Here is a 436,640-nt window from a genome sequence, read left to right as displayed (position 1 = left end):
TCCTTCACCACGGTATATCCGTTTATTATTCACAAAGGTGTAGATGGAATTGCTGGGCCTGTGAAATCCTGCTTTCGTTTACAGAATGGCCTTTTGCTTTTAGAGACCACTTCTCATTCTCAATCACAGCAACTGCTTGCTGCCTCGCTTCTCCACGGTTACCCTGTTCTGTTGAGGCCCATAGAACTTTGAATTCTTCTTACGCCAGGCTGCTCGACAGTCAAACCGAGGCCGAAATCCAATCTTACCTCTCTGATAGGGGTGTAATTGCTGTCCATCATGCAATGAAAACTGTAGATTCCTCCTTAATGCCCACCCGCGCTCTCTTCCTCATCTTTGATAGATTGGTGCTTCTGTCCAAGTTCAAAGTAGGCTATGAAATTGGCCGTACATTCTGACCCAATGCGCTGCTATCAGTGTCATCGTTTAACCACACTAGAACATATTGTCGACACCCAGCTACATGTGTAACCTTTGGTAGGGATGCGCACGAGGGCATTTGTCCTCGTCCTTCTCCCCACTGTATCAACTGCAACGGCGGCCATGCCGTCTCCTCTCGGGATTGTCCAATGTAACTTGATGAGCGAGCTGCTCAAGAGATCTGGGTAAAGGAAAAGGTGCCTCATCCAGTCTCTTGCAAGTTACTGGCTAGTTGCAAACCCTGCGTTCTCTCGTCTGGTACCTATAGTTCTGCTCTTGTTACCCCACGCTCCATGAAGGACATGGCCATGCAGACATGCAGCCTTCAATTCAGCTCTTTCAGCTCTGAGGTGGTAAATCGCCCAGTGTCAAGGTGGCAACGCCACCCTCCCCGCCCCCCCCCCCTCCCGGTCCAGCTGTGCAACAAGCCATCAAACTCTCACCTCAAGGGGCGAAGCCACCAGCTACACAACTGGTAGGCCAGAAGGGACAGAAGGAGTACTCCTGTGAAGACTTCCTCCATCCCTCCAGCCAAACAACACCCGAGTCTGGTCTTCCCTTTCACCACCTTGAAGATCCTTTTCGATGGTGTCGCCACATGGTACCTTAGCCTGGCCGGTCTCCTTATTGCCGGTGCACAGCACCAACCGTTTTTCAGCATTGGACTCCACAGACCGACCTCACAAGCAAGCTGATGCTTCTGTGGACCCCACGGAGCAGGATCCTCCTGCTTCTGTGCCCTGTAGTAGCGCCTCTTCCCCAGCTGACACTCGGCAGCCGCCGAGGTGACACCCCTACATCTCTTCATCATCATGACACTCCTCCAACGGAACGTTCATGGCCTTCGGTCCCACAAAGAGGATTTACAGCTGCTATTAGCGTCGCAGCGTCCCCTTGTATTCTGCCTTTAGGAAACGAAGTTGCGCCCTCACAACTGCTTTGAGCTTTCACATTTCTTCCCAATTCGTTTTGATATTCCCCCTGAGGTCGGCATTCCATCTCATGGGGGCGTCATACTGCTCATACAGGATGACGTTCACAGTCAACCCATCCCCTGACTACCACTCTTCAAGCTGTTGCAGTTCGCCTTTTCCTTCCACATCTGATTTTTTCCCTCTGTAGCATATATGTCCCTCCATCATTCGCTGTCACCAGGGCAGACTTCCTACAATTTATTTTGGAGCTACCTCACCCCTTTTTTGCTACTTGGTGACTTTAATGCGCATCATGCCCTTTGGGGTTCTCCCAGGACCTGTCAGAGAGGTGCCCTCTTTGCTGACGTTCTTAGCCAACTTAATCTCTTCCTTTCCGACTCCTCACATACCTTTTCCCATTTGGACCTCTCTTTCTGCACTGCCCAGCTTGCCCCTCATCTAGAGTGGTCCGTTCTTTCTGACGCCAACTCGAGCGACTATTTCTCGTGTGCTATCCGTTTGCTCACTCCTGCCCCATCCATGCGCACGCCTAAATGGCAGCTTCCTAAGGCTGACTGGCAGCTTTCCTCCTCCCTGACGACCTTCGAAGAACGAGGTTTCCCCAGTTGTGATGACCAGGTGGAATATCTGACAAACATTATCCTTACTGCTGCAGAATGTTCCACCCCCCGCACTTCCTGTTTACCACGTCGTGTTCCACTCCCTTGGTGGACTGAGGCATGCCGCGACGCAATTCGCGCATGGAGACGTGCTCTCCGCGTTTTTAACCGCCACCCTACGCAGGCGAATTGCATTCATTATAAACAGATGCGTGAAAAGTGTGGTCGCGTTCTTCGGGATAGCAAAAGAGCTAGCTGGATTTCATTCACTAGTTCTTTTAACAGTTCCACCATTTCCTCTGTCGTGTGGGCCAACCTCCTATGGCTCTCTGGAACCAAGATCTATTCCCAATTTCCGACCTGACAGTACCTGACGATTTCATTGTGGACCCTATTGCTGTCTCCAACACCTTAGGCCGCCATTTCGCGGCAGTTTCGAGCTCTTCCCACTATCACCCTGCCTTCCTCCATCGGAAACGAGCGGAGGAGGCTCGAGCGATACCCTTCTCTTCTCCGAATCGTGAGTGCTACAATGCCGCCTTTACTATGAGGGAGCTAGATCATGCTCTCAGTTCATCCCGATCCTCTGCCCCAGGGCCAGACGCGATCCACATTCAGATGTTACAGCACCTTTCTCTTTTGGGCAAGGACTTTCTGCTTAACACATACAACTGCATCTGGGCAGAGGGCACATTTCCTGGACACTGGCGTGAAGTCACCGTCATACCCATACCTGAGCCTGGTAAGGACAAAAAGCTTCCTTATAGCTACAGCCCCATCTCTCTTACAAGCTGCATTTGCAAGGTGATGGAACATGTGATTCATGCCCAGATGGTGTGGTGGCTCGAGTCACACCATTTACTAACGAATACACAGTGTGGATTTCGAGCGAGGCGTTCTGCAGTTGACCATCTCGTTACTTTGTCCATCCATGTCATGAATGATGTTCGGCGGAAATCCCAGACTTTGACCGTGTTTTTCGACTTGGAGAAGGCCTATGACATCTACTGGAGAACTGGTATCTTCCGTACTCTTTACACGCGGGGCTTCCATGGGCGCCTGCCCTATTTTCTTTGGACATTTTTACACAACAGAGTTTTCAAGGTGTGTGTGGGTTCCGCCCTGTCGGACACCTTTATCCAGGAAAATGCTGTACCTCAGGGCTCCATCCTGAGCATCGTCCTCTTTGGTATTACCATTAACCCTATAACGGCCTGTCTCCTGTCGGGCCTCTCCAGCTCCCTTTTTGTTGACGATTTTGCCATCTATTGCAGTTCTCCACGGACATCTCATTGAGCGGCGACTTCAGCACTGTCTTGATCGTCTTTACTCCCAGAGCATCGACAGTGGCTTTCGCTTTCCCACTGACAAAACTGTCTGTATGAATTTCTGGCGGGGCAAATGGTTTCTCCCACCATCTCTCCATCTTGGGCCTGTTGCCTTTCTGTTTATTGAAATTACGAAATTCCTTGGGCTCATGCTCAATACGAAACTTTCTAGGTCCTCCCATGTACTTTACCAGGCAACCTGTTGTATGCAGTCCCTCAATGTCCTACGTGTCCTCAATGGTACTTCCTGGGGTGCCGATCGAACCACACTCCTCCATTTGTACCGGTCCCTTGTCAATTCGAAACTCGACTGTGGGTGCTTTGTTTATGACTCTGTACGCATGTCCCTCCTACGCCATCTCAACACCATCCCCCATCGTGGCAACCGTTTGGCCACAGGTGCCTTTTACACAAGCCCAGTTGAGAGACTGTATGCTGAAGCTGCTGACCCACCACTGTCTACCGCCGTGACATTCTCCTAAGCATTGCTGCCATGTGTGGCCACCCCTCCTATGCCTCCTTTTTTGATGATTCCTTTTATCGTCAGTACGGGACTCATCCCTCTTCTCTGTTACCTCCTGGAGTCTGCTTTCAGCACTTGCTACAGCGGCTTAACTTCTCAGTACCGTCAGCTTTCCCGTTGGGTGTGAACCCTTCACCACCTCTGTTTCGTGAAGCAGCCCATCTTAACCTTGGCCTTCATTCGCTTCCTAAGGACACTACTCCAGCCTCGGTCTATCGTCTTCAGTTTCACGACCTTCGCATGAATATTCGCGATTGTACCTTTGTATACGCTGATGGCTCCTGGACTGACCGTGGAATCGGGTGTGCCTCCGTGATTGGCACCTGTGTCTTTCAATATCGGCTTCAAGCACACTCCTCAGTATTTACAGCCGAGCTCTTCGCCCTGAATCAGGCCACAGAGTACATCTGACGACACAGGCCTTTCACTTGTGTCCTCTGCACAGACTCGCTCAGTCCCCTTCAAAGTCTATGTGCGCAGTACACTGCCCATCTCAAAAGTGCAGTGGGTCCAGGAAAACTGTCACTTGCTCACTCTTGGTAGAGCCAGTGTCATATTTCTGTGAGATCTTGGTCATGTCGGTCTGCCAGGAAATGAGGCTGCTGACGCCACTGCCAAGGCTGCAGTCCACATACCTCAGCGGCGGATCCACATTCGAACGCTTACTCGGGTCTACCGCGGGTCCTGGGAGCCATCAGCGAGGCATGCATACACACAGACATACAGAAAACAGTGCAAACGCTCTCCGAATGTGGAGGGACTTTATACAGTCGAGTACAGTTCTATATTACGCCTCCCGATCAGCGCATTTGGGCTAGGTGTTGGCAGCTGTGCTACATTTACAAGCAATTTTAGAACACAGAACGAGAGGTTATGTCATGATCGCATGGATAGATCTGACAAAGTCGATCGAATTGCGAAAAATGATGAGGGAATAGGTATAAATTGACCGAATATACACCGAAATGCTGGGAAATTGAGGAAGTACTTGCGTATCTTCTGGTTCGCGCCGAACAATTTGTACATGGGAACAAGTATGTGGCAACAAGAGGAATCCGAGGAAACGTCGACATCGGAACGAAGGGAAACAGGGAGGCAGTCAATTTTTCCCGTCGAGGCAGCATTATACTACATGTCTATTGATGTGCCAGTGATATACACGAGTTGACTACTGTATTTGATGCTTTTCAGGAAGACAGAAAACCATTCGCCTCTAAACTTACACTCCTGGAAATTGAAATAAGAACACCGTGAATTCATTGTCCCAGGAAGGGGAAACTTTATTGACACATTCCTGGGGTCAGATACATCACATGATCACACTGACAGAACCACAGGCACATAGACACAGGCAACAGAGCATGCACAATGTCGGCACTAGTACAGTGTATATCCACCTTTCGCAGCAATGCAGGCTGCTATTCTCCCATGGAGACGATCGTAGAGATGCTGGATGTAGTCCTGTGGAACGGCTTGCCATGCCATTTCCACCTGGCGCCTCAGTTGGACCAGCGTTCGTGCTGGACGTGCAGACCGCGTGAGACGACGCTTCATCCAGTCCCAAACATGCTCAATGGGGGACAGATCCGGAGATCTTGCTGGCCAGGGTAGTTGACTTACACCTTCTAGAGCACGTTGGGTGGCACGGGATACATGCGGACGTGCATTGTCCTGTTGGAACAGCAAGTTCCCTTGCCGGTCTAGGAATGGTAGAACGATGGGTTCGATGACGGTTTCGATGTACCATGCACTATTCAGTGTCCCCTCGACGATCACCAGTGGTGTACGGCCAGTGTAGGAGATCGCTCCCCACACCATTATGCCGGGTGTTGGCCCTGTGTGCCTCGGTCGTATGCAGTCCTGATTGTGGCGCTCACCTGCACGGCGCCAAACACGCATACGACCATCATTGGCACCAAGGCAGAAGCGACTCTCATCGCTGAAGACGACACGTCTCCATTCGTCCCTCCATTCACGCCTGTCGCGACACCACTGGAGGCGGGCTGCACGATGTTGGGGCGTGAGCGGAAGACGGCCTAACGGTGTGCGGGACCGTAGCCCAGCTTCATGGAGACGGTTGCGAATGGTCCTCGCCGATACCCCAGGAGCAACAGTGTCCCTAATTTGCTGGGAAGTGGCGGTGCGGTCCCCTACGGCACTGCGTAGGATCCTACGGTCTTGGCGTGCATCCGTGCGTCGCTGCGGTCCGGTCCCAGGTCGACGGGCACGTGCACCTTCCGCCGACCACTGGCGACAACATCGATGTACTGTGGAGACCTCACGCCCCACGTGTTGAGCAATTCGGCGGTACGTCCACCCGGCCTCCCGCATGCCCACTATACGCCCTCGCTCAAAGTCCGTCAACTGCACATACGGTTCACGTCCACGCTGTCGCGGCATGCTACCAGTGTTAAAGACTGCGATGGAGCTCCGTATGCCACGGCAAACTGGCTGACACTGACGGCGGCGGTGCACAAATGCTGCGCAGCTAGCGCCATTCGACGGCCAACACCGCGGTTCCTGGTGTGTCCGCTGTGCCGTGCGTGTGATCATTGCTTGTACAGCCCTCTCGCAGTGTCCGGAGCAAGTATGGTGGGTCTGACACACCGGTGTCAATGTGTTCTTTTTTCCATTTCCAGGAGTGTACTTGCATCTGCGTTAAAGGATAAGAGAGAGTGGACGGGGTGATCGATTGAGATGGAGCTGTAACGAGGTACGATTTAATGTCGAGTGATGCATTCTAGAGAAGGAGAAGTTACTGCAGGTCAATTTTTCCACTGTTCTGTCCGGATGCATCACTCGCGTGACAGCCTGCGTTCTACTGGTATACAGCCACGTGTTCTGTATGTGGTTTAAAGCACTGTCTACTTGCGAACGTTAACGATAAACTTGTTGGTCATCAGAGGACTTCCATCTCATGTGTGATGAAACTTGACACATTCCTCTAAACGAACTTTGATTTATGTGATGTACTCCATCCCCTCTGTCGCATCTTGGGTGTAAAATCGAGACTTCAGAGTCATAACTAAGTTAGCGATAGGTGCCTGTGAGGTGCTGCAATCCCCGTGTACACATTTGCCTGACAGATGTGCTGTTTACAGAGTTAGTGACGGAATGACTTGTAGTTTTCACATGTCGGACGCTGCTATGCGTTTATCTGTTTCCTTGTAGGAGGTATCCCCCGCTACTAACCATCATTTTATATAGGCCTGATGTAGGCATCGTGCAATTTCTGAACGATGATCGGATGTGAACAGTGGACACTATACGTCTCTGGAAAGCTATATTGTGCTCGTATCACGCGGAGCAAATGTTTTACGGAAGTAGTTTTTCGTTTTACAGTTGGATAACATGGTTTATCGTAGAGAAACCGGGAAGAAGGATGTATGTCATGCGCTTGAAATATATTTCTTACATTCGAATATTAACAGCACTACATTCCATACGACTGATAGGATGGAAACGCAGGCGATCTAACATTATAGCCCGTTTTAAGTGCAGAACGTTGTAGCCTTAGGAGTGCGTGTGTTTATGTTCTCTCTTACCAATACCTTCCAGGTACCGATCCTAGACTCTAGAACAATACTTTAGAGTTGATAGCTTGGTTGATTTACGTGAAAATGCGTCGAAATCCATCTGTCTGGAGCTCCATCGCGCATAAAAATCATTCGTTTCTTGTTCTTCTTAACCGTCTGCTATTACATCATGACACTTTGAAATCTGTTACTATACATCGAAAAGGAGTGCTAAGCTCCTCGACATGGGCGCATCTCGAGAAATCTGGTGCCCCTGGATGGGTAACGACTCGGAAAGCTCCATTCATTCACGAGATATGGAGTGCAGTGGTCTGCTTGCTTCTGATCGGTTACAGATTAATTCGATAGCGGTGCTGCAGGCCGGTTTGGTCAATGACAGTGTGAGGAGAGTCTCTTACTCTCTAATTTTACCCTAAGACAGCGAGAATGCTCTGCGGCTCTCATACACAGAGAGATAGATCGTAAATTAAGCACTGTGCTCGAGGTGTTAGAAATATGTAGAGCGCTGTCTGGTATACTTTGATGAGTTGTGTGTTTGAGAGTTAACACTGAATGGATGTATTGCACATTCATCTATCTGCATTCGCAATGATGCCCGTAAAATAGAGAAGGGGCGGTTTAGCTATGATACTGAAACTGGGGGAAACATGCTGTCACATCATTGGCCGGTGTTGAAATTACTGTAAAATTGTTCGCACTATCTACTGTGAAGCTTATTATTAGAGTACATCGATGGTGTCTTTTCTGTCCCTCCCGTGCACTGGCATGCTGTTGGTTACCACATAATGATTGACTGACAGCTCTTGTTTGAGTTGGGGAGAGAGTTTTGGTGGATGGACAGCACCTTCTGGGGTGGACAGCACCGAAACATTGATCACGTACATGAGTGCAATATGAAGAATCAGTCGAAATGGAACACAGAGCCATCATCTATTCCATCACTGTGACAGATAAGTTTAAATGTAGAGGTCGTCTATCACTTTCGGACTGGAAACTCTCCACAACGCAACCAAACTCTACTAGTTTCCTTATGTTGTAACTGTCTTTTATTTAAACCGTCCAGTGTGTGGCGTGTTATGGTAGCTGCCGTAACAAAATGATTTACAGTGTGCGTTTTCCGCGAGAGGCCATGTATCAGAGCATCTTCATGTCAGTTTAGGACCTGACACAGACTTCGAAGCCGGCCAGAGTGGCCGTGCAGTTCTAGGCGCTACAGTCTGGAACCGAGCGACTGCTACGGTCGCAGGTTCGAATCCTGCCTCGGGCATGGATGTGTGTGATGTCCTTAGGTTAGTTAGGTTTAATTAGTTCTAAGTTCTAGGCGACTGATGAACTCAGAAGTTAAGTTGCATAGTGCTCAGAACCATTTGAACCATTTGAACAGACTTCGAAGTCGTGACAGAAAAACAAAATGTATGGCAGTGTACAAAGCGTGTTAGTAAACAATGTTTCAAACAATGACACAGGGTTACAGGGAGCGTCTCTTGCAACTTACAGTATAGCCTGTGGGACACGGTCATCATCCTACAGTATGGGTGATGAACCCTTAAACTGCCCTCTGCACTGGATCAAAAGCTGTATATTTAATAGGATCGTTCTGCATGGGCAGCAGCAGCAGTTTGACTGGTAAATTCTATGATGGACGGCGTGTCCTGTTAGGAATGTTATTCTGGGGAGCATCGCGAAATCTCCCTCTCCGCACTGGACCGCACCGCAGCTATGCGTCATCGCGTGAGCAACGGCGGCTAGGTGTGTTATATATCAGATGAAGTTAGTGGAACTTCTATAATTCTTAATTTTTCTCTGTTGGGGGGCAGAGAATAACGATGATGGCATGTTTGGCTGATAGATTTGAATGGACGCGGATCTGCTTTGAATTGTAGTATCTGTATCTAGTTTGGGGACGTACTGCATTGCGCACATTTCCACCGAATGGTCAAAACACGATCCTGTTGCACTAACTAAGGTCGTTCTGTTTCTACACGGGTTGTAGAAGGTGGTGGATATGTCTTTCTCTGACTTATGCTCAGTTCCGACTTAAATTGGAATGATCCCACACGGAAAGCTGTAGAAATGGGAGCAGTGGCAAGATGAGTAGGGGTTGACTAAAACCACGTTGGGATTTTACTGTAACAGCGTGGTTCGAGAAAGGTGACTCGTTTTGTGATATAACAGTGCCAGAAATATGATTGAGTAGTGGTTGTAATCCTTAAAGGAATTGTCAATAGGATCCAACGCAGGTATGTGCTTGAATGGAAAGACCTGATTCCAAATCATGGACATCATTTCTAGTGGATAGCGTAACACTAGAGATCTGAGAAGCTAGTGTACATTTTCTTACAACCTCAATCATCACATCATCCACTACTAGTGCTCATGATCCATCTCAATCAATCATCTCCTATAACTCTGTGGATAAATCACCGAACCTCTGGCGACATGGTAACGAGACAGAAAACGTTACAAGTACTATAGAAATATCTAGCTGGGGTGGCGTTAGGGAGTCGCAAATACCTCTTACATACCATTTTCCTTAGCCGAATCACTTTCAAAATTCAGCGATTTTATTACGAGGTTGCACCATAGGCGACGTGTAATCGGAGTGCTGGTCTGCTACTATATACTCATTCAATCACTGTCATGGTATTTGTCCAGACGAAAAACCACCTCATTCAGAGGTAATGTATCTCAATTTATAAAGCCAGTATAGCTTTAACATGGATACTTGAATGCACCTGCAGAACAATGACCGCTTGTGACAGTAACATACCGTAGTTGTTGGGATCGAGGTTTTTTTTTTTTTTAACATATGGCGGTTAAACCTCTCTTTATAGGACACGGTGGTGCCACTCGCAAGAAAAACGTATGAGACATGTCCACACATGGTTGATTTTCCCTCAGTATTATTTTATATCATAGGTAATATGTTGTTATTGACGAAGTATTATACTTACTGTTAGTAGTAGGGGATGAAAGATATGTCCGCATTTGAGCATCAGGCTTATAAAGTATGTGTTTGTGTTCCGACATGTATAAAGGAAATGACTATATCCAGTCATAACGAATGTATGGATTTGACGTGGAGTACTGTGATAGCATGGGAAGAGTATGTCAAGTCATAAGAATGATACTGATATTTCTATTTCCAGAGCTACAGACGTCAACAGAGTGTATTTCCAATACTTCATTGTCAAATGTCGTTCAGCTGAGACCGCGATCATAACATTTAGTTGTAAGTACAGAGATAAAATATATATGTGACCATTTTCTTGGGATAAACATTCTACTTGTACGTGCTCAGCCTGCAGCGCCGGTGACCTGTGCTGGGGTGATTCACGTTTCCCGTTAACGGTAGGAGCTGTCAGACTGGAGATGCCTGTTGGAGTGTAGAAATGTATATGAATTAACCGTGTTGTCCTCTAGACAACCAAATACCGAACTAATACTTAGTATGTGTCAGATAGCTTTCATGATCGCGTGGAAATTTGAGAATGGATGTGGAGGTGCATTTGCACTGGATCGTTATTCCCGCCCATGTAATTTGTTCAGTTGACTGCTTCTGCACATTTCGTGCCTTTATTTAGTTGAGAGAAGATTGATTGTGGTGTGTGCATCTAACATGTGGAAGACACGTTTGCCAGTTCTCTAGACATGAGAAACACTTTAGTTGACCTTGTAAATTATAGGGATGATATGGAATCTACTACATCACCGACATCAGTGTTCAAGAGTGGAAATATCAGTTTTCTCTATGTGTTTTGAGTTGCTGAGCAAAGGTCTTCACAGACGGGATAAGTTTCTAGTCATTCAATGGTCTAGAGCATGCTCCACATAGCTAAAGTTTCGGGTTTGTAGAGAAATAATTCCCAGTCCGCATCTTCGGAATTATGTTGCGTGAGCGATCAGTAGGATACTGCTGTGTGCAAACCACGCGAAAATATATTTGTTCTTGTAATCCCAGAGTCTAGAGATGGGTGTAGAAAAAAAGCAAGCAGGGAAGCAGGTCTGGACCAGACACATTTGTGTCTAGGGGGAAACGGGCCAGTCTTTGCACAACAGTTCTGAGAGTGATTTCAATCCACTGACGGCTTTCTGATGTAAAAGGGATGATTTTGTATGGTGGAGGATATGAATTGTATGTTTACTACATTGACACAGTATGTGGTGATATATTGCTGGGTTGGAGATCGGTTTCACGCTCTAATATTCAATCTCCTGTCCTCAGTGGGAGAGCAGTGTAATTGAGTAAGAGTATTTCCGTATTTGACGATATGTATGGCACTTTGCGAGGTTTAGTTGTCAGTGCAATATGGCAATCAGTGTAAAATAGCTTTTTTGCCACTGAAAGTCACGTCTGTAGAAAGAAAGAAAGAAAAGGTGAACGGTGATTCCCTAGGACTGAGGAGAATCGTGACATTTAGCCGGTGTGAGTGTATGCATACCATAATTTTTTTGGGTGCTGTGCAGATATAAAAGATGACTGCACATTTTGTGTAGAAGGTGTATATATTGCATTGTAAAGTTACTGTGGCTTATGTTGTGCAAAATGTGTATATATTGCATTGTAAAGTTACTGTGGTTTATGTTGTGGCATAACTGGAGAAGATGACTGCATGGGCTATCTTGAGGGACGTATAGAGTGAGCACATCGATAGTGTCAAGAGTATGAGACAGATTTTTTACATGGAAAATTATGTGCGCTATAGACACTGAGATTCGTTCCACAAGCACAGCCATCATGAGGGGACATTACTTGTACATCAATCGGTGTCAGACTGTAGCAGCAACCGTAATATTTAATTGTAGTTACACTGTCAAATATGTTCCTGGCTTCCAATATTCTTGTGAGTCTAGCATGTATTTGATGATCTGTAGATAACTTTGTGGGTTTAACTGTCAATGCAATTTAGCGATCTGTGCAGAATAATTTTACAGTTGAAAGTCTCGTCTGCAGAAAGAAAGAAAAGGTGGATGGTGCTTCGATACTGGTGGCATCAGTAATTCAGCGGGTAGATTCGATAAGAGCCAATCATAATGCTCGATTCATTCACAAGACATCCTTTGTGCTTGGATATAGGAGTCTCTACATAGCGGTGAGAAAGTTTGCGTATGTTGAGAGCAGGAAGGGTATCACGTTAGGACCACTGGAAAGGGTGCATTCGATTTTATTCTGCTCTACAAAGGTCCCGAGTTCGAGTCTCGGTCAGGCACACAGTTTTAATCTGCCAGGAAGTTTCATGTCAGCGCACACTCCGCTGCAGAGTGAAAATCTCATTCTGGAAACATCCCCAAGGCTGTGGCTTTGCCATGTCTCCGCAGTATCCTTTCTTTCAGGAGTGCTAGTTCTGCAAGGTTCGCAGGAGAGCTTCTGTAAAGTTTGGAAGGTAGGAGACGAGATACTGGCAGAAGTAAAGCTGTGAGGACCGGACGTGAGTCGTGCTTCAGTAGCTCAGATGGTAGAGCACTTGCCCGCGAAAGGCAAAGGTCCCCCGTTCGATTCTCGGTCGGGCACACAGTTTTAATTTGCCAGGAACTTTCATATCAGCGCACACTCCGCTGCAGAGTGAAAATCTCATTATGTAAACGGTGTTGGCATTTCAATTTGAGGATATGGTATTGGTGATTTGTAGAATGAACTGACATCGCCTGATATTTTTATGAGTTTTTCAGTAATGCTTCACTCTACCAAGCACCAATTTAGTTTCCACATTAGAAAAATATAATTTATTCGCAATTATCGATTATTATTACGAAAGATTTAACCCTACTCAAGATTAGTACAAACACATCTTTCAGTAAGGCTACAACATCTACTGATCATAACTATGATGCCAAAGCTCTCTAAAACATTCAAAGATTGTAGTCCTATAACCAGTTAGTAATTATTACCAAAAATAATTAAAGGCTTCAAGCACAAAACACGTATGGCAGTGTTGTCATAACTTAATTGTTGTATATGATTTAGAAAAATATGCGACCTGCATATTGGTAAAGCTTACAGGAAAAGCAGCACTTGCTGATGACCAAAGTTTGATATCGGCAGCACACTTTTCAGGCAAGAGGGACGATCAAATTTAATTTTTACACATCTGAATCATCTGTATTATGTATCAAAATACAGACAGCTCACTTACTGGCACTGCAGAAATAAATTATACTGGTAGGTGTAGCAGAGCATGCCCTCCAGTATAATTCTAGGGACCTAGGAACCTGCTACACCATATGTGCCATTTGGCTTCTCCCAACCAACACCAGTCCCCCGGAACTGCGGAGATGGGAACTTGCACTCCAACACATCCTTTCATCCCGCCATCCCCCTGGACTGAACGTACGTTAACCAACCTCACTCCCATTTACTCTACAGTCTTCTTCTCTTTCCCTTTCCTCTTTAGCCATCCACGCATTTTTGCATCCTACATAGTTGTGTTTATCTTTATACTATATACCTCTTTACTTCTGTATGCATCCTCTTTGGTTTGAAGCTGGCACAGTACTTACAGTAGAATATCTTTGGCTTCCCTCTGACAACCATGCCTCCATCCTTGCTATCCTCCCTGTTGCTTCATAACCTGGGTTGTGAGTAACTGAATCCACTTTCCCTTCTTCCCTTTCTTTCCCCTCTCTCCTCCCTGACGAAGGAACAAAGTTCCGAAAGTTAGGAACGTAAATTTTCTGTTCCGTTTTTTGTATCTATCGGCTGTACTGAGCTGAGGTAAGTACTGGCCAGCCCCTCTATCTCTTTGTTAGAAATAAATTATACGTTAGACAATGAGCATAATTATCTTCATACCTAGCACTGAAGAAATCAAAATATATGAATATTTGCTCTATAATGTTACAAAACACACATGGGCACTACTGTTGATGGAGCTTTCAGTGAAAGTGCACTTGTCAATAAGAACCACCAAAGTAAAAAATATTATTCCCATGACTTTGGCACTGATAACATCTAATGTTCACAGAAAGCAATCTCAGCTAGCTACACATTCATCCATACATCTTCCCACACCTGGAATATGCTTAGCATCACAAATATGATCAAAATGCCTACCACCAGAAAATACTTTTTGCTGATACAGCAAATGGCAATTATTCATACCAGTAACAGAAGTGATGTTTCCCAGCATCATCTCACACGGTCTTGTTCAATCAGCAACTTGTTAGTAAAAGATCCAGCTTAAAGGAGTAAGTTCATCATCATTTACCAATGCACTTCATTTCTCTAAATAAGACTTTGGGTTCAATTACAGCATCAATAGGTTGAGGCTGAACTGCCTTGCTAAGAAACTATTATTGCTCCTATTGACAAAAACTTGTCTCAGTTTGGGAATAATGATAAAGTCAACCAAACATTATAATGACCCCATGCTATGGTATTAACTTTATGTCATAGTACAAAGTATACACCATCTTCTGCTAACGCACAGTGCAGACAACATAACACTTCCCTCATACATAGGCATTATACAGCAAATTGTCCTAAAACTGCCACATACATCATTGTCAGTCAGTAAAATTGTAACAGACTGCACCACATATCCCAATGTTACAAAAAAAATGTAACAAATTGGCCAGTGGGGCAGAGATTGTCAATTTACAAAGTGAGCACCATTACCCCTGGGGGAAATGATCAACTTATAGGGTGACCACCAATGAAGTTCAATTTTCCAGGTGATCACCATTACCCCTAGGGGGGAGGAGGGGGAGGGTGGCAATAATCATCAATTTACAAGGTGATGCAAGGTGATGACCATTACCACTGGGGGACACCTCCCCCCCCCCCCCCCCCCCCCTCCCTGCAGCTAACACCTCCAGCCGCAAACACTCCCAGCAACTAATACCCCCAGTAGCTGACACCCCCAACAGCTGCACGGCCCCATTACATATACAATGCCAGTTACTAGTGTTAGAATACTAGTTAAGATCAAGTTGCTGACTTCATCACTGCTGCCCATTATGGATAATGGAGATCACCATGTAAATTGACCATCATTGTCCGCCAGGGGCAATTGTGGTCACCTGGTAAATTGACTGTTATTGCCACCCCTTTCCCCAAGTGGTGTTGGTCACCATGTAAAGTGACCATAGTTGCCACACCCCCTCCCCCATCCTCCATCTAGTAAATCGACCATCTTTGTTCACACACCACCATTTACCGAGAACAAACAAGTAATTTTTCTGACTATTTCACTTCTTGTTCCTTATGATGCTGCTTGCAGTCCTTTTTATATCTATGCTACATTGGCTACATCCTTGTGATAATGGCTTTTTGACTCCCTACAGTCTCCCTGGCACCATTGCTCATAGCTATATTGTTGTTCAGAATAATTACACTCTGTAATAACACTACTTATTCTGTCACATAGTGGCACAATCATTTTGTACATTTCAAACAAGTTGAAAGTTTAACACGCATTCCTTATTTGGATCTGGTTTTTCAGTCAGCTTTATATTTAGGCTAATTTGTGTTATTTTTAACACAATACTTATGAATATTTTTTAATCCTTTGGGTTTGTGGATGCCCTTTAAATATGTAGATATTGAACAGACTGAAACTAAATATATTATATGGTTATTAAAAATATTAAATTTATCAGTTAAACAGTGGATAGTGCCAAATTTTGTAGTATAAGGCCTACTTTTTAATTCAATACCTGAGGTGTTATTTTGGAAGACTAAAAATATCCATCTACTGCTGCTAGAACCCCAAATTTCATTAGATGTGAAAATAGGTGGGAGTCAGAGGGCGGAATCTGTAGAACAGGATAGGTGTTCCAATCATTCACAATTCAACCACTGACAAAATATGTTTCACTGTCTTATTAAAAGATGATTTCTTTCCCGTGTGTGGGGTCCATTTTGGACGGAGGCCTTCTGGCTGAAAGCTTACATGTTTAGTAGGCTTTTTGATGTTCCTATTTGTGACTCAACATCTCTGCTACAAGGTGAATAGCAACCTATCCTTTTCATAATGTTGTCTGATAACTACAGCTGTTATATTTAAATTCAGTCCAATAATTCTCAACAGTTGAAAGCTGAGGAAGACACTCCTTAGATGCCTTGCCCAACTTTGAATGGATTTGTTACCAATAAACTGGCCAAGAATTCTATTATGGCACAGTATACCAGCTTATCCATTTGCATGAAACATACACACATGCATACCTACGCCCATTTCCCATAAGCTACTTTTTACACTGTGTGCCAGAAGGTAGGTCTGTACCACCAACATGCCCCCCCCCCCCCCCCCCTTTTGTTCTATTTGCAGATGATGTGTAGAAAAAATGATTTCTGGCGAAATTCCGCATAAGCTGTAACTTCACCAATTTTCTTGTTGTGGTCACTTTGCAAGACAAACATGACAGGGAATGTTACTTCTTCTTTTCATATAACTTGGTACAGATCCCAGATTGTAGAATCTCATCTTACAATGTTTTGTAAGTCATCCACAAAAGAAGTGGCTTACATTTCCCCCATATTCTCCCAATGAATATCAGATGGCATCTGCTTTCCTTACAATTAGTTACGAGTGGTCACTACACAGTAGGTTGCTCCAGATGGTTACTGCTAGGTATATTAAAGTTACTGTTTCCAGTGATTTATTGCCATTAATGTGGTCAAACTATGATGAATCTCTTCACATTTTTATGTGCAATATATTACAATAATTTGTGTACAAAGTCAACTGCCTGTCCCTGCACCAATCACTGACCTTCCACAGGTCTTTCTACCCTTTTTTTTCTCAAGTCTTCTGGCATTGCCATGTAGACAATATCATTGCCTACAAACATCCTCATAGAGCTTCCAACATTATCCTGAAGACTAGACTTTTCTAACGCTGTCCCATGCAGCTCACTCATGGGCAGGTGCAGCTACTATAGGCTATCCATCACATAGCCCTACTGCACGCATTCTGCACATGGTGAACCATTAGGCTACCCTTACCTGCAGATGCAAAGAGTCAAGGCATTTTAGTAATGCGAGCTACAGCCTGGATGTCAGCTGTTTGCACATCTTTGCCCACAGGCGCGTGGCTGTCTGTAGGTGCACAGTCGAACTCGAACAACCTGCACTAGGCCATTATCATATACTGCTAACATTAACAACACTATAATACTCCCTCATGGTTCTGCAAAAGTTACCTTACAATGGCCAGTTCCGCCTCGTTAAGAACAATACGTTGAGCTCTGTCTGCTACGAAGTTCTGAATCCAGTCATATATTTGGTCTGACACTCAATAAGCTCATAATTTGCTTCCAAACAACAGTGTAGAGCTACAATGAATGCCTTCCAGAAGACAAGAACACGGGACCAACCTGGACACCCCAGTCTATGACAGTCTGGATTTCATGAACGAACAGAGAGCTTTGTTTTGAAAAATCTCTTTTTCCAGAATCTATGTACTTTATAGAGTTTCCTTCTCCAAAACTGTCATAATGCCCCAAAAGTAAAAGATGTTCCAAAATTCTGCTACACATCAACATAAAAAATATAGGTTTATAACCACCTACATCTGTCCATCGATCCTTGACCTATGTTTCTTTTCCAGTCCCCTAGTAACCTTCATGGCTTCAATAACAGGCAAAAAGCTACTACTAGAAAGGGAGCAAGTTTGTTTGAATAATCTCTGTAAAGTACCAAAGATATCTCATCCAGTACACATGCTTTTCCACTGTTAAATGGTCATGCAATAGGAAATATACAATCCCTCATCTCAATCTCTGGCAGTTTAGCATTTGTATAGTTATTGAATAGAAGCCGGAATCAATATATCATAAATTGTATACAGAAAACTATACCTCAGATCAGTTTGTAACATATGCTAACATAACAAAATATTATTTATATCAAACCCATCTGTGTTCGAAGTTAGGATCTTTCATCTCACTCTTACGACTGGTGTCAAACATTTCAGGAAGCCAAGCAACATCAATGTGTGTTTTATTTAAAGAAAATATTGTTATCTTTTTCCACACTACTTTAAAATTCCCAATTACTGGCTATTATTACTAACTGAAGTATGATATACATTCACTTAAGCTTTGTGGGTTACCAGAAAAATCAAGTTTTTAAGAAGGCTGATGAAATTATAAAAAGCTATCTGACACATAAAATAGCTCACAGTGGAGAAGGTACTGTTCGTAAGGAGGAAAAGGAAGAGCAAGAGATGATGGAGGAGGAGAAGGAGGAGGAGGACAATGGACATAATTGTAGCAGAACAAAATGGACAAATAGGGTGAGATGACTCATACAATACTCTGATGTATCAAATAACAGAAAGAATAACGACAAAATCTATTTGACAGATCTTGTTATTTGATGAACATAACATCAATACAACAAGACATGTACAGAAAAATGTAATTTTTAACAGCTGGTCAATACTTCACATAATCTAAATCCTTTAATAACAGAAATAAATACAACTGAAATGTGTGACAAGATATTCACAGAGAGCTTTTAGTAACAATTCTAAAAAACGTCAGTATGAGTTGTGATATGTAAACAAATATTTAAATAATTTTCAACTCGTGCATGCAGACATGTGCTCATTCATCTGCCACACACACACACACACACACACACACACACACACACACACACACACACTTATGTTTGGTAGGAGTCATAATTATCTCTTTCTTTATTTCTAACATTTCCATGAATAATCTAATGACTTCTTGTGGCATTTATGAGACATTCAAATGATGAAGTACAGGGCAAGACCCTTGCTAAATTGAAATTTGTGCTGGATATAGCATCCACATAGTAAGAAACTTTATATAACATTTTGTACAGACAAGAGACACTGAACATATATAGTGAATGTCCTTAACTTCTGAAATTACACTGTTACTCATGATACAATTACTAGCACACTTCACATAGAATGCAAATTACCAGAGCTACACCATTTAACATAGCAACACACATCTATGATGGAAATCAGTAACAGCAGATCTGTAATATGGCACATTCTGATTATACAATATTTTAATGAAAGGTTTTCAACATATAGAACAATGAAATTGGTTTCATAAATGATATAATATCTGCATGCAAAAACATACAACGGTAACACTCCTCAACAATGTACTCAGCAGAAAAGTGAAATATTCAAGTACAAGTAGTCATGTATAACATGGCTAAAGAAAACAATAAATTAATCTCTGGCAACAATCTATTACACAGGTCACAACAAGCTGTTTGCTAAGTGACAAATAACTTAGTCAGTCACACAAGCTTGTTCTGATTTTTCTACAACCTACAGCATAATTTATACGTACTAACACTCATTCATAATACACAAAGAGATATTACATTGCACATTTTTTTTCAGATAGGGACCATTCACAGGACATATTCAATATGAATAAATTTTGTTTATGAACACATATAAGTGAAAATGTATCAGCATCATTCATACAACGTGTTCTCCTTTATCACCTCATTACTTATAAATGGAGAATAGGGTGCCAATATTCAAAGACTTCATTATTTGAAACTAAATTTTTTTTTTTATTTTTTAGAAATACTCCCTCCCACAAAGCTGACTCACTTCTGACATAAGCCCATTTAATGGTGATAGATGTCTTCAAGTTATCACACATGACTGGCATTTTGAAAGGTATGAAGATTTTTCATAATGGGATTTAAAAAATTCATGCTATAGTAGCTGGTGATAAACAATAAGCACACAAAGCACACAGAGTTTAAATGATTTACATAAACCCAATGAAAATGTAGGCTACATTAATATTTTATAGAAGAGACTTCTTGCAAAATTTCACACGCTCTGTCCTCGGGCACTGTTTTAACATTTAAAGTTCTAATCATCGAGTTATTTATGAACACAACTCAAATTCAAATAAATAAATTTTTGAAAAACAAGTTCTAGCAACATTTCAATTAACAGCAGACACTCAGAAGATTCACAACTTCTTGTGTTGGAATAGCTGACAAAACACGGAAACCTAAACCTAGCTTAAAGCTTTTAAAAATTTTTCAACCCCCATACTATAACAATATGAGAAATTAGAATCACTTGTATAATAGCTCTGAAGGGAACAGAAAGCAAAATAATCATCCTCTTGTAGAGTTAATTTTGTCACACATTTTTTAATTGCTAGCAAGTAGCTATGTAAGGAGTGCTTTCATTTCTCTCTTAATAGTACAGTAATCATGATATATGAATACTGTATGTCTTCTATGTCACTTTTCAGATCTTTCTCATAACATGCACCTCTTCATGATGCATATAACCTTTTGCTTTAACATCTCAACTGCTGCTCAGCAATACTCCACCAAAAGCAAATCTTCATCCCTTGCAACCACAAAACTAAATAGTTATTGTTGCATTAGAATTTACCAATTGACAGGAAATTTGGATATCTTTGAGCGACTATTCCAGCTACAACATCACCAGGAAAGTAACTTCTGAAAATAATCTGAAACAACCATACCCACAAGGTGGGTTCCATTCAACCTGGAGTCTGAGTGGCCTGACCTACCTTTCTAACCTTCCTCAACCTCTCCCTCTTTTCTCTCTGAGAAAGGAACATACAAATTCTGAAAGCTACAAATATTTTTTTCCTAACTTTAGCTGTTTCTTTCAGTGGTACTTGGAATTTCACATTTTGAAAGTAAGTATGGGCCAGACAGTCTCTCCTTGTCAGTTAACAGTTTTCTCAACTGCATTTTCCTTTTGAAGCACTGTTTTAATTTTACACTCAATATTTTTTCTCTTACTTAAATGGTACATTACTTGGCAATATCTTCCTCTCCAGGGAAAAAGCTTCAATTAAATATAAATATTTCCTAGATCAGATTAAATATTAAGCTTGTTGTAATGAAAGCTGTGCTTTACATGTATTCATTCTTCTGACATACTCTTATCAAATGAGAAAACGAATCATTAAAGTAGTTACTGTGCTGCATAGTGGAAGGCACGTTTTCATGTCAATTGACTAGGAAAAAACTAGTACATAGTTTTAAAAAAAGCTTTATATTTATGATGCCCTGAAACATGACTGCTGGATCTGCCCTCTCATACAAAAACACAAGGGAACATGGAACTCCCTGATGGCTACATAATGAACACAGGTCATGTATTGACAAAAAGCAAGGGACAAATCACACAACCTTTAAATGACAAGCCTTAGGGAGCCCCAAATTAGCCCTGATCACTATTTGGTATTGATCAGAGTCACAGCAATTACATATCACTATAAAAAGGAACTAGAACAAATCCTCAAAATACAATGCAACTGCTCAGAACATAACTGAAATAAAAAAAATAAAAATCAAGAAACTCTACAGGGAAGCGGCAAACACAATGGCATTGCAGAAGCACCAGAAATCATTGAGTTGTTAACAAAAATGGCAGTACATTAAGTGGTAGTAATGGAAAACAAACACAGGAAAACTGGCCATTTGACTCAGTGTGTGAGAGCAACCAAAGAAAAGAACAAGCCATACAAGAGGATGGTACAAAGGAACTGTACCAGAAAATTAAAGCAGTATCACAAAAAGAAACGAAGAACCAATGAAGAATTTATCAATGAAAGAAACGAGAGTGGCTGAAAAGAAATGGTCACTTAGAAAATCTGCTCATCTCAAGATTGACATGCAGAGTCACTTACAAAAAATGAGTTTGTTGATATAGGAAGCCTAAAAGCCATAACAGTGCAACAAAGGAGTCACATGCACACAACAAAGGAGTAGACCAAATAGGGTGTGAAAATTACTTATGAATAATGCTTCTGAACTTGAAATACAAAATGTGCTTTCTGATCTGTTTGACCATCTCCTTTCTCTCAACTGTTGAGAGAGAGAGAGAGAGAGAGAGAGAGAGAGAGAGAGAGAGAGAGAGAGAGAGAGAGAGACAGACAGACAGACAGAGAGAGAGAGAGAGAGAGACAGACAGACAGAGAGAGAGAGAGAGACAGACAGACAGACAGACAGACAGACAGACAGAGAGAGAGAGAGAGAGAGAGAGAGAGAGAGAGAGAGAGAGAGAGAGAGAGAGACATCTATATAAAGAAGGTCCACATTGCGGGAAATGGGAACTCAGAAGCTTCTGAGATTGATGTGGACTACACCGAGCATTTTAAGAAGCAGAGTATGGCTACAAAGAATACCATTACAGCCAGTGTATATCCACAACAGCATACACCTGGGTGATGGCACTTACATTTCTTCTTTTTAATGTACTGCTGGAAAATGTGATAGAAGAGGCTAACCTGCTGTGCGGTGGAATCATCTAAGGCAAAATAATGTAAACATTGGCCGGCATCAGTGATATGCACACCCACAGGACCTCAACAGAGGGCAAGGAAGGAGTCATTTACTGTATTAAAATTAGTTCTTATGGGTTTGCCTATCAATGAGTCTAAGATTGAATGCATTGCTTGTAGAAGGGCACACACTGGAAATATGCAGAAATTAGTGGCCAGATTTAACTGTAAATTTGAGAAGGCTGAGCAGTTTGAATAACAGCAATTGACCACAACACACTACAGTGATACTTTCATAGGAAATTAATTGTCTGGCAGCAGCTAATAGAGCTTATTTTGCTGTAACAAAATTCCTTGTTTCAAAGCTCCTGTCTCACACCACAAAGTTAATCATACATAAAACACTTCAGAAACTGCCATTAACAGTAACTGATACTAGAATGTTTCATACCTCTGAGAGGAAGATACTTCACAGAACAAAACATCCTTGCTGTGAGGTAAGAAGGTGGAGAAGACCATACAACAATGAACTTTCTGCCATATATGATGAACCACCCATCACAAAAAGTCACAATGGCTGCCCCATTGTTCCAAGTATTGCCTATAAACATAAATAAAAGTAAAAACCTGTTCTAGCTTCTAGAACTCTTATTTCCTTCCTCAGATGGGAAAGAGAGAGAGGTAAGGGAAGGTTATAAAGGAGGAGCAAGTCACTCAAACCCCAGGTTAAAAGGATGATGAGACACAAAAGTGTGTGTCCTCACAGAGGTGTGTCCCACTCAACCTTGCAACTTTTACCTGCCCCTCCTTTCCAGACTTCAGTATATCATACCTATACTTCCATGAGGAAGGAGCTAACAATTCTGAAGACCAGGAGACACTCTTCTACTTTTATGCATGTCTATCAGCAGCACTCAGAATTTTTCCCTCTGAAGGTAAGCAAAGGTCTTCTTGTAATTTTACTGTTCTGTCATGTGAATTGTTCTTTGGATACAAACAAGAATATCAGCAAGACTGAGATGGGCCGGGCATGTGGCACAAACTGGAAATCTTGGAGAATGACAATGGCGGGGCCAACCCGATAACATGTGGATATTGTTGAAGTGGACATTCAGAGAATAGTACACAGGAATTGAGAAGCACTAGTGCAAAAATGGGACATCTAACAGAAAATTGTGGAAGAGACAAAGGTCCACAACAGACTGTGGAGCCATAAAAGGAGGACACATATTTTTCAATCGTAATATTTTGGCAAAGCTTATAACAATTAGGTCTTCATGATCATTTAAATAATACTGTTTATAATTTTAGAGTTAATTATTGGAAATAAATATTTACAGAAGATCATCATATGTGAAAACCATGTTACATTACTTTGTTTACAGAGAATGAGATTTTTATGGTAAGTAGTTAATAATTAGCATACACTGGAAAAAGTTGTAGTTGTGATGAATTTTTCCAAAACACATTACTTCATACTAATTCTTTTGGCAGATAATACTGGAATCTCAGAGTAAAAGTCTTTATTTCAGATATAGCTTAACAGCTGTTGAAATATGTACTTAATTAGACGAGTCAATGAGAGAAACTCAGTTCATTTTTTAAATAGCCAAAATGGGTTTCATTTCAGTCATCTGCCATGTGAGAGTTCAGATTATAAGATATAAGTATAAAATAAACTGACTGTAATTAGTGAACGGTTTATATTATGTGTTCAGTCCAAGGGAAAATTAGTTCTTTCCTTTCATTCTTATACTTATAAGGGCATCTGAAAAATATGCCAAAATAAATGTGAAAATAATGCCCAGTTATCTGTACAGTACTAGCAGAAATGGATATCCGTAACTAATTTATCACAGAAGGTACAAATGATTGATAACACATGTTACCAAACATGAAAGATTGAGTAACTATATTATATAATATTGAAGTTGTGGAACAACTTTTACTGTCTCTTGAGAGGTCTGTGTAGTTTAATCTTTCACTATGCCTCTAGAAATCAAATTTTCATTGCTAGAGCAATGTTTGAATAACATTTAGCATGAAAGTAGCCTGATGGGTCCCTCTCAATTTGGGGTTTGAGTGAATTCTTCCTTTTTCCAACCTCCCCCAATCCTCTCCTCCCTGAGGAAGAAACATACAAGTTCCAAAAGCTAGGAATAGTTTTCTTCTACTTTTAAGTGTTTCTATCAGCAGTACCTGGAATCTCACTTCCTGATGTTAAGTACTGGCCACCCATTCCGTCTCCTTAGAATGAGTACATTCAAACATAAAAGGCAAGTCTCTTATTCAGAGGTAGTCACTTTCCGCACCACACAAATGTGAACACATCTATAAAAATAACATTGTGCGTCATTACTTCTATTTAACTAAGAGTCTGTGAAAATCTCACAATATGACACACCGTAACATCCCCTGTGCGTGCTTTCGACGAATAAATAAAAAAGTACAAAGAAAAAAATTAGAAAAAACGTAACACTTATGGAAGAATGGGCACATGTAAGTAAACTCAATCAAAGGCAAAGCAAATTGTCGTACTGCCCTGATAAAATTCAGCAGATCTTTCACTGTCTGAATACACACACTTCCTTATATGCTTTACACACACGTCTCTAGCACGCACGAAGGGGGTTCTCAGAAGCTCTCGACAAAGCTTGCAGGAAAGAGGCCAGTTCGCCCTGTACGTTGCTGGGTGCCTTTGTACCATCCATCATCTCTTTTCTTGTGGACATAAATTATGTCACCCACTTGTAACTCCAGTTCAAATTCACTGTTCGGAGGATAAGGCACAATACAGCGGAATCTGAAAATCAGAATAAACTGCACTTAATTTGTAGAATTGAGAATATGTAATTTTATGAAAGATATCAAAATTTGCCAAGAACAACATTAAAAAAATGTCAACTTTTACTACAAAGTTCACAATGATTTATTAAGCACAGGACTGGCTTGGAAAAAAAAAAGAAAAAAAAAAAATGGAATATGGAAAGGCATGGAGGGGGGGTGTAATAATGTCTCACTTAAAAATTATTTTTAATTTTAACATGGGCTTCTAACATAGTGGCTGGTGCAATAAATAAATAAATAATATGAATATAATAGAGGGAAACATTCCACGTGGGAAAAATATATCTAAAAACAAAGATGCTGTAACTTACGAAATGAAAGCGTTGGTATGTTGATAGAGACAATAAAAAACACAAACACACACACAAATTTCAAGCTTTCACAACCCAAGGTTGCTTCATCAGGAAAGGGGGAAGGAGAGGGAAAGACGAAAGGATGTGGGTTTTAAGGGAGAGGGTAAGGAGCCATTCCAATCCCGGGAGCGGAAAGACTTACCTTAGGGGCAAAAAAGGACAGGTATACACTCTCACAGGCGCGCGCGCGCACACACACACGCGCACATGGGGCTCACTGACATCATGAGAAGAATTGGAGCTTCTCAAACTCCCTCAAGACCAAACGCAAACACTACATCGGCACACTCAATGCGAACACACTAGTGAAGACAGGAAAGATGAAACAATTCACAGACACTCTCGAAAAATTTCAAATAAAAATATGTGCACTGCAAGAAACATGATTCACAGACAAAGGCCATTTCAACACGGAGAACTATAGAATATACAAAGGAAAACCATCGAGACAACTGAAAAACCTACAGCTTTTTGGCACAGGTTTTGCAGTACACAGGTCCATCAAGGACAGCATAATTGACTTTTCATCACCAAACTAAAGAATCAGCACCATCACAGTGAAAACAACCAACAAATCTTACTCAACAATCAACGCAAATGCACCGACTAATGACTACAACAGGAAAAACCCAAACGAAACTGATGACTTCTGGACAACAATGGAAGAAACTATCAAAAATTCCCGCACATAGAGTCAAAATAATACTGGGAGACTTCAACACTAAACTCGGAAAAGAAAATGAATACACACATACCACATGAAATCGTACTCCACACAAGGACACAAACAAAAATGGGAAACACCTGATAGACTTTTGCAAAAGCCACGACCTTGCCATTATGTCAACAAAACTCAAGAAACCAACACGGAAACTTACCACATGGGAATTCCCCACCAGAAAGCAAGAACTACAAATCAACCACGTAATAGTCCAGAAAGATTCACAAAAAGAAATTCTGAACATAGACACATGTAAAGGCTACTTCACCTCAGACCACCAACCTACTGCAGATCAGGATTTGCCTTTTGCCCAAGAAAAAGCCCCAGAAGAACAAAATTGTTAGACCAGATCCAGAATACCTTACTTTAAACCAGACACAAATATTAGACAAAATTAAAATGGAGAAAATGACAGACTGGACACAACTTTCAGGAACAATCAGAGAGGCCATAAAACTAGCACAAGCACCATGCACAAGGAAACACCGTTGGTGGAACCACATATATGACCAAGCTAGTGACCAACGAATCAGCACATGGAAAAAATTTAGTAGCCATAATTTGGATGAACTTCCTGAAAACACAGAAACAATCAAGAAAAGCCATTCGCAGCGAAAAATAACAGTATGATAAATGGCGACTTATGGAGATTGAATTGGACTTCATGAAAAATAATACAAGAAACTTCTACAGAATGTTCAGAGAAAATATGACTAGATATCAACAACCCAACTTGTGCTTCAGAAGACCAGATGGAATCCAAGAAACCAATACCAAAAACAATTGTGACATTCTGGCAAAGTACTTTGAAAAACTCCTCAACACGGACCCCCCTATGGAAGAACTGATGACAGAAATGAGTACGTAAAATACAGAGAGTGAACCTCCATCTCTAGAAGAAGTTAACGAAATAATCAAGTCACTCAAGAATAGTAGAGCACCAGGAGAAGACGGCATCTTCGCAGAAATCTGGAAGTTACAAGACCCAGAACTCACCAAAGACATCCACAGGATCTTGGAAGATATCTGGGAGACCATGAAAATTCCTGATGACTGGGAAACTGCCCTGATACACCCACTACACAAAAAAGGTGACAACTACAGAGAAATTTCCCTACTACCGGTCACATACAAGATCCTCTCTAAAGCTTCACTAAACAGACTAGAATGCCCAACCGACCACTTGATTGGGGAATACCAAGCACGCTTCCATAAAGGGCGGTCTTGTGTGGAACAAATTTGGAACCTGAAAACGATTTTACAACACAAACAGAACCTGATCATTACCTTTGTTGACTTCAAAAATGCGTATGACTCTATCGCCCATAAAACTCTCTTCAAAATTCTATCTGAATACAAAGTAGACAACAAAACACGGACTGTCATAGAGCAAACCTTGACCAACAAGACCTCCAAAGTAAAGTTACGTGGGGAACTATCAGAGCCTTCGCACAGGTGTCCAACAAGGCGATGGCCTCTCACCTCTCATTTTCAATCTAAGGAAATAAAAGAATGGGAAATATCACAACATGGGATAACCTTAGGAAACCTACAGATTAAATGCCTGGCTTTTGCAGACGATTTGGTGATTATCACAAAAGATAAAAACGAAACAAAAGAAGCTATTGAAAAACTACACGAAATCGCTTCCAAAACTTACGAAAAGACACAGTTTATGAGCACAAATAAACTCTCATCTCTTAACACAAAGTACGGCACGATTTACAAAATAGCAAACTTCAAATACCTCGGTGAAACACCACAAATGAACGGACATAACAGAGACTCAAATGAAGAAAGAAAAACTAAACTGGACATGGCATACAAAGTTGTGTGGAATCATTACAACAAAAAGTACATCTCACAAAAAGCCAAATTACACCACTACAACACGGTGGTACTCCCCAAAGCACTGTAAGCTGCAGAGACCACACTCATCCTACGGCATACACGTATCAGACAACTAGAAAAAGTAGAATGGAAAATACTTAGGAAAATATTTGGCACAACTAACAGCAAGGGAGTATGGATCAAGAAACCTACAGAAGAACTATACAAACATACGGAGACAATCACAGAAAAGATTAGAAAACGCAGACTACAATTCTCAAACTATAATATTAATCAACAAGACACAGTTCAACTTCTATGTTTACTCACTCACATTGAGATTCAAGTGGTGTGAGCATACAGTCATCCCACTTCACACAATCTTTGAACGTTTTAGTAGTGTGTTGACACTCTTAACTTGATCTGAAGCATTGGCACCTGAGTTACTCATTATTGCTAGCATGGACATGAGGCACCTGCCATAAATGGGTAAAAAAGGGAGAGAATATGCAACGCCTTCCAGTGACAGGCATATAAATACCTGTTGTTGTTCAAATTCCCAAATGAACAATGAATGAGCACATCCTCATAGATACAGTAATAGATGGTAAAAAATTTGAAATCTCTGCCTAAGTGATGCCTTGCCTGAGTGTAAGTTAATCCTGAGGGGTAATAATTGAAGAAGCATGCAGTCCACATCGATTACACAACAAATAGCGTAACAATAAAACACAAAAGTTAATATTCTTAGTGTACCATTCCAGGGCACTGTAGTCACAAGGACGAAAGATGAGGAACCATAACTTTACTTTACAGAAGGATCAGAAGCAGCTTTAACGAGCTGGCAAACAACAATCAATAGCCACCTCAATAAAAGGCAATGGAGGTGGGAAACTCAACAAGATGATGCCACGTTGAAACAGAAGACCGATTATCTGAGATGAAGAATAGCCCAAACAAAGGTATTTTTCCAGATAAAGACACGTTTAAAGGTATTAAAGTTTCCATAGTTCCAGTGCAGAAAATAAGTACAAACTTTTTTGGGGAATTATCAACATTATGTACCATGTTTGGAACAATTGGGAAAACCACAAGAACTCTTTTTCTCCATAAAGTAATGACAAATCAGTTAGTGAACAGGAAACAGTGATTCTTCACCAACAAAAGAATTATCATAAATGAAGATAGAAGGAAGAAGCAGTTGTGTTATGTTAGCACTGACTTCAAACAGCAACATGTAGGAATGCAATGATCTAGATGTCAACTTTCTTACCATCTGAGCCATAGTTATATAATAACATTTTATTACTATGTGATAATACTGTTCTCGTTTAAGAATTTTCTCTCTTCCCCTCATGTTTCCCTAGCAGGATGGATCCCAACTGCAGAGGAGAATCTCACAGCTATAGTTTCCATGTTTACAATGTTTTTGCCTGCCTTTTTTCTATTAATTCACAACTAGATTCTATTTTAAGTATTTAAACATACTGTAAGGCTACTGCCACAGGCTTATCACGTTTAGTATAGAATAATACTACTGAGGGAACACAGGTGTAAACGTTCACATTTTCTGTTTCTTTCCACGTACATGATGAGCGAATACAATCCATAGAGGTACAAGGCCACACAAATGATCTATTGGTACAGTGACCATGCTCCATCTGCAGAAGAGTGCATGTATATGCCTTAGGTGTGAGTGTGCAGTGTCCAATGTGTCACACATGCCACAAGAAATAAATGGTAATGGAACATACTCATGTGTATTTTTCTATTTCAATGGTTCTTTTATCCAGACAAGTTCATTCACAGAATTCAAAGACATAAAACAGATGATGTCTGGTACAACATGAGAAAACATGTCAGTTCACAGTAATTTTTGCTATGCACTGTTATTTATCTGGATGTTTTGCAGTTTTATTGAAGCTTCTATGTATATACCAATTCATATCTACATATAACACCAACTGCACTTAGCTTAAGTAATTCTTCAGGGCTACTGTGTCTCACTTTTATAACCATATGTTCTCACTTTTACTGTTATAATTTCTCACTTTTATCTATTTTATTCACTTTTCAAAATCTTTAGTGATAATGTTTAGTACTTTGATTTATTACATGGTATTTTAATTTTTATAGGTTGTGGAAGCCCTAAGTGACAACCATGACCTGGGTGTTTTATTTTACTTTCAAAAAATTTCATAGAAATTGTGAGAAAATTCTTTGCACCAGAATGTGAGTGTGCTGGTATCCCACCTTACGCAATGTCTGAACATTTAATTAGCATGCCAGACTTTTAATTTGAATTGAGGTATTGGTACCAGCAGAGGCATGATGTAGTCGACATGTACTGAGAACCGGGTAAGCAGCTAGACAGCACCATATCGTAATGTAAATCATGTTATGCAAAATGTGATAATGGTTCTACTAATGCCTTACTGCAATGTGGTTTGAATATTGTAAAGAATTGGGTGAAAGTATTCTTATAGAAGTCCGCTGTATTTGCTAACGGGCCCTCATATGCTCAATTTTTATTGTGAAATACTGAGTATTGTGCAATATACAGCAGTTCCTGCCAAGACTGAGGAGGGAGGAGGAGATTAGTGTTTAACGTCCCGTCGACAACGAGGTCATTAGAGATGGAGCGCAAGTTCGGGTGAGGGAAGGATGGGAAAGGAAATCGGCCGTGCCCTTTCAAAGGAACCATCCCGGCATTTGTGCCAAGACTGAGTGATTTGCAGACAAGCAAACAGCAGATACAGCAATGTTGTATGAATACATTAGGAAAGACAGATGAAAGGAAAAATCTGTTGAAATGCATTCGTAAGAGTAGTTTGATTACACATTTAATACTTATTCAGTAATTAGTTACAGACACATTTGATAGAAGTGTTTAATGCAGGGAAATAATGCTGCAACTGGTAGCTTGTTTGTTTCAGAAGCTCTAACTGTTTATTTTAATATATAACAGCATTGTCTCCTCCATAACAACAGGTTTATAGACCATTTCAAGCACCGGGGAAAGTGAAATTTGATGAGTGTATGAACAGTACCTTCTCTGTGAATGTAAGGTGTATCAACCTTAACCAATTCATTTAATGATTCCTCATGCAGCTTTAAAAAATTCCAATAGCCATCTGGCTCTGCTGCAATCTCTCTTAACATGTTAGTACAACTATGTGTAGAACACCTTCCAAACCATTGTTTTGCCCATTGCCATTCCCTCTTGCTTATCAATTTGCGGCACATAGAAATTGCAGTCTTAATACACGCAACTTCTACATCATCGAGCACCAACATGTTCAGTATGAAGGCCGATTTCTAATTGACACATCCCAGGCATAAATATTGGTGTTGTTCTTGGCCTTACACTTTTGCGCAACAGATTGACACAATATTAATGCAAAATACATACTGAGAATGTGAAGGCACCTTAACAAGTTGGAAGCATTTCATAATTATTAGTAATGTATCTGTGACTATACCACTGACAAACTTCAGTAACACTTGAAAACTTAAGTTCACTTATTGTGTATACAAATGTTTAGGGGCAATACAAGACTAACACTTATAAACCTTATTACAGTATTAAGTCACAAAAAATATTTCTAACTTAGTCATACAACGCTGAACAACCAAGAATTAGTTCTGGCCATAGATATATGATTAACAGTTATTGTCACTGAAGAATTTTCAGAATATATGTGGGTGTATTTTCGAGTTCGTGGGATGCTACTCCAGACTCACTTTGCTAACTACATAGTTAACACTTTCATGTACATTCTGTTGCAGAGTGAGCAGCCTATGTATTGTTGAATAGTGGGTGACTGATGTAAGTTGTGTCATGCTCTGGCTGGACATTTGTGAATATACAAATGCACCACTCAAGCTTTTATTTCGTAAGCACCATTTACAGGCCTAGGCAATGCAGTGAAATATCATAATACACCGAAGAAACTGATACGCCTGTCTAACATCGTGTATGGCCCCTGTGAGGTCGCGGAAGTGCTGCAACACGACGTGACATGGACTCGACTAATGTCTGAAGCAGTGCTGGAGGGAATTGACAACACGAATCCTGCAGAGCTGTCCATAAAACCGTGAGAGTATGAGTGGTTGGAGATCTCTTCTGAACAGCATATTGCAACAATCCCAGATATGCTCAATAATGTTCATGTCTGGGGAGTTTGGAGATCAGTGGAAGTGTTTAAACTCAGAAAAGCGTTCCTGGAGGCACTCTGTAGCAATTCTGAACGTGTTGGATGTCCCAGCGTCCTGCTGGAATTGCCCAAAACCATCGGAATGCTCTTTTTTTTTTGTCATCAGTCTACTGACTGACTGATTTGATGCGGCCCGCCATGAATTCCTTTCCTGTGCTAACCTCTTCATCTCAGAGTAGCACTTGCAATCTAAGTCCTCCATTATTTGCCTGACATATTCCAATCTCTGCTTCCTCTACAGTTTTGCCCTCTACAGCTCCCTCTAGTACCATGGAAGTCATTCCCTCATGTCTTAGCAGATGACCTATCATCCTGTCCCTTCTCCTTTTCAGTGTTTTCCACGTATTCCTTTCCTCTCCGATTCTGCGTAGAACCTCCTCATTCCTTACCTTATCAGTCCACCTAATTTTCAACATTCGTCTATAGCACCACATCTCAAATGCTTCGATTCTCTTCTGTTCCGGTTTTCCCACAGTCCATGTTTCACTACCATACAATGCTGTACTCCAGACGTACTTCCTCAGAAATTTCTTCCTCAAATTAAGGCCGGTATTTCATATTAGTAGACTTCTCTTGGCCAGAACTGCCTTTTTTGCCATAGCGAGTCTGCTTTTGATGTCCTCCTTGCTCCGTTCGTCATTGGTTATTTTACTGCCTAGGTAGCAGTATTCCTTAACTTCATTGACTTCGTGACCATCAATCCTGATGTTAAGTTTCTCTCTGTTCTCATTTCTACTACTTCTCATTACCTTCATCTTTCTCCGATTTACTCTCAAACCATACTGTGTACTCATTAGACTGTTCATTCCGTTCAGCAGATCATTTAATTCTTCTTCACTTTCACTCAGGATAGCAATGTCATCAGCGAATCGTATCATTGATATCCTTTCACCTAGTATTTTAATTCCACTCCTGAACCTTTCTTTTATTTCCGTCATTGCTTCCTCGATGTACAGATTGAAGAGTAGGGGCAAAAGGCTACAGCCTTGTCTTACACCCTTCTTAATACGAGCACTTCGTTCTTGATCGTCCACTCTTATTATTCCCTATTGGTTGTTGTACATATTGTATATGACCCGTCTCTCCCTATAGCTTACCCTTACTTTTTCAGAATCTCGAACAGCTTGCACCATTTTGTATGGTCGAACGCTTTTTCCAGGTCGACAAATCCTATGAAAGTGTCTTCATTTTTCTTTAGCCTTGCTTCCATTATTAGCTGTAACGTCAGAATTGCCTCTCTCATCCCTTTACTTTACCTAAAGCCAAACTGATCGTCACCTAGTGCATTCTCAATTTTCTTTTCCATTCTTCTGTATATTATTCTCGTAAGCAGCTTCGATGCATGAGCTGTTAAGCTGATTGTGTGATAATTCTCGCACTTGTCAGCTCTTGCCATCTTCGGAATTGTGTGGATGATGCTTTTCCGAACGTCAGATGGTATATCGCCAGACTCATATATTCTACACACCAACGTGAATAGTAGTTTTGTTGCCACTTCCCCCAATGATTTTAGAAATTCTGATGGAATGTTATCTATCCCTTCTGCCTTATTTGACCGTAAGTCCTCCAAAGCTCTTTTAAATTCTGGTTCTAATACTGGATCCCCTATCTCTTCTAAATCAACTCTTGTTTCTTCTTCTATCACATCAGACAAATCTTCACCCTCATAGAGGCTTTCAATGTATTCTTTCCACCTATCTGCTCTCTCCTCTGCATTTAACAGTGGAATTCCCGTTGCACTCTTAATGTTACCACCGTTGCTTTTAATGTCACCAAAGGTTGTTTTGACTTTCCTGTATGCTGAGTCTGTCCTTCCGACAATCATATCTTTTTTGATGTCTTCACATTTTTCCTGCAGCCATTTCATCTTAGCTTCCCTGCACTTCCTATTTATTTCATTTCTCAGTGACTTGTATTTCTGTATTCCTGATTTTCCCGGAACATGTTTGTACTTCCTCCTTTCATCAATCAACTGAAGTATTTCTTCTGTTACCCATGGTTTCTTCGCAGCTACCTTCTTTGTGCCTACATTTTCCTTCCCAACTTCTGTGATGGTCCTTTTTAGAGATATCCATTCCTCTTCAACTGTACTGCCTATTGCGCTATTCCTTATTGCTGTATCTATAGCGTTAGAGAACTTCAAACGTATCTCGTCATTCCTTAGTACTTCCGTATCCCACTTCTTTGCGTATTGATTCTTCCTGACTAATGTCTTGAACTTCAGCCTACTCTTCATCACTACTATATTGTGATCTGAGTCTATATCTGCTCCTGGGTACGCCTTACAGTCCAGTATCTGATTTCGGAATCTCTGTCTGACCATGATGTAATCTAATTGAAATCTTCCCGTATCTCCCGGCCTTTTCCAAGTATACCTCCTCCTCTTGTGATTTTTGAACAGGGTATTCGCTATTACTAGCTGAAACTTGTTACAGAACTCAATTAGTCTTTCTCCTCTTTCATTCCTTGTCCCAAGCCCATATTCTCCTGTAACCTTTTCTTCCACTCCTTCCCCTACAACTGCATTTCAGTTGCCCATGACTATTAGATTTTCGTCCCCCTTTACATACTGCATTACCCTTCCAATATCCTCATACACTTTCTCTATCTGTTCATCTTCAGCTTGCAATGTCGGCATGTATACCTGAACTATCGTTGTCAGTGTTGGTCTGCTGTCGATTCTAATTAGGACAACCCGGTCACTGAACTGTTCACAGTAACACACCCTCTGCCCTACCTTCCTATTCATAGCGAATCCTACACCTGTTATACCATTTTCTGCTGCTGTTGATATTACCCGATACTCATCTGACCAGAAATCCTTGCCTTCCTTCCACTTCACTTCACTGACCGCTACTATATCTAGATTGAGCCTTTGCATTTCCCTTTTCAGATTTTCTAGTTTCCCTACCACGTTCAAGCTTCTGACATTCCACGCCCCGACTCGTAGAACGTTATCCTTTCGTTGATTATTCAATCTTTTTCTCATGGTAACCTCCCCCTTGGCAGTCCCCTCCCAGAGATCCGAATGGGGGACTATTCCGAATCTTTTGCCAATGGAGAGATCATCATGACACTTCTTCAAATACAGGCCACATGTCCTGTGGATACACGTTACATGTCTTTAATGCAGTGGTTTCCATTGCCTTCTGCATCCTCATGTCGTTGATCATTGCTGATTCTTCCGCCTTTTGGGGCAATTTCCCACCCCTAGGACAAGAGAGTGCCCTGAACCTCTATCCGCTCCTCCGCCTTCTTTGACAAGGCCGTTGGCAGAATGAGGCTGATTTCTTATGCCGGAAGTCTTCGGCCGCCAATGCTGATTATTTATTAAAATTTAGGCAGTGGCGGGGATTGAACCCGGGACTGAAGACGTTTTGATTATGAATCAAAGACGCTACCCCTAGACCACGGGTACATGGACATGAATTGATGCAGGTGATCAGACAGGATGTTTATGTGCGTGTCACCTGTCAGAGTCGTATGTAGACATATCAGGGGTCCCATATCACTCCAACTGAACATGCCCCACACCATTACAGAGCTTCCACCAGCTTCAACAGTCCCCTGCTGACATGCTGGGTCCATGGATTCATGAGGTTGTCTCTGAACCCATACATGTCCATCCACTGGAAACAATTTGAAATGAAACTCGTTCAACAAGGCAACATGTTTCCAGACATCAACAGTCCAATGTCAGTGTTGATGGGACCAGGTGACGCATAAAGCTTTCTTTCATGCAGTCACCAAGGGTACACGATTGGGCCTTCGGCTCCAAAAGCCCATATCAATGATGTTTCGTTGAATGGTTCACACACTGACACTTGTTGATGGCCCAGAATTGAAATTTGCAGCAATTTGCGGAAGGGTTGGACTTCTGTCAGGTTCAATGATTCAATGATTCGTCATTGGTCCCATGTTAGAGATTTGATGTTTTACTGGATTCCTGATATCCATGGAACATTCGTGAAATGGTCATCTAGGAAAATCTCCACTTCATCATTATCTCAGAGATGCTGTGTCCCATCACTTGTACGCCAACTATAACACTGAAATATTGATGACCTGCCATTGCAGCAGCAGCAACCAATCTTAACAACTGCACCATACACTTGTTGTCTTATATAGGCGTTGCCAACCGCAGTGCCATATTCTGCCCGTTTACGTATCTCTGTATTTGAATATGCGTGCCTATACAAGTTTCTTTGGTGCTTCAGTGTAAAAGTACTACCAATATACCGATGAACTATGAGAGACGTTTATGCTAATGCTTTGATAAGAAGTTTCATGAAGTGGATTCAGCAGCTTAATAACAATCTTGTAATACAGGGAAAGACCAACTTTAACAATGAAAGAGGATGTGCACACAAATTCTATATGTATCAACATGGAGCTGCAATCATTAATAACATTCCATTTTTCCTCCCCATTTGTAATAATTTACTGCTACATGCCACATAATAATCATGAGGACTTCAAATGAATTGAATTTGTTTTTTTCTGGACAATCTTTTAGCATCCCATTTGTCCACATAAAGGAACCATTCATCTTGCTTAAACTTTTTCCTCGTTCCTGAATGAATTTCAAACAGCAGTTCCACATACTTTTCCTCCATTCCCATTTATCTTTTGGCACTGCTCCAAAGGCTTTATGTTAGGAGTCCCTACCTCAGGCTAGAATCCACTTTCACACAACCTCTCCTTGAATTTCACACTGATCAATCCTTAGCTTTTATCCATCTTGTCCTTGACCAACACATTGTCTCTATCCACCACCACTTGCAACAGCTGCTCAGTTGCTCAGCTGCTCTCTCTCTCTCTCTCTCTCTCTCTCTCTCTCTCTCTCTCTCTCTCTCTCTCTCTCTCTCTCTTCCCCTCCACCCCCTTCCCCCTCAAATTACCCCATCTTTCAAGCTCCTGGATATGCTAGTACACTTAGTGGAATACTCCTTGACGTCAACCATGAATTTTAACAAAATGCCTTCACCACCTAAGAAGCTGTCCAGCTTGTTAGTCAGATACCTCATAATTAGTGTCTCCCTCTAGCAACTAACACGCACAACATTACCAACAAGAATGCCCCCCTCCTAGCCAACAAGCCCAAACTGGCCTCCTTACTTAACCTCTAAATCTATGCACATCTCCCATCAACCCCAACTTTAACTTTAATCTTAACCCTTTTGCTGCTCTGGTCATGTATACACATCCTGTTATGCAGTTCCCCCAGTGTTGTGGGCATGTATACACATGCTGCCTGGATTTTTCTATGGTGCTATGGATGTCTGCATGTATCACGGTCTGCCGACTTCTCACAGCTGTGGTCACGTTACACCCGTATCTCAGTGAATAAAAAATTTTCAAGTATTTATCATACAACATATGTATCTTATCGCGTGCTATCATTTGCAAAAAACCACATGTCAATATGACAGTTTTTACGACACATGATTCGTGATGCACAAGGCTGTGAATGGGTGTGTTGTGCACAACCATCCTTTGGATATAAAACCCAATAACTCAAGAACAAAATGAGATATCATTCTTTTCTCAATTTTAAATAAAATTTTGTTACCTTATCTATGTTTCATTCGCTGCTGTGTACAAGCTAAAATCAACCCTAAGCAAAGTTAACACAATGCCTTTTTACATCTGCAAAATTCTTTAAAATTTTGTGCAATTTTTTACTCAATTTGATGCAGCACATTAAATATGATGGATAATAAAAAGAAATTCAGTTCCTTATTGAGCAAAAATATCAGATTCTAAGACTTGGAAAAAAATCAAATTTTTCACCAAACAGTTTTTGAAAAATCAGATGACAAACATTTCATATCAGCCAGAATGCCACCTCTCCACACAGGCACTAGTATTTGGCAAGCATTACAGCCATAACAAAAGCTGTCTCAGCATGGAGCGTAAAGTGCACATCTGTAGCAGCGAAAGGATTAATCAAATTTCAACACCCTACAAGAATGGCCGCCATTCAGTCCTTAAAACTCTCATCCAGATCTCTCTCTCATACTATGACATCCGTTCTTTCCAAAGCCCTAACCTTCAGCTCCACACCAAAATTAAAGCACACTGCCCTAGTTGTTCTCATTCATCTGTAATTTCAACAGAAAATACAACTTCACCACTCAGTGACAACTCCCACCAGAGCGAGCACTGAATCCTGACCAGAATAGTTCCAACCAGAATCCAAAATGTATGTTCAACTTTTTTTCAAAAACCAAGCTCGCCAAGCATTCCAGGAATTCCTCACTTCCAATACTGGCTGTCAACCCTCCTTGAAAATCATAAGCAACACCTCAAAACTTACGAACTGAATCTCTAACTATTAGTGACCTGACAGCAGATGACTCTTTCATCACATTTCCTGTGGGTAAAGGCTCAACAACTGGAATACTTCACTGCAAGGGACTGGCTCTTAGACATCTCAACATGCAAAATTGTTGGTGATGACCCCGTTCTGTCCATCCTGATTTCTGTAGGAAGTCCTGGGTGTCTCAAGGGACTTGCATCTACTTCCACAGAACTCCTTACCCCTCCTGATTCATGCATGTCCACTTACACCTATTTCCCAAAATACACTAATACAGTCATCCTGGCTATCACCCCTCATAATCTTGGGTCCTCTTTATCACTAATCATTTTCAATGTGACCTCAATTTACGCAAACATCTCCCACACAGCCCCTCAGCCACAGAACACTGCCTCTCCCAACAGCCACCTGATAATCTCTCTAAAACCTTGTTTACTGCCACTCTAGCCAACTCTACCCTTAGCCATAATTATTTAATTTTTGAGGGCCAGACCTACAAACATATCAGGGGGATTGCTATGGCAGCAGGACAACCTCATCTTATACTAACCTTTTCATGGGTAGAATGGAAAAGTCCTTCCTCAAGACCCAGAAACTGGGCCCCCTCGCCCCATGCAGATTTATCTACATCCTCTGTGTTCTTTGGTTGGGGATAAGGGACTAAGTAGCAAGATATCTTTGTGACCAGGCTCATTGTCAATAACAATTACTCTGCTTCCTGCAACAACTAACTTTTGCCACATCCAATCCAATCTGTTCCTTTTTCTAAATCCAAAGTGACCATTCTTTATGTTGACCTGCACCACACTGAACTGCACATTCAAACCTCAGTCCATATAAAAGCAATAAATAAGCAACAATATATTCACTTTGGCAGCTGCCTCCCCTTTCACACAAAACGCTCACTTTCCTGCAGCCTATGCACCCACAACACATGTTTCTGTTGCACAACAAATCCGTTAACATCTACACCAACAATCTCTCTTAGGGTTTCCTCTCCCACAACTAACCAACAGTTCTTAATCCAAACCACATCTCCCAGGCAACATCATCCTCCCACTCTCCTCCTATTACGGTTCCCACTTCCAAAAATTCTTAAGGACTCCCCATGTCACCCAGTACTACACAGACATTGTACACCTGAATACTTTGCTCTGTTTTACCTTTACTTTCTCAGTGTCAAGCCCTAAATAATTTCCTCTTGGTCTGACATCCTCCTTGGTTGGTTGGTTGGCTGGTTTAAAAGGGGGGGGGGGGACGAAACTGCTTGGTCATTGGTCCCTTTTTCCTATTAAAACAATCATACAAGGGAAAGAATAAAACAAACGAGACATGGAGCAAAATACCGCAAGGAAGGAAAAATGACACAAAGGCAACAAACACTATAAGGAACAAAAGAGGACAAGAAAAACCACACGAGACGCAAGAAACAGGTAGAAGAGATTAGAACATGAAAGCAGATTACCACGGCTGGCTGACCATGAGAATAAACTCTGCAACACATTAAAACCTCCACCTGAAAGCACTAGGGTGGAGGACACACAGGAACAGAGGACATGTCCTAAAATTTAGATCATCTACATCTACATGGATACTCTGCAAATCACATTTAAGTGCCTGGCAGAGGGTTCATCAAACCACCTTCACAATTCTCTATTGCCGGCCAGAGTGGCCGTGCGGTTGTAGGCACTGCAGCCTGGAGCCGAGCGACCGCTACGGTGGCAGGTTTGAATCCTGCCTGGGGCATGGATGTGTGTGCTGTCCTTAGGTTAGTTAGGTTTAATTAGTTGTAAGTTCTAGGCGACTGATGACCTCAGAAGTTAAGTCGCATAGTACTCAGAGCCATTTGAGCCATTAGCCAATTCTCTATTATTCCAATTTCTTATAGCGCACAGAAAGAATGAACACCTATATCTTTCCGTACAAGCTCTGATTTCCCTTATTTTATCATGGTGATCATTCCGCCCTATGTAGGTCGGTGTCAACAAAATATTTTCGCATTCGGAGGAGAAAGTTGGTGATTGGAATTTCGTGAGAAAATTCTGTCGCAACAAAAAACGCCTTTCTTTTAATGATTTACAGCCCATATCCTGTATCATTTCTGTGACACTCTCTCCCATATTTCACGATAATACAAAACGTGCTGCCTATCTTTGAACTTTTTCTATGTACTCCGCCAGTCCTACCTGGTAAGGATCCCACACCACACAGCAGTATTCTAAAAGAGGACAGACAAGTGTAGTGTAGGCAGTCTCCTTTGTAGGTCTGTTACATTTTCTAAGTGTCCTGCCCATAAAACACAGCCTTTGGTTAGCCTTCCCCACAACATTTTCTGTGTTCTTTCCAATTATCGAATGATAAAACCCACCGTCACAAATAAAACGTAAAACTAAATCAGCCAATGAGGCGTTTTCAGACAAAATTAGTGGCAAAAAGTCCAGTAACCTAAAATTTTGTCACAGGGGAGTCAAAGAAGGACAGTGCACCAGAATATGGGCCACTGTCAACTGGGTGCCACACCGACATTGAGGCGGGTCTTCAAGGTGCAGAAGGTAGCCGTGGGTCACCCAGGTGTGGCCAATGTGGAGCCGACAGAGAACCACAGAGTCCCTGCGAGAGGTCCTCATCGAGGACTCCCACACATTCGTAGATTCCTTAATGGCACACAGTTTGTTGGGGGTACTGAGATTATGCCATTCCATCTCCCAAAGCTGAAAAACCTTGCAGTGTAAGAATGAATGCAGGTCAGTTACGGGAATGCCAACCTCCAGAAGTTGTTGCCGTATAGCCTGTTTTGCCAGCCTGTCGGCAAGTTCATTTCCTGGGGTTCCGAAGTGACCTGGGACCCAGACAAACACCACTGAATAACTGGACTGTTCCGGAGCATTGATGGGACTCCTGCAAAGGATGGTGAGGGTAGTACTGATTGATACCTTGTAGGCTGCTTAAGGAGTCAGTACACAGGAGAAAAGACTCACCAAGGTATGAGCAGATGTGCTCATGAGCACGAAATATGGCTGCCAGCTCTGCAGTGAAAACACTGCAGTCATCTCGCAATGATTGCTGTTCAGTGTGTTCTCCATGAACATATGCAAAGCCAATGTGACCATCAGCCATCAAGCCATCAGTGTAAACCACTTCCAAGCCCCTGAACACATCAGGAATGGAGAAGTGGCAGTGGAGAGCCGCAGGAGTAAATGAATCCGTAGGGCCATGTGAAAGGTCCAGGCAAAGCTTTGGCCAGGGTTTACACCATGGAGGTGTACATGAATGGATCTTGAGTATAGGTGGTAAAGAGAAGGACTGCAGTTCAGACAGAAGTGATCGGACATGAACCACCAACGTAAGACCTGACCTGGGCCGCTGATAAGGGAGATGAACCACCGTGAGTGGGAAAAGGAGACTGTAATTCGGATGCACAGGAGAACTATAAATGTGTGCAATGTAACTGGCAAGCAGTTGTGCATGTCTAACCTTCAATGGAAGGACTCCGGCCTCCAGCAGGATGCTGGTAACCGGACTCATCCTAAAAGTTCCCATCGCTAGTCGAACGTCACAGTGGTGCACTGGGTTGAGTACATACAATGCTGAGGGTGCAGCCGAACCATAAACCAGACTCCCATAGTCAAGGCAGGACTGAGCAAGCGTTCTGTAGAGCTGCAGCAGTGCAGAGCGATCTGCACCACGGTTGGTGTTGCTCAAGTAGCAGAGGGCATTGAGGTGCTGCCAGCACTTCAGCTTAAGCTGACAAAGGTGAGGAAGCCAAGACAATTGGGCATCAAAAACCAGTCCTAAGAATCAATATGTCTCCACTACAGTGAGTGGATCGTCATTAAGGTAAAGTTCTGGTTCCAGATGAACGATACGACACCGACAGAAGTGCATGACAGATGACTTTGCGGCTGAAATCTGGAAACCATGGGCTAGAGCCCATGACTGCACCTTGTGGATGGCTCCCTGTAGTCGCTGCTCAGCAACACCAGTACTGGAGTAGCAGTATGAAATGCCGAAGGCGTCTGCATACAGAGAAGGTGAGACGGAGGGCCCTACAGTTGCTGCTAGACCATTAATGGTCCCTAAAAGTAGAAATACGCTCAATACAGAGCCCTGCGAGACTCCATTCTCCTGGATATGGGGGAACTATGGGAGGCACCAATCTGAACATGGAAAGTATGAAGTGACAAGAAATTTTGGATGAAAATCAGGAGCGGGCCCCAGAGACCCCACTCATACAATGTGGCAAGGATATGATGTCACCAGCTTGTGCTGTAAGCTTTTCGTAAATCAAAAAAGATGGCAACAAGGTGTTGGCATCTGGAAAAGGCTGTCTGGATGGCAGACTCGAGGGACACAAGATTATCAGTTGTAGAGCGACCCCGGCAGAAACCGCCTTGGCATGGAGCCAGTAGGCCATGTGACTCCAGCACCCAACCCAACCGCCTACACACCATACATTCTAGCAGCTTACAAAGAACATTGGCAAGTCTGATGGTCCAATAGCTTTCCACATCAACTGGGTTTTTATCTGGTTTGAGCACTGGTATGATGGTGCTCTCCCACCAATGCAATGGAAAGACACCATTGCACCAGATCTGGTTGAAGATGACAAGGAGATATCGCTTGTAGTCAAACGAGAGACGTTTAAGCATCTGACTGTGGATCCAATCTGGCCCAGGAGCTGTGTTGGGGCAATGTTCAAGGGCACTCTAAAATGGGGCGTTACAGGGTTCACTGTGGCGCGTAGTGAACGAGAGGACTTTCCCTTCCAGCCACCGTTTGAGAGTGAGAAAGGCTGGGGGGTAATTCTCCGACACAGAGGGTCTAGCATAGTGCTAAGCAAAGTGCTCGCAATCGTGTTTGCATCGTTAGACAACACACCATCAATGTTAATACCAGGGTCTCCTGTTGGGGTCTGGTACCCAAAAACATGTCTGATAATCATCCCGACTTGGGATGGTGATATATGCCACCCAATGGTTGCAACATACCTCTCCCAATATTCCTGTTTCCATCTTTTTATAAGCTGGCAAATGTCGGCACGGAGCATTTAAAAGCTATTGGGTGTTCCAGAGATGGGTGCTGTGGTGTCACAGCCAGACACCACACTTGCTAGGTGGTAGCCTTTAAATTGGCCGCGGTTCGTTAGTATACGTCGGACCCGCGTGTTGCCACTATCAGTGATTGCAGACCGAGCGCGGCAGGTCTAGAGAGACTTCCTAGCACTCGCCCCAGTTGTACAACCGACTTTGCTAGCGATGGTTCACTGACAAAATACGCTCTCATTTGCCGAGACGATAGTTAGCATAGCCTTCAGCTACGTCATTTGCTACGACCTAGCAAGGCGCCTTTACCAGTTACTATTGATGCTGTAAAACATGTACCGTCAAGAGCGATGTTCACCATTTACAGATTAAAGTTAAGTATTCCAACAGCTACGTCCTTTTTTGCGACAGTCTAATTTCCTTGTCCTGTTCCAGACCTCACGCCAGCCTGCATGAGTTAAAACGCGTGCCTTTCGGCTTCCTCTAGTATACCGGGTTGGCTCTCTTGCCAACCCACAACAGGTGCTGCTTATGTGACTGTAGAGCCTGTCTACCCTCTTTAATGGCCTCAGCAATTTCCAGTGACCACCAAGGTACTGTCTTTCGCCGGGGCATCCTAAGGAACAAGAAATAACATTTTCCGCCATAGAAATGATCGTTCTAGTGACCCGCTCAACCACCACATCGACGTTACCAAGTGGGGCAGATTCAATGGTGACAGAAGAAGTCAAACCTTCCCAGAATGCCTTGTTTAAAGCCCATCTGGGTAGGCATCCATGGGCATGATGCCGGGGAAGTGACAAGTAGATGGGGAAGTGGTCATTACCGCACAAGTCATCGTGGACTCACCAGTGGAAAGCTGGGAGAAGTCCTGGGCTACAAAGTGATAAATCAATGGCCAAATAAGTGCTGTGAACCACACTGAAATGTGTGGGAGCCCCAGTATTCAGGAGACAGAGGTTGAGCTGACACAGTAAATTTTCAACCTATCTACCTTGGCCAGAAAGTGTGCTGCCACCCCACAAGGGGTTATGTGTATTAAAATCTCCCAAAAGTAAGAAAGGTTTAGGGAGTTGACGAATCAGTGCAGCAGAGACATTCAGGGGTACCACACCATCTAGAGTAAGATATACAATGCAGATAGTTATTTCCTGCGTCATCGTCATCTTGACAGAAACAGCTTCAAGAGGGGTTTGAAGGGGCACAGGTTCACTACATACCAAGTTCAGGACATAGACACAGACTCCACCTGACACTCTATTATAGTCGCTAGGGTTCTTGTAATATCCCCAATAAGGGCAGGGTTCCACATTGCTGGGAACCAAGTTTCCTGGAGGGCAATGCAAAAAGCATGTGTAAAGCTTAACAGTTGCCGTAGCTCAGCCAGGTGGTGGAAAAAACCGCAGCAATTCCACTGGAGGATGAAGTGATCGCGAGGCTGGGAAGGCATGAATGCTCACGGAGACAATGTAAGCCTCATGGTCACCTGCTGCCACTGACTTAGTTCCTGAGCAGTCTGTATCCATTGTGTCTGAGGGTCCTGCAAGATCTAGGTCCTCAGCAGATGCCAGAATATCCACCTCATCCTCAGATGCACAGGTTGTAGGCAGTAGTGGTGTGGGCGGTACCCCAAGTCCCTTGGTCTGGGGGGTCTTCTTTTTGGATTTCTCTTGCTGCTTCTTGGGTTTCTCTGGCTGGGAGGCCTTCACTGATTCAGTGTCCGGGACTGAGGAGGATCGTGAAGCCCTATGAGCAGCTGCTTTTGGGCACTTCATCCACTGGCAGGTGTCATCTTTCCCACTAGTAGAAACCTGGGAAGGAAGGGACCAAGGGACACCTGCTAGTGAGAGGAGCTGAAGAAGACTGACATTTCTCCAGCTGAGAAGTGAGGACTGGTGTCCCCGATGGTTGGTGGTGGTGGTGGTGGTGGGAGGGGGGGGGGGGGGGGAGTCAGTGCTCCCGAGGTAGGTGGTGCGTAAGCAATAAGGGAGGGAAGTACCCCCCACCATCAAGGGGGCAGGTATATTCTTCCAGCTCCGAGAGGTAACTGGAGTTGACAGAACTGATGGGGCCAGAACTGTTATAGCGACGGCTTAAGAGGTTGTCATACACACAGGATGTAGGCGTTCAAATTTCCTCTTAGTGTCAATGTAGGTCAGTCGGTTCAGGGTCTTGTAATCCTTTATTTTCCTCTCTTTCTGCAAAATCCTGCAATCTGGCAAGCAAGGTGAACGATGCTCTCCGCGGCTGACACAGATGGGAGGCAGGGCACATGGAGTATTGGGATGTGAAGGATGTCCACAAGCACTGCATCAGGAGAGAGATATATGGCTTGACATCACAGCGGTAGACCATCACGTTGACCTTCTCAGGTAATGTGTCACCCTCTAAGGTCAAGATGAAGGCATCGGTGGCAACCTGACTATCCCTCAGACCCCAATGGATGCGCCGGACGAAATGAACACCTCACTGTTCTAAATTGACACACAGCTTGTCGTCAAGACTGCAAAAGAAGGTCCCTGTGGAATATAATACCCTGGACCATATTTAAGCTCTTATGGGGTGTGACAGTAACAGAAACATCCGCCAACTTGTCACCAGCAAGTAATGTCCATGACTGGGCAGAGGATGCTGTTTTCATCAAGACTGACCCTGACCGTATTTTAGACAATCCCTCCACCTCCACAAACTTGTCCCCTAAAGGCTCTACAAAAAAACTGAGGGTTCATTGACACAAAGGATTCCCCATCAGCTCTTGTACATACTAGGTATCGGGACGAATAAGATTTGCTGCCATCTTTAGCCTGGCATTCCTCCCATGGTGTGACCAGGGAGGGCAACAACTTGGGGACGTACTTCTGTGCACTAAATTGAGCCCTTGAATGTTTAGAGACAGCTGGTGGTTGACCACCAGCAAGAGATGATGTACTACGCTTCACGAGATGTCATCCGCCCTGATGCCACGAACTCCGACCAGGGGCCCTCCCCACAGGTGTCACCCAGCCGCAGCAAAGGCCACCTGGCAAGATGGCCATTGCTAGGAGTGCTGATGCCCCAGGGTGACGGGCATCTACTCCTAGGCAAACGTGGGGAGTTAACAGTGCAGGCATCAGCAGAGCAATCCTTGTGTGGTCAGGGGACTACAACCAACAGGGTACATGGCAGCTCCACCACAATGGACTGGCTACCGTGCTGGATGTGTGGCGCAAAGAAGGCCATGGTAATCGTCGGCGCAGAAAATGACACTGCATAGTGGATGGAGAAAAATGCATCCAGGAAGGTGTCCTCACCCAAGAAATGGAGAATGAGTGGAACTGCGAAGCCACAATGATAAAGGATGTGGAAGGTCTCAGTGCACGATGGACACAATGCACCTTGTAAGGCGCCCTTCCCCAATTTGCTTGCTCTTTGTGAAAATTTGGAAAAATGGAGATCAAACCCTACAGGGGACCATCACATAAAGGCCAAAACGAGTGAGACTCCTTTTAGTCACCTCTTAGGACAGGCAGGAATACCTCGGGCCTATTCTAACTCCAGATCTGCAGGAGGGGGGGGGGAGGGGGAGGGAGGGGGGAATGGGACATCCTTCTTGTACTATCCATCTATTGTGTCACCTTCTGTTACCCTTCCAACCCAAGCAAAATTCTAGTCAAATCTTATGACATTCACGAACCATTATTCCTACCACCAAGGTTCCTACCTGTGCAACTGTCCATGCTGTAAAACCTGATCAGTTTACTCAGTATCAAAGACAGAGTAAATTGTTAAGCAAAAACTGACTTGTGTCCACTGCACAGCAAATTATGTACACTGATGAGCCAAAACATTATGACCACCTGTTCAATAGCTTGTTTGTCCATCTTTGAAATTAAATAAATAATTGATTCTGTGTATCAGGGATCAGACGGTCTGTTGGTAGGTTTGTGGAGGTATGTAGCATTAGACGTATAAGCACAGGTCATGTAATTCACATAATAATGGGCCACTGATTTGCGTATGCAGTGATGCCACCTGATAGCGACCAAGATGGGTTCCATAGCATTTATATAAGAAAAATTTGATCACTGAGACATCAATGTGAGTTCACTATAATACTCCTCAAACCACTGTAGCGCAGTTCTGGCTCTTGAGACATGGACAATTAAAAGAAGACATTGCCATTGGGAAAGACATCAAGCATGAAGGGATGCTGGTGGTTCGCAGCTGTCAATGTATCTTTGATTATGTCATACATCCCACGCAAGCTCAGGAGAATGTCTCCCATAACATAATACTGCTCCCATCAGCTTGCATCTGTGGTGTGCTCCACGTTTCGAGCTGCCGTTCACACTGATGACGGCATTTGTGGAGGCGGCCATCGACCGAGTGTAGCAAAAATTGGATTCACCCGAAGGGGCGACACGTTTCCATTGATCCATAGTCAAATCCTGATGGTCCTATGCCCATTGCAATTGTAATTGATGATGTCATTGGGTCAACATGTGAACACACAGAGGTGGTGTGCTGTGGATCTTAATGTTCAACAATGTACGACAAACAGTGTACTCCGAAACACTTGTTCATCGTGTTTTTTGTTTTGTTTTGGTGTGTGTGTGTGTGTGTGTGTGTGTGTGTGTGTGGGGGGGGGGGGGGGTTAGGGTGAAAAACATATAAGGTAATAAGGGCCCAGTATAGAACCATAGAACGCTGGAACCGTGAGAGTAAAAAAATTGTGGCAAGGTCCAATACAGAAAAGAAGAAAAAACAAATCTAAAAAGTGAAGACATTGCGGAAGAGTATCTAAAAGACGTTGACAAGACACTGGAGTCGAAACGTAGAAATCAAATCTCTTTTGTCATATTACTGCTTTTTAAAAAAAAACTTAAAAATGTGAGCCACGGCTCGCACGTCATCCGCTAAAATGTCCGACAAAGCAGGCAGCAGCCCGACCCTGAGATGTAAGTGGCTAAAATAGGGGCAGACGACCAGGAAATGTCTGACTGTTAATGGCTGGCTACAGAATGGACAGCTGGGTGCAGTGTTGCCACTCAACACGTGGCAGTGACTAAAGCAGTAGTGCCCTATTCGCAACTGACTTAACATTAATTCCTCACGGCAAGACGGTTGGGAGGAAGTCAACCAGGCTGTTGGCTCAAGTGGCTCTGAGCACTTTGGGACTTAACGTCTGAGGTCATCAGTCCCCTAGAACTTGTTGTTGTTGTGGTCTTCAGTCCTGAGACTGGTTTGATGCAGCTCTCCATGCTAATCTATCCTGTGCAAGCTCTTTCATCGCCCAGTACCTACTGCAACCTACATCCTTCTGAATCTGCTTAGTGTATTCATCTCTTGGTCTCCTCTACGATTTTTACCCTCCACGCTGCCCTCCAATGCTAAATTTGTGATCCCTTGATGCCTCAGAGCATGTCCTACCAACCGATCCCTTCTTCTAGTCAATATGTGCCACAAACTCCTCTTCTCCCCAATCCTATTCAGTACCTCCTCATTAGTTATGTGATCTCACCATCTAATCTTCAGCATTCTTCTGTAGCACCACATTTCGAAAGCTCCTATTCTCTTCTTCTCCAAACTATTTATCGTCCATCTTTCACTTCCATACATGGCTACAATCCATACAAATACTTTGAGAAACGACTTCCTGACGCTTAAATCTACACTCGATGTTCACAAATTTCTCTTCTTCACAAACGCTTTCCTTGCCATTGCCAGCCTACATTTTATATCCTCTCTACTTCGACCATCATCAGTTATTTTGCTCCCCAAATAGCAAAACTCCTTTACTACTTAAAGTGTCTCATTTCCTGATCCAATTCCCACAGCATGACCTGATTTAATGCGACTACATTCCATTATCCTTGTTTTGCTTTTGTTGATGTTCATCTTATATCCTCCTTTTAAGACACTGTCCAGTCAGTTCAGCTGCTCTTCCAGGTCATTTGCTGTCTCTGACAGAATTATAATGTCACCGGCGAACCTCAAAGTTTTTATTTCTTCTCCCTGGATTTTAATACCTACTCCTAATTTTTCTTTTGTTTCCTTTACTGCTTGCTCGATATACAGATTGAATAGCATCGGGGAGAGGCTACAACCCTGTCTCACTCCCTTCCCAACCACTGCTTCCCTTTCATGTCCCTCGACTCTTATAACTGCCATCTGGTTTCTGTACAAATTGTAAATAGCCTTTCTCTCCCTGTATTTTACCCCTGCCACCTTCAGAATTTGAAAGAGAGTATTCCAGTCAGAGTATTCTGGTCAGAACTTAGAACTACTTAAACCTAACTAAGCTAAGGATATCACACACATCCATGCCCAAGGCAGGATTCGAACCTGCGACCGTAGCGATCGTGTGGTTCCAGACTGAAGCGCCTAGAACCTCTCGGCCACTGCAGCCGGCCCAAGCTGTTGGGAGAGGTTTGACTTATCTGAGTTTATTCCCATGAAAGGAGCACCAATGGTCATGCCAAAGTGATATGATACGCCAATAGAGAAAAGTATAAATATCTTGTTAGGGAACAGAGTAAAAGGTGGGCCGACCGAGATGGACGGCGGCCTTGGCTGCAGCATCAGCAGAGTCATTCCCAGGCACACCAACATGGCCAAGAACCCACATGAACATCACTTGGGGTCCCCTATCTGGGAACAAATTGAGGCAGTCCTGGATACGTCGAATGATGGGGTGGACTGGATCGGGATCATCCAGACACTGAAGGGCACTGAGGGAGTCAGAGCATATCGCACATTGAGTAAGCTGATGCCTCCGGATGTAGTGAACAGCCTGACAGAGGGCAATAAGCTCTGCTGTAAAAACTGTGCATTGGTCGAGAAGTCGGTATTGAAACTTATCAGCCCCGACGATAAAAGAACAGCCAACACTGTGGGTGGACTTGGAACCATCAGTGTACAAAAATATACTATCGGCAAGTTGTGAGCGAATTTCGAGAAATTTGCAGTGATAGGTCAGCTCATGAGTCAAATCCTTTGGGAACGAGCTGAGGTCAAAACGAACACAAACCTGTGTCTGAAGCCAAAGTGGTCAAGGGCTCTCCCCCATTTGGAAAGTGGCAGGAAGTGTGAACTGCAGCTGCTGAAGCAGCTGACAAAAGCAGATGCCAGGAGGCCACAGAGAAGAAATGTACATCTCGTGTTTGCGGTCAAGAATGTCATCAAAAAAAGGGTCAAAGGTTGGGTGGCCTAGCATGGAAGAAAGCTAACGTGGTCAAGAATGTCATCAAAAAAAGGGTCAAAGGTTGGGTGGTCTGGCATGGAAGAAAGCTGACACGCATACTTACTAAGTAGGATGTCACGGTGGTATGACAGTGGTAGTTCACCGGCTTCTGTGTAGAGACTCTCAACTAGGATAGTACGGAAGGCACCAGTGGTGAGACAGATCCTCAAATGGTGTATTGTATTTAGACAGCGTAAGATAGATGGCCGTGCACAGGAGTAGACAATGCATCCATAATCCAACTTTGAGCAGACAAGAGATCAATAGAGGCGGAGGAGGACAGTCAGGTCAGCTCCCCAAGAGGTACCACTCAATACACTAAGGACATTGAGGGACTGTGCATGGAATCGGAGAGAAACGTGGTTTCGCTGGTATTAAGGCACCCCAAGATTAAGATGATTAAGAAGAGCCGCCAAAAGAGAACCTCTCGGGCAGGTGACAGGTGAGCCCCAAAGATGATGATGGGCACTGGCGTCACAGAGGAGCAGAAAGCGAGGAGGAAGCTGAGCAACAAGCAGCATCAGGTCCATCCTAGTGACAGCAGAAGAGGAAGGGATATAAATGGTGCAAAGGGAAAAGGTAAATTCGGGAAGGAAAACACGGGCAGCAACTGCTTGCAGGTGGGTGTGCAAGAGGATAGGATGATGACAAACATCATCTTGTAGAAGCAGCATGACCCCACCATGAGCAGGAATCCCCGCCATACGGGGAAGGTCCGTCCGCACTGAAGTAAAATGGGAAAGAGCAAAATAGTCTTGAGGATGTAGGTTGGTTTCTTGCATACAGACTACAAGCAGACATTGTGATCGCAGGAGCAACTGGATGTCCTCCCTGTTAGACCGAAGGACACAGATATTCCATTGTAAAAGGGCCATAAAATTTAGGAACACCGAGGAATGAAGAGGAAACACTCACCTCGATGGCCACTTAGGGGTGCATCGTCGAGGGAGGACGTCCACTGGAATCCACAGGTGGAGGATCTTCATCCATCAACTCAATGGGATCAATGGAGCTTCCCCAGTGTCAGTCAGTTCAAAAGCACCGATGAGTCGAAGAGGACCGACGAGTCAGAGAGGGGGAAGACTGTTTGCCTTTGAATGATTGTTTTGGCTTTTGGTGATTGGCAGAAGAGCCAGATGGCTGCAAACTCAAGGTGTGCAAGACATCTTCCCGGGAATAATACTTTTTCAACCGCCTTTCCCAGTGAGGGCGAAGAACGGGTAGCAAAATCTACAGCCCAGGAAGCGGGAGACGGATTGTCAGCTTGAAAGTGAGGCGACTTTGCCACCATCGAACTGAACTGTAAGTTCCAAGTTTGCGTAGCCATATTTTTTGTGGGACGGAGAAAGGTAACACGGTGCTGTAGCTTCCAGATGAAGGAACATTCGGTTTACAGATCGCCAACAGTTTCTGGGCAACAGGAGAAGGTACCTTCTCCTTCACCCTTATCTCCTGCACAGCCCGCTCGTCTTGATAGACGGGACAAGAATGAGAAGCTGGACAGGTGCTCTCGTGTGCATCCCTGCTACAAGTGACACATTTGGCTGCATTTTTACATGATATGCTGGTATGATTGAACTGGTGGCATTTATAACACCGCAACGTATTGGGAATGTAAGGGCACACAGAGATGACTTTATAGCCTGCCTTTATCTTGGTAGGAAACGTTAACCGATCGAAAGTCAGGAACAACGTGCGAGTGGGCACCAAACCGTCAGCTTCCTTCTTCATAAATCTATGAACAGCAGTAACACCCTGATCCGATAGATAATTAGTTATTTCATCTTCCATCAAACCATCCAACAGCCAGGTGTGTAAACACCGTGAGATGATTTAAGTGTCCTGTGAGCCTCCACTTTTACAGGATATTCGTGGAGGATTTGGGCCTTGAGTAGTTTCTGGGCCTGGAGAGCACTATCAATTTCCGAAAGCAGAGTACCATTGCGGAGACGAGAGCATGCCTTCACAGGGCCAGCAATGCAATCCACGCCTTCCTGTATAGCAAAGGGGTTAACAGTAGCAAAAGTTTGGTTGTCGTCTAAACGTGAGACTACTAGATATCGAGGCGCAACAGCAAGAGACATTGAGGCAGGAGCCTCATTCCACTTCCTTTTATGAGAAACACACTGAGAAAGAGAAGAAAAGTCAGTCATTGGGAAGAAGTCCCCCATGATTGCCAAGCAACTCCAATGGCATGCTCCTTCCAGCCAGGGGCCCTCCAAAGGGGAGCCGCCCCCCCCCCCCCCCGCCCCCACCTTAGGTGATTGTCCCCACCTTAGGTCACACTTCCCGAACGACAGACGGAGGGACCAATCGGCAGAGGAGGAAGGTAACAGCTCAGGCAATCACCCCACCCTGGGCCTGGCCTGTACCAGGGGGTACATGCGGGCCCTATATGCCAACCCGGGGCTGGGAATTACCTGTCCCGTTACCCAGTCTCCTGCTACGTATCAAATGTGTGGTTGGCCATCAGGTGCACACACAGGGAGGAGACGAAAAGATAAGAAGGGAAGGAGGAAAGAAAGAATGGCCTCAAATTCCAAGGGCCGCGTGGGGCAAAGGGCCGCGCGGGGGATAGAAGCCGCGCAGGGAAAGAGCCGCGCAGGGAACGAGCCGCGCAGGGAACGAGCCGCGCAGGGAACGAGCCGCGCAGGGAACGAGCCGCGCAGGGAACGAGCCGCGCAGGGAACGAGCCGCGCAGGGAACGAGCCGCGCAGGGAACGAGCCGCGCAGGGAACGAGCCGCGCAGGGAACGAGCCGCGCAGGGAACGAGCCGCGCAGGGAACGAGCCGCGCAGGGAACGAGCCGCGCAGGGAACGAGCCGCGCAGGGAACGAGCCGCGCAGGGAACGAGCCGCGCAGGGAACGAGCCGCGCAGGGAACGAGCCGCGCAGGGAACGAGCCGCGCAGGGAACGAGCCGCGCAGGGAACGAGCCGCGCAGGGAACGAGCCGCGCAGGGAACGAGCCGCGCAGGGAACGAGCCGCGCAGGGAACGAGCCGCGCAGGGAACGAGCCGCGCAGGGAACGAGCCGCGCAGGGAACGAGCCGCGCAGGGAACGAGCCGCGCAGGGAACGAGCCGTGCAGGGAACGAGCCGCGCAGGGAACGAGCCGCGCAGGGAACGAGCCGTGCAGGGAAAGAGCCGTGCAGGGAAAGAGTGGTACAAGAGACAATATTCCTACAAGAAAACCAATGCAAATGAGCTTCTAGAGCCCATGGAGGCACGAGACATCTCTCCAAGAGAGGGGAGAAGGACAGGAGAAGAGGAGACAAGCAGCACAGAAAGAGAAGAGGTGCTGTGAGGGCTGGGGACCCATGGTCGCCAAGCACATACTCACCAAAGAGCGGTGAGCCCCCCCGGAGGGAACGTTGGGGTGCGCAGTGGTCTTATGGTTTGGCTGATCAATGTCGGTGTTACTACCCATAAACTGACTGAGCAGATGAATGGGCATAGAAGGGACCTATACTACTTGCATCCTTCCACCTGATATTAGATTCTGTCAACTCCAGAGGTGGGACCTTAGCCTCCAACACTTGTTTACATCCCAAAAACCTACTGAATTTCATCTCTGATAACACTCCCCACTCCACCCCACTCACACACATCTTGTTCATCATACTTTTTATTTCATATACGTTACTGGAAAACGGTGAAATCTGGCATTTTGTGGAATGCCTAGGAGATACGTGGTGTCCGGGCTAGAGGTACACACAAACAAGTCCTTGCAATGAAAGAGTTCAACATTTTACACTGTTAGGTAAATACACAATTCCACAGGCACATTTCAGCAGGATGATCACCCAACCAACTATCATGGGGATCTTACAACATTTCTCCATGGGACATTTCATGAGAGTTTGATCGAAAGGGAGTCCCACTGCCTGGCACCCTCAACCCTGACTCTGCTGGATTTCAGTGCATGGGGGTTTATCGTAACAAAGGCTCAAGATCTGATAGATTTGCGACAATGGATCTACGCCACAGTACAGGCCATAACTTCAGTGCGAGATGCTTATAATAGTTTACACAACAAAACTTTGTCTCAAAACCTGTCGGAAAAGGTGATTCAATGAACCCTCTTCCAGGCACTTAAATGTGATTTGCAAAGTATTCCTGCTGATAACACCTACCCAGCTTAAGAACGTTCCAACAGCTGAAATCACAAACGACGCTCATACTGAACTGTACTAACATGCATTAAAATATTTGAGCTGCTGTTTACAATGTTGGACACATACAGAATAAATCTTAACATATACTGAAATATAAACAGGCACATTTCAGCAGGATGATCACCCAACCAACTATCATGGGGATCTTACAACATTTCTCCATGGGACATTTCATGAGAGTTTGATCATTTATGAGATATCATATTTTGAAAAGTTTCCACAATGATACTTGTTTATGCCCTAGCCGAGACACCATGTATATACAAAGTGAATCACCTAAAACTTGCTCTGCGAATACTGTGGAAATGCGAAGTGCTATTGATGTGCAGTTTTGGCAGAAAGGATTGGTAATCAGGGGTTTGTATTGTTAGCCTAGAAACAGGTTGCAATAATACTTATAAAGAGTATTTTTTGAGCAAACAAATTTTTTTGAATGGGACAATACCTATTGGCATAAATAAAGTAAAAGTAGGGCAACTTAGAATGTCAGTGGTGTTCGTTACAGGATTCTAGTGCAAGTCATTTATGAGATATCATATTTTGAAAAGTTTCCACAATGATACTTGTTTATGCCATTTAACCTGCATAGTTGCTATGTATGATGATGTTATGTTTGCTTACAGAGTGTCCATGTGTTCCTTGACTGCACTGTGATGTGCTAGTCAGTGTGTGTGTGTGTGTGTGTGTGTGTGTGTGTGTGACAGCCCCAAGCGCAGGTCATAAGTGGACAATGGGATTTACCAATGCTGCTCTTGTATGAGCAGTGTAGGAAGAACGCAGTTCATTCTTGTACTGTGCATGCAAAAAATATCACAATAAATGTCAAATAATCAATCTTGGAAATTATTTATCAACATTTTCAACCATTTACATGAAAGTGGTAGTGTAACATCTAGACAACGTAACAGAAGGTAACAACTGATGACAAAGAGCGAAAATTAATGTTCTTGTTGCTGTTGCAGTTGATCCACACGTTTGCTCATACATCATCCACGAGGAAGTGGCATATGTCAGGCAAATGTCCTATGCATTCTCCATTGACATAGGTTCCATCCATATCACATTTCTCTCCATTAAGAACTGCATGGCATTAACACAGGATACTCCAGATGCATCACATGTCTTATTTAATTATGAAGTCACATTTACCAATCATGGCCAGGCACACAGTCGAAACATGAACTACTGATCTGTTGATGATACCCCATGGAGTGTAAACATGTGGTGCAGGATACTGAACCACCAGCACATAGGCCCATTTTTCACAGACAGAACACTGAACGTGCCCAAGTATCACAACCTCCTAACAGACAATCTTCCATGGATGCTAGGAGACATTTCTCTGCGGACTAGGAAGAACCTGTGGTACTAGCATGATGACTGTCCAGCCCACAGTGCACGAAGTACTATAGCATGTCTTCATGAATTGTTTCCAAATCATTGGATTGGATGCAGAGGATATGTACCTTGGCCAGCCCGCTCCCCCGATTTGACACCTGCAGACTTTTATCTGTGGGGAGAGCTGAAAGGTGCTGTGTACAAGGACATAACAGCTGTACCTGATGGTAGGTAATGATGTATTACTGCAGCCTGCTCAAACATCTCCACTGAAATGCTAGCATGTGTATAGTAGTCGTTCCACACCAAACTGGAAGTACACAGTGCCACTGCAGATGGTAATTTTGAACACAACCTGTGATGGTCAATTGTCTCATTACTGGTCAGAATCCACGTAACTTGTGTATACAATTTGTTTTTCTTTAATGTGTGCAACCATAAGTACAAGTGTCAGTGTGGTAACTTTTCAAAATACAATATATACTAAAACGCTCATATAGAATTCTGTAACAAACACCACTAACATTCTAATTTATCCAATTTTTGGTTTGTTAATGTCAACAGGCACTGTTCCATTTAAAAAAGTGTATGTTTGCACAAAAAATACACTTTCTAAACAATCTTTTGAATGTATATCAACAGGACTTTCCACTTCTGCAATATCTGCACTGCGAGTTTTAGATGGTTCACCCTGTAGAATACTTACAATCTTTAGGCAGGATATGAGATGGATTTTATTTAATACTTTGTTCAAGTATTTAGTAGAATGCTGGTCACATTGAGACAAAATACGAAAAGCAGATAATTTAAATATTTTGATAGTTACAAGATTCACAGACATAACTGCTGTAACAGATCCTGTTCATTTCAGTTAGAGTTAAGTAATGTCAGAGTGTCACTTTCACTAAAATGGAGGCTACACATGATGACTGTAAATATTTTGTGGTTGATCATGCATAAGCAATGAAACAAAGATTTATATAGTCACAGATAATGAGGGGTTATTCTTCAAGACACAGTGTTTTTGTAACATATGGTGCTATAAGGAAATAATAAGACATGTGAATATGGCAAAGACTGGGAAGTAAGCAACCTCATCAACATTAGTTAATAAGTACCATGTAATTAATGTCCAGGGAATACAGAGATAGCTACAACCACTGAAAGAAATGTGTGGTGCAATCAAATTTATCGTACCAGATGGTGAGTTTTTCTGATGTACTGTATGAGATCCATTCTTATAATGGCCATAGTGGTGAAAACAGGATGAAAAAGGAGTTGTCTGCTAGATATAATAATACTAATCTTCATGATACAAAGCTTTTCACACAGATCTGTGAACCATGCCAGCAGGGTTGCACAAAAGGCATAGTAGTAAAACTGTTGATTTCTTCTAATTTAATTATTTTGTTGTAATTTAATATTTTTTGTGTGTTCATTTTGCATTTTATAAAACACTTACACATTTACACATTTTGCCGGAAATTTATTACATTAAAATGATTAAAATTAAATTAAACACCTTTCAAGAAGTTCCAGGCATTCTACACAATGCCTTTGTTTACAATATGCCAATTTGTATGTTGCAATTAATTATGCAATGCAACTCTCTTCCCCCTTAATCTTTCTTTACATCTCACTCTTCTCATCTCTGAAATTACAATGGCACAGTGCTTATGAATGTACCATCTCTGACATTCTTCCAGTGACACATCCCCCTTCATCTTTTTGTACCCTCATCCTCACTACAGATGGATTTCTCTCATCCTGGGGTCTGAGTGACCTACCCCTCCTTTATAACTTTCCACAACATCCCTCCTTCCCCCCCCCCCCCCCCCCCCCCCCAAATGAAGGAACTATCAGTTCTGTGAACTAGGCAGTGTGTCCTTTTCACTTTTATAAGCTTGTCTCAGAAGTACTACACATTAAACATCCTGAAGGTAAATGCCGGTCAGAAATTCTATTCATAATTTATTAATAACCGAATCCATCTGTTAAATTCCTTAGGATGACATGACAATGACAGACACGCAGATGCTCAATTTGGAAGAGATATTCAATACTGAATATTACCTTTCTCTAACAGGTGGCATTAACTGTTTATTTTTCCTGCTGAGATCGCAACTGTCAGCGTCAAGCGAGTTGGATTTGCGATGCTGGGCAGCACTGCTGCCACCTCCACTAGATGTTCCAGGATCACTCACCCTAATAACAGGAAAATAACAATGTAAACCATGTTTTGCAGTGTCGTTCTAAAACTTAAAGCGCTCACAAATCAGCAAGAAATGCCAAGACAACAACAATAAAAATACTAATAACCATTATTCTTTCCTTTTTTTAAAATAAAAGTCACTAACACATGTCATCACACCATTATCCTGGATAGAAACAGTATGCCCTACGAAACACACTCCTCTGAAAATATCTCATGTTGTGAGATTGGAGGCAAATCGTAGTATGTGATACACAAAGGTATAATTTGCTGGTCATAATTTCAAATGCTCTTTGAAAATTAATCCATTAGCAGGGATGGAAATGTAACTTCTGTATTTCTGAGTTAACACTAAATGTTGATTGCTTTGTGGTAACGAGATCGACTCTAAAACTGAGCCGACTGCACATTCCTCAGCAGGACCAGACTAGACACTCTGGCTATTTTTGTTAAGAAAATAATGTGTTTACATTTTATACTGTGCATCTCATACTATAGGTCTGATTGGCTAAATCAATTCACTGACTACAGTGGCCAATTTGTACTAACACAGTAACTCCCTGTCCTAAAGACCTGAAGTTTCTTACAGTACTGTTCGTTCTCTTTGTGTGGCTGTGAAGAAAGTTAAAAGTAAACAAACAAACTGCATGTACCTTACTGTCAGCAATTCACTTTCTCAATGGAAAATGGTACACCACCACTGAAATCCGTAAAAAGTCAGTATTTATTGACCTTCAGCAATGAACAAAGGAAAAGTACTACAATAGTGTTGTCCATTTATAAAAGGATATACAAATGTGCATGATGAAGAGAAGAGAGTCAGGAATAGTGATCAGTCAGTAAATCTTACTGAGCATGTAAATAAAGAAATGCTGGTGTTGGGAACATTGACAACATCTGAGGTGCACAAACACTTTTAAAACAGACACGACATTCAGAACCACACAGTGAGAAGCTGTGACCCTGCAACTGTTTTAAATCACAAAAATGCATACTCACATATCTGCATTCCATGCTAAGTTTACAAATATTAATTCAATTGTACTAAAATTGTTAGGAAATTACTGATAGCCACACAGAAACATCAGGACTGTGACAATATAAGAAATCTTATGATCTCCCCTGTCCAATCAGTCTTCTTTTTCAAATGTAGCCCATACATTTAATAAGAGAATTATCTATGTTAGAAACAAAAATTTATTTATAAGAGGGAAATAAAAATATGACAAATACATTTTAATACTAGAAATAATGTGAACTGTTAAGCAAAACAAACGAAACACTAGACCTATTAATTTTTTACTTATATACAAAGTTCGAAAAGTTTCTCTCATTCCATTATTCTTTCACAGTGTTATTTTCTTTCTCTGTGATGATTTACATTTCTCCATTTTCCTTTTACACAAGGGGTAGTAAGATGTAAGGACAAAATATAGTTGCTTCAGACTCTAAATTCTCTGTTGCAATTTTCTTAAGAGTTTCATACAATACATCTTCTGAATAAAAAGGGAAATTCCATTAATAGATATTGAGTTGGGCCTCCTGTGTTGATTTGCATGGTGTGTGTGTGTGTGTGTGTGTGTGTGTGTGTGTGTTTGCACCACTTTATTGAGTAGCATTTGACTGAGTGTGATAGGGGAAACCGAACTTTTCCCACCAGTAACAGTGTGTCAGGAATGTGCTTCCTCTATCAGCAAAATGCTCCAAAAAAATACAGCACCACACCACATCCACATATGCCTATTTTTTCATGAGCACATAAGGAATACACCTTGCAAAATGCTCTCTGTACTGTGGGTGATTTGCAAATGCTTGAAGAACAACGGTACACAAGAAATGCAGAAACTGTTCACATATGTCACTTATAAGCTCGTATCAAACATTTAACATGAATCTGACAGCCAAATGCAGCAATTGTTTGTCATTACTGATGAGAATTCTTCAACATGAAGGGTCTTTCTCCTCATGTTGAAACTCCAACAGTACCATCCACCAACATGAAATTTATCAGTAATAGTCTACACAAACATTTTTTATTTTTATTTATTTATTTTGCATACCTAACAATACATCTCACTATACCAGTACTTTTCAAATTTTAGACACATGGAAGCCAGACACCTATTCTTAGGGTACCATACTTAAGCTCAAGTGCCTACTGAAAAGTTGGTCAACTGATCCTTGATAGAGGCTACTAAAACTGTTAGCTTTTTCCATAGCACAGCACTATTTTCTAAGTGAATAATTTCTTTAAACTTAAATTTTCACACACAATGACGTCCATAGACATCCGGTCTTGCTGCAAAATAAGCTCTGTCAACTTATCTTCAATTTATGCGCAAAACTATTACCAGAAAGTAGCACCATTAACAAAAAAGATAAAATATTACACAAATTACATCCTGGAAACAATCCTACAAGCTAATGCTAAGCCATAGGTCCACATTGGATGCAGGAGAACTTCTGTGAATTTTTTTAAAGTAGAAGTTGAGGTACTGATTCAAGTAAAGCTGTGAGGGCGGTTTGTGAGTCGTGCTTGAATAGCACAATCAGTACAGCACTTTGCCCTCTAAAGACAAAGGTCCCATGTTCAAGTCCTGGTCCAACACACAGTTTTAATTTGCCAAGCAGTATCATTAGGCAATATTCCAACAACTGTATGATGCCTAAGTTGTCAAACTAAAATTGCTTTCGTTTTACCTACATGCCTCTGAGAGTTGTTTTTGCAGGCAGACATCCTCTGCCAAGGAAAACCAAGGAGAATTGCCTGAATTTAATCCCCGTACCATTGAAAAGATGAATGAAATAAGTATTAGTGTCAGTGGTGTTGAGAAGCAGCTGAAATCGTTGAGATTGAACAAAGCTCCAGGCCTCAATGGAATCCTCCTCAGATTCTATACTGAATTTGTGGCCGAGTTAGCCCCTCTTCTAATTATAATCTACCTTAGATCCCAGTTCTTGGAAAAGGGCCCTCCTTGTAGAAGTGATCCACAAAACTACCGTTCATTATCCTTGACATTGGTTTGTTGCAGAGTCTTAGAACACATTCTGAGCTCTGACAAAATGATATATCTTGAACAGAATGATCTTCTCAACACTAACCAGCATGGATTTCGAAAACATCAATCATGTGGAACCCAACTCGCACTTTTCTCGCTGAACACACTGAAATCTTTGGATCAAGGTGGCTAGGTAGATGCAGTATTTCTAGATTTGCAAAAAGCATTTGACTTACAGGTGAAATTTGTGACTGGACTGAGAACTTTTTGGTAGAGAGGACACAGCTTGTTATCTCATATGAAGAGTCATCATCAGATGTAGAAGTAACTTCGGGTGTGCCCCAGGGAAGTGTATTGGGATCCTTGCTGTTCATATTGTATTTAATGCCCTTGTAGATAATATTAATAGTAAAATCAGAGTTTTTGCAGATGATGCAGTTATTTATAATGAAGAAATGTAATATTTGAAAGAAGCTGCATAAATGTTCAATCAGATCTTGATATTATTTCAATGTGGTGCAGAGACTGACCACTTGCTCTAAATGTTTCGAAATATAAAATTTTGCACTTCACAAAACAAAAAGCACAGTATCTTATGACTATAATATCAATGAGTCACTGTTGGAATTGACCAACCCATACAAATATCTGGGTATAACACTTTGTAGGAATGTGAAATGGAATGATCACATAGGATGAGTCGTGGTAAAGCAGGTGGTAGACTTCGGTGTATTGGTAGGATACTGGGGAAGTGCAGTCAGTCTACAAAGGAGATTGCTTACAAATCACTCTTGCGACTGGTTCTAGAATATTGCTCAAGTTTGTGGACCTGTACCAAATAGGACTAACAGGAGATATTGAACACACACAGAGAAGGGCAGCACAAATGGTCACAGGTTTGTTTAATCCATGGGAAAGTGTCACAGAGATACTGAACAGGAATACTCTTGAAGACAGACTTAAAGTATCCTGAGAAAGTCTATTAATAAAGTTTCAAGAACTGGCTTTAAATGATTACTCTCAGAATATACTACAACCCCTTTGTATCACTCACATAGGGATCACGATGATAAATTAGAATAATTACTGTACGTACAGAGGCATTCAAACAATCATTCTTCCCGCACTCCATACATGAATGGAACAGGAAGAAACCCGAATAACCGATACAATGGGATGTATCCTCTGCCATGCACCTCACGGTGGTTTGCAGAGTGTAGATGTAGATCTCCATAGTTTTGCAGATGAAACATGGAGGGGTATCCCACAACTGCAACAACAGATGAAAATGTCCAAAAATATCACTATGTAGTATAAGTGCCTTTTGACCAAAAGTCACAATGTTTCACTTCCTTGATGAGGTCCTCGTACTGTCACTGGTATATGGAATAGTGTGACTGAAGTATTGCACAAGCATAAAATTGTTTGTTCACAATAAGAGACCAAAATGTTACGTGTTCTTTCAGAAGGTAACTGAAGAAATCTAGTCTACAAGACGTGCTGTCCTTTATCTGCTGCTTTTATCAGAACTTCCGTGCACTGTCTCAACACCTCTGATCTTTCTCACTAATGGGAAGAAATAAAATTAAAAATGCCGAAATGGCAATAATCACCTCCTGAATGTAAGTGATGCCAGGGACTTTTAGTCATTATTTCATAATTTTCTTGAGTAAATTTTCCTTCTCGTCGTAATCATCAGTCCACTTTGTTATCAGAGTAGTCATCAGTCTGCTCTCCTTGATATATCTTTTGCATGTCTTTTCATATCTGAATCACTACTACACCCAAGCAATGGAAAATTCAGGATTAAAAGGAAAGTTGCTAGTCACCATATAGTGGAGATGCTTACAGGCACAACAAAAAGACCATCACAAATAGTTTTGTTGTGCCTCTCTGCGACTGAGCATCTCTGCTGTATGGTGAGTAGCAACTTTCCTTTTCACAATATTGTTACTACTACACCCTACATCCATTTGAACCTACCCACTGTATTCAAGCCCTGGTCATTTCCCTCCACAAATTTTGCTCTCCATTCCTAAATTACTGTTCCTTTAAAGCTCTGACGTTTTCTATTCAATCTGTCCATTTTTTGCCAAGTTTTGTCAAAGTACAGTTCTCTCAAATTTCATTCAGTACATCTTCATTAGTTACTCAATTCACCCATATCATCTTCAGCACTCCTCTACAGCAATACATTTCAGAAGTTCCTATTCTTTTCTTGTTTATACTTCTAATTGTCCAAGTTCCAGTGTCATATAATGCTAGACTGCAAACAGATACTTTCAGGAAAGAGTTCCTATCGCTTAAATTGGCATTGCTCTATTTCAGAAAGCCTTTTATTGCTATTGTTAATCTACATATCATATGCTTTTCCCTTTTATTTTGCTACCTAAATAACATAATTTGTCTACCAATGCCAGTGTTATTGCCTTGTCTAATTCTCTCAGCATCGCCTGAGTTAATTTGACTATTCTTGATTACTCCCTCATCTTACTGCACCATAATTATTTTTGTGTAAAAATGTCTCTTCATTGTTTAGTATTTCTATGGTAATCTTCCACAAAACATGAGGGTCAGCATAAAATGTTTATCATTGTATAATGTGAGTTAATCAAACAATTAACACAATTTTTTTGAATAAATGTAACTGATTTATTAAAAGTATGCAAATCAAATCTACATTCAGTCTCAGACACTACCTGTGGCAAAACGCGTCTTTACAAGTATTTTGATTTGTGTCTCAATCCAACACATAACTTTCATCTGCCATGCAGTTTCATTTCAGGACACAATCTGCTGTAGAAAATGTTTGGTTTGAATCTTATTAACAGAACAGTTTTTCTGACAGTGCTCTGTCATATTATCATCTCGCTTTAAAGTCAGACGATGAACCGATAATATTTAGCAGCCACTGAAAATATTTTTGCTGCACATTCTGGTCATCCTTAGTCTTATTCTGACTGCAGACATTGTGATTATGTTCAACACATTGTACTTATATTCAATACAGTTACCAACTATGCACCACTGTTAGGTGATGCCCATTTTGTTGTTGTTGTTGTTGTTGTTGTTCTCACAGGATCTTTTTTTGGGCACAGCAATGTTGGAGATTTGATGTTTTGCCGGATTCCTGATATTCACAGAACACTCATGAAATGGTCGTATGGAAAAATATTCACTTCATTGCTACCTCGGAGAGGCTTTGTCCCGTCATTCATCCACTCACTATAACATCACATTCAGACTCACTTGAATCTTAATAAGCAGTAACTACTGATCTAACAATCGTGCCAGACACTTGTTTTATATATGCGTAGCTGACCACAGCACCATATTCTGACTTTGAATTTAAATACACATGCCTAAATCAGTTTCTTTGGTGCTTTGGTGTATCTGTATCAATATTATGAAAAGGGTAGTTGCTGCTCACCCTATAGCGGACATGCTGAGTCAGAGATAGGCTCAACAAAAAAAGACTGTCACAAAATGAGCTATGAGCTTTAGGCCAACAAGGTCTTTGTCAAAAATAGAAAACAGCAGACACACGTGCATGCAAACGCATAATCTCTGGCAGCTGGAGCCAGAATATACCTGTATATTAGTTACATACTTCAATATGACAGTAAAGTAAAATTATTGCAAAAATAGTTTTATATAACTTTCCACATAACACATTTTCATTCTAGTTAAATTAGTTTTCCATGGAGGAGGAGGACGAAAAAAAGAGGAGGAGGAGGAGGAGGAGGGACGGAGGGAGGGAGGGAGGAAGGGAGGGGGAGAGAAGCAGCAGTTTGCTTCATGTAGCCTTGTGAATCTCATTTTGAGACTGACATTTTAGTGGAGAATGGTCAAGATTTGACGAACTGGTGTTGACTGTTTCTTCAGGTTCCTTTTCTTCCATAATGATCAGCACTTTGGGCCTTTCAAGAAGATAACAGGGCAACAAGTTTCTTCTTCACCACATTCAGTTATACTGGGCACAATTTTTGTGAGATTTCGTGGAAGTTAGCTGCTACTATGAGGTGGACAACTTTCCTTCCACCATTTTTTCCCAAAATTTGAGGCTTTAATGAAACAAATTGGTTACACATGTATCATTCAATGTATTTTCCATCACTGGCCACTACTTTCTCCCATCTTTCGGGCAGAGTACAAATCCCATGTCGAAAAAATTTTTCATCTTTTGAAGCGATCCACGAATTGATACAATTTGTGACTTCTTTATGAGATTGGAAGTGTTGGTCAGCCAGGCCATGTGCCATTGATCTAAACAGGTGATAGTCAGAGGGAGCAATGTCTGGAGAATACAGCGGGTGGACTTCCCATTTTAACATTTCCAAGTATGTTTTCACCTCTTTTGCAACACGGGGTCGAGCGTTGTCGTGCTGCCAAATCACTTTATCCTGCCTCTTGCTGTATTGCGGCTATTTGTCTTTTAATGCTCTGCTCAAACACATTAATTGCATTTGATAATGAGCACCTGTGATTGTTTCACTTGGTTTTAGCACTTCATAGTACGAGACGCTGAGTTGGTCCCACCAAATGCAGAGCATGGTCTTGGAGCTGTCAATATCCGGTTTGGCCTTCGACATGGAAGCATGGCCGGGATATCCCCACGATTTTTTGCATTTTGGGTTATCATAATGAACCCATTTTTGTCCCCAATCACAATGCGATGCACAAATCCCTTCCATTTTTACCTCTGAAGCAACTGTTCACAAACACACAAACACCGTTCAACATCTCTTGGTTTCAGCTCACACGAGACCCAAGTTCCTTCTTTCTGAATCATGTCCATAGCCTTGATGTGTTTTGAAATGGCTTGCTATGTCGCTCCCACTAATCATGCCAATTCTTCTTGAAACTTCCTGGCAGATTAAAACTGTGTGCCCGACCGAGACTCGAACTCGGGACCTTTGCCTTTCGCGGGCAAGTGCTCTACCATCTGAGCTACCGAAGCATGACTCATGCCCGGTCCTCACAGCTTTACTTCTGCCAGTATCTCGTCTCCTACCTTCCAAACTTTACAGGAGCTCATTCTGTAAACATCCCCCAGGCTGTGGCTAAGCCATGTCTCCGCAGTATCCTTTCTTTCAGGAGTGCTAGTTCTGCAAGGTTCGCAGAAGAGCTTCTGTAAAGTTTGGAAGGTAGGAGACGAGATACTGGCAGAAGTAAAGCTGTGAGGACCGGGCGTGAGTCGTGCTTCGGTAGCTCAGATGGTAGAGCACTTGCCCGCGAAAGGCAAAGGTCCCGAGTTCGAGTCTCGGTCGGGCACACAGTTTTAATCTGCCAGGAAGTTTCATATCAGCGCTCACTCCGCTGCCGAGTGGAAATCTCATTCTGGAATTCTTCTTGAGTTTGATGCGAGTCTTCACTCAGCAATGTCTCCAATTCTGCATCTTCGAAAACATTCTCTCTTCCACCACTATGCCGGTCTATGACATTAAAATCACCATTATGGAAGCATTGAAACCACTCACAACATGTTCTTTCACTAACAGCATCCTTACCACTCGTACTCGACAGCAGTCGCTGAGACTCAGCCGCTGTTTTCTTCATACTGAAACAACACAGTAACACATCCCGCAAATGACATGAATTAGGCTTGTAAAGTGAAATTTTCAATTGAGAACAACTTTATGATGCAAACACAAATTGACTAATGTTTGAATGAGGTTATGTTGACCGAGGTCCAATCTAACTGCCCGATGACTGCAATCTGTTTCTTTCAACAGTTACTTACCGTTGTTGCCATCTGTAGGCAAACAGCAGAAGCAAAGTTGTACACCTACATCTATATCTACATATATACTTTGCTAGTCACCATGCAGTGTGTGGCGGAGGGCACAATTTGTGCCAAAGTCATATCCCCCCCCTTCCACCCCACCCCCCCTGTTCCACTCGCAGATCGCGCAGGGGACTAGCGACTGTCTGAATGCCTCAGTACGAGCTCTAATTTCCCTTACCTTTGAATGGTGATCATTGTGCAATTTGAAAGTTGGTGGTAATAATACATGCTCTACATCCTCGGCGAGGAACGAATTTTGGAATTTAGTGAGCAGCCCCTTCTGTTCAGCGCATTGTGTATCTGCAAGTGTGCCCCACTTCAAACTTTCTATGAGATTTGTAACGCTCTCACGATGGCTTAATGTACCAGTCATGAATCTTGCCACTCTTCTTTAGACCTTCTCAGTCTCTTGAATCAGACCCAACTGGTAAGGGTCCCATACAGATGAACAATACTCTAAGACTGGACGAACTAACATATTGTAAGCAATTTCCTTTACTGAAGGACTGCATAACTTTAGGATTCTACCAATAAACTGCAATCTACAGTTCGCCTTGCCCATTACTTGTGTAATCTGATCATTCCATTTGAGATCATTTTGAATAGTCACGCCCAGGTACTTGGCAGATGTCAACGCTACCAAAGACTGGGCATTTATTTTGTACTCTTACATTAATGGGGATTTTCGCCTTGTTATACACAGTAGGTTACACTTACTAATATTGAGAGAGAGCTGCCAGTCATTACACCACACATTTATTTTCTGCAAATGTTTTTATGTTATCAAGTCCTTTTCAGCAGCATGACTTGTTTCTGCAAACAGACCACAGTAGTGATTTTAGAAGAACTCAAAACAAATGAGACGCGAAGTTCATAACAGAAGCAGATCACTGAATTTGTTTCACTGTCCTAATTACTATGGTAACTGGTACTCAAATAGTAAAAAGTTATTTTTCTAGTTACAAAGAGAGGCCAAAAGGCACTTTAAATTGTCCAAACAACCAATTGTGCACAGTGGCAAGTAAAAGCTAACATTTGTATCCATCTACCCTATGCAAAATAATTTTAAATAAACACTTGTGCAACAACACTTCAAAACTCCTTAGTAAACAAAATAAGTCTTCTCGAGAATGAAGTTTGCAACAAAATGTTCAGTTTGGCCATGGACTCAAGAGTGACAAGTTTCTTGCTCTTAATTAAGAAAGGAGAACAGACTACCACTCATATATAGACGATTTCCACATACATGCTTTTTCAAGTACCAGATGCATCTAAACATAGTTGTTTCCTGAAACATATACTGACTATGTGCTGAGTTTTTAGTTGTTATTGGCTGCCAGAAACAATAATCATCAATTCAAACTGCATATGAAGCAGTGAGAGTCTGGAAACAAATGTATTTGGTGAGTCTAGCATATGAAGTAAAATCATTTAGAAGTGAGTGGCAGACTTCATTTTTAATTATTTGCAGCCTGGAGTGCCACTGTCATAACAAGTTTTTAGTTATGATTAGATATAGAAAAATCTAGTAGCAAATATATGAAATAACAGTGCTAACAAATAATGAAAATCTTATCAAAACATAACAACAGTTTTAAAATGTTTGGCAGTAGTATTTTCAATTTCATTTTTTAAACCGTTCCCAGGTGGTCTTCAAAATAAACGAAACTTTTTACAACAGAAACACCTGTTCTTGCTAATGAAACAAAAATAAAGAAAACAGGAGGTTTGTAAAAATCTATGAGGTTCCCATCTGGGTGGTAGTGTTGAAATACTGTTACATTTCAACACACATCACATTCGTCTTCTGGTGAAGTGTCGAGATATGCGAACGCTGCAATATTCGTACTAGTGGAGGGGCAGCCCCTCGAACAGGCTACGAATGGCTGTGTACTGTCTGGCTGCCAACAGGAATGAGGGTGAGGCTGCAGTGGAGAGGGTAGCAGGTGCTCAGTTCACATCTCTGGCCACGCAGTACAACAGGTGTTAAAACTATTAAAATATAAAACTGAATTAAAAGTACAATAGTTTGCTTCAGGTGTATTTATTTGAGTTGATTAGAGACTCTCAAAACTGGTTACAAAACTTTTAAGTTGTACCTTCAGGTGTATATAATGCTGTGTCATACAACATAGAGTGTTATAACAGATCGCTACAGAGTAATGGTTGGCATGGCTAGGCAAAGTTTTCAGCCTTCTTCAATTGACAAAACTGATCATCAATGATGAATGTCGAGCCTGTGTTAAAATCACAAACTGTCATCACTTAACAGATTAAAATATGTTCCTGTGGGCCTATGTCAAGCAACAGACGATGCCTCTCACAATTGTTATCCAGGAAAATATTGGATCTGGAACCCGACACACGTGTGTGTGTCTGTCACCAACATAATAGAAACTGTAGCAGCTAACAACACAAACTACGAGGTGTCAAGTGTGCTGCTGGAGCGCACGTGGTGGATGCAATCTGGATACTGACACTATGTCTCACACACTGTCAAGGAAGCAAACGACACCGAGGCTATAGTGCATTTGACAGATGAAGTACAGGATTCAGGTACAATTTCGGTCCCCGCGAAAGGACAACTTCACACCTGTCTCGAGAATCGTAATGGAACAGGACACTGTTAAGGGCACAGAGATAGCAATCCGAGGCCCGAGAAAGGAAAAAGCAGAGGAGATCCACTGGGAAACCTGCAGGGTCGTGACTTCTGAAAGTGAACATCACTGCAGCAGAATGGGAGGCCACCCGAGCACTGAGAGATGATGCTGACACTATGGCTATTCCAGCAGACAAAAATACTGCAGCTGTGTTGATATGCACCGACAACTACCATCACAAAATTGGCTTGCTGCAGCAGGACCATCTCTACAGGACAGCAGACAAAAATAGTGCAGCTGTGTTGATATGCACCGACAACTACCATCACAAAATTGGCTTGCTGCAGCAGGACCATCTCTACAGGAAGCTAAAGAAGGATCGAACTGTGATGATGACCAGGAAAACTATGCCTCTGCTGCAGAACTCTGATCAGAGGCAAAGAAGCAGCAGCTGTATCCCAAGGTGCCAGTGACACCACACCAGTATGACTGCCAATGATATATACGGAACGGGTGCCTCTGCAGCCAATACTCAGACCATCAATTCACACAATTATGCACAGCCTAATATCTGGTGACACTTCTAAATCCCCTTGTGGAATACGTAGTCATCATGTTAAGAACTCTGCCGATTTCATGAAAATACTTAAAGACATGTGAATAAAAAGATGATGATTATTATTTTTAGGTGAGGGACACTCAATATCATGGTCATCAGTGCCCTGACAAAGTCAGTATGCCAACCTCATAGGTGGGGACCCCAAAAGCTGTAGCCACATGTAGAGCTGTTTATAATGCATGAAAGTCTGCCTCCCTTCCCCACCAATTTCGGGATAAGGCCTGACAGTCCACAAAATTCCACCACTCTTGTAATACTGAAATCAGTATCAGTGAGTATAGTGGGCAGATCTCCATCAAGACTGATGGCTGCCCTGTTATCACTATATAAGACACATGTTGCCAAAATATGCTGAACTGAAATAGGCACACCACAAACCTCAAAGAGTGGGGGATCCTCTCACCGGAGGAGGAAGCCATGTGTTAAAGGGCTATGTCCGATGCGCAGCCTGGTAAGCAGGACCTCCTTTGAGCGGTGAGGCTAACAGGAAGTCTGCCATGCCTGTGTGGCCAATTTGAGCAACCACAGTTTGTTTTCTGTCAACCATTCAGTCTTCCACTGACGCATGATGCATCTGTCAGAAAATGAGTGATGGCGTCAATGTGATGGGACACTGATGGACAGCACCATACTGACACACTCCCATGACTGCTTTATCGGTCACGTCATTTCCCTGTGTCCCAATGTGGACAGGTACACAGCAAAAGATCACCTCCTTGCCACAGTGTTTGAGCCGGTGTAAGGAGTCATGGATAGCTGAATCAACTAGTCTACTTGATACATTTGGTAAAGTGCTTGTAGTGGACTAGGCAAGTTGAAACACAGTGAACCTTGTGTAGGGATGTCCGTACCCAATGCCATCATAATGCCATATAACTCCGCATCATAATTTGTAAATTGTTCCAGAAGATGCAGTTTGGAAACCCTTTCAGGGAAAACGGACAACGGAAGAAATTCTCTTGCTGGGATCCATCTGTATAAACAATGATAAAATGTGATACATACTAAAATTCTACAGATGGCTCCACATCCTGGAGACAGCCAGTAGCAAGTATCCTGAATGGCTTGGTCACATGGGTCTGATTCCTGAACAGCCCTTTGAAATTGAGTTAGACCACTGCACTAAATGCCAATGACTCAGGTGACACTGAGATTTTCAGTGGCTGTTGAGCCAAAAGGATATGTCACTGAATCCAGTGGGGTGGTTCACCAGCCTCTGCACACAGATACTGAACTGGAGTGGTCCTAAATACTCCATCTGATATCTGAATGTCCTCATGGTGTAAAGCAGCTAAGATTTTGTGGTAGGAAATACGGGCTGATCCATAGACCACACTGCCATACTCCAAACATGAGCAAACAAATGTCCTATAAAACTGCAGGGAGTGGGACGTATCAGCTCCCCATACTTGTCTTCTAAGGCATTTCAAAATATTCAATGACTGGAAGCCCTTTGTTCGTAGTCTTTCACATGTGGGAACCAAGTTAATTTCAAGAATATAAAAAATCCAAAAAGTGCACAGTTTCCAGAAGACGTAAAAACTGTACACCATTGTAAACACTGGTTCATTAAAACTTCGATGAACATGGTTAAAATTGACACATGTATTCTTCTCTGGTGAGAATCAAAAAGCAGTTCTCTTGGCCCACGTTTCTGGAATCCTGATGGTCAGCTGTAGCTGCCTTGTCGCCATTTTAAGATTGGAGGAAGAGTAGTGGAGTAAATGCTATTGATAGCAATGGCAAACAATGTGTCACTGAGTTCACTGCCTTGGGGGACACCCATTCTCTTGAACATACTAGTCAAACAATGCATCACCGATGCAGTATTGAAAGCAAGAGTCCTCAAGGAAGGATTTGATAAGAAACGGCAGATGTCTACGTAGTCCCCATTCATGAAGTTGGCGAAGGATGTTGTACCTCCAAGCAGTGTCATATGCTGTCTCGAGGTCAAGAAACACACAAACCAGTACAATTAAGTTGCATAGGGCCGAACCGTAGCACCTGAAACCACACTGGGGGCGACTCAGGTGACCTCAGGATTTGATCAACCAGACAAGGTGGCAGTTGACCATGCATTCAAGAGTCTTACACACACAACTGGTAAGGGCTTTTGCCACTAATAATTCCTCCTTCCAAGTCATAGGGTACTGTCAATCAAACCAGATCTCATAGAAACAAGAGAGGAGCTGTGCTTTCGCTTCAGAGCACAAATGATGAAGCATGGCATAATGAATCTTACCAGGTCCTGGAGCAGTGTCTCTGCCATGGATAGAGCTGATTCCAGTTCCCACATGGAGAATGGAAAGTTGCAGACTTCCTCATTATGCAAGAAGAAATGGAGCTTCATCGTCTCCACAGTCCTATGGAACATCTGAAAAGGAGTAGCTTGTCTAGATGATGCAGTGACTGTAAAAAAGTGTTCATCTAAAACCTGAGCCACATCTTTAGACATATCCACCAAGACCTCATTTCTTGACAAGGCTGTAAGGGGGGACATACTGTCCTTGCCCGAGATCTGTCTTATTGATTCCCAAATTTGCACAGTGGAAGTGGACCAATTAACGAAAGTTGTGAATTCCTTCCAGGAATACCTCTTCCGTTCTCTTATCACTCGTCCTGAATGTGCTCTCACTGATCTGAAAGCATGAAGATTTTCTGTAGTTGGATGGTGTTTGAAGTTCAGCAGAGCTGTTTGTCTGGCTCTGATTGCCACACAACAGTAGTCATTCCACCAGGGTACAGATCATCATTTGACGTAGTTGCTAGACCAAGAGATGGACTCTGTGGAAGCCAGTCGGATCTCATGAGTGATACACGGCACTGTCTCCTATGCACAATCCTTTCATTCAAAAATGGTCCGTCGACTACTCTGCAACCAGTTTGCCCTTTAAATCATCCATCTTCATGGTCTCCTGTTGACCACCATCTGAGTTGACAGACAGATCCACACTGGGAAGTGGTCACTGGAATGTAAATCTGTAGCCAGTTCCCACTGAACTGAGTCTGCAATAGCCGGGGAGCAAAAACAAAGGTCAATGGCTGAAAAAGCCCCTGTAGCTGTGGAGAAGTGTCATCTGACCCAAGTTCAAAAGGCAGATATTCTCAAAATAATTCAACCCCCCAGAGCAAGTGGTAGCTGAGTCCCACAGCACGAAGTTCCCCACAAGGAGGAACAGGTATGGGAGTGGTGCTAGAACTTTCACAGCCACTACTTGTATGGCCATGGTAAGAGGGACCAGAGAGGAGTGGTATCTGTCATCAATAAAAACAGTCACTCCACCTTTAGCCTGTCTCCAGTAATATCATCCTTCCTGTAGGGGTGGTAAACCCTTAATGCAGGTGTGTCGGTGACTTTAAAATGAGTTTCTTGTAAGTAGATGAAGGATGGTTTCATCTGGATCAGGAGCTGTAATTCTTCCAAATGTGATCGGTATCCATTTCAATTCCACTGCAACACAGAAATTTCTGTGGGAGCCACTGATTAGTGATGGTTTGTCTTGTCTCTCTCCCTCGGAGGCGGTGATTTATCGGGAGGTCAGGGGGGGAATGTCAGCTGGTGCCCAGCATTCAGGTTCCTCAGAGTGAAAATCCATATCCTCAAGAGTAAATACCCCACCTCAGAGATCACCATTCCAAAAGTTTAACTGTGACTTTCTTCGACTCTGAACTAGTTTTTGATGGACTTTTCCTTACTTGGCAGGGTAATGTCGACCAGTGCAGCGTCCTGCGTAGGGCATTCAAGAGGAGACAATATGCTGGAAACTGGGAAGAGGAAGAAAAAAAGAGACTTGCTTTCCTTCTGTACCTGGGACTGCCCTAAGCCAAAATTGTGAGCCTACTAGAAAAACCCAATGTAAAAACTGTCTTCCAACCACAGTCTAAGATGAAAGGGTAACCCTGCTCAGCAAAAGACCCACTTCAAATGAAGTACTGGGAATATACAGGATCACCTGTGAATATGGTCAATAGTACATTGGTCAAACACAGTTCTGTATTTCGAAACACTGCAAGGAGCACATCAGACCTGTGACTAGGACAGACAGAAAAATCAGCAATAGCACAGCACAGCATCAAAGAAGACCACATCTTTGACTTCCAGAACACCAAGATGCTATGCTGAGCAGCCGGATATTGTGACAGCACTACAAAAAAATCTGGTCAACAGACAAAAGGATATCAACTAAGTGCAGCATGGTATCTAGTGTTAGTGGCAAGATGATGAGAGCATGACAAGCACCATCCAACTCACAAGACATGACGGAATGCCCACACAGAGATGCGAACGGAGCACCCCGTACCCCTACCACTGCAGCCCACCAGCTGGACAGATCAAGACCACTTGTAGCCAAGTGGAGGGCCACACTCCAATAGTATAAATATTACAGTGTCTGCATATCTTGATACTTTGGCAGAAGGTGATGAGTATGACATTCATCAAAACATCATGGTATTTTAATACTGCTACCAGGCTGGGAACCTGAGAGCTTTTCAACAACAATATATGCCGGGAAAACCTACATTCACAAAATAGGGGTTATAATATTTAGCAGTACAGTATTGCATTAGGTAGAAATTCGATTAAAAAACAATGGCCTGTTTATGTACTAATAACTTCTACAACATTCAAAATTGGTAGAAATGGCAGCACACAACTTTACTGTGGAACCACTAAAGGACATTTAGTATAATTTCTTGACCAAAGATTTTTTCAGTCACAAAATGGTGAAACAGTTACACTGGCTGACAAAAAAAGTGAATGAAACAGATAACATGGCCACAAGTCACTGCAACTGTGCAGACACACGATGGTCACCATCAACAGCTACGTAAATAATTAGAGCTGAAATTCTCTATGACAATTACTATAGCCACCTGAGGACATTAGTTTTGCTCATGTTTAGTGTTGTTACCATGCCTGGTTAGGCATAAAATGGGCATGAACAGCATCAGATGTTGAATGATCATTGTGAAGGACGCAGAGATCTCAAGCACTCATATGAGATAGCATTATCAGCAGCTGACAGAGTTTGAAAGGGCCCTCATTTTGGGTTTCACTTTGGCTGACTGGTTGAACTGTGCAGTGTTCAGATTTGTAGAGCCTTTGGACATAATAGTGGCCAAATGCTGAAATGCACGAGAATGCTAAAGAAGGCATACTCCTCGTCAGTGTTTCAGATGAACATGTCCAACCTCCACCAGGGATGATCGCAATATTGTGCACTGAGCACATTGTTGCCTCATCAAATCAGTGACTACCATCTGATTACAAGTGAAGGACTACCTGCAACATTCTGTGTGATCCTGCACCACTGGTCAAAGGCTAGCAGCAGCTGTCCTAGAGAATTACGATCCCATGTGTAAGCAGCCGACGTTTGTTTATTATCGTGTCACAAGAATCAAATACATAATCAGAAAAAGGAGATCAATTGTTGACATCAATTTCTACATTGGTTGACCAGAAACTGACCACATCAAGTGCCTTTGGTGTCGACCTCATCAAATCTCTCATGGCTGGAGATGAAGAGAATTGTAATAGATGGTTGTTAGTCTGCACAGCATCATACTTTTTAAAAAAAAAAAAGGGAAGGTGCCACTTGAGGTTAGCCTTGCATCTTGTTGTACTAGAGTGTACTTTGTTTACAGCCTTCCACGTTGTCCACTTCTCTGAAAGACCAGGCTGCCGTTAACACCCCAACACATGTGACTTCATTGGGAGTGATGCCATGACTGCAAAGCATGGACTGAAGATGAATGGGACACTGTGCTCAGCAACGAAACACTGTTCTGCACTGTCGTGTGCGACTATCGTCAGCAAGTATGGTGATGGCAGGCCTGGGGAGAGGTCCTCATTTTATTTCTCAACAGGACAATGCTCGTCCATACGTGATACCTGTCTCTATGATCCATGTGTGTTATACTGAGGTACTCCTGTGGTCAGCAAGATCCCCAGATCTGCCCCCAATAGAACATGTATCGGACGACCTTGGATGTAAACTGCATCCGAGTGTCTGTATCCATGATATCGAGGACCATTTATGAAAGCTTTTGTCATCTTGTCTCTGGACAGGACAAAACAGCTTCACAAAACCCTTCCCAACCAAATCACTTAGTGCATCCAGACTAGAGGAGATGAACCCTCATACTGATGAGTGGGCTCATACTGTCAAGTTCTTTGTAACTTTTGCTCGATTTTGAAATCGGATACCATCTCAACTCATGAAATTTCATTTTATTTCCTGCCTCACTTCTGGATGCTTCATTTATTCAAGAGGCAGTGCACCACCATTCATTCTTTATGAACATTGACTTCCTGTACCTTAAAGACAATGAACGACTGAAGAGCACAAAACATTGTGCATCTAATCCAAACACCAGGCCTATATCATGACTGGTATCGATTTTAAGCAGTCTTAAATTTGGCCAAAACTATTGTAGAGATTGCATGACATTTTGCAGCCTTCAATCATAAACTTCCAAACGTATAGAAATTTTTGAATCTTGAGCTCAAATTTTTCACAGCTTATTTTTTATTCAGTAGGAAAGAGCTGAAAATTTTATTCGAATTGGAGACGGTCATGGTAATACCTAAAGGTGGTTCAGTTGATGTGGCATTAGCCTTTCTTAATTTTCCTGTACATGGTGCCTCTCTTCCCCTAAGCCATACACTGCTGGAAAAAATAATTAGTACACTTTTTTTTAGATGTTTCCAATTCATTCGGGATTTATTGTTGCAATAGTGGATACGGAGGATATGAAATAATTTTATTTACAGCTCAATAGCGCAAGTGGTTCTGAGGCATCAGGTATCACCCGATGCTAAAAAATCTGTATTAGTATGTGGTGCAGCTTTCATGGATGGCAATGCAAGCACTGACTTTGGCATCCAGTCGATCACACAGATGACAAATACTGGCCTGGAATATGTTATGCCATGCCGGCTCGACCTATTCATGTAGTTCTGTAACAGTTTTTGGTTGACGAGCTGCCCATGTCACTTCTCGCCCCATCGTATCCCACATGTGTTCGATTGGAGACAAGTCTGGATATCTTGCAGAGCATGTGGAGTGAGCATTATCCTGTTGGAACAACACATCAGCTCCCCTTTGCAAGAATGGCAAAAGAAAGAAAGGGTCTAACATTCTGCACATAACAAGCACCGGTTAGCATCCCATCAAGAAACACCAAAGGTGAAGAGAGCTGTAGTTTATCAAACCCCATACCATAAGGCCTGGGATGGGGCCTGTGTGCTCACCAGATCTACATCGTATGCATAGATGATCATTGCTTATGTGCAGGTAGAATCTGCTTTCATTGCCGAATACCAAAGTGCGCCATACCACCTTCCAAGTGACACTCTGATGGCACCAGTACAGCTGTGCACATCCATTCTGTGGCTGGAGTGGCAGACATACTAGAAGGGTATGTGTCCTTAGTCCCACTGCTAATAACCAGTTTTCAAGAGTTCATGTTGACACACCTGGGTTCACAAGCCACCTTATCTGTGCTTATGGTAGCTGTACAATCTGCCACTGCTGCCCTAACTATACAAGGATCCCGGCAGGCGTCTGTGCTGAACGGACACATCCAGAACCTCACCTATTGGTGTGAGAATAATCACATGACCACTGATATCAACATCATTGCACAACTGACACAGCACTTCCAACGTGGGTGGCAATTCTCCACAAGAACCATCTCGCACATTATCTTAAGATTTGTACTGGGCCTCGTCGTATTGTCTACTTTAACCTCTGGCAAAAGCTAGCAAAGTTCTCTCTCTCTCTCTCTCTCTCTCTCTCTCTCTCTCTCTCTCTCTCTCTCTCTCTCTCTCTCTCATTCTGTGTGTGTGGGCGCGCGCGGGCGTGCGCTCGCGCGCGCGCCTGTCTGTGTGTGTGTGTGTGTGTGTGTGTGTGTGTGTGTGTGTGTGTGTGTGTGCCTGTTGATCGCAACGCTTCTGCTATTCGATGAGAAATCACTTTTACTTCTAAATTATTTACATTCTGCTAGAGCTTTCTTTACAATATTTTTACCATTGTATGATCCACCTGAAACTCTCCATTGTCTCCAGGTCTCTTCTACATGTGCAACTGTCTTTCATGATTCTTAATCCAAGTACTAGCAATCTTCTATTTTATTCTGCCAAAAATTTTATCAAGCTGCTTCCACTTTCGGTTTTTTACTGCAATCCATGTTTCTGACTATTTTTCCTTCTGTTCCTTTCCCAACTGCTGAATTCCCACATCACAATTAAATATCTGTCTTTGCTAATGAGCTGAGTAATTGTTTTTTAAATCTCATCATCACATTTTTTGAATATCATCTGCACAGCTAGTAGGCATATATGCTTTGATTACTGTTCACATACCATTCCTCATATATACAATGACCCTTTCTGAAACATCAGCAGATTTAAGTGGTACTGAGATTAACAACTACATTCCCATTTGGGGTTGGTGGGTTATAAATCCCAGTTATTTCTGGAGGTGGAGGTTTTGTGCCATATGAACAAAGTTATTCCATATATCAATTCCAAACTTGACTTCAGGCAGTTCTGGTTTTACACAGAATATGTAGAATAAATGTTAGTGTCCACATAAGCTGATGTTATTGTGGGATTATTACAGAATACTAGACACATCTGAGGACTCAATAATTTCATTTCCAATTTCCAATGTAACTACAGTTCTGGGCAAAATTGAAGGTACGTCTGAAGTGAGATCCTGCCAAACTTCACTTTTACTTCACTAGTTGCTTTAATACATCAACATACTCTTTGTTGGCAGGTGAAGACTGAAAGCAGCATTCTCAAAATTGAAATTACCTCTCAATTTCTCAGAACCTTCAGAATATGTTTGTGTGAATTGTATAGTCTTCTTCATGCACAGGAGACATTCCTCAAAACACAGTCCATTACCAACACTTGTGAAAAATTGTATCATAGAACTGTTAGTTCCTCTCCATTATTCCACTGTGATTTCTCAGGATGCATATTTATTGTGCGCACCTTACTGTAGCTGTGACATGTGGATAAACAATGAGATTTCATCTCTACTTGAAGTAATTATCTTAATAATACGCACAAGGAAAGCCTGAGCCTCTAAGGACTGCCAAATGTTGCAATAATGTGTTTATAGATTTAAAAAATGACACTGACACACAATTTCAAAGTATGGTTCTGGAACCAATGCATGAAACATTTTTCTCACTACAAGCATGTTACATAAAAAAAGTATTCTGAGGGTATTTTGATTTTGAAGACAAATATTTGAGTTGGTTCCCTTTCATTGTGATACACAACTCTCTACAGATTTTTAAAACACTACTATGTCTAAGGCTTTTTTAAGCACAGATACTGCTGAATGTTGTTCTTTGCATCCAGTGCATCATAATTCCAACAGCTTTGTGCCTCTTCTCTGCTACCAATTTCAACAACATTAGATTTGGACAACACATTAAACTCTTCAGCCTTCTGTCTATTCATGCCCATCATCATACAAAACTGATAACTGCATCTTTTTATTTATCAATATTGTTACCCCTATGCTCTGAAAACCTAAATTAAATGCATTTCTTCTTAATCTCTTGTGGAAAATCATTAACTTCCTGATCCCACTAATCACATTTAAATGCTTGACCTACAGAAACAGCGAAATAAAAAATTCATGAAATCAGTTCACTGATGCAGTTACCACAGTATTATTCGTTTTCTGTGATGAGAGAAAATTTGTTCCAGGCTGGTACACAAACCTCAATCATCTGCTTATTTCAAGCAGTTGCCCCAATCAATTTGTTAAGACAACTTTTGATAACCAGGGGGTTACACCTGACGCAAAGTTTCAGTTACCACAGAACACAAGGTGTCCCATGAGGAACAGTCAGTACTTAGGGATACGACAGGAATGATCATCTGCTGCAAGAAAGTCTAGTAAACATGGCGATACCTTAAGAGCTATTAGGCACTTGTTCAGTAGAAGAGATGTCTTTCACAGTACCAAACATAAAGTAGTCCTCATACCTCTTGAGGTATGCATTTTATAGCTCATGTTACTGGACTTATTTGCTTCACATGATCATTTCCATCACATCCCTTAATATAAACCATTCCTCCTAGGACACCATAAATGAATTAAGCACATGATGTCAAGGATTGTATATTAGGGCCACTCCTAAAATTTGGCATCCCTCATGATCAATTTTAGAGCTGCATGTACCTGCTGGTTAGTATGAATACTAGTTCAAAGCCACCTTCACAATCATACAATCTACTGCAGAACAGCAAACAGTCTAATGTGATAACCAATTCAGTGATTTTTCATCTTGCCTGCAGAATAATTTTCATCTACATTCCATTCTGAGTGTCTCAGAAAGCTGTGGTAAAGCACCACAATGCTTTACTAGGCTTCGTTACATAACCATGCACAGAGGGGACCTAAAGTTTTTAGTGCTAATTCCAAATCATGGTGCAATACGTTATTAAGTAGGGACTTAGTTTGGTGACATTACATTGCCACCCCTGTGCCACTTGTACTATCATCATTTCTTCCTTGTTCTCAATCTCAACACTTTAATCACATTATTTTCATCTTCTCTCAAATAGCTCAGTTCCCAGTTCACTTTAATCTCCCAATTCCTCGTGTCTCACCGATCCTATCTGTCCTATTATGTCGTCACTGTTCATATTCCTATCTATTATTTAAATGTTGATCATAAATATACACTTCTCACTGCATATGTCCTAAGCAGATTTAAAAAGTTGATTCACACTGGACACTATGCCACATCATGTAATCTCTAGTGAAAGCACTGAATATATACTAAAGGTGGCACTGAGCATCAATGGAAATGAATGGCACAGAATATCATCTCGCCATGTCTAACTGAAGAGCCTCTGTTAGAATGTTTTAATATTCCACTGGTGGTGCACATCACCAAGAGAATCATAAAGGCATGGTAGTTTATCCCAATCTAATGTAATCAGCACAGTTACTTATGACATATTCTGTGCATTTATCAGTTGTTCATCTTTATTTTATAGCTTACTTTTTCCATAGTAGATTGGAATCACTGTATGAGAAGTTACAATCTTACTTTCATGCATTCTCCTGTAAAAGAGACCACAATTCCCAAAGCTAACATTACTTATATTTTAAAAAATATACCCCATAAAAATGTTGCACCTAAATAAGAACACACACATACTCAGAAAATTTTATTGTACATGCTTTCAAACAAATCAAAAACTCAAATGAAAGACAACACAGTTTTTAGCATTATTTCCTTTTTTCAATTACAAAGGAACCAGATACACTGGACAAAGACAGAAAGATGGTATCAACTACCTTCCAAATAGTGTTAGTATCTGAATTTGTAAATATATTCTGGAAAACCATAAAATTATGAAGAGAGAGAATGGGTACTTACATTCAGGAGGAAAAATTCCAACACATGCAAGAACATGTCTTAGTTTCCGGAACTATTTGCTCCCTCCTTAGAGAGGATTAATGTTTTCATTTGTGTGTGTGTGTGTGTGTGTGTGTGTGTGTGTGTGTGTGTGTGTGTGTGTGCGTGTGTGTGTGTGTCAGCAGTGCTGAAATTTTTGGCTTGTTATTCTGCCTTGTAATTTTATATTTTTGTGAAGTGGATTTTCCTTTTGAGAAACATCTTCAGGAGCAAGCAACTATTAATCCTATGATGTCTTAAAAATTTTGTGTGGTATTTTTCTTCTTTCACCACAAGGAGTTTGTTCAGGAATTTTGTCACTGACATTCATTATGAACTTCACTTTGGTTCTTCGATAATCCAAGTATTACCAGCATTGTGCTGTACTTCCTCAATACTGCATCCAAATATCAAATTCTTGTATGACAGTCTCTTATTCCTTTACATTCACCATTCAGTATTTAGCAATGAAATGTGGATTGACAAGATGTGACCCTAAAGTTCCCACCTGTGTGAAAGATTTACGATTTGACATGTAGTTCCAATGTCATGCAAACACTTGAGTAATCAACAAACCTTCATCCTGCAGCTCGCTTCTTACACTGTCATTCTTCACAACATGTAATGCCTACAGAACACAATTTCGCTTGTTTCCTGTTGATATCTGTTTCACATAAGTTCACTATTGGTTTACCTTACTATACATTAATCTGCAAAACAAAAACAGCCTTAATGAGAGTTCCCTGACTGATTCAAAGAACATTTATAGCAATGAAGTGCAGTGTCAATGAACATCCAGTGGAATACAAATACAAGAGCACACAACCAAAGTCTTTACATCCTTACACACCCAACAATAGACATAATAGCTCCAAAGCAAGTCACACAACACAAGCAGTTATGTTCAAGTGCCACAATGCCACAAGAAAAAGCACACTGAAAGAAATCAATCACAATGCAAAGCTCAATTCACATTTTCAGACACAGTACATTACACATTAGTTTACTTATAGTACACAGCATACACTGGAAAGAGTGAAACACTTCTGCAAGCAGTAAATAATAGTATAGATACATCAAAAGGATTAACATGCAATAAAGATGGTTTCATTGGAGAAAAAGGTTGGGATACAGGTAGATGAAGTCATTTAGATAGTGTAGCAAAGCAGAGTTTGCAACAACAGAGTCCCTACAAACATGGTCTTTAATGTTTAATTGTTAAGACATACACAAAACAGATGTTTAACATCACGTAATAATCCGTATCAAACTTCTCCGTTTAGAGATATGTCCTTTTTAAAAATCAATATCCCTAAGAACTGTTCTTGATGACAGACGTTTAAAATTAAGTGTAGCCATATACTGGAAACTGAAGTCCCAACCACAGTGTCAACACACACACACACACACACACACACACACACACACACACACACACACACACACAGAGAGAGAGAGAGAGAGAGAGAGAGAGAGAGAGAGTACTACTTATTTACCCTAGCAGTGGTAATACTGGCTCCAGCAGATACATTCATTTTGCTGAGATACCTTCAATTTCAGTTCTCAGTAGCACATTCTGTGAAGAGATTTCAAATTCAGCATCTCCTCAAACTCTACATAGTACTGTTATAATTGCTGCCTAATAGCCCTGCATATCATGATCTTCATCCTCAGCTTCTTCTTCTTCTGAATAAATGCTAAGTTATCAATGCACTCATTATGCCCTTCGTTTTGTAACTGTGACATCACTGGATTTGACAAATCCAACACTTTACAAGCGTACCCCATCATCTTCACCCACTTATCAATAAAAATGTAATGAGGATAATATCTTGCACTGTGTCTTACCTCCCCGTGAATTATTTTTCAAGCTTAGTGTCCTGTGTGCAACACTAGTTCGGAAAAAAATGTGGCTGCACCTTGTCGTCAGATCATATCCTACTATGGCTGGGACTTCAGTTTGTTTTTGTTAAGTAACGGCTACAGGCTCTCAGACTTCAACAATGAGGCAATGAGAAACTTAAAATTGCAGGAAGGGAAAGGATAACACAAATACAGACAGGACTTTAATATGGTGCATTAAAACAGTATAGGATGACATGTTTATGAATGTACAGCCGAAGGTAAGCAGGTAATGGGGACAACAAACCTTCCATAATGCGATAGGTTAGCCACGACTATATTGGGTCGGTCTTTGTGTTTCATTCTCTGGGAGCCGGAACCAAACAGGCGGTGGTGTGCACTGTTAGCATCTAAGGGCAGAACTTGGAGAAGCTGGCTGGGGCAGGATCCCGACCTGGTACACAACACAATGTACAGCACACTGTACACACACACATACACACACACAGACACACAGATAACGCAAATGTTTTTGACAAATATAAGTAGATTCAGATACAAAATCCAAAACTTTCTCAATACATAATGCTACTGCCTTACTGTGCAGAGCGAATCTGTTAACTGCAAAGATGACACACGGTGTTAAATTTATTTGAAATAATGAAACTTCAAAATGGCACTAAAATGTCAAAGAATCTGGGAACTGCAAAAAAAGCTGCATAAATACTACAAACTGAATTATTTTGAAAGCACAGGATGAAACATATAGTTTACATAGACAGCAGCATCACTGGAAAAGGAAGCAGCTACACTTTCAATGTGACTGCTGATAGCTAAGAAAGCACCTCGTTTGCACCCAACAAGGTTTCTGAAGGAAACTCTCATGATTCCTATTAAATACCTGCCATCCAAGGTAGTTGCATATAAGGTTATACAGAAAGTTACTTTCCCTATCACTAAAAAAGAAAAAGATACATAGATGCCGAAAAATGTTTATTGGAATAGACAAACAAGCACTGAATTAACATATTTACTACTGTACTGATACTACCTGTCATATTATATGGTCAGCTTTTCAGTTTCTTTGTCTCAGAAGTATGTTTCATGGAAATGAAACAAGTGCACAACAGCCTACAGTGCATTCCCATCACTGCAAAAAAGTTAACTAGCCAAGAATTTCTTCTCTTTGTAAGAAAAGATTGAAATCAGTGGGAGCAAGAACAGTACTACAAAAAATGGACAGTCAAACACTTTGCAGCGTAGCTCCTGGGATCAGCACACTCGTGGGTCAGCACCCGACACCTACACTAATCGCTCTTTGCTGCTAGTTCTTTATAATTTTCAGGTTCATGATGTTGGGGAAGACCACCATTCATTATCTATTGCCTCCACAAGACTGTCAATGAAGAGAGACAGCCACACATATTTAGTCATGGACATTTTCATAGAGCTCAGAGTGCCAGACCCATATAATAAAGAGAAGTGATACTGAATTTCAACTGACAATATGTCCTCAGTGCACGCACCTAAGCACCCTGCTAGAACTAACAACTGGTAAGAATGTAAGAATAGTTATGCAATTTTTATGGCACAGCTTGCCTATGTATTAAAACTATCTGAGATGTAAACCACTTCAAAAACCAGTTGTCACACCATACAAAGCTAAAAATGAATGCCAACACATGTCTGTTCTGACATGCAGTGTTCTGCTGTTGAGTGTCCTTTGCTATGTAACCAGAGACATTGGGTGGGTTTAGTAGCAGTAATGTTACCTCTGTGACATGCAGACATTAAACAGTACAAGGAAACAGAAGCACAGAACTGTACTCATGTCCAGCAATTAAAATACATTAAACAGAGATGTTTGAGAATTTTTTAGATGTAAAATGAGAAAGAAACCAACAAATAGTGAGTATTTGCTTAACTATTTCAATTACAAAGCAAAGTACATGAAGTAACTCATGTTAAAACTGTAGCCATATGAAAAAAAAGTGGTAATACTACACACAGGTAAATAAATTAAAAATAAAAACAACTTAAACAGAACACATCCACAGTAACTGACAAAAAATTATGCCAATCTCATTTTGGATAGAAAGAATAAATGACAAAATGTTCGGAACTAATGGCCCTGTCATGGCAGAAACGGTCTAAATTAGGTTAGTAATTTTCATGTGACTACCAAGTAGAGACTGCTAGGAATTCTCTTTATTAAACAGCTTTTGACAACACAAAGGTATGCACTGTTAAGAATCAGAATTTTAAAACTCTGGAAATGTAAGTATAATTGAAGACAACCATATGATGAATCTATAACACCATTTCTTTCCTAAAATAAAGATATAAACAATACAGAAATCAAAAACTGAACTGATAATGGAATTTTAAATTATTTTGCCAAGAAGAAAAATCAAATACATTTTCAGATCTATTAGACAAAGGTCTCAATCTAAATTCTCTTTCAGTGGTGGGTATGAACTGGAGAGTTGTTATAAAAACGCCTTCAAAAGGACATTGCTGACATAACTAGAAAAACACTGTGTTACCTGTTGCAGATGGCCACCAACAGAAAGAAACACACACAAATGGGACCACAAATCTCTTTAAATGGAAGAAAGAAAAAAGTATGCTCAAACTTCAAAAGTTTAAAAGTTGGTAATATCAACTTTTTACTATATCATACCGCAATGCCAGCGATTACTAGAAAAAAATTCTTCCTTTTTGAATTAAGAAACTACTTTTTTTAGAAAGGAAATGCTAACTGCTTACAATATTTTTTGTCTTTGAACTACCACGCCATGAAAGCAATGAAATGGATGGAACAAACACCACCTAATGAAGAGAAGCATTATTTTACATCACTGGAATAACTTAAATATTACACAGTTACCTATTTATTAATAATTTCAACAGAATGACAAATCACTGGATTACAAATTATGGGTTCAAATCTGGACAATAGCACTGGAATTACCTAATACAGAAATCTTCACTCGTTTTGCTGCTGTATAATTACTAAACCAAAAGATCACTGCTTTATTTGCAATGAAAAAAGAACAGAACATGCTACCAAATTTTCAGAAAAACACTCATGCTTCACATTGCTTTATGTGCCACTGTTGGACATAAACATGTAAATGATGTGTGACTGAGGCAGGTGGCAGAAATGAATTAAGGCATTCACCTGCTCCACAGTTACAGTTGAGTTGACAACACTGTTTACTGTGTGGTGCTTTGGAAACAAGTAGCTGAAGAGGAAAACACTAAAGCAATATCTGTCAATACTATACTAATTTTAACTGTGTTTTTGATAAAAAATGTAAAAAAAAAAACATCTACTGCACACAAAGTATTTTTTCCTTACTTCCTACACAATGAAATTAATTCAACAAAGAAACAGAGAAGGTAGTAGTAGTCGGCTGTATATCCAATATGGAATATTCTCTAGCATTTCATGCATATGTACACAAACATATCATTTAAGCAAAATAATGATACCGTGTGTTTCAAATAAACAGTTTATGACGACAATCACTTTTGCAAATTTAGAGAGAGAAACAATGTTATTGCTGTTTCTCACTAACAACATTTACACTGTTCAGTGCAATATATGAAACTTACACAATTTACATTGCACATTCAAATTAAATACAACACAAATGTATCATAATAAACTGATAATACTGACGGGTTAGTAATTTAAGCTTCAAGTAACTTTACACTGGCTGCATTCAAGATAAAAAACAGTTCCAATGCTGTGAAAGAAGAACCCGATAAAAATGCTAGATGCCAAAACATCAGTTTTATTTCCTAACTTGTGCTCCAAACCTTCAGTGCCCCTTATCCTCCATTATTGCAAAGGATCAGCTTTAGCCTATAATTATAACTTCAAAAGGCAATTTCAAATGCTGCATAAGCAAGTGATGACACTTTCCTGCCAATCAGTACACTTGATTATGACCTGATTCTGCCAGCAGCATAAACAAGATAAAAACCAAAAAACCAGATCGGTTGTTCTTACCAGAGGCTAACAATAAATTAATCAGCTGCACTGATACAGAGTCAGATTACAGTCAATGAAATACAGAGATCCTTTATTAATAAACTTCTATACTGGTAATGCTAAATTTTTGACAAGTTTCCTTCCTCCTGTGAAAGAGAGGAAAAAAATAACACTTTTGTAGATGCTGAGACACTGAAAACAACTCTGAAGTTCTAGCACTCAGAGATATCAAAAGACTGAGTCCCAGTAGATAAAAATGTCAATCCCAGAAAACTCAGTAATGCGTGAAAACACTATGACTCCTGTCAAACATTCAATGATAAGTAATGTAGTGCTTAGAAAGAAAGAAAGAAAGAAAGAAAGAAAGAAAGAAAGTGCTGTTGGACATTTATTGGGATTTGGGCAAACTGCCTGCTTTGAAGTTTTATCTGCCCATAATTTGCTATATTAATATCCATCTCGCGTATAGTATATAATTAATGTGAGCACATGTGAGCTGATTTAATATACATGAGCAATGACATGGTAACCCTTTCAATAGGCTGCGACCGGAACTTTCCACTTGTATGTGGTGGGTTTTGAAGGTCTTTGTAGCTTTTTACTACCATACGCTCTGTATGAACAGTAAACAACTAGAAAACTGATGCACGACTAGAGGAACATGAACCAGTGGCTAGATAGCCCCCCTGCAAAATAAAGGCATGGACAAGTTTCATCCAGTTAACCTTCTAAATTATCACATCAATCAGTTTGCTGATACAGAATTCTATTGCAATGGCCTGATGCTGTATAAGGAGTAAACATACCAGCCAGGACCAAGCAATACACTGACTAGCTCCCAATCAGATTAGTACTACTGGATTATTTAAAATAAATAAATAAATAAAAATAAAAAAAAGAAGGGGCAAGACTAGTTCAAAATTTTAGAAGACATTCTGTAATTGGAGCACAGTGATCAGAGTAAAATACTAAAAATCAAATAAAAACAGTCTCGATTGCATTTTCAGATTTTTTATTTGTTAGCAACCGGTTGCAGCCCTTTCCCCAGACCATCTTTGGGCTTTTCCCCGCCATTATGGCTGCTGATGGCAACAGACGGAGTGAGATCCATGAAAGTGACAACTTTACTTCCACGGATCTCGCTTCATTCACCACCACCACCAGCCATAATGGTGGGGAAAAGCCTGAAGATAGTTTGAGGAAAGGTCCAAAACCGGTTGCTGACAAATTAAAATTCTGAAAATGCGATCAAGACTTTTTTTATTCGATTTTTAATCTCCCCCCTTGAAGCATGGAGCTTGCCACTGGTGGGGAGGCTTGTATGTCTCAGCGACACAGATAGCCGTACCGCAGGTGCAACCACAACAGAGAGGTATCTGTTGAAAGGCCAGACAAACATGTGGTTCCTGAAGAGGGGCAGCAGCCTTTCAGTAGTTGCAGGGGCAACAGTCTGGATGATTGGTTGATCTGGCCTTGTAACAGTAAGCAAAACGGTCTTGCTGTGATGGTACTGCGAACGGCTGAAAGCAAGGGGAAACTACAGTTGTAATTTTTCCCAAGGGCATGCAGCTTTACTGTACGGTTAAATGATGATGGCGTCCTCTTGGGTAAAATATTCTGGAGAGGAAAACTAGTCCCCTATTCGGATCTCCAGGCGGGGACTACTGAGGACCACCTCGTTATCAGGAAACAGAAATCTGGCGTTCTACAGATTGGAGTATGGAATTTCAGATCCATCAATCAGGCAGGTAGGTTAGAAAATTCAAAAAGGGAAATGGATAGGTTAAAGTTAGATATAGTGGGAATTAGTGAAGTTCAGTGGCAGGAGGAACAAGATTTCAGGTCAGGTAAATACAGGGTTATTAATACAAGATCAAAAAGCGGTAATGCAGGAGTAGGTTTAATGGTGTATAAAGAAATAGAAAGGCAGGTAAGCTACTACGAACAGCACAGTGAGTGCATTGTTGTAGTCAAGATAGGCACAGAGCCCACAACTAACACAATAGTACAAGTTTATACGCCAACTAGCTCTGCAGATGACAAAGAGACTGAAGAAATGTACAATGAGGTAAAGGAAATTATCCAGACACTGAAGGGAGACGAAAATTTAATAGTCATGGAGGACTGGAATTCGACAGCAGGAAAAAGAAGAGAAGGAAAAGCAGTGGGTGAATATGCAATGGGGGTAAGGAATGAAAGATGAAGCCAACTGGCAGAATTTTGGACAGAGCATAACTTAATCATAGCTAACACTTGGTTCAAGAATCATAAAAGAAGGTTGTACACATGGAAGAATCCTGGAGATACTAGAAGCTATCAGATAGATTATATAATGGTAAGACAGAGATTTAGGAACCAGGTATTAAATTGTAAGATATTTCCAGGGGCAGATGTGGACTCTGAACACAATCTGTTGGTTATGAGCTGTAGATTAAAACTGAAGAAACTGCAAAAAGGAGATGGGACCTGTATAAACTAAACGAAACAGAGGTTGTAGAGAGTGTCAGAAAGAGCTTTAGGGAACAACTGACAAATATGGGGGAAAGAAATACAGTAGAAGAAGAATGGATAGCTTTGAGAGAGAAAATAGTGAAGGCCGCAGAGGATCAAGTAGGTAAAAAGACAAGGGCTTGTAGAAATCCTTGGGTAACAGAAGAAATATTGAATTTAATTGATGAAAGGAGAAAGTATAAAAATGCAGTAAATGAAGCAGGAAAAAGGAATACAAAAATCTCAAAAATGAGATGGACAGCAAGTGAAAAATTGCTAAGCAGGAATAGCTAGAAGACAAATGTAAGGATGTAGAGGCATATCTCACTAGGGGTAAGATAGATACTGCCTACAGGAAAATTAGAGAGACCTTTGGAGAAAAGAGAACCACTTCCATGAATATCAAGAGCTCAGATGGAAACCCAGTTCTAAGCAAAGAAGGGAAAGCAGAAAGGTGGAAGGAGTATATAGAGGGTCTATACAAGGACGATGTACTTGAGGACAATATTATGGAAATGGAAAAGCAGGAAGATGAAGATGAAATGGGAGCTATGATGCTGTGTGAAGAGTTTGACAGAGCACTGAAAGACCTAAGTCGAAACAGGGCCCCAGGAGTAGACAACATTGCATTAGAACTACTGACAGCCTTGGGAGAGCCAGCCCAGAAAAAATTCTACCATCTGGTGAACAAGATGTATGAGACAAGCGAAATACCCTCAGACTTCAAGAAGAATATAATAAATCCAATCCCAAAGAAAGCAGGTGTTGACATACGAGAAAATTACAGAACTATCGGTTTAATAAGCCACAGCTGCAAAATACTAACACGAATTCTTTACAGATGAATGGAAAAACTGGAAGAAGCCGACCTTGGAGAAGATCAGTTTGGATTCCATAGCAATGTTGGAACACGTGAGTCAATACTTACCCTACAACTTATCTTCAGAGATAGATTAAGAAAAGGCAAACCAACGTTTCTAGCATTTGTAGACTTAGAGAAAGCTTTTGACAATGTTGACTGGAATACTCTCTTTCAAATTCTGAAGGCTCAAATGGCTCTGAGCACTATGGTACTTAACTTCTAAGGTCATCAGTCCCCTAGAACTTAGAACTACTTAAACCTAACTAACCTAAGGTCATCACTCCCCTAGAACTTAGAACTACTTAAACCTAACTAACCTAAGGACATCACACACATCCATGCCCGAGACAGGATTCGAACCTGCGACCGTAGCAGTCGCGCAGTTCCAGACCGTAGCGCCTTTAACCGCTTGGCCACCCCGAAATTCTGAAGGTGGCAGGGGTGAAATACAGGGAGCGAAAGGCTATTTGCAATTTGTACAGAAACCAGATGGCATTTATAAGAGTCGAGGAGCATGAAAGAGAAGCAGTGGTTTGGAAGGGAGTGAGACTGGGTTGTAGCCTCTCCCCGATGTTATTCAGTCTGTATATTGAGCAAGCAGTAAAGGAAACAAAAGAAAATTTTGGAGTAAGAATTAAAGTCCATGGAGAGGAAATAAAAACTTTGAGGTTCGCCGATGACATTATAATTCTGTCAGAGACACCAAAGGACCTGGAAGAGCAGCTGAACTGACTGGACAGTGTCTTAAAAGGAGGATATAAGATGAACATCAACAAAAGCAAAACAAGGATAATGGAATGTAGTCGCATTAAATCAGGTCATGCTGTGGGAATTGGATCAGGAAATGAGACACTTTAAGTAGTAGGTGAGTTTTGCTATTTGGGGTGCAAAATAACTGATGATGGTCGAAGTAGAGAGGATACCAAATGTAGACTGGCAATGTCAAGGAAAGCGTTTCTGAAGAAGAGAAATTTGTTAACATCGAGTGTTGATTTAAGGGTCAGGAAGTTTTTTCTGAAAGTATTTGTATGGAGTGTAGCCACAAATGGAAGTGAAACATGGACAATAAATAGTTAAGACAAGAAGAGAGTAGTAGTTTTCAAAATGTGGTGCTACAGAAGAATGCTGAAGATTAGATGGGTAGATCGCATAACTAGTGAGGAGGTACTGAATAGAATTGGGGAGAAGAGAAATTTGTGGCACAACTCGATTAGAAGAAGGGATCAATTATAGGACATGTTCTGAGGCATCAAAGAATCACTACTTTAGTAGTGGAGGGCAGCATAGAGCGTAAAAATCGTAGAGGGAGACAAAGAGATGAATACACTAAGCAAATTCAGAAGGATGTAGGTTGCAGCATCTAGTCTGAGATGAAGAAGCTTGCACAGGATAGAGTAGCATAGAGAGCTGCATCAAACCAGTCTCTGGAATGAAAACCACAACACACAACAAGTCTACTTCAGTTTAATCACACTAATGTTGCTCGCATTCATTTCAGTACATATTTTCTACATGTATTTCTACAACATGTTCAATTTACTGATCAACCTACAGAACTGAGTCCATATGCATCAAGTCACACAAAAATAAACAAAGCATGCAAATATGACAAAGCTTACAGTGAGAAGGTTTAAACACACACTGCTTGTGTTTTGAAAGGCATGAATCTATAAATTGTATAACATGCACATGCAGTTACAAAACGCAACTTAGCTCATACAAGACAATGTACACTCTTAAAGAGAACAAGTGTAAGCAATCGACAGCAGACATATTTTTCACATATTTAGAGGAATTCTATATTTGAGCCAGTGATTACTTTGATCCAAATCTTCATACGAAATTGAATTTCTGTGGTTTCCATTATAGAAAATTTTTCTGTGAAGCTGGAAAAAAAAAAATCAATTTAAAATAAAAGAAAGCGTAATGAGCCACTTACCTGAGGAACAAAATTTTGATACCACCTATATCAGGATAGATTTATTTATTGTGATGTGGATTGCATGGGAACTGTGGCTAGGGAGTGATTAGTAGTTGTTTGAGAATTAATTCCCCAACATTATATTGAATTAAAAGGATTTGTGATATTTTTCATAGTATTTTCTTCTGTAACACCTGGAAATCTGTCACCTCTTTCAAAATACCCTTTTTTATCCACCATCCTTTCTATACATCATAGAAGAACAGCATGAGGGCCTCAGCCAAAATAAACTCTTACCACTGAAATTCTTCCCTGTGACAACTACTGTGATGATAATGTCACTCTTGGAATATCCAATGAATTTATAGTATACAGCAAATTTAAACAAGTAATTAAATTTATCAATGTTATTCAGCTTTCAACAGAGTTTCCTTAAAATAATCACTCAAATATGGCACTGTTGACCATAATTATCAACAGAAAAATAATAAATTAGCAGAACAATTAAACAGCCTGTAAATACAGGTTGAAGAGCACTTGTGCTCCCATACAGCCCAGTCTGTATCAGATAAGTGATAACTGTGTTTTTCCTAATTGTTTCACTCGTTGCCAAGAGCGGCAGCAGTCAAAATGGATTTAGTCCAATACAAGAATAGAAGCATCTTACCACTGAATAGCAATACCAGTTATCATATTTTTACCTATTTTTTCTGTTTCAGTGCTGCTCTACGCAAAAATTAAGCATTTTTCCAAAGACAATTGACAAATATACTTCAGAACATATGACATTTGCTGTTCTGTGAGATGATCACGAACTCGCTGTTCAGTGAGATGATCACGTACTCATTTATTCAACTTTGTCATTTCCCACACTCTTTGGACCAAGAAAATATGGTACTTAGTGTGTCCTTCACAACTCCAGTGGACCATATAGTCAGACAAGAATTCAAATCTCCTTGACCCCACAGTTCTTCACTGTTTACAATTCCTATGAACTACAGTGTAGTTAGTGACAAAATGAGATGATATCCCTGTCAGACAATGTGATGATATACATGCACAGTATGACAGCACAAATGGCAAGGAAATCATTTCTGAAGAAGAGAAATTTGTTAACATCGAGTATAGATTTAAGTGTCAGGAAGTCGTTTCTGAAAGTATTTGTATGGAGTGTAGACATGTATGGAAGTGAAACATGGATGATAACTAGTATGGACAAGAAGAGAATAGAAGCTTTCGAAATGTGGTGCTACAGAAGAATGCTGAAGATAAGGTGGGTAGATCACGTAACTAATGAGGGGGTATTGAATAGGATTGGGGAGAAGAGAAGTTTGTGGCACAACTTGACTAGAAGAAGGGATCGGTTGGTAGGACATGTTTTGAGGCATCAAGGGATCACAAATTTAGCATTGGAGGGCAGCGTGGAGGGTAAAAACCGTAGAGGGAGACCAAGAGATGAATACACTAAGCAGATTCAGAAGGATGTAGGTTGCAGTAGGTACTGGGAGATGATGAAGCTTGCACAGGATAGAGTAGCATGGAGAGCTGCATCAAACCAGTCTCAGGACTGAAGACCACAACAACAACATGACAGCACAAAGAGAGCTAGCAGCCATGTGGTGGTTAGCTTATTTAAGAGGAGTGAGTCAGCATGCACTGGACAGCAAGGGTCTTGCTGACAGACACATGTTCTTGGCTGGTGGAGAGAAAAACCCAGCCATTGAGAACGATGTCAGCTGTCCGCTCTCAAAGAAATGACAGCTCTTAGACAGACTGTAAAAATGGCATACTGATGTTTTACATTGTTCACATTAGCCATGATATTTCAGTTATCTGTGCATCACATACACTATGCAGGGACAAAACCATTAACATTCATATAAACTTTATTTTATTTTAAAGCCCTAGGTAAGATCAGAATCACTGAAAGTTGTTGTCCAAGGATGTATTCATGGCTCAGTATTTTCTAAACAATCCCTGTGAAGTATGTTTCCTGTGCTGAGTCCAAATGCCTTTTTTATATTTACAAATGGTAGTGTTGTTGTGGTATTTAACCCAAGGACTGATCTGATGCAGTTCTCCATGCTAGTCTATCCTGTGCAAGTCTCTGCTTAACTATTGTGACCCACATCTGGTGAACCTCGACCTTTGCTCCTAACTGTGGTTTTAAAATAATATAAAGTTCTTTCTTAATATCAACGATTTTATCCTGACAGTGGAAGGCGCTAGATGGATAACCATTTAATGCTAGTAGCTCATCCATATCAAAGGGGTTTTGCACCCTCACATTTTGTTCCTGTGAACATTTATCACTAAAATCGCCTATACATATTCCTTAACAATTACAATGTAGCGCTGATTTAAAATTAATCAACACATGTGAGAACTAAAGTTCCGTAAATGGTTTATTATCCTCAGACAAATGTGCAGAGTGTCGTGAATCATAGAACCAGTACGGCAAACCGGACTTACTAATGCTAAATTATACATGTCCCTCCGAAGACACAGAATCAACGACTAACTATCGTTAAGTCCCAACAACTTTTAGCATCGGAAGCCTAGCATCACTGTGGATGCAAAGTTCCATCAAAAGTTAAAGTACTCGGTGCTGCTTATTATGTGCCAAACATAAAGCCCCTCCAGAGTCCTGAATTTAGCACTTCTCATGACAAATACTTTATCAATGTGGCTAACTTGCAACCCAAACTGTCACAGCTGTCTCGCAAATGTGTCTCGTACAGTTGTCTCCTCTCCACATGCACATCTCAGAGTTTACACCCTTTATCTCCCATTAGCACCCTCCAACTGACACTACCCTGATTCACTTCTCATCAGCATCTGTTGGCATCTTCCTGAGAGTTTTATCAATTTTGTTAACGGCATTAATTAATTTCTAAGTACAGTAATGGAGCATTTTTGTTGGTTTCATGTAGCTCTGGAACTACTGGCAGTATTAGAGCTCTGACAGCTACCTCAATTTTATATTTAATTTACTGTTTTTACTTCCTGAATATCTTTATTCATTTGTGAAATATTGTCACTGCTATCATCTATTATTTTGGTGTCTGAATACCAAAATTTGGATACTGTTTTTGATGTCTCATTTCCTAATCTAATTATATAAGTACTGTCTGATTAATTTGACTGCATCCTATTACCCTTGTCTTACTTTTGTTGATGTTCATCTTGTAACCTCTTTCCATGACACCATTCTTCCAAAACCTATGCTGTCTCTGACAAAATTACAATGTGATCAGAAAACCTATGTTTCTGCACAAGTAACAGATAAACTTTAGCTACCTGTACTTTAACCATGATAACTTAGTCTAAATCAAGACTGTTCATGCTAGTGTTCTACGCAGCAATGAGACTGGCTCTTGCTCCATGGAGCACAGGCCCTAGGAGTGAGAGTGTCCACTGAAAAAAGTAGTACCATAGCGTAACAGGTGCATCGTAGAATGCGTCATGTGGTGCACAGTGGCCCCAAGCTCAATCTATCAGAAGTAATAGTCTCGCAAATAAAATATAGCAGTTGTCGTTTTTCTTAGTCATAAACAAGCAAATGTTCTGAAGACTGATTCGAAATAGAGGAACCTGAAGAAAAATCTCAGAAATATTGATCAAACACATGTAACTGTTAACCATTAAAAAAATCTTGCAGTGAACTTAATAACATACACTTCATAATGTAAGGGAAAGACCTGCAAGCAAATAAACGCCACAGACTAAAAGTAACTATAAACTACGAGGACAAATCAAAGTCTTTGCCCCTATTTTTTACTAACCAAAATAAGGTACATACAACTACAGGTACTTATTATTATATGTACAATTCTATGTGCCCGACTATTTTTCCTTGTAGTCCTCACACCATTTCAGACATTTGTTCCACCACAGCACTAAATCTGAGACAACCCTATGATAAAATTCGTCCAGCTGACTGTGGAACCATCAGATGTTGCCTTGGCTTCATAGTTGCACGTGAATCGCTGTCCTGCTAGTAACTTCTTCAGTGGATTGAGAATGCATAAATAAATAGGGGGCATAGTCTGGACTGTACGCTGGGTAGCCCAGACTCTCCCAGTGAAACGACCGGAGCTTGTCGGCAGTTCTGGTCATCGCAACTGGCCTTGCGCTGCCACGGGGGTAATCACATTGCCCACATCGAGGATCCTTCAGCAGTTCTTGTTGATGACAGCCTGTAGACATGACAGTGTGAAACAGTAATCATCAGCACTGATGGCTGCACCTAGTGACAAATGAACCACTCTTCCTCCCCTTTCCTGCCCTGGGTGCTGATATTCCCTGCTCAGGTTGGCAGGAGAGGTCCACAACCACCCCAGAAGACCATTAACATCACTTTCCCAACATATGGCACTGAACAGAATTTTTTTTGTCTCAAGTGAATCTGGATGTTTCCACACCATGCTCCCCCTTCAATTCCAGCATGAAATGCAGTATCCACACTTCATTGTCAGTAACAAAAGTCCAGAAAACTGTCACCCTCCTCACAGGTGACTCAGTGAAGCACTCATTCTCTTGCCATTTATCGTATCATTCAACTGCTTAGGCATCCTCTGACATGAAACCTTCCAGCACCCTAAGGACCCATGAACAAGGTCTTAAACACTCCCAGATAAAAAAATGCCAAGCGCCTGAGAAATGTCTCGAGGTGTACATGCCAATCCAATTTCACCATTGCATTCATTCATTCATATTGGATATGACGTCATCCTGTGACAAACATGGTGTCCCCAAACGCTTATTGTAATGCAAGTCTTCACAGCCTTTTTCGACCTTGCAACACCACCATCTCACACTTCTCACAGCAAAACACTGTTGTTCACACAGGAAGTGCATTTCCTTGTGGATTTCAAAGGGCACTCGTTCTTTGTGCGAGAGGAAATGAATCAATACTTCACTGCTCCTACACTGTCAACATGTCAAGCACACTCACCCTCTTCAACAATTGACAGCAGCACTATGCCGCTGTGCTACTGCCAGATACGGCCCGGGCCAAACAGATATGTTGACTCTGCATTTACAACTGTAATTTGGAAATAAAAGGGAGGGGGGGGGGGGGGGGGTGCAAAGACTTCCCGATTTGCAATCATACATGAGTAAGTTAATCACTGATCATAATATATAGCAGTCAGTTAACACCTACAGAACAATGAGAAACCAAAACAAAATGAAGACACACGGAATCAGTACAAAATCATTTTCTATTATTTCCTTCTCAATATCTTTGTTTTTTCTTGCATTGGACTCTCAATGTTGGGCACTAGTTGTAGACACTATTCTCCTGGTGTTATTAAAAGACACTCTTTAATCAAGTAGTCTGTAGAAAATGGTTTCACATCATTAAATATCTTACAAGAAAGTTTCCAGCTGATTCTCTCTGCAGATTCTCTTCCTAGATTATCTCCTTGCTGCAAATGGAACTACTTCTCCACAACATATCTGTTATTGAAGCTAAAAACTACCATTGCAATTGCTGCTTAAGTGAAGATGGATCTATTTAATGCTTTTGTCATTACATTGAAAAAAAAAAAAAATTTTTTTAAAATTAAGTGGTGAATACTACAGACTGGCTTTCAGGCCATGGATTACTGCCTCACACTTGTCATAAAGTGCTAAGTCCTACTGAGTAATTCAGTTTGCTGTGGCATTATGCCATAAATCACATGGCACATGACAATTTGCATATCTATCAAAATTGGTAAAAAGATACTGTCTCCCATGTACCGGATGATTATAATTAAACTAATGATGTTTTGAGTGCTGCAGTCCAGGGTATATACATTGCAGGATGCTGAAACATTGCAGGTATGTTCATTAATTAGTGTGCACATTGAGTATGCTGAAGGAAAAGAAGTTCCACTTTCTGCCACCAGGTGAAAATATGGCACTGTAGGCAGTCAGAATGTGAAATGTTTCCTGTTTTGACATGAGTATGCTGTTTGTTACTTGGTGACATACATTGATTTCTTTTGTGAAGTGACTGTTGGTGTAAAGGCTTAAAAAGGTTGAAGTTCTCTGTGCCATACACAATGAGTAGGCCTACTGAGAACAAATACCGTGCACTACTGGTAAAAGTAGTTGTATCAAAGTTGCAGCAATAGTAGTGCTGCATCCCAGGAATATTGCTGACAGATAAAGCTGCAAAGAGGCCCAATACCAATAAATGGACTAAGAAGGGAGACGGAGGTGACCCATTTCCATGGCAGTTGCTGATTAAGTATATGTAGCTATAGCCAACCATGCAGCACATGCCTTAAATTCTGCAACCAGTGCTCATGCTGTGACATGCGAATTATCTCTTCCTGGTCAACAGTTCAAAAGATTTTGCAGTGCATTTTACACTGGTATCCCTGCAAGATTAAGAACGTGCACCAAATGAAGCCCAAGACACATGTTGTGCAGGAACATCTGCTGCACTCATCTTCTGTGATTGTGGTGTGGTTTCACAAGCTCCTTCATCCCCGGTAGGTTTTTGTTTGAGGAGATGACACCTTGCGGGTCTGTTAGGTGACAGCGACATTTGCATATTATGAGTACTTAGTTCTGCAACAGGTGATTCTAGTTTTGCAAGAATGCAACTGTGGCCACACTACTATTTTTATGCAAGATGGGGTGACTTTACATCTCTCTTGCCAGGTGGAAAATTTACTTCAAGAAATCTGTGGCAATGACTGCATCATCTCTAAGCAATTTCAAGATGTGGGCCTTCCACATCCTCTGACCTAAATCCATGACTTCTGGTTGTTTGGATATCTGAAAGACTGTGTATCAGGACTGTAAACGGACTCTTCCTGATCTGAAAGAAAGCACCGACGACATATCACTCTGATTACAATGGATATGCTTGTGAGCAACTGTCGACATTCCTGAGTCGGGAGACCATATTAAACACATGTAGTAACTTGTGACCAAATCCTAATAGGCACACCAGAACTATTACTGTCACGTGTTTGATCGTTCTTCACCTCTTCCTAAAACAACACCACATTAACTGCTTACAGGGCCATATTTTCACCTTGTTGCAGAAAGTGGAACACTAATTTTTTCCAGCATATCTTGTGAGCACACCAATTAATGAACATACCTATGATGATTCAGCATCCTGTGATGTATAAGCCCGCACTACAGCACTCAAAACATCATCAGTTTAATTATAACCACCTGGTAGCGCTAAAAACAGTTTTTGTTAAAGTTTTGCCATCTGACAACTGAGGCCAGCAGGCAAGATGTCCTGTGGCTCTTACTGTCGCTCTCTCACTCATTGTTCTGTTTACTTAAAGAAGACTACATGCTAGACAATCAGCCTTGGTGAGTGGCCCTGATCTAGATTATTAATTTCAGGGCACTGGATATTTTAAAGTAAATGAGAAGATTTTGTTAATGAGGTGAACAAGGAAACACACAGCCCGCACACCACACAAACAGCCACGAGAGTGAGGGAGGGAGGGAGTGAGGGAGGGAGGGAGGGAGGGAGGGAGGGAGAGAGAGAGAGAGAGAGAGGGGGGGGGGGGGGGAGTGTATTTGGGTTAAGTGACTAATGGAAGTCAAAGAAAAGCTAAATCTGGATACCTGATGGGAATTTGTTACCACTGCAGCACTACTATGCACAAAATAACAAACTTACCATACTGCTCATAAATGGGCATAAATAAGGTTAAATCTAACTTTGGCTCAGAAGGGGGTAAATTATACTGCCACAAAAGTCTTTCGTCACTTACCTAACAGCATCAAAAGTTTAACAGATAGCCATATAGCATTTAAAAGGAAATTAAAAGAATTTCTTAATGGCAACTCCTTCTACTCATTAGATGAATTTTTGGATATAGTAAGTGGGTAATTTCCCAACCTCCACAAAAAAGAGTGTCATGTAATATTTTATCTAATGTAATATCTTGTATATCACCTTTTATTAACCTGACACATTCTACATCATTACGAAGTGTCGTATTCATGATCTATGGAACAAGTACTAATCTAATCTCTAATCTAATCTAACCAATACAGCCAGACGGGTGGGGGAGTTTGTAAAGTTCTGCCTTGTTTTTATGCTGTATGTGAATATGGAGTATTGTGTACATTTTACATCATTAAATTTATAAATAATCATCAGATTCCATTCATCTGTATTTATTTTGACATGGAAATCCAAATGTTGTGAGGAAAAAAGAAATGCACAAAGCCTGTCCACTAGAGTACATGATGTCCTTGCATACAGTAAGTGGGCGGCAGCAGCGGCAGCATCCTTTGGTATCGAACACATATTTGATAAAATTTTGAAATTTGTTTAATGAAATTAAATCTAGCCTTACAGAAAACCCTAGCAGAAAAAACTAGTTCATAATTTCAGCAAGCCACTAGACTAATGTCCTTACCTGACGTGAACCGGATGTGACGGACTTGCTGCTACTGTACCATCTTCAAACACAGGGTTATCCATTGAATATGTAGTTGGTGGCGGTGATTTTGACTTTTTCATGCTAGTCAGACGACGCATTAAACCAACACCTTTCTCTTTTTTCTCTTTTGCCTGTAAAACAAAGAAGATATCAAGAAATTATGACAAATATCGTGTTTAGTGTCCAATCTGACCTGTCCTGTGTAAGGAAAATCAGTAACTCTCCCGTCACTCTACTAAAGGCTGACACAAAATCCAAGAAAGGAATATCTCTTTTAAATATCTGCATAGCTCCAAGAGAAGCTGTGATTCACATGACAAGTGGTTTATGGCAATTGCTATATATACACAGAAGATTGCATCATGAGCGGTGCTGATCATTTTGATAATTCTCTTGCAGTCATCCAAAGAGGAAAAATTTGTTATTTACACTGGCACAGAAACAATGAAATGTGATGAACTTGATGCCTTATGTCAGTTCAAGCTTGTCGAGCTATTAGTGAAGTTTGTTGTGATGTCTATTGAGGATGTAATAATCCCATACACTACCTACACTCTGCAATATGTCATGGCATTACGATTCACTGAACTTAGGAAATGACATCTGCTGAACCAATATTACATGAGTTTCTGTAATATGGTACTGTACTTTACCTACATGTATGCCCATGTTCTAGGGATTTATTTTTGCCTAAATTTTGTAGACTTCTGAAGATGGAGTATTCTGTCAAAACTAATTAAGTGAAATGAATATCTGCATTTTACAACTGATGTTCAGATTTTATTTTGAAAAAAATATATACCACAGATACCAAAAAGTAACAGTTATGAATAATGTGATGACACTAACAGAGTTAACGTGAAATATGTGTTAACTCATTAAGGAAAAACTTTACTGGTACTACTGAAGTGACTTATGTCAACATAAAAGATCTGTCTACTAAATGGATCTATTTACTAGCTAAGTATGACAAGTGTCAATTCCCATTATCCTTTTACAAGCTATTATAAAGGGTTGTCATCAGAAACAGTCTGAAATGCTTGTAAGGGTGTTGCAGGGTAAGTTTTGGTGAGAATAGTTAAGAAAATTTGATACAGTGCATCATTTCAGAGTTAATTAACACTGAAGTTAACCAATCAGGCTGTTGCACATGTAAATTCAAGCAGCCCACCAAATACACTGTGTGTCAGTAGTTCTCACAGCATAGATGATAACACATGAGACTGTACAGCTTCTGGCTCAAGTGTCTGGGCTTCTGGTTCAATCCTTACTACCATTCCATGTCCAATTTTTGCACTGCTCTCTTTGGTTTTCGGAAACTGATCGAAGAACACGTTTGGTGACACTGCTTGAGTTTGTGTATGCAATGGTGCCTGAATCTGTGCACGCAATGGACTCATTGTCTAAGTTCAATGCTAATTAACTCAGAAACAGTGCAATATATCGAATTCTTTCTTAACAATTATTTGTCAGCACAACCTACCCTGAAACACCCTTACAAGCTTTCCAGACTGTGTCTGACCACCCTTTGTAAAGTGTGGGAGTCAGAGTGAACATCAGCTATGTTCCGTATCATGCTAACTAGTGAAATTACTATAGTTACATAGTCTTACTCCTGTCGGATTACGAAACTCTACATCATAACACAAGTAATTGTAACTGGGAAAAGGAAGATTTATAAAGAACCAGCATTTTGCTGCTGAAGACAAGTAGAAGCTATGGGACTTGAGCGTAAGTACCCACCAGTGCCACAACACATGGGGCCTACAACATACTTTCAATGCTGCTAATCACCCAAACAAAGTAAATAATTTTTAAGTGTGTCTATTATCATTACTTCTTGAATGTAGGTAACTACTGGCCAGCCATTCTTTCTCCTTTTCATTCACATTTACCTTGCAAAAATTTTACTTTTGGAAGTCCAAGGTTGGAATGACAACAATATCATCTTCAAGGCTAGTAGCAGTCTCTTTTTTTCATAATATTCTTGAATTTTACTCTTGATTCATAGTAAGTTCAGTTGAGAAAACTGTAAATTAAAAGGAGACAGAATGGCTGTCCATTAGTTACCTTCAAGAAGAAAAGTTCAAAGTGAAGACAATAGCACCACCTAAAAATTATTTGCTCCGTTGACATGACCTTGTTATGCTGATACTGTGAATGGCTGAAAGCAACAGGAAACTACAGCTATTTGTTTGTCCCCTGTAGGGCATGCGGCACTACTGTGTGGTTAAATGGTGATGGCACACTCTCCCGTTATTCAGGAGGTAAAATAGTCCTCCATTTGGATCTTCAGGTGGGCACTGCTTAGGAGGATGTCAGAGAAACAAGACTGGCATTCTTGGGGCTTTTTGTTTTTATGAGTGTTAGGTCATGCTCCAAGGCTATTCCTCTGCCTACCGTTTCATCTCTCAATGCTGGAGACATCATCAGGAGCCAGCCCTCTAGCAATAACTTAGTAATAGGCAAGATGAAAGCTCGCCAACATTTACATACTGATGAAGACATTCTAATACTTCCAGCAGATAAGGGTAGTGCTACAGTGATAATGAGGGAGGAAGATTGCCACAGTAAATTTCACCAAATCAGAAGCATTATCACTAAAATTGCATGATTTGGCACTAATTTACAAACCTCACATTCCATTAACACCTACTGTTAGCTCTACTGATGGATTTACGGGACTGTCGCCAAACACTTCGCCACTCACCTACGGCCATTTAAAGGAAAAACTTACACTTACATTAGAGAATCTAATCATTTTATCAAAAAATTAAAATTCTTCAGGTTCAGTTCAAGTGATATAATGGGAAGTTTTAGTCCCTCTTAATGGGATAACGTTACAAAAGTTGGAAAGTATTTTTGGAAAAAGACATGTCAGATCTATTTAAAGATTGTCTCAGATCAACTACCAAGCGAGGTGGCGCAGTGGTTAGCACACTGGACTCGCATTCGGGAGGACGACGGTTCAATACCGTCTCCGGCCATCCTGATTTAGGTTTTCCGTGATTTCCCTAAATCGTTTCAGGCAAATGCAGGGATGGTTCCTTTGAAAGGGCACGGCCGATTTCCTTCCCAATCCTTCCCTAACCCGAGCTTGCGCTCCGTCTCTAATGACCTCGTTGTCGACGGGACATTAAACACTAACCACCACCACCACCACCACCACCATCAGATCAACTTACTTTCAATGGGGCAACAAGTTCTATGAGCAAACCTATGGTGTGGCTGTGGGGAACACACTGAGCACAGAGTCTGTCCTCAGATGGCAATAAGAAACCTTTATGTCAGTTTCAGTACAGGGATGATAATTTCATTATATGGCCTCGTGGAGAAAATGAACTCTCAGAACTTCTAAATTTTCTGAATTATATTAATACCAATATATAGTTCACTATGGAAAGAGGAGTTCCAGTTTCATTTTTGAATGTAAACAGGTTGATTTTTTCCACCGTGTAAAAAGTCTAGGGATTGATCGATGAGAGAATACGGAAAAAAAAGGTATAATGAATTTACGTCCAGAAATGCATGGTTTTTCATGCTAGAGACCATTTATTCAATCATACATTGTTACAGATACTTTGGTCAAATACATGCTGTACCATGCAACCACAGTTACAGTATGTCTTGAAAATGTTTTCCATGTGCCTCAATGCGTGATCGTATGCCCCATAGCATGTTCTTTCACACATATTTGCATTAACCAGGCTGCGTACGAACAGCGTCAACAGCAGCACGAATACACTGCTACAGTGCATCCACATCTGGAATGGGTTCTGCATACACAATACATTTTAGATGACCACATAACCAGAAATCTCAAGGGTTGAGATCAGATGAACAAGCAGGCTATGCAACTGGACCTCTTGTCCTATCCATCGAGCAGAGAAGACACAATTGAGATGCGTCTGAATGTTAACAGCGACGTGGGCTGGAGCATCATGCAGCAGCCACATAATCCTTCCCCTTCTTCCAGCTGGGGAGGCAAAGTCACCTGCAAGGAATGCCAATAGTTCCGGCCTGTTAGGCAACATGGAAGGAAGACTGATCCCAAAATATTGTTGTTAATTATCCCAGACTACACATTTTGGCTGCACCGATACTGGTGATTCACTGTCACCATATCATGGGGGTTCTGCATACCATCCCACAGATGACCATTATGAAAGTTGAAGATATCCACATAAAGGTGACCTTGTCTTTGAATAGAATGGATGACACAAATCCTAGAATCATGATTGCCTTGTGAAGGAACCAGTGACGAAACTACTCCTGATATTGAAAGTCTGTAGCTAGTAAGCCCTGCACATGCTTTAAGTGATAAGGGTAGCAACAATTGTCATGAAGATTGTTCCACATTGTCATCTGGCTACCCTGTACTGACAGGCAAACTGCCTGGTACTGACACTGCAATCACCTTCCACAGTGTTAACCACATTTTCCTCCAAATCTGGCGTCTGAACATTTCAGATATGTCCTTCATGATTTCCTGCTTCCTTAAATGACTCTGTCAGACAAATGACAAAACACTGTTGCAAACATTTAATGTAGTGGTTATTGTCATTGGGGATAGGTCTCCTGATACGGTCTCACTGCTCGCCGCCCATTTCCATTTGCCTTTCCGTAAGCAAACACCATGTTGGCAAGCTCTCGATGCAAATATGAAACCATTGTGTACACTGCCGTATCACATCCACTACAAGGTGAATCATCAAGAGAAGTGAATCGGACACATTATCAATTACTATGGCAGGAGAGGCACAGTCTCTGTAACAATATATGTATCTTTAAATGGTCTCTAAGACAGAAACCATGCATTTCCACACAAAAGTCCATTAAGCCCTTTTTGTTCCGTATCCTCTCATCCATCAATCCCTATACTCAGGCTGCTGAAACTTTGCACTTGACATACGCGTTTGAAGTTGGCAGCGAAACAGCTGACATGCGAAGAATAAGAAGTGCGAGGCACAAGGTGTGGGGCGTGAATCAATGCCAGCTGACCCGCTTTTTTTCTTGTGAACAAAAACAATGTGTATTGTGTATCACTTCTATCATGTGCTTGCATTGTGCTGTGCTTTGTTACAGTGGTTTAGAAAATTCTTATACTTGGAGAGGGGCAAAGAACCTTTGTGAGCCTTACAAGCAGAAAGAATACCCAAGTACTAATGGACTGCTATCAGTTCCTGTCAAAGTTGTGGAATGAACATCAAAAGGTTTTGGAATTAGTGCAAGAACAGTAGCAGTAAGAGAGGGAGTGTTATTGCAAAAATTGAAGTATAAAAACGTGGGCCCCAATCATTTGGAGCTGTCTGGATCAGATAATGTAGTTTTAGTGACTCTTGGAAAGAAGAAACAGCAGCCTCACCCTGTCACTGACTTGGATTCTTTCAAGACTGGTGCAATTTGCAGGCACATTTATGTGTACTACAGCAGGAAAGAACATCCTACCGCAACAAAGTTACTAGTTTCGTTGAAAGTAAGTGAACTTTTCAGCAGTGGGAAAAGTCACTAAAAATGGTGCTGAAAAGTACAGATTTCCCTTAGAAAGTGCTAGATGAATGCAAAGTCCTGTTAGGAAAGGTGCATTTGTTGTGGATTGTGATGACGAACATAAAGCTGGTTTTGGTACTGATTCCGACTACAGTAACGATGGAGACCTTGATGGAAATGCGCCATTGTCACTGTAAAATGGTGAGTGAAAGCTACGAATATGGTTATTTATTGCATCATCATCATCATCATCATCATCATCATCATCATCATCATCATCATAAGACATAGACTGAGAAGTTACAATTTCGGTTATTACTTATTTTGTAAACTGTGTACCGTATTGTTTTCAAAATATCGGTCAGCATCAATGCGTAAAATGTGTGCTTCTTTATGATTATATATACATTACTACACAGTTTATTTGCTGTTATTGTGGTAACAAGCCAAAAACTAATTCTTATATATTCTGTTCTTGGTCAATTTTACAAGATGGAACAGAAAACCGCGTCATCTGCTATCTGTGCGAGGTTGCTGGTGCAACATCACTATTGCAGTATAGCCAACTTAGCTTGACATAATGTGAATTGTCAAGTGCAGTGTTTCACCAGTGCAGGTATAGAGTTTGTAAATGGTGGAAAAAAAATCACCCTGTACGTCTTCAGAAAACTGCTGGAACTTTAGTGTACAAAGACTATGGAAAACCCTCTCACAGGGATAGATACCTTCACAGACATTCCAACCACCACCCCAAGCAAAGAAAAGGATTAATCAAAACATTGGTAGAAAGGGCTGAAAGAATCTATGAACCACAGCACTTGGAAGGGAAGCTCAGTCATTTCAGAACTGCCTCCAGAAGAAATGGCTACTGTGACAAGTAGATAACTAGGCCATTACATGTTGGAGCTTCTAGTGAAGAATAATGAAATAAAGGGATACTTTTCCTCCCAATCACAAAGATAGTCATACACTACATCAGCAGAGTACTTAGAAGACACAGTATTGACAAGAAATGTGCATGAATATTTGAACACTGCAAAGGACCTAAACTCACAAATTGTCACAGGAGTGTAGAAAATCCCCTGCACGCAAGGCCAAATGTACACAGGAACTACAACAATAAACATTAAACTGACCTTAAGGAACCATGAGTAACTGTCATCTGGACAACACGGAGAAATCGGCAGTAGCAGATTATGCACTGGGACATTCATTTCTCTGATTTTATGGTTTTATCAAGATCCAATGATTACTGTGCTAGGATGTACAGAGAGACAATAGAAATTGAAAAATACAAAAACAAATTTAACAGAAAAGAAACAAGGACTGAAATTAAATAAGTTGTTGGCCATAGTGCCAAATACAGAAAAAAAGGTGGCAACTATGCCCCACTACAACAAGTCCCGTAACACGTGTCGACACGGCCCCATGACTTAAGGCAGCAGTCTGATGGCATGACAAACTGACTGTTGTGTGGATACTTATGAACAGCTCCACTTGCTGAGTTTGTTTGAGACTGTAACTGCTCCCAGTGTCATTACAGCCTCTGATGATGTTTCTAGCACTGGAAGATGAAACGTTAGGAAGGGACTATGGCCTAATGCCCATGAAACAAAAATACTAAGGATGCTACTACTAGCCAAGAAAGCCTGCATTGTATGATAAAACTGGCACTTTACAGATCAGATTGTGGAGTGTTGGATCTCAATCGGGTAAGTAGGTTAGAGAACTGGAAAAAGAAATGGATAGACTGAAGCTAGATATGGCAGGAATTAATTGCGTGTTGTGGCAGGAGGAACAGGAGTTTTACACAGCCCAGTATCAGGTTTATCAACACAAAATCAAATAGGGGTAATGCAGGAGTAGGCCAAATAAATAATAATAAAACAGGAATGTGGGCAAGCTACTATGAACAGCACAGTGAATGCTTTATTGTAGCCAAGATAGACACAAACTGACACTCACCACAGTAGTAAAAGTTTATACACATACTAGCTTCACACATGATGAAGAGATTGAATAAAAGTACGATGAGATAAAGAAAATTATTCAGATACGCAAGGGAGATTAAAATTTAACTGTGATTGGTGCCTGGAATTTAACAGTAGGAAAAGGAAATGAAGAAAAAATCTTAGGGGAACATGGACTGGGGGAGAGAAATGAAAGACTACCTGGTAGAATTTTGCACACAGCATAATTTAATCATCACTAACACTTAGTTTAAGAATCATGAAAGATATCTGTAGACATGGAAGAGACCTGAGGACAGTTGCAGGTTTCATATTGATTGCATAGTGGAAAGACAAGATTTCAAAATCAGATTTTAAACTGTTAAGACAGTTACACAGGCAAAGCGATCTTAACATATTAGTTATAAACTGTTATCAAAACTGAAGAAATTACAAAAAGATAGGATACTAGGGACATGAGACCTGGATAAATGTAAGGAACCACACGTTGTTGACGTTTTCAGAGGGAACACGGGAAACACTGGACTAAATGTAAGGAACCACAGGTTGTTGAGGTTTTCAGAGGGAACACTGGAAAAACTGGACTGAAACAGGGGGAAAGGGGTACATATAAGACGAACAGGCAGCTTTGAGAGATGAAATATGGAAAGCAGGGTAGGATCACATGGGTAAAACAACAAGGCCTAGCAGAAATCTCTGGATTTAACTGTAGAAAGGAGACAATATAAAAATGCAGCAAATGAAGCAAGTGAAATGGATATAGATTTCTAAAAAATGAGACTGACGCAGTGCAAAATGGCCAAGTAGGAATTGGTAGAGGAAAAAATGCAACACTGTAGAAGCATGTGTGGCTTGGGGGAAGATAGATGCTGTCTACTGAGAAATTAAAGAGAACTTTGGAGACAAGAGAAGCAGCTGTGTGAATACAAAGAACTCAAATGGAAAGCCATTACCAAGCAAAAAAGGGAAAGCTCAAAAAACAATATTATAGGAATGGAAGAGAAAGTAAATGAAGACAATGTGAGAAGAATTTTTAAAGCACTAAAAGACATAGATGGAAACAAAATCCCTGGCGTACAATATTCCTTCAGAAGTTTAGCATATTTCAAGACAAGATTTTAACCTTTAAGACATTTCCAAGGGGTAGATGTACACTCTCTAACCACAGTTTATTGGTTATGATAAAATGGTTCCATTGGTATGCAAGACGACGACGTGGTACAGGATTTGGGGTGGACATCAAATGTAAACTTCACGAAAATTGTAATAATTCTACTTCCACAGAAGGCAGGGGCTGACAAATGTATTATCAGACCATCAGTACAATAAGACATGGATGAAAAATACTGATACAAATTACAGAAGAATAGAAAAAAACTCGTTGAAGATGATCTCACGTTCTGTAAACATGGGAGCCAATACTGACCCAACGACTTATCCTAGATGGAATGTTGAACAAAAGCAAACACATTTACAGCATTTGTAGATTTAGAGAAAGCTTCTGACAATACTGACTGGACTATGCTCTGAAATTTTAAAGTAGCAGGGATAAAACACAAGGAGTGAAATATTATTTACAACTTGTACAGAAAACGAACAGAGATTATAAGAGTGAAAGAGCATGAAATGGAAACAGTGGTTGAGAAGAGAGTGAGAAAGAGTTTACGATGTTATTCAGTTTGTACATTGAGCAAGCACTAAAGAAAACGAAAGAAAAATATGGAGAATGAATTAAAATTCAGGAAGAATAAATAAAAACTTTGATGCTTGCTGGTGACACTGCAGTTCCATCACAGGGAAGAAAGGACTTGGAAGAGCAGCTGTATGGAATGGACAGTCTCTTGAAAGGAGCATGTAAGATGAACATCAACAAAAACGTAAATCAGACAATGCAGAGGATAACAGATTAGGAAATGGCAAAATGAAAAAGTGACAATGGTCAAAGTACATATATGGTTAGGAAATTGCTGGTATAATGTACATCTACATATACATGGATAGTCCACAAATCACACTTAAGTGCCTGACATCTTTCTGTGTGAGCTCTGATTCCCTTAATTTATTGTGATGATTGTTTCTTCCTATGTACGTCAGCATCAACAAAATATTTTTGGATTCGGAGGAGAAAGATTGCGATTGAGATTTAATGAGAAGATTCCATCACAATGAGAAACACCTTCATTTTAATTATGTCTACCCCGAATCCTGTATCATGTCATTGACACACTCTCTTCTATTTCAAATAATACAAACATGCTGCTCTTCTTTGAACTTTCTCTATGTACCCTGTTAATCTTATATGGCAAGAATCCTAAACTATGCAACATTAGTCCAAAAGAGGATGGACAAGCGTGGTGAAGGCAGTCTCTTTAGCAGATCTGCTACATTTTCTAAGTGTTCTGCCAATGAAACGCAATCTTTGGTTTGCCTTCCCCCAAAACACTGTGTGTGTTCTTTCCCATTTTAATTGTTCATAATTGTAATTCCTAGGTATTTAATGGAATTTACAGCCTTTAGATTTGGCCGATTTACCAAGTAGCCAAAGTTCAACGGATTCCTTTTAGCAATCATGTGGACGACCTCACACTTTTCATTGTTCAACATCAATTGCCAATTTACACAACATACAGATATCTTTCCTAAATTGTTTTGAAATTTGTTTTGATCTTCTGACAACTCCACAAGATGATAAACAACAGCATCATCTGCAAACAACCCAAGACGGCTGCTCAGATTATCTCGAAAATCATTTATACAGACAAGGAACAGCAGAGGGCCTATAACACTACCTTGATGAATGCCAGAAATCACTTCTGTTTTGCTTCATGACCTTCCGTCAATTACTACAAACAGTGATCTCTCTGACAGGAAATCACAAATCCAGTCAAGTAACTGAGAAGATATTCCATAAGCATGCAATTTCACTACAAGTTGCTTGTGTGGTACAGTGTCAAAAGCTTTCAAGAAATCTAGAAATATGGAATCAATTTGAAATCCCTTGTCAATAGCACCCAGCACTGCGTGTGTGTACAGAGTTACTTGTGTTTCACAAGAACAATGTTACTACCTCTCTTGAATTTTTGTGTGACTTGTGCAACTTTCCAGTCTTTGGGTACGGATCTTTCATCAAGCAAACAGTTGTATATGGTAGTTAAGTAGGGAGCTATTGCATCAGCATACTCTGAAAGGAATCTAATTGGTATACAGTCTGGCCCAGAAGACTTGCTTTTATTACATGAGTTAAATTGCTTTACAACTCTGAGGATACCTACTTCTAAGTTACTCACGTCGGCAGCTGCTCTTGATTTGAATTCTGGAATATTTACTTCATATTCTTTGGTGAAGGGATTTCGGAGGGCTGTGTTTAGTAATTCTGCTTTGGCAGGACTATCGTCAACAGTATTTCCATCACTATCGCGTAGAGTAGGCATCAATTGTATCATACCACTAGAATACTTTACATATGACCAGAATTTCTTTGGATTTTCTGCCAGGTTTTGAGACAAAGTGTCATTGTGGAAACTAATACAAGCATCTCGCATTCAAGTCTGTGCTAAAATCAAGTCTCTGTAAATGATCCCTAATCTTGGAGATTTTGCATTCATTTAAATTTGACCTACATAATGTAAATAATTTAGGCATAAAGGAGACCACTCACCAAACAATAGACATTTTGAGTCGTGTGCTACAAAAGATGGTTATTCAGGCTTCTGACAGGTGGTCACATTACTGTGATTGAACAGTGTATACATTTAAGGAAGCCTTATCTGAAGGTATTTGTCTGGAGTGTAGCCCTGTCCGGAAATTAAACGTCGACAGTAAGTAGTTCAGACAAGAAGGGAATAGAAGCCTTTGAAACAACTATTGTAGAAGAATGCTGAAGATTATATGGGTAGTTCATATGAAAAATGCAATGGCATTGAATCGAACTGGGGAAAAAATAAGTATACAGCATCACTTTACTAATAGAAAAGACTGGTTGATAGGACACTCCTGCAGCTTTAGGGAATTGTTAATTTCGTAATGGAAGGAAGCGTTGAAGGGTAAAAATTGTAGGGGAAACCATGGTTAGAATACTGTAAGTACACTAAAATGAATGAAGGTTGCAATAGTTATGCAGACATGAAGAGGCTCATACAGGATAGACTAGCATGGAGATATGCAGCAGACAAGTCTTGGGACTGAAAACACAAACAACAACAACAACAACAACAACAACAACGGAAGCAGCAGCAGGAGGTCCTGTTGAAGGTGGTATATCATTGCTCTCCTCCATCCTTTGGAGTGACTTGCACAGCCAGTTGTAAACCTACATACGGTATAATGCGACTCTGAAACAGGGTGCAACTTGGCGTTTTTTCACATCATAAAAATTGCCAGAGGCGAAAGAAGTAATAAATGTCAGCCAGAAGCAGTAGGATTGACCAGACATCAAAACCAGTATCTTTGGAACCACAGCCAGGACATGTCAAAACAACTTAATGCTGCCATTTTTACTATTAGAACAGCACCTACAATAAGCGATAGTTTGACATGAAAAGTAATTTACTTTGCTTATTTTCATTCACTTATGACATGTTGTTGTTGTGCTCTTCAGTCCAGAGACTGGTTTTATGCAGCTCTCCATGTTACTCTATCCTGTGCAAGCTTCTTGATCTCCCAGTACCTCCTGCAGCCTACGTCCTTCTGAATCTACTTAGTGTATTCATCTATTCATCTCTTTGTCTCCCTCTAGAATTTTTACCATCTACACTGCCCTCCAATACTAAATTGGTGATCCCTTGATGCCTCAGAACATGTCCTACCAACTGATCCCTTCTTCTAGTCAAGTCGCGCCACAAATTTCTCTTCTCCCAATTCTATTCAATACCTCCTCATTATTTATGTGATCTACCAATTTAATATTCAGCATTCTTCTGTAGCACCACATTTTGAAAGCTTATGTTCTCTTCTTCTCCAAACTATTTATTGTCCAAGTTTCACTTCCATACATGGCTACACTCCTTAGAAATACTTTCAGAAAAGACTTCCTGACACTTGAATCTATACTCAACGTTAACAAATTTCTCTTCTTCAGAAACGCTTTCCTTGCCATTGCCAGTCTCCATTTTATATGCTCTCTACTTCAACCATCATCAGTTATTTTGCTCCCCAAATAGCAAAACTCATTTATTACTTCAAGTGTCTCATTTCCTAATCTAATTCCCTCAGCATCACCCGACTTCATTCGACTGCATTCCATTATTCTCATCTCGCTTTTGTTGATGTTCATCTTATATCCTCCTTTCAAGACACTGTCCATTCCGTTCAAATGCTCTTCCAAGTCCTTTGCTGTCTCTGACAGAATTACAATGTCATCGGCGAACCTCGAAGTTTTTATTTCTTCTCCGTGGATTTTAATACCTACTCCAAAGTTTTCTTTTGTTCCTTTACTGCTTACTCAATATACAGATCGAATAACATCAGGGACAGGCTAGAATCCTGTCTCACTCCCTTCCCAACCACTGCTTCCCTTTCATGCCCCTCGACTCTTATAACTGCCTTCTAGTTTCTGTACAAATTGTAAATAGCCTTTCACTCCCTGTATTTCAGCCCTGCCACCTTCAGAATTTGAAAGAGTATTCCAGTCAACATTGTCAAAAGCTTTCTCTAAGTCTACAAATGCTAGAAACATAGGTTTGCCTTTCCTTAATCTTTCTTCTAAGATAAGTCGTACGGTCACTACTGCTTCACATGTTCCAATATTTCTACGGGATCCAAAATGATCTTCCCCAAGGTCAGCGTCTACCAGTTTTTCCATTCATCTGTAAAGAATTCGCGTTATTATTTTGCAGCAGTGACTTATTAAACTGATAGTTCTGTAATTTTCACATCTGTCAACACCTGCTTTCTTTGGGATTGGATTTATTATATTCTTCTTGAAGTCTGAGGGTATTTCGCTTGTGTCATACATCTTGTTCACCAGATGGTAGAATTTTTTCTGGGCTGGCTCTACCAAGGCTGTCAGTAGTTCTAATGGAATGTTGTCTACTCCTGGGGCCTTGTTTCGACTTAGGTCTTTCAGTGCTCTGTCAAACTCTTCACACAGCATCATAGCTCCCATTTCATCTTCATCTTCCTGCTCTTCCATTTCCATAATATTGTCCTCAAGTACATCGTCCTTGTATAGACCCTCTATATACTCCTTCCACCTTTCTGCTTTCCCTTCTTTGCTTAGAACTGGGTTTCCATCTGAGCTCTTGATATTCATGGAAGTGGTTCTCTTTTCTCCAAAGGTCTCTCTAATTTTCCTGTAGGCAGTATCTATCTTACCCCTAGTGAGATATGCTTCTACATCCTTACATTTGTCCTCTAGCCTTCCCTGCTTAGCCATTTTGCACTTCCTGTCGATCTCATTTTTGAGACGTTTGTATTCCTTTTTGCCTGCTTCATTTACTGCATTTTTATATTTTCTCCTTTCATCAATTAAATTCAATATTTCTTCTGTTACCCAAGGATTTCTACTAGCCCTCGTCTTTTTACCTACTTGATCCTCTGCTGCCTTCACTACTCCATCCCTCAGAGCTACCCATTCTTCTTCTTTCCCCCATTCCTGTCAATTGTTCCCTTATGCTCTCCCTGAAACTCTGTACAGCCTCTGGTTTAGTCAGTTTATCCAGGTACCATCTCCTTAAATTCCCACCTTTTTGCAGTTTTGATCTACAGTTCACAACCAATAGATTGTGGTCAGAGTCCACATCCGCCCCTGGAAATGTCTTACAATTTAAAATCTGGTTCCTAAATCTCTGTCTACCTCTACATGGTTATTCTACAATTCGCACTTAAGTGTGGCAGAGGGTTCATCAAACCATTTTCATACTACTACTCTACCATTCCACTCTCGAATGGCGAGTGGGAAAAAGGAACACCTAAATCTCTTTGTTTGAGCTCTGATTTCTCTTATTTTATTATGATGATCATTTCTCCCTACGTAGGTGTCTGTCAACAAAATATTTTTGCATTAGGAGGAGAAAGTTGGTGACTGAAATTTTCTAAACAGATCTCGCCGCAAAGAAAATCGCCTTTGTTTCAGTGACTGCCACCCCAACTCGCGTATCATATCAGTGACACTCTCAACCCTATTGCGCAATAACATGAAACAAGCTGTCCTTCTTTCCACCTTTTCAATGTCCTCTGCCAATCCTACCTGGTAAGGATCCCACACTGCGCAGCAATACTCCAGCAGAGGATGGACAAGTTCAATGTAGGCTCTCTCTTTAGTGGGTTTGTTGCATCTTTTAAGTGTTCTGCCAATAAAGTGCAGTCTTTGTTTCGCCTTCCCCCCAACATTATCTATGTGGTCTTTCCAATTTAAGTTGCTCGTAATTGTAATAACTAGGTATTTAGTCGAACTGACAGCCCTTAGATTTGTGTGATTTATCGTATACCCAAAATTTATTGAATTTCTTTTAGTACCCATGTGGGTGAACTCACACTTTTCTTTGTTTAATGCCAAATTGTCACTTTTCACACCATACAGAAATTCTCTCTAGATCATTTATATAATCTATCTGAAACCTTCCAGTATCTCCAGGCCTCTTCTGTACACACAACCTTCTCTCATGATTCTTGAACCAAGTGTTAGCTTTGATTAAGTTATGCTATGTGCAAAATTCTACCAGGTGGCTTCCTCTTTCATTTCTTACCCCCAATCCATATTTACCTACTATGTTTCCTTCTCTTCCTTTTCCTACTATTGAATTCCAGTCACCCATAACTATTAAATTTTCGTCTCCCTTCAGTGTCTGAATATTTTCTTTGATCTCATCACACATTTCATCAATCTCTTCATCATCTGCAGAGCTAGCTGGCATATAAACTTGTACTACTGTGGTAAGTGTGGGCTTCATGTCTATTTTGGCCACAATAATGTGTTCACTATGCTGTTTGTAGTAGCTTACCCGCACTCCTAATTTTTTTATTCATTATTAAACCTTCTCCAGCATTACCCCTGTTTGATTTTGTATTTATAACCCTATGTTCCCCCCCCCCCCCCCCCCCCCCCATGAACCATGGACCTTGCCGTTGGTGGGGAGGCTTGTGTGCCTCAGCGATACAGATAGCCGTACCGTAGGTGCAACCACAACGGAGGGGTATCCGTTGAGAGGCCAGACAAACGTGTGATTCCTGAAGAGGGGCAGCAGCCTTTTCAGTAGTTGCAAGGGCAGCAGTCTGGATGATTGACTGATCTGGCCTTGTAACAATAACCAAAACGGCCTTGCTGTGCTGGTACTGCGAACGGCTGAAAGCAAGGGGAAACTACAGCCGTAATTTTTCCCGAGGGCATGCAGCTTTACTGTATGATTACATGATGATGGCGTCCTCTTGGGTAAAATATTCCGGAGGTAAAATAGTCCCCCATTCGGATCTCCGGGCGGGGACTACTCAAGAGGATGTCGTTATCAGGAGAAAGAAAACTGGCGTTCTACGGATCGGAGCGTGGAATGTCAGATCCCTTAATCGGGCAGGTAGGTTAGAAAATTTAAAAAGGGAAATGGATAGGTTGAAGTTAGATATAGTGGGAATTAGTGAAGTTCGGTGGCAGGAGGAACAAGACTTCTGGTCAGGTGACTACAGGGTTATAAAAACAAAATCAAATAGGGGTAATGCAGGAGTAGGTTTAATAATGAATAGGAAAATAGCAATGCGGGTAAGCTACTACAAACAGCATAGTGAACGCATTATTGTGGCCAAGATAGATACGAAGCCCACACCTACTACAGTAGTACAAGTTTATATGCCAACTAGCTCTGCAGATGACGAAGAAATTGAAGAAATGTATGATGAAATAAAAGAAATTATTCAGATTGTGAAGGGAGACAAAAATTTAATAGTCATGGGTGACTGGAATTCGAGTGTAGGAAAAGGGAGAGAAGGAAACATAGTAGGTGAATATGGATTGGGGGACAGAAATGAAAGAGGAAGCCGCCTGGTAGAATTTTGCACAGAGCACAACATAATCATAACTAACACTTGGTTTAAGAATCATGAAAGAAGGTTGTATACATGGAAGAACCCTGGAGATACTAAAAGGTATCAGATAGATTATATAATGGTAAGACAGAGATTTAGGAACCAGGTTTTAAATTTTAAGACATTTCCAGGGGCAGATGTGGACTCTGACCACAATCTATTGGTTATGACCTGTAGATTAAAACTGAAGAAACTGCAAAAAGGTGGGAATTTAAGGAGATGGGACCTGGATAAACTAAAAGAACCAGAGGTTGTACAGAGATTCAGGGAGAGCATAAGGGAGCAATTGACAAGAATGGGGGAAATAAATACAGTAGAAGACGAATGGGTAGCTTTGAGGGATGAAGTAGTGAAGGCAGCAGAGGATCAAGTAGGTAAAAAGACGAGGGCTAGTAGAAATCCTTGGGTAACAGAAGAAATATTGAATTTAATTGATGAAAGGAGAAAATATAAAAATACAGTAAGTGAAACAGGCAAAAAGGAATACAAACATCTCAAAAATGAGATCGACAGGAAGTGCAAGATGGCTAAGCAGGGATGGCTAGAGGACAAATGTAAGGATGTAGAGGCCTATCTCACTAGGGGTAAGATAGATACCGCCTACAGGAAAATTAAAGAGACCTTTGGAGATAAGAGAACGACTTGTATGAATATCAAGAGCTCAGATGGAAACCCAGTTCTAAGCAAAGAAGGGAAAGCAGAAAGGTGGAAGGAGTGTATAGAGGGTCTATACAAGGGCGATGTACTTGAGGACAATATTATGGAAATGGAAGAGGATGTAGATGAAGATGAAGATGAAATGGGAGATACGATACTGCGTGAAGAGTTTGACAGAGCACTGAAAGACCTGAGTCGAAACAAGGCCCCCGGAGTAGACAATATTCCATTGGAACTACTGACGGCCGTGGGAGAGCCAGTCCTGACAAAACTCTACCATCTGGTGAGCAAGATGTATGAAACAGGCGAAATACCCTCAGACTTCAAGAAGAATATAATAATTCCAATCCCAAAGAAAGCAGGTGTTGACAGATGTGAAAATTACCGAACTATCAGCTTAATAAGTCACAGCTGCAAAATACTAACACGAATTCTTTACAGACGAATGGAAAAACTAGTAGAAGCCAACCTCGGGGAAGATCAGTTTGGATTCCGTAGAAACACTGGAACACGTGAGGCAATACTGACCTTACGACTTATCTTAGAAGAAAGATTAAGGAAAGGCAAACCTACGTTTCTAGCATTTGTAGACTTAGAGAAAGCTTTTGACAATGTTGACTGGAATACTCTCTTTCAAATTCTAAAGGTGGCAGGGGTAAAATACAGGGAGCGAAAGGTTATTTACAATTTGTACAGAAAGCAGATGGCAGTTATAAGAGTCGAGGGGCATGAAAGGGAAGCAGTGGTTGAGAAGGGAGTAAGACAGGGTTGTAGCCTCTCCCCGATGTTGTTCAATCTGTATATTGAGCAAGCAGTAAAGGAAACAAAAGAAAAATTCGGAGTAGGTATTAAAATTCATGGAGAAGAAATAAAAACTTTGAGGTTCGCCGATGACATTGTAATTCTGTCAGAGACATCAAAGGACCTGGAAGAGCAGCTGAACTGACTGGACAGTGTCTTAAAAGGAGGATATAAGATGAACATCAACAAAAGCAAAACAAGGATAATGGAATGTAGTCGCATTAAATCAGGTCATGCTGTGGGAATTGGATCAGGAAATGAGACACTTTAAGTAGTAAAGGAGTTTTGCTATTTGGGGAGCAAAATAACTGATGATGGTCGAAGTAGAGAGGATATAAAATGTAGGCTGGCAATGGCAAGGAAAGCGTTTCTGAAGAAGAGAAATTTGTTAACATCCAGTATTGATTTAAGTGTCAGGAAGTCATTTCTGAAAGTATTCGTATGGAGTGTAGCCATGTATGGAAGTGAAACATGGACGATAAATAGTTTGGACAAGAAGAGAATAGAAGCTTTCGAAATGTGGTGCTACAGAAGAATGCTGAAGATTAGATGGGTAGATCACATAACTAATGAGGAAGTATTGAATAGGATTGGGGAGAAGAGAAGTTTGTGGCACAACTTGACCAGAAGAAGGGATCGGTTGGTAGGACATGTTCTGAGGCATCAAGGGATCACCAATTTAGTATTGGAGGGCAGCGTGGAGGGTAAAAATCGTAGAGGGAGACCAAGAGATGAATACACTAATCAGATTCAGAAGGATGTAGGTTGCAGTAGATACTGGGAGATGAAAAAGCTTGCACAGGATAGAGTAGCATGGAGAGCTGCATCAAACCAGTCTCAGGACTGAAGACCACCACAACAACAACAACAACAACCCTATGTTCACCTGACCATTGTTCCTCCTGCCACCGAACTTCATTAATTCCACTATATGTAACTTTAACCTATCCATTTATCCACTTATGACCTACAGTATTATATTTTGGGGTAACTCTTTCCATTCTCAAAGGGTATTTATGGCTCAGAAATGGGCAGTTCGGCCAACATGTGGTGTTAGTTTGTGAACCTCTTGTGAGCCCCAGTTCATTAGACTGGCTATCTGACACTGACTTCTCTATATATTCTTTTCACTCAGTTAATACTAGACAGAAACCCAATCTGCATTGACTCTTGTGCAGAAAGGTGTGCAGTATTCTGCAGCATTCATTTTCAATAAGCTACCACACAAATTCAAAAATCTTAGCAGTACCAATTAAGGTTTCTCGGGTCTCCAGCCGAGTGGTAGCATTGATATGTCACGACGTTTCGGGAATTGTCATACTACCCATCTTCTGGCGAGTGACTTCGCCAGAAGATGGGTAGTATGACACCTCCTGAGACATCGCGACATCATCAATGCTACCACCCAGCTCGAGACCAGAGAAACCTTCATCAATAGTTTACGCTGGGAAACCCTACAGTCACATCTTAGCAGTAATCCACATGCTTTCAAATCTAAACTGAAGAGTTTCCTCATGGGTCACTCCTATTCCATCAAGGAATTCCTGGAAAAATTAAACTAATTTCTGTGTTACATTTTTTATTGCATTTATATAAACTTATAGTTTGTCATCTAGTTAGGATTCTTACACCTTTTATTTTATGTATTATTACTTTTCTGTTGTAATTTCTTGTACTGACATGTTACATGATGATGATTTGCTCCTCAATTTGGTCCAACAGAACTAGATGTGTAAAGAAAAAAGTAGATACCACATACATTATTAAGGCGAGGATGGCCAATGATCCTTTCAGTGCATATGCACAGTGAGCTCAAACTCTTACGGGAATTGACGAAATGCACTGAGTAATGAGGATGATAATGGGCAAGGGACACTACATCAGTAGTGGGTGGATAAGTTGAAAATTTTGGTCTGACAGGATGGGTGCTGGGGTAGTCCATGCAAGTGCGATAACCACTGTATCCAGATGACTTGTCAGTGCAACTGCCTCATAAGCAGAAGACCCAGGTTCAAATCCTGGTCCATTACAATTGAAGTTTGTTTCACTTAAATTTAGGTATTCACATAAAAAATTTGGAGGCATTACTTTTCAGCACTTTCTCGTAATTCTCAACTACCTGCCCACATCAGTTCTCACACCCCACCCCCTCCCGCCTCTCTCTCTTTTCCCATCTCCCAACACCCTTCACTCCGTCTTTCTTCTCCTCGATCATCTCGTGCTCCCACCTCTCCGTCTGTCCATCTTCTCCCTTTATTCTCTGTCCATCTCATCCCCTCCCTTCCACTATACACCTCCTCCTCTCATCCCTCTCTGCTCAGCCACAACCATCAGCAAGTATACCCACTGGAATGCATTACAATACCACTTGCACAATACCCCAATTACCCAGGGCACCCTAAAGGTCAGGGGCTACCAACCCTTTTTACACTTACCCCTATTACTGTGGAGTTCTTACCCCCACAGCACTACTTTCCAGACAATAAATAATGTGTGTGCCAAATTTGGTTAAAATCAATCTGGTGGTTTACAAGGAGATGTAGAACATAAACACTTACATCCATTTTTATGTATGTACTAGCCTTTTACCCGCAGCTTTGCCCACGTCATTGTACGTTGGATATATTTCACACACTCCTTATTCTCTGTCATTTTACACCACATGACCTGAGAGAGGATGTTAAATATACCTGTAATATTCAAAATATAACTTCATACTTTTAAAGCACGCCATGTCAATTAAATACAGGAAAGAAATACCAAAAGGTAGTTATAGAGCATTTTTACATGTCACACCCTTCTCATTCCCATTCCCACCTTTAAGGATAGTACAACGTCACAGTGCTTCCAGCTGTCTTCTGAATGAACTTCGTTTTCTGCCTGCCCACTACCCTTCTCCATCTTCCACCTACCTCCCACATCTCCTCCCCTCTCTCTGCTCAGCATTCTGCATCAATAGCCCACCGAATGCACTGTGATACTACCCACGCAACATGCCTGCTGTCAATCATGATAGCCTAGATGTCGCCCCCTCCCCCCACCCCAACACACACACATTCTTATTTATTTACATGATATATAGATAGGGTGTCCATTTCATTTTCATTGAAAAAGGGGATATTTAAAATAAATTAGAGAAAAACCTGGGACAATGAAGAAAAAAAACGGGACATAAATATTGTATTGACTAAATTTAATACACATACAAGTTTACCTTTACAATGTGCACTCAGATGATCCCAAATCACTTTTTACAATTATTCTACCACACTATCACCGTACTTTTCACTTTTATGTACTTTATCAAGAAAAGCATTTTCGTTTGAAATTGTATAATAAAAGTCAGTACACGATACAACATGAAAGTGTGTTTTGACAATGAGCAAGGCTCTCCCGACCAAAAAGAGTTCACTAACTAAAACACACACTCCACAGCAGCATTTGACCCAGGAATTGCCAGACAAAACTCCACCAAATGAATCATGTTTTTCATATTAATGTTTTTACATTTTAAATAAGCAAATATTTTACACCACGTTGCACTAACACTTTCTTTGTCTCCTTCTTCACTTTTTATAAAGTCCTGTGCACATGAAAATTCATCGAACAGTTCGTCTTCATCAACAGGAAAATTTGGTACAATACTTTTGACAAAAACACGACAGTCCTGAATATCCTTCCACTGTAGCTTCTCCTTTTCAGTATTAACCCAGTCAAATGCTTTAAAAGATGTGAGAAATGGTAAACACCATTCTTTAATATACTCAATACAAGAGTCATAGAAGATGTCAGCGTGAATATGAAATTGTTCTACAGTAATTTCACCCTCTTCTTCCAGCATTCTTAGAGTCTCATGTACAAAGGATGTGAGAAATCTTTCAGATTTTCTACATTGTAATTTGCCCAATAATTTGATAAACTTTCACTATTGTGATTTATTGTTTCTCAATACATTTAGTTGTTGTGGAGAAAGAGTTTAGCTGGCTAGCAAAAAAATGTAGAAGAACAATAGACACAGGGTTATCAAAGAATTGTTTAAGGATAACAGGACATTTATCAAGGGAAATGAAATATGATTTCAAAGCAGGAAATATCTCTACAATTCTTTCCAACGCTGGTGGCAGAGCCACCTTGTCTTGCTGTGCCCAAGTACAGTTTTGTATTCAGTTTCAGTAAACTTACAGAATGACTTCAGAGATTCAACCCTTACTGTATATATGTGGAAATGCTGGTAGATTTTGTTTACTATTAATTGGCAGTCGATGAGTAGGCAATCTGAGCCACTTTGTAAGGAATTGTGCATCACATGTGCTGGACAGCCAACACCTATTGTATTATTCACTGTGTTCTGTTGCAGTTTATAGAACAAATTGTTTTTTCCTTTCCTCTGCTTACCACCAAAATTGGTGTTAGTGTTGTCTGCAGAAACTGCAATCACCTTTCCCTCAAGGTCATATTTCTTTAAAACCTCCAGCACATAATTCTGAAATAAATCTGAATTTTCTCCAGCTAAATTAACCAATTCAAGTACTTTCACCGTGATGCCATTTTCAGGGTGAAAATACCTGATAAGGGGAGGAACCAACTTCAAATCCAGATGATTCGACGTATCAATCATTACAGAAATGAATCGAGCACTTTTCAGTTCATTAAAAACCTGCTGAGCTGCATACGGTGCAATAACATTTGAAATGATTGCATTACATTTTGTGTGTCCACATGTAAATTTAGGATTGAAAAGTTTTTTAACAACTGCTGTAGTACAGTCCATTGACTTAAAGCTATGGTTATGCATTGCACTGTGGTATGCAAATGTAGCTTCTTGTGCTGCCAACTGCCTATCCATTTCTATTACTGATTTTAAGTTTACATAGTAGTCACTCACGTATTTATTTGCTCTTTTCCTTTGACCACTCATGCGATGTTTCATCGTCTTAATGTGATTCACAATGTCAAACCTTCCACCATGACCAATAGAAAATTTTGATCTGCACAACGTACATTCTACAGTTTCTCCACAACCAGTGATAAAAGGAAACTCGCTTTTTATATTCCTGCTAAAATTACACTTTCGTTTTGGCATAATGAAACAGTGATTGCACAGTGCAAAACATTAACAGTGTGGTGACGAAAACCAGAGAGCACGTATCTGTGGTGTAGAGTATCTCTGGACTGAAAGGACAGATTCAGTGGATCGATTTAGAAGAGAAGAATCTTCGTTGTTATTTGTAACCTATAGTGCATTTAAAATTACTTGTGATTTTTGACAGTTCGGTACATGTTTGGGGTATGCTGAAAGGCATCACACGCTTCCTAGCATAAATAATTGCGCAGTTAATAGCAAGTCAAACAACCAGTAGTGTAAAATACTCTAGCCAAGTGAAATCATAAAAAACGAGACATTTGAGCATCCCCAAAAAAACTTTCAGGACAGCGGGACATTTTGGCAAAAAACAGGACTGTCCCGGGAAAAACGGGACTAATGGACACCCTATATATAGATAATGGATTACAGAAAAATTATCAGGACACATTTTGCATATTTCTCACAAGGTTTTAAATAATGAATCATTTTTTTCGGAAATGTTGGTATCAAATGATGTTTTTCGAACAAGTAGCAGCTGTTCCCAACTTTGTGCCTTGAAATAAAGGTTAATTCTGCTGAGCAGAGCTTTGGGTTGTTCTGCAGAATACAGCTTATATGTTTCTCCCAAAGACACTCTCTGTTAAGTTTAAGGGTGTCCTACCCATCCCTATATAATTTTCACATTCCACTGCTTACAACAAAAGGGAGTCACCAGAGCAGCTTAACCTTCACTGTTGAATCCCTGCCTCTGTATATCCTTGTTGTGCCTCAATGTTTTGATAGTGTTGAGGATACTTACTTTTTTCTGGCATCTGCAGTTCTATCCATTGCAGAAAAAGAACGTTAACTTATAGATGTCTTGCTGAAGTGTACTAGAATACCGCACCACCTAGCTAAAGTTTCACAAATGACTGGAGCAAGTGAGCAACCAAAACATGTTCCACTTCCTTTAGTCACAAATAATTTGCTAATGGTACTTGTGGGATAAAGTGTGATTTGTGAATAATTGTAGCATATGAGTCTTAAAACAGCTTAATATGAATTTAGTGTGCAATTTATCATGCACACAATAGGAGTAAGAGGTCAGGGTAAAATTGAGGAAACTTGGTGCATCCAACTCCAATCTAAACACAAGGATAAAAACAGTGGAAATTGAGGCAATGTTACACACGTAATTTCAGTGGAGCAAAGTACAGTAGGATGTTTACCTACTGACAGTAAAATTTCTCTGACACTTAAGAGTAACAAAATATTCTAAAAAATGACACATTTTGGAGAGAACTTTAACCTGGTATAGCCCCTAAACTGTATATTTTTGGAATACGTAAGTGCAAATGTAAAAACTATAAATATGAAATAATATAAAAAGGACAGACTGCAACTCACAATATAGCGGAGATGCTGAATTGCAGACAGGCACAACAAAAAGACTGTCAAACAAGTAAGCTATTGGCCAAAAAGACCTTCATCAGAATTAGGCAAAAACAAACACACACACACACACACACACACACACACACACACACACACACATTCTATGGCTCCCGAGGCCAGAGTGCGAGCAGCAATGCAAGACAGGAGAAGAAATCTGAAAGTTGGCGGTAAAGAGGAGGCTGGTGTGGGGAGAGGGAAAGAGGGAAGATAGGGATGAGGTGGAAAGAGGATAGGGCAGCTTAGTACAGTCAGGAAGTTAAGAAAGAGGGCGGGTAGGGGGACGCAGTGGAATGAAGGGAGCTGTGTAGTGCTAGAGTGGGAACAGGAAAGGGGATAAGTGAGTGTAGGACAATGACTAATGAAAGATGAGGCACGGAGGAGTATGGGAGTGTAGGATATACTGCACAGAGTGTTCCCATATTCAGAAAAGCTGGTGTTGATAGTAAGGATACAGACGGTACAATCTGTGAAGCAGTCATTAAAATGAAGAATGTTGTGTTGGGGAGCATCCTCAGCAACTGGGTGGTCCAGCTGTTTCTGGCTAGTCTGTTGGTGGCAATTCATGTGGACAGACAGCTTGTTGGTTGTCGTGCCTTTGGAGATCGTAATTACCTCCCAACTTTGCACAGACATATATCTTGTGTGCCTTATCTCTCCAGTCATCCCCACCTCCCAAAGTCCCACCACCCAGCCACAAGGGCGCATTCTCCTCATGAATTAGTACCACACAGGAATGGAGCAACTGAATCACATTCTCTGCCAGGGTTTCAACTACATCTCAGCATGCCCTGAAATGAGAAATGTCCTACCCACTACCATTCCCACCTCTCCTGCAGTGGTATTCCACCGCACACCGAAACTACACAATATCCTTGACCTTTGCAACACACCGCACACCGAAACTACACAATATCCTTGACCTTTGCAACACAACACTTGCTCCCAAACCCTTTTCTCACGGCTCATATCCCTGTAACAGACCTAGACGCAAGATCTGTCCCATACATTCTTCCATCATCACCTACTCCAGTCCGGTTACAAGCATCACCAATCCAATCAGAGGCAGGACTACCTGTAAAACCAGTCGTTTGATGTACAAGCTAAGTTGCAACTTCTGTGCTGCACTCTACATGGGCATGACAGCCAACAAGCTGTCTGTCCGCATGAATGGCCACTGAAAACCTGCGACCAAGAAACAACTGGACCACCCACTAGCTGAGCACACTGCCCAACACAACATTCTTCATTTTAATGACTACTTCCCAACTGCACTTAGCTGCCATATTAATTTTTAAATATGGTTTACATCATAATATTTGTTTTTTGCTCTTTGAACCCTGTGATTACCATATCATTCAGTTCTATTGAAGACACACAACTTCTCTCTTCAGGTTGCTATATTTCATTTCTGAGATGCCTCTATTTCCCCTCATCAACCAAGTTGCCAAAGTCGTCAAAGCTAATTTACAGCCAGGAAGTTTCATAACAGTGCACACTCCACTGCAAAGTGAAAATCTCATTCTGGAAACATCTCCCAGGCTGTGGCTAAGCCATGTCTCCGCAATATCCTTTCTTTCAGCAGTGCTAGTTCTGCAAGGTTCGCAGGAGAGCTTCTGTAAAGTTTGGAAGATAGGAGACGAGATGCTGGCAGAAGTGAAGCTGTGAGGACGGGGCATGAGTCGTGCTTGGGTAGCTCAGATAGTAGAGCACTTGCCCGCGAAAGGCAAAGGTTCCGAGTTCGAGTCTCGGTCCGGCACACAGTTTTAATCTGCCAGGAAGTTTTAAAGCTAATTTATAACCTACATCTTTACTGCAGGGTTGCTGTGGCTGTAGAGAAGTGCAAAACAGCAGGAACTGTTAAAAAAATTACTTGTTGTTGATTCACATGATTAGTACTTAATTTTCAAATTGAAAATTGTGTTTGAAACAAATCACCAGTAAATTTGACTGTGAATGCAAATATAGTAGAAAACAAAAACAGTGAATTCACAACTAGTTGCTGATCTTTCCAGAACTATCATGTTGCATTCCCATAAATAATATTTTCCCTGTTATTCGAATGCAGCAATACCCACATCATTAATTTCTATGAAAGATACTTGCCTTATCTCTCGAGGCTGCTGCTGATGAAACATGAGCAAAGCGTACAGGTGTGCCCGTCACTGCAGTTACGTCGGGAGCACCGTGAGCAGCTGATGTAACTGATGAGATGATGGAGTTAGCACTGTTGCCACTTCCAGCACTGGATGCCGTTGTGTCGGCAGCACTCGCAGGTGTCAGCCACGAAGCGACCACACTCGAGCTGCTCGCACGATGCCCTGGGCTTGTCGATCGTGGCGGCAGCTCAGGCGGGTGGAGAGCACTATTTGTGCCAGCTGCAAGGGCAGAGAGAAACACTGTACTTACAGCAGAGCCCTAATGTGAACACAGGAGCAGTTCATTTATTAGCAATTATCTCTCATTCATCATGCAATAAATATCTAGAATGTAATTTTCTTCTGTAAGTTTTATCTTTTGACAAAAGAAACAAGAATGTACTTATACCTACAGGATACTTTTCTGGATATTCAGGCTGACATATGCTTTTCATTAAGTAATGTTGCATCAGCATCAGCAGTATGAAATGTATTGCAGCCGTCAGCTGACGATGATACTATCCTGACATATTAGGTGTACTGTTAGCCTTTGTCATGTTTACAGTGCAACAGACATCAGCTGCATGACTGGAATCCATTCCACTTATTTTCGGGCACTCTGCAATTCATACCGCATCCTCACCACAGGCATATCATATTCGATATCTGAGAGCACTGGGGATGGGATTTATTTAATTTTATGTTTGTCATTCCATGAAATATTACATAATATTAAACACTATATTATATTGTAGATACAGTAAATATTCTGTGTAGTTCTTAAGAACTAAATTTTACATAATGTATTTGTAGACAGATAGTGTTCATGTATGTAACACGATTTAAAAAACATCAGCTCACATTTATTCCAACGTACTTCTCAAAAAATCTTTTTTGCACAAGAGCAAAGTTTCTTGTGCTGAGATCCTTCTATGAAACATTCTTCCTTTACGTGTCACATCTAATCTGGGTACAATTTCAAGATATAACATTCACCAACTAATAAAAATGCAAAAATTTTGAACTATCACATGGTGAGCTACTTCTTCCCTTCTGGAATGGAACATCAAGCAAAATAGTTAGGGTCCTGGGAAGAAGAACCATAAGACTTATTAAAAAATCATGAACTTGAGAAATCAGCAATTTCTAAAGTCTCAAGAATAAACACAGAATAATGTTTGATGAAACTGAAATTTTATCCTGCGTTTAAGGAAACAGAAGAAATTAGAATGTGTGAAAATAAATTTAACTGCAACAGAGGCTAAAACTGTAGTAGTGCAAGGAAGCAAGCTCTGACTGCTGGAAGACAGAAATAGGCTGAACTGCCTACATTCTAACAAAGCGGGTGGCACCACTGGTGCAAACATGGACACTATCTCTGGAAATACAACATACACTGATCAATCACAAGCCGTCTGTGGGCTATAAATAGTTACCATGACAGCAGTCACAACAGTCAGTTATTCCTAATGAAGGTGACAGGTTATTTTGTTGAAAGCTCAAAATTGTATCCAGATTTGAGGTGGTAAGTAAACTGAGAATGTTTATTCATGTTTCTTGGATGTTTAAAATTTTGATTTATCTCTACTACTGTTTATTGCCTCGAGAAGTGTTTCACTTCAGTTTATGCTGTGTACTGTAACTGAATAGGTAATGCACTATTTCTGAAAACGTGAATTTATGATTTGCATTGTGACAGATTTCTTCGAGTGTGCTTTTTTTGTGGCACTGTGACACTTTAATATAATTGGTTGTGTAGTGTACCTTGTTTTGGAGTAATCTTGCCTACACCAGAGTCTATGTATGTAATCTCACAGTACAAAATATTAGTAACCTCTACAAGAGTTTATGGTTCACTTAGGGGGGCCGTCGATGGTGTAGAGTTGGCAATAGATGATTGTGTGACCCTGTACCACTAGCGTATGTCACAGCAATGAATTGGTATGCATATGCCTATCATTTGTGTGGAATCAGTACAACAAAATGAGGATGTGACACAATGGTAGGAAGCAGCTATTGTGATCAGAGGGGCCATGACCATACAGTGAATGTAGTTGCCCAATTTGTTTGTGTATCAATGAATCATTACAACAGTCATCATAAGAAAGTTCTAATTGACAGGGACCAGACACAAGTGTCTCCATGTCAATGACCATCAGTTTCGAGTCCAACAGGTATTGTACCCTTGCTGTCTGTGGATACAGGTCCGTCTCGCAGTTTCCGACGTTGCGAAGGAAACTGTATGCAATGACATTTGGAGTTCGGTGCCTTGCAAAAGGTCATTGTTCACAGCAACACATAAAACTGAAACTTCAGTGGGCCAAATAACATAGAAACATAAGAGCAGCAGACTGGGGACATGTAGTGTTGTCCTGTAAGTAATAATTCTGCCACTTTTCAAATGACACAAGGTCTCAAGTGCACCAACAGCTCAACGAGGCACTTAACTCACAGTGTGTGCGAGACGTAGTTCAGGCCGGATTTCATTCTGTGGTGTTCTGCAGGTGTTTTTTGTACAATTCCTTGGGCCCACTCATTCAGGTTACCATAAACATGAACCAAGAAGTTTAATTGAAAACTCTCTGTAAACAAGCATGACCCTTTCTTCTGCACCTTCAAAATGAGTACGCAATCAATGCTCCCATCTTCCAAGATGACAAAAGCCACATTCACATGGCTGCACACATACATTCGTTGTTTGACGAACATGCTGGCACCCTATCACACCTCTAATGGCCTGTTAATTGCAGATTAGTCATGTGGAAAACATCTGGGACTAGTTGGAGCAATAGGTGAAATAGTGCAACCAAAATCCCCACAATTCGGCATCTCGAAAGGCTCTAATCACCAATGATTGCCTATAGCTGAAAATGGCACACCTGAAGAAAATTGTGGACACTATTCCTTGGCCATATTGATACCAGTATAAACACTACTGGCAGTGTCACACAGTGTTGGTGTGATGGATGAGAACAAGAAAATACTGATCATACATAAAATCAATAACTACATGGGTCGAAGGCTTCTATCCACTCACTCATCAACTAGTGTCGGGTGGCAATAGAAGACAGCAAAAGGAAAGCTGAAGTTTGAAACTTCATTCTTAAGAAATCATTCATGCAGAGGATCATATGAACATATCATCGTTTGACTATTGCACAGACTACCACGAAGGATATAGCAATAGACATCCCTGGTGTAAAGAGGCAACTGAAAGAGTTGAAAACAGTTTACCACGTTATACAGGGAGTATTCTGTGGCACTGGCCCCTTTGCTTTGTTAATCTCAAATCTCTCGCACAGGAAAAAATTGCAGGCGGCTCCTGTATATAAGAAACGTAAAAGAACAGATCTGCTTAATTACAGACCAATATTCTTAACACTGGTTTGCTGCAGAATTCTTGAACGTATTCTGAGCCCGAACATAAAAAATTCCTTGAGACATAAAAGTTTCTACCCACAAGGATGTGACAGGTTGTCATGTCTTTGTATGAAGCAATTGCATAGCAATTCGAATTCACGATATCCAGTGACTTATGGTGCTATATGACAAGTTCATTTATTTCATAGAAGCGTATGGGGCCTGAAGATGGCAAAATGAAATGAAAAAACTGGTTGCTTTCAGAATAAAATAATATATCTTAAAGCATATGGCTGTCGGTGAATTTTATTGACATTGAAAATGACAAAATTTTTAGTTAGTGTGATGAATGGCAATGTGCTTCAAGTATATAAAAATGTAAAGTAATGCGAATGAGTAGAAAAAACATCCTGTAATGTTCAACACAGCATTATATGTGTGCTGCTTGACACAGTCACATTGACATTTTAGGGGCAGATATAGACTCAAACCACTATTTATTTGTTATGAATTGAGGAAATTGAAAATGTTAGGAAATTAAAGAGATTGATTATATAATGTTAAGACAGAGCTTTTAGACCCAACTGTAAAACACTTCCAGAGGAAGATATGGACTCTTCCCACAATTTATTAGCTTCAAAATGCAGATTTCAAATAAAGAAATTGCAAAAAGGTAGGAAATTAAAAAGATGGGACTAGATAAGTTGAAAGAATGCAGAGGTTACTGGGAGTTTGGGAGAGAGAGCATGTGGCAGTGCTTGACTAGAAGAAGGAAAAGGATTACAGTAAAAGATGAATAAGTAGCATTAAGAGATGAAATGCTGAAGGCAGAAGAGGATGAAATAGAAAAAAAGACAAGGCCTAGTAGATATCTGTGGATAACACAGGAGACATTGAATTTACTTGATGAAAGGAGAAAATATAAAAATGCAGCAAATGAAACAGGAGAAAGTGAATACAAAGGTCAAAAAATTTGAGTGACAGGCAATGCAAAATGGCTAAGGAGGAATAGCTAGAGGAGAAATTTAAGGATTTAGAAGCATATTTCAATATGGGAAAACCTTACATAGCCTACAGGAAAATTAAACAGGCCTTTGGAGACATGAGAAGCACCTTATGAATATCAAGAGCTCAGACAGAAAAACAGTTCTAAGTGAACAAGGGAGAGCTGAAAGGTGGAAGCAGTGCATAGAGTGTCTATTAACGGGAGATGAAATTGACGGCAATATTACACAAATAGAAGACATTTTAGATGGGAGATACGATACTGAAAGAAGAATTTGACAGAGAACTGAAAGACCTACATGGAAACAAGGCCCTGGGAGTAGACGACATTCCATCAGAACTACTGATGGCCTCTTCTACCTGGTGTGCAAGATGTATGACACAGTTGGAACACCTTCAGACTCAAGATGAATGTGATAATTCCAATTCCAAAGAAAGCAGTTGCTGATGTGTGTGAAAATTACTGAACTATCAGTTTAATAAGTCATGGTTGCAAAACACTTGCACATACTCTGTAAAGAAAAAGGGAAAAACTGGTAGAAGCCAGCCTGGGGGAAGATCAGTTTTGAGTCCAGGGAAATGTAGGAACAAGTGAAGCAATAGTGACCTTACAAATTATCGTAGAAGATAGGTTAAGGAAATTCAAGCCAATGTTTATAACATTTGTAGATTTAGGGAAGTTCTGACAATGTTGACTGCAGTACTCTCATTGAAATTTTGAAGGTATCAGGGCTAAAATACAGAGAATAAAATGCTCCTTACATCTTGTACAGAGACCAGATGGCAGTTAAGAGTCTAGGGGCACGTAAGAGAAGCAGTGATTGAGAAGGTAGGGAGACAGGGCTGTAGTTTATCCCTGATGATGTTCATTCTGTACAATGAGCAAGCAATAAAGGAAACTGAAGAAACATTAGGTGTAGGAATTAAAGTTCAAGGAGAAGAAATAAAAAAAAAATTCAGGTTTGCCTTTCACATTGTAATTCTTTCAGAGACAGCTAAGGACTTGCAAGAGCAGATGAAGGGAATGGATAATGTCTTGAAAGGAGGATATAAGATGAACACCAACAGAACAAATCAAGGATAATGGAATGCAGGCAAATTAAATCAGGCAGAGCTTGTGGGAATTAGGTTAAGGAATAAGACAATGCAATAGATGACTTTTGTCATTTGGACAGCAAAATAACTAATGATGGCTGAAGCAGATTAGATTAGATTAGATTTACTTTCATTCCAATTGATCCGTAGTGAGGAGGTCCTCCAGGATGTGGAACATGTCAGAAAAACAACAATACATGACAAATATTTAAACTAAAACAAATAAGCTAATGTACCATTCCACAGGTCCCAAGTGGAATGATCGTCATTTTTTAATGAACACTAAGAGTCATTTTACAAATACTATTGCACTGAATTTAAAATAAAAAAGTTTTATATTTATTTATAAGGTAAGAAACATGTAATACAACTACTGTAATACTTATTTACAATGAACACATTACTGCACTGAAATGGTGCAGAAGTTAGATTATACTTACACACACACACACACACACACACACACACACACAAATTTTCAGTGAACACATTACTGCACTGAAATTGTGCAGAAGTTATGTTGTACTTATATACAAATCAGAGATGATATAAAATGTGTGTGTGTGTGTGTGTGTGTGTGTGTGTGTGTGTGTGTGTAGGGGGAGGGGGTAATAACTGCAGAGAGATACCAAGTGAAGAATATAGTATGCAAATTCAGAAGGGATACAAAAAGGAATGAACACATCTGCTTCGTAGTGGGAAGGCAAATACTTGTATTCGTTTTAGCGTCAGAATTTTGGGAAAGTGTAGCTCATCTATAAAGGAAAGTGTACAGAATGCTTTTGTGACCCATTCTCAAGAACTGCCCCCTTGTATTGTGAAGCAATTCATTATAAGTTGTGGCTTTATGGATTTTTATTAAATCAATGTGTAGTCTGAAAATTTTGGAGAAAGGACAATTGCAACAAAACAATACATTTTGTGATACACAACTGCTTGTCAATTGTATGTTTCATTGTACATACCAAAATGCATTTCTTAAAGAACTCTTAAATTACAGGGTGATTCAAAAAGAATACCACAACTTTAGGAATTTAAAACTCTGCAACGACAAAAGGCAGAGCTAAGCACTATCTGTCGGTGAATTAAGGGAGCTATAAAGTTTCATTTAGTTGTACATTTGTCCGCTTGAGGCGCTGTTGACTAGGCGTCAGCGTCAGTTGATGCTAAGATGGCGACCGCTCAACAGAAAGCTTTTTGTGTTATTGAGTACGGCAGAAGTGAATCGACGACAGTTGTTCAGCGTGCATTTCGAACGAAGTATGGTGTTAAACCTCCTGATAGGTGGTGTATTAAACGTTGCTATAAACAGTTTACAGAGAATGGGTGTTTGTGCAAAGGGAAAAGTTCTGGACGGCCGAGAACGAGTGATGAAAATGTAGCACACATCCAGCAAGCATTTGTTCGCAGCCCAGGAAAATCGACTCCCAGAGCTAGCAGAGAGCTGCAAATTCCACAATCAACTGTATGGAGAGTCCTACGAAAAAGGTTAGTTATGAAAACTTATCGTCTGAAATTGGTTCAAGCACTGTCTGCAGCTGATAAGATTAAAAGAATCGATTTCTGTGATTTTATCCTTGCTCAAATGCAAACAGATGAATCTTTAGTTTCAAAGATTATGTTTAGTGATGAAGCAACTTTCCACACTAACGGGAAAGTCAACCGTCACAATGTCTGTATATGGGGCACTGAGAATCCGCGGGAAACAACTCAGTATGAACGTGACTGGCCTAAGGTGAACGTTTTCTGTGCCATTTCAGCCAATAAAGTTTTTGGTCCCTTTTTCTTCGAAGGTGCTACTGTAACTGGACTACAGTATCTGGAGATGTTAGAGAATTGGCTGTTCCCTCAGCTCGAACAAGAAGCACAACAATTCATATTTCAGCAGGATGGAGCGCCACCACATTGGTACTTATCTGTCCGTAACTACCTGAACGTCAACTACCCGAGGCGATGGATCGGCCGCCAGGCAGCCCGTGACAGAGCACTTCATCACTGGCCTCCAAGAAGCCCTGATCTTACCCCCTGCAATTTTTTCTTATGGGGGTATGTTAAGGATATGGTGTTTCGGCCACCTCTCCCAGCCACCACTGATGATTTGAAACGAGAAATAACAGCAGCTATCCAAACTGTTACACCTGATATGCTACAGAGAGTGTGGAACGAGTTGGAGTATCGGGTTGATATTGCTCGTGTGTCTGGTGGGAGCCATATTGAACATCTCTGAACTTGTTTTTGAGTGAAAAAAAACCTTTTTAAATACTCTTTGTAATGATGTACAACAGAAGGTTATATTATGTTTCTTTCATTAAATACACATTTTTAAAGTTGTGGTATTCTTTTTGAATCACCCTGTATAATTTGCCAATGTTAACAAATTTTTACATCAATTAGTTAATTCATTATAATGAAATGGAGAGGGAAGGGAGAGGAGAAAATAGGAGGAGGAGGAGGAAGAGGAGGAGGAGGAGAGGAGGCTATTAGTGTTTAACGTCCCGTCGACAACGAGGTCATTAGACACGGAGCGCAAGCTCGGGCGAGGGAAGGATGGGGAAGGAAATCGGCCGTGCCCTTTCAAAGGAACCATCCCGGCATTTGCCTGAAGCGATTTAGAGAAATCACGGAAAACCTAAATCAGGATGGCCGGAGACGGGATTGAACCATCGTCCTCCCAAATACGAGTCCAGTGTGCTAACCACTGCGCCACCTCGCTCGGTAAAATATGAGGAGGAGTAATGTAGCAGTGTCACTAGTATTGAGAGGGATTGTTACAATTACTTAACCTACATACGCATTAAGCATTGTCTGTAGCAACTGGCTCAGTCAACTGTGTTGGCAGAACCAACCTCTTAGAACATACATCTTCGTAATACTATCAACAATTATCTTGTGAACAAATGTCCACATGACAGTCACAAAGGTCTGAACAATCATCGGCACTTCCAGCAGAATACAGTAAAAACCCCTAGCTAAATCAAAGAGTGTTACGGAAATATCCAGTTTATAAATTTAATGTCATCTGCATAGTGTGAGGGGGAGAAAATAACTAAGTTTGCAAAATACAACAGGACATGGTTTTGGATGATCATCCATAACTTTTTGATTGCAAACAGCTGCTTACTTAGTGATTTGTGGGAAAGATATCTTACAACAAAAAACAAGAAAAAATTTTTGTTTTTAATTATTGGTGTGTTACTGATTTTATATAATCTGTATAGTTTGACGTCCTGTCTGTGAAAAAAATCTCTGCAGGAGCAGATGCAGGAGTCTCGACATCAGTTATACAACTCACACCAAAATACATCTAACTGTACCTACATTGTTCCAGGTGAAGGTGATAAAGTCAGGCTCAAGAATAGGAAAAAAAAAAAAAAAAAAAAAAAAAAAAAAAAAAAAAAAAAAAACCACACAACTAATTTTAACATAATGATGAATTTGATTTTCAGCTGTATTTTTGTGCAAATCAAAATCGCTAACTGTATTTTGTACAGTAGAATTCACTACAGCAGGCCATTAAGAACAGTTGTCAATGTACTAAACATCAATGAATGCTTTTAAATTATTTACTATTGTATTAGGAGTCTCAAAGAAGAGAAGAAACAAAAGAAGAAGATGGAGGAATGATAAAGTCTTTCAATTAATATTTCACACCAAATTAAAATTTTAAGCATTGACTGATCATCATCATCATCAGCAGCAGCAGCAGCAGCAGCAGCAGCAGCAGCTTTTGGCACAGTTATCTTCCCAGATTATCTAACACAAGCAGAAATTAGTGTCCCAAGTTCAACCAAATTTATTCCACACCAAGCTGCCTCTATACAAATGTACTGCTTCCAAGAATGTTTGTTATTGTTTAAAGGTAAAATAAAGTCAACAGTTGCCTTTCTGCTTGGTTTTAAAGTTCTGGAGGAGGGAAAAACGTTTCCTTCAAGTGATGTCACAGGCATAATTGTAACAACTGTTTTTACTGCCACATTTATTTTGATTATGTGTATTATTCATGTACTTCAGGACATCACCCACAGAAATTTATCGAAAGATCATTTCACACTCACAAAATTTTCTAACAAAGCTGTTCAATTTTTTTAAAAGACAACAAGTTTTTCAATTATTTTTGCACACTATTCCACGAGCAAAAATTAAGCTAAAAATATTTTCACCTGCATTAGTTTTTGAAACTATTCATGAAACTATAATTTCTGAGAAAAATGTATTTTTCACTTTACCACTGTTAATGAAACTTGTCTGGCTATGTGTTATACCATACTCTATTATTTCATCATTCAAATTTATTCTATTTGCATGTTGTAAATTTACATCACCTAAGAAATACCAACAGAGAAAAACTTTCAATATCAATTAAATGTAAATAAAAATGATGAAACTAATAAGAGATGGTGTTTCATCTTACTTATAGCATACGTTCGTGACACCCAAGCAGAATCTACATTCAGTGACTCCACAAACCCAAATAAATTAAAGCAGAGAGATCAATCACTAATACTCACTCAATAAGTCTAGTGCAGGTCCATGTGACTGCTGCTTAGGACTATAGGGCAGGGTGGCAGGTCCTTGCCTGGAACGAGTGTAACTTCGAGGTTCCAAGGGTGGAGTTCCATTTGCTCGTGGGGAGCTACTGCCCGTGCCAGAAGCAACACGGACCGCACAGCGCAGCTGGTTGTGCAGACTAGGTAGTGCTCTGAAGATAAGACACAAATATAAAACATGGCATGTTCCTAGAAAACAATGTAAGCTAACTTCATACTCTACCATAATGTCACATGCTAGCTAGACCTGAGGGTAAGTCAATAAGTGTCTACACTTTTGTTAATTATCTAGAACAGCTTAGTGCTCTAGCCAGCCAATAGATGGCACTATTCTCTTTACTTGTAGCAGGTCACATCAGTTCACTTTGTGCTCTTGTGGAGTAAACATAGTTATGCCACTTTTCATTTGCACAGATGAAGAACAGAGTTCTGTAAATCATTTTTTGTTGTCTGAAGGCGTGCCAAGAGCTGAAGTTCATAAAACTTTTAGCACATTGTTTTCCCATGGAGAAATGTTCACCAGAGGACTGAACAATTCAATTGTAGCCAGAGAAGCAAGAAGACCAAGGAAAGAGCAGGAACGGATGTCCAGTCATATTACTGTTGTCAACATTTAACAAGTTGTTAACCTGATTCTGCATAAGTGATAAGTGACTTTTGACAAAGTGAAAAACTAAATACACATTAGTCATGGTTCTGCGTGGCGTCATTCATAACAGGCTCAGCTTTCATACAGTCTGTGTGGGAGGAGTCCCAAAACAATTCAATGAAGAGTTGTGTGAGAATCTATCAGCAGCTACTGCACTGTCATGCCAATTAAATAAAATGTTTTTGAAAGAAATGATCAATAGAGATGAAAGATGGGTTAATCAATTTCCATGAGAGAGCAAACACCGCAGCATGGAATGGAAACATCCCAAACTGCCAACCAAAAGAAATTCAAGAGTCAGCCCTATGCAGAAAAAAAGTGTTGTTCACAGCTTTTTTGGGGGACACACAAGGACAAATTCTGGAACATTGGCTGGAAAAAGGGTCAACAGAAAATGGTCAATACTACAATGATATGCTTCACAGCAAGTTACAGCCTGCAATTCAAAACACAACACTCACTTCTATTGCCAAACAATGTATTTTTTATTTATTTTTTTCATGACAATGTGCATCCACATATCCCTGCCTTCATTGTTCTGACCCTTCAGAATATGAATTTTGAGGTGTTTGAGCATTTCACATACAGTCCTTATCTCGCCCTGTCAAATTTCCGTTTGTTTTGTTCCTTAAAACTGTTTAAGCGACCATTAACAGACCTCTGATGAAGAGGGGATTGAAGTAGTGGAAGTAGATAAGCTGTCTTGCTGTTCAGCTGAAAAACTTTTTCTGAGAGCATTGGAAAGCTTGTGCAACGGTAGAACAAGTGCATTAAAAACCAGAGTGGTTATCCTGAAAAATTGTGTCATTGTAAATTTTGTTACAACAGCTGTTACACCCTGTGATTGTTTTTAAGAAAAATAGATAGTTGCAGCATATTATGGAAGCTCTGCTAACCAAAATATCAAACCAACGAAGAGGAAAGAGCTGATGATGATGTAAAGTGTACAGCTTTTCTTCCATGCATCAGAAATATTTCTTCAGAACTATTAACAAATACCAAGTGAATAGTGATCTTCTGCCTGAATCTATAAGAATCTTATGTGCATTCAGTAAAAGTTATATAGGACAAACTACATACACTGTACAGGAATGAAACACAGAACACAGATGACACACTTCTCTTCTACAACCAAATATATGATGGTCGAGCATTTCATTTCAACTGGCAATTCCATGGATTATGAACAAGTTCAGATACTATTCAAAGTCTTCTCCTTTCAGGATTGTGTGGTTAAGGCAGCAGTGAAGAAAATACTGGCAGAAAACCCCACCAACCACGACGTGGACCAAGTATTAGCCAATTCGTGAAATACTTCAGTTTTGCATCTTTGCTCTCAAATGAATTTCTGTTCAGAGTTTTCACTGCCTGATTCATTCAATCCCACCCACCATGGAGGAGAGCCTTCAGGGGTGTGGAACAAGTCAAGTTATACATTAAGAGACAGAAACAAATGTTGTGGGCCACTTCTGCATAATATATTAACACAAATTATGACTAGTGCTACTCTACAGTAATGATAATTATATGTACTTCTAGATTAAAAATATAAAATAGGTTAAAAGTAACAAAGTCAAACAGTGGAAGCTCCAGGGAGGAATGTCAATAGTGTAGGAAAAGACAGACTGCTATTTACCTTAAAGAAGACACCTCAAGTTGCAGATAGGCACAATTACATGAAGTGCCAAAGAAACTGGTAAAGGCATTAGTATTCAAATACAGAGATATATAAACAGGAAGAACACAGTACTGCAGGCAGCAATGTCTATAAAAGACAACAACTGTCTGGCACAGTTGTCAGATCGGTTACTGCTGCTATAATGACAAGTTATCAAGATTTAAGCGCAATATAGGCTTTCAGAGCTGATGGCCCACTGGTGTACCCTTGAAGACTGCACAATACAAAGTTTTGCACCTCATCTGGGCCCGTCAACACCAACATTGGACTGTTGCTGACTGGAAACATGTTTCCTGGTTGGACGAGTCTCATTTCAAATTGTATCGAGCGAATGGACATGTACGGGCATCGAGACAACCTAATGAATCCATGGACCCTGTATGTAGCAGGGAACTGTCCAAGCTGGTGAAGGCTCTGTAATGGTGCGAGGTACGTGCAGTTGGAGTGATATGAGACCCTTGATATGTCTACATATTACTCAGGTAGGTGACATGTACGTAAGCAGCCTGTCTGATCACCTGCACCCATTCATGTCCATTGTGCATTCCAACGGACTTCAGCAACTCCAACAGGACAATGTGACACCCGAAGGGCCTAGAACTGGTACAGAAGAGATCTCCACCCCCTCACACACTTACAGATTTACAAACAGCCCTGCAGGATTCATGGTGTCATTTCCCTCCAATAGTAGTTCAGATATTAGTTGATTCCATGCCACATCATGCTGCGGCACTTCTGCGTGCTCCTGGATGCCCTGCGCAATATTAGGCAGGTGAATCAGTTTCTTTGGCTCTTCAGTGTAAAGGACACTGTTCCTGTTCCTCCTCCTCCTCCTCCTCCCCCCCATTCCCCTCGTACACAAATCAAACTTCTGCTTTCATTTAATACTGTCCACAAAGCATTTGCATAGCTTTACACAGACCACTATAGTTTCCTATATACTGGCAAAGTAAGGATCCCTCTAATACAAGTACAGTATAACTAATTGGATGGATAAAAAGTCTACTCACCAAGAAGCAGTAGGAGGCTGCACATATGAAAGGTATTACAGTTTCAAACAATGGAAAATCCAGGATGGAATGTAGCAATATTACAGGAAGGAAAGTTGCCACTCACCATATAGCGGAGATGCTGAGTCGCAGATAGGCACAACAAAAAGATTTTCACACTCAAAGCTTTTGGCCAGTGGCCTTTGTCAACAATAGCCCCCCCCCCCCCCCCCACACACACACACACACAGCTGCAGTCTCAGACAACTGAAACCACACTGTGAGCAGCAGCACCAGTGCATAATGGGAGTGGCGGCTGGGGAAGGGGGGGCGGGGGGGAGGAGGAGGCTGGGGCAGTGAGGGGAGGGGATAGTATTGTGGGGATGGAGGGGAGGACAGTGAAGTGTTGCAAGTTGGGCGGCGAGCATGGGAGAGATTGGGGGGGGGGGGGGGGGAGTAGCAGAAAAGGAACGAAATAGAGAGAAATAAAAAGATATAAATGAATAATAAATAAAATATATATAAAAAACAAAGATGAGGTGACTTACCGAACAAAAGCGCTGGCAGGTCGATAGACACACAAACAAACACAAACACACACACAAAATTCAAGCTTTCGCAACAAACTGTTGCCTCATCAGGAAAGAGGGAAGGAGAGGGGAAGACGAAAGGAAGTGGGTTTTAAGGGAGAGGGTAAGGAGTCATTCCAATCCCGGGAGCGGAAAGACTTACCTTAGGGGGAAAAAAGGACAGGTATACACTCGCACACACGCACATATCCATCCACACATACAGACACAAGCAGACATTTGGTCTTTAAATATGTCTGCTTGTGTCTGTATGTGTGGATGGATATGTGCGTGTGTGCGAGTGTATACCTGTCCTTTTTTCCCCCTAAGGTAAGTCTTTCCGCTCCCGGGATTGGAATGACTCCTTACCCTCTCCCTTAAAACCCACTTCCTTTCGTCTTCCCCTCTCCTTCCCTCTTTCCTGATGAGGCAACAGTTTGTTGCGAAAGCTTGAATTTTGTGTGTGTGTTTGTGTTTGTTTGTGTGTCTATCGACCTGCCAGCGCTTTTGTTCGGTAAGTCACCTCATCTTTGTTTTTTATATATAATTTTTCCCACGTGGAATGTTTCCTTCCATTATATTGATATCATTAATTTGAATCCAACAATTACGTTTGTTATTGTCACTGTTCCATTTCGAAATCTTTTCTGTCGTCTTATTTTCCTCTTTCTGTTTTTGCCAGTAGTTTCACTTTGCATTCACCTTCTCCTTTTTACCGTAATCTGCTATACTATTTTATCCCGCCTATTTATATACTCAACAATACGTAACCCACTTCCAAACTATAACCAAAAAATTTTTTTTGCCGCTTTCAGCACTACCGCCGCTATAATATCCACCGTTTCTAGTTCACAAACAGCTCCTTTCACCTTTTAAACAACCATTTCGGCCAGTTCTAATAACTTTCGCTTTATTTCCATTTCCGTTTTTCCCACATCACCGATCATTTTTAGCCGCTTCCCACAGGTTTTAACGCCATTATTTCTTCGTCAGACAATTGTTAGCCTCATTTTCATAATCTGCCACCACAATACCACTCCTTTTAATATACTACACGCAGTTTTTTCGAAATTTTCCCGAATTTCTCCGTCCTTTAACGTGTTTTGGCGGCAACACAACCACCTAACCTTTATGCACATCGTTGTCTACCAACCCAAGTCCAACATAGCCCAGCTGTAACCAACACCTTTTCGCCTTTTTTCATTCCAGATCTCCAGTTTCTTTCCGGTTCACCTTTATCTCTCCCCATATATTTTTATTTTCATTTTCATTTCACCCCATGTTACACTTTCCACCTTCTAACACCATGTCACCCTCACAACACCCCCACAATGATCCCATTAAGTTGGTCTTTAAATATGTCTGCTTGTGTCTGTATGTGTGGATGGATATGTGCGTGTGTGCGAGTGTATACCTGTCCTTTTTTCCCCCTAAGGTAAGTCTTTCCGCTCCCGGGATTGGAATGACTCCTTACCCTCTCCCTTAAAACCCACTTCCTTTCGTCTTCCCCTCTCCTTCCCTCTTTCCTGATGAGGCAACAGTTTGTTGCGAAAGCTTGAATTTTGTGTGTGTGTTTGTGTTTGTTTGTGTGTCTATCGACCTGCCAGCGCTTTTGTTCGGTAAGTCACCTCATCTTTGTTTTTTATATATAATTTTTCCCACGTGGAATGTTTCCTTCCATTATATTGATATCATTAATTTGAATCCAACAATTACGTTTGTTATTGTCACTGTTCCATTTCGAAATCTTTTCTGTCGTCTTATTTTCCTCTTTCTGTTTTTGCCAGTAGTTTCACTTTGCATTCACCTTCTCCTTTTTACCGCAATCTGCTATACTATTTTATCCCGCCTATTTATATACTCAACAATACGTAACCCACTTCCAAACTATAACCAAAAAATTTTTTTTTGCCGCTTTCAGCACTACCGCCGCTATAATATCCACCGTTTCTAGTTCACAAACAGCTCCTTTCACCTTTTAAACAACCATTTCGGCCAGTTCTAATAACTTTCGCTTTATTTCCATTTCCGTTTTTCCCACATCACCGATCATTTTTAGCCGCTTCCCACAGGTTTTAACGCCATTATTTCTTCGTCAGACAATTGTTAGCCTCATTTTCATAATCTGCCACCACAATACCACTCCTTTTAATATACTACACGCAGTTTTTTCGAAATTTTCCCGAATTTCTCCGTCCTTTAACGTGTTTTGGCGGCAACACAACCACCTAACCTTTATGCACATCGTTGTCTACCAACCCAAGTCCAACATAGCCCAGCTGTAACCAACACCTTTTCGCCTTTTTTCATTCCAGATCTCCAGTTTCTTTCCGGTTCACCTTTATCTCTCCCCATATATTTTTATTTTCATTTTCATTTCACCCCATGTTACACTTTCCACCTTCTAACACCATGTCACCCTCACAACACCCCCACAATGATCCCATTAAGTGGTCTTTAAATATGTCTGCTTGTGTCTGTATGTGTGGATGGATATGTGCGTGTGTGCGAGTGTATACCTGTCCTTTTTTCCCCCTAAGGTAAGTCTTTCCGCTCCCGGGATTGGAATGACTCCTTACCCTCTCCCTTAAAACCCACTTCCTTTCGTCTTCCCCTCTCCTTCCCTCTTTCCTGATGAGGCAACAGTTTGTTGCGAAAGCTTGAATTTTGTGTGTGTGTTTGTGTTTGTTTGTGTGTCTATCGACCTGCCAGCGCTTTTGTTCGGTAAGTCACCTCATCTTTGTTTTTTATATATAATTTTTCCCACGTGGAATGTTTCCTTCCATTATATTAATAAATAAAATAAATAAACAAAAAATTAAATAAGAAATAAATAAATAAGAACTGAGTGTGGTGGTGGAATGACGGCTGTGTAGTGCCAGAATGGGAGCAGAGAAGGGGTTGGATGGGTGGACAGCGACTAACGAAGGTTGAGGCGAGAAGGTTGCGGGAAAGTAGGATATGTTGCAGGGAAAGTTCCCACCTGCGCAATTCAGAAAAGCTGGAGGTGATGGGAAGGACCCATATGGCACAGGTTGTGAAGCAGTCACTGAAATTAAGGATATAATATTTGGCAGTGTGTTCAGCAACAGGGTGATCCACTTGCTTCTAGGCCACAGTTTGTCGGTGGCCATTCATGCGGACAGATAGCTTGTTGGTTGTCATGTCTACATAGAATGCAGCACAATGGTTGCAGCTCAGCTTGTAGAAGACATGACTTGTTTCACAGGTAGCCATGCCTTTGATAGGATAGGTGATGTTAGGGACCAGACTGGAGTAGGTGATAGTGGGAGGATATATGGGACAGGTCTTGCACCTAGGTCTATCACAGGGGTATGAGCCATAAGGTAAGGGATTGGGAGCAGGGGTTGTGTAAGGATGGACGAGTATATTCAGTAGGTTCAGTGGACAGCGGAATACCACTGTGGGAGGGGTGGGAAGGACAGTGGACAGGACATTTCTCATTTCAGGGCACAACAAGAGGTAATCGAAATCCTGGGAGAGAATTTAATTCAGTTGCTCCAGCCATGTGGACATGGCGGAGGATGGAAAGAATAAGTTGGATGGACAGAGTAAAAAATGAAGAGGTACTGAGAAGAGTGGGAGAGAAAAGACAGTTACTAGATGTAATAAAGAGAAGAAAAAGAAATTGGATTGAGCATATATTAAGAAAGAATGACGGACTGATAAAAACAGTTTTAGAAGGTTATGTAGAAGGGAAAAGGAAGCGAGGAAGGAAGAGATTCCAGATACTGGATGACATGATGGACGGTACAACATACAGCAGCCTTAAGAAGGAAGCAATGGATCGCAGAAAATGGAGAGGCAAATGACCTGCTAATATAGCAGATAACTGATGATGATGCTCCAGTCCTGGATGGTACTGAGTTACGAGGGGAATGCTCCTCTGTGGCCGGACGGTGGGGCATTGGGAGACTGGAAAGATAAGGCATGGGAGATTTGTTTTTGTACAAGGATGGGAGGATAATTACAGTCAATGAAGGCTTCAGTGAGACCCTCGGTATATTTCGAGAGAAACTGCTCGTCACTGCAGATGCGACGACCACGTGTGGCTAGGATGTGAGGAAGGGACTTCTTGGTATGGAATGGGTGGGAGCTGTCTAAGTGGGTGTATTGCTGGTGGTTATTAGGTTTGATATGGCGCAACTGAATTACAATCTCCGCCAGGGTTTTGATTACTTCTTGTTGTGCCCTGAAATGAGAAATGTCCTGCCCAATATCTTTCCAACCCCTCCCAGAGTGGTATTCCACCGTCCACCGAACCTACACAACATACTCGTCCATCCTTACACAACACATGCTCCCAATCCCTTATCTCATGGCCCATACCCCTGTAATAGACCTAGAGTCAAGACCTGTCCCATACATCCTCCCACCACCACTTACTCCAATCTGGTCACTAACATCACCTATCCCATCAAAGGCTGGGCTACCTGTGAAACCAGTCATGTCCTCGACAAGCTAAGTTGCAACCAATGTACTGTATTCTATGTAGACATGACAACCAACAAGCTGTCTGTCCACATGAATGACTACCGACATGGGTCTTATCACAAGCAACTGACGTGTCATGGCGAGAACTAACATGGGCTGTAACAAGCTGAATATTGAGTGCACGGACAAGTGTCAGTCGACAGATAAATGCATAGTAGACCTGGAAATAGGTGGCGTGGCATGGAGAAATGTAAGACGGACAGTAAATAATAAAACCTCTATAAGTTTGTTGAGACATGCCGTTACATTCAAAGACAAATAATGGAAAATCCAGGTTGGAATAATGACAAAATTATGAATCTTCATTCCTTTCAAATGTTTTTATTACTTTTTTAATATAACACTATGAATGTAACGGTGCATCCCAGTGCTCTTATTCAGGTTTTATTATTTACTGCTACGCCGCCACCTATTTCTGGGCCTTATTTGCGCTTGCCAGTCAAATAACGCTTGTCCATGGCCTCAGTATTCAGCTGGTATCAGCCCACACTACTTCGCACGATGATACATTCTCTATGGCAGGGATTTTTATTCTTCTATTTATTTTGTTTTCGCCGTGCGGTTAAAGGCGCTTCAGTCTGGAACTGCGTGACCGCTACGGTCGCAGGTTCGAATCCTGCCTCGAGCATGGATGTGTGTGATGTCCTTAGGTTAGTTAGGTTTAATTAGTTCTAAGTTCTAGGCGACTGATGACCTCAGAAGTTAAGTCGCATAGTGCTCAGAGCCATTTGAACCATATTTTGTTTTCCTTGTCATTCTTTTTTATTTCTGGCCCATTTGATTTTCATTCTGAGTTCATGCACTTTGCTACAGTTTATACAGTTTTAATATGGTTGTAGTACTGCCCATCTCATGGCCCTACTTGATACTGTAGCTATTTTCCTCCAGGTAAGCATTGTACAATAGACTTTTATATGTTTTATCTATTTCTTGGTCTGGTTGATATACTTTTATTGCATTATTCTCCAGGTTTCTTTCTAAAACTTCATGCATTTATCATGGATGTCTCCTCCAGTCCACTAATAATACTTTGATTACCATTTCTTTTAAGAATGTTTTAATACAACTTGACTGAGAGTGACAGAGGACAATTATCTCTATGTTTCACTGTAAATGAATTGAATTTGAGTAACCAGCTTATTGTGTACTTGATTCTCTTGAGCGTCCGTCCATCCTCCCCCTTACTGAGATGTACCTGATGATGCAACTAGTTGTTGTTGTTGTTGTTGTTATTGTCTAAAATACAAAGATTGGTTTGATGTAGCTTTCCATGCTACTCTATCCTGTGTAAGCGCCTTCATCTCTGAATAACAACAACAACCTATGTCCTCCTGAATCTGCTTACTGTATTCATCTCTTGGTCACTCACTCACTCTCACACACACACACATACACACACACACACACACACACACACACACACACACACACACACACACACACAACTTCCCTCTAGTACTAAAACAATGGTCCCTTGATGGCTCAGAAAGTGTCCCATCAACCAGCCTCTTCTATTAGTCAAATTGTCCCACAAATTTCGAATCTCTTCAATTCTACGCAGTATCTCCTCATTAGTTACATGATCTACCACCCAATCCTCAGCTTTCTTCTGTGTCACCACATGGAAAGATTCTATTCACTTCTTGTCTAAACTGTTTATTGTTCATGTTCCAGACAAATATCTTCAGAAAAGACTTCCAAATACTTAAGTCTATACTTGATGTTAATAAGATTTTGTCTCCTTCAGGAATGCTCTTCTTCTCATTGAGAGCCTACATTTTATATCATCTCTGCTTCAGCCATCATTAGTTATTATGCTGTGCAAATGACAAAAGTCATCTATTGCATTGTCTTATTTCTTAACCTAATTCCCACAAGCACTGCCTGATTTAATTTGGCTGCATTCCATTATCTTTGTTTTGCTTCTGTTGGTGTTCATCTTACATCCTCCTTTCAAGACATATCCATTCCCTTCATCTGTTCTTGCAAGTCCTTAGCTGTCTCTGAAAGAATTACAATGTGAAAGGCAACCTGAAATTTTTTATTGCTTCTCCCTGAACTTTAATTCCTCCTCCTAATGTTTTTTCCGTTTCCTTTACTGTTTTCTCAACGTACAGATTGAACAACGTCGAGGATAAACTACAGCCCTGTATTCCTACCTTCTCAATCACTTCTTCTCTTACTTGCCCCTCGACTCTTAACTGCCATCTGGATTCTGTACAAGATGTAAGGAGTATTTCATTCTCTGTATTTTACCCCTGACACCTTCAAAATTTCCTTGACCTATCTTCTACGATAATTTGTAAGGTCACTATTGCCTCACTTGTTCCTGCATTTCCCTGGACTCAAAACTGATCTTCCCTGAGGTTGGCTTCTACCAGTTTTTACCTTCTTCTTTACAGAATTTGTGCAAGTATTTTTCAACCATAACTTATTAAACTGATATTTCAGTAATTTTCACACACATCAGCAACTGCTTTTTTTGGAGTAGGAATTACCACATTCATCTTGAGTCTGAAGTTATTTCAACTGTGTCATACACCAGGTAGAAGAGGCAGGTCATGGTTGGCTCTCCTAAGGCCATCAGCAGTTCTGATGGAATGTCATCTACTCCCGGGGTCTTGTTTCCATGTCGGTCTTTCAGTGTCCTGTCAAATTATTCTCTCAACATCTCCGCTACATGGTGAGTAGCAACTTTCCTTCTCAATATTGTTACATTCCATCCTGGATTTTCCATTGTTAAATTTTTCTCTCAGTATCATACCTTCCACCACATTTTCATCTACAACCTCTTGCATTTATATAACATTGGCATGAATTTCATCTCCCGTGAATAGACCTTCTATGTACTGCTTCCACCCTTCAGCTTGATATTCATACAGCTGCTCCTCTTATATCCAAAGGCCTCTTTAATTTTCCTGTAGGCAGTATCTAGTTTTCCCATAAAGAAATATGCTTCTACATCCTAACATTTCTCCTCTAGCTATTCCTCCTTAGCCATTTTGCATTGCCTGTCACTAATTTTTTGACCTTTGTATATGCTTTCTCCTGTTTCATTTGCTGCATTTTTATATTTTCTCCTTTCACCAATTAAATTCAGTATCTCCTGTGTTATCCACAGATTTCTACTAGGCCTTGTCTTTTTTCCTATTTCATCCACTTCTGCCTTCAGTATTTCATCTCTTGCCATTTCATCTCTTAATGCTACCTATTAATCTTCTACAGTAATCCTTTCCCCTGTTCTAGTCAACCATTGCCGCATACTCTCTCTGAAACTCCCAGTAACCTCTGCATTCTTTCAACTTATCCAGTCCCACCTCCTTAATTCCCCACCTTTTTGCAATTTCTTCATTTGTAATCTACATTTCATAACTAATAAGTTGTGGACAAAGTCCACATCTGCCCCTGGAAGTGTTTTACAACTGGTTCTGAAAGCCCTGTCTTACTGTTTGTTATATAATCAATCTGAAACTTTCCAGTGCCTCTTAGTCACTTTCAAATGTGCAACCTTCTTTCATGATTCTTAAACCAACTGTTAGCAATAAGTCAATTGAACTCAATGCAGAATCCTACCAGGTGATTTGCTTTTTCACTCCTGTCCCCATCCATATTCACCTCCTATTTTTTTCTTCCCTTCGTTTTCCTACTGTCAAATTGCAGTCCCCCATCACTATTAATTTTCGTCTTCCTTAATTACCTGAATAATTTCTTTTATCTCATCATACATTTCTTCAATCCCTGCATCCTCTGCTGCATTCTGGAGGACAATGGTTCAAACTCACATTTGGCAATCCAGATTTAGGTTTTCAGTGATTTCCTTTAAGCGCTCCAGACAAATGCCAGGATGGTTCCTCTGAAAGGTCACAGCCAATTTTATTATCCATCGTAGACACAATCTGAATTTGTGCTCCATCTCTAATGACCTCAATGTCAACAGGACGTTAAACCCAAATTTCCTTCCTTCCTTCCTCCATCCTCTGCGGAGCTAGTTGGCATATAAACTTGTACTACTGTGATAGGTGCGGGCTTTGAGTCTATCTTGGCTAGGGTAATGCATTCACTATGCTGTTCATAGTAGCTTACCCCCATTCATATTTTCTTATTCATTATTAAACCCACTTCTGTGTTACCCCTATTTGACTTTGTATTTATAACCCTGTATTCACCTGACCAGAAGTCCTGTTCCTCTTGCCACCAAATTCATTAACTCTTATTATATCTTACTTCAACCTATCCATTACCCTTTCCAAATTTTCTAACCTACTTGCCCAATTAAGGGATCTGCGGAACACTGTTTTGTTTCTCCTGATGACAACATCCTCCTGAGTAGCCCCCACCTGGAGATGCGAATGGGAGACTATTTTGCCTCCAGAAGATCTTACCTAATATGATGGCATCATTTAACCATACAGTAGAGCTGCATGCACTCAGGGAAAATTATAGGTGTAGGTTCCCCTTGCTTTCAGCCATTTGCAGTACTGGCACAAGGTGTTTTGGTTGATGTTACAAGGCCAGATCAGTCAATCATCCAGATTGTTAATCCCGCAACGACTGAAAAGGTTGTTAACCCTCTTCAGGAACAACATGTTTGTCTGTCCCCTCAACAGACATTCCTCTGTTGTGCTTGCACCTATGGTATCACTATCTGTATCGCTGAGGCATGCAAGCCACCCGCCCAATGGCATGGTTCATGGGGGAAATCAGTTATACTAATAAAAGGATTACTCAACAGCTGCTGCAGTTTTGTTTAATAAGAATGCATTCTTACAGCTGTGGTTGCCCACTACATACATTACACAAATGTACAATATATGCTCACATGTTGCTATTTCGGTGTGGGCAAGAAGGATGAATCCAGGCGAACATCATGTGTTTCTTTCCACTACCAATCTTAGCTTCCACTACTGTGTGCCATACAAAAAGCAGTATGGAACATTATTGCATCCATATTGTTTCAGTATTAACTTTGCCCTGATACTGTGATCTCACAAAAAGGACATCCACTGCCTAGTATTTGTAAGTAATAATGTAGTTTTATTTATGGTTCATATATGCACTGAACACAGTGTCATCCACTGGCTGAGGCTCACTATACAGGTGTGGTGACAAAGTTGTGTGGTGAGATTATTTCAATCAACACAGTTTACTCCTGTCAGCCACCACGCCATGAGTTAATTGTTTGTACCGTGTTGTTTATAGCCTTGTGTAAATGTTGAAGTGTTGTGTTATTAGCTGTTTCTATCAACTACGAGTTTGGTGTTTCCTGTCACAGAGTTAAGATGGAAAATATTATGAAGACAAACAGAAAAACCTTTCTGATGGAAAAGAAAGTAAACATTCTTAAAGATTCAAAGTTCACTGCAGAACATGCACTGCATTAGCACAGAGATTAGAGATACTCTTAAGTGTATGCTCAACATCATTGTCAAAAACAAAGACCTCATTTAGGAAAGTGCAACAGAAGTGCTAATAATAGTGTGTCATATTTAAAAAGGATTTGCTGGAAGGAATTATGAAGGACTGGTTTCAGACAGCACGTGCTTCCAACATCACCATGAACAGTGTGATGTGCAAAAGATTGCTGAAGGTGGCCAGTTCACTCAGAATCAAGGACTTCTCCGCATCTAACTGGTGGATTGAAAGGTTCAAGAAGTAGTAAAATGCAGTGTATGAAATTTTAGTGAATAACAGAGTGACAGGTTACAAGAACTTATAAAAGCACTATAAACACAGATTAAATCAATCACTTTTCAGTGTCATTCCAAACAAAACACTTGCCTTTACAGACAGAAAAAGCCAAGGAGAGGGGAAAAAAAGGAAAGTTTGCCTTACACTAATACTACACGCAAATGCTGATGAGACTCAAAAAACCGAACTGCTTGCCATTGGGAAAAAAATTATGTATAGGTTGTTTTAAAAAAAGTTAAAACCTTGTTCACAAACTACAGTGCCATTAACAAAGCAGGGATGAGAGCAGAAGTATTTGAGAAGCAATTACATTGCCTTGATACAAGAATGGGAACCTATAACATGCAGAATGGGTAGCTTTGAGGGATGTAATAGTGAAGGCAGCAGAGGATCAAAGAGGTAAAAAGACGAGGGCTAGTAGAAACCCTTGGGTAACAGAAGAAATATGGAATTTAATTGATGAAAGGAGAAAATATAAAAATGCACTAAATGAAGCAGGCAAAAAGGATTACAAACGTCTCAAAAATGAGATCGACAGGAAGTGCAAAGTGGCTAAGCAGGTATGGCTACAGGACAAATGTAAGGACATAGAGGCTTATCTCACTAGGGGTAAGATAGATACTGCCTACAGAAAAATTAAAGAGACCTTTGGAGAAAAGAGAACCACTTCTCTGAATATCAAGAGCTCAGATGGAAACCCAGTTCTAACCAAAGAATGGAAAGCAGAAAGGTGGAAGGAGTATATAGAGGGCCTATACAAGGGCGATGTACTTGAGGACAATATTATGGAAATGGAAGAGGATGTAGATGAAGGTGAAATGGGAGATATGATATTGTGTGAAGAGTTTGACAGAGCACTGAAAGACATGAGTCGGAACAAGGCCCCTGGAGTAGACAACATTCCATTAGAACTACTGACAACCTTGGGAGAGCCAGTCCTGACAAAACTCTACCATCTGGTGAGCAAGATGTATGAGACAGGCGAAATACCCTCAGACTTCAAGAAGAATATAATAATCCCAATCCCAAAGAAAGCAGGTGTTGACAGATGTGAAAATTACTGAACTATCAGTTTAATAACTCACAGCTGCAAAATACTGACACGAATTCTTTACAGACGAATGGAAAAACTGATACAAGCCGACCTCGAGGAAGATCAGTTTGGATTCCGTAGAAATGTTGGAACATGTGAGGCAATACTGACCTTACGACTTATCTTAGAAGAAAGATTAAGGAAAGGCAAACCTATGTTTCTAGCATTTGTAGACTTAGAGAAAGCTTTTGACAATGTTAACTGGAATACTCTCTTTCAAATTCTGAAGGTGGCAGGGGTAAAATACAGAGAGCGAAAGGCTATTTACAATTTGTACAGAAACCAGATGGCAGTTATAAGAGTCGAGGGGTATGAAAGGGAAGCAGTGGTTGGGAAGGGAGTTAGACAGGGTTGTAGCCTATCCCTGATGTTATTCAATCTGTTTATTGAGCAAGCAATAAAGGAAACAAAAGAAAAGTTTGGAGTAGATATTAAAATCCATGGAGAAGAAATAAAAACTTTGAGGTTCACCGATGAAATTGTAATTCTGCCAGAGACAGCAAAGGACTTGGAAGAGCAGTTGAACGGAATGGACAGTGTCTTGAAAGGAGGATATAAGATGAACATCAACAAAAGCAAAATGAGGATAATGGAATGTAGTCGAATTAAGTCTGGTGATGCTGAGGGAATTAGATTAGGAAATGAGACACTTAAAGTAGTGAAGGAGTTTTGCTATTTGGGGAGCAAAATAACTGATGATGGTCGAAGTAGAAAGGATATAAAATGTAGACTGGCAATGGCAAGGAAAGCATTTCTGAAGAAGAAAAATTTGTTAACATCGAGTATAGATTTAAATGTCGGGAACTCGTTTCTGAAAGTATTTGTATGGAGTGTAGCCATGTATGGAAGTGAAACGTGGACGATGAATAGCTTAGACAAGAAGAGAATAGAAGCTTTCGAAATGTGGTGCTACAGAAGAATGCTGAAGATTAGATGGGTTGATCACATACCTAATGAGGAGGTATTGAATAGAATTGGGGAGAAGAGGAGCCTGTCGCACAACTTGACTAGAAGAAGGGTTCGGTTGGTAGGACATGTTCTGAGACATTGAGGGATCACCAATTTAGTATTGGAGGGCAGCGTGGAGGGTAAAAATAGTAGAGGGAGACCAAGAGATGTAACACTAAGCAGATTCTGAAGGATGTAGGCTGCAGTAGGTACTGGGAGATGAAGAAGCTTGCACAGGATAGAGTAGCATGGAGAGCTGCATCAAACCAGTCTCAGGACTGAAGACAACGACAACAACAACAACAACAACAACAACATGCAGTTAAGAGTATCTGCCACTAAACTGCATGAGCAAATTGCAGCATTTGTATCTGGGCATTAACCATCGCTTAAAAACATATCACAGGAAAGCAGTTGTGCGAAAGGCATTCATTCAAATGGATCTGACACACCAGATCTAGGTAATAATGATGACACACACTCTTAATTGCTTTATCATGAGAAGAGCTGCAGTTGGAGCATCCGGTGCAAATTTTCTACATACTGATAACAGCGATGTCATTGTTGAAAGTATATCTGTTGAAGACATGACTGACTTTCAGCAATTAAACAATAATGCAGAATGTGATAGTGATGACAATGAGGTTCTTTCTGTTGCAGATGTAAATTGGTGAAGACAACAACAAAATATATTTTTGCTACAGATGCCAAAGCTTTCTACTCCATTTATGAACTGGAAAACAACACTGAAAAACAAAAATACATCAAAAAATTAAAACCACCCACAATTTTGGATCTCTTTGCTAAAAAGTAAGAACTACTCCACTTATTTGTTGGTTGTTTGGTTTGTGGGATGGAAGGGACAAGACTACAAGAGCCATCGGTCCCTCTTTCCACGAACTTTAAACACCCAAAAAGAATAAAAACAAACACCAGAGATGACAAGGGACGACAGAAGACAAGAAAGACACAGACAGAGACCAGATAAAAGGAATTAAAATCACCTGGAGGGTGACAGTGGTTGACCAACCATGGAAAAAAAAAGAGAGCAAGAAACACACTAAAAACCACAATCTAAAACCGGAGGCCAAAGGCCAGACTCAACATAAAAAAGGACACGAACCATTAGATTGAGCGATAAAAACCCACTGCACGAATAAAACTCAAAACTAAGTCTGCCATTGCGGCGTCATCCAATAAAAGTGCAGGGAGCATATCAGGCAGAGCATACGTCTGCCTGAGCGTGGTTAAAAACAGACACGCCAACAAGATGTGGACCACTGTCAACACTGATCCACAGCGACAGAGGGGTGGGTCCTCACGGCGCAAGACACAACCGTGCGTTAGCCAGGTGTGGCCAATGCGCAGCCAGCAGAGTGCGACAGAGTCTTTGCGAGAGACCCGCAAGGAGGAGCGCCACACACCAGTAGTCTCCTTGACGGCCCAAAGTTTGTTAGGTGATGGCAGGGTGCGCCATTCTTGACCCCAGGTGCAAAGTATCTTCTGCCACAAAACTGACCTGAGGTCACTCTCCGAAAGGCCAATCTCTAAGGCTGGTGCACCGACAGCCTGTTTGGCCAGCGTGACAACATGTTCATTTCCTGTGATGCCGACATGACCCGGGGTCCACACAAAGACCACAGAGCGGCCGCAATAGGCAAGAGTATCTAGGGACTCCTGGATAGCCATCACCAGACGAGAGCAAGGGAAACATTGGTCGATAGCTCGTAAACCACTCAAGGAGTCACTACAGATAACGAAGGACTCACCTGAGCAGGAGCAGATATACTCTAGGGCGCGAGAGATGGCGACCAGCTTGGCAGTGAAAATACTGGGGCGAGCCGGCAATGAGTGTTGTTCTTAACGATCCCCTAGAGTAAGAGCATAACCGACACGACCAGCAGCCACTGAACCATCAGTATAGACGTCAGAGCCTTGAAACGCGGCAAGGATTGAAAGAAAGTGGCGGCGGAGAGCCTCAGGAGGGACTGAGTCCTTAGGGCCCTGTGCCAAATCAAGTCGAAGGTATGGGCAGGGCAAACACCATGGGGGTAGACGTATATGGGCACGGAAAACAGGTGGGAGAGGGAAAATCTCAAGCCCAGAGACAAGAGCCCAGACATGAACTGAGATCATACACCCTGATTGGTGCCACCACTTTGGCAGATGGACGACCGAGTTGGGGAACAGCAGATGGTAATTGGGATGCCCGGGCAAGGTAGAAATGTGGGCAGCATAAGCGGCCAGTAATCGTTGGTGCCGGATCCGCAATGGAGGGACACCAGCCTCCACAAATATGCTGTTGACAGGGCTTGTGCGGAAAGCTCCAATGGCAAGTCGGATCCTGCTGTGAAAGATGGGGCCCAGCAACCGCAATGCGGAAGGGGATGCCAAACCATAAGCCAGACGGGGCTGAATTAATGCCTGGTACAGCTGTAGAAGGGTAGACTGATCGGCACCCCAGTTGGTGTGATTCAAGCAACGAAGAGCGTTAAGATGCTGCCAGCACGTTTGTTTACGCTATCAAATATGAGGGAACCAAGTCAACCGGGTATCAAAACCCAATCCCAAAAAACCAATGCGTCCCCACCACTGCAAGAGGTTCATTGTCAAAATAAAGCCTTGGTTCAGGGTGAACAGTGCGACGCCGGCAGAAATGCATAACACAGGTCTTGGCAGCCGAAAACTGGATACCATGCGCTACAGTCCAAGACTGCTCCTTGTGGATAGTGCTCTGTAGCTGCCATTCAGCAGCTACAATGCTGGTGGAGCTGTAGTACAGGCAGAAGTCATCAGTGTACAAGGAAGCCGAGACAGATGTTCCCACCGCTGCAACGAGCCCATTAATTGCAACTAAAAAGAGCAGACACTCAAGACGGATCCGTGCGGGACCCCATTCTCCTGAACTCAGGAGGAACTATGGGAGGCCACAACTTGCATGCAGAAGCAACGAAGTGACAGAAAATTTTGTATGAAAATCGGGAGCGGACCCTGAAGACCCCACCCATGAAGTGTGGTGAGGATGTGATGTCGCCACGTCGTATCATACGCCTTCTGCATGTCAAAAAAGACAGCAACCAGATGCTGATGGCGGGCAAAGGCCGTACATATGGCAGACTCCAGGCTCACCAGATTAACGGTGACAGTGTGGCCCTTACAGAACCCACCCTGAGACAGAGCCAGAAAGCCCCCAGACTCAAGCAGCTAACTCAACCTCTAGGTCACCATGTGTTCAAGCAACTTGCAAAGAACGTTTGTGAGGCTAATGGAGCAGTAGCTGCCCACCTCCAGTGGGTTCTTGCCAGGTTTCAACACAGGGATTACAATGCTTTCCCACAATTGCGACGGGAACTTGCCCTCAACACAGATACAGTTGAAAAGGTCCAGGAGGCATCGCTGGCAGTCCACTGAGAGGTGTCTGAGCATCTGACAGTGGATGCGATCTGGCGTGGGAGCCGTATCAGGGCAAGCAGCTAGTGCACTTTGGAATTCCCACTCACTGAACGGAGCATTGTACGAGTCAGGGTGGCGCGTGTGAAATGAAAGGCTCCAACGTTCCAACCACTCTTTCAGGGAGCAGAAGGCCTACGGGTAATTCGCTGAAGCAGAACTCTGAGCAAAATGCTCCACTAAGTGGTTTGTAATTGTGTCAGAGTCAGTACAGACTGCTCCATTCAGTGAAAGTGCAGGTACACTGATGGGGGTCCTATAGCTATAGAGTCACCTAATCTTGGCCCAAACCTGTGATGGAGAGGTACAGAGGCCAATGGTGGAGACATACCTTTCCCCGCACTCCTGTTTGCGTCGGCGAATGAGGTGGTGGGCTCACGCACGGAGCCATTTAAATGAGGTGTTCCAATGAGGGATGCCGCTTGTGACACTGGAGGGCCCGCCTGCAAACTTTAATCAACTCAGCAATCTCGGGCGACAACCAAGGCACAGTCCTCTGCCGAGGGGACCCAGAAGAACAGGGAATGGCAGATTCTGCGGCAGTAACGATGCCGGTGGTGACCGAGTGAATCACCACATTAAAGGCGTCATTGGAAAGAGGCTCAATAGTGGCAATGGAGGTGAACAAGTCCCAGTCAGCCTTATTCATAGCCCATCTGCAGGGGCGCCCAGAAAAGTGATGCTGTGGCAGTGACAGAAAGATTGGAAAGAGGTCACTATCACTCAAGTCATCATGCACACTCCTTTGGACATACGGTAATAGGCTTGGGCTGCAGATTGAAAGGTCGATGGCTGTATACGTGCCATGCACCCCACTGAAATGTGTGAAAGCACCGTTATTTCAAAGAGAAAGGTTGAGCTGTGCTAACACTTGCTACATGACGCTGCCTCAGCATGTTGCCACTGATCCACCCCACAGAGGGTTTTTGGTGTTGAAGTCACCCAGTAACAGAAAAGGTGGCGGCAACTGGGCTATCAGCACAGCCATGACATGCTGTGGGACATCACCATCCGGTGGAAGATAGAGACTGCAGACAGTAACAGCCTGAGGTGTCCACACCCGAACAGCGACAGCCTCTAAAGGTGTTTGTAGAGGGACACACTCACTGTAAAGAGAGTGAAGGACATAGATGCAGACACCACCAGATACCCTCTCATAAGCTGCCTGGTTCTTATAATAACCCCGACAGCCACGGAAGGAGAGGGTTCGCACCACCGGAAACCATGTTTCCTGAAGAGCAATGCAGAGGAAAGGACTGAGAAGTTGTCGGAGCTCAGCAAGATGGTGGAAAAAACCGCTGCAGTTCCACTGAAGGATGACACTGTCCATGGCCGAGAAAGACGTGAAGGGGCCAAGGAGACAGATTACGCTGCTGGGTCACCTGGTGCCACCAATTGAGTACCTGTGTGAGTGACATCCATTGTGTCTGAGGGATCGGCGAGATCTAGGTCCTCAGCGGACGCCAGATTCTATACCTTGTCCCCAGACGCAGAGCTTGTAGGTTGCGGTGGGGTGGGTGCCACCGTAAGTTCCTTGGTCTTAGAGGTCGTCTTCTTGGACTTTTCGCTGGTCCTTGGGTTTCACTGGCTGGAAGGGCTTCACCGATTCAGTCTCCCTGACGAAGGAGGATCGCGAAGCCCTACCATCAGCTGCTTGTGGGCACTTATGCCACTGCTGGGCATCATCCTTCCCACTTGTGGAAACCTGGAAAGAGAGGGACCCAAGGAACCCCTTGCGAGAGAGAGGAGCCGAAGAAGTTGGATGCTTCTCCAGCTTATAAGTGGGTACAGATGTCCCCGATGGGTGGGTGGGTGTTGCTCCCGAGGTAGGTGGCGCAGGAGCAACAGGGTGGGTAGTGCCCCCCACAGTCAAGGGGGCATGTGGAGTCGTACATCATACAGCTCGGGGAGCCGACTGGAATTCGCTGAACTGATGGGGCTATCACGGTTGTCGTAGAGGCGGCATATGAGGAAGTCATTCGCACAGGATGGAGTTGTTCATATTTCCTCGTAGCCTCAGTATACGTCAGTCAGTCAGTCGGTCCAGGGTCTTATATTCCATAACTTTCTGCTCTTTCTGTAAGATCCTAAAGTCTTGCGAGCAAGGTGAATGATTCTCTCTACAGTCGACACAGATGGGAGGCGGGGCACATGGAGTATTGGGATGTGATGGGTGTCCACAATCTCGACATGTGAGGCTGGAAGTACAGCGGGAAGACTTATGGCCAAACTTCCAGCACTTAAAGCACCGCATCGGGATGAAGGATATAGGGCTTGACATCACAGCGGTAGACCAACACCTTGACCTTCTCCGGTAATGTTATCACCCTCAAAGGCCAAGATGAAGGCACCAGTAGCAATCTGATTATCCTTTGGACCCCGATGAATGCGCCAGACAAAATGAACATCTCGACGCTCTAAATTGGCGCGCAGCTCGTCATCAGACTGCAGAAGAATGTCCCTATGGAAAATAATACCATGGATCATATTTAAACTCTTATGGGGTGTGACGGTAACTGAAACATACCCCAACTTGTCGCAAGCATGTAACTTTCATGACTGGGCAGAGGATGCCAATTTTATCAATACTGACCCAGAGCGCATTTTGGAAAAGCCCTCCACCTCCCCAAACTTGTCCTCTAAAGGCTCTACAAAAAACTGAGGCTTCAATGACACAAAGGATTCCCCATCAGCTGTCGTACATACTAGGTACCAGGACGAATAAGATTTGCTGTCATCTTTAGCCTGGCATTCCTCCCATGATGTGACCAGGGAGGGGAACAACTTGGGGACATACTTCTGTGCACTAAATTGTGCCCTTGAATGTTTAAATACTGCTGGTGGTTGACCACTTATGTACTACGCTTCATGAGATGTCATCTGCCCTGATGCCACGAACTCCGACCAGGGGCCCTCCCCACGGGTGCCACCCAGCCTCAGCAAGGGCCACCTGGCAGGATGGCCATTGCCAGCCGTCCCGATGCCCTAAGGAGATAGGCCTCTACTTCTTGGCACACATGGGGAGTTAATGGTGCAGGCATCAGCAGAGCAATCCCTGTGTTGTCAGGGGGCTACAACCAACAGAGTACATAGCGGCCCCACCACAACGGACTGGCTACCATGCTGGATATTAGGTGCAAGGCAGTCCTTAGTCGTTGTCTCCACAGAAAGCAACACTGCACAGTACATGGTGGAAATCACACCCGGGAATGTATGCTTGCCAAAGAGATGGAGAATGAGTGGGACTGCAATGTGATGACGAGAAAGCTGGCTAAAGGTCTCAATGCACGATGGACACAATGCACCATGTAAGGCGCCCTTCCCCAATTGGCTTGCTCTTCAGAAGAATTTTGACAGATGGAGGTCAAACCCAAGAAGGGACCATCACATAAAAGCCAAAATGTGAGACTCCTTTTAGTCACCTCTTACGACAGGCAGGAATATCGTGGGCCTATTCTTACCCCCGAACCTGCAGGGGGAACTTATTTGTTCATTCTGTCATATTTATGTGAGACCATCAACATTAAAGGTCAGTATAATAAATAAAATGGCTTATTAATGTTTTAAAAAATGTGTCCTTAACAGGCTTAATTAAGTATGATACTGTAGTACCCCTCCGGAATCTTTGTCGTGGTGGCACACTGATCTGTAGCAAGGCACAATGTCTACATTCGCACACCACATTTAATGTAGTTTCCAATATTCCATGCACTTTTCGTTATAAAATCTAAAATGGCTAGATAAGTTCAGGGTACTTTGTACTTCGTTGAGCCACCGACATCACTTTTCCCAACACTTTAGCAGGACAAATTGCACTAAAAATTATGCATTTTGGAGAGGTCTTTAATGCGGTGCACGAAGGCCAGGGAATGTCCCCATTTTTGCAGGACTTCAGTATAAAAATGATAACCACCAAATAGTGTACCTTAGCTTTGAAAACACTTGGCTCAGCACTGCGACTTCTCAATTTGCTACTACCTGTCCAGTCTGCTACTATGGCTATGTGCAAAATGCGTCGTTTTTCATGTGAACTATTGCGTTAATCTGTAGGAAAAATGGCACATGGGTGACTAAACACTGTACCAAATTGAGATAACCTTTATTAGATAATAAACAACACTACAAAGAGTATTTTGGTGTATATTATGTACGTATATCATACAAAAACTATAAAAATGCAAGATGGGGGGCAGCACTTCTATATGTGGCTTTTACAGCTTAAGTTGTTTTCCACCCTTCAAATTTTCTCATACTCAATGACATTTTTTAAAAGTTCCTAAAAATAGAATTTACACTCTCGAGTCCAGATATTGTGAGAAATTGTAAGAAGAGTGGTTAATTAGGTATTTTTTACTTTGTTTTAAATAACAGGCGCAGCAAAGAAATGTGTGATTTTCAAACCTGCACCAGCAAAACAAATTTATTCAAGGTGATATTGTAATATGAATTTGCAATGCTTACAATTTAAAATGCTCATCACTTGAAAATGACGTCAAGTAGGTGGCTGCCATTTTCCTTCACATGTATTTCAAGTCTTTTACAGAAGTTAGACATCACATCTTGGAGGACTGGCACTGGAATTCAATTAAGTTCCTCCCAAACTTGATCCATCAGTTCCTGGATGGTGTGAGGTAGGTCACTATAGAAGATCTATGCTTCCAAAAGATTCCAAAGGAAGAAACCACACGCTGAAAGGTCAGGGTTTCTTGGAGGCCAGGAAATGTCCCCATTTCTGGAGATGAGATAAACAGGAAAGGTAACATGTTAATGAAATGTCATGGGGCATGGCACGTGGCCCATCTTGTCAGAAGAAAATGTTTGCAGTTACAGGAAGATCAGCAAACTGATACACGAAGAAATGGTCCAACATGTGAACCTGACTTTCTTTATTCACAGTAACAGCACTGTCATGACTATCTTCAAAAAAATAAAGCTCCACGATTCCAAACGATGATACGCCACACCACACTACCACTTTCTGACCGAGGTGGCATTTCATTTCATGAATCGTATCATGACTTTCAGGCAAGCAGTATCTAAAGTATTGCTTGTTAAAAAAGCCTAGTTGATAAAACTGGTCCCATCACTCATGATCAGAATGTCTCACAAACCTGGGTTACTGTTCACGAGTTAAAACAATTACCGGCAATAACTTAGCGTCTTTGGGAGGTTGTGCGCATTCAGTTCTTGCGCTATCTGAATTTTGTATAGGTTGTATTGTAGCTCTTGGTGCAATATTTACCGTATACTGTGATCCAATTTGTCGTGTTGCAGAGCACGTGGGACTTCGAGTGAAAGCTTCTTCCGTCCTTGCAACATTCTCTGTGTGCACATATGTTTTGCACTTCCCCCCTCTTTTGCACCATATGAACTGTTTCCTTGAAGTTCTGTAACCAGACTTTGACAGCATGTGCTATTGGATCTGGAGCATGACATGTGAGATTATAATGAGCACGAAATAAATGCTGCACAGCTGCATAGCTGTTATTGTTTTTGTAAAATGCCCTCAAGGCAACAGCATGTTGTTCACTGGTCCACAACTCCATTTCAAATGAACATCAATTAACAGGGTCAATGGCAAAGGTTTGTTGTCCAGGTGGCATCACTCTCGTTTTCTGATCCCTCACATAATGTGCTATTTCTAAAGTTGCCAAATCACTGGTTTCACTGCCGCATCTATTATTTGGAGATTTTATTTTCTTGACTGATGTCCACCAGCAACTTGTTTCAGACTTTTGCACCTGACTATAAACATATCAGAAGCACAGACACAGATGCAGAGGCTAAACAGAAATTATTTCTGCACTAGCATTGTGGTAATGAATTGCTGTAGTCTCCCTAATTCATTCTTCCTCTTAACTAAAATTACCATTAGGGAGTGTGTATATTGCTATGTAAGTGTAAGAACCCTTACGTCTCTCAAAAGGCTGCTGCAACACATTTGGCTATCAACATCACACAATATTCTGTAGAATGAACTCTTTTCTCACATAACCTGCAATGCCCCAGAAGATTATGTCATGAAGTAGAATTCAAAGTAAACCAAGTATGCTAGCTATCTTGTTTACAAGTCAGCGCACAGACTTCTGAATGTGAAGCAGGCAGAACTGAGCATTTGGTTAACTTGCCTATATACTTATGTCACCTTAGTTTATAATATACTTGACACCTACAAGATTCACAGATGAAGCCTCATCCGGTGTATGACCATTAATATCTACTTCTGGTACCTGCATTCATTTTTCTTTCATATTATGAGAAGGATAGATTGCTACTCACCATATAGAGAAGACCGAGTCATTGACAGGTGCAACAAGAATACTGCTATACGTTTAGCTTCATCCAAAATGCAAAGGCTTTCTTGTGTGGTAGGGGGGGAAAAAAACACACACACACACACACACACACACACACACACACACACACACACAGAGAGAGAGAGAGAGAGAGAGAGAGAGAGAGAGAGAGAGAGAGAGAGAGAATGACAACTCACTCTACTAGGGTTGAGTTCATGAGATAACATATTGCCTTCTCAATGGAGAAATCCTTAAGGATAGCCAATTGAGCACTTTTAAAAAAAATTATCAGCAGAAAGATGGTGCAGTATTCTATAGCAAGCTACCTTGTAAAAAACAATGTGGGGACACATGAATGAGGGAGATAGGTTTATAACTAGAAATCAGGCACCTATCTCCACTTTGCATGTTTTGCTACCAGTCATCAATCTGAATATTGTTGTAATGCAACTTTTGCACCACTCGTGATTTCTTGGGCAGCTTCTACTCTCTCTGTTTCAACTTTTTATCCTTTGCACATAATTTATATCTGTGATTGTCACTGTAATGCCAATTACATTATCAGTATCAAAAGTCTGTGACAGAAAACACTAGACTTCAACTCGACAGAAACAGTTAACATAACACTTCAATCACTTATGCAAGGCTATAAACAACACAGTACACCAATTAACTCTTGGTATGGTGGTTAACGGGAATAGCTGTATTGACTGCTATTACAAAGAGCTCGTGAAATTCCAGTACTGGCAACAGATACAGACAGAAATGGAAAAACTCAATCCCAGTTTTTTGGTACTGTTAGATCCTTCCTGATAGTAGAAAGTAGGATATGTTGGAGCAGATCAGAAAGAAGCCGATCACTCATAACCCATAACGTTGCCTCCACTCACCCTCATGACAAGTGTGTCCCTCACTACCTGGGGGTCCTGAAGAACTGCTTCCCGTTTCAAACCCTCACCAACTTATCTATCTTTATTGCCTCAGAAAGGAACTAATGGTTCCAAAAGTTAGGATAGAGGTTTTTTCATAGTTTTATTTGTGTCTTTGGGAAGATCTGGAATTGTGCCTCCTGAATGTAAGTACTGGACATACACTTGATATCTTCTGTGCATTGAACTCACCAGTACAGCTTCCAATCACAACATTATGGAATCGCAAAGAATAAATAGGCATAATTTTACACTTGTCTGGAAACTTTTCAGCCAAAATATCATGAGAGGTACTAATAATGCCCTGTTTGTTTCTCCAAAAAAAAAAAATATATAAAATACTAGACTTACTAGCAAAACTTCAAGAAACAGATAGCTCTTACTTGGTCTACTATTATTTATTTCATGTGCCATCAACTGGTTTAGGTTGGTGCTACATGGTGTCTTTTTTTATATGAATGGGTGGGGGTGATACAAAATGTATTGTGATGTATGTATGTGCACAGTCAAGAAGATTATAAAGTGAAAAAAACTTTAGTTCATTGCTTTGTAGCTCAGAGGGTCACTGCTGCAATGCTCACTAAAATTACATAACATTATGAACTCTTGTTACAAGAAATGAGTAATAGCTTAACACACAAAACTTCCTTCCAAAGCAGCAACTGTGTGCCTTTTCAGCAGCAGCAGCTCTAAGGAATACAGTAGTTTCACATTACATAATAACACTTACTTATTAGCAGGTGCAACGTAATTTCCTGGAAAAACTCCTGACTTTTGAGTTCTATTTGATGTTCCCTTGAACCATCCATCCTGGCACCTTTCTGTTACCATATAAATAGCACCTTTACGCAATTCCAACTCGTCCGCTTTTTGTGGCTTATATGGGTATAGTGCAATATACCTGGAATAGGAAGCACAATTGTCACCATTAGACTTTTCACATCAAAAAGATGTTTGTATACTTGTAAGTACTAAATAATGAATACAGTAGAGTCCCGGTAACCAGAACTAATTGGGACCGGACCTTGTTCGGATTACCAATTTGTTCGGCTTAGCCAGAATTACGGTGACAAGTTTCTAGAATGAAGTATATCAAGCAGATAAGTAGATACACCATAGTAACAAATGGGAACAAGTGTGGGAACAATGGCTCACTCTCACACTCTGCCCTAGTTGTTGTGCATTGTTGAGACCTTTGTAGTGACTGAGGTCAGCGCACTGCCAGTTGGCTCACAAAGTGCTTGGTTATGTTAGTTATCAATCGCTGGCACGCATAAAAGTTGTATTGTATTCATTCAGGTGTAGTAGTGTACGTATTTTTGTCATGAGTAAACGGAAGCATACAATGTTAACTCTCAGAGAAAAACTGAATGCTTTGAAGTGGATAGACAATGGTGAGAATGTATCTAAACTGGCAACTGAACTGGGTGTTGGCAAAGCAACCATTTATGATTGGAAGAAGAACCAAGTGAAGCATGAACAGTCCTGTGCAACATCTTCGGGATAAACACTCTAAAGCTCTTTTCCTTTAGTTTACATAGGAAAGAGAAAGGGGAACTCCTTTGAGTGGAGCACTGGTTCAGGAGAAGGCTGTTTACCTGAACAAGTTAATGAATGGTGATGAGTCTTTTAATGGAAGTACTGGTTGGTTGGACAGATTCAAAAAACCTCATGGAATCCATCAGCTAACAATTACTGGAGAGAAGCTTTCTTCTGACCATGATGCAGTGAAGGAACACTTGGGTAAGTTTGAAAAAAAAAATGATAAGAAAGGGAAAGTGTTCTCCCTAACAAATTTACATGCTGACAATACTGGCCTTAATTTTAGCACATTGCCAACAAAAAGCCTGGCATCAAAAGCAGGAGACCGTGCTCCTGGTTTTAAAATGTTCAAAGATTATGTGACTTTATAAGCATGCAGCAACGCTGCTGGTAATCACAAACTGCCTTTATTGCTGATCGACAAATCTGCTAGGCCCAGAGCTTTTAAAAACTGCAACATGAAGTCCCTGCCCGTATATTATCACAACCACAAAAATAGCATCGATGGATGGTAAGTTGTTCAAAGAATGGTTTCACGGCCAGTTTGTTCCCTCTGTTTGACGGTTTTGTAAGAACAATCATTTGTCTCCCCAAGCAATCCTTTTGATTGCTAACGCACCATCTCACCCCAGCACTGAGGAATTATGTGATGGAAAACTTGTGGCAAAGTTTTTGCCACCGAATGTTACACCACTTCTACAGGATCACGGCATTACCATCAAAGTGAATGGAAACTTGACAAACAACAAGCCAGAAGTCGGAAACATTTTGAATAATCATTTTTTAAATGTAGTAGATAAAATAGGATCTCAATGATCATTAGAAGAAGCAAGACAGTTAATGGAAGAGGTCTTACCCACACCATTTGATACAACTGAAATTCCACCCACCTCTTCTTCGGAAATTAGGAAGATAATCAACTCTCTCAAGAATAAAAGCTCACATGGAATTGATGGCATTTCCAGCAGGGTAATAAAAGCTTGTTCCCAAGAGATAAGTGGGATTCTTAGCCACATATGTAATAGCTCTCTGAAGCAGGGTATTTTCCCAGCTAGACTGAAGTATGCCATTGTTAAACCACTGCATAAAAAAGGGGATATGTCTGATGTCAACAACTACCGCCGAATCTCTCTTCTGACTGCCTTAGCCAAAGTTCTTGAAAAAGTAATGTATTGTCGAGTAGCTTCACACCTTTAGAAAAATAAAGTTTTAACAAAATGTCAGTTTGGTTTCCAGAAAGGTTTTTCAATGGAAAATGCTATACATACTTTCACTAATGAAATATTAAATGCTCTGAACAACCGGAAGTCACTGTTGGTTTTTTTTTGTTATCTCTCAAATGCTTTTGATTGTGTAAATCATGGAATACTTCTAGATAAGTTCAAGTACTGTGGTATGAATGGGACAGCACTCAAATGGTTTAAATCATACCTAACTGGAAGAGTGCAGAAAGTTGAAATAAGCAGTTCACATAATATGCAAAAAAAAAAAACTGGCAATTTCTCAAACTGAGGAACAATCAAGACTGACGTGCCGCAAGGTTCGGTCTTGGGTCCTCTGCTGTTCTTAATATATATTAATGACTTGCCATTCTATGGTCACGAAGGTGCAAAGCTGGTACTTTTTGCGATGATACAAGTATAGCTATCACACCCAACAGACAAGAATTAACTGGTGAAATTGTAAACGATGTTTTTCAGAAAATCATTACGTGGTTCTCTGCAAATGGGCTCTCATTAAACTTTGACAAAACAGTACATACAGTTCCACACAGTAAACGGAATGACACCATTAATAAATACAGACTTCGATCAGAAATCGGCAGCTAAGGTAGAATATTCAAAATTTCTAGGTGTATGCATAGATGCCTACTTTCATTCTCTGCTTTCATATGGCATCATATTCTGGCGTAACTCATCATTGAGTAAAAGAGTGTTCATTCCACAAAAGTGTGTAATCAGAATAATTGCTGGAGCTCATTCAAGATCATACTGCAGACACTTATTTAAAGAGCTAGAGATCTTCACTGTAGCCTTACAATATATGTATATTCACTTATGAAATTTGTTATTAACAATCCGAATGAATTCAAAAGTAATAGCAGTGTACATGGCTACAACACTAGGAGAAAGGATGACCTTCACTACTCAAGGTTAAATCTAACTTTGGCTCAGAAGGGGGTAAATTATGCTGCCACGGAAGTCTTTGGTCACATACCTAATAGCATCAAAAGTCTGACAGGTAGCCATATAGCATTTAAAAGGAAATTAAAAGAATTTCTTAATGGCAACTCCTTCTACTCATTAGATGAATTTTTGGAAATAGCAAGTGGGTAATTTCCCCAACCCCCACATATATATATCACTTTCGTATGGTAAGTCTGTATGTGTTTCTATCGACCTGCAAGCGCTTTCGTATGGTAAGTCACATCATATGATGTGACTTACCGAACGAAAGTGCTGACAGGTCGATAGACAAACAAACACAAACATACACACGAAATTCCAGCTTTCGCAACCAACGGTTGCTTCATCAGGAAAGAGGGAAGGAGAGGGAAAGACGAAAGGATGTGGGTTTTAAGGGAGAGGGTAAGGAGTCATTCCAATCCCGGGAGCGGAAAGACTTACCTTAGGAGGAAAAAAGGACGGGTATACACTCGCACACACGCACATATCCACCCACACATATACAGACACAAGCACACATATTCAAAGGCAAAGAGTTTGCCCAAACTCTTTGCCCCTGAATAAGTCCGCCTGTGTCCGCGCATGCGCGGACGGACACGTGCGCGTGCGCGAGCGCACACCCGTCCCTCCGTCCCCCCGCCCCCAGGACCGGAACGACTCGCCACCCTCACCCCCAAAAACCCACATCCCCCCCCGACGAAGCAACAGTCGGCCGCGAAAGCCAGAACCCCGTGTGCATGCCCGTGCGTCCACCGACGTGCCAGCGCCCCTGCCCGGCAAGTCACATCATCCCTGAGATATATATATATATATATATATATATATATATATATATTGCCGCCCCACAAGGAAAGAGGGAAGGAGAGGGAAAGACGAAAGGATGCGGGTCCCAAGGGAGAGGCCAAGGAGCCACCCCAATCCCGAGAGCGGAAAGACCCACTCCACTCCAGGGGGAAAAAAGGACAGGTATACACACACACACACACACACACACACACACACACAAGCAGACACTTGTAAAGGCAAAGAGTTTGGGTAGAGATGTCAGTCGAGGCAGAAGTACAGAGGCAAAGATGTTGAAAGACAGGTGAGGTATGAGCAGCGGCAAATTGAAATTAGCGGAGATTGAGGCCTGACGGATAACGAGAAGAGAGGATATACTGAAGGGCAGGTTCCCATCTCCGGAGTTCTGACAAGTTGGTGTTAGTGGGAAGTATCCAGATAACCCGGACAGTATAACACTGTGCCAAGATGTGCTGGCCGTGCACCAAGGCATGTTTAGCCACAGGGTGATCCTCATTACCAACAAACACTGTCTGCCTGTGTCCAATCATGCGAATGGACAGTTTGTTGCTGGTCATTCCCACATAGAATGCGTCACAGTGTAGTCAGGTCAGTTGGTAAATCACGTGGGTGCTTTCACACATGGCCCTGCCTTTGATCGTGTACACCTTCCAGGTTACAGGACTGGAGTAGGTGGTGGTGGGAGGGTGCATGGGACAGGTTTTACATCGGGGGCGGTTACAAGGTTAGGAGCCAGAGGGTAGGGAAGGTGGTTTGGGGATTTCATAGGGATGAACTAACAGGTTACGAAGGTTAGGTGGACGGCAGAAAGACACTCTTGGTGGAGTGGGGAGGATTTCATGAAGGATGAATCTCATTTCAGGGCAGGATTTGAGGAAGTTGTATCCCTGCTGGAGAGCCACATTCAGAGTCTGATCCAGTCCCGGAAAGTATCCTGGCACAAGTGGGGCACTTTTGGGGTTCTTCTGTGGGAGGTTCTGGGTTTGAGGCGATGAGGAAGTGGCTCTGGTTATTTGCTTCTGTACCAGGTCGGGAGGGTAGTTGCGGGATGCGAAAGCTGTTTTCAAGTTGTTGGTGTAATGGTTCAGGGATTCCGGACTGGAGCAGATTCGTATGCCACGAAGACCTAGGCTGTAGGGAGGGGACCGTTTGATGTGGAATGGGTGGCAGCTGTCATAATGGAGGTACTGTTGCCTGTTGGTGGGTTTCATGTGGACGGACGTGTGAAGCTGGCCACTGAACAGGTGGAGGTCAACGTCAAGGAAAGTGGCATGGGATTTGGAGTAGGACCCGGTGAATCTGATGGAACCAAAGGAGTTGAGGTTGGAGAGGAAATTCTGGAGTTCTTCTTCACTGTGAGTCCAGATCATGAAGATGTCATCAATAAATCTGTACCAAACTTTGGGTTGGCAGGCCTGGGTAACCAAGAAGGCTTCCTCTAAGCGACCCATGAATAGGTTGGTGTACGAGGGGGCCATCCTGGTGCCCATGGTTGTTCCCTTTAATTGTTGGTATGTTTGGCCTTCGAAAGTGAAGAAGTTGTGGGTCAGGATGAAGCTGGCTTCGATAATGAGGAAAGAGGTTTTTGGTAGGGTGGCAGGTGATCGGCGTGAAAGGAAGTGCTCCACCGCAGCGAGGCCCTGGATGTGCGGAGTATTTGTGTATAAGGAAGTGGCATCAATGGTTACAAGGATGGTTTCCGGAGGTAACAGACTGGGTAGGGATTCCATGTGTTCAAGAAAGTGGTTGGTGTCTTTGATGAAGGATGGGAGACTGCATGTGATGGGTTGAAGGTGTTGATCTACGTAGGCAGAGATACGTTCTGTGGGGGCTTGGTAGCCAGCTACAATGGGACGGCCGGGGTGATTGGGTTTGTGAATTTTAGGAAGAAGGTAGAAGGTAGGGGTGCGGTGTGTTGGTGGGGTAAGGAGGTTGATGGAGTCAGGTGAAAGGTTTTGTAGGGGGCGTAAGGTTCTGAGGATTTCTTGAAGCTCCGCCTGGACATCGGGAATGGGGTTACCTTGGCAAACTTTGTACTACTCCACTCCTGTAACCCGGAAGGTGTACACGATCAAAGGTAGAGCCACATGTGAAAGCACCCACGTGATTTACCAACTGACCTGTCCACACTGTGATGCATTCTATGTGGGAATGACCAGCAACAAACTGTCCATTCGCATGAATGGACACAGGCAGACAGTGTTTGTTGATAATGAGGATCACCCTGTGGCTAAACATGCCTTGGTGCACAGCCAGCACATCTTGGCACAGTGTTACACCATCCGGGTTATCTGGATACTTCCCACCAACACCAACCTATCCGAACTCCGGAGATGGGAACTTGCACTTCAATATATCCTCTCTTCCCGTTACCCACCAGGCCCCAATCACCGCTAATTTCAAGTTGCCGCCAGTCATACCTCACCTGTCATTCAACATCATCTTTGCCTCTGCACTTCCGCCTCTCCTTCCCTCTTTCCTGATGAGGCAACAGTTTGTTACGAAAGCTTGAATTGTATGTTTGTGTGTATATCGACCTGCCAGTGCTTTTGTTTGGTAAGTCACATTTTTATATATATATATATATATATATATATATATATATATATATATATATATATACCTGTCTTTAAATATGTCTGCTTGTGTCTGTATGTGTGGATGGATATGTGTGTGTGTGAGAGTGTATACCTGTCCTTTTTTCCCCCTAAGTTACATCTACATCTACATCTATACTCCGCGAGCCACCTTACGGTGTGTGGCGGAGGGTACTTATTGTACCACTATCTGATCCCCCCTTCCCTGTTCCACTCACGAATTGTGCGTGGGAAGAACGACTGCTTGTAAGTCTCCGTATTTGCTCTTATTTCTCGGATCTTTTCGTTGTGATCATTACGCGAGATATATGTGGGCGGTAGTAATATGTTGCCCATCTCTTCCCGGAATGTGCTCTCTCGTAATTTCGATAATAAACCTCTCCATATTGCGTAACGCCTTTCTTGAAGTGTCCGCCACTGGAGCTTGTTCAGCATCTCCGTAACGCTCTCGCGCTGACTAAATGTCCCCATGACGAATCGCGCTGCTTTTCGCTGGATCATGTCTATCTCTTCTATTAATCCAACCTGGTAAGGGTCCCATGCTGATGAGCAATACTCAAGAATCGGACGAACAAGCGTTTTGTAAGCTACTTCTTTCGTCGATGAGTCACATTTTCTTAGAATTCTTCCTATGAATCTCAACCTGGCGCCTGCTTTTCCCACTATTTGTTTTATGTGATCATTCCACTTCAGATCGCTCCGGATAGTAACTCCTAAGTATTTTACGGTCGTTACTGCTTCCAATGATTTACCACCTATGGCATAATCGTACTGGAATGGATTTCTGCCCCTATGTATGCGCATTATATTACATTTATCTACGTTTAGGGAAAGCTGCCAGCTGCCGCACCATGCATTAATCCTCTGCAGGTCCTCCTGGAGTACGTACGAGTCTTCTGATGTTGCTACTTTCTTGTAGACAACCGTGTCATCTGCAAATAGCCTCACGGAGCTACCGATGTTGTCAACTAAGTCATTTATGTATATTGTAAACAATAAAGGTCCTATCACGCTTCCCTGCGGTACTCCCGAAATTACCTCTACATCTGCAGATTTTGAACCGTTAAGAATGACATGTTGTGTTCTTTCTTCTAGGAAATCCTGAATCCAATCACAAACCTGGTCCGATATTCCGTAAGCTCGTATTTTTTTCACTAAACGTAAGTGTGGAACCGTATCAAATGCCTTCCTGAAGTCCAGGAATACGGCATCAATCTGCTCGCCAGTGTCTACGGCACTGTGAATATCTTGGGCAAATAGGGCGAGCTGAGTTTCACATGATCTCTGTTTGCGGAATCCATGTTGGTTATGATGAAGGAGATTTGTATTATCTAAGAACGTCATAATACGAGAACACAAAACATGTTCCATTATTCTACAACAGATTGACGTAAGCAAAATAGGCCTATAATTATTCGCATCTGATTTATGACCCTTCTTGAAAATGGGAACGACCTGTGCTTTCTTCCAGTCGCTAGGTACTTTACGTTCTTCCAGCGATCTACGATAAATTGCTGATAGAAAGGGGGCAAGTTCTTTAGCATAATCACTGTAGAATCTTAAGGGTATCTCGTCTGGTCGGGATGCTTTTCCGCTACTAAGTGATAGCAGTTGTTTTTCAATTCCGATATCGTTTATTTCAATATTTTCCATTTTGGCGTCCGTGCGACGGCTGAAGTCAGGGACCGTGTTACGATTTTCCGCAGTGAAACAGTTTCGGAACACTGAATTCAGTATTTCTGCCTTTCTTCGGTCGTCCTCTGTTTCGGTGCCATCGTGGTCAACGAGTGACTGAATAGGGGATTTAGATCCGCTTACCGATTTTACATATGATCAAAACTTTTTAGGGTTCTTGTTTAGATTGTTTGCCAATGTTTTATGTTCGAATTCGTTGAATGCTTCTCTCATTGCTCTCTTTACGCTCTTTTTCGCTTCGTTCAGCTTTTCCTTATCAGCTATGATTCGACTACTCTTAAACCTATGATGAAGCTTTCTTTGTTTCCGTAGTACCTTTCGTACATGATTGTTATACCACGGTGGATCTTTCCCCTCGCTTTGGACCTTAGTCGGTACGAACTTATCTAAGGCGTACTGGACGATGTTTCTGAATTTTTTCCATTTTTGTTCCACATCCTCTTCCTCAGAAATGAACGTTTGATGGTGGTCACTCAGATATTCTGCGATTTGTGCCCTATCACTCTTGTTAAGCAAATATATTTTCCTTCCTTTCTTGGCATTTCTTATTACACTTGTAGTCATTGATGCAACCACTGACTTATGATCACTGATACCCTCTTCTACATTCAGGGAGTCGAAAAGTTCCGGTCTATTTGTTGCTATGAGGTCTAAAACGTTAGCTTCACGAGTTGGTTCTCTAACTATCTGCTCGAAGTAATTCTCGGACAAGGCAGTCAGGATAATGTCACAAGAGTCTCTGTCCCTGGCTCCAGTTCTGATTGTGTGACTATCCCATTCTATACCTGGTAGATTGAAGTCTCCCCCTATTACAATAGTATGATCACGAAACTTCTTCACGACGTTCTGCAGGTTCTCTCTGAGGTGCTCAACTACTACGGTTGCTGATGCAGGTGGTCTATAGAAGCATCCGACTATCATATCTGACCCACCTTTGATACTTAACTTAACCCAGATTATTTCACATTCGCATTCGCTAATAACTTCACTGGATATTATTGAATTCTTTACTGCTATAAATACTCCTCCACCATTGGCGTTTATCCTATCCTTGCGGTATATATTCCATTCTGTGTCTAGGATTTCGTTACTGTTCACTTCCGGTTTTAACCAACTTTCCGTTCCTAATACTATATGCGCACTATTTCCTTCAATAAGAGATACTAATTCAGGAACCTTGCCCTGGATACTCCTGCAGTTTACCAATATTACGTTGACTTTTTCTGTTTTTGGTCTCTGAGGACGGACGTTCTTTATCAACGATGATAATGTCCTCTCTGGTAAGCCGTCAGGTATTTTATCGTTTCGCCCAAGGGGGGGTCCCTCTAACCTAAAAAACCCCCGTGTGCACGCCACACGTACTCTGCTACCCTAGTAGCTGCTTCCGGTGTGTAGTGCACGCCTGACCTGTCTAGGGGGCCCCTACAGTTCTCCACCCAATAACGGAGGTCGATGAATTTGCAACCATTATAGTCGCAGAGTCGTCTGAGCCTCTGGTTTAGACCCTCCACACGGCTCCAAACCAGAGGACCGCGATCGACTCTGGGCACTATGCTGCAGATATTAAGCTCAGCTTGCACTCCGCGTGCGATGCTGGTTGTCTTCACCAAATCAGCCAGCCGCCGGAAGGAACCAAGGATGGCCTCAGAACCCAAGCGGCAGGCGTCATTCGTACGACTATCATATCTGACCCACCTTTGATACTCAAGTCTTTCCGCTCCCGGGATTGGAATGATTCCTTACCCTCTCCCTTAAAACCCACATCCTTTCGTCTTTCCCTCTCCTTCCCTGTTTCCTGATGAGGCAACCGTTGGTTGCGAAAGCTAGAATTTTGTGTGTATGTTTGTTTGTCTATCGACCCGCCAGCGCTTTTGTTCGGTAAGTCACCTCATCTTTGTTTTTATTAATATTTTTTCCCTCGTGGAATGTTTCCCTCTATTATATATACGGAGGGATGTGGGTTTTTGGGGGTGAGGGTGGGGATTCGTTTCGGTCCCGGGGGCGGGGGGGGGGGGGGGGGGGGCGCGCGCTTGCCTTGGGGGAGGGGGGGGGGGGGGCAGAGGGACGGGTATGCGCCCGCGCACGTGCATGTGTCCATCCGTGCATGTGCGGACACAGGCGGACATATTCGGGGGCAAAGAGTTTGGGCAAACTCTTTGCCTTTGAATATGTGTGTGTGTGTGTGTGTGTGTGTGTGTGTGTGTGTGTGTGTGTGTGAGCGCGCGCGCGCGCGCGAGTGTATACCCGTCCTTTTTTCCCCCTAAGGTAAGTCTTTCCCCTCCCGGGATTGGAATGACTCCTTACCCTCTCCCTTAAAACCCACATCCTTTCGTCTTTCCCTCTCCTTCCCTCTTTCCTGACGAAGCAACTGTTGGTTGCGAAAGCTAGAATTTCGCGTGTATGTTTGTGTTGTGTGTCTATCGAACTGCCAGCACTTTCGTTCGGTAAGTCACATCATCTTTGTTTTTAGATATATTTTTCCCCCGTGGAATGTTTCCCTCTATTATATATACACTCGTACTCTCTGCTGGAAGTATCACTTTGCCACAAAGAAAAATGATCCTAATCCTACTCCTAATGATCCAACTCCCCAAGACACTATCCAAATTGAACCCTGCCTGGAACAGTTCCGTCCTCCGTCACAGCGGGACCCACCTCCTCTTCCTCAAAATCACCCTCTCCAAACCTTCCAGGAATTTCTGAATTCCAGCCTTGCCTCTCAATCCTTCTTAAAAAACCTTAATCCTACTCCCAACATCACCACTGCTGAAGCCCAGGCTATCCGTGATCTGAAGGCTGACCCGTCCATCGTCATTCTTCCGGCGGACAAGGGTTCCACGACCGTGGTACTTGATCGTCGGGAATATGTGGCTGAGGGACTGCGTCAGCTTTCAGACAACACCACATACAAAGTTTGCCAAGGTAATCCCATTCCTGATGTCCAGGCGGAGCTTCAAGGAATCCTCAGAACCTTACGCCCCCTACAAAACCTTTCACCTGACTCCATCGACCTCCTTACCCCACCAACACACCGCACCCCTACCTTCTACCTTCTTCCTAAAATTCACAAACCCAATCACCCCGGCCGTCCCATTGTAGCTGGTTACCAAGCCCCCACAGAACGTATCTCTGCCTACATAGATAAACACCTTCAACCCATTACATGCAGTCTCCCATCCTTCATCAAAGACACCAACCACTTTCTCGAACGCCTGGAATCCTTACCCAATCCGTTACCCCTGGAAACCATTCTTGTAACCATTGATGCCACTTCCTTCTACACAAATATCCCGCACGTCCAGGGCCTCGCTGCGATGGAGCACTTCCTTTCACGTCGATCACCTGCCACCCTACCTAAAACCTCTTTCCTCATTATCTTAGCCAGCTTCATCCTGACCCACAACTACTTCACTTTTGAAGGCCAGACATACCCACAATTAAAGGGAACAGCCATGGGTACCAGGATGGCCCCCTCATACGCCAACCTAATCATGGGTCGCTTAGAGGAAGCCTTCTTGGTTACCCAGGCCTGCCAACCCAAAGTTTGGTACAGATTTATTGATGACATCTTCATGATCTGGACTCACAGTGAAGAATAACTCCAGAATTTCCTCTCCAGCCTCAACTCCTTTGGTTCCATCAGATTCACCTGGTCCTACTCCAAATCCCATGCCACTTTCCTTGATGTTGACCTCCACCTGTCCAATGGCCAGCTTCACATGTCCGTCCACATCAAACCCACCAACAAGCAACAGTATCTCCATTATGATAGCTGCCACCCATTCCACATCAAACGGTCCCTTCCCTACAGCCTAGGTCTTCGTGGCAAACGAATCTGCTCCAGTCCGGAATCCCTGAACCATTACACCAACAACCTGACAACAGCTTTCGCATCCCGCAACTACCCTCCCGACCTGGTACAGAAGCAAATAACCAGAGCCACTTCCTCATCTCCTCAAACCCAGAACCTCCCACAGAAGAACCCCAAAAGTGCCCCACTTGTGCCAGGATACTTTCCGGGACTGGATCAGACTCTGAATGTGGCTCTCCAGCAGGGATACGACTTCCTCAAATCCTGCCCTGAAATGAGATCCATCCTTCATGAAATCCTCCACACTCCACCAAGAGTGTCTTTCCGCCATCCACCTAACCTTCGTAACCTGTTAGTTCATCCCTATGAAATCCCCAAACCACATTCCCTACCCTCTGGCTCCTATCCTTGTAACCGCCCCTGGTGTAAAACCTGCCCCATGCACCCTCCCACCACCACATACTCCAGTCCTGTAACCCGGAAGGTGTTTACGATCAAAGGCAGAGCCACGTGTCAAAGCACCCACGTGATTTACCAACTGACCTGCCTACACTGTGAAGCATTCTATGTGGGAATGACCAGCAACAAACTGTCCATTCGCATGAATGGACACAGGCAGACAGTGTTTGTTGGTAATGAGGATCACCCTGTGGCTAAACATGCCTTGGTGCACGGCCAGCACATCTTGGCACAGTGTTACACTGTCCGGGTTATCTGGATATTTCCCACTAACACCAACCTATCCGAACTCCGGAGATGGAAACTTGCTCTTCAATATATCCTCTCTTCCCGTTATCCACCAGGCCTCAATCTCCGCTAATTTCAAGTTGCCGCCACTCATACCTCACCTGTCATTCAACAACATCTTTGCCTCTGCACTTCCGCCTTGACTAACATCTCTGCCCAAACTCTTTGCCTCTGTGTATGTCTTCGTGTGTGTGTGTGTGTGTGTGTGTGTGTGTGTGTGTGTGTGTGTGTGTGTGTGTGTGTGTGGGCGCGCGCGCGCGCGCGCGCGCGAGCGATAGTGTATACCCATCCTTTTTCCCCCCCTAAGGTAAGTCTTTCCGCTCCCGGGATTGGAATGACTCCTTACCCTCTCCCTTAAAACCCAAATCCTTTCGTCTTTCCCTCTCCTTCCCTCTTTCCTGACGAAGCAACCGTTGGTTGCGAAAGCTTGAATTTTGTGTGTATGTTTGTGTTTGTTTGTGTGTCTATCAACGTGCCAGCACTTTCGTTTGGTAAGTCACATCATCTTTGTTTTTAGATATATTTTTCCCATGTGGAATGTTTCCCTCTATTTATTTATATATATATATTTTTTAAGTGTCATGTAATATTTTGTGTAACGTAATATCTTGTATAGACACCTTTTATTATCATGACACATTACACATCATTATGAAGTGTCATATTCGTGATCTATGGAACAAGTACTGATCTAATCTAATCAGCCGATGGACCAGGTCATACTGCAAACATTAAAACTGATTTACAGAAAATAATTTTTAATAATGCTGATCCAAGATGATAGCATTCCTTTAGTGGACAAAATAAAAGAGACCAATGTGAAGGATGTTGTTTATTGGGCAGCTGAGGCATGGCAGAATATTTCAGAAAATACTGTGAGAAAATCATGGGGAAAACTGGACATCTCTTTTTTTCAGGACAACCTAGTTGAAAATGAAGAGGAAAATCTACTACAAATGATACAGACAATCCCTTTATGTAAAATACCTAGTGAAGGAGACGTAGATAAGTGGATGGGTTCAGAAATTTTGTAAATGTAGTTTGTTTACAAACTTTTGCACATACGCTCACGTTTTCTTGTTTGTCGGTAATTTAACTGACTTATTCTTACAAAATTATTATTTTACTATGAATGTAAAGTACTTGACTTGCTGTTGAATTGTTAGTTCTGGGGTACAGTTAGTTCATCTACAGAGAAGACCTCGTGTAGAATGCTAGTGGAACCCATTTGTGAGTATTGCTCAAGTGTTTGGGATCTTCACCATGTCGATTAAAGGAACACATCGAAGTAATTCAGGGGTGTGCTACTAGGTTTGTTACTGATAAATTCAGTCAGCATGCAAGTATTATTGAGATGTTTCCACACAAATGGGAATTCCTGGGGGGAAAGACTATGTCGTCGCGAGCCACTATTGAGGAAATTTAGATAACTGGCATCTGAGGCTGACTGCAGAATGATTCTCCTGCTGTCAACGTACATTTCAGATAAAGAACACAAAGATAACATAAGATAAATTAGGGTTTGTTCAAAGACATATAGACAGTCATTTTTCTTCACTCTATTTGCGAGTGGAACAGGAAAGGAAATGACTGGCAGTGGTACAAGGTGCCCTCTGTCTTGCACCATACAATGGCTAGCAGTGTATTTACGTAGCTGTATATAAGTGTGATGGTTGCTGTAGCTTTTTCAACAGGGATGACTGCAGTGGCGTGGGGACCGGAAAAGTAAATTATGCTCTTCAGTAGGCAGTAGGGAGACAAAGATAGTGCAACAGGAGGGGAAAACTACTGTCCTACAGGGTGAATTAGATAAGGCTAGGAAAGATCTCAACAGGTAAAGGAGGGAGAAGGGTAAAGAGAGGTGAGAGATGGCAACAGGTAACAGAAGGAATGGGCACAGAACTTCATCTGACAGCTTTGTGGTGAAAGTGTAAAATATCTGTTGTTTCAATTAGACATAGATGAGCCTCATGCGGCTGTAGGTATAGACAGGACAAGAAATTTTCAGCAGTAAACTGAAAGTAAGACTGTAGGGAAAACAGTAAAGATAAAAGTTTATTTGTTATGTAGTTATCATGCTAGTGGTGTAACCAACTTTTGCAGGATGATTTAGGATCAGAAAACCAGATCACTTTTTTTTATTTTTAACCTAGTGCTGGTCTGGGTCAAGTGACAGGGTATTTAGGATCACTTTGCAAAGTCTTTATCAAAGAAGACACCAGGGTATAGTGGGTGGGCAAGGAAACAGTAATGACAGAGATCCTGAGTATAATAGAGAGTGACTGGCAAAGACTGCACCAGCATTGAGGCATATCAGCATTGGCTGTATCTGTTTTGGGATACCATGACTGAACTCCTTTGAGCTCTTCTGCAAGGAGAGCTAATTTGGCGTTGGAATAGTTCTTACGTCGGATGCACGGTCATACACTGATCAACCAGAACTTTATGAACACCTACCTAACAGCCAGTATGTCCACCTTTGGCACAGATAACAGTGGGGACACGTCATGGCATGGAAGCAATGAGGCCTTGGTAGGTCACTGGAGGGAGATGGCACCACATCCACCAACACAAGCCACCTAATTCCCATAAATTATGGGGAGGGGAAGTGACAAGCTCTGATGCCACATTCAATCACTTTCCAGATGTGTTCAATCAGGTTCAGAGCTGGAACTCACCACTCCATCACACTCCTAACCTTGTGACATGGTGCATTATCTTGCTGAAAAATGCCACTGCTGTCAGGAAATGTCATCGTCACTGAAGTGTGTACATGGTCTGCAAGTAGGGTAAAATACTCCTTCACCATCACAGTGCCCTGCACAAGCACCACTGGACCCATGGATGTCCAAGTGAATGTTCCCCAGAGCACATTGGAGCCACCGCCAGCTTTTCTCCATTCCACAGTACAGGTATCGAGGAGCTGTTACCCTGTGAGACGACGGTTTCGCGCCCTCCCATCAGCATGATGAAGAAGGTACTGGGATTCATCAGACCATGCAATACTCTGCCACTCTGCCAATGTCCATTGCTGATTGTCATTTCCAATGCATGGGTCATCAGCTGTGGAGGTCTATCATTAGGAGTGTTCAGTGCACTGTATGTTCACACACACTTGTTCTTTGTCCTGCATTAAAATGTGATGTTAATTCTGCCACAGTTCATCACCTTTCCTGTTTTCCAGTCTGTCCAGTCTACAATGTCTGACATCTGTAATGAGGGGTGGCTGCCCAACCCTACGATGTCTGGCCATGGTTTCGCTTTGGTTTTGTCACGTGCTGAAGACACTCACAACAGCAGTCCTCGTACACATGACAAGCCATGCAGTTCCCGAAGTGATTGTGCTGAGTCTGCAGGCCAGCACAATCTGCCCTTGGTCAACCTCAGATAGATTGCATGCCTTCCCCATTCTACAGATAGACAGACACTACATGAACTGTGCTTGTGTCTGATTAGCAGTCATTCCTTGCCCAAGTGATGCTGCTACTGCCTGGACGGGTCTACATCAATTGTGGTGGTGGTAATAATGTTCTGGCTGATCAATGTATATTGATGTTGTTCCTGCCGAGTTAGTTATTAGTTAGTTATTGTTGCATGTTCCATTCACACTGAAAATTAATTTGTACATAACGTTACCCTCTGGATATTTCTAAGCTCTTTTTTATTTTTTTATTACAAAAAGGAAAAAAGACCTACAGATAGCAGTAAGTAAATCTTACCCACCATCTTTTACACATTACAGTAATGGATATTCTTTTACAGAATAGAAGGCATTGTCAAGGAGAAACTTTCTCAGTTTATTTTCAAACTTTACTTCATTGTCTGACAGATGTTTTATATCGACAGGTAAGTAATCAAAAATTTTTGTTGCAGCACTGTGCACTCCTTTTTGTGCCAAACACAACTTTAATGTGGAGTAATGAATGTTATTTTCCTTCTGATATTCCAGTTTTGTACATCACTGTTTCTTTTGAATTTTAGTGGATTACTTAAAACAAACTTTATGAGGGTATAAATATAATGTGAAGCAGTAGTCACAATGCCCAACTCTAACAGATGTCTACAAGACCCCATATTATTCTTACAGCACTTTTTGAGCAATGAAGACTTTTTCTTAAAGATGAGTTAGCTCAGAACATTATTCCACATGACATTGAATGAAATCATGCAAAATATATTAACTCACTGGTTTGTCTCTCCCCAAGATTTGCAATGATTTTAAGTGCAAATGCAGCTGAACTAAGTTGTTCTAGGAGTTCCAAAATGTGTTTTTTACCATTTAAATTCTCATCAACATGAACCCCTAAGAATTTCGAATTTTCCACCCTATTTATTATTTCCCCACCATGTGTTACACTTATCACTGGTGTAGTACCCTCAACAGAACTTAATGTGTTGTGTCTCTTTAAAATTGTGGGTGACACCATTTGCAGAAAAGCAGTCAATGATACTTTTAAGAGCTTCGTTTATCACTACTTCTGTTTCTGCATGTATGCTTGAAATCATTACAATATATGTCATCTGCAAAAAGAACTAATTCTGCTTGTTGTAAATTACACAGAGGATTGTTTACCTTTATGAGAAACAGTAGTGGACCTAAGACTGAACCTTGGGGAACCCCATATATGATTTCTTCCCAGTCAGAATTATGTCCCTAGCCTATATTGCTTGAATTACTAAGTACAACTTTCTGCATTCTTTTGGTTAGATATAACATTATTCACTGGTTGGCTATATGATCAATCCCATTAAATGGGAATTTATCTAGGAGAACACTGCGATTCACATGTCAAATGCCTTAGAGAGGTCGCACAAAATACCAACTGGCACTATTTTGTAATATCTGGTGAGTGAACATATAAGCGGCACTGTCAGTAGAGCAACCCTTCTGAAACCCAAACTCTGATTTGCAAATGGTATTTTTGTTGCTAAGGTAAGATGCTATTCCAGAATACGTCATCACCTTAGACATTTTGGAGAATGATGTCAACAGTGAAACAGGTCAATAGTTATTGACATCTCTCTTATCACCTTTGATTCTGTTATTAGATGGGATTATACTGGGCATGGCCTTCACCTCAACAGGAAAGGGAAGGATATACTGGCTGCATTTACGGACACAAAACTTAAGATAAGGAGGAGTGGGGGAGGCTCTGTCATAAGTAATAAAATACCTAAGTAGCAAAATACTGGTGCTAATGGATGTCAGAACAGCATTTTTTTCCAGTATAGAGAGAACAGAAAGAAAAAAACTTGGAGACACGTTAGGACTGATATAAAACTTCAGTCAGAAAGAATCTAAACAACATAATTCTGGCATACTGATTCAGTAAAAACAGTTGTTGGTTGAAAATTTACAGAAATTTTATTTCCAGCCAATTATATCTTAATCATTGTGAAATGCCAACTATCTTCATTGTTTTGCTTTCAACTACAGTGACTAATGAGTCATCAAACTCAGTGGACATAATCTGACTCAACACTATGTGATCGCTGGTGTCAATAGTTACAGACTGTAGATCAGCATCTCACTTCCATAGAGCAGAAATGGAGAAGGTAGGAGTTGGAACATTCATCAAGAACTGTCATAAATTTAAGAACATAGATTTTGCTCAGTGCAGCACATGTAAGCATGAGAGAAAAGCAAAATTTCGTAAAAATTCTTTATAACAGTAAGTGTACACAAAGCACCTGCACATAGTTCAATCTTCAGAAATCACTTTTAAGCTCCACTGGTCTATTTAACATCAAAACACATAGAAACAGTGGTAGATGGTGATTTTAATGTTGAGTTTCTTAAAAACTCTTTCAGTAAAAATTTATTGCAGTCATTAACATCAAAGTCAACTTAATTTCTACTGTAAACTTACTAAGGTAGCCAGTTACTCAAAAATACCCATTTGACAATATCTTTATATAAACGTGTAATGAACAAAATTATATTCCAAAACCAATAGTCAATAGTATCTCAAACAGTTACATGCAGTTTCTTTTGTTACATGTTAATGTGGACCTGAACTCAAAATCTAATAAATTTGAGTTCAAGGAGATGGTCAATAAGCCAAAAATTTAGTACTTTAGGAAACTTCTCATCTGAAACCGCGCGATATATACAGTGCTCATGGCATGAATTAAAAACACAACAGTTTACTAATGAAGTCCTTATGTTATTTGAAAGATGTTTTCCCAAGTGTGTGTGTGTGTGTGTGGGGGGGTGTGGGTGTGTGGGTGGTGTGTGTGTGTGTGTGTGTGTGTGTGGGTGGTGTGTGTGTGTGTGTGTGTGTGTGTGGGTGGTGTGTGTGTGTGTGTGTGTGTGGGTGGGTGGTGTGTGTGTGTGTGTGTGTGTGTGGGTGGTGGGTGTGTGTGTGTGGGTGGTGTGTGTGTGTGGGTGGTGTGTGTGTGTGGGTGGTGGGTGTGTGTGTGGGTGGTGGGTGTGTGTGGGTGGTGGGTGTGTGTGGGTGGTGGGTGTGTGTGGGTGGTGGGTGTGTGTGGGTGGTGGGTGTGTGTGGGTGGTGGGTGTGTGTGGGTGGTGTGTGTGTGTGGGTGGTGTGTGTGTGTGGGTGGTGTGTGTGTGTGGGTGGTGTGTGTGTGTGGGTGGTGGGTGTGTGTGGGTGGTGGGTGTGTGTGGGTGGTGGGTGTGTGTGGGTGGTGGGTGTGTGTTTAGGGACACTCAGTGACGCAACCATCTGAAAATTAGCAGAAGTGAATGTGGGTAAAACATAGAAAAAGCGATCTGTCATAAAATTGCACTTCCTCTTTCCTAATATCACCCATGAACATCTGCATAACCACACTAGCGCACACACATGGAGGATAGAGTTAAAAATGGTCAGATGTTAACTTTCATGTAAAATACAAGTAAGACAAAAGGGAAACTAACAAATTCATAGGAATATGTGCCGGGCTGATCCCTTATAAAAAACATGGATGAGCCAGACACCCTGATAACACATTAAAAATTTTAGGGAACAAATCAGACATTGCACAGATCCTTAAAAAACATATCACATTTGTGTAAAGGGCAAATCTAACAACAAATCAGCTGCTGCCATTTGCCTGAATACAAAATACAGCACACCAAAATGTGGCGCACCGTGATCAGCACCCCATCTGTACCACATACAGGAGAGTCCTCTCACTGGTGCGAGGAGGAGGAGGAGAAGAAGAAGAAGATTAGTGTTTAATGTCCCATTGACAACGAGGTCACTTGAGATGAAGCACAGGCTCAGATTAGGTACCAATGGAGGACAGCAGCCATGCCCTTTTGAAGGAACTCTAGTACCTTCCGCCGCGGAAGTCGAACACACGCCAGAACAAATGGACATGGTCAGCCCGTAGAGGGCTCCACCTCCATGGCGGCTATTCCGCGCAGCGGCTCTCGCGCAGCGAGGGCGCCACTGCTACGCCACATGCAGACAGCGGCCAATAGCCGCTCCCTCCGGTTTCGTATATAGGGACCCGCTCTGCCCTAGTCCAGTCAGTCTGGTACTCGCTCTGGATTTCGTTCCTATCTCGGCGGTACTGTGTTCTGGTCGTTGCTCGTTGTTGACATTTGCCTAGCTATGGTTCCGAGTGGATTTACATTTGGTGTTTGGCGTTGTTTATCTCTTCCTTGTTGTGTCGCTCATAGTCGGCCATGGTCGGTTGTTGTCAGTTGTCGTTGGTCTGTCGTCCGATTCGTCCTGCGTTTGCCCGGTGGTGCGTGCTCCACCGCCGGCGGCTTCCCCGCCTGGCGGCTCCGATCCGCAGCCCAAGGCGTTCCCGCAGTTGGTTTTGGTTACAACAGGAACCATCTCAGCATTTGTCTTAAGCAATTTAGGGAAATCATGGAAAACCTAAACTAGGATCGTCCGACATGGGTTTGGACCATCGTCCTCCCAAATGTGAGTCCAGTGTGCACTAGAACAACAAGCCACCTGTCAGAGGACTATGTCCTATGTGAAGACAACTGAGAAGGACATAAATCCAATCTGTGTCACTGGAAGCAGGTACACTTCAAACCTTCCAGCTGCTCATCTCCCCATCAACACAACTCCGTACCTGAACAACGAGGTGACAGCATGCAGGAGGATGCCACACTGAATGAAATGAGGGTTGCAATCTGCCTTCTTGGCTGTTAGATCTGCTATGAGGAATGGACATCTCTAAAAAGGGTCATCACAGATGTTGGGAAGGAAAACATATGTACAAAGAAGGTAACTGTGAAGAAACCATGGGTAATAGAAGAAATACTTCAATTGATTAATGACGTATGGGTCCTGGCACCCAGTAGAAAGATACCTCCTTCCCACCAGTCTTTATACATGGAGAGGGTGGTGCAGGGGTAGCGTCTTTGATTCATATTCAAAACGTCTTCGGTCTCAGGTTCGAATCCTGCCACTGCTTACATTTTGATTAATAATCAGTATTGGCAGCCGAAGAAGTCCGTCATAAGAAGTCACCCCCGTTCTGCCAACAGCCTTGTCAAAGAGGACGGAGGAGCGGACAGAGTTTCAGGGCACTCTCTTGTCCTAGGGCTGCAAAACTGCCCCTAAACGTGGAAGAATCAGCAATGATAAACAGCATAAAGATGCAAAAGGCAATGGAAACCACTGCATTAAAGACATGTAACGTGTATCCAAGAATATGTGGGTTGTAATTAAAGAAGTGTCAACATGATCTCTCCACTGGCCAAAGATTCCGGAATAGTCCCCCATTCAGATCTCCAGGAGGGGACTGCCAAGGGGGAGGTTACCATGAGAAAACGATTGAATAATCAATGAAAGGATAACGTTCTACAAGTCGGGGCATGTAATGTATGAAGCTTGAATGTGGTAGGGAAACTAGAAAATCTGAAAAGGGAACTGTTGAGGCTCAATCTATACATAGTAGGGGTCAGTGAAGTGAAGTGGAAAGAAGACAAGGATTTCTGGTCAGATGAGTATAGGGTAATGTCAACAGGAGCACAAAATGGTGTAATGGGAGTAGGATTCGTTTTGAATAGGATGGTAGGGCAGAGTGTGTGTTACTGTGAATAGTTCAGTGACAGGGTTGTTCTTATCAGAATCAACAGCAAACCAACAACAATAGTTCAGGTATACATACCAATGTCGCAAGCTGAAGATGAACAGATAAAGAAAGTGTATGAGGATACTGCAAGGGTAATACATTATGTAAATGGGGATGAAAATCTAATAGTAATGGGGGACTGGAATGCAGTTGTAGGGAAAGAGTAGAAGAAAAGGTTACAGGAGAATTTGGGGTTCGGACAAGGAATGAGAGAGGAGAAAGACTAATTGACTTCTGTAACAAGTTTCAGAAAGTAATAGCGAATACTCTGTTCAAGAATCACAAGAGGAGGAGGAGGTATACTTGGAAAAAACTGGGTGATACGGTAATATTTCAGTTAGATTACATCAGGGACATACAGAAATTCCGAAATCAGATAATGGATTGTAATGTGTGCCCAGGAGTAGATACAGACTCAGATCACAATACAGTAGTGATGAAAAGAAGGCTGAAGTTTAAGACATTAGTCAGGAAGAATCAATACGCAAATAAGTGGGATACGGAATGACAAGATATGGTTGAAGTTCTCTAAGGCTATAGATACGGCAATAAGGAGTAGCTCAGTAGCCAGTACAGTTGAAGAGGAATGGACATCTCTAAAAAGGGCCATCACAGAAGTTGGGAAGGAAAACATATGTACAAAGAAGGTAACTGTGAAGAAACCATGGGTAATAGAAGAAATACTTCAATTGATTAATGAAAGGAGGAAGTACAAAAATGTTAAGGGAACTCAGGAATACAGAAATACAAGTCGCTGAGGAATGAAATAAATAGGAAGAGCAGGGAAGCTAAGACGAAATGGTTGCAGGGAAAATGTGACGAAATCGAAAAACAAATGATTGTTAGGAGAACAGACTCAGCATACAGGAAAGTCAAAACAACCTTCATTGACATTAAAAGTAAGGGTGATAACATTAAGAGTGCAATGGGAATTTCACTGTTAAATGCAGAGGAGAGAGCAGATAGGTGGAAAGAATACACTGAAAGCCTCTATGAGGGAGAAGATTTGGCTGATGCGATAGAAGACGAAACAGGAGTTGTTTTAGAAGAGATAGGGGATCCAGTATTAGAATCATAATTTAAAAGAGCTTTGGAGGAATTAAGATCGAATAAGGCAGAAGGGATAGATAACATTCCATCAGAGTTTCTAAAATCATTGGGGGAAGTGAGAACAAAATGACTATTCACATTGGTGTGTAGAATGTATAAGTCTGGCGACATACCATCTGACTTTCGAAAAAGCATCATCCACACAATTTCGAAGACGGCAAGAGCTGACAACTGCGAGAATTATCACACAATCATCTGAACAGCTCACGCATCCACGTTGTTTACAAGAATAATATACAGAAGAATGGAAAAGAAAATTGAGGATGCACTAGATGACAATCAGTTTGGCTTTAGGAAAGGTAACGGCATGAGAGAGGCAATTTTGATGTTGCAGTTAATAATGGATGCAAGACTAAAGAAAAATCAAGACATGTTAATACAACTTGTCGACCCGGAAAAAGTGTTCGATAGTGTAAAATGGTGCTAGATGTTCGAAATTCTGAAAAAAGTATGGGTAAGCTATAGGGAGAGATGGGTCATATACAATATGTACAACAGATAAGAGGGAATAATAAGAGTGGACGACCAATAATGAAGTGCTCGTATTAAGAAGGGTGTAAGACAAGGCTGTAGCCTGTCGCCCCAACTGCTCAATCTGTACGTCGAGAAAACAATGATGAAAATAAAAGAAAGGTTCAAGACTGGAATTAAAATTCAAGGTGAAAGGATATCAATGATACGATTCACTGATGACATTGCTATCTTGAGTGAAAGTGAAGAAGAATTACATGATCTGCTGAACGGAATGAACAGTCTAATGAGAACAGAGTATGGATTGAGAGTAAATCAAAGAAAGACGAAGGTAATGAGAAGTAGTAGAAATGACGAGAGCTAGAAACTTAACTTCAGGACTGATGGTCACGAAGCAGATGAAGTTAAGGAATTCTGCTACTTAGGCACTAAAATAACCAATGGCAATTGGAGCAATATCGGTCTTAATTTGAGGAAGAGATTTCTGAGAACATACATCTGGAGTACAGCACTGTATGGTAGCGAAACATGGACTGTGGAAAAACCAGAACAGAAGACAACTGAAGCATTTGAGATCTGGTGCTACAGACGTAGGTTGAAAATTAGACGGACTGATAAGGCAAGGAATGAGGAGGTTCTGGGCAGAATCGGAGAGGAAAGGAACATGTGGAAAACACTGATAAGGGGAAGGTACATGATGGAGGTACATCTGTTAAGACATGAGGGAATGACATCCTTGGTACTAGAGGGCAAAAACTGTAGAGGAAGACAGAGATTGGAATACATCCAGCAAATAATAGAGAACATAGGTTGCAAGTGCTACTCTGAGATGAAGAGTTTAGCACAGGAAAGGAATTCGTGGTAGACCGCATCAAATCAGTCAGAAGACTGATGCAAAAAAAAAAGTGTCGTGGTTATCCTGGACTACTTTATCTGCTGGATATGAGTGTTGTACAGACCGAAGGGAACTCAGGGAATCTGAAGAGACCAGAAATTTAGTAAGTGCAGCACTTATCATCTCATCTGCTCCAGCACCCTCAAGGCTGTTTTATCATTTGGAACTGAACACAGTGACATCTTGAGGCAACCAAATCTTGAGGAAAGAATCAGGGGAAACAACAGAGCAGTCAACTTGATCCCCCTGTTTAGACCCGCCTGTGTACACGGCTACATAGTTGTGAAGCTCATTTAAAATGTCAGAAAATACCATATTAAAAACACATGCACGAGTGCAGCCTCTCCTGTACAGCACTAAATCTAAAATCACTCCAGGCCTCTGCCGTAACTACAGTGTCAATGGTTAAAACCCTGGATCTGGGCCTGTACTTGCCCCACAAGTGACTCCAGTTCACACTTCAGGCAGATTCTAAATGGACTTGTTCCTCATGGACAGCTGGAAAAAAGGTGTTTCATAACTGCGTGAGGAGCAACAGTATGGAATGCTGTTGAATTTGGAGCAGTGACGATATTTAATGCTTGATGCACCATGAGGAGTTGCTGCTGGATGGTGAGTGGCAGCTGCTCAACCTCAAATCAGATACTGCATATGGGGCTGCTCCCATAAGCAACCATAACCAGCCTAATACCCTCATTATGGATAGCATCAATGATCTTGAGGTAGGAAGATCCCCACTGATCTGTAACCATGTATAAACAGTCAAGCCACTGCCTCAAAAAAGCTATATACAGCCGGAAAATGCGTGCCTTGTCTGCTTTCCAAGACCTGTGGCTAAGGCACTTTAAGATATTCACTGTCTTCTGGACCCCTGCCTTCAGGTTCTTTAGTTATGGTTTTCCCCTGGAAGTAACACTGATCAGTTCAAAGCCTACAAAAAACCTATGGTTTACTCAAAAAATATAGCTATTTGTAAGATAAAAAAGAAACCCTATCAGTCAGAAACAGCTCTGATGATGATGATGATGATGATGATGATGATGATGTGGTGGTGGTGATGCCATACCTCATTACAAGATGTACTCCAAAATACAGAAAACTGTAATATGGAGATCAAAGCAAATGCATTATGAAAAGAAGACAGTTACATCAGACAACAAAATAATGACAGTATGGGATAATGAAGGAGGAGAGTGGCAGAACCAGAAATGAAGAGGGGCAGATATCAGAGTAAAGGAAACATTGGTAACATAACATAAAACAGGTGTTGAATCATAGACAGGCACAACAAAAGAACTGTCATGCAAGTAATCTTTCAGACAAAACGGCCTTCATCAGAATTGGGCAACACGTGTGCACGCGCCCCCCCCCCCCCCCCCCCCCCACACACACACACACACACACACACACACACACACACGACGACAGTCTCTAGCTGTCGAGGCCAGACTGTGAGTAGCAGTGCCTGATGAGAGGAGAAATCTGGGTGGTGGGGGTAAGGAGGAGGCTGGGGAAGAGAGGGGGAGGGACAGCAGCGCAGGGGCGGAAGACGGGAAATTGCTGCTTGTGGGAGCATACAGGGGTGAGGTGGAGAGAGAATAGGGCAGCTAGGTGCAGCCAGGAGGTTATACGGAAGGTGGGGGGGCGGGGGAGGGAGAGGGGGGGGGGGGGCAGTGGAAAAGTAGAGAAGTAAAAAGACAGAGTGCATTGGTGGAACAGAGGGTGTGTAATGCAGGAGCTCTCGTTATGCCCTGAAATTGTGAATGTCCTACCCACTATCCTTCACACCCCTCCCACAGGGGTATTCCGCTGCTCACCGAACCTACAAAATATCCTTGTCCATCCCTACACAACCTCCCACTTAACCCCTTGCCTCATGGCTCATATCCCTGTAATATACCTTGATGCAAGACCTGTCCCACACATACTCCCACCACACTATCTATGCCGTCCCAAAACAAGCATCACCTATCCCATCAGAGAAGGGGCTACCTGTTAAACCAGTCATGTGATCTACAAGTTAAGCTGCAACCACTGTGCTGAATTATGCAAGGGTACAACAACTAGCAAGTGGTCTCTCCGCATGAATGGCCACCAAAAAACTGTGCCCAAGGAACAGCTGGTACACCCAGTTGCCGAGCATGCTGTCCAACACAACATTCTTCATTTTAATGAATGCTTCACAGCATGTACCATATGGATCCTTCCTACCAACACCAGCTTTTCTGAATTGTGCAAGTGGGAATTCTCTCTGCAGTATATCTTACGTTCCCATAATCCTCCGGGCCTCAACCTTCGTTAGTCATCATCCTACACTATCCCCTTCCCTTTTTTCCACTCCTGCATTACACACCCTCTGTTCTACCAATGCACTATCAGTCTTTTTACTTCTCTACTTTTCCACTGCCCCCCCCCCTTCCGTATAACCTCCTGACTGCCCCTAGCTGCCCTATCCTCCATCTATTTCACCCCTGAATGTTCCCACAAGCAGCACTTTACTGTCCCCTAATCCTCTCTGCCCTAGCCTCCTCTTTACCTTCAAAATCACGCACTGCTGCTCCAGTGTGCCCTCGGCCCCCTGTGGTCATGTGTGCACGAGTCGCAATTGTGTTAGTGTGTGTGTGTGTGTGTGTGTGTGTGTGTGTGTGTGTGTGTGTTGTCTAATTTCAGTGAAGGCCTTCCTGGACAAAACCTTGCAAGTCTGATAGTCTTTTTGTTGTGCCTATCTCCAACTCAATGTCCCCACTATATCGTGAGTAGCAATCTATTCTTTTCATAATATTGTCATTATTCCATTCTGCATTTTCCACTGTTTGATAAATTGGTAACAGGTATATGCAGTGTTGCAAAACTTTTTAACAAGCATTTCATAACTGTTATTGAAATGATGGGTTTCAGATTCAGTATATGCTGTGGAGTATCTGAAACCATCCATTACAAATAATTCAGTAATATGAATACAGAATACTTCCTGACAGTCATCGGGTGCATTTACTCTGCCCTATATTTAGCTGCATTTGTAATTTTTCCTTTAGGAATGGTCAGTTTCCTGAACGATTAAATTACTCAGTAGTAAAGCTGATATTTACAATTTCATTTTTGCAATTTGCAGCTGGGGTCAGTACAAACAAATAATGAACATCATACCTTTCATGTGCTTCCTGTGTCAAGAGAAAGCATCAGTTTGCTTCCGCTTTATAAACCAAATTATTTTTAAAGCAGAATATTATGTGCCGAATTGATAAAATGGGCACAAATTATGCTCATGCAATATTTGTTTTACCTGTGTGTATTAACAGGAATAGAAAAACATACAGAATAATCGGTATTCCAGCAGCAACTGACGGTTGCCGTTTCAAGGCAGTAGCAGTCTGCACAGGATAAGGCAGTGCTGTTGGTGTTAGCGTACTGATTATCTCTTATTTTACGGTCCCTGTTAATATAGGATACAGATTAGCTAGCTGTTTTTCAAAGAGTTCCTTGTGGGGTGGGGGAGTGGCCATGTACGTAAAAAATATTATTCCTATTAATATAATAGAGGGAAACATTCCACATGGGAAAAATTTATCAAAAAACAAAGATGATGTGACTTACCAAACGAAAGCGCTGGCAGGTCGAAAGACACACAAACAAACACAAACACACACACAAAATTCAAGCTTTCGCAACAAACTGTTGCCTCATCAGGAAAGAGGGAAGGAGAGGGAAAGACGAAAGGATGTGGGTTTTAAGGGAGAGGGTAAGGAGTCATTCCAATCCCGGGAGCGGAAAGACTTACCTTAGGGGGGAAAAAAGGACGGGTATACACTCGCGCACACACACACATATCCATCCACACATATACAGACACAAGCAGACATATTTAAAGACAAAGAGTTTCAATATTATTCCATTTGAGTCCATAGACGTATCACGGCACTGCACTGAACAAATATTAGAATGTTGTGCAGGGGCAGTTGAATTTAGTAAAACTTAACTTCTAATTGTTTTTGTTTATAGGTCCCCTAACTCTGAATTCAGAGCATTTCTGCTCAAGCTACAGAGGTTTCTTGATTCACTTTACAGGAAGTACAAGAAATTAGTTATATGCGGTGAATTAAATATAAATTTTGTGTATCTTGGTACAAGAAAAAGAGTGTTGGTAGATCTCCTAAATTTATATGATCTGATGCAGACTGTGTTTTTTTTTCCAACTAGAGTGCAGGTGGAACACTAGCACAGTCATAGACAATATTTTTATTCATTCTTCATTACTACATGGGCATTCTATTAGTAAAAGGGTGAATGGTTTTTCAGACCATGATGCACAAATATTAACACTAAAAGACTTTTGTATTCAATCAAAAATCACATATAATTACAAACTAAGTAGGAAAGTTAACCCAACGGCAACAGAGAGTTTTTTAAACCTCATCAAGGACCAACAGTGGCAGGATGTTTATAGTGCCAACAAACATAATGCTTTCCGTAACACACTTTTCATGCTCTTTGAGAGTTGCTTTCCATTAGAATGTTCTAAACGGGGTACTAGCAGTAATGGGCAGCACGGGTGGCTGACTAATGGGATAAGGATATCATGTGGAACAAAGTGGGAATTATATCAAAATGTTAGTAGTAGTCACCAGTTTAATAAGTCACAGGTGCAAAATACTAACGCAAATTCTTTACAGGCATATGGAAAAACTGGTAGAAGCCGACCTCAGGTAAGATCAGTTTGGATTCCGTAGAAACGTTGGAACCCATGAGGCAACACTGACCCTATGACTTATCTTAGAAGAAAGATTAAGGAAAGACAAACCTATGTTTCTAGCATTTGTAGACTTAGAGAAAGCTTTTGACAATGTTCACTGGAATACGCTTTCTAATTCTGAAGGTGACAGGGGTGAAATACAGGGAGTGAAAGGCTATTTACAATTCGTACAGAAACCAGATGGGAGGGTGCATGGGACAGGTTTTACATCAGGGGCGGTTACAAGGATAGGAGTCAGAGGGTAGGGAATGCGGTTTGGGGATTTCATAGGGATGAACTAACAGGTTACGAAGGTTAAGTGGACGGCGGAAAGACACTCTTGGTGGATTGTGGAGGATTTCATGAAGGATGGATCTCATTTCAGGGCAGGATTTGAGGAAGTCGTATCCCTGCTGGAGAGCCACATTCAGAGTCTGATCCAGTCCCGGAAAGTATCCTGTCACAAGTGGGGCATTTTTGTGGTTCTTCTGTGGGGGATTCTGGGTTTGAGGGGATGAGGAAGTTGCTCTGGTTATTTGCTTCTGTACCAGGTCGGGAGGGTAGTTGCGGGATGCGAAAGCTGTTGTCAGGTTGTTGGTGTAATGGTTCAGGGATTCCGGACTGGAGCAGATTCGTTTGCCACGAAGACCTAGGCTGTAGGGAAGGGACCGTTTGATGTGGAATGGGTGGCAGCTGTCATAATGGAGGTACTGTTGCTTGTTGGTGGGTTTGATGTGGACAGACGTGTGAAGCTGGCCATTGGACAGGTGGAGGTCAACGTCAAGGAAAGTGGCATGGGATTTGGAGTAGGACCAGGTGAATCTGATGGAACCAAAGGAGTTGAGGTTGGAGAGGAAATTCTGGAGTTATTCTTCACTGTGAGTCCAGATCATGAAGATATCATCAATAAATCTGTACCAAACTTTGGGTTGGCAGGCCTGGGTAACCAAGAAGGCTTCCTCTAAGCGACCCATGAATAGGTTGGCGTACGAGGGGGCCAACCTGGTACCCATGGCTGTTCCCTTTAATTGTTGGTATGTCTGGCCTTCAAAAGTGAAGAAGTTGTGGGTCAGGATGAAGCTGGCTAAGGTGATGAGGAAAGAGGTTTTAGGTAGGGTGGCAGGTGATTGGCGTGAAAGGAAATGCTCCATCGCAGCGAGGCCCTGGACGTGCGGAATATTTGTGTATAAGGAAGTGGCATCAATGGTTACAAGGATGGTTTCCGGGGGTAACACATTGGGTAAGGATTCCAGGTGTTCGAGAAAGTGGTTGGTGTCTTTGATGAAGGATGGGAGGCTGCATGTAATGGGTTGAAGGTGTTGATCTACGTAGGTAGAGATACGTTCTGTGGGGGCTTGTTAACCAGCTACAATGGGGCGGCCGGGATGATTGGGTTTGTGGATTTTAGGAAGAAGGTAGAAGGTAGGGGTGCGAGGTGTCCGAGGGGTCAGGAGGTTGATGGAGTCAGGTGAAAGGTTTTGCAGGGGGCCTAAGGTTCTGAGGATTCCTTGAAGCTCCGCCGGGACATCGGGAATGGGGTTACCTTGGCAAACTTTGTACTACTCCAGTCCTGTAACCCGGAAGGTGTACATGATCAAAGGCAGAGCCACATGTGAAAGCACCCACGTGATTTACCAACTGACCTGCCTACACTGTGATGCATTCTATGTGGGAATGACCAGCAACAAACTGTCCATTCGCATGAATGGACACAGGCAGACAGTGTTTGTTGATAATGAGGATCACCCTGTGGCTAAACATGCCTTGGTGCACGGCCAGCACATCTTGGCACAGTGTTACACCGTCCGGGTTATCTGGATACTTCCCACCAACACCAACCTATCCGAACTCCAGAGATGGGAACTTGCTCTTCAATATATCCTCTCTTCCCGTTACCCACCAGGCCTCAATCTCCGCTAATTTCAAGTTGCCGCCAGTCATACCTCACCTGTCATTCAACGTCATCTTTGCCTCTGCACTTCCGCCTCGACTGACTTCTCTGCCCAAACTCTTTGTCTTTAAATATGTCTGCTTGTGTCTGTATATGTGTGGATGGATATGTGTGTGTGTGCGCGAGTGTATACCCGTCCTTTTTTCCCCCTAAGGTAAGTCTTTGCGCTCCCAGGATTGGAATGACTCCTTACCCTCTCCCTTAAAACCCACTTCCTTTCGTCTTTCCCTCTCCTTCCCTATTTCCTGATGAGGCAACAGTTTGTTGCAAAAGCATGAATTTTGTGTGTATGTATGTGTCTGTTTGTGTTTCTATCGACCTGCCAGCGCTTTCGTATGGTAAGTCACATCATCTTTGTTTTTAAATTTATATAAACAAAGATGATGAGACTTACCAAACAAAAGCGCTGGCAGGTCGATAGACACACAAACATACACACAAAATTCTAGCTTTCGCAACCAACGGTTGCTTCGTCAGGAAAGAGGGAAGGAGAGGGAAAGACGAAAGAATGTGGGTTTTAAGGGAGAGGGAAAGGAGTCATTCCAATCCCGGGAGCGGAAAGACTTACCTTAAGGGGAAAAAAGGACAGGTATACACTCGCGCGCGCGCACACACACACACACACACACACACACACGCACACACACACACACACACACACACACACACATCCATCCGCACATACACAGACACAAACAGACATTTTTGAAAATATATATTACTGCCATTTCTTGGTAACAATATTACCTTATTCCCAAGAATAAGCAGCTTTCACTCAGTTAATACTTAGCGGAAATCAAACCTGCATTTGGACTGGACTTCCTGAACGGTTGTGCAAAAAGGTGTGCAGTGTACTACCGCATCCATTCTCAGTAAGCTAGCATTAGAATTCAAAAATATTAGCAGTAATCCACGGGCTTCAAATCGAAACTTAAGAGTTTCCTCATAGGTCACTCCTTCTATTCTGTTGAGGAGTTCCTTCAGTGTTTCACCATTTTCATGAACAAGTGATGCTGAAAGTCCCATCCTGTTCAAATTATTTGAATGACATCACAGCATCTGGACAAATGTTGGAACAGCATATCCAAAGCTTAGATTTTTTTTACAAGTTTAAATAACAGAGGATGCAGTGCAATCTGCAGCAATTTTCATTTTTCAATACAGAAATTGGATATTTGGAACATCTCATCGATGCCCGTGCAGCTTGTACCTCGACTAAATACTTAGATGCCATCAGGAAATTACCTTCTTATAAAAATGTTCTGGAACTACAGGTAGTTCTTGGAAAAATTACCTAATATACTAAATTCATTCTGAACACAGTGCAAATCACTGCTCCTTTGCATCATCACATGTGTAAGAGTGTTCCTTTCCAATGCTCTGGAGAAAACAAATGGTCATTTCAAACGTTGAAAAATGCATCGTTTATTCGCCCGTATCGTTTCCATTATGACCCCACAGATCGGCAGTGATTGCAGTCAATACAGCATCACATTGAAAAAGTGCGCTTTTTTCTCCAAGGTTGGAAACACCGAACGCTCCACAGCACTTCCCTCTGAAGCACTGAACAAGGCCCAGTCAACTACAGTCAACAGGAAAAAGAAATCTTAGCTATGATATAAGGTGTTATAAAATTTCATCAATATCTGCATGGAAGAAAATTTTTCTTGTGACTGATCATAAGCCACTAACAGTGCTTTTTCATCTGGTGAAAGATGTACATGACCGTACAGAGAAGCAGCTCAATCCCTCTGAATTTGATGGCCAGTGCTAACACTATCAAAAAGCTCACTTCAGACTTGTTTAGAAGGTTTGCCTCAAAAAATTATTTCAGACAATGGTACACAGTTTTCATCATTGGAATTTCAACATTTCTGCTGACAAAATGGGATTCATCATATCCGGATGGCTCCTCCTCTTCATAATCAAAAGGCGAAGCTAAGCAATTCATTCGCAATTCCAAGTTTCAGATGCCCAAACTTCATGCTTCACACTCGAGGGCAATGCTTTGTTATTGTTTCTCAGAACCTTCTGCACTATTCCTGTTCGTGATGCTTTGTCTGCAGAAGTGCTACATGGTCGTTGTCACTGCAGTTTGCTACCTACTGCAGTTTGCTACCTACTGCAGTTTGCTACCTTTATTATGTGCTCAGCACTCTGCTTCGGACATAACCTTAGCAGTGAAGTTCCACATGAATGACAAAGTTTTTTATTGTGTATTTACCAAACCTTACACTGAGCTCACTATACCACTCCAGGCAAAACAGACACACACTGACGGCACCAAAACCAATTACGTTTCTGGAATTTTTGTGATCCCGCCAAATATTTTCATTTTTCAGACATGTTGCCTGTATCCCAAACTGCTGCCCCTGAACAGCCTTTACTGGTGCCTGATAATCAGGCATATAGTTCAACAGACAGCTCTTGACCCCTGCCCAGCTATGCTGCAGCCACATTTGTCGACTGATGTTCACACAGCTAATGTTGGGACACTTGTTGGTTAGTGCCATCATGCCATATTCAACTCCGTTAGTTGCACCATGGCACAGGCCTTCTCCATATCATTGCTTGCACTCACACTATGCAACAATAGTATGCAGTTTTTGGGGGGGGGGGGGGGGCAGTGTGGGGTGAAGGACTGTGGTATCAACAGTCCCTAGGTCATCTGCACATGGCATCCCTAGGTCATCTACGCATGGCATGCTGCCCACATCTCAGCAAAAGTCACAACCCACAGACAGGCTGCCAGCTGGCACCACTCGAAGTCATACTAGCTGCAGGGCTCATTATATTCCTATGGATGCCACCAGGGAATGCCTTTGATTGCACTCACTGCATGCCAATGTACCCAGCTGCACATCATCTTAAGAAGCTGTTCACCGAGTTCTGCCCTCAGATCTCTGAAGACTCACAGTGAGATACAACAAACTGTGCATGATGCTATTAAATTTCAAACTATATTCAAAACTAGTATTCGGAGATCAATGAATAATGGAAATGACTGGGAAAGACACACATCTTCAAAGTTATGTATATTTCATTGCCTGCACATTTTGCAAATAAAGGTAATGACATTTTACTCATATACTAAATGTTTGGAGTGTTTATAGTTATCCAGGTCACCATGTTTCACCTATAGACACAACATAAAGGATTTATCAGTATCACACTCAGATTCTTTGCTGATAGTGCTGTTGTTCACAGAAAGGTATCATTGCTGGGTGATTGTAATGTTATGAGATTGAGAGAAAGTATTTCAACTTTGTTTACTGAAGGGCAGCTCTCTTCATATATGCATCATGCAAAATGTGTAATTTACATGAACAAGAAGGAAAACCAGTTTGTGTCCTTACATGAAATGATAAAGTGAAATGATATGAAATAGAAGGAATATGGGAAATCTGTAGTACACAAGATGAATTGATGACTTTGATTTGGTGAGAAATTGTGAATAGTGCTAGGAATATGATAAGGAAATTGTATACAAAACGCTATTGTGATCTGTACCAAAATTTGGAGTCCTTAGCAAGCAAGCGTAACAGCGGACATAAAAAGAATTTGTGTGCATTGCTACAAAGTAAGATGTTCATGTATCCCACATACAACTGTATCACAGATTTACAGGGAATTTACACAGAAGTCTTTTGAAGACCTCACAATGTCCTGTGCGAGAGATTAGGACACTTAAGGGTAGAGGGTAAGGGGGAATGTGGAGGATGGGAGGGGTGGGGCAGTGGGAGAGTGGAGGGGAGGGTGATGTGTGGAGGGGAGGGTGATGTGTGGAGGGGAGGGTGATGTGTGGAGGGGAGGGTGATGTGTGGAGGGGAGGGTGATGTGTGGAGGGGAGGGTGATGTGTGGAGGGGAGGGTGATGTGTGGAGGGGAGGGTGATGTGTGGAGGGGAGGGTGATGTGTGGAGGGGAGGGTGATGTGTGGAGGGGAGGGTGATGTGTGGAGGGGAGGGTGATGTGTGGAGGGGAGGGTTATGTGTGGAGGGGAGGGTGATGTGTGGAGGGGAGGGGAGAGGAGATGGGAAGGGGATGGAGACATGGAGGAGGAGTGGGAGGAGGAGTGGTAGTGGGAGGGGGAGTGGGAGGGAGGGCGAAAGGGAGAAAGACAAGAGGGAGAGAGATCCAAAACAAAATTTGGCTGTAAGTACATGTAATAGCCAGTGTTACCTCAACACTCTTGACACCTTAGACAAATGCACAGATGTAGCCATAATGAATAAAAAATTTACATCCAACCTACTTGTCCTACTATCAGTCATTGTCATTATGTTCTTCTCAAATTACCTCCTCTGTATGTGCATAAAAGTTTTTGAGAAACTAAAGCACATCCCAAGCACATTCAAAGTTTTTAACTTACGCTGCAGGCAGGTGTGCAGAGGTTCCTGGCATGGGGTGCAGACCCTGTGGCGGGGGCAGCGGAGGTACACTTGTCAGGTCGCTGCTTCCTGAGCGGCGGTGTCTCTGGCTGCCCTGCCTCTGTACACCTATGCCATCGCCAACAGTGCTGCTACTACTAGTGCTGGTGCTGTGTGGAGGTACCTAGGAACAATGAATCATCATTACTCATGGGAAAAACACAGATGCATCATACATTAACCAGTGGTTAACTCAATAAGAATAACTATATGATTGTCAAGCAATAGAAAATCCAAGGTAGGGGGGGAAAAAAAAACAAATGGATAGATTGCTACTTACCGCACTGAGAGGCAGAAAGGCACATATTGGGGGGGGGGGGGGGGGGGAGGAAAAAGGTTCTATCAATTATCAGCTATCTCAGAAAGTCCTCTGTTAAATGCAGACAAAACACACACACACACACACATATGTTCACAGGCGTGTCCGGGATTCGAACTAGGGGCTGCTACTTATTAGGCGAATGCGCTGACCACTACACCGCCTAGACACAGTGGTCATCACAACTACACAAACTACCCTAGCACACCTCCCATCAGACCCAAATTCTCAACTTATTCACACACTACTGATGTAGAGCCCCTTGCTTATTATACTCACTACTCACGGCATTTTGCCAATTTGTGTAAGAGTTTGAGCTTGGTGTGCATCTGCACTGAAGGGATCACTGGCTGTTTTACACATTTGAAAGAGCAGACACCACATGTACAATTAAGACGAGGACAGGCAATGATCCCTGTGGTGCAGATGCACACCAAGCTCCAAATCTTACTCACAAACATATGGATGATAGTGGAACACAGGTACTGAAATAGAACACTTGTGTGACCTCTTCTTAAGTACTGCTCAAGTCTTCAGGATCTCAAACCAGTCAGATTAAGAGAAGATATCGAGCAATTCAGAGGCATGCAGTTAAATTTGTTACTGGTAGGTTTGATCAACAGGCAAGTATTATGCAAATACTCTGTGAATTCAAATCGGAATGCCTGCAGAGAAGACGAAAATCTTTTTGTGAAACACTTCTGAGGACCAGCACTTGCAACAATCCACAAAACAATCCTATTGCCATAAATACACATCTTGTCTAAGGATCACAAAGACAAGATAAGGGAAATAAAGGCTCATACTGAGACACACAGACATTCATTTTTCCCTCACTACATTTCCCCCTGAACAGGAAAGGGAATGACTATTGGCGGCACAAGGTACCCTTGCCATGCACACTGTGGTATCTTACAGAATATTTAGGTAGCTGTATGTGTAGTTCACCGGTATCATATATATCTATCACACCAATTGGTATAGTTTTATCATGGCTGGCTCTCCCAAGGCACTCAATAATTCTGAGAGAATGTCATCTAACCTTAGGGCACAGATCTTTCAGTGCGCTGTCAAATTATTCTCACAGATAAAAAGCATATAGATAGCCTTTTTCCCTCTCATTCCATTTGTGAATGTAACAGAAAAGGGAATGCCTAAAGTGGTACGAGATACACTCCCCTAAGCACTGTATGGTGGCTTGTGTGATATGTATGTAACTCCACTGCATTAAGTGATAAATTTTGAGCCATTATGATAGTAATGCTGATAGCAAATTACTTACATTCTTTGGAGCATGCAGCTGCCCTGCATTCACTGAAAGCACTAGATAAGAACCACTGTAAACACTGTCAATTATTCGTTTACCAATGGCACAGGAAGCGCCAGAATCTCCAACAAAGAATTTATTGTCATTAATGAACTTCAAGGACCATGAAATTTTAATTCTGTCTAACACCTAATTATGACACTACAGTCCCTGTGTGGAGCATGATAAAAAAAATACAAACATTCAATTATGTTGCTTTCGTACCACACTAATTACATTAAGAACAAATAACAGGCAAGTGTTAAGCAAATACTCTGCGATCTCAAATGGGAATGCCTGCAGGGAAGGGGAGAAACACTTTTGAGAACCAGCATTTGCAACGGTACCTTCAAGTCATCACAGTTTTTGCTGTTTTGCCGTTTTTCTCTTTCTGGTTCAGGTTTTATTTTTTGCAAGTTCTTTTTACCAATTTGGAGCTATTTTTTGGAAGTTTGTTTTTCTTCAGTTTTTGGCAAATTTGCTGCTTTTTTATAAATTTGCTGCTATTTTTTCCAGATTCAGTGAAAAAAAACTCAGTGTTACCTTTTCTGCCAAATTTGCTGGTTTCTTAATAATTTTGGTGTTTTTTTTCCAATGTCAGTATTTTTCTCTAGAATTGGTGTTCTCTTCCTTTTTTGCTGTTACCTTTGTTCCCCAATTCATGGCTTTTTCTGCCACTTTTGGTGTTAGTTTTGACATCACATCACAGTTATGCGGGAAATGATCATTCATTTTAAGATTATACATTAACCTCAGCCTTGAAGAAACAAGATGTCAAAATGTGATTTCAGCATTCAGTAACCAGCAGTTACAAAAATTGGCAAACTGCCATTCTCAGATTTATAATATTTTTTTATACATGGAAATGACATTTCTCAATATTTCATACAAATCACTGCTCTGCCAATATTTTGTTAAAAAACCGGCAATTTCACATTATTTTTTGCTTTAACATTTTCGCGAAACTCGCTTGTTCATAGCCATATGACTTCGTCCTTAAAGATCTCCTAAAACATTACCAATACTAAGTTACACTGGTGCTCTCAAGAATAGCTAGAGAACTATCTTGAGAAGATATTGAGTTGTTATTGTGGGTTAGTGTGACCACCACTCTCACACTTACCTTCCTTTTTCCATCACCTCAGTAAACAGAAGCCTCAGGAAACAGATATCATCACAATGGGTACTGGCTCAATTTCCCTTTCAACAAGAGGAACTTCAGGAGACATTAACTCATTGAAGATTCAGATACATCATCATGTCAATTTATTTTCTGTTCAGGGGTAACTATCACGAGCAGAATTAGAACTAGTGGTGAATCTGCGTGTGGAGGATTTCGAGTCAGATATTCTGGAAACTGAATAAAAAACTTAACAATTTTCTGCTGGCATATTTACATGCATTTGCGTTCTATCCGTAAAATACAGCACAAGAATGGTTTTCTGTGACATCTTAAGTCAATCCTTTTGAGCATCAAAATCACAAAAGAAATAGGAAATATGGTCAAGCATCTTCCTATGACAGTTTGGTGGGAAGAGCGGATGGTTTCATGGAGTAAAGTTTCTACAATCAGTCTCCTCAAGCTCTCCCTCATTTACAGATAAATGCTTTACTGAAGATCCTAATCACACTGTCAGACTAGGATAATTCACAAAAAAAATATACAGCACCAGTTTCCCATAAAAATGAGTATAAAGCCAATAAATTCAGAGTGAGATGTACCCTTAACTAACACCACCACATACTGTCATTCCACACAAAATCATCCAGCCAACACCCAAGGTTTTTGGATTTGTACCAAAATTTGTGAGTGAAATGTAAGGATAAAGACAAGAAAAATATACAAAGTTTCATCCAATTCTATCAAGTAGTTTCAGAGTTATCACCATTTAAAGTTTTAGGCTAATTGTATTTCCAAGTGCAATTAAGATGTAACTAAAGTATGCATGCTTTTACAGAATTTGAAGCAAAATCAATAGTTTTGAAGCTAGAGCCTTGAAATTTTCACAGTTTTGTTCTAAATTAAATACAGCAACTGATAAGAGTTACAAAATTCCGATTTATAATGTTCAATCATATTGAGAAACTGTACTGAAACTCAAAATATTGTTAATTTCAAAATTGTGACGTAGGAACAGAAAATTATGAATAGCTAAAATCTCTCTCCAAATAACCCAATGCAGCCATATATTTTTGAAAACATAAAATTACCTTTCAAATGGTGCAAAAAATTAGTGGGATTCAGAGTTGTAACAACTTTATCTTATATTGAAGTCAAAACAAGTTCTATCTATTCAAAACGTATAGAACAGCTATTTTAAAATTCAGAATGGTTATAGTAGAGGTTATATAGAAGTAAAAGATTTTAAAACTACAATTTGGAAGATCAGCTACTTAAAACAGTAATTTATTAGTACATTTTTTGTTGAAACTTCCTGGCAGATTAAAACTGTGTGCCAGACTGAGACTTGAACTTGGGACTTTTGCCTTTCCTAGGCAGATGGTAGAGCACTTGCCCGCAAAAGGCAAAGGTCTCGAGTTCGAGTCTTGGTTCGGTACAAAGTTTTAATCTGCCAGGAAGTTTCATATCAGCGCACACTCCACAGCAGACCAAAAATTTCATTCTGGAAAAATTTTTTGTTATTTACTTTTAAATTGGGCTAAAGATTTTACTGTAGTTGTAATTTTATTTATATTTTTTGTTTTATTTAGCTGAAGTTAAAGTCAAGAAACATACAACATTTTGGAGTCATGAGAAGTGTGTTGAAGAAGGCAGTACTACCACGCAAGTATGCTCATGAAAATTCACCAGTCAGCAGTCTGCCTGCTGTCTTCTGTCAAGACGTGAAATTAAAGTCAGGACATGAAACCCACCCTCCCTCCACAGCCTGCCTATACTGCAAGTCTATAAGTGTTCATTTGGCTCTGTTCAAGTTAACTGCCTAGTGTTTTGTGCTTAATGACATTTTAAATAATTGTTATATAAACACAGTTACAATTTTATTTTTAAAACTATAGTTTTGTGTGTGCATGTGCTTTCATATGGCATCATATTTTGGGGCAATTCGTCATTAAGAGAGAAAGTTTTCATTGAACAAAAGCATGTAATCAGAATAATAGCTGGAGCCCACGCAAGATCTCCATGCAGACATTTATTTAAGGAACTTGGGATATTCACAGTCCTTCGCAATACATATATTCACTTATGAAATGTGTCATTAATAACCAATCCCAATTAAAAAATAACAGCGAAGTGCATAGCTACAACATTAGAAGAAAGGACGATATTCACTCTTCTGGATTAAATGTCACTTTCGTGCGCAAAGGGGTGAATTACGCTGCCACAAAAATTTTGGTCATTTGCAAAATAGTATTAAAAGTCTGACAGATAGTCAAACAACATTCAAAACGAAATTAAAAGAATTTCTGAATGACAGTTACTCCTACTCAATAGATGAATTGTTAGATATGAAGTAGCAACTGTAAATAATAATAATAATAATAATATATAAAAACAAAGATGAGGTGACTTACCGAACGAAAGCGCTGGCAGGTCGATAGACACACAAACAAACACAAACATACGCACAAAATTCAAGCTTTCGCAACAAACTGTTGCCTCATCAGGAAAGAGGGAAGGAGAGGGGAAGACGAAAGGAAGTGGGTTTTAAGGGAGAGGGTAAGGAGTCATTCCAATCCCGGGAGCGGAAAGACTTACCTTAGGGGGAAAAAAGGACAAGTATACACTCGCACACACGCACATATCCATCCACACATACAGACACAAGCAGATTAAAACTTTGTCTGCTTGTGTCTGTATGTGTGGATGGATATGTGCGTGTGTGCGAGTGTATACCTGTCCTTTTTTCCCCCTAAGGTAAGTCTTTCCGCTCCCGGGATTGGAATGACTCCTTACCCTCTCCCTTAAAACCCACTTCCTTTCGTCTTCCCCTCTCCTTCCCTCTTTCCTGATGAGGCAACAGTTTGTTGCGAAAGCTTGAATTTTGTGTGTATGTTTGTGTTTGTTTGTGTGTCTATCGACCTGCCAGCGCTTTCGTTCGGTAAGTCACCTCATCTTTGTTTTTATATATAATTTTTCCCACGTGGAATGTTTCCCTCTATTATATTAATAATAATAATAATAAAACCCAGTACAACATAATAGACATGCACGGTGGATACAAGCAGAAACGGACACATACAAGATGATACCACAAATACCTGAAGTGATAATTTTGCAACATGAAGTCACCCAAGCAATTAATTCTACTCACAATTGGAAAGCCCCTGGAAAAGATAAAATAGCAAATTTCTGGCTAAAGAAGTTCACCTCAACACATTCACATCTAACTAAATTATTTAACAATTACATTGCAGACCCATACACATTCCCTGATACACTTACACGTGGAATAACTTATCTGAAACCTAAAGACCAAGCAGACACAGCAAACCCAGCTTAATATAGCCCCATAACATGCCTACCAACAATATACAAAATATTAACTTTAGTCATTACACAGAAATTAATGACACATACAACACAGAACAAAATTATAAATGAAAAACAAAAAGGCTGTTGCAAAGGAGCACGAGGATGTAAAGAGCAACTGATAATAGATGCAGAGGTGATATATCAAGCTAAAACTAAACAAAGGTCGCTACACTACGCATACATTGATTACCAAAAAGCTTTTGATAGTGTACCCCACTCATGGTTACTACAAATATTGGAAATATACAAAGTAGATCCTAAATTGATACAGTTCCTAAACATAGTAATGAAATATTGGAAAACCACACTTAATATCCAAACAAGTTAATCTGACAGTACAACTCAAGGTAATGAATTGAAGACAAAATCTGAGTATCTTGACCATTAAGTGGATGCCATAAAGGAGAGACTCAAGACAAACTTAACCAAATGGGAAAAAATACAGAGATCAGCAATCACTCCAAAGTCTTGCGCTCACAGGAAAACAGTGAAAAAATGTAATATATCAGAATATTTAGTGCAAAATGACAGAGCGCTTGCAATGAGAAATGTATTTTGGCTTTGACAGAACCCAAACATGGCAGAACCCATCCCCAAGAAACAACAGACATCGTCCAACTGTTTTATGAAGATGATGAATTTTTTTACATGTTGCCAGGTGCTAAAGATAAAGTTAGTATAATAAATACTTACAAGCAGAAAAGAATTCTTTTATGCAACTTAGAGGAATTATTTATTGCATTTAAAGAAAAATGCCCAAACATTAAATTTGGATTTTCCAAATTTTGCTCCTTGAGACCGAAATGGTGTGTGTTTGCTGGTTCACCTGGAACTCACTGTGTGTGTGTGTGTGTGTGTGTGTGTGTGTGTGTGTGTGTGTGTGTGTGTTTGCACCACCAAAGTATTGAGCTTTTAGCAAATGCTCTGAACCAACATGATAAAGAATCAGTACACACTATGATGGACAAATTGGTTTGTGATAGACAAAACAAGGACTGTATGTTAAGATTACGTGATGTGTGCCCAGAAACAAGTGAATCACTGCACCTACATCTAAGAGAAATGCTAGAAGACTACAATGAAGATGAAGATGAAGACATTAAATTTTCACAGTGGGTGTCAAGTGATTGCAGAATGACTTTATAATCAACCTTGGAAGGAGTTTATTGATTTTACTATAAAAAAATTGAGTCTCTGATATCTCACTCTTAAATCACAAAAACTCAAAACTCTCACGTGAAACAGAGAAAAGAAAATCTAGCATTTAATGATGTTTTAGTTCTTATGGATTTTGCAGGAAACTATAACTTCATTCTGCAAAATGAAGTGCAATCCTACCACTGGGGCCACTCGAGCTGCTTAGTTCACCCAGCAGTGATTTTTTTCTAAAAATGACGATTTCACCATAACAGAAACATCACTGCACTTCATTTCAGATGATCTAAAGCATGATGTACCATTTGTTTATTCAGTACAAGAAAAAAAAACACAAATTTCATAAAACAAAACTTTCCTGGCATTGACCAAATTGAGTATACTACAGATGGTTGCAGTGCTCAGTACAACTTTAAAAGCATGATAAATTTATGTTTTCATTATAAAACTTTTAAATTAAATGCAAACTGCCCATTTCATGCTACGAGTCATTATAAAACAACATGTGATGGGATCGAGGGCACAGTCAAGAGAACTGTTACCAAAAAACCTTGCAGAACGGTAGGCAAAGAGAGCAGATAATAAATGCTGAACAAATGTACAATTTTTGCAAAAGTTTATTCTCAAAAATATATTTTTTTAAAGGAAGAAGAAATTGAAACTAAAAGAACCATGCTTGAAATTAGATTTCAAATGGATCAAACAATACTGGGTACAAGAAGTTTCCATTATTTTAAACCAGCTTCTTGCAAAGAAATTACAGCCAAACGAGTGAGTTCAGACTTGAAAATTTTGTTGAACCAAAATATTTCTATGACTATCCCAACTATTAAATATAACCTACATTCTTTCATTGCATGTGTTTATGAGAAAAACTGGTAGATAGGAATGGTTCTGCATTTCAATGAAGAAGAAGGGGACTATGACATTCTTTTTATGCACCCTCACAGACCAGCAGAAACTTTCTTTTGGCCTCAAAAAGAAGACAAATGTCCAGTTCCACCTCCCATCTTCCATGTGTAAAAGTTCCTCCAGAGGTAGGCTCTCAGTAGTTCAGCAGATCATATAAGATCCCAAAAGGAAATCTTCAAAACATGAAGCAGTTTCAATGCTTTATCATAAAAAAAACCTAATGGACATTTAAATGTAATTATTGTACATATTGCTTCATATAATAATACTTCAATTGAATAATTATTAAACTTTAAAGTCATCAAAAACTCTTTGTACAAAGGATTTGTTTGAAAACTAATAATCGCCAACTCATGTATTCAAATGTAAGTAAATCTGTTGTTGTTGTCCTGGTCTTCAGTCTTAAGACTGGTTTGATGCAGCTCTCCATGCTACTCTATCCAGTGCAAGCTTCTTCATCTCCCAGTACCTACTGCAACCTACATCCTTCTGAATCTGCTTAGTGTATTCATTTCTTGGTCTCCCTCTACGATTTTTACCCTCCACGCTGCCCTCCAATACTAAATTGGTGATCCCTTCATGCCTCAGACCATATCCTACGAACCGATCCCTTTTTCTACTCAAGTTGTCTGAGGGTATTTCGCCTGTTTCATACATCTTGCTCACCAGATGGTAGAGTTTTGACAGGACTGGCTCCCCCAAGGCTGTCAGTAGTTCCAATGGAATGTTGTCTACTCCGAGGGTCTTGTTCCGACTCAGGTCTTTCAGTGCTCTGTCAAACTTTTCACGCAATATCATATCCCCCATTTCATCTTCATCTACATCCTCTCCCATTTCCATAATATTGTCCTCAAGTACATCGCCCTTGTATAGACCCTCTATATACTCCTTCCACCTTTCTGCTTTCCCTTCTTTGCTTAGAACTGGGTTTCCATCTGAACTCTTGATATTCATACAAGTTGTTCTCTTTTCTCCAAAGGTCTCTTTAATTTTCCTGTAGGCAGTATCTATCTTACCTCTAGTGAGGTAAGCCTCTACATCCTTACATTTGTCCTCTAGCCATCCCTGCTTAGCAATTTTGCACTTCCTGTTGATCTCATTTTTGAGACGTTTGTATTCTTTTTGCCTGCTTCATTTATTGCATTTTTATATTTTCTCCTTTCATCAGTTAAATTCAATATTTCTTCTGTTACCCAAGGATTTCTACTAGCCCTTGTCATTTTGCCTACTTGATCCTCTGCTGCCTTCACTACTTCATCCCTCAAAGCTACCCATTCTTCTTCTACTGCATTTCTTTCACCCATTCCTGTCAATTTTTCCATTGTACTCTCCCTGAAACTCTGTACAACCTCTGGTTTAGTCAGTTTATCCAGGTCCCACCTCCTTAAATTCCCACCTTTTTGAAGTTTCTTCAGTTTTAATCTACAGTTCATAACTAATAGATTGTGGTCAGAGTCCACATCTGCTCCTGGAAATGTCTTACAATTTAAAACATGGTTCCTAAATGTCTGTCTTACCATTATATAGTCTATCTGAAACCTGTCTGTATCTCCAGGCTTCTTCCATGTATACAGCCTTCTTTTATGATTCTTGAACCAAGTGTTAGCTATGATTAAGTTGTGCTCTGTGCAAAATTCTACCAGGCGGCTTCCTCTTTCATTTCTTAGGCCCAATCCATATTCACCTACTACGTTCCCTTCTCTCCCTTTTCCTACTACCGAATTCCAGTCACCCATGACTATTAAATTTTCGTCACCCTTCACTATCTGAATAATTTCTTTTATTTCATCATACATTTCTTTAATTTCTTCGTCATCTGCAGAGCTAGTTGGCCTATAAACTTGTACTACTGTAGTAGCTGTAGGCTTTGTGTCCATCTTGGCCACAATAACGCGTTCACTATGCTGTTTGTAATAGCTTACCCGCACTCCTATTTTATTATTCATTATTAAACCTACTCCTGCATTACCCCTATTTGATTTTGTATTTATAACACTGTAGTCACCTGACCAGAAGTCTTGTTCCTCCTGCCACCGAACTTCACTAATTCCCACTATATCTAACTTTAACCTATCCATTTCCCTTTCTGAATTTTCTAACCTACCTGCCCGATTAAGGGATCTGACATTCCACGCTCCGAACCGTAGAATGCCAGTTTTCTTTCTCCTGATAATGACATCCTCTTGAGTAGTCCCTGCCGGAGATCCGAATGGGGGACTATTTTACCCCCGGAATATTTTACCCAAGAGGATGCCATCATCATTTAATCATACAGTAAAGCTGCATGCCCTCGGGAAAAATTACGGCTGTAGTTTCCCCTTGCTTTCAGCCGTTTGCAGTACCAGCACAACAAGGCCGTTTTGGTTATTGTTACAAGGCCAGACCAGTCAATCACCCAGACTGTTGCCCCTGCAACTACTGAAAAGGCTGCTGCCCCTCTTCAGGAACCACACGTTTGTCTGGCCTCTCAACAGATAACCCTCCGTTGTGGTTGTACCTACGGTACGGCGATCTGTATCATTGAGGTACGCAAGCCTCCCCACCAACGGCAAGGTCCATGGTTCATGGGGGGGGGGGGGGGGGGGGGATTTTCTATATATTCATTTTTATTCCTTTCCTCTTCCACCTCCAGTTCTCTTTTATTTACTATTAATTTACTACCATTTCACATATTATTTTTAAGCAAAATCAAATATTGCTGGCTGTATGAATGAACAAACTTCTTTCTACACCATTTCCATCTAATTGAACTAAATCTGCAACTGCACATAATTTCCCAAATTCAAATCAATCCACGGCATCAACAGTAACACTCACAATAACTATAGACACATCGTGTACCATTAAACACCAATATTATTCACACTGTGTATCCTTAAACTCAAGAGTAGGAACAACAAAAGTCAAATTATTCCCTACTGCAATGATGACGAATGGCGTTTTCAAGGGAATCAGCAGTGTTGTAATCGATGAGTCCCGATGTCAATGGGCCAATAGAAGAGTAATATAGAATGTGCACAGTTAAAGGGAGAGCAGTAGGGGGAAGGTTCCCCAAGAATAAGGGCAGGGGCAGAAGGTTTACCCCATAATTCACTCCCCTCACCACAAGATACCAGGAGAGACTCCCACAAAAAACGGAAGTCATTCAAAGCAGTATGGGTGATAAGGGCACATACCATGTAGACAGGTTTCAAACAAACAGGGAGGTAAGATATTGAGTTACATCTGTGCAGGCAGGGAGAAGAGATGCATGTAGAGGGACAAAAGGAATAGCACGTGGTTTCTTTTCTACCCGGCTCTGTATAGGTAGAAACACAGTTTATGATCACCCACACTAATGGTAACAAGGAGACCAGTAGAATGAAACAACAATTTTTTAGTAACTGACAGTGGAGGTCACTATGTGAATTAATAACCAGCCCAAGTCCAGAGTGTGGTTGTATATTGGTAAACACTTGCTAGAGTGCAGCGCCACTTACGTGCTTGCCATGGCAACTGGTGCAGCGTGCGGGCCACAGCTGTTGCCTGGAGCCCAAATACCTGTGATGCCTGTCTATACTGATACTCGGGCTAGGCAGGGAACCTGATCCACCCTCAGATACTACAGCATCTGCTCCCCAACTCCACTCCACAAGTCAACTACTAAAATGACTACTTTAAAACTAGTAGTACTACCTACTTTACTGTAGGAAGATTAAAACAGAGACTGGTTTTATTTCATCATCACTACGATCTGTGGTAATGACTTGTCAAGACATCATCATCACTGCACGCCAACTGAGTGTGGACATGCTTCAAGGATGTGGCAGACTGACAAGGTTGCTACACAGATGCACAGAGAGAGTTCACTTGCTGTAGTATGTAGTCTCTGTGAGATAAGTACGGCCAATATTGATGTGACGTGAGACTGTAGCTTCTCTTTGAGAAGGACAAAATGATATTCTCCACTTTCTAGTGGAGACTTCTATGGTTCAGAGTTTGAAGACTGGATGTTGATCATTCACTTTTCTTTCCTTTTCCTAAGATACTGCACCTGACACACGCCTACAGGCCAGCTTCTGCAATTTTTTATTGAGACTTTCTTAGCTAATGTCTTGGTACGTTCACTGCCTGAGATCACTATGTGGTTCAGCATCCGAAAAAATACCATGGAGATTCCTGTGTTGTGGAGATTTTATAAAAGTTTGTAAATGGCTGACACCAAAGAATGGGTTCACTGATTTTCAATAACCTTAAAAGTAATGAGGGAACCATCCCACACACCATATTTCTGGCAAGCCGAGGTTCTACGCCTGTGAGTTTTGCGTACTGCTACTAATTCCATCAGTAGATACTGTACAGAGTGGGAAAGAAGAGTTGTTCATACGGATTTCTGTTAACAAATGGACAGCTGATTTTCTCATTGTTGGAGTCATTAGTATATGTAAAACAAAAAGACAGTGTGTAGTCTTTTAGGACCAAATAGAACCTACAGTGATGAATATTAGGGTCTGTGTGATTCCTGATGGTACAGTGGAGGGCCACTCCTGCTGCATGTTGTTGAATATACCATTGTGTGTGTGTGTGTGGGGGGGGGGGGGGGGGGTTTACAACTGTGAGGCAGAGGCAGGCGAGTTGTCTCAGAGAAAGAGTGTTCCTGGTGAATGTCTTTTAGTCAAATCTCTGCTATTCTGTTCCCAATCAATTCATAAGGATGCAGTTGTTAAGGTTCTGGTGTAAAAATAGGGAAGTTTTGGTATACATCAAATGTTAACTGTCTAATTAAAAGTTGATCGCACCATGTCTCTCATGGTGTAATACCCGATTCAACTAGGAGTCTATCATCAGGGCTTGCATTGAATGCTCCAATAGCATGGCAGAATCCATTGTTGCACACAGAGTATATTTAAGCTTAGCACAGATGGTAGTGCTAACTCTCAAGAAATATATCCATAGTTAAATTGGGTTAAAATCAATAACTAGTAAAATTTGACTAGAACCTTCAATCTACCCAAGACGTCTTTCTGAGAAAGCAAGGGGAGTTTAATACCCACATACAAGTTTTTTTGAGCTGTTTTATATGCCGTAACTGCATCCACTTTTGGTTGAATAATAGTCCAAAAAGTAAAAGTTGTTTATCACTTCCAGTCATTGGTTATTCATATATAATTCAGGGTGGGGAAGTGCATGATCCTGGATTTCATAGATATACAATTATACCCATGATTTTGGGCCCCAAGCATGTCTTCTGAATGGGCATGTGAAGGTGATGTTCTGTGACATAGAAGTACAGTACAGGCAGAAGTAACCAACAAGGCTGCCAATACATTTGGTCATGTTATGGTGGCAGTTCCGTCTATGCCAATTTCAAAAAGGGTAGAACACAAGACTGAACACTGCAGAACCCTGTTTTCTTGTACATGTTTATTACTAAGGGCTGTAGCAACTAACTAGAAAATGTGATAGGATGAGAAATTTTTAATAGCATTTGTAGATGGGGGTTTTTTAGATTACGTTCCTCCCACAGGAAACAAACTGTTGGCCTGAAAAATTACGAGTTCATGACACTGATGTGAGTGTGCCAACTGTAAAAATTTTTAGATCACCTAAACAGGTCATTCCAAAGAATTGAAATATGCTAAATCTCGTGTTAGTAAATTGCCGAAGTGTCTGTAGCAAGATCCAAACTTTGAACTCAGAATGGACAATGTTTAGGAAGGATAGGGCAGATGCTATGGGAGGTGGTGTGTTCATTGCAGTTAAAAGCTGTTGACATCGATACTGGGTCGGACTGTAGAATAGTCTGTATAAAGCTGTCAATAAGGCAAGGATTGACTATTGTATTAGGATGTTTTTATAGACCACCAGCATCCGCAACAAACGTCGCAGAACGTTACAGGGAAAGTCTTGAGTACATAGGAAATAACTGTCCAAATTATCCATTAGTTATAGGTGGAGACTTTAATCTGGCATCCATTGACTGGGAAAATTACATGTTTATCACAGGGGGCAGAAGCAAAGACTCGTGTGAAGTTATTCTAGGAGCACTCTCAACATACAACCTTGAATAACTGGTTAGAAAACCAACTTAAGATGGGGACTTATTAGATATCTTGGCGACGAACAGACCTGATCTTTTTGAGGAAGTAAATCTAGAAGAAGGTATTAGCGACCATAATGTCATTGTGGCTTCTATGTCAGTGGAAGTTGTAAAAAACAGCATAGAGTACTCTTGTTAGGGAAAGCAAATCATTGATTAATATCTTCGTAGTGGGTCATTAATGAATATCTTCATAGTCAGCTCCAAACATTCACCACGGGACACAAAGATACTGAGCATCTTTGGTCGGAATTTAAAGGTATTGTCCACCACGTGCTAGAGAAGTACATGCTTAGCAAAAATATAGAGGGAAAGGATCCACCTTGGTACAACAAACATATTAGGAAGTTGCTGAGAAAGCAGAGAATATTACAAAGTTGTTTTAAAAGTGTTCAATGATCTGCTGACAAACAGAAATTATGGAAATGAAAGCAGCTGTCAAAAGGTCAATGAGAGATTCTTTTAGCGAATTTGAAAGCAATACTTTATCTGCAGAATCTAAAAATAACCTCAAAAAAATTTTGGTCGTACATAAAATCTATGAACACTACAAATAATTCAATACCTTCTCTTGCTGACAGTATGGGTAATGTGACGGATGATGATAAACAGAAAACAAATTCTAAACCTAACTTTCAAAAACTCATTTATGGTAGAGGACTGCAGCACCATTCCCCCTTTCAATTATCGAACAAATGCAAGGATGGCTGACATAGCGTTTAGTGTATCTGGGATTGTAAAACAGTTAAGATCCTGAAGATGCCAGGACGCCATCTCGCCCAGACGGTATCCCCGTAAGATTATATGTTGGCTATGCTACAAATATAGCACCATTCTTATCCATCACCTATTAGAGATCACTGGAACAGTGGAAAGTTCCACAGGACTGGGAGAAGGCCCAGGTTATAGTAATCTACAAAAGGGTAGAAAATCTGATGGACATAATTACCGGCCAATTTCACAGACATCGATTTGTTGTAGAATCCTGGAACATATTTTGTGTTCAGACATAATGACCTTTCTAGACTCCGAGAAACTCATCTGCAGAAACCAGCACAGTTTTAGGAAACAGCGGTCATGCAAGACATAGCAGGCCCTCTTTATGAATGATATACAACAGGTCCTAGATACTGGCTCCCAGGTTGATGCCGTATTTCTTGACTTTCGAAAGGCGTTCGACTCAGTTCCGCACTGTCGCTTGGTCCAAGAAGAGCACGCTTAAGGTCTATCCGATGACATATGCGGTTGGACAGAAAGTTTTCTAACAGACAGAGAGCAGCATGTCGTCCTGAACGGGATGACTTCAACAGAAACAAGCGTAACTTCAGGTGTGCCCCAGGGCAGTGTAATAGGTCTGCTGATTTTTACGATTTACATAAACGGTCTGGTTCATGGTACTGACAGCGGCATTAGACTGTATGCTGATGATGCTGTAGTCTACAGAAAAGTAGTATCACACTAAAGTTGTGAACAAGTCAATGAGGATTTGCAGAAAATAAATGTGTGGTGTAATGACTGGCAGTTATCTCTCAATATTGGTAAGTGTAACCTCCTGCATATAACAAGGTGAAAATCCCCATTAATGTACGAGTACAAAATAAATGCCCTGTCTTTGGAAGCAGTAACATCCGTCAAGTATCTGGGTGCGACTATTCAAAATGATCTCAAACGGAATGATAATATTACACAAGTAATGGGCAAGACGAACTCTAGGTTGCAGTTAACTGGTAGAATCCTGAAGTGACACTGTCCTTCAACAGAGGAAATTGCTTAAAATACGTTAGTTCGTCCAGTCTTAGGGTACTGTTCGTCTGTTTGGGACCCTTACCAGTTGGGTCTGTGCTCCCTGCCGCCATTGGATAAGCAGCTGCCAGCAGCAAGTCGTATACTCTTAGCTCACTTATTTGTTACATAGTTTAATTCTTAATTTCTTTGCATGTTTTTAGGTACTTGCATTGTTTAATTCATAAATTTCGGGCGTATTATAGTATTTGGGAGCTGTAGCATCGCGTTTTAGTACCTGAATAGTGTAAAATCGCATACTCTCCTTCCGCCGCCGAGCAGTGTGTCAGCAGTGCGCAAGTAGCAGCATTACTGCATTTGCTATGTAATCTTGTATTTTAATAACCTTTTAAATTTTGTGTCAAATTGTTTGTGCTCTCTGTAGATTAGTTCAGACATTCTTTGCACAACAGTTTTTAGCAGGGATGGGGACTGCAACTGCTGTGTTCGGATGCGGGCTGAGTTGGCATCCCTTCGCTCCCAGCTTCAGGCAGTGTTGGCTTCGGTCACACAGCTTGAGGCTGTTGCCAATGGGCATCACTGTGGGGGTCTGGATGGGGGTTTGTCGGGGATGGCCAGCTCGTCCCATGCATCCCCCGATCGGACTACGGCTGTGTCTGCCCGGGATACTGCCCACATTGAGGCTGACCCCTCACCCGTGGTAGAGTGGAAGGTTGTCTCGAGGTGTGGCAGGGGCGAAAAATATTCCGGAGGGCTGAACGGAAGGTCTCTCCAGTTTGTCTGACGAACCGGTTTCAGGCTCTGTCTCCGGCTGATACTGATCTTCAGTCGGACATGGCTGCTTCTCCTGTTCCAGAGGCTGCCCTTCAGTCTACAAGATCCGGGCAGTCGCAGAGGGTGAGCTTACTGATAGTTGGGAGCTCCAACGCAGGCGCATAATGGGGCCCCTTAGGAATATGACAGCAAGAGAGGGGAAGAAAACCAATGCGCACTCCGTGTGCATACCGAGGGGAGTCATTCCAGATGTGGAAAGGGTCCTTCCAGATCCATGGAGGGTACAGGGTGCACCCATCTGCAGGTGGCCGCTCATGTTGGCACCAATGATGTGTGCCGCTATGGATCGGAGGAAATCCTCTCTGGCTTCCAGCGGCTATCTGATTTGGTGAAGACTGCCAGTCTCGCTAGCAGGATGAAAGCAGAGCTCACCATCTGCAGCATCATTGACAGGACTGACTGTAGACCTTTGGTACAGAGCCGAGTGGAGGGTCTGAATCAGAGGCTGAGATGGTTCTGCAACCGTGTGGGCTGCAGATTCCTCGACTTGCGCCATAGGGTGGTGGGGTTTCGGGTTCCGCTGGATAGGTCAGGAGTCCACTACACACAGCAGGTGGCTACAAGGGTAGCATGGGTTGTGTGGCGTGGACTGGGTGGCTTTTTAGGTTAGATGGCCTCGGGCAACTACAGAAAGGGCAACAGCCTCAAAGGGTGCGGGACAAAGTCAGGACATGCGGGGACCAAGCAGCAATCGGTGTTGTAATTGTAAACTGTTGAAGATGCATTGGTAAAGTACCGGCACATCAAGCGCTGATAGAAATCACCGAAGCTGAAATCGTTATAGGTACAGAAAGCTGGCTGAAGCCAGAGATAAATTCTGCCGAAATTTTTACAAAGGCACAGACGGTGTTTAGAAAGGATCGATTGCATGGAACCGGTGGTAGCGTGTTTGTCACTGTTAGTAGTAGTTTATCCTGTAGTGAAGTAGAAGTGGATAGTTCCTGTGAATTATTATAGGTGGAGGTTACACTCAACAACCGAGCTAGGTTAATAATTGGCTCCTTTTACAGACCTCCCGACTCAGCAGCATTAGTGGCAGAACAACTGAGAGAAAATCTGGAATACATTTCACATAAATTTTCTCAGCATGTTATAGTCTTAGGTGGAGATTTCAATTTACCAGATATAGACTGGGACACTCAGATGTTTAGGACGGGTGGTAGGGACAGAGCTTTGAGCAACATTACACTGAGTGCACTATCCGAAAATTACCTCGAGCAATTAAACAGAGAACCGATTCGTGGAGATAACATCTTGGACCTACTGATAACAAACAGAACCGAACAGAACAAGAAGCGCAGAACAGGGAATCAGTGATCAAAAGGCCGTTGTAGCATCCCTGAATATGGAAGTTAATAGGAATATAAAAAAAGGGAGGAAGGTTTATCTGTTTAGCAAGAGTAATAGAAGGCAGATTTCAGACTACCTAACAGATCAAAACGAAAATTTCTGTTCCGACACTGACAATGTTGAGTGTTTATGGAAAAGGTTCAAGGCAATCGTAAAATGCGTTTTAAACAGGTATGTGCTGTGTAAAACTGTGAGGGACTGGAAAAAGCCACTGTGGTTCAACAACAAAGTTAGGAAACTACTGCGAAAGCAAAGAGAGCTTCACTGCAAATTTAAATGCAGCCAAAACCTCTCAGACAAACAGAAGCTTAACGATGCCAAAGTTAGCATAAGGAGGGCTATGCGTGAAGCGTTCAGTAAATTCGAAAGTAAAATTCTATGTACCGACTTGACAGAAAATCCTAGGAAGTTCTGGTCTTACATTAAATCAGTAAGTGGCTCGAAACAGCATATCCAGACACTCAGGGATGATGATAGCACTGAAACAGAGGATGACACACGTAAAGCTGAAATACTAAACACCTTTTTCCAAAGCTGTTTCACAGAGGAAGACCACACTGCAGTTCCTTCTCTAAATCCTCGCACAAATGAAAAAATGGCTGACATCAAAATAAGTGTCCAAGGAACAGAAAATCAACTGGAATCACTCAACAGAGGAAAGTCCACTGGATCTGATGGGATACCTATCCAATTCTGCACAGAGTACGCAAAAGAACTTGCCCCCCTTCTAACAGCCGTGTACCGCAAGTCTCTAGAGGGACGGAAGGTTCCAAATGATTGGAAAAGAGCACAGGTAGTCCCAGTCTTCAAGAAGGGTCGTCGAGCAGATGCGCAAAACTATAGACCTATATCTCAGACGACGATCTGTTGTAGAATTTTAGAACATGTTTTTTGCTCGCGTATGATGTCGTTTCTGGAAGCCCAGAATCTGTAGGAATCAACATGGATTCCGGAAACAGCAATCGTGTGAGACCCAACTCGTTTTATTTGTTCACGAGACCCAGAAAATATTAGATACAGACTCCCAGGTAGATGCTACTTTCCTTGACTTTCGGAAGGCGTTCGATACAGTTCCGCACTGTCGCCTCATAAACAAAGTAAGAGCCTACGGAATATCAGACCAGCTGTGTGGCTGGATTGAAGAGTTTTTAGCAAACAGAACACAGCATGTTGTTCTCAATGGAGAGACGTCTACAGAGGTCAAAGTAACCTCTGGCGTGCCACAGGGGAGTGTTATGGGGCCACTGCTTTTCACAATACATATAAATGACCTAGTAGATAGTGTCAGAAGTTCCATGCGGCTTTTTGCGGATGATGCTGTAGTATACAGAGAAGTTGCAGCATTAGAAAATTGTTGCGAAATGCAGGAAGATCTGCAGCGGATAGGCACTTGGTGCAGGGAGTGGCAACTGACCCTTAACATAGACAAATGTAATGTATTGCGAATACATAGAAAGAAAGATCCTTTATTGTATGATTATATGATAGTGGAACAAACACTGGTAGCAGTTACTTCTGTAAAATATCTAGGAGTATGCGTGCGGAACGATTTGAAGTGGAATGATCATATAAAATTAATTGTTGGTAAGGCAGGTACCAGGTTGAGATTCATTGGGAGAGTCCTTAGAAAATTTAGTCCATCAACAAAGGAGGTGGCTTATAAAACACTTGTTCGACCTATACTTGAGTTATTGTTCATCAGTGTGAGATCTGTACCACATCAGGTTGACGGAGGAGATAGAGAAGATCCAAAGAAGAGCGGTGTGTTTCGTCACAGGGTTATTTGGTAAGTGTGGTAGCGTTACAGAGATGTTTAGCAAACTCAAGTGGCAGGAGAGGCGCTCTGCATCGCGGTGTAGCTTGCTGTCCAAGTTTCGAGAGGGTGCATTTCTGGATGAGGTATCAAATATATTGCTTCCCCCTACTTATACCTCCCGAGTAGATCACGAATGTAAAATTACAGAGATTCGAGCACACACGGAGGCTTTCCGGCAATCGTTCTTCCTGCGAACCATACGCGACTGGAACAGGAAAGGGAGGTAATGACAGTGGCACATGAAGTGCCCTCCGCCACAACCCGTTGGGTGGCTTGTGGAGTATAAATGTAGATGTAGATTCAAGAGATTGAGAAGGCCCAAAGAAGAGTGGCAAGATTCATGTCTGGTACATTTAACCATCCAGAGAGCGTTACAAATCTCATAGAAAGTTCGAAGTGGAACACACTTGCAGATACACGCTGTGCTAAACGGAAGGAGCTACTCACTAAATTCCAAAATCCAATCTTCACTGAGGATGTAGAGCACATATTATTACCACCAACTTTCAAATCACGCAATGATCACCATTCAAAGATAAGGGAAATAAGGGCTTGTACTGAGGCGTTCAGACAGTCTTTTTTCCCCTCACGCAATCCGCGAGTGGAACAGGGGAGGGGGGGAATAGAAATATGACTGGCGCGGATTGTGCCCTCCGCCGCACACCACTTGGTGTGCTAGTGGAGTATGTACGTAGATGTAGATTTTCTGAGAAGCACCACTCACTTATGTGGCATCACCACTTTTATTATATACCATTTGTGAGTCAAGGGAACTGCTACTAGGTGTCGACAGAGTCCAAAGGCTGGTCAATTGTTGACCTACACCATGAGTAGTCACAGTTTTTTACGAACTGCCCAGATCTCTGTGTGTGCTTGCACACATGCACTAACATGTTAGTATGTACTACCGAAGTATCAGTTCAACAATGGAAAATTCAGGATGGAATAATATTATGAAAAGGATAGATCGCTACTCACCATATAGTGGAAATGTTGAGTTATGCACAGTAAAAAAAACACACACACACACACACACACACACACACACACACACACACGCAAGCACACGTGTGTGAGTGTGTGTGTGTCTCTCTCTCTCTCTCTCTCTCTCTCTCTCTCTACTGCTGACAAAGGCCTCACTGGCCGAAAGCTATAATTGTGTGAATCTTTTTGTTGTGCCTATTGCGACTCAGCATCTCCGCTATATGGTGAGTGTCAACTTTCCTTCTCTGGTATTGTTATCCTAGAAAATAGGTTGTCAAAAATCTACATTTATAGGATTTGTATATTTAGGGAAAGCTTTTAACAATGTTCACAGGAACATTTTTGATGGTAGCAGGGATAAGATACAGGGAGCAAATGGTTATATACAATTTGTACAGAAACCAAGCTGCAGTGGGAAAGTCGAAGAATATGAAAGGGAAGACACTGTTGAGAAGGAAGTGATGTTATTCAATCCAAACATTGAGCAAGCAGAAGAAATACAGAAAGGGAATGAAAGTTCATAGAGAAAACTAGAAGTTGAGGTCTGCCAATGACACTGTCATTATGTCAGAGACAACAAAAGACTTGGAGGATCAGTTGAACAGAAAGGGTAGTGCCTTGAAAAGAGGTTATAAAACGAATAATACAAGTAATGGAATGTAATAAAATTAAATCAGGTGATGCCAAGGGAATTAGATTATGAAACGAGGTACTAAGAGCAGAAGATGAGTGTTGTTATTTGGGCAGTAAAACAACTGATGATGGCCAAGGTAGAGAGAATATAAAATTTTGAACTGGCAATAGCAAGAAGAACGTTTATGAAAGAGAGGAATTTATTAATGTCTACCAGCTTAAGTATTAGGAAGCCTTTTCTGATGGTATTTGGAGTGTAGCCTTGTATGGAAGTGCAACACGGGCAATAATCAGTTGAGAATAGAAGCTCTTGAAAAGTGCTCCTGTAGAAGAATGCTGAAGATTATATAAATAGGTCAAGTAACAAATGGGATGGTACACAATTAAATTGTTGAAAAAAGGAATTTATGGCACAACTTGACTAAAAGTAGGGATGGATTGATTGGATGCATCCTGAGTCATCATCAAGAAATTGTCACTCTGCTAAGAAGGAAGTGTTTGGGGTAAGAACTGTGGAGGGAGACCAATGCTTGAAAAAAGTAAGCAAGTTCACATAAAGATTGCGGTAGTTATGCTGAGATGAATAGGCCTGCACAGGATAGACTACCATGGAGAGCTACATCAAACCAGTCTTCGGACTAAAGACCAAAACAACACAACAGGCAGCATTAGCTGTACCTCCGCAAAATTTCCAATCACACCAACTAAATGAATTCCTCCTTTTTTTCAGTCTTCCTGGTAATCAAATGGTTAATTTTCTGTATCTTACTTCCCTTTTCAAACATGCCACAAACTTGTGACTGTTGATTGGTGGTCTGGGCTGGGCTGTTTGTGCACAGCGAAAGCTGTTGACAATGGTGATCACTGGGTGTTCTGCTATAGTTCCAGACAGGTTCAAAAGTACAGCAAGATTAAGAGTGACCAAAATGGAAACACTGTAACCTCCTCATGGATATTAGGAAGTAAGATCACACATATACAATGATTTTTTTCTATAAAGATGTTTCCTTCAAACAAATATTAAAAAGGCACCTGTGCCAACTCTGTTTGCAGCTTATAAAATGAACAACACAGTGTTCCAGGTTGTCTCAGAATTCTGTGTCAGATTTAAGTATTAGATCTCAGTGAAAAATAATGCCCCGCAGAATATTAAGTTTATTGGTTGTGGTAATAGTAATGCTGATCTTTCCTACCTTGATGCTTTTTTTCCAGGACAGCTACATCACAAAACTTTTTCTTCAATATTCTCCACAACGCACGCACACGAACACACACACACACACACACACACACACACACACACACACACACACACAAAAATTCGCTGTTGTGGAGTAATCATAATCTCTCCTAGTGAAGACAAATATTGAGTAAATTGTGTAATTCCTTCTTTCCTAGCATATGCCTTATCTTAAGGCATATCTACAGTAGGAAATGCTGATGGATTGTAAGTTTATGCACAGAGTTTTCTTGTTCTAGTCACAGAGAACGCTGTTTCTATGTGGCCAATGTCTGGCATAAGTTTAATTATCTTCATTTGCAAGAGATCTGCAAACTCCAGTCAAGAGCTGTCCCCACAGGCATCACACCACCACAACGATGTGCATCTGGTTTGACGGTCACTGCTCAGGATCCCAGTGCCGCAAAATGATAGGCTTCTACTCTTCAGGTTAGCTCTTTGGTTTACATGGTGAGGTAACAGCTTGGCCATCAAGTGTGCGAGCAAAGCCTTGCCAGGTGGCTCCTGTCCTTCCTTGAGTGCCCCACATCAGATTGGCTACCATGCTGGCTTTTTGGCAGGAGTAGATGTCCACATACTGAAAACTTGCAAGAGATTGTCACACAGCATGCGTATGGTACTACCACATCCCCAATTGATGTACACTTTTTTTTTAAATTTGGGGGGGGGGGGGGGTCAAGAGTGGGGGGGAGGGGAGCATCAAAACCAAAAGCAGGAACTACGACTAATTTACCAAAATGGTGATATAAGGAAGCGAAGGGAGCACTCCAAGTAGTAGCCATGTCACTATCGAGCCTTAACACTGGGGTCAGTAGAATCTGAGAAGAAACTGTCTGAGGAAGGAGAAGGGAAATGCTGCAAAGGAAAGGGAGAAAAAGACAACAATACCTGAGAGCCCCATGCTCATCACGAATGTACGCACAAATCATGGAACTCCTGAGGGGTACATAATAAGAATCCTCTTAATTCGGTAGTATCCATCAATGCCAAGTGTTTTTTTTTTTCTTTTTTCTTTTTGTTTCTCCCCTTATGGAGGAACAGTTCCAACTCACTCATCTAATCTGAAATGGCCTGCTCTCCAAGTCTTTAGCACCAACATTTGAGCTGAGAGCAATGCTTGTAGGCAGCAAGAAAAAAAATGACAGGTAAGAAAAGGTGCACACAAATGGAATTTCATAAATGCACAAGCTGAAAACACAAAACATTATTTGTGACACATGTTTGTGAATGATAAGGACCACTATCTTCATATATATCTTATAACATGCAACCAGTTCCCACAAAGAAACAATTACTGCACAAGGTAATGAAATCAATATGCAATGCAATACAGTACAATGCAATACAATGCTATGCATTGCATTGCACTGTCTTTTTTTCTTTGACACACTGGACACTACACACACCTGCAATGTCTGGTCTGAGGATGAGGGCTCCTGACAGGATGTTTCTGATGGGCTGAGAATTTCGGCAGATAACCTGCAAGAAAAAACACCAAGTCACAATAAGGCAACGAAAAATACAAAACAATAAAATGTGCATTGTACACCACCCTCTGATTGTTCTCATCATCCAAAGACTTGTTTGATGTAGCTCTCCAAGCTAGTTTATCTTTTGAGAGTTTTATCATATCTACATAATTACTGCATCCTACATATACCATCCATTTGAGCCTGCGTATTTTATTCATATCATGATAGTACTCAGGACCTTCACAGCAACTACAAAGTTACTTTACGGAGAAATAATGTCTCTAGATTCAAAATTCACAACCAGGAGAATTGTTTGATCCTCACCAAATATTGATATCACATGATGCCTTAGGTAGAAAATAATGCAATCAGTGTTCTATTGGGACAACAACATTACAATTCTGTTTTCCTGTTTAGAACTTGGTTCCAGCTAATATTGCCTCGGCAATGAGATTGCATGCATGTCAACCCATAAACATATTATTATGGAAAGCAGTTGTGACAACTGTGCACAGTAAATTGTAATCAAATGCACTGGGACAGGTATGGTGACAATGTTAACAGTAATATACTGTTTCTGATTCCAGCTAGAAGTTGTATGCCTTCGCTTTCCTCAGTCCTGTGGATGCCAGTCAATGACTAGCGGCCTTTTAATTTAACACAGAAAATCACGGTAAGTGCCAATGTAAATCAAATATCTGATACCAAGAACTTTATCACAATCCATTTCAGTAATAAAATGACACTAGTATGATGGGCTGCCAAGACACTAGTCTCATAAATATTACTAATAAATGAAGAGAAAGTTTTACTGAGATGGGGTAGTCACAAAGACTACTGAATGAAAGACCCTGTCATCCCCTTTACAAGCACCAAAGATTTGTAGAACATATTATAATGATGTGGAACAGGACAATTTAGAGGAATTTAATGTTATATGCACGTGGGTCGATACCTCAGCGAGCAAGTATATGACAACAATTCTAAAGGTTCAGATATCAGTCCTTATATGGTCCTACAATTTTTCCCCTTCTGGCACTGAAGCTTACTGTCTTCTTGGATTCACATTTGACATTAAGCTCTATGTCTCTCTCTGTAACTCGTTGGGCTAGTCAATTCTCATATTGGAGGAAGGCATTGGTATGTCATCCCCAACAAGGATCACTAAGTCAGAGGTTCACAAACTTTTGTCTGTCACGCCCCCCTTCTGCCGAAAAGAAAACTTCCGTGCCCCCACTAATAAAATATAGAGATTTTTTATTAATTATCAAGAAACTATTGAAAAATTTGTGATGGTGACGTCATGTAACATGGTGGGCTGTTAATGTATCGAGTCGCAGTTATTACATCATCAGTCTAGTCTAGTGATTATAAGCCCCTCCTAAAGTAAAGAAAGTCCTTGGTAAACAGGGAAAAATATTTGCTACCTTTGCAGATTAGTGGATGCGGACCATTATTTTAAGTTGAGTGTAGCTTATTACTTTCACTCATTATCAAAACTAGTCACTCAGTCACGGTGTTAATGAACATAACTGATTTGTACGCCTATAGCGTTCCCCATTGACATTGCGCAAAGGTTAGCATTTATGTCAACGACGACAGTTACCGAACGGCGACAAAGGCCCAGTTCCCAGAACCAGACAAAAAATAAAAAATAAGTTTTACGAAATAATTTTGCATACTACACAGAACTTTAAAAAATATGAATAAAACAACTTCCTTGCCTTGATTACATTCCCTTGCAGCACACCATTTCTTCACCAGTATACAATTTTAGGACTACTCTTCGCTTGCCATATCTAGGATAAAGTTTCGCTGTGTCTCCATCCAGAAGAAATACTATTATTAGTTGAAATAACATACCACACGTAACATTAGAATCCATAAGTATCACATGCAGAGTCTCAATGTTTATTTTATGTTGTTTCTTCGAAATAGTTTTTTATAATTTTACAGTATTACCTACATGTAAGGATAGTTAGGAGGAAAATAACAAGTTCTCTTATAATGTGACGTATTTATTATAAAAATATTATTTCCACACACATATGGCAAGAAACAAACAAATAAATCAATGTGAAGGATGAGCTTGCATATTTTTTACAAGATTTTGAATTCTTGGTTGAATAGTAGAAACTGCGCCACGTAAAAATCATTGGCAATACTGAGTTTGCTTCTAAGCTTATTTCTTATCGCCACTACTGCTGAAAATGCTCTTTCGCACAAGTGAGTGCTTGAAAATGGTAAATACGGTTTCAGTGCTTGTTCTGCTGTGCTGGGATACACCATGAGATATTTCACCCAAAATAAAGGCTTATCCATTTTCTCAAAGTCATACTTCGCTGCAGAATCATTTTTAATTTCTAAGACTTCATCTTGCAGTCTGTCTGGCAACACATCCACGTCAACGTGAAATGGATCTGTTGCTAACCTATAGTAAATTTTATCGTCACAACTGTTAGGGAAGTATCGTTCGAATTCATCAATGAGGTGCTGCAAATGGTTCGATATTTTACTCTTAGTATTAGTATCCTTAAAATCGTTTTGAAATCGGGCTAAATTTTATGTTTACATAGTTACAACTTATCAGTAAATGCTTGGATGGCATCCCGATGCAAAATTGTGTTTGACTCTCCACCTTGTAATTTCAAATTCAATGTGTTTAAAGATTCGAAAATATCTGACAGATAAGCCAATGCAACATAAACACTGGGCTTTCTAAATTCCACATACAGTTCAGTTTGTTATTTTCCAAAAACTGTATCACTTCGTCTCGAAGTTCAAATAATCTTCCTAGCATATTTCCTTTTGAGAGCCAGCATACTTCTGTTTGAAATAAAAGTGTTTTATACTCTGCTCCCAAGTCTTCACAAAGAGCCGTAAATAACCTGGAAGTTGACGCACTCTTCGTAATATGATTCACGATTTTGATGCACAATTTCAAGACATCATTGAGTTCCTTTGGAAGTGTCTTAGCTGCCAATGCTTGACGGTGTATTACACAGTGGATAGCAGTAACACTAGGGTTTTTTTCTCTGACCATCTGCACGAATCCTGAGCGACATCCAAGCATTGATGGGGCGCCGTCTGAGCATACACCTATCGGTTTCTGCCATGATAACTCATTTTTAGAAAAGAATTCAGAGACGGCTGCCATTATATGAATTCCTTTTGAAGTTGTCTTTAACTCTGTAGAAAACAGCAACTCTTCTTTAATTGCTTCATTTTCTATATAGCGAACGAAACCTAGCAGTTGGCAACAATTCGCAACATCAGTACTCTCGTCTAACTGTATTGCGAAAAATTGCGGTTGTTTGACGGGCGTAACTAATTGATTTTGTATGTCTTCGGCCATATCATCAATCCAACGTTTCACAGTATTGTCAGAAAGCGGTATTTGTAAAAGTTTTTATTTACTTTCTGACCCAAGAACAATATCAGCAGCTTTCAAACAGGGTTTGACTTCCAATAATATGACTTTTTTTGGTCCTTGAAATAAGTAGCTATAACTCATACGAGGCTTCCAGTATCTTTTCTGATGTCTGAGCGAAGGGTCCAGCGGTGTCCAACTTCATTCGTTTCAAATTATCACATTTTGCAGCAAAAAATTCCTTCGGTTTCTCTTTCAATGCAACATGCTTTGCCCACAAATGGCATTCCAGCTGAGAAGGTCTCATGGAATCATTGCTCAACACCTCATACCAAATAACACATTGCAGCTCGGTCAACACAATTTTTTTGTATAGAAGCAAAACCGTACTTGATATAATCATGATTATATTTACGTTTTTTCACGACACTCACGGTGAAGTAAAAAGAAAACTAGAAGTTAACAGTATAATTTTGCACTAACACTGATTTTACTGAGGCACAACTGTGAAAGATTCAACGCAATTTGAGCAAAATCCAATACATCAGATGTGTCAACAACTGCAAGCAACCAATTGAAATAAAGGAAAGCTACTGTTGTCTGTCGGCATCTCAGATGACTGCCTGTGAGGAGTGGGGTGAAGAACGGGGAAGCCCAGCCGCAGCGCAGGTAGTCAGTGCACTGTCTGTCTGCGACCTGGTGGCCAAGCAGGACTCTTGCTGGGAGAAACGGGCTTTTCCCGGATTAGGGCGGAAACAGCCCACAGGCACCCTAAGAATTTGCTACCTGATCTGCAGTGCTGTTCTGAGCAGTGCAGCCTGGGGTTTTATGCGAAAATCGTTTTCGCGCCCCTATCTTTCGTTACTTATAAACGAAACGTTATAAGTTTTGAGATAACATCAATGAACTCGTTGTCAAATTTCACAGTAACTAAGTAATGTCATGGATACACCTCATACATTGCTGGCAACTGTGCACAGTGCCAAGCAGTTGTCTCTGTACTCGTACCAAAAGAAGCCATTGTCACAGCAAAGAACGTACACTAATTTCAAACGAAATTATGCCGTATTTCAAAAAGGCAGAATAAAAAGAACTGTTTTGTCAGATACGTAATCCGAATCAAAGAGCTGTAGTACTGACTGTTTGAAAAAAAAAAAATAGCCTCACTAATGGACTTCATTGTCTACCTAGCTGGGTTATGTTTCATTGTTAGCAGTCATGACAATGTTCACAGAACGGCGTGAAGTACTCAGCTCAGAACGAACACTTGTACTAGTTTCGCATTCACGTCATGCACATTTTTCTGGTGACAAAGGGCATAACCCTGGCGTCCAAATTACGAACCCGCCAGTTCATTTGAAGCGTATACAGTCTATTAAAGTCATTGTAATCGCATCACATGTGGATCCCCGGGTTGACAGGGTAATAAAACGGCATTTTTGCAATTACACAGTATAAGTGATTATTACTCTGATGAACATAGCCTACTACGGCTAAAAGTTATAACATGATTACGTTAATTCATATGTACAAATGTATGGAATAGTTAATACCCGACTTTTCTGTTTTCCAATTGTCAGAAGTAAGTTGTTTACAAATCTGATATATCAGAATTAACACATATCGCCTTCATAATTTTGAGAGTTTCTGTGTGTGACATTCTAAATGTGATCTCCAAAATCTGTATGTTCTAGGATAGGTTATAGAGATAGGATTGCGGGAAGTGGGACGCCAAACGATTGCAATTAGCACCATAATCTATGATTAATACCTGCACATTCATTTTTATTAAAATATCGATATTAAAAAGAAATATTAGGTTTATACCGCTAACTTCACCCGCGCCCCCCTTGCAACATCATCACGCCCCCCCAGGGGGACACGCCCCCCCAGGATGGCGCGTCCCCCAGTTTGGGAACCTCTGCACTAAGTAAAGCAATGTGGAAATCAAAATAACATGCAGACTGAAAGCACCTTTGCACTATTCAGATCATGAACTGCCAATTTACAGCTGACCAAACACCACAGTGAGAAATACTTAATCACAGTATGTTATACACATAATTTTCTAAATAAAAACTTAAGAGGAAAATACACCCACCTTCATAAAGGATTTCTTAACATGGACCACAATGAATGGGTTTTTAATTTAAACTTTTTTACATAATAAACATTGTAAAAAGGAAGATTTTTACTGTGTTTCTAAAAATCAATTTTTCTACCTGTTAGATATTTTACTCCCTAAGTAAGTAATCAAATGTTTGACAGATCCCAATCCATTTCTTTCAAAGCCAAAATTAATATCTGTAAATATCAATGAAAATTTTTCCTTCTAGCATTGTAATAATGGAAAAAATTGCCACTTTTACTACATTTTGTAATAATTTAATTAAATATTTAATATTATGAAAAGGATAGTTACTACTTACACAGGCCCAAGAGAAGAACAGAAAAGTCAGCAAGTGAGCTTTTGGTCTTGGCCAACAGGGCGTTCATCGAAAATACACACACACACACACACACACACACACACACACACACACACACACACACACTTCCACATCTTCCGATTGGCCCTGATACAGACTTTGACGCTTCTGCTGCAACTTGTTGTCACATCAATGCTCATGATTCTGAGTAGGAAAATTGCACAGGCCACAGAAGGTGATTGAGATTTGAACATTTTGCTAAAGTACATTCGCACATCTTGGCCTCGCTCATTGCACATCATAATGAACTCTGTAGTGCGCTGATACTTTGTACATCGGCAAAGCCTCGCTATAAAGCAAGGTGTGATTCTTGTTCAAAATGACAGTGGACAGTCATGTGTGTTGATCCCCAAATCTTTGCAAAAAGAAGCGATGCAGTTACTTCACCATGGACACTGGGGGATTGTTCGTACGAAAGAGATAGCGCATTGACACTGTACTTGGTAGGGTATGGACACCCAAATAGAACAGATGACATCACAGTGTCTCGCATGTGCAGAAAATCAGTCCATTCCACAACAAAAATTCTCTGCTTGGCGTAAGTTGCAATCACCATGGCAATGTGTGCACTTAGACTTTGCAGGTCCTTTTTGGAACATTCATTTGTCGATTGTGGTAGACTCTTATAGCAAGATTCCTTTTGCTGTGCCAATGAACTCTACAATGTCACATAGCACAGTTCAGGCGTTGTACTGGTGGTGGTTTCTGAATGGTGGCAGCCCACTTTGATGGCAGCTTCAATGTTAGCCAGTTCGTTAGCCAATACATCGTACCCTCTATCATTAGTAATCTCTATGTAGCACAGACTTGTTTTTGTCTATTCTGAAGAAGACTAATTATTTTGTATGTTGCCCTTTGCTTGCAATACATCTATCAAAGTTGAGTATTTGTGCTTGTCTTGTTATAATAAAACTCATTACTACAAGTTGTTTGATTGTTTGTTTAGTATGCAGGATCTCTACACACAACATTTCCTATGCAGTCCAAACCTAAAAGCCCTTTTCTGAATCAGATTCAGTGATGACATTTTCACGAAGTGGACTCATGCTTAAAAGCTAAATGTGGCTTGCTAGTCTCCTAATGTTTCGCCAATGAAGGAATGCTGCCGATAATTCTTCCGGGTTGTACTGCTGTGGTCCACGGAACTCTTCTATCTCCGACGTTTCATCCAAAGCTATGTTGGACATCTTTGGAGGTGCTCGTGGTTGTGCCGAGTCTTGCCGACTGATGAGTCAGACGTCGAAGAACGGCCTAAATACTGTGGAAAGTGGGCGTGGTCTGGATTTCACATGATAGCAGAGATAAAAACGACAGGGATAAAAGAGTTCCATGGACCACAGCCATACAACCCAGAAGAATTCTCGGCAGCTGAAACATCGGGTCATGAAAGCCTTCATTGTATGAATGAACGAATGACCTACGCATCTCTTTGTGCACTTCACAATTTCACTGCTGTACAGTAGAATGCTACCAGAAGTGAAGCAACAAAAATTCTTTCACATAAGCTGTACTGAATTGTACAGATGTCACATCAATTCCAATTTGATTTTCTTCTATTGAACAAAGTAATTTACTTCCTATTCTGCAAAAACTAATATTAATTTCTGCCATTTCAGCTTTTTTGTGGCGAGGAGCCATTATTATGATCTTCAAATGTGAAACAATCTCTCTCTCCCTCTTTTCAAAATTAGAGCAGGTATTGCACTCACCTATGGGATGTTTGATGATGGTGTCCTGTATGAACAGCGCTAAAGCTATGCCTTTTATCTCGCTGCTGCACAGACGGCGTCGGTCTAGGTGGTGGTGCAGCTGTACCAGATCCTAATGCTTGTGGTGGTGAAGGCAACGTTGGATCAGGTGGAGGTCGTGCCAGAGGTGGAGATGCTGGTGATGAGGGTTCTGTTCCAGATCCTGAACCCGACGACGTGCTTCCCGATGAAGTATTGGGAGTAGTGGCAGATGACGGCGAAGACTGTGTGGAGCTCGAATCGGATGCTACTGCAGCTCGACTGCGGGTGTGAACATGAGGCGGCGGCCCAGTTGCAGCGGCAGCAGGTGAACGGCAAGTGGGAACTGGCACAGCTCCGACACTGCGAGTGTGGTCTGTCGGAATGAGTGGCGCAGTGTCCTCCGAAGTCGGTGTTGGTGGTGCTACCCGTGAAGGCCCAGGCTGTGAACTGAAGTGCAGTAATCGTTCAAAACAATCTGTCATGTGACTACACCAAACAAAGTTTGAAAAATCTGAAGACGCTTTCTCATGAAGCAACAGCTGAAAGAGATGTTAATATCAACACAACAGTGAATATGGAAAATTTTGTAAGAACAATGAAATTTTATATTCTCTACACACTATGAAATTAAGATTTCCAGCAGTCTGAACAAGGCAATGCAACAGTCACTGTCTGTACAGCCAGAATTAAAGTAGCAAAATTATATACAGGAAATCATATTTGATATCTTATGACAACATAAAGCATAGTAAACAAAAACCCAATGCTTTCTTTTTTTCTCTTTCCTTGTACACTGTCCATTACACTTTGTAAACTAATGAAATTGGAAAGTGTAGATGGAAACATGGGATGATCGTAGAGATTAACATCCCACCAATACTTCTTTACAGAAGAAAAACAAGCTCTGGTTGCAGACAGGAAAAGGAAAACTGATGGAGCCACTTACGTGAGGTGTTTTGTGGAAAACACAGAAACTGGCTAACTAATGCATTACCATCAGTGTAACTGGTCTGAACTGAAATATATATTTAGCAGAAGGCACCAAACAGTAAGCTAAAACTGCACTGGGCACGATACTGTCATCAACTGTGCCTTTCATGTAAGATTCTAAGGACCTTGCAGACGAATTTTTATATATTATTTATCGTCTTCACATTCTTGCATCTTTCTTAGAATTACTGGTGCACATTTAAATGGCACAATTGAACTGTCTTGTGAAATAAGCACGAGTGTAAAACAAGAGAAATGAGACTGTGAAGACAAAGTCATTCTTCTCATGCATCAGTCACAGTTGGAACAGGAAAGGGAATAAAAGGTAACTGTACCAGAAGTACCCTTTGCCAAACACCAAACTGTGACATGCAGAGTGAATTTTATCAATAGAGGGGTCCACAGGCCGTAGAAATTCATACACCACATGCCAGAAAGGTCTTCAGTCACAGTAACAAGTAAGAAGCAAATGCCAGAACAAAGGGTGCTGTCACCACTAACCGATTATAAACTGTGGTAACCACAAAAGATACAGACAACATTGACTTGGTTAACAAATTGTATTTTGTATTTCCAAATGACAGTTTTAATTGAGTTATTACATTTGATGACTATTAATACATACAATAAAGAGTATCAACTGTCTGAGTAAATGAATCTGAGTAGTTAACTGAAAAAGGGATGCCTCATTTTATGAAAACAGCAGTTGCTACTCACTGTATAACAGAGATGCTGAGTTGCAGATAGGCACAACACACACACACACACACACACACACACACACACACACACACACACGCATGCGAGACCACTGTCTTTGCCCACTGATTTATGCATATTGGAGTCTTTGCCATTGAAGGTGTGCTTCATGAATGAGAGCTTCAATGGCCATAATGAAAGAGTACTATAAAAGAAAAGCAATTTTTTTCCTTTTGTTTACAGAAATGGTCATATGAGATTTCAGTCAATTTAGATCACCACACTAAAGCAGTAACACAGATTGAGTTATTCCAGTTATTGACGCATAGCTACAGAGCGTAAACATGTACAGTTTTATAGAAATAATTAATAAAATACCTTAATATGCAGGGTGTTTCAAAAACATTCAGCCAATTTAACAAGACTATATCTTCTCCATGAATGAAGATAGAAATTTGAGGCAAATTTCAACATAAAACTGGGACTGCAACCCTTTTCTTTTCAAAAGGACCATCAGTTTTATACCTTTTACCTACATGGACGTACAACCTTGGGGAAATTTTTATATTAAGTTTAGGATCATAGTTTTCATTCATCTTTCAGAATTCTTCCACATGCATTGCACCAAACACAAGCTGAATATCCTCACAATAATCAAACTCATTCCTTAGTTTTGTCAGCAATTTTCAAGTTACTACATTCATTGATCTTGCTAAGTGGCATTGTTTTTTACCAAAAGTTGTTGGAAGGGAAGGCACATACAGGGTACTTTCACAAATTGGAAAAAAAAGAAATCACATACTGTGAGATCAGGCAACCTTGGAAGCCAATGGTGCAATGAAGGTACGTATGTCCTTTTAACAGTAGTGGGTGGAGTGCTGTACTCTCAACAAAAGTAATGTCACACAGTTATACCTGAACTGCATGTCTGGGAACAGAGAATGCAAAATGCATTTGTTGCTCTATTATCGCCATCGCAATTCATCACACGCTGTTCAATGAATGAGTGAGTGAGCAAGCTACACCAAGGAGACTGCTACTGGTAGCCACATGAACTGGCAACTTACAAATGGGAGCAAGAGAAATTTTTAGGTCCAAAGTGCAAATTAAAATTTACCTCAAGTTCCTATCTTCATTTATGTAGAAGATACAGTCTTGTGAAATTGGATGAATCTTTTTAATTTTAATGCAAGTCAAACACCTTTCAGAAATGAATCAGTGTACAAGAATAGTAGTGTGGCATGAGAGAAATAAAGTTCCATTAAATAGCAACTTCAAATAATTATCACCACTCATTTTCTGGGTGCACATATACAATCTGAACGTTAAGAAAACCATCACAGCAGTTAGTTTAAGTGCATTTAAGCCACAACCAGTTTTATTCCACACAAACACCTTCAGGTGACAAAATGGCAGAAAAATGTGGCGTCATGATACAGAATGGTTAGTCGCAAGATAAAATGTTAAAAGGTAAATGTCGAAACAACACAAATTCTGTGTGCTTGGTATTCAGATGTTGGCCTCCACCTCTCTGATGGCTCCATAAAACCTCTATCCCTATCAAGTGCACTAAGCACAAACAGAGCGTAAGCACAAACAGAGCCTATATTCTGGTACATAACATCCCATCCACAGTAAAAGTCTTTCCCATACAGTGTGGGTACTTGTGGACAGAGCATTTGCAGGGGAAAAAAATCCCTTGTCCAATACACTCAGGATCATACTTCAGCTTTCACCAGCATAGCCCCATAAATCTAGTCTGTAATCATTTCTCCAATGCCATAACCACATATACCTTCAACCACTTCCTTGAACCACCTGCAAAAGGGTACCCTCTTCATTACCCAGTTATTTCCCAGACTAGAACAACATAAACACACCCTTTGGAAGAGGTATGACTGTGTATTATCACATGCAGAATTAAGGAACATCCTACTCACAACCCTTCCCAGTTCCCCAGTAGTGATGTTCTGCCACCAACCCAAATCCTGAAAGAGGAGTCCCTCCTCTTTCCATACCTACTTCTGACCCCTTGCCACATGGGCCATACCTCTGTCAGGGGACTAATGACCTCAGCAGTTGAGTTCCATAGTGCTCAGAGCCAATTGAGCCATACCTCTGTCAAAGGATCTAGTGCTGTCCTATGCACCAACTCACCACATCCTCTTCCTGTCTTGCCACACAGGTAAATCTCATCCTATTAGTCTAAGCAGGACCAGTGTGAAAGACATAGTATATACCAGTTCTGCTGCCAACAGGTGCACAGATTCTTATGTGAACCAATCCACTGTCCATCTAACTGAAGGGCGACTGTCACATGTGTTCAAGATCAGAATTAACCATCCAACAGTAGAACACGCTGCTAAGCACATCATGAGAGAACAATGCCTGCTTCACAATCTGTGCCACATGGATACTTTCCTGCAATACCAGCTTCTCTGCATTAGGTGGATTGGAGTTGTCCTTACAAAAAAACATGCTTTGATCCAGCAATCCTCGTGGCTTTAATCTTCACCAACCGCTGTCTCACAGCCACCTCCAAATCCCATCCTCATGCCCTCAGCTTCCTCTCCACAATCTCCATTTTCCTCTGCTCTATGTTCTTCTCCCCCCCCCCCCCCCTTTCAATTCAACTTCTCCATGTCACTGTGTGCTGCACAAACTCTGCCTGCCTACGCCAGGACAAGCATCAATGGCGACACACTCCTACACCATCTACTTGCTGTCTCTCCTTCCCAGCTATCAGCTACCTTTCACTGCAACCCACCCTCTCTCACACTACCTCTTTTCTCCCCTTGTCCTCTCCACCCACAACAGGGTTTACACAGCAGTGCTGGCACAATGTACTCCTGCAGTGCGTGTGTGTGTGTGTGTGTGTGTGTGTGTATTGTGCCAAAAGTTTAGCAACATTTAAAGACTTGCATATATTATGAGTTGTTATCTCCAGGACTTTTATTTCTCTATTTATGTATATAGAATTACAGTAACAACTGAGACAAAAATGCTTAATTTTGGTTTTACTAAATTATTTCTTATCAACACCATGATAAGTCCTAAAAAGATGTCATGCCTGTCATATTTCTTATTCCCTGACCACTATTATTATTATTATTATTATAGCCACTGTTATTGTTACTATTTTTCAATGCAATGCAATACAGTCCAATTTGCATCACTGATAAGGAAAATGGATATGATATATAAACTAACTGAAAGTGTCAACCGTAGACATCCATATCCATTAATGCCAAGATATAACATTGCTGCACTGTAATATGACAGGAGGCTGTAAACGCCACATGGTGCTTTGTTATGAACAGAAAAAATTCTGGTTGAGAAATCAGAAATAAGGGAACAACATGTCTTGAGGACAATCCTATAATGTCTAATCAAGCAAATAATGCACTCAAAAGATCAGAGAACTACAAACTCTGCACACTCATAAAAAAGATGAGATGAGAGATGAGATTAGTACGAGGAGGATTGTTTCCTATGGCCACACTGATTTTGAGAATCCTATGAGGTTTGGCACTTTGATCCTCCCATTACCTTCCCAAAAAGAAAAATAAAGAAAATGTGGTTCGTAGAAGCAGATTAGTTGGTTGGTTGGGGTTTAAGAGACTAAACAGCGAGGTCATCAGTCTCTTGTTCAGTGGTAGTCCAGATGGAGTTAATTATGTCATCCAGAAATTTGACATACTTAATGATAGTACACAAGAATGGTAAAATCAATGTGCTGAAAGCAATATTGATGCCAGCTTCAGCAAGGAGACTGTCTACGAAATTCACCTGGAAGGCATCAGTGGACAGTCTTACTCCAAGATGATGTACTCGGTCAAATAATCCAAAGCCAGAGATGCCGTCGACCCATAAAGCTGGCAACCACAGTCCAAATGGGGAAAGACAAAGGCCCAGTAAAGACAGAGTAGAGTAGCATGATTTGCTCCCCTAAAGATGTGGGTGAGGAAGCAACGTGTGTTAAGCTTTCACATGCATTTAGTCTTTGTTGACAAATATGAGACAGCCATATTAAATTATTATCAGAGTAGTCCCAAAAATGTGGCCTGCTCAACATCCAAGTAGTGGGAGTACCCAAGTAGAGTTATTGACCAGCATGAACTGTGGAATGATAGAAAAGCGTAACTCCAGTTTTATCAGGAGACAACTGGAAGCCATGGTAAAGTGTTCAAGTGGAGGCTCTTCAGATGGCATAAATTGGGAGATATACCAAATGCAAAAATAGCCAACCCACAGCACAGAGGAACTACTTGTCTGATGCAGGTCACTAGCCCCTTGATGACAATGGGGAAGACTGTGACTCTCATCAGTGCCTTGAGGGATGCTGTTTTCTTGAACCTTCATCTGAAATGATTGGTAGGATAAAAACTGGTGAATAAAAACTAGTAGGTGGCCTCAAAATCCCTGGCAGCCACAGAAGTAAGTAAAATATGATGGCACTAAGCAGTGTCATACAAATTATGTTGTAAAAAAAAATCCTCAATGAGAAGTTAGTATTCGGAAAAGACCTGTCACAATGTTGAAACGACATGGCCTGTTGTCAATCGACCCTCCTGGAAACCACACTGATAGGGAGAGGCAAAAAGCAGCACGATTTGAGAACCCATCATAATCATCCGCCTACAATTCCTTCAAACAGTCCATAGAGTACGTTGGCGAGAATAATCGGTCAGCAGCTGTTGATGGACATTGGCTGGTTTAAAGACTGCAATGATGACACTACCTGTCCATTCCAAAGGAAAAAATACCTTCTGGGCAAATACAACAGATGACTGAGTTGATGGAGTCTCTGAGCTGTATTAGATGTTGGACGATCTGACTATAAATCATATCAAGGCCTGGGGCAATGTCACGAGATGATTGGTTGGTTGGTTCGGGGTGTAAAGGGACCAAACTACGGGGTCATCAGTCCATTTTTCCTGAAGCAAGCAACACTCAAGATACAGAAACACCCAAAGTATGTCTGGAAAAGTAAAAGGGGGAAAAGGAATAAGGAACCCACACCTAAAAAGAAAATGAATGGAACAAACAAAAAAGGGGAAATAAATACACCACAAGGAAAAGTAGAAGAAGGTATTAAAACCATAGAGCAGATGGTCTGGGCTGGCCGATCACAATAATAAAAGAGGATGACTCTGCAACACATTAAAAGGTATACCCCAAAAAACAAGGCGAGATGAACACATTTCAGAAAGAGACAACCACCAAGACAAACAAATGCAAAAAAAGTGTGACAGAGTTAAAATGGAGGGAGGATGGTGGCCTCGGAGAGAAGGATAAATGCCCACCATTAGATAGTACGATAAGACCAACCCTCATAAATAAAATGTAAAACTAAATCTGCTGTTGAGGCATTGTCGCCCAACACCGAAGGTAGGGTGCTGAGAAGGTTAAAAGTCCGTCGCAAACGGGCTAAAAGTGGGCAGTCCAGCAAGATGTGGACAACAGTCATATGTGAGCCATAGTGACACCAAGGTAGGTCCTCACAATGGAGCAGGTAGCCATGTGTCAGCCACGTATGGACAATGTGGAGCTGGCGGAGAACCACAGAGTCCCTGCGAGAGGCCTGCATGGAGGTCTTCCACACATTCGTAGTCACCTTAGTGGCACGCAGTTTGAGTGGGTACTGAGATTATGCCATTCCGTCTCCCAAAGCTGAAAAACCTTGTGGTGTAATAATGATTGCAGGTCAGTTATGGGGATGCCAATCTCCAGAAGCTGTTTCCATGTAGCCTCTCGGCAAGTTCATTTCCTGGAATTTCAACTTGGCCTGGGGTCCACACACACACACACACACACACACACACACACACACACACACACACACACACACACAACACGGAATGACTGGACCGTTCCAGGGCATAGATGGACTCCTGGATGGTCACTACCCAATGTTGATGAGGGTAGCACTGGTCAATAGTTTGCAGGCTGCTCAAGGAGTCGGTACACAGAAGAAACGACTCCCCAGGGCATGAACGGATGTGCTCAAGAGCACGAGACATAGCCACCAGCTCTGTAGTGAAAACACTGCAGCCATCAGGCAAAGAAAGTGCTGTTCAATATGTTCTCCATGGACATACGCAAAGCCGACATGACCATCAGCCATCAAGCCATCGGTGTGAACCACTTCATGGCCTCATTACAAGTCAAGAATAGAGATGAGGTGACAGTGGAGAGCCGCAGGGTGAACTAAGTCCTCTGCGCCAAGTGAAAGGTCCAGGCGAAGCCACAGTCTAGGTGTACACCATAGAGGTGTAGTGATTGGACCCTGAGTATAGGTGGCAAAGACAAGGACTCCACTTCAGACAGAAGAGACCGGAAGTGAACCTCATTCGTAAGCCCTGACCTGATCCTCCGATGCAAGAGAAGAAACCACGATAGGTGGGAAAAGGAGACGGTAATTCAGATGCTCAGGAGAACTACGAATGCTGGCGAGCAGTTGTGCACCCCTAACTTTCAATGGAGGGACTCCGGCCTCCACCAGGATGCTGGTCACTGGACTCGTTAAAAGCTCCCGTTGCCAGTTGAATGCCACAGTGGTGCACTGGCTCGAGTAAACGCAATGCTGAGGGCTCCACTAAACCAGAAACCAGACTCCCATAGTCAAGGCGGGATTGAACACGGGCTCTGTAGAGCTGCTGCGCCAGTGTAGAGAGATCTGCACCCTAGTTGGTGTTGCTCAGGCAGTTGAGGGCATTGAAGTGCTGCCAGCACGTCCACTTCAGCTGACGAAGATGAGGAAGCCACGTCAATTGGCTGTATAAAACCAGCCCTAAGAATTGATGTGTCTCCACTATAGTGAGTAGATCGTCATTAAGGTAAAGTTCTGGATCCAGATGAACGGTACGATGCTGACAAAACTGCGCGACACACAACTTTGTAGCTGAAAACTGGAAGTTGTGGGCTAGAGCCTACGTCTAAACCTTGTGGATGGCTCCTTGTAGGTGCCACTCAGCAACACCAGTACTGGAGGAGCAGTACGAAATGCAGAAGTTGTCTGCATACACAGAAGGTGAGACAGACGGCCCGACAGCTGCTGCTAGACTGTTAATGCCCACTAAAAATAGATATACACTAATACAGAGCCTTGCGGGACCACATTTTCCTGGATATTGGGGAGGGGAGGGGAGGGGGGGGAGGGGGGGGGGTTACCATGGGAGGCACCAACTTGGACACAGAAAGTATGGAGCAATAGGAAATTTTGGATAAAAATCAGGAGCAGGCCCCAAGAGGTCCCACTCATATAATGTGGCAAGGATATGACATCGCCGATTCATGTCGTAAGCTTTTTGTAAATCAAAAAAGCTGGCAACCAGGTGTTGGCATCTGGAAAAGGCTGTTCGGATGGCAGACTCGAGGGAAACTAGATTATCAGTGGTAGGGTGACCCTAGCTGAAACCGACCTGGCATGGAGCCAGTAGGCCACGTGACTTCAGGACCCAACACAACTGCCAACTTACCATACGTTCTAACCGCTCACAAAGAATGTTGGTGAGGCTGATGGGCCAATAGCTATCCATATCAAGTGGGTATTTGCCAGGTTTGAGCACTGGAATGATGGCGCGCTCTCGCATTTGCGATGGAAAGATGCCATCGCACCAGATCCGGTTGAAGATGACTAGGAAATGTCGCTTGTAGTCAGATGAGAGATGTTTTATCATCTGACTGTGGATTCAATCTGGCCCAAGATCTGTGTCGGGGCAATGTGCAAGGACACTGAGGAGCTCCCACTCTGTAAATGGAGCATTATAGGGTTCACATTGACATTCATCGAATCAGAGGGCTTTCCTTTCCATCTGCCATTTGAGGGTGCGAAATGCTGGGGGGTAACTCTCCGACACGGAGGCACGAGCATAGTGCTCAGCAAAGAGCTTGGCAATTGTGTTTGTGTCGGCATATAACATACCACTGATGTTAATGCCAGTTACACCTGTCAGGGTACCCACAAACACGTCTGATCTTCATGCAGACTTGGGAAGGTGACATATGGCACCCAATGGTCGAGACGTACGTCTCCCAATATTCCTGTTTCCGTCTTTTTATAAGCTGGCGAACGCAGGCACGGAGCTGTTTAAAAGCTATTAGGTGCACTAGGGAAGGATGCCACTTATGTCGCTGTAGAGCCTGCCGACTCTCTTTAATGGCCCCAGCGACCACCAAGGTACTGACTTTCACCAGGGACACACTAAAGAACAAGGGATCATGTTTTCCGCTGCAGAAATGACCCGCTCAACTACCACATCAGTGGTACCATGTAGGGGAGATTCGACAGTGACAGCAGAGATGAAAGCTTCCCAGTCTGCCTTTTTAAAGTCCATCCTGGTAGACGTCCGGGAGGAATGGTACTGGGGGAGTGACAGAAAGATGGGAAAGTGATCACTACCACACAAGTCATCATGGGCTCTCCAGTGGACAGATGGGATAAGTCCTGGGCTGGAGAGGGATAAATGTATGACCGCGTAAGTGCCATGGGCCACACTGAAATGTGTGGGGGCCCCAGTATTTAAGAGGCACAGGTCAAGTTAAGACAGTAAAGTTTCGACATCTCTACCTCGGCCAGTAAGCACGGTGCCACCCCACAATGGGTTATGGGCATTAAAATCTCCAAAAAGTAGGAAAGGTTTAGGGAGTTGATGAATCAGGGCAGCCAATGCGTTCAGGGATACTGCACCATCTGGAGGAAGATATAGGTTGCACATAGTTATTTCCTGTGTCGTCCTTATCCTGACAGCCACAGCTTCAAGAGGGGTTTGAAGGGGCACAGGTTCACTGTATACTGAGTTCAGGACATAGAAACAAACTCCACCTGCTGCTTGATTATAGTCGCTATGTTTCTTGTAATATCCTCCATAGATGCAGAGGACAGGGGTCCACTTTGCCAGGAAGTAGGTTTCCTGGAGGACAATGCAGAAAGCAGGTGTAAAGCTTAACAGTTGCCATATTTCAGCCTGTTGGTGGAAAAAACCACATCAATTCCACTGGAGGATGACGTTATCGTGAGGCTGGGAAGGCATGAAGCATGCAAGGAGGCAGGTTACGCCTCACGATCACCTGCTGCCACCGACTGAGTATTTGTATCCATTCCTATTGTGAATGAGGCATCAGTGAAAGCCAGGTCCTCAGGGGACGCTGAGATCTCCACCTCATCCACAGGTGCTGAATTGGTAGGAAGTGGTGGTGTCCGGGCCACCAGAGGGTCCTTTTTCTTAGCAGACTACTTTGTTTGCTTGCCCTCTCGCTTCTCTTTAGGGGCTTGCTGGGAGGACTTCTCCAAAGTAGTTACAGGCACGAAGGAAGACCATGAAGCTCTTTGTCCAGCAACTTTCGGCTCCTTTAGCCACTGGCAAGTGTCCGCCGTAGCATTAGTGCAAACCTTGGGAGAGAGGGTTCCCAGGGACCCCTTCCACACGACAGAAGCTGGAGGAGGCTGTTGCTTCTCCGGCTGGGGAGGGGGGGGGGAGGGGGGTCACCTGCGTTTGGGGGGAGGGGAGGAGGGGGCCTCGGTCCTGAAGTAGGTATTTTGGGAGCTATGGAAGGAGATCTTCCCCCTACCATCAAGGGAGCGGATGTATTCTGGAGGCCCAGAGGGCCCACTGTTCGTGGCACTGAGTGTGGTATGACTGGTACTTGTGACGGCGAGGATAATGTAGCTGCAGCATATGTGGATGTCAACCAAATGGGGTGTAATCATTCAAATTTACGTTTAGCTTCTGTGTAAGTCAACAGATCCAGGGTCTTCTACTCCACGATTTTCCGTTCCTTTTGGAGTACTGTACAGTCTGGCAAGCAAGGGGAGAGCTGCTCTTCAGAGTTGGTACAAGTGGGAGAAGGTGCCAATGCAGTATCTGGATGCAGTGGACGACCGCAGTCTCGACATGTGGCGCTGGAAGTGCAGCAGGAAGACACGTGCTCGAATTTCCAGCACTTAAATCACCGCATAGGAGGAGAGACGTATGGTTTAACATCACAGCGGTAAACCATCACCTTGACCTTTTCAGGTAATGAATCACCCTCAACAGCCAATATGAAGGCACCGGTAGCAACCCAGTTGTCGTCCTGCTAAAAGGATGGACATACAAAAGCTATTGCCTTTGGGTCCCCTATAAACACGCCAGACGAAATGAACCCCTCTCTGTTGTAGATTGGCGCAGAGCTTGTCGTCAGACTGTAAGAGGAAGTCGCAATGGAAAATAATCACCTGAACCATGATGAGGCTTTTTTGGGGAGTGACAGAAACAGGAATATCACCCAGCCGGTCACAAGTGAGTAACGCTCTGCTTTGGGCTGACGATGTTGTCTGAATCAAGACTGCACTGCTTCTCATCTTGGACAGTGCTGTCACTTCTTCAAACTTATCCTCAAGATGTTCAACAAAAATTGAGACTTCATAGGTAGAAAGAAGACTCTGTCCATTCTGCTACAGACTAAATACCAAAGCGAATATGGCTCTCTTCTTTCTGTAACCCTACATTCCTCCCATGGTGTAGCAAGCGAGGGAAACAATTTAGGGTCATATCTGTCAGCATTGACTCGATCTTGCCCTTCTTAGAGACTGCTGGCGCCATACAAACACCAGCGAGAAATGACTTAGTCCGATTCATTGCGGGTCATCCGCCCTGATGCCACCCACTCCCATCTGGGGCTCTCCCCACGAACGCCACCAAGCCACAGCAAAGGCCGACTGGCAGGATGGCCGTTGCTGGGAGTCCGGATGCTCCAAGAAGACAGGCATCTACTCCTTGGCATACATGGGGAGTTTACAGCTCAGGCATCAGCAATGCGATACCTGTGTTGTCAGGAGGCTACCACCAAATGGGTACATGATGGCCCCACCACAACAGACTGGCTACCGTGCTGGAATATTGGGCGCAGAGAAATCCTGTACTGTCATGGGGGCGAAAGAGGACAGGAGACAACAAAAGAAGATGACATACCCCAGAAAGTGTGCTCACCCAAATAGCTGAATTGCAGGTTGAGATGGAAAGCCATGATAAGAGGTTCAGGAGATAGAGTCTAAGGGCACTATGGATAACTCATGCAGGGCACTATGGATAACTCTGCATCACGTAAGGCGTCCTTCCCCGTATGACCCACACTTCCATAGAATTTGGAAAGTGGCAGGTCAAACCATAAAATGAGACCTGATCTCATAGGGCCAAAAAGTGTGAGACTCCTTTAAGTTGCCTCTTACAACAGGCAGGGATACCTAGGGCCTATTCTAACTGCTGGACCCGCAGGGCGGGGGAGGGAGGGGGGGGGGGGGGTTCACGAGATGAGTCAAGAGTCTGAAGCAGTTATCTTCATTCAAAAGGTATCCAAGTTAAGAAGAGGACGCCAGCACTGTTACTAAGTGGGTCACGATGTGTTCAGCAAAAACTGACACACTGGCCCAAGTACCACTACAAAGGAGGGAGCCAGAACAGTTGAGCTTTGGTGGCCCAGTAGACTACAGAACTTCACCCCTGGGATGAAGAGGCATACGTTCCCAAGAAGGGGACACAGTGTTCCCAGTATTCTTTTTTACTGTGTCTCATTAGGTAGTGAGCCTTTCCATGGAACAACTTAAAAGTGATGAGGGCAATCTGAGAAGGATGTCACTTGAGACGTCGCAGGAGCCTTCAATAGTCTCTAATAACTGTTGCAAATTCTTTGGTCCACCATGGCACCAACTACTATGGGATTTTTAAAATTTTTTTGTTAAGTTATGAATTAGCGATAATTAAGGAAGATAGCAGTTTCAGCAGTGTGGGTGTTCAGACTGGAGATGTATCCAACAACCCTGTCAATGCAATATGACAAACATGGGACAAAGGTGATAGCGGAAGTATACAATTGCAAATGGGCTCTTCTGGTCATGTCCAATGTGACAACTGATCCATCGGGTGGTGACAAGTAAGTGACCAGATCACTGGAATGTGGCCACTGTCACAAGGATCATCGTATAACGACCATTGTAATGAAGTCAAGTGAGGAAAGAGATTGCAAATTCGGCAGCAGAACATGTCCATGGGCAGCACTAAAGTGAGCAAAAGGACCAGCATTGAGGGGGGGACAGAACATAATCAGAAAGAAGTTGGCCAATCAGATGGCCCCTACTGCACACCTTGGTACTTCCCCACAGGGGTTGGTGTGCACTGACATCTCGAAGCTGGAGAAAGGCGGGTGGGGGAGGGGGCATTCTCACTTTAAGATAGCCATCTCAAGGCAACCAAGCGACCTACGGGGAGGAGGATAAATAACAGTCCAAACAGTGATCCCCAAGGTCATACGCACTCTCACTGCTATTTATTTTAATGTGGTACTGAGGGGAAACCACTAACTAATAACATACATGTGGATCAACATTAAGACCCCTCCAAATGCTCTCTTAGAGCCAGTAAGGTTCCAACAGGGTTGGAGGGTTGCAGAATGGCAATTAGTGAAATGTGTTTCTTTGAGAACAACACACATGCAGAACATGGGGATATTTGTCATTGCTATCACTGAGATAGAAAATGACTTATAAGAAGTGGGGATAACACTGCAGGATATTCAGAAATCCATTCCACTCAACAATAAACTCTGAGAGTACCTTGTTTTAAAAGAAAAGACAAGATTGGAGCAGTATAGGAAACAAAAGGGATAATATCACATTAAAGGCTTAGAAAAAGAAAAGTATGATTGAAATAGTGTGGTCCGTAGAAGACCAAAACAAAAACAAAAAATAGGAGGGTTCAGTATATTCAGTTATTATTCAATTACTGTAATCCTATATTCCACACTATAGCAACACACAGTACACAGCCTGAAGCATGGATCCTCTGGATTACTGTCTAATAATGATGCAGAGTATCTATAATGATTTCAAGACTTATTCTTTGACAATTAGTCATTTATGCACAAACTTTCCAAATAAACCAGTTGCCTTGGTTGATATGTCAAAATTAACTTAGTTTCTGTTTTGTGTGAAGATAGAGCTTCTTGGACAGCTAGTACTTCCAGATAATAATTAGAAATTATAAACCTGCAAAATGTCAAGAAAGTTAACAAACCACATGTAACGTAACAAGATAGCAGTGGGTCTGTTCAAGTAGCAGTCTGAAACTGCCACATGTACACACAGTAAAAAATTACGGAAATCAGGGCAGCACTGCTGACTCCTTCCAGTTGTTCCTACGTAACACTAACTAGCAATGCAAAACCAGTTACAGGCAATTAGCAACCATCAGAACTAATCTGAGGCTGAACTACTTCCTTTGTGTATGCAAGTGGTTGTGGTTGTTGTTGTTTTTGTTGTGTCAAAGTCATTCATTCATACACTGTATAGTGTTCTTGTGTTCAAGTACTTCTAATTATTTCATTTATCTTCAAATTTTATTTTCGTGGCAGTTAAGAAATTTTCTTTCCATCCAGATACAGTTGTTACACCACTCAGTTGAATAGTAGCTTCCACCACTGCAGCAGCGTGTCAAAGCACACTATTTTGTTTGCAAGTTGATACAGATTCTAAAAAGAGGCGACTTATTTTGATTTTCTAGTTGCTTTTTAGTTTAAATTCTTAAATTTCTTGCATGTATGTGTGTTTACCAGGCACAATTTCTCATTTCAATAAATGTTAGTGTATACTTGTATTTCTGCACTCTTAGTATAGGTAGGGGCTGTATTTGCTGTGTTAAGATCCAAGCTCAGTTGGTGACTGTCATTCACAGCAGCTTCACTGTGAGGAGGGGGGGGGGGGTTAGGAGTGGGGATCCGAGGGACAGCAAAAACATTCCACAAGTTCTCCAATCAGTAGACTACTGTGATCGCCCTGGATACAGCCTGCACTGAGGCTGACTCCTCACCCTTGGTCAAGTGGGAGGCTGTTCCAAGATGTGGCAGGCAAGAGATTAATTTTCACAAGGAGGGTGAGGAGGGGGGGGGGACAATCTAAGGGCTCAGAGGAAGGGGGGGGGGGGGCAATCGAAGGGCCTCCCCAGTTCATCTGACAAACAGGTTTCAGGTACTATCAATGATGTCTGATAAAGATCCTGATCCAGATACAATCACTTGCCCTATTTCGGAGGAAGCCTCTCAGCCTGTAAAATCTGGACTGTCACAGAGGGAGGGATTATTGGCAGTTGGGAGCTCCAATGTGAGATGCATGAGACCCCTAACGGATATGGCTGCCAAGAAGGGAAGTAAAGTCCAGCATGCACTCTATGTGCATACCGGACGGGGTCATCCCAGATGTGGAAAGGGTACTTCCAGATGCCATGAACTGCATGGAGTTTAGCCAACTGCAGGTGGTGGTTCAAGTCAGTACTAACAATGTGTGTAGCATTGGATCAGAAGAGATTCTATATGGTTTTAGACAGCTATCTGAAGTCTTGAAGAGTGCCGCCAGTCTTGTTTGCACAATAACGGCATAGCTTGCCATCTGTAGCATCACCAAAGGCAGCAAGTGCAGACCTTTGATACAAACCAGAGTGGAGGGTCTGAATAAGAGACTCGCGCAGTTTCGTGACTTAGTAGACTGCAGATCCCTCAACTTGCGCCATAGGGTGGTGTGTTTTTGGGTTCCACTTAATAGGTCAGGGCTTCATTACACACAGGAATCAGCTACACAGGTAGCAGGGGCTGTGTGGGGGGTGGAGGGCACTGGGCATTTGACAGGGTCTCAGCAAATTACAGAAAGAGTTTCAGTCTAAAAGGGTGCAAGGCACAAATAGGACAAGGGTAGACCTAAGCAATTATCAGTGCTGTAGTTGTAAATTGTTATAGCTATGTTAGGAAAGAACAAGAGCTCCAAGCATTTAAAGAAAACACTGCAGCTCAAATCATTACAGCTTCTGAAAGCTGGCTAAAGCCAGAGGGAAGTACAGCCAAAATTTTTATGAAGGACCTAATGGTGTTCAAAAGAATAGATTAAATACAATTGTGGTGGACTGTTTATTGCTGTCCGTAATAGTTAACCCTGTAATGAAATCTACATATATAGTTCCTGTGACTTAGTACATATAGAGGCTATACTTCACAACCAGAGTTAATTAATAACTGGTTCATTTAACAGATCCCATGACTCAGGTGATACAGCTGCTGAACAGTTCAAAGGAAGCTTCAGTCATTTGAAACAGACACCCTACTCCTACAACTCAGAGTGCCAGATATAGCGATCATGCATGTGTGAGATAAGCTTGCTCTTATTTTTGTGTGTGTGTGTGTGTGTGTGTGTGTGTGTGTGTGTGTGTGTGTGTTCTTTTCTGAAGAAGGTTTTGGCCGTAAGCTAAATGTGTAAGTCTTTCTATCTGCTTCTCAACACGTCATCTTTACAGTGAATAGCAATCTATCTTTTTCTCATATTGTTGGTATTCCAACCTGAAATACCATTAACACTGTTTTGTGAACTACTTATCTCAAAATTAAATTATAGCAAAACAGCTTGTATTGCTAAACATACCACAAAGATGACAATCTGAAAATTTATGAAAAATCTTACATACTTTGTAGACAGCTTCATTAGAGAACGTGCAACTGGATTCAGATCTACAAAAGCCAAAGGGAAGATTCCAATCCTTTCACCAAGTTTTCCCTCTGCCCAATTCTCGTCAACACGGCGTATAACAGTAATAATTTCACCCTGTTGAGAAATAAGTAACTGAAATAAAATGTTCCACATCATATACACACATATATAAACAATGATTTTCACGAACTCAAATTACTACACCTTAATGAAAGACAAACAGCCCTCTTCATCAAAATCGTAAAGTGCTTTGCACTGTGGCTGCGTTGAACACAGAGGTGTGATCACCTGAAAAATAGTAAGTAATATAGAAACAATTATAATGAAAATGAGAAAACTAACATAGAGTTACAACATGTACTATTCTTTACAAAACCACAAACTACTCTTCTCACATTAAATATCCTAAGAAATCACTAACACCACCAATTTAGAATGCTTCTTACAGAGTCAACAGTTCACGAAAAAAATGAGATACCTTCAAAGTTCACCTATAAAATAATTCACACACGTAGTGCATAAACCGTAGCTTGCTACTGGTGTGAACTCTTTAATACTACATGCACAATTTAACTTGGCACTCATGCAAAATGTAACTTGGCACTTTTCTGGGAGCGAAGGAATGTATGAATGTCTGACGACTTCAGAGTAGTACAGATTTCTGCACCTGGTGCCAACCTTAGCTAGGAACCAATACAGCACACATCATCATAGAAATGTTCCATTTTAGTCAGCATTAAGAATGCAACATTTACTCCTATGTGGTGCTTGCTCTGCTAGGAAATTGGTCTGTTAGTTACATGTTACAGAGATCTTTTGAATGATTCTTTTATCAAAATGTGGAAAATTCAGTTTGCAGGATATCTATAGATGAAGATAATGTTAACATTAATTAACAATATTTTTAGCCCTAATAATTCACTCATGTGACTACATTTCAAACCCCTCCCCCCCCCCTTTTTTTTTTTTGAGCAGGTGTACACATGAAGTGGTTTTATGTTACATTTAAAATTTGCTTTGTTTCTGTCACTTTATGTTGTTGTGTAAATGCTCCATTTTTTGTTGCTGTACATTCAATTCCTTTCTGGGCCACTGACAACTTCCATAACAGGTAATAAAAGTCTTTTTCTGTGGTGTTTTACTTTTAAACATCACTATTCTTCTCAAATCACGAAGCATTATTTTTGATGAAGTTCTTTAGCAAATATATATATTGTGAAGGTGCAGTTAAAATGCCTTCAAAAGGAACCTACATGACGGATGCACGTGGACACTATATATTATTCTTACTGCTCACTTTTGTGCAATCAATCCTTTCTGTCTAAGTGATGAGTTACACACATGACAATAATTCCTAGAGATGTTACTATGCCAAATGTGTCAGGAGGTTGATATACCCCCCCCCCCCCTCCTAGATTAGCAATTATATGAAAGGCAAAAGTAGCTGAACTTGTTGAGCAGTTTGGTAATACGGTTCTTCCTGTTCATAATTTCATCTATATGTAACCCCAAAAATTTGGAGCAATCTACTATATTTACAGACTCCTGTTCATGTGCTACATCAATTGTAGTTATGTCTGTTTTTGTACAGAACTGAATATGATGTGTTTTATCAAAATTTAGTGAGTGTCCATTTTCAGAGAACCACTTAATAATTCTTTGAAAAAGTTACTTCCTCTCTAACGGCTTTATTCTAACACTAGTATCACTTGCAAAAAGTACAAATTCTACTTGAAGAATGTTAAGTGGAAGGTCATTCACATGTACAAAGATAGGAGTGGACCTAAAATTGAATTCTGTGGAACTCCCTTTGTGATTTCTTCTCAGTCAATTATTTTTTTTCTCCTTCCAACATTATTTTATTATTCAGCACGGCTTTTTACAGTATCACTCAAGCCAGTTGTATGTAAAGTCATAAATTCCATAAAACTTGAGTTTTTTCCAAGAGAGTATTGTGATCTACAAAGCCAAATACCTTGGAAAGATCACAAAAAAATAACAACTGGCAATATTTTATTACATAAGGCTCATAATGTCTGGTGAGTGAACGTATAACTAGCATTCTCAGTCAGCAATCCTTCCTGAACTCAAACTGCAATATCCTAAATTGTTTCTACGCCTACTTAAATGTGAGACTACCCAAGTACATTACTTTTTTTAATATTTTGGAAAAATGTGAATTTTATCCATAGTGAATGCTGTTGAATTCCACGACTGTTCCTTTATAGGGTGTAGAAATATTTCCATTACCAGTCACAATATTGTGACAATAATTATTTAAGTTTTCACTAGGGGTGGCTGCCTAGACACAGAGTAGCAAAGTTTAAAACATGTAATTTTGTCATTTTATTCACAACCATATCAAGTGCAGAAGCCATCCTAACTGCCAGCTAATTAGCCTATTACATAAATGTTCTTGCATTAACCTTTGTCAAAATTTGTTTACATAAACAAAGTTACAGGTTTTGACTATGACTTGGTTCTACTCAAGTCTAATGATTTTTAATAATTGTAACAGTTGATAATGGCCTAAGGCCAAAATCTAGCTTGTGGAATAAAACCAGTTGTACTGGCAGTTACATCTTTCAAAAAGTTTTATATGACCATGGCTCCATGCAAAAGTAAAATCATTAATTAAGTCTTTCTTGTCACATTTTTGATAAAGAGGTTTAAAATTTGCATATTTTAATCTACCTGGAAAAATTCCCTGTATCAATGATGTGTTCTGTATATCATTCAAGACATTACATATGAAGTTAGAACGAATTTTCAAAATTCTGTTAACATTCCACTGAGACAGAGTGAGACACACCCTTCCTCCCACTACAGCAGCCACTGTACTAGGCAGCAATTGGTAGCTTACACTGCGAGTATCCACCACAAGAAATGCCATGTTATATTGTGCATTCAGTACAAACAAATAATGATGATGAGGATGAGGATGATGATGATGATGGTGGTGGTGGTGGTGGTGGTGGTGGTGGTGGTGTCACTGAATGACAGCAGGATCTTTAGCATCCGTACTACATTTTTTAAGATAAGCAAAGGCCGCAAAACTTTTAAAAGACGAAGTGCAGATAAACGCACACAGAACACCCTAAGAACAAGAACATGTGCGCACATACGCCCACATAGTGCAAATGAAAAATGCACGTAAGGCTATGAGAGTAATAAATTTCACTATAAGGCTGACAACAGGTCTGTACAAAAGCTTACCTAAGCAAGAACCACACTGTTTCTCAAAATCATCAGGAATGTGTGAACTGTAGACAGAACAGCACAGCATGCATACCTTTTATACTCACTGGCTGTATATCTCCCTAACACCATATACTCAAAGGACAGAAGAGGCTTACTTTCTTACATATGACTAGTTAATAAATGTACAAAAGTCAGTTCAGTCGGTTACAAATCGTCAAACAAATGAAGTTTCAGCTTCAAACATTTTCTTAATAAGATGAGAAAGTTTTTTAATTGCAACATACACTTACCTGAACATAACTTAATGGGAAAACACCGGTACACCCACCATTCTCACCAAAGTACCAATTGCTATCAATTCTTTTTCGTAGTATTATTATATCACCCTTTTTAAAATTCAGATCCCTGTGCAATAAAAAGTTGAAGATAATAACAAATAATTAAACTCTGTACAAATGGGGACACAAAATTATCCATTACAGCTTACCCTTTCTCCTGTGAGCGATAATCGTATAAAGCTTTTGCGTAAGACAAATTTGGTAGCAACTGCTGTTTGGGTATTGCATGAGACACAGTAATATTTTCGGTAGTAGTAATAGTAGTTGCCTGTGATGTCATCTGGTACTGCACCGAGGGTGTCTGGTGTATTGGAGTTTGAGGATAATTTCCTCCCTGCATCCTAATGGCAGCAGTGTTCCTTTTCTTTGGTGCTGCATTTCGCATGCCTTCTAAAATTCTCATGAGTAACACATTTGGTGGTAAATCTTCAATCTTAACATCCACTAATATACGACATTCTGGACATCGTAATTCTTTATGCCGATTTAGAATTTCTTCCAAACATTTCTTGCAAAAAGTGTGTTGACATGGTAACACTTTGCTTGTTGTATCCAATCTTTCTAAGCACACTGAGCATTCCAGCAAATCATTTAAAGTCCATTCATCCATTGTGACTCTTGATATTAATGATCAGCACAGTCTTCCTACTACTTCTGACATTTAATGAATAATAAATACACTATGTACATCATACTTTCTGGCGACCTAGGGAGGAAACAAAGGGGTAATTACTGTTAGTTACAAAAATTTGAAAGAGGTGTTAACAAAATCAGTCAGTAATAAACTAACATTCTGCAAGATAAGCATGCACAGTGCTGCTCTAATAATTATAAATGGTTTTCAGAAAGTATTTACTATTGCCATAACTTACATTCAAATCCTAAAACTATCTTATAACCTGTACTGCAAATATTACGTAAATGAATGGGAGGACATTCATGCAAATTATAAGTACGCTATTATGATGCGACACAAGCAAAATCTGACAGATTTAAAACAAAAATACCGATGTTCCAACTTTTATATCAAACCTGTAGTGTCGCTACTAAGTCGAGCTTAACATTTTTTTGAACAGCATCATGTTGTTGAGAACTCTTCCCTGTCAATTCACCGTAGCATTTTTTAATACGCCGTCCAGAAGCGCACAACCACATCACTTTTCGTTATGCCGACTCCTGTGATTAGATGAATCAATCACCTCTCCTACCATTAGGATTTCCGGCTTTCCGCTAGCAGGTGTAGACCACCTCCGTTATGCAAGATCGCTGCCACTCCTACGTAAATTCGGGCGTTGTTAACCGAAAGGTAGGTACGAACTTATAACAAAGATCGATTTAAAAAAGATGGAAAAATGTGAAAGCTGTAAACTATTCGCCAATAAACCAAAATATTATGGATCATTTGAGACAAACTCTCCAATGTTATTAAGGCCAAGCTGCTGCGCATTGATACATTAGCGGGAACAAGCAGAAATCGCCAAATTTTCAAATCCGGCGCATAGCGAGTGCCGAGTCGGCTACTGTAGATGTTTAGCGTCGAGAGTTTTGAAGATTCTATTTCACATAGCCAAATGTTCTTATTTAGTTCGGTTAAATGTGGTAAGACCTAGTTAAAACTAGACGTGATTTATTCCCAGTTTCCGTAATAAATTTGTATATTTCATATGAACACGTGAAATGTGCCGCAAAATCTAATTCGGCTGTAACTAACTGTAATTTGTAAGCAGTTTTCTGGAAAGGGAGGTGTGTTAACCGCATATTTTCCCAAAATGTATAGCATATGATTATAAGCTTGTGTTGTAACGTTTGCACAGGTCATAAAAGTCATTTTCACTTCATGTGTCCACAGAATTAAGTTAAAAGTACATGACGTCCCAGTGCAGCAGTTCGCAAACTAATAAGTATGAGCAGAAGCACACCAGGTTCTTAGAGTTATTCTCTACACAATAGTCTAGTCATTATCTAGGTTTGTTTGTTTTCCATTCAACATTAACATTTGTCATGTCAAGACACAGTTCACAACCGCCGAGAAGAAACAAGGGGTACATTGCATCATATGAAGGTAAAAGTTGATTAACACTGACAACAGTTCAATTTGCCACTTTCATTATTTTAATATATTTGTCCATGTGAAATAAGATATAGTGCTGCCTCAAGGTTCGATTAATATAGCCGCCAAGAAATGTTCGCAGTCACCAGGCATGAACAAAAAAAAAAATTTCATTTTTTAAGGTTATGAAATCTGTGAAGCCAGCCCACATCCGTTGGGGAAGGGTGTAACCTGCAGCCGTCCCCTCCCCGCTTTTTCTAAATACCCCGGTCAGCCTGAGTAAAAATTTCTTTAAGTATAGTGGAACCTGCGCTCGAAGACAACAACGTGATAATTCGATATTGCTAAGCCCCATAAATAAATCAGAGGTTCTCAGTCATAATAAAATGTGCTAGTGTCAAATCAGAACCACTCTCACACATAATAAGTATATCATTATCAGAAGTAGTGTTTCCTCAAAGATTAAAAATTTCAAAAGTCAAAACCATTGTATAAAAAGGGCAATATATATGAAGTGGGAAATTACAGATCAATAGCTTTGTTATCTATGTTTTCAAAAGTAATAGAGATAGTAACGAAACATAGAATTACAAAGTCCCTTGAAAAATTCCTCTTGTGTCTGTAGACCAATATGGTTTTTGCAGAGGACTGATTACAGAAGCAGCTATTATCCATTTCACTGAAAATATTGTAATGGGATTAGACAGAAACAGCAGTACAACAGGAATAAATTTGGACTTACTGAAGGCATTTGATATTGGTCAACATAACAGTTTGCTAGACAAATTACACTATTGGTATACAAGGAGATGTGAAAAAATGGTTTCGGTCTAATCTCTGTAATAGAAGAAGGTGGTAGAAATTACCTCAGGCAACATTAAAAACCAAAGTACCAGTTTTGTATATTGCATACAGATCTCTGCTTCAGACTGTACCAGTTGGGGTGCCACAGGGAAGTGTTCTAGGACTTCATGTATTTCTAATTTACATAAATGACATCAAGATTCCAGTCAGTGGTACTCATAAAACCATGTTTTCTGATGATACAAATGTTGTTGTAACTTATATAAACCAGGTATTGCAAACATGTGCAACTATAGTTTTGGATATTTATGAAACTGATGTAAAATGAATAAGTTAACCTTAAATATTTCTTAAACTAATTATTCAGTTACAGGAAAACAGTCAGAAACTGACCTGGACATCAGAATACAAAATAAAGATGTTACGAGAGCAGCAGTCACTAAATTTTTGGGTGACCATATATATGAAAATTTAGATTGGATGGCCCACATGTACTATCTCACTAACAAGTTAAGTTGTGATTGCTTTGCACTATGTGTAAGTATTAATTTGGCTAGTAAGCAGTGTAGTGGAATTGTTTACATTCTCACTGCTATTATCTATGGCCTCACTTTCTGCGGTCATGATAAGACAAATCTTAAAACAGTCTTTACACAACAAAAACGAGCTGTTAGAATAATTACAAACAGTTTGAGGCTAACACCCTCCAAGCAGTGACTAAATATTCAACATTTACCATGCCTCTACGTACAGAAAAGTGTAGTCAGTATAAAAAGATGCATGGATGTTGTTGACTCTGTGGCAGTGTTTCAGTTAGGGATTGTTGACGAAGACTACCACCAGCCATGAATTTTCGTACCACAAAGGGGTTTTGGACCACTGTGACCATCTTCAGAAGGCTGCACTTATTTTAGTGCTGGTACTATGTCAGAATCATTAGCAGCATATCATCTCCTCCTGTTCTGCGTGATAATATTTATGTAGTTAGTGCTGTTTTACATGCTGTTTGGATGACTTATATGATAATAGGCTTGCAGTTACTTTATACAGTTAAATGGCATATTTCTATATGTTATACGTGTATCATTCTTACAGCACATGTAGTTGCACTAACATAAATATTTGTGTGCAATATAGAAGCAGGTACCAGGCTGCTGACAACTGTGACAATACTAAAACGTGTTGCCATCTGGAGATGAGTATAATGACCTAAAACTGCTCATGACGATGAGATAAAATATTTGAGGCCGGTGCACTCTTTTCTGTATGTCTATATATCTACTCCGGAAACCACTGTGAAGCGCATGGCAGAGTGTGCATTTCCCCAGTATTCTACCAATAAACCAAAGTCTACCACCTGCGGTACCCATGATTGAGTCTACTTGATCATTCCAGGTACAAAGAAGGCAGGGATTTGAAAACAGATCAAGTGTGCCCTCAGTAAGGCATTTGATCACATCTCATGCAAGATACTGCTTAATAAGCTAAAGTGTTATGGTACTGGGGGTGTTGTTCTGGCAAATCTTCAATCAGGTAGTATCAGTCTGTGGCACCATCTCCGATGACAAAAGCTGAAGAAAGGTGTACTCCAGGGATTTGCCAAAGGACCTCTCCTGTTCCTTATTTATGTAAATGATAATCACCGGTGTCCAAAATTAAAGCAACAAGTGGATTTTGGAAATTTACGTTTATTTTGCCTCAAAATAGTGTACACAGGTGATAGTAAAGTAGAAACAATGTAAAGAACACAGAGCATAAGCAACTACAACATGCATAATGGTAGACAAAAATGTTCTCCGTTTTGCCCAACTTAACGGATTTGCACATACACTATGTGATCAACAGTATCCAGACACCTGGCTGAAAATAACTTAAAAGTTCGTGGCACCCTCCATCGGTAATGTTGGCCCACCCTTAACCTTGATACCAGCTTCCACTCTCACAGGCATACGTTCAATCAGGTGCTGGAAGATTTCTTGGGGAATGGCAGCCCATTTTTCATGGGGTGCTGCACTGACGAGAAGTATTGATGTAGATCAGTGAGGCCTGGCACAAAGTCGGCATTCCAAAACCTCCCAAAGGTGTTCTGTAGGATTCAGGTCAGGACTCTGTGCAGCCTAGTCCATTACAGGGATGTTATCATCGTGTAACCACTCCGCCTCGGGCTGTGCATTATGAACAGGTGCTCAATCATGTTGAAAGATGCAATCGCCAACCCCAACTTGCTCTTCAACAGTGGGAAGCAAGAAGATGCTTACAACATCAATGTAGGCCTGTGCTGTGACAGTTCCAAGCAAAACAAGAAGGGGTGCAAGTCCCCTCCATGAAAAACACAACCACACCATAACACCACCACCTCCAAATTTTACAGTTCTACATCTACATACATGCTCCGCAATCCGCCATATGGTACGTGGCGGAGGGTACCTCGTACCACAACTAGCATCTTCTCTCCCTGTTCCACTGCCAAACAGAACAAGGGAAAAATGACTGCCTATATGCCTCTGTACGAGCCCTAATCTCTCTTATCTTTGTGGTCTTTCCGCGAAATGTAAGTTGGCGGCAGTAAAATTGTACTGCAGTCAGCCTCAAAAGCTGGTTCTATAAATTTTCTCAGTAGCGATTCACGAAAAGAACGCCTCCTTTCTTCCAGAGACTCCCACCTGAGTTCCTGAAGTTTTTCCGTAACACTTACGTGATGATCAAATCTACCAGTAACAAATCTAGCAGCCCGCCTCCCTCAATCCGACCTGATAGGGATCCCAAACGCTCGAGCAGTACTCAAGAATAGGTCGTATTAGTGTTTTATAAGCGGTCTCCTTTACAGATGAACCACATCTTCCCAAAATTCTACCAATGAACCGAAGATGACTATCCGCCTTCCCCACAACTGCCATTACATGCTTGCCCCGCTTCATATTGCTCTGCAATGTTACACCCAAATATTTAATCAACGTGACTGTGTCAAGCGCTACACTACTAATGGAGTATTCAAACATTACGGGATTCTTTTTCCTATTCATCTGCATTAATTTGCATTTATCTATATTTAGAGTTAGCAGCCATTCTTTATACCAATCACAAATCCTGTCCAAGTCCAGTTGGCAGTATGCATGCTGGTAGATTACATTCACCGGGCATTCGCTGTACCCACACCCTGCCATTGGATCGCCACATTGTGTATCGTGATTCTTCACTCCACACTGTTCAGTCGTCCAATGTTACGCTCCTTCCACAAAGCGAGGCATCATTTGGCATTTAGCGACGTGATGTGTGGCTTATGAGCAGCCGCTCGACAATGAAATCCAAGTTTTCTTACCTCCCACCTAACTGTTATCGTGCTTGCAGTGGATTCTGGTGCAGTTTGGAATTCCCGTGTGATGGACTGAATAGATGTCTGCGTGTTACACGTTACAACCCACTTCAACTGTCGGCAGTGTGTGTCAGTCAACAGATGAGGTCAGCCTGTATGCTTTTGTACTGTATGTGTCCCTTCACATTTCCACTTCACTATCACATTGGAAATAGTGTACCTAGGGATGTTTAGGAGTGTGGAAATCTTGCGTACATACATATGAAACAAGTGACACCCAATCACCTGACCACATTCGAAGTTCGTGAATTCTGCAAAATGCCCCATTCTGCTCTCTCACTGTCTAATGACTACTGAGTTCAACGAGATGGAGTATCTGTCAGTAGGTGGCAGCACTTTTTGGGGGTGTCCAGATACTTTTGATCACATAGTGAACATTCCGACAACGGGTTAATGTGCTGAGACCATAGCACATCCCAGACATGCTCTTTGGGATTCAAATTGGGAGAGCAAGCAGGCCAAGTCATGCACACAGTATCTTACATTTCCAAGAAAACATCAACCACCTGTGTTCTATGAGGTTGAACATTATTGTCCATCTATACGAATTCTGGGCCCACACCACCTTGCAACAACGGCACATGGGGTCCCAAGATGTCACCAAAATGGATGTGGGACTACCCGGCCAACACTACCCTTTTGGATAGGTGTTCTGACGTCGTCATTGACATGGTTGTCCATTGACCGGAATGCTATCTTCCAGGCAGAACATGACTGTACAGCATCTGTTGATATTTTGTATGATTATACCATGAACTAGACACAACATGAGGAAATAACAGTTTGTTGCTTTAATTTTGGACACCAGTGTAGATTGTGACAACCACATGTTACAGTTTGCCGATTACACTACCCCTTTTGCCAAATGGAAAACTGCTGCCAAGCTCTACTAGCAACAGATGTCCTTTTTTAAAACATGAAAAAGTGGTTCATCAAAAATAAAATGAATGAAGGTAAAAGGGAAAACACACCTTCTACTATGCAGCCTCAGTTATGTTGGATGCGAGGCTAATACAGAGCCTGTCAAACTGCCCGGCTTCATGACTGACAGCAAACTATAAATGAATGCAACTGCCGAGCTTCATGACTGACAGCAAACTATAAATGAATGCAGAGAGAGAGAGAGAGAGAGAGAGAGAGAGAGAGAGAGAGAGAGAGAGAGAGAGAGAGTGTTTGTGTTGTGGGGGGGGGGGGGGGGGGTCATGTGTGTGCACTAATGCTCATTTGCATGCGCACACTTCAAGCTCTCTTATGGCTTCCAAGAAGACTAAAGGGTGCAGTAACTGACCAGAGCCTTGTAACAGTCTATTATGCTCTATTTCATAGCCACGTTAATTGTGGCCTGCTGTTATGGGGACACACTTCAAGCCATAAAAACGTGTTAATGCTACAAATTAAAAGCTTTCAGAATCATCACAACAAGCAATAGAATGGAGCACTGCAAACCTTCATTCAACCAGTTAGGAATAACAACCATTTTCAACTAGTGTGTTTTTTTATGCCTTAGCAGTGTAAAAGAAAATGAAGTGACTTTCAGCATGAGGCAAGAAATACATATTTATGACACCCACAACAGGAGAAACATCAAAATTCCAAGCAGTCGACTGACTGGAACACAAGATAGTTTTCCAATGGTTGTTCTAAAATGTTACATATGTATTTATTGTGAAAAATTTTCTTTATATCTTACATGAAAAATTGTAAATAACTCGTATTTATGTATATAATTTCGATGCAGTCTGCCCAGTCATGTGGTAAAATGATGCAGATCTAATAATAAAAATTCAGAAGCTTCCAATAGTGTTGTATCTTCACACATCTAGTGATGGTTTTTCTTTGTAGCCAGTGTCAATAAAAAAAATAGCATTAATATGTGTGGCGATTACTAAACATGGTTTCTCAATAATGTAGAGTTTTAGTTTGTAAGAAATTGAGTCTCCCCCTGCACCCCTTCCCTTCTATGACACTAACGTGAATTACCACCTACCTAAGGTCCAGGGTAAGCTTTTGAGTGAGAAGAATGGACAAAACCTCATAACTCTTGCTGTGCTACGACATTCCTAGTGAAGAAAATAGTAGGTAAGATAAAGTCAAATGAGTAAAATGAAGCCATCAGAAACTGTGTAGAACTTAGTATGACAGGCTGTGTTGGGTATTCGACTGAAGGATCCAGATGGCATGGGTTGTGAAGCAGCTAGTGAACTCGAGCATGCTGAGGTCAGCAGCATATCGTGCCAATGGACAGTCAACTTTGTTCTTGGCCACAGTTTTCCAATGGCCATTCATTCTTGTTGATAGCTTGTTGGTGGTCAAACCCACGTAAAATGCTGTGCAATTGCGGCATAATGCGCTCTTTCGCACATCGGTTTGGTGGTTCTGCAATTTAAATTGTTCACCTACCTGATACTGCTGCAGATCTGCACCCATAACTCCTGACTGCAGCTACTTAAGAGATCTCAGAACAGCAGTGTTGAAGAAACTGAGATTTCATAACTACACGTCGGAGGCCACTATAAGTACAAAAAGCTGAAAATAGTCTTTTGAACTCTAAAGAATAAATCGGAAATGGGTTGCTCTTCAAATTTCTAAGTCCAAAGGTCCTTTTAAACTTGCATTAGGATTTTTTTAATTGCTATTAAGCAAGATCATCAGCCCACATGTGTTCAAATCATTGAAGTTCCTGTTCACAGTCCTCGTCACACTCAAACAGCCAGAACTTTTCCTATCCAATTCCGAAATCATTTATGAGAGTAACAGTCAATAAACTGCTATTTACTTTTGCACTCGGCATTCAGTGGTTGTCTTTAAATAAAGTTTTTGCTCGCCATAAATACTCAGTAAAAAAACATTTACTTTGTACTGCCGCACTTTTAGTTCAAAGTTTACACACACGATTTTCTCCAGAACAAAATATCTCTCGACTCTTAAAATTTCACAAGTAGTTAATGGTAAACACCAGCTACCTTTATTCGGACACTTTCAGCATGACCGGCTCCTTCGAAAGCTAGTCCACCACTTCCTTCTTCTCTCTCTGCCTCTACAAGCACCTCTGTCTCAGGCCTTAGGTGGCAAACCATCTCTCTTCTTATTGGCTGTACAGAATTACGGCCAATCAGAACTGACTTTCAGGGCACAGCTCGCGCCAAAACCTAGCAAGAACCAACCACTGCTCTCAGCTCATTGACGTCATTAAAATAAGCAACTCAAAACTCTCTTGTTAAACAAATAAAATTAAATAAACTTTACGTCTGGAATTTAACTATATAGTCGTGAAAGTTCTGGCTGTCTCTTACATATTCAAACATGCTTGGACATCTGTCATCCACTAGTAGGGGAACCACTGGTGGATTCGTTCCCACGATACAAAGCTGGAACACTTGCAAGTTCCTGTAGAGAATTACAAACTGAAAATTTAATATTGGCGAATGTCCCACATACACTCACACACGTACTCTCTTTCACACTCACCCTAACACAACACACAAATATCTACTTGAAATTCTTAAAGTTATTACTACAGCAAAATTATGAAAGTTTTTCTAAAATGAGAACTTTCCAAATTTGAATCTAAACACCGAAGGTGTTATCATATATTTTCAAATAGTCAAAGTTGGTGAACTATTAACATAAAAACTTCCAAATTATGACAGTTATTGACTTCCGATTTTGACAGATTGTTCCTTTACACAACAGAATGTTATGTACCTAATATGAAGTTCTTCAGGCTATTTCTAGATCACTTATTAATTTTTGTAGTTCCAGAAAATGTAACTACTCTGTAAGTGCCTCTCCGCTACTTCCACATGCTGCAGTCACGCCATATGGTCATGACGCACGTCTGCAGGACACAGCTCACCCATTGCAGATCGTATAAGATTCTGATTGCTTACACTGGAGCCCACATATATTCATACAAGAAAGCTTTAATAGACAAATTGGTGATCACGCCCTAGCTGCAATGCCTCACAATGATTGCAGCACATATGGAGCCATCCCTTCAGCACCATTGTTTGTGAACTACATAAATGGGCATTATGCTTGCAACACATCCTTTGCTCCAAAAAATCTTCCAAGCCTCAACCTCTGCTGACTGCACTCTCTTTACCCAACAGTTTCCCCTCCGTCTGTCCTGTTGCTCCCACTCAATCTACACATCACCACCTTCATCATCACTCCCATCACAGGATCCAGTACACTTGTCACATGCTTAGTCCATGCAGCTGCCACCCTTCCCTCCCACATTCCTAGCCTGTACACCCACTACCTCTCTCTCCAAGATGCTAATTACCTGTCCCCAACCCCGCCCACCTCCTTCTTCTTTCTCCCCCTAACCACCCCTCCAGACACAACCCCCACCCTCAGTCTACCTACCAACCTGCAACCTCAGCATCGTGTGTCAGCTGACCCTAGAAGTAGTAAAAGGTATACATTTGATATAAGTGGAATACAATGAAATGACTTAACATTATGAAAGAGTATTGCATTACAGTGATAATGCTAATTAAAAATAAGGAAACTAAAAAATAAAACATCGCATAGTCCTGATAGTAATCCACACAAGGTCAGTAATCAAAGACCCAATAAGACTACTCATTTACCACAAGAATTTTCCCAACAGACCTAAACCGTCAAGGGGGGAGAGCGGGAGTTAGGTTACATGGGAACAGGATGTGGAATGAGAACTGACACTGCTGGAATCGCCCTGCTTCAAGCATGAAGAGTTGTGTGTGGTGGTACACAACGAAGTAGAAGAGTGGGTTGGAAGGGGGAGATAGGTCAGAGGAAGAGGAAGGTATGAAAATTGAATTAGTGAAGTGGCGGGCATGGAGACAGGGGTGGAGGTGGATGAGGGACAGGGGCTGGCAGAGTTGGGTGCCAGGAGGATTACAGGATCAAAGAATGTGTTGCAAGGACAGTTCCAGTCTACCTAATTCAGAGAAGCTTATATTGCGGGGAAGGATCCAGATGGCACATACTGTGAACAGCCGTTTATGTGCGTCTTATTGTGCTGCTCAGCTTATTCCTGTGCTGGAAGGTCAAAACATACTTGTTTTGGCTCAGTTTGATGGTGACCATTGAACCAGGTATACAGTTGGTGGTCATGCTCACATTAAAGGCAGTGCAAAAGTTATAGCAGAGGTAGTACACAACATGACTTCTGTGAAGCTCTGAAGACACTGTTAGAAAGCTCATCAGTGTTTTCAATCTTTTCTGTGTGTTTGTCAATTGTTCAACAGCTCAGGTATATGATGAATGGTTACCTTTTGTACATCCATTTTTTGTATTCTACCCAGGACTCCTCCTTTCTCTACATGCATGCATAGTGTCACACATTTAGTTACAAATGCTAACTTGCTTTTCTCTTCTTCCTATCTCAAGAAATGATAGTGCATCTGAATTTCGTAAGATTGAAAAATGTGAAGGGAGCTTTCGAGTGTTCCTGTACAAGCCAATAGCTAGGAGAAAAGAGCAGCAAGAGAGCACAACTTATGCATGTTGTCTATTTCCACGTCACTTTCAGCACCATGTGGTTCACAGAATCTAAAATGATAACTAATGTGAGATGAGTTTTTTCTCTTATCTTCCCAGTACTGTCTACTATAAATCATAGCTTTCTTGTTTGATGTGATGCATCTGTAGAGAATAACATCTCTAGGTATTGAGGTCATCCATACATTGTTAAAACATTAACTTTTTTCTGTATTATTGTGTTAATAGTAAGTCCAGGAGAGAGACAAATAATATTGCCTTGTTGTTCATAGCAGCATGCTGTCTTCAGACTATTTGTCCATTATGTTTACACATCTTTAGATGTGGCTTGTCCACACCAGGAAACAAAATGATCCAAGCATAAATAAATATTTTTATTACTGTGCAATATTTGTAACCACAGTAGCATATAGGTTTCCAGCGTGAGTTGCCTCATCTTGCAACACAACTTTCACTTGTGTACTTCAGATTTGGCTTTGTCAGGATTCGTTAATTTCACATCTAGATCAAGACTTTCAATGCTGAGCTGTAAAGTTACCCAGCTGCCCCCATGGAAATCAAACAATTCATTTCTGGGAACTGTTTGACCTCTGTAGGGACAACTGGGTAACTTTACAACAGACCAGCATTGGAATCGTTCTTCAAGTTAAAAGTAATATTAGAGAAACAGCAACAACTCTCTCTCTCTCTCTCTCTCTCTCTCTCTCTCTCTCTCTCTCACACACACACACACACACACACACACACACACACACACACACACACACACACATATTGTTTTTTGATGAATAACAATCAAAACAGCAGTTTTGCAGAGGTAAGTCCAATGATGTTAAGTTGCTGGTTAAATCAGAATGCATTCATTAAAAGCAGTAGCCGACCTAACTTCCAAGGTTAACTAAGGAATTCTCAGAAGCAAAATAATTGTGTGTTTGCAGCTGTAAAAATCTCAGACTGAACTTTTTACTCGTTTTTCCTTTCTCCTCATCAGTCAAGAGTGAAACATTTCTATAAGCTGTTTCATGACTTATATGATTTAATACGCTCAAAAAAAAATTGGAAATACATTTATCATTGTGTTCCATAGATCATGTCAAGACGGCTAAGACGGGCTGTAGTTATGTGTGAGCTGCTCAAGGATGGGTTGAAGATAATTAGTCCAACAATGTGGTGGCTCGAGGACAAGTTGAAACAAGGTCCAACGAGGTAGTAGACTTGAGGGCATTGGAGATGAGATCAAGAGAGGTGGTAGCTTGAAGATCGTTGCATACCGTGGATGCTTTGATGAGATACTCCTCGTTTGCTTGGTGACGTGAACTCTAATTGATGAGCTGCTATATGCTGCAGGTATAAGCCCAGACTGCGAACTCTCTGCAGACCAATTTGGCAGCGAAGTAAATAACTGCCCAGCAAAAGAATCTGGCTTGGCACTCCAGGGGCACATGGATTGCAGAAGCGAGATAGTACAATGATGATAGCATTGTTTGTGGCAATGCTTACACCATTGGCAGCAAAACTGGTGCCAAACAGTACATGGCGATTACTTAAGATTGAGTTGAAAATAACCTGGCTTATTTTTATTGATGTCAGGCTATTTTCATTTGATCTCCACAGGTAGCATAATTAGTGGGCTAGACTTTTGGTTACCCACAGTACATGATTGTATGGTCGATGGCTATGTTGCAGACCATAGCCTGGGGATTGGGGATACAGCAACCGCCCCAGAGGAAAGATGGCAGAACCATCTTGGAGATGTGATATCTGAAAAGAGGAGGCATTCTGGGATTCAGGAAGCAGTCCCTGGGATGGGTGCTTGCAATGCTGGAGGCATGAACCTAGGGAGCTTAACCGAAGGACAAGCAGCTCAGATGTGGTATGATCGATGGGTCTGGCTGAGATGGAAAGTGGCAGGAGCAAAACAAGAGGTAAGAAAGTAAACATTTACTGTCTATAAAACAACATACTGTCAACTCAATCTTAATTTTACATTGCCATTGCCTACTTTGGCCCAAATAAACACTCGTCAGAATTAAGCAACTTCTTTCTTCTAGTTGAGATATTAAACGGCTTGTCTGGAACCAAGGTACCATAAGCAATCTTCGCTGAAAAAGCGAGATGTGCAGTATCGTCATCTGGGAAGGTTGACATAGTCACTGGGGAAGGCGACAAGGATGTGATGTTGTTCTGCTGTCAGGCTGTGTGGAAGTTGAATGCCCGCCAGAGCAAATGGATCTTGATGGACAGTAGAGGGCAGTGTTGCTGCAGCACTGTACTTGCATAGTGAGTGCGCCACCATCTCGCCACATGATACACCGGTCAATAGTGTCCCTCGTGGCTGGCATAAATACCGCCATACCTGACTGCTCAGTCAGTTGTGTATTTCGTCTGATAGTATTTGTTACTACTCGGCCTACTACTGACTACTCGTCAACGACTTTGCTTTGGTACTGGTTTTCCTGTTTGGTCTCAATTTGGATTGTGGCTTGTACTTAACCTGTTGACAGCGTTGTGTCAAAAGTTCATTGCACTTTGTTGTTGCTTAGTTTGTTATTGAGTTGCTCTTGTTGTGACATGTCCACCATTTGGTAAGGCCTGCTGCTCGACTGTGGCACGAGTCTGAGTCCTGTCCACAGACGGTCTTCCCGCCTTGTGCCGTCGCCGTTACTCTCCTGTTTTTTGAACATGCTTCTCGCGAATATAGCAATCGTTGTGGAAGGTTGATGGGTGACAATGAAGGCAGGACACAGCATGGCCCAGGTTTGTGTTGAAATTTCCAGGAATACACAACATGAGGCCAAGAGGTAGGGCAGATGAGGAATGGCTGTAGCCCTCTGACCACAAGAAGTCCTATTGGCTGCAAGTGGTACCATTAGTGTGAGGTTTCATGGGGAGGCAACCCAGTAGTGGCTGTTTAGGGCATGGATCATCAGAAGGCGTGTTGTGCATTGCAATGTTGCTTGTCTGAAAACAGTCAAAGAGTGTGAGGCATGTGGTCTTTGTGGGAGGAAGGAGAGTTGGATGACAGGGGAAGCCTGTAAGATCCTGTAGAGTGGTGCATAAGAGACCTGGCAAAGATGGGTAGTGGGCAGGCACATCAGAGGTAGAAGGCCTGCGAGAGCCAGGCTGGAAGTGTGTGGGCTCTGTGGTGTGGAATGGAGCAGCAGATTGCTGGCAATGATGGGGCTGGCTGTAGCAGGACTGGCAGCCGTGGTGCTTGTGGCATAGGTGCCGGTAGTGTATGTTAATTCAGTGAAGACTAGCGATGAGTAGAAGAGCCACTCACAGGATGATGGAGTGTGTTGTGCGTGTATAAGCACAAAAAATGTCATAATAGACATTGAGTTAGTCCTTTAAAGGAATGTAGAACAGGGTAGCAAGGTCTGCATCAGTGTTGAGGAACCAATGAGTGCTGTGGGTGGGAGCAAAGGAATAGGTGAGGAGAAAAAGTTTCTTTTGTTCAGCGTCAAGGTAAATCATGCAGGCCATGAAGTACTGTTACAGTCATATGAGAAAGGTGGGCCATGAATTCCTGAGGCAGCAGTGGCTGCGTCAGTGGGCATTGAGAGCACATGTACACAGTGAGAAATCAGCAAACATCCAAAGTCGTATGGAAGGCTACACAGGGCAAACACAAAAAGTTTGACAGTCTAAGTGCTTCCAGAATGAGATTTTCACTCTGCAGCAGAGTGTGCGCTGATATGAAACTTCCTGACAGATTAAAACTGTGTGCCAGGCCGAGACTCGAACTTGGGACCTCCTGCAGGAGAGCTTCTGTAAAGTTTGGAAGGTAGGAGACGAGGTACTGGCAGAAGTAAAGCTGTGAGGATGGGGCGTGAGTCGTGCTTGGGTAGATCAGTTGGTGGAGCAATTGCCCGCGAAAGGCAAAGGTCCCGAGTTCGAACCTCGGCCTGGCACACAGTTTTAATCTGTCCGGAAGTTTCATATCAGCGCACACTCCGCTGCAGAGTGAAAATCTCATTCTGGAAACATCCCCCAGGCTGTGACTAAGCCATGTCTCCACAATATCCTTTATTTCAGGAGTGCTACTTCTGCAAGGTTCGCAGGAGAGCTTCCGTAAAGTTTGGAAGGTAGGAGACGAGGTACTGGCAGAAGTAAAGCTGTGAGGATGGGGCGTGAGTCGTGCTTGGGTAGCTCAGTTGGTAGAGCAATTGCCTGTGAAAGGCAAAGGTCTCGAGTTCGAGTCTCGACCTGGCACACAGTTTTAATCTGTCAGGAAGTTTCAGTCTAAGTGCTAGTCACCTGTGGGATGCAATCTGTAAGCCACCCCCCTGCGGGTCCGGGGGATAGAATAGGCCCGAGGTATCCCTGCCTCTCATAAGAGGCGAATAAAAGGAGTCTCTCACTTTTCGGCCCTATGAGTTCAGGTCCGATTCTATGGTTTGACCTGCAATTTTAAAAATTCTACAGAAGTGCAGGCCATATGGGAAAGGATGCATTACGTGGTGCATGAGTGCCCTTAGATTCGATCTCCTGAATCTCTTGTCATGGCTTTGCATCTCCACCTGTGATTCTACTATTTGGGTCATGACACTTTCCAGAGTATGTCCTCTTCTTCCGTTGTCTCCTGTCCTCTTTTGCCCCCATGACAATATTGGATTTCTCTGCACCCATTATCCAGCACGGTATCCAGTCTGTTGTGGTGGGGCCATCATGTACCCATTTGGTAGTAGCCCCCTGACAACACAGGGATCGCATTGCTGATGCCTGAGCTGTAAACTCCCTGCATATGCCAAGCAGTAGATGCCTGTCTTCCTGGGGCATCCGAACTCCCAGCAACGGCCATCATGCCAGTTGGCCTTTGCTGTGGCTGGGTGGCGCGTGTGGGAAGAGCCCCTGATGGGAGTGGGTGGCATCAGGGCGGATGACCCACAATGAAGTGGACTAAGTCATCTCTCGCTGGTGACCATACGACACCAGCAGTCTCTAAGAAGGGAAAGATAGAATACAATGCCGGCACATTTGACCCTAAATTGTTTCCCTCCCTTGCTACACCATGGGAGGAACGTAGAGCTACAGAACAGAGAGAGCTATATTTGCCTCAGACTATAGTCTGTAGCAGAACCGATGGAGACTCTTTTTCCACCGATGAAGCTCAATTTTTCATTGAACACCTTGAGATGCAAAAGGCGCAGTCTTGATTCAGTCAGCACTCCCAGCCCAATCCCGAGCGTTACTCACCTGTGACAAGCTGGCTGATATTCCTGTTTCCATCACTCCCCATAAAAGCCTCAACATGGTCCATGGGATTATTTTCCATCGAGACCTCCTCTTGCAGTCTGATGACGAGCTCTGTACTAGTTTATAATGGCAGGATGTTCATTTCGTCCGGCTGCTCGATTACAGGGGGCCCAAAAACAACAGGGTTGCTACTGGTCCCTTCATCTTGGCCTTTGAGGGTGATTCATTGCCTGAAAAGGTGAAGGTGATGGTTTACCGCTGTGATGTTAAACCATACGTCCCTCCCCCTATGCGGTCCTTTAAGTGCTGGAAGTTTGGGCACATGTCTTCCCGCTGCACTTCCAGCGCCACATGTTGAGACTGCGGACATCCACTGCAGCCATATACTCCGTGTGCACCACCTTCCACTTGCATCAACTGTGGAGAGCAGCACTCCCCGTGCTCACCAGACTGCCCAGTACTCCAATTATGGAGTACAAGACCCTGGACTGGCTGACTTACACAGAGGCTAAATGTAAATTCGAAAGATTACACCCCATTCGGTTGTCGTCAACATACGCTGCCGCCACATCAGCATCGTCATCCCAAGTGCCAGTGGTTCCTTACTCTGTGCCACGAACAGTGGTCCCTCTGGTCCACCAGAATACATCAACACCCTTGGTGGTAGGGGGCAAATCTTCCACCATTGCTCTAAAGCACCTACTTCGGTAGCAAGTGCCTCCCCCCCCCCCCCCCCCCCCCCAAATGCAGAGTATACCAGTCCCCTCCCCCCTGCCTGAGAAGCAACAGCCTTCTCTGGCTCTTGTGCGGAAGGGGTTCCCTTGGGGCCCTCCCTTACAAGGTCTCCACTAGTGCCGTGGCGGACCATCGCCAGTGGCTCAAGGAGCAAAAAGTTGCTGGACAAAGAGCTCACGTCTTCCTCTGTGCCTGAAGCTGCTTTGGAGAAGTTTTCCCAGCAAGCCCCTAAGAGAAGTGAGAGGGCAAGCAAACAAAGAAGTCTGCTAAGAAAAAGGACCCTCCAGTGGCCTAAACACCACCACTTCCTACCAATTCGGCACCTGCGGATGAGGTGGAAATCTCAGTGTCCCCTGAGGCCCTGGATCTCACTGATACCTCATCTACCATAGAAATGGCTAAAAATACTCAGAGGCAGCAGGTGACCCTGAGTCATAGCCTGCCTTCTTGTGCGCTTCATGCCTTCCTAGCCTCACGATAACATCATCCATCAGTGGAATTGCGGTGGTTTTTACCATCACCTGGCCGAGGTATGGCAACTGTTAAGCTTTATACCTGCTTTCTGCATTGCCCTCCAGGAAAAGTGGTTCCCAGCAGTAACGCGGTCCCCTACCCTCCACAGCTATAAGGGATACTTCAGTCGAGTGTCAGGTGGAGTTTGCGTTTATGTCCTAAACTCAGTCTGTAGTGAATCTGTGCCCCTTCAAACCCCTCTTGAAGCTGTGGCTGTCAGAATAAGGACCACACAGGAAATAACTGTCTGCAATGTATATCTTCCTCCAGATGATGCAGTACCCCTGAATGTAATGTCTGAACTGATTGATCAACTCCCTAAACCTTTCTTACTTTTGGGAGATTTTAACACCCATAACCCTCTGTGGGGTGGCACCTTGCTTACTGGCCGAGGCAGAGATGTTGAAACTACTGTCTCAGTTCAACCTCTGCCTCTTAAATACTGGAGCCACCACACATTTCAGTATGGCTCATGGTAGTTACTCGGCCATTGATTTATCAATTTGCAGCCCAGGACTTCTTCCATCTCTCCACTGAAAAGCACATAACGACCTGTGTGGTAGTGACCTCTTCCCCATCTTCATGTCACTGCCTCAGCGTCAGGCCCACAGACGCCTGCCCAGATGGGCTTTAAATGAGGTGGACTGGGAAACTTTGACCTCTGATGTCACTGTTGACTCTGCCCCACATGGTAACATCGATGTGATGGTTGAGCAGGGGACTACCACAATCGTTTATGCAGCAGAAAACGCAATCCCTCGTTTTGTGGGTACCCCCTGTGAAAGACAGTCCCTCGGTGATCGCCGGCAGTCGCTGAGGCAATTAAGGAGCATCAGCGAGCTCTACAGCGGCATAAGCAGCACCCTACCCTACAGCACCTCATAGCCTTTAAACGGCTCTGTGCCCACATTCGCCAGCTTATCAAAAGGCGGAAACAGGAGTGCTGGGAGAGATACGTGTCGACCATTGGGTGCCATACGTCACCTTCCCAAGTCTGGGCTCAGATCAAACAAGTTTATGGGTACCAGACCCTAACAGGTGTTTCTGGTGTTAACATAAATGGTATGTTATCTACCGGCGCAAACGTGATTGCCGAGCCCTTTGCTGAGCACTTTGCTTGCGCCTCTGTGTCGGAGTATTACCCCCCTGCCTTTCGCTCTCTCAAATGGCGGATGGAGGAGAAAGTCCTCTCGCTAAATATGTGCCACATTGAACCCTATAACGCCCTATTTACAGAGCGGGAGCTCCTCAGTGCCCTTGCACATTGCCCCAACACAGCTCCTGGGCCCGATCGGATCCACAGTCAGGTGATTAAACATCTCTCGTCTGATTACAGGCAACATCTCCTCATGATCTTCAACCATTTTTGGTGTGATGGAGTATTTCCATTGCAATGGTGGGAGAGCACCATCATACCAGTGCTCAAACCCGGCAAAACCCACTTGATGTGGATAGCAATTGGCCCATCAGCCTCACCAATGTTCTTTGTAAGCTGCTGGAATATATGGTGTGTCGGCAGTTGGGTTGGGTCCTGGAGTCATGTGGCCTACTGGCTCCATGCCAGGGCAGCTTCTGCCTGGATCACTCTACCACTGATAATCTAGTTTCCCTCAAGTCTGCCATCAGAACAGCCTTTCCTAGTTGCCAACATCTTGTTGCCATTTTTTTGATTTACAAAAAGTGTATGACACCACTTGGCGACACCATATCCTTGGCATATTATATGAGTACCGCTTCTAATTTTTATCCAGAATTTCCTAATGTTTCGTACTTTCCGTGTCCAAGTTGGCGCCTCCCATAGTTCCCCACATATCCTGGAGAATGGGGTCCCGCAGGGCTCTGTATCGAATTTATCTCTATTTTTAATGGCCATTAATGGTCTAGCAGTGGCTGTAGGTCCGCCCATCTCACCCTCTCTGTGTGCATATGAATTCTGCATTTCATACTGCTCCACCAGTACTGGTGTTGCTGAGCGGCGCCTACAGGGAGCCACCCACAAGGTGCAGTCATGGGCTCTAGCCCACGGCTTTCAGTTTTTGGCTGCAAAGTAGTTTGTCATGCACTTCTGTCGGCATCGTACTGTTCATCCAGAACCAGAACTTTACCCTACTGACAATCCCCTTACTGTAGCAGAGACATATTGGTTTTTAGGACTGTTTTTCGACACCCAATTGACTTGGCTTCCTCACCTTCGTCAGCTTAAGCGGAAGTGCTGGCAGCACCTCAGTGCCCTCCGCTGCCTGAGCAACACCAACTGGGGTGCAGATCGCTCTACGCTGCTGCAGCTATACAGAGCCCTTGTTCAATCCAGCTTTGACTATGGGAGTCTGGTTTATGGTTCTGTGGAGCCCTCGGCATTGCATTTACTCAACCCAGTGCACCACTGTGGCATTTGACTAGCGACAGGAGCTTTTAGGACGAGTCCAGTGACCAGCGTCCTTGCGGAGACTGGAGTTCCTCCATTGCAGGTCAGGTGTGCACAACTGCTTGCCAGTTAGGTTGCACACGTTCATAGTTCTCCTGCACATCCAAATTACAGCTTCCAATTCCCACCCACGGCAGTTCATCTCCCGCATCAGCGGCCCAGGTCAGGGCTTACAATTGCAGTTCTTGTCTGATCCCTTCTATCTGAACTGGAGTCCTTGCCTTTACCACCTATACTAGGTCCAGTCGCGTACACCTCCGTGGTGTACACCTAGGCTGTGGCTTCACCTGGACCTTTTACGTGGCCCAAAGGACTCAGTTCACCCCGCGGCTCTCCACTGTCACTTCATCTCGATTGTTGACTTGTACCGAGGCCATGAAGTGATTTACACCGACAGCTCAATGGCTGATGGTCACGTCGGCTTCATGTATGTCCGTGGAGGACATATTTAACAGTGCATTCCTTGCCCGATGACGGCAGTGTTTTCACCGCAGAGCTGGTGGCTATATCTCGTGCTCCTGAGCACATCTGTTCATGCCCTGGGGAGTCGTTTCTTCTGTGTACTGACTCCTTGAGCAGCCTACAAGCTATCAACCAGTGCTACCCTCGTCATCCTTTGGTAGCAACCATCCAGGAGTGCATCTATGCCCTGGAATGGTCTGGTCATTCAGTGGTGTTTGTGTGGACCCCAGGACACATTGTAATCCCAGGCAACAAACTTGCTGACAGGCTGGCCAAACAGGCTACACAGAAACAGCTTATGGAGATAGGCATTCCAATAACTGACCTGCATTCATTTTTACATCGCCATGTTTTTTCGGCTTTGGGAGGCGGAATGGCATAGTCTCAGTATGCACAAGAAACTGCGTGCCATTAAGGAGACTACGAATGTGTGGCAGTCCTCCATGCGGGCCTCTCGCAGGGACTCTGTGGTTCTCTGCCGGCTCCGAATTGGCCACACTTGGGTGACCCACAGTTACGTCCTGCGTCGTGAAGACCCACCTGAGTGTCAGGGCGATGCCCGGTTGTCAGTGGCCCGTATTCTGGTGCAGTGTCCTAATTTGACTGCAGAGCGACGAAATCTTGGGTTACCAGACTCGTTGCCGCTAATTTTATCTGACAACGCCTCATCGGCTTATTTAGTTTTACATTTTATTCATGCAGGTGGGTTTTACCATTTGATCTAAGTTTTAGTGCATGTCCTTTGCCCCTCTGTGTCCTCCACCCTAGTGCTTCTAGGATGGAGGTTTTAATGTGTTGCAGAGTGGCTGGTTTATTCTTTTTATTCTCATGGTCAGCCAGCCATGGTAATCTGCTTTGTTGTTTTAATCTCTTCATCCCATTTCTTGCGTTTCTGTGGTTTTCTTGTCCCCTTTTGTCCATTTACGTGTTTGTTGTCCTTTATCATTCTTGCGATTTTTCTTTCACGCCGTTTTGATTTGTCAGTCTTGTTTGTTTTATTCTCACACTTTTGGCATTGTTTTATTCAGAACAAAGGACTGATGACCTTGTAGTTTGATCCTTTTCCCCCTCTTTTAATCCAACCAACTAATCTGTAAACCAATTATCATCACCCTTCTGGTGTTTGTGACTGATGGTGACAGCATGCTGCAATTGAAGTTCCCAGGTAGCAACAATCATTGTTGAGTTTAGTGGGAGGAATACAGTAACACCATTCCTTCGGACATGAGTTTGCACTACTTGGTTCACTTGTTCACTGATGTTGCGTGGGAATGTTCTTACACAGGCAAAGTCAAGTCCATTAGGCCATGGTTGGCTGTGAGCCGTAGGCTGCTTGAGGATAGTTTGAAAATATAGTTCAGCCAGGCAGTGGCTCGAGACTGAATTGAAACGAGGTCCAGTGAGGTGGTAGCTCAAAAATGCCTGAGACGAGGTCCAGTGAGGTGGTAGGTCGAGGACAGTTGAGATGTAGTTCAGCGAGACGGTTGCAGTCCATTGACACTGCGGTGAGATAATACTCCTTGTTGACTTGACGATGTGAACTTTGATTTATGAACTGCTAGTCACAGCCGGTAAGCCTGAAATGTGAACTCACTGCAGAAAGTTCGTACGGGAGAAGAATACCTTCTCAAGGAAGCGAGGTAGTGCAACAATGGCAGTGCTATTTTCGACCATGCAGTACCCTGGCGGCTGCTAATGGTTCAGTTGAAAATAATACGGCATACTTCTATTGATGTTGGATGATTTTTGTTCAATCACGGGGGTAGTATCATTAGTGCCCCGTAGCTTCAGCAACCTGCAGAGCATAGCTGTATGGTTGGTGCCTGTGTCGCAGGCAGTAGTCTAGGTGTACAGCAGAAATATTGTGCATAAAATGGAAACAACAACTTGGCATGTTTAGTATCTATGCTAGTGGATGTTGCAATGGTGACAGATGAGATGGCATGGGTAGAGCAGTGGCATAGCTCAGAAACCTGCCATGGAGGGTGTACATGTCATGTCATATGTGCAGACCTGCTAACCAAAGCGTTTGCTTGTAAGTGGAGCAGGCCAGTGTTTCCGCAGAGCTATACCGCCACAGACAAGCTTGGTGCTCTGTGCCAAAAGTCCTCATGACCTCAGTCATTAGCCATCTGTGCCACCCACATGCTGAGGATATTGCCATGCGTATATTTACATGAGCTCAGATGCTCTGCCTCCCATAGTTCAATCAGCATGGCAGGTTAGTTCCATTCGCGGGGTTCTGCATCAGTTCTTGGTGCACTGTCAGGTATGGCACATCAACAGCCTGATTGATAAGACTGCCTTGTCCTGCAGGTTTATATGAAGTTGTCCAGAATTTGAGGTCCTCCACAGAGCCCGAGAATGTTCCCTTTGATGAGCTTTACTGACTGCTGACACAGTGTCTCAGTCATCGAAACCTTGTGGTAGTGGTGTGGTTGCAGTTTAACCAGCACCACAAGTACCCTGGGCAGTCGTATACAGCCTGAATTGCTGATTTGCAAGGGCTCCCTCACAAGTGTCATTTTGAGTGTCCCAAATGGCTGTCTTGTATGCAGAGTCACTAATTCGAGATGTGATTGGTTAGTCCTGAGTGCAAGGTCAGAAATGGGCATTGACCTTGTCGGACCCTTCTTAAGCCAACATTGTCCAAACTGCAGAATCACATGAGCTTATGGCTCAGGATATCCTTTCTGGTAATTGGCAGATATGCATGGTCAATGGCTCCCAGTGTCCTGTGGAGCCCCTCAAATGGCCTCACCTCACACAGAGATGCCATGTGTTGCCACCATTGATCATTCGAGTGCAGTAGCATCTCTATGCCCATACGACCCTCGTTACTTTCATGTCACTTGCTGCATTGTAATTACCACCCATGGTGATCCTCACTTTGCTCTCCTTCTGCTCACTGGGTGAGCCATCGGTCTTGCTTTGACTGTCATTTGTTGCAAGTTTGCCAAGACTGCCCACACATGGAGGCAATTTGTTGGGTACAGTGTCAGATAGGACATTTGACAAATGTTTGGACCATTCGACTAGCTGTGAGTCAGTCATCAGATACCATGGTGTTTTCCCTGGCCTTGCTGCAATGCCATGCATGTGTCTCCCCAGCATATTTTGCTGTTGATGATGAATAGGCATCCAGTCGAATTCCAAGTAGACATGAGAGCATCAGTCAGCCTCATTAATTTGAACACGTACAGAATCTTGGGGTACGCAGAGTTATAGTAGCCTCTCCTCAGGTTGCGTCTTATAGTAAACAGTGCACTCCCTTGCAAGGGCAGTTCTCCATCTCTGCGTATTACAAGAATATGGAACACCAACTTCCATTGTTGTGGTCAATTACGGCACCAAATATCTTTGAGCTTGGAGCATTTTCTCCCCCCCCCCCCCCCCCTTTTTATTTTTTTTATTTTTTTTTTTTATTTTTTAGATCATTGACAAAGTGCATTTACTGTCTCAGTCTCTTCCTATTCACAATCTGGTCTCCTTGCTGTGGTCCTACAGCTCACCGTTTGAAAGTACCTTGGACCGGGCAGAAAATTTTGAAGCACATGTTTCTCTTAAGCTGTCAGCAGTCCCCAAATTTTGTCACCCCCACCTCATTCCCTTCACCATGCCCAATAAGGTAAAGGCTGGGTTGCAGGGTTGGCGAGATCAGGTTGCCATTTATCCTATTTCGCTGAGTCAAGAGTGCCACCCCTTTGGTACTGATTCAGAAGCCTGATGCAGCAATTTTAAACAGACAGTCAACATAAAGTGTGTCACGGATTCGTATACCATTATGCGACAGGTGGAGTTATGAGAGGCCAGTATTTTCCCAGCATTGACTTATGTGATGCTTATCTGCAGTTGTCATTGGACACAGTTTAACTGACTGTCTTAGTCTTCATTGCCCTCTTTGGGCTTTGCCAGTTAAATCACTCTCCTTTTGGAATCTCCTGTGCTCCAGAAATGTACCAACAATATTTGGAGCAGTTGATTCAGGAAAGGTCAAGGACCCTACTTGGGAAGAACATTTATGTTACCTTCAATCTGTTTTCCAGTATCTCCTGCAGAATGGCCTTCATTGTAAGATGGAAAACTGCAGTTTTTTCTCCCCAAAATCTTTTTTTGGTCATATGCTTAGTAAAGATCATCTTATCCCCACATCAAGCCACTTTTAACCTATCACCATCCAAGAATCTGTGGCTTTGCCAGAAAGGCATTAAATTTGTCTAGTCTGTAGATTGTCAATGTGCTTTTCAGTCTTTCAAGTAGCATTTGTACTCTGCTCCCTTTTGGGCTTCCTATACCCCGGTTAAACCTTTAACTCTGGCCTGTGACACATCTCAATATGGCATTGATGGCATTCTGTCACAAGGGAACCTGTACAGTACTGAACAGCCCATCACTTACCCACTGAAGTCACTTTCTGCTGCACAATGGAACTACTCACAGGTGGTGGAGCAAGTCTCAGGTGGAAAAAGGAGGCACTACCATTCTTTTTGGGGGATAAAAGTTCCTTTTTTTCTGTATTGGGCAAGCTCAAGCTGCCCCCTCGTCACTGACCACAAGCTGCTGTTTTTCGTATTTGGCATTGTTCCAAGCTGCTGGATACGACTGCCCACCAGTTGCAGGGCTGTTGGTCAACTTTCTCAGTAACTATTCTTATAACATTCATTAGTCCGCCCCTGGTAGCTGAGTGGTCAGCGCGACAGACTGTCAATCCAAAGGGCCCGGGTTCGATTCCCGGCTGGGTCGCAGATTTTCTCCGCTCAGGGACTGGGTGTTGTGTTGTCCTAATCATCATCATTTCATACCCATCGATGCGCAAGTCGCCGAAGTGGCGTCAAATCGAAAGACTTGCACCAGGCGAACGGTCTACCCGACGGGAGGCCCTCGTCACACGACATTTCATTTCATAACATTCATTAGTGCTCCACTGCCCACATGCTATTGCTGATGCGGTTCTCAGCTACTGGTGGGGCCCAATGTGGAGTTGGACCGGCAAGATGCTCTTGTGTTCGAGTCGAATGATGCCTTGCAGCAAACCCTGTTGCTTTTTCCATTCACAACATGATAGATCATGACCGCCATGGCTGCTGACTTGTTTTTCCAGAAAATCATTCCAGCACTCCAGGTGGATCACATGGAGCACATTTATCTGGATGCAGATCCAGCACGACATATATTTTTTCTCATAAGTGCTTGACTCAACATTGTCCAGGGCCTGCTCATGCTTGCCACAGAGGCACAGAGGAGCAATGCTGTCGAGTGGTTGTTCTCCCAGTGTTGCATCCTAAATTCTCCAGTTTCTGCATGTGTGATACTGGGGTCTTGACTCGTATGAAGGCATTGGTGTGTCACATCTGCTGGCTGGTAATCGGTTGTGACATCAAATATCTGGTGTGGGGTTATGGGGCTTGTGCACCGGACCAGGATGCACCACCATGCCAGTTCTCTCTTTGACCAGTCCTGAGGCACTCTTGGGATAGGCTGCACACTGATTTCACAGGTCCATTTCTGGACAGCAATTCGTTATTGGTTGTTGGTGTCTTGTTGAATTTTGTGTACATAGCCAATCTACTGACAGATCCCCTAGGACTCTGTTGTACAGTAACAGTAGGCAATTTGTGCTGTGAGAGTTTGAATACTTTTGTATCTGCTGTGACATTCAGCATCTTACTGCTACCCTGTTTCACCCAGCTTTTAACTCAGCAATGGAGCACTTTCCGCATACATTCAAGACCCAAATAAAGAAGTCGATGTCTGCTTCTTCACCTAATGATGCATTTTCAAGTTTTGTGGCAACATACTGGGCAACACCAGTCAACAGGTTGTAATTCACTCAGGGAAAAAGTGTTGTATATATGTTCTGCACAAGTTCTCCCTAAACACAGGAATGCGGGCTGAAAATTTAATGACTGCATGCTTAAATTCCATGTACCTGGTTTTCCTACAGTGATTGCTATTCTCTCCTTGCAGTGCCTGTTTTGACGTGTCCTGTAATAATTGTTATATAACAGTGTGTGAAACCACCCACACAAGCAATATCAACTTAGTCTGGTAGAATTCAGTATATACTATTGTGACATAATAAGAGTTATTGTTGCAAGTAATATTATCCAATTCAGATATGTGTAACACGGAACACATGAAATTCACTGTGCAAAAAGTACTTTTGTAAGTCAGTAAAAACAACAGTTCTTCAAGTCATTACTAAACAGTTCCTTCATTCATCACACGAATGTGTGCATGAACGAATCATAATGCAGATGCTTCAGAAAGTTGGTACTGGTATGTGATATCCAAAATGAGAAAGTAACTATGCCCACGATATTCAAACAGTCCAACCATACATGTTTCTTTCATTTGGCACTTGCAATTAGAGTCAATCCAGTCTACATTATCTTTCTGTGAGCATCACGGTGCAGTGATTATTCATCTCCCAACATTACACACTGTTTAGCTAAACATTAATATTGAGTTATGAACACTGATATGAAATGTACAACTTGAGTGCCAAACATTTTTAAATACCTCACATTAACTTGAGAAATCCGTGCTGAAGGTACGGCATCAACACTGCATGATGCCTGCCCCCACACTGACTAAACTATGAGTCTCCTCCTGAGCTCTGCACTCGTAAGTCAAGGATACAACAGTATGTTTACATTCCCACACAAAAATGTTTTACAATTACGGAAGAGAATTACAAAAAACAAGAAAAGAAGTTCCACCGGTAGTAGAGATGGGATGAGGTACTTGAGATGTGGAATACCCCATCCCTCGGCTATGTTTTTGTTGTTGTGGTCTTCTGTCCTGAGACTGGTTTGATGCAGCTCTCCATGCTACTCTATCCTGTGCAAGCTTCTTCATCTCCCAGTACCTACTGCAACCTACATCCTTCTGAATCTGCTTAGTGTATTCATCTCTTGGTCTCCCTCTACGATTTTTACCCTCCACGCAGCCCTCCAATACTAAATTGGTGATCCCTTGATGCCTCAGAACATGTCCTACCAACCAATCCCTTCTTCTAGTCAAGTTGTGCAACAAACTCCTCTTCTCCCCAATTCTGTTCAGTACCTCCTCATTAGTTATGTGATCTACCCATCTAATCTTCAGCATTCTTCTGTAGCACCACATCTCGAAAGCTTCTGTTCTCTTCTTGTCCAAACTATTTATTGTCCAAGTTTCACTTCCATACATGGCTACACTCCTTAGAAATACTTTCAGAAACGACTTCCTGACACTTAAATCTATACTTGATGTTAATAAATTTCTCTTCTTCAGAAACACTTTCCTTGCCATTGCCAGTCTACATTTTATATCCTCTCTACTTCAACCACCATCATTTATTTTGCTCCCCAAATAGCAGAACTCCTTTACTGCTTTAAGTGTCTCATTTCCTAATCTAATTCCCTCAGCATCACCCGACTTAATTAAACTACATTCCATTAACTTAGTTTTGCTATTGTTGATGTTCGTCTTATATCCTCCTTTCAAGACAATGTCTGTTCCATTCAACTGCTCTTCCAAGTCCTTTGCTGTCTCTGACAGAATTACAATGTCATCGACGAACCTGAAAGTTTTTATTTCTTTTCCATGGATTTTAATCCCTACTCCGAATTTTTCTTTTGTTTCCTTTATTGCTTGCTCAATATACAGATTGAATAACATCAGGGATAGGCTACAACCCTGTCTCACTCCCTTCCCAACCACTGCTTCCCTTTCATACCCCTCAACTCTTATAACTGCCATTTGGTTTCTGTACAAATTGTAAATAACCTTTTGCTCCCTGTATTTTACCCCTGCCACCTTTAGAATTTGAAAGAGAGTATTCCAGTCAACATTGTGAAAAGCTTTCTCTTAGTCTACAAATGCTAGAAATGTAGCTTTGCCTTTCCTTAATCTTTCTTCTAAGATAAGTCATAGGGTCAGTGTTACCTCACGTGTTCAAATATTTCTACGGAATCCAAACTGATCTTCCCCAAGGTCGGCTTTTACCAGTTTTTCCATTCGTCTGTAAATAATTCGCGTTAGTATTTTGCAGCTGTGACTTATTAAACTGATAGCTTGGCAATTTTCACACCCGTCAACACCTGGAATTATTATATTCTTCTTGAAGTCTGAGGGTATTTTGCCTGTCTCATACATCTTGCTCACCAGATGGTAGAGTTTTGTCAGGACTGACTCTCCCAAGGCTGTCAGTAGTTCTAATGGAATGTTGTCTACTCCTGGGGCCTTGTTTCGACTTAGGTCTTTCAGTGCTCTGTCAAACTCTTCACACGGTATCATATCTCACATTTCATCTTCATCTACACCCTCTTCCATTTCCGTAATATTGTCCTCAAGTACATTGCCCTTGTATAGACCCTCTATACACTCCTTCCACCTTTCTGCTTTCCCTCTTTGTTTAAAACTGGGTTTGTATCTACCATACATTTTGATGACCTGAGTCCTTGGGTCCTTTCAACAGCTGGCTAAATTGGTGAAGGCGGCCTCCATCTCTCAAGTAGAGTGTAGCTGTTAACCTTGTGTTGCAGTAGGTTTCCTTAAGTTTCTTATAGTAAATTACATATTGGCTAGATGGTTAGGGACTGTGTCTGTTGTGTGTGGATGCAGGAGGAGTTGGCCGCAGTCAAAACGCGGCTGGAAACTTTGTTGGCCACAGTCAACAGGCCCCAGTGTGCCACCTTGAGGTGCAGTGGGGATAGGGTGCCTGGGGCAGCCTCTGCTGTACTAGATATGCAGGGGGGATGCCACAGCTCTCTGTCACTGAGCCAACCTTAGGTGCGACTAAGCCGGCCAGCCCACTCTCACCGCAGTGTGGTGGCGGAATGTGTCGACGTCTTGAGCCTCAAGGTGAAGGCTGCATAGGGTATGCAGGTTCTTGCCAAATCCCATGCACTTTGCTAATATAATCAGTGTGTTGTCTGTTGTTGGGAGGAGGTGGGGGGTGGGAAGAGAGGCTGAGCCGGATCAGAATGTACCTTCTGCCAGGATAGTGGCCACTTCTTCATCATGGTCCGGACAGGCACATGGGAATAGGGGTTTGTTAGTTAGTGGGAGCTCCAATGTTGTTAGGTGGGTCATGGAGCCCCTCAGGAACATAGCAGGTATGGAGGGGAAGAAGTCCAACGTTCACTCGGTGTGCTTGCCGGGGGCCTTGTCTGGGATGTGGAAGAGGCTCTTCTGGCGGCTATCGAGTGTGCAGGGTGCAGCCACCTGCAGATTGTTGCACATGTTGGCACCAATGATGCCAGTCGTCGGGGTTCCAAGGAAATCCTTGGGTCCTTTCAACAGCTGGCTAAATTGGTGAAGGCGGCCTCTATCTCTCAAGGAGTGGAAGCCAAGCTGACGATTTGCAGCACCATACCCAGGGTGGACCGGGGTCCTCTGGTTTTGAGTCAAGTGGAGAATCTAACCAGAGGCCACGTCGACTCTGTGATGAAAATGGTTGTAGATTCCTCGACCTACGCTATGGGGTGGAAAGTTGAAGGACACCCCTCGATAGATCAGGGGTGCACTACACACAGGAAGCAGCTACACAGATAGCACAGTACCTTTGGCGTGCACATAGTTTTTTTTAGATTAGGTTCCTCCCCATGGGAAACAAACTGTTAGCCTGAAAAATTACGAGTTCATGACACTGATGTGGGTGTGCCAACTGTAAAAAATGTTAGATCACCTAAACAGGTCATTCTAAAGAATTGAAATATGCTAACTCTCATGTTAGTAACTTGTTGAAGTATCTGTAGCAAGATCCCCGAGTAACTCTCCGAAATAAACAGTAGTAATGCCAACATTGTATTAGGTACTGAAAGCTGGTTGAAACCAGACATAAATAGCAGTGAAATTTTGAACTCGGATTGGACAGTGTTTAGGAAGGATAAGACTGATGCTATGGGAAGTGGTGTGTTCATTGCAGTTAAAAGATGTTTTAACACAGTTGAGATTGATACTGGGTCGGACTGTGAAATAGTCTGAATAAATCTGTCTGCAGTAGCCACCAGAAAGATCGCGGAAGGCGCACATCGGCACGGCGCGTCACGGACGGTAGTTGCCGCAAATAGAGTCCCGTCCACCAGAGGGCACGCGAAAATTCGGCTGCGACCTCTGCCAGCGGAACAACAACAACAACTCAGGCAGCATGGGCCGTGCCCGGTCAGTTTACATCGGGCATGCCTATGAGACAGTTCCCAGTCCACTCTGAAGTGCGACGGAAAACGTGAACTGTGTTACAACACAATTGGTGATGAGGATGGGATCGTTCTTTCGCATGTTGCGTCGTCGTTCCGGTTTCGCAGCTTATACGCGGCATGGAGGATTTAGTGCGGGTTTTGGTTGAGCAGCAGATGGAGCTCATGGCCACCATGAAACAAGTGCTTCCTGCGTTGCTCTCCACGCCGTCTGCTCCAGTGCCGTTCCCTCCTCCCTTTCCTCCGTATAACGAGACGGCGGAGGATTGGGACGCGTATGAACATCGCCTTCGGCAGCATTTCCAGGCGTTTCATGTTGCCGATGCGTAGGTATGTCCTGCTCTTTTCTTGTCTTGGATATCTCCCTCGCTGTATCAAGTTTTGCAGCAGCTAGCACCGTTGCAGGAACCCTCGTCCTTGTCTTTTGACGCATTGTGTTCATTACTGTCTTCATATTATCGCCGCCGCTCGCATGTTGTGGCGGCTAGGGTCGAGTTTTATCAATGCAAGAAGCAACCCCATCAGTCTTACCGGGCTTGGGCCTCTACCCTGCACGGTCTTAGTAGCAAGTGTCATTTTGTCACGGAGCAGTCGCGAGAGTCGTATGCCCATGTTATGGTGTGCGACGTCATTGTTCGTTCGGCTCCTTATAGGGAGGTCCGGCAACGGGCCCTGCAGTTAGAAGTCCCTTCCCTCGAGGAAGTCCTGTCCATTGCTCAATCGTATGAAGTCTCTCACGCCGCTGGTCAACAGTTGGAAGCGCGGTGCGACGTCGCGGCGGTTCAGGTCGGCGTGGCCGCGTCCACTGCGTCCGGGGTGGACGACGTGCGAGTGGTACAATCCGGCCGTTATGGCTGCTCCTGCATGGTGCGTAAACAGAGTTCCGGCCGCCAGCCCCTGTTACCGTCCTGTGCGTCGTGCTATATACATCACGATCGGTCGGAGTGCCCCCTGCGTTGGGCCGTTTGTCCCAAATGTAATAAAAAAGGACACATTGCTAAAGTTTGCCCCCCAGCCTCGAAAGAATCGAAGGAAGCAGTTACAGAGGACATGGACGTTGACATTCAGGAAGTTTCGTCAGGCCAGGCTCCCGATGCATCGGCCCACAAACTCTTTATTGAGGTGTCGGTTCGGTCGCGCCGATTACAACTGCAAGTAGATACGGGCGCGGCAGTTTCTTTGTTGAATGCACATACTTACTCCGACCTTGGGTCGCCCCCGTTGGCGCCAGTTTACCGGTGTCTACGCGGTTATGGTAACCAGTTCATTCCCCTACTGGGTCAATTCACTACCGACGTGACTTACAAATCAGTCACTCGGCCTATTACTTTTATTGTTGTCAGTGATGCGAGCTCCGCTAACCTTTTTGGCTTGGATGCCTTTCAAGCTTTTGGGTTTTCTATTGCTGACACCATACAGTTGGTCTCCGAAGACGTTCCCTATCAATCATTAGAATCTTTGATCTCTGATTCTCCGGATATCTTTGAGGAGGGCCTGGAGCGTGTTTCAGACTTTGAAGCTCACTTAACGTTGAAGGCGTCAACTCGCCCGCGTTTTCTACGCGCGAGGCAGATCCCCTTGGCTCTCCGCCCTCAGGTAAAAGAAGAGCTCGACCGGCTGACAGCCCTAGGGGTCGGTCTTCCCATTTCTTCTCGTGAGTGGACTTCGCCCCTCGTTATTGTCAGGAAACCCTCGTGAAAATTACATCTTTGTGGCGATTTCAAGGCCACCATCAATTCCTAATTGGTGGTGGACACCTATCCTTTGCCTCGTGCTGATGAATTGTTCTCCGCCATAGCAGGAGGCCAATATTTTTCGAAAATCGATCTTTCGGAGGCTTATCATCAGATAGCTCTTGATGAGGACTCCAAACAGCTGGCGGTTGTCAACACCCCGTTTGGCCTTTACCAATACTAGCGGTTGGCCTTCGGAATCCCCAGTGCCCCGTCGATATTCCAGCATTATCTTGAGCACGTCACGTCGACTATCCCTCATTGCATTAATTACCTGGATGACATAACTGTCACGGGCCGCAGCACGAAGGAACACTTGCACAATCTTCGCACCCTCTTTCTCAAATTCAGGTCTGTGGGCTTGCGTTGCAACATGCGTAAGTCAGCCTTCTTCCAACCGCCCATCCAGTATGTGGGCTACGCAATCTCTTGGCACGGCGTCCAGCCGCTAGGAAGTTTGGTCCAAGGTATCGTCGACCTTCTGCGGCCCGCTTCGCTGAAGGAGTTACAAGCTTTTTTAGGCAAGATTGCCTATTACCACCGGTTCATTCCCAGGGCTTCCACGATCGCCCGCCCCCTGTACTGCCTTCTGCACAAGGGTGTTCCTTTTGATTGGTCGCCTACATGCGAGCGAGCGTTCACCTCGTTGCAAGGCCTCCTCACGTCAGCGCCGTGTTTGGCTACTTTTGACCCCCATAAGCCGTTGGTCCTGGCTACAGATGCTTCGCAGTATGGGGTGGGGGCGGTCCTGGCCCATCGCAACGCAGATGGTTCCGAGCAGCCACTGGCGTTTGCGTCTAAAACTCTTAGTCTCGCACAGGCCCATTACTCCCAGGTGGAAAAAGAGGCTTTGACCATTGTCTACGCTGTTACCAACTTTCACCCTTTCTTGTATGGCACGAAGTTTCAGTTAATCACTGACCATAAGCCGTTAATATCGTCATTTGGCCCCGCCTCTCAGATTCTGGATAGGGTGGCCCACAGACTACAGCGCTGGGCCTTGTTCCTCTCTAAGTACCATTATGACATTCATTTTCGCCGGACAGCATGCCAACACAGATGCTCTTTCCCGTCTTCCGGTGGGCCCAGATCCTAAGTTCGATCGAGAGGAGATTATGTGTTTTCATTTGGATGTGGCGTCCTGCCAAGCGGTTGATGGCTGCCCGATCACTAGTTCTAGAGTCGCCAGGGAAACGGCAGCTGACCCGATTCTCTGGCAAGTAGTTCAATTCGGCAGGTGTGGTCATCCTGACCTCCAGGCCGGGCCTCGGATCCTCTTCGTAATTATTTTGTTCTCCGAGACCGCCTCTCCATCTTGGAAGGAGTTCTCCTTCTGGCTACCGATGATACAGCTCCTCGCGTGGTTGTTCCTGCAAGTTTGCGTAGGGAAGTCCTCACGTTATTACATGAGGGGCACTGGGGTGTTTCCCGTACTAAAACCTTGGCTCGCAGACATGTGTACTGGCCCGGTATTGACAGAGAAATTGAGCGCTTGGTGGCCGCCTGTTCCCAGTGCATGAGCCAACAGGCATCTCCCAGGTCAGCGTTCTCTTCATGGCCGCCTGCAACATGGGAACGTGTTCACATCGAATTTGCAGGCCTGTTTCTCAATGGCTTTTGGCTCATTGTCATTTATGCTTATTCCCGATTTCCATATGTGGTTCGCTGCTCCTCAACCACTTCAGAGGTTTTAATCCAGGCACTAGCAAAAATCTTTTCTTTGGAAGGTCTGCCAGTCACCCTGGTCTCGGACAATTTTTGTAGGCGCTTCGGTATTCGGCACGTTTGCTCTCCCCCCTTTCATCCACAATCGAATGGGGAAGCCAAGTGCATGGTGCGCACATTTAAGATGCAGATGAAAAAAAATGTGCATGAATTTCCTGCGGAGGAGGCGTTGACGTTTTTCCTGACGGCATACTGGACCACACGTATGGGAGAACGCAGCCCCGCAGAGCTCCTCCACGAGTGCCAACCTAGGACTCTGCTGCACCTCATTCGGCCTGGTCCTCACCAGTCTTTGCAAAATGGAGTACCCGGCTTTCCACCGGGTATATCGGTCTGGGCACATGGGTTTGGTCGCAATCCACGTTGGATACCGGCGGTGGTCCTGCGCCGAAATGGCCGCCGGCTCTATACCTTGCAGACGAGGGACCAGGAGGTACGTCGTCACCAAAATCAGCTACGTCCACGTTTGGGCACCCACCCTCCGACCCCTTGGGCACCGGCTTCCCCATTGCCAGCACCTGTGTTGGTTTCTCAAGGGACGCTACCACCCCTCCCCCCTGTGATTCCGCCGCACTGCGATGGGTCTCAGCCTTGGCAGCCTCCAGTAGCTCCAGCACCGACATCGCCATCGTTTGCAATGCCCCAGCGAGAGCCGGCCCCCCTCGCAGGCCCGGTTTCTCAGCAGGCTGGTTCACCTGTGGTCGTCCCTTCCCCATCGTCCCCGCCGCTGGGTCTTGCCCCTCCCGGGGTGGACCAGGATCCAGAGTTTGATGGCCTGTCTCCCGTTCTGTCCCGGGTTCCGGTGGTGGGACGACGGGGGCCTCTTCATGTGGGTCACTTCCAGCCGTATTCGAAGGTTCCGGCTCGAGGGTTGGCAGATCCCCTCGACTCCAGCCTTTCAATGGACGTGGAGGTCATCACTCCTGCACAACGCTCCACCTTCCAACGCAGTGGATCACAGTGGCTTCACCCCCCGAAGGAGGAGGAGTGCAGTAGCCACCAGAAAGATCGCGGGAGGCGCACATCGGCACGGCGCGTCACGGACGGTAGTTGCCGCAAATAGAGTCCTGTCTACCAGAGGGCACGCGAGAATTCGGCCGTGAGCTCTGCCAGTGGAACAACAACAACAACTCAGGCAGCACGGGCCGTGCCCGGTCAGTTCACGTCGGGCATGCCTATGAGACAGTTCCCGGTCTACTCTGAAATGCGACGGAAAATGTGAACCGTGTTACAACACTGTCAATCATACAACGTGTGACCATTGTATTAGAATGTTTTTATAGACCACCAGCATCAGCAACAAACATCAAGAACATTTCAAGGAAAGTCTTGAGTACATGGGAAATAAATATCCATATAATCCATTAGTTATAGGTGGAGACTAATCTGGCATCCATTGGCTGGGAAAATTACACATTTATTACAGGGGCAGAAGCAAAGACTCATGTGAAGTTAATCTAGGGGCACTCTCAACATACAACCTTGAATAATTGGCTAGGAGACCAACTTGAGATGGGAACATATTAGATATCTTGACGACGAACAGACCTGATCTTTTTGAGGAAGTTAATCTAGAAGAAGGTTTAAGTGACAGAAATGTCATTGTGGCTTCTTTGTCAGTGGAAGTTGCAAAAAAACCAAAGAAACAGCATAGAGTTTTCTTGTTTGGGAAAGCAAATAAAAGGGTCATTAATGAATATCTTCATAGTTGGCTCCAAGCACTCACTACATAACACAAAGATTTTGAGCACCTTTGGTAGGAATTTAAAGGTATTGTCCATCACGCGCCAGAGAAATACCGGTATGTGCCTATCAAAAATATAGGGAAGGGAAAGAATCCACCTTGGTTCAACAAACATGTTAGGAAGTTTCTGAGAAAGCAGAGAATTTTGCACAGTCGTTTTAAACGTAGTCACTGCCCCGCTGACAAACAGAACTTATGCAAAAAGAAAGCAGCTGTCAAAAGGTCAATGAGAGATTGTTTTAGCGAATTTGAAAGCAATATTTTATCTGTAGATTCTAAAAATAACCCCAAAAAATGTTGTTTATACGTAAAATCTATGAATGCTACAAATAATTCAATACCTTCTCTTGCTGACAGTATGGGCAATGTAATGGATGATGATAAACCGAAGGCCGAAATTCTAAACCCAGCTTTCAAAAACTCATTTATGGTAGAGGACTGCAACACCATTCCCCCTTTCAATTATCAAACAAATACAAGGATGGCTGCATAGTGTTTACATTGCTATGCTACAAAAGAGAGAGAAAAGACAGTTACTAGATGCAATAAAAAGAAGAAAAAGAAATTGCATTGGGCATATTTTAAGAAAGAATGATGGACTGATAAAAACAGTTTTAGAAGGTTATGTAGAAGGGAAAAGGAAGCAAGAAGGAAAAGATTTCAGATACTGGATGACGTGATGGACGGTACAACACACAGCAGCCATAAGAAGGAAGCAGAAAATGGAGAGGCAAAGGACCTGCTAATATAGCAGAAAACTGATGATGATGATGCTACAAATATAGCACCATTCTTATCCATCATCTATTAGAGATCATTGGAACAGCAGAAAGTTTCATGGGACTGGAAGAAGGCCCAGCTCATAGCAATCTATAAAAAGAGTAGAAAATCGGATGCACATAATTATCGGCCAATTTCACTGACATCAATTTGTTGTAGAATCATGAAATATATTTCGTTTTCAGACATAATGACCTTTCTACACTGTGAGAGGCTCATCTGCAGAAACCAGCACAGTTTTAGGAAACAGTGGTCATACAAGACACAACTGGTCCTCTTTGTGCTTGATATACAACAGGCTCTAGATACTGGCTCCCAAGTTGATGCCATATTTCTTGACTTTCAAAAGGCATTTGACTCAGTTCCGCACTGTCGCTTGAGCCAAGAAGAGCGAGCTTACGGTCTATCCAATGACATATGCGGCTGGATGGAAAGTTTTCTAACAGACAGAGAGCAGTATGTCGTCCTCAATGTGGTGACTTCAGCAGAAACAAGCATAACTTCAGGTGTGCCCTAGGGCAGCGTAATAGGTCTGCTGCTTTTTACAATTTACATAACCGATCTGCGGCCTTAGACTGTTTGCCGATGATGCTGTAGTCTACAGAAAAGTAGTATCACACAAAAGTTGTTAAGAAGTCAATGAGGATTTTCAGAAAATAAATGTGTGGTGTAATGACTGCCAGTTATCTCTCAATATTAGTAAGTGTAACCTACTGCATATAACAAAGCAAAACTCCCCATTAATGTACGAGTACAAAATAAAAGCCCAGTCTTTGGAAGTGGTAACATCCGTCAAGTATCTGGGTGTGACTATTCGAAATGATCTCAAATGAAACGATCAGATTACATAAGTAACGGGTAAGGTGAATTCTAGATTGTGGTTTATTGACAGAATCCGGAAGTGATGGAGTCCTTCAACCTTGGAAATTGCTTACAATACGTTAATTCGTCCAGTCATTCGTCTGTATGGGACCCTCACCAGTTGTGTCTGATTCAGGAGATTGATAAGGTCCAAAGAAGAGTGGCAAGATTCGTGACTGGTGCTTTTAGCCATCATGAGAGTGTTACAAATCTCATATAAAGTTTGAAGTGGGACACACTTGCAGATAGACAACGCACTAAACAGAAGAGGCTACTCACTAAATTCCAAAATCCGATCTTTGCCGAGGATGTTGTTGTTGTTGTTGTTGTTGTGGTCTTCTGTCCTGAGACTGGTTTGATGCAGCTCTCCATGCTATCCTATCCTGTGCAAGTTTCTTCATCTCCCAGTACCTACAACAACCTACATCCTTCTGAATCTGCTTAGTGTATTCATCTCTTGGTCTCCCTCTACGATTTTTACCCTCCACGCTGCCCTCCAATGCTAAATTTGTGATCCCTTGATGCCTCAGAACATGTCCTACCAACTGGTCCCTTCTTCTCGTCAACTTGTGCCACAAATTCCTCTTCTCCCCAATTCTATTCAATACCTCCTCATTAGTTATGTGATCTACCCATCTAATCTTCAGCATTCTTCTGTAGCACCACGTTTCGAAAGCTTCTATTCTCTTCTTGTCCAAACTATTTATCGTCCATGTTTCACTTCCATACATGGCTACACTCCATACAAATACTTTCAGAAACGACTTCCTGACAGTTCAATCTATACTCAATGTTAACAAATTTCTCTTCTTCAGAAACGCTTTCCTTGCCATTGCCAGTCTACATTTTATATCTTCTCTACTTCGACCATCATCAGTTATTTTGCTCCCCAAATAGCAAAACTCCTATACTACTTTAAGTGTCTCATTTCCTAATCTAATTCCCTCAGCATCACCCGACTTAATTCGACTAAATTCCATTATCCTCATCTCGCTTTTGTTGATGTTCATCTTATATCCTCCTTTCAAGACACTGTCCATTCCATTCAACTGCCCTTCCAAGTCCTTTGCTGTCTCTGACAGAATTACAATGTCATCGGCGAACCTCAAAGTTTTTATTTCTTCCCCATGGATATTAATACCTACTCCGAATTTTTCTTTTGTTTCCTTTACTGCTTGCTCAGTATACAGATTGAATAACATTGGGGAGAGGCTACAACCCTGTCTCACTCCCTTCCCAACCACCGCTTCCCTTTCATGCCCCTCGGCTCTTATAACTGCCATTTGGTTTCTGTAAAAATTGTAAATAGCCTTTCGCTCCCTGTATTTTACCCCTGCCACCTTTAGAATTTGGCAGAGAGTATTCCAGTCAACATTGTCAAAAGCTTTCACTAAGTCTACAAATGCTAGAAATGTAGGTTTGCCTTTCCTTAATCTTTCTTCTAAGATAAGTCATAAGGTCAGTATTGCCTCACGTGTTCCCATATTTCTGCGGAATCCAAACTGATCTTCCCCGAGGTCAGCTTCTACCAGTTTTTCCATTCGTCTGTAAAGAATTCGTGTTAATATTTTGCAGCTGTGACTTATTAAACTGATAGTTCAGTAATTTTCACATCTGTCATCACCTGCTTTCTTTGAGATTGGAATTATTATATTGTTCTTGAAGTCTGAGGGTATTTTGCCTGTCTCATACATCTTCCTCACCAGATGGTAGAGTTTTGTCAGGACTGACTCTCCCAAGGCCGTCGGTAGTTCTAATGGAATGTTGTCTACAGCCCGGTCCACACACAACGATCTGTCTGCGCAGACATCGGCGCAGATGTCTGTACGTGCAAAAGATCGCTGCAAATGTGATGTGTTCACACGACACAAACCCTAATCTACTACTCGCTCGCCATCTGTCGGTGTAGAAATGAAATATCAGTGGCAAGCGACTACGCTCCCCGTAAACGTCAAAAATTTAAATCAGTTATTTTCAAATATAAAAATGGAGGAAGTTCTGTTGTGGTCTGTGTTCGCAACTTGTGTTGCAAAAAACATTCAGAGCAACCACAGGAAACAGAGAAAGCGGTCAAAATAGAGAAAGCGGTCAAAATAGTGTCGACAGTGGCTGCTAAAGCGAAAGCTGTTTTCTCACGTAAATTTACTTTGAGAGTTGCAGGGCGAACCTGTTTTGTTTTACTTTACCTCGTGTTCCATTTCCTCGCACATTGACACCCCAATTTCATCTTCAATTGTACTCCTGGTTGGGTTTGGCGTTTCTTGATCACTAAGAAACCCAAGCAGATCATTTGGCTGGTATACTTGATCTACTCCTACACCAGATCTTCTAGATTTCTGAACTTTGGATAACACTTTTCGGTCAACAGTTCGCTGACAGACTTCATTTACTTGACTTGCCTCCATGAACTCATCCTTCAGGGCAGCGTAAATAGCTTCACATGTGTTGGGTATTATTTCACTCAACGCTTGTTTCGATATTGCAGTTGAAAATTCCAAATCCATGTAGCTCCTACCTGTTGCTAGGAATCTTAATGTTACCGCCAGCCGTTCATGAGGAGAAATTGCCCTTCTCATACAAGATTTTTTTCTCATAATATGAGGGGTTACAAGTTTTAAGAGGTAATTATAAGTTTCAACATCCATCCGTAAATAATTGTGCCAGTTCGCAACGAAATTATTTTTTTATTACCATTTCTCTGTTTGCCGAGTCGTCAACTGCCCGCAATTTTTCAATTATAGCATTGTATGCTGCTGTCTTTTTGCCTCGGTCACTATATTTTTTACTGTTAATCTTCCACAAACATGGGTGCTTTCTATATATTTCAATGAATTCACTTACAAACTCTCGAAAACACTGACGAATATCTGCCATTTTAATGCCCTGCGCGCACATATACAAACACTAGACTGAGCAGACAGCTGTTTCGCGCCAAATTTGCAGCGATCTCCTGTCCACATGCTCCAACTTGTCTGCACAGATGTGGTTTGAACCCACAGATTTGAGAGGTTTTGCTCAAACCTCCAACTCCAACTTCCAGGTTTGCACACACCTCAGGTTGATGCAAATCTTCTGTCCACACGCTACGATCTGTCTGCGCAGATGTGATGTGCTCAGACAGATCATTGCGTGTGGACGGGCCTTACTCCCAGGGCCTTGTTTCGGCTCAGGTCTTTCAGTGCTCTGTCAAACTCTTCACGCAGTATCGTATCTCCCATTTCATCTTCATCTACATTCTCTTCCATTTCTATAATATTGTCCTCAAGTACATAACCCTTGTATAGACCCTCTATATACTCCTTCCACCTTTCTGCTTTCCCTTCTTTGCTTAGAACTGGGTTTCCATCTGAGCTCTTGATATTCATACAAGTGGTTCTCTTTTTTCCAAAGGTCTCTTTAATTTTCCTGTAGGCAGTATCTATCTTACCCCTAGTGAGATAAGCCTCTACATCCTTACATTTGTCCTCTAGCCATCCCTGCTTAGCCATTTTGCACTTCCTGTCGATCTCATTTTTGAGACGTTTGTATTCCTTTTTGCCTGCTCCATTTACTGCATTTTTATATTTTCTCCTTTCATCAATTAAATTCAATATACGAGGGCCGTTCAGAAAGTAACCTCCGGTTGATTTAAAAAAATACACCAAGTTAAATAAAAATATTTTAATATATACATCTTACAACTACATCTTTGCACTATTTTTCTACATAGTCTCCATAGCGATTGAGGCACTTATCATATCTCTTCACAAGCTTTGAAATTCCTTCTGCATAAAAATCACCCGCTTGTGCCTGGAGCCAGCCTGTGACCGCATCTTTGAGCTCTTCGTCGTCATCAAACCGCTGTGACCCGAGCCATTTCTTCAAATGCATGAAGAGGTGATAATCACTTGGCGCCAGGTCTGGGCTGTAAGGTGGTTGGTTGATAACGTCCCACTTGAAGGACTCAAGAAGGGCCGTTGTTCTGCGAGCAGAGTGAGGACGGGCGTTATCGTGCAAAAAAACGATACCGGAAGTCAGCATACCACGGCGTTTGTTCTGTATAGCCCGTCGTAACTTTTTTATTGTTTCACAGTACACGTCTTGATTAATGGTCGTACCACGTTCCATGAATTCAACCAACAACACCCCTTTGGCATCCCAAAACACCGTTGCCATCAGTTTTCTGGCAGAAAAATCTTGCGAGGCTTTTCTTGGTTTGGTAGGCGAATTTGAATGTGCCCACATCTTTGATTGTTCTTTTGTCTCAGGGTTCACGTACTTAATCCAGGTTTCGTCACCGGTCACGATTCTGTTTAACAATGGTTCTCCTTCGTCCTCATAACGTGACAGAAAGTCTAATGCAGAGGCCATTCTTTGAGTTTTGTGGTGGTCGGTAAGAATTTTGGGCACCCATCGTGCACAGAACTTACGGTAACCCAATCTTGCTGTCACTATCTCGTACAAGAGAGTCTTAGAAATCTGTGGAAAACCAGTAGACAACTCCGACATTGAGAAACGTCGATTTTCACGAACTTTTGCATCAACTGTCTGAACGAGTTCGTCAGTCACCAATGATGGTCTACCACTCCTCTCTTCATCATGAACGTTTTCTCGTCCACTTTTAAATAAACGTACCCATTCATGGACAACTCCTTCACTCATAACTCTTGGTCCGTACATGGCACAAAGCTCACGATGAATAGCTGCTGCAGAATATCCTTTGGCTGTAAAAAACCTTATGACAGCACGCACTTCACATTTGGCGGGGTTTTCTATTGCAGCACACATTTCAAACTGCCACAAAAACTAAACTAGCGCAGGTACGACGTTCACTCGACCATGGCTTGATGCCGACTGACCTGTTGAGTGCGTGAACGCACAGATGGCGTCGCTACTCCCCCCACAACCCGCACTGTGACCAATCGGAGGTTACTTTCTGAACCGCCCACGTATCTTCTGTTACCCAAGGATTTCTACTAACCTTCGTCTTTTTACCTACTTGATTCTCTGCTGGCTTCACTACTTCATCCCTCAGAGCTACCCATTCTTCTTCCACTGTACTTCTTTCCCCCACTTCTGTCAATTGTTCCCTTATGCTCTCCCTGAAACTCTGTACAACTTCTGGTTTAGTCAGTTTATCCAGGTCCCATCTCCTTAAATTCCCACCTTTTTGCAGTTTTAATGTACAGTTCATAACCAATAGCTTGTGGTCAGAGTCCACATCTGCCCATGGAAATGTCTTACAATTTAAAACCTGGTTCCTAAATCTCTGTCTTACCATTATATAGTCTATCTGATACCTTTTACTATCTCCGGGATTCTTCCACATATACAAACTTCTTTTATGATTCTTGAACTAAGTGTTAGCTATGATTAAGTTATGCTCTATGCAAAATTCTACCAGGTGGCTTCCTCTTTCATTTCTTAGCCCCAATCCATATTCACCTACTACGTTCCCTTCTCTCCCTTTTCCTACACTGGAATTCCAGTCACCCATGACTATTAAATTTTCGTCTCCCTTCACTATCTGAATAATTTCTTTTATCACATCATACATTTTATCAATTTCTTCATCATCTGCTGAGCTAGTTGGCATATAAACTTGTACTACTGTAGTAGGCGTGGGCTTCGTGTCTATCTTGGCCACAATAATGTGTTCACTACGCTGTTTGTAGTAGCTTACCCGCACGCCTATTTTTTTATTCATTATTAAACCTACTCCTGCATTACCTCTATTTGATTTTGTATTTATAACCCTGTATTCACCTGACCGAAAGTCTTGTTCCTCCTGCCACCGAACTTCACTAATTCCCACTATATCCAACTTTAACCTATCCATTTCCCTTTTTAAATTTTCTAACCTACCTGCTCGATTAAGGGATCTGACATTCCACGCTCCGATCCGTAGAACACCAGTTTTCTTTCTCCTGATAACAACGTCCTCTTGAGTAGTCCCCGCCCGGAGATCCGAATGGGGGACTATTTTACCTCCGGAATATTTTACCCAAGAGGACGCCATCATCATTTAACCATACAGTAGAGCTGCATGCCCTCGGGAAAAATTACGGCTGTAGTTTCCCCTTGCTTTCAGCCGTTCGCAGTACCAGCACAGCAAGGCCATTTTGGGTAGTGTTACAAGGCCAGATCAGTCAATCATCCAGACTGTTGCCCCTGCAACTACTAAAAAGGCTGCTGCCCCTCTTCAGGAACCACACGTTTGTCTGGCCTCTCAACAGATACCCCTCTGTTGTGGGTGTACCTACGGTACGGCCATCTGTATCGCTGAGGCACGCAAGTCTCCCCACCAACGGCAAGGTCCATGGTTCATGGGGGGTTCGCCGAGGATGTAGAGTATATATTCTTACCACCAACTTTCAAATTGCGCAGTGATCACCTTTCAAATATAAGGGAAATTAGAGCTCGTACTGAGGCATTCAGACAGTCATTTTTCCCTTGTGCTATCCGTGAGGGGAACAGAGGGGGGGGGGGGGGGGGGGAATATGACTTTGGCTCAAATAGTGCCCTCCGCCACACACCACTCGGTGGCTAGTGGAGTATATATGTAGCTGTAGCTGTAGATGTAGATGTAGACTGCAGGATCGTGAATGGTTCATGTTCTCTCACTTGCAGTTTATTTTCTGCTGTCCTTATCACCTGTAGGTCACTCAAAAAATCCTGTGTATGCTCTTTCAGGGTCTCTCTCAGATCTTCTATCTCCACCCAGTTCTGTTGGTCTATGAACTGGAGTTTCTGCTCAACAACAAGTTCAAGGTGTGCTGTGTCTGTCTTGCCTTCCCATCTCCATTGCTTCTTACATAGTGCTGACAAATCTACCTTCGCAGTGCTCTGTAGTGCAAATTGTGAAACAGTTGAACAACATAACTTAATTGTTCCTACTGGAGCCCTAACATTTTATCTTCATTTAAAGTCAGTAGTTGCTTTCTTTCCTTCCTTTTGGACTTGTACATGACCTCTCTCCAAATTCAAGTGAGCTTTCCGCTCCATTAACCAGTTGACACACAAAATAATGTGAACTCTGATGTGGTCACCACAAGTGCCAATACATCATAGTCTTCACCATTAAGTCTTAATGTGACTAAGATTTTCTCCTCAGTTATTTTGCTTTTCACACCCACAGCACCTGCAATGCATGCTCTATTCAGTGGAAAATATGGTATCTCTCTTCCCTGAACTAAGCACTTTGTTTATAGTTTCTGTCACACAGCTTTGACTTAGCTAACTAAAGCAGCATCCAATCTCCAAAAATATCTGCTTCTACTACAGGCTGTATAATTTAATTGGGTTTTGGCTCTATGTCATCCTTCCTGACTGGGCTGCATCAGGAACCTCACCTAGTTGTCTGCACCTCCGTCATGCCACACGATTTCATGATTGTTATTTGCACTCCAACCCCTACCATCCAATTCAATTTCCTGAATTGTTACGTGCTCTGTGTCATAGTAGTTGTAACCACCATGTTGTCCTCAGTAGCCTCCAAAGCACAAAAACTGTGTTGAAATCCTCTGTTATCCTCTCCATTCCAACACTGGCCATTATACACTCCACCATTGTCCAGTTGCGTACCAGTGTTCCTCTCACCATTCCCTGCTATTCTTCTTTTGTGTTACCTTCTTCTGTTCCTTGTTGTTCATACAACATACCTAGTTGTCCCCAGGCTGACTTATCACTTCTACATCTTCCTTGGAAATCACTTGGAAATCACCAGTAATGTTCCATGAACTGTCACCAGTAGTACATATGAACGAAGTACTGTTTTAAAAATTTCTTTTTGAAGTTAACATATGTCTCGCACTTCTGTCCAGCCCTCATTCCCTAGGTACTAGCTTTCCCTTCCATTCTCATTGCAATGATGCGTATCCTGTGCTGTTAATGCCATAGTTCAGACAGCAACCCTTTAAATCATTCTAAATAGTCTCTCAGATACCATTTTTTGTTTGGTTCAAAATTTCTGAAATTGCCAATACTAAGGTGACCTTGTCATTTTGTACACCATCTATGTTGCTCCCTGTCATGCCCCCACTGCATAATAATGACTTCAATTCATATTTAACCTGATATCTAATCTGTGATTGTGTCTTAGTTGCCTCATCACATACCTGTTCCACACGGCGTACAAAAGAATCTTGGTTAAGTACAACATGTTGCACCCTGTGTTTACACTCCTGCACTTCCACATCCAGGCTCTCAAAATGTTCACCGTAAGCTGCAACCTTTCTGATAAGCTCGTGTTTTACTTCACTGACTTCAGACTCAACATTCTTGAAATGTTTTGAATAATCTTTGACGTTTTGGTCTAAATGAGGTGTGAGCACATCTATCTTGTGAGTACACCCACCACCCATTTTATTATAACCTCATTGGTTTCATCAATTTTTGCAGTAAGATTCTGTTCCAGTTGGTCACTAGTATCTTCTATTTTCTCAAATCCCATCTTCAGCATTTTCATCAATGTTGTGAACATGTCAGATTCAGACATACATTCCTCTTTTCCAGGTGTATCCAGGATAGGTGACGATTTAGCACCTGGACTTCCCATGTCTGCCGGCAAACTACAGTCCCCTATACTGGAATCTTTCAACATCTCACTACTGTCTGCTTCTTGTTTCATCCCTATCAGATCATTTTCACCAGTCGAGTCTACATCTACATCCCTGATCATCACAGCTCCACTGATCTCATGATCTGATATCTTGAATTAAAATGTGTCATATGAAAAAATGGTTCAAATGGCTCTAAGCACATTGGGACTTAACATCTGAGGTCATCAGTCCCCTAGACTTAGAATTTCTTGAACCTAACTAACCTAAGGACATCACACACACATCCATGCCCGAGGCGGGATTCAAACTTGCAACCGTAGCAGCAGCGCGGGTCCCGACTGAAGTGCCTAGAACCACTTGGCCACAGCGGCCAGCATGTCACATGAGCAAGAAAAGAAAATATAATCAGGAAATTAAATTGCCATAACCCTCTTACATAGTACACAAAACAGAACAATAAATAAATCTGCAATGCAGTGTGTCTCCAACACCACATTTATTCTGAGAAGCATGCCATTACATAGAATCAAATGACACAGAAATTTACTCATATCTACACAATGGATTCAGTTCTGATTTAGCATTGCGTTTTCAAACTAGTGTGGGCTACTATGCATACCCTAGGCAATGACATTACTTTTCTTTACTGACTAACAAGTTTCAAGATAATACCAGTATTGTAAGATGTCTCCACTGTATTCATTTACCACTGTTTGCATTTTATTAAAATTATCTAAATAAGATCTGCATTGCAATCAATTATGCTCTGTTGCTTCAACTGTGCAAGGAGCAGGAGATTAGTGTTTAATGTCCCATCGACAATGAGGTCATTAGAGACGGACCACAACCTCAAATTAGGGAAGGAAATCGGCCATGCCCTTTCAAAGGATCCATCCCGGCATTTGCCTGAAACGATTTAGGGAAATCATGGGAAACCTAAAAAGGATGACCAAGACTGGTTTGAACCATCATCCTCCCTAATGTGAGTACAGTGTGCTAAACACTGCACCACCTCACTCGGTATTGTGCAAGGGATCATAGGGCTGCATAACACATTGTTGTCTTCTCAGTGGTGTACATGGCCCTGACATCGTGCTAGCTCCAGGCATTTACATGTTGATCAGCACTTTCACCCATTGACCATTCAGCGAAATGCAGTATTGTAGTTGTTCACTTAGCTCACAGGTGGTGCTTGTGTTTCAGATGACTTAGCATGCAATAGACTTACTCTCCAACAGAGGTTATTTACATTGCACTCTGTAACAGACAAGTAGGCTCACTGTAAGTTAAACTCCTTGGTCCATGTTAGGCACAGACTGTCTGACATCACACTGGATATTTAATGACTGCATGCTTAGATCCAACATACCTGGTTTTCCTGTGGCGATTGCTCTTAAGTCCTTGCTCTTGAAACGTAACAGTATAATTAAATTTAATTCAAACATGTAAATTTTTGCCATGAACAGTAATTTCTGACATAGAGGTGTATGAAAAATATGTACTTATGGAAAATTTACGAAGAAAATAATTACAGAATCTTCTTTACACTAATGTGTAGGAGTCTGTTAATTGGTAGGAACATTTTATATGATATGAATCTTCTGTAATTAGTGAATATAACAAGTGTATTGTTAACATTTAACATCTAAGTGCTTATACACTCTACAATTAGTTTATAGACTAGAATTGACTCGTGTTAATTATATAAAAATCTAGGTAATCATTGAAATGTGTAATTTGTTTTAGGGTGTGAGTTTTAATTGTTAATTAATGAAATAATAATTTTAAACAATGCTGAGGATTGTTTGGGGTTGTTAAGAAAGTATAAATACTAACTGCCATGTTGGCAGAGGGAGTCAGTACTTTATGTGATTTTGGACAGAGAGCATGTAATTGGTTGTGTATAATTATTCATTACTGTAAGTATGTTGCAACTTATTTCAGATTTGTCAAGATGCCTTTATTTTGAAACTGTAATAAATATTAAATGAAACACTATACTTGATTAAATATTGTTTTTACTTTATAGTAAAAACCTACTGTTACTATTCCAGGACATCTGCTGCGACGGATTACCAACTACGATGAGTAAAAAATAAACCCCTAAGAATGTTATAATTGGTGTATGGACCTAGGATACAGTGTAAATGTGTAAACTAATCTTGTATTTTGTTTCAGAGTTAACCCGCTTGTTGAAATAATATTCCATTTTTACGAGAATAGGACAAAGAAGAACTTGAGTTACACTACGAAGTATACTTATGTGAAAACGCAACTTAGAGAACCGGCCATTTGTAAATACAAAATTTACTTGAATTTTACTTTTGGAAACTGTTTTCTCATTTGCTTTGTCTTTATGGAGGATAATAGAGAAACTAATAACAATAGGGAAGTTGACGATAACAGGGAGGTTAATGGAAACTTGGAAAACGGCGTAGATATTATTGCTAATAATGTAGTTAATCGGATAGTGAAATTGGAGAGGGTAGTGATCATAGTAGTGAATGTTCACCCTTTCGTGGATTTGAATGTAATATCAGCCTTGAATAGGTTAGTTCAGTTAATGGAAGAACAGAAAAGATTGATGGAAGAACAGAAAGAGACAGCTGAAAAATTGTTTGATGAACAAAAACGATCAGTTGATGAGCATAGAATCACTCTTGATCAAAAGCTTGATTCGATCGATAAAAAACTAGACACGCATGGAACCCAGATTCACAAGACAAAAGAGAGTTTAGAGAGGTGTTGGGAAAAAGTAGATGAGAATACCAAAAATGTGTCAGCTGTAGAAGGGGAAATTGTTACCTTAAAACAGGAAAACCAAAAATTTGAAGAGAGGCTAGATTCCATTCTACAGTTGCTACTGTAGAAGTGTTACAATTAAAAAACTCAACAAAGATTTCATAAAGAAATTCACAGAAACGGATCAGAATATACAAAATTTCACTAAAATTGCAAATGATGATTTCGTGGAGTTCAAAGAAGATGTAGGCACTCGTTTAGGTGAAATTTCGAACTTCAAATCTAAATTTCAAGAAATCAACGATTCCGTTGCTGTGAAATCTTTCTGTAGTTACAGTCCATTGTGGAGTAATGCAAACATAAACATTTTCAGGGGAGGGCAATATACATCCAGTTGATTTCATGTACCAGATTAAAGACAAGGTGAGTGATAAAATGAGCGATAATTTCAAAATTAAATTTTTTTAAATTAATTTTGGGCGAATCAAGCAATGAAACCTGAAATGGCGTTTAATGACGTAGAACGAGGTTTCATGAACAAATTCTGGTCAGAAACCAAACAAGCTAGAATTAATTCAGAATTTTTGAATGGACCAAATTTCGAACCGGGTAGTGGACGCATCAAAACTTTTTGTAAACAACAGTTAAGAACTTTAGTACATCTTGATAAACCACTCGATGAAATGATCCAAATTGACACTCAAAAATGTAGGTTACCGACTAGGGTTCAGTGGAGTCTTGTCTATGGACCTGTTGATACAATTGAACAATTATGTGGATGGATATGTGTGTTTGTGCGAGTGTATACCCGTCTTTTTTTCCCCCTAAGGTAAGTCTTTCCGCTCCCGGGATTGGAATGACTCCTTACCCTCTCCCTTAAAACCCACATCCTTTCGTCTTTCCCTCTCCTTCCCTCTTTCCTGATGAGGCAACCGTTGGTTGCGAAAGCTGAATTTTGTGTGTATGTTTGTGTTTGTTTGTGTGTCTGTCGACCTGCCAGCACTTTCATTTGGTAAGTCACATCATCTTTGTTTTTAGATATATTTTTCCTACGTGGAATGTTTCCCTCCATTATAACCAATTGAACAATTCCTTAGATATACAGATAAATTGGATTTAGCACGGGAGAGAAATGACAGATCTGATGATAGCAGGAATAACAATAGCAGAGCTTTCAGTGATCATTTCAATAGCAGATTTAGAAATGATGACAGAAGAAATGGGAAGAGGAATGATAGGCAGAGACCTGAAAATAGGAATTTCAAACCAAGAAATAGGCAGTGGGGGCAAAATCAGGGAAACAATAGTAACAATTTTGAAAACAGAAGAAATGGTCCGGTAAACTAAGACCTGCCTCTTTCGGAGCCTGGTGAAATGGGGCTAATAGACATGGGAATTACAATCAGGCACATTGTAGTAATTTCAGAAGGGGAAGGGGCAGAACAAATAGAACATACCAAACTTTTGTACCCAGAATACAACCTGAAGTGAGTAGAATGAAGTTTGATAGGAAATTTTGGGAAAATTTTTTATCTGAAAACAAAGCTGAACAAAAAAGTAAAAAATCTGAATTTGAATTAGGAGAAAACACTTTGACAAATTTCTTTAACAGAATAATGCAGTGGTAGCTGTTTATAGTGATGAGAACAGATCTGATGAGTATGGTTTAGTGAGAATGTTGAGTGACTGTGAAATGAGTGAAAATGCTGACACTGGTGCTGTATGTGTGGAAGCTGATGTTCATGTGCTAGGCAATGGAAGTGAGAATGACAGAGTAATTCCAGATGAAATTACAGCAGATAATATACAGGAAAATGAGGATGTGGTAGAGCAGAGTAGTCACAGTGTTGAGGTTGTTGAAGAACTGTGTGAAGAGAGAAATGAGTTTGGCGTTGAAACTAATAATAAGTGTGATTGTGAAGTTTCTAATAAGAATATTTCAGATGATGATGATAATGACATTGATGATGATATGTTAATTACAGAATTAGATGGGATAGTATATGTAGAAGTTAAAGTTGATGCTTTGATGCTGAATGATTCTGGAATTTCTGGTGAGTGTTCGAGTAATGAGTTAGAAACCAGTAGAGCAGAGCCTGATAGATTAATGTTACCAGTTGATGTTAGTAATGTTGAGTTTGTGAAAATGGAAAGGAAGATCTAATTAGTGATAGAGTACTAAGTGTAGTCAATGACTATAGCAGCAAATGTCAGTATGTTGATCAAAAGTGTAAGGTCTTAAGTGAAATTTGTCAAAGTGTGTACTTAGATGATAAAATGGCCTTGAAAAATGTGGGCAGTCTCCTGGTGGTAATATGATTAGTAAATGTGTAGAATCTGTAGTAAAAGGTAGTGATTATGATAAAGTGGTCCTTAAGCGTCCTATGCCAACGTTCCACAAGACCGTTGCTTTGGGGGTGGTATGCTGTTGAATGAATTTTCTTGATGCCGCACAACCTACAGAGTTCAGAAAACAAGGCAGACTCAAATTGACGGCCTTGGTTGGTCATCAAGTAAACAGGGCAGCCAAAGTGTGAAATCCAAGTGTCTATGAAGGATCGTGCCACTGATTCGGATGTATTATTGGGTAGCGGGGCAGCTTCCACCCAATGAGAGGTTCTGTCTATAATAGATAGCTTGTATCTGTAACCCTCGGAGGGGGTGAGGGGGCCCATCAAGTCGATGTGAACATGCTGGAAGCGACTGGGGGGAGTGGTGAAGTTGACTAATGGGGGCAATGTGTGCTGCGAAACTTTATTTTGTTGGCACGGAATGCAGGCACGGCCCAGGCTTGGCAGTCGCAACGCATGTCGCACCAGACGAAGCACTCTGAAATAAGTCTGGTAGAGGCTCTCACACCCAGATGAGCTAGGTTGTGTAATTTGTCGAACACTTGTCTCTGTAGAGGTTTGGGTATGAAGAGACGCAGCATACCGGTTGATTCATCACACCAAACCTCGCCTATGACACCAGGAAAGGTGGATTGCACAGGTTTGAGTGACGAGATGTGATCGGAAATAGGGTCCATAGTGTCTGTGTCGGCAGACTGCAGCTGAGGCAAGTTGGAGAGGTCTATCATAATTGTGAGAGTGCAGACACGAGACAAAAAATCTGCGACCACATTATCTGCACCCTTGATGTATCGTATGTCAGAGGTAAATTGCAATATAAAGTCCAAATGACGGAAGCGTCTAGGTGGAGGGTCAGTCGTGGGGTTCTTTACAGCAGCAACAAAAGGTTCATGGTCGGTTAAAATGTAGAAGTCCCTACCCTCAACCTTGGCGCGTAAGTGTTTCACAGTCTCGTAAACTGCCAAGAGCTCCCTATCAAAGGCTGATTACTTTTTTTGTGCACCGTTGAGCTTCTTAGGAAAGAACTGCAAAGGAGAAGTAGTATCTTCGACGGTTTGGCTGAGGACAGCACTTACTGTGTTATCACTGGCATCCGCGGTAATAAAAAATGCAACGTCCAGATGCGGGTGGGCAACAGTCACTGTGTTTGCTAGAAGGTGCTGCAGTTTGTCAAAAGTTTGTTCCATGGCAGGGGTCCAGGCGACCGGGCGGATACTGGTTGTATTTTTGCCAGCAAGTGAATCTGTTAGGGGAGCCTGAACCTGCGCAGCTCCTTAAACGAGTGAGGGCGTGACAAACACAAAATAGGTTTGATTTTATCCTCGGAAGGAGTGAGGCCCTTAGCCGACATGATGTAGCCTAAGAATCTTACCAAAGTCTGATGCAACTGGAGCTTCTTATTATTCAGTTGAACTCTGGCAGTGGTAAGAGTGTCTTTAACAATCTGCAAATATTCTTTGTTCTTTTGCAAAGTAGGATTGAAAATAAGAATGTCGTCCAAGTAAACGAAACGAAAATCCAGATGAAACAACACCTTGTTTATGAATCTCTGCCAAGTTTGTACAGCGTTACGGAGGCCAAAGGGCATGAACCTGTACTGGAAAAGGCTGAAAGGTGTTGTAACAGCTGTCTTTTCAATATCCTCTGGTGCCATCTGAATTTGATGATAGGCCCTCCTACAGTCCACTACCGAGAAATATTTGGCACCTGCAAGAGTATGGCTAAAATTCACGACGTTAGGAACCGGGTACTTTTCTGTGATAGTACGAGAGTTCAACTTAGTATAGTCACCCACCATACACCAGGTGCCGTCGCTTTTTTTGACGAAGTGGATAGGCGAGGCCCAGCATACTGCAGATGGTTCAATGATGCCGGCTGTTAAGAGATCATCTATTTGTTCGCGAGCCACTTTCATGAGTTCTGGCTTGAGACGGCGTGGTCAGCAAGAGATAGGTGGTCCGTCTTGCAAGCGAAGTTTGTGGGCGGTGCCGTCTGTAACCACGGAAACGCGCGACGCAGTACACGAGGCGACTGTCTGTGGTATAATGTGCGCGGCGGCCACTAGGCTGGGTTGTGGTGCGGGCGGTGAAAGTTTGCATAAGTGCCAACTGTTGGGTGGCTGGGAGTGACAAACAAGTGAGCTACGTGAAACAAGTTTGGTACACTGTTTATCAGTAACTGAAGGCGGCCGCTGTCGAGCGTGGTGGCGGGTAGCGGGCACGAAGAACAGCTAATGGCGGTAAATCAACAACATTAACCTGCACCTGGGAAGTTAGCTGCCCAAGCGAGGAGGGGGATGAATGTGCGCTCGAATTAACATAGTTCGAGCTGGCAGGAGTGTGGACACTGTACAGTTTATGTGGCACACAGTCACAAATGCACTCAGGCACGAGAACACTGTTGTGGCACCGACTAACCTTGTGTGTTGCCGAGTTGTCGTCTGCTGCAAGCTGCTGCCGTGCCGAAGATAACTCGTTACTTAAGTTGTTGAGGCGACGGCATAGCTCAAGTTGTTCCAAGCGCAGGTGTGTAGACTCTATACGCTCCGTGAGCCACCTCTTGGTCCATGACAAGAGCTTGGAGAAGGGGTTATTACACTTCCTAGCCAGGTGGGCCTGTTTAGCAGTACTATTGACTCTCGACGAAGCACACGGTATGTGTTCCTGTGTAGGGTGGTAGAACACTGCATTCTTGACGAGTTCAGGTCACAGTTTGTGGTGTTGTAGAAAGTCGATGCCCAGAATTGGATCGTCGATGTCAGCCACCAGGAAGGACCACTTCAGGTTCAGGTTGCACTTGGGTGAGAGGGACACTGCATATGAAGTAGAATCTCAGCTCAACAAACTAGATGAGTTTACAGCACGTAGGACAGTTTTGTGTAGTCGGATCTTTTCGGTAGCAAGGCGAGATGGAAGTAGGGTAACATGTGCACCCGGGTCGATGACAAAGTTTGTGCCAGAGTTCAAGCCGCAGACATAGACTCGTCCATTCGAAGCATTAGTGTTGGACACAGAATGGAGCATGGGATGGCGCCTGTTGTTTACGTCGCAGGAGGTGGCACTGCTGCCTACCTGCAGTTGAAGTTTGGGTAGGAGCATGGCAGTTTACAATTGCGTGTGTTCACTATTTGGTCTATCTTCGTAGGTGGAGATGGCCGTTTGGACAGACAGAGGCAGCTTTTCCGTCAAAATCTCAGTGAGCGTGGCGTCTGGAATGTTGCTTTCACTGACGAGAAGTCAAAGGCATCGCCACAGCTGGGATGGAGATCTGTCGCCGAGGTGTTCTTCATAGATGAACTGTCGAACGTTTTCTCTTCTTGTCTTGGAGACATGTTCCAGTATTGCTTGTTTAGCTGTAGCATACTTCTTCTTCGGAGGAGGTGACTTAACCACGTCATAAATTAATTCAACACGGTCGTGGAGGTGGTTCATGAGGCATGTGAAACGGGCATTGTCATCAAGTGCACAGACACTGAAAGTTTGCTCGACCAGGTTGAACCAGAATTCTGTGTGGGAAGGTTTGAATGCAGGAAGTGTCGGTAGACCGACGAACTGGCGGTCGAAGAATGCGGGCAGCCGCTCGCGGACGCAGGAGTAGGCAAGTCAAAGTTAACTCTGCGTCGTGAGGGCGGTAGAGAGGAAGCAGACGTGCCGGCTGTGTTCGTAGTAGCTGGAGGGGAAGCGAAATCCGTTAGCAGGAAGCCCGCGTGGAGCAAAGCGGAATCGGTTGTTGTGGCAGAAGGTCAAAGTGGTCACGGCGGTTGCTCGACATTTTGTTATGCAATTGGTCCTCCACATCTGCAGCGAAATTGTCCATCATAGATTCACTGATGAGCTTGGTGGAACCTGACGCACTCAAATTACTGCACTGATGAACACTCGGAGTAACAGGCTGGCGAATGTCATTCATGTAGTGTGCAACCGGTGCGGAGTGATACACACGTGGAGCTTGCACATTCAAAAAGCCGTCCTGTTGTGGCACATTATGAAAACTATGCTCCCCACTATTAACAGTACGTGCATTAAAGTTCAATATCAGTGTGCAGTGGTTTCTTGTACTGCTGTGTGGCAAAAACTGAAGCACTTCGGGGCTAACAAAGCCTGAGTCGGAGATCACTGGCGTCATGTTCGAAACCACTGCACCTGACGAGGTTGCTGGGTTCTTGAGGCTGTAGGACTGTGGAAATTCACGTTGGGCACCGACTACAGCTGGTGTGCTTGAATTTAGTTGCTGTTGCTGGTGAAAACCGGGCGTCGGCGCTGTGTTGTAGAAAGCCATTCTGTAGCGGACAAAGGTCCACATGGAAGGTGGAAGCCGGCGCGGTAGTCACTTTGTACTCTGTTCGAAGGATTATTCAAACTTCAGGGTTACCACTGAAGGAGATATCAAGGTGGTAAGGTATTGACCACGGTTCTCTCTTCTAATCATCAATACTTTTATTACACGACAAACGTACAGGTCAAAGACTAGGCGGGAACTGAGGTCCCAGAAGTATACAAAAACAAAGATCAACTCGAAGACATAATACACATATGATGTTTTGGCCTATCGATCCGTCGATTGACGCCACAGATTTTTATGTTGGACCATTTGAATTTGTTGTTATTTGGAGGAATGTGACAAAGCTGATATTTTGCAGACAACCTTAATCACCCATTGAGCATTATTATATTTATTCTTTGACATTTGACGCACCATTGGAAATTTATTATGCATCTTACTTTACACAGTCAAGATTATACTGTATACTTCAGCAAACTTTACAGTGAGTACTTTAACCCAGTGAAAGTGAAATAACCAGTAAGAGGGAATTTATTCTCATTTTTGTTATCACTGAATTTCTGAACATTCTGTTTTGAATTCTTATGCCCATCATAAATTATGAATTAAATAGTAATTTGAGGAGATGAAGTAGTTGAGAATAAATTCTGTGCACTGTATAGTCAAGGCAAAATCTGGGGATGAACATCCTCTCAGAAACATTTTTCAGTAGTTTTGGGGTGAAATTTATTAGGTAGGGGATCTTTGGTACTTTTGTGGATACACCATATGGCATATGGTGCCTTACCCCAGCCAGTGACTCCATATTTATTTTCTGGAATCACTTCCCTTTTTTTATCCTATGTGGTTAGTAAGAGCAGTTATAATCTTTCTACTAACCTAGCGTAAACAGGGTGCAATTTGTAAGACGCAAGTCTGTATCTTGACCAGACATTTAAATTAGAGTGTGGAAGAAGAAAACAACACCAATTTCAATTATTTTTGGTAACCAGTATTTTCAAAATGATATATCCATTTTTTTATTAAGATTCATCATTTAATGATTTGCTACTGAGTACCAGTAAAATATAAACATAGTAATTTTGTATATTGTCATTCAGTGTGAAAGTAACAGGATTTATTACATGTAACCTTCAATGAAAAAGCAATTGATGTGACTGACTGTTTGTGTGGTATGGATATTAAAATATCTGACAGATGATGTTCAAAAATATTGTGTGATTCTATGAAAGCCATAAATTCTGATAAAACATGTAGTGACAAGTATAACAGTCGTGTGATGACAGTAAGGACTTATGCTATTTCAAATGATGACACCCTCACATCATTCAAACAAAATTTTTGCTCAGGAGGTTGCAAGCTCTTTTTGTAATTTGGGGGTGGTGAACCCAAGGCTCAGAGCTGGTGTGACTCTTTCCTTTTCCAGTCACATCCTCTCTTACTTATCTGTACAAACTCACCCTCTTCCACTTTCTGATTTGGACGAGTAGTTAGAGACTGGATGCCAAAAGGAACTGGTGATCATATTTTATACTGGGCAAGCTGTCTTTTTTTCTGGTAATCTGGATATGAGTACAAACTTTGGGCAGATTTAATAATGTGTTGTTTAATAATACAACCAGAGTATGAATTTTGAGGAGAGTTGGTGTAATATTTAATTATGTGTATACAGTTATTCTCACTATGCTGATAAAGTTATAATCTCATTGTGCTGATGATTTTGTGAAAAGTTGAGCAAATGTTTATATCTGTGCTGTTATAGTGATATACTATTACTTTACAACTGAGATGTGATTACAATTAGGTCAGACTGTTTGTATCCTTATATTTGTGTTCTCATTTGGTTGGTCCTGTTACTATACCAATTATGCGAAAGTCACTTAATAGACGTTGATTTACTATAAGTATGAAAATATGTGAAACAGTATGAAAATAGTTTGTCATGATCTTGTGTTTAACATGTGTTAGTTCTAATATGTAATTGGAAAAGGAACATTTATCAGAAAGAAATTTATTATGTTTGTGTTACTTCTGTAATTCATCTGTGGAGCATAAGCAAAATGGAATTTTATGTTGGAAATAGTTATTGGGCAGAAGATCTTAATACTATAAGATATGGATGATGTTTACAACATGTCTGGTATTTCTGTACATGCTATCTCCTAAGTATAGATACGAGGTGTTCTTTGTCACAATGTCTACACAAATTTGAACTTTTCAATACTGCTGTATGTTACAGCAAGTCCATGCTTTTCAATACATACAAATGTTAACTAATTATCTGATTATTAATGAAAACTGGTTAATTTCCTCTAGTGTCTTATTGAAAATACTCTGATGACCACTAATAATTCATGTGTAATGAGTAGCAAAGAAAAAACTGAAGATTGAGGATTTGTATTCATGATATAGTTATGGTTCTTGCAGACATCTACTTTCAATTGAAGACTAGTTGATTCATTAATATGATGAGGAATTATATATATTTATCATACCTTTAGAGTGGCTGAACTAACTATTTTACTCCTAATATTAACCCGTTCATATTTAACCACTAGTACTTTACCCTATGCCTTAACCTATGTTGGAATTTACCTTATCTGTGCCCAATTTTAATTACTGTCTGATGTGATGTTGCTACATAATATCTAATGTGGTGATGACCAACGAGAAATCTGTCAACTAGTTGTTGAGCAGTATGTATTCTGGAAGTAGCCTGCTGATACTTAATTTGCCATTGTAAATCTGATTCTACAGTGGCATGTGGCCATGGTGGCTCTCAGTCTCTAAAAGAAGATGCTGAAAAATTTGAGTTGACGATATTCAAGCTATGAGAACAAGGTGCCTTTGACAGTTATTGTGGGCAAATCCCTTTATCTGTCTTTGTGGTTTCCTGACCTGAAATGTTCATGTTGGCTCAGTTGCTCTAAAGTCGGAGTTTGACTTGTAAAGGGATGAGGACGTTTGGTCCTACAAGTGGTACAGTCATTATGTCTATGCGCATTTCAACAGTTGAAAACTGACGTAATATTTCTATGAAAATAGAGATCTGAAAGGCTAACAATTACTGTTTCTTGTAAATTGCTTGACAACTATCTATACATGATACGATGCATACTATTATCATCTGTTAATCTGGTCTGTCTAGACTCAATACAATGATAAACTGTTACATGCAGTATACTCCTTTATAATAACCTATTGTCAATGTAATTTCAAACTTTGAGTGTTTATTCATATGCACTGCTGCTTGTAATATTTTCTGCCTAACTTAATACAATGATATACTGTTTCTCAGCAATCACTTATTATCAATGCTATTTTCTTTTCAAAAAAAATGCAGTTACTATAATTAATCTACAACTTACAGGCACAAAATTAGAAATACCGGTGTACTAACATATACTATGATGTGCTATCACATGCAACCTAATTCTCTGTAATTATTCATTGTATTTGTGGTAATCTCCTTTCTTGTGCATACAGCCTACCCCAGCAATTTTTAACAACAATATCATAACTATAATTGATCCTATTACTCTGCTAATGACTGCTTATTTATAAGTACTGCCACTTGTTTTTGCGTTATATAAAATTTTGTAACATAAACTCATGAAATATATCCTGGAACTTAATGTAAGACTTATATATTCCAATAACTTTAATTTTATAATCTCAGACCTGCCTCTTGTTTAATTTGAAAACATAACAAAAAAAAATCTTTTGTCATTGTCACACTTCACTTGACTCTGTGAATGTTTAGCAAATATGTTTGATGTACATAAAAGTACTTCACATAATGTGAACATTGTAACACAAGGATGATCCGCCCAGTGAGGCAGTTGACTTTGTTTATTTTTTGATACGAGATATGCTGTATTCAATCCATTTGGCTACCTATTTCTATATTGTTATATATATGAACCATGGACCTTGCTGTTGGTGGGGAGGCTTGCGTGCCTCTGCGATACAGATGGCCATACTGTAGGTGCAACCACAACGGACGGGTATCTGTTGAGAGGCCAGACAAACATGTGGTTCCTGAAGAGGTGGGCAGCAGCCTTTTCAGTAGTTGGCAGGGGCAACAGTCTGGATGATTGACTGATCTGGCCTTGTAACACTAACCAAAATGGCCTTCTTGTGCTGGTACTCGCGAACGGCTGAAAGCAAGGGGAAACTACAAGCCGTAATTTTTCCCAAGGACATGCAGCTTTACTGTGTAGTTAAATGATGATGGCATCCTCTTGGGTAAAATATTCCGGAGGTAAAATAGTCCCCCATTCAGATCTCCCGGGCGGGGACTACTCAAGAGGATGTCGTTATAAGGAGAAAGAAAACTTGCGTTCTACGGATCGGAGCATGGAATGTCAGATCCCTTAATCGGGCAGGTAGGTTAGAAAATTTAAAAAGGGAAATGGATAGGTTAAAGTTAGATATAGTGGGAATTAGTGAAGTTTGGTGGCAGGAGGAACAAGACTTTTGGTCAGGTGAATACAGGGTAATAAATACAAAATCAAATAGGGGTAATGCAGGAGTAGGTTTAATTATGAATTTAAAAAATAGGAGTGCGGGTAAGCTAATACAAACAGCATAGTGAACACATTATTGTGGCCAAGATAGACACGAAGCCCACAACTACTACAGTAGTATAAGTTTATATGAACTAGCTCTGCAGATGATGAAGACATTGATGAAATGTATGATGAGATAAAAGAAATTATTCAGAGAAGGGAGACGAATATTTAATAGTTATTGGTGACTGGAATTCGAGAGTAGGAAAAGGGAGAGAAGGAAACATGGTAGGTGAATATGGATTGGGGGTAAGAAATGAAAGAGGAAGCTGTCTGGTAGAATTTTGCACAGAGCATAACTTAATCATAGCTAACACTTGGTTCAAGAATCATAAAAGAAGGTTGTATACATGGAAGAATCCTGGAGATACTGGAAGTTATCAGATAGATTATATAATGGTAAGACAGAGATTTAGGAACCAGGTTTTAAATTGTATGACATTTGCAGGGGTAGATCTGGACTCTGACTACAATCTATTGGTTATGAACTGTAGATTAAAACTGCAAAAAGGTGGGAATTTAAGGAGATGGGACCTGGATAAACTGACTAAACCAGAGGTTGTACAGAGTTTCAGGGAGAGCATAAGGGAACAATTGACAGGAATGGGGGAAAAAATACAGTAGAAGAAGAATGGGTAGCTCTGAGGGATGAAGTGGTGAAGGCAGCAGAGGATCAAGTAGCTAAAAAGACAAGGGCTAGTAGAAATCCTTGGGTAACAGAAGAAATATTGAATTTAATTGATGAAAGGAGAAAATACAAAAATGCAGTAAATGAAGCAGGCAAAAAGGAATACAAACATCTCAAAAGTGAGATCAACAGGAAGTGCAAAATGGCTAAGCAGGGAAGGCTAGAAGACAAATGTAAGGATGTAGAAGCATATCTCACTAGGGATAAGATAGATACTGCCTACAGGAAAATTAGAGAGACCTTTGGAGAAAAGAGAACCACTTGCATGAATATCGAGAGCTCAGATGGAAACCCTGTTATAAGCAAAGAAGGGAAAGCAGAAAGGAGGAATGAGTATACAGAGGGTCTAGACAAGGGTGATGTACATGAGGGCAATACTGTGGAAATGGAAGAGGATGCAGATGAAGATGAAATGGGACATATGATACTGTGTGAAGAGCTTGACAGAGCACTGAAAGACCTGAGTCGAAACAAGGCCCAGGGAGTAGACAACATTCCATTAGAACTACTGACAGCCTTATTAGAGCCAGTCCTGACAGAACTCTACCATCTGGTGAGCAAGATGTACGAAACAGGCAAAATACCCTCAGACTTCAAGAAGAATATAATAATTCCAATCCCAAAGAAAGCAGGTGTCGACAGATGTGAAAATTACCGAACTATCAGTTTAATATGTCACAGCTGCAAAATACTAACACGAATGCTTTATAGACAAATGGAAAAACTGGTAGAAGCCGACCTCGGAGAAGATCAGTTTGGATTCCGTAGAAAAATTGGAACACGTGAGACAATACTGACCTTACGACTTACCTTAGAAGAAAGATTAAGGAAGGGCAAACCTACCTACGTTTCTAGCATTTGCAGACTTAGAGAAAGCTTTTGACAATGTTGATTGGAATACTCTCTTTCAAATTCTGAAGGTGGCAGGGGTAAAATACAGAGAGCGAAAGGCTATTTACAATTTGTACAGAAACCAGATGGCAGTTATAAGAGTCGAGGGGCATGAAAGGGAAGCAGTGGTTGGGAAGGGAGTGAGACAGGGTTGTAGCCTCTCCCTGATGTTATTCAGTCTGTATATTGAGCAAGCAGTAAAGGAAACAAAAGAATAATTCAGAGTAGGTATTAAAATCCATGGAGAAGAAATAAAAACTTTGAGGTACGCCAGTGACATTGTAATTCTATCAGAGACAGCAAAGGACTTGGAAAAGCACTTGAACGGAATGGACAGTGTCGCGAACGGAGGATATAAGATTGAGGTGGATGCTCGGGTGAGATACACCAAACACCAACTTATAATCAGTTCATTTATTCACCTCTTTACACAAACAAGGCTTACACAGAACTGGATGGCGGAACTACACAAAGATAATGTTTTGCTTAGTTCAAAGATGATGCTCATATCAATACTGGTGGCCACTTCATCGGCGCCACATAGACCCTCCGCCCCCCCCCCCCCCTCCCCCGCAGTACGGAGTACTCATGTGAGGCGGGGGAAGGGGGGGGGGGGCGGCGTGACTATGTCTTCGGCAGGGGTCGTCGGGAAGCTGTGTGGGTAGACGTCGTGAAGGATGGTCCAGCCACCGAACCTGGAAGTCGTTGAAGCGCGCCGGGCGTCGTACTGGGCGTGCTGGTCATGGTGCGACAGGTAGGCCAGCGGTTTCCAGGAGGAACGGAGTGATGACGACAATGTCTCCGGTGGACGTGGCGAACACAAAAAGCATGTCCAGGTTGTCGTCGGGCGAGAGGGTAACACATTTCGCCAGGTGGCATGGAATGGCGGAGGTGGTGTCATGAGCACCGGATGAAGGGAAACAGGCAGCCGGAGTGGTGGTGCAGTTCTAGGCACTACAATCTGGAACTGCGAAACCGCTATGCTCGCAGGTGTGGATTATGTCCGGGGGGACAGGCACAAACACCTCGAGCGAGGGGACGTTCAAGATGGGGGGGGGGGAGAGAGCATGAGAAACCTCGACAGGGCGAGGCAGGCGACGGGAGAGGTCAAAGGGACCGGAGAAGGGCCCGGCGGAGAGGGCACGATCGTAGGTAAGGTGGACATGGGGAGCATGTGATCACTCAATGGGGTGTGTGAGATCGGAGTAGAGGGCGAGGTCGGAGAAGAGCTCGACGATTGGAGCTGGAAGTCACTCGACTCAGTGAGTAAGTCCAACGTGGAGGGAGTGGTCGGAGAGCATCGTGAGCCACGACAGTGAGTGGCATGGTCTTGACCTGAAGGAGGGTAGAAGCGGGCTCGACATTAGGAGGGTAAGTCTGTTGAGAGAGACTGTAACAGCTGAATCTTTTATCTGGATGTCATAAGTGTTGGCTGAGCACTGGAGAACTTGGTACAGGCTGGTATATGGGGGTTGGAGGGGAGCACGGACAGTGTCATCTCAGAGCCTGATGTACTCGCAATTGTTCAGAGATTTCAGGACGTGAACCTTAGGACGGGAATGGCTGGCGGGCGGAGGGATGTGGAGGTTGATGAAGTGGCATCTGACGTGGTCCACGAGGGAAGGTAAGTCAGACTGAGGGAGAGAAGCAGAAGGACTCTCATGTTCACTAGGGAGAACAATGTTCTGGCCGTATACGAACTCGGCTGTTGTGCCTTTGAGGTCTGCCTTATAGATCGCACGAATTCCGAGTAGCACAAGGGGAAGGGCCTCCGTCCAAAGAGAGTTGTGGCATCGAAGAGCCGCCTTGAAAGTGCGGTGCCAGCACTCAACTAGCCCGTTACTTTGCGGGTGATATGCTGCGGTATGGATGCGCTGGATGCTGCAAATGTTACAAATCTCGTTGAAAAGGGACGACTCAAATTGTCTGCCCTGTTCAGTAGTGATGATAACTGGACATCCGAAACGCAATACCCATGACTCGATGGAAGCTTGAGCAACAGTTTCTGGCGTGATATTGGGAAGGGGGACAGCCTCGACCCAGCGAGTTGTTCAGTTGATAGACGAGAGAACATAACTAAAGCCGTTAGAGGGGGGAAGAGGGCTGACAATGTCAATGTGAATATGCTGGAAACGCCCAGGAGGGATCGAAAAGGCACCGAGGGGCGATGAAGTGTGCTTGTGTACTTTGCAGCATTGGTATGCGATGCAGGAGCGTGCCCATTGCTGCCAGCCCTTGTTGACATTTCTCCACACAAAGCACTCCGCTACGAGGTGGGCGGACACAGCAACACCGGGATGGGCTAAATTATGCAGCGCATTGAAGACAGCTCGACGGAGTGTGGTGATGAGGGGGCGTAAATTGCCCGTACTGTCATCGCACCAGATCTCACCAGAAATGCCAGGAAATGTGGTGCGGATGAAGTGTAGTGAAGAGGTAGAGTCTGAAATCAGGTTTTGTGTGTCCTTGTCAGCGGGTTGGAGGTTAGGCAGTTCAGATAGGTCTAACAGCGAATGCACGGCATCGACTCGCGAAAGGAAATCACCAACTATATTGTCAGCATCCTTTATGTGTCTGACATCGGTGATGAACTGAGATATGAAGGCCATGTATCTGAAATGGCGAGGAGGCGAGTCAGCTGGTGGGTTTGAAATGGCCGCAGCCAGGGGTTTGTGGTCTGTTAAAACATAGAAAGGTTATCTCTCAACGTCGGTCTTAAAATGCTAAGTCGCTTCATAGACCGTGAGCAACTCCCTGTCAACTGCAGAATATTTCTGTTGTGCATAGGTGAGCTTGCGCGAGAAGAACTGCAGAGGCGAAGTTTGGCCGTCGATTGTGTGACTAACGACAGCACCAATGGCAGTATCGATCGCGTCTGTGGTGATGAAACGTTGCGCATTGGGATGAGGATGCACGATGGTGCAGGCCTTGGCAAGAAGATTTTTGAGGGCAGTGAAAGAGTCAGTCATAGCAGGGGTCCATGAAATGGGTCGAGATCCAGAAGTGTTGGTGCCTCCCAAGGCGCCTGTCAGTGGAGCCTGAATCTCCACAGCCCGAGGTAGATGTCAGCGATGATAATTAACTGTCCCCAGAAAGCGCCGGAGCTCTTTGAATGAGGAAGGTCTGGGTAGGTTTAGTATTGCTTGTACTTTGTCAGGGGCGGTGAAATGCTGTCAGCAGAGACCCGAAAACCAAGAAAAGTGACAGTGGGTTGATGTAGCTGCAATTTGTCCTGGTTGGTCTTGATGCCTGCTGCTGTGAGAGTGTCCATAACAGTTTGCAAACGTCGAATGTTGTCCTCGACGGAGAAGCTGAACACAAGAATGTCATCAAGATATGCAAAGCAGAATTTTAGTCCGAATAGCACTTAGTTGATGACGCATTGCCAGATCTGAATTGCGTTTTTCAGACTGAAGGGCATGAATTGAAACTGAAATAACACGATTGAGGTGGTGATTGCTGTCTTCTCGATGTCTTCAGGAGCCATGGGGATCTGGTGGTAGGCCCATTTGCAATCAATGACAGAGAACATGGTCGCACCTGTGAGGGAACTGGTAAAGTCGGCAATGTTGGGTATGGGGTAGGTGTCCATAATTGTTCGTGCGTTTAGTCGACGGTAGTCTCCGCACATGCGCCAGGACCCATCTTTCTTGGGTGTCATATGAATGGGCATAGGCCAGCTGCTGGCAGAGGGTTCAATGACGCCGGAGCTTAGAAGTTCAGATATCTGCTTTTTAAGGTTGGAGAGGCACTCGGGACAAAGTCGACCTGGTTTATTGGAGATCGGGGGGCCTGGTGTGAGGTGAAGCTTGTGAACCGTGCCGTTGGTGATGACGGAAATGTTGCTGGCGGCACGGGCGGCGGTTTGTTTACAATGTGAGGTGGGCGGGGCAGGCGAGGTGAGGTCACGGTGTTCGGAGCTACTTGGCGGATCCGACGGGAGCTGAGGTGGCAAAGTGTCCCAGGAGTCAATGTGACAAGATGGCCGCTGGCCCAAAGCAGTGGCACCGTGGTCGGGTGAGCTCGGTAGAGCTTGTGAAGCATTAGTGAGTCCATTGTCTGAGGGCGCGGCCTGTGGCAGCACGGTCGCAGGCGAAGCACCAGGCGCAAGTGTACTGTTTGTGTTGTCAGTGGCGGTCGCATGGTGGTGCGCAGGAGCTGAAGTTGCGTAGTTTGAGGTGCTGTGTGTGAGGGGAGGGGTAGGTGCTGTCAGTACGGCATTACATGACACTCGTCGCGCATACGCACTTGTATCCGGCCGAGTGTCAAATGCTGCCGTGTTAGGGGGGGTGTGGTCCTGTGGAACTGTCGGTACACGTTATGGTAGACTTGATAGAGCGGGAGGTAAGCACATGGAGGCTCGATTGCTGGGACGACAAGCAGATTCGGCACACTTACTGACCATGCTTTGTCATTGCTGCAGTGTCTGTAATTCCTTTGCTGTGTCGGATAGCTGAAGCTGAGTTTCGTGGAGCCGGGGGGAGAGCTCGAAGTTTTCCTTGCATAGGCGAGAGACGTTTTCAAGCTCAACAAGGCACTTGTGCGTTGTTTCTTGTAACGTCGTCGGCAGAGCCGAGCATGTACGTATGAGATGAGCCCAGACCGATGTGTCACGGGGGGGGTTTGCTCGACGGAGTACAGGGGAAGTGAGTTTTGGACAGGTGATGAAACATGGTGTTTCGCACTAGCTCCGGTGAAAGTTTGTGGTCTCGCAAGGAGTCAATGCCTAGTATAGGTTCCTCAATATTGCACCCAAAAAAGTCTCCTCAAGTTTGCGGTGAGTGAGGTGACGTGGGGGGTTGAACCCGAGCATTGTACTTTAGTAGAATTCACAGCTTGCAGTGAAGTATGATGAGAGCGGACATTCAACGACACTAAGGTCATAGCCAGCAGCAAAACATCGGCGTCTGTGTCCACTAGGAAAAAGTATCCTGACGAAATGTCTTTAATACAAAGTCGTCCATAATTATCCGATTGTTCCCGGACAGAATGGAGCATTGGGAGGTGCCTGTCATGTTGTGCACAGGAGGCGGCACCCGGACCTACCTGCAATTGGCGTTTGGGAAGCAGCAGGGTGGTCTGCAGTTCTGAGCCACCTCACCAAACTGTGTGTGGAAGTAACAGTATGGGTAGTGTGGCTGCATTTCCTGTGGAAAGTTCGTTGCCAGAGGCGGTGGCTGAGGTTCGGTGGCTGCAGCCAGTTCAGTTGCAGGAGGCGTGACCGAGGGCGGAGCCGGTGACATCCCAGCTGTTTGTGTACTGCATCCCGGAGCGAGCAGAACTGTCGGTACAGCGCGGCCCCGGCCGCGTCTGACTGCGGGACGAGGAGCCTGAACCTGAGACTTGCCAGGTAGGCAGTGGCTGGCGAAATAGAGCAGTGATGCGTCATGTAGTTTGTCAGCAATTGTCATTCGTTGCTCGACAGGTTCGGGAGACCTCTGAGCCAGAGCAAAGCGGATGTGGGGAGGTCATTTATCTGTCCAGATGGCGAGGAGAGCTGTGTCAGAGAGTAGACCGTCACTGACCAGGACCAGTAGCCGTCTCCAAAGTTGTGAAGGTTTGTCGTTGCCTAGTTGCTCGACATGGAGCACTTGCCATATTGCTGTCTCAGTTGAGTGCGCAAGCCGACGTAGAACTGTCTTTTTGGCTAGAGTGTACCGGGTAGCTGAGTCTGGGGCATCGACCAGGTCAGCAATCAAGTCCTCCTGGTCGTGCAGGTGGGTGAGAAGGCACAGAAATCTGGTTGACTCGTCGAGTTTGAAATGGTCGAACACTTCGTCCACAATTTTGAACCAAGTTGTTGCCCTGCCGGGATTGAACAGCGGCAGAGTCGGTAAACGTTGTAGAATGTTCAGAAGAACAGGGTGAGTTGAATTTGTCGGGGCACTGCCTGAAACGAGCTGTTGTTGCTGCAGTATTCAAGGAGAGTGTGTCTCCAGGGTATGTGGCGACGACGGCTGGTTGGGTGGCAACGTGAAGGTGACACATTGTGGTTGAGCGTGATGCATTGTGATGCGGAAGGCAGACACGGATGAGACACTGTAATGTGTCAATTGTGGTTGCAGAAGTTTGACTGGAGCCGGCACAGGGGCAACAGGTGAGAAAAAGTTCAAAGTTTGAAAACGCGTCCCAGTCCGCGGAAAACTCGACGTGCGATCAGAGTCGGAGCCACTTGTGTTGCAGGGAGGCTGCGGAGATGCGGGCTGTCCAGAAGCGCAGTGAGGAAAATGTCAAACATTGGGCGGACTGTGTGAATGTTCACTGTTCATAGTCACTTCACTCAAAACGGTGTGCGGATAAGGTGAATGTTGTGGCACAAAACACTGAGGCGTAGCAGTAGGACGGAGATGGAGGTCAGGCACAGATAACAAGCCATTGTTCCCGTTGCAGGCCAAGGTATTGAAGCAGGAAGGTATGTGCTGATGCTGAACCGACACAGACGCGGGCGTGGTCGGATGCTGAGGAGGTTGACCTATGAACAAAGCAGTTCCGGCCATGTGGCAGGAATCCACGTGGTACTGCACGGATTGCGGCATGGCAAACTGTTGTCCTGGCAGTGGTAGGTTATCCAGTGAAGCATTTGCAGAAATCGGCATTGATCCCGCACTGCACAGAGATCCGTAAGAGGTAACTGCACCGTCGATGAAGGAGGGCACAATGGTGGTAACAAAGGCGTCTGATAGCCGGAGTCATGCACACTCCTAACCTCACTTATTGTTGCAGGCACGAAAACGTCCGGCATAATCGACGAGTGAGAGTCATCATGTTGAAGTCCTGGTGGGTGTACATCGCCCGCAACACGATACATGTCGATCACAAAATCCGGCGTTAAGCCGAAGCCATTGTCCGAATGTTGTTTTGATGTAATACACACGAAAATAACTGATGTGGAGGCTGCGGACACAGTAAAACGGCGAAAATGGAAGACGTTACAACTCGGGGTCACCAGTGAGGTGGATGCTCGGGTGAGATACACCAAACAACACCGTATAATTAGGAGTTCATTTACTCACCTCTTTACACGAACAAGGCTTACACAGAACTGGATGGCAGAACTACACGAAGATAATGTTTTGCTTAGTTCAAAGATGATGCTCAGATCGCTACTGGTGTCTATCTCATCTGCACCACTAGATGAACATCAACAAAAGCGAGATGAGGATAATGGAATGTAGTCGAATTAAGTCGGGTGATGCTGAGGGAATTAGGTTAGGAAATGAGACACTTAAAGTAGTAAAGGAGTTTTTGTATTTGGGGAACAAAATAACTGATGATCGAAGTAGAGAGGATATAAAATGTAGACTGGCAATGGCAAGGAAAGAGTTTCTGAAGAAGAGAAATTTGTTAACCTCTAGTCTAGATTTAAGTGACAGGAAGTCGTTACTGAATGTATTTGTATGGAGTGTAGCCATGTATGGAAGTGAAACATGGACGATAAATAGTTTGGACAAGAAAAGAATAGAAGCTTTCAAAATGTGGTGTACAGAAGAATGCTGAAGATTATATGGGTAGATCACATAACTAATGAGGAGGTATTGAATAGAATTGGGGAGAAGAGGAGTTTGTGGCACAACTTGACCAGAAGAATGGATCGGTTGGTAGGACATGTTCTGAGGCATCAAGGGATCACAAATTTGGCATTGGAGGGCAGCGTGGAGGGTAAAAATCGTAGAGGGAGACCAAGAGATGAATACAGTAAGCAGATTCAGAAGGATGTAGGTCGCAGTAAGTACTGGGAGATGAAGAAGCTTGCACAGGATAGGGTAGCATGGGGAGCTGCATCAAACCAGTCTCAGGACTGAAGACCACAACAACATATATGTACATAATAATTTATGTTTGAGCAGCAACAGGTATTAGAGGAACACCGTAATTGTGTACCTTGCTGTAGTAATTTTCATGTATATGTCTCAGATATGTCACAGGTTTCAATATTATATGCTTATGTGATTGATTATATTTGATCAAACCCAGAATACTAGAGAGACTGTTTATAAGTCAGCTGGTAGGTTCTAGCATTTATTACTTGGTTAACCATTGTATTTATCTTTTACTCTGTCCAGCAGAATGCTATTTGTTCGCCCTTCATTGATTAATCAATAGGGAGTGTTGGGGTTAATTTTCGGGGACTGGGAAGGTGAAGCTTTGGCAAGTCCATTCTGCAGGGAATGCTGAACACTCTTCTCCCTCTGGCGCCACAGTGAAGTACTGGAACAATGGGTGTCCTGAGTAGGGGGGTTTCCTGTCTTTGGGGTCTGTCGTCTTTTCTTCTTCAACTACAACACTCCAAACCTTCTATTTCATTTCTTACTTCTCATTAGAGTGCCAAGCTATCCTACCCTCTGTCCAAATGCATATCTCTCTAATGCTGAGACCCTTCTTATTTACTGTGCCTGCTTTATTGAGTGACTAAAACCTATTTTATAGGAGGATCCGGGTAACAAGCTAGCATTTCTGTGTTATTAGATGCAACCATACTCAGTCATACTATATTATTTATTTATGTCTAATTTTGTTGTATGTTGTCACCGAATTGCTAAACATTTTACTTATGTATTTATTTTGCTACATACCAGCACTCAAAGTTGTGAACACTCATTAATATTTGTAGTTATTGTCAGGAATGCCTCACTCATTAATATTTGTAATTATCATGAGGAGTGGCTCACTTGTTAATATTTGTAATTATCATGAGGCATGGCTCACTTTAATATTTGTAATTATCGTGAGGCATGGCTCACCTACACTACTATATAAAAAATAGAGGGAGACATTCCACGTGGGAAAAAGTATCTAAAAACAAAGGTGATGTGACTTAGGAAACGAAAGTGCTGGCAAGTTGATAGACAAACAAACAGACACAAACATACACACAAAATTCAAGCTTTCGCAACCAATGGTTGCTTCGTCAGGAAAGAGGGAAGGAGAGGCAAAGACGAAAGGATGTGAGTTTTAAGGGAGAGGGTAAGGAGTCATTCCAATCCCGGGAGCGGAAAGACTTACCTTAGGGGGAAAAAGGGACAGGTATACACTCGCACACACACACACACACACACACACACACACACACACACACACACACACACACACACACACACACACGCATCCATCCGCACATACACAGACACAAGCAGACATTTGTAAAGGCAAAGAGTTTGGGCAGAGATGTCAGTCAAGGCGGAAGTACAGAGGCAAAGATGTTGTTGAAAGACAGGTGAGGTATGAGCGGCAGCAAATAGAAATTAGAAATTAGTGGAGATTAAGGCCTGGCGGATAGCGAGAAGAGAGGATATACTGAAGGGCAAGTTCCCATCTCCAGAGTTCTGACAGGTTGGTGTTAGTGGGAAGTATCGAGATAACCCAGACAGTGTAACACTGTGCCAAGATGTGATGGCCGTGCACCAAGGCATGTTTAGCCACAGGGTGATCCTCATTACCAACAAACACTGTCTGCCTGTGTTCATTCATGCAAATGGACAGTTTGTTGCTGGTCATTCCCACATAGAAAGCTTCACAGTGTAGGCAGGTCAGTTGGTAAATCACGTGGGTGCTTTCACACGTGGCTCTGCTTTTGATCGTGTATACCTTCGGGGTTACAGGACTGGAGTAGGTGGTGGTGGGAGGGTGCATGGGACAGGTTTTACACCGGGGGCGGTTACAAGGGTAGGAGCCAGAGGGTAGAGAAGGTGGTTTGGGGATTTCATAGGGATGAACTAAGAGGTTACGAAGGTTAGGTGGACGGCGGAAAGACACTCTTGGTGGAGTGGGGAGGATTTAATGAAGGATGGATCTCATTTCAGGGCAGGATTTGAGGAAGTCGTATCCCTGCTGGAGAGCCACATTCAGAATCTGATCCAGTCCCGGAAAGTATCCTGTCACAAGTGAGGCACTTTTGGGGTTCTTCTATGGGAGGTTCTGGGTTTGAGGAGATGAGGAAGTGGCTCTGGTTATTTACTTCTGTACCAGGTCGGGAGGGTAGTTGCGGGTTGCGAAAGCTGTTTTCAGGTTGTTGGTGTAATGGTTCAGGGATTCTGGACTGGAGCAGATTCGTTTGCCACGAAGACCTAGGCTGTAGGGAAGGGACCGTTTGATGTGGAATGGGTGGCAGCTGTCATAATGGAGGTACTGTTGCTTGTTGGTGGGTTTGATGTGGACGGACGTGTGAAGCTGGCCATTGGACAGGTGGAGGTCAACGCCAAGGAAAGTGGCATGGGATTTGGAGTAGGACCAGGTGAATCTGATGGAACCAAAGGAGTTGAGGTTGGAGAGGAAATTCTGGAGTTCTTCTTCACTGGGAGTCCAGATCATGAAAATGTCATCAATAAATCTGTACCAAACTTTGGGTTGGCAGCCCTGGGTAACCAAGAAGGCTTCCTCTAAGTGACCCATGAATAGGTTGGTGTACGAGGGGGCCAACCTGGTACCCATGGCTGTTCCCTTTAATTGTTGGTATGTCTGGCCTTCGAAAGTGAAGAAGTTGTGGGTCAGGATGAAGCTGGCTAAGGTAATGAGGAAAGAGGTTTTAGGTAGGGTGGCAGGTGATCGGCTTGAAAGGAAGTGCTCCATTGCAGTGAGGCCCTGGACGTGTGGAATATTTGTGTATAAGGAAGTGGCATCAATGGTTACAAGGATGGTTTCCTGGGGTAACAGACTGGGTAAGGATTCCAGGCGTTCGAGAAAGTGGTTGGTGTCTTTGATGAAGGATGGGAGACTGCATGTAATGGGTTGAAGGTGTTGATCTACGTAGGCAGAGATACGTTCTGTAGGGGCTTGGTAACCAGCTACAATGGGACGGCCGGGATGATTGGGTTTGTGGATTTTAGGAAGAAGGTAGAAGGTAGGGGTGCGGGGTGTTGGTGGGGTCAGGAGGTTGATGGAGTCAGGTGAAAGGTTTTGTAGGGGGCCTAAGGTTCTGAGGATTCCTTGAAGCTCCGCCTGGACATCAGGAATGGGATTACCTTGGTAAACTTTGTAAGTAGTGTTGTCTGAAAGCTGACGCAGTCCCTCAGCCACACACTCCCGATGATCAAGTACCACGGTCGTGGAACCCTTGTCCGCCGGAAGAATGACGATGGATCGGTCAGCCTTCAGATCATGGATAACCTGGGCTTCAGCAGTGGCGATGTTGGGTGTAGGATTAAGGTTTTTTGAGAAGGATTGAGAGGCAAGGCTGGAACTCAGAAATTCCTGGAATTCATTTGTTTTTGTGTCTATCGACTTGCCAGCACTTTCGTTTGGTAAGTCACATCATCTTTGTTTTTAGATATATATTTCCTACATGGAATGTTTCCCTCTATTATAACTATATATATCCTTTCGTCTTTTCCTCTCCTTCCCTCTTTCCTGATGAAGCAACCGTTTGTTGCAAAAGCTTGAATTTTGTGTGTATGAAACAAAGATGATGTGACTTACCATACGAAAGCGCTGGCAGGTCGATAGAAACAGAACAGACACATACATACACACAAAATTCTAGCTTTCGCAACCAATGGTTGCTTCGTCAGGAAAGAGGGAAGGAGAGGGAAAGACGAAAGGATGTGGGTTTTAAGGGAGAGGGTAAGGAGTCATTCCAATCCCGGGAGCGGAAAGACTTACCTCAGGGGGAAAAAAGGACAGGTATACACTCGCACACACACACACACACACACACACACACACACACACACACACACACACACACACATATCCATCTGCACATACACAGACACAAGCAGACATTTGTAAAATGGGGCATGGGTAGAGATGAGTAAAAGTAAGGGGCAGCGAGGTGGTTGCATCTGAGTTCTAGGTGGTGGCTGGTGTGGATGGTGGCAGTGTGAGTGGTGATCCCATTGTTGGCAGTGGAATCTGCAGAATTGGCAGAGAGCAGGGAGACATCAATTGTCGGCGGTGTACGGTCGTCGTCATTGTGGGTGAACGTGTAAGCTGACTTTAACATGTTGATGGACACAGCTGAATGGCATCGTGGAGTTGCAGGGTGAATGTTTTGATGTTTTGTACTTTATTGTAAAACAAGGTGAGGACACAAATATTGTGGGTTTAGTGGGGGCTGGCAGGTATCAGTGCTTAGCATTACACGAGTGTGTGGCACAAGTCCACAGTGCACTAAAGTCTTGCCCTCGCCACGGTATCATGGAGGCTCAGAGCCAGGCCGTGTAATCCTGAAGCTGCTGGGCGTAAGCTGCGACACCGGTAGTAATGGGGAGAGGCTGCAGCTTGCTAAAATCACCTGGTAGGCTGGAAGCTGCCCATATACAAGGTTGGAGGTGGACACTTCCAGGATGGCCTTGTGGACCACCCACAAACCTAACAGGACCAGGGGCTGAGCAGTTGACTATTTTGCCTTGTAGCAGGTAAGGGCAGATTTCAAAATACCATGGAAAATTTCCACCATGCTGTTGGTTGCATGGTGGTAGCTTATAATAAAATGAATGAGGGTGCTGCAAGTCTCAGAAAGGGTTTTGAATAAACAGAAACTGAATTGGTGCCCATGTCCAACATTATGTGGTAGGGACAGCTGAAAAGTGAAACCCAGGTGTTGATGAATGCTGTGGCAACTCTTTTAGCCAAACTGTTAGAGATGGGGAAGACTTCTGGCCAGCATGTGAACTGGTCTATCACATGAGGAGATAGAGGCAGCTGCCTGAGGATGGCAGGGCCTACAGTGTCAATGGGAGAACCAACACTCTGAGGGGGAAATGGGGCAATGGGCATATGAACATGACAGTCCTGTTTAGAGTTCTGGCATGGGACCCATGTGGATCAAAGTTCAGCAGACCCTTTGGACATCGGGCCAGAAGAAACAATCCAGGATGAGCGCGAAGGATGTGAGGATGCGTGGGTGTGCCAGGCTGTACACACAGTCGAAAGATGTTTTGTAGAAGGCAAGTGGCCTTTGGAGCCGTGAGTGAGCACGAGGTTGGAAACGAAGTTGCACCAAATGTGCAGGTCTGTGCCACAAACTTATTGCAATTGGAGGATAATGTTGGAATTTGGGTCCTCATGTAATTGAGCTAGTGTGTGGTCAGTGGGCTGGGCATTTACAAGGACCTCATAATGTAACAGAGTGCTGAGTGTGCAGTAGCTCCTCAAGCAGTCAGCAGTGATGTTATCAATGCTGGCTATGTGACATGTATCGGTAGAGAACTAAGCAGTACGTCTGCTGGAAGAAGTGTCGGGGCAAAATTTGGGCAGCATCTTTCTGATAAAAACCTATTATAAGAAGACAGTTGTCAGTGAAGATGGTGATAGGGCACAACTCAGCCAACAGGCAGAAGGACTTCACTGCCTCATAGATGATGAGCAGTTCCTGATTGTACACAGCCCATTTGTGCTGAGGCTTGGATAGCTTATCTGAAAAGAAGGCCAGTAACTGCCAAGTGTGATGTTGAAGAACTATGCCAATCGTGGACTGTCTTGCATCAATGATTATAGCAAGGGGGACAGAAAGGTGGGCACGTGCCAGAAGGGCTGCATTGTCAAGGTTGTGCTTAGTGCTCTCAAAACTGGTCAGCATAGACGGGGTCCACAGTACAGGTTTTCTACTCTTCGTTCCATCACCCTGCAGTGTGGCAGTGAGAGATTCCTGAACAGAGGCCACATTTTTAAGGAAGTGACAAAAAAATTTGCTATTCCTAGGAATATGTGAAGCTGTTTATATGAATTCAGAGATCATTCAGACTTTCTGAGGTAGGGGCCGCAAGCCAGAAATGGAAATGGTGTGCCCTAAGAATTCAATCTCATTTACCCCAAAAGGCCATTTTTCTGTGTTGAGAATGACCCATGCTCTTTCCAGGCAGGTGAAAACCTCACAAAGGTGGTCACAATGTTCAGCTGTCTCCCTGGAGCAGATAAGACCACCCACCAATCAGGTAGGAAAAACAGTCTGGTGTGCCACAGAGGATATCATCTAAGAAACATTGCTAGGTTTTCACAGTGCTACGGAGGCTGAATGTTGTGAAGAGCATTTTGAAGAAACCAGAGGGTGTGATGATGGCCATCTTGTTGGTGTCCTACAGTGTGACTGGGATCCGTGTGAAAGCTTTCATGCAATCTATCTTACTACAGATGATTGAGCTGGAAGTGTCATTGCTTTAGCTGCATAAGAATGGGAGGGGATAACTGTCAGGAATCACCCCATGAGCACCAGGCCCTGTCCTGTACTGGTTGTCCAGCAGATGAGCAGCATAGGTATGGCAGTGAACTGGGTAGTCACAATGTCATGAACTGCATTGTAGTTTACCTCATATGGGTCACTAGGGAGGGGGGAGCGGGACCAGGGGGTGGATGAGGTGCAGGAATTGGGGAAGGAGGTCAGTGAGAGAGTCGGTGTAAGTAAGTTATTTAATGGCAAGGTAGTCAGGAAGTGCAGGAGTTGGATCGAATCACTGCGCCATCAAATAGGTGATGCTGTGCAAGGTTAGGGAGGGGAAGAGATTGAAATTGGAGATAAAATCTGTGCTGAGGATCAGGCTGGTGATTTTGGCCATGGTGAAAGTCCTAAGAAATTCTTCACTGAGGCCAAGATCAACACAGTGAGTGTGGCGACTGTAGGTAGTGATGAGGGAGCTGTTCTCAATGGTGAGTATGGAGGGGTAGGGTGTCCAGGCCAGAGCAGAGTTTGCCCAGGAAGATGGACAGGTCTGAACTGGTGTTGAAGAAATAGGCTATTGGAGAAGTGGGATTACAGTGGTAAGGGTGAACAGGCACTGGGAAATTGCTGCGTAAATGAATGTGCCTATTGCTGGTCACTCAATGTAGGTGCCAGGAGAGGGTTAATGCATCTGTGTGGAGGTGCACACTGGTAGTCGTTGAGAAGGTGGGAGGTGTGGTCGTGTGACCTTGGGCTGCACAGAGCTGGGGCAGATATGGGGGGGTATGGAAGTGGGCAGGTGTGAATTACTGAGGTTGGCAGTTAAGTTTGCCATTTCACTGCTTAAACACAACATGATATTCACTAGGTCTAATTGTGCATCCTGAGGTGTGGGCTGTGGTTGCACCACTGCCAGTTGCATTTCAAGGCAGCTGGGGAACTTTTTGCTAGAGCAGAGCTGGGGGTAAGGATAAGGTGACTGGGCTGTGGGTGACAAGGGGTCAAGGAATTTAAAGGAGATATCAAGGTGGTAAGGTAACGATCACGGTTCTCTCTTCTAATCATCAATACTTTTATTACACGACAAAAGGTCGGAGACTAACCCGGAACTGGGGTCCCGGAAGTATACAAAACAAAGATCAACTCGAAGACATAATACACATATGATGTTCTGACCTATCGATCCATGGATTGACGCCACATAGCCCCCCCCCCCCCCCCCCCCCCTGCAGTATGGAGTACATACCTGAAGGTGGAGGTGGGGGGGTTGGCGAGAGTTTAAGTGGGTTACAGTGAGTTCCTCCATGTCTAATGGCATGGGCCATGTGGGAGGAGAGTGTGGAGCAAATCCTGGAATGCTGACGCTGAAGTCTTGAAGCGACATCGGCAGTAGTAGTCGTCGGCTGGTGTGGGAGCGCTGGTGTGGAAGGGTGTCGTCGGCAGGTAATCTAATGATCACCTTTCCACTTGGCCTAATGTAAGTGCGTAAGTTGCCACACGTAGCACTTCGAGAGATTTTGAAATGCTTCACTACACGTTGTGACAAACCACGTAATGAGTCACACGAATCATCACACGCAAGCAGCACTAATGCGGTATCACCACTAATGACAACAGATAAACCACAAATGTCATTAGGATGAACGTGGGTAGAGGGCTCGTAAGTGATGCCTGGTATGCAGAGGTATGCTGAGCCGGTGGGGTGGGGAAACTGTAGCATGGTGAGGGTGGTGTGCTGCAAGTAGAGGGGTGAGTGTCAGACGGTGAGGTCTGAGTGGGCGTGGCAGGAACCTGCAGGCTGCACTGGTTAGAAGAGCGGCGCGGTGTGCTGTCGCACGAAGATGGAACTGTTATATTATAGCCCTGGGAGCAGGGGCCTCTGCTATGGGAGCCAGGAGGCAGAAAACCACGGAATGAGTGTGGGCTCATTGACGGGGCCAGTGTAGGCGTGAGTTTACTCTAATCATGAGCAGAGGAAGAAGGCCGAGGGTGGTCAGAGAGCATGGTCTCTTCAACGGTGGGTGAGGTAGGGGAAAACTCAACACAAGCAGGTTTAACCCTGTTGAGGGAGACAGTAGTTACTGAGCCCTTAATTATGATGTCCATTGTGTTACTGGTTCATTTGACAACTCTGTACGGGCCTGTGTAATGGGGCTGTAACGGGGCTTTTACAGTGTCATCACGAAGGGGGTTGAAGCTTGTTACAGTGTAACCTCACCCGCTCTACCAAGGACAGCAGTTCGGATGGTTTAGTGACTGGAGTAGGAGCAACAAGTTCGCCTGGCAGTGTAAGGGACTGGCCGTAGACGAACTCGGCCACTGAGCCTTTAAGGTCTTCCTTGAAAGTGGTCCGCAAACCAAGTAAGACGAATGGCAGAGCTTCCATCATAAGGAGGTCATGGCAACGTACGGCCGTCTTAAGCGTCCTATGCCAACATTGCACAAGGCCGTTGCTTTGGGGGTGATGTGCTGTTGAATTAATTTTCTTGATACCGCACAGCCTACAGAGTTCAGAAAACAAGGCAGACTCAAATTGACGGCCTTGGTCGGTTGTCAAGTAAACAGGGCAGCCAAAGTATGCAATCCAAGTGTCTATGAAGGATCGTGCCACTGATTCGGATGTAATATTGGGTAGCGGGACAGCTTCCACCCAACGAGAGGTTCTGTCTATAATAGATAGCATGTATCTATAACCCTCGGAGGGGGTTAGGGGGCCCACCAAGTCGATGTTAACGTGCTGGAAGCGACTGGGAGGAGCGGTGAAACTGCCTAGTGGGGGCAATGTGTGCCACGAAACTTTATTTTGTTGGCACGGAATGCAGGCACGGCCCAGGCTTGGCAGTTGCGATGCATGTTGCACCAGATGAAGCACTCTGAAATAAGTCTGGTAGAGGCTCTCACACCTGGATGAGCTAGGTTGTGTAATTTGTCAAACACTTGTCTCTGTAGAGGTTTGGGTATGAAGGGACACAGCATACCAGTTGATTAGTCACACCACATCTCACCTATGACTTCGGGAAAGGTGGATCGCACAGGTTTGAGTGACTAGCTGTGATCGGAAATAAGGTCCATAGTGTCCGTGTCAGCAGACTGCAGCTGAGGCAAGTTAGAGAGGTCTATCAGAGTTGTGAGAGCGCCAACACGAGACAAAAAATCTGCGACCACATTATCCGCACCCCTGATGTATCGTATCTCAGAGGTAAATTGCAATATAAAGTTCAAATGACGGAAGCGTCTAGGTGGAGGGTCATTCGGAAGGTTCTTTACAGCGGTTAAAATGTAGAAGTCCCTACCGTCAACCTCGGTGCGAAAGTGTTTCACAGCCTCGTAAACTGCCAAGAGCCCCTATCAAAGGCTGAGTACTTGTTTTGAGCGCCGTTGAGCTTCTTAGAAAAGAACTGCAAAGGAGGGGTAGTATCTCCGACGGTTTGGCTGAGGACAGCACCTACTGCATTATCACTGTCATCCGCGGTAATAAAAAATGTAGCGTCCAGATGTGGGTGGGCGACAGTCACTGCGTTTGCTAGTAGGTGCTTCAGTTTGTCAAAAGCTTGTTCCATGGCAAGGGTCCAGGGGACCGGGCGGATACCGGTCGTATTTTTGCCAGCAAGGGTGTCTGTTAGGGGAGCCTGAACCTCGGCTGCGGCAGGCAAATGCTTCCTATAATAGTTAACTGTTCCGACGAACCTACTCAGCTCCTTAAATGAGTGAGGGCGTGGCAAATCCAAAACAGATATGATTTTATCCTCGGGAGGAGTGAGGCCCTTAGTTGACACGATGTAGCCTAAGAATCTTACCGATGTCTGGTGCAACTGGAGCTTCTTATTATTCAGTTCAACTCCGGCAGTGGTAAGAGTGTCTTTAACAATCTGCAAATGTTCCTTGTTCTTTTGCAAAGTAGGACTGAAAATAAGAATGTCGTCCAAGTAAACGAAACAAAAATCCAGCTGTCTTTTCAATATCCTCTGGAGCCATCGGAATTTAATGATAGGCCCTCCTACAGTCCACTACCGTGAAATATTTGGCGCCTGCAAGAGCATGGTGAAAATCCGCGACCTTTAACCGGGTACTTGTCTATGATAGTATGAGAGTTCAACTTAGTATAGTCACCCACCATACGCCAGGTGCCGTTGCTTTTTATGACAAAGTGGATAGATGAGGCCCAGCATCCAGCAGGTGGTTAGATGATGCCGGCTGCTAAGAGATCGTCTATTTGTTCGCGAGCCACTTTCATGAGTTCTGGCTTGAGACGGCATGGTCAGCAAGAGATAGGCGGTCCGTCTTGCAAGCGAAGTTTGTGGGCAGTGCCATCTGTAATCATGGACACGCGCGACGTGTTACACAAGGTGACTGTCTGTGGTATAGGGTGTGCAGTGGCCGCTAGGCTGGGTTGTGGCACGGACGGCGAAAGTTTGCATAAGTGCCAACGGTTGGGTGGCTGGGAGTGACAAACAAGTGAGCTATGTGAAACAAGGTTGGTACATTGTTTGTTAGTAACCAAAGGCGCTGCTGTCGAACTTGGTGGTGGTAGCGGGCCCAAATGAACAGCTGATGGCAATAAATCGAAAACATTAACCCGCGTGTGGGAAGTTAGCTGCCCACGCGAGGAGGGGGATGAATGTGCGCTCAAATTAACACAGTTAGAGCTGGCGGGAGTGCGGACACTGTACAGTTTATGTGGCACATGGTCACAAATGCATTCGGGTGCGAGAACACTGTAGTGGTACCGACTAACCTTGTGCATTGCCGAGGCGTCTTCTGATGCAAGCTGCTGCCATGCTGAAGATAACTCATTACTTAAGTCATTGAGGCGATGGCCTAGCTCAAGCTGTTCCAAGCGCAGGCGTGTAAATTCGACATGCTCCGTGAGCCACTTATTGGTCCATGACAAGAGCTCAGCGGAGGTGTTACTACACTTCCTGGCCAAGTGGACCTGTTTAGCAGTACTATTGACACTCGAGGAAGCACATGGGATGTGTTCCCGCGTAGGGTGGTAGAACACTGTATTCTTGATGAGGTCAGGCCACAGTTTGTGGTGTCGTAGAAAGTCAATGCCCAAAATGGGATCATCGATGTCAGTCACCAGGAAGAACCACTTCAGGTTGCACTCAGGCAACCTAAGCATGACAAACTATATGAGTTTACAGCACGTAGGACAGTTTTGTGTAGCCGGATCTTTTCGGTAGCAAGACGAGACGGAAGTAGGGAAACATCTGCACATGTGTCGATGAGAAAGTTTATGCCAGAGTTCAAGTCGCAGATGTAGACTCGCCCATTCGAAGCATTAGTGTTGGACACAGAATGGAGCGTGGAATGGCACCTGTTGTTTATGTCGCAGGAGGTGGCGCCGCTGCCTACCTGCGGTTGAAGTTTGGGTAGGACCCCCGGCAGTTTACAACTGCATGTTGGTTCCCGAATTCTGCATGGAAGAAACAGTATTTATGGGTGGATGGCTGCTCTTGCCAATGGTCAGACGGCGGCAGCCCAGAATCTTCTGCGGAGTCAGATGTGCTGTTGTGTGGATGTGAAGGTGCCTGTAGTGTGGCGAGTTTGACAGACTTAGGTTTAGTGGAGCGTCCAAGTTGGGGCCCTGGTTGTGGTTGGAAACTGGCGTAGCTGGCGGACTGCTGGGCACGGCGTTCACGTCGTAGAGCGGAGTAAGCTCAGTCGGCGACATGCAAGCGTTCACGATTTGGTCTATCTTCGTAGGCAGAGGTGGCAGTTTGGACAGACAGGGGCAACTTTTCCGTCCAAATCTCAGTGAACGTGGCGTCTGGCATGTCGCATTTACCGACGAGAAGTCGAAGGCATTGCCACAGCTGGGATAGAGATCTGTCGCTGAGGCGTTCTTCATAGACGAGCTGTCGAACGTTTTCTCTTCTTGTCTTGGAGACACGTTCCAGTATTGCTTGTTTAGCTGTAGCATACTTCTTGTTCAGAGGAGGTGACTTAACCAGGTCATAAATTAAGTCGACAAGGTCATGGAGGTGGTTCATGAGGCATGTGAAATGGGCATTGACATCAAGTGCACAGACACTGAAAGTTTGCTCGACCAGGTTGAACCAGAATTTCGGGTAGGCAGGTTTGAATGCCGGAAGTTTCGGTAGATTCGACGAACTGGCAGTCGAAGAATGCGGGCAGCTGCTCGCGGACACAGGAGTAGGCAAGTCAAAGTTAATTCTGCGTTATGAGGGCGGTAGAGAGGAAGCAGACGTGCCGGCTGTGTTCATAGTAGCTGGAGGGGAAGCGAAATCTGTTAGCAGGAAGCCCGGCGTGGAGCGAAGCGGGACCGGTTGTTGCGGTGGAAGGTCAAAGTGGTCATGGCAGTTGCTCGACAGGTTATTATGCAATTGGTCCTCCACATGTCCAGCGAAATTGTCCATCACAGAGTCACTGATGAGCTTGGTGGAACCTGGCACGCTCAAATTACTGCACTGATGAACACTCCGAGTAACAGGCTGACGAATGTCATTCACGTAGTGTGCAACCAGCATAGAGCGATACACACGTGGAGCTTGAATATTCGAAAAGGTGTCCTGTTGTGGCACATTATAAAAACTATGCTCCCCACTATTTACAGTACTTGCATTAACGTTTGGTATCAGTGTGTAGTGGTTTCTTGTACTGCTGTGCGGCGAAAACTGAAGCACTTCGGGGCTAACAAAGCCGGAGTCGGAGATCGCTGGTGTCATGTTCAAAACCATTGCACCTGACGAGGTCCCTGGGTTCTCAAGGCTATAGGACTGCGGAAATTCAGGTTGGGCACCAACTACAGCTGGCGTGCTTGAATTTAGTTGCTGTTGCTGGTGAAAACTGGGCGGCGGTGGCATGTTGTAGAAGGCCATTGTGTAGCAGACAAAGGTCCACGCGAAACTTTGTACTCAATTCAACGGATTATTCGAACTTCGGGGTCACCACTGAAGGAGATATCAAGGTGGTAAGGTAATGACAACAGTTCTCTCTTCTAATCATCAATACTTTTATTACATGACAAACGTACAGGTTGAACACTAGGTGGGAACTCAGGTCCCGGAAGTATATAAAACAAAGATCAACTTAAAGACATTATACACATATGATGCTCTGGTCTATCGATCCGTGGATCGACGGCCACAGTTTCATGCCTTACAGTCCAAAGAATGCGGCTCAGACTTGGCAATGATTTGTTGATTCTTTATAGTTCAACCTGCAATTTTTTATATGCCTACAATGATAATAGCCTAACCATTTCCCCTATGTTGAGGAACACGAATAGCTTCTGACCCAAGTCAAGGTCACACTCTGTGACAATGTCATCAGATTCAATCATGAGAAGTCACAACTTACTTGTAACAGTTTTACTTTCGTAGGCTATAATATTTCTTCTGAAGGCATCTGAGGGACATCTGTCAGTGTTGAGTTCATTCGTAATCTCCCACTGCCTACTGACTCCCATGAACTGCAGATATTTCTCAGCCTTATAAATTTTATTGCCGACATCTGCCTCATGCTGCCTCCATCCAGGCCCCACTTACTGATGCTGGCAAAAACAACTCCTTCATCAGAAGAGTACCCTGGACAGATGAAAAGATCCATTCATTTGTTGCTCTTAAGAGCAACCCACACTGTTATACTAGCACACTTGCTACTAGATGCACTCATATCAGTCACTGCCAGTGCAAGTGATACGTCAATAGGCATGGTCCTGCAGCAACACATCGGTGATACCATTGAAACCCTCAGATTTGTCTCCAAAAAGCTATTGTCATCTTAGTGCACATGGGCTATGCGCCAGTCGAGCACTTCCTTGATGATATCAAAAGGTGTGAGTTTACCATATTTACTGTTAGTCAACCCAGGCAAGGATGGGCCCCCTCCCTCCCCCACCCACGAGTCATGCACATGCATTTAATGTCGATATTCCACAGACATCTGCTACATACATGGAACTGATAATGTTATCACTGATTATTTGTTGTGTGTCAACATGATTACCTCTTCCATCAATATGAATGAGCTGGTTCTCTTACAAAGAGATGACATTTGTAGTGTAACGACATAAGTTTTGTATAAATGATTTTCTTTTAACGTATGACCATGTGCAGACTTCGTCACCTACGTCAGTTACAAAAGACTTCAAAATTATTTAAATTCTTTTTAAAGTTGTCTCTGAATGGTTCTTGAACAAAACTGTAATTAAAACATCATCATTTGAGTCGTATGCGCAGAATTACGTCAATCAGTCCAATTGGTTTGTGCAAACTTTTTTCAATTTAGATGTCATTTCTTTCTTCTCAGAAATTATATTAATGCAAGTTATCTGCTTTAATAAATATTAAAACCACATTGAATAAACTTTTAAGACTCAAACTCGCAATGAACATTGTTAAAAATTAATAATCTTGTCAAATAAATCAGTAATACTTCTTCCTTAATGTAATTCTTCATAAATAAATTCTTGGAACACGTATTTAAACTTTTGTAGTATACACTAGTTTATTATCTTCATATATACTACATATAGACGTGAAAATGAGCCTTGACAAGATAGGACTGAACATTTACAACATGATTAAACTTTCTATGACGTCATTGTTGTAGAAACATTACAAATTCTTATTTTTTCAGTTTTTAGAAGCATGACGCAACAACTCGGTTTCAGGATCTTCTGTTGCTCTTTGGCTGTTGACCCGCGACGTATAGTGGCAGTGAAGATGCTGTCTCCGTTCGTTGCGCCGCCCTCTCCGTACATGAAACATAAAAATAAATACAAAACTTTAGATAATTCACAAACATCACAAATATTACAAACTGCATAAACAAAACACTAAATTAAACTTATATTCACCTGCAAACTGGGCTGTCACTGGTGGATGGGTGACGCTTCAATTTCGCGTCCCACTACACACTGAACTTGGAAACATATGAAAGGACCCCAAATGTACAATGACTTTTGAATAGCACTTACTGTCTGGTTCCTCCCTGCCACTGAAATGTGATGCTTCAGCAGGTACTGACACCCAGTGATACCTCCTTCACTCTGATGTGCAGTGTTTGCATCCCATCGTGGCCTCACCTAACCAGGTATCAAAGCCACTACACAAATTATTACTAAACACTTCATTTGGACTGGAATCAAGACTGATTGCAGCAATTGAATGTGTGCATGTATCTCTTGTCAGAAAAAGCCAAGTTGAAGGATGTGCACAACCTCCTTTGAGTCAAATTAACGTTCATAAGGGTTGTCTGCAACACATACACATTTACGTCATTAGTCCTCTCCCTCCTTCTGAAGGTTTTAGATACATTCAGTCATTGATCAAGTCATGAGGTGGGTGGAGGTGGTCTCACTATCTGATATGGCTGGCATGGTTGCTCACACTTTCATCAACTGCTGTATCTCCTACTTTGGTTACCCTTCCTCCATTAACACTGACAAAGGCCACCAATTTGAATCATGCCTTTTTGCCATACTATGCAAGATGTATGGTGTCAGCAAGTTCCACACAACTGCTTGTCAGTCACAGGCAATGGACTTGTCAAATTCTGGCACTGCACTCTTAAGGTTTCTCCCATGTACCACAGTGGTTGCTGGTCAGAGACACTACTGTGGAGCCTTCTTGGCATCTATGCTGCACACAGAGGACCTACAACCATCACTCGCTGATATTCCACTTATCCTTCATTCACAGGCCAGTCTGATCCCCGACTCAAGATGAGCTCCTCACTCTATCTAAATGAATACGCTCACATATTTCTCAGATTCATACTCCCTCACTGAAGCCTCACACCCCATCGTGAATTATTGTCCCTCTGTGCCCACCATCCATTGGTCATGCCTTTGTCAGGGACTCTCCTCATTCTCGCACAAGACATCACCTTTGTCTTCCTACATGGCCACAGGACTTTGTCATATTCAGCATTTGCTGTCCAGCTTCTCCCCCATGTTCCACACTACTGGGCGATGGGGGGAGGGGCCTCTGTGGCAGACTATCGACCACTCAAAGGGCACCTTCGTGCTTTGATTGAACAGACTCTTTGATTTAATTTCATTTTCATGACTGCTTGCTGGTGGTTCATATACTGTATTCTTGTGTGTTCAATATTTGCAAATAAAACTGTGTTCAATAAGTTAATGTATGTTGGTGCTACTGTCCCCTCATCAACTGCAGGGGGTCCGCCCCTGGTAGCTGAGTGGTCAGCGTGACAGAATGTCAATCCTAGGGGCCCGGGTTCGATTCCCGGATGGGTTGGAGATTTTATCCGCTCAGGGCCTGAGTGTTGTGTTGTCCTAATCATCATCATTTCATCCCCATTGATGCGCAAGTCACTGAAGTAGTGGCGTCAACTCAAAAGACTTGCACCCGGCAAGTGGTCTACCCGACGGGAGGCCGTAGTCACATGGGGGGCGGACTTGCAGGGGACAGAAGTTACCAGAATCCCATAAAAATCTGAAAAATTTCTCCTCTTTACCTTCTAATCTTACATACAAATTTCAGTGACACATGCTTTTTCTATTATTTCTACATTCTCCAGTGCCTGTGGATTGATCAGCATGGACAGGCATCAACTTGTGACAAAGCAAGCTGGGATCTCTTTACTTACTCTCTTGTTTTGCCATCTGCCTCCTTAAATTCATTTTTGACTAATTACCATTAACATACATGAGTATAATTTGCATTTCCATAAAAGCGAAAGGTTGGCCCTTAGTCTTAAAGAATATAGCACTGTATCTAATTTTGCGCTTAGTTTTGTGTATGTCATCAATTTCCCAATTTATTTTGCTTATTCCTAGTTAATATCTTTTGTTATAGGGTGAACTTGGTAATTGTTTGATAACTTAAATTCTACTGTTGACTTATAAACAAATATAAATTCTGTACTAACTATAAACATTTGGAAGAACCACCACTAGGATTTAAGAATCCAGCTTCTCCCCCATTTTCCACCCTACTGGGAGATGGGGGGAGGTGCCTCTGACTATCAACCACTTGAAGTGCACCTTTGAGCTTTGACTGAACAGCACATACTTTAAGAAGTATTTATTTCCTTCCATTCAAAAACATATTAACAAGGCGTTGAGGTCAACGGGGACAAATTCCAATTGCACCAGTCTGCTGTCACATTTTTGGGTTACAGCGTCTCCACAGATGGAATACAGCCTCCCAAACCTCCAGTGCAGGCCATCATGTCAAGGTCGCCTCCAGCTACTTACAGAGAACTCCTACACTTCTGGAGTACAATAAATTACTACTGTCGGCATCTGCCTTCTGCCGCCGCTGTGCAGGCCCCGCTCACAGACTTGCTGTCGGGCAAACAGACTTCAGGCCTAAAACCAGTTTGCTGGTCTGAACCTATGCTGGAGGCCTTCAAGGCTCTAAAAACTTCCTTAGCTCACACTGTGACACTCGCCCATCCCGTCCCGTTGGCCGAGTTGTTCTTCACTACGGACGCTAGCGACATTGCGGTGGGAGCAGTACTACAGCAACACAAAGGCGAAATGGTTTCTCCCCTTCATTTCTTCTCTAAGAAACTGTCTACAGCTCAGAAGAAATATTCCACTTTTGATAGGGAACATCTGGCAGTCAATGAAGCCATCAAACACTTTCGCCTCGATGTCAAGGGCTGTTCTTTCTTCATCCTTACTGATTACAAACCAGTAGTGGACGCTTTCTACAACCCTCCGGAGCACCCACCCCCTCAGCGTTTCCACCACTTTGATTTAGTCTCTCAATTCACAACAGATGTTTGCTATATCAAAGGCACAGAAAACATCCCCACTGATTTTTTCTCGTGGATCAATACTGTCTCATGTATCATCAACTTATCCAACCTGGCCACTCTCCAGGCCTCTGACAAGGAATCTCAAGCTCTCCTTGCAGATCCTCAAACACCTCTTGTGTTTACCAAAGCCAAGTTCCCCAGCATTTTGGTCGAGGTGTGGTGTGATTCTTCTACCAGAACCCTGTGGCCGTTGCTCCCGCCCACATTGCGCTGGCAAGCCTTCGACGCCTTGCATAACCTCACTCACCCTGGCGTCTGCACCACCACACGGCTTGTATGAAAGCGTTTCATTTGGAAAATATTAAACGGGACTGTCAGACCTGGGCACACAGCTGCATCTCCTGTCAATGCAACAAAATCGGCTGCCACACCTCCCCTCCACTAGGCAAGTTCGACATTCTGCAAGGAAGATTTTGTCATGTACATATTGACCTTATCAGTCCACTAGCACGGTCGGAGGGCCGCAGATATATTCTCTTTACAATCAACCACATGCCTCGCTGGGTGGAAGCTGTTCCTTTACCCAACATCACCGCTGAAACTGTGGCCAAGGGTTACGTCTCCTCGTGGATTGCCAGGTTCAGTTGCCCGACCACTATCACCACCAACCAAGGTCAGCAGTTTGAATCTGCCCTGTTCACCATTTTATGTAACATTTGTGGCCATTAAAAAAAATCATACAACAGCTTACCACCCACAAAGCAACAGGTTAGTTGAACGGTGGCACCTCACCTCAAAACTGCCCTCAGGTGCCATGACTGCCTTTGGTCTGAGGTGCTTCCACGGGTGTTACTCGGTCTCCATTTGACCTTTAAACCAGACTTACAGGGAACCATCTCTGAATTGGTTTTCGGGGAGAGCCCAGTCCTACCAGGGGAACTTATCCTGCCTCAAGCACCCAAGGATTTTCCCCCTCTCCAGATTTCATTAGTCGCATGCGCACTCACTTCAAACATGCATGGCTACACCCACCTATCAGCCATTTCCCACCAGACACTTGTGTGCCAACTGCACTCAACACTTGCTCCCACATTATGCTCAGGAATTATTCTGCTAGACAACCCCTCCAATCACCCTACCTCGGCCCCTTTAAAGTATTCCGGCGGGGTGAGACAACGTTCGACATTATGTTTAAAGATCATCCTAAAACTGTTTCTTTGCACAGGCTCAAACCTGCTTTCGTGGATTCTGATGCCCCTCTGCCGTCTCAGTCGGACCCTCCTGACTACTTTTCTGCCGCGGAGCCTGAAAATACTTTGTCTCATCCCACGGCACTGTTCTCTCCAACCCCTGATTCGTCATCACCATTCACAGGTTTTCCAGGCACGTCGCCATCCATGCCATGTGCGGGTTTCGCCGCCACTTCACTGACTGCAGAGACTCGCTCTCCCACATTCAACCTGTGCTGCAATGTGCCACGTGGACGACGTGTTGATCGTCACCATTGATGACGATGAGCTTGTGCTCCTAACAAACACCACGGCCTTGCCTTCCAACGGGCAGTTAAACATCAGTGTAGCGCACAGCCTGTCCCTCCCCCGTGAGTGCGACCTGTCAGAAATTGGCCCGTTCATCTCCTCGGACAGCTCGATCTGCATTCGGAGTGGGCACATCTGCACCATGCTGCAGGCCGTTCCACACGCCTGCTCTCGGGCCGGCCGACGCATCGTCTGCCCCCACTGGTTTACTGACTATGAGGTGGACCTGCCACCAATTACTCCGCCTCCGCACCCCGCCTCAACTGAGATGGAAACCTCAGTCGTGCACCTGCCGCCTCGCACGACTACTACTGACGCCGATGCCCACATGACCTCCACTCAAGCCTCATAAGTCAAGCGGTACTCCATACTGTGGAGGGGGGAGGGGGGTGCTATGTGGTGTCAATAGGTCGTATCGACCACAATTAACACCATCTTTGGACTCTTATTGCTCTGCTGAGCCTCCATGTTAGTTTTTAGTTGTGTTCTGTATCTCAAGCTGTGTACACTTTTATGACTAACTACGAAATATATCTCTATATGGAATTTAATGGGGATAGTTATTGTATTCAACCAATAATTGTATCCAGTTCCCATAAGTGTAAACATAAAAACAAAGCAGCCAGGAAATATTGTGCTGAAAATAGGGTTAAACTTGAGAACCAAATTGATCGGATTAAAAATGATTTAGAAATGGAGGTAGAAACCGAGTGTGCAGTAGTGGTAGAGGAAAAACTGGTAAAAGTAAATAAAAATGTAGACACCAAATTGGCTAAAATAGAAAAAAAGTGGCAGAGATACAAAATCTAAAGCATAGAGTATGTAGTGTTCCAAACAGTCCTTCATTTGTTAGTTGTAAGAAATTTAATAATTTTAAACCACATGGGGAAGTGCATCCACTGGATTTCCTTAGGGAATTTTATGATTTGCCTGAAACATGGAATGACAAAGAGAAAATGTCATTTGTGAGAGGTTTTTTGAAATGGGTTGCTTATGGATGGGCAGCTGAGATAGCTGACAGTTGTACCTCATGGCAAGGCTCTGAGAAAGCGTTTTTAGATTGGTCCAAAGAGAAGCAGCAGAGAATTTTGAGGGGGAGAGAGATTTGACTCTAGGAAGGGTGCTGTGAAAGATTTCTGACAATTTTGGATAAAAAAACTGAAATATTTGGACAAAGAGCTGGGTAGTGAATCACTAATTATGTGTTTAGAAACCATGTTGCCTCAGAAAGTTAGAGAATTACTTGTACCTGCCCCTAGGGGTAATATTAGTGATTTTTTGAATTATGTTGATAAAGTGGAGAGGGTGAAGCCCTCAATGGAAGATCATAGGAGGAATTTTGACGACAATAATCAATCAGGGAGAGAATTTCAGATAAACGGGATGAACAGGACTAATTACAGTAGAAATTTAAGGAATGGTTGGGTGGAGGATAGCCAGAATGGGCATGGAAATAGTAGGAGATATTCAAGTAACAGGAATGGAGAAGATGATTTTAATTCTGGATCAAACCATTTAAACTAGATAATGCTTCAGTTTTGGCTCACACTAGCACAGGTAGTGATGAAGAGCCATGTGTATATAAATGTGCTAAGGGTAATGTAAATGATAATAGTAAGACAAGTGTAAAGTCTAATTCTAGTGAGATGTTGAATGATGGTGCATGTAGCAATGTTTATCCTGTAAAAAGCGAGGAGGAAGTTACTACAATAAAATAACCAATAGAATTAATTGATGAAACTGTGTGTTGCTGTTGCTCAGGATGTCCAGAGTGACAAAATGGATGGTAAATTCTTAAGAGAACCTAAGGAGTTAAGGTGTTTTGCTTTGTGGTCTAATACTGGAAACAAGGATCAACTAATTAGCCAAGTATTTGAGGACAATGAAAGAGACAGTGGATCTGATTCTGACAGTAGTTGTAATGGTGATAGCAGTGACTAATCCAGTAGTGATGAGGACTGGGTATTTGAATTTATAACTGATAATGATGGCAATATGTAGGAAAGATTAAAGGAGGATAATATTAGGCCTGATGAAGAGTTAGAGTTTGAGAGCGGTAATGAGGAAGAGAGCCATACTATCTGTCATTTGACTGTGTCTGATAATTATTTTGGTAAGTAGAATGGTAGTTTTTCCAGGGAAAGGATTAATGAGGATTTATTCTATAAAGAAAATCACATGGTAAGTAAAAAGGAAGTGTGGCACCCTGTAATAACAGCAAGTATACAAAGTATACATGTCAGGTGTTTACTGGACAGTGTTAGTTATTTGAATGGCATTTCACAGGCATTTTTTGACTCTATTAAGAACACAGAGGGTATAGTAGTGATGCATGTTTGTGGAATAAAAATTATTGGTGCTACTGGTAAGCTATCAAAGAGTGTGAAACAAGAGGTACTATTAACTGTAGAATTGGCAGGACAGCTGTTGAAGAGCAATTTCTTGGCGATTCAAAATCTCAGCATTGGTGTAATATTTGGGACTAATTTCTTGTGTGGTGTGTAAATATTGATTTTGCTAGTGGTAAGTTTAATTTTAAGTACAACGGAAGTAGGTGCGAAGTATTATTCTTCATCTAATCTTCAATTTACGTCATCATGATTTCTTTGTCAGCCTCTTATCTCTTCCATTAACTTCGTAGTCTCTTAAACTATTATCCTGATGTTCAGGATTAATTCCTTCTTCTAAAATGCTCCCATTGAAACAAGGATTCCATCTCCCACTGTGATAATTCTCTTGACCAAAGTTATGTGAAAGATTTCTTTCCATACAGTAGCCCTATCTGATTTGTCTACATAATTAAGAAACTGATGAAGTGAATTGTCTGCCCCATGAAGCCGGCGGGGGTGGCCAAGCAGTTCTAGGCACTACAATCTGGAACCGCACGACTGCTGCGGTTGTAGGTTCGAATCCTGCCTCGGGCATGGGTGTGTGTGATGTCCTTAGGTTAGTTAGGTTTAAGTAGTTCTAAGTTTTAGGGGACTGATGACCTCAGAAGTTAAGTCCCATAGTGCTCAGAGCCATTTGAACCATTTTGTCCCACGAACTAGATCCCACTGTAATCTTTCTAGTAACCTTCTATTGAGTGCATCTGTCATTTCATCACAGGATTTATCTAAGTGTACTGATTTCTTCAACTGGTTCCTGTGAAAATCTTTCATCATTCCATCCCTTGTTCTAATAGTAGGTTCATGTAAGAATTCACTCTTAATTCTACTGTGCTCAGACTGAACACACCTTATTCAAAAGATGTTTCTTAAAATGATTAAAGGGTTACCACTGGTCAAAATGCCGACCAGTCCAAGACAATGCCTCTCCTTCAAGATCATTTTTGACAAATTTAATCCTTTAAGTTATCTTTACAATGTTGCAAGAAATCGACATGGTGTGAATTATTACAAGGACAGCTTTTCACTGGCACAGTAGGCCACAGGTAACCACTATTCATACATAAGTTTTTTGATACCAAATTTTCCTGAATTTCATTTACTTTTTTATCTAATACATTTATATTGTTTGTAACTGTTTCCTGTACCTCATTTACTTTCAAATCTAATTTATGACAGTTGCCCAGAAAGTAATGCACCACATTATTTTTTTCTTCAACATTTCTGTATTAAATTTAATGAGAATTACACACATAAAAGAATGATGTTTTATCTACACACCCTATTTTTCCACGTAATCTCCATCCTGTTCTATGGCCTTGCTCCAGCGCGAAACAAGGGTGTGTGTGCCCTGTCAGAACCAATCCTTGTCCTGGTGGTGTGGACAGTGCTTCAGCATGTGAATCACTTCCTCATCATCCTCAAAATGTCTTCCACGAACGGCATCCTTTTTAAGGGCCCAAATGAGTGGAAGTCTAAGGGGGCTAGGTCAAGTTTTAGGGTGGATGGGGTAACACTGCTCAACCCTGTTTTGCAATGTGTTCAGCAGTCCTCAGACTGTGTGGGGTGGAGTTTTATCATGCTGCAGCAAAAATCTCCTGGACTGCTGTGGTGCCAAAGTGCTGGAAGTGCATCTTGAGTTTTGTTAATGTGTTGACATATGTGACATGCTTCTGAATTAATGGTACAGCCTCTTGGCATCACATCACTGAGAATCACATCTGCACAGTCCTAAACTCAGTGATCATGACCTTACCACCGGAAGCAGTTGCTTTGATTTTTTTTTTTTCTGCGGGAAGTGGGAATGACGCCATTCCATCAACTGTCGTTTTGTTTCGGGCTTAGAATGGTGAACCCAAGTTTCATGACCTGTCACAATCAGGGCCAAGAGGACCTCCCCCTAGGCTTCAAAACATTGCAACAAATCAAGAAAAATGTTTTTTCTGTGCAGTTTGTGATCTACTGCTACACACCGTGGGACCCATCTTGCACACACACTTTTGAATATCCAAGAGTGCAGGTAATTGCATCCACACTTCCTTTGCTGATCAACAAATGCAGTGCCAACTGCAGAGTTGTAATGCAACTGTCCTCGTGAATGACATCATCAGCTTGCTGCAACATATCAAGTGGGGAGCCCTGGATGGTCTCCCCGAACATTGCAAATCATGGAGCTCTGCCGAACTGCCTTCTGATGACCTCAGCCTCCGTACCCAACAACTAACTATACTTCTGCTGACAGCAGATGTTCCATAGACTTTGCACAAGTGTTTGTGAATATTCCCTGCAGTTTTATTCTCTACAATGAGAAATTCAATGACAGTACATTGCTTGTGACATACATCACCTACAGATGCCATTTTGAAACTGTCCTGCAGCTACGCTATCTCTTGGAAGTGGTGGAATCTTGGTATGCTCACTCAGGAGACTTCAAATAATACATATGTAATGTTTTGGATTCGTAATATTGTTGGTGGCTCAGAAAAAAAATGCGGTGCATTACAGCCCTTGTAGTTATTTTCTTTCAGTTTCAGAACTTAAATTATTAATCCTCCCTCGTACTGTTTTTTGTACAGATTTTAATACTTTATTGTCCTTTTCATGCTTTGAACTTTGATACACTCATTACCTGAGGCTATGACTCTGTTCTCAAGTAAGTCTATTTTGGAATTCACACCTTTCATGTCCACTATTACTTGATTTTCTTAAGTCTGAGGTTTCTTTTTTCAAAAGATCACTGTTGCGTTTTATTTCACTTTCTAAAGGATGCTCTCAGCTTTCATAGCTGACTCTGTGGTACCTAGTAGTTCCAGTTTTAAAGTGTCACAGTTACTTCGCGCTGCTGGTTCTATTCCACCTTTCCAGACTGCATAGTTTCCAATTTAATGCCTATTTTCCCCATTTGGCCTAACTTAGTTTTTAGTAGTTTGTCTATATGTGGAGGAAAAGTTATATCTGGTGTCACCCCCTCCTTTGACAAATTGACATTCTCCTCATTAATAGTGACATTTATTAATGTAATCACAAACCACTTTAACCAAAAATACACGAATTTAAATTTTTTGTTGTACTTAACTTGATTACTGCTGTAAGATGTTGTACGAAGATTGTCTGTTATTGTTTTAATTTCCTTTCATTGTCATCCATTATTCTTGAAGTCAGCATTGTGCAGATATTCATTCTTAAAAAATTTAAATTTCAGATAGAATTATTTTTCAATTATCATATGAAATGTAAAATAACATTACTGTCTTCACAACAACAAAGGGATTCTGGCATGAGATCTTACATCTAAAGATCCTGTCCCCTTCATGTCATTCACAGTCAGATAATAAAAATCATACAGTTCAAGTCTCCCAACATTTATATACCAGTGCAATCTGATGTATAAATCTATGTTAGTATGGGAAATGGCTCTGTGAAGATTCACTTTAAAATGGCTGTTACATGAAGTATAAAACAGTGGACATGCTCATCTCGATTTCCTCATTGATTCAATGGCTCAGCTCATTGTCTAATCATCAGCTGAGATATGAATTTTGGGAGACCAGGTCTGCTAAATTGTTAAGGAATAAATTGTCATAGTATTTCTCATTATTATCATATAACAATCTGAATGTAGTTCATCACATTAGAAATAAACACTGACTTTCAGTTTGACATATTTGTATTCTTTCTCAAGATTGCTGAATTACATAAATTAACATTTATATTTCACTAATATTTGACAGAATTTAGTTCACAAGACAAAAATTACACACTACCTAATGTGGACGCAAGTTTCGGCCTTGGCAAACCACGTCTGTTCTCTACCAGTACACACCAAAGATTCTCCGAAAAACCCTTACAAGCCACACAGCAAATACTGATAGTGAAGGAGATATCAAGGTGGTAAGGTAATGGCCACGGATCTCTCTTCTAATCATCAATACTTTTATTACACGACAAATGTACAGGTCGAAGACTAGGCGGGAACTGAGGTCCCGGTAGTATACAAAACAAAGATCAACTCAAAGACGTAATACACATATGATGTTCTGGCCTATCGATCTGTGGATCGATGCCACAATAGCATAATTCATTGGTGCAGTGCTTCAGGTATGAATATTTACAAAATTTAGTTCATATTTGCTGAAAAATTACTACAAGCATATGATATAGATATAATTCAATTAAATAATCTTGGGTATAATTTTGTAATGAATTTTTTTGTATCTAACTAATGTTAAATGTTCAAATGTCTGCTGCCAGTTTCTGACAAAATAAACAGATGCAGTTTCATACGACACAATGGTGGCATTAGGCGGTGGCAACCACTGACAACCTCGTGCCTGTGGGGGCCCCAAAAAAAGTTGTCGAAGCTGTTAAAATTTTAGCTACTTAGTTGTCCATCTCTGTTTCAGTACAAATGTAGTAGTATTTATCTAGGGGCATCTAGCAACTTTATGACAGTTAAGCCCCATTACAAAATGCATCTAAGGTACACCTATGCAGCAGCGCGCCAAGTGTACATTTTGGGACTGCAGACTGGTTCTGGTAGGCCTGTTACATTACATGATTCACTTGGGATATACCTGTCGCGAATCAGCAGGTGTGCACTAGATGGCAGTAACGCACGGAGCTTCGAAGGAGACTGTTTTGTTGTAAAGTTGTTCATACAGACTAAAAAAATTCTGTAAAATAAATTATTAAATTATATACTTAGAGAGGAAATGATCACCATATTAAAGAAAGATGCATGTTAAGTGGAAAATAAATTTACTTTTCTTTATTCTGTATTCACATCCCAGTTAGTATGCACAGTTTTTTCCAATTTGACACTTCGATCTAACAACGCTCTGTGGAAGAGATGATACAGGCAGGAGCATTGTCTTGGCCAAGCTCTCTGAAACCAATCCTACCAAGTGACACTTCATTCTTTTTTCAAGTTATTGAACTAGTACAAGTGAACGCATCTTTAATCTCTGAATGTGTGGTTGTATCAGTTTCAGCCATACATACTAAAGGAATCTCATTCTATGGTAAGTCAGTATACAAATACGTTTCTTGAATTATTTGGCTGTTGTCACAAAAATAAATATTCTGCCATGTATGATTACTGCACAGTCTATTCGCCCTATACTATGACATTGAGTGTGTGGCATCGATAGGTCATATCGACCACAGACAACATTAATCTTTGTGACTCAGATCACTCATCAGAGACGCCATGTTTATTTAGTCTGTTCTTATACCTTGTACTGTGTGCACGTGTATGATAATTGTTGAAATACATGTATATGCAGATATTAGTGGGGACAGTTTATTCCATACACTGCTGTTCATATCCTGTTCCCATTTTGGTGACCCTGAAGTTTCTACGTCTTCTGCGACTTCCGCGCCTGGTGTTGTAAATCAACGGGTTATGCGCACACCACCATGGCCAACTCACCCAATGCTTTGTTCGAAGATTTGGAAGCCCAACTACGACCGCCAGGCCCCTTCAATCCTTTCCCAACGGCCGGCTCTCCATTACTCCATAGTGATTCATGATCTCCAACCACGTTAACCTCAAACTTTGTTGTTCTACAACGGTCGAGTGCTACACCGTTAACTCAAACAATGGACTCGGGTTTCATGTTGCCAGACCCTGCTCGCATCATATGTCCAACGACAACTCTAAATTCCTGTGTCTCGTCACGCACCTCCCTGATCACTTGGACTTAATTTGTCATCTACTCCATTTGCCACCACCCCCACCAAAGTACGAGTTCGTGAAGGAAACTATCATGGAACGATTCGCCTCCTCACCACAAAAATTAATCATCAAAATCTTGTACGAGGAACACCTGGGGGACCGAACTCCATCACAACTCTGGCACGGCCTTCAGTTACTTGTGAGTGAGCATATCATGCCGGACGTCACTCTGTGGGCAGTGAGGTATGTCAAATTGCCTACCAACCTACAGATCCACTTGCTACCACACTCCTTCAAGTCAATCAGCTCTCGTTTCCACATCACAGACCAACTGTATTCATTGCTAAGACAAAACCAACCAGCTCACCACTCACCGATAGTTGGCACAATTGCTCCTCCTTACTGGCCGTCTGCTGGCAGAGGCAGGGCTCACTCTGCCTCCACACCTTTTACACCACCTGACAGTATCCGCTCGCTCTCTCCACCGTCTGAGCACTCCACGATCGCCCACGCACCATATGTGCTGGTATACATGCCGGAACAAATCAACGAGGACAAGCCTCCTCTGCTGCTGCAGTCAAAACCACCACCACATCCAGCTCATCCATACTGCTGGTACCACAAGATTTTCGGCGATAATGCCAAGAAGTGTCGATTACATTGCTAGCACCCAAATGCTGACCACAGGACGTAAAAGACAGTGAGTCCTGCGGGGAACCTCACAGGCGTCCTCATACATTGCACTCCGTCCACTCGCCCGCCCAGCCAAGAGGTTATTTGCATGTGACTGACATTTCGTCACAGCTCGTTTTCCTAGTTGACACTGGTGCTGCCATGTCTATCATACCTACTGTAGTGTCGTGGAATAGTAAAGAGTTGGAAACGTGGAATATTGTCAAAGTTTCATTGCCTATGCCGAGAGCCAGAGGCAGTAGGTTAGCCAAGAGGTAAGAGGATTGCATATGTATCGGAATGTGTCGTCATGCAGGGGCAGTGGCCTGGTTACACACAGATGAGAGAGAATTGCTTAGCACGTGGGTTTGTGTTAGACGGAGACTTTCATAGAGTGTCAGACAGAGGTATAGATTTACTGCATTTCATAACTTCATGTAAGTCTGTCGTAACAACATGTAACTCTGTCACAAGAACACCTAAGGGGCGAGTACGAGAGATAAATCAGCAGTATAAGTGGAACGAATGGGTTCATTGCAAAAGAGCATGACGTCAGGATGTCACTCATGCTTCCTTTAAATACGCCAGCTTTGATAGCAACAAGGCGCTCGCAGTTAAACTTGCAGTTAGATGTGTACTGGGACACTGTGTAGCACTCAGCTCGGTGATCGACATGTTAATCTTTATTAAGGAGATGTTGCAGTATGGGCGGTCCATCCAGCAGCAGACGTGAGAGGACAGTACCAGCTCTGGTCCTCTCTGTTGCCGCTGTCAATCATCAACCCAGGATTAGCAGACATCGCGGCAGACTCACTCGCCGCCAATGCTGACCACATCAGTGAGCCGTCGTCGAGATCGTGCGGGGCCTAGGCCCTGTGAATCCGCCGTCAGAACCGGGCGAGCCGACGATGGTGGGGAACTGCAGCCCGTTCCGCCTGTCCACCGCAGACGACCACCAGGAGGAGCAGGGAAGAAGACGAGGTGGGATAGAGTACACTCTGCACTATGAGAACGCCTCTTGTGCGGACAGCGCTGGAACTCCAACCCAGAGCCTTCTACGTGCAGCGGCCTGCTGTCCGCCGCCGAGCCGGCCTGCCAGCCGGGCGCCGCCAGCCACGCGCAGCCGAAGTAAGGGCATTCCACCGCTACGTCACAGCACGCGGCGCTGCGCTAGCAAGACTGGTGCGGCCCGGAGCTGGTGTCATCACTCCGAGTCAGCGAGGACTCGGGGAAGGTTGTTGATATCACCAAGCTCAGCCAGCCTGTGTTACGTGGGCCACATTGTACTCGGCAGGAATAAAGGTGTCATGAATTAATAATGTTTCTTTGGCGTTTCTGATGCGTCCACAGTCATTTCCTAGCATCCTGACAACTGGAGAGGTCACCGCTCGGCTTCCAGTTCGCCGTAGGCGACCGGGACCACCGGGGCGCCTACACTACATCGATGGCTCCCCCTGTCTTTTCACTGACAGTCACTTCTACAAGCTTTCAACGCATCAGTGTTACAAACCTCAGGCTCTGTCAGAGTTACAGTGCACCCTTCTCCTTCTCTGTGTTTTCCATGGACTTTCTACATTGCTGACATCGATGAACGAATTCTCGGTATGGATTTTTTGTCCCATTACAAACTCTCTCTGAATGTAGTTCAGGGCTCAGAGCTGCACCATCCCACTAACACTCAGATACTGTGCTCCCGCACTCATGTTCCACATTCTGTTTCTCTCACGACATGTGAGTTAGTACACGAGTGCTCTGCCCTCATGGGTGACATTGTGACCTGCGTCACTAACCTACTGTCAGAATATGACTCGGCGGCACAACTCCACTGGAAAAACGACGAGCTGAAACAACGAATAGCACACACTTACAATGAGCTCAACACAGCTCGTACCTCGCTGCTGAAACTGCAGTCCACAGTCCCGCCACCTCATCGTGTTTCTTCAGCAGACACCAGCTCGGACACTCATTATTTTAGTTCAAAAACATTAATTGCATGTGATGATTCATGTCCGGTAGACTCTGCATCCCCGATGCGCTCGCCACGTTCACTGCCCTATGTAACAGGCAGTGCTTCTAATAACAGTCGTGTGCATGATACAACCACGCCTGCCACGTGGGCAGCTGCCTCGCATGTTGATAAACTTTCCCCCTCTCTTGCGCGCCAGCTACGTGACCCGGCAACCATCGCTGTTCCATGCGCGATGCCAACGCTGCTCTAGCCCGCACCGCGTACCAAGTGCAAGGTTGACAGCAGACAGTCACCGCGCATTCCGACCCACTCAGCACTGCACGCGCAGCTGCCCTCTCCAAATAAGCACATGCTGCGCTCACATACTAGGCATGTGACTTTCGTGCTTCCTTTTCCCACTCACACTAACGGCTACACATTGTCATGTCCTACCTGTCCAAAAACTTCGCGTCAGGACATTGATCAGTCTCATGTGCACTTCTCAGTTTCTTCCATCACTGATGGAACGACACACAAGATAGTTACCACTGCTGGCCCTCCTACAAGGCACAAGGTTAGACACTTCAACCTGGCAGCAAATTAATGAACTTTTGGAGGCAGGCATCCTGCAAGCGTCAGACAGCAACTTGTCTTCACCGATCCACCTCCTCCTCAAACATGATGGTTCTTTCTGAACGTGCAACGGCTGGTGACATTTAAATGCTCGTACTGTCATGGACAATTACCCCATGCCTAACATAAATTATTTAACTCATATGTTATCGGGCGCTACAGTCTTCAGTGTTATTGACTGTAAATGTGCCTACCACCAGATTCCCATAGCGGCAGATGACATCCCTAAAACAGCTTTTATCACGCCGCTTGGTTTGTTCCTATACAACTTCAGGCCATCAGGCAGCATTTCATTGACTTCATCTTACGACAGTTCAAGTTTTGCTTTGCATATCTGGACAACATACTCATTTTCAGCACGTCAGCTGAGGAACATGAAAATCATTTATCCATGGTCCTCCATACCTTGAACACCAACGGCATCGAGGTCAACAAAGAAAAATTCCAGTTGCGTCTCCACCGACAGAATCCAACCTGCCAAACCTCGCGTGCATGCCATCACTTCACTGCCACCCCCGGCTACTTACAAAGAACTCTGACTTTTTCTGGGCACAATAAATTACTACCGTCATCACCTGCCTTCTGCCGCTGCCGTGCAGGCCCGGCTGAAAGACTCGCTGTCAATTAAACAGACTTCAGGACTCAAACCCATTCACTGGACTGCACCTATGCTGGGGGCTTTCAATACTTTAAAGAGTTCTTTAGCTCACACCATGACACTCACCCACCCCGACCCCTCGGCTGAATTGTTCATCACTGCGGATGCCAGTGACATCGCAGGGGGAGCAGTACTACAGCAACACAAGGCAGACACGGTTTCCCCTCTTCATTTCTTCTCTAAAAACTATCAACAGCTCAGAAGAAATTCTCCACTTTCGATAGAGAACTCCTTGCGGTCTACAAGGCCGTCAAACACTTCCACCCCAACATGGAGGGTCGCTCGTTCTTCATCCTCACAGATCACAAACCACTCGCAGACACTTTCTGCAACCCCCCCGAGGACCCACCCACTTGGCGTTTCCATCACTTCGATGTAGTCTCTCAATTCAAAACTGACATTCACTACATCAAAGGCACAGACAACATTGCCACAGATTTTTTTTTCGTGGATCAATACTATTTCACGCATCATTGACTTATCCAACCTGGCCATCCTTCAAGCCTCCGACGAGGAATCTCAAGCTCTCCTCACGGACCCTCAAACATCCCTTGTGTTTACTAAAGCTAAATTCCCCGGCATTGTGGACGAGGTGTGGTGTGACTCTTCTACCAGTACCTTACACCCGTTACTCCCACCCACATGCGCCTGCAGGCCTTCGACACTCTGCATAACCTCGCTCACCCTGGCATCCACGCCACTACACGGCTCGTCTCTGAGCGTTTCCTTTGGAAAAATATAAAACAAGACTGTCAGACCTGGGCATACTGCTGCATCCCCTGCCAACGCAACAAAATCGGCCACCACACCATCTCACCACTAGGCAAGTTCAACAGCCCTCCAGGATGATTTCGTCATGTACATATACATCTTATCAGTCCTCTTCCACCGTCGGAGGGCCACAGATACATTCTGTCTTCAACCGGCCATACATCCCACTGTGTAGAGGCAGTCCCTTTACGTAACATCACTGCCGAGACTGCGGCCAAGGGTTTTATCTCCTCATAGATTGCTAGGTTCGGTTGTCCGACCACCATTACCACCGACCAGGGTCGGCAGTTTGAGTATCCCCTGTTCAACATTTTATGTAATGTTTGTGGCATAAAGAAAATTTGCACCACTGCCTACCACCCACAAAGCAACAGGTTAGTGGAACAGTGGCACCGCACTCTAAAAACGGCGCTCAGGTGCCACGACTGCCTCTGATCCAAAGCACTTCCATGGGTACTGCTCGGTGTCCATTCAACTTTCAAGCCTGACTTACAGGGAATTATCTCAGAATTTGTTTTCGGGGAGACCGACTCAAACCAGCATTCGTGGACCCCGACGTCCCTCTGCTGGCTCAGTCTGATTCTCTTAATGACTCTCCTGCCAGTCTCCCTCCTGCTGTGGAGTCCAACAATGTCTCTCCTCGGGCCACCACGCTGTTTTGTTCACCCGACACCTCCTCATCGCCTTTCGCGGGTTTCTCAGACACGTCACCCTCCACCCCGTGTGCAGGTTTCGCTGCTACCTCATTGACTATGAAGACAACCTCTCCCATAGTCACCCTGCTCTGCAACATACCCCCACACCATGTGGACGACATTTCAGTCGTCACTCTCGACAACTCTCATTCTACTCACAGATGCAGCAGCCCCGCCATCACAATGACAAGTTAAACGTTAGTGTTGTGCATAGCCTCACCCTCCCTTGTGAGTGTGATCCGACAATTCGCACCTTCATCTCGCCGTACGGCTCGATTAGCGTCTGGGCTTGCCTCACCTACACCCCGCTATCTGCCATTCAACCCGCCTGCTCTTGGGCTGGCCACCGCATGGTCCATCCTCGCTAGCTCACTGACTTCGAGGTGGACCTGCCTCCCCTCCTTCCGCCTCCGTACCCCGCCCCGGTTGGGGTGGAGGTCCCGGTCATGCGTCTACCAGCTCATATGAGCTGCAATGTTAATTCAGTCTGTTCTTATACCTTGTACTGTGTGCGATAATTGTTGAAATATATGTATGTGCAGATATTAGTGGGGACAGTTTATTCTGTATACCACTATTTGTATCCTGTTTCCATAAGTGCTTTATGTACCCTAATGTAGTTATCAACGTACGTAGCGCAAAATGTTTTTAGGTCATCATGTCTGGTGGATCCACAAGAGACAGTGACAGGGAGAAAACGGGAATCCGGTGCATCAAAAAGAAAATGAAAGGCTGAGACGATTATATCCAAGAAAGCTATGAGTTCGACTATGATGAAATTTTTTAAGAAAAGTTCTAGTGTAACTGCTCCAGAGGCCTGCAATGAAGCTCTTATCAAAGTGTCTTTAGTTTCTGAAACAGAACCAGCTTCAGGGTCACCCAGCATCAGAGTTGGGCGAAACTGCTTTGATCGTTAGTTAGTTAGTTACTTTTATGTTCCACAGATCATTTTCCACAATAAATCGTTATGATGTGAAACAGGTCATTTTACATTCATATTCCAAATTAATTTGTACTCTAAACATCGCCATATAACTAATCCCCCCTCCTGAAAGAAAAAAAAGATATACAGATTCAGTTAGCAATCCCTACCCACCATCTTTTACACATTACAAACATAGAAATTCTTCTACAGAACAGGAGGAGTTGTCAGGAGAAACTTTTCCAATTTATTTTCAAATGTTAAAAATGCCCAACTCCTTAAACAGATGACTACAAGATCACGTATTATTCTTACAACACATTTTTGGCAATGAAGACCTTTCTTAAAGATGAGTTACCACAGAACATTATTGCATATGATATTACTGAATGAAAATAAGCAAAATATGTCAACTTACTGAATTAGCTCTCCCCAAAATTTGCTATGATTGTAGGTGCAAATGTGGCTGAACTAAGTTGTTTTAGGAGTTCCAAAATGTTGTTTTTTTTTTTCAATTTAAATTCTCATCAATGGACAGGTAAGAATTTTGAAGTTTCCACCCTATGTGTTATTTCATCACCGTGTGTTACACTTATTATTGGTTCTTCCATTTCTGTATGTATACTTGGACTAACTACAATACTGGTGTGTCTGCAAAAAGAACTAATTCTGCTTGTTGTACATTAGACGGTAGATCATTTACATATATGAGAAACAGTAGTGGACCTACGACTGAGCCTTGGGGAACCCCATATGTGATTTCCCCTTGTCAGAATTATGTCCGTGGATTCTGTTGGTTGAATTGCTACAAAATACAACTTTCTGCATTCTTTTGGTTAGATATGACGTGATCCATTGGTTGGATATACCATCAATACCATTAAAACTCCAATTTATCTAGGAGTATACTATGATTCGCACAATCAAATGCTTAGGATAGGTCACAGAAAATACCTACCAGTGCTATTTTGTTATTTAATGCTTGTAATATCTGGTGTGTGAACATGTAAATGGCATTCCGAGATTGTGAGCTGAGTAAAGACTTCCCACTAGAGCCACAGCTAATTCTACAAGTCGAATTGACAACATCTTCTTAGACAGCAGTAGAATTCTAAACATAACTGTAAAACATATATTGAATGGGCTCCCAGACCATGATGGTCAACTACTTTCAATTGATAATGTTAGCGCTCTTTGTAAGAACAACTCCTGAAGTAAAACTTTCAGAGTAATTAATACACAGTCTATCAATAGCTTCTGTAATTCCCTACAAGAAGTAGACTGGGACCAGATTGAGCTCTTTGACAATGTTAATGACAAGTACAATGCTTTTCTAAATGAATTTATCTGCCTATTCGAAGCGGCCTTTCCTAAAAGGACTGTCAAATCCAAACGCGAAGCCTACTCTAATAAAAACTGGCTAACACTGGGCATTAAAAAGTCTTGCAGAAGGAAAAGGAATCTGTAGGCCTCACTCAAATCCAGTTATAGTGTAGAAAAGGAAAAACATTACAAACTATACTGCTCTATCCTTAAACAAGTGCTAAGAAGGGCAAAGAGTATTTCTATAAAATCAGAAATTGATGTCTCTAACAACAAAATTAAAACTATATGGGGCATAATAAAAAGGGAAACAGGTAAAATCCCTGCTGCAGAAAACACAATAGAAATTAAAACAAATGATACTATTCATGACAATGTTGAAATAATCACAGACATTTTTAACAACCACTTTCTGGTGTCAGTAGTACAAACTGGAAAAACATGTTCTGTTAATGAAGCCAAGTTATCCCTTCAAAAAGCTATTAATAAAAAAAAAAACAAGCAGATTAAAGTGTCTCCTGTCACAGCACATGAAATTGAGAATATAATTAGAGATATGAAGAGCAAGAATTCTGTTGGCATAGATGGTATCTCTTCAAGATTACTGAAGGAGTGCTATAAGTCGATAAGCAAAATACTGTGCCACATATTCAATGAATCCATCCAGCACGGGATTGTTCCTGAGAGACTTAAGTTTGGTATTGTCAAACCTCTCTTTAAAAAAGGCGATAAAGCCAATGTTGCCAACTATCGGCCTATCTCCCTTTTAATAACCGTTTCTAAAATTCTTGAGAAATTGGTTCAGAAAAGACTTATTGAACACCTCAAGCATTATAAGGTATTAAACAGTAGCCAGTTCGGATTTCAAAAGGGTGTATCAACAGAACAAGCTATTTCTTCCTTCACCCATCAAATCTTAGAGTCTTTTAATAATAAATTATCTCCTGTTCGTATCTTCTGTGACCTTTCTAAGGCCTTTGATAGTGTTAATCATGAAATCCTCTTAGCAAAGGCTGAATATTATGGTATAAGTGGCTCAGTTGGCTCGTGGATTAAATCTTACCTAGCTGGAAGAAAGCAGAAGGTCATGTTGAACGACTCTGAGGGGTAAACTGTCTCACCTAGCTGGGGCTCTATTGGCTGTTCCTCAGGGCTCTGTACTAGGCCCCCTTCTCTTCCTCATCGTAATCAATGACCTTTCCTTGCATACTAGCTTTAAAACTTACTTTACTCTTTTTGCTGATGACACCTCTATCCTCATCAATAAAACTCCCAACCTCAATCTTCAGGAATTGGCCAATATTGTCTTTAGGGAAGTGCGTAATTGGTTCGTAAATAATGGGTATCACTATATGTTAATAAGACCCAGTTTATACATTTCCAAGTAAGGAAAAAAGTTGAGGATCAATTAAGTATTACATTGAATAGTAGTGAGTTACTACAAGTTGAGTCAACCAAGTTTCTGGGTGTACACATTGACAACAGTCTAAAATGGTCTAAACATATTTTGCACCTCCACAAAAAAACTCAGTTCAGCAACATTCGCTGTTAGTATTATTTCCACTGTATGTGACCGAGACACCACAAAAACTGCTTATTTTAGTTATTTCCATGCACTATTGCTGTATGGCATAGTTTTCTGGGGTAATCAGCCACTATCCAAAAAAATATTCAATGCCCAAAAGAGAGTTATTAGGATAAAGAGCAGAGTCCAGCCTGGACATTCTTGTAGGAACCTTTTCAGAAAATCAGGGATACTGACAACTGCATGCCAATATATCTACTCCCTGTTATGTTTCATTGGTATGAATGGACAATCATATAAAACTAATGATTCATACCATACCCACAATACCAGGAGGAAGATGGATCTCCATTATGAATCAAAAAACCTTACACTTGTACAAAAAGGAGTCCACTACATGAGTTGCAAGGTGTTCAATGCTCTCCCACCAACACTGAAATTACTTATCCACAAGCTTCTCAAATTTAAATAACAGCTCAAACAGTATTTATTAGATAATTCCTTCTATTCGGTAGAAGAATATTTCAGTAGAGTTAACTGTAATTGATTTTTTAATTTACTAATTTGATGTGCTATTGAGCATTACGACACTCATAATCACTGTTCACATTACTGTGTCTTTCATTTAGCTATTAAGATCTACCATTTTTTAATGTAATTTTTTCTATAACTATGAATGGGTATTTTGTCTTATACCAGATATCCTCTTGCAAGAGGTACTTTTATTTATTCCTTTTGTATTATTTGTAATAATTCTGACACGTCCTACATCCATGCAAATGCCTTGCAGTATTGGATTTATGGGATATAAATAAATAAATAAAAGTGATAATCAAGAGCAAACTTTCATACAAGAGAGTGTTTTATAGAATTAGATCTGTGAAAGTGGGTATTTCCAGTAACAGATTCGCAGCATCATGATTTCATTCAAAATGGTCGCAAAAAACATAGAGAAACCTGATGAAAGTACCCCAAATATGTAAATAAGATATTTTACTAAATTTTATTTTACTAGAAAACTGACTCCACAAACGAAGGGCTTATTTCAATGGTGGTACAAGCCCATTTTTGTTCATTTAGAGTTACAGAGTCCTAAAGTTAAATGAGTGCTGAGAAATCTGCAGTTGAGATACCAGAAATATTCATGCATATGGCTTCTTGCTAGAGATGAACCTTTCTTTCTGTTTGTTTGGATCATTAATTTCAGAAGCATTATAGGCAGAATAGTGGAGATAATGGACTTGTACCACTATTGAAATAAGCCCTTCAAATGTTTAGCTTACTCCATATCTCAAGCCAAAGTTTATTGCTTCCATCCCGACTTTTTTCACATTTGCAGACACAGATGGTAACAGAAGGATGTTGTGACCGGAAAGATCTGAGTAGGATATTTCAAAGTCGTGAACAAAGTCATGGACACATGGAGTGCATGATTAGAGGGATGGAATTATGTAAAAAATCAAATGCGGAAAAACAATAAATAAGGAAAACGAGAGACTGGTCAGGGAATCACAAATGTATTGGTATAACTTATTTGAAAGATTGATCAAGATTAAAAAATACTTAGCTTCACCTAATCTGGCGTTTAGAGGGCATCGAGAATCCCTTGACCTGAACGGAAGCGGAAATGTTATAGTTCTATTTAAATTGTTAGCCAAATATGATCTAACACTAACAGAGAACTTGCAACGTATTAACGAAAAGCAACTTTGTCTGCATTATCTGAGCCATGACACACAGAATGAATTAATTACATTAATGTCCAAATCTGTTATCAGCAAAATTATAAACAAACACGCAAAATATCAGGCCTTCATGCTCGATTGTGCCAGGTATTCGAGCCGTGTGGAACAAATGTCAATATTATGAAAATTTTGTAATTCCTCAACTGGAGAGATAGAGGAATATTTCGTTGGGTTTATTGCTGTTGCAGAAACGATGGGAGAGTATTTAACAAATGCCATTTTAAAGGAATTAGAAAATAATGGCCTAGACATCCAAAAGTGTCGAGGGCAGGGTATGATAACGGTGCTGATATGGTTGGCATTAATAAAGGTGTTAGAACAATACTCATTATTAATCCACGAGCTTTGTTCACTTCTTGCGGATACCATTATTTGAATTTGCTTTTGCTAGATGCAGCTAACAATTTTTCAACATCTAAAACTTTTTTGGGCTTCATCAATAAATCATATTTTTGCAATTTGATGGTGTCATCCAAAGTGTGGTGTGTCTCGAAAAATTGAACTGATGATTCCGAAACTCTTATCGTCTGTGAAGCAGTCTTGAAGGAAATATTAACTTATCAGCTTATTGTTGCAATACACGTACTCCTGTAGTACCAGATTTTACTACGTGTCAACAGTATAAGTAAACTATGGCAATCGGTTCAAGTGAACTTGAAAGTCGCTTTGATACTTCATGTTCATTTCGTGACTGGATTCAAGAATTCCATAAGACAGAATTTGCAACAAGCCTTGCAGAAGCTCGATTGTTTGTAGAAAAAAGTAATTACGAAATTGAGTCTCAGTAAAAAAAAAGAATAGCACAGAAGAAACGAATGTTCGGTTATGAACAAATTGATGAACCTATACTATATCTACATCTACATTGATACTCCGCAAGCCACCCAACGGTGTGTGGCGGAGGGCACTTTACGTGCCACTGTCATTACCTCCCTTTCCTGTTCCAGTCGCGTATGGTTCGCGGGAAGAACGACTGTCTGAAAGCCTCCGTGCGCGCTCTAATCTCTCTAATTTTACATTCGTGATCTCCTCGGGAGGTATAAGTAGGGGTAAGCAATATATTCGATACCTCATCCAGAAACGCACCCTCTCGAAACCTGGCGAGCAAGCTACACCGCGATGCAGAGCGCCTCTCTTGCAGAGTCTGCCACTTGAGTTTATTAAACATCTCCGTAACGCTATCACGGTTACCAAATAACCCGGTGACAAAACGCGCCACTCTTCTTTGGATCTTCTCTATCTCCTCCGTCAACCCGACCTGGTACGGATCCCACACTGATGAGCAATACTCAAGTATAGGTCGAACGAGTGTTTTGTAAGCCACCTCCTTTGTTGATGGACTACATTTTCTAAGCACTCTCCCAATGAATCTCAACCTGGTACCCGCCTTACCAACAATTAATTTTATATGATCATTCCACTTCAAATCGTTCCGTACGCACACTCCCAGATATTTTACAGAAGTAACTGCTACCAGTGTTTGTCCCGCTATCATATAATCATACAATAAAGGATCCTTCTTTCTATGTATTCGCAATACATTACATTTGTCTATGTTAAGGGTCAGTTGCCACTCCCTGCACCAAGTGCCTATCCGCTGCAGATCTTCCTGTATTTCGCTACAATTTTCTAATGCAGCAACTTCTCTGTATACTACAGCATCATCCGCGAAAAGCCGCATGGAACTTCCGACACTATCTACTAGGTCATTTATATATATTGTGAAAAGCAATGGTCCCATAACACTCCCCTGTGGCACGCCAGAGGTTACTTTAACGTCTGTAGACGTCTCTCCATTGATAACAACATGCTGTGTTCTGTTTGCTAAAAACTCTTCAATCCATCCACACAGCTGGTCTGATATTCCGTAGGCTCTTACTTTGTTTATCAGGCGACAGTGCGGAACTGTATTGAACGCCTTCCGGAAGTCAAGAAAAATAGCATCTACCTGGGAGCCTGTATCTAATATTTTCTGGGTCTCATGAACAAATAAGGCGAGTTGGGTCTCACACGATCGCTGTTTCCGGAATCCATGTTGATTCCTACATAGTAGATTCTGGGTTTCCAGAAATGACATGATACGCGAGCAAAAAACATGTTCTAAAATTCTACAAGAGATCGACGTAAGAGATATAGGTCTATAGTTTTGCGCATCTGCTCGACGACCCTTCTTGAAGACTGGGACTATCTGTGCTCTTTTCCAATCATTTGGAACCCTCCGTTCCTCTAGAGACTTGCGGTACACGGCTGTTAGAAGGGGGGCAAGTTCTTTCGCGTACTCAGTGTAGAATCGAATTGGTATCCCGTCAGGTCCAGTGGACTTTCCTCTATTGAGTGATTCCAGTTGCTTTTCTATTCCTTGGACACTTATTTCGATGTCAGCCATTTTTTCGTTTGTGCGAGGATTTAGAGAAGGAACTGCAGTGCGGTCTTCCTCTGTGAAACAGCTTTGGAAAAAGGTGTTTAGTATTTCAGCTTTACGCGTGTCATCCTCTGTTTCAATGCCATCATCATCCCGGAGTGTCTGGATATGCTGTTTCGAGCCACTTACTGATTTAACGTAAGACCAGAACTTCCTAGGATTTTCTGTCAAGTCGGTACATAGAATTTTACTTTCGAATTCACCGAATGCTTCACGCATAGCCCTCCTTACGCTAACTTTGACATCGTTTAGCTTCTGTTTGTCTGAGAGGTTTTGGCTGCGTTTAAACTTGGAGTGAAGCTCTCTTTGCTTTCGCAGTAGTTTCCTAACTTTGTTGTTGTACCACGGTGGGTTTTTCCCGTCCCTCACAGTTTTACTCGGAACGTACCTGTCTAAAACGCATTTTACGATTGCCTTGAACTTTTTCCATAAACACTCAACATTGTCAGTGTCGGAACAGAAATTTTCGTTTTGATCTGTTAGGTAGTCTGAAATCTGCCTTCTATTACTCTTGCTAAACAGATAAACCTTCCTCCCTTTTTTTATATTCCTATTAACTTCCATATTCAGGGATGCTGCAACAGCCTTATGATCACTGATTCCCTGTTCTGTACATACAGAGTCGAAAAGTTCGGGTCTGTTTGTTATCAGTAGGTCCAAGATGTTATCTCCACGAGTCGGTTCTCTGTTTAATTGCTCGAGGTAATTTTCGGATAGTGCACTCAGTATAATGTCACTCGATGCTCTTTCCCTACCACCCGTCCTAAACATCTGAGTGTCCCAGTCTATATCTGGTAAATTGAAATCTCCACCTAAGACTATAACATGCTGAGAAAATTTATGTGAAATGTATTCCAAATTTTCTCTCAGTTGTTCTGCCACTAATGCTGCTGAGTCGGGAGGTCGGTAAAAGGAGCCAATTATTAACCTAGTTCGGTTGTTTAGTGTAACCTCCACCCATAATAATTCACAGGAACTATCCACTTCTACTTCACTACAGGATAAACTACTACTAACAGCGACGAACACTCCACCACCGGTTGCATGCAATCTATCCTTTCTAAACACCGTCTGTACCTTTGTAAAAATTTCGGCAGAATTTATCTCTGGCTTAAGCCAGCTTTCTGTACCTATAACGATTTCAGCTTCGGTGCTTTCTATCAGCGCTTGAAGTTCCGGTACTTTACCAACGCAGCTTCGACAGTTGACAATTACAATACCGATTGCTGCTTGGTCCCCGCATGTCCTGACTTTGCCCCGCACCCGTTGAGGCTGTTGCCCTTTCTGTACTTGCCCAAGGCCATCTAACCTAAAAAACCGCCCAGCCCACGCCACACAACCCCTGCTACCCGTGTAGCCGCTTGTTGCGTGTAGTGGACTCCTGACCTATCCAGCGGAACCCGAAACCCCACCACCCTATGGCGCAAGTCGAGGAATCTGCAGCCCACACGGTCGCAGAACCGTCTCAGCCTCTGATTCAGACCCTCCACTCGGCTCTGTACCAAAGGTCCGCAGTCAGTCCTGTCGACGATGCTGCAGATGGTGAGCTCTGCTTTCATCCCGCTAGCGAGACTGGCAGTCTTCACCAAATCAGATAGCCGCCGGAAGCCAGAGAGGATTTCCTCCGATCCATAGCGACACACATCATTGGTGCCGACATGAGCGACCACCTGCAGATGGGTGCACCCTGTACCCTTCATGGCATCCGGAAGGACCCTTTCCACATCTGGAATGACTCCCCCCGGTATGCACACGGAGTGCACATTGGTTTTCTTCCCCTCTCTTGCTGCCATTTCCCTAAGGGGACCGGGCTTTATCCAAGGACGACCTTCGCAAACATTGTAATCAGTGGCGGTGCTAGCTGAAAACTGAATGCCGACGACGAATCAGCTTTGCGAGGCCCCTTTCACTTTTCAGTCAGAAGTGCGGTACAGAGCTTGCTTTGTTAACACAATGATAGACGCAGTAATAGTCGACACTGAATGTCGATTCAAAGCGCTCAACGAATACCGGTATTTTGAACGATTTGGTTTTACTTACGATATGAATTATTTTAAGTCCTTAAGGCCCATCCACATGCAACGATCTGTCTGCGCACATCACATCTGCGCAGACAGATCGTTGCGTGTGAACAGAAGATTTGCACCAACCTGAGGTGTGTGCAAACCTGGAAGTTGGAGTTGGAGGTTTGAGCGAAACCTCTCAAATCTGTGGGTTCAAACCACATCTGCGCAGACAAGTTGGAGCATGTGGACAGCAGATCGCCGCAAATCTGGCGTGAAACAGCTGTTTGCTCAGTCTAGTGTTTGTATTTGTGCGCACAGGGCATTAAAATGGCCGGTACTCGTCTGTGTCCTCGAGAGTTTGTGAGTTCACTGAAATGTATAGAAACCACCAATGTTTGTGGAAGATTAAAGTAAAGAATATAGTGACAGAGACAAAAAGACAGCAGCATACAATGCTCTAATTGAAAAATTGCGGGTATTATTTCACTCCACTCCTTCCTGTTGCTAGGAATCTTAATGTTACCGCCAGCCGTTCATAAGGAGAAATTGCCCTTCTCTATACAAGTATTTTGTCTCATAATATGAGGGGTTACAAGCTTTAAGAGATAATTATAAGTTTCGACATCCATCTGCAAATAATTTCGCCAGTCGTTAGGTTCGCCCTGCAACTCTCGCAGTAAATTTACGTGAGAAAACTGCTTTCGCTTTAGCAGCCAATGTCTACACCATTTTGACCGCTTTCTCTGTTTCTTGCGGTTGGTCTGGATGTTTTTTGCAGCACAAGTTGCGAACACAAACCACAAGACAACTTCCTCCATTTCTATATTTCAAAATAACTGAATTAAATTTTTGACGTTTACGGGGAGCGTAGTTGCTTGCCACTGATATTTCTTTTCTATACCGACAGATGGCGGGCGAGTAGTAGATTGGGGTTTGTGTCGTGTGCACACTCCACATTTGCAGCGATCTTTTGCATGTACAGACATTTGCGCCGATGTCTGCGCAGACAGATCGTTGCGTGTGGACCGGGCTTTATCCAAGGACGACCTTCGCAAACATTGTAATCAGTGGCGGTGCTAGCTGAAAACTGAATGTCGACGACGAATCAGCTTTGCGAGGCCCCTTTCACTTTTCAGTCAGAAAGAAAATGTTAAATTAAATGAGCAAAATTACACGAATTTTATTATAATAACATACAAGGATTATTGAAATGAGAAAACTTGCGTTAAACAAACACACATTACAGTAAACGAAACTTGCGGCTTTTCGCCTCACTTAATTTTTTAAAGATTACGTCGTAGTTAATGCCAGCCGCTATTTCCGCTTGAATTGATAGTACTGACAACGCTGACAGTCTTTCTTGGCACACCAAGCTTCTTAAGTATGTCTTAGGTCCTCCGCACACACATCTACTCGATTGCAACACGTTGCCGACACCAGTTGGCAACCGAGCTATTTCCTACATTGTCAAATGGGGCTCCGCAGACGGCACGACTCACCGCTACCGCTACATCGCTCGGAACATGATGTCAACCAGTTGCATGTGACTCGGCGCCCGCGTTGCAAGTGATCCGAGTTGGGTTGTGTCCTCAACACCAGCTTTGTTTTGCGTCATTCTGAAGATGAACGAACAAGTTTTAAACATTGTGCAGGAAGTGGAAAAATATCGCATTTTATATAATCACAAACTTCCAGGCTACTGCAGGAGAGATTTGACAGACAAGGCACGGAGTGTAGTCAGAAAAGAAGGTCATATGACAGGTATGTAATGTACTGTATATCTACTGTTTAAAAAAATTAACCAGTAAATCAATGGGAACAAATGCACAAAAAATATGTGAATAATACCTGGAGTGTTCTTTGTGTGACAATGCCATTCCGCAATATTACATTATTGTGCGTAAACAAACATGAAAACGGCGGTAAAAGACAGAGATGATATAAATCTACGAGGGTTGTTTCTTAAGTAAGGGCCGTTCCCGCGTATAGTCCCGTAGTTCTCGCGGACGCCGCAACAAGCCACCGCGCCACTTGCCAGCATCCTTCCCGTTCACACTGATGCAAGTTGCAGCTCTGTAGCTGACGTGTACGCATCGCTGTGCTACTTTATAATGTTTACGATTATTGAATCGCCCGCTGCATGTGAGATACAATCAGTGATACGTTTTTTGTCCGCGAGCAGCCTATCAGCTGCAGAAATTCATCGTCAGTTAACAGAAGTTTATGGCTTGAATGCAATGAGTGAAGGTAAAGTGCGTCAGTGGGTTAGAGAGTTTAAAAATGGCCGTCAAAACGTCCATGACGAAGAACGCTCAGGCCGGCCCTCTGTGATCACTGATGATTTGGTGGCTGCAGTCGAAACAAAGGTTCGTGAGGACAGAAGATTCACAATTTCCACTCTTTTTTTGGAATTTCCACAAGTTTCAAGATCGGTTTTGTACAAAATTGTGTCTGAAAACCTAAACTTTAAGAAACTGTGATCTCGGTGGGTACCCAGACTCCTCACAGAGGACCACGAAGGGAAGAGATTTGCCACTTCATTGGACTATTTGATTCGTTATGAGGAAGAAGGGGGTGACATGTTGAGTCAAATTGTCACTGGAGATGAAACATGGGTATCCCATATCACTCCCGAAAGCAAGCGACAATCAATGGAATGACGACACACAACCTCACCCGTCAAGGCAAAGCCAAACAGATGCTGTCAAAGCGCAAGATTATGTCAACTGTGTCCTGGGACCGTCGCAGTGTTTTGCTAGTGGACTTTATGCCACGAGGAACGACAATCAACTCAGATGCCTACTGTGCAACTCTAAAGAAGCTCCGCAGAGCAATTCAAAACAAAAGGCGCGGCATGCTGATAAAAGGAGTTTTGCTCCTGCACGATAACGCTGGGCCTCACACCTCTCAAAAGACTTGGGATTCGATTGATTCTTTTGGCTGGGAAGTTTTGGACCATGCACCATACAACTCCGACCTTGCTCCTAGCGATTTTCACCTTTTCCGGTACCTGAAACACCATCTTGGCGGGCAGCGCTTCAATGACAACGATGAAGTGAAAGCGGCCGTGAACTCTTGGCCGTCGGAGCAGGCAGCCGAATTCTTTGAAGAGGGAATTAAAAACTTAGTTGTATGGTATGACAAGTGCTTAAATAAACAAGACAACTATGTAGAAAAATAGGTTAAAGTGTGTAGAATCAGAAAATAATTTTTTTTTTTTACAAAAGTACACTCCTGGAAATGGAAAAAAGAACACATTGACACCGGTGTGTCAGACCCACCATACTTGCTCCGGACACTGCGAGAGGGCTGTACAAGCAATGATCACACGCACGGCACAGCAGACACACCAGGAACCGCAGTGTTGGCCGTCGAATGGCGCTAGCTGCGCAGCATTTGTGCACCGCCGCCGTCAGTGTCAGCCAGTTTGCTGTGGCATACGGAGCTCCATCGCAGTCTTTAACACTGGTAGCATGCCGCGACAGCATGGACGTGAACCGTATGTGCAGTTGACGGACTGTGAGCGAGGGCGTATAGTGGGCATGCGGGAGGCCGGGTGGACGTACCGCCGAATTGCTCAACACGTGGGGCGTGAGGTCTCCACAGTACATCGATGTTGTCGCCAGTGGTCGGCGGAAGGTGCACGTGCCCGTCGACCTGGGACCAGACCGCAGCGACGCACGAATGCACGCCAAGACCGTAGGATCCTACGCCGTGCCGTAGGGGACCGCACCGCCACTTCCCAGCAAATTAGGGACACTGTTGCTGCTGGGGTATCGGCGAGGACCATTCGCAACCGTCTCCATGAAGCTGGGCTACGGTCCCACACACCGTTAGGCCGTCTTCCGCTCACGCCCCAACATCGTGCAGCCCGCCTCCAGTGGTGTCGCGACAGGCGTGAATGGAGGGACGAATGGAGACGTGTCGTCTTCAGCGATGAGAGTCGCTTCTGCCTTGGTGCCAATGATGGTCGTATGCGTGTTTGGCGCCGTGCAGGTGAGTGCCACAATCAGGACTGCATACGACCGAGGCACACAGGGCCAACACCCGGCATCATGGTGTGGGGAGCGATCTCCTACACTGGCCATAGACCACTGGTGATCGTCGAGGGGACACTGAATAGTGCACGGTACATCCAAACCGTCATCGAACCCACCGTTCTACCATTCCTAGACCGGCAAGGGAACTTGCTGTTCCAACAGGACAATGCACGTCCTCATGTATCCCGTGCCACCCAACGTGCTCTAGAAGGTGTGAGTCAACTACCCTGGCCAGCAAGATCTCTGGATCTGTCCCCCATTGAGCATGTTTGGGACTGGATGAAGCGTCGTCTCACGCGGTCTGCACGTCCAGCACGAACGCTGGTCCAACTGAGGCGCCAGGTGGAAATGGCATGGCAAGCCGTTCCACAGGACTACATCCAGCATCTCTACGATCGTCTCCATGGGAGAATAGCAGCCTGCATTGCTGCGAAAGGTGGATATACACTGTACTAGTGCCGACATTGTGCATGCTCTGTTGCCTGTGTCTATGTGCCTGTCGTTCTGTCAGTGTGATCATATGATGTATCTGACCCCAGGAATGTGTCAATAAAGTTTCCCCTTCCTGGGACAATGAATTCACAGCGTTCTTATTTCAATTTCCAGGAGTGTATTTGTATCTTTTTTTTTAAAATAAAAACGGCCCTTACTTAAAAAACAACCCTTGTACGAAGTATGTAAAGTACAGTGATGTTCAGATACAAATGATGAAACGGAAAATGTAAAGATTTATTTAAAAAATCATTACAGCCGTATTTGTTAATGTAAAAATCTAAAATTTTGCATGTCTAAAGCAAAAGAGCTGTGTTTTAATGCAAAAATATAATAAAATATGCAGGATTAATATTTTGCCAGAAATTTGAATTTTAATTTTTATTGTCTTTTTTTAAATAAAAAGCCATAACTCAAATTCTAATCATGCAATTTATTTGAAATCGTTATTGTAGTGTCGTATGAAGGTTATAAGACCACTGAACTACAGTTAATTTATGTTACAAATTATATCATTAACAGAGTTTTTAATTAGGCACACCCATAAATTAACTTTTTTTCCACATACAATCATATAAAAATCAGAATGTAATTGCAGGATCTCGTATTTTTTAGTTCCATGGTGACAGCAACATATTGCAAACGGTTCCTGAAAATTTCATAGCATTAGCGCATATACTTTCTGAGAAAAACCTTCTAATAACGTAAAAAATGTAAAACAGAGAAAATGAGGTTCAAAGGTTTCCTTCTCATGCTTCTACATGTAATAAGGTTACCTCAATTTTAAAATCCTCCTTACTGATACTCCTCATCCTCTTGGTTTCTCGTCTCCCCTCTTCGAATCTGCCTGGCCAATTTGCAGCTGATCTGTTAGCTTTCTTGACCTTGCTCTCGTCGATGGTGTAAAATGCTTTTGTTGTGAACACACCAGGATCTATACCAACTCTCTTCAGCACTTCAATTCTGCCATTATTTCCGTTATTGTAACATAAAACTGTGTCGTAGGCACCTGTTATGAGTTCTTCAAGTCCACAGAATGTCATTTTTGAGCATTTAAGCCCAATTACATTATTGAGGCTGTGGTTATCATGGGAGATTAGTCGAGAGATAAATCACTTCGATATGAAATTCTACATTTATTGAACACTTGTAGATATGACAATTGTGGCTGTTACACATATCATGAGCAGAAAGTTCATCTACATCTACATCTACATTTATACTCCGCAAGCCACCCAACGGTGTGTGACGGAGGGCACTTTACGTGCCACTGTCATTACCTCCCTTTCCTGTTCCAGTCGCGTATGGTTCGCGGGAAGAACGACTGTCTGAAAGCCTCCGTGCGCGCTCTAATCTCTCCAATTTTACATTCGTGATCTCCTCGGGAGGTATAAGTAGGGGGAAGCAATATATTCGATACCTCTTCCAGAAACGCACCCTCCCGAAACCTGGCGAGCAAGCTACACCGCGATGCAGAGCGCCTCTCTTGCAGAGTCTGCCACTTGAGTTTATTAAACATCTCCATAACGCTATCACGGTTACCAAATAACCCTGTGACGAAACGCGCCACTCTTCTTTGGATCTTCTCTATCTCCTGCGTCAAACCGATCTGGTACGGATCCCACACTGATGAGCAATACTCAAGTATAGGTCAAACGAGTGTTTTGTAAGCCACCTCCATTGTTGATGGACTACATTTTCTAAGCACTCTCCCAATGAATCTCAACCTGGTACCCCCCTTACCAACAATTAATTTTATATGATCATTCCAATTCAAATCGTTCCGCACGCATACTCCCAGATATTTTACAGAAGTAGCTTCTACCACTACCATATAATCATATAATAAAGGATCCTTCTTTCTATGTATTCGCAATACATTACATTTGTCTATGTTAAGGGACAGTTGCCACTCCCTGCACCAAGGGCCTATCCGCTGCAGATCTTCCTGCATTTCGCTACAATTTTCTAATGCTGCAACTTCTCTGTGTACTACAGCATCATCCGCGAAAAGCCGCATGGAACTTCCGACACTAGCATGCCAGACTCGCTAGAACAAAGAAAATAGTTCCTAAAGATAGGGCACTCTGCGCCAGAGACTACACAGAGCCCGCGCCCCCCCCCCCCCCCCCCCCGTAATGCAGAGCACTGTGGAGGGAAGGCCCACTGGATTAAGTTATAATCTCGGTGCAAACGTGGTGGGTGTAGGCGGCGTCCAGCGCGGGAAGTGGGGACGGTGGTGCTGCAGCCCGGTGGTTCCAATGGCTGCATGTGAGAGGTGACGGTGGGCAGAGACGAGTCGGTCAAAGGCAGGGCGGCTGCATCGGGAGGAAGGTCGTCATTGAGGGACCACCCCAGTTTAAGTATATTAAATGAGACTGTCTGGGCCATTCATGGAGGTGGATGACAAACGTGTTGGTAGCATGGTGTAACACATGGTGAGGCCCCAAATAGGGAGGCTGAAGGGCTGCCCACACAGTATCATCTCACAGCATATCAAAGTCACACATAGCTAGGTCCTTGTAGATGAACATAATGGGGGTGGTTTGGGGGTGGGGCAGGGGGTGCGGAGACGTGACGTGCATGTGGACATGCTTGACCAGCGCAGGGAGATCCTCAGATGGGGCGGGAGGTGAATCCTCGGTGGGGAGCAGTAGCGGCTCGCCATACAGGACCTTGGCGATCAAGGCATTAAGATCTTCCTTATGAGCTGAGCGAATACCCAGCAGGACCCATGGGATGGCCTCCGACTATAGGCCTCTGTGGTACATTAGGCTGGCATTGAGTGTACAGTGCCACCGCTCGACGAGGCCGTTCACCTGCTGTTGGTAAGCTGTGGTATGAAACTTGGCGATGCTGCAGAGTTCGCAGAGTCGTGAGAAGAGTACAGACTCAAATTGGCGTTCCTGGTCGGTGATGAGAGATAGGGGACAGCTAAAGCAAGCAACCCATTCCGAGACAAAGGAACAGGCGATGGTCTTGGCCATGATGTCAGTAAGGAGGACTGCCTCGACCTAGCGGGTCACACGGTCGATGACCAACAGGATATATCTGTAGCCCTCAAATGGAGGAAGGGGACCAACGATATCGATATGGACGTGCCAGAAACGCCCCTTAGGGATGTCAAACTTGCCCAGAGGAGGTTGGGCGTGCCTGTCGACTTTGATGTGTTGTCACGGAATGCACGCACGGCTCCAAGCGCGAGAGTTGTGCTTGACACCAGGACAGACAAAGGGCTGTGTAACAAGCCGTGTCATGGCTCTTGTGCCAGGGAGAGCTAAGCCATGCACGAAGGTGTCACAAAGGGCAGGGATCGCCAAACCAGGTATTACATGGGGCTGGACAGAGAGCGATGAACCCTTGTCTGATCTTAGTTGCTGTATATTGTCGTCATCGGTTTGTAGTTGGGTGATTTCCTCCAGATGCAGCAGTGTGGTCAGCAAGCAGATGCGGGAAAGGTCAATATTCAAATGTGTGTGAAATTGTATGGGACTTAACTGCTAATGTCATCAGTCCCTAAGCTTACACACTATTTAACCTAAATTATCCTAAGGACAAACACACATACCCATGCCCGAGGGAGGACGCCAACCTCCGCAGGGACCAGCCAAACAGTCCATGACTGCAGCGCCTTAGACCACTCGGCTAATCCCTCTTGGCTCGGGAAAGGTAGTCTGCCACAATGTTCTCTGTGCCGTGGATATAGCGTGCGTTGTAAGAGTACTGTCAGATGTAGTCCATATGGCGTAAATGCGTGGCCAGGTCTTTAGTCGGATTATGAATAGCATCCACGAGTGGCTTGTGATCGATATAGATCATGAAGGGTCGCCCTCGAGGTCACTACGAAAATGTTTAATCACCTTGTACACTGCAAGCAGCTCACGGTCAAATGCTGACCACTTGCTCTTAATCAGTTTCTTGGAAAAGAAGAGGAGGGGCTGGGTGAAGTCGGTGGTTTGCTGCTGTAAAATGACGCCCACTGCTGAATTACTTGCATCAGTCATGATTGAGATGCAGGCCTCAGGGTCAGGATGGGCGAGTGTGACAGCTTTGGCTAGGGCAGTTTTAAGGTTACCAAAAGTGTGGAGCATTGGTTGGGTCCACTCCATCTTCCAAAATGGCTCAAATGGCTCTGAGCACTATGGGACTTACCATCTGTGCTCATCAGTCCCCTAGAACTTAGAACTACTTAAACCTAAGTAACCTAAGGACATCACACACATCCATGCCCAAGGCAGGATTCGAACCTGCGACCGTAGCAGTCGCGCGGTTCCGGACTGAGTGCCTAGAACCGCTAGACCACCGCGGCCGGTCCCATCTTCCATTTTCCAGTGATGTTCATGCCAGAGAGAACACCGGTGAGGGCCATTTGGACGGAGGCAACTTGAGAAATATGGTGGCGGTAAAAGTTTGCCATACCCAGAAAACGACGGAGCTGAACATAATCTTCGGGGAGAGGAAGTTTAAGTATGATTTCGACATGAGAAGTCGTCAGCCAGAGACCATCGCCAGTGACGGAATGGCCGAAGAAGGTAATAGATGTGGAACGTAGTTGAGATTTATCATGATTGGCAGCAAGGGCTGAATGGACTTAAGCGAGGTGAACCTGATGCTCCTCAGTGGAGGAAGGAAAGATAGGGATATCGTCTAAGTAAGCGTAAGCAAAAGGCAGAAGAAGCATAATGGAATCGATGAACCCCTGCCATGTCTGTGCAGCATTTTTCAATCCATAAGCCTTGTAGCAGTATTCAAATAGGCCAAAGGGTGGGATGATGGCTGTCTTCAGAATATCCGGTGGATGCATAGGAATCTGGTGATATGTTTTGGAACAATCTAATATGGAGAAAAGGGTAGATGGTATGGGGTAGTTACCAATAATGGTGTGGGCATTAAGAAACCTGTAGTCCCCCACATGCACAAGGTGGTGTCCTTTCTGGGAACAAGGTGCGTAGGGGAAGACCAGTTGCTATCGAAAAGGCAGAGGATGGTTCAAAGCCAACAGATCATGAATGATCTTGGTACACAAAAGTTTGAAAGCGTTAAGGCACCTGGCCTTTTAACGAACAGGTGCACTGTTGGTGGTGTGAATCCTATTGCAAGTGCCATTACTGATGGCTGATAATCGTGTAGGGGATTCGGTATGAGGGGTCAGGAAGGTATCCACAGGCAACGTTGGTTTACTGATCTTGATGAACCAGGGCGATGTAGGTGAGGTGTTGGCTGTAGTCGGCAACAGAAGGAGTGATGCAGGAGAGCAACGGCATCAAGAATCTGGAGAGGTGCATTCAGGTGCGCAGCGATGTAAAAAAAAAACAGCAGGTGGTGGAATGCTTGACACTGGATCAGGTTGGAGAGAAGGCTCTGTAGAGGCATGTGCTGGGCCGCCTCACTGCAGGGCTGCAGATAGGCGACGTGTGGTATGCCGTACATGTGACAATTCGGCAGAGGCGATGCAGGCACATAAGTCATCATTGTAGGTGCGGAGTTCGTCGATCGGGGGGCTCACGTACAACAGATCAGAGACCCATGAGGTTATGTGGTCGACTAGGGAAGCTCATGTGCAAAGTGCAGCCAAGCTGGTGGAGAGCAAAGTGCTGAACTTGGGTGTGCATAAACTGTAGAGCCAAATGTGTGGCAAAGTGTGGCAGCCTGCAGGTCGTGAAAGTTCGTAATGGTGTAGAAAATCCAACCTGATCATAGGTTCAACCACGTTGGCAGTGTGGAAGGTACAAGGGAAGGTGTGAATCAGTGAATGGTGAAGCGACATCTTGACGGAGCTGTGGACCGCAATGGGAGAATGGTTGATGGCGATTAAGGCGAGGGTACTGGAGGATAGTGTGTCAACAGAGTGCTTGGCCGGTATGACGCAAACATCGACGGCAGTGTCGACTAGGAAGCGGATGCTGGCCGAGATATCTGTGGCATAGAGGCGTCATGTCGCCAAAGCAGGTGGTGCAGTGTCAGAATATAGGCACTGTGAAGGTACGTGGTGGGATGTGGCACCTCAACCGCCAGTCTTGTTTGGATAGGTGCAGGGCACACGGCAGTTGTCAGTGGCATCCCTGTAAGTAGCGTGGAATCAGCACAGTGGGTAGGTCAGGTGACGGGCTGGCGCAGTGTGGGTGGGGGTAGCAGCTGACTGTGGTGGGGCCAGTAGCCAATTGGGCCACTGCTCGGCTGAGGTTGGTGGCTGTTGGGAGCCTGTTGGCAGTACATCCCGTAGGCTGCTAGTTGGTAGCTTCTGACGGGCAGCTGAGGTGCTGAGGCGAGCATGCTGGCCTCTGCTGGCTGAGTGCAGAACCGGAGGTGGAGGTGTGCCAATTCAGTAAGATGGTGGAGATGTCGTTCGTGGCGGGTGGTGTCAATGATGAATGATGGTGTAAGCCTAATCCGCCATACACAATTGAAACTTGAGTTGGTCAGCGACATGAAACAGGAGATGAAACTGCAGATCCGAAGGTATTTTGACCATCCACAACGTCCAAAGAGCAGCGTCAGGCAATGCGTGGTCATCTATTAAAGCACGTAGACGCCGCCAAAGTTGCAAAGGGGTGCAGTCATCAAGATGCTCCTCGTGTGTAATGTGATGGAGAGTCTCTGCCAGAGGTTGGGAAAGGCACTCAATGAGCAGTGATTTGGCCATCGAATATTTGTGCGAAGTGGGCAGTGAGAGCAGCAAATCGCTGATGAGGTCTGTATGTGCTCACCAGGCAGACAAAATGGGCGCCGTTGTCGGAAATGCCATGGATGTCCAGGAGGTGGTCCACTAAGGTGAATCAAGTCTTTGGGTTGTCTTTTTGCTAAGCAGGTAGCTTAGGGAACCTGCCTGGTAACACATGTTGAGTCTGCACCGGCAGCTGGAGATCAGTGTAGGCGAAGTAGGATGCCTCTGACACCAAAAGTGCGGTAGCAGTGAACAGTGCATCGCCCAAGGCCTGGGTGAAGTGGTGGCCGCATGCAGCACATGATACGAGGGAGCAGAGGTGGTGCGGGGTGTATTAGCCAGCAAGGTGTGTCAAGCTGGCAAACATGAAAAAAACGTGGTGTGTGTGTAACAGCCTGCACTGTTGCAACAACAGACAGGGGGGCGGTCCTGGTGGAGCCATGGGGCGGCGGACCTGGGAACCGGCACAGGTGGAATGGTTAGCGCCATTACGAAAGGAAGCAGATTTTGGTTGTGATGCGACCACGGTGCGATGTTGTGGTTAGGTGGCGGGCACTTGTGGTTGTTGTTGTGCTGCCATTCTAGGCGTCGGCCATGTTGAACTGGGTAAGGTTCACTTTTAACCAAGTTCGAAGGAGGTACATTTGTCCACTCATGGTTGCAATCAGCAGAGTTAATGGGGCTCGCTACACTTGCACTTAAAGTCACAGGTAGATGCATTGTGGTGTAAACAATGAATTCTGGCATGCAGTGGAAGTGAATGACAAAAAGCAAGCACAAATAACGCTGGATGAGACGTCGACGGTGTTGGGGTCACCACTGTGGTTATTACAGGAGATCAGTTGAGAGATAACTTACTTCGATATGAAATGTATATTTACTGAACACTTGTACATATGACAATTATGGCTGTTACACATATCACAAGCAGAAAGTTCACGCCAGACACCCTAGTCCAAAGAAAAAGGTTCCCAAAGATAGGGCACTCTGCACAAGAGATGCCACAAGGCTTTCATAGCATTTTGTGTCTTTCCATGATGACACTTCCTCAATAAATCAGGGTTTGCAAGAAACTTGAATGTGGGCTTAACTGCATTCATAGCAAGTTCTGGTAAAGAGTGTTTATGTCAATATGTCTCGTTTCTTTTGTTGAACTTACACCAATCGTCTTTCAGACACAGATTGTGCATTGGTGTTTGGTCAGTGTATAGTTTGCGGGAAAAAATTGCCCACACAGCATGCCTCATTGCCTCTAAATTATATGTGTTTCTTCTGATAGCTCCCCCATAAAATAAATTAAGAGAATCAATTTCTTTCGGAGTAAGCCTGCCTTTTCCTCCTAGTGGTGTTCTGTCCTCAAGTACTTCACATTTCTTCTCTTTCAGCAAGTGCCAAAGCCTACCACCAAACCTCTTTTGGATGTGGCCAATGCACTCCAACTTTTCTATTGTTGTATTATATGGATTTTTATCTGTTACAGCTTTGAATGAAGAGAAGTTCCTATCACCAAGGTATTTATTATGTCTAACACCATACTGGTCCTCCAATCTGGAGAACATCCTCACAATTGCAGCAGCCTCCATGCCCCCACTTGAGTCACTATAATTTTTAGAGCATGCTGCTGCATGCTTCTCTTGCCACACTTTCTCATTGTCTTCATTGTTGGACATTTTCCTTGTTGCACAGTGGTGGCAGTATTTAGACATAATTTCTACATTTAACCTTTATCTGAGTCAATACCAATAACAGATGCAGCTCCATACAAAGATGTGTGACTCCTTTTCATCCAGGTCCCATCTACAGACACACACAGGTCAGTAACATTTGTCGGGAATTCCCTGTCATGAATATCTACCCCCAGATCTATTTCTTTTTGGTTTATTTCACCCAATTCCTCTACTGCTTTCTTCATAGAAATTCTGGCAGACATTTCTTTATTTTTTTTTCAAACCTTGCACAAGGTGGGGCCACGTTCGGGAAACCACACAATACACTACCTCGTACCCTGTCGAAGGCATCTCAGAACATATGCTAACCTAAAATTGCTTTCACAGGTACCAGTGTCAGTTCTTTCGGTGGATAAAAATGGAAATTCATAGCGACACTAATTACAGATTAATTTAAAATCACGAGCTATTCCAACTCTTCTTTCTTCAACAGCAATCATGCATTCTGTATTTTTACAGCTAACATATAAACATGAAAACTTTATAGCATGGCAGAGAAGCTCTAAATCAATAAATCTGAATCCAATGGAATCCATACCAGCATCGTTCAAGCACCTGTACGATTCTCCTGTCCCAAGTTTCGATGCTAAAGCTGAGAGCTTATGTTCTTCATTTCGAGCTGCGTCCTCTTTTTCGTCGGTAAACAGATTTCCATGAAACCTCTGCTTCCTAAACACAGTTTTTCCACCACCCATTATGCATAAATCTTGACTTCCACATAAAGGTTTGCGAATTCAGCCTTCCACCTACTAATGTGTGTTAGTATTGTCAAAACGTAAATAAACCACATGCAAGAAAGTTTTCAGGCAAAGATAGAGACGTCAGCCAGAGATACAGATGTCGGCCAAAGATATCGAAAGAAAACAGCTTTCACACTGACAAAAATTCCGCTGAAGCAAGCAGTTTTCCCAAATTCGGAAAAGGTTGGAGTGGCTGCCAGTGCAGAGTTAATCAGTTTAACAATACAAAGGCATTCCTAAAGCTGATATCACGATAAAATTCAGACGTGACATAGACCAAGAAAATAATATTTTTGAAAAATCGATTTTTGGACCAAAATCCATTACATCCCCCTTAAAGAGCATAAACCACCATCACTACATTTCCGTATGTATAAATGTAATCACGTCCAGGTATTCAAAATAATAGTAATCGACAGCATGTTAAAGTGAAGAGAGTAGCTTTTTTTCATTCACAGAATTTAACTACAATCAACATGAAATGAATGTTCAAGTACAGTAGTTCAATTGCCATGGAAGAAAGGCACGTGGGGTTAAAAAGTGGTTTGCTAAATAATTTCTTAATGCAATTGCTGATGAATTAGCACAAATTGAAACATTATGATTAGCTTGAAATACTGCAGCATCATTAACGGGTTCATGATATCCTTGTGTGTTGATGCATATTCTACACCTTCACGTTTGTGTAGGTAATTGGGGAGAACACAAACGGCTTTGATAACATCACTCACTCTGTCAGGATTCTTGCAACGTATTAGGCCATTTGAAACTGGAAACGTTTCTGAAGCCATTCCAAATGCACTTTCAATTGTTTTCCTTCCTCTGCTTAAGTGGTAGTTGAAAATTCTTTTCACAATATGGAATCACTTTTTAGAGAATGGGCCAGCCGGGGTGGCCAAGCAGTTCTAGGCGCTACAGTCTGGAACCGCACAACCACTACAATCGCAGGTTAGAATCCTGCCGTGGTCATGGATGTGTGTAATGTTAATCTCGAAGGGGATGGAATATCAAGGCCAGCATGTGTTATCCAGTGTTTGATTGCTTTTGCACGAAATATTCATCTGTCACTGTTTCCTTCACTATAACCCATCTCTATTAAAATAAATAACTCACCAGCATAGCAAGCAGGCCATTAGCACAACAGAGAGGAATGATTTGTAACTGAAGTAAGTTAAATCACTGTTCACCAATTTTTCTATTCTGATATGCTTGCCATTCAGTGCTCCAACACAGTTCGGAAGATTCCACAAATGACAAAAACGTTCGGCAATCTTCTTCCAGTCCTCTCCTTTTGGAACTGGCATGTACATTTCTTTGAGTACATCCCAAAATATTTTTGTGGCCTGTGCTACTTCCGGTACACATCCAATGGTTGTCCCTCCTCGTGCAGAGTACCATGAAAGTGATACAAATACGCAGCCAATAGCCAAGTACCTGTAAATGAAAAACTATGTATAAGTTTAGTTTATTAATTTATTTCGAGATTCTCTACATTTTATTACCTATTTGGCTCTTAAGAGATACACCTTCGTTTTGTTTCGGTGCCTGAATGCAAAGAGAAATGGAGGAATTTACGAATGGTCTTTGTTTGGAACCTCAAACCTCCTCCAAGTGGCAATGGGATAAAGACAATGAAGTTTTATTATTTGATGCAAGAAATGCAGTTTGCATTACCATTTGTGAAATCCTTAACCTCTGCTGCCAACAGAAATTTACCTGATATCCCCAATGTCGAAGAAAATGTACTTTATGCTGTGAACAGTGAAGAAATCTCTTCTCAGCATCTTCCATTTCGCCACCATCATCCTCCTTAATACCAATACCTCCGCCAGAAACACCATTACCACCCTTACCAAACACGGTGACTAATGAGCTGACTGAGGACAACCAATATAAACACTCTGAAGATTGTCAAGCTGACAGAAATTTCCATGTGGCATCTGATTCTTGTCCACAAGCAAAAAAGCCTATAAAACGACGTTCTAAAGCTGACGGAATTGACAATTGTTTCGAGTTTATTAAAGCCAAGAAGGTCAAAATTGACTCACAGCAGTCCTAACCCCACAACCAGAGGACAGAAGATACGAAACTGTTTCTTCTTAGCTTGTTGTCTGATCTGTATGAAATGAATGAGCAACAAATAAAAATATTCAAGCATAGAGTATTACAGTTAATCAACTAAATCATGAACCAGGCACCTACTCCACCACTGCTTGTCCCATAACCGTTATGCAGTCACTGGGATCCCAATCAATCAATGTCACTACTGAATCAGACGAAGGCACAGAGAACAGTGTTGAAGACAATAGTGCTGCCAGTCAGTTTTACAAGGTAGTTCGCCAAGCAGTTGGTCAACAATCAATGGAAGATTCTACTGAGAACGCAGCTTGAAAGTTAATTCAGAAAATTACTTATATTTCTCATATGTTTATTTATTATCCATTCAGCATGTTTACCATGCAATTGGCTTTCTCAGAATACATTTTACATATTCATAAAAGTATAATTGTTACTTATTTTTACATTGTGCATTATACATTATACAGTATGCATACATATATTATATACATCTTTTTAGTTGTTAGTAATTTGTACATTTACACACATCATCATTTTACATATACATAAATACATAAACCACCTACTAATCAGAAGGTTTCAGTAATAATCGTTATACAGTTTACATTCAAGAACAGGCACGGCTCGTGGTTTCTATACTGGGGAAGGCTGCGGCATTTATCGATCGGAACCAACATAGACCTCTGGTTATGCTACAGATTAGTCTGACATAAACAACTAAGAATCCAGCGGGAGGGGGGTGGGCAGATCTCTCTACCCATAATTTTACGTACTGTATCTTCTATAATCAGGTATTAAATATCATTAGAAGTTAACTTCGAGGAAAAATCTTTGGTTAGTGTTTTTATACGTCATCATTACATTTTCTGACACTTTGCAGCGAATCATATGAAAAGACTCGTTTCGGAGAGATCTTTAATGCGATGAATGTTAACTTTGCGGCTGCTTAATATTTTTGGTGTTTTCAGTTCTAAACTTAAGGCGTTTATTGTGGTTTACCTCCAAAGCTCGAAGTTTACGAGTTCGCATGACGATACTGTAATGTTTTGGTGACGTCACAGGTCTTGTGCTGTGATTGGGTGGCATGAACAATCCCTGCAACTGCCATATTAATTCACATGTTTGAGAAGCGAACAGTTCGTATTTATTGTGTATTATGAAAATATGCATTTATGTAAAATAGCACACTAAAGGTCTCTCCAAAATACGTCATTTTTAGTACGGTTTGTTGTGCTAAAGTACACAAAATGTGACACTGTAGCGCAACACACTGTACCGGTACCAAAAGTGATTCGTTTCGGAAAATGTCATCACGTTTATGACTGGCTAAACATGACACTACCCTTTTTTACTCACTTCTCTTAATAGGCTAAGTAGGACTTAATATAAAGAAATTACCTCTTATTAATTATGAATGTACTTTTGCTTACCTCAATTCATTTGTTTATAGACGAATTCAGCTCGTCTCCCCTTCTGTGCAGAAAAATGTTCTACGACCATTTCATTGAAATTTGGCCGATTCAGTAATTCTTTTTCTAGGGAACACATTGCAAGCGCACAAAGTCTGTCCTCATTCATAGTGTTGCACATAAATGTTTTCACTCGCTTTAACGTAGAGAAGCAGCGCTCTGCCTTTCCGGTCGTCATAGGGAAGGATACTATTATTTGCAGAAGTTTTACACTTTCGGGAAAAGCTTTAGCCAGATTGTTATCGAAAAGAAAGTTCAACAAGGTCAAAGCACCTGACGCCTTCATAAAACCTTTTCGGCTGTACAACACGTTCAGCTCATGACGTAGATCTGAAGACTGTAAATTGACCAAATTAACAGCTATTTTAAGCTCTTTTTTCGGAAAAATAGTTTGATGTTTTGCAAACAACGATGGATCAAACAACTGTGTAATCGATAAGTGATAATTGAAACTGAATCGTTCTCTGATCTGAGTTGTTATGAGGTCGCAAACGTTTCGTGCACACACTATTCTTGATTTTGTGAAACGTCCCCATTTTGCTGTTGGTTCTACCTGTTCCCAGTGATCGTCAGTATCAAGTGAGGCTCTACTATTTGCTGGACAGAATCTGCAAAGTGCGATACATATTCAACAGTTTTCACTGCATCAATATTCCTCTGCTGCAGTTGATTAAAGAGAATGTCACAATGAGGCATGACTGTATTTAAAAAAAATTTAACCAGAAGAGGAAATCATTGTCTTGCAGGAAACCCTTCAGTCCCGTGGCCTTGTTTATTGTCTTGTAATCACTGGCATCATCATCAATAAATCTTTCAAGGCACTCAACAATTTCCTTTTGGTATTTGTACACAGTGGTTACGCTCCGTGATTTAAAATTCCATCTGATGGATTGAGGACAGGTAGGAATATGCTTCTTCACTACTTCATCAAGAATGGCTGTACGACCATGAAAAAAAGGTGGAAATTCCTTCCAAGTTGCTAAAGAAGATCCGCACTTGTTTATTGCCCATCACACAACGTTCAACAATTAAATTTTACTGATAGGTGTAACAGTGAATAAAGTGAGGATTCCTGTACATTTCTCTAATTCTAGTTCGAACTCTACTTTTATGGCCATTCATAACATGAGCACCGTCGTAACACTGAGCTATCAGTTTTTCAGGTGTTTCATGTACATTCATTTTCTCTAGCTCGCAGAGAACAGCTGCAGTTACATCGTCTGCACTGTGACTTTTTGGGTGCACAAAGGAAATAAATCTTTCATTTATTTGTCCCAGTAGCTCATAGCGAATTATTAAGACCAGTTGTGACAATCCTGATGAGATTGAGGCATACCTCAAAATAGATTCCAGGAGTTCATTTTGAATTGTCTTCGCTAGGCCTAAGAAAACACGGTTTTCTGATTTCTCAATGTGGTGCTTCAAGACGCATTCCATTTCTGCCATAAGACTGACTAATCCTCGAAAAATTCCTGGGTTTTTGGAATTTTCTGTTTCGTCGTGGCCGCTTAATTCGAATTTGCCGCAAAATTTAATAGAGTCTATCAGTTTCCCCAGTATATACCGATTTTTTGATACATTTACATTATATATCTTTATATTACGGCGGTAAGTACTGTCTAATTGGCACATAATGTCCACTTTCCCTAGCATTTAAAACTCAATGCAACCATTTAAATGTTTTTCGCTGGAATTGTGTTTTTTCACCTTTGCGTGAAAATTCTTTAAGTCAGTGATACCAGTTTCAGTCCAGGTACTACCAGTACTATTTGTAAGAAGACAGGTGAAACAGAAAAATGCATTTTTCACTTCACAACCACACAACCACTCAGCTGCATCGTACATTGCTTTATTAAAACTGCGTTTGTATGCTTGCCTAGATTTGCACTGTTTCTGTTCTTGATTGGTCGTTAGATCGGGTCTGGGAGCACCAAGTTCTTTCACTTTCATCCTATGGCCGTGTTCCAAGTTTTTACCTATTAAACTGCACACTGAATTCATATTGCGCTGGTTTCACACTCGCGGTATGTCGCAGACATTCACAAGCAAGTAAAACTCACTAAAATCTTGCAAAATACACTCGGAAAAAGAAACTTGCTAATATCACACGGTATCAACAAAAGCAGTCAGCATCAGCAAGCAAGGAAAGTAAAGTTGTTGTTGTTGTTGTGGTCTTCAGTCCTGAGACTGGTTTGATGCAGCTCTCCATGCTACTCTATCCTGTGCAAGCTTCTTCATCTCCCAGTACCTATTGCAACATACATCCTTCTGAATCTGCTTAGTGTATTCATCTCTTGGTCTCCCCCTACGATTTTTACCCTCCACGCTGCCCTCTAATACTAAATTGGTGATCCCTTGATGCCTCAGAACATGTCCTACCAACCGATCCCTTCTTCTGGTCAAGTTGTGCCACAAACTCCTCTTCTCCCCAATCCTATTCAGTACCTCCTCATTAGTTATGTGATCTACCCATCTAATCTTCAGCATTCTTCTGTAGCACCACATTTCGAAAGCTTCTATTCTCTTCTTGTCCAAACTATTTACCGTCCATGTTTCACTTCCATACATGGCTACACTCCATACAAATACATTCAGAAATGACTTCCTGACACTTAAATCTATACTCGATGTTAACAAATTTCTCTTCTTCAGAAACGCTTTCCTTGCCATTGCCAGTCTACATTTTATATCCTCTCTACCTCGACCATCATCAGTTATTTTGCTCCCCAAATAGCAAAACTCCTTTACTACTTTAAGTGTCTCATTTCCTAATCTAATACCCTCAACATCACCCGACTTAATTCGACTACATTCCATTATCCTTGTTTTGCTTTTGTTGATGTTCATCTTATATCCTTCCTTCAAGCCACCATCCATTCCGTTCAACTGCTCTTCCAAGTCCTTTGCTGTCTCTGACAGAATTACAATGTCATCGGCGAACTTCAAAGTTTTTATTTCTTCTCCATGGATTTTAATACCTACTCCGAATTTTTCTTTTGTTTCCTTTACTGCTTGCTCAATATACAGATTGAATAACATCGGGGAGAGGCTACAACCCTGTCTTACTCCCTTCCCAACCACTGCTTCCCTTTCATGTCCCTCGACTCTTATAACTGCCATCTGGTTTCTGTACAAATTGTAAATAGCCTTTCGCTCCCTGTATTTTACCCCAGCCACCTTTAGAATTTGAAACAGAGTATTCCAGTCAACATTGTCAAAAGCTTTCTTTAAGTCAACAAATGCTAGAAACGTAGGTTTCCCTTTCCTTAGTCTTTCTTCTAAGATAAGTCGTAAGGTCAGTATTGCCTCACGTGTTCCAGTATTTCTATGGAATCCAAACTGATCTTCCCCGAGGTCGGCTTCTACTAGTTTTTCCATTCGTCTGTAAAGAATTCGTGTTAGTATTTTGCAGCTGTGGCTTATTAAACTGATTGTTCGGTAATTCTCACATCTGTCAACACCTGCTTTCTTTGGGATTGGAATTATTATATTCTTCTTGAAGTCTGAGGGTATTTCGCCTGCTTCATACATCTTTCTCACCAGATGGTAGAGTTTTGTCAGGACTGGCTCTCCCAAGGCCGTCAGTAGTTCCAATGGAATGTTGTCTACTCTGGGGGCCTTGTTTCGACTCAGGTCTTTCAGTGTTCTGTCAAACTCTTCACGAAGTATCATATCTCCCATTTCATCTTCATCTACATCCTCTTCCATTTCCATAATATTGTCCTCAAGTACATCGCCCTTGTATAGACCCTCTATATACTCCTTCCACCTTTCTGCTTTCCCTTCTTTGCTTAGAACTGGGTTTCCATCTGAGCTCTTTATGTTCATACAAGTGGTTCTCTTATCTCCAGAGGTCTCTTTAATTTTCCTGTAGGCAGTATCTATCTTACCTCTAGTGAGATAAGCCTCTACATCCTTACATTTGTCCTCTAGCCATCCCTGCTTAGCCATTTTGCACTTTCTGTCGATCTCATTTTTGAGACGTTTGTATTCCTTTTTGCCTGCTTCAATTACTGCATTTTTATGTTTTCTCCTTTCATCAATTAAATTCAATATTTCTTCTATTACCCAAGGATTTCTACTAGCCCTCGTCTTTTTACCTACTATATCCTCTGCTGCCTTCACTACTTCATCCCTCCAAGCTACCCATTCTTCTTCTACTGTATTTCTTTCCCCCATTCCTGTCAATTGTTCCCTTATGCTCTCCCTGAAACTCTGTACAACCTCCGGTTCTTTCAGTTTATCCAGGTTCCATTTCCTTAAATTCCCACCTTTTTGCAGTTTCTTCAGTTTTAATCTACAGGTCATAACCAATAGATTGTGGTCAGAGTCCACATCTGCCCCTGGAAATGTCTTACAATTTAAAACATGGTTCCTAAATCTCTGTCTTACCATTATATAATCTATCTGATACCTTTTAGTATCTCCAGGGTTCTTCCATGTATACAACCTTCTATCATGATTCTTAAACCAAGTGTTAGGTATGATTAAGTTATGCTCTGTGCAAAATTCTACCAGGCGGCTTCCTCTTTCATTTCTTAGCCCCAATCCATATTCACCTACTACGTTTCCTTCCCTCCCTTTTCCTACACTCGAATTCCAGTCACCTATGACTATTAAATTTTCGTCACCCTTCACTATCTGAATAATTTCTTTTATTTCATCATACATTTCTTCAATTTCTTCGTCATCTGCAGAGCTAGTTGGCATATAAACTTGTACTACTGTAGTAGGTGTGGGCTTCGTATCTACCTTGGCCACAATAATGCGTTCACTAAGCTGTTTGTAGTAGCTTACCCGTGTACCTATTTTCCTATTCATTATTAAACCTACTCCTGCATTACCCCTATTTGACTTTGTGTTTATAACCCTGTAGTCACCTGACCAGAAGTCTTGTTCCTCCTGCCACCGAACTTCACTAATTCCCACTATATCTAACTTTAACCTATCCATTTCCCTTTTCAAATTTTCTAACCTACCTGCCCAATTAAGGGACCTGACATTCCACGCTCCGATCCATAGAACGCCAGTTTTCTTTCTCCTGATAACGACATCCTCTTGAGTAGTCCCCGCCCGGAGATCCGAATGGGGGACTATTTTACCTCCGGAATATTTTACCCAAGAGGACGCCATCATCATTTAATCATACAGTAAAGCTGCATGCCCTCGGGAAAAATTACGGCCGTAGTTTCCCCTTGCTTTCAGCCGTTCGCAGTACCAGCACAGCAAGGCCGTTTTGGTTATTGTTACAAGGCCAGATCAGTCAATCATCCAGACTGTTGCCCTTGCAACTACTGAAAAGGCTGCTGCCCCTCTTCAGGAACCACACGTTTGTCTGGCCTCTCAACAGATACCCCTCCGTTGTGGTAAAGTAAAGTAATGGGACAAATCTCGCGCGTTTTGTCCTCTAATCACTTATGAAACTCTCGCTAGATAGCAGTACTGTTATGTTATTGTAGTCTAGTGCACTCTGGCGGGATATTTGCAAATTTCTTCTAAAAGTGGATAGAATAGCCAATGGCAGAAACAAAACAACTATGTAAAACATTATCAAAACAATGATACTAAATGTCGATTAATGACGCATCGAAGCGTAGTAGAGATGTGCAGAGACAGAGATTGGATAGCGAAGTTTCGGCCACTCTACATTCCTTTATTACATAGATAGTGGAACGTGAAAAAAGTGTGGTGGTTGGCATGACACCCTTAGGCTGCAAGCTCTGAGCCTTCGGGTCACCCATAAATAGCAGCACTATGTAGAAGTGCTCTACTACATGCAGCTTACGGACGTTCCAAGCTGCGGCCTAAACACTACTAACCGTTCGGAAAACATCCATCGATACAAACAGTTCCAAAAACGTTGACCGTCTTTATTTTAATCGGAATGGGAAGTATGCGAAATTCGTCCTGATAATTTAAATTATGTAATCTGTTCTTGCAAAATTTACTTTAACATATATTTTGGGGCGGCTCTGCCTCAGAGCCTTTAATTACGAGCCATGCCTGTTCAAGAATTAATTATACAGTTTTACATATTTAGTTAATGAAAGTTACAACATTTCATTGTTTATACAGTACTTACAAATTACTTCCAAGATATTCTTCAATTGAGTAGTATGCTTTATTTTTAAACCATGCGTCTAATACCACATTAAATTTACAGAGGGTGTGGGTTTTGACTGACTATGGTAGTTTATTATATAACTTTAGACTTAGGTGTTTGTGACTGTTGAGCGTCAGTGACAGCCTAGAATATGGTATAGCAAGCATGCAGTTGTTTCTAGTGCTGTGCAAATGTAAATTCATTCTCTGTGTAAATTGTTGTATATTTTTTTACATATGTTAAACAGTTATACATACAGAGACTTCAGTGGGTTATTATGTTTAATAGGCTGAAGTGCGCCTTACAGGTTTTTCTTGGACGCAATCTTTCTATACATCTGACTGATTTTTTTTTTTTTTTTGCCCTTTGAATACACAGTTTGTGCCTGTTGAATTACCCTTTAACAGAATCCCATATCGTAGCTGTGACTGAAAGAATGCATAGTAGCAAAGCATCAATAAACTTTTACTGACAGAATATTTTTTTACTGATACATTTTCAACTATAGCTGCACAATGTGCAAGAGATACTTGGATTTTTATGTTAATATTAACATAATAACACACATTAATATATCAATTAATGATGAATACTGAAATAAATGTTGTTACATTATATACAGAGAGATAATATACAAATGTTCCTCTGTATGAGACTACTTTGGGTTAACATAGAAAAATTTATTTTTTTAGATATTCATTTACTGTTTAAACACAGTGATCAACCAACTTCAATTTAGATTTAAGTGACCAATGTTTTGTTTGTGTTTAATTGTATCTGGTAAGGCACTGTGTAGTTTGATACTAGGATGGATAAGATTGTTTTGAAATAACTTTGTGCTGCACTTTGAACATGTACATCCAATTTTTGTCTTGTATCATAGCTGTGTATTGTGGGATTTTGAGTTATCAGTGGTCTTTTAGTGTGTAAGTTTTGCTTTAAATACTTTATATTTTCAAGTATATATATATATATATATATATATATATATATATATATATATATATATATATATATATATATATATATATATATATAGGAAAGAGGCAGGGTCATCCTTATATATATATATATATATATATATATATATATATATATATAAATTTTGAGTGTTTTGGTGGGATCTCCACAATTTCCCCAGAACATAATCCCATACAGGAGGTAAGATTTTACGACTGCATAATATACACACTGAAGAGTGTTGAAGGTGGAAGAAATTTTTAATGTACACAACACAAAACAAGAAGTACTTAATTTTTTGTTCATTTGCTCAATATGTACTTTCCATTTCATGAAGTGCAAGAAATTTGGTACAGGCTGTTATGGTAATTGTCTGTCCATAGAGCTCTAGACTGGATGTTTGTGCTAGACTGGATTTTTGTACTAGACTGGATTTTTTGTTTGTGCTGCATGTATATCCATAGGGACAGTTTTCCTAGTATTTATTATTAAATCACTGTTAGCAAAGTAGCATGTTAGCCTGTCAGTGGCTTCTCTTATGTTTTTTACAAGAGTTTCTTCTGAGTTTCCTGTAATTAGAATGCTAATATCATCAGCAAATTGAATATTTTACTGCTGTCATTGTTTATGTTTAGGTCATTTACATAGAGTAAGAACAGAACAGGACCCATTACTGATCCTTGTGACACACCATATTTAACAGTTGTTGCTTGGAATTATATTTCCTAATGACATTATCCCTTTTCTGATATATTTCCATATATTATTCCCTGTTCTTAAGATAAGAGCTGAGACAATTGTTAGCAGTTCCCCTAATGCCAAGACTTTTCAGCTTGTGTATCAATTTTCCATGATTTATGGCGTCAAATGCCTTTGACAAATCTCAAAATATGCCCATGGTAAGTGTTTTGTTGTCTAATGCTATCGGCGCCTCTAATAGAAAGGAGTGAACTTTTGATTCAGTTGAATGGTTTGCTCTAAGTCCATGTTGAGATTCTGACAGAATGCCAATATGCTCTAAGAAGTCTGATAGTCTCTTATCGAAGAGCCTTTCTAATATATTTGGGAAAATAGAAGTTCCAATGGTCTGTAGTTTGAAATATCACCTTTGTTTCCTTTCTTGTACAATGGCTTTAATTTTGCTATTTTGAAACATGAAGGAAAAGTTCCTGTAGCAAAAGATAGGTAACATAGGTGAGTTAAGGGCTCAGGAATCAAGTCCCCACATTTCTTTATAATGAAATCAGCTATATCATCTACGCCTGCAGAGTGTTTCACTTTGAGACTTTTTACTGCAACTTGTACTTCTTCTACATTTGTTGGGGACAGAAACATTGATTTGCTTGTGACTTTTTTCCCTGTTTCTGTATGCTGTTTTCTATTGGAGGTCTGTTGTAGTAGTTTCTCTGCTATTTTTATAAAATAGTTATTAAATGTATTAAATCAAACAAAACAGAATGTAACAATATTAAGGAAGGGAAGTTGCTACTCACCATATAGCAGAGATGCTGAGTTGTGATAGGCACAACAAAAAGATTCACACAGTTATAGCTTTCGGCCATTATGGCCTTTGTCAGCAATAGACATACACACACACACACACACACACACACACACACACACACACACACACACACACACACCACATGTCTGCATTCTCTATTGTCTGAGACTGCAGAAGTGTGTGCAAGTTGCGTTTGCGTGAGTGTGTGTGGGAGTGTGTGCATGTGTGTCTATTGCTGACAAAGGCCTTAATGGCCGAAAGCTATAAACGTGTTAATCTTCTTCTTGTACCTATCATGACTCAGCATCTCACCTATATGGTGAGTCGCAACTTTCCTTCTCTAATACTATTAAACATATTAGCTATTTCCTCTGGATTATTAATGTTTTTCAAGCCATCCTTTAATTCGATATTATTAACTCTATTTTTGTCAGATTGGCTTTCTTTCTTTACAACTTTCCGGATTGTTTCTGTGGTTCTGCTTGAAGCATTTTCTATGCATTTGTCGTTATCTCGTTTCTTTGCCTCCTTTATTATCTTGTTTAAGATAGATTTATATTTTTTGAAGTAACTATGAAACTCTGGAGCTTCATTGTAACTTCTTGCAATATTGTGTAGGTACCATTTTCTAGCATAAGATTTCCTTGTACCACTAGTAATCCACTTTTTGCATTTAGTGGTTTGGGTTGTTTTGGCTTTTAATGGGAAATCATGATCAAAATAATATTTAAATATATTAATGAATGTCTGAAACCTATCAGAAATATTTTCTGTACTATACACTAGCTCCCATCATTCTTGTTGGAGATGATTCAGGATGGTTTGTACTGCAGTATTACTTGAAGTTCTGACCGTGTGTGTAGTCTTCCTCATATAATAATAGGATGGATTATTATTATTTACATAAAAGCTTATAGCCTGTGCATGATGGCCTGCCAGTACAGCTTGAATTACAACTGATTTATATTTTGTTTTGGAGCTAATTATTATTTGGTCTATAGTAGTACTAGAATGATTCATTTCACGTGTAAGGGAGTGGATTGTAATCTCCAAATTATTGGCTGTTAATGTGTTCATCAACTCAGATTTTGAACTGCTTACTGTCTACAATTAGGTCTCCACACATAAGAACTGTTTTTCGATTTATTACTACTTTATTTGGTAAAGTATCAAGCTGAGTGTTGAATTTTTTAAGTGGCTAACTTGAGATCTATATAAACATATTACAATTAACTTGAATGCTGGAATTTCTATGCCTGATATTTCAAAATCTTTCTCTGTGTTTAAGGATTCAACATTGTCTAAGTTATTGAATTTGACATCTTTCTTTATGTACGAGGATTGGAACTTTAATAGTGGCAACTATTTATTTACAGCTAGTACAAAATAAATACGTGTTTCAAAATTTTACTGACTTTCAAAGTAGTCACTAGCATTGTGTATAACGCGTTGCCAGCGATGTGGAAGTCGTAGAATACTCTTAGCAGTGCCAGTTGCGTTGACAGTTCGAGCGACGCAGTCTATTTCCCAATGAATTTTTAACAGTTTTGAATCAAACGCCGTGAAGTGTTTCTTTCAGTTTAAAAATTTAGTTGAACTTACAAGGGCTTAAGTCAGGAGAGTGCAGTAGGTGGTATAGCACTTAGCAGCCCCATCAATCAAACAAATCACTAACAGCTTGCATTGTACGTGCTTGAGCACTGTTCTGCAAAATGATGCTCAGGTCCTGCAGAAAGGGCCATCACTTCTGTCTTTAAGCTGGTCATAAGTTGTGTTCCAAAAATGAACAGCATAGAGACAGAAGTAATGACACTTTTTGCAGTCCCCTGACTTAAGCCCTCGTAAAATCAACTCGATTTCTAAACTGAAGGAAACTCTTCACACCATTCGCTTCAGAACTGCTACGAATTCGTCGGGTAATAGACCGCGACGCTCGAACTGTCAACACAACTGGCACTGCTAAGAGTGTCCTACTACTTCCACATTGCTGGCGACGGGTTATATACAATGCTAGTGACTACTTTGAAGGCCACTAAAACTTTGAAACACGTATCTATTTTGTGCGAGCTGTAAGTAAATAGCTGCCACTATCTAAGTTCTGACACTCATATATGCAGTTCCCTCCCCGTATAAACTGATTTCTACAAGTTTGTGCTGCTAACACATCATCCATTATTCTCATTGTCTTTAACTCATTTTCCTTCAGCCAGTGTTCAGTTAAGCAAAGTATATTAACATATCTGAGTTCATTTGATAGCAAGATTTCCAGCTCTCTTACTTTATTCTGATGAAGAAGAGTGACTGGGCGAGACTTTAGGTTTGCTCTGATTGTACTTGGTTGACCAATAACTTTATTCCTGAATTTAAATTGTGTGGGAAATCTTCCTTCTCATCTTTAAGTGGGAGTTTGTTTTCTCTATCGGTCATAAGAAAATGCCTGATAGTGAAAAGGGGCAGTTCTCTGTCTCTTTGGTCATTCTTCTAGTGTAGTTGATGTTGATGTGATTTCTGTTTTTGCTGCACGGACAGCTACTGAAGGTGTTGTATTGCGTCTGGTTTCCAGTGCACAGTTCTTCCTTCTGTACCTTGAATGTTGAGTTGCTATTTTTGAGTTAGATGCTTCTGCTGGTATCACAGCCTTTGAGTGATGAAGGTGTAGTACAGTTTTTTCTTGCAGCTCCTCGTTTATCTTTCATCACTATCGAGTTGGATAAGTCCGTTTTTGCTGTTGATTTTTCTTGTCTTTTCACTGTTATGTTTGCTGAAAGGTCTTCACATTGCATGTATGTCAGAGCTGATATTTGCAGTTTGGCACCTACTCTAGCTGTAAATGTCTACATAATTTCTCTTTGCCTTCCATTCGCAAGTGAAGTCCATGCTTTGTATAATCGCTTCTGCTGAGGAATATATTGATGCCTATTACCATTACATGCTCATAATTTTTTGCAGTGCTCATTCTGAATTCGTTTGCAGCATAGATTCTGTTGTTCAGTTTTGGCGCATCGTATCTGTACGGAATTGTGCACAAAATTACTTTTGTGTGGACTGTCGTTTGAAGAGAATCTGTTCAGGTGCATTTTAAATCCTCAAATTTCTTTAGGATGTCCTTTATCCCACCTAGAATGATGTTACTGTCATTTTTCGTATATTCTTTCGTCTTCCCGTCTATGTTACATACCACGTCCTTTAACTGAACGTTAGGTTCATAACAGAAGAGATGTAGTGTTTTTGATTTTCAAAACTTCATTATTTTTTCACAGTGACGACCACGACCTTAAGAAAGAATTAATACGTTCTGACTCTTGTTTTCAGTGTGTACCATTTTTTGAGGCACTGGTCGATCGCTTTTTTTATTGTTTTCATATGTATTAACGGTGTTGCTTTTATCAGGGCTGTAGTAATTTTGCTTCTGGTCCCTTCACTCCGCTTTTCTTTCTCGCTGTTTATAGTTTTTGTAGGTTCTGTTTTCAGTGGCGCAGTCGATTTCAGATAAACTAACAGTTCAGTATTTTTCATTTCGAAGTTTCGTTAGATCACACTTTAAAGTATGAATCGCTGATTGCAAACTTATGACTTTCAAAGGCTTTCGTGAGGTAGAACATTGTGCACATCACACTCTTGAGCCATTTCATTTGACTTCATGTACATACCGGTATTCACTATTTCTAGATATAATTACGCACAATGCATTTAAGACTGCAGTAATCACTGATTTTTACTTATGTCGTACATTTTTCGCTCAATTTACGTTTATATTTGTAGAGCTAGCACACTCGCAATTTACACTGTCCGCCAAAGACACGAACCAAGGCAAAGATATAAGACAACGTAAATCAGCTTATTATTCAGTAAGTCTATGGCGTTGAAGCCGATTAATAAATATTCTAACCTCATTGGCAGAAATGGAAAAAATTATCCATACAAAAATCAAGAAAAAATTCTCTGCAGGTCAAGATCAGATCCCCTGCTTTCTTCTCCATAATTGCAGCAACCTCATAAGTAAACCACTGTCCCACATAATACACTCTTAATTCCTCAACGGTATATTTCCTAATAAACTCAAGACCGAAAAAATCATACCCATTCATAAAAAAGGAAGTAAAGGTGATATCAGCAATTACAGGCCAAAAGCAGTACACTCAGTATTCAGCAAAATATTTGAATACACTATGGCGGACAGACTAAATTCATTTCTGAAAAAAAGAAATGCCATATCACCTGCTCAGCTTGGTTTCCAAGGAGGAAAAACCACAACTGATGCAATACAGCAACTCCTAGATTACACCTTAACACTAGTAGACAAGAAGCTTCTCACTTTTGTGGGTCATAAATGGAGAAAGGAGGAGTTGCCACATTCATCAGGAACTGTCATAAATTTAAGAACATAGACATTCATAAATTGTGCCTAGAACAGCATATGGAAGCATGTGCAACAGATGTAGAATTTCACAAAAAATACTCCATAATATTAAGTGTATCTCTAGCACCTGCAGGTAACTTTAATCTGTTTGTAAACCACCTTGAAGCTGTACTGGCCCATTTAACAACCAAAAACAAAGAAATAGTGGTTGCTGGTGATTTAAGTGTAGATTTCCTTAAAGACACCCCCAATAAGAACATGTTTGAGTTAGTAACACTATCATTCAACTTAATTCCCACTGTAAAGTTCCCCTCTAGGGTAGCCAATTGCTCACAAACAGCCATTGATAATAAAATTATATTACAAAACCAATAGTCAAAGACCTCTCAGACCATGACATGCAGTTCCTTCTGTTAAATGTTAATACTGAACAGGATATAAAATCTGTTAAATCTGAGCTCAAGAGGGAAATCAATAAGCCAAAAATTATCATTTTAGGACACTCCTCAGAGACATTCACTGGACTGATGTTTACAGTGCTCATGGCATGAATGAAAAATATAACACTTTTGTTAATAAAGTGCTTACCTTATTCGAACACTGCTTTCCCCCAAAGCTTACCAAGGTTAGAGCAAAGTCCACAAAGAAGCCATGGATAACTCAAGGAATAGGGGTATCTTGTAAAACAAAAAGAAAACTGTATCTGTCAATCAGATAACAAAATAAAGAGAATATAGGATATAGTGAAGGAAGAGACTGGTAGAACCAGACATGAAGAGGACCGAGTAGCATTAAGAGTAAATGATACATTGGTGACAGATGTGTATAGTGTTGCAGAACTTTTTAACAAACATTTTATAACTGTTACTGAAAAGATGGGGTTGTCAGGTTCGGTAGATGCTACTATGGAATACTTCAGACCAGACATTTCAAGTATTTTCCATAATATGAATTTGACCCTCACTACCCCAACAGAAATAATGTCCATCACCAAACCTTTAAAATCAAAAACATCTAGTGTGTATGATGAAATCTCAACAAAGTTAATTAAAGGATGTTATTCTGAGCTAAGTAACATATTAAGCTATTTGTGTAACCAGTCGTTTATCAATGGAATATTTTTTGAATGGTTGAATATGATGAAATTAAGCCACTGTTTGAGAAGGGAGATAAAGAAATAGCATCAAATTTCCGTCCAATTGAACTTTTGCCAGCATTCTCAAAAATTTTAGAAAAAGTAATGTACAATCGGATTTATAATCATCTTATCTCAAATAACATACTGTAAAAGTCACAGTTCGGATTTCTAAGTGGCTCTGATATTGAGAAGACTATCTACACTTACAGTGAAAATGTGCTTAATTCATTAGATAAAAAATTGCAGGCAACTGGTATATTTTGTGATCTGTGAAAGGCATTTGACTGTGTAAATCACAATATCCTTTTAAGTAAATTAGAATATTACTGTGTAACGGGAAATGCTGCAAAATGGTTCAAATATTATATCTCTGGCAGGAAACTAAGGGTGTTATTAGGAAGGAGACATGTAATAAGCTATCAGGCATCATCCAACTGGGAACTAATTACATTTGGGGTCCCACAAGGTTCCATTTTGGGGCCCTTACTTTTTCTTGTGTGTATCAATGACCTTTCATCAGTAACATTACCAGATGCGAAGTTCGTTTTGTTTGCCGATGGACATTAATATTTGTGGACATTAATCACTGGTTCCTAGCCAATTCTTTGTCACTAAACTTTGAAAAAACACACTACATGCAGTTCAGAACTTGTAAGGGGTGTCCCACGAGTATATGCCTAATATATGATGACAAGCAGATAGAAGAAGTGGACAGCGTTAAATTTTTGGGATTACAGCTTGATAATAAATTCAACTGGGAGGAGCACACCACAGAACTGCTGAAGCGTCTTAACAAATCTCTATTTGCAATGCAAATTGTGTCAGACATAGGGGATATAAAAATGAAAAAGCTGGCATACTATGCTTACTTTCGTTCCATAATGTCATCTGGGATTATGTTTTGGGGTAATTCATGAAGCCACACTAAAGTTTTCCGGGCACAAAAACGTGCAGTAAGAGTTATATGTGGTGTGAACTCAAGAACATCCTGCAGAAGCCTGTTTATGGAACTAGGGATACTAACTACTGCTTCCCAATATATTTATTCCTTAATGAAATGTGTCATTCTGCACAATTTCAGTGCAGTTATTTGTTCGTTGTGTGAGATTCTGTAACTTACCAAACGAAAGCGTTGGTACGTTGATAGAAACAATAACAAACACAAACACACACACATATTTCAAGCTTTCTCAACCCACGGTTGATTCTTACATATATATATATATATATATATATATATGATGTTAGATTGTACTTACACACACACACACACACACACACATACACACACACACACACACACACACACACACACACACACACACACACACACACATATATATATATATATATATATATATATATATATATATATATATATATATATATATATATATGTGTGTGTGTGTGTGTGTGTGTGTAAGTACAATCTAACATCTGCACCATTTCAGTGCAGTAATGTGTTCATTGTATATAAGTATTATAGTAGTTGTATTGCATGTTTATTACCTTACAAATAAATAAAAAACTTTTTTATCTTAGATTCAGTGCATTAGTATTTGTAAAATGACTGTTTCATATACTGTTCATTAAAAAATGACGATCATTCCACTTGGGACATGTGGAATGGTACATTAGCTTATTTGTTTTAGTTGTAAATATTTGTCATGTATTGTTGTTTTTCTGATATTGTCTATATCCTGGAGGACTTCCTCACTACGAATTAATTGGAACGAAAGTAAATCTAATCTAATCTAATCTTCCAGCCATAGGCATTTTTCTTGACCTAACAAAGGCATTCGATATGGTCAATCACAATATACTGCTGCAAAAAATTTACTCACATGGCATAAGGGGCACTAGCCATGACTGGTTTAAAAGCTTCCTCAAAGACAGAAACCAATGCGTCCAAATGAATGCAACCAATCGACCAGGAATCACTAACACTGCACAGTCATCGACCCAAATAACGTAAATGGAGTTCCCCAAGGACCAGTGTTGGGATTCTTATTATTCTTACTTTATGTAAATGACCTCCCCTTAAATTTACACAATAACAGAACCTTCATCATTGCTGGTGATACCACAATTATGAAATTTGACTCAAACAAACATCTTCAAGACGCAATAAACAGGAGCACAGCACAACTGAACTCATGGCCTCATTCAAACAGATTACTCCTAAATATAAAAAAAGACAGCTGGTATTACTTTCCACACACTCCAAAATAAAAACCCACCAGTACCAAATATATCACTGAGTGATGATAAAATCAACTATGTAAAAGAAACCAAATTTGGGGGGGGGGGGGGTTACCATTATTGACACACTTACATAGAAAAATCATATTGATATAACCTGCACCAAATTGAGTGAAGTATGTTTCATGATTAGACAAATAAGGAATATTGTTAATACTAGCACCTTCACATGAATGTACTATGCTCTTTTCCACTCTATACTAAGCTACGGAATTATCTTTTGGGGTCACAGTGCAAAAGCAGTGAGGCTCTTTAAAATTAAAAAAAAGGAATTGGAATAATATTATTCAAATAGCAGAAAGAATCCTGTAAACCATTGTTCCAGAATCTGAACATGTCAGTCCTCCCATGTCAGTACATATTGGGCCTACTATGTTTTACCAAGACAAATATCAGCAACTTAGATATAAACTCAAACTGGCACCAACATGATACAAGATCAAAGAACTCTCTATGAGTAATTCCCCATTCAACAAAGCTATACAGTAAAGGTGTCAAATATATTGGAATAAAACTCTACTATCATCTCCCAATAGCAGTGAAGAACATTACACAAGAAAAGGATTTTAAAGTGAAACTACTGTCACTACTAATTAAGCACTGACTCTAAGGCATACAGGAATTTCTCAAAAACAACCTCCTATAAGGAACTGCCATAAGGAACTGCTTAACAAAAACATAGATAATGGATCCAGAACTATTTACCTTATGTAACATAACTGAATGTAATGGTTATAATAGAGGGAAACATTCCACGTAGGAAAAATATATCTAAAAACAAAGATGATGTGACTTACCAAATGAAAGTGCTGGCAGGTCTGCTTGTGTCTGTATATGTGTGGATGGAAATGTGCGTGTGTGCTATTGTATACCCATCCTTTTTTCCCCCTAAGGTAAGTGTTTCTGCTCCCGGGATTGGAATGACTCCTTACCCTCTCCCTTAAAACCCACATCCTTTCGTCTTTCCCTCTCCTTCCCTCTTTCCTGATGAGGCAACAGTTTGTTGCGAAAGCTTGAATTTTGTGTGTATGTTTGTGTTCATTTGTGTGTCTGTCGACCTGCCAGCACTTTCATTTGGTAAGTCACATCATCTTTGTTTTTAGATATATAACTGAATGTAAGTGTTATTGGTATAAATTCTAAATTCTGGTACGGAATAAATATAAGACCTAAGTACATTACACATGTGATATAAATATGTAATCATTTTATAGATTCATAGACATCTACCACTTCTTATAAATGCCTAATATGTATCAAATGACCTTTCCTATATCATGATGTGCATTTCTGTACAACGTATGATTCAGAGAATCAAAATAAATAAAAAATAAATTGTCTGGGAACTGTGTATGACGTAAACAATATCTTAGTTTCTACAGCTGAAGTATCACGCGTGCAAGTTTGGCTATTAGATAGCTTATATGGTCATCTCAAGAGAGCCTTTAGTCTATTTTTCGTCCCAATAGTGTGACACTGTGATTCTCTTCTTTCTGTACCTTCAGATTAAAATAATTTTTCTCCATTTTTGTGCTGTTTATACGTAACTGGTTAGCAATACACCACACCCAAGGTTTTTAAAAAATTCATTATTTTTGTTTACCATCTCTTGCATACTCTCACCTGTGGAGATGTCCACCTCTGTAGCTCAGTGGTAGCATTACCGCCTACTATACAAAGCGACCCAGGTTCGATTCACGGCAGGGGACTGGGTGTTGTGTGTCCTTCATCATCATTTTCATCATCATTGACATGCAATTCACCGAAGTGGCATCATTTAAAAAGACAATAAGGTGGCCAAACCCCAAAGGGGATATCCTGGCTAATAAATCCCATACGATCATTTCATTTTTTACCTGTGGAAATCATGGTCATATCATCAGCATATAAAACATTTTTGCAGGCTATATAGATTGAGAAGTCATTAACATAGGTAATGAAGAGGAAGGGTCCAAGAATGGAGCACTGTGGAATTCCTCTCTTAATTTTCATTAGTTGTGACCTTTCTTTGTTCACATACACTAAATGTTGCCTGTTATTCAGGTATGACTTAATCAAATTAAGTGGTTTGTCTGCAATACCATAGTATTCTAATTTTTTAACAATTATCTCATGTGAGACTGAATCAAATGCTTTGCTCAAGTCTATGGGTGTTGCACAGGTGGTCAGTTTCCTTTCAAAAGCGTTATGGATTTCAGTTATCAGGCTTTCAATAGCTTTTATTAATTTATTGCTCTCAGAATACATATAAATCTGAGTATGTGAGCAGCTCTCTATGATATTGGCCAGTACAAGGACAATTGATATTGGTCTATAGTTATCTGGCATTTCTCTGTCACCCTTCTTGTATATGGGAAGTGTAACCGTAATTTTAAGGCGGTCAGGGAAAATGCCATCATCAAGCATTTTATTTTCATGGTAAAGTAAAGGAGTTCTAATTTCCTTAATTATAGCCTTTATTACGAAGTTATTGAATCCATTGTAGTCTTCTGTTCCAGAGTTGTTCAGCTCGTTTACAGAGTTATTTATGCCTGTAGCAATTATTCTACTCAAATTAAAGCTTTTATCCGTTTTATTCTGTGATTGCGACAGAAAAGCTTCCACATCAGTTAAATTGTCACTTGGTACATGGGCATTTATTGAATTTATGAAGTGGTCGTTGAGAGCAATTAATTGGGTTACCAATTTCTTCCTTTCCCATGTTTATCTCACTTTTAACTATGTTCCAGGCAGCTTTACATTCGTTTTTAGAAAAAAAGTGAAAATTATACCGATAAAAACAGCGTGTGCACGAATTATAGTGATGAAATCAAAAAGTTAAATGATCGTGTAAGTAGTCTGCAACTAACCATTAATATTCTGATGAACGAACTAAAAACCTAACATCTACATCTACATTTATACTCCGTAGACCACCCAACGGTGTGTGGCGGAGGACACTTTACATGCCACTGTCGTTACCTCCCTTTTCTGTTCCAGTCGCGTATGGTTCGCGGGAAGGACGACTGTCTGAAAGCCTCCGTGCGCGCTCGAATATCTCTAATTTTACATTCGTTGTCTCCTCGAGCGGTATAACTAGGGGGAAGCAATATATTCGATACCTCATCCAGAAACGCACCCTCTCGAAACCTGGCGAGCAAGCTACACCGCGATGCAGAGCGCCTCTCTTGCATAGTCTGCCTGCTGCTCTCATCTTTTACTTTCCCCTCTTTGGGGAAGTGTGAGGGGGAGTTTGTAACCTTTCGGCTTTTACTCCCCTGTGTACTTGTGTGTGTGATTATGTCTGTACTTTTTGGTGTCTGTGAAATGTGATGATTGTTCTGTGTGTGTCTGGTACTTGCCTGAGGTTTGGCGAGTGCAGAGTCTGCCACTTGAGTTTGCTAAACATCTCCGTAACGCTATCACGGTTACCAAATAACCCTGTGACGAAACGCGCCGCTCTCCGGAAAGTGTGAACCTACAGCAAACCTGCCTCAAAGTAACCACGAAATTCCAGGCAAAGTGAAAAACGAAGTGCCTCATTCTCAATGAAGCTTATTGTATGAGCCTAATATCGTGTTTACAAGCAGATTCAGTGTGCAATCAACTGTGCAAGATGAGAAACATTGTGCATGTGATAAAACTAACTTCCGAGCTGAATATAAAACTACAAATACGCAGAGTGATACATCCAAAAGGATGCCTAACAACTCTGTTTCTGTTATGAAAGGAAATGAGTCTGAAAGACCTGAACAGTTGCGTGACCTAAATATCAGGTGTTTGTCCAGCGCTGATACGAAATTGTTTGTCTTTGGCTATAACGCCGTTGCGCCTTCTAAACATGCAGAGAAACCTGAACGAAGAAAAGTGGTTGTGATAGCAGACAGTCATGGATTTGTTCGCCTTCTGACGGTCAGTCCAGTGTACAGACAATCGCTTACATAAAGCCTGGTGCTTCTATGTCGGAAGTTTGCAAGCATGTACGATCCACAGACGTTCATGACTCTGAAGACTTTGTTGTGATATTTGGTGGGTCAAATGACGTGTATAAAAACGAAACTCACAAAGCAAAACAAGTACTAAAAAGGTGCTTAGGACAGTTGACACACACAAATGCTTTAGTGCTGAACGTGCCACATCGGCATGACTTACCGTCTTGGCCATGCGTAAATAAAGAAACAATCAATGCCAATCAACAAATTTCATTGCTTTGCAAACATTTCAGAAATGTAGAACTCATAAATGTTAACAATATTGGGCGCAGATTCCACACATTACATGGATTACATGTTAACAACATGGGGGAAAAAACTGCTCGTCGGAAAAACTGAAGAAATTACCATCAAGAGGTATCAAACGCTCAAAAGCAAAATCATCCTGGATTGCCCCCCCCCCCCCCCCCCCCCCAAATATTCGAAGGAAACAACGCCAGCAAGACTTCACTCACCAACATCAAACAACAAAGAAGGAACAAGGTGCCTCCAATATTCAGGCACAGCAACAACAATGAATTGCAGACCCAGCTCTAACACCAGCAGCAACATCATCAACAGTAGGATCAGCAGCTGAACAACTATCAGGGGAGCCAGACACAGAAGAAAATTCTGCTGCAGTACGATAACAGAAGAATAGGTGCAGTTGGGAAAAGAAAAGCAGTACTTCCAGCACACTAGAATGATTTGAACGTGCCACATCGGCATGACTTACCGTCTTGGCCATGCGTAAATAAAGAAACAATCAATGCCAACCAACAAATTTCATTGCTTTGCAAACATTTCAGAAATGTAGAACTCGTAAATGTTAACAATATTGGGCGCAGATTCCACACATTACATGGATTACATGTTAACAACATGGGGGAAAAAACTGCTCGTCGGAAAAACTGAAGAAATTACCATCAAGAGGTATCAAACGCTCAAAAGCAAAATCATCCTGGATTGCCCCCCCCCCCCCCCCCCCCCCCCCAAATATTCGAAGGAAACAACGCCAGCAAGACTTCACTCACCAACATCAACAACAAAAGAAGGAACAAGGTGCCTCCAATATTCAGGCACAGCAACAACAATGAATTGCAGACCCAGCTCTAACACCAGCAGCAACATCATCAACAGTAGGATCAGCAGCTGAACAACTATCAGGGGAGCCAGACACAGAAGAAAATTCTGCTTCAGACGATAACAGAAGAATAGGTGCAGTTGGGAAAAGAAAAGCAGTACTTCCAGCACACTAGAATGATTTTTTATTGACAAGGTAAAGGTAAGTGATCAATTGACTTCAACACTTGGCAAGCTGCTTGAAAGAATAATTGTAGATCAAATGGATTCCTTCTTGTGTAAATACAAACTATTAAACAAAAACACAACATGGGTTTCGAAAAGGACAATCTACAATAACAGCATTAGCAACTTTTTTCCATGAACTACTGAACAGGCTGGATGAAAGAAACAAAGTTATAGGGACTTTCCTTGATCTGTCTAAAGCATTCGATTGAATCATGCAGTACTGTTATCCAAGTTAGAAAATTACAGGATAAGAGGAGTAGCTCTAAAGTTACTAACAAGGGAACCTTCCCATCGCACCCCCCTCAGATTTAGTTATAAGTGGCACAGGGATAGGCCTTGAAAAACTGAACACAGATCAATCGAGAAAACAGGAAGAAGCTGTGTGGAACTATGAAAAAAATAAGCAAAATATACAAACTGAGTAGTCCATGCGCAAGGTAGGCCACATCAAGGAGAATATGAGCTTACGAGCGCTGTGGTCCCGCGGTTAGCGTGAGCAGCTCCGAAACGAGAGGCCCTTGGTTCAAGTCTTCTCTCGAGTGAAAAGTTTAATTTTTTGTTTACAGACAATTATCAAAGTTCAGGCACTCACACATAATCAACTTCGCTCTCCAAAATTCCAGGACATGTTCAGATTTGCTTGGACATATGCAGGATTTGACGGTCTCACGGAAACATTTGAAAACGTAAAAAACATATGTTTTGACAGAGCACAGGGAAAACTGTGCGACTGTGAAATTGTTGCATTCATTTGTTGCAGTTTATGTGACAAACTCTTATGTTTTCAACACTTTTTGGGAGTGATTATCACATCCACAAGAAAACCTAAATCGGGCAAGGTAGAAGAATCTTTTTACCCATTCGCCAGGTGTGCAAGTTAGGTGGGTCGACAACATATTCCTGTCCTGTGACGCACATGCTGTCACCAGTGTCGTATAGAATATATCAGATGTGTTTTCCTGTTGAGGAATCGGTTGATCTATGACCTTGCGATCAAATGCTTTCGGTTCCTATGGGAGAGGCACGTCCTTTCGTCTACTAATCGCACGGTTTTGCGGTGCAGTCACCAAACACAGACACTAAACTTATTACAGTGAACAGAGACGTCAATGAATGAACGGACAGATCGTAACTTTGCGAAAATAAAGAAAGCAAAATTTTCACTCGAGGGAAGACTCGAACGAAAGACCTCTCGTTCCGCAGCTGCTCACTCTAACCATGGGACCATGGCACTCTTCAGCTCACATTGTCCTTGATGTTGCCTATCTTGCACATGGACTACTCAGTTTGTATATTTTGCTTATTTTTTCATAGTTCCACACAACTTAGTCCTGTTTTCTCGATTGATCTGTGTTCAGTTTTTCAAGGCCTATCCACTGTGTCAATTTATAACTAAATCTGAGGGGGGTGCGATGGGGAGGTTCCCTTGTAAGTTCTTATCTCCGTGATAGAAGACAGTGCAAAAAAAAAAAATTAGAGGAATGAAAGTAAGATCCAAACAGTAAAGTCAGCACACAGAACTATCAATAGTGGAGCTCCCCAAGGAAGTTTACTTGGACCATTCTTGTTTATAGTATATATTAATGATATAACACAGCCACAAAACTCCAAATTAGTGAACTATGCTGATGATACATCTTTTTTTAGTTGGAGCTGTACAGAGCAGGCAGCGTTCCAAAGCAACAAATCAAATAAAATTTTATTGTCATTAAACAACTTAGTGTTGTAATAGACAGCGTCAAAAAATACTAGGAAAGGTACCAAAACACAATACATACATACAGGTATTTTTTTTAAAAGGTACCAATTAGTTTTTAAAAAGAAATACAGAAAAGAAAAGAAGAAAAGTATTTACACGTATACATCTCCTTGGATCAAATTTGTCACAGAATATGATACCGCCTATATTTTCACTACATGCTATAATCATCATTCCTTCTGGAGGTGTCTCAAGTTTTCTTCAAATTCCAGAATGTTGTAGGCTGTATTCAGAATCAGCCAATTTTTTAGTTTCTTCCCTAGTTGCTGTACTGGCATTTCCCTAAGTGTTATAGGCAGTTTTCTGAACAGCTTAATCTCCATGTGGTTATGGCAGTTTTTGGGTTTCCCTTAGCCTTACCTGGGGTGTGTCAATGTAATGTTTATTTTCTTGTGTTGTGTGAATGTATCTCCCCCCATACTGTGAAGTTACTCTGGTTTTCTTTGATGTCTATCAGACAGTGGTATATGAATATTGCAGAGAGAGTCATTATTGTCAGCTCCCTGAATACTGGTCTGCATGATTCATTGTCAGGTAAGCCCTTTATACCCCTGAGGAGGATTACCAGGTTGGTTGCACCAATAATCACACCCATTTAGCAATAATTCATTTATTAACCTTAACACACACAAGGATCACAAAGAACTGAATTGAACATGTCAGAACAGCCAAAGATAAAGCTTAGAGTCCAAAGATGAATGCATAACGATGTTGGTGTCAATTTCATCGGCACCACATAGCCCCCCCCCCCCCCCCCCCGCAGTACGGAGTACTCTTGAGAGGCCGGGGGGGGGGGGGGGGTGACTATGACGTTGGCAGGGATGGTCCGCGGGAGCCGGACCACGGTCAGCTCGATAGCGTCGTCAGGGAGCTGTGCGGGTAGATGCCGTGAAGGAAGGTTCGGCCACCAAACCTGGAAGTCGTTGAAGTGAGCCAGGCGCCATACTGGGCGTGCTGGTCGTGCGGCGACAGGTTGGCCAGCAGTTTGCGGGTGGAATGGAGCGACGACGACGTCTCCGGTGGTCGTGGCGAACATACTGAGTATGTCCATGTCAACATCGGCAGGAGGGGAACACATTTCACCAGGTGGCAGTGAACGGCGGAGGTTGTGTCATGAGCACTGGATGAAGAGAAACACACGATGAACAGTGTATAATCGTGCAGTATTATTGTGATGTTGTGGATTATGTTTGGGGAGACAGGCACAAACACCTTGAGCGAGGGCACGTTCAAGATGGGGGGGGGGGGGGGCATGAGAAACCTCGACAGGGCGAGGCAGGTGACGTTGGGTAGGTCAAAGGGACTGGCGAAGGGCCCGGCGGCGAGGGCATGGTTGTAGGTAAGCTCGACGTGGGGAGCATGTGGTCACTTGACGGAGTGCATGAGACCGGAGTAGAGGGCGAGGTCGGAGGAGAGCTCGACGATTGGAGCTGGAAGTCACTCGATCGAGTGTATAAGTCCGACGTGGAGGGAGTGGTCGGAGTGTTGTGAGCCACGACAGTGAGTGGTGTGGTTGTGGCCTGAAGGGGGGGGGGGGGGGGGGTATAAGAAGGCTCATAATGAGCAGGCTTAAGTCTGTTGAGAGAGACTGTAACAGCTGAATCTTTCATCTGGATGTCATAGGTGGTGGCTGAGCGCCAGAGAACTCGGTACGGGCCGGTATATGGAGGTTGGAGGGGAGCACGGACAGTTTCATCTCGGAGCATGGCGTACTCGCAATTGTCCAGAGATTTTGGGACGTGAGCCTTAAGGCAGGAATGGCTGGGGGGCAGAGGGATATGGAGGTTGATGAAGTGGCGTCTGATGTGGTCCACGAAGGAAGGTAAGTCAGACTGAGGGAGAGAAGCAGAAGGGCTCACATGTTTGCCAGGGAGAACAGTGTTCTGGCCGTATATGAACTCGGCTATTGTGCACTTGAGGTTTTCCGTATAGAGTAGCACAAGGGGAAGGGCCTCTGTCCATAGAGAGTCGTGGCATCGAAGAGCCGCCTTGAAAGTGCGGTGCCAGCGCTCGACTACCCCGTTACTTTGCGGGTGATATGCTGTGGTATGGATGCGCTGGATGCCGCAAATTTTACAAATACCGTTGAACAGGGCCGACTCAAATTGTCTGCCCTGGTCAGTCGTGATGATAACTGGACATCCGAAATGCAATACCCATGACTCGACGAAAGCTCGAGCAACAGTTTCTGCCATAATATTGGGGAGGGGGACAGCCTCGACCCAGCGAGTTGTTCGGTCGATAGACGAGAAAACATAAACAAAAGCCATTAGAGGGGGTGCGAGAGGGCTGACAATGTCAATATGAATATGCTGGATCCCTCCCCAGGAGGGATCGAAAAGGCGCCGAGGGAGGGTGAGGTGTGCTTGTGTACTTTGCAGCATTGGCACGCGGCACAGGAGCGTGCCCATTGCTGGCAGTCCTTGTTGACATTTCTCCACACAAAGCACTTCGCTACGAGGTGGGCGGATGCAGCAACACTGGGGTGGGCTAAATTATGCAATGTGTTGAAGACAGCTCAACAGAGCTTGGTTGGGATGAGGGGGCGTAACGTGCCCATACTGTCGTCGCACCAGATCTCACCAGAATACCAGGAAAGGTGGTGCGGACGAAGTGTAGTGAAGAGGTAGAGTCTGAAATCAGGTTTTGTGTGTCCTTGTCAGCAGGTTGGAGGTTAGGCAGTTCAGAGAGGTCTAACAGCGAATGCACAGCGTCGACTCGTGAAAGGAAATCAGCAACTATATTGCCAGCACACTTTATGTGTCTGACATCACTGGCGAACTGAGATATGAAGTCCATGTATCTGAAGCGGCAAGGAGGCGGGTCAGCTGGCGGGTTTGAAATGGCCGCAGCCAGGGGTTTGTGGTCCATTAAAACACGGAAAGGGCGTCCCTCAAAATCAGTCTTAAAATGCTTAATCGCTTCGTAGACCATGAGCAACTCCCAGTCAAACACGGAATATTTCCGTTGTGCATTGATGAGCTTGCACGAGAAGAATTGCAGATGCGAAGTTTGGCCGTCGATTGTCTGGCTAAGGACAGCACTGATGGCAGTATCGCTCACATCTGTGGTGATGAAAAGCTGCGCATTGGAATGAGGATGCGCGATGGTGCATGCCTCCGCAAGAAGATTTTTGAGGGCAGTGAAAGAGTCAGTTATAGCAGGGGTCATGTAACGGGCCGAGATCCAGAAATGTTGGCACCTGCCAAGGTGTCCGTCAGTGGAGCATGAATCTCTGCAGCCTGAGGTAGATGTCGGCGATAATAATTGACCATCCCCAGAAAGCACTGGAGCTCTTTGAATGACGAAGGTGTGGGTGGGTTTAGTATACACTCCTGGAAATGGAAAAAAGAACACATTGACACCGGTGTGTCAGACCCACCATACTTGCTCCGGACACTGCGAGAAGGCTGCACAAGCAATGATCACATGCACGGCACAGCGGACACACCAGGAACCGCGGTGTTGGCCGTCGAATGGCGCTAGCTGCGCAGCATTTGTGCACCGCCACCGTCAGTGTCAGCCAGTTTGCTGTGGCATACGGAGCTCCATTGCAGTCTTTAACACTGGTAGCATGCCGCGACAGCGTGGACGTGAACCGTATGTGCAGTTGACGGACTTTGAGCGAGGGCGTATAGTGGGCATGCGGGAGGCCGGGTGGACGTACCGCCGAATTGCTCAACACGTGGGGCGTGAGGTCTCCACAGTACATCGATGTTGTCACCAGTGGTCGGCGGAAGGTGCACGTGCCCGTCGACCTGGGACCGGACCGCAGCGACGCACGGATGCACGCCAAGACCGTAGGATCTTACGCAGTGCCGTAGGGGACCGCACCGCCACTTCCCAGCAAATTAGGGACACTGTTGCTCCTGGGGTATCGGCGAGGACCATTCGCAACCGTCTCCATGAAGCTGGGCTACGGTCCCGCACACCGTTAGGCCGTCTTCCGCTGACGCCCCAACATCGTGCAGCCCGCCTCCAGTGGTGTCGCGACAGGCGTGAATGGAGGGACGAATGGAGACGTGTCGTCTTCAGCGATGAGAGTCGCTTCTGCCTTGGTGCCAATGATGGTCGTATGTGTGTTTGGCGCCGTGCAGGTGAGCGCCACAATCAGGACTGCATACGACCGAGGCACACAGGGCCAACACCCGGCATCATGGTGTGGGGAGCGATCTCCTACACTGGCCGTACACCACTGGTGATCGTCGAGGGGACACTGAATAGTGCACGATACATCCAAACCGTCATCGAACCCATCGTTCTACCATTCCTAGACCGGCAAGGAAACTTGCTGTTCCAACAGGACAATGCACGTCCGCATGTAGCCCGTGCCACCCAACGTGCTCTAGAAGGTGTAAGTCAACTACCCTGGCCAGCAAGATCTCCGGATCTGTCCCCCATTGAGCATGTTTGGGACTGGATGAAGCGTCGTCTCACGCGGTCTGCACGTCCAGCACGAACGCTGGTCCAACTGATGCGCCAGGTGGAAATGGCATGGCAAGCCATTCCACAGGACTACATCCAGCATCTCTACGATCGTCTCCATGGGAGAATAGCAGCCTGCATTGCTGCGAAAGGTGGATATACACTGTACTAGTGCCGACATTGTGCATGCTCTGTTGCCTGTGTCTATGTGCCTGTGGTTCTGTCAGTGTGATCATGTGATGTATCTGACCCCAGGAATGTGTCAATAAAGTTTCCCCTTCCTGGGACAATGAATTCACGTTGTTCTTATTTCAATTTCCAGGAGTGTAGTTTGTACTTTTTCAGGGGGCGGTGAAATGCTATCGGCAGAGACCTGAAAACCAAGAAAAGTGACAGCGGGTTGATGTAGCTGCAATTTGTCCTGGTTGGGCTCGATGCCTGCTGCCACGAGAGTGCTCATAACAGTTTGCACATGTCGAATGTTGTCCTCAACAGAGGAGCTGAACACAAGAATGTCATCAAGATATGCAAAGCAGAATTTTAGGTCGAATAGCACTTCGTTGATGAAGTGTTGCCAGGTCTGGGTTGCGTTTTTCAGACCGAAGGGCATGAATCAAAACTGAAATAAGCCAATCAGGGTGGTGATTGCTGTCTTCTCAATGTCTTCAGGAGCCATGGGGATCTGGTGGTAGGCCTGTTTGCAATCAATAACAGTGAACGTGGTCGCACCTAAGAGGGAACTGGTAAAGTCGGCAATGTTGGGTATGGGGTAGGTGTCCATAATTGTTCGTGCATTTAGTCGACGGTAGTCTCCGCACATACGTCAGGACCTGTGTTTCTTGGGTGTCATTTGTATGGACATAGACCAGCTACTGGCAGAGGGTTCAATGACGCTGGTGTTTAGTAGTTCAGAATTCTGATTTTTAAAGGCAGAGAGGCACTCGGAACAAAGTCGATGTGCTTTACTGGAGATCGGGGGACCTGGTGTGAGGTGAAGCATGTGAACCGTGCCATGGGTGACGACGGAATTGTTGCCTGCGCACAGGAGGCGAGGCGTGGTCGTGGTGTTCGGAGCCACTCGGCGGATCCGACGGGAACCGAGGCGGCAAAGTGTACCAGGAGTCAATGCGACAAGATGGCCTCCAGCGCTAAGCAGTGGTACCATGGTCGGGCGAGCTCTGTAGAGCTCGTGAGCTGTTAGTAAGTACATTGTCCGAGGGCATGGCCTGTGGCAGCACGGTCGCGGGCGAAACGCTTGGCGCGAGTGCACTGTTTGTGTTGTCAGTGGCGGGCGCACGGCAGCGCGCAGGAGCCAAAGTTGCATAGTTTGAGGTGCTGTCCGCGAGGGGCAGGGTAGGAGCTGTCAGTTCGGGAACACGTGACGCTCGTCACGCATGCACACTTGTGTCCAGCTGAGTATCAAACGCTGACTTGTTAGGAGGGTGTGGCCCTGCAAAACTGTCAGTACAAGTTATGGCAGTCTTGATAGCACAGTTCCGAGAGGTAGTGGGAGGTAAACACATGGAGGCTCGATTGCTGTGATTGCAAGCAGATTCGGCGCACTTACAGACCTTGCTTTGTCCTTGCTGTAGTGTCTGTAATTCCTTTGCAGCATCGGAGAGCTGGAGCTGTGTTTCGTGGAGACGGAGGGAGAGCTCGAAGTTTTCCTTGCATAGGCGAGCTACGTGTTCAAGCTTGACAAGGCACTTGTGCGTGGTTTCTTGTAACGTCGTCAGCAGAGCCGAGCATGTACGTATGAGATGAGCCCAGACCGATGTGTCATGGGGGGGGGGGGGGGGGGGGTTTGCTCGACGGAGTACAGGGGAAGTGAGTTTTGGACGGGTGATGAAACATGGTGTTTCGCACTAGCTCTTGTGAAAGTTTGTGGTCTCACAAGAAGTCAATGCCTAGTATAGGTTCCTTAATATTGCACCCAAAAAAAGTCCCCTCGAGTTTGCAGTTTGTGGTGAGTGAGATGACGTGGGAGGTTGAACCCTAGCATTGTAGTTTAGTAGAATTCACAGCTTGCGGTGAAGTATGATGAGAGTGGATGTTCAACGACACTAAGGACGTAGGCAGCAGCAAAACATCGGCGTCTGTGGCCACTAGGAAACAGTATCCTGATGAAATGTCTTTAATACAAAGTTGTCCGTAATTATTCGATTGTTCCCGGACAGAATGGAGCATTGGGAGGTGCCTGTCATGTTGTGCGCAGGAGGCGGCACCCAGACCTACCTGCAATTGGCGTTTGGGAAGTAGCAGGGTGGTCTGCAGTTCCGTGTCGCTTCACCAAACCGTGTGTGGAAGTAACAGTACTGGTAGTGCGGTTGCATTTACTGTGGAAGGTTCGTTGCCAATGGCGGAGGCCGAGGTGTGGTGGCCGCAGCAGGTTTGGTTGCAGGAGGGGGCTTGACCGTGGGCGGAGCCGGTGACGTCCCAGTTGCTTGTTTACTGCTTCCCAGAGCGAGCGGAATGGTCGGCACAGTGCGGCCCCGGCCGCGTCCGACTGCAGGGCGATGAGCCTGAACCTGAGACTTGTCAGGTAGGCATTGGCTGGCGAAATAGAGCAGTGATGCATCGTGTAGCTTGTCAGCAATTGTCATTCTTTGCTCGACAGGTTCAGAAGACCTTTGAGCCAGAGCAAAGCGGATGTGAGGAGATAGTTTATCTGACCAGATGGCGAGGAGAGCTTTGTCAGAGAATAGATTGGCGCTGACCAGGGCACGTAGCCATCTCCAGAGCTGGGAAGGTTTTTCATTGCCTAGGTGCTTGACGTGAAGCACTTGCCGTATTGCTGCCTCAGTTAAGCGTGCAAACCGATGTAGAACTGTTTTTTTGGCTAGAGTGTACCGGTTAGATGAGTCCAGGGTGTCGACCCGGTCAGCAAGAAAGTCCTCCTGGTCGTGCAGGTTGGTGATGAGGCACAGGAATCTGGTTGACTCGTCGAGTTTGTAATGGTCGAACACTTCGTCTACAATTTTGAACCAGGATGTTGCTCTGAGGGAATTAAATGGTGGCAGCGTCGGTAAGCGTTGTAGAATGTCCGGAAGAACAGGTTGAATTGAGTTCATCGGGCACTGGCTGAACTGAGATGTTATTGCTGTAGTTTTCCAGGAGAGCATGCCTTCAGGGGATGTGGCAATGACGGCTGTTCGGGTGGCAGCATGAAGGTGACACGTTGTGGTTGAGCACAATCCGTCACGATGCGGAAGGCCGACGCAGGTGAGACACTGTAATGTGTCAATTGCAGTTGCGGAAGCTCAACACATTGCAGGTGTGTTCGGATTGACGCGTCGCGAAGACCGACGCGGATGAGGCACCGAGACATGTCAAGAATGGTAGCGGAAACTCAACTAGAACTGGCGCGGGGGTGACAGGTGAGAAAAAGTTCAAAGTTTGAGAACGCGTGTTAGTCTGTGGAAAGCTCGACGTATGATCAGAGCCAAGGCCACCTGTGTTGCAGGGAGGCTGCGGAGGTGCGGGCTGTCCAGAAGCACAGTGTGGGAAATGATGTCGAATGTGGGACGGAATGTGTGAATGTTCACTGTTCATAATCACTCGACTCAAAACGGTGTGTGGATAAGGTGAATCTCGTGGCACAAAACACTGAGGCATAGCAGTGGGACGGAGGTGGAGGTCAGGCACAGATAACAAATTATTGTTCCTGTTGCAGGCCGAGGTATCGAAGTAGGAAGGCATGTGCTGATGCTGAACCGAGGCAGGCGCAGGCGTGGTCGGATGCTGAGGAGGTAGACCTGTGAACAAAGCAGTTCCGGCCATGTGGCAGCTATCCGCATGGTACTGCACCGGATTGCGGCATGGAAAATCGTTGTCCTAGCGGCAGTAGGTTGTCCAGCAAAGCATTTTCAGAAATCGGCATTGGTCCCGCACTGAACGGAGATCCGTAAGAGGTAACTGCACAGTCAATGAGGGAGGGCACATGTGGCGGAAACAAAGGCATTTGATAGCCGGAGTCATGCACACTCCTAACCTCACTTATTGTTGCAAGCTCGAAAACGTCTGGCGAAATCGGCGGGATCATCGAGTGGGAGGCATCGTGTTGCAGTCCTGGTGGGTGTACATCGCCCGCAACACGATGCATGTCGATCACAAAATCCGGCGTTAGGTGCTGGGCCGAAGTCATTGTTCAAATGCTGTGTCGATGTAATACACGCAAAAAGAACCGACGCGGAGGTCGCGGACACAGTAAAATGGCGAAAATGTAAGACGTTACAACTTTGGGTCACCAGTGAGGAGGATTACCGGGTTGGTTGCACCAATAATCACACCCATTTAGCAATAGTTCATTTATTAACCTTAACACATACAAGGATCACAAAGAACTGAACAGAACATGGCGGAACAGCCAAAGATAAAGCTTAGAGTCCAAAGATGAATGCATATCGATGTTGGTGTCAATTTCATCGGTGCCACACCCCTAACTACCCTCTTCTGCCACTTAAAAACTTCCTGAGTCCCTGAAGAGTTCCCCCAAAGCATTATGCCATAGACCAGGTGCGAGTGGAAAAAGGCATAGTATGCCTCTAACATTTGGCTCTTACTGACACAAGTCCTAAGTTTGTGCAGTAAAAAAATTACTCTGGACAGTTTCTTGCATAGTTGTTGCGTATGTTCGCTCCAGTTCAAATTCGGGTCTAAATAAATTCCTAGCAGTTTGACAGATGTGTTTACCATACCTTCTGGTTTCGACTTACTCAAATGAAAATATACTGTCTCTGTTTTATTGCCATTTATGACCAATTTATTGCTTTGCAACCATGTGGTGGAGTTTTCTACCATGTCTGTATTTTTGTCCTGTAAAGTTTCCAGAAAACTTTGAAATGATCACAGAATATCTAACAGTGAATAAGCTTACACTGAATAAGGTCAAGACTGTAGTAATAAAATTCTTGCTACATTTTAATAATACCCATACTCAATCACTTTCTACAGTTGAAACATCTGACAAACATAGGCATATTGATTGATGAACATCTCACTTGGAAAGAGCATATTGGCTCCACCTGTAAAAAGGTTTCTAGAAATATTTACTTACTAAAACATCTTGCAAATATAATAGCTCCCCTTGTCCTTAAACAAGTGTATTATGGGTTAATACACTCACATATGCAATATGGGATTGAGGTTTGGGATGGGGCACCCACTGTCTATATGGATCACATTTTCAGGCTTCAAAAGAGAGCAGTTAGGATAATTGCTTATATAAGCAAACGTGTCCTGTAAGGACTATTTCAAAAATTATAAATTACTGACTGTGTACTCATTGTATGTATTTAAGACCATAATGTTTGTAAAAGGGAATGAGGAAAATAGTGTAAAGAACAGTGAAACCCATAATTACAATACTCGAGCCAAAAGTGTCTATCATAGGATACAAACTAACAAGAAAGCTACATACCACAGTCCATATGTAACTGGGAGACAATTCTATAATAAGTTACCAAAAAATATAAAGCAACTCCAAGGCAATCTTTTCAAGGGCAAGTTGAAAAATTTCTTAGTAGAAAGATGTTTATACTCATTAAAAGAATTTTGAGCTGCAGTACTCTTAGTTTATTCTTTTACATACTGCAGTCTATTAGTGGTGGTATTGTTACAATTGACTAATTGATGTATATAATCATTATATGTATGGAGTGATATATAATGTGCTAATGTGTTTATAACATTATTGCATGGAATAATATACAATGTGCTACTTGATGTACATATTCATTCTTGGAAGGACATGATTTTGATATAATTTTACAAAAAATGACGATGTCCAAGACTGTAAAGTTAACATGGACAAATAAACATTATTATTATTGTTGTTATTATTATTATTATTATTATTATTATTATTATTATTATGCCAAAGTCTAACAATACGCCAAAGTCTAACAAATCCTTTAATTTCATGCTGATTCATCAAAATGTCCAATAATTGCTAAACAAATTAAGTGAAGTTGAAATTTTATGTACTGATGGGCTAAAAAACGCTTCTGTAATGTGTATAACTGAACACTGGCTGCAATGTCAGTTGCAAAACTTGCAGACTTCAATCCTTCATCATCATTCTCTAGAATTACATCCAGTCATGGAGGGTCATGTATATTTGTTAAAAGTGGCATTGATTATTGTAACACAAAACCCATTGAACCGTTAGCTGAAGAGAGAGTTTTTGAAGTATCTGCAGTTGAACTCTCTGCATTAAAATTAATAATCATCTGTGCATATAGGAGCCCTGATGGGAACTTAAATGATTTCTGTCATCAACTAGAAGCAGCTTTAAATACTATTAAGAAACTCCAACAAAACAGTGATCATATGTGGAGATTTTAATATTGATTTTCAAGAAATCTCAAAAGACCAGTAAAGCTTAATGGCCCTACTGGAAACATATAACATAAAAGCCACCATAGATTCTCCTACAAGAGTTACACCAACAACTAGCTCAACAATTGATCAGATATTAATAAACACATATGTAAATCACAATTTCTGTGCCGGGAATCTTAATACTGGCTTCAGTGATCACTATGCGCAGTTTATTGCTTTACACACCCCAAGTGAAACAACTGAGAAAGAGGGACATGTAAAAGAAACAAGAAAATTCACTAAAAAACAAATAAACTTTTTTATACAGAGACTAAGTGAAGAAACCTGGTATGAAGTGTATACTTGTGAAAATACTAACAAAAAGTTTGAAAAATTCACGGAAATCTTCATGTCATACTTTGAAGCTGCATTTCCATTAAAAAAAAAAAAAAAAAAAAAAAAAAAAAAAAAAAAAAAAAAAAAAAAAAAGGTCAACCTAACTTCAAAAAAAAAAAGAACAAATGGATTACAAAAGGTATTAGAATCTCTTGTGCAGAGAAAAGAACATTACACAATATAGCAAAGACACAGAACAAGCCTCATGAATTTCATTTGTACCTGAAGAATTACAAGAGGATCCTTAAAAATATTGTAAGGAAAGCTAAAACAATGGCAAATGACAAATACATTGAAAATTCAAAAAACAAATCTAAAGCTATATGAGAAGTTATAAAAAAATCAAACAATAAGTGAAAAAATATAAACTTATGTTATGACTTACCGAACAAAAGCGCTGGCAGGTTGATAGACACACAAACATACACACAAAATTCAAGCTTTCATAACAAACTGTTGCCTCATCAGGAAAGAGGGAAGGAGAGGGGAAGACGAAAGGAAGTGGGTTTTAAGGGAGAGGGTAAGGAGTCATTCCAATCCCGGGAGCGGAAAGACTTACCTTAGGGGGAAAAAAGGACAGGTATACACTCGCACTCACGCACATATCCATCCACACATACAGACACAATACAGTGGTCAAAACTAGGGGCGGAGAAAAAAGCTCGTCTTCCACCTTTTTTATTTATTTATTTACTAACACAGAGGTTTTGGCGCCAGGATTTATCTTTGTGCCTGTAAAGCATGCCTGTGTAGTGCTACATATATTCAACGGCAGAAGTTAGTTGTGGTGGCATCTAACAACATTTTTCAGAACTTCCGCTTACTTTGCATTCTATTCTAAGCCGCAGGCGGTTTTTTGGATTACAAAAACCGGAAAAAAAGTGCAGCTTACATTCGAGTAAATACGGTATATACTAAGATGGCAACTGTTCTTTCGTGGGAGGCGTGCCTGAGATAAATCCCTGCAGTCGCACTATCCTCTGTGTCCTCGGTGTCTCAGACGGATAGAGCATCTGCCATTTAAACAGGAGATCCCGGGTTTGAGTCCCCGTCGGGGCACACATTTTCATCTGTCCCTGTTGACGTATGTCAACACCTGTAAGCAGCTAAGGGTGTTCATTTCATTGTAATTTCAAGCTAATAATAAACATAGAAAAGACAGTAGCACTGAACTTCTATAATGTAAAAGGAAGACACCACCCAAACATACAAATAGAACTTAGGGACAGAGTTCTTGAAAGTGTTGACAGTGCAAAATTTCTGGGACTCTGGCTCCAGAACAACACAAATTGGGAGGTACACATTGACTATTTGCAAAGAAAACGAAGCAAAACCTGCTACATGATAAGGATCTTAAAAACTTGTTGCAGCAAAGCCAGTCTGTTAAATGTATACTACTCCAATGTGCATTCTGTAATTAAATACGGCATAATCTTCTGGGGCAATGCAACAACAAATATTAAACTTTTCAGGATGCAAAAGAGAATATTAAGAATTATTGAAGGGATAAACAATACGAAATCATGCAGACCCATATTTAAAAAACTGTTAGTTCTTCCTCTTCCTTGCATATTTATCTATGAAACATCAATTTTCATCAAACAACATACTGATAGACACCCAGATATCTTATTGAAAAATGAAGATATACATGCATACAATACAAGGCAAAGTCTGACCTTCATATGAAACAGGTGAGAACATCATTGGGCCAAAAAGGCACACTACATATTGGGATAAAGATTTACAATAATCTGCCTTACCATACTAAATCAGCAGGTAAACTCTGTAGTTTTAAGGCTGAAGTAAAGGCATATTTAATTGATCATTGCTTTTATGGTCTGACAGAGTACGTAGAAGCCTAACATCAAAAATAAAGATGCATTATGAATATTCTACTTTGTATGTTGCCTCTAATGTTTGTTGTATGTATGATTCTTTGCTAAATTACTTCAACATCTAGTCCTTAGGATTGCAATACAAACTGTATTTTATCTTGTAAATACCTAACCGTGTCCAATATCCTTGTATATATTCTATACATGTAGGATTTGAAGGACTAAATAAATAAATAAATAAAATTTAAAATATACTCGTCATTTGATTTCATTTTTGCTGCTTTAATTCCAGTCCCAAAGAAAGCATATGTTTACAGAGGTGAAAATTTCTGAACCATCGGTTTAATAAGTCACGGCTGCAAAATACTAACACGAATTCTTTACAGACAAATAGAAAAACTGGTAGAAGCCGACTTCAGGGAAGATCAGTTTGGATTCCGTAGAAATGTTGGAACATGTGAGGCAATACTGACCCTACGACTTATCTTAGAAGATAGATTAAGGAAAGGCAAACCTATGTTTTTAGCATTTGTAGACTTAGAGAAAGCTTTTGACAATGTCGACTGGAATACTCTCTTTCAAATTCTGTAGGTGGCAGGGGTAAAATACAAGGAGTGAAAGGCTATTTACAATTTGTACAGAAACAAGAAGGCAGTTATAAGAGTCGAGGTACATGAAAGGGAAGCAATGGTTGGGAATGGAGTGAGACAGGGTTGTAGCCTATCCCCGATTTTATTCAAATGGTTCAAATGGCTCTGAGCACTATGGGACTTAACTTCTGAGGTCATCAGTCCCCTAGAACTTAGAACTACTTAAACCTAACTAACCTAAGGACATCACTCGTAATAATGCCCGAGGCAAGATTCGAACCTGTGACCGTAGCGATCATGTGGTTCCAGACTGTAGCGCCTAGAACCGCTCGGCCACCCCGGCCGGCCCCAATTTTATTCAATCTGTATATTGATCAAGCAGTAAGGGAAACAAAAGAAAAATTAGGAGTAGGAATTAAAATCCATGGAGAAGAAATTAAAACTTTGTGGTTCGCCAATGACATTGTAATTCTGTCAGAGATAGCAAAGGACTTGGAAGAGCAGTTGAACGGAATGGACAGTGTCTTGATGAACATCAACAAAAGCAAAATGAGGGTAATGGAATGTAGCTGAATTAAATCGGGTGATGATGAGGGAATTAGATTAGGAAATGAGACACTTAAACTAGTAAAGGTGTTTTACTATTTGGAGAGCATAATAACCGACGATGGTCGAAGTACAGAGGATATAAAATGTAGACTGGCAATGGCAAGGAAAGCATTTCTGAAGAAGAGAAATTTGTTAACATCGAGTATAGATTTAAGTATCAGGAACCACAACAACATCATTTTAAGATTTGTATATTTTCTTAAGTTTATATATCTGTTCTTGTTTTCTTAGCAGCCTTCAATTTTGTCCTTCAGCATGAGTAGAAGGATCCTGATTTTATTGAGGTGAGAGGTGTACCACTTTTTGTACGTTGTGGTTTATGCCTATTGCTGGGGTTGTGTCTCTTAGTAATAAGAGGGCAGTTACTGTCTAATGTATTTTTTATTTTGGATATTAATGCAGAAAAGCTTTCATTTATATCTTTGTCTATGGTTAGTATTCTATCCCATTCTGTTCTACTCAGTTCATTTCTCATTACTTCAATGTTCTCTTCCTTGAGAGCTCTATATGTAGTTAGCATCCTGGTATCATCAAGTGTCATATTTCCAATTTTGAGCCATATGCCATCATGATCAGATAGTCCCAATTTGATGGTATCCCACTCTACTTGATTCCTACTTACATTGCTAATTATATTGTGAAGGCATGCCTCCATTCTGGTTGGTTTTTCATTTAAGCAGTAGTAATTCATTGATCTTAAGACATTTAGGATGCGTACCACAGTTTTTCTCTTTACTCTTACATCTATATTACTGTCTCCTGTGATAAATGATTTATATTGCTTATATTTGGCAGTCAGTAAGATTAATTCAGAGAGTTTCTCTGAGAATATTTCCTCATCAGAAGTTGGTGGTCAGTAAACTGTTACAATAATGAGTTTCTGAGCGTGTATAACCAAGGTAGATGATTCAGAAAGTCCTTCAGCTGACAGGCTTGTGAAGTCTATGATTGCATATTTTAGATTCAAGTTTTTGTTGATATAAATGGACACTCCACCATGGGCATTGTCAGATCTACAGCAGCTGTTGACAGTGAGTAGTCAAATGGTACAAATAAGCTTATTTCTGCACTTTTAATCCAATGTTCATTCACACAGAGAATGACACACTGAATTATAAAACACAGTAATCAGTATTTACTTTCAATGAAATGTTATTATTTGTGTATAAAATAAATGAGAACACTCTTACCTCAAAGAGATTCTTCTGCACTGACGCTTTCCCTCATTTTCATATTTCGCTTTGTTACGGCGGGAGAAATCAATTGTACCAAATCACTGTAGCAATGTTTACTCATTCTATAAAAACTAATGAATTTAGAATCTGTTTGTTGCAGTTTGCTGCTACAAACAGCCTGCAGTTTACATTTCTGCGAATGTGTGGATGAATCCAGATTTTCTTCATTTTTTCATTCATAACTAAAAATAATAGAGGACCACATCTTCTTCTGTGCTCAAATCTGTACTCGACAAGTCCTGTGTAATCAAAAGATGCTCAAGCACAACAAACAATACTCCTTCTGTTACACGCTCGCAAACAGCAATTGCAGTTTCTCATTGCAGAGTTGCACCATGTGTGGAGCTGGGTTGCAAGCCAGTCTGCAATCAGGCATTGCAGACCCGTTGAGTTGCTTTTCAGTAGTTGTGTGTGCGGTCAGCCTTAATCAATTTTAACTTTGGGAACCTTATATTGGCAGAAGCTGTACTGACCGGAACTGTGAGCATTATTCTGATTGTTACGTAAAGATTTGGATACACTTCTTCCAAATTATTTTCGAATATATGCTGAATAACAGTAAGTTGTTTCGCATCTTTGATTGAGTCTTGTAGGTTGGATTGTAAAACTTGGAGTTCATCATAAAGTTCGAAAGGCTATTTTTGCCTTCTTGAAGTATTGTACCTAAATCATTACGTTTGTGAAGGTCGTCCTTGGATAACTATTTCAAATAATTCTTATCGTAAATAAAACCAAATCGTTCAAAATATTCAAATAACAACTTATTTAGCACATATTAGAAAATAATTTGGAAGAAGTATATCCTAATCTTTACATAACAATCAGAATAATGCTCACACTTTTGGTCAGCACAGCTTCTGCCAGAGACATTTCTCAAGGTTAAAATTGATTAAGACATACTTATGAAGCATGATGTGTCAAGAATGACCACTGCATTGTCAGTACTATCAATTTAAGCGAAGAAAGCAGCTGGTATTATGTGCGACGTAATCTTAGAAAATTCAGTAATGTGTGTTTGTTTAATGTAATTTTTGTCATTTCAATAATCCTTGTATAGTATAATAATAAAATTCGTGCATAATTATTATTAATGTGTAATTCAACCCATTTAATTAATTTTCTTTCTGACTGGAAAGTGAAAGGGGCCTTGCAAAGCTGATTCATCGCCGACATTCAGTTTTCTCCTAGCACTGCCTGCTGTGGTAGCATAATTAAAGTATTCATAAATAACATGGAAGTGGAACTAATGGCTTTTCCAAATATAATGAAAAAATATGGAAAAGTAAATTAAAATTTAAATAATAATCAAACAATAATGCTCCAAAAAACTCCCACACTGAAAATAAGATATAGTTTTCAAAGATACATCATCATAATATGTATGGTATTGAATAGTTCATGTGTTGTCAGTTACTATTGATCAGGTAACACAATAGTACAGATTTGTTTAAATAATCTGGTACTAATAATAATTCCATGTAGGCTTGGATCTCAATAACCTAAGTCAATACAAGTCATAATAGTTGTAATCTTCTAGTGTATGAATGAGTGGGAGTGCTCTCCCACGGAAAACTGAAGCAAAGCCACAGATGTTTTGTTAGTTGTTTTATGTTCTTTTTACCTACACAGGGAATTTGTAATTGTCATGGGCTTTTTGAGATGTTATTTTGTAAAAATTTGCACTTTGCAAAATAATTAAGGTTGGGAATAAGGGTACCACGATCGATATGCTTGCCAGTGAGTTACGCGGTAGCAAGCATTAGCTGGTGAGTGTTACCTTCTAGAACTTTCTGCAGTTTCCTACCTTTTAGTCCAGTGGACAGGGCATTGACATGTTGCATCAACAGTACAAGTAGCTAGCAAGCACATGAAAGCACTAGTGAGGCTGACTTAGTTAAATGAACTTGCCAAGAAAGAGTTGTCAGCCAGTTTTTAGAAGCACAATGAGGGAAACATTTTGTTGAAATAGGAATGTGGAATCATCTGTTGCTTTTTGGAGTATATGAACTTTAAAATTTGTCAGTATCATCAAAGAGTTAAGGGTGCTACAATTAGACATGTTTCCCATTGTTTGAACATGAATAAACCAAGTTAAAATATGTCATCTTTTATTTCATAGCAATGTGACCTTTTTTATGATTAATTTGGTAGCAAATAATTACAGTTGCATCTCTCTCTTTTCCCACAGTCCAACTGCCATACCGTTAGATCTCTTAAAATTATGGGGGAAGAGCTTACAACTGCCACTGCATTCTAGTGGCAATCAACCTGTATCAGAAAGATAGTTGAATGTAAGAAGTGAAGTTCATAACTTTGTTTCACAATGACCTCTTAATTTCTCCACTAAATGATTCTAACAATGTAAGATTGCCTAGTTAATTTTCAAAGAGGCAAAAAAGTGGTTAATTGTATTATGAGTTTGCAGGTTACAAAAATGTTACATTCAGAGTGTCTGCATTGTTGATTTGGTTGTGAATCCAAAATTATAAGTTATAAAAGCTAAGCAAAGTGGTGGCAAGGTCATGGTGCTTTGCAGGTGCAACCAAAAAACTTGTCATAAAAAGATCATAGAACACAGTATTTTATTAAAACAGCAAATAGGGTGATAGGGTCATTACAAGCTTACCAAAGAAATTTAGCAAAACAGTTTCATGAGTGTACATTAGGTTATTTTCAAACTATGGAAGATTTGGGGTGGAATAACAATATGGATTACGTTATGGATTAGTACCTAGGATTAATATAGATTAATACCTAGGAATTACAGTTACGAGCAACTTAAATTGGAAAGACCGCATAGGTAATATTGTGCGGAAGGCAAAACAAAGACTGCGCTTTGTTGGCAGAATACTTGGAAGATGCGACAAACTCACTAAAGAGACAGCCTACACACTTGTCCATCCTCTGCTGGAATATTGCTGCATGGTATGGGATCCTTACCAGGTAGGATTGACAGAGGACATCGAAAAAGTGCAAGGAAGGGCAGCTCGTTTCATGTTATCATGCAATAGGGGTGAGAGTGTCGACTTCCTCAAATCCTGCCCTGAAATGAGATCAATCCTTCATTAAATCCTCCCCACTCCACCAAGAGTGTCTTTCCGCCATCCACCTAACCTTCGTAACCTCTTAGTTCATCCCTATGAAATCCCCAAACCACTTTTCCCTACCCTCTGGCTCCTACCCTTGTAACTGACCCCGGTGTAAAACCTGTCCCATGCACCCTCCCACCACCACGTACTCCAGTCCTGTAACCCGGAAGGTGTACATGATCAAAGGCAGAGCCATGTGTGAAAGCACCCACGTGATTTACCAACTGACCTGCCTACACTGTGATGCTTTCTATGTGGGAATGACCAGCAAAACACTGTCCATTCGCATGAATGGACACAGGCAGACAGTGTTTGTTGGTAATGAGGATCACCCTGGGGCTAAACATGCCTTGGTGCACGGCCAGCACATCTTGGCACAGTGTTACACCGCCCGGGTTATCTGGATACTTCCCACCAACACCAACCTGTCAGAACTCCGGAGATGGGAACTTGCCCTTCAGTATATCCTCTCTTCTCGTTATCCGCCAGGCCTCAACCTCCGCTAATTTCAAGTTGCCTCCGCTCATACCTCACCTGTCTTTCAACAACATCTTTGCCTCTGTACTTCCGCCTCGACTGACATCTCTGCCAAAACTCTTTGCCTTTACAAATGTCTGCTTGTGTCCGTGTATGTGCGGTTGGATATGGGTGTGTGTGCAAGTGTATACCTGTCCTTTTTTCCCCCTGAGGTAAGTCTTTCCACTCCCGGGATTGGAATGACTCCTTACCCTCTCCCTTAAAACCCACATCCTTTCGTCTTTCCCTCTCCTTCCCTCTTTCCTGATGAAGCAATCGTCGGTTGCGAAAGGTTGAATTTTGTGTGTATGTTTGTGTTTGTTTGTGTGTCTATCGACCTGCCAGCGCTTTCGTTTGGTAAGTCACATCATCTTTGTTTTTTTTATTCCACGTGGGAAAAATATATCTAAAAACAAAGATGATGTGACTTACCAAACGAAAGTGCTGGCATTCTGAACATGATGATACAGAAGTGTGAATATAACAATCACTTGTAATTTTATTTGAGGACCCCAGAAGTCATAGGGTCTAAATAACAAAATCAGATTTTTGAGAAAACTCAGCTCAAAGTTGAATAGTTTTGGTAATTGCAAAAATTAAAATTTCACCATTACAGCCATATCAGACAAATACTCATGTCCTCAGCTTTTTATTACCAGTGATAACAAATAGGCAGAACATCTGATTTATGGTTAGTATGCATAAAAAAATGGACAGTTTGCATATATTTTATTTAAAATAAAACAAAATGATAATGCACAGAGCATACAATCAAAATAACAGGCTTTTATTGTTATAAAAAAGAACAGTATTGTATAAAAATACTGAAAATTTCATTATTTAGTAAAATTACCTGTGCCATGGATGTTGTTATCCAAGACAGCAGTAACGCCATCATTGGCATGAGTACCAGGGGATAATGGTTCACTGGTCTTTGGTTCATGGGATAGGCTACAATAAGGTTGGTGGTGTATTGATGACACAAACTGCAGAAGTTTCATCAGGTCTTCACATTTTTTTGTTGGGTTGAAGGATGGGAAGTTGTGCAGGCATTTACCTGTTCAAACCAGGTCCTGGTAAGGTAGAATACCTCCAGCTGATGTTATCTTACAAAAAAAGAGTATTTGGGTTTGTCTTTTCGTAATGAATTGCTTGTATCCCTGGCACAGTTTTCTTGCAGTACTGTTGTAGTTGTTGAAGATCAATAAAGTCTTCATCTGTCATCCTAGTAACAAAAAAATTTTTGATTCTTGCAGCAGCCAGATTCATCCAGTCTTCTGGTACATACAAGTCCTGACCACATACACTGTATGAATGTCCAGAAACTAGCAAATGGTAATCAACAGTTTCAGTTTGGATGTTCTTAACAATATAACACCATAATTTTTCCACTATATGTCTTTTGTTCTGCCCTCCACAGTTGTCACTGAAAGCTGAGGTGTACTTTACAGTGTGAGGAAGACTCTGGATATGCTTCAACAGACAAGATGCTGTCTCTTGGCAAACCCTACTTTACCGTCCTTCATGCCACATAAACATATGGGCAGCTGATTAAATTGTGAATATTGTGGTTGTATGTCCACAGCTGTCACAAATAGTAGGCCTTCGAGTTTGTTGCAGTTGGTGTTGGCATCATCTATTGAAGATCAAAGCATATTGCAACATGGATGAAAACCCATTCATTTTGACAACTTATGTATTTAATTTCAACTACTAACTTTTATGAAACACTAAAATATGACTAAACATGACATTAAAAGCTCATCTGTCAGTTAGTCTTATAACAGAGACAATATGCTGAAAAGTTTTTTTAAATAACATTGATGTCTGTTTCTACTAACAGAATCATTTGCTCTGTTTGGTGGTGAGGCAGTCCTAGTGGTATTGGATCTGTAGTGTTCCAAAGTTGAACTATAACCAACTAAGTAGTTAAGGTACATCACACTAGGTAGCACAGACTATCAAGAAAATCATTAGAATCTTGTTACCACCTAAAAGATTACTATCACACATCCCATTCCTGCAGCTATCTCATTTTTTTTTTTAATTTCATTCAGGCCCCTTGGCTTCTGGTGTCTACATTTGTAATTTAATATACAAGTACATATGTGTAATCATAATCTTGTCTCATTCCACATCCAGGGCAAATTCACTGTTGTATGGATCAGATGAAACATGCAAAAATACATAAAATTCAAGAAAGTGGCAGACTAAAGATCCAAAGGTCTCAGATTCGATCCTCCATCAGTCCACGGATTTTTATCTGTTAATTTTAATTTCTTTCTTCTCTGGCAATATTTATTAATGTGAAAAATGCCAAATTACACTGTGGTTCACATTGCACATTAAACTGTAGGTCTCCTTATAACTGGCTGGGTAGGTCAGTTCAAATGTCAGAGGTAGCCAATGCCATACCAGCACCTGGTTACTGTTGCTTCATGGTGCCTAGCAATCATTCCTCAAATCTCTCAGTACGGAAACCTCACATGTGAAGAAAGAACTGCAATCTAACATCTAATACCCGATTCCAGTCTTATGATCCTACCTGCTGTCCAGGCTTTACCACTCTTTTTATGAACTGCAGTAATTGCTTGGTTAAAGGGCCTCTGTCTGCAATAAAACAACACTTCGTGTGCTTCAAGAAGAGTCGTACCGAGAATGCTCCCGGAAGTGGAAACAGCATTGGGAGCAGTGTATCAACTGTGGAGGAGAGTATTTCGAAGACCATGCGCAATAAGTATGAGGTGAGCCTAGAAAAATTTTGTTGACACAGTTTGGAAATGTTTTGAACAGATCTCATACTTAAACAAGTTTCACAAGCTGATAAATGTATAACAGTTATTCAATATGGCATCCCCCAGCATCAATGCATGCATGTCATCATCACACAAATTTCTGTGATGCCTGTCCCAATATTGTGGTTTCAAACAACATCACAGGCAATGAGAATTATTAGCAGAAGATCCTCTTCAGTATCAACAGGTGGCATCTCATACATAAAAGAAAATATCAAGTGGGGTGAGAGAGAGAGAGAGAGAGAGAGAGAGAGAGAGAGAGTGTGTGTGTGTGTGTGTGTGTGTGTGTGTGTGTGTGTGTGTGTGTGTGTGTCAGAAAGGGGGGGGGGGGGGGTGGCTCCGTGATATTGACACCTCTACACCTATGTGTTCCTCAGCCTTAACAACAGTACTGATACATGTATTCCACTGTCAGAGGTATTGGAACAATTTTTGTTTATAATTTTTGACTTGGTCATTTCCAGACCAAGGCCCCTTATTTGAAATTGATGTATTTACTCTTCTCCATCGTACCTGAAAGTTGGGAACAGCATCATAGAATCACCCTATATGTTGTTGTTGTGGTCTTCAGTCCTGAGACTGGTTTGATGCAGCTCTCCATGCTACTCTATCCTGTCCAAGCTTCTTCATCTCCCAGTACCTACTGCAACCTATATCCTTCTGAATCTGCTTAGTGTACCGTATTTACTCGAATCTAAGCTGCACTTTTTTCCGGTTTTTGCAATCCAAAAAGCCGCCTGCGGCTTAGAATCGAGTGCAAAGCAAGTGGAAGTTCTGAAAAATGTTGGTAGGTGCCGCCACAACTAACTTCTGCCGTCGAATATATGTAGCGCTACACAGGCACGCTTTGTAGGCACAAAGACAAATACTGGCGCCAAAACCTCCGCGTCAGTAAATAAATTTAAAAAAAAAGGTGGAAGACGAGCTTTTTTCTCTGCCCTGAGTTTCGACCACTGCATTTTCATACATTATCCAACGAAGTAAATACAAATTCCGTATTGTTCATCTTCGAATGTAGCAGAATTTCAATGTACTACGAAAATCCGACATGCAAGACTGTTTGGGATGTTTGTCAATATGACCAACTCTACTTTCTGAATTTTTTTCTACCTGTGCGAAGAGATGGTTGCTAATAGGAACCTGATGAAATGTGAATCACATGCAGTATTCTCTTCACCATAAGAATAATACGAATATCAACAATTTGCCATGTATTCTTTCGTGTTTGCTGCTCTCTCATTTAAATACTGTCTGCCTAATAAACTACGAAACTAGAGTGAGACAACAGCAAACGCGGAAGAATATACGTATCGTGTCATGTTTATATTCGCATTATTCTTATGCCTAATAGTGACACAGTCAGAAATGAAGCACGGCAACTGACTAGATTTTTAATTCTAAGATGACTAATTTCTGTGCAGAATTTGATGTACTAAAGAAGCGGCCGCAAAGATTTTCAAACGGAGAAACATTTTCGCCTAACTCTCGTTCAGAACATGTTCTATCATAGGCAGTCTATTATTTGGTTCTTGTTGATCATTATCAAAGAAAGCAGCAGTGTAAGTAACAACAAATAGCAGTCTCTTGCCATTGTTTCGCTAATGAGACGATTATTCTCTCTTTTTTTTTTTTATTGTAAAGCGGCGGTAGCGCGCACAAAAGCAAGCCATGCCGCGAGCGGCGATAGGCCGTAAACACGCACTATCAGTATGCGACAAACAATACGTGACACAGTACAGTAATGCATTTTCAGCTTTGAGTGACGTGAACACCTATAACAAAGAAAACAGCACTTATCAGATCAAAGCAAAATAAGCAATCGATTCAAACCAGACGAAGCACGTGAAAAAGGAAGGGTACCCGTATAAATACGGAAGGAGCGCCTGATGCATAGCAATGGCTACCCGGTAAAGCTTAACTGCTAAGCTTAAGACTCGAACCAAACTACTGTAGCTCTATCGTCATTCATTCGACCTAAATTGTGTCTCATATTACAATGGACCAACTTTGTTTCGATTTGGAGGTGTGGCCTAAAAATTTACTTTTCCCTTGAATTTCGAGTCTCAAATTTCCGGTGCGGCTTAGATTCGGGAAATTTTTTTTCCTTTATTTCGAGTCTCATTTTTCAGGTGCGGCTTAGATTCGAGTAAATATGGTATTCATCTCTTGGTCTCCCGCTACGATTTTTACCCTCCGCGCTGCCCTCCAATACTAAATTGGTGATCCCTTGATGCCTTAGAACAAGTCCTACCAACCGATCCCTTCTTCTGGTCAAGTTGTGCCACAAACTTCTCTTCTCCCCAATCCTATTCAATACTTCCTCATTAGTTATGTGATCTACCCATCTAATCTTCAGCATTCTTCTGTAGCACCACATTTTGTCAACTGTGCAACAATCTAGAGAAGGAACTACAGTGCAGTCTTCCTCTGTGGCCTTTAGTGTGTCATCCTCTGTTTCAGTGTCATTTTGGTCACAGAGTGTCTGGACATTTTATTTTGATCCACCTAAGACCAAAATTTCTTAGGATTTTCTGCCAAGTCAGTACATAGAACTTTACTTTCGAATTCACTGAACGCTTCTCGCATAGCCCTCCTCACACTACATTTTGCTTCGTGTAATTTTTGGTGCAGATGACAAGAGCAAGGCTCCATGGTGCAGGGTAAAAACACACAAAAATATGCAATGGGCACTTGCATGGCACCATTCTATGCCAACCTATTCATTGACTGCCTAGATGAATCCTTTCTAACCATCCTGAACCCCAAACTCCTCACCTGCTTCAGATTCACTGATGGCATCTTCGTGATCTGTATCAAGCATGAGGACACCTTATCCACATTTCTCCCGGACCCCAACACCTGCCCCATTCGCTTCACCTGGTCCTCCCCAAACCAAAAGCTACCTTCCTCGATGTTGACTTTCACCTCAAAGATGGCTACATCAGTACTTCCATCCATGTAAAACATATCAATAATCAACAATACCTCCACATTGATGGCTGTCACCCATTCCATACCATGAAGTCCCTTCCATACAGCCTAGCCACCCATGGCTGTCACATCTGTAGTGACAAGCAGTCCTCAAAACATAGCAAGGGTCTCACTGAGGCCTTCACAGACCATAATCACACTCCGACTCTTGTAAGGCAACAGATCTCCCGTGCTCTATCTCTCCAGTCACCCATCACCTCTCGAAGTCCCAGCAGTCCAGCCACAGAGGAGCATTTCCTTCATGACTCAGTACTATCCAGGACTGGAGCAATTGAGTTGCATTCTAGACCAGGTTTTCGACTACCCCTCATCGTGCCCTGAAATGAGAAATGCCATTCTCACTATACTTCTCCCCTCTCCCACAGTGATATTCCCCCCTCCATATTATCCTCATCCATACCTAGTCAACCTCTGCTCTCAACGTCTTGTCTCACAGCTCATATCCCTGTAACAGACCTAGATGCTAGATCCTGTCTCATACATTCTACTACCACCTACTCCAGTCCAGTCACAAGCATCACCTATCCAATCAAAGGGCGGGCTATCTGTCAAACCAGTCATGTGATCTACAAGCTATGCTGCAATCTCTGTGCTGCATTTACATGGGCATGACAACCAATAAGATGTCTGTCCACACAAATGGCTACTGACAAAAAGCAGCTGGACCTCCTAGTTGCTGAGCACGCTGCCCAATACGATGTTTGTCTTTTAAATGACTGCTTCACAGCCTGTGACATCTGGAACCTTCCCACCAACTCCATTTTCTGAACTGTGGAGATGGGAACTATCCCTGCAATATATCCTCTTCCTTGGTTCCACTTCAGCACTACACAGCCTTCTTTTCCACCACTGCGCACACAGTCTTTTTACTTCCCTCCTTTTACACCATGCCCTCTCAACTGCACCTAGGTGCCCTATGATCTCCCATCTAGTCCCTATCTCCTCCCACAAGCAGAACTATACTGTCCTCCACTCCAATCCTGCTATGCCTCCTCCTCCCCCTTAACCCCACCACCCAGACTGTTTCTCCATCACACCTTGATGCTCACAGTTTGGTCTCATCAGCCAGTCAGTAGTGGTCATGCATGAGTTGCATTTGTATGAATGTGTGTGTGTATTCAGAAGAAGGCCTTTCAGACGAATGCTTACTTGTTTAGCAGTCTCTTTGTTGTTCCTGTCTGCAACTCATCTCAACTACTTAGTGAATAACAATCTATCATTTGTGTAATATTGTCACTACCCCATTCGTGATTTTCTATTGTCCAATTCTAATTTCTTTTTTATTTTTCTAAGGACATCATATTCATCATTGGCTGTAGAAATCATATATTCCGCAACTGCTATTTCAGCAATTCAGTCATTATAGTATGACATTCAGTGCCTAAAAGTAGAATTATGTACATTCTAAAAGCAACAGAAATTTACAACTACATTAAAATGATTCTAATGACTTGCTTAATGACAGACTGATGTAAGAAATGGAAGACTTCCAGGTTATTCTACATGAAAATGATAGAAAAGAACATGTCATAAGGACACATTACTTTTCATCTTATATGGGTTTACTGCTCTAATGTTTTCTACAGAAATGTATGTAGCTAGGTTTCATAATATGTATTGGATTATAAGGTTTTTATTTGGTAACATGGAAGAATCATATGCGCTATAACTTTTATTTTATTCATTTTTAGAATCTCTTATGTGAGGTATTTTACCATTCTTCATAAATGTTATGTAACATGTTTTGTAAGTGCTGCCTATGTTTTATATTGGTTGCAATTTTTATACATGACAACAGAGAGAGTCAAGTTATCCCCACACATTTTATTTTTGTAAATTAATTTTATCCTATACATTTCATTTTATCTTTACAGTGTTTGTCTCATCTATCACTGCATCATAATACTGCATAATTACCTTTCACACTTCTTTCAATAGCATTTTAAGTACTTTGAATTTATTAGTACATATACATATTTTTCTACATAACTATGTTTCCCTCATCATGGCTTTGTAAAAAGACAGATCTTTTATTTATGAGGTAGCATCTTGTGATGTATTGTCTCAATTTGTTATGCTGCACTATTGGCTGTATCAGTGGCAAGTTTTTTGTGCCTTCTGGTTTTTTATCAGTTGCAATACATATGCAAACAAAGTAATATGTGAGATTACTGTTGCTATGTTCTGTGTGAGTACCTAAGCCAGTGAGAGACCTTTTGACATATGTACTTTTCCTCACCAAGTGACGGCAGGAGACAAAACACACACACACACACACACACACAGGCACACACACACACACACACACACACACAGGTTTAACTTGTGCAAGCTTTTGGAGCCAGTGGTCTTCCTCCTGGCAGAAGAACTGACGGGAAGCAAGAGGAGTGAAGAAAAAGGAATGGAGAGATTTAGGAAAAGGGGTGCAGTTTAGAATAGTCACCCAGAACCCTGTGTCGGGGAAGACTTACTGGACAGGGTGAGAAGGAAATACAGATTGTTCAGATTGTTAGGGACTGCACCGAACAAGATTTGAAAACCTGAGAGCTTAAAGGTGGAAGACAGGGTAGTATGCAAGACAGAGATTACTACTAAAACATCATGCATGAGTTTTAATAAGAGTGAAACGCTAAGCGCATTGTATGTAACAGAGGTGGGGGGGGGGGGGGGGGGGGGAGACACTGAAATATGGACAGGTCAGGAAATGAAAGATGTAGAAAACTAAAATGGACTGAAGAGAGGAGTAGTTACTGTGAAGAAATGCTGAGATGAAAGGAATTAACATAGATTAAGGCCAGGTGGGTGGTGAGAACCAAGGACATGTTGTTGCATTAGTTCCCACCTGGAAAGAATCCAGATGGCATGTGATGAATCAGGCACTGAGGTAATGACTGTCATGCTGTACAGCGTGCTCTGCAACAAGATATTGTGTGTTGCCGGTATACACCCTCTGCCTATGCCCATTCATCCTGACTGACAACTGGGTGGTAGTCATGCCAATGTAAAAGGCTGAGCAGTGTTTCCATAACAGCTAGTATATACCTGTTAAATGACAGGCGAGTATCCCTTTGATAGTATATGTTTTGCTATTTACAGGGCTGGAAAAGGTGGCAAGAAAGGGTGTTTAGGACAAGTCTTGCAGAGGGGATGGTCGCAGGGAAAGGAGCCATTGAGTAGGGAGGTGGGTGTGGAACTATCCAGTTACATTATACTGTCAAAAACTGATTATTTTTGTTTTTATATGTATTTTTACACTACTCTGCTACAAATAAATTTTCCTGTTGTGTCTCCTTGTATCTTACGACTATATTATCATACAGAAAGCTGCATGTTATCAACAGATGTAAAAAGATGTTATGATACGAAGCTTACAACTGTTATTGCTGGAATGTGGTATCTCTGGTAAGTGCACAGACAGTCCAAGTTGTGAATGAATTTTAGCACCAATGGCCTTAGTTAACATGTAAACAGGGCCTAAGAGCATTGATTTGTAGTGATTTATATGAATGTTAAAACTTCCTGGCATATTAAAACTGTGTGCCCGACCGAGACTCGAACTCGGGACCTTTGCCTTTCGCGGGCAAGTGCTCTACCAACTGAGCTACCGAAGCACGACTCACACCCGGTACTCACAGCTTTACTTCTGCCAGTACCTCGTCTCCTACCTTCCAAACTTTACAGAAGCTCTCCTGTGAACCTGCAGAACTAGCACTCCTGAAAGAAAGGAAATTGCGGAGACATGGCTTAGCCACAGCCTGGGGGATGTTTCCAGAATGAGATTTTCACTCTGCAGCAGAGTGTGCGCTGATATGAAACTTCCTGGCAGATTAAAACTGTGTGCCCGACCGAGACTCGAACTCGGTCGGGCACACAGTTTTAATCTGCCAGGAAGTTTCATATCAGCGCACACTCCGCTGCTGCAGAGTGAAAATCTCATTCTATATGAATGTTGTTAACATTGGTAACAGTTCACATAATTTTCATCATTTTACAACATAAGGGGCTTTGTCCTCATTTGATGTTACTGTATACCTACAGTGAAAAAACTTAGTTTTGACAGTGACATGTATACATGTAGGAGGATTTTCAAGTCTTATGTGCCAAAGCAAAATGTTAGTGATGTATTATATTCACTATTTTTGTAATGTACTTCTGCCTACATGACATGTTTCTGCAGTTCTCTATATACACTCGGTGCCTCACTTTTGTATTCTTTTATCTTTTGTAGTACACCTCAAAAATGTCTCATAGGCTGAAACTGCAATTGTGAAATAAATAATTTCTACAGTCAGCAGTGAATAAGACGTCCTTTAAAAAATTCTACTTGACTGTGAACCCCAACCACGTGAAGTTAATGAATTGCAAAATATCTGTATAGACATACATAAAAAGAGGGCAGCGCAGTTCAAACATTTTTGAGGTGTTTTATGAGATTCCGAAGTATGTGGATATTTTTCTCTAGACTCTCAATTACTAATTCTCACCCCTTTATGTAACATACGTATGGA

At 42.3% G+C, this 436,640-nt stretch overlaps 1 protein-coding gene across 1 annotated transcript; it reads right to left on the bottom strand.

The window, feature by feature from the left end:
• Nucleotides 1-18,622: 18,622 nt before the first annotated feature.
• On the bottom strand, nt 18,623-255,301 carry LOC126412898 (E3 ubiquitin-protein ligase SH3RF1). Its single transcript, XM_050082789.1, has 15 exons — nt 254,943-255,301; nt 254,060-254,616; nt 253,863-253,977; nt 250,576-250,659; nt 250,349-250,485; nt 233,157-233,624; nt 225,523-225,595; nt 201,193-201,374; nt 165,967-166,137; nt 138,394-138,584; nt 128,394-128,665; nt 101,817-101,971; nt 84,452-84,598; nt 58,716-58,847; nt 18,623-25,381 (listed from the first exon to the last, which is right to left on the bottom strand). Exons 2-15 carry the CDS (start codon nt 254,518-254,520, stop codon nt 25,213-25,215), a joined length of 2,757 nt encoding a protein of 918 aa, XP_049938746.1. The 5' UTR covers nt 254,521-254,616; nt 254,943-255,301; the 3' UTR covers nt 18,623-25,212.
• Between the last annotated feature and the right edge of the window lie 181,339 nt (nt 255,302-436,640).

This window comes from Schistocerca serialis, chromosome 7 (genome assembly GCF_023864345.2).
Source record: "Schistocerca serialis cubense isolate TAMUIC-IGC-003099 chromosome 7, iqSchSeri2.2, whole genome shotgun sequence".
NCBI lineage: Eukaryota > Metazoa > Arthropoda > Insecta > Orthoptera > Acrididae > Schistocerca > Schistocerca serialis.
The sequence above is the reverse complement of the archived record's forward strand: the minus strand, read 5'-3'. Positions and strand labels throughout refer to the sequence as shown.

Coding starts and splice junctions, on each gene's coding strand:
- LOC126412898 (XM_050082789.1), bottom strand. CDS start 254,520: ATGGATGAATGGACTTTAAATGATTTGCTGGAATGCTCAGTGTGCTTA. Junction 250,660..253,862: donor TCCCATTAAGTTATGTTCAG/GTAAGTGTATGT, acceptor ACTATTTTTCAG/GTGATCACACCTCTGTGTTC. Junction 138,585..165,966: donor TACGTTGCACCTGCTAATAA/GTAAGTGTTATT, acceptor TCTTATCTTCAG/AGCACTACCTAGTCTGCACA.